A 479947-nucleotide genomic window follows, 5' to 3' on the forward strand; every position below is an offset into this window, starting at 1 on the left:
TTCTTGAATTTCTGAGGAAATTCAAGAACAGATAAAGACAGCATCCATATCAGTTTGTAAAAGTTTAAAAGGTCATTGTGAAACTCTAACAAAATACACAGAGGGTCTTTATGCACAAAACATGGGACAGTGCCGAACCTTTCGTGAAACTAAATTAGCCATTTCTTAATTTGCTTCAGTTAATGTCAGTGTTTATGACTCAACAGTAAAGAAAAAAAGAAAAAGAGAGTTTTCTGTTCTTCTGACTGAAAACTGAAACATAAACTCCAAAGCCCAGGTTCAAATTTGTCCAAAGATCCCTTGATGATCCACAACAGCTTTTGGGAAACATTTTGTGGAAGGATAAACTTGAAGTTACATTTTTACAATCTAAAGCCTGTCAGAAGAGAAAATCTTTACATTGTAAATATACAATGCCTTTCTTACATTTTGTATTTACAATGTAAGAAATAATAATATAACATAGCACATCATAATATAATATAATATAATATAATATAATATAATATAATATAATATAATATAATATAATATAATATAATATAATATAATACAATATAATATAATATAATATAATATAATATAATATAATATAATATAATATAATATAATATAATATAATATAATATAATATAATATAATTTCTCCTTTGTTTACTATCTCACTTGAACTCATCTTTGCAGGTGAAAGGTCAGCCGCCTGTTGCCCCGCCCACTTTCTACGTCACTGCCTGACTTGAATGGGCTCCGCTGTAGTACAGCGCAGCGGAGGAAACAGGCACGTACTGCACGCAGAAGTGGACACCTCGCTGTCACACTGAGCCGAACAGACTCGAACCAGAACCGACGGACCGGGAAGCCGCTTCCAGCTCGGACAGGAAGACAAATATCTACTTCAAAGTCCCAGTTTGACTCTGTTTCTTTAGAGTACTTCTGGACACCAGGATGTAGTTTCTCCTTCATGTGAAATTATACGAGTAGCACAAGACCGAACCTCCCACTTTTAACTCACATCTTTACAGGAGAAAACAGCGAGGCGAGCCGCCCAGGAATGGAGACTTTAAATGGCTTTTCCTCACAGCGAAACATCCTGTGTCTGTTTGACGTGGACGGCACACTGACACCACCGAGAGAAGTAAGCTGCCATCCATCCAACAAGCAGCCTATTGTTGGTGTTTGTCTGTTTTTCTTTCTTCTTCCAGCAGCAGCAGCTCCATCCTCCTCTCCTGCTGCTGCTCTCTCTCCGGCTGCATCCTTTGCCTCCCACTCTGAGGAGAGCACACTGTGTCCTGACGGCATCTCGTCCTCATTCATACAGTCTGGGGACATTTTTAATGCTCCGTAAAACCAGAGATAACATAGCGGGGTAGAGCTGCTCAAAAATGTAGATGCTGTCACTTCATGCCACTCTTGTTTATTCGACTCTTCCTTTGCCTTGCTGTTTACATTCTTGGTTTCCATTGAAAAAGAATGCATGTGTGCAGATTTAGTATTAATAAAGTGCTGGTTGTTGTGTTGGGGTTTATCTGTAGAGCGAACTACTTAATGTGTGTTTGTGTGTCTGCACGGTTCACACCTCCAACAGTCACCGCATGAGACCAGCCTTTACAGCCATGTTATCACGAAGTAATGATACTTTAATGACCAAGATTTTTCTCTCCGAAAGGAACATCTATTATCGGGAAACAGAGGTCGTTGGCGAATGAAAACAAAATAAAACACTCACAGTGCGCGTTTCTTGTAATCTGCAGAAAATCGACCCGGAGCTGGACGAGTTCTTCCAGACTCTGAGGAGGAAAGTGAAGATCGGCATCGTGGGAGGGTCGGACTACCCGAAGATAGCCGAGCAGCTCGGGGAAGGAGACGACGGTGAGCTGGCCGCTTCCTGTTTCAGCCACATTTTGTTCTTGTAGGTTTCAGTGCGTCAACTCGAGCCTCCTGCTGCAACTTTGTAAAACTGGGAGTCAGTCTGTGGAGAGAAGTTAGGAGAAACGGTGAAAGAAAATGACCTGAAACCCAGGGAAACAGGGATAAATCAATTAGGTTAAATACTTTTTTCTCCTTTTTTACCATTTATTTACAGCATACGGTTATTTGTACTATTTGTTATTAAAGATTTGAACATCTTGTGTCACGATTACTGCAGGCAAATGAGTTACGGTCACCAGGATTATAATGTTTTTGTTGAAATGTGTCAAAAATGTCATTGTCAGTGTTATTATATAATATTATTATTGAAAGTAGTTCCATTCAGCCATTAGAAATTAATTACCTCGTAATAACTGATATCGCACCGTAATTATAGTCTGAAGTCCAAAAAAAAGCAACGCACTCAGCAAACAAGATTCTCAAAATATTTTATGTGGAGGACAGATTGCAAAATTTATGATTGCAGCTTTTATTTATTGCTTCTTCCAATAATAGTAGTAATAACAACAACAATAATACATTTGATTTGAAAGTGTCTTTCAAAGCACTCAATGTCATCAAACAGGAAATGGAAACAATAAAATAAAAACTGCAAAACTATGAAGGGCATATGTCAATATATCAACACATAATTAAAGAAAGGAATAACATGACGCAAAAATAAGCAAGTTTGAAGAAACAATTTTAACTGTTCATATATTATTTTAGCTGTCTGTACTGAAAATAAGCAGACAATTGACACGGTGCAGGTATATTTAGAAATCAGAGATGAAAACGCATCCGGCTAAAATGTACTGGAGATCTTCAAAAAGCCTTTTGACACACATAAAAAGACAATTTTGTAGATTTTAACAATTGTTGCTCCTTAATAGGAATGTGCAATATAATCCCCCAACCCCAGACGTACATGTAGCAATTTAGTTAACGAAAGTGTTTTTGTTTGAGTTGTCCTGGATTTTCATGACGGTTTAGATTTTCGACGGCTGAAATCGGCAATCAGAGAGACTGGGAATCGCTTCGTCTCTGCAAACAACACAGATCAGCCGATCAGTGTGGAAGATCAAACATTTAAGTGATAAAAACGCCGTGATCTACACATCAGTTCAGCTTGAGGCAGAACACTGGAACCGCTAAGTGTTTCTTTTTTTATGTTGATGAGCAACCTTTCCGCTCCCCTCACTATCCTTTGCAGGACCAGCATGTCTGATTCATTAGCCTCCATTCTGAAATGCAGTGCACCAACACACCCAACCACAGTTTAGAGTCGCATTTCAGTCAATCCTCATGCGGTCGTCCATCTGACCCCACATGCTTCGGTTTGGCTCACTTTCCCAACTCGTGACTCCTGACTCTTTTTCCAAAACACATCGTCACGCTGAGCAGGGAACACATAGCTGCACCCGACAGCTGATAGCTTGTCTATCTGTAAATATTAGCCGACAGCTGCAATGCAGATGCATTGTGCCAAGTCAGAACACAATGCAGCTTCACGTCCAAGTGTGTTAAAGGTGAAGCTGTTCTTGGCGCTCAGTTGCAGATAATGTTGTCTCTACCCACAAAAAAGACCAAAGTGGTGCATTTAAGTGCATTTAGGTCAGTGCACAGCTTCAGTTATTACAACTAAAAACCAGCGATCAGGCCCGAAACCAGGGAGTAGTGATGGACTCTGACCTGAACTTCCAGAGCCACATAAAGACAGTTACAAAGACGGCCTTCTATCACCTGAAGAACATTTCTAGGATTAAAGACTAATGTCTCAGCCAGACCTAGAGAAACTTATCCATGTGTTTATCTTCAGTTGTATGGATTATTGTAACGGCGTCTTCACAGGTCTGCCAGCAAATCAATCAAACAGCTGCAGCTGATCCATAATGCTGCTGCTCGTGTTCTCACTAAAACCAGGAAGATAGAGCACATAACACCAGTTTTAAAGTCTCTCCACTGGCTGCCTGTAGCTCAAAGAATAGACTTTAAAATACTGTTGCTAGTTTATAAATCACTGAATGGTTTAGCACCACAATACATTAAAGATCGGCTGCTGTTGTATCAACCTTCCAGACTTCTCAGGTCTTCTGGTTCTGGTTCTGGTTCTGGTTCTGCGTCCCCAGAACCAAACAAGGAGAAACAGCATTTAGCATCTATGCACCACAAATCTGGAACAAACTTCCAGAAAATTGTAAAACAGCTGAAATACTGACTTCCTTTAAATCTCAACTAAAAACCCACTTGTTTAGAGTTGTATTTGAAACGTAATCAATTACAAATTTATTGTTGGAACTTGACTTAATGTCTTGTTTTATGTTGCATTGTGTTTCTGTGTTTGATTGATGTAAAGCACTTTGAAATGCCTTGCTGCTGAAATGTGCTATAAAAATAAAATTTGATTTGATTTGATTTTGATATGCTAAAAGCTAACATAACCAGTGCAAGAGTTTACCTGCTCTACACCTTTGAGTGTTTTTGGTCTCCAGCTGTTGTTTATGCCCAGTTGCCTCCAGAGTCATGTGTATGTAGTGCAAACAGTGAGGTGGTTGGATGTTTTGCAGGCTCTACCTGGAGAACAGGTTGTCTTAGTGGCTAACACTAATGTGTCTTGCTAATGTGTTGGTCCAAAGCCAGCAAAACTGACATTTTTTGGTATTACTGTTAAATTTTCTTTGCTGTTTGACGTTTCCTCTTCAACCCGGAGAAGATGAAAGTTTCTCTGGGTTGAAGAGAACCAGAGCTGGGTCAACCCAAGAGCTGACCCAGCTCTCCTGTTCCTCTTTGGAACAAGAGCTCATGTTCCTCTTTGCTTTACTCTGTCTGACTATTTTTCAGTTGAAGTTTTAATCTCGAAATATTTTGCGCTCAGTGCCAGTAGTATACCACTGCTTATATTCTCAGGAACAGGCTTTAAGTAGTTCTGAAAGTTTCCCAGGGGATTTTATACTTTTACTATTATTGTCTACACTGTTTCCCACCTTGTTAATTAAAGTTTTTATTAACTTTTTATTAACCAGATGAATTAATAACTGTCTGTTTGCATTTACTATTGAGCAGGAATCTTCTATCTGATTTCAGTTTTGTTTTTGTTTGTTTAGGTTTTAGCGATTTAATCGGTTCTTAAAGTAAATCAAACCGTTGGTAACTAGATTAGAGATTCGACTGGTCAAAACTCTTCCAGCCTTTTTTGCATGCAGTATGATCAGCAACCAGTCTAACAACAGCGTCGAATGCTATTTTATTTTCCTGCTCTTACTATTCTGAATTAAAAAAAACAAACAAAAAAAACCTTTGAGTTATGATGATCACATTTAGCCTCATTTTGAGTGTTTTCTCTCTTTCAGTGATTCACAAGTTTGACTATGTGTTTGCTGAGAACGGGACGGTTCAATATAAAGACGGGAAACTCTTCTCAAAGCACGTAAGAGAGTTCATATCTTCTGTGAGAACAAAGCCTGAAATCCCCAGTTTATTATGCTGGAAAGCAATTTTTTGTAACGAGAAAGGTCATTTCCATCCGGTACGATTATTCTGAAGCCATATTTAAATGCGTTTTTTGCTCCTGCAGGCGATCCAGAACCATCTGGGAGAGGAGCTGCTGCAGGATCTGATTAACTTCTGCCTGCGGTACATGGGGCTCATTAAGCTGCCGAAGAAAAGGTTCGTCACGCAAACCTTTCCGATAACATTCAGCGGGTTCCTTTATTTCAAATGAATGTTTTCCTTCCTTTGAGAGCCGGAACAAAATGGAAAGCATCACACTTCGTTTTCTTCCCGCAGGGGAACCTTTATTGAGTTCAGGAACGGGATGATTAACATTTCGCCCATCGGTCGCAGCTGCACCCAGGAGGAGAGGATCGAATTTTCCGAAATAGACAAGGTAAATGCTGCCTACCTGGAAAAGTCCGTATCATAAAGTTATAAAATCACCACTACTGTGCGCAGGAAGAGAAGGATTCAATCTGAGGGCAGATAGGATGGAGCAAAGCAAACTTTTTGTCTCTCTTTCTAAGACGTGATCTGGTTAAACAGACAAAGAAAGGTCAAACATTGACCCGTCAACACAATCCAACAGATTGAACACTGAGGGTTGACAGTCTGGCCAAATAAACACAGTAAACGTCAGCAGAGGAGAAGTTTAGCCGTTCAGCTACGTCACCACGTTTATATTCTGTAATCTTTCTCTATTTTCAGAAAGAGAAGATGCAGCTCCATTTAAATTGGTTTGACATGTTTTTGATGTGTATTTTAGCTACGTGGAAAATAAAAACTAGAGGAACAACTCGTCACTAATTAGGTTAATGATGCAATTAATTACAACAAATATGGATTCCTACTGAAATAAATTACTCTCTACTAAAGACAATTAAATTGAGCCTGAAACCGGAAAATGTTTTAATCCACTGGCAGCTTTTTAACTTCACTTCACTTTCATCAATGTTTATGAATTATTAAACTGGTATATTGTGCTGTAAAGTTATTGTAAGTTAGTTTTGTTTTATTTCAAGTACATCGGATTATATTTACTGATTAGGTCATTTCTGAAGTTGTTTAAGTGGTCTCAGAGTAAAGGGGGTTAATACCAAAAGCAAGCCACCGTTTCTGTCTTTTTTTCGCTCCTAAGTCTTTAACCCGTTTGTTTCTTATTTCTCAGAGGGAGAAGATCCGGGAGAAATTCGTCGCTGCCCTGAAAAAGGAGTTTGCTGGAAAGGGGCTTCGCTTCACCAAAGGTGATGTGATATGATGTGATTGATGTATGTATGTATGTATGTCTGTCTGTCTGTCTTTCTTTCTCTCTCTCTCTCTGTCTCTCTCTCTCTCTCTGTCTCTCTCTCTCTGCATCCGTGCAGAACGGCGGGCGGAAGGGAAAACAGAACGGCATCATGAGCAGCGAGAACATCTCGTTTCTGGCGACACTCTGTCAGGAAGAAAAACAAACTTAACAGCATCTGTTTATGACGGTTCGGCTCGGTGCCAAACCACTTTTACGGCATTTCCGTCTGCTTGTTGCTTCTTATCTATCGATAAAAAAAAACAAAACACCCCCCCTCCGCCCACCTTTGGGTCATACTGAACCTTTGTGCTGGTTAACTATTACACACACACGCTGTTCCTTCTCGCTCTGTTGACGACACACCGCGGCAGAAGGTACTGGATGTTTGCCTACGTGCCTCGCCGGTCCGCTGATGACGCGTTTGGGCCGCTCTCACTTCACACAAACAAGAACCGGCTCGTTCGGTTTCCTCGAAAGCCTGCCTCGGCTGAATGTTGGGGCTTTCGTGGTGAAATCAGAGGGGAATAGCCGCAGCCCAAAATCTTTACGATATTGACTCTAACGCGGTGAAAACGCCTCGGCGGGTCCGGAAGGTTTATTTATCTCATCAGCTGATAGGAGCTGCAGGTGTTGCACAACCCGACGCTGCCCAGTCTGCACCGAGACCGAAGAGCTAATCAGTGTGTCCAGGTATCGCCTTCCTCCTCTGGAAGGATTCTGTATTAAATAATTCAGCTCAGCCAACAATCTGGGCTTTTTAAAACATGCAGGCGCAAAGTAAAAGGCGGGTCTGGAGCTCTGAGTTGCTTATCTTTTGGGCGTGAAGGTGTTTGTGACAGAGCCGTGATGAGGGTGTGTGAGGACAGAGCCTCCCGATTGGCCGATTCCTGGAGGCGAGACGGGGAAACGTGGCTTAGGTTGGAGAGAAGAATGTGTGCCGAAGGCCGTCAAGATTTCTCTCTGTTTTGTTTCCACTCTGCCCTCGTCTCACAGCGCCGGGGGTCAGCAGAGACGGATCATTTCAGCTTTTTTCACTCTGCAGTCTGGTTTTATATAATGGCTCTAATTACAGGAAATGTTCTGCAGTCTTGGTGAAAACAAAACAAAACAAAACAAAAAAAATCATAACCCAGTGGTGTTTTGCAAAAGTTGAAGTTTTATTTTCGTCTGTTAAATTATTGACTGGTTGGTAAACTGGATGTGATTAAAGCGACGATTCCATTTTTCCATGTCAGGAATATTTTGAATAAATTTAACTCTTGAAAGTAGGGCTGCAGTATAAATCAATAGCAGTATCTATGGTGATCACCACTTGATTAATATCAATAAATACATTATTCGATATATGGAAAAGTCAGTGAACTCCAATCCAGAACCGCACGGCATTCTGGGAGATGTAGGCAGAGGAAAGGCTTTTTCTGCTCAACCAGCTAATCAAGGGTGGTGGCATCAACTAACTCATTCACTCTATGGTTACCTAGCAACTCACTCACTCTTTGGTTACCTAGCAACAGCCTGTTGAGTAACTTGCACAGCAGCAGTTTGAGGTTTTGCCACCGTGCTAGAAAGCATTCACACCAGACGCACAGAGGAGAAACTCGGGTAATGAATAAATAAATAAATAAATAAAATCAGCAGTACAGCAGTTGAGTCAAAAAGGTATTCATTGATTTAACGTTAAAGTTGAAAGTTTTACTTTGACCAGCAGGCAAAGCTGAAGCATCAGTGGAAACTGGAAACAAAATCTGGTCAGTTTGCAGTCCTAGTTGATTGAAAACTATTTTAAAACTAGATCTAACAGTTATGAATAACTTTGGCCTAATTGTATATTAAAATACATTATGCAAATGCACTTGTAGATTAATGGAAGTTCAAACATTGTTTTCCCTTTTTGTCTAATCCTGTGGAGCTGCTGCTCGACCATTTCTAGTTTTATGACTGTAATAGTTGTCATAAAACGTCTTATGACAACTAATTTCAGCCTTTATTCTTATTTTACTACCCGTTAATTCATAACAAGTTTCAATTCACAACCCACTGAAATGAAATACTGTTAAATGAGTCCAATACATAATATCTACCAGCAGGAGGTTGCTTAGAGTTATGGGGTCAAAATCGTCCAATTGGACCAATCTGGGATCAGAACCAATTGAAACAGTTTAATATGAAAGGTTTCAGAAAGTATTTTAGGATTCAATTGATCATTTATAGAGTTTTGCTCTTATTAAACATATTTAACTACAAATAGATTCATATGCAGCAGTTTAAGGACGTGGGTAAGAAACTCAATTGGCACCAATATTTCCATATGAATTTTGGGTGTGAATTGGCCTGGAGCCATTGACATGCTGACCGGTGTGTCGATGCTCGTCCCGTTTCAGGTGGGCTCATCAGCTTCGATGTTTTCCCAGAGGGCTGGGACAAGCGGCTGTGCTTAGACCTGCTGGAGAACGAAGGCCTGGACGCCATCTACTTCTTTGGCAACGAAACCTCAGACGTAAGACCATTTCCTTTACCTCAACACAAAACGTCGGCGTTTATAACCAGCAGGAGGGCAAAACAAAAGGAGTAATCCTCTGTCACTCATCTGAAACCGCTTGAAATTCTCCTAGTTTTGGTCCAAACTTTCCTCCTTTCCCTCACTGATCCCCGTGAGTGATGTTAGCGTTTCACCTGCGTTACAAATTCACAGCAGACCAGGTTCCTTGGTGATGATGTTTAATACTCGACAGTCTCCTCCGTTTCTTCAGTTGTTGCTCCAAAAACCACCTTTACACCAATTAACATGGTTCAGGAAGCTGCAATGCCGTAACAACTCGCAACATAAAACATGCGTCGGTTAATCATTTGCTTCTAGAGACAAACTTGAACCGATAAATAAAATCCCAGGAAGGTTGCTGAACTGCCCGTCTAACATTAGCACGTCTCCTCTCTCTTGTGTGCAAACGAAACTTAAAGGAAGAAGAAACTGCTCCTCTGCCAGGCGAACATATTGCTCTGGTTTGAACATCATAAAATTTATGAGCGGCGTTTCAGCCGCTCTCTGCGCACCACTCCCAGGACGGCTGAATATACGAGCGCAGAGCCGGTCACACGGCACTGCAGCAGCAAACAGTTTCTTTTTCCATCATTGTCAAAGGTGAAAAGCACTTAAAATGTTTGGGGGAAAGTCAGATTAAACCAACAAGAACACGTCACTCCGGCCAATAATACAGATTTTTCACAGTGTGGACATGAGAAATCTGACTAAGCGTAACGCAGATGCACAGCTTAGTGGGGGAAGCAGCCAATCACAGACAGAAGGCAAGGGTAAGTGTTTTTCAAACTTGTCAAACTTTGAAACAACTTTCAAAGCACAGGTTTTGCAAACCACTGCAAAATTTGGTTTTGCAGACAGAAGGCAGCCTGCGGACGAGGGAGTCCCGCCGTCACCTAAAGCAGCTCTTGGGTTTAGCTGAAGGCTCATTCATGTCAGACTTCTGGAAGAATGCAGCAGCATTTGAGCAATCTGACCTCAATGACTCCTCAGGGGTCGTGGGTTACATTCCTGCTGGTGTTATTCCAACAAATGGGAAGAAAAAAATAGCAAAGTTATTCACTTTTTGTCACGTTACCCATTTCACCAGGATTTAGTCTGATAGATAAACAAAAGAAGCACATACATGTATTTTCCATTTTTATAAAAATGCTGCATTTATCAAACATGGCTTAAAATAAATTTGACTCTGTAATTTAACGCCTGGAAATTGGGTCTCTGTCTCTTTAAGAAACTCCTGCTCTTTCTGAAACTCCACCTACAGGAAGTCATTACGAGATCAGTCCTCTGTTAACCCTTTAATGTTTTTAGCCATTGCACAGAGAAGAAGCTGCTATAATGAGCTCAGCTGATGAGCTGCTCCACCAGGCGTTTGCTAATCGCTGCTGGCTAGTCTGAAGGAACTGCATGGAAAAGAGCGCTGCTCTGTGAGGAGGAAGTTTAGAAACTGCAGCTCCGGGGAGGAGCTGCGTTTTGAAAGCGGCTCTAGGTCCCTGCAGGCGTTTTGTACAGCTGAACGGTTGCCATGGAGATTGAAAGGATTTCTCAAACAGGCATGAAGGAATCGAGGAAACACTGCAGGGAATGTGACGTAAAGCTCAAAAGAAGTAAAATTTACATAACACTGCCCCTTTAAGAATAACTCAAACATTTCGAGAACTTGGGGCGTGATCCTGTGGCGTAGAGGGTAGCGCGCCCCACGTTTGGAGGCCTTCAGTCCTCGACGCGGCCGTCGCGTGTTCGACGACATTTGCTGCATGTCTTCCCCCCTCTCCTTCCCCCTTTCCTGTCAGCCCACTGTTGTAAAAGGGACACTAGAGCCCACAAAAAGGACCCCCTGGTGGGGAAAAACAAAATAAACAAAAAAACATTTCGAGAGCCATGTAAACAAATAGCTTCTCTTTGTCACTGGGATCTTATGAGAGGATGAACATGCCGAGGGGTAAAAACCTCAGACTCGGAGAATAAGGCCTTCATTTGTTCATGGATGTCTGGCCTGGTGGTTGGTTTGAGTCATGAGAAGGAAACCCAACCACATGAGCTCAGCTGTGATATGATTATGATGACGCTGCTCCTGTCGCCAGGGAGGAAACGACTACGAAATCTTCAACGACCCGAGGACGATCGGCTTCACCGTCTACTCGCCCGAGCACACGGCTCGGCTCTGCCGCGAACTTTTCTTCGACTCGCCGCCGCGCCTCATCGCCATACCTTCGGCCAAAAACCCCTCCGAACTGGACGGCAGCAGGAACATCGAGCGCAGGCTTTTAATGAAGTGCTGAGTGGAACGCCGCCTCTCAGCACTCCCTGTTAATAGTGTTAGTTTAATATATGGATGAAAGGCAGCAGATGTTGAAGTGAGCGTTGTCGCTTTAAGTACTGTGCCAAAAACTAAGTTTGACTGCTGTGATGAGAAACATGTGACCTTGAAATGGACGAGGATATTTATCTTCCAGATGACTTTGGGTGTGAAGTGATATTTTTGCACTAATGAGAGGATCCTTTTACTAGTTATTGACAAACTCACCGCAGTTAGGAAGCGGGACGGAGGAGACTCAGACAACAGCATGATTTCTCTTTGGTTTTTGGTGACTAACTTCTTGAAAACAAGGATCTCTCTACGTTTAAAGTGTAGGATGTACCAAAGGGACACGACATTCCAGGTGCTTTAATTTTTAAACTGGATCCGTTTTAATGTGTTAACCGTTTAACTAGCTGCTGTCAAATATTGACATCAACTTCTCAAGTGTCCTGAAGTGAATAATGAACTCCTTTAAATGCACTTAATGGAACAATCAGCAGATTTAAAAGGGAAGATTCAAATTTTCTTTAATCAGAGTTCCGCTGAGTGGTTGTGAGCAGTCAATATCTTAACATACGAAATGTAATTTTTTTACATATTGATGTGTTAATTTGATTTCAATGGCCATCCAAAGTTATTCAAGTTTGACTAGATGTTAGCAAAACACATTTTAGGCGCTATCTACAGCATGTAAGATGATTACTGCTCATAATCTCTCAACAGAACCCCCTCTCAACTTTCACCTTTTAAAATACCGTCCAAAATGTATTCAGTAAGTCCTTATGTATCTCTGCTGCATGTTTCATCATAGAGTCCCGGTTTTATTTTAATCTTTCTGACGGTTTTGAGTCATTCAGTAAGAAAGCTGAAGGTTGAAAACATTCCAAAGACACATTTGTATATCAAGCCAAAATTTCTGTGCCATGTTTGCATACATTCGCCTGAATAACCAGATTTGAAAAACAAAACAAAACAAAAATGCTGAAAGACGCTAAAACAAATTTGGTTTAAGACCATTTGAAAACATTAAGAAACTCTTGACTGGGAATTATCTGGTGACATAAGCAGTGTTGATGACTTTTGCACAGTCTGGATGTTAAGAAATGAAAGTGGGAAATCATCTCAACCAGTGAACTGAGCTTCTGTGGCTTGCAAGATGTTTTCTGATTGGTTCACCTTGCTGCAGATAAAATGTCCGTCGCATTAAGGTTTCCAAATTTCTGAGCTTGAGGACATTTTATGAAATGTATGCTCGTTTTCCACCACTGTTTTAAGTTATTTTAACTGTATTTTGAATGTATATACCAAATGTTTTATGGTTTGGGAACAAACAAACCCTCATAAAAATAAAGAAATAAAAATCTGACCATATACACTCCTTCAAGCTGAAGGGCTACAGTGGACTTGAAATGCAAAGCTGACAGTCGCTTTTTAACGTTTCTGTGGAAGTAACTGGAAGATCGAGCATGTTGGTTTTTCCACCACTCGTCAAGAAAAGCAAACTATATAACGTAATAAATCTATTTTTAAAATTTTGCTGCCTTTTGGTGTTTATTTTTTGTATTTTCAGGATGTTTTCTCCTTTATTTCGCTGGCCAGAGCAACCATGTAATTCAGCTTCTGACCACTAGATGTCACCTTTTCCCTCTATTAACTTTTTAAAGGGTTTGCTCGTAGCTATAGCTCATCTTCATGCTTTATTGCTCCTGTTTTAGTTCAGATTCTCACAATTGAAAACAAGGAACATTCTTGTCGCTTACATATTTCGATTAATGTCGCTATTTTCATGCTTTCTTAAACATTTAATTCTTACTTTGAGTTGTAGATAGAGTTAAAGACAACACTGCATCAGCAGCTCTGGTGGACCACACATGAATTTGATCAGACTCCGAATAAGCACACCTTCCGTTCAAATCATAAATCACACTTTAATGTTTTTTTTTTTTTTCCAAGGCTCAGTTGAAGTGATAAAAGCACCTGTTCAGGCAATGACACGGACACACGTGACGGCGGGAAACTTGCAGTAGAAAATGAGGTGCGGCGTCCCATTTAACCTGGGTAGTAGCTACGATGCGCGGAGTTCCTCTAACACATGATACGGTGAACAGGACACCATGTTTCCCCAAACAGAAGATTTTCACTCACTGGCAGTAGAAACCACAGCTGTGATATTATCTGATCCAAAGTGGCAGCTCGAGTAGCTTTCGTACTCAGCAAAATGCAAAGCGTGTCATAATCTGACGGGAAAATATACTAATTCACACACAAATGAGCGAATATCCACACAGAGAGAACGATTAAGTAAATTCGCTTATATGGAAATGAGTGCAGTTTCTATCTATTTGAACTAGCGGCGGCTTTTTATATGGACGATATGGCTCTCTGCCCTTGGCGCCACTCCGTCAGGGGGCAGCCCAGGTACTCAAAAATTTTTTTTTATTAAAATATTAACATTTCTGATGCTAAATAGTTTTCTGTTGCTTACTTGGTTGTCCCACAACATTCCTTTGTGTTGTGAAATGTAAAAGAAAAACATTACAATGACTAGCAGATTCCCATTCTGCACTAAACTAAAGGACAATTATAACAAGTTTTGACAACTTGCTCAAAATCGAAAATATTTAGCTCAACCTTGAGCTGGATTAGTCCTCACTGATCTGGGATTCCTTGAAAATTAAAAAAAAAAACCCTTTACTTTATTTTCAAAAAGGACTTTTCATTTTTCTCCTCAAAAATATAGCTAAAAATGTCTTCTCCTTTAACATCTTGTTTTTTTTACTGTCCTTAACCCAATTTCAGATTCATATGCATATAAAGGAACCACCACTGACTTGGAAATGTTTTTGAACCGTTTATAAAAAGTCAGTAGTTTGTCTGCTCAAGGTCAAATGACCCTTCCTGCGACTGTCACATGATATTTTGTTGGGGCTTTTTTTGTAATGATGATGTGAAACCAGGAAGCAGACATGAAACATCCCATCATGTGAGGAGATGTGGAAAGTCCTCACAGCTTCGCTGGTGATCCAGGACTAACCCATCTTATTCCTGAACGCTGCCATCACTTCCTTTTGCGTCAGCTGTTGTCCGAGTTTAAAAAATCCATTTTAAATTTGTACATTTGACGTAGTGACAGCGCAGACTGGGTGGGATAAGTTCCACGACAAAACCCTTGCAGCAAACATGTGAGCCTGGAAACTTTGATGCAGTACAGTAAGAAACAGCTGCAAAGAGGGGAAGTAAAACTGAAAACACACCATCCCTTCACACACACACACACACACACTGCAGTCTGTACCACAGACATGATTAATGTTGTTCCCAGTATTTCTTTTTCTTTTTTTACACCAACTGTGAACAAACTATCACAAAAACAAACAAAACCCTCCTCCCACTTGTAGGTGTGATTAATTTATGGTCCCCGCTTCAATTCAAACATAAATTACACAAAGAGGATTCGTTGGAGTAGCTTCAACAGAATCCATCAGCTCTGTCAGTAACGATTTCATACCAGCTCTGACTGACACAGAGTAGAGCAACATATATTTCTAAAAGAGGTTGTTGGTTTTGTTGTTGTTGTTGTTGTTGTTGTTGTTTTGAAACGAAGCAGAGAGTCCAGGAGCACCGCCCGCCGTACGAGCCGGAGCGCCGCCCGTCCTCTGGCGGCGGCGGATCCCGGCGACTACGAGCTGATGATCTGTCCGGACCAGGTCTCGTGTTTGGTCCCCGGGTTGAGGTGGATGATCTTCACCTCCACCGCCTGCACCTTAATGTTCTTAGGGGGAACCCGGCACACCTTGTACGTGACCTCGTCTCCCTCGACGGGGACGTACTCGCCCTCGATGCTGCAAGGCAGACAAACAGAAGCGGGGCAGGCCGCTTTCCTTTAAAACGCACTTCTAGAGCGTAAAACACTGCGTTTGTTTATTTCTGAACTAATTAAAATGCGTGAGATTTGAACTGGGAAGTCTGATTTATTTATTTTTTTTTAGCTCCAAGTCCAGAAAATCAAGTAGAAAAGCTCCTGAAGTGCACATTTTTTAGCTGAGAGGTCAAAGGTCTCCGACTGCTGCACCTATAAACATCGGGAAAACAACACTTAATTTGCATCTGTGATGTTTTTATTTTTAAGCTCAATAAAAACCCGTTGTACCGTCTTAATACTGCTAAATCCCTTTGCATGGGTATACGCTGCAAAAACACAGAATTTTACCAAGTTTTTTTTTTCTTATCTAGTTTTAATGCAAATATCGCAGTACACTCAAAATAAGACAAAACTAACTTATATGTAATTTTTTCTGCAGTATCTAGGATCTTGATTTGAGACAATAATCCCTTGGTGTTGATTTTAAAATGTACTAGTTCTACTGTCAGATTATTTCACTCATAATATGACATTTTTCCCTCATTAATAGTGAAATAATCTGCCAGAAGAACTAGCACTTTTTCAATATCAAGGAATAATTAACAAGCTCTTAGATCTCGATGAAAAGTTGCTTGTAAGTTAGCTTTCTCTTATGTCAAATGTACTATAAATACCAGACAAAAAATATATATACTTGGTAAGACGTGTTTTTGCAGCGTTCCTTTCTTGTTTAAATAAATATAACCTCACCTCATCTCAACAAGATTGCTGAGCTGCTTTTGCTCAATTTCCAACACAACAATCTCATGTGTGGAATTCTATTAAAGGGAATTTACCTTTTTTTATTTTTAACTTCTGGTGGTTTCTATCTCATTTAGCCAGCAGCAGACATAGCCATGTAAACATCTCGACTGTAACATCTTGTCTAGATGCATGAGATGAAGAGGAAACCGTTGTTGTGGCTAACAATTATCTCACCGCTTTTGCAGCTCCGCACTAAAACTCAAATGTGACGTCGTTCTCAAATCCATGTTCCAACTTCTGAGGCAAATCAAACCAATCTTTAAGGGTTCAAACATTTCCAATTAGACATCTGGATTTATTTAATTTTTTTCCAAGTCTTAGTAATAAAAACTAGAAATCCCTCTGGACCCGGAAGTACTCGCCCCACGCAAAACGTAGTGAAAGTTTACGGATGCTGCGCTCATGAACTTACAAAATCATAAGTTTGGAAACATCTTCTTTTAGAGTTAAACACGTAAAATGGCAAGAAGCTCGTTTTGGCTTTAGGTTTCAGCCAACAGTAGCTGTTTAATCATTTGGGTGTGATGTCATTTCCAGATCCAGATCCAGCTTTTCACCACACGTTCTTACAGAATACTGTTTGCTAAAATTACAGAAGCAAATCAGCTTTAGCCCTTAAAATAAGATGCTTTGACTCAGCAAAAATGAGCAACTCAGTGATTTTAGGAACGCGAGATGACAGAGTGCAGCGTGTACAGAATTTGCTCTGCCTGTTCTAACATTAAATGCTCTTCCTGGCATAAAGAGAAAGGCTATTTCCAGAGCTGGCGCTGCAGGTGGGGCTGTACCTGCAGTTGAGCTAACGCAGCGCGTCTGCTTGCCGTCCGCCGCCGTTTCCGACTTACTCTGAGATGTGAACAAAGATGTCTTCTCCGCCGTGCAACGGCTGGATGAAGCCGTGGCCTTGTGATCTGGAAAAGTTCTTGCAAGTGCCCTTGAAAACTGGACCTGAGTGAGCGCGGACCGTACTGCGGACAAAAGGATGACATTAAATCACAGAGAGGAGCATAAAATTAGTTGGGATAAGTTATTTTTTCGGTATTATTGAAAAAGATTCAACAACAGAGCTTCACAGCGCACAACAGAAATCAGTTTCTCCCTTTACATGACAGATTAAAAGGACATTTATCTCTGGGTTTTCCTTCCAGTGTATTATAAGCCTGGCGGGCCACCAGGCTTTACTTGTGCCCCCACCAGGCTTAGCGTTGCTTATTTATTTACGTTTTTCTTTTAATGTTGACATTTTTTAAGAGGAGGGTTACATTTTTTACTTTATAGTTGGTTTTCAGAAATTAATCTTCCAGTAACACATAATTATCAAGAGATATTTTCAAATTTCCTGTCAACTTTAAGCATTTTTTTTTACTCAAAACCACGAATGGATCACTGCTGAGCGCCTAACCACCGGGCTCAGCAGGGACGGAAAGGGAAGAAAAAATTTTGGATCACCCCTTAAAAACTGGCAGTAGCCCACAACCACAAGCCCGTCCCAAAGTCTGACCCAGGTGCCGGACCCAATGTGTTTTTCCTCCAACAGGTTTCCTGTTCTGTCAACACAGCCATCCCATCTATTCTCATTGCCAGACGTAATGATAACAATGGAGGGAAACCCCTTCTAAATCAGTGAAAGTCCAAAGTTTTGCTTTCCTGAAGGGTAAACCAGGGGGAAAAAAATAACAAATAAATAGTGACCTTTAACCTGCAGTGAAAGTTACTGGAACACTGGGCCTCAATGGAGGAAAAGAGTTGCTCAACCACAGACAGGTCGGCTCCTGCTAGTATTGTAAAATGTAGGAGCAGCACAGTGAAATAAAGGTTTTTTACAAAGCTCTATTTAATAGAAAATCTTCCTGATTAATAACTTTTGTCCCAAACATTTTCACCTCCAAATAAAATAGATAAATAAGCAGATTTTTTGTTTTATTACAAAGATTGCCGCCATTTGGTCTGATGCAGTCTAGACAACTAAAGAGAGAGTCAAGATACAGCTAACGCTACTTTTGCCTTAAGCTAACCTACAGCGTTAGCACCTTTTTTGGGGGGTGGGAGGATTTGTTAGTAAACTACATGAAGGAGGAAAAGCTTCTGCTTCTCTTACGTACGCTGAGTAGGTGCGGTTTCGTTTGGTCGGCAGCGGGCTGGGCAGGTCGCGGGGAAGCGGGGGTTCCCTCCCTTCCGGCCACGCCCTGCTGCCCTCCCGCGGGAACGGGAAGGAGAGGGTGAGCGGGGCGTTGGGGGAGCGCAGGGGCGTTCCGGAGGGAGACGTGATGCTGGGGTCTGCCATTGTCAGACGAGATGAGTGGAGGAAGGGTTGAGGAAGACGATGTGGTCACCCTGGTCTGTCCTCTCTGCGTGACACGCCCACCTCGCCGTGGGTCAGCGCCGCCGATTGAGCTCCGTCAGCAAGACTTACTGTCAGGAGGAGGAAAGACCAAACAGAAAAGACATTAAGGGGCTGTCCTGCAGGGCCGATCCAAGCCTTTTTGGGGCCGAGAGCAGATTTTCATTTGGGCCCCCTGTAGCTTCCAACCAACATGTCAACAGCAGATGCTTTATCATCCTAAGTGTGTCACAAAACGACTATCGTTTGCTTACAACTATACTTTATTATGGCTATTGGTTTTAACCTTGCAGATGTTTGTATTTTAAAATGCAGAGTGGTATTTAAGTGTGCCCTTTTTTTAACTATTTGTAAATAACATCAGCTGATAAACAGTAAATTTATAGTAAACAAGTTAGCAAGTTTGACATCTTATATTTTCCAAACAGTGACAGCCAACAGCCGGAAGAGATTAACCTATTAAATGTAATTAAATGATTTCCACTGGCAGATTATTTCACTTATAACAAGATATTTTCCACTTGTTATAAGTTAATTTATCTGGCAGTGGTACAAGTACTTTTTCATCAATATCAAAGAATTGAAACGAGCCTCGGTGTCTTGCTGAAAAGTTAATTTTAAGTTAGTTTGTCTTATATTAAGTGTACTATGAAATCTGCACTAGAAACTAGACCAAAAATACTTGGTGGTCCTACACTGTGTTTTTGCAGTGTAGGACCACCACACCACCAGGGGTCCACCAAGAGCAAGAGCAGAAAGCTAACACACACACACACACACACATATATATCTCTTCCTTCACGGTTAGATGTGACGGTAAAGGTAAGAATGGAGGAAAGTCTGTAACTAAAGAACCCTGTTTATTCAACAAACAAGTAAGAAAATGATCAAACATCTATTTTTCTGAGTTCTTTCATTATCAGTAAAAACTGTAAGGCAACACTTCATGGAAGAAGAGTCGACAAGATTCTTATATAAAATCACCTGATGATTAAAACAGTTCAAGAAAACCACGCCCACAGCATCACATCCGCCCCCAACGTACCTAACATTGGGCCCTTAGTTCCACACCAAACCCCTGTCACTAAAAATCTCACCATCATGACACAGTTAGACCAAAAGGTCTCTTCAATAAATGCCACATGTTCAAGCTTGGGTAGGAAAGAAAATACTTTTTTTTTCCTAACATCAGTTATAGAGACTTTGTCAGTCTTTGCTGATCACACTGTGTGTGCGTCTGTGTGTGTGTGTGTGTGTGTGTGTCAGCTCCATATTGGGAACATTATCCACCTATCAGAAACTGACTGGTCAAATCCTCCCACACGAGTGCTGAAAGGATTATTATGATTAATTGTGATTAATCAATTATTGAAATAATTATCAAGTAATTTAGTATTTGATTAATTTATCTGAATTATTTATTGGAAGAACTACATATTCAGTGCACTAACTAAGCAAAAGCTGTACAAAAATATGTACATCTGCATTTAAGATAATATATATATAAACATAAACTTCTGTAAATATGTTTAAACAGAACTTCTTGACATAGTTTCCGCTTCACCTGGTTCAAATGTAAAAATGCAAATGCTCTTATTAACTATCTTTAGCTAATAAGAGCATTAATTGGTTAATGCAAAAAATAAAAAATAAATAAAATTAATCAGATATTCTACAAATAATCACAAATGCACTAAAGGCATGATATATTCTAGTAGTTTAGACAACAAATGTTTATCTTCTCATTTAAAATAGGAATTGAATTATTTGCTTGTTTTCATCATTTTATTTATTTGCAATTTTTTTAATCAGCAGCATGTGCAATTCTTTTCTCGATCAATCACCAGGACGATCAACAGAATAATCGATTACTATAATAATCTACAGCTGCAGCTCTCTACGTCACGTCGCAGTTCCTCCAAACGCCGCTCATGACTCCATTATTACGGATTTCTCAACATCCATAGCCGGTCATTTCACCCCGTAATGGCAGTCTGGAGGACAAGCAGCTGACGTGTTGCGCTTATCTTACGTCCGCCCCGCTTTCTGTCTTTCTGCGATGACGCCGGCAGGCGGCGTGACGTCAGAACAGCTGCAGAGTGGGGCGTTCGTGACGTCAGAGACCTATTTCCATATGACAGAGTGCATATGGCTTACTATTCCTGCAGGACTGCATCACGAGGATTACTACAGCGCTCTACTCTTGCGATATAAATACAGTTACCGAAATTAATTACTCAAATGATTAAAAAAATCGAATAAATAAAATATTTTCCTTGCCCTCAGTAAAATTCATGACATATGGGCATTTGAAGAATATAAAAAAAGAAAAGGCTTGGGGACATTTTTCCACCGTAGCTGCACTCATTTGCACTTTCAACAGACAGACAGACAGACAGACAGACAGACAGACAGACAGACTCGCCCTCAGATCTCAGTTTCTCTGAATCGGGGTGAAAAGCAGTGAGAGGTTCACCGGAGCGACAACCAGACAATAGAAAAGTCAGACAAAAGCAGGGTGAAGGGTCGCTGCTGTCGGCGTGAGGCGGATGAATCGGTCACATATAAAACACATCTGTATAAATAGAGTTTATTCTCCAAATCAGAACAACCATCATTGTTCTGATTTGGAGAAAAAAAAAAAACAAACAAACAAAGCAACCCAGACCTTCTCCGCTTCATACACACACACACACACACCCTAGAATGAATAAATAAATAAACAAACAAACATACACACACTTAGCTACTTACGGCATGGGTGCCAGAAGAGGATCCGATCGCTTCTCTCTCTCTGAGTGTTTTGGCTCGATGCGGATTATATAAGGGGCAAATTAAATAAATAAGTCGCGCAAATCCGCGCAGATCGTCCGGAAAACCCTGGCGTGGCGCTGGTGTTGACTGCGGAGGGTCTGCGCAGCCGCAGGAGATTCCGATGGCGTGATGCGACTTGTGCGTGAAAGTGACTTTGGTCGTCTACCTTCCTCCTCCTGGTCCTCCTCATCCTCCCCGCCTGACCTGCATCCGCAGAGGGAGCAGCCAACTTTGCGGCAGTCTGGAGCAGGCTGTCACACATGAACACGGTTTAATTAAGTCTGCAGTCAGCCAGCTGCTGCATGTTGAGCGATGAGGTCACGCATTCCTGCTGGATTCCGCAGGGAAAGCGCGGAGATGGTTGACAATGATCTGACATGTTTCCTCAGAAAACGAGAACGAGCAAATCGGGGAATTTGATCAACTTTCCCAGCTTGGAGCAGCATCGACAGGCGCTTCAGTGAAACTTGTTGTTCTGTTTTTTTTTATTTTATTTTACAAACGCGAGTGGGTTGCTAGTGAACACTGTGGTCGTGTCTGTGTCCTTCACTGGCCTTTACTGCTGATTTTAAACGCAGGTGGTGACTAATCTCTGGATGTGTGATGACTGAAACATCTGGGTTCAAACCAACTCTGAAAAAATGCTTGAAGGTAATCCAAGCATTTTTATTCGATAAACATTGAGCAACGCAGCAGTATCAATATGATGCAGCCACCACCGTGCTTTTCCCTTCATTTCATACAATTATTAGCAAAAAAAAAAAAAAAAAAAGAAAAAGAAAAAAGCAGCTAAATGTATATATTTTTAATTGTTGACAGTTATTTGTTAGTGGCATAAATGTTTCACCTCGACATAAAAACAGAAAATTTTTATTCCCTCAAAAATAAATATTTTTGTGTTTCTGCTTCCCAAAACAGAGGAGAAACCTTGTAAAATATAAAATCTTAAGTTGTTTTTTTTTTTCATAAAAAACTGAGTGCTCCTTTAAAATAACTTCAGCAGACCCTTTTTGTGTTTATCCTGTGACTTTTTTTATTTATTTTTTTTAAAGGCTGATCAAAGGTTGTCTAAAAAGGGATCTCTAAATATTACCTCCTTGTTTCCCTGGGGTCTAAATATGATGTGACACACCAGCTAAGTAGTAATTTGGCTAATTAGCCAGAAGAGAACCTTTGCTACAGTTTGTTACCAGTTGCCAGGAAGTGATGTCAAGTTTTTTTTCCTCTCCTACCATCACAAAAGTGTAGAAGTGTGGAGAACGCACAGATTTACCAAATCTTTACCAAATTTTAAAAAAATCTGTTTGTGCTTTCAGTTATTAAGAGGTGTAACAACATCAATAAATTATTATTCGGTTCATTTGTTGCTTTTTTTTTTTATTTTTTTACTTTATTTCAGAAACTCGTGTTTTATAAATCAAATTAATCTAATTTCTCGTTAATAAATACATACAGGAGCACTCGGTCGGTATGACAGGTTTGCTCCAGAGCGTGGCTCCGTCCAGCACGGCGCTCCGCTCGTGTAACAAAACCAGCGGGTTTCTGTCCACCGTCCCTGAAGTCGGCGGACGGGATCGGCTGCAGCGCTCCGTCTGCTCTCAGTCGCCCCACGTCTCTCTTTGTTCCTCCTCTGCAGTGCTAGCTGTTCCACCAGGACAGCAGACCCAGTCCTGGCTCACAGATGGTCCCCTGGAACAGAAACAACAAAAAAAAAAAAAAAAAAAAAAAAGCAAAGTCAGGATGAACGGCGTGGTCAAGCTGCGACATGTTGGAGTCGCTGCACACGTAGCTGCAGGAGTCTTCCTCTCTAAAAGCCACAGGACGGGCATCAGGCAGAGAAACGTTCCAACGAAACCACAATTTAAAACATCCAAGTATCTTCAGAGAGTCGGTAATAAGAGGTGGTGCTCACTTTTAGAGCAGTGGCGCCCCCAAGTGGGACACATTAGCAATTACTAGCTTTTTAGAAAGCTCTTCCGCCTGCACATTATTTACGATAACTACACATTAAAACAGATTTTTTGCAATGATTATACTTTTGAAGATTGTCAGCGGTGCCCATCTACCAATCTGTCTGTGAAAGTATTTAAACTTTCTTCCATTTTGTCATTACCGCCACAAACTATTTTACGTAGTTTAAACTGCACTTCTTTGCTTTTACTAGAAGAAATGAGCTTTCTGAAATGCTCAGGCTTATAAATTGTGGCCAGAACAGTCAGACTGGTAAGACTGCTCAAGTCATACGAGTCACTAGCCTTGCTCTCATTTGATCTAATATTTCTGTCATTTAAATTTCACGATCCAAACATGTCACCCGACGATGCAAAGTTTATTTTGGTTACGTCCCTCAAAGTGTGTCAAGACGTGAACGGCTGTAAAACCACCTGGGGAGACGAGGAGAAAAAGCGACAATTATATTAAAAAAGGAATTAAAGTCGATAAATACAGCTGGTTTCGTCTTTCTAACAGCTACAGTCATTTTACAGCCTGTAAAACACTGAGACTAAAACAAATTATTTTTAACGTTTGTATTGACATGGAACAGAGCGGAGGGCGTGGCCAGGTACTCATGTGATCCTAAAGGTCCAATCAGTTTTGACCTGATGTTTCCAACTCGTGTTCAGAACTGAGGAAAGGCTAAACATCTTCAAGAAAACAACAGAAGAAGTCCAAGTTGAACCCATTGGATATTTTCGTGAACTTCCACCTCTATCGGAGCCGTCTGTGTGTTAAATGACTGGAAAGGAAACGTAACGGTTCTTACGACGAGTGTGTATGGAGCCTCTTTTTTCTCCCCGCTCTCCTCCGCCGGCGGTGCAGTCGACTGTCCGGGCGGGGCCGGCGCGTCGGTCTTGGCGGCGGCCGGCCCCGTCGGCGACGTGTCCACGAAGACTTCGTCCGCCACCCGGAAGCGGATCTCCTCTCCCGGGTCCATGTAGAGGTCGTGCGCTCCCTCGTCCGTCTCGTACTCCCAGACCCAAACCTGCTCGGCCTCGTCGCTTTGGGGGGTGAAGCTAAGGAACGGGCCGACCCAAACGATCGACTCGGTGGCACGCAAAGCAAACAACATTCGACCACCAGATGTTTGTTTCAAAGGTCAGGATACAATTTGGCCGGCTGCTGGAGAGACTCGGGTGGAATGAGAATGTCATCGAAGAAGCCCATCGTCACTATGAACCAGAGAGGTCAACCGCATTTACATTCACTGTAAATACTGTAAAAATAAATGCTTAACATGCACTAATTTCATCTGCAGGCTTGAAAGATTAACAGGATTAATGGTAATGATTGAAATAACCGTCAACCAATTTAGTATTTGATTAATGGCTAACTAGATTATACAGATTCAAAAGAAAAAGTCCATGGGGCTGAAAAAAACCAAACACAATCAGACCAGAAATTAAGCACAAAAAAAAAAAAAAAAAAAATAGATAACAAAAACTTTGTCTGTAAAAATGTTCCACCCAGAACTCAAGTGGCAGCTTTGGCTTCATCTGGTTCAAATTCTATAAAATAAAAAGAATTTTAAAAAAGCACCTTTTGCTATCCGAATGTCAATCTGTTAATCCAAAGATTATCAACAGATTATCTATTCACTGTATTCATGTTAACTGTAGGAGAAAAGGGCTGACCTGCTTCCAACATGTTGATGTTTTTAGCTGCAGAACCTTCGCTACAAACGATCAGGCATAAATTTCAGATGTTTTTGCAATAACATTTTGACTTTATGACTTCTTTATTCGCATCTTTTCGATGCATTTCTAATATATAAAAAGGCTGAAGTTGTTAAATGAAAAATCTGGAAAATACGGCAAATTGTTTTATCCGATTACTCGATTAATCGGCAGAATAATAGATAACTAAGATAATCATCAGTTGCAGTTCAAATAAAATTTTATACATTGGCTTAAAGAATGAATGCAACCGTTTTTAAAATCTGAACTCAGACATTAGTTCAGTCATAGAGCGACTTCGAGAACAAAAAGCTTCAGATAGATGAGGCCTGAGCAGGAACGCTCGGCCATTATGCACAAAACCAAAATGCTCCTCGTCACATGTAGACCGTCAACGCACAGGAGTGGAGGGGTGATGATTTGCACATCAAGTCTCTACAGCCTTGAGATGAAGGTCAGACAACAGAAGTCTGGGTTGAATTCCACACTCTACATTCAGCAGGAATAAATACCTGCTTGTGTCGACAGAATTATGACTAGCGAAGGCCAGTAGTTACCATGAACTCCCTCCTGGCTGCAGTATTTGATCTTGCCAGCGAGGATCTCGTCGAGGAACGGGTGGAAGACGACAAACCGGAAATGGACTAAACCAAAACAAAACAAAAAACAAAAAGAAGTCAAAGGAACGATGGGATCAGGCTTTTATTCAATAAGTAATACCGATGTAGCAGTCAAGTGTCACAGCACTTCTTTCACTCGTCATACCTTTAGTGTGCGAGGCGCCGTCTCCAGGGAAAATATAGGAGTCTTCCAGTTTGGTGATGTCATACAAGCAGATGCAGAGACCCACGTTGTAAACCACCTGGGGGGTCAGAGAGCATGTGTTGTACTTTTACTGTGAAAAATAAAATAAAAACGTTTTGGACGTAGCACAGATATGTTGTCACACGATAACAATGTGATCATATAAAATATAGAAAGACTTGTCTTTGTTCTCCAAGCTTGACACTGTAGGAGACTATTCCATTTTCGTTCACGTCTAATAAAATTAGGGAACTTTTTCCTCCATAAGTGAACAGCCATTACCTTAATATTTGGTGCAATCGCCTTGGAAACTGCACGACTTTTAAACCTTTTGGGTATCCTTGTTTTGCTGGTAATCTTTCCAGCAAAACATGTTTATGTCTCTGGGACAAAGTAACTGTCTCCTTCCTGAGAAACATTAAGCCTGGATGTCGCCATGGTGCTTATAGTTGCTAGGTACCTGGAAGTTGGACTTGGCAAAAGTCCACAATCCTCTTCCGAGGACTAAACTTTAACTTAGTAGCTCTGTTTATCCCAAGACAGATCCAGGATTCTTACAAATATTCAATGTATGAAGCCAAGAATCAGATTTCCAGACTTCTAAATCCATTTTTTAAAAAGTACAAATTCAAGCGTTTGCTATGAATTTACTGCAGACCGAATGCAAATCTGGAACAAACCCCCACAAAACTGCAAAACAGCTGAAACACTGATTTCCTTTAAATCAAGGCTAAAATCTGCTTAGAGCTGCACAATCACTGCAAAATTGGCCAGCAACATATGTGATATGTATTGTATTGCTATTTTCGTGATTTATCAAATTGGATGTCTATATGTTCTGTTTATGAACTTGCATGTTTGTGTTTTTACGATAAATGTGCTATACAAATCACCTCGACTGAATGAATGAACGGACAGAAATATGTGTATAGAGAAACTGATAGATGGATACATGTGAATAAATGAGCGGACATTTAAATGAAGCTGCAGGAATGAACTGGGAAAAACAAACATTTTCTCCATACCGTTTTCACAAACTTATCCAAACCTGGAAAGCACTTTGCCTCCATAAGAAACCTCCAGCTCTCAGCTTTGTGCCGTCACCCGTTCCTCTCTGCTCTGTAAAGGTTTGCTGCTAAAATCATGTCTGCGCGTTCCGTTTTGTTCGCAGTCGCGGTTCCGATGCGGCCGACCCCTCACCTTGTTGGCCAGCTTCTTGTTCAGCTCCTCCGCTATGGCATCGTTCAGCTGCCGGTCAAAGACCCACGGAGGGATCCGCACCGTGTCCACCATCTCCACCAGCACGAACATGACCCACGAGAGACAGCAGCCCCACACACGCGGTTCAAACGCGAAGGGAAGCGAACATCTTTTTTTAAATTTTCTTTTGTTCTTCTAATAGCTTCAGCGGCTCACACTGCAGCAAGAAACCCAAGACAGCTACTCTACAAGCTGCTTTCTAGCATCACACCAAACCAACGTGAGCTTCTTCTTCTTCTGGTTTGAGCGACAGCCTGCAAGTCTCACTATCGCCCCCTCCTGGAAATATTTCACTCCTACAGCGTAAAGACCATTCAAAACCAGTTACTCTCTTCCTGTTAGTCATGATGAATACGTACTTATAAAGTGCCTTTACATGCCATTCGTTGTGAATAAATAAAGTTACTTAAAGTTAACAACAAATTGAACTGCAAAGAAAATCAATAATTCCACATCTTTATTATTTATATTTGTAAATATCACTTTATTTCAACTCTGTAAGATACAAAACCAGCAGATTAATTTTACAAAATAATCAACTGATGGCAATCATGACTACGAAAGCGCATCCTTCCATATTAAAAGACATGTTTAGAAGACATTTCAACAGTAGCAGCTTGGTCATACAGATTACAACTGAGTTCAACCAGGAGATAATGCCATCATGTTGGCTGCCATTTTGATTAATTGTCTCACACCAAACAGCAAGGCCTTGCCTTGTTTCACTGTTAAAGACAAATGTTTCACAATATTCAGAGGGTAAATAAAGCCGAGTTATCAGTCATATGCATTTGAAAAGAGCAACTTTCTATGAAAAAGACTGGAAAATTAAACCTGGTAAATCATTTCAACCTGTAAGCTTGAAAATTTTATAAGACAATTTATGATGACACATTACAAGTTAGTTATTTAAGCATTTAAGGAGTTATTTAGTCAAAAGTATCAATGCTCACCTTCACCAAATTAGGATTGAAAGACAAATTAAATCAACTACAATCAGTACTAACATTTGCCTGTTGTGAATTTACAGATTTCCTGTGAAATTTAAGCGAAAGGTTCACCCTGATGTCCATGCATCAGACTGCAGAATCAAGGAAATAAATGACGACAATATTAATTGAATATCTTCAGGGATTATATTTGAAAAGATATTTGGTTAAACATCGAGGTCACGTCTGGCCTCCTCCTTCACCCACACTTATTTTTCCAGACTTTCTACTGGCAGCGAATGAAATTCAAGAGAGAACAGGCACCCGGTTACTAGATTGTGCGTTAAGAGAGAACAACGTTCCCATCATGGAGAACCTTGAAAGTGGAACAACATTCATTCATACAGCAGCAAGCAGACGTTCTGACGAACCACAGAAAAACTGGACAGGTTAGCGAAGCTCCACAGGATTTCACAACATGATGCATGTGTGGAGTTTTCCTCTATAGACGGACTGTGACACTGGGTTTTTCCCCACACAGAACGGCTCTACGGTCCAGATAAACGAACCTGGTCTTGGTAGATTAAAAGCTCCCGTTTCAGATTTTCCAGATGGGACGACAGGAGTCTGACGATGACGGACATTTTTTTAAAAGCCGAAACAAACCTCGACACAAAACATTCATTTAAAAAATGAAAATATGTCAATTTACTGCAGCAGAACGGGTAATTTATTCTGGTTTGTGAGGAATCACAGTGATTCAAAGTGCCTTGCAAAAGTCTTTTTTTTTTTTTTTTATCTTTTTGAAATTGTCAACGTATTTTATTATGATTTTATGGAAGATCAATACAAAGCAGGGCTTAGTTGTAATGTTGACGGGGGGTTTTTCTGACAAAAAAAAAATCTGAAAAGTGTGGCATGTAACTGTTTTCTGCCCACAAGGTAGATAAAAGGGCGCAGCAAACTCCCTTCTAATCAGCCCCTTTTCTTCCGATACCCAAAAATTCAATTGCATACCAGATTTTTATCTGAAAAAGAAATCATCAAATGATCATGCATAATTTTTTTCTCTTCAAAATTATCCATAACTTTGTGTTGGTCTGTCCCATTTAAAAAACAAAAACAAAAGAACTACTGAATTTTGTGGCTGTGATATCACAAAAAGTTAAGAAGTTGAGGTGTTATGAATACTTTTGCGAGGCGCTGTATAAGGCAGCATCATGGGAACGGCTGCAGGGAGTGTGTGGACACTGACGTGACTAGTGCAGACGAAAATAGCTTTTTTACGTTAAAGAAAAATACATAAATTGAGAAAAGAATGAGCTGCAGCTGACAGCACAGACGAATGATTGGTTTCTAAGTTAATTTTTGGCAAAGATGCAACAACATGACAGTTAGTAGTACAGTGAATTTAGTCCATTTGTTCAAGTCAGTAACGATGTCAGAAAGCAGGAAAGGACGACCTGGGATCGCCTTAAACCTTCACAGTAAAGGGTCGACAAAAACGATAAAAATCAGAACAAAAATGATCAGCTTATCGGTTGGTTTCTACGGATAAACATTTAAAACGAGATACATCGGAAAAACAAGACTAGTTTTGGAACGGGTTGAGTTGTAAGAGATTTCAGAGCTTCATGTTTTTAAATTAAAAAGTCACGTTCCCATTTGGTTACATCAGAGTTTAAATCAAGCCTAGAAACACTAATAAGAAGCATTAAATGCTCACATGATTCACTGTAATTGGAATGTTTCAGATATTGAAGAGATTCTAGTGCAACAAAAGTTAAATATATATAATTTTTTTCCAAATACTTTCACTAAACTTGTGCAACTCAACATGTGAACTGAGAGGGCTTTAAGAACCTAAGTGCTAATTCGTCAGTGTGCGCTTTCTATCGGTACAGCGACCTTTTTAATGCATGTGTGTTGCATCCTGGGAGTGAAAACCACTAAAACCACTAAACACGAGTGGGTTTCCTGCCCGGTCACCCTCCGCCGTTTCTCTCCTCTCAGGCAGCTACTGCAGCTCCTTCATCCTGTTGAGAGCCGAGCCGGCCTTGAACCACTCGATCTGCGTCTCGTTGAAGGTGTGGCTCAGGGAGACGGACTCCTGGCTTCCGTCGCAGTGCTTGATCACGGCCGTCAGCGGCTAGGAGACGGGAGACAGGGCCACGCGTCAGCAGGAAGCGTCGGATGATGGATGATGTCACCGGCGCAGAACGCCGCTCACCTTCCCGGGAGCGAAGGACTTGAGGCCGGTGATGGAAATCTTGTCGTCCGGGCGGATTCTGTCGTAGTCGTCGGGGTTGGAGAACGTCAGAGGCAGCAGGCCTTGCTTCTTCAGATTGGCCTCTGTAAAAAAATAAAATAAATAAACAATAAAATAAAAGTGAAAGAAAAAACTCTGATGCATCTAGCAGGGCAGGGAACTTAAGGTTTGCTCTATGGAGAAACAAAGATGAGAAAATGATGTCATTCTAAGTAGAATTTTTATTTTTATTTTTTAAATGGTTTAGATTTACTTTTGGACTCGTGAACCTCGTGTAAATTTGATAATTAACTGTGGAAGGAGGTCAAATGAAACCAAAACTAAACAATTCAGCTTGTCAGAAAACCAACACTGCTCATCATCCTGAACGCATCGTCAAAATTTTGAAACCTGGCGCGATTAATTGATTAATCAATCACATGAGGAATTAAAATAAGCTCCATAATTTACATTTTGGTCATGAACATCTTCTGTGCGTACAGACTTTATAATCTATTTTATTTAAGGTTTTAGTTGTGTGTGATTTTTATTTCTGCTTCATTCATTGTTTTTGGTTGTTGTGTATCTAAATCATCTTCCAGTTCCAGTGTGAAGTATTTTGTACAAAAATGTAAGATTGCTAGTTTGTGAGAGGGCAAACTTGCATTATTATTCCATTATCATCATAACATTACTGTGAAATGGTCTCAAAACAACATCATGGTGCATCGCAGTAATTACTATGACAATTTATAGTCCAGTAACATTTGCAGCGAGACAGACCTAGCATGCTGGTGGCAGCAGAAGATGATGTTTTCTGGGTAAAAATAAAAAAGTTGTAATAAAAATGCATCACTCACTCGATCAAGCAATATGTAGCGCTAACATTTTTTTTCGTTTTTGTTGTTGTTGTTTTGTTTATTTTGTTGTGGAGATCAATTTCAAAAGTCCAGCTGCAGTCCTGCTTTATAATGTCTGACTGCTTCAAAAACGCCACGTTTATTGAGGTGAGACTTGTTATAAAGGGTATAAGAAGCAGTGATAAGAGCATATTGACGTGTTGGAAGGGCCTAGTCAAAGTCCAAAACTAAATCCAAGTTAGATTCTGTTACAAATCTGTTGCTGTGTCTGGTCCATCACACATCTCAGTAAAATAGCTGGAAATAATAATAATAATAATAATAATAATAATAATAATAATAATAATAATAATAATAATAATAATAATAATAATAATAATAATAATAATAATAATAAAGTTTGTGGTTAAAGCACGACAAAATGAGAAATGGTTTAGGATATAAATGATTAAAAATAATAAATAGGAAGCATATTTCCCCCCCCAAGACTTTGTGTACCGGAATAAAACAAAATTAAATGCATTAAATTATCACATTTTCTAATTTAGGAATACATTAATCCCTACCTGATCAGTTCCATTAAGAGGAAATGAAACTTTTTTTTATTCCTCTACTGAGAAACTAACCGTGGATTCTGGCAAAGCTCTTGACGATGATGGCGCGTCCCCCCAGGTGCCGTGGCTCCAGGGCGGCGTGCTCCCGACTGGATCCCTCCCCGTAGTTCTCACCTCCCACCACCACCCAGTTCACGCCGTGGGCCTGCATTTATGAGAGATCAGCAAAGATTCACGATCCACTCCACAGGGAAGAGAGCTATGAAATAAGATTCAGTAAATATGAGCAGATTGCAAGCTGGCAGTAACAAGCAAAAACAAAACAGAAGGTGAATAAAGTAAGATGAAAACCGGGTGACGGGTGCCCCACCTTGTAGAAGCGAGCCACGTCTGGGACGCCTCCGTACTCCCCGGTCAGCTGGTTCTTCACCTTGTTGACGGCGTCGTTCTCCATGTTGACGGCGCCGATCAGCAGGTTGTTGGAGATGTTGTCCAGGTGGCCGCGGAACTTCAGCCAGGGCCCGGCGGCGCTGATGTGGTCGGTGGTGCATTTTCCCTTAACCTTTTGGTGGGAAACACGGGGAGTGAGGTTTGTCACGACAACGCCGGACGACAAGTTGTCCCAGAGAGCATTGCGATAAAACGATGACCAGGGTTTTCTGCAGCGTTTTATAAGCCTGGCGGGCCACCAGGCTTATAAAACACTTCTGCCCCCACCAGGCTAAGCATTGCTTATTTATTTAAGTCTTTTTAAAATGTTAGCATTTTTTAGGATTTTATAGTTGGTGTTCAGGTGTTAATCTTTCAATAACAGATAATTATCAAGTGATACTTTCAAATTTTCTGTCAACATTAAACATTTTTTATCTCAAAAACACGGCGGGCCGAGCGCTCAACCACCAGGCCTAGCAGGTTTTCTGGGGGAAACCTTGGCTAGCATTGTGGTTTGGTCACCATTGTCAAGTCGTTTATTAATAATGACATAATAATGCAGGTTCGCCTTTTCAAAGTCCAAGGCACTTTCATTTTGTAAAGAACAATTCACACTGGAACGACTAGATATTTTAAATACGCAAAATAAAACACAACCAAAACCATAAGATGGATTATAATGTCTCTACTACAAAAAAAGTCAAATGATGTCATCAGAATAGAAATTATTGAGCTAAATTTAAATGTTAATATGATTAATTAGTTATTGAAACCGAATTTTTGAAGAGCCAGTTGTTGTTTTGTCCCTTCTGGGCTACTGTGGTGTAGAGACAGCATAAAGATTTACACCCTCTTGGGGTTCACGCACACACAAATATACTTATGTATGGTTAAATTGTATGCATGCCTTTGGCTCTGTGGATTAGAGAAACCCCATCAAATTTTAAAGTTTCGCACCTAATTATTTATTATTTATTATTTGAACTTTGTTACTGTATAATCTCTCCACCCTAAAAAAAGAGCTGTTCAAATACGTAATCAAATGGAAATGTAGGCTATTTACCCTTAAACTGCTACAATCCATACACTTCATTCAACACGAGTTCAAGCACAAACACTGGTAACAAGGTCAAAGGTCACGGTAGCCCAAAAACAAGAACAGCACCAGGACTTACTCGCACCTGGAAACTAAAGTACCAAGGTTAACAGAAACAGGCAGATCCGTTAATCTATCAACTGGCTCAGAAAAAAAACAACTAATTCCTCTAACAAGACACATTATGCAACTCTGGAGCGATTCTCCTGTGAGGTAAATACATCTACCGTACCTTGATGAGGACCCTCATGTCCTCCAGATCTCTCCCGTCCCACTTGTCGAAAGGCTCCAACAGCTGCAGACGCGTGCTGGAGCGGCTCACGTCCACCTGTACGGCAACAACACAGGGTCAAAACGAGCGCTCTTCCGTCTGCACGTCAAAACGTTCACAACTTTCTGGAGTGTCCCGATGTTGATCGGCACGTCTTCGCGCCTCACCCGGACCGAGGCGCTCTCAGCAGGGGGGTGCTGGTACGTGTCCTGGCCCGGGTCGAAGTCTCTGGACGGGAGCTCGTCGCCTGTGGGAGGCTCCAGCTTGAACTTCTCCCCACTGGGGGCGGTCAGGTAGTCGGTCTCCGGGTTGAAGCTGAGGGTCCCGGCCAGAGCCAGAGCTGTGACGATCTGCGATAAATTACGGCAAAACGCAACAAAACTTAGAAAGAAAGTGCAAATCCTCCCTGACGTACATGAAATAAATAAGAACTTTATGATTTTAAAGTGGATGGATGGTTTTCTAGCCCACGCCTGTGTGGCGCTCTCACTTCAGGAGACGTTACGAAAGCGTGAGTCGCCGGGTTAGCATCATTCCTGGCAGTGAAGTTCCTGTTGAAGGACGTCACTATGGTGTTCTTCTCTCCCCTCTTAACGTCTCTCCTAAAAACAGAAAAAGAGCAAACATAACTCAAAACATAACTTAACCGACAAATACAATAAAACAGCCCAGTGGCTTCCTCATCTTAAACTGTTGAGGTCTGTCACCTTGGCTTATGATTGTCATTTGAGATTGAAAACATGAATAAAAAGGACAAGATTGTAATCATTTGTCCAGATTTTCACAGGAACGACAAAACGTACCCATAACCTTGCATCTAGAACTAGTTTAGATATATTTTTCCTTTGAATTACACAACACTCCAACCACATTCACAATCCTTTAACTTTCCCACATTTTGTCAAAAAGCAAACTGTGTTTTATTGAGATTTTACGTGCTGGAGCAACAGAAAGCAGCCCATTGTGAACTGGAAGGAGGAGGATAGAGTGTGGCAAGCAACTGGATTTTATTTAGGGGTATCACTGTAAAGCTGATGCCTTTACAGGAAATTTGTAATTATACCAAAGTGAACTTTCACAGAAGAGGGCCACATTTACTAATCAGGCGACGTCTGAAGTCAAAGAGTTGCACTGGACTCCATCCAAAGGCTCTCACTGCCTTCAGAAGACGAAATAAATCCCGCTTTGTGTGGAAAGCTCTTTAGTATTTAAATCGTTCCATTAATTTTGAAACAGTCTCCGTTAAAACCACAACTGATGTATTCACCGTCGAAGCCAGGAGTCATCAGCCCAGCTTTTCTGCTCTGAATCTGAACCGGGTTTTATAAACGAGACGCGTACCTGTCCCACTGGCCGATGCACGGACCGCAAGCGTTCGCCAGAATGACTCCTCCAACATCGCTCAAAATCTTGGCCTGAGACATACATGAGAGGGTAGGAAAACAAAAACACAAAAACACATCAGATCTGGGGTCTGCAACCTGAGCAAGTGGCTCTTCACACCTTTCAAAATGGCTCTTAATCACTTTGGCTAAAAATGATAAAGAACAAACTCATGTTTCTACCAGTTTGTCAGTTCATTCCTACTATATCTGCATTGAATTTCCACAGAAAATGACACTAAAAGTAACAGTAGTATGATTTTAAATCTGTCATCCTCGTTTTGCTCATTTTTATGTTTGTCTGCATTTTAAATCCTAAAAGTGGAAATAAAATAGTGGATCTTGAAAAATTACAAGAAATTATAGTAGAAATATTTTAAATCATGTAACCTCTCAACATGAGTTCTATTCCGGTGGTCTGAGAGTAAGAATATAAACCCCTGGGTTAGATGTTTGATGTCTCATAAAAAGCTGAACTTTCTTTCTTTCTTTTCCTGTGTATTTTTGGACTCACATATCCATCTCTCTCGATGGTGGCGCGGATCTGCTCCGAGCCCGGCGTGACCGTGAACTGGGCCTTACACTTCAGGCCTTTGTCCAGAGCCTGCTTGGCCAGAGAGGCCGCTCTGCCCATGTCTTCGTAGCTGGAGTTGGTGCAGCTGCCGATCAGACCTGTTCGGGCCCGAAAGTTTAGAAACTTCAAATCAACAACGGACGAGAAGCAAATGCCCGTTTGTTTGACAGGCTGCGTTCAAGGTGACTTTAGAGGACCAGCCGAGCCGAAACGCGATCTGGTCAATACCGCAGCGAGGAGGAACAAAGACCCGGGTGTCTGATTTCCCTGAACGAAGCATTAACAGAGAGCGTAAGGTGATACGGCCGCGACACAAATACCCACCGACTTTAACCTCCAGGGGCCACCCGCTTTTCTTAGCGACGGCTCCGATCTCAGACACGTGATGGGCCAAGTCGGGGGTGAACGGCCCGTTGATGTGAGGCTTCAGCTGGAAAAGCAACGAAGAAGAAAAGTAATAAGACCCTTGAACTGCACTGCAAAAACTCAAAGTCTCGCCAAGTATTTCTGGCACTGTCACAATAACAAAGTTTGCTGGACGATAAATTGACCCGGAACTTATTGCGATGAACGATAATATTGTTGTTTTGAAACCATTTTCAATTATATAGTAGTAACATCATATAATATATAATGGTGATAGTGGCACAATAATGCAAGAACACATTCTCAAGGATCAATAACCTTTAAATTCTAATAAAGTGAATTATGAAGTTTCCGTAAATAAAATCATCATTCAAAAGAGGGCTAGTTGAGACAAAAACACCAAACGGAAGATGTTTCTCATTCAGTTTCTGGTAAAAAGAGAAAGAAAACAGAAGGACGATAAAGCAAACAAGTGAAAGTTATTGAGTTTCTTTTAATTTATCGTGCGATTAATCGATTCCTTGTTTATTGTGACAGGCCAACAAATATCTTAGTGCACGTAAAATAAAACAAACTATATTACAAGTAACTTTTCAGTAAGACATAGGGTCTTGTTTCAAGGTAATATTTCCTTAATATTGCTAAAAACAAAATTGGTAGTTATAAGTGAAACAACCTGCCAGTGGAACAAGACATACTTCCTATTATAAGTTAAAATATCTTGTTCCACTGGCAGATTATTTCCACTCATAGTGAGTACTTCTTCATCAATATTAAGGAATTATTGACTCAAAACAAGCTCATTTTTAGAGCTTGTAAGCTAGTTTGTCTTATTCCAGGGCTACTAGGATATTTTCAGTAGAAACTGGGTCAGCACGCGGTTTTTTTGCAGTTTGTGTCGTTCGCCCTGTAAGTCACCTCACTGAGGTTGATCTCGATGACTTGGTCGTATTCACAGCCCTCATCGGGAACGAGGTCGTCTCTGAACCCATCGGCAGCCGAGGCGATTTCTGGAGAACAGAAGGAAACGGAGGTGAGGCCGACGGAGGCTGAGGAATCCGACACGGACTTCGAGAGGCGGACCTCGGCGGCCGGTTTTCTGCAGGTACGTCTTCATGCGGTGGTTGTAGGGGAAAACCGAGGTGGTGGCTCCGATCTCAGCGCCCATGTTGCAGATAGTGGCCATTCCTGCAACGCATCAATTTATAGTTGTCAATCACTACAGATGCAACGGTAAGAAAAAAAAAAAGAAAGAAAGAAAAGAAAAAACACCAATTCTGATCACAAATTGTTGAATTTCTATCTGTCTGTTTTTTCAAGATTTGAGGTCTTGAAATTTCTTCAGCTTCTACAGCTCAGGGTGATGTCAGCAAGCCCAAGGCGGCCATCTTGTTTGATTTAGAGCTTCTTTTTAATTGGGCTTTGAATTCAGGTCAACTCTACAACAAAATGTGAAGTTCAGGCTAAGGTTTGTTTTTTCCTTTCTAATCATGAGAATTAAGTCAGAAATAATACAAGAATACAGTCATAGAAATGTGAAAATAAGGTCTTAATATTACCAGTATTAAGTCAGAATTTTAGGCGAATAAAGTTGTAATTTTATGAAACGTTATCCTCAAAAAATAACACAAAAAACAATTATCCAAGCTTTTTCTCATTAAAACAACTTTTTTGTACTATTAGGAGGTTCTTATGTTAAAACTGTGCCTTTATTCTGCTAATATTATGAATATTTTCTCATAATTAGAAAGAAATATTCTCATAATTCGGCTCTAACAATCCATCGTACAACTTGCAGAAGGAATGAAGGAATTTTTTAAAACTATTTTTTGTCATTTGTATTTTGTTTCTTAAAAGAGAAAGCAAGAAAAAGAGAGCGAGACTTTTGGGAGATAACAGGAAGGCTAAATGTAGATCAACAAAAAAATAATTTGGAGCTTTCCGGCTTCATGATCCATGACAGATTTGTTGGCAGCATTTGACGAATTTCAGAGTGAAGGTACGGACCTGAATTGCTTCTTGCATCGAAATCAGAACCACAACGTTTTGATAAAGTCCGGACCTGTCTTTGATAGCTGGGTTTAATTTATAACACCTTAGGATTTTCCCTTCGCCTCAGTCTTACCTGTGCAGGAAATGGAGTCCACTCCAGGTCCGTGATACTCCACAATGGCCCCCGTGCCGCCTTTCACGGTCAGAATGCCGGCAACCTTCAGGATGACATCCTTTGGGGAAGTCCAACCGGACAGCGTCCCGGTCAGTCTCACTCCGATCACCTACGGGAAAACCACACAGGCAACTTTGAGGAGAAACATGGGCAAAGGCAAAATTAAAAGTTCATTGAATATGAGCTAAAATTAAAACCCACCTTGGGACACTTGAGCTCCCACGGGATTCCAGCCATGACGTCGACGGCGTCGGCTCCGCCCACTCCGATGCAGATGCCGCCGAGGCCGCCGCCGTTGGGCGTGTGGGAGTCGGTTCCGATGAGCATCACGCCCGGATAGGCGTAATTCTCCAGGATGATCTGTTTAGGCAGCGGGTTCACACTCTTTGAACTGGGTCACAACTCAGAGCAGAAATCAGTGATGTTGTGTAACAGTAGTTCATCAAAAGACCAAATAAAAATTGTGCTTATTTGATGAATGAGGAAATATTGTCTCGACATACAAATTTTATTATGTTGTTTATTCTCCCTCTTTTGTCCTTAAAAACAAAATTCAAGAGTCGATGAGTTTTGTTTTTTTTATAATAAAAAAAAACTAAACATAACGATCACAAATCCAATAACAGGCAAATTTCATGTTTTGTGCACTTTTTCCAGCATCACACTTCTGAGATAAAAACAACACAAATGAACTGAAGACATTTTCAATTCACTATTGTGAATCATATAATTTATTACTGTCAATAATGTCTTGTAGCAATACTCCACATAAAACAGCAGGGACAAGATAAACTAAAACACAACAAATTTAATGTTTTGAATCGTCTCTCTCACACATAACCTGTACACCTGGCTGGTCTGAGAACAGCTGTACATGGTACATGAAATGAGTTACATGCAAATCTAGAAAGAAGAAAAAAAAAAGTTCTCCCTAGATTTTCTGGTATTTAGTAAACAGGAATAATTTTGGTAATTCTAACTGACCTAAAAAAAACAAGAGAGAAATTTAGTCTGGTTCAACTTTAGACATTGGAAAAAAATGTGTCTCTTTTATTTATTTATTTTTTTAAATATCTTGGTTTGACTACAAGAAACTGTTTCCTAAATTTCTCAAATGCTATATTGCACTTTATTACAAAACTCAAGCACTTTCAAGGATGCTATATGGAAATCCAGCACTTTCCAAACCTTGAAAACACCTCATTCAAATTCAAGCACTATATAATTGTCAAGTGAAATAAGCCAAGCATAAAACAAGAGCAGCCCCAGCCAGATTTATCGTACAATATTGTAAACGCTGTACCTGGTGGATGATCCCTGAACCTGGTTTCCAGAAGCCGACTCCATATTTAGCAGCGGAAGTCGCAAGGAAGTTGTACACTTCCTGGTTCACTTCCTGTTTTCAGGGAACAGAAGGAAGCAACTAGAGTATGAGACTCGTGAACATTTTCCTAGAGTTAGTGGTCCGTGCTTTGATCTGATGTTCGCTGTGAATTTCCAAAGCGCAACAGAGGAGCCGCTGAAGCTAAAACGCATCGATACGGTTCAGGAAGTGAATCTTCCTCTGGTCTCGGCTCACCTTTGCCCTCTGCAGGTCCTGAGCTCCTCCGATCTGAGCTTCGATCAGGTGGTCGCAGTGGATGGTGGAGGGCACGGCCACCCTGGGCAGGCCGCTGCTGATGAACTGCAGCATGGCCATCTGGGCCGTGGCGTCCTGCATGGCCACGCGGTCCGGACGCAGGCGCAGGTAGGTGCGTCCGCGGTCGATCTCCTGCCCCGACGGATCGTCCAGGTGGCCGTAGACGATCTTCTCGGACAGAGTCAGAGGCCTGCCGAGCCTGGCGTGAAGGATGGTGGGAAAGCGTTTAGGAAGGATTTCAACGTGTGCTTGAACTTTTCTTTTTCTTTTTGAAACTTCACTGAATTTTATCAGGATTTTGTGCGACACATATGCATCATAAAGAAGTGTGATTTGTATCACTAAACTCTGCACAGTAACTGCATTTAGTAAAAATGTCAAGTAAATTGACATTTATTGGTGATTTCAATAAAATGAAATAAAAAATATGGAAAAAAAATTGTAAAACAAACAATCCCACAACACGACTGTTTGTTGCGGGGTTTACACGTCATTCATTGGAATTTATCATGACAATGATAAATCAAATTTCCCGTACTGATAAGAAATATATTGCAGGATTTTAACAACAGAGTATTGCTGTCTTTGGTACTTCCCATATTTTAAATGCTTATTGATTTTTATCTGTAAAGCTTTTTGTCGCAGTTGCTTTGAAGTACTTTGTAAATATAGTAGCGGTAGTAGAAGGCAATAAAACTATTTGAATAATTTATCAAGGAAGAGAAGATGACAATTCCAAACAGGCTTTAAAATTCAATAAGACAGATGATACATGTGGGTTCACATGCAGGACATGATGCCACCATTATTTAAGCATTTCCGCAAGCTGCAGAGAGCCACAGTGGTGTGACGCTGATTAGCATCATATTTAAATATTTTAAATAATTTGAACATCAATATGTAGCTAGCGGTAACTTCTAATTTCAAGCCTAATTTGGCAATTTGGACAAACCGCTTAAAAAATAACTAAAACGTGTTTACTATCGCTGACTTCTGAAGAGGTTGGTTGTAGTAAATTTTAAGTAGCGTTATCAAAATTGTACCATTACACTTGTGTGCTGAGCTGCGTCATAAAATCCCATTTAAAACACAGAGGAGTCTGTAGAGTAACATCACAGTTTGAGGAACTGCTGACCTCCTGCGTACGACACCGATGTTCTCGCGCATCTTTCCGTAACCGATGCTGGAGCCGGGCTCAAAGCGGCTCATGGCCGCCCCGGCCCTGGCGCTGAAGACGGGGGCGACATGAAACCGCCTCGCCCCGGTTCCGAGAGCCAGCTGGACCAGGAGAGGCAGCAAATGAAAGCAGAACTTTATCAAAGCATTTAGTCAACGTGTTGGAAAGAGAGGAATTTTTATTACACAAGTCAATGAATAGGTACAGTAAAGCTGGTTAAAGTACAGTTAGCTGCACAAATAAAACGCTCCATCTTATCCATAAACGGCTCAAGTCAGATTTTCGCAATAAGATCAAAACATTTATTCATGTATGTAAAAAGTAAAAGTGTTTTGTCACAACAATTACACTTCAGAGCTGAACAGAAGTGTGTCACTGCGACAGCTGACCAGACAGGTGTCACTTATTTGTTTGTGCTGCATTTTTACCATCGCTGCTCTCTGAGAAAACTGGGTGAAGGTTCTTACAGCTCATATTGCAGCAGACTGGCCTCACCCACCCACTGAACTCTGGGTAATTTGATAACTCCGACAGGATTAAACATTTTCACAACCTGGTAACCAAGGTTACTAAGGCATCTGAAATACTGTCAATCTTTGATCTGCACACATTCTCTCTCCAGGAATACGGTAAGAAAGAAAAGGGTTTTTAATACAGTTTTTATTCTATTATGATCTGTATTTCACGTTTTTGCCTTAGTGTTTTAATAAAGCCATTAGAAAAGTATGTAGACTCCTATCAACATGCTGTGTTTTCTCTGAGATGTTAAAAGACTTCTTCTGTAAGTCTTTTTAAAACTTGTAAAGCCTGAGACTTTTTTCGGGTACAATTAAAGTGAAAATAAATGGGGTGAAATTACAAAAAATAAAAATAAAAACAGCAATAAAACTATTATGTTTAACATTTGATCGTAAAGTTTTGGATTTTGTCTGTGAAAATTGCTAGATAAATTATTGTTATTCAACCAAGAAGCTCTCACTCAAAATACAATGTAAAAGAAGGATCAGTTGAAAAAAAATTTTTTTGCTTACATTTTAATTTTAAAAGATGTCATGTCAAATCAGGATTCTGGAAATTAAATGATGATAAACTCCTACCAAAAAGTGCTTCATTAAAGTTTGAATAATTCTTACCAACTTGAACTTGTTCAACACAATAAAGAAATTTGCCTCCTACAATTTAGCACCATTTTAATAGCGTGACACCAGCCTTTATCTTTGAGGTTTATGTACAAATTATTGACGCAGGACAAACGTAAACAAGACCTGAACCCGGAAACATTAAAACACGCATTGTTAAAGGATTTAAATTGTGCTCTGCTTATCAGAAACAACATAAACTGACCGTTATTAAATCACATTCATGTGCGCGTGAGAGGGGCTCATCAGGGAGTCTGTCACTGTGAACTTATGTGACTCAGTAAGCTGCAGCTGTCAGGAGTTAAACCGCGTCGTAAAACACGTAACCTTGCGTTCACCTTGCGAATAGCAGCGGCTGAAGACTCGTTATCAGACACCGCCTGACTTCTGCTGACTGTAGTCGATCATGTTAATTAATTACATGTTCAAAAGCAGCCCTGTAAGAGTATAAACACATTTTCTCACCCGGAGTCTGGTTACGGTCACGCAGTAAGACGCCATTTTGTAGTTTCTTCTCCGCGGCGTGTCGCACTTTCATCACGTCAGCAACTTACTCAAGAAAGAGAAGTCAAGGTTCAATTTCACATCTAATTTTATACAAAATTATGATTTTAAATTTATTCGTGATTTTGATTTATTCGTTCGTGTGTTTAATGCTTTAATATAAAATATGTTTCACCCATAAAAATCTAATACTTTTACTTTCAATTAAAATAATGTTTTTTTTATTGACGCATTTGAATAATTTGGTATTTTAGAGTGCAACAATTAAACAACAAGCTTCAAATATTTTCATAACAACAACTGCGTGCGCAAGTTGGATAGCCCCATATTATACTGAATGTACCAAATGTGGTTAAAGCTATATCCTGTTTGTACACAGCCAGAAAACCTTTGACATCTTTCTGGTTGGATATTTATCCTCCGAAATTGCTTTTTGTTATTGTTGTCAAAAAGGACAATCATTGTCTCATCTGACATTTAGAAAAAAAATTACAAAAATCTTTATTTTGGTTGATTAGTTTATTTAACAATCTTTCAAGAGTGGCCAAAATACAATGTGAAGCTGCCTATGGTGAGTCATGAGTCCACACATTATGCTTTTGGATTTGTTGAAAAAGGTCTGTGCTTATTAGATTATTTAAAACCAATACTCAGATTACTGAACAACTTCTTAAATACCAGGTGAAATTTATTTTAGGGGAAATTACTACACAAAATTGGTCAGTTTGGCTCTTCAGTCAGTATTTTTTTTAGGGAGGTTGGGTGTTTTATTGCTCTATAAAGGAAAACTGTCCAAGGGTGTGTTTCATAATCCGCTCTGATGATACACACAGCATTGTTCACATGATTGTGACTGAGTTGGTTTTACTGTACTTTCTTTTTAGGTGTCTCACGCATAAATTGTTTCTGTTCAGGAAGAGATGAGTTTCATCTCCCAGCTTGTTTCTTTTAGAACAAATAAATATGATCAGAAAAGCATTATCAGTTTCTTTCCTCATTCACTGTGAAGTAATAATAATCAAACTGGTAATTATCATTTCACATGTTTTAAAATGTTTGCACTTTAATTTATTTATTTTTTGGTACCCCAGTTTATTGTCATTCTTGTTGTAAACACTAGAAGACTGTATATAGTATTGTAAAGCTATGACTGTTATTTCAAGAACAGCTGATGTGAAGTCAAAGTCTTTTTTAAATCCTATAAAAAAATTCAATAAATGCTCACCGCAGTGAAAAACATAAACATTTACTGAAACCTTTAGGAACATCATATCCCATAAGCCATTGCCAAAACTTACTTCGCTTCAGCTGCTGCTGACCAATAAACTGGTGGTCTTCCTCCATATCAGCCAATAAAAACTCTGTTGCTATCACTGTTAGTATTTTTAGTAAATTGTTCAGTGAAGAAAAATGTCTCTCCGCCCTGTAAGCTAGCGCCTACAAAAATAATACTATATACTATATGCCAAAATTGGACACTATTTTTCTTCTCGTTTCAAAAATTTTGTCTAAAAAAGCATAATATTTGTATTTCTTTTATTTCAATGAGACTGCATATTTATTGAAAGCAATTGCCTTAGAGAGAAACTGTAATCATATATGACTGGTAGATTACTAGAAGTCCTCAAAATAATAATAAAAAAGAAGTATGTATCGTTTACGATGAGCAAAAAAGTAGTCCCTGTCGTCACAGGGGTGTGGGCGACTCACAGTGTATAAATACGCCGGGTTGTCAAACAGTAAAGTTTCAGCGGACACCTCCAGAGCAAAGTGTCACCGGGAGACAAAGTACGTCAGATATTTAGAGCTGCGGTGGCAAAAGGGGAAAAAATACCGAAACGTATGGTGAAAAACATCAAGCTCGCGAGCCCGTGGACTGTCACCTCCGCCTTGAATTCAAATTGATTATACGGGAATTAATATAGAGAGAGCAAATCAAGCTCGGACATCATCGTCATTATCAGATAGGTGAGTAACTACACGTGGTTGAAGTGGAGACATTTCTCCTTAATGTCGTTATGTGGAGCATCCTTTTGGGATGTGCTGGTGTTTTTCCACAGCTCTGTCTGTAAGGAAAGGCTGTGCTTGGCTCGGATACTGAATTGAGCGTTTGTCTGTTAGTTTTCCTCCTATTTAATGCACATTTCCAGCCGCACATCGTCTGAACGCAGCCTTATAACTGTATGTTCCGCGGATGTTTCCTCGAGGATGTTTATGCTGAGACAGGCTCTCTCATTGGTCGGTCGCATCCTCGATAGGCTGCTCAGCACTTCATTAGCTTTACAATTTAATTTCCAGTGGCATTTCTGTAAAGAAAAAAAAAACCAGAAAGAAAGAATAAAGAGGGACCCTCCACTTGCACTACCAGCTAAGTAAATGTACTCTCTGTTCCAGTGGCTTTAGTCCGACACTAATCTCCCTCTATCTCAGTTCATGCAAACCTCTTAAGATATACTTGTTGTTCATTCTTCTGTTTGCATATTTGTCTACGCTTTGGCTTTATCATTTTTATATGTAAATCAATTAAAAAGGGTGCAGAGATGTGACACAAGACAAATCTCAATATTTTGAAGCTTCTATTATGCAACTACTACCTTTCAATATCATCCTTCTAAAAGGTTTTTTGTTTTGTTTTGTTTTTTTTTCGTATTAATTGAATGTACTGAACACTGTGGGCTTTAACCTGACTCATAGCAGCAAGCACTGCTCCATAATGAGTCCATGTAAACAAACACAACACCTCTGATCCTGCTGACGCTCAGACTTACAACAACAGACCCTGCAATAATAAAACCAGCTTGTATCTGATGGGTAAAACAGGAAACTGTAGGTTATTTTGAGTCCGATTTACTAGCATCTCTACCATATGGGGTGCAAAATGCAATAGTAAAGGCACATTTCTGGATCCTTCTCTTCAATGACACTAGCTTCAAGTGAGGCGTGTTGAGATGGATTTGTTCCACAGACGGTGCGAAAAAGACGAAGCCCCCCTATTTATAGCTCTTTCCTACAACCCTTACCCCCATCTTTCTCCTTCAAAGTCATGTGAAAGGAGAGTTTGGATTTTGCCTTTACTGACTGACTGCGGCCGGGCAGCCGGCCTGCGCCAGCTTTGTCTCTAATAACACTAGAATTGTCTTTAATCTGAGCCGCCTTCCTAATCTTAGCCGCTGAATCCCCATCTGTCAGGGAGGTAAACGTGAGGAGCTGCTGTGTGTGTGTGTGTGTGTTTGTGTGTGTGTTTGTGTGTGTGTGTGCGTGTGTGTGTGCGTGTGTGTGTGTGTGTGTGTGCGCGTGTGTGTGTGTGTGTGTGTGTGTGTGTGTGTGTGTGTGTGTGTGCCTTCCTCCAGATTCGGGAGGAAGGACGAAGGTGCATGCTGGGAAGTTGTGTTCCATCCGTCAAGTGTCCTGCCATTTTCTGATTTCTGTAACAAAACACTTCCTGGTTTTGCTTTGTTTTTGTTTTTGTTTTGTTTTTTTCCCCTGTTTTTGCCGTGTCTCACGCCGTTATTTCAGTTTGCGCTCCCTTGCTGGTGAACAGATCCTGGTGAAGCGTTAACCCAGAAGCACTTCCTGGGATCACATTCAGATTATGCAGGATTTATGAAGCTGAAGAAAGGCAGCATCTGCTCTTATCCGTCAGCGCGTCTTGCATTTGATGTACTTGAAAAGGGGAAAGGTCCATTTATAGTTGCTGATTCAGGAAATGAGTCATGTTTGCCTCACAACATGCAGGCATCGGATTAATTATTTATTCTCAACACAAATAAATACAGATATGCATTCACTATTGGAATCTGTATCAACTTCCACGTATTGCAGCTCTTCTTACCTTAGCATTTTTGATGTCTTTTCTTTTTTATTTTTAAAGTACAGTGCCAGTGAGAGAGTCACACACAACATGGTGCTTATAATGTAGAGCCTTTGAAATTGCTACTTTTTGTTTCCATCAAAAGATTTTTAAAACAAAAATCGAGTGCATAAAGAGAAACTTACAAAGTTTTAACTAACCTTCACAGTCAAAACTATATTTACATACACCCCCAGTAATGTTTGTTTTAATGTCTGCACATGGTTTGTCTGCATGTTGCAGATAACTACATGATTTGCAATATTTTGACTGGATATTTAAACCCATTTATAATCACATTTTGTAGAGCTAATCTAAACTGGTCGGTGTCCTGCTGTCGACTCGGCATAGTCTGTACATTTTCAGCCCTTCCACAATCTTGATGTCAGCCTGCTTTAGCCACCAAAAACCAGTTCTGATGTGTTTGGGACGATTGACTTGTTGGAACAACCCAACTGACCCAAACTGTCACTTTTTGGGTGACAGAAAACTGAGTTAAAGTCGGAAGGAAACAAGGAATTACAAAGACATCAGTCCAGACTGGAACACCAGTGTCATTGTCCGCAGTAAAGCAAGTTTGACATTGATGATGCCAACTAAGAAATTAAGCCTCTGGTCCAAAATCGAGACCATCAAACTCTACTGGCAGGTTTAAGCCAAAGTCCTTTTTTGTTGTCTTCTGGTCAAAGCAGACCAGAGCTGACCTTTTTTGGCCACAATGACGAGGCACAAAACCAGCTGTGGTATAATAATTAGCTTCCCGTTTCTGCTGGTTGAACCAAACACTAGGCTGAAGCTCAGAGGCCTTTTCAGTCGCGACTCCGACATCACAGGACAATTTGTGATTAAGCTATTTAAAACTCACATTTTCAGTGCCTTTCAACAGTGTGAGTTTGTCTTTTCAGGCTTTGTTGTGCGTTTAATTTTGTTTCTGTTTTTTTTTTTTTCCCTATTTTATAACTACAGTGGACCCCAGCCTATTCATGGATATTTCTAAAGAATGTAACTCCAATTATTCACAGAATATTCACCTATTTGTGTATCTATTTTTGTCATGGAGCATATCTAAAATATTTTAAAGAAAATGCAGGTTGGATATTGTGTCGCTGTTACTTGACACGCTAATGGCTGCCATCTGCAAAGCAGCCAATCCAGGAGAGCCATTCATTTTCACAGACTAATATTAAGCTAATCAAATGGTCCAGCCTTGACTAACTTAAGTGAAAAGTCCTCTAAAAAAACCTTCCTACCTTTTCAGGGAGAGAAGTTTATTGTTATTATTACCAGGGTCTCCCTCTTAAATCCTGTTAAGCCCATTGGTAGCGGCTCTACTGTAGTCCACCTGTGAGCCACTTGGCTTTTCTGTTAAAATGTAAAATAACAAAAATTCAGAGGTGCACAAGCAGGCATCGTAAAAGTTTAAGAGGCCAATGGACAGGTGTGGTTTGCGTCAGTTCAGTGAATCAACTACAAACCTAGCTTAATCAGCTTTTACTGGTGTGTGTGTGTGTGTATGAAACCCTATTTAAAATAAACAACGCTTAGCCTGGTGAGGGGACAAGTGAAGCCTGGTGGCCTGCTAAGCTTATAACACGCTGGGGGAAACACTGGCTACTACCAGAATTATGTCAGAACCTTGTTATGGTGACAGAGTTGTGTAGCTTCTGTCCAAATTCAAAAGGCACTTTGTGTAGCTCAGACTTGACGAGTCTAGCACACAGGGATGTTTTATTTGTATTCTTCTGCCGAACATCAAAATCACAGTTTTCTTGTGTCTCCACAGCTGGAACGTCTAGAGAACTTAAAAACAGCCAGCAACCCACGGACCCTGCTTCTGAGAGGCCCTTGCCGATATGACGCTAAAAGAGTCAACGACTTTTCAGTGAGCCGGAGGTACGTCTGTGCTGCCTCCTTTTCAACAGCATCCTCTACCACTTTGCTCACACGACGGCACTAACCGGAAGCAACCATGCATCTAGAGGTCAAGGTGGCCCTCAACTTTATCGTGTCCTACCTTTACAACAAGCTGCCTCGTCGTCGGGCTGACCTGTTTGGTGAGGAGCTGGAGAGGATACTGGTCTCCCGCTTTGAGGGACACTGGTATCCCGAGGCCCCGCTCAGGGGATCCGCTTTCCGCTGCATCCACTTGGGGGCGCCGAGGGACCCTGTGGTGGAGCTAGCCGCCAAAAGAAGTGGACTGGACACAGAGGAGGTCCGCGCTAATGTCCCCGCGGAGCTCAGCGTGTGGATCGACCCTTATGAGGTTTCCTACCAGATTGGAGAGAAGGGGGCAGTGAAGGTGCTTTACCTGGAGGACCCTCCAGGCCTCGGTTGTGACAGCGAGAGGGCTGAGGCGGTTAACGGAGAAGGCAAAGGAGAGGCGGAGGCTGAGGAGGCCAAGAGCTTGGGATTTAATCCAGATGCTCAGGTGTTTGTGCCAATTGGAAGTCAAGCATCTCCAGCACTCATGCCGTCCCTGTCGAGCTCTCCCACACCTCTGACAGCTCAGCCTGGGCTCTTTAGCTACCCTAGCTCCAGCACACCTACTGACCCTGGCGTCCATTCATCCAACACCTCCTCCCCTTCTCCTCCCAGTGGCGGATTGCCATACCTCCCCACTCAGCAGCCGCCTCAAGCCCTCCCTCCTGCCCGTCCACAGCCCATCACCTTCACCACCGCAAGCTTCGCCGCCACCAAATTCGGTTCCACCAAAATGAAGAAGTGCACTGGAGCCGGGTCGCCGGCCAACTCCGGTGTCATTGTCCCGCCTTCGCAGAGGATGCTCTCCCGCTCTCCCACCACCATCTCGGCACCAGAGCTGCTAAAGCACAAGCCCCTGTCGCTCTCTTTGCACTCCCTTGGAGGTCCGATCCCCAGCCAGCTCTCCCCCAGCGCCAAAGAGTTCGTCTACCCAGGATCCCCGGGCTCCTTTTTCTTTGACGCAGACACCCAACCAATGCAGCCACAAGCCAGCCCCTTCCAACCCTCGCACAGCCTCGGCTCCAATCCGACCTTCGACCCGTTCGCCAGCCCTTCTCCTCAAAGCGTGGGCATCCTTAGCAGCAACGGAGGAATCCCTTATGTGGAGAAACCGTCGTTTGACGGTTTAGGAAGCTACAGCCTGCAATATCCAAACCAGTCTTTCCAGCCTGTGGTGCTGGCCAACTAAGCCTTCGTCTGGAACAAAAACACTTGGACGCAGACATGGGTGACTCCCCACTTGTTTTCAGTTTTTCTAACAAGATATCATAATGCTAACACGCATCAAGAGTGGGTTTTGCTACAGAGATTAAAAATAATGATGACACACATCTCCGTTTGTTATGTATATCTCTACATGACATTAATTTTGCCTGGACTCATTTCTGTTCTCCTTCACGTCAACATTGATGGTTAGGGGGGGAGAGTTTCTTTCTACTTTTCTTTTGTGACGTGAAACATTTATGTCCCACTCCTCCGTCTCTAGAGCAGCTTCATTTTGCACTGCACTGTCATGCTGTGAAAAAAAAGGACTTTGCCAAGTCCTGCAGGGAACGACTGCTGTGGAAAACTCAGCACTTTGCTCCGCAATCTGCTCTGCCCTACTTGCCACAAATACGCAGGAGAAGGTGGGGTGGTGTGTGTGTGTGTGTGTGTGTGGGTGTGTGCGTGTGTGTGGGTGTGTGTGTGTGTAGTCCTGCTCTGTTTTGTTGTGGTTCGACCGAGGGAAGGGTTGTTTGTCTCCGTTATCGTCGGACGCAATGCTTGTTATCAGCGGCTTGAATGAGGGGGAATGAATGATGGGCGAGCGGAGGGAAAGGGCAGCACTGGAGAACGTATTGTCTGTCAAGGGGAAATTTGCTGGAGGAAACCTTTTTGAATGTAAATGAGAAATAAATTCCAGTTTTAACAATGCTGATACCTCTAATTTAAAAAAAAAAAAAAATGCACCACACGCATCGACGCGCACGATGTTCCAGTCAGCAGAGTGTGAAGGTGAACGGGCGAGGAGCAGGAGGTTGGGGAGGGGATGCAGCAGCCCAAGCGGCGGCGGCGGATTGTGATAAATGGCTTAGCATGACTTTGACTATGAAGGAGAGGTTTTTCCTCTGCATGGAGGAAGAGGGGGAGAGAAACTTCTAGACGAGCGCGTTGCCTCTGCGTCGTCCGGGGCGTACTGGAAAGCGCGCGCGTCCCGCGTTGAAACCCAGAGCACGTTTCCGGTGAATCTGAAACACTACACTACTCTCTGCTCTCCTCTTGAAATTCTCCTGCTGTCTCCTTCTCAAGCTGTTGCAAGACTTAAAAAATAAATAAATAAAAAATCCCTGTAAAGTCCCAGGTTGCTCAGTCTTTTCTCAGCTGCAAAAAAATAAATAAATAAAATAAAGAGGGAGAGAAATAACTATGAATAAAGAACCGATGTCTGTGTGCACGGCTTTGTCGGATGTGTGGCTCTCTCTCCCAGCGTTGTATGTTGTCATTGGTTACCGCAGGGAAAGGTTAACCTCCACATGTCCAGCTGCTCAGCACTTTATCACTGGGTCTCCTGATGTCACCGCAGCCATCAGCGCCAAACCCATCGCTTACCCTCGCTTCGTCGTTGCACTTTTTTTTTTTTTTTTTTATTCAGATGACCTGAAAAACGTTGGACGGTTGTTAGATTAGCCTAACTTGCATTTCATTGTGTTGGACAGATTCCGTCAGACATTTTTTTTCCCCTTAAATATTTTTTCCTGAGTTGTTGCTATTTTACTTTTTTTGCATTATAATTTAGATTAAATTTGGCATACGGACCCAAAAATTGAAGTTTTGTTTTTTATTTATGTTGCTGTTGTTTTTGAAAAAATTCTGGATATTTTCTCTAAATTATCGGTTTAATTTCATGTTTGTTTTTTTATTCTTCTCTTCAAATGAGCCTTTGCATTTGTATCGGTTGGGGATTGTGACTCCAGGATTGTGTATATAAAGTTCTCATGTTCAGATTCTTTAGTTTTGTACGCCCTGAAGTTATCCATTCCTCCACCCCCCTTTTTCTTTTTTTTTTCGTTTGTTTCTTTGTTTGTTTAGTTTTTCTTTGGGAAACGTGTCATGAATATATGCAAACTGAGACAAAATAAAGATGTACAGAATAAAGTATTGAATGTGTATTGTACCTTGTACAGCATTTGTCTCGTAAAAGACGGGTAAATGTATTCTCTTCTTGAGTTTTGGGGTTTTTGGAAGTGAACGTTTACAGTGAGGACTGTGCAGGAAAAAGAATGCAGATATCGCTCTCTGTGCTCTCCTGGGGCAAATAGTACTATTTTACAAGTAAACCAAAAAAATCATCACACTTAAAATGATTTTTTGCTGTCCCCTTGTTTAATTTATATACATATATATCTGTACTTTCTTTAACCTAAAGTGTTTTGTCCATCTGCACTCTGACATACAGTGCTTTTTTTTTCTTTCTTTCTTTCTTTCCTCCTTTCTTTTTTGTACTTTTCTACATTGTCACATTTCAAGCTTCAATGTATTTGTGGGGTGCTTTTTGTGACGCACTTTTCAGATTTGTGTCTTTTTAAGAAAAGACAAAACTGAAGAGTCTATTGGGTATTCGCCAAAAATTACGTTGAAGTTTGTAGTGGCGAAAAACGTTAACAGGGGAACATGTAGCGAGTTGCTGTAGTCAGCTTATTGTGACTACATTCTTTGCTTGAACATGATTTATTTTGTTAGAAAAATCCCCACATTTTATTTATTTATTTATTTTTATTATTATTATTCCTCGCCGGAACCTTTTTGGGTTCTTGAACGAAAGCCATATTACCCTCCATCTTTGCGTATGCTGACGCTCGTCCTGTAATTCTGCCACCGCCCTTCAAGATTCTAGGGGGGGTTTTCTACCTCTCTGCACCCTAGAAAGCAAACCCCAGGAATTTGCTTCCAGTTTGTCGCTTGAGGTTGGAGAACATGAAGTATAAGGTGAATGTGGTCCAGATGCAATTGCCCACCCTGGTTTAAGTAGCCTGTGGGAAAGGGAAACTTTCAAATCCATGCATGTCTGAAAGAAAAGCAGAAAAATGTTATGGATTTTTCTTCACTTCTGTATTTTTGATGTGGCAAAACCTGCATTGGATGGTGTTTAAAACGCACGCTGTTCTAAAAGCAGGGTGGATAATTGATGAAGATGGAGAAGAAGAAGTTAATTTTATTTTTATTTTTTTGTATTCTGATGTCCTTTGCTTGTACCACTCTGTGCAGTTTACTTTGCACCTGGGACTATTTAATTGTGATATAAAAAAAAGAATCTTATTTTCTATGTAAACTTTAACATGTAAAAGGTAATAGATTAAGAGTTTAAATAATATATATATATATAGTGCTCTGTTTCCTCCCTGTATTTTATTATAATTTTTTTCCCCTATTTTGTATCTGACCTGTACACCCTGTAGATGTCCAATGAACCTTTCACTACCGGAAATGCAATGACCTGTTTTCTGTGCCGCCCCTTCGGGAAATGGGGGGGGAAGGGGGGTTACTACTGCAGTTTCTTATTGTATCAGATTCTTTTTTTAAGTTTATAATAAAAAACCAAGACTGGCAAAGAAGAAAAAAAAGGGCATGGAAACCAACGCGTTCTTGTCGTTCTTCTTCTTCCCCTTCTTAAAAGCTGAGTCTTTCGCCGATCAAACATTAGCTTCCTGCATGATTGATTGAAGCAGTAACGAGTCCTCTCATCGCAGTAAACAAATTCAAGCCAACGTTTGATCAATAATTCAAAGCAAAAATAAATAAATAAAAAAATAATTGAGGATTCTTGGATGGTGAGCACCCAGGTTGCTCACCAATCACCACCCACATCAGCTGGATTCGTCCCAGCAGATATTACTTTACATTTCATCAGCCAGCACTCTGTCAATCTATCAAAAAAAAAAATAAAAAAAAAAATGGCTGGGCTCGTTGATCTGAGGGAAGCGCTGCAGACCAAAATGTACGGGTGAAAACATCAACATGCAAAACATGGAGGCAAGTTTTTTCGCCCTCCCTCCTTTCCTTATCCATCTGGTTTGCCTTCAGTTCTTTTCTCCCAAACCTCACCACACGCGCACACACACACACACACACACACACACACACACATACACACACACATCCCGCTTGTCTTTGAGGCTGCTGCTGTTATGCAACGCGGCTCCGCCGTGTGTGCCGATGTGATCATTACGCAACATCTCCTACTCCTCTGGAATACTGATGAGCGGCGAGCGCCGACACCAGGGAGGACATGGACGAAAAAACAGAGAAGAAACGGCTTCCCGAAAGGATAAATGTGACCCCATGTCGGATGTGTGTGCTCGGGATGATTGCGCTTCGCAGAAAAGCGTTCGGGATGAAACCTTAGTCCGCCTTACAAAACTGTTTCTTTGTTGTTTCTCAGTAGCAGGGGCGGCTCGAAGTTGAACAGGGCCCCCGAGCCCAACGCACTTCCAGCTTGGCTGTTTACACACTATTCCACTGAAGACGATGTTTTTAAAGAGTCAACTACACTCAAAAACGTGTGACTGGGATAAATTAATATTTACAAAAAAATATAACTAAACTAAACTTAACTAAAAAAAAAAGTGTGTGTAGCTTTGCATATTATTACGTTGCTTTAATAAAAATTGTAACTGCATTTTACGTATTTAAAAACTAGTAACTCAAAATTATTATTAAAAGTAGAGTTGAATTGTATTTTATCAATATTAAATTATACCCCCACTCCCTGGTTTTAATTGCCAAATAATTTCCTCTCTAAGAATTGCACCATGTAAGCATAATTAAATCAGTCGGTTTTTACTTAAAGTTCAAGTTCTAAAAATCTATTGAATTATATTGTTTGTTGTCAGACTTTTTTTTTACTAAACAATTGTCACACTTTTACCCCATGTGGTGAGTCAACAAGGAATACCTTAAACTGTTTGACAAATCGGTAAATTAGCTTTATTCATTAAGGAAACTGTGTGCGGTAAAACATTTATGAGGAGGCAGAATAAATTGTTGCAATCAGAGTTGTCACTGGTTTAATTAGAAGTCCTCACAGGCACATTTGATCCGGTGAAATCACAACCGGAGTCCACATGTCATTAAATTCCACTTTATTTTATATGCATATAACAAGGTACAGTTACATATTATGACAGCTGCATGTATCAGATAGTGGGATTACAAAAACATGTTTATAAAAAAAAAAAAAAAAAAAAGAGAGAAGAAAGCAAAAAACACATTGAAACATTTGACGATTTCTTTTCCCAGGAGCGCTACGACAAGTAAACAATAATATTGAATTGATTCAGATTTTGCATTCCAGCCTGGTTACCGGGTGGAACTTGTTCATATTTGAGAAATTAAACTCAGCTCCAGATTTTCAACTAGTAGCATTACTGTCTTATTGTGTGTCCTCTCTTTGGAACATCTTGGAAAACGTTCAAGATCTTGATCACAAAACGATAAAAGATTTGGTTAAAGACGGAGGATCGATGTGTGGCAATAATCGACTATTTTCCTTTCCTGAAAAATAATACAAGCTGCCAGTTGAGTATCTTTAACATGTTTTAATCTCATGTCATTTCTTACATTATAAGTTATTTTTTAAGGTGCTTCACATCAGAACAAAAGAGACAGCTACATGCTGTGCGTAACATATTTTTATATTTTTATTTTATACTAAAAGCGCCTGTAATGGCATTAAATTTCAACCCCCCCCCCCCTTTTTTTTTTTTTCAGAGAAACGTGTTTTCCATTAAGTGGGAAAAACAAAATGTTTGCACTGTCCAAAAGGCATAAAGGAAAACACACGCTGCTCTGAAAATGTCTTTTATACTACGCCACCGAGAACGTCATTACCCTTTATGAAAACACAGAAAGCACCGACTGATCCAGTGTATACTGTTGACATAATTCAATTTGCAGCAAATCGAAGTCAACTCTTAGAATAGTTAGAAAAAAGATACCGCTTTCAGCTGAGACAGATGGTGCTGTTGTGCCCATCATAAGCAGCAGAGGACTTTTTAAATTATCATTATTGTTGTTTTTTTTGTTTGTTTGTTTTACAGAGTAAGTATCTCAGGCATCCAAAAACACATCCTATATTTAGTGATGGTTTTTACAGACATAAGTACACTTGGTGTGACACTTACAAGAGAAAATAAAGACAAGCTTTACTGGATTTCATGCATTAGGATTCTTAAGGAAAGAAGACCAAAAACTGGAAGCACGACGACTTGGGGACATTTCTATTTAGTACGTCATTTAGCAAGTTTTTACACATAACATCGTTACTTAAAATTAAACAGGCATTACATAACAGAGTATTATTGCCACATTAATTATCTTTCCAGGAGTACGGTGAGAAGGAGCCCAAACCAGCCGATTACAAAATGTAGAAACCCCTAACAGTCTGTGATGCGGAATTAGAAACAGGTTCGGCCATTTTAGCAAAAGGGAATTTAAACAAAGTTTGCCCCATTAAGTACTAGCCTGCCGCTTATGTGCTTTCTACTTCAGCCAAGCCAACTTTAGCTCCACTAAAATGTATCCAATCGGAATCGGAAGTAGAGTGGCCAGGCTAAGTCACTGCTTTGGGCCCCCAGGCCAGCAGGGGGCCCCCAAGAGCCCTTTCACTATCACACTAATTCCAGCTGATAGAAGTCAGAAGCCAATGTTTACAGTCATGTTTATGAGAAATCCTGACTTTTACACGAGCAGTAGTTAGAGTTTTAAGCTGAAGAGAACTTTCAAAGTTTTAAATTTTCAAATTAATTTCAATCATGTTTTTATATATGTAAAAAAAAGAAATATACATTTAGTTTCATAGCTATGTTGGAGTCGCAATTTAAAACTAATGATGTGTTTTTAATAGCTTTACATTTTTAAAATGACCTTAAAGTTGTTTTATTTTTTAAAAACAACATACAAAATGTGTTATGTCTTCATACAAGGGGAAATTTAGTTTGATGGTCATGCTAGCAATTTATTGCTGCTAATTTAATAATTTCTATTTCATTATAAGTCGTAATACATCTGATTTTTAAAATTCTATAAGGTTTTTTTAAAATAAAATTTTAAGACATTTTTTAAAAAACATTTGAGGTGGAGCTCACATTCATGCACAATTCAGTCTCTACCAGCCAGATTGTCAAATTAAATGTCTTTTAATTATGCTTGTGAGTCTTAATTGCAAGAGGGGCCTTGTGTCAAGTTCTACTAAAAACCTTGGACTGGCCCTGGTAGGACACGCTGAATGAGGTAAAGCAGAGCGTTATATATCCAGGAGGAAAAAACAGACATTTAGAAATCTGTTTGAAAAACATCCAAAAACAGTTTATCCATTGAATTCCCTGCTCGGTCATTGGTTTTCATAGTATAGCTGTTTCTTGAAGAATGAAAAAACTGGTTTCGTACACCACAATTAACAGATGTGTTATTACCATCAGTAAGAATACAGCACTCGTTATTTGGCAAACATTAGGATATTATTGGTTTAACAAAGACACCTTTCATAGTCCCTGTCTTAGGAAAACAAAATCATATTATTTACAAGCACGCGGGCTCTGGGCCCTGGCTACATGTTTAGGGGGGAAAAAAGAGAAGAAATCAATCCCGTGTCACGACACCTTTGGTGGGGAGATAGTGACTCTAGCGCCCTCTACTTGCAGTGTGCAGTAAAATAAACATCTCTACGTTTTAACATACCCCTCCACGAATGAGGGCCTCTGAGTTCGTCAAGCTTTGACCGTCTGGTTGACATAAAAATTGACTTTTCTTTCTTGATTTGTAAAGTCTTCATTTTTATACAACTCGGAATTTATTAGACTTCAACACCCTCTTATAATCCTCTATGAGGAGCTACTGTTTTTATCCTCCTTCTGCGGTTTAAAAGTGAGCTAGGCGGCTAACGGCTACCTCTTCTCACACAGCTAATGTGTGTGTGTGTGTGTGTGTGTGTGTGTGTGTGTGTGTGTTTTAAGAGGAAAAAGTGCAATGATGAGTTACACACACTAAGCACACACAAAAACACGACGTGTACACGGGGAAGAACTGGGACTGAAGCCCGCCGATAGCAGCCTGCCCTGCTAGCAGTACCGGCATGAAGCTAACTCCGGCTCGTTTAATTAGCCTGATTGAGCCTGTCCACGACTTGGTCCTCCAAGAAGCAGTGTGTGGTGATAAAAACCGAAGTGTGTGTGTGTGAGAGAGAGATAGAGAGAGATTATGCTGCACCAGCTTTCCTCTTTTTGTACACTATGACTTTTTCCACACCCCCAATCGACCACTTCTTTCAGTGTAGGAGCCAGGCGCTCTCCACAGGCCTTCCTGCGACCACCGCTCCCGTCGCACCCCCATCACCTGACAGCGTGTGTCCAAACCTCCAGCATCATCACGTCAGCTGGCGCTCGACCGGAGGTCGGTGAAGACAACATTGCAAATTTAGGTTTGTGTCTCGTGTTGGGATTCTGCGGGGAAGGGAGTTCTGCTTCTGTCTCGTTGGATTCTAGATTTCTTTTTATTTCGTTCTTCTTTTTTCGTCGCCGTTTCTTTTCTACTTTTTTCTGATTTGTTTTTGTGTTTTACAGAGGCCCATACTTGGCCTCGTAGCGGGCCACGATGTTCTTGCAGCGGCCGCAGTCCTTGCGCAGCTCAGCAACCTGCTGCCTCAGCGCGGCGTTTTCCCGCTCCAGGAAGGAAGCCCGCACCGTGATCTGGTTCTCTTTCAGTCGCCGCGCGTCGCGGGAACGCTTTGCTGCCAGGTTGTTCTTCTTCCTCCTGGACCAGTATTTATCATCCTGGCGGAATTAGTGAAAAACATAAGGACTCAAAGTTAACGACTGGATGCTTCTCGCATTTTACCAATCATGAGTGTATGATAGGGTTCGCACTGTATGTATGTAACTGAATCTGAAAAGTATGATGGCACAGTAGTGGATAGTAAATAGAAAAAAAAGAGGAGACTCTCAAAAACTTTCTGGAAAAAAATGGAAAATTTCTGAGTCTGAGTAGTCAGAAATTTGCTAGAAACAACTCAGAAACTTTGAGATTGATCTAAAAAATTTCCCCCAAAAAATTACATTTTGGAAATTTTCAGATTTTCTAATTTTTTTCCAGAAAGGTTCTGAGATTAATCTAAAAATAATCTTAGTTTTTTAATAGTATTTTTTTTTTCATTTTTAAATTTAAATGTCTAAGACTATTCTCTTTTTTTCTGAGTTTGAAAAGTTGAAAATTTTTCAAATTTTGAGAATAATCTTGTAAATTTTCCAAAATTTGTTCTGCAATTTCATATTTCCGACAATTTTTCCGAGTTTTTCCAGGAAACATTTTTTTAGATTAATATTTTTTCTAGTAAATTTCTTACTTTTTAATCTCAGAAATTTCAGTTTTTTCTAGAACATTATATGACGTCCCTAATTTGCCGTCATGAAATTAAAATTCTAGTGATCATACAATGCCAATTGGTTTTGACAAGTAAATTGAACTAATTATAACAACTAAACAAAGACTGAAGATAATTGGTCATATTAAACAACAATAACTCAAAAGTTGTTCCATTTCCAGGCAAACAAGCTAAAAAACCCCCCAAAAAAACATGTTGGCTTTCTTATTAAACTCTTCTAAACTCTGGCCCATAAAAAAGACCACCTGTTTTTAGATTTAGGGAAGCCATATTTGGATCTAGCCTACCTTTTGCTCGTCAGGAACAAACACTTTCTTTGCTTTTTTGATCATGGGCTGGGGCTTCAGCTCCTCGTCTGAGAACTTGTGCTTGCGGGGGTTGAACAGCTCTCCCCCAGGAACGCTGGACAGGACCAGGTCTGTGGGGTCCGGCTGGAAGTTGACGTCCACCTCGATGGCGTCTGGGTCGATGGGGGAGGGCGTGTTTCGTTCTGCACCTTTACTGTCTGCGGGTTCAGAGGGAAACACTGAGTCGGGAGGCAAGAGATCAAATGATGTCAAACATATCGATGTTTACGAAAAATCAACAGAGGATTAAATTAGTCATTGCCTTCCACTGTGAAATTGAGATACGATATGCACTAAATAACATAACTAAAGTGGAAGTAGAATGATGAATGGCTAATAAAATGTTTTAAAACTGAAAATGTGAAACCTGTGGCATACCTTCAACTAAATCTCCACATTTCACACAGGAGCCATTTTGTTTTTCTCTGTCGTGTAAAATTAACATAAAATACATTGAAGTTGATTTGTAACGTGACAAAACGTAATGGGGGAAAACGATACAGGAATGAATAGTTTAGCAAGGCTCTGTATGTAAAACTACATCGTCAATATGTGTTAGTACTTTGAGTGACTTGTCCTTTTTCTAATATGGTAACCAGCCGTAGTTTGTTATTTAATCTACTTTACGTCTAATTTTTGATATCTCCTTTTGTAAATAATTTCAGATTCAGAGCTTAGTGTAATAACCGCCTTATTTGGTGGAAGTTTGAACGCTGTAGACTGACTGGCCGCTGATTTGACTATTTGGCTATTTACGTATGCAAAGGGACTCCGTGCACCAAAGTGAAACCTACAAGGAGATGTCGGTCTACAAGTACAGGAAAAATTCCAGCTTTCACTATTTATGGAACTAAACTGTAGTTTTCTGCTCAGTCTAATTCAGGATCTATAGAAGAGGAGTAAATCCAAACAGTAAGAAATAAATGAAGGATTCCATCACTTGCCTGTTTTCTTCCCTTTCACTTCTGCTGGAGCTTCCTCAGTCAAAGCTTCCTCTTCTTGTCCCTCCTCCTCCTCCTCCTCCTCCTCCTCCACTTCTTCTTCTTCGTCTTCTTCTATTTTGGCGGGCAGTAACGTTGTGACCGTCACGGTTTCCTCTGCATCCGAAGGGGCGTCGGAGGGAGGCGCGGCGGGCGGTGCTGAGGCAGGGACTTTGGCGGCGGTCGGAGAGGCAGAGACTGGTGCAGCGGGAGCCATGGCGACGGCCTTGGGAGCGGGTTTGCCTTTGGTTTCCACGGAGGCCAGAGTCCTCTGTAGCTCCTCTTCCTCCAGGCTCACCGGGATCCCGTTCTCCAGGAGAAACTCGTCCAGGTCCATGTACTCCAAGTGGAACGTCTCGCCGTCGTAAGGAATGGTCTTCTCCCAGATGGCTGGGGTCAGGGAGGCCGACGCTCCTGCACCGCCTCCACCACCTCCTCCTCCTCCACCTCCTGCTCCTCTAGAGCCTCCACCAGCACTGGAGGCCACACCACCTCCTCCATCCACATCCTCCGATGAGCACTGCTTCTCCTTCTCTAACTCTGCGTAAAGAGCAAAAGAAAAAAGTGAAAGTTATTAAGCCAGTGGAGATCAAAGATCACTTTAAATCTCAGAACAGCTCACCATAAACATTACAGTCATTACTTCATTTTAAATGCTTTTCTTATAATTATGATTTATATGTTATTTATTAAAGACTGCCATTACATGGAGTGTCAGTGAGGAGATTCAGTACATTTAATACGGCCAGCCTTGGCTCCTCGTTTTGGACAGTGATGCTTAATCGAATGATTTGACTGGACCGTTTTAAACCACTTCTATCAGCAGGAATGTTGAAAATATTTGATTGTGAAATCGGTCCAGTCCAGTCTGTCCTGCTTCACATCACAAACCGTGTTCATGCGTTCTATGATTTCCAAAGTTTTCTTAAAGAAGTAAAAAAAACAAACAAACTACTTCATCTTTTGATGGAAATGTACAGGATACAGAACAAGAAAACTTGGTTAAGGGAGGGTTTTGATTAAAAAGATGAGCAAGGAATGGTGTGACGCTGCCTGGTGTGACGTCACTACACACATGGGCGATCTGGCGCTCAGAAAGGTCAATTTTATCTTTGTGGGACACGCTTTAAAGCAAAACATTAAAAGAAAAATGACAGTTTGTTTCATTGGTGACAAACTAGCGCATTTAGCAGAAAGGTCCGACCGTCGGCTTTAATAAGTATGCAATTTCTGTTTCTAACTGTACACACATGCACAGCAGCAGAGGTGTATTTAAACATGAACAGGAAGTGGGTGGTGTCACATACAGTCAAAAACCGTGTAAATAAAGGAGGGTCCCAATCAAATAGTTTGTCAGTGACGCTTGCCGGAGAGAGCGGAACATTACAGCATGGGCCGTCACGGAAGTCAGATCATGGACCTTCCGCATAAATAGCCTTAGACACAAAGCGACACAGTCTGAGCTGAGAAAATCAAATGGAACATTTCAAGTATGAGTTGGATAAAACAGCCAAGCCGTTTCTCCCTCTGGAAGCGTCCTTACAGAGTGGTTTTATTGGCTTCAGAGCGACCCAGAGAAGTGGGAACTTTTTGTTCTTTTGACGCGTCCCCCCTCCCCAACCCCAGACTCAGATGAAACAGGCTTTGAGCAACACATGGCACACAAGCCACTCCATCACCAACGCCGTTATACTAACAACGCACACATAATGATCCCTAAGTAGCACACGAGAAGTGTGTGCGTGAACTAGTTCTGTTACCTTAAAATAAAAGCCCTGTAAAACTCCTTAAATTGACACCGGCAGCTTACCGTCGTCTCCTTCCTCCAGGATATTAGGAGGTGGGATGTCCATGATCTTCTTTAAAACAAAAGGGTAGGACTTCTGAGGAGCCGCTGCGGCTGGGAGCGCCAATGCCACCTCGGCTTTGCCAGGCATTGTTCCGTGCCAAGGCTACGGGCAGACGAAGACTGAGTTGGCCGCTAATGCTGGGTCCAGAACCACGGTGATAAAAAGCCCTCCACACAAATTCCCACTTTTTCTTCAACCACTGCTAATGCTGGACCTTCTTTATCAATAATAAGACGTGTCTAATAGGCTTCACAACCGTCTCGTTCTGCGTACCCACCGAGCGCGCTCATTGGATATTCATGAGCGCGCGTCCCGCCTACTGAGGGGAAATAGTAGGAGCTGATTGGTTGTCGCTGCTTTTGAACATGAATATGCATCAGTGTCTCATTTTTGTTGTGGGAGCTACTCTGTCTTACAGGTAATAAACGCTGAAAGATAATGTACATGGAATAATATCACGAACCACGTGTACAAATTGTAAGAATATGTAGATATCTGAACATGGTTGTTGTTTTTTTTCAATAAAAATAGCGCTAAAAACAAAAATATAAACTCACTAGACTGGACAAAACCCGCAGAGATAATGAGAGAAAAATAAATTAATTAATTAAAGCTGTTTGCGTGTGGCGTGCAGCCAAGGTTGCAAGTCAGCAGCTCTCCCAAAAACACAGGCTGTCTGCTGTGACTTCTCTCTCAAGAACGGGACACTCGTGGACAAACACGTGCGGCCCGCCCTCGCCTTCGCTCACGTGAAAGCGCAAGCTGTCGAGGGGGCGTGGCTTCAGATCCTCCGCACGTGTGGGAAAAGGAGAACAGCAGCAAGGACGCGCGTGCTCACGGATTAAAAACAACCAGGCCAGCGCGAGGACACTGGAAGAGCACAACAGACGTCATTCACTTACTAACTTTTTATTTATTTTTTGTTTTGAAATTTATGTTCGCAGATTTGTTTCTAGTTCCCGAAAATGAAAACATTCGACTTTGAATTTAAAGTGCGGACGCTCACGTTTTCACACACCTTTCTGCTCGTCACGGGTATTCAACCCACCTTCACTGCCTGTATCCGTTTACGCCATTAATAATAGCTGCCTGATAAACAAGCTGCTAGTCCAGGCTGAAAGGAGGCCAGGAAATTCCCCAGGCAGCAGCTGGTTCATGAATGCCACGCAGAGCAATGTGGCCTGTAAACCATGCCGTCTTCATAACACCACGCGATCAGATAACACCAGAACCTGTTTCAAAAGGTTTCAATAGGTGATCCAAATCTATGGAAGCCTTTTACTGTTTTAAGACATTTAATGCCAGAAAAAGTGCAGCCAGTGTGAATCAGAGTTTTGTCCACCTGAGTCAAGCTAACACCGGCAGGCCTCCCAGCCTGCACACTGCTAGCCAGCTGGCTAAAACGAAGCTTTACGGCCTTCTTTTTGCTTACAAAAAATACAATATTTCTGCTTTAGAGAAACAGTAAGGGTGCTGAAACTATATAAGCATCTGCCTTCGCTCTTATTAAAGGGAATGCTGTTGTAAAACTGCAGTTGCCAAACAACAGCTAACATATCTGTGAAGCATCAGAATGCAGGCTAGTTAATTGACTAACATCAACGTCTCATACTTGTATTACTTAATAAATGTAGAACAAATAAAAAGCTAGGAGCTATTAAAAATTGTGGGAAACTGTTTCATATTTTTACCCGGTATACAAATGTTAAGGATAGCATTACTGTAAAGAAATTTGAGAAGAAGCGACTTGATCATTGCATTCATAGTAATGAAATCCGCATTGACATTTTAAAGACAAGAATAATGAAGATCTGCTGATGATTGTGGGGAAGATTTGGGCTATTTCAGGTGAGCGATTTAATCAATTCCCAGCAGCATTTTTTCACGAACCCTTCAGAAGCATCACTTGTACTCCAGTGACATTTCTCCTCTTTTTTTTCTTGTTCTTTACACAATTCTTCAGTCTCACGGTAGCAGAAAAGAAAAGTATGCAGTTTGCTTTTCTGCAGGGCAAGAGTGAGTGATAACACTTAGAATGAAAAGGGGGGGAGGTGTTGCATTTATAACTACTGGTGTTTACTGAAAAGTTAAAGATTCCCTCTTCCAACTGCTTAACAAGACTGCGTGACAGAAATATGGTTGCCTTCGTTAAACCGAGTATAAAGAACAGCAGCAGAATATAATACCTAGTTCTACTTCTAAAGCATATTACTTTCTCTGCGCAGCATGTGTGCAGCTTGGCAGATGATGTGACAATCTGCCATATTGAGGGTTAAGAGAACCGTTTGAAGAGAACAGCAGTGCTGCCTTTGGACTTAGCAACACGGGGAGCTATCCAGTGCTGAAACGGCCCTGCACTGCATACTTTTAAAAACATTCCTAATCACTCTGACAATTGTTGCAATGTGTTTCACTGGATCTCAAAAAACAGAAGCAGCTGGTGCTATTCATTCATACGTTTTCCGTTTTGTAATCCTCGGAGACATCAAATAATGAGAGGATCAATTCACACACATAGATATAGTCTCAGTACCCAAGCAAAAGACAACAATGTGGGTTTTTTAAACTTCAAACTAACTGATAAAGTGTGATGTCTGCAAAATACTTTGTTTTTTTGTTTGTTTGTTTGTCTTGGGTTTTTTGGGGGGCTACAGATTACAGGAATCTGAAAGTTGCAGAGCAAATGAATGACTTATCTGACCGTCGTAATGTTCAGAAGAGTGTGATTTTGAAAAGTTAACTTTGAGTAGAAATCAAACACAAAGTGTAGCCCGAGTGAAGGCTGTTTCTGTTTTGTTGCATCAGCTTCGGGTGGCCATGTTGTCACCATAAGCTGAAAGATTGCAATCTGGTAATGTCACGGCAGGTCATGAGGAGAGGACGTATTTGCACACTTCTAAGTGAGCCACACTCAATACTCACCTGCGTCTGTTGCACTGTGAACTAATGAATCGCAGATTATTTCCCAGTACAGTATAAATCTTTGTTTTAATTTATTTTTTTACTTAGACCTTATGAGCGCAAACTGCATCAATTTCAAATCACAGAAAACAACAAGAAAAAAAATATTTAGACCGTCACAAAGTAATGTCACCATCATGATTGTTTAAAATTAATAATTTCTGGTTATATGGAGATACTTAACGCAACCCTTTACAAGTAATGTAAATAGTAGAAGTCTAACATAAAAGTGTATAGTTAGGCTTTACAGAACCCCGCAGTATGAGTATAGCTCCACTTAAAATGGCATTAAAACGTTTAAAGTAGGCTATAAAGAAAAAAACATAGATCGATGCAAACTTTTTATGAATGAAATAATTAACAAACAGCATTAAAAAAACAACTCACCGATCTCATCAAAAGCTGGTAAAGAGAAGGGATAGTCAGCCAGGGCTTTTAGGAGATCAGGAATCTCGCTTCTCTCTCCAAAGAGGATTTCACTCATTGCTGACATGATGGACTGTGACGCACCTGCTCTTGTCGACAAGAAAAGAAACTCCCAACAAAAATAACAAAAACTGCTCCCACTCAGAAGAAGATCCTCAAAATACGAAGCAACCTCAGTATATGCGCTCTGCAAGTCACTTCTATCACTTTTCACTAACTTCTCTGCATCACAGGGACGCCCGCATGTCTCCAAGTATTATGGATTTAATGAGTGGCAGAAGCCACGCCCCCGAACTCCGCGGGTTCGGCAGCGCGGCCTTTCAGTTGAGCTGGAGAGCCAATCAGAAAGCGGGAGGCGGGTCATCAGAGCAACAACAAACAACAGGATTTTATAGACTGGAAGCTGGGTTCTGTACACCATGCACGTCTGCACGTGCGGTCCACAGCAGGGCTTCATTAGGGGCGAGCAGTGACTCCTAGTGGCCGATGCAGGCAGTGCACCGCGGAGCTACGGCGTCATCTCAGAGTAGCTAACACAATCTGCTTCCGCTGTGTCGGGAGCGCGCGACACAGCAAGTGCTGGCGTACGTGACAATTTGAGCAAACCGAGAACTTTGTCTAAAAGGAAGACGACTTTACATCTGTGTAAAGTCGATTGATATAAACTTTCACGCTCAAAATCTAGCTCTAAAGTGATTTCCATTCATTCAAATTACTTTAAATCAAACTTTCTTATTTTATTACATAATACAAGAATCAACATTTGCCTCCAAATTTAGCATTTTCATTTACCCATCTTTACTGCCACTGCTACCACGTCAGTCAAGAAGCTGGTGCTCCACTGAGATGCTTCTCCCACATATTGTTTGGTTTAGCATTTGTTAATAAAAAGCATAAGCTTAGATCTGATCAAATCACGTTGCTCCAATTAGAGTACATTACAGCGAACGCCACAGGTTTACATTTGTAACGGTAGGACTTTTGTTCATCTTTCCTCCACCCAAAAATGTTGGCATGTTTAATTAGTGACCCCACTCTTTGCAGGTCCCCCCCATCATCAAAAAATTACTTTAGTATATTTCAAACATGCATACATTTGTGTAAGTACATTTTAAGTATACTAAGTATTAAGTGTACTACTTATAAATGTACACAAAGTATACTAAAAGCATGCTTGTACTAATTTTGACATAACTTAAAAAAAACACTTAAATATAATTGCACTGAATACACTTTTAAGAAATATCTTAAATAAAAGTACACTTTAAGTGAGTAAAATATGTATGTCCTCAAGTGTACCAATGCAACAATATGCTTTTAAAGATATGTTGTGTATATTTTAAAAATATGGTCAAAATAGAATTTTTTTTAAACTTCACTTAACGCTTACTTTTAAAGTAAACTATTAAATATACTGACATTTCAGTATGTTTTAAATTACACCTCAGTATTAGCATCCTGCTTACTATGTGTGGAGACACGAAAAGAAAAAAAAAAAAAAAAAGAGCATGGACTTTACTGTCGCATCATATTTACACCCCAGGGTTTCAAAGAGTCAGAATACAAAAGAGGTTTCTACAGCTTCTGACAAACCTAAAAAGTAGGACTATAAAATGCTTGGGATAGTTTACTGAACCAAATAAAGCCACCAACAATTTAGCTCCAAATTGATATTTTTTTTCTACATGTTAAGAATTGTGTAAAGATTGTAAATCTGTTCTTTATATTGGCTTTTTGGTAAAACTATGTTACCGCAAGCAGGGTTGAATTTATTATGCTTAGCACTGTATTCCGGGTACCGTCGGCATGTTAAGAAAACATCCAACTGTTTCTTATAAAAACAATTTTTTTAAAAATGAGGAAAAAAGGAGAATTTCTGCAAAATTAAAATATAAATGAAGAGGTCAGATTATGCATCAGTTTTGTGTGGGTTCCCCTCCACATCAGAAGCTAAAATGAGGAAAGTGTTTGACAGTAGGTTTCCTTGACGTTTATTAGAGAGAAAAATAAAAATAACCAAATGTCCCATAGCTTGTTTGTATAAAATCAAAGTCATTGATTTTAAGTATGCAAGGGTTTTAAGTTTTTCGGACATCCAGCAAACTTTGACAAACTGGGGGATGAAAGGATAAAATGCTTCTGGAAAAAGCCAAACGGAGGGAGAAAGAGAAAAAACAAAAGTAGGAAGCATGGTTGAATGTGAACCTTAGAAAAAAATATATAACTGATTCTTTCATGGCAGCTACACATTTCACAGTCTATGCATTACATTCAAAGGATGTTTTACTTAACAACAATGCTGACATCATGCAAAAATGAGCAGAAAACCTGTTGCTAGAGACTTAAAAACATTAACAAAATTAAGTTTAGACGGTGACTTATTTTTTGAAAGGCAAATACTTCCATAGATTCAATGGTATATTTGGCTAGCAGGAAATCCTGATTGCTGTCCCTTTGGTTTCAGTTCAACAAGGCGTGAAACGATCACACTGATAGGTTTGATCACAAACCGGCCCGCGAAGTCCCATTATTCTCAATCCTGAAGCAGAAAGTTGTACTTCCCAAAGTCAAGCTCGTCCGGCATGATGAGCATGTCCTCCCTGGCTTTGGCTAGCTTTTGTCGGAGGAAATCCCGTCTCTCGATCCACTCCTGCAGCTCCTCTGAACCGTGAGCGTAGTCGCAGCTTACCCCGTCAGGACAGCCGCCGCCGATTCTGGAAATCACAAAGATTACGCTCAATTTGCGACTGGTCCTCGCTTGGGCTAAGCCGTTTCCGAACTCGGGGAAACGTCTGACATGGAGGAGGACTGGACAACCAAGACGCGCAGCTTACTTGGGGCAGATTTTAAAACACGCTCCAGGGAAGCGGTAGCTCCACGTCAGAGCCTCGTCTTCACCCTCACAGCTGAACACTCGGTCTTTGTGCTTCTCCGTAGAAATGTGCTGCTGCCACTGCCGCTCGCTGTTACTGTGCTTGCCACACAGCCGGCAGTGGAAGCCATCCTAAAAACAGGGATGATAAGGACGCATGTTTAAAACCTCCTTTTTATTGCAATGCCAATTAATAAGCAAACAGACCATTCACCAACCATTTGTTCTGCATAGTCGGTTGGCATGGCGATGAATTTCTCCTCAGGGTTAGACTGATTGCACACGGACCCATCTGACTGGCGGTTTTGAGCAGCTAAAGCCAGCCACATGTTGTATACTTGCTCCATGTCAAACACTGCAAACACAAACACAACCGGTTTAACAAACCAAACAATAATATTGCTTAACAAAACAAAAGCATCTACAATGTGACTCCAAATTATTCAAACACCAGACAGGATTTGTGTGATTGTTTTATTATTGTACAGCTACTGCAGTGGAGGGAAAGTGAAATCACTCACACTCGTTATTTTTCATGTACATCCACATCTCCTTCTCCTCTTGGCTGTGAGCAAAGGTGCAGTTTCCAGTGTAGTTGCACTTTCTCTTCTCCAGAACCTGTGCACACATCTGACAGAAGAAAAAATAAATAAATACACGCAGAATTGCAAAAGTGTTCACACCAATTAGACTTTTTCACATTTTGTCAGGTAAAAATCAGAAAGCTTTTTGTGTTTTAGTTGCATTTTATGCGACAGACAAGCACAAAATAGGGGCTAATTGTGAACAGAAAGAAGATGCTATTGTAAAGATGCTTCTTGAAGTTGGTATTGCACTTTGCTGAAACTAAAATTATACTGACTGCTACAGTTGAGAAAAAAAGAGAAAAATTGCAACCCGGAGAATATCGTATTGGGGAAGACAACTTTAATTTGTTTTACTTCAGGAGGAATTTCTCACAAATTGGTAGGAACAAAAGGAACCAACAGTATGTGGAAATATTGAAATAGCAGTTCAAGAAATTGGACATAAGGTTAAACTTCTGGGCTAAATGAGTCATACAACAAAAATCTGGGGGCTCGTCCGGGATGAGCGTTTAAGTAAAACCTCCTATACTTAGGATTAGCAGACTTACATCATAGTACAGAGGGAAGTTCTTGGCGTGTGGCAGTGGTCGGACAAGAACCCATTTACTCCGCTCTGAAGACCTGACCAGCAGCACCCGTCTGTCTTTGGTCCACCTGGAAATGAGAAGGACACAAACCCAGAGGCACTGGGTTAAATTAAATCTAGACACTGAATAGAGCAGATCTGTGCCTACATATAAAATATAACATTTTTAATTAACTGAATCAGTTTTTAAAAAAATTCCAATGGTTTTGCCACTAAAGTCTTTTTCTAGTGAGAGTATTGTACTACTCGCATATTATAATACATTTATTTCTTATGATAACTACTGTCAAGAACGCATGGTTGCGTCTACAGTCCCAAAGATTCCTGCCTGAATAAGAAGGTTTAGTTATATTAAATAAATCTACTGAATATATGTGGACTGTCGTATTTCCTCACGCGTGTCTGGCTTTAGCTGTACAGTATTTGAGGCCTTTGTCCGGTTCACTGATCAGGCCATCCCGCCAGCAGTGTGAACATGCAAACTTCATCTTCATGTTAAGACTTGCTCCAGCATTGTTTGATCCTTTTAATTTGCCTCCACCTCCGCCAGAAGACAGCTGGAGACAGGAAAATTAACAGAGGCTAATGTTATTTCATGACATCGTCAATTCAGGTTTTGAACAAAAGCCGAAAAATTAAAAAAAGGACACAAGTCATTCAACCTGGGAAAAGTCAGAAAACCTAAACATAAGTCAGAATTTCAACATGGAAAGTTAATTTTCAGCAATAAACTTCACCTGTACTCTGACGTAGTACTGTAAAACCTTCTTTGTCAACATGTTTTAAAGCCATAAAATAGAAAGAAAAAAATGTATCAGTTTGTTTTTGCTGCTAACAGTAAAGCAACAAGAACCAAACATTGTTGGCTTCCTGATTTAAAAGTAGAAAGAGCTCAAACTGGATAAACTGTCAAACACAGAATCAAACTGCGACTACCAACATGAGTCAAAGACCGCATAACATCCTGAGACAAATTCAAACAGGAAATGTTGGCAGTAGTTTGATTGGTACAGTGGGGCCTTAAACAAGCCATGTATGCTCAAAAATCTGTAAAAAGACTCACGTTTTTATACCCCCTTCTGCTTTTCTAATTACAGCAAAAGACAAATGCCAGTTGTTGGTTTCAAGGGCTAACGTACAGGTTTAAAGGATGTTTACTTTTAAAACGGAGCACTGGATTGGTTGATCGTTCTCTCCATAAACTAAATCATCATTTTAATACTGCTCTTTGTTTTTCTTCAGATTATCTCAGATATTAACATTTATTTGACAAACACATTAACACCGAGTTGTGACAAAAAAAGAAAAGAAATTTGTAATGGGTCAATACTTTTTCTACTGAATGAATAAACATATATAAACAATAAATAAACAGCCTATAGATAAACTGATGTACTGTCAATGAAACCAATCTCATTCCTTACCCTTTTTTCTTTCTCCTTTCTTGAGTTTTGCTCCTGCTTGTCATAAAATCTCATGGACACTTTTGCAATCTCATCCAGACTGACGCCTGTAAATTAACACACATTTGAATAAAAACTGGTCACTATTTTGTCATTGAGTATTTACAAGGTTTGCAGGCTGCTTTACAAAAAATGTGCATCAACTCTTTAGAACAGCAACGCAGGAAGTTTTGAGGCAAATATCACTTTAAAGAAAAGAGTTTTGAAATGTATTACAAAGACTATTTTCAGGTACAGACGAATCGGACATGGAACATCTTGCATCAAAGGGGGAGAAACTGCTAGCCTGGCCTGAATTTACCTTACAATTTTACTCTTCTGAGAACAAAACTCCCTGGATCGTACAACCTGTGTGACACAGTTCAACTAGTGCGTCTGTTATCGTGACAGGACTGCACCTGTGTGGCGCTGAACCCTCCAGGTTTTCAGCTCTATCACGGAGTGAGCAAACACACAATTGTCCTCCCTCTGGCAGCCGTATCGGATGGCCTGTCGGCACAAATCCAAGTGGCACACGACGCTGAAAGGACGGACTTTGCTGTAGTTAATGTTGTGGGTCCTCACCACAAAGGCCAAGCACCTGGCGGGAGGCAGAGGGGAGACGTTGGAGGTCATGTGAACCTGGAACGAAAGAAGCTTTGAGGGTTCGGGATTGGTGCGGACTCACTTATTAGCATCAAAGTTGTGGCGAGCATCCAAGTTGGAGCAGATGGTTTGACTGACGCAGGAGCGCTTACTGATGATTCTCGGTTTACTGTCGTAGCATTCCTAAGGAGACATAAAAAAAAGGAAAGAATACTAAAAGTCAGCCCTCGTCTCTTCAGTCTTAAACCTTTCAGATATGACAGTGTGCGCGCACTAACCTGGCAGAGGAAGATAAACATGCCCTTGTGTTCCTGTATTAGGCCGATGATGCTGCTCACCGGGTCCAGTTGGACCGCTGATGCTCCGAGCAGGGAGAACCTGTCCAGTCGTCCCTTTCTTTCCTCTGTCCAAACGTCGATCTCCAGCTGGTTGTAGGCAAATGTGCATTTTTCTCCATATATGCACACACCTGCATCCCCAGACTTCAGCAGCTCTAAACACAAAAAATAAAACAAATAAATACATTTCTTCTGCGTTTTTGGGAATAAATGTTTCAGCTCAAAGAAATAGAAATATCAGATGAGGATAACCTGACTGAATACTTCCAAAAATTGTTTTTAAGTCATGGTTTCATTTATTAAAAAGGGGAAAAAAGGTATACGGACCAAGGGGAAAATTGTTAAAACATTAAATTAGTTCAATCTGAAAGAGATGCTATGGTGCGACTACAAACTGTATGCTGTATTTACACACAATATCTTTCTCTGATATTAACATTAGTTTTTAATCATGCTATTAGTGTGACAAAACAAGCAAAAACAGAAAATGTACCTAAGGAGGAAATGTTTGTTCACACCACGGCAACTGAGCAATAAGCTGCGCTTCCATTGACCAAAAAAAAAAAAAATGCACAAATTGGAATTATTAAAATAAATTTGGGGCTGCACAGTGGCGCAGTTGGTAGAGCTGCAGCCTTGCAGCAAGAAGGTCCTGGGTTCGATTCCCGGCTGGGGATCTTTGTGCATGGAGTTTGCATGTTCTCCCTGTGCATGGTGGGTTCTCTCCGGGTTCTCCGGCTTCCTCCCACAGTCCAAAAACATGACTGTCAGGTTAATTGGTCTCTCTAAATTCTCCATAGGTGTGAGTGTGTGTGTGAATGGTTGTTTGTCTTGTATGTCTTTGTGTTGCCCTGCGACAGACTAGCGACCTGTCCAGTGTGAACCCCGCCTCTCGCCCGGAACGCAGCTGGAGATTGGCACCAGCAACCCTCCTGACCCCATTTAGGGAAGAAGGGTGTTCAGATAATGGATGGATGGATGGAAAATAAATTTGCTTAATAGAGACGTGTCAATTTTGAAAAAGCAATTTTTTTCCCTGATCAAAAGGTTTTTGTGGTTTTTTTCGCCATATTAAAATTTGTGTATTTCGCAGAGCTGCATTGGAAACACTTATTTCGCATCACAAGTCATGTGATGAACCGGTGAGGAAGACGAAGACGACAGCAGGAAGTGGCAGGTGGATCATGTCACAGACTGTTTTTGTAATCATTTATCGCGTAAACGAACTAATACCCGAGTGACTTTTGTTTCCTTTTTGCTTAATGGAAACACCAAAATTGTGTTTAGAGGAATATCTAACCACAATTTACCAGGCATTAAGTGTTTCTTTGCCATCTGCAGTTTCCAGCTTCAAATGACCCTGAGCTGGACCGGAAAACACTAACAGTCATCTTTAATAAAGCTTGTCCAAACTGCGTTTACTTAAACAGAAAGTCATTGAAACAAGCAGCATAAACGGCTAACAGATTTCATGTCTGAACAAGCAAACCGAGCTGTTACCATTTAATTCTCAAACTTTTTACCGGTTCTTATGGACGGAGCAGCAAAAAAAAAAAAAAATGCAAGGTAGATAAAAGGAACAGAGTTATTTTGTTGGAAAACTCACGTAGCAATCATTAGCCGTGCTTGGATACTACGAACACCGTCTCTTTGATGTTGTCTCACCTCGACAAAGAACAAAAGGTCCGTAGAATGAAGTCCTGGCAGGAAGCGGTCTCACTCTCGTCCACTCTGAGGAAGAGCCAGCTTTCTGTCTGCATAACAAAATGTCTCTCTTGCAGTTGTGGACCAGGTCTGGCTTGTGAACAAAACTGTACACGCTTTTACCTAGGGAAAGGAAATACACACACACGTTAAAAACCTATCTGTAGATATCCATCAGGATCAAATCCGATGAAGAGAAAACGTCTAACAGACCTCCACGAGGAAAACAGAGAGCGCAAGCCGGCAGGAAGTCATGGGTGGAGGACAGCGGGTTAGAGACAGTCCCATTATGGGTATCCTTCACCTGCAAGTGGAAATAATTCCTATTAATGTTAAAAAACAAACAAAAAAAACAATACCAAAAATAAAACAGCAGCCAACCGGTTGTGAACCCAGTCTTACTTTGTTGAGTTTATTTGGAGATTTTGTTACGGAAGCTGCAGGCCTGACAGACTCGGAGAAACCTGAGGAGTAACACCAGAGCACAAATTACAGAGAGCAAAGAAACATCCAAAATGTAACTTTTCCCCCCATCCTCGCATCCACACGGCTCTTAAAACGAAGCTTTCTGCATGTCCTTATCACCCACCCCTCCCGTTCTGGTTAACCAATGAGTTAACCAACTTTAATCACCGTTTGAGCTGAAGTCAGAGAGGGAATCCAGGCTTGTTCCACCAACAGAAACCTTTGGTAGAGCAGGCCCAACACGTTCCACAGCGGGGAAGGAGTCCAAGGCGTCTAGAGAGTCGAGCTGCTTAGTGGCGTTAGCGGCGGCTTTAGGATCGTGGCCATTCTGAGGTTTTATATCGGCGACAGACGCCGCAGTGTCTGCTTCATCTAGAGTCTTTCTTCCCTCGCCAAGCTCCGTTTTAGGCTCCTTAGCAGCAGCAGCATTCGGGGTCCAGTCCAAAATGTCGTCAAGGATGTCCAGAGTATCAAGCCCATCCAGGTTATCCAGTGTGGAGGCGTCTGCTCCGCATCCATTCCCAGCAGTGTAGAGGTCATCCAGGATATCCAAAGCTCCGGCAGTTGTGCTGTGATCGCCGTTCGTGAACGAGTCCAAGGAGTTGAGCTGGCTAATGGATGAGCTGAAAAAGGCTGGGGGCAGCTGGGGCGTCGGGTCAGGAAGGAAGGGGGTGGAAGTGGCTGCATGGCCAGGGTCCGAGAACGACAGAGCCTGAGAAAGATTTGGAGATAAGGGGAGCAACGGCTAAAATGATTATTTATAGCAACTGACTAAGTTTAAAGTAGCAATACAGGGTGTCTGCCGGACTCAGGACGTCACAGTTAAAGGTTTTTGAGAGATTTTTAATCCCCCCCATGAATAAAATTTAACACAAAACAACTACAATTACAGGGGATTGTTGGGGGGGAACTTGTTGCATTACAATCAAGCAAGGCAAAAACCATGAATCCTGCTTTGTGTCCAATAAAACTAGCTAACTAGCAAGGGTATACTAGCAGCCAGTACCATCAACTGTCTCGAGTCACAGTATGCAATGAAGATTTTGCGTGTGACTCAAACTTTTTGCCTGACAAAATAATCCATTGAGAAAAAATATATAATTTTTATTTATTAAACAGTCCTGCCACAACAAAATTAAAGACTTGTGATTAACATATTTAAAGCCAATTTAATTTTTTATTTTTTTTTTAAATGAATTTAAGGCATTTTAAGGTCTTAAATTTAGACATACAAATTTAACCTACCCACGGTCTCAGTTGGACCCCACACATCTTTTACTCTTAACAGTCAGGTCCAGAAACCTTGTGTCGTTTCGGGAACTGACGGTCTGATAGGACAACCCTGCCGTCACTTCCTGACCGTCATTTATCACACTCCTCCAAACCGCTGAAGGATGTGTGGACCCCCGGCAATAACTACTTCTCCTACACAAGGCTCACTCATCTTCAATCTTCCATCTACCTCAGATGGAACCTGGCCAGTGGGAAAGCTGTCGAGCAGTCTGTCCAAGTCGTCGTCCATCACCTCCAAGTCCTCCACAGCTTTCACCTGGTGAGTGACTGCAGGGCGGCTGGAGCCAGGAGGCGTGGCGGGGATGGCGTGCTTAGGAACGCTGCAGAAGTTGACTGTGCGAAGCAAGAAGAAAATTTATCTCACGAGAATTTCAAACCTTTGGCTGATCTTGCGCTAATTAGAGAGCCGACTTGAACGTGAAGATTTCTGACCTGCTGCATCGACACTTGGAGGATTCACACCATTTCGAATAACATTATTGGCAGGGGTCTAGAAGAAAGAAAGGGGAGAAAAATATATAAAGCACAATCTGGGGTGACTTTTAATGTAAGAATAACCTAATACAGCCTAACAGCCTATAAGAATAAATGATGTAAAGGGAAAATTCACAGCAGTCTTAAACTGAAGGTCCATTACACTCAAGCCAAGCAATGAAATCCAGTAAAGACCAATAAAAATGTGTTATAGCTGCAGAATTAAAGTGTTTTCATTATTATTTTCCATTTGTAACTCAAAAATTAGTTCATAACGCTTTGGCAAGAAAACTGACTTTTCTTTCCTTATTGTCCAAATTCACTACAAGATAGAATTTATACCAACCTAAGCTGGGCTTTGGTTTGGTTTCACTGTGCGTGTTTTGTTGTTTTTGTTTTTTTAAATGGAGCTCAATAACTCAACAACAAAGCTAAAACAACAACAAAAAAAGTTTTTCTTTAGCTTCACAAGGTGAACATCCACTCACTTGCTCACCTTTGAACTCACATAAGGTTTTCGAATTTTCATCCCCAGCTGGGCGGCCAGCTCCTGCGACAGCTCAATCACCTGCTTGTCCTGTTGAGAGTTAAACGAGCGAGTCTTTTTTTTTCTCTTTCACCCAGCTTGTTTTACAACGTCTTGGCATAAACCTTTAACCGTACCTGAGGATTGCTGAGCAGGCAGACGGTGGTGCAGTCGTACGCCTCCTTGTGCTTCCCCAGCTCCTTCAGGCACAGCGCCTTCCTGTAGAGCGCCCTGCGGCTGCCGTCGCACACCCCCAGAGCGCCGTCCGAGTCCTCCACACCTTCGTGATACTTTCCCTTGTTAAAGCAAGAGAAGCCGAGGTTTCACGATAGCAAAGCACAAAAAAAAAAAAGAAATAGGAACATTTGGTTACTATTCTGCAAGAAAGAACATGTTTTCAGCACGGTGGAGCTGCTGAGTGTCGCTCCCTCTGTACGCAGAGGTTCAATACCGATCAAAAACGTCCAAATGATTCAGCCACATTTCTTAGCAGACATTCATCAGGCTGGCACTGTTAGAGAATTTTCGGTATTATCATTTTGTTATTACTTTAGTTTTAGTTCAAATTCAGTCTGTTTAAAGTGTTCTGTTTCTCTTCTGACCTGGAGGTCAGGATTGTCTGTTTGTCTTCATGTGAGCAGTCGTATTTTGTCTAGTTAACAGCTTGACCGAGATTTGAACCGGGCTCAGATCGTAGATCAGTTATCACACCTGGAATTGGGTTGCTGGTTGTTTAGGTTACATGTTTTACGACCTCTGCTGTTTTTACTAACTGCCCCCTTGGCTGTTTTTCTTTGACAATAAAACAGGAGCTCGGGTGGAAGGAGATCAGAACTCTCTGTGAACAGAGAAGCTGATATCGGAGACTTCTCCTTTTGCAAAAGCTTTGTCATAAAATTCATATATACGTTGTCTGTGGTTCTTTATTTAGGTTCAAGGAAAACCTAAATAAATTCAGGCACTGTTTAAAATGAGAAGGGGGGGAAGAACAGTCTAGATAAAAAGAACAGCAGGAAGAACCGTCGACGGCACTTATTGTTCTAATATCCTAAGTTACACAACAAAAACACGACTTCTTAAGTAGTTTTGGCCAACTATCTAGCACAAATATACGTAGTAGTACACTTGACATACGAAAACTAACTCACAAGTGACTTTTCAGCAAGATATTAGAACTGGCTTCAAGTCAATAACTCCTTAACATCGATTTTAAAAAGCACTAGTTCCACTGGCAGATTATTTCACTTCTAACATGGGAGAAATGTTATCTGTGGAATAATCCGCCAGTGGAAATATTACTTCGTTAATATCAAGGAATTATTTGATTGAACGCAAACCCCAAATGTTGCTTGTAAGTTAGTTTTGTCTTATTTGAAGTGTGATCAAATATTTTCACTAGAAAATGGACCAAACATACTTGGTAAGACTTTGTGTTTTTGCAGTGCACTGAGCTGGCAAACCTGTAATATTCCTGAGTCACACCAATTTGTTTCTTTATATATCCAACAATAAAGAGTGGCAGACTGTCAAAGTACTCAACTGTGTATGAATAAAGAGTCATGCTGAATTCTGAGTCACCACCCGGGATCAGCTGGATGATGTAAGGCGGGTGGTGCAGGGCTACAACCTTTGGACCTCTACAACAACCCAGAGCCAGATGGGACGGCGTGAAACTGATCACATATGGGTCTCATTATCAGTTTGACCAAATCTTTCTGTTTAAAACCAATCAGACCTCTTTTAGTAGGCATTTGTACATCAGAGGATTTCATTTATGCTTTTTAAAACATTCACTTGGGATTGTGCTCAGTTTCGTAGCTCACGACAGATAATTTCATTTCCTTGTCTGCAATCGAGAAGTATGGAAAGAAATGTTGAGGAAAGAAAGGGAGCACAAGATAGTTGAGGTTACGTACGCTTACATGGATGGACATAACTGGAATAACTCAATGAGACCGGCCCAATCAGAACATTCTGAATCTATTGTAATCTGAACGAGAGCTCTGCTTTATGCAAACCGATAATCCAAATAGTGTGCATGTAAACACTTGTTGTTTTTATTACGTTATTCTGATTGTGGGAAACTGACAGGACCATGTGTGTGTGTGTGTGTGCGTGTGTGTGTGTGTGTGCGCCCTTTGTGTAGCATTAGTGGCCAGACGCCAAGTATGGAAAGCAAATCTGGCCTAAAACTAGTATTTTACGGTCAAAACTTGGGAGGATCTTTATTTCCTCTTGTGCTCTCATCCTGTGATGCAACAGCTTGTGTCGCTCAGCCTGTAGCTGAATTAGGGAGCGCAGAACCGTCTCTGCCGCAGGTTGGTTCTGGGCGCTCAAGAGGACACAAAAACAACACACCACAGAGTTTGTTTGCTTTTCTGCTAGGCACAAACAGAAGTACAACTTCTTCTTCTGTTTTTTTTATTTTTTATTATTATTTTTAAGGGAAATTTTGCTTGTATTCTTTTAAAAAAACAAATGGCCTGCTGCATGTAAACACACAGATTAATTAATTTTGTGCCCATTTAAATGATACCTTTGGGTTATTTAATCCAAATACATTTCAATCCGATCAAGGAGTTTTACACACGGCTGCTGTGAATGCCATTCTGAGACACGAGGAGGGATCTGAGGATGAGGATGAGCACACAGACGGTTCTCATCCGACCCGATGGAGCCTGAGAGGTTCTGCTGAGAGGAATGAGAGGAACTGGACACGGATGTGTCACACAACTAACGATTATTTTAGTAAACGATTATTCTGTCTCTTCTGTTTTTTCATCCAGAAGTCAGGTTTTTTTAAAATTGGCACATTCTGCAGACTTTTCATTTAACCTTTTACGTCTTTTTTTTTTCTTTCAAAATATCAGAAATACATAAAAAGATGTAAAATAATAAATATACATTTTCAATGCTCATTTCATTACTTAAAATGAAACAACATAGCTTTCCTTTGTTGTACGCTTGGTCATTTCTAGCAAAAGAGGCATCTGCAGCTAAAGAAGAACTGCTTACAATTATCTTATGGATTAATAATTATACAGCATAATGTGCCTAATAGGAGATTATTTTTACAAAATTTAAATCACGTGATGCTGAAACTTTGTCACTTCAGGAGTTCTGGGTAGAACCAATTTACTGACAAAGTTGTTTTTTTGATTTTTTTTTCCTTAAATGGAAAAAGTATATTTAAAATGTAAAAAATGAATTAATAGAAGTAATTCCTGCTTTGAGTATGTTGTTCTTATGGTATATTTTAGAGTCTGTAAACTCCAGTTCAGGATTAATGTGGTTTTTATAACGCAAAGCACTTTGAACTGCCTTGCTGCTGAAATATGCTACGAATATTGACTGATAAATTAGTTGACATTTCAATAATTGATTTATTATGAGTAATTCAATCAGCCCTTATCATGTGCACCAAGCTTATGGCATTATATTTACCAAAACCTGAGGCTGCAGGATAGTAGTCGTGTAATCGTCTTGGTTTTTAATCCTTTTAATACATTTGGTAATATTACAAAAACAGCAGCGGCTTTCTTCCTTCATCTCAAAAGCAAAGAGCCTCACCATGCTGTGGTAGGCAGCGGCTCGGTTCACATACAGGCTCTCCAGCAGAGCTTGAGGGATCTGGATCCCCTCTCCTTCAGCGTAGGTTGAGATGTTCAAGGCCTCAGTGAACTGTCTGACGGCCTCCTCCCACTGCTGGTCTCGGAAGAAGGCGTTGCCCTCTTCCAGCAGGTTGCACACCAAGCGGGTCAAAAAGTCCTGAGGGAGAAACGAGAGACGAGGAAAAGATGCAGAGTCATGGCACATGATACATGTTATCCATTCGGAGGAATTTTAAATATTACAGAAAAACAAAGGGTATTTAAAGTGTTTAAATCAACTTTTCTTTTTTAGTATGTGCTGATTTATTTGACGATAGATTCTGTTTTGAATCACCACCTTAAGAACACATACTGAGCAACTGGGAACAGGGGGAACCAGTTCCTCAATGTGATTTCAGCATAGCAAAGGTCCTGTGCTTTTCTAGCTGTGCGTCTGTGTTTATGCAATGAAGCTAACCGGGCCTGCAGCCGGGCCCATTTGGAACGCGAATGGATTTCAAGCCAAGGCTAAAGTGCGGCAGCACAGACTCTGGACTGGCATTGCAATGGTGAAGTAAGTCAGACATTTCACAAAGAAGTCCTCTGGCCTGCAGCATGCGCTTCTCCTCAACCCGTTTAAGCCCCAAAAGAATGGTGCATTCACAGACCTGTCGGTGACTTGCACCATCTGCAGCAGTGCAGAACCAAACCATTGAATATCGCAGGTTTCTGAGTTGCTTCCTGACTGCATTGTGCCAAGTGTACAGCAGGGTTACCCCTGTGGTAGGGCAGTCGTCCAGTGGCCCACCATGTTCATTGAAATAAAAGATGTTTAAAATTGACAGGATATTTGAAAATATCACTAAGTAATTATGTGTTATTGGAAGAAATTAATAATATGCTAATATAAACGCTAACTAAAAATTTGGGGCGTGCTCCGGTGGCGTAGAGGGTAGCGCGCCCCACGCTTGGAGGCCTTCGGTCCTCGATGCGGCCGTCGCGGGTTCGATTCCCGGACCCGACGGCATTTGCCGCATGTCTTCCCCCCTTTTCTTCCCCCTTTCCTGTCAGTCTACTGTGGTATAAGGGACATTAGAGCCCACAAAAGGACCCCCTGGTGGGGAAAAAATAAAAATAAAAAATTCATAAACATTTAAAATACCTAAAATAAATAAAGAAGCCGTGCTTAGCCGTGTGGAGGTGCAAATAAAGCCTGGTGGCCCGCCAGGCTTATAATACACTGGATGTCTAAATGTTTGACATCTCCCCACATTCACTGTAAACTAAAACAAAATATGTGCTTTCCAGTCATATAGTGCCATTTCATAGCATAATCACGTAACTATGTTACCTTCAGTTGTTATAAAAACGATATACATCAAATGTGACCTAAAAAAATTATTTTCTAATTTAATGCCTTGAAACTCATCGGGGAATAACATTCTAACATAATGCAAGGCTCATGAAAGCCGATTTAACATGATATTGCCCCTTTAAGGCCTTCACAAAACAGCTGTTTTGTGAGCAATTACACCTTAGCTAACTGCTAAAGCACTTGATTTTATTTAAATGCACCCGTGTAGTAAGGACTTTTGGTAATGCGCAAGAGGACCGGCTGAGAAATAGAGACATCGAGTTCAAAAAACTGGTTTCAGATGTGGACTCCAGATGCATTAGCAGACATACAGACACTGTGACCTCAACATGCCCATACCGAGAAGACAGGTATGTGATAATGTAAACTTTGAGGAGAGAGTGTGTTGACCAGAACCCTATAAATGGGGATTTCATTGCAATTGACAACTGACTTAGGCTGCTGTATTGTCATAAACCTTTGCTGCTCAACCAAAGTCACCACACACCAGCATCAAGAGGAGACTGACGGAAGACCTCACACCAGATCAAAAGGGACTGAACACAACCAACAGCCAATTTCCTCCTACTTCACAAGTAAGTGCAACTCTGTCTTGTTGTGTTTGCGATCCAAACAAAATGTCATAAACTTCTAGCAGTTCTTAACACTTTTGCAAGACTCTACGTTACACCAACAGTACTGAGAAGGATGTATCTCGGCAACAACATGTGAAAACAACAGCAAACACATTGACATACACACGTCGGATTAAATGATCACAGTCACTACCTGGTACCCTGCAGGATCTGGATAAGCCAAGGGAGACCTAAAACACAAGACATAAACTCACTCAGAAGCGATTAAATATTTCATCTGACAAGGATGCACGTCAAGGCTAGTTTCGTTTTCTGCCACAGCGCCCTTGTACGGACACATAAAAACAATGTACTCACTGTATAAAAGCCAGAGCCCTGCTTATCTCTTCCTTTCGTTTCTCTCGGGCTGACTCCATGGTGGTCCACTGCACAGAAACAAAAAAGCAAACCCAGCTAGTTGGGGGTAGAGGGGATCTACATTTGTATGTACTGTTACTTTTTTTTTTTTTTTCCAAAATACCAACCACAAACATAACTGCTATGGATGCCAACTTCAGCAAGACACACCTACCTGATAAAGTGAGGAAGTTCACTGAGCCAAAGCAAAGTTTAAAGGCAGTTCATGGTGGCCGGATGAAGCAGGAACCGACGAGCAGCTGCTGCGAATTTGAGCTAATGCGCTACGAGGCCAAGAAGGACGAGCCTTCGAGTCTGACGGAAAGGCTCTCTCCACGATCTCCGGTAAGTTTCGATTCTCAGCTACCAGCTGCAAATGCTCCTCGCGACACGCTCAGGAGAGCTGTCACGTGACCACAGCGCGCCGCGCCACTCCGCGTCCGCGAGCTCGTCGCCTCGGCTTTCCGAAGTTCGTCACGTCACGTGATAACCGCTCTATAAAACATCGGAGGAAGTTACGATTTACCTGATGCCCCCAAAAGCAACACATCTTCGCCAGAATGGAAACACAGCAGCAGTTTTGGGTCATTATAATGAGATTTTTATTTTTATTTTTAATCAATGTGGCGGAAACGGGCTTCCATACAAAACTGAGGGGAAGAAAAGTAACTTTTGATTTTCAAAAATAATGCCTAAAATCACTTTCAGTAAAATAAATAATGATAATAAAAAAGACTTAGGCTATTATTTTAGGAAGGTGATGATATTTAAAATAATAACTTGAATCATCTGGAAAGAAATGCTTGTGGTTGTTATTGAAATACTGAATAGTAATTACGCTTCCTTGTAAAAAGTTAGAATAATGAAAACAAAAACGTAGTTAGAAACTAAAAAAAAAAAAAAAACAGAAATAACACTATGTTTAGTAAATTCATACTTTGTAATCCTATAATCAAGCTTTATGCATGTAGTTCCAGGTACAGTTTGTTGTTGCTGTAAAATGCCTTGACCTCGTCCAAAAGCTGAGCTACTGAAGACAAAAACTTCTCTTCCTACAGATGAACCCCTTCGGTTTAAAGGTAATTTTGTTTTCCACATGCTTACTCTGGAGTGATCTGAGGCAGGGTTTCCTTTGAGAACTTTTTACCAAAGTATGTAACTAGCTTGAACTTGACTACATTGTTTTATAACTAGGAATAAAATGGAATGTATAGTTGACTTAAATTCTTGTAGGGTCTGACCACACAGGAGAACTTCTTGGAAGATTTGGGAAAACAGTCAGGTCAAGGGTCAAAAGACATTAAGTTTGAAAAATAAGTCTAATCAATGTTTTCCAAATGCATAAGCAGACAATCCGGTGCCAGGACCCAAAAGAAGACGTGAATGTGAAAAATAAGCATGTGTTGACTTTGGGGAATATGTGTTGGTCAGAGCCCTATAAAAGGGACATAGTCCAGAGATCTGGGGGTTAAGGGTCCCTACAATTGGGCCAAGATTTCCTCGCAATTTGGTCATGCTGACTTAGGCTGCAGTATTGTAATACAACTTTGCTGTTCAACCAAAGTCTGAAGCATGTATAGTCTTCTTCCTGCAGCAACACCACACCAGCATCAAGAGGAGACTGAAGGAAGACCCCACATTCTCCTTATGGATTAAATTGACTGTATAATTATGCATCAACTGAGTTTGATCCAGAATTATACATTGCCTTAATATGAGATTTTGTTGGGAATCGGTTCTGTAAAGATAAACTGACCAGAATTGCATGGAGATTAATTAACTTGTGGTTAAACGGAGGAGTATGTAGTTGGATTGCCTGAGGTGGTAATGACGTCCTGTGGCAGTCTGTTGCATAATGTGGTGGAATAGTCGTCCTATGATTAGGACGACTGTTCCAATATAATTGGTTAATGTGTTAATGTTTTTATCAGGCGAAGCACTTGGGACTGCTTCGTTGCTAAAATGCGTTGTGCAAATAAACTTGACTTGGCTCGACAGGTCAGCAGATTGTGCAGAGAGGAATGTACAACATCGTCCTTGGACAGCATTTGACTAGCCTAAATATTGCAGTTTCTCAGCTCTCCAAATACCAAACATATCATAGATTTTGAATTAGAAATGCACCGGTGTAGTCCTGAAAACGAGACATGTAAATGACTAATAAGATAAATATATATTTGCTGAATTGAAAAAAATCCATATAAAATATCAAATTCAAACATATGTTAGGATTGGGATATAATTAAATGTTATATTCAATTCATTTTGATTAAGAGACATTAAATTTACTCCCTGATTCTATGAATGTTGGCTGTCTCTGATTCCTTCTTCTTATGTTTTAATATTTTTTAATAAAAACTTTACCAATCTTTGCTTTGATTCTACATCTATACTGATTGGTTTATGTACAATAATATACTTTAACTTAATATTACTGCACAAATTATTTGATGTAATTGAATCCTAACTTCAGATTAGCCATCCATTTGAATTCCTTTACATATTAGACAAAATTGTTTAGAAATTTATAAATAAATGTGAAAACTTGGAGATGTTACTGGGACACCATTTTGATTCTTCCACTTGTGAAAGTTATTTCATTTCCACCAACAAGTTCTCTGATCAGGAAGCACAATTTCTCTTCACACACAGTTTTAATAACAGACGGATACTAAAAAGATCAGTTGCAGGCAATATTTAGTCAATATTAGACTTTATTGATGACCATTGCAATTTTTTATCTGTTGAAATACATAAGCTGAACAGTAAAACATAGTTAAATGCAGTAATTAAGGCAATAATTTTATCAGCAGTAAATCTATCATTGAAAGGTCTGTAGACATTAAATAATTATTCAAAGCAACATTTTTGTGTATATATTTTTATAAGATTTTTTATTATCTACATTATATATTTTCCTCCTGCTGGAAATGTACAGTGATACTGCATTTCCATTCATCTTTGTGTGTGTTTTAAGAAACGGTTGTAGAACTACAAGTCCCGTGATTCCTCGTTCATCGGTCGTCAAGTGGTTTGGTGTGGTGATGCTTCGGTTTTGAACGGCAGAGGCGAGCGGGAGTGTGTAGCTGGACTGGATTCAACCGTAACGGGAGTGTGTAACGGCAACGTAAGTTTGTTTTGTTTTTTTTTAACAGTAAAATATCCTCATTTATTACATAAAGTGTTGGAGAGTTGAAGCTTAAGCCGTAAACTACCAGCAACAAACGTTATCTTGCTGCATGAAAAGGCCGAGTTACAGACACGCTGTTTCATGTGAAACACACCAATGCTAGCTAGCAAACTAAGTTCTCCATGTTATAAACTAACGACTCCAGAGTTAAATATATGTTCTGTCTGGTTCTGCGTAAATACGTCGCTAGGGTTTTGACTTTTGCAACGAGCAGGTAATGTGTTGCTGAGTCGGCAGTTGTCGGGTCAACGGACACGAAGCAGTTGGCAGTTAGCAGCGAGTTAGCAGCCGCAGGTTTATTATACAAGTCAGGTGTCTGAAGTAGGACGGCTTACCTTTAAAACAACCTTACTAGATAATAAACGCAAAATTGAGGCCAAAATTGCCTTTATTCGGTCTTAAAGAAAAATATTATGGTATCGCTTAAAAAAATGAAGTTATTGTGGAAGGTAAGGTAAACGTATCAATAATTTTTTTTTTTCCGTTTTTCTTCAGTATAAAGGGGGAATGGGGGAACGTACTACATTAGAGTTTAACTTGAAGACGAATACAAATTTTAAACAATGCCTTTGGTCCTCAGGCATCTCCATGGCGACTGACATTGTTGCAGAGCTGGCCGACTCTCTGGCCAGGACTGGAGTCGAGGATGGAGAGTTGAGCTACAAAGGTCAGGGAAGGAAGCTGGATGATGCCCAGTCAGGTACGTGACGTAAGCAGACCATTGTCCACACTCAGTGACGCAAATCCTCATTTTATTGGTATTATTACTTAAAAACATTCTGTTTTTATTGTTATTTATGTTTGTTTTACTCTGGTGACCTAAGTGTTCCTATACGATAATTTGGAAATTTCCGACTCTTCTGTTTCGTGTCTTAACCAATTAAAATAGATGTCAGGTGTGATGATTAAAGGCAAATGGAGTTGGTCCAATTGGCCAAAGAGTGAGAATGAATGGAAATATAACAGTATTTTATCAAAAGTCTCATCCTGGCAGTTGTTGGCAATCGAAATATTGCGATGATAGTTGGATTTGTGCAGCTCTCAAGGTTTCCCCCAGAAAACTTGCTAAGCCTTGTGGTCATTCATCCAGCGGCCCGTCGTGTTTTTGAGTTAAAAAAAATGTTTAAAGTTGACAGGAAATTTGAAAATATCACTTGATAATTATGTGTTATTGGAAGATTAATATCTGAAAACCAACTATAAAGTCTTAAAAAGTGTAAATATTCTTTAAAAAATTTAAGTAAATAAGCAATGTTAGCCTGGTGGGGACACAAGTAAAGCCTGTTGACCCGCCAGCCTTATAATACACTGTGGGAAACCCTAATGCTCTAGTCGTTACCGTTGCCACTTCTAAACCTGACACCGCTTTCCCGTTTTACAGCGGAGGAGATCGTGAAGGACATCGAGGAGTTTGAGGGTCTACAGGCTCTCAGGATGGAGGGAAACACTGTTGGCGTCGAGGCGGCGCAAGCCATTGCCAAAGCGCTTGAGACGAAGAGCGACTTCAAGGTTCTGAGTTTGATACTTTTGTCATCAATGTAGTAGTTAACATCACACTTTAGAAAATCAGCTACAAAATGTTAACATTTCGGAGTTGTCTTGGCTTCGTATGGTCTTATGCTAAAGAGTATGGCATAAAGATGTTTCTCATTAGTTGCCTCTGGTCCAAATATTGTAAACAAACTCCATGTTTGTCTTGACCCACATTTTTTTGTATAGTTATAATTGTAAATATGTCAATCAGTCAACCAGAAACCACAATTGGTAATAAAAACTAAATACTTAATAACAATTTTCAGTCTATAAATGCATGCAGCTTGACAACCAATATTGAGTTTAAGCCAAATCAGATTGAGATTAAGGAGACGGTTTGATACTGAAATGTGACCAATTGTTCAGCTCCTTCACGTTTTTCTTTAATTCAGAGCCAATACCTGAATCTAAGAAAATGAAACGCATGTTTTCTGTTTCATATTTTTTTCTGTTTTGAAATAAAAAATTCAGATTGGAGAGATTCTGTCAGTATTGGGCAGAGAAAACCTGATCAGTGTATCTGTAGATATCCTATCTATGTCTCAGATACCTCCTGTATAGTTTAATAATTAACTTTGGAAGACTACTCTCTTATGTTTTTCAAAATAATCACATTGCTTACATGTGCTTCCTCACAATCAGCGCTGTTACTGGAGTGACATGTTTACTGGTCGTCTGCGCGCCGAGATCCCGCCTGCCTTGGTAAAACACTTTCAGTGACACCTTTTATAAATCTGTGGTTACATGACACACACTCTTTAGCTGGGTTGTTTTAGTGTGCCGTCTCATTCTACAGTCTGGTTTTGTGTTTTTGTGTCGTAGAACTCCCTGGGTGATGCCCTGATGCTAGCAGGGGCCCGACTGACGGTTTTAGACCTCAGCGACAACGCGTTTGGGCCCGATGGCGTGAAGGGCATCGAGAAGCTGCTCAAGAGCACCGCCTGCTTCACGTTACAGGAGCTCCGGCTCAACAACTGCGGCATGGGCATCGGAGGCGGAAAGGTAAATCAACAACGGACCAGGAGACCAAGACTTTTGTTCACTAATCCTTCTTCAATTTTTCTACTATTGTGTACCAAATTGTGTTTTGAACGCTTCAGATCTTGGCTGCTTCGTTGATCCAGTGTCATAAGCAATCCAGTGAGAAAAACGAACCCCTCAGCCTGAAGGTGTTTGTCGCAGGGAGGAACCGCTTGGAGAACGATGGAGCCACCGCCCTCGCTCAAGCTTTCCAGGTCAGGGTCAAACTGTCTGTAGCATTCACAAAGAGAACTTTGTTCAGATACTATTAAATATACTAGTGAGCTATGAAATATAAATGCTTGTCATTTGAATAGCGGTGTGATAAAACAGCCACTTTGTTTTGGTCATAAATCAGTACATACCAAATCCCACTTTTTTCCTCCTTCTTTTTTTTTTTTTTTTTTTACAGAAACATTAACACAAAAATAAACCACCCTTGCTAATATGTTGGCATTATTTCCCTGGTTTTTGGTTCCCTTTAAAAAGTTTATTAAATTTTTAACAAAAAAAAAAAAAGGTCAAACGAAAAGTAAAAGGAGGTGATTGTCTAAAAGTTATTTGTCCTTTACTATGTGCACAGACCTAAATAACTTCTCAGATTGTGAAAACACTAAATAATTACGGCCATAATAACAAGGAGCCTGCAGTTTTTTATCATCAATACAGTCAGTGTTGCATTATTTTGTTGTGGCGTGCTTTTGACAGCAGTTTTATCAGCTTACTTGTTGTTGCTACTCACCACAGAAGCAGCTAAAAACGGTGGTGATCACATCTGATTTCTTGTACCGTGACGGTTTGGTGCAAATTCATGTACCTTTTTCATGCAACTCAAATTTGCTTGGCGGTGCAGAGACCAGTGCTGCTGTTAACAATTTATTCTTTTCAGTTGAAAGCTTTGGTGCCGTTTAGGCTGATAATTGTGACTTTGCGTGTTTTTTTCTGTTGTGTTTGTTTTTCTAAGCTGATGGGCAGCCTGGAGGAGGTCCACATGCCCCAGAATGGAATCAACCACCCGGGTGTGACGGCTCTGGCCTCCGCCATGCAGCACAACCCACGGCTCCGGATCCTCAACCTCAACGACAACACTTTCACTGAAAAGGGGGCTGTTGCCATGGCGCAGGTACAGAGACACAAGATATCATGGTAGCAGTTTATTTCATGTGTTTTATGTCTTTAAAACCGAAAGTGGTCGGAATTGTGTTTCAAGCTCAGGGAGCCGCAAGAATTTATTAAAAGGCTTTTCTTTTTATAGGAAAGACAGATGGCCGATTCATTATTATTATTAATGAAATATTATTACGTATTTAAAATTTTTGTTGTGTGCTTTGCTGGGACAAACTAAATGCCTCTTACACCCTTTGGGGATCAATAAAGTATTATTCTCTTATCTTAAGTCTCTATCAAAAATCTTTTTTAATGTTCTGTGCAAAAAATGAATTTATTTACATAAAGTCACCTTCCTAAAATAATGGAAGGTCATTCCATTGTAGCGACTACCAAAATAGATCCCCCCCCCCACCCTCAAGTGCTATCATTTCTGCAGTTGGGGTCGTACATTGAACGCTGCAACACCGAGGAAGGTCGAGATCTTTACTCATTCATCATCCATAATTATGTAATAGAATTAGAGTTCAGATTAATGTTATTGGTGCAACAGAACCAGTTCTGCCTGTATTAATATAGTGGATGTTGGGTCTGTCCTCACAGGCTCTGAAACATCTCCACGGCATCCAGGTGATCAACTTTGGGGACTGTTTAGTGCGGCCGGAAGGTGCTAAAGCTATTGCAGAAAGTGTGTCAGAGGGCTTACCCATCCTCAAGGTGAGTGGTCGGTAAACTTGACTGTCACAACTTGGATTACATAATCTGTTCTGGATTGCGCCAGCAGTTTGTTTTTCTCGGTTTGTGTCGGTATGAAGGATTGGAGCCTAAGCAGGAAACCTTTCTGAATATTGTCACAAAGTCGTGGTATTTGATCATCTCTGATTTACATTTAATTTTGCAAGCAATTATTTTACTTTGAATACTTTTTTTTTGTTTTTTGGTTCATTTTTTTCTTATTTCGTAAATGATAAGTTAGAATTGGGTGAGATGGTGTAAAAATCTCAGATTTTTAAAAAAAGAATATATATATATTTTCTTCTTCTCTTGCTTTCTTAAAAAAAAAAAAGAAATTACACATGATCTAAAATATGTTAAAATGTGGCTTTTGTTTCAATTATTCCTTCTTTGAGTTGTACAACAAAATATCTGCGCCAGCCTACAATAATTTTTGCTTAATTGCCGGAGTATAGTCACAACATAAGCACAAAATAAACAGAACTTTTCCAGTAGAAAGCCTGAAAACTGCAAGAAAAAGAGTTATCTTAATTAGAAAACAGCTTCTCGGGTTATCCAGATCTGTTACCACAGGACATGTATTTCTCTCTTCGAAACAAACTCAGTCGTTTGCACTACAATTTCTGCCGCTGACAGTAATTTGATGCTGTTTGTGTTAAAAGATGAAGTGTTCCGTTTGACAGGAGCTCAATCTGTCGTACGGTGAGATCACGGCGGACGCAGCTCTGGCTGTGGTGGAGGCCGTGAAGAACAAGGACCAGCTGGAGAAACTGGACCTGAACGGTACAGATCTGGAGGGAAAAAAAAGCAGCAGCTCAGATCCTTCTGCCTGGTTTTTGATACTTTAAGCTATTTTAAGGGAAAAAAAACGTTTAAGTAATCGTTTAAATCCCTTTGATTTTCAGGGAACTATCTGGGAGAGGATGGCTGCAAAGCCGTGAAAGACTGCATGGAAGGCGTGAACATGATCAGCCTGTTAGGATCACTCAGGTGATTGCCTTTCTGAGTAATCAATATATCAATTAATCTTTTGTTCTTGTTAATTCCTGTTTTACTTCCATACAAAGAGCCAATCACACCTGCTGCCTCTGACTTCTTAACTGCCTAATATTTAGATCTTTACGTAAATTCATCGTCGATGTGTTTCGGCCGTTTTCTCAGTGACGACGAGGGTGAGCCTGAAGACGATGAGGACGAGGATGAAGAAGATAACGATGAGGATGATGAGGAGGATGATGATGATGATGATGAGGACGATGTAGATGAGGAGGAAATTGAAGAGGAGGAAGAAGAGGAGGAGAACAGCAGCAGCAACAACAACAAGGTTAGTTGTGACTAAACTGTGTAAACTAACTGATAAAATGACCAGCATCACAACATTGTATCTATGGTTACATCAGTCACTGGGCTAAGTTTCCTACTTTCTTCTCTTTGCCCCCTTGACCCAAAGCCATCCACTCCCGTGTCAGCACCGCGACCACCAGATGTCTCTTCTTTCCTCAGCTTCCCGTCTCCTGACAAACTGCTGAAACTTGGCGCCAAGAGAGCGTTGCTGGTCCAGCAGCAGGTGAGCAAACGCAGAACAATACGGACAGCAAAGGGTGTTGCGCATCCTTAAAAAGTCTTAAATCAAATAATAATTTAAAGCTAAGGCCTCAAAATGTCTTAAATTCATTTTAAAAAGTATGTTAACCTTCAATATGTTATTCACGGGTCTTAATTCTTATCTAGCTAGCTAGATAGGGTATGCTAGCTAGATAGCTTTCTTGAGTAAGTGCAAATTTATCACTAGTTGCCTGGACAAAGTTTGTGCATTTCTGTCGAGATACAGGTCTTAAGTTTAATTTATAATAGTCTTAAAAGGTCTTAAATTTTAGTTGCTGAAGCACTTGCTTGCAAACAACCATCATTATCTTTTTATAATATCATAACTATGATATTATAAATATCAACTATAATATAATAATAATATGATCTATAATATTGGTTTTAAAACATGATGCCACTGAAGAATATCCCCTTTGCATCAACCAGTCCGCATGTGAACCAGTGCAGCAGAATCAGTGCATCAGCAGTAAGATTACTTAACCGCATGCAACACTTTAAAAACGCTTCACTCACCTTGGCATGCTGGATCTTTGAACCGATGACACCTGACCTGCTTTCTGATTGATGAGGCTAATCGTGACCACTTGGGGGCGCTCAAACACACTCTATTGAGAGCTGGGAAAAAGCAACACAAGTGGAGATGAAACAGAACTTGATGTTTTCGAAGTTCGTTTGACAGAACTCTTGTTTTTCAGTACAGCAGCACACATGACATGATGGGAAACACTGTGAGAGCAGCTTCAGAAATAATGCATCACAAGCAGAAGTCTTTAACACTCCTTGGTGTCGGTGAAGCAGGTTCTTCATTTCAGGGTTTCTGTGGAGTTTGGAAAAGTCTGGAGTCAAGTTTGACTTTTTTTCTTTCTTTTTTTCTTAAGGCGCATACTCAATAAATGGAAAATTTTTTGTTTTTGCATTGATATTCCTATTGCATTCCTTAGATGTGATTTGGAACATTACACCATGATTTGAGGTATTTACCCCATCAGCATAAAAAAACAAACAAACATATGGACTCATTCACAGGTGAGAAAGAATTATTTCACTACTTTTAAGACCAAAGTCGGGTTTAATTTGACCTGCAGTCCTTTCGCTGGATTAAACAAAGCAATAAAGCGGCTATATTTCTTACATTTTCCAAACCAAATAAAGATACCAAACTTCACAAAATGTGCTACGAAATGGAAATCACTTTCGTTTGTTTCCCCGTCTAGGTGGATGTGACGGATGCGAGAAAAACAGCTGAGGCCTTCCTGAAGATCGCCTCGGTGTATAAAGAGGAGAACGACGACGTCAAGAATGCAGTGTTGGACACGATCGGTAAGATGCACGAGTTTTATTTGGGGTGACTGGTTGCTGCTCTCGTTTTTTTTTATTTTGTGTCCTGGTGAATCTTTCCTGTAGCTCCCAAAAGCAGGAAACCTCATTACCCTGTTGATCTGTGTACTTCATGTTTTTATTACCCTCATTTTTAATACAGACGTTCAGCTAAGAACAAAACCTCCCATTTGCCTTCCTAAATATTCAAGTCATATTCTTATTCACATTTTTTGTTTGAGAGCTCTCTAGTAATCATAACTAAAACTCGTCTAAGAATTGTACATTGTCTTGGAACACATGTCATGTTTTGCTAATGTCCTGCACAGCTGTGTTTTTATTCTCACAAGATTTTCATCTTCTTGTAGAAACAGGTTGTCAGGATGATTTGTGTTTTCACATTTTTCTTTTGTGATTGACTTCATCCACATTTGCCACCTAATCCTTGATTGTGTAAAGATCGACATGAGTAGAATATTCTTCATTGTCCCCTAGAAGAAATTTCATAGGCGTAAGGGTGTGTATTTGTCCAAATGAACAATAAATACACAGATTACATATAAACAGCTAAAGACATGTTTGAAAACAACAGAACACGTCTTCCAGGCCTCAGCCTACTCTCTATTTAAAATTTGTAGTCAAAATTTTGATGGAGGTGGGCACAAAAGAGGATTTAAAACAACCCAATTTAGTTTTTTGTTCATAGTTTCTTTTCTGTTGTTCAGTTCCAATTGAAGAAATCCCTGTATTTGTCTCCCCTCTTCCCAGACGCCCTCCTGAGCAACGCTTTCAGCACTCCCTCCTTCCAAGGTTACAGCTTCGTATCCATTTTGTTAGTGCTCCTAGGACTTATCAAGGTAGGCTTTCTGAAGACAAAGTCTTCAGTCTGGTTTTGTTTTCCCCAAATTCAATGCTTCACATCTGCCTTGTCATCTGCGTCGAGTTAATCCGCCTGCCGTCGTGTCCTCTGCGCCACTCAGAGCGAGGACAAGATCAAGCCCGTGGTCGTCGTCCCGGGCCACCTCCACGCCCTGGAGCACGTGGTTCGGCAGGACTACTTCCCCAAAGAGAACGTGGCGGTGCTCGAGGCGTTCATGTCCCGGTAAGGGCGTGGTGAATGAGCCAATCAGCATGCAGCTTCCAGGTACAAAATGCGACGATTGCTGTCCCCGCCTTCAGGGGTGGTGGACACACGAGTGGCAATGATTTTATGAGTTTATGCACCAGGATGGGGATTAAGACACACTTATAATGGAACATGTTAAAGAGGCAGTATAATCTAAAATTGACTCTTTCCTTTTTTAACTCTACATCATGTTATAATGTTATTCAATCATCAAAAACATGTTGCTTTGATTTCTTCTATCCATGTTTGAGAAATCCTTTAACCTCCCATGAGAACCAGTCAGCTGTGCAAAACATCTGGATGGACCTAGCCCCGCCTTTAAGGACGAAGCTCCTCCTTGGAGCTGCAGTTTCCAAGCTTCTGCCTCACAGAACAGCTCTCTCCCACTCAGTTCCTTCAGACTAGCCAGCAGCAGTTAGCAAACACCTGGTTGAACTGTGCATCAGCTGAGCTCATTATAGGAGCTACTTCTCAGTGCAACTCTGGTAAAAACGTTGCTAAAGAGTTAATAGAAGAGCCATGTTGTGATGACTTCCTGAAGGCGGAGTTTCAGAAAGAGCAGGAGCTTTTAAAGAGACAGGGGCCCAATTTCAAGGCACTAAGTCAAAAATATTTCAAGTCCTATTTTATATAAAACACTACTTAGAATTATAACAGTTACTTGATTGTGCTGTAAAATGGCACATAATACCGCCCCTTTAACACCCTGAAGTACCTTGAAACAATACTGACACCCTCAAAGTTTTTATTTATTTATTATTACATATATTCAATGAGATGGACAGTCTTGCATCATCATAAAATGGAAGAAAAATCCAGTAAAAAATAAAAACAAGCATTTTATTTCAGTTAAATTTAGCTTAAATAAAGTTCACCTTCTTATTTACTCCCAGTATAAATCCAGCTGTTTATGTAAAGAATTCAAGTTTACAGTTTTAGCTCATTTAAGGGACACTACTCTGGTCAGGTGAAACCAAAATTAAGCCATTTTCAAAATACTGTGCATGTTTCTCACTCTAAACACAACGGTTCCCACAGTGAAGCATGGTGGCGGCAGCATTATGCGTTGGGTTCTTTATGCCTTTGACTAGAATGGTCTAGTCAAAGCCTAGATTTAAATTCGGCTGTGAACCCGTGGCTAGACTCAGAAATGAAATATAAATTCTCTCTACCCAAATCTGGTTGATCTCAAACGTCTCTGCCCCTTTAAGCTGTAATTGCTTCAAGAAATACTTTTGACTTGAGGGAGCTGTATTCATATACACATCCGACTGTTTACATGTTTTATCAAAACTTTTTCTAAATCAAACCTCATCCTCTTTCCATTTTACGACTCATTCACGACTTTGTAGAAACAGAAGAGGCATAAATACGTCTGCGATCCACTGTGGGAGGAAGTACTTTATAAAAGCGAGCTCTTGAGATCTTTAAATTATTGCTTTATAAAATCTGCGCTTCCATCCACAGGAGCAACAAGTCCCTGGAGTCGTGTGGAAACGCCAGAATCGGCCTCCAATCTACACTGCAGAGAGTTCGATCTCAGAGCTGAGGCTCACAGACTGAACATTTATTCACTGATGGACCTTTAAAAACCCGCACACAGGAACCCAAACGGCTGCATCTCCTCAATACATCACAGCTGCAGTTCATCTGAAACTTCATGTTGTGTTAACCTTCTCGTTTTGGACTTGACTTGAACACATCGGGCTGGAAACAAATCCGCTCTTCATTTTAGCAACTACTTCTGCACCCTGAACGTATCTTACAACAAAGACGGTAACTTGATCGGATCAGATTGATGGGGAGGAGCCCTGACTGAGATCAGTCTGAATCTATAGCTGCTCTCTGCTTTATATTTAATAGATGAATTTAATATTCTCTCAGATAGCATTTACTGAAGACACAAATATGGTTGAAGAAAACGTTAAGATATCAAAGAGCAGTGGGTGGCAACTTAAATGAATCTAAGTGCATTTAAAAGCTGATATCTTTACTGTCTTTTGTAGCCCAGGGTTCTAGGTTTTAAATTTGTTTTGCAGAAATAAACCATTTGTTGGCTGTCTTGAGTCTTTTGTGTCTAAAACATTCATTTAAAAAAAAAAAATAAATAAATCTCTCTACCTGTTTATTTTTTCGTCCCCCATAAAAAGAGACTTTCCAAACCAAGATGAAGGTGAATGAACCAAATTAAAACTTATCGTGGTTCTTTCTTGTCTTTGATTTCCTGATGTCTTGGCTGAAAACGGGAAGCCAGTCAGAGGTTGACATTAGTGATGTGTCGGTCGCTAACGAAGAGTTCTTGTGCGAAATTCTGTCCCCCTGTGTCGGGGGCGCGCATTGCAGCCAGAGAGGCGAATGTGATCATTTTCACGGCGCTTCTGATCGATTTATCGGTAAAAACAACTCATATAATCATGTCAAGGTTGTAACATTTAGTTTAACCGGCAGCTGTTGTTTACAAAATTGTAAAGTAATTAAATAAACGAGGTCTTTTTACGCTGTTTTGTGTTATTTTAAATGCCAAGAGAATCGGTCTTTCTCCAATTTTTGTCACTTCAGCCTGACAGAAATAAATGTCAGTCACCAAACACAATTTTCCAACATGTAGTGTGTATTTATAGTTTTTCATTGTTGATATAAGAGGATGGTAGCTGGCTGATAAGGCACAAAAATTAAGACTTCCTGAAAAAATGAGAGTGTAGACTTTCTGGTAAATCCTGTTCCAATGTAAAATATGCCAGATTACTGGATTAAGGAAATTTCTAGTATAGGCTACTACATGCTATCGCACATAACAATTTTTGAGAATTTGGAAACAGTTGCTCTTTATTCCCCAAAGTTATGGGAGGAGGAGAGGAGAGAATGGATATTTCAGCTGCCTGAAATAATCCGTTCCCACAGGGGAACAGAATTTCGCACAAGACCTCTTCTTTGAAGTGAACGATTATGAACCGGCTCCACAACGGGAGCCGTTTTAGGATCCTATTTGGTAGCCGTGTTTTTTTCTACAGTATATCGCTGTCTCCGCCTCCCTGTCGTTGTGCTTGTGCTCTCCAAGTGCCAAAGCCCAGTTTTTCCACACATGGTTTTCGTTGTGTCTCCCTCCTGGAAAAACTCCGCTCTAGCGTGGGCGTGGAGCACAAGCCTCATGTCAAGCGTGTGCTCCACACATCTGATCAATCACACATAGTTTCAATTAATAATGTGGCGGGAAAACACTGAAAAAAAAGTTTATGTCCACTTTTTTTGTGGAAACGGTAGGCAATTGGCCAAGCTGTATAGCGTTCGTTGGCAGGTGTTTATGTACAGACACTCACTCAGCGGTCAAGAAGCACGCACGACAGAAAGAAGGGGAGTCAGTGTGAGAACTGAATAGGTGAAAATAAATGAGTGACAGAAAACGGAGCAAGATTTGGACTCGTTTTAATGCTACATCAAGCTCCAGGGCAGAGTGCAGACTGCGCAAAGTCAGCATTTCCTATCGTGCAGGCTCGACAAACAACCTGCACAGGCATATGCGGACATCACACGCATCGGTATTGCTGGAGGAGTCGAGGCCAGAAAGGGAACCACAACCTTCTGACAGCGCGAGTGCAACAACTACTGCAGCTGCTTCTTCAGGTGCAAGAACATCAACTGTTCCTTCGGCAACAATATCTGCCCCCATTCCTACATACCAGCCTGGATCCCACCTTCCTGCATCCACAACCACTCTATGAAGCAGTTCCTGCAGAAGTCTCTAAACTCCAGCAAGACAGGGCACAATCGATGAGGAGCTTGCCAAGATGGTGGCACGTGATTTCCAGCCCTTTTCCATTGTAGAGGATGTTAGATATAGGAGTTACTGCCATGCCCTCAATCCCACACTGTTAGACTTTTTATTGTAATTTTACAGTACTTTACTGGCAACACTGTTGCCAGTAAAGTACTGTAATTACCATTCTACAGTACCTTACTGGCAACAGTGTTGCCAGTAAGGTACTGTAGTTGCCATTCTACAGTAACTTACTGGCAACAGTGTTGCCAGTAAGTTACTGTAATTGCCATTCTACAGTAACTTACTGGCAACTTACTGGCAACAGTGTTGCCTGTAAGTTACTGTAATTACCATTCTACGGTACCTTTACTGTTATGATATTTCACAGTTAATTTTTACTGAGTGTGCTTTGCAGTTATAACTGCTTTACTGTAAATGTAGTTTATAGCATAAAACTGTAAATGTATTTTATAGTAAAGCTGGTCTACTGTAAACTTGTTTCACAACATAATGTCAGTTTTACTGTAAATTAAAGTTTACATTTTTTAATACAAGAATATTTTACCATAAACCGAAAAATTTCATAAAAGAAATTTTAGTCCAAGTACTGTGAATAAAAACAGGTATTTATTTTCAGCAGATTTGTTGAAATAAAATCCATTTATATATTCACAATGTCATAAAGAACAATGTCACAATACAATATAATGTGCTATAAAACAACAAAACCATAGAACACACTACAGGTCATGTCAATATTTTTATGGCACATGTATGTATCAGCATGAACGCAGTGCATCAAGTACCAGCCATAAACTATTAAAACTGACTTTTAAAAATATATAGAATATACTTAACTTCATTTGAATATGAACTGTATTTCATTCAATATGGACACTTGAATGCATCTGGATCCAATAACAGTAACAATCTTTACATAACCTTTTCTATTTGTTGCACACTGTACAACAAAAGAACAACTAAAAAAATTGGGCACTACAAATTTTATGTACCACATCAGGTATGCACCAACATGAACACGTATATCATTCAAATGGTGAACAGTCAAAAACCAGCAGAGGCTGCATTGTCAGAAAGCAGTTAAAATGTGCACTGTTACACAATACATCACAAAAACAGTGCAAGTGTGATAATGTACTGTATGGTAGGCATTCATATCAATAAATATTGTTATATCAGATGCATTTCCTACATCAGAAGAACTTTTATTCCATTCGTCAAACAAAATCAGTGAGATCCATCTTGTGGAAGCTGAACTGTAAAGAATAAGACGATGTGGGAGGTCATGAGATGGTCAGGAAGTTATCTACATTTTCAAATCGACAGGAAGGCTGACAAATTAAGCTGAAGTGACAATGTCCACATGCATAAAACCATTGGCATAAAGCAGCATTAAGTTGATAATTTGTTTAAAAAAAAAAATCGATTGCACTGAAGTGATAATAGAAGCTGCATAACGAATGAGCAGGACTGGCTTCACTTCAGGTTTTTGGATTGTTTATGGCAAAAGCAGTCAGTCAGTCTTCACTAATTCAAACGATTGCGTACTGTATTGAGACCCTGCAAATGTCCCCAAGGAGACGATGAAATACAACATGTCATAATCTTTTTAGTCATTTTGTTGGTGGACAATAAAATAATAAACATTTGGTAAAATGCTTACCTAGTTGGAAGTCCTCTATTCAAATTCAGCGAGTCGTTTGAGGAAGGTGTTGATCCGGGAGTTGACACTGACTACTTTCCTCTTGACTTCCCATCTTGCAGCTTGTACTGACTTTGGCTGTGCATTTGGTACCAACATCTGGATTGATCCTCACAAAGAATCTTTTAACAGAAATAAAATATATTAATTGTATTTTTTTAAATGAAGACATACAATACAGCAATCAGCTATGGATCTTCATCATCAGTCAAACTGTCATTAAATTTAATTCATAAATGGCTTGGTGTAGAGTACTTACAGTTGTATCATCTCCAGTGTGGTGGATGCTGACTCCTGATACTCCAGATTGAAGTCATAATATGACCCAAAAAGACAGCAAGGACGCTGGCAAAGTCATGTAGTTGCTCAGGCTCGAAAAATACCTTCTCCTCCATACTGACCATCCACCAGGTTGCAGACATCAAGCTATTTCCTAAAATAGACAAACCCTTGTCAGGCTAATGCTAGTGAGTAAAAGTACAGACTACCATAACTATTACATACATTGCTACAAAACATTATAGTGATAGAAAATATTCCTCTTACCAAGCATGATTACCCTTGGTGTTGTAGGTAAGGTCATTTCCATCTCAACAGACATCTTGGTGGAAGATACCTTTGAAACATAAAAGGAAAACTCTTAAATATGAATTACTGGTAGTAATTTATATTTAAAGGGCCAGTTCACCCAGATTACAACAGGTTTTTGAGAACCTCACCCCGGAGACTAGACTAGACTTTACCCCTACATCCTGCTACCACTCTGAAACAGCAGATGTGAATGACAGTTTGTGAGGCTAAATGAATTTTTAAAGCATTACATTCCACAAATACAGTATCTGAATGGCTAAGTACAATATGGGTTAACAAAATGTTTGTAATTTGGGTGAATTGATCCCTTTAACAAATTAATTGAACAATTCTGATTTAAGATGTGTGTTTTAAGTTAAGAGTCGATATAAAATTACATCAACCAAGATGAAGATTGAGTCCTCTTTTCTTCTAAATGTTTTATTTCTCTGACGGAAGTAGGACATTGCTCTATTCCACAACAAAACTGATAATTAGCTGTGTGTTGATGTTTCTTCACATGAGTACAAAATTCTCTAAATTATTAAGTACAAATACTGCAGAATTTACACCTGTACATAGTTGCACCTGTTAGTACTGACTTAACTTTAAATTTGTAAGAGCATGGTTTAAACAGGTGAACAGTCCTTATATGTAACCAGGGTTGAAATTAACTTTTTGTCCACCTGCCACTGTGGCTGAACCAACTCAAAAAATAACAGAAACCACTTGAATGTTTTCCACCTTTGTCCTCATTTACAGACTCTTATACACTATGTTGGAGATGTAATGCTACTTTAGCAGGCTAACTAGCTGTAGCAAGCTCAAAGTTATAGATTAGGTTAGCTGCTCCTCTACATTTCCAGATTATTTTGTGGCTTCAAATATGTTTGAAGAGCTGTCTTTTACCTGTTGTCTTGTCTTTTCAAGAGTTGAAACTATGTTAGCACTCAGCAGGACAAAACTGCACAGCCACTTGGAGGAAAAAGCTTGGGAGTTAAAAAAGTCATCTGACAAAAACGAAAAAAAACAAGTTAGAATTCATCCTTGTTGACCTAGCTAATCTGCACTCTTAACATTTGCAAGGTCATGGATTAAACAAATGAACAGTTATTAGATTATTTTATTATCTAATAAAATAATTAGATAATTAGTTATTAGTTATTTTTTTAAAAAAGGGGGATCAATTATCAATTAACGTTATATTGTTCGACAAAGGATGTAACAACAATGCTAACAGACACTCAGCACTGAGCTTATCTCAACCCAAAGCTAGTCGTTCGAGGAAGATTTAGCGGCAAAAGTCAAGCTAAAACCTTCGGTAAAATTAGCACCTTAGCTAACGTTAATTCCGAACCAGCTCAAAAAATAACACCTTCATATTTTTCTATCTTTCACCTCATGCTAAGCTATAGCATTATAGCATGATGCTATAAGTTACGTTAGCTCCATCTAAAATATGCATTTCCAGATTAGGTTTTGGCTTCAAACAGTTTTCTAAGAAGTGTTGTTTTACCTGTATTGCGAAGAGCTGAAGCAGTGTGAGCCCACAGCACGGCGACAGAGCTGCACTTGCACTTGGACGGAAAAAGCTTCGGAGTTTAAAACAAACGTCATCAGAAAAACGTTGGAAGCGAAGCCACCCTTGATGACGTAGCCAGATAAACTGCATATTAATGTTAGCTAGGATGTGAAAAAAACAAAAGTACATGCTCTCTTTCTGCCTTAAAAATATGTTAACCACTAAAGGAGTAAAAATACAGAAACAGGGAACCACGATGAAACATCTATGATGACCGTTGGAAATCAAATAGAATTCTTACATGGCCAGCGCAAAGACATTATAAGTGCAGTATCACTACTGCAATGTGTAAACAGTAAATTACGGCAACTTCAAAACATACAGTAAGTTAATGTAATACTATGTACTACATCCATAATGCAATGCAAATTACAGTAACTAATTGTAAAGATGTTTTATGTTAGTTTTACTGGGCATTTTGTGGTATTTAGCTGTAAAAAATACAGTAAAGGCTAACAGTGCAAGACATTATAAATACAGTACCACTACTGCAATGTGTAAACAGTAAAATACTGCAACTTCAAAACATACAGTAAGTTACTGTAATACTATGTCCTTTACCCATAATGCAATGCAAATTACAGTAACTAATTGTAAAGATGTTTTATGTTAGTTTTACTGGGCATTTTGCGGTATTTAGCTGTAGAAAATACAGCAAAGGCTAACAGTGCATGTATGCCCTCCCCAGTCGAAAAACCCTGTCACAGAAAATAATCCCAGGCCTTTGTGATGCAGCACGGGCCTCCCTGCAAGAAAGGGTGAAGAGAGCCTCAGCTGTATTCTTGACCACTGACTGCTGGACATCCCGCGCCACAACATCATTTATGTCTGTCACCTGCCATTTCATTGAAAATTACAGTATGGTGTCATTTCTGCTGGACTGTTTTGAGTTTAGTGACAGGCACACATCCAAAAACCTGGCAGAAGAGGGGGGTGGAAAACAAAGTTGTGTATTGTGTCATAAACAATGCAGCCAACAAGAGCCATCCAGCTGTTGAAATGGACACACCATCCATGCCTGGCACACACCATTAATCTATTTGTGAGAAATGCTCTGAGGGCTGCGAAGCCCACTGTGGACAAAGTGAAGGATATAGTGGAATTTTTCCACCGAAGCACAGCAGCCACCTAAAAACTTAAATCCACCCGGCGGCAGATGTCTATGGCAGAGCTTCAGCTCAAACAGGAGTGTGTCACCCGCTGGAATTCTACATTCCATATGATCCAGCGAATGCTTGAATCAAAGGATGTGGTTATCGCAACATTGGCAGTGATCAATGCACCTGTGGCTCCTCTCAGCCAAGAGGAGTGGGAGGCTCTGCAAGAGGCCCGCAGTGCCCTGGAGCCCTTCGACCAGGTCACAGAGGAGATCAGTGCAGAGAGGTACAGTGTTCTAACATCACCTCATTGAACTTTACTATAATATTACTATGATACCTATTAAAATTTATTATGATGTTATTATCATTGTAATTTTTTTATTTGTTAAATTATTTATTTGACAAACAGGATTAGACGTGGCTGAAAATAATACTACTAAATAAATAAAATTATTAGTATGTAAAGCAATTTAGAAATGAAACTTAAAATAATATTGCTAAATAGGCTATATAAATAAATATTATATAAAATATAATATTTTGATGCTTCTTTTTTCAGGTTACGGCCTCCAAAATGCTGATCCTGTGCAGGGGTCTTCAGAGAGTGACAGCAGAGCACCAGAGCAGAGTAACCACAGAGAGCGTGAAGGAGTTGGTGAATTTTCTCTCTTCAAGCATGGACAAAATTTCCACTGGATGGAGTACAACACAGTTCTGTCCGAAACCACCATCCTCGACCCCCGTTTCAAAAAGGTGGCCTTTAATGACAACCGAGCAGTCGAGGAAGCCCTCCAAAGAATTACTACAGCAGCATCAAGGTATGGGCAGTCATCTCACCTGCAAGGGGGTCATGGAGGAGAGGAGGGAGCAGCAGCACGTGAGCTGGAGGAGCCCCAAGCATCGGCTGTTTGGAGGTTTTTTTGAGGAGCGGGCAAGCGGAGACACTGCAGCCAGGAATCCTACAGCTGATGCTACTCTGGAAGTGAGGTCCTACCTTGAGGAGCCTCTTTTCTAGCGCAGTGCCGACCCACTGAGCTGGTGGGAGACAAAGGCACTGATCTATCCACATCTGTCTCACGTGATGGCATGTAGACTGTAGTGGCAACATCCGTCCCCTCAGAGAGGATCTTCTCTAAAACTGGACAGATCATAACTGAGAGAAGGAATAGGATCAGCCCTGCCAAGTTGAGACACCTGGTGTTTCTCGGCGCCAATCTGTAAGTCTTTGAGTGATTTAATACAGTGAGTTCTTCATCTCTAGTGGTTCAAAACTTGTGTTGTTCACATGTTTTTTTATCCTTCGTAGTTTTATACTTTAATTTAATAGCACTGTATTTGATACTTGTAGTGGCACCTTTTCTGTTATGAAGCTTCTTTGATACTTTTTCGTATCGTGGTGGGTGTTTGTATTTATATTTAACTTATTTTAAGTTATTTTTGTGGAAGTGGTGCTATTTTGTGATAATTTAATTGGTTATAATAAAAGGTTTATTTATAAAGCATTGTTATGCGACATCTTTACTCATCATAAGTGCTTAACAATGTCAATAATGAAGCAAAATATTATAAAATTAGGTTTAAGCTATTCATTAATTAATAATGTCAGCGGGGAGCCGTTTAGGAGCCGAAAGAGCCGGCTCTCCACAGGAAGTAGAGCCATTAGAGCCGCATCTCAAAAAGGAGCTGAAAATCCCATCTTTTTTTTATTTCGAAAAAATTTTATTGTTACTTAGAACATTTTAAAAACATGGCATTTTACAGTTATACAGAAATTTTCTTTTCCTTTTAAAAAAATAAAATTTTCTGTTTAAACTAAAAGAAGTTAAGAACAAGGATATAAAACACAAGAGTCTCTGGGTTTTAAAAGTTGAACAGGACCGGGGTGACTCCTTACAAAGTTCGGAGCCGTCCTGTTCTTCCAACCAGCGCTGGGGCTCAGAGGGGAAACCTGCCCAAAGCTCCTTCCCTCCTGCCTCACCCTCGCCCCTTCTATTTGCTGCCGCTATCTGGATCCCATCACTGGAAACACGTGTAACGGTACGCGGCGTTTGTCCACATGAAGCGACGATCTGCCATCAACCAATGAGGTCAAAGCATGGACTTTATCGCTTTTCATTGGCTGATGCACTTGCTCCCTTGCATCTTTCATATATGTCTGCGTTTTATAATAGTGCAGCAGGCAGTCACAAGCATCACTCGGAGAAGTACTGGCTCTGCTGTGTGGTTGCTGTTTTATAGCTGTACTTCAATCCAATTTACTCTGTACCATCGAAACCTTCATTTTTTCATGCACTTTAATCAAATGAGAAAACATTCATAATTCTCTCTTTAGATTGTTCTTCCATTCTCCTGTGTTTTTCGGGTCTTAACTCTTCAAACTTCAACTCATTTCAACAATGTGAATATCAAAACGTTTAACTTCTGGTGAATTGTAACTATTGGTAATTTCAGCTATTATACTTTTTGGAATCATTTAAACTTAAATACACTGTAATTCTTCAGAATTCAGCAAAAATTTTGTGCTCCTGGTTTTCTCTGTCGTGGAAAAAATACTATTTCCAAGCAGTTCAGGCAAAATCACTCAGTCAGGTTTATTCATATATTGTACACAATACAGAGAGCTCATAGACAATCAGTAATAAACCAAGTCTGGATTAAAACCTCGCCAAGCGTAATTATTGTAATATATATATATATCCATGGATGTTGATGAATATAAGTGCCTCTTAACGGGTCCAATGTCTATTTGAGGGAGATGTTTCTCTGCTGGACTGTTTCCTTCGTCAACATTCTCTGGATGACTTTTGGCAGAGCTGGAATTGTACGACCAGCTTCCTTGGTGTGGGTTAAATGTCTGGAATGGTCTGCATAAATAAGATGTGAATTGTGACAGGGGTGGACATGTGTATGTGTTGATATAAAACAGTTACTGAAAATAAAAAGTTCAAAAAACAAAAAAAAACAAAAACCTCATACCCTTGTTCTTAACTTCTTTTAGTTTAAACTGAAGAATTGTATTTTTTAAAGGAAAAGAACATTTCTGTATAAATGTAAAATGCCATGTTTTTAAAATGTTCTAAGTAACAATAAAAAATGTTCGAAAGAAAAAATAACTCCTCCCAAAGTTATGGGAGGAGGAGAGGAGAGAATTGATATTTCAGCTGCCTGAAACAATCCATCCCCCCTCTATAACATGGGAACAAATTAATTTACAAGAAAGGGTTTAACTGTGATTTATATAATTTAATCTTGTGTAAACAAGCTATATGATCCTCCAGCAGTTGGAATATAAGGAAATCTAAAGTGATTGATTGTAGATTGTAATAGTGAAGACATGTTTTTCCTAAAAAATGTATTATATTTTTAGTTTCTTTCCTAGAATTAGTGTGACTTGTGCCTGAGGTGGTTCCATCAGGTGTGTGTGGGAAGCCCATCAACTGAAAAAAACATATCACTGCTTTGCATGTTTGCCTTATTTTCTTGAGTTTGCTGTGTTGGTTAATGGTTAATAAATTACATTTTGAAAATTGTTTGATATTTATACTTACAAGACTTTGATATAAGGCAGCTATGGAAAGATAGTTTAAATCCCAAGGCCCCTTATCTTTGAGAAATGAAGAGCAAATATTTCCAAAGCACAGTTAAACCCTTTCTTGTAAATTAATTTGTTCCCATTTTATGGAGGGGGAATGGATTATTTTAGGTGGCTAAAATATTCGGTTCCCCCCTCATAACTTTGTCAAATAAAGAGAAAATGCTGCCAAACTTACATGATTTATTATTGGTGATGAGAGGGGCTCAGAGGGGAAGCCTGCCCTAATGCTCCTTCCCTACTGCCACGTCGCCGCTGCTTTGTAGCTGTGTCCTTGTTACAGACAAAACAGCGATGTTTACCATGCAGCCATCCAGACCATGTGATGTGGTCTGCCACATTCCAAAGGAACCTTCCAAACCCTATGATGACCAACCTAATGGGATGATCTGCCATCAACCAATGAGGTCAAAGCATGGACTTTATCGATGCTTTTCATTGGCTGATGCACTTGCTCCCTTCCATCTTTCATATATGTCTGCGTTTTATAATAGTGCAGCAGGCAGTCACAAGCATCACTCGGAGAAGTACTGGCTCTGCTGTGTGGTTGCTGTTTTATAGCTGTACTTCAATCCAATTTACTCTGTACCATCGAAACCTTCATGTAAGTACTTTTTCATGCACTTTAATCAAATGAGAAAACATTCATAATTCTCTCTTTAGATTGTTCTTCCGTTCTCCTGTGTTTTTCGGGTCTTAACTCTTCAAACTTCAACTCATTTCAACAATGCGAATATCAAAACGTTTAACTTCTGGTGAATTGTAACTATTGGTAATTTCAGCTATTATACTTTTTGGAATCATTTAAACTTAAATACACTGTAATTCTTCAGAATACTGTACCTCAAAATTCAGCAAAAACTTTGTGCTCCTGGTTTTCTCTGTCGTGGAAAAAATACTATTTCCAAGCAGTTCAGGCAAAATCACTCAGTCAGGTTTATTCGTATAGGCCTATTGTACACAATACAGAGAGCTCATAGACAATCAGTAATAAACCAAGTCTGGATTAAAACCTCGCCAAGCGTAATTATTGTAATATATATATATATATCCATGGATGTTGATGAATATAAGTGCCTCTTAACGGGTCCAATGTCTATTTGAGGGAGATGTTTCTCTGCTGGACTGTTTCCTTCGTCAACATTCTCTGGATGACTTTTGGCAGAGCTGGAATTGTACGACCAGCTTCCTTGGTGTGGGTTAAATGTCTGGAATGGTCTGCATAAATAAGATGTGAATTGTGACAGGGGTGGACATGTGTATGTGTTGATATAAAACAGTTACTGAAAATAAAAAGTTCAAAAAAAAAAAAAAAAAAAAAAAAACTTCGCCAAAAACCTCCTCCTTCGTCTGTTAACACCGGAGGACGACAGACGGACTTATTTGTACTTTTGTGACAGGAGCAGGCTTGGAGCCATTACAGCCAGAGGTGGCTGTATTCATTTACATAAATTTCCTCCTCCCATAACTCCTCCCATCAGGATAGGCTTCCACTCTGAGCCCCAGCGCTGGTTGGAAGAACAGGACGGCTTCCAACCAGCCCTCCCGTTCCTGTAAGGAGCCACCCTGGTCCTGTCCAACTTTTAAAACCCAGAGATTTTGTGCTTTTATACCCTTGTTCTTAACTTCTTTTAGTTTAAACTGAAGAATTGTATTTTTTAAAGGAAAAGAACATTTCTGTATAAATGTAAAATGCCATGTTTTTTAAATGTTCTAAGTAACAATAAAAAATTTTCGAAAGAAAAAATAACTCCTCCCAAAGTTATGGGAGGAGGAGAGGAGAGAATTGATATTTCAGCTGCCTGAAACAATCCATCCCCCCTCTATAACATGGGAACAAATTAATTTACAAGAAAGGGTTTAACTGTGATTTATATAATTTAATCTTGTGTAAACAAGCTATATGATCCTCCAGCAGTTGGAATATAAGGAAATCTAAAGTGATTGATTGTAGATTGTAATAGTGAAGACATGTTTTTCCAAAAAAATGTATTATATTTTTAGTTTCTTTCCTAGAATTAGTGTGACTTGTGCCTGAGGTGGTTCCATCAGGTGTGTGTGGGAAGCCCATCAACTGAAAAAACATATCACTGCTTTGCATGTTTGCCTTATTTTCTTGAGTTTGCTGTGTTGGTTAATGGTTAATAAATTACATTTTGAAAATTGTTTGATATTTATACTTACAAGACTTTGATATAAGGCAGCTATGGAAAGATAGTTTAAATCCCAAGGCCCCTTATCTTTGAGAAATGAAGAGCAAATATTTCCAAAGCACAGTTAAACCCTTTCTTGTAAATTAATTTGTTCCCATTTTATGGAGGGGGAACGGATTATTTTAGGTGGCTAAAATATTCGGTTCCCCCCTCATAACTTTGTCAAATAAAGAGAAAATGCTGCCAAACTTACATGATTTATTATTGGTGATGAGAGGGGCTCAGAGGGGAAGCCTGCCCTAATGCTCCTTCCCTACTGCCACGTCGCCGCTGCTTTGTAGCTGTGTCCTTGTGATATGCATCTTCGCTGTTTTTCTACCTGCCATCCAGACCATGTGATGTGGTCTGCCACATTCCAAAGGAACTTTCCAAACCCTATGATGACCAACCTAATGGGATGATCTGCCATCAACCAATGAGGTCAAAGCATGGACTTTATCGATGCTTTTCATTGGCTGATGCACTTGCTCCCTTGCATCTTTCATATATGTCTGCGTTTTATAATAGTGCAGCAGGCAGTCACAAGCATCACTCGGAGAAGTACTGGCTCTGCTGTGTGGTTGCTGTTTTATAGCTGTACTTCAATCCAATTTACTCTGTACCATCGAAACCTTCATTTTTTCATGCACTTTAATCAAATGAGAAAACATTCATAATTCTCTCTTTAGATTGTTCTTCCGTTCTCCTGTGTTTTTCGGGTCTTAACTCTTCAAACTTCAACTCATTTCAACAATGCGAATATCAAAACGTTTAACTTCTGGTGAATTGTAACTATTGGTAATTTCAGCTATTATACTTTTTGGAATCATTTAAACTTAAATACACTGTAATTCTTCAGAATTCAGCAAAAATTTTGTGCTCCTGGTTTTCTCTGTCGTGGAAAAAATACTATTTCCAAGCAGTTCAGGCAAAATCACTCAGTCAGGTTTATTCGTATATTGTACACAATACAGAGAGCTCATAGACAATCAGTAATAAAGTTCCCCCCTCATAACTTTGTCAAATAAAGAGAAAATGCTGCCAAACTTACATGATTTATTGTTGGTGATGAGAGGAATAAACACAGTTAAAGACTCGGTGAATTAATTTGTTCCCATGTTATGAAGGGGGAACGGATTATTTCAAGCAGCTGAAATATCCATTCTCTCCTCTCCTCCTCCCATAACTTTGGGGAATAAAGAGCAACTGTTTCCAAATTCTCAAAAATTGTTATGTGCGATAGCATGTAGTAGCCTATACTAGAAATTTCCTTAATCCAGTAATCTGTCATATTTTACATTGGAACAGGATTTACCAGAAAGTCTACACTCTCATCTTTTCAGGAAGTCTTAATTTTTGTGCCTTATCAGCCAGCTACCATCCTCTTATATCAGCAATGAAAAACTATAAATACATACATGTTGGAAAATTGTGTTTGGTGACTGACATTTATTTCTGTCAGGCTGAAGTGACAAAAGTTGGAGAAAGACCGATTCTCTTGGCATTTAAAATAACACAAAACAGCGTAAAAAGACCTCGTTTATTTAATTACTTTACAATTTTGTAAACAACAGCTGCCGGTTAAACTAAATGTTACAACCTTGACATGATTACCTGAGTTCTTTTTACTGATAAATCGATCAGAAGCGCCGTGAAAATGATCACATCCGCCTCCCTGGCTGCAATGCGCGCCCCCGACACAGGGGGACAGAATTTCGCACAAGAACTCTCTGGTTCTGACGCAGCTGTAGAAAACAACTTCCAACCTTCTACATGAAACCCAAATAGTTCTTTTGGTGAGAATTCATAAGCATTTCATTTAACATGACTAGCAGATGTGACCTTATTGTAATTTTTCCATGATACAGTTTACTAGTCTGCCTACTCCATTCAAAATGTTAAGCTGTCTTGAATTGAATCGGCTTTTTCCATCTCCTATGGTTTCTCTATAATCATAATTTAAGCTTAAACATGGCCGTTGTTTGGGCTTCGTCATCTTTAGTGCCCATGGAAGATATTTCCAGACAAATCTGCTATTTTGAAATCATGATTCAAAATAGCAGAATCATGATTCTGCTATCTCCATCTGTACTCGCCCGGTGCAGATGGAGTTCTTCCGTCCTGAAGTTTTCCTGACCATTTTAATTCTGAGCTCAACCATCAATGCAAGAAAATGTCCCAAACCATGCCGCTGTGACGACGCCAAACGAACAGTGGCCTGCATCGGCAAAAACTTAACGGAGTTTCCCCTGGGAGTATATGAGGTGAGGAACTTCGACCGTGTTTACAGTCTGCTGTTCACATTTTGCACGTTTTTGTACCTACATTTGGGTTTCAGCTGCTCTTAAGAAGCATCACCCAGCCATTTTTTTAATTTTTTTTGGGCAATAAGTATCAAATAGGGAAACGTATTTTGTGGTACCAAGAAAACGAGCCGTTTGAAAAACCTTGCAATTGCTTAGTCACGTCCTTACCTAGCAACACCAGCAGACCCCAGCCTGTCACCTAGCAACCCAAGACCTCCAGCATGTCTGGTCATCTGGTTTTACCGCTGCATGCGCTGTACAATGGCCGCTGGAAGTGACAAGTGTTTAGTTGTTGACTTACCATCCATAAACCACTCACTGTAGTCTTGTTAGTTGCACATCTGTTTTTCACCTGTGAGTGTAAACGTTGGGTTCAGGGTGTCAAAATAAGCAGAACTGAAATCTCAATATCTAAGAATGATTTTGGGCAAAAACAAAATGTAATGAACATGTTTTGTAAAGCCCACAGACCTAACCTAACCTGTTTAAGGAACTGCAGGTCGCTTTAAGAATCAAATATTAACCTGGGAATATTGTGGGGTCCAATAAGCGTTCTAGACAAGCATCTGAAGACAGTAGGCGGGAAAAGTTTAGGAAGATAAGCTCAGGCAGAAAACCTGCGATGGAAGTTTATCAAATAGAGACTTACGATTTAAGATGCACAGCAGCTTTCTTTCTCTCTGATTTCTCCTCCGTCCCCCCAGACTGACGCCCACCAAGTCTCCTGTGAGAGCCGTGGTCTTAACAAAGTCCCTCGGGGCTTCCCACCCGGGACGCAGTTGCTCAATCTCCGTGGCAACCGCTTCCATTTCATCCCCGCCAGAAGCTTCCCGGGCACTGGCCAAGTTGTGTCTCTGTACCTGGACTTCTGCAAAATCCACAAAATCGAAGCTGGGGCCTTCCGTGGAATGAGGAACCTGGTGTATTTGTACCTGTCTGACAACGACCTCACGTCTTTGGAGCCCAAAGCTTTGGCTGGACTCCGAAACCTCGTCTATCTTCACCTGGAGGGGAACCGGCTGGCACAATTCCCCGGAGCAGGTCGGATTAAAGTTCCCAAAATTGCAATTGTATCCATGCAAAGAGCCAAAGTAGAGTTGATGTTCACTTTTTCCTCTGCAGCTCTGTCACTCGTACTGAATTTGTCCGTCTTGCATCTGGAGCGAAACGCCATCTCGAAACTGGAGCCTGCTGGCTTACTGTCCTCAGCTGCTCCGTCGCTGATGAAGCTCTATTTAAGGAGTAACGCCATCGATGGAATCGCCAAAGGCGCCCTGAACTCTGCAAACATCGAAACGCTCCACCTGGATTCAAACCGGCTGACCCGGGTGCCGTCCGACGCTCTGACTGACACGCCGAACCTGACGGAGCTGAGCCTGTCTCGAAACCCGGTCCAGTGGCTCGGACCCGGGACCTTCCAGGAGATGTCGCACCGTCTTCAGAGGCTTTACATGAATCAGATGGGGATGGAAGAGGTAAAGATTATGACGGACGCCTACATTTGTGTGTTTGTTTTTTCTTCTTGGCTATTGAAATGAAACAGAAATTGTCTGAAATTGCTGGGATTATTTGATTTCAAAAATTGCTGAAAAACGTATCACAATACAAGTGTTTCATTTCAGTCAGTATCAATAATTATTGATTACCGTAGTTTAAAAATATATATATATGTTAAGTGTCTGAAATATTGCCAAACCGGTGACGTTTTATCCACATTTTTCACTCCACTGTGTTGTTTTTTTATTTTTTTATTTTTTTAGAGACTATGAGGCACAGTGACAAAATCTGAAACTGCTGCTGCTCAAGTTACTCACCAGGTTGTCGCTAGGTAACCAAAGAATGACTGAGTTGCTAGGTAACAGAAGAGCGAGTGAATTATTTGATGTGACAAGTCCAGTGGCTAAAGTCTTTCCTCTGCCTACATCCCCCAGAATGCTGTGTGGCTCTCGGAGTTCAGTGAAATCATTTAAAATTCCATCAGACATTATATCTATTGATATTGATCACATATCAATCGTGATATATGTGGTTATTGATTAACTGCCAAGCTCTACGCACATAGAGTGTATGTGACAATAAATATTGAATAAAAACGTACAGACGTCCGATGACGGTCCACCTGCATGGGTTTAAATAAATCTTGTATCTGTGGCTAGATGCCGAAAGAGGCTCTGCTGGGCCTGGGTCCACGTCTGAAAGTTCTGACCGTGAGAGGAAACCAGCTGAAGACGCTTCCGGACCTGAGCCCGCTCAGCGGCCTCGAGATGATCGACCTGCGGGACAACCCTCTGATCTGTGACCTGCTGGCCCTGCGAAGGTCAGTGCATTTACCAGGAAGCCGGTTCCTGTGACAATCAAAAATATAAAAAAAATTCTCTGATTTGGCAGTAAGATGGTTGATTCAGCCTTTAAAGCCCATACATTTTCAATCTGATTGAGGTTTGGCGAAAGCTGTGCGGTGGCGCATGTGGGGAAACTTTATACAGTGGGTTGTTAAGAAGAAAGAAATGACCAAAACCAAGCAGAAGAAGATTTTAACCAATTGGGTGTGGCCAGAGTTTGGTCAGTCGTCAACAGATGTAACTGGATGTTCCAGCAGGACATTGATCCCAATTGCAACTGCAACCGAGTCGTTTTCCAATGTCTGAACTTCTTTGTTTCGTTCGCTCAGGTGGATGGAGAGAGTGAAGCTGGACGTTTTAGCAACATGTCGTCACCCTCTAGAGCTAAAAGGTCAGAAGGTGATGGACACCAACGGGTTTGCAACCTGTCCAGAAAGCACAACTTCTCCGACTGAGGCGGATCCTGTAGGACCCACAGCTGCAAGACTTAAATCCACCAGAGCGAAGCAGGAGGCCAGAAAAGCTCAAACCACCCAGTGAAACATCAGTAGGTCAAAGAACAAGAAGATGAACAAAACAAGGGGAGGGAATTGAGTTTGTGGGGTTTTTTTTAGTATCAATACACAATACACTAAAGTAATTACTTTAGTGTTTAACCATAAAGTAACTTTTGTTTCACTCAAATGGAAACACATGCAGTACATGGTTGGGTAGAGGTCAAAATGCACTATGAATATTTATTTCCGGTCATATCTTTATCTTGAGAAGAGACCCGGTTTTCTTTATCTGTCGTTGACATATTTTGTTGGACTTTTGCTGTCAAAATATGTCAAAGGTGTGGAAAGTAATTACATTCAGTCGTGTTCCTGTAACCAAGTGCAATCTGTTTGTACACTGGACTCTTTTGAAGTTGTGTAGAAAACTTGAACTTTTACTTGTTTGCTTTGATTAAAGTATTTTATTCAGCTACGTTTTAAATAATATCCGTTAAAGAGTAAAAATACATGTAAAAAGACTGCAATGATTCTTCAGCACCATGACCTTGTAAACACTGAATAATATTTTAAAATGACACCTACTACCTCTCAAGCATGACGTCCTGTGCTAACATGGTTCGATTTGAGCCAAATTTTTATTTATAAAGTTCATAATTTAATCAAAAGCTGTTTGATACTGACATGTACTATTTTTCCTTTGTGAAATCCATCTGTGGAACTTTCTTCTGCTGATAAAAGAGTACATTTTTCTTAAAATAAAATTGTATTGAGGATTATTTTTTGCTCTTATTTGTGTAAATTTTTACACTTGGTAACTTGTATTTAAGTAATATTCTGTACTCTTTCAACCTATTTTTTTCACTTTGAATGCTGAGTCTGGTTCTCTTTCAACAATGACCCCCCGTCTTTTCCTCAAAGATGGGGGCCAAATGTTTACTAATGCTTACTAATGTTGAGAGCTTCCTCTGTCTTGTGCCTCTTGTGAGATCATCCATCAAACACACACCAAGGAGAATAAAAAGTTTTTTCAACTGCATAGCATTTAAGAACATTGTGTCTTTTTGGAGCCCTGAAATGAAAGCCTACAAGGTTTTTATCGTCATTCTACAACAGTTCTCACTTTAGGGAGAAAAAAATGGAAGGTCCATAAAATGTTAGCTCACCCTTAGTGTCATAATATCAGTAGTCCCTGATGTTGTGTACCGTGTGGGGTTCCATGGTGTAATGGTTAGCACTCTGGACTCTGAATCCAGCGATCCGAGTTCAAATCTCGGTGGAACCTAACTTTTATTTTCACCCAAATCTTTGTGGGATTCTTTTTTTGCGGATTATTTATATAAAATTATTTTTTTACAATAACTCTCAGTCACTTAACCCAAATTGTGGGCAAATATTCACAAAGAATACTTAAGTTCGAAACAAGCTAAACGGAAACTGTCGTAATTTCCGACTGGGTGAATAGACTAAGCTTCCCGGCTTATCCAAGATGGCAGCAGCGATGGATGTTGACACACCAAGCGGTACTAACAGTGGAGCTAGCAAGAAGCGCTTCGAAGTCAAAAAGGTATCTTTGTTTAAAGCAGCTACGATCAAATTAAATAAATGTTTCACGTCATTAGCTGTGGCAGAATGTCGTGAGCTACAGCTCAGTCTTACGAGCTGCCTGAGCTCTCTCAAATACAGCTAGCATTAGCTACAAAACTGCTAGCATAGCACATTGTGAATTTAAATACGTCATACTTGTACAAGAAACTTTGAACGTATTATGTGTTAAATTCAACCACTTATCTTTAGTGTCTCTTTGCTAATAACCATATTTAGCTAAAGCAGATAAACAGCCCTTGACTAAAGATAAAGCAGTGCTAGCCTGCATGCTAAATTAGCTTAGTCAGCTAGCTTCAACTGTCAAGATTTCCCAAACTATAAAGAAATTCAATTGTTTGCGCTCTTATTATATTTTTTGTATCTTTGTTACTTCTTAACGTTTATTAAACATTACCAAGGTCATCTTCAGTTTATTTAATTTAGTGTTGGATGGGTTAGCGTGTCTGTGTAGGTTGTTTTTTTTTTTTTGGGGGGGGGGGGGGGGGTTAACAGTCATTGTCCTAAACAGAGAAGTCAGATTCAAATCTCCGCTTTCATTCTTAAGACCCGATACAGTCACAGATTTGCGGTGTTACTGAAGTAAGAGTTGATGTATTGTAAGCTTTTAATGATACTGTCTCGTACTGGAAGACCTTTGAGGTTATTATTTACAGAAATGTCAGTCTTAATTAATTGTGGCGACGCTTATAGTGTGGTTTCAGCAGATTGAAAGACCACTTATCAATTCAACTTGGAGGACAACATTTTCTCCAGCTACCTGATATACCTCACCCACTAACAGACCCTATTGAAAAAATAACTTCTGTTACTGGTCATAATGTTTTGCACCTTCGGCCATCCGGATAATTTTCCCCATTTTGTTCATCTCCAGTGGAATGCTGTTGCGCTGTGGGCCTGGGACATAGTGGTGGATAATTGTGCCATCTGTAGGAACCACATCATGGATCTCTGTGAGTTCATTTGATTCTGACGTTGAACATCTTTGTCACAAGCTTTGTCAGGTTGCAACACAGTCCGACATCACTTCCTGTCTTCCTTCAGGTATAGAGTGTCAGGCCAACCAGGCGTCTGCGACGTCGGAAGAGTGTACCGTAGCCTGGGGTGTCTGCAATGTGAGTTTGCAAATATACATGAAAAACGTATTTTAAGAAGGCACTATGTTCATTCAAAACAGAAGAAAATCTTGTAAAGTTAATTGCTGTCATCAAGTTTCTTCCATTCTGGCTTTTTACTTGACTTATTGTTTTGTTTTTTTCCCCCCAGCATGCCTTTCATTTTCACTGTATTTCACGCTGGCTGAAAACCAGACAGGTGTGTCCTCTGGACAACAGAGAGTGGGAGTTCCAGAAGTGAGTATGATCGGCTTTCTGATTCCTAGCCTCACTGTGAATATTTCTGTTTGCTGCGAACCGCTGTACTGACGTCTCTTCGCCTGCCTCTGCCGTGTTTTCGCAGATATGGACACTAGCCATCGTACTGTTGACCCGGTTCCCCGCAAGCGTCGGCCTCCCTGCCTTTATATCCCTCCCTGCTTATCAGACTAGATGTTGTTTCCCACAGATTTGTTTTGGATTGTTTTGCGAGCTCCTAAATAAAGAGCAATGTTATCACAAACCCTGGATGACTTTTTAATGGACAGTGTTTGAATTATTATGAACTGAAATAAGATTTTATGTTTATTAGTTGGTTTATGCATCGTGGTGTCCACAAGACTCGCCGTGTTACAGGACAGTCGGTAATCCTGTGGCGGGAAGCCAGATTATTCAGCAATCTGGAATCAACAATTTGAAAAAATTTGACAAAATAACCTCCTAACCCACTCTTTGTTTAAACTGGGTTTATAGAACATCTGGTTCCGCATCTAGTTGGGAGAAGAAAAAAAAAAAAAGACACCTGACTCAGTAGGTCCAATCAGGTGGAGCCTAAGAGGCATTAACAAATTAGATTTAAATTGTTTTTGTTCATAATTTCTCATTGGATAAAAAAACAAAAAAGTTCCCTGGATTTACGTTGAAGCTTTATCAACCGTGTATATTTATATTTTAACTAATGTCGATGGTAAAATTTTGAGTTTGAGGCAGTAGCTCAAACTCAAAAAAAATTCCACTCAAATTTAAGGAGCCATGCAGCTTAGGTGTAAAGTTTCAGATTTTTCCTTTAAATTTGTGACATTTCATCCACATCAAGCCGAAAATACTACAAAATCTAATGCAGCTAATTCTAAATAGCTTTAAGTTTGTTTTTTTTTCTTCAAAAAAATGACAAAATTATGTGAAATGTCTCAGCGGAATGAAGGACAGGCTATATATATAAAAATAAAAAAAAAACGCAGATTTTTGCATCGAGTTTTTATTGTGATTCCCCCACCCCACCCACACAGAGTCAAACATGAACATTATTACTTTCTTTAGTATTATTAACAGTTCTGATAACAAAAAAAACGACAACACACCAAAGCTTGTGTGAGAGTTTTCGGCTGTGTTCAGAAAGTAAAACCAGAGGGAAAGCTTTACAACGTATTAAATGTTTGTAGAAACGGTAAAGAGTTGCAACGCAGAGGCTTTCAGTGCAGCTGCTCCAGATCGCGGTTAAGAAAAGGTCAACCTGCGGGTTAAACAAAGTCCAGGCTGAGACACGTCTGAGGTTACTGAAGCGTCAGACCGGGACTCTGGGTCGTCGGCTAGTTCAGATGTTGTTTGGTGCTAACAGGCTGATTGACAACGCTGTAAAAAGTTGCTCAATGTTTTTTTTGTTTGTTTTTTTCTTTTTTTTGGAACATCGCACCCGTTTACACATAATCAGCTCCCCACTTTGAACTAAACACAGTGAATAATTGTTGACAAGCGGCGCTCTCTGGATCGCTTCACCTTTTGGTCTCGTTCCCTCCGGCCGCCCCTTACGGTTGTGGGGAGGCTCCGAACTTGGCACTCAGCTTGGTGACCAGGGCCATGATTTTGGGGTTGTTTTGATACTTGGAGATGTTGGCCGGGTTCTGCGCCACATCCTGGAATGCAGCCATGACCTCAGGGTCCTGGATTTAAACGACAGACACCGACACGTTTAAATAAAAGGCACAAACAGCTCACAAATCACAGGTTTTTGATTAGATTACTCCATATCTTTAACATAAACAACAATAAATTTACATACCATGAAAAAAATAATTCTTTTTCCAGTAATTCAACAATAACTGAAATTTTTACTTTCTTTTTGGATAATTATGGCTAACATGTCACAAAATCTAACATTGAAATCCTAAGTGAAAGATATTTAACCTTAAAAAGGGAATTTTAATTAAAGGTGTGCGATACTGAATATTTTTGCATTGATCCGATATTGAGTATCGCCAGGACTAGTATCGCAGATACCGATACTTTTAAATAAAAAGTATCAACATTTTTATTTTTTCCTGAATTATTTTGGTTCAAACCACAGAGTTTGGGGAAAGTTTTTTTTATGTCTACAAAATATGTTTAATTACATGCTAACATGACAAACAAGAATATATTTATACATATATTTGAAAGCAAATCAAAACACCTCCAAGGTAGAGTAGAAAAAGTAGAATTAAAAAAAATTCCAAGAAGCAATCTGAAGCTAAAGTATCGGGATTACCATGATGGTATCGCCGTCACCGATACTGATACCTACTTGGTAATGATATTGTTGATATTTTTTGATATCAACAAAAGTGTAAATATAAAAAGGTTCACAAGCAAGAGGGAAAACGGTAAACCCCATTAAGGAGTTTGACAGAAATTCACAAGATAAAGAAGCATTTGAGTTCCTTCAGAACCATTATGGCCATGATTACTGTCTTTTCTTTTTTAAATATTCAAAATCAAAAACTCCATGTTTAGAAGCTAAGCGACTTTAAGTATTGTGAACCAGGTGGGTTGACACCGACGGCTTGGTGCTGATTTGACTCGCCTTCATGGCGTTGAGCAGCTCAGGATCCTTGAAGAGTTCACCCAGACCGGGCATACCACCAGGGGGCACTCCGCCCGGGAAGCCAGCAGCTCCTGTACAGGAACAAGCCCACCAACAATCAGGAGCAGAACTTCAGGTTTTCCAACAGGAAACAGCTGATTAATAACATCAAACAATGTGTAGAAGAAGAAAACATGCAGCCATCGTGCTCCCACTCTCACCCGGGAAGAATCCACCTCCAAACTGCCGGGCTTCCTCTTCCTGCAGTGATGAAACGCAGAAGGTGAACCATCTTGACCAGATTGTATTCAACAGCTTAAATATCCCTCCGACTCACCCTCTGTGCGCGCATGTGCTCCTCTCGGGCTTTCTTTATGCGCTCTTGCTTCTCTTTGATCTCCTTCTCTTCCCTCTTCCGCTCATATTTGCGTCTGTGCTCCATGATTTTATTAGCCTGACGACCAAGGTTTAAAAAGTTTAAAAAAAAATAAAAATTTTAAATGCAGGGTTTCTGCAGGCTTCACCAACTCAAATACAAAACATTTTAAGACCATTATGGATGAAATGTAAGACCTGTCTTGTGACAGAATGGATGTAGCATCGTACAAGTTGGCAGCAGAAGAGAGTCAGTGGCAAAGATCAAACTGGCAACAAATGTACACTTATCCATGGTAGACGCAAAACTCTAGGTAGCTAGCTAGGGCATGTTAGCAGCTAGTTAGCGGTAGCCTCCACAGCTTTGAGTCGCAGAACGCAATGAAGACGTCAGCGTGTGACTCAAACATTCGCCTGACAGAAAAGTCCCACAAGATAAATAACCTACGTAGAAACATATGAGTCAACAGTCCTACCAAAATTTAAGACCTGTGATTGACCTATTCAAGACCAACTTACAGTTTTGTACATTAATTTAAGACTTTTTAAGGGTGCACAGACATCCTGTTATTATTATTCCCTGCTTTGGTACCTTTGGCTGCACTTCCTTTAGCAGCGCGCTGGCGTCCTCGTCGTAGTCCAGCTTACAGGCTATGGCCAGGTCTTTGGCTGCCTCCTCCCAGTGACCAAGCAGCCTGCACGCACACGCACACACACACACGTAGCAAATTCACACAGAAGGCAGCAAATGCAGCAAAATGCGAAACGCTTCGTCACAAACTGGCATTCGGACTAGAACAGAGCTTTCTGTGTCTGATTTGTCTCAGAAGTCGGGGAGGATGATGGGAAAAAAAGTGGGATTTGCTAAATGTTGTTGTGGCCGACTGTTCTACATAAAACAAGCCGATAATAATCTGGTTAAAACACAAAGGGAAGACGATCAGAAATAATTTAGAGCACTTTCTGGCCACCGCTACTACATTTAGTTATGGATACTAAACTTTCCCCAGTCAGAATTTAGATTTCAACTGACAATTTTGTTGTTTTTCAAAGAGGAAATTCATAAATTTTGACATCAAAGTAAAAAGAATGTGTTGTAGAAAGCAGAACTACAGAATTATATTTTAATATAAATACATGTATAATTGTTCTTCTTCTTTACTATTATGTTGATGCATTCCATGAAGTCCCATTAAATACACTGAAGTTTGTTCATGTAACAAAATCACAGGATTTCGGCACATTTTGCAATTCAATCATTTCTAGATTTTCTTGTAGATTTTTTAAATGCTTTTTTTTTTTTTTTACTACTTTTTAACAAACTATCCCTTCACAAGTAGTCATCTCTTTAGCTATAGGTTCCATATATCATGAAATAAGAAAATGTCGTCCGATGATGGGGTCACATCACTGCTTATTTGCAATCCACGCTAATTTTATCTTAGTTATCATTTTAATTCTTAGAACTTGTGTCGTGCCAAAAGAGAACTGCAGTATCTCACGCTAAATGAGATAAATGAAATTCTCACGCTATATATATATATATATATATATATATATATATATATATATATATATATATATATATATATATGAAAGGAAAGACCACAGGATGGCTTACTAAGTCTGCATGGATTAAATATTAAAATCAAGTGGGATGTCATTTGAAATTATATTTTTTTAAAAACACTGCATTTTAGAAGTATTATTTTATAATTATTAACAAAACAGTAGAAAAGGCTTTTCCAGGCTTTTCTTGCTAAGTGTCACCTAGAAAATGATAAACGAAAATCCCAAACTTCTAGGGTCTTTATAGGAATCATATCAGATGAAAAAACAACATTCTAGTAAAACACATTTGCGTGTTTCACACTCAGGCTTAATGTTACGAAATACAATCAAACAGAAATGTCTGAAGAACCGGTTGAGTAGGGTTGCAGGTGTTTACACTGAGGGTTTGGTAATGTCACTGGTAAACACTGAATGATGCCTCAGCGGCGGCTGGCGGCTCTCTGGTACCTGTGAGCTTTGCCCCTCCACTTGTACGGCTGTGCAGAGTCTGGGTTGATGCTGATGGCTCTGTTGCAGTCTTTGATGGCTGCGTTGGGTTTCTGCATTTTGATGTACACACTGACACACAGACGGAAACATTTAGCGCGGGTTCAGAGCGCTCTACAGATGAGCTGTGGATTAACGTCGGCCCCACCGGGTCGCTCACCTCGCCCGCTTGGCGTACAGAATGGCTACCCGAGGGCTCAGCTTGATGGCTTCCGTGAACAGATCCAAAGCTTTCTGAAGGTCGCCTGGAATCAAAAACAGGAGCGGGTTGTTGATCGAAGATCCCTTTTTAAGTGCTGTGGATCGTTTTCATTCTGGTCCCTAGTGGATCTGAGTGGAGCCGACCTTCTCCGAGGGCGTTGATCGCTTCCATCTTCTTCTCGTTGGCTTGGTCCATCATCTCCTCTGTGACCTGCAGACAAGTCCGAATTATTTGTCTCTAGCCAACTCATGACAGGATGAAGTTTCAGTTTTAAACGTATTCGCTCGGTTTAAGAAGTGTGTCACCTCGATGTCGTCAAACTCTCCCATCTCCTGCGGATCATCTGTGTCCGGCTCTATCACTCCTTCGTTGTCGATTTCTAAAATGAAAGGAGAATTGTGTCTTTTCGTTTCCCCTGAAGTAAGAGAGTCCAGCCACCCTGACGTCTGTCAGTTTCCTAGCCTGTTAGTAAAACGCTGCTAATTGCATTGTACCTGAATGATCTAAAGTAAACTGTAAAAAATATTTGGTGTAGATCAGTGGCGTCAATTTTATTTTTATTTTTTTTTGTGTGTGTGATTCTTTGCCATAAAAATCAAAACGTTTCTGGTGCTGATTTAGGAATATTTGCACTTAAGAATTTCTATTACAGTACTCGCAAATAACTGTTGAAGTGAAATATACTGCCACCTGCAGGTGGGAGTTGGCATCCCTTAAAAAAACAGTTTTTGACCATTTTTTCTGGAAAATTTTCAATATACTCTTGTCATGCACAAGCACACAAAAAAAGAGGTGATTTGTTTATGAGTTAATTTCTGCGACCACAGTAAAACTGACATTATTGACTAATGTAATTTGGCAGTAAACAGATAAAAACCGATTGGATTTGATTAACATAATATTTAAGCACGCAACTGTTATCTTGAAGTTCTATTTATGCAATACCTCTGGAGTCTTGAGGGCCACATAAAAAGCTATGGCGGGCCAGATTTGGCGCCCGGGCCTTGAGTTTGACACATGTGGTGTAGACGATTAGACATGTCAAAGAAAGACGGTTCAACAGTAGGAAACAAGGTTTTATGACTGTTTTAAAATAATGAGTCACATTTGTCGCTTCCTGTGTTACATTCAAGTGTCTCGATTTGCTATTTTTGCATGAAGGATCCTCACCGCACACCGAACGGTGACGCTGTGATCAAAGCAGCACGGGGTTTATAAATAAAACGGATTCGAATCTCTTTGGTACCTATTTCACTCTCCTCGCTCTCAGATTCCACAGGGAGCTCAGGCTCTGGAGGCGCCGCTGCTGAGGGGGACGGCCCACACGGACAGCCACCCTAAACGTCGCAGAACGCCAATTAATAGCTTTCTTCTGTCTTTCCATGGACGTTTTAATGAAAGAAACAAAAAAGAAAAAAAACACATTTGGCAAGAAAAGATAAGCTGCACATCACCTGGCATGAGTCCTGTTTCTTAGCCGGAGGAGGGATATTTGCGCCCATACTGTGGGATAAAGTTATGAGGAATCAGTAAAGCATCAAAGCCAACACCAGCTTTATTTTTCAATTGTTGAATAGTGGTTTCTTAAAGCGTACTACGGTATTCCACCCGTATCTCTTGGCATATGGTTAAAATCAAAATGATCCATACCTCTTTACGGTTCTTCTGGGTTTTTTCCTCACAGGAAATGACACAGGCATCTCTCAGAAGACTTATACATCTTATAACATCTTGTTGTTATAAATATGTACATCCATCTCAATAATCAGTTGAAAAATGCTTATTCATATAACCTTACAGGGTACTCCACACTTTTAAGATTTAAGCCCCTTAATGCTCAACTACCTTTGTTTAAGCACAGCTTTGTGTTGGTCTGTCACTTGGATATAAATTGACTAAATAGTTTTAAGTGACAGGGGTATGACAACTTTAAAAAGACGCTGTAATGTTACAGATTCCCACCCGTAAATAAAAATATGTAATTTTGGTTCAAGTTATTAATGTGTACATAAAAATGCTTTACCACCACCCCCAATTTGAATGCTTTGAATGTGTTAGTCTACCACAGGCCCATAGAATGGTTAATATTCATTTTTGGACACCATTTGGATACCAATCCTAATGACTGTTGAGATTTGGGACTTCATTTTGCAAAAGGATGGTAAACATTATCCCTCCGTGTTTGGGAGTATTGTTATTTATTTCCAGATATATTTATTAAAATTTTTCCACCTCGATTTTTGAATTCACAGTCATGGATTTTCCTCATTCCTTTCCTAATTTATTCGTTGTCAATTTTGGCAGGATCAGTCCTCCATATATGTTATCGCAACACGGAGAAAACAAATGGCTACTGGTTTGTACTGGATGGTGGGCGGGTCAGAGCACGTGGTCAGCCCGCAGAACGTTAAAGACTTACAATATTACCGAGGACTAAAACAAAAATAAATGCATCCGATCTATTGATCTCATAAGCATTACATCCCTGGTAGGCTCGATCAGCGGTTATGTTTCAGAGATCCTGACCTCTGCAGCCAGGTGCGGAAGAATCCCATCTCCGGAAGGTGCAGGATCCCCGGATTAGACTCGCACATCTGCACGAAGCCCTTCAGCTCTGTCACTTTTCGTGGGTCCATGCTGGCGCCTCAAGGTCCAGCAGACGGAGCGCTGCGCGCGGCCTGGAGGCAGAATGAAAGGCAGCCAACAACTCAGCCAAGTGGGGCTTTGTTTATGTGCTGAGCTGTTAATACCCTCCGCGATAAGCTAGGCAGCGCTAGCATGCTGGCACGTAATGAACGTGAGCTACGAGCTCTGGTTAGTTTATTAAACAAACAATGCAGTCAAACCAAAAGAACGGGCACAACGGAGGTTCCAAAACAAATACATTTAGAACAACTTAAATAAATATTACAATAGCTGAAAGCGAGAACTTTCTGGAAATGTGGATCAGTGCGTGACGCTGACCCTTTGACGCATGAACACAACGCTGCGATATGCAGCGATGGTGAATGAAAGTCAGTATTTGCATGCTTTTGAGGAAATAAAAGTAAACACACCTGTCTGAAAATGCTTAGAGAAGAGAAGAAGCGCTGCAGAAGAAGGTAGCAGTCGTCTTTTTTTTTTTATCGCCACCAACAGTCTGCTTCGCTGGAGGTGGCGTCGCTCCGGTGTTTCATTCAGGCGAGAAGTCGGGCAGACTGAAACCAATGGGTAAAATTTTCCCCTCGTCAGGGTTTGTCAGGCAGATTTCACAGGCTGGCGTTGGCAACATGTCTTTGATAGAAATTAGTTGCGTCACGGACAAGAAATGTGTGATATATTTTTTTAAAATTTCCTAAACAAGTATTGCTGTTTACTTTAGAGCTAAAGCTTTGAACAAGACATTAGAAACACGTCCAAACCAGCCAACTGTTTTCTGTATGTGACATTTGGTTTTGATTAAATTATGCTTCGAAACAAGACCGTCGCCTTCTGAGGGAATCAGAATGGAGAGATGTTGATCCATTTAGTTATAAAAAATATCAATATAAAATAAGAAGTTTGGCTTCGTGTGACTTTTTACTTAAAAAGAGAGTAGTAAGTAAAAAGTAAGACGCAAGTCTTTCACTTCTCCAAAATCAGATCACAAGGGTGACATCCCTCTTCCCAGGAATATTTACAGCTTATTCTGTGGTATCTCAGATCAGAGCACGTATCTTAAAAAGCTTGACAATAGATGACACCAGTCAGTCAGTAGTCATGATTTAACAATAAGGAAGAAACGGGGCAAACGTGACATTTCATGACAGTTGGAGAGAAAATGACACAAATGCCCGTGTCATCAAATGTAATGGTCTTTAAGTCTTTTGGGGAAAATGGTAGTTAATTTTAAAATATTATTTCAAAATATGATGGCTACGCGTTCTCCGAGCCTGACAACCCAAACTTAGGGCAGCAATTCCACAAAGAGAACGAATGTGGCTAATAACGCAGCGAGCTAGCTGAGGCTACTGTCATCCACTGCGTAACTGTTGCTTTAGAGGAGTTTTGACGGTAAGTTAGATAAATCCCACATGCTGCCGTTGTTCGTTTAGATATAATTTATTGTCTGTTTTTGACTCTCTTCTGTCCTCGGCAGGACGTCATGCTGTGAGTGGTCCTCGGTATCCTCCAGCAGCAGCAGCAGCAGCTTTAGTAATGTTGTCCCCTGCCTGCAGCTTCACGCGGTCTGCCGTCAGGCTGCGGCCGCGGCGGACCCGAGCTGGAGGTGCGTCATCAAAATCACTTAATATAATTATTCATCTCACTAATCTGACAGCAAGAGCAATTAAACTCTAACTCGGGAATATCTATGTTGTATTTAAAGGGGGGGGAAAGATGTAAATAAGCCAAACTTTGGCATAACTTCAGCATAACTATACCTCCTCTCTCTGGCAGGGGATACTTAGTCTGATGTCCATTCCTACTCTGCTTCCAAGACTGTGAACATTTACATAAATGTGACTTCTTCGCTTTCTATTGTTAATACATTTGAAAAACACTCAAAAAAATCCACCTTTTCGTAACTGGGCATTTGTGTGTAGGCTTTTGAGGAAAGATTAATTTACTCACTTCAAGTTCTTTCCTCATTTTAGGTCGGGGGTGAAATAATATTTAGCGTTTAGGTTCTGCTGCGTCATTTAGCCTCCATATGAGCCTTGTTAAACATTGCTTAACGATTTTGTAATAGTCAACCACAGGGCTGGACGATTAATCGGATTAATCGTGACTGAGTGATTATTGAAATAATTGTCAGCTAATTTAGCTATCAATTAATCTTAACTGGAGTATGCAGACTCAAAAAAAGGAGTTTGCCGAAAAAACAACACAGTCATAATTGAGCCAAAACATTATAAAAATAAAAATGCATGTTGCATTTAAAATAATAATAAAAAAAATCCAATTTGTGTGTAAATATGTTAAACCCAGAACTCCTCAGCAGTTTTAGCTTCGCCTGGTTTAAATCCTCTAAAAAGAAACTCCTATGAAGCACCTTTTGTTATTCAGTCATTAATGGGTTTATCACAGTATTGAAAGTAGCTTTTTGCTGCAGACGCATCCTTTGCTACAAATGATCATGCATATGTTAAAGGAATGGTATGCTGTTGCATTTTAGGCAAGAAAATGTTCACTTTATTTAAAAAATAAATTCAATTATTCCATCTTTTAATGTATTCCAGAAATTGTATTAAAAAAACGCTTCAGTGGTTAATTGAAAAATCTTCAGAATGGAACGTTTCTTTTTATCTGATTAATCGATTAATCTTCAGAATAATCGATTAGTCGTCAGAATAAAATAATCGTTAGTTACCAGAAGATGCAAACTGGGAACATTTTTGGCGCTACACGCTGTGGATTTGCGTTGTGTTTGCTGCAGCTTGTGCATGGTGCCGCCATATTTCTGTGAAACCTGGAGATCTGAAACCAAAGACTGTCCCACCTCGGTACCTCGGCCAGCCCAGTCCTTTCACTCACCCTCACCTCGTCAAACACGGTGAGTGCCTTTTATCCTCGAATGCGGCTGCTCTTAGCCTTCGGATAGTTAGTCGTGTCAACCAAAGATGCTTGAGGCAGTTGGGAGTTCTGCTCTCTCTGCTCCTCAGGTGAAGTGACCCCAGGCTTAACCCAGACAGAGTTCGAGCTCCGCAGGCAGAAGCTGGCCCTGCTCATCGAGGCCCACGCAGACAAGCTGGGACCTTCCGCCTCGTCTGGGAACCACGTGGCCATCGTTTTATCCCATCCGATAAGCTACATGACCAACGACATCCCTTACCCCTTCCACCAGAACCAGGTTGGTCATCCCTTCAGCTTCTGATGACAGCGTCGTTCCCGTATGTCCCATCTGCTCCACAGCTGTCTGCCTCGTTTTTCTCAGGATTTCCTCTACCTCACCGGCTTCTTGGAACCCGACAGTGCCTTGGTTCTTTACGGGAGGGCTCGACCGGACCAGGCCATCTTGTTTGTCCCTCGCAGAGACCCGGGGAGGGAACTGTGGGACGGTCCGCGGGCGGGAAGGGACGGGGCAGCCGCTTTGACGGGCATAGAAAGAGTTCACAGTACAGAGGAGCTGGGTCTAGTTTTAAAGAGCCTTAAAGGTGAGTGAATGTAAGTGCAGAATGGCTCTAAAAGACTTCACACCTTTCTTAAAGCTACAGTAACCTTTTATTTGTACATCCTAACTCTCTTTAGCCTGCCACACTTGAACAGGCCGTATTTGTAATTTCTTATCTTTTTGAAAGGAAAAGAAATATAAAATTGAGTTTATTGAGCTTTACATCATGTTATAATGTTATTCCCTCATCAAAAACATTCCTGTAGTGTCGCTTTGATCCTTTCACCCATGTTTGAGAAATCCTTTAGTCTCCATGGCAACCAGTTGGGGCAGAAAGCCTGGGTGTACCCTAGCCCCGCCTTTGACGACAAAGCTCCTCCCTGAAGCTGTGATTTCCAAGCTTCCGCCTCATAGAGCAGCTCTCTCCCCCCACTCAGCTCCTTCAGACTAGCCAGCAACAGTTAGCAGACACCTGGTGGAGCTGCGCGTTTGCCGAGCTCGTTATACAAGCTTCTTCTTGTAAAAATGCAGTTAAAGAGACTGAGGCACAATTTCGAGACATTAAATAACAAAGTCAAATTTCTTTTAAGTCATTTATGGTATATGCAGCATTTTATTAACAAATTAAGTTAACATAGTTAGTTGGTTGTGCTGTAAAATAGCATTAGGGGGCTGGAAAACACACAATGCTGTGTTTTTAAATAATAAAAAAATAAATCACGGTTAAAATTTTTACCTTAATTTTTAATTATTTTCTTTAAATTCTCTTATGGTGCTCTTATCTCCTTCAGGCACCCAGCTCTGGTACAGCACCTCTCAGCCTGCCCACCCTCGGCTCCACCAGACTCATGTTCTCCCCTCGCTGGAAGCAGGTCCCGCCCCTCGTTCGCTCAGACCCCTCATTCACTCTCTCCGGGCCATCAAGAGCCCCGCAGAGGTATCACTTATGCGAGAGGCGGGTCGGATCACAGCGCAGGTGTGTCAGTAGTTTCATCTACAGAGCGTTACATTATTTTTGTTTGTTTTGTTTTGTGTAGTTTTCTAAGATTCGGTGCATTTTCTCTGGCTAAAACACCAATCAACGTTGTTTTCCTTCAGGCATTTAGGAGGACGATGGCGTTGTCACAAGGAGATGTCGACGAGTCGGTGCTGTTCGCTAAGGTAGGTTTTAGATTTGATGACCTCTGTTGTTTCCATAGTGATTTCTGCTCAGACCTGTCACGATAGTAAATCATGCTGGACGATAAATTGTCCCAGATGTTATTGCGATTAACAATAATATCGTCGCTTTGAGATGGGCTCACTTATCTAAAAAAAAAAAAGAAAGGGCGTGCTGTGGTGGCGTAGGGGATAGCACGACCTACATTTGGAGGCCTTCAGTCCTCGACGCGGCGGTCGCGGGTTCGATTCCTGGACACGGCCGACGTTTGCCGCATATCTCCCCCCCCTGTCTTTCCCCCTTCTTGTCAACCGACTTTCAAATAAGGGACACTAGAGCCCACAAAAGACCCCCTGGTGGTGGTGGGGGGGGAGAAAAAACAGAAGCGTAAGGCAGTGGACGCCTTTTCACCTCAGTGTAAACCTCACACAGACCTTCTTCTTCATCTATTATTTCTTTTTCCAGTTTGATTTCGAGAACCGGATCCACGGTGCCAACTTCCTGGCCTACCCCCCTGTGGTCGCCGGAGGAAATCGAGCAAACACTCTGCACTACATAAACAACAACCAGATCGTCAAGGTAATCACTACGTGAAGCTGCGGGGAAGACTTTTGGAAATTATGCTTGTTCTAAATAGTAGAGTTGTGGCTACAAAAGGACTAGTACAGCAAATATAAATGATTTGGTTAATGCTAACAGATCCAAAACAGAAAAGTTATGAGAAAAAAGACTGTGATATTTTTTTTCTTGTAATTTCTATAAATGTATGTTTTAATTGTCAAATGTCTTTTCAATTAGGACAGAAAATGTATATAAAAAACGTTCCCCTTTTGCTTTTAGGCTAAGTAGCTGTAAATTTAGATTCTGCATGTTATGTATCTCATCAGGACGGCGAAATGGTTCTTCTCGACGGAGGCTGCGAGTACTTTGGTTACGTCAGTGACATCACCCGGACGTGGCCGGTGAACGGGCAGTAAGTTTGACCGATTAGCTTAAAGAAGAACCAGAGATTCGAAATAGTTTGGCAATATATCTCTAAAACGGGAGATGCAGAGTTAAAATCCACCAAATGTTGGAAAGTATCAACTGTACCGTTGACGTCTCCGGTTTGGCACTTTGAACTAAGCAAGCGTTTTAAAGTTTAGTTCCCAGAGGAGTGACAGACTCACTGCAGCGTTGCGTTCGTCCCACTGTCCCGCCGCCAGATTCAGCGCCGCCCAGGCCGAGCTGTACGAGGCCGTCCTGGAGGTGCAGCGCTCCTGTTTGTCCCTCTGCTCCCCCGGCGTCAGTCTGGACCACATCTACAGCACCATGCTGGCTCTGCTGGGACGCCAGCTGAGGCGCCTCGGGATCCTGAGGGCCGGCACCAGTGACGCTGACGCGCTGCAGGTAAAACACCAGAGAGAATATCGGATCTGACTGGCCAGGGAGAGCATTTAGAGCAGTTTCAGATCTAATTAATACTAAGCAAACTGGATTTTGGACATTAGCATTTGACCATGTTGGTTCTCTAATCTGTGGGAATTGAACCTCACAGATCAATAAGCTGCGCCTGCCAGATGTGGTTAGAGGGAAACCTGTTTCTGCATAAAACTGTTCATCCATTAAACTGTGAGGTGCCGCGAAAACCTGCTGGGGTGGACAGATGACATGGGTTTCATATTCTACCGACTATACTGACAATTAATTGGATCAAAATGGTCAAATTCTGAAGATTTTTCATATTGAATTATTTGAAATACATTAAACGATATAAATAAACAAGTAATTCAGTTAATTTTTTAAATTTAAAACAATTATATTTTCTAGCCTCAAATGGAATAACAGAGCATTCCTTTAATAATTTGTATTATCACCTAAAAAATAACTGGATAGCAAAAGGCGATCAATAGGATAATCTAATTTATTTTATTTTTTTTAAATCTTAAACACAAATGTGTTTATCTTTTATACAGTTTTGGTTTTATAGCAGCACTGAATATGTTGTTCTTTCAGCAAACTGACATTTTTACTCCAGTTAATGATTAATGCATCACTAAATTAGTTGACAATTATTTCAATGTTTGATTAATCACAATTAGTCCGATTAATCATGATTAATCTTGTTAATCGTTTCAGTCCCACGTGGCTCACAGAGCGGTGGAGTTATTATTTTATTTATTTATCTTTACATAGAGCAGAAATCTTGATTTTGTCTTGGGCCCAGGCTGCGAGGAGGTTCTGCCCCCACCATGTTGGCCATTATCTGGGCATGGACGTCCATGACACCCCCGACTTGTCCCGCTCACAGCCTCTCCAGCCCGGGATGGTCATCACTATAGAACCAGGTACATCTGAACCTGAAGTCCACATTGCTAAACAACTCCAAACTGTATTAACACGACTTGAAGCGTCTAGTTTCTTTTTGCGACATTACAACTGCGAACTTCATTGGATTCTTGAACTGGATCTTGTTCTGGCGGATCGATGAAAACTGGGCTCAATGCAAATTTTATTTTATTTTATTTTTTAGATTTCGATGAAAAGATGAACATTTGACATGAAATTACAAATGGATGCATTTAATTTTGTGACGGGTCAAAATATCCAAGATATTCAAGCCTCTGTGTGTGTGACTTTTTTTAAAAAAAAGACCTTTACTAATCGTTTTCCACGCCACAGGGCTGTACATCTGTGAAGACAACGACCAGGCGCCGGAGCATTTCCGCGGCCTCGGTGTCAGGATCGAGGACGACGTGGTGATCCGGGAGAAGGGAGGACCTCTGATTTTGTCCAGTGGCGCTCCAAAGACTGTGGCTGAAGTAGAGAAGGCCTGTGGAATGGGATAGGCCAGGGATGGGTGGGAGAAACAGAAACCAAACCAAATGTTACAGATCGTGGACGGCTCATGCAGCATTCAGGCGCCTCAAGAAGCTCAGGACCTCAGAACGTGACAGCTAAACCCTGGATGGCATTAACTTTAGCGTAATCAGGGCTGCAGATGTTTAAAAATGGGCTGTTAGAGGCGAGAAACTTACCTTAAAAACACAATCAAGCACATCTGTGCCTTCAGTGACAGTTAAGGAGGCTCGAAGAGGTGAAAGTGGAAGATCGTGTAGCGTTAAAGTCTACATTGTTAACGTTTCAGTTCTGTGGCGACGCAGTAAGAACAATCCCGATCATGCTCTGAGCTTGCAGAAAGTTTCCACATAAATAATAGTAGTTCAATTAGAAACGCAATTTGTTTTCATTTATTTTCTTCTTATCTTTTGTTTATCTTGGCCAACCAAGGACAGGTCTTTATGTCCACAAAATTATCAGTCATTTTCATGCCGAATGACAAAGACTTACACCACCAAACGGAAATACAAGCTTTTACAAGCTTTTTTTTTTAAACTATCATATTTAATCAGTTATGAAGGAAGAGTGATGTGTTCAACATTGAGACTGAACTGGATTTATAAACTTCACTCCTCTTGAAAGAGTTGTACTGAAAGTTGGACCGAGTTGTTATGAATGCATGTTTGTCTTTTGCTTTAAAAAAAAAAAGTGTTCTCTTTAAGAACTTTGTTTTTGAGTTTCATAAAATATAAATATGCAGCTCTGGAAAAAGAAAATGGAGAAACCCCTTAAAATGATCAGTTTCTCTGATTTTACTCATTAGGTACATGTCTGAGTAAAATGAACATTGCTCTTTTATTCTATAAACTACTGACAACATGTCTGAAATTCCAGGCAAAGATTTTGTATTTATTAGTAGAAAATGAGAAATGGTCAAAATAACAAAAACGGTGCGATGCTTCCAGACCTCAAATAATGCAAAGAAAACAAGTTCATATTCATATTTATGTAAACCAGCCTAGACCTACTTGAAAATACACTTTACCCCCCCATTAATTCATGATTAACTACATTGTTTTTGCTTAATTTAAATAGCAAAACATCAGCGTATTACTGCTAAACCTGTAGAATAATTTAAAAAACAGTCAACAATTAAAAAAGTGGGCTATCTCTAACAGCAGTACATCATCTAAAGATAATCAAGAACAGCAGGGAAAGTCTCAGTTGTCACTCTGGAGAAGGAAACAACGTGACACATAGAGCTTTGTGGACACCAATGAACCACGTAGAAGTTTTTATCCACAGGTGAACCTGGGTGTCTGCTCTGCCGCAATTACTGCAAAAGTGCCACAGAAAGTAACTAATATTTTCATTTCATATTTATTCAGCTAAAGCTGGCTAAATAATAGAGAGGTGGTTTGGCTCGATGCGCTGAAAGGTAAAAGTGGGACACCACTGTCCCCTGCAGACTGAAACTCGACGGCTGCCGCCGACACGCTGGGACAGGTTTCCGGACACTCCCGAGCACTCACGAAGACAACCTCTCCTCTTGTTCCTTTCCTCCGTCCCTCCTCTCCTCCTCCTCCTCCTCGTCCTCCTCCTCTTCACGCCTAATGTTGCTGTACCTCTAACCCTCCCCCCGTATCAGAGGAGTAGAAACAACAAGCCGCCATTTTGTTTGGCGGACAGACCGTCAGAAACAGGAGATCACCGATAGAAAAAGGAGCGACCCCGGCCGCCGACGGCAGCCGCTCCGGGAACCGCAAGGGGGGAAGAGACTCAGTAACCAAATCCTGTCCGAGCCGTCCGGTGGAAGGGGAAGCGGCAAGGAAGGAGGCTAGACTTCAGTGGAGGGAAAGCCGCCTAGGTGTCATGTAGCTATATATATTTATATATATAAATATATTGATGCATGCATGAGAAGGAAATACTCCGAAAATCTCAAGGAAAGGGGTGTTTTGCTGTGCGGCGACGGGGAGGAGAGGCGGAAGAGGGCTGCACATAACGAGGAACAAACCTGCGATAAGAGGAAAATACCACCATGAAAAATCATTATGTGTCCGCGGCGGAGGAAGGAACGAGTCCGCATAGACAATTATATAAATAAATTGCTGCCGGGCAGAAGGGAGAGGTGGAAAGAAAGACTGGTTTAAAGAGAAGAGAAGGGGGTGAAATTGCCAGGACCAACACGAAGGGGGGGCTTTCACCATCACAAAGAGTCAATGAGAGGATTTTTTAGGAGGATTTCTTCCAATTATTGTGCCGATCTGAAGCATTCCGCTTCCGAAATAGCCATATTATTATTATTATTTTGTTTTTCCTCATAAGTCACATTTCGCCTCAGCTTCGCTACTGCTTCTTCTTTTTCTCTTTCTCCCCCTCACCCCCGTCCATGCATTGGAAAAAAAAATTCTTTTTAAAAGCACTGAAAAAAGTGGCAATATCGATAGCGTTTTCCTTCATCTGAGATCGCTGTCGTGTTTGAAACAAGCAGAAACTAGAGGAGGAACATCTGCAGGGAGCACAAGATAAGTAACCCGTTTGATCCAAGTCTGCAAAAAAAGAGAGAGAGCGAGAGCGAGAAAATCAAACTTAATTAGATCAATCCAACTGCCCTGCTGATTGGCAATTAGCGCTGTTTATTGCATTCGAGAAGTAGATCCAAAAATTGAAAGTGGCAGAAATCCGTATTTTTAAAGGTCTGTTTTGCAACAGATAACTGACGAATGGGGTTGCATCAACCAAATTTGCAATCTCAGTCTGTTCTTCAGTGCCTTTTGTATTGTTCAACACTAAGTGCACGTACGAGTCAGCATGCACATGCAAAAAAGAAGAGAAAAAAGTCACGCATGGGAATATAGGTTTACATGCTTTTTGGACTTTTCATTTTTATTTTTGATCTGAGTGGATGGATCTGTCTTCAAACCGTATTAAATCGCTGATGAGCCAACTGAGCATCGCCAACACTTGCATTCAAACTACTGCTTGTTGCCTTTTTGCCGTGGAAAATTAAGAGGACTCGGTGATGCAGACAGCAATAAGGGGGGAGGTAAAGTAAAATCCCTACAGGTTCTCTAAGGTGTTGCATGAAACAGCGGCGATCTGAAGTTTTTTTTTTTTTTTCCTCTCTCTCTTTGGAAACTTGTGATTTTTGTGCCATCACGCATCATCTCCCCCGGCAGCCTTTTTAGGATCTAAAAAAAAGAGAGAACGTTTTTGATCAGTATGGAAGACCAAGCTGAATGGAGCTCGGAGGACGGATCTTGGGACAGATTTTATGTCATGAGGTTGTCAGTTGTCCGTCGACTCCACCTTCCCAACGCCTCTTGTTGAAAGTCTGCGAAGAAACAAAAATCTCCGACAGGGGAGGGGGACTGATATCTACCAGAGAGGTACTACAAACTCAGGAGGACTGAGAAAGAGTTGAACATCGTCGTCCTCTTCCCCTACCGTCCCCCCAAGCGGTGGGGGAACGATTTGAAACATTTCTTAACGGGAGTAAGAAGGCGGAAATAAAGGGAATATATAAGCCCTGAGTGGATATACAGCCTCTTTTTTTTTTTTTTTTTAATTCGTCAAAAAATATGGCCGATAATGTCCTGGAGTCCGGCCCGCCTTCAGCCAAGAGGCCCAAGCTGGCTTCTCCAGCTCTGTCTGTGTCCACCAGTGATGGAAATGGTAAATATATTTGATGCTTTACTCCGGCGTTAACTAGCTTAGAGACTGGTGCTTTTAAACTTGCTTGCTCCGAGCCTGGAGTTGCACACTCATTTCTACTTGTTAAATGACGTTTCTAGGCATAGATATAGTAAAAAGTTAGGTGGGGAAAGTGTAAATCCGAGTACAATGGTTGCTTTGGTTTAAGCTTTTCTAGTCCTGAAGCAGGAGCAACTTTCCAGCACTTGTGTTTTGATACGTTAGCCTCAACAGGCTAACTAGCCGCAACTATAAAGATCCTCCTCCAAACAATGGACGAGTCGAGACACCCCACTTCGCCTAAACTTGCTTTGCTACTTTAAAAGTTATTAAAGTGAACACATACGGTGGAATATGCGACAAATGTCAAGTTTCAGAAATGTAAATTTTTCATAACGGCAAATAAACGTTTGGAAACTAGCTTTTAGAGCGAGTAACTGAAACCGAGTTAGCTAGCTAACTAGCTAAAAAAGACACCCCCACCGGAGCAACTCAGCTGAGCTCCGTCATGGGAAATAGCTCATTAGTTTAAACATTTTTGTCATTATTTTTGTAATTAAATTAGATCTATTGAATCTTTACGTCTTTAATAGATGTAAAGATTTTTTTATTTCGAAAAACGTGTATAAATGACGAGAAGGCTAATGTTTTTAACACAACTATTGTCAAGCTAGCTATTGTTCAACACTTGATTAAGTTGGGCGAAGCGGTGTTGACCAGCTGAAGTTGTAGCGCTGCCCATGTAAACACTTTGATTCGGTTTAACAGAGAATCCAAATCAGATGTATTCCTTCAAGCGTTTTCTTTGAAATGTCTCAGATTTCATTCGGTGGCTTTTAATGAATTCATCCAAATATGCTGTAGCGAAGCTAATTATTCATCCTCCATTGTCTGCATGGTAGTACTGCTTAACTTTTGTAACAATAAATCGCAGCCAACTGTACTAACTGAACGTATTTCACCCTGAAATAACAATTAAGGCAAGTGAATTTATTACTAAAAGCGCTATAATATAATTCCTCATTGTTACACTTTTTCCAACCCAGAATTTCAAACCGAATTCTTATTTTCTTGCATCCACTTCTGTTCTATTAGTTCTTTATTTCCTGTTAATATCTTCCTGCTCCAATCGTACAACTTTGCCTGCCTTTCCATGCTCTCGAACCTTAGAACTGCTCGACAATTTCACAGAACCACCTGGGCACTGTGGTGTTTACCTTTTGCGGCTTCTCACCTTGTTCCCACTGCGTTTGCTCTCCATGTATGGCAACCCACCAAACCACAAGCTGATGGGCTGGAAGAAAAATTTGGGATGGGAGAGGCTCTGCACGTCTGCATACAGTGCCTCGCAAATGTTTTCATCTCCGTTGAAGTTCACATACTCTCATGCAGCGAGGATGAACTTCAATGTATTTATTGGGATCTCATGTCATATGATGACCTGAGGAGGTTGTCGGATAACGTTAATGAAGAGTTGTACATTTTGGAGAAGAGTAGAGTTGGTTCATAAGAGAAACCATTGAACGGTTTGAAGACTTTGGTACAACTGCAAATCTACCAAGACGTGACCATTACAGGACAGTATTCAAGAAACCTGTAGTGACTCTGAGCGAGACGCAGACTTCCACAGTTCTCGTGGGAGAATCTGTGACGAGTGGTAGGAAGAAGGCAATTGCTAAAAAGGAAACCATAATTCCAGATTAGGTCAAACATGTTTGTCCACCAATTGAATATCGCACAGAGACGTACATGACCGATTTGGAAGTAAAAATGTCAGAGGCCGCAAGGGAGTCGGGACTGAAACAGGTTGAACTTTCAGCAGGACAGTGAACCGGAATTTACAGCCAGGATTATGGAATTGTTTTGATGAAATTATTTTAATGAGTCAGAATTGATTGGTTTAAGATGAGATGTTTAATAATTCTAATAATATTCACAGATGTTCTTTGTCCAGTCTGATGGTGACTTGAGGTGTTTTGCAAAGAAGAATGGTCAGATTTTTCTGTCTCCTGGTGTGAAGGGTCGGTAGGCTTACAGCTTTAACTGTTGCCAAATGTGATTCTGCAAAATATGGTCTCAGGAGTGCTGAATACAAATTCACTCGAATTTGTTTCCTTTTACTTCCTAGTAAGGCTCAGCGACATAGCTCAAAGATAAGTTGTTGTTTTTTGTTTGTTTTTTTCCCCCAACTTAATCCAATTTACAATTTCAATAGTTGTTTTTTTTTCCCCACACAGAAAGTATAAATATAATAATATATAAAAAAATAGCTTTTATCTGAATCATTCCTTCTTTAAGTTGACCAGAATTCAAAGTAGAGAAAAAAAGAGCCTTAAAACGTGCTATAAAATACGTCAAACAAGATAGTAGCTCTTGATTAACATCACTCTGAACTATGATCTGAAAACAAAAACAAAAAAAATGAAGTCTTCAAAAACAGAAAATTCATTTAATTGGAAAAATATATTTGATTGTAAAATCCTGATTAAAACCCATTGAAATTTGTGATTGTAACATGACAATGCCTAAAAAGTAAAATGAGGCTGAATATCTTTGCAAGACGCTAACTTTTTAAGTTACACAAAGCTTGGATGTTTTTTTTAAAAAAAAAACAATGGACCACTCTCTTGATTTAAAAAATAAATAAATAAAATAAAATGTATTTTTTTTACTCAGATTTTGGTTCATTCTTTGACCTGGAGCATGACCTGCCGGACGAGCTCATCAGTTCCTCGGACCCGGGGCTGACGAACGGAGGAGACTCCAGCCAGTTCCACAGCAGCCTCGGGGGGCTCGGCGGAGGGGTTCAGGATGCGGCCTCCAAACACAAACAGCTTTCTGAACTCCTGCGCGCCGGGGCACCGACGCAGCCGGGGGCCCCCACTTCCAACAGCGCCCCCTCCGCTGCTTCCATGGCGATGATGGGGGGAGTCGGTGGACCTCAAGGTATGCACCATCAGGGCCAACAGCAGCAGCCGCAACCCGGACTGATGCAGCAGGTTGGCATGGTGCCGAACAGGGCGACGGCCATGATGGGTGTCCAAAAGGGCACCGCTGGACAGCAACAGCACCAACACCAAGGCCTTATAGGGGGGCAGGTTGTGAATGGCTCGCCCAGGATGAGTTACCCTGGCAACACAGGGATGGGTAGCAATAGTAACATTTTGGCAGAGACCTTACAGCAGCAGGGCGGTCCAACCCTGGGAGCTGGGGGTCAAGCGGGGATGAGACCACATCAGCCTGGTGCACTGAAACAGGTAGGTACCAAACCAAACATTACACTTTAGGAATTTAGGTGGAAATTAATGTTATGTACATATTCAGCTCATCGTTTGATGTATTTGACTTGACCGCGATGACGTCCCTTGACATTAATATTCTGAGTCTTTAAAACATAAAACTTTTTAAAAATAAATTCTATATGTATAATCTATAAATATTTGGACAAATTTGTTTTATTTTTATGTATTGAATGAAGAAAATTATTTTATGACCTGAACATGATTCTCTGGAGGAGGGGGCACCATTTTTCAATCCCCCTCCCCCCCTCTGTTGGGCTCCACTCATGGGCGCCACTGCATTATCGCCTTGATATGAAAACTAAATATGCTCTTAATGTTTCAAATATCATAAAAAGCTCATAAACTGTTTGTGGCTTGTGTTAAGGTTCGAAGCGATTGACTCTTCAGCATAGTTCCTGTACGTCTGCAGCTAAAATAGGCAGTGATGGTTTTGTTAACAGAGTTAAATGGGTGGATAAGAAGCTGTAGTTTGCACTCAAACTCTGAGGATGAGTTTTTCTACAGCAGGTGCAGGGAAGAGTGCGGTCATGTGTCGGGACTCGCAGCTGCTGCACAGTTAGCACTGTGGTATCGATGGTTAACCTCCCTGCTAGTCAGAACACCACATTACAGTTGTGATTTTTCCTCCCAAACAAGTGCAGAAGCCTCTCCGGTAACCTTAAGTGGCTCGACGGAGTCGTTTTCCTGCAGCTAGTTGTAAATAAGTCAGAAATATTTTTTTGTGGTTTTTTTTTTCAGCAGTTTTCCCCAAGACGTGTTTGGGATTTTAAAACGCAAAGCGTACAGAGAAGCCGTCACTCGTCTTCTTTTCCCCTCATGCTGTATTCTGTGTTTTTCGCCATCCTTCTCCAGATGAATTTGATGGCCAACGCGGGAAGCTACGGTGGCCCATACAGCCATTCTGCTGGCCAGGGGCTGCCTGGAGAGGGGCTGGGCCCACAACTCCAGAGTAAAGCAGGCCTACCCAGTGGTATGGCCGCCCAGTTCAACATGGACAAGAAGACGCCTCCTGGTCCAGGCATCCCGGGGGTGGTAGGAATTGTTTTACTTGTGTTCGCTCACAGATATCGCTTTCTCTTTACAGGCTAGTTAGAGCTTTGTGCCTTATGTTAGTGACGCTGTTGGTTACTGAAGGAGGGTTGCTAAAAAGAGGCAGAGAGAGACCAGAAACAAAACAGCATATATTTGTGTCAGTGAGCGATTGAAATCAGCAGGGCTGCGATCAACGATTGTTTTAGATATCTATATTTAGTAATCTATTGATTATTCTGACAATTAATTGGGTTTTTTCAGAAATTGAAAATACATAAAAAGATGGAAATAAACGATAAAGGAAACTTTAGTTTTTTGTTAAAAATGCAGGAAAACGTCTTCTTTTTTTCAGTTTTGGATTAATTACTGTTCTGAGTATGTTCTTTCAGCCAAATAGCCTTTATTGAGTCTGTATACTCCAGTTACTGATTAATTATTAAATTAGGTAATGATTAATTCATCGATTTATCATTATTAAATCCGTTTAATCATTCCAGCCCCAGAAATCGGTCAATTTCACTTTTATCAGCTCTCACCGGTGATTGTCGGGTCACAATAGCCCTCATTTTTGTGAAAGGATTCAAAACTAATAAAACCGCTGCAGAAAGCTTTTTTTTTCTTTTTTTTTTTTGAGCCAATTAACTTTATGCTAACAAACGACATCTATAATTTTTCTGCCTTGTTTAAGGAGTCGGAGCATAAATTGCGTTGCCCTCTCTTTTGGGGTTTGTTTTGTTCTGAGACGAAAAGGGGTTTCCAACAGCGACCGACGCAGACACTCCTTACTTTAGATTCGATTAAGTTGTTAGCAGGGTCTACCGTTGCTGCATCTCTTAAGTACACCCCCAGAATGTCACATGACTATAATCCTCCTCCTGTTTGGAGTGAACATAATGGCAGCATATCCAACTAAAGCCGTTGGTTTGCTTCCCTTGCTTTGGCGACGCGTTCACTGACAAACATTAACAGTTCATTACTAGCTTTTTCATTCATTCGCCTACATTTTTAAAGTTATGGCAAAAAAAGAAAGCAAAGGTACATAAGAATTAGTGGGCTCTCCACTTGTGAGTTGTAATGAATTTTGTGCAAGTCGGAAGATTTACGAGAACAGAAAAAAAAAAAAAAAGGAGTTTCCCTTTTTTGTTTCTACTAATTATTCAATACCAGGCAAAATGACAGGATTGTGTTTTTGTGTTATTAGACTCAGACTTACAAATGTGTGTTTGGGCATAAGCACTAGACGATTTCTGAAGTATGTTTAAATTAACTCAAGTTTGATTGAGCTTTCCTCACCTATTACAACCTCTATTTCAATCATCTTGCTGTCAAAATAAAGTAAGCACTTTGTAAGTGTCACAGCAGCTGCGATAGTTTCAGAGAAAATGAGGATGGAGCATTACATAATTAGGATTCTTTTTGTGCGTTAAACAGTATACAAACCATTTAGAACCATAATAAGGCTACAGACTTTTGGCTTGATGTAGCTGAGCCAGTCTAAAGAAAGTTTATAGACGTTTTTACAAAAGAAAACACAAAAAAAATAGTATTTCCTGTTTTTAGTTATTTTTACCTACATAAAATTACTTGGTTTTTTTAATTTATTTTTTGAAATACCCACATTCACTTTTATCCAATTATAAGAGGAAATTGTTTTATTTGACTCCAATGAAATAGTCTTTTTTTGTTTGTTTGTTTGTTTTTTAAATCCAGTGTCTTTTAAAAAGTAGAGAAAAAAAAAATATAAATAAATTTAAGCTCATTAGACTGAAAAAAGAATACTACCAAAATATACTTTTTTTTTTTTCTTTCTTTTTTTCCGGGCACTGCTGGAGCTCCATATAATGTCTTTTCGATGAAGGCTCCTAGCTTTCAGCCAAGTCTCAGATGTTTCCACGGATACCAAATAGGTCTATGTTTAACCATGTCTAGTAATGAGGATAGGGGGGTAGAAAAGCTAAAATATGCCCCTGTATCTGTGGGGTGAGGCTCAACAAGAAACAAACCTCCCCGTTTAAGACTCGTCTATTACTCTGTCGTAGACTGCTCAGCAGCAGCAGCAGCAGCCTGGTGCAGTTGGCGGCGTGTCGGCATCGGTCGGTGGGCCCCAGGTTGGACTGAACACCGTCGGGGTGGGACCGGGCGCCACGCCCCCCACCGCCGACCCCGAGAAGCGGAAGCTCATCCAGCAGCAGCTCGTCCTGTTGCTCCACGCGCACAAGTGCCAGCGGCGGGAGCAGGCCAACGGGGAGGTGCGGCAATGCAACCTGCCCCACTGCCGCACCATGAAGAACGTGCTCAACCACATGACTCATTGCCAGGCTGGCAAGTCCTGCCAGGGTGAGTTGGCTAAATAATCTCAACTCCTATATGTTTTCTTTTTTTTTTTTTAAGTGGATGCTGCAACATAAGCACCAGGTCTGCTTACATTGTTTTCCGTCACTTCCTGGATTGTTCCTGGTTTTTCCCTCCTATCTGGGTCGAGTTATTCGCTCCTCAGCTGGCGGTTCCTCCATCGTTTGTCTTTTTCTCCCGCTCTCTCCGAGTCTCCATCTGGACGTGGTTTTATATCATCGAATGACTCACACAAGATCTTTCTTAGATTCTGCCTTCTGTCTTCGTTTTGACTCATATTTTCCCTTTTTTGCCTCGTTTACTTGTCAAGTCACTGCTTTCAGTCTCGTTCTGTCACATTTTACACATCTCCTCGGCTCTGCTTTATTTTTTTTCCACGCTTCGGCTCGTTTCGCCTAAACATCTGTTTTCGTCTCGTCCCTCAGTTGCACACTGTGCCTCGTCCAGACAGATCATCTCGCATTGGAAGAACTGCACCAGACACGACTGTCCCGTGTGCCTGCCGCTGAAAAACGCCGGAGACAAGAGGAACCAGCAGTGTGAGTGTTTCTCTTCTCACTCTGCTGGCTGCCGTCGAGTAATGATTAACCGAGTTTAAAATCACCGATATAAATCCCCCCCCCCCTCTTCTCTTCTCTCTCTCTCATGTCGCTGCAGCTCTGCTCAACAGTGTAAGCTTAGTGAACTCTTTAGGCGGCGCGGGTCCAGGCGGGCAGTCGAGCTCTCCGAGCCTGACCCCTACCAACCAGATAGACCCGAGCTCCATAGAGAGAGCCTACGCTGCATTAGGCCTGACGTACCAGGGCAACCAGATGCCGCAGCAGCAGCAGCAGCAACAACAGCAGCAGCAACAGCCGCCACAGGCTGCCATGCCGAACCAAGTCCTCCACGGACAGCCGGGAATGAGGACTCTGAATCCACTGGGTCGGTTCCGTTTCTAATTCTCTCAGCGTTTAGATCAGGGGTGGCCAAACCTTTTTTTTTTTTTTTTTTTGCTCCATGGGTCAAAATTGTCAAATTTTAGACTGCTGGTGGGAGCCACAAAATTCATTCAATTTAAAAATACAAAGATTGGTTTGAGAAATAAGATGAGAAATAAGGTTGAAATAATGGGGGAATAACGTCATAATATTTTGAGGATAAGCAGGAAATGGGGAAAAAGAAAAAGCCATCGCATTACAAGAATAAAGTTGAAATAATGTGAGTCAACTATAAATTGTATGAATAAATTGTGGTACAAAATAATCGAAATGGGGATAGTTTTAATATTTTGAGAATATTGCAAAAATAAAGTCACGATGTTACAAAAATATTTTGAGTCAAAGTAATACGAGAAAGTCACAATATTCTGACTTTATTCTACTAATTTTATTTATTTTATTTTTTAACTTGTTGGCCAGTTTTTTACCAGTCTTGACTTGTGGTACGGAGTGAGCAGAAACATTTCTAGGGCCATAAAATGGTAGATAGCTACCTTTATCATGCCCATCTTGAAAAAGTTTTTTATGGCAATTTTTTTTTTTTTACATTTCTGTCACAAAACCGGCCTGAGATTTCATTCTCAGTGGTCTTAAAAAGTCTTAAGTTTGAGTCGGTGAAACGTGCAGAAACCCCAGATGTAGCAGTTAGACTTGCAGCTCCAACCGGAGCAAAAGGCTTGTTCTGCAAAGTATTGACACGGCGGCGGCTGGAGTAGAACGTGTTAAGCTCATCCCGTTATTTACGAACTACGTTGCATAAGAATCCAATGAAACTGACCTAATAAACTGTTTTGCCTTTTACGACCAGGTGGCAACTCCATAGGAGTGAACGGTGCCGTCGGGGTGCAGCCTCCGAACCAGCAGTCTGCGCTGCTGCCGGACGCCATGCTGCACAGCATGAACGCGCAAAGGCAAGGGCGGCTTCGGCTTTCTGTCGCCGCAGCGATGGGGTTGCCATCCTTGACAAATTTTAAAGTCGGCGGCGGCTGAAATGTTGAGCTGTCTTCTCGTTCTTTCCCAACCCCAGTTTGATGAACGACGGCGTCGGGAACCTGGGCTCCATGCCCACGGCCACGCCCCCTTCCGCTGCAGGGATGAGGAAGTCTTGGCATGAAGACATCACGCAGGACCTCCGCAACCACCTCGTCCACAAGCTGTGAGTCGGCTCCGTCCTTCAGCTTAGCACATGGATCCCGCGTCAAATAGATCCGGATCACGTCTTCCGCTTTGAGAAATTCCCCGTTCTCAAACGTGTTTCCGTGCGAACAGAGTGCAGGCCATCTTCCCCACTCCCGACCCCGCGGCTCTGAAGGACAGGCGGATGGAGAACTTGGTGGCCTACGCCCGGAAAGTAGAGGGAGACATGTACGAGTCGGCGAACAGCAGGGTAGGCATCCCTTGCACAGAGGACGAAGAAACGTGCCGCGAGCACGGGATGTTTGCTGTTGGCGTTGCGTAATTTCCTCCCACCCTCCTGCTGTGCTGCGTCCAGGCGGAGTACTACCACCTTCTGGCGGAGAAGATCTACAAGATCCAGAAGGAGCTGGAGGAGAAGAGGAGGACGCGGCTTCAAAAGCAGAGCATGATGCCCGGCCAGCCCTGCCTTCCCACGTCTGGCCTCCCACAGGGTCCGCCTGGCATGGGCCAGCCCCCGGGGCCCCCAGTGCCACCCGGACAGCCTCCCAGTGAGTAAAGAATACCCGATTTATTGGACAGACTTGCTGGGACTCCTGGTAAAAATGAGTGAAAACCTTGAAATAATTTCACACAGAAAAAAAAGAAAAGAAAATCTACTTTTTATTAGAGAAATTTTATTTAGTGTAGGGAAAAATGTTAAGGTTAGGGACGGGCGATGTGGACTTAAAGTTTTATCATGATATATTGTGGTTCTATTGTGATAATAAGCTCAATCAGAACTATTTATTACATCTTCTTTAGGCTGCGCGTCGCAGCATTTATAGCCCCACTAGCACAAATGCTGCTCTTGGAAAACATTCCTCTGTGCTTCTTTAGGACACCAGTCATATGAGTGTGATTTATATCAACTGCTTTTAATCATGTTTCCAAATTTATTGATATTTGAACAAACGGAAGAAAATAGTAAAGCTAACAATCTCGACCATGGACAATTTGAGTGTTTTTAAACAAAATCAACTAGAATTTATGAAGATAATGAGAAATCAAAATGATCATAAGTTTTTTCGAAAGGTCAATCATTTGAATTTTTCTCTTACGCAACGCACTTTCTCCATTATTATTATTATAAACGATATTATAAATGTCCACGTTGTCATTTTACAAAATTGGTGGCATTATTACTGTTCCCCTAGCCTTATTAAAAATAAAAGCACCCAAGGTTCTTTGTTATATTTTGTTTCATTGATTAATTTAATTAGACTTTCTCTTCGGGGCAGATATCTATGAATTTATATTCTATAGGTTCACACAAACATTTTTTCTTTACTTGCAGAAAACGTACAAACTAAATATGTGGATTTTTTTTATACTTTTTTGGGATTTTGTTAATTCAAAATGTGGTTTTTCTACTGCAGTAAAACACGACTTATTATGTTTTGTTTTGTTTTTTAAAAACATCCCTGCCAGAAATGCCTTCATGGTCGCCTGTGAGTTTTCTGTTCTGAAGTAAAACACTTTTTTTGGGCTCGATTATTCTGGAACTTTGTCCTCCTTTCAGATGGTCCTCATCCCGACCCGTCCATGATCAGACCTGCTGGTCCAAATCAGATGGTCAACAGGATGCAGAACCCACCGGGTATGTCCGTTTTCCCCGAAAACTTGAATCATAACTCGTAGTAACTTACATTGACTTGGTGTCATTAAAAGTAAATGGTTTCTACTTACTTTAGGTGAAGATTCTGATCATGTACAATCGTAACATGATGGCATTTTAATAACGATTCTAATTCCCTTTTGATGCTTTTAGGAATGACTCAGTTTCCTCAGATGGGGATGCAGAATATGGGTCAGAGGTCAACGCCTCCTCTTCCTCACAACCCTCAAATGAACCAGGTTAGCCTTTGGTTCTCATGATGTCACACATCATTTTTGGGGATTAAAACCAAAGCGCTTTGTGTTGCTTAAAGGAAATGAAGGATTTGATGCATTGCTGATTGGTTTGTTTGATTGTTTGTTTCCAGATGGGAATGGGAGCAACACGTATGGGTCAGCCTGGTGCCTCACAGCTTCAGACCCAGTACCTTCCCCCAGGCCAGTTTCCTGGCTCCAGTCCTGGACTCGGTTCTGGTCCTGTTGGGATGAACCAGCCTGGAGCGCAGGCTACGGTGCCTTCTGTAAGAAAGAGTCGCACTTGGAGTTTATCTCCTAAACTTCGAAAGTGATCTGCAGTTTTCCTGTTTCATTGACTTCTTTTACTGCCGTTATTTTGATTAACATGTTTTATTTGTATTATTTATATTTTTTGTTATTACGACTCTTATTTTGAAAGGTTAAATTAGTGGAATCCAGCATGTTGCTAGGGAACCAAAGAAAAGGAAGACGCTGTATGAAAGCGTAACTTTCACAAGTGGCTGTAAGGGTCATTTAAGTTAAGAATTTATTTAATTATCTCATTTCTACCTCGAAGGGAAGGGTCAGCCAGCGAGGTATGTTTATATGTATTTATGTAATTTTTATGTCTTTATTATCGTTATTGACACCGTCTCATTTAAATTTATTTTGTATTTTAGTTGTATTTTAGTATTTTAGTGTTATGTCAGTGGGACTAAGTGAAATTATAAGAAGAACAACTTGAAAAATCGACATTAAAGCTGACTATACACCAGCAGTTTAACGAACTCTTTATCGCCGTTAAGAACAAGAAGAGGTGAAAGTGACAACTTCTTTTTGGGAAAGTTTTAAAGGAGCAGTATCATGTTTCCGAGCTTCAGCCTCTCCACCCACTCAGCTCCTTCAGACTAGCCAGCATCAATTGGCAAATGGTGGAACTGTGCATCAGCTGAGCTCATTATATGAGCTGATTCTCCGTAAAATGCTGGAAAAAGCACTGTTGAAGGGAGGAGCGCTGTTATAAACTTCCTGAGTTTTAGAAAAAGCAGGAGTTTTTAGAAGGCAGAGGCCCAATTTCAAGGTGTTGAATATCAAAGTCAAATTTCTTTGAAATCATATTTGATATAGGGGAGCATTTCTATAGCAGCTGGAGGGAACATAGTTACTTGATTGTGCTAGAAAATGACACTACATGCCTAGAAAACACATAATACTTCCCCTTTAATACAGAAATATCCATTTTGTGCCTGATCCACTTCAGCAGAACCAGATGTCGACGCCTCCATCCATCCCCGCCAGCAGCCCCGCGGCGCAGTCCGCCTCCTCGGTCCCGTGCTCCGGGGGATCTTTTGGTCCCTCCAACGGCAACGGTCCGGGGCCGCTGCCCAACCTCCACCCACCCTCCACCCAGCCCTCCCCATTCCCTCACTGCCCGCCCGTCCGCACAAACTCTCCGTCGCCGGCGCGCAGCTTGACGCCGCAGCCACATCAGACGCCACCTTCGCTGCCCCGCTCTCATACGCCTCAGCCACAGACCCCGAACACACCGCAAGTGGCAACCCCGCAACAACAACAACAACAACAACATCAGCAGCAGCAGCAACAACAAACGTCGCAAATGCTGCATCCCGCTCCATCAATTCCAATGGCAAACTCAGAAAAACCCAACCAGTTTCCACAGCAAACAATTGGGGGTGTTGCATCTCCAGAGCCCCCGGCAGCTCAGATTTCCTCGGTCCCGACCCAGAACGATCATGTGCCACCGCTGCCGCAGACCCCAGTGAGTTCACTTCCGACTTTTCCCGAATAATATTGAATAGACAAAGGTGCACTTGTGATCCTTAAACTGTTTCCTTCTTCTCAGCCCTCTCCTAAGACTTCCCTGACAGCTGAAGGACAAGTTTCGTCCCCGGCGTCAATTGCAAGCAGCTCCGCCCACAATTCCCAGCTCGCTTCCGCAGAGAGCCTCGCTCAGAGCCAGGACAACATCAAAGCAAAGGTGGAAAAGGAAGAAGAGGAGGAGGAGGAGGAGGAGGAGGAAGATGATGTAGGGGGCGACACTGAGGGAAACAGCAAGGGGAAGATGTACAAGGCTCAGTCTGAGGTGAAGAAGGAAGAGAAACCAGAGGTAAGATTGTCCAAACTCCTCTCTATGCACGATAAATGTTGGATATCAATGATGGAAAAAATTCCCACGCTCCTAATCGTCCCCGCAGATTGAGGACGAGAAGCCGCGAGGAGACCCGCGTAAAGCTGAGCCCATGGACACGTCAACGTCTTCTGGGTCGGCGGCAGCATCGAGCGAAGACAAGAGGCCGGAGGTGAAGAAGGAGCCCAAAGAAGATGAGCAGGGATCAGGGTCACCAGCCACCAACAGCTCCTCAGCCAGCAGTCAGAGCAAGAAGAAAAGTAAGCAGCATGTCAAAGCGATGAGCTTAATTCATTTAGAACACACTAACTAGACTTCTTGAAGTTTTCCTCATTCAATCCCAAATCTAAACGTTTAAGCAGTTTATCCTAACGTCTCAATTAGGTTTGAACAGGGCAGATTGTTGGCTCAGCTAATGTTAGAGTCCAAACTTTAAAGATTTATATCTTATACTGCTAACTAGCTGCTAATGAATCCTTGCTAGCTAGCCGATTTTTTATTTTTATTTTTTCTCTCTTTTGCGTCTGTCTTGGGTTAGTTGGACGACATTCGTCTTCGCCACTGGCTCACTTCTGTTGCTATGTGCATTCTGGGTATAAAATCTTAGCACTGCTATTTAAAATATACAATTTTCTTTTGTACATTTCTGTTATGTACAGGCCTTAAATTTCATTCATGGGGGTGTTAAGAAGTCTTAAATTTTGAGTTAAATGTATCGTTTGAACCCATCTGAGTTTTTGGTTCTGAGACTCAGTCATGGTAATCTGACTTATTAAATTATCTGAGGGACTCTGAAGCATTTTTTTTTTAAGTACATTCTGAATTTTATCACATTTATTTCAAAGGCATTGTTACAGGTACCAACAATTGTTTCCTAAAGTGGGATTTTTCTCCCCCGCCAGCAAAATAAATCTGCTTAATAGGATGGAGCAATTTAAAAATGCGTTTATTTAATGTATTGTTTTACACATATTTACATTGTAGCCCTGGTTCTATGCTTTCTATTCTGTATGTATTGAGGGTGTAAATAAAAGATTCAGTTTGTATTTTCCCTACCAGTTGACCCCTGGAGCACTCTGACCAGCAGAGATCTCCGTTCAAATGGTTCTGATGTCTCTCTTGTTTTTTCACACACCTTCCCCTCCAGTCTTTAAGCCGGAGGAGCTGCGTCAGGCCTTGATGCCGTCCTTGGAGGCATTATACCGCCAGGACCCTGAGTCCCTTCCCTTCCGCCAGCCGGTGGACCCCCCGTTACTGGGAATACCCGTACGTATTCGAACTAGTAACAAAACTAACCTGGTAAGGGACTGCACTGGCTGCCATTTTGCTTCAACTCCATCCAAGCATACCTTTTTTCTTTTTTTTTGTAAATTTTCTTTTTCCTCCCCACAGTTACTATAGCTTTTAAAATCATTTTTTTTTTTTTTTTTTTTAGTGTTTTTGCTGCTGCTTGTCGTTTTGCTTTTTTTTTATTGCATGCTGAAACCATACAAAATGATATTTAGGCTTGTGTGTGTGTGTGTGTGTGGTTGGTGTGTTAAGCTTGTAAATCAAAGCAGTGGCTCTTATGAACAATTATTACATTACAGTTTTGCCTTTCATTGACTCAAAGATCTAAATAGCCTTTATATTTGTGGATCGCTGCACACTTTATTTTAATAAACATAAAGTGGAATTAATTTTTAAAAAATTGCGGTTCATGAGCCAGATGCTTTTATTTACCGACTTCATTTTTTTTACACCTTTTTTTAAAAATTAATTTATTCCATCCTCATAAACCATTGCTAGTTTTCTAACGCATTTCCTCACCAGCAGCGGTTTAACAGTGTTCAGGTTGGAGGCGCTGGGGGGGGAGGGGCTAAAATAGACCAAAGTAGCAGATCAGCAAGACCACATCTCCCATGACCTCCAAAGTCATTGATTCAACTTTTACGACGTCTTGCATTAGTATTCATTTCCTTTGACACTTTACACATGTTGCAGCATTACAACCGCAAACGTCAATGGATTTTTTTTGGTAGGTTTTAATTGTGGAGAAGAAAATATACATTGTTTTCAGTACTATTTGTATTAATACCCTTACATGGCTATAATTTAATCTCAGTTTAATTCAGACCAAGGGGCACAGCTGCGAAGTTTTAGATTAAGATGTAAAACAGTATTTAAAGCTTTGCATGTGTGTCAAACTAACAACTAATCATTGACTATCTTCACAAATGGTACAGGATGACTGCAAGTTTACCACTAAGTCACGACCATTGACCTACACGGTCAGGTCAGGCAAGGATATCATAGAACGTGTAAATAATAATGTCAAAATTAAACTGGTTGTAGTCTTTAAATTACTACAATAATAATGATAAATAATTTGAGAGGAAGTTGGTTTTTTAGCATTAGCTCCTTATAAGTACCATGTTGCTATAGCTCTTTAGTATTAGCTTCCACTAAATACCATGCTGGTATAGCGGTTTAGCTTTAGCATCCACTAAATACCATGCTGGTTTAGCTTTAGCATCCACTAAATACCATGCTGGTTTAGCTTTAGCATCCACTAAATACCATGCTGGTATAGCTTTAGCATCCACTAAATACCATGCTGGTTTAGGTTTAGCATCCACTAAATACCATGCTGGTATAGCTTTAGCATCCACTAAATACCATGCTGGTTTAGGTTTAGCATCCACTAAATACCATGCTGGTTTAGCTTTAGCATCCACTAAATACCATGCTGGTTTAGCTTTAGCATCCACTAAATACCATGCTGGTATAGCTTTAGCATCCACTAAATACCATGCTGGTATAGCTTTAGCATCCACTAAATACCATGCTGGTTTAGCTTTAGCATCCACTAAATACCATGCTGGTTTAGCTTTAGCATCCACTAAATACCATGCTGGTTTAGCTTTAGCATCCACTAAATACCATGCTGGTTTAGCTTTAGCATCCACTAAATACCATGCTGGTTTAGCGGTTTAGCATTAGCTTTTGCTAAACAGCATGATGATATAGCAGTTTAACTTTAGCTTCCTCTAAATATCATGTTGGTGTAGCGAATTAGCGTTCGCGGAACTAATGTTTGTGATCACAACTAACGATTTAGTTAGCTGTGATCACCGCTCTGCAACGTAGTCAGTTGGGAGTTGAATGCAAAGAAACCCGTTACTGTACATGCTTAAGTGTGAAAACGATGTATGGTTTACAGTCCGCTTACCAGTTCTGTGTTAGTCCATCACATAAAATCCCATTAAAATTCACTGACGTTTGTGGTTGTATGAATATTCCCGCACAAAATGTCGTGTTTTGAAAATATCTTGAAATATCTCGATTATTTTGTTTACTTTTTGCCAAACTACTGGAGTGTGGCTCTGCAGGCTGTCTTGCTAATATTCATCACTTGTTTGTTTGTGTGAGTGGCTCCATTCAAATACGAGGGTCTTTTCATATCTCTTGTTGCCATAGTGACACTGAAATGGACCCTGCTCTTTGAAACTCACACCTATTAGTCCTTTTTTTCCTCTTCTCTCTCTTTTCTTCGTTGTTGGAGCACTTAAAAAGCCTATTCTTCTGCTCGCCCTCCTCTTCGCTTCTCTGTCGAACAGCGATGCGTTTTCAGGAGAAGCGGCGAACCCTCCAGCCGCCGACGCGTTTGCTTCACCTCAACACTGTTGTCCTCACCGCTGTCACCTCATCACCACTCATGCAGCTGGCATTGTAGCAAAAACCGTAGATCCGTCCTGCCTGTTGCTCTTCTTTTTTTTTTTTTTCATGGCTTTGCACCCTGGTCAGTTGCTTATCATGGAGGTTTTGTTCAGCCGTGTGTCTAAGTCAATAGCTCAGCGCCAATTGGTAGCGATTTGACCGATGACGTGCTCGTAAAATCTACTTGCGTCTTTGGGTAGATTTTACCAGCAGCTGACTGGTCTTCCGGCTGTTAGATTGGAAGTGTTGGGTGCAAAGCAGAGAGCTGGAGGGCAGAAGTTGTCATGTCTCTCTGTTTGCACATGAACCTTCTTCTTTGCAGCGCTCAACAACATTGTCCCCCTGCACCCTCTTCTCTCCCTACTCTGGTCCTGTCGGCCGCCTGCAATGCCTCTCCCTGACGTCGACGATGACGCTCCTCGTCCTCCTCCGTCTCCCAACTTACGCCTGGCTCCTCTTTCCCCATCTTCTCCCCCCTCCCCTCCCCTTCCTTTTTTAAACTTTTTTTTTTTTCCTCAACTCTTCAACCTGACCTCTAACGTGGGCGACCATCCCAATCCAGGACTACTTCGACATCGTCAAGAACCCCATGGACCTCTCGACCATTAAGCGCAAGCTGGACACGGGGCAGTACGAGGAGCCGTGGCAGTACATCGAGGACATCTGGCTGATGTTCAACAACGCCTGGCTGTACAACCGAAAGACGTCGCGGGTGTACAAGTACTGCTCCAAGCTGGCCGAGGTGTTTGAGTCGGAGATCGACCCTGTTATGCAGGGGCTGGGCTACTGCTGTGGGAGGAAGGTGAATCAGTTTTGTATTTGTATTATCTGGTGGGGAGGGTTCAGGAAAGCAAGGGAATCTGTTAACTGGTAGATTGGAAAGGATGGCGATCTAAAAATTCCGGAATAAGGAGATCGACATAGACCAGATTAAACATATGGTCTCTGTTTAATCTACTAATGACTTTCTTGATATGGACAGATATTCTATCCCGGCCGGTTTCTTCACTTCAGCCTCAATGCTCTCATCATATCACCAACTCCATAAAATAATGGCATAAGTCTTTTTTTTTCCAAAAGTAATTTTGGCAACAACAACAACAAAAAAAGTCGCCACCTTTTTCTTTCCAAAAAATGTTTTAGGCCAAAAAAATAAAATCACTTTTAGTTAGGCCATTCATTTACAGAAAGATGTTACGGTTTCCCTCAGAAAACTTGCTGATCCTGGTGGTTGGGGCGGTCGGCAGTCGTTCATCCAGCGGCCTGCCGTTGTCTTTGAGTTAAAAAATGTTTAAAGTTGACAGAAAATTTGAAAGTATCACTTTGTCGATGCGAGCTACTGGAAGATTAATATCTTAACACCAACTATAAAATCTTTAAAAAAGGCAAACATTTAAAGAAAACTTCAATAAAAAAAAAGCAATTCTAAGACTATTGGGGGTGGAAGTAACGCCTGGTGGCCCGCCAGGCTTATGATGCACTGGGGAAAACCCTGTATGTAACCAGTTGCTAACGTTAGCATTTGATCAAATCGCCCGCAATATAAACATCATCAGCAGGATCTAAAAGTAGTTTTTCACAAGCTACTAATGTGGCAATTCTTGTGATGAACGACGTCATCATAACATCATTTTAGCTTTCTAAATTTTGTTGACATATTTAACTTCTATAGAAAAACGTTCTGTCGCTGAGCAGAATAACAGAAAGGAGAACTTGAGTGACCCCAGCATCATTTGTGCTGTCCATCTCAGCTGACGAGTTGGACAGGTGTGACTCGTTGTGGTTTATTTAAAAAAAAAATTTTTTGAGGAAAGAATGTCTGATTTTGTTCGTTTTCTAACCTTTCTCTTTTTGTTTTCTTTGTCTCTTCGCCTTCACAGTACGAGTTTTCTCCCCAAACTCTTTGCTGCTACGGAAAACAATTATGCACCATCCAACGCGATGCGTCTTATTTCAGTTACCAGAACAGGTGAGACCCTTTTCAGGATAAATCCGCGTTCAGAACATTTATTGTATTTTATTTGCTTATTTCTGAGAGACAAAAAAAAAAAGAAGCTGCTGGGATCATCTAGTCTGTCGCATTTTGTTTTCCCACGTTAAATATATTTCCTGCAGCGACGCATCAGTCAGTGCAATCACAGAAGAGATTGATTTGTGGCTTCAAATATTTACCGTGGCACCATCACCATCTTCATAGTTCACAGTTTTTTTTGTTGTTTTTTTCATTTTCATGATGTCATTCATAAAGTGGGCTCCCTCCTTCGCCGGTTTATTATTAGCAGCGCCGTTGTTGCCGCTGGCTAAAACCGTAACAGCCCAGGGCTGGTGTGTTTTCTGCCTGGAAGCCGGGTGCGTTTGTTTTCTCCACCAGAAGAAAGGGCGCCCACTTTATGAATGGCCATAAAGGACGATGGTTTGCTGTTGCTTTATCTTTTTCTTCATTCACCTTTTCATATTTGGAGCCTTGTATCCTCGATGCTCTGCTGCCCCTCGGCTCCCAGTGCTCTCTCATGTTGCTGTAATGTTGTTGTTGTTGTTGTTGTTTACCACTGGATGTCTGATGCTAATCTTTGCTTTGCCTTGGCTCTCTGTCCTCTGTTGGTTGTTTTTTTTTCTTTTTTTTTGTCCTTCCCCTCTGTCTCTCCACCTCTGTCTTTGTGTCCAACCTGTAACAACTTATTTTTCGTCTTTTTCTTTCTTATTTCTTTTTTTTTAATAATTCATTTTGACCTCTCCCCCATCTCCATTCTCTCCCCCCTCCTTCCTGTTTTTTTTTTTTTTCCCCTTTTTACGCTTGTGATGTCTGCGTTGGCCTGCTTTTGGTGTGACCAATCATCCACTCCAAAATTAATGCGCAATCTCAAAACCCGCCCGCCCACACAAAAACTGCGCATCATGATTGGCCTCTACCTACCTGCCGATGATCCACCTTGCCCTCACCTGTGTGTGCGCGCTCCCCCGGCCTGCCCTGCCCTGATTGGTGGCTGCTTCTTCGCTCCTTCTCTGTGATTGGCTGTGCTGATGACGAACGGTGTAGTTCACCAAAATATGGGCTTCTTGCTGACAGGTACCACTTCTGTGAGAAGTGTTTCAACGAAATCCAAGGCGACAGCGTTTCCCTGGGGGACGACCCCTCCCAGCCTCAGACGTGAGTACCGTCACACTTTTAAACACACAAACCGTAGCAGCTGACCCAAATAAAACCGACTGACTGCGTTGGCAGATTTGATTGCACACAAGTTATATAATACGCTAGAAGTACAGAGTTGTCTGCAGGTTTTTACCGTGTGAGCAGATTTTTCAAAGTCCTACTTCACAGTCCGTCTTCTGTAGGGATGCAGCTAACGATCATTGTAGCAATCGATTGATTGATGATTAATCGGATATTGGCACATCCTGCAGATTTTTTATTTAGCCATCCAGGCATTTTTACACAATATTAAAAATGTATTGGAATATCGAAATAATCAAACCAATAAAAATTTTTTACATAAAAAAAAAATATAATTTTAATGACTAAAATGCAGAAACATCCTGATCATTTGTTGCAAAATCTACAGCTAAAAAAGTTCTGTTCTAATCTGTTCATTATGTTCTTAATTAATTTGATGGGAAAAAGTGCTCAATAGGAGGTTTTTTCTTTCTTTTCGTTCTGTTTTTTTTTTTTTTTTTAGAATATATTTACAAAGGTTTCATCTTAAATCCAACATGTAAATTTTTCTGTACAGTTTTGGATTAGTTACTCCTCTGACTGTTCTTCTTTCAGCAAATGACACTTTTTAAGAGTCTTTACACTCCAGTTAATGATTAACCAATTACTAAATTTGTGGACGATGATTTTATTATTTTTTTTCAATAATCACGTAATCGAGATTAATTCGATTAATCATGATTTGTTTGATTAATCACAATTTGTTTGATCCCTACTAATCCTTTCATTCTTACAATATTTTCAGATTAAAACAAAAGGATTTTGGGGGGGGGGTTATGGAAAAATAGCAATTCTAAATCTGTGACGACATATAAAAAAAGACAAATATTGCTGCGAAAATAATGCTTACAATCAATCAAATTGGCTACGTCACTCCTTTAATGGTTTCTTCTGAAGAGCAGGAATGTTCTGGTAACTCCTGTGAAGTACGCCGACATTTCAAAAGGTTCCCGAAGGATTTCCTTTGGCTGTACGAAGCATAGCTCAGTGTTGCCACTCCCCAGCTGAACAGATGTATTCGTCTTTTTGGAAACGCGTTGCAAAAACAGAAAACTAAAGTAGCATCAACTAGTTTGATTTAAAATGAGGCTTTCATGGTTTTTTTAAAACAATGTTTGGCACATCTGTTAAGGAGCAGAATGCAGGCTAGCACCGGAGTGGATATCCGAATGGATTGTATAAATACTTGAACCTGTGGTGTTTATCATATTTTGAGGCTCTCATCGATACTTTACCACCTGATTCAACCACAGAAGGCTTTTAACGAATCCAACATGTTCCAAGACCCAGAAGTCTAAATGCTGGTAGGACAATATAGAACAGCTCCGATTCCCCTTTTCACTTTTTGTCCTCTTCCTGACGTTTTGTTTTTAATGTAAAAACAAGATCAGACTTTCAAACTTCGCTCTCCTCTGATCGCTCTGCCTGAAAAATGCCAGGTTCGGGTCTGGAAACGTTTTCCCTGTGCACCGCTAAATGTAACTGTGGGGCTGCGAAACGGTCAGAAAATACCAATGGAAGATTGTCGTATATTGATTGAATTGTTATATAATAAAACATACCCAAGTGTGAAGTACTGACCTTTATTTTTTTTTTTTTTTTTTTTGTTCATTGATATGCAAATGAAACACAGATGAGCCGAGTGGTTTAATGAATCTTTGTCAGGGCTGAGGGGAAAAAAAAAAAAAAAAATGATAAAAAAATCAAACAGAACATTTGCAAGAACATTTTAAGAGAATTTGTGTGAGTTACTTGCAGTGATGTTTAAAGCATTTAAAAGCCTGATTATTGTATTGTGACCAAAACCGTTGCTATGGGCATCACATTTAAAGTAAAACAAGTCATTTTTAGTTATTTGTATGTTTCTGTATGTTTCACTTTCTCAATTTTTGCTCCCCCCGCCCCACTTGATAATATAGAAAGGTAACATTGTTAGAGTTGTCTTAACTGGACGACACTGAAGAAAATCAGCCCAACTTAAAAGACATTATTTGATCATTCAAGTGATGCACATAAATGATTGATATTATATTTGTCTCCTAAAAAAACCCCAAAAAAAACAAATAAATGTGCATTTAATACCGTTTCTGCTTCCCGGAAATTATTTAATTCTTTTGTGAAATATGGTGGACTAAAGATTTAGTTTTGTTTTCTGTAATAATCCGGATGTCAGACTTGGAAAAATAAATGTAACTTTTACAAATAATTTGACTCAATCTTCAGAGGATCAAATATATCCCCCTTCCTTTCCCCCCCACAGGTCCATCAACAAAGACCAGTTCCAGAAAAAGAAGAACGACACACTCGACCCTGAGCTGTAAGTGCTCCTCCTCCTCCTCCTCCTTTCTGTCCAGTGTGGTCATTTGACTCTGGACGGTGTGAACGTCCAGCGGGCCTTCGCTCCGGAGCGTCTCAGTGTACATTTCCTGACTCTCGTTTTGTCTCTGCTCAGACTCGTGGAATGTACCGACTGCGGTCGTAAAATGCACCAGATCTGCGTTCTGCATAATGAAACCATATGGCCGTCAGGGTAAGGAGGCCGTCATGAACAACACACACACACACACACTCAGTCTGTTGCACAAAGTGTGTCTTGGTTCTTTGGAAGTCCTTTAAAAATAGTTGGGGGTGGGGAAAAAGGCTTTGAAATATTAAAGAGCAATGATTCCTTAAAGTCAAACTCGCCTTCCTGGGTGGTCTGTTTGTGTCACATAAGCATGGCAGCAATTTTCCAGTGTTAAGAGCTGATTTATTTATTATTCAAATTTTTTTCCCCCATTTCTTCTCCGTTCGCAGCTTCGTATGCGACAGCTGTCTGAAAAAGGCCAATAAGACGCGAAAGGAGAACAAATATGCAGCCAAAAGTAAGCGAAGCTGCACAAGCGAACGTTCTGCTTTCGTTTCGTCGGTGACGTACTTTGCCGGCCGAACACTCTGGACCTGTAATGAGGGGAGTTCTTTCATCTCATTGGTTTGTTTTGTTGCAGGACTTCCTCAGACGAAGCTGGGGAACTACCTGGAGATGCGAGTGAACGACTACCTCAAACGGCAGAGCCACCCCGAGTCCGGAGAGGTCACCGTCCGGGTAGTCCACGTCTCGGACAAGGTGGTCGAGGTCAAGCCGGGCATGAAGTCCAGGTGAGCGCTCGGCGGGTTTCTTTCTTCTTGACCTTCGAGTTTTTGACAAATAAACAAGCAAAATAATTATTTTTTTTTTTCAAAAAATTGTGTATGAAAGTTTATTTTTTTGTGTTAGTATGACTCTTAACTTTCCAAAACTGTACTTCTCATTTGGATTTTGTATTGAAATTATATTCATCTTTTCCTCTCAGTTTGTTTCATTAGTGCTTGGAATTGTCCTGTGGTGACATGAAAACTGTTTTTGTTTGAAATGAAAATGTTTTACATTAAACATTTTATGTTTAATGTCTGCCTTTATACAGACATTAAAATCATGTCTGCCTTTATACATATTTGTTCTTGTAAAAATGTGGTACAATTTGATAATTTGTTCTAAATAATCATACAAAGAAAACACCACTCCTTAATCGTATAAGATATTTTATATTAATCATGTCAATAAGACCCTCGCTGATAATTTCCTTGTGTTCTCTTGAAATTTACCTCATTTTCTACTAACAACTGTTTATTTGTCAGATTTATGAACGTCGCACCAAATGATCTGTGTCGCGCTATGGGAAGATGAACTAAAGGAAGAATATGTGTGTGTATATTTCAGGTTGTTTTGATCTTTTCCTGACTTTCCCGGCAATATTTTCTCCCAGGTTCGTGGACAACGGCGAGATGGCCGAGTCGTTCCCGTACAGGATGAAGGCCCTGTTCGCGTTCGAGGACGTCGACGGAGCCGACGTGTGTTTCTTCGGCATGCACGTCCAAGAGTACGGCTCCGACTGCCCGCCGCCGAACCAGAGACGGGTGTACATCTCTTACCTGGACAGCGTGCACTTTTTTAAACCGCGACACCTGAGGACCGCCGTCTACCACGAGATCCTGCTGGGCTACCTGGAGTACGTCAAGAGACTGGGGTAAGACGCCAGAGAGCGCTTGTGAGAAACGTAGAAGGTGGGTTTTTAACATGTGGAAGTTAAACACAAGCATGTGTTGCGGTCTCAGGTATACGACGGGACACATTTGGGCGTGTCCTCCCAGCGAGGGAGACGACTACATCTTCCACTGTCACCCGCCGGACCAGAAGATCCCGAAGCCGAAACGCCTGCAGGAGTGGTACAAGAAGATGCTGGACAAGGCTGTCGCTGAGCGAATCATCCACGACTACAAGGTGACGCCTTCCATCAGGAATACGGCTCTACTTTGTTTTCAGGGTAGTTTCTAAAGAAACCAAACTTTGTAAAAGTTTTTCTACCACTTCAAGTTCTTTGATTTTTGACATTTAGTCCTATCACAACATCAGAAGTCAGATTTTAGTGTAAATTTATGACCTAAGTTCTACAGACGTGTGAACTTAAAAAGGTGTTGTGTTTGAAAAACCGGAAAAATGACATCCTGACGATACCGTTTACGATAAACACATTGGTGGTGGCTGCATCATGCTGTGGGGATACTTTCCTTCTACAAAGACCAAAGAAGCAGGTCAGAATTTTATGGGAAGATGGACCGAAGGAAGAAAGCATGGAATCCCAATAAAATTCATTTAAGTTTATATTTGTAAAATATGAATAGAAATTAACTTGTGCTTTTGCTGCCCCTTTTTCATTCCATCTTTTTTTTTCCTTTCTTCTTTTTGGGAACTTTTAGGACATTTTCAAGCAGGCAACAGAAGACCGCCTGACGAGTGCGAAGGAGCTCCCGTACTTTGAGGGCGACTTCTGGCCCAACGTGCTGGAGGAGAGCATCAAGGAGCTGGAGCAGGAAGAGGAGGAGAGGAAGAGGGAAGAGAGCAGCACCTCCAACGAGAGCACCGACGTGAGTTGGAACAAGAATCCGCCGCGGTCTTGTCTCGCTGCCGTCTCGGAACGGCTATTGACTCCGACTTCGTTTAAACGTCCACAGGCCACAAAAGGAGACAGCAAGAACGCCAAAAAGAAGAACAATAAAAAGGCGAACAAGAACAAGAGCAGCCTGAGTCGAGCCAACAAGAAGAAGCCGGGGATGCCCAGCGTTTCCAACGACCTTTCCCAGAAACTCTACGCCACCATGGAGAAACACAAAGAGGTTTGTCTTTTTTTATTTTTTATTTTTATGGCTCCCATAAACCTTAGTGTGTTCTTTTGAAATTGATTTAAACACAATAAAATAAAAGTTTGAAACGTTGAAAAAGTAAGGCCGTTTTCAGGAAACGTTCCCCCAATCGTTCTCCGTTTCATTCTGGTAGGTTTTCTTCGTCATCCGCCTGATCGCCGGCCCCACCGCCAACTCGCTGCCCCCCATCACCGACCCCGATCCCCTCATGGCCTGCGACCTGATGGACGGCCGCGACGCCTTCCTGACCCTGGCCCGCGACAAGCACTTGGAGTTCAGCTCCCTGAGGAGGTCCATGTGGAGCTCCATGTGCATGCTGGTGGAGCTCCACAACCAGAGCCAGGACCGCTTCGTGTACACCTGCAACGAGTGCAAACACCACGTGGAGACCCGCTTCCACTGCACTGTTTGTGAGGTAAGAATATCCATGTTTCCACCAGGAAATTACAAAAATATGCACAGGATGTCTAAAATTAAGGCCTTGAAATGTCTTAAATTTGTTTAGGAGAGGTAAGTTGGCCTTAAATACGTTAATCACAAGCCTTACATTGTGTGGTGATATACTATTTAATCTCATATATTCTATGTAGTGTATTTTTCTAGTTTAACTTTTCTGTCAGGCAAACAATTGAGTCATATTGCTTCCTGTGACTCTACTAATGATAAATAGCTGCTAATATATCCTTGCTAGCTGGCAAAAGGTGTATTAGCTATATATCTAATATATAGCTTTATTATATGTAAGGTATATAGCCATAGTAGCAGGAAACATTGGTTTGTTTCCTTCAGTGAGAAGGAAACAAACAAACTTTTCTAGCGAGCTAGCTTGCTTTTTTGGGTTAGTTATGGTTTAAGAGCAATTTTATTGCCAGTTGGCTGGACGACATTTGTCTTCGCCACTGGATCATTGCTATTTCCAACTCAAACAACGATGGATTCATTCTGTGCAAAAGAGCTCGTCACTGCAGGGATTACGGCTGTTTCTTCAGTACATTTTCTGTTTTGAAACAGGCCTTAAATTTAAATTATAATGGTCTTTAAAAGTCTTTAGTTTGAGCTGGTGAGACTTGCACAAAGCCTGTTAATTCATTGAGCTAAATTAAGGCCTTAAAATGTATTGCCCTTGAATATGGAAATCAGAGGTCTTAAATTTTTATCATGAGAGAACTATTTATTCTTGTTTTTCTCACAGGTCTTTTCAATCAGGCAAAAATTGAGTCACATTCAGACATCTTCATTACTTTGAGAGTCTTTAGAGGCAAACTGCTAACTAGTTGCTAATATATCCTTCCTAGCTAATTTTTTTTGCGTCTCACCCTACAATTTGCCCGTGTATGCACGTCTACATGTACGAGCTCAAAATTTCACACACACGAAATTCACTGGTCGCTCTGCAGAATTTCATTCAAGGTGGTATTAGAAAGGTCTGAAAGGGTCTTAAATGTGACTTGCTGAGACTTCCAAATAACATGATATAATAATTTCTACTTTATTAATCTTTTTTTTCTTTCAGGATTATGACTTGTGCATCACCTGCTACAACACTAAAGGCCACGAGCACAAGATGGACAAACTGGGGCTCGGCCTGGACGACGACAGCAACAACCAGGCGGCGGCGGCCACTCAGAATCCGGGTGACTCCCGCCGCCTCAGCATCCAGCGCTGCATCCAGTCACTGGTCCACGCGTGCCAGTGCCGCAACGCCAACTGCTCCCTCCCGTCCTGTCAGAAGATGAAGCGCGTCGTGCAGCACACCAAGGGCTGCAAGCGCAAGACCAATGGCGGCTGCCCCATCTGCAAGCAGCTGATCGCGCTGTGCTGCTACCATGCCAAGCACTGCCAGGAGAACAAATGCCCCGTCCCGTTCTGCCTGAACATCAAGCAGAAGCTCCGGCAGCAGCAGCTGCAGCACCGGCTGCAGCAGGCCCAGATGTTGAGGAGGAGGATGGCCACCATGCAGCGGGTGGGCCAGCCTGCGGGGACGCCACCCGGGGGACTCATGGTGGGGCTTCCGTCGCCAGGAGCCAACAGTGCCACGGCGCCCAGTACGCCCACGTCGGTCGGCACCCAGCCATCCACCCCCCACACCCCGACTCAGAACATGCCCCCAACGCAGGGCATGGGTCCTGGAAACGGGATGCAGCAGCAGCAGCAGCAAGGACCGATGCCGAGCCAACATCCACTGAACCAGTTCCAGCAGATGAGCGGTGGAGCGGCAGCAGCAGGAGGGATGATGAACTCTCCCCAGCAGCAGCAGCAGATGCTTACTCAGATGCCACAGCAAAGCGTCCCGGGGGGCATCCCCCACCCACCGTACTCCGGCAGACCGCCAGGCTCCTCCCCCATTCACCAGTCCCAGGGGAAACCATTGATGGGCTCGTCGACGCCACCTCAGCAACCCGGTGGGGCTGTGATGCCCGGCAGTGCGGCAGGGCAGCAGCAGCCTCCTGGCCAGCCGGCCCCGACCGGCCCCCCACCAGCAGCCGTGGAGATAGCCCTGAAGATCCAGCAGGTGGCCGACGCCCAAAGGAGGCTGGGCCTACAGAGGCAAGCCGCAGCGGTAGCAGCGGCAACGGGCATGATGCCGTCTCACCCACACCACCAGCCGGGTCAACCGCAGCAGATGGCCATGGGGCACGGCGGTCCCGTGGGGATGGTCGGTCCGCAGGGGATGCAGCCGCAAAACCAAACGACTGTAAGAGCTCACATGGATCAGCAGCAGGGTGCGATGCAGGGGATGATGGCCGCTGGCGGGCACATGCAGCAGCAACCCCCACCGCAGGGTAACCTGCCACAACAGAGGATGGGCGCTCCGCTGCAGAATCCGCAGCAGCAGTGGACCGGACCGGGGATCCCACCCCAGCAACGGCAGGCGATGATGAACCAGATAAGCCATCAAGCCATGATGGCAGCGCAACAACAGCAACAGCAGCAGCAGCAGCAGCAACAGCAGCAGCAGCCATCGCATCAACCAGCTCAGGTGCATGCTGCCATGATGAACATAGCGCAGCAGCAGCAAGGGTCAGCTGGTGGGAACATCCCCCAAGCGGCTTTACAGGAGCTCCTCCGCACCCTGCGCTCCCCCAGCTCTCCACTGCAGCAGCAGCAGGTCCTCAATATCCTGCGCTCCAACCCGCAGCTCATGGCTGCTTTCATCAAGCAACGAGCCTCAAAATACAAGGGCGGACCCGGCGGAGCGGATGGCGTCCCAGGAGGGGGTCCGGGCCCCGCCGGAGGGCCGGTTGGACACGCCATGCCTGGAGTCAACCCACAGGTGAACATGAACGCTGCGAGCGGCCAGCCAGGGATGCACATGGGGGGTCAGGGAGGAGCCAACGTCAACATGCCGTCCATGTCTCAGCTGCAGCAGGTGCAGCAGCAACAGCTGCAGCAGGTGCAGCAGCAACAGCTGCAGCAGCAACAGCTGCAGCAGCAACAGCTGCAGCAGCAACAGAGGCCAATGCTGAGCAGTTTGCAGCAGCAGCAGCAGCAGCAAGGGGTCGTGCGAGGTATGCAAGGTCAGGGGTCGCAGATGGGAAACATCAACAATCTCCAGGTGCGAGAGTTGCTTATGAGGCGGCAGCAGCTGCAGCAGATGCAACAGCAGCAGCAGATGCAACAACAGCAGCAGCAGCAGCAGCAGATGCAACAACAGCAGCAGCAGCAGCAGATGCAACAACAGCAGCAGCAGATGCAACAACAACAGCAGCAGCAGCAGATGCAACAACAGCAGCAGCAGATGCAACAACAGCAGCAGCAGATGCAGCAGCAGCAGCAGCAGATGGGGATGAGTCACGGTCAGTTCCAGCAGCCGCAGCCCCCCCAGGGGCAGGGATTCATGGGCCAGGGGCCCCCCGGAGGCCCACAGGTGCAGGGATACCCGGGGTCCGCCCAGCAGCAGGCCACGGTCGCCCTGCAGCAGAGGCTGCAGCTACAGCTACAGCAGCAGCAGCAGCAGCAGCAGCAGCAGAACAACATGGCTGCCCTCCAAAGCGGCGACACGGGTCCAGGAGGCGGAGGCGTTGCTCAGCAACCGCCTCAAGGCCCGCAGCCTCCTCAGGGGGGGCCCACCCCTCCGTCTTCCCAGACGCTTTTCCAACAAACTCTACCGCAGAGGCTGCTGCAGCAGCAGCAGCACCTCGGCCCCGGCAGCTCACCCGCCCAACACAGCAACCCCATGAGCCCCCAGCAGCCACCGCAGCAGATGGCGCCGTCGCCACACCACCACCTGCAGGGCCAGGCGCTCGCCAACCAGGTGCGCTCGCCGCAGCCCTCGCCGCGGCCGCAGTCCCAGCCACCTCACTCCAGCCCGTCTCCGCGCATGCAGCCTCAGCCGTCGCCGCATCACATCTCGCCACAGACGGGTTCGCCGCACCCGGGCCACCTGAACCAGCACCACCCCGGGATGGTGGTCCCACCGCCGCAGCAGCAGCAGACAAGCCAGCAGCAGAACGCCATGGAGCAGTTTGGCTCCGAGCAGAGCGCCATGCTCTCCCAGCTGAGCGGCATAGCCAGTCTGCACGGGCAGGCAGGCACCGGTGGTCCTGACCCGATGGGCCAGAACATGAACCACAACTCCTTAGACCACATATAGAGAGGCTCAGCGAATCTCTGCTCAAACTGCACTCACCAAGGACAGTATTATTATTCCTTAGCCTTTTTTTTTTTTTTTTTTACTATTATTAAAAAGTTATTTAAAATGTTTTCAATAAAGATGCATTGAACTGAACTTCCTATGGGAGATGAACAATAAATGGAGCAGTTGTTAAATGAGTTAGAATGAATTGTAACTTATTGCTGTTAATATATATTTTTGCCAACTTGAGGACAAAGTGGGGTTTAGGGGGGCTATTTCCTTGTAAACAAAAGTACTTGCCTTTTTTTTAAATATGCTTTTACAATTTTAAAAGGTGGGTCAAGGATTAAAGAAATTATTTTAATGCAAGTCTTTTGTTTAGTTTTGCGTCATTCGGTTTGTTTTTTTGTTTGTTTTTTTTGCGGAGTGATGCGACATATCTGTAAATTCAAACAAAGTTGTTGTTTTTTTTTTTTTCTGTATTGTTTGGGTTTGTTTTATTTATTCAGTTTCATCAGAGGTGGGCTGCGGACGTCCTGAGGCCGCATCAGTTCCTGTACGCATCTATTTTTTTTTTTTGTCGTCGATGTCTGTAGTCTCTTATTTCGCTTTAGCTGTCCAGGTGGGAACGACGTCAAGCGTCCGGGTCCGAGATGTCACGCTGGAAGAGACATTTTTCTTTTAATATTTTATTTTATGTTCCTCACAGAATGCAAAGCCCTCTCCCTCGAATGTGTGCCCGCTCCTTCCTTTTAAAGACTTCAGATGGAGCTGCGGAGGCTTGGGGAGGGGGGGATGCATACCTTTGTGCCTGTAACGTTTTACATATGTGGGCTGGGGATGTATACAAATGGGAAGGGTGGCGGCTTCTTCTTCTTCTTTTTTTTTTTGTTAGGATTCTACTGTTAAGTAAACAGAGGATGATGATGATCCAAATGAACTGTGTTGCACAGAAACGAGGCGAAAGCCGACAGTCGGTTAGTCTCTTTCTTCCTCTTCCCCTTCGCTGCTTCCTTTGGACTTTTTAAATCCTCCTCTGATGGAGGACGAACTCCCTCCTTATGAACCGTATCCTCTTTATCTTTCAGCTCAGAACTTTGGGAGTTAATTTAATATTTTTTACTGTACAAAGGAAACAAACTGTGGACTCAAATACTGTTTTTTTTTTTTTTTTTATAATAAAATGAAAATTAGCAATACAGTTCTGTCCTGCATGTTTATTATTGGCTCCAGGTATCTAAAAGCTTATCAGACGTTAACATACGCTCACATTCGTGAGTGTCTAATATATTTGCTCATTTGGCTTTTTTAGCAGTGAAATATTTCAACATATAATGGAATGTGATTTTTTTAAATATAATATCGCATTATATTTTCAATCAAAATGTTTATGCACTCTTAACAGCAGATTTATTTAAAAACTGCTATTGAGATTTTACCCACTCATTAATTGAACGGCCCATGGGCCAGAGTGTGGGCCATGGTCCACTTATGGTCCTTAATGTGATTTTGTTCAGCCCATTACCACATGTCATGAACTGTACAAATTTGGTCAACCAAATATAGAAAACAAATTTTTAAATTATCTTTTTCTTTCAATAAGACAACTGTCCGAAGCTCCTTTTTTCATTTGGATTTTTAAATTCTAAACTGAGCGGCACAAATTTGCAGTACCGTAGCTCCGCCACACTTTGCGCAATCTGAAATATTACAACAGTTTCTGAAAGGGGAAACGTTGCGCTTTCCAGCCGACATCGGGTCATTACGGTAATTTCTTAGCAAGAAGTGAAATTAATCTGAAGGGCGGTCTTTCGATAGAGTGTAAATTGCGAAAATAAGTTGCTAGATATCGAAATTCCGGTTGTTATGGATAAATGGGCAATTGTATATTTTCCCACAGAACATTTAAAGAACTGCGTACAATTAAAATAAGCGAAAATATCCAGGCGGAGATTTTAAATTTAGGACATAAAGGGTTAATATACAGCCATGTAATGTTATTTCATGAGCACCAAACACTCCACTTGTCAGGCAAGTGCCAATTCTCTGGGAACTGCCAAACCCCAGCTTGTTTATTGGATTGCCTGATCGTCATGATTGTTTCATGACTGCAGAGAACACATTTCCACCGCTACATCCAACAATTTGGATTACTTTTAGTTGCTCTGTTTCCATTACAAATGCTTCCATGTTTTGCTCATGTCGACTTTGTAATTGCTGCTTCCGTTAATTAAGAAATTAACACGCTAAGCTTGCTCATGATAAGTCATAAAAAATATTGGATTTTAAACGGAAACTCTTGGATGAAATATATTCATAATTCAGCCAACAGAGGTCACCTTCTTATTCAGGCGTTGGAGCAACAAGCCCCTTATACTTGAGAGCAGCGTTTTGGGGAAATTTTACTTGTCGGTTTAATAGAAGAGTTATCAATTCAACATGTTGGAATGACACAGCTGCACATGGACATTGTCCGAAAAAACAAAACAACAAAAACACATCATCCTCCTTCTACTTCCTGTCGTCTTCTTCGATGTCTGGGCCAGTAGAAACGTTGGATTGTTGATCACGTGACTCATGTGATGCAAAAAAATGTGTTTCCGTTGACGTTTTCCGAAACAAATATATTTCAATATAATGAAAATAATATATTTCATTGTTGCGGAAAGTGCCTCCAATATATGTGATAACGAGCTCAATAAGTACTGTGTATGTTGTGTGTGGGTGAGGAGGATACAGGCTTTCGGCCCTCCGGTCAGAAGGGGGCGCTGCGTGCTGTTACCCGCCTGCTTTGGAGCGACTAAGAGACGGCAGTTAGGGAAAGTCTGTGCGGCCTGTTGTTGTTAAGCCGTAGCTGTTAGTTTTATGTCCTTCGCCCCTCTAGGTGAGGGAGTTAACCCCGAAGAAGAGTCCTACTTCGGCCTGGAGGAAATATCTCCCCTGTGTTTTCGGACTACGGTCTGAAGACTAAAGCAAGAACGGTCAACATTATCCTAGCGCAAATTTTTTTCCCTATATTTCGAAAAACGTGAGCTGGTTTTCTTTTTTTTTTTTTTTAATAGCGTGTTTCTATTAAGCTAATTTACTTTCGTAATTTTAATTTGCGCTATTTCAGGCTTAACGGAAACGCAGTGGGTCGCCATAGAGACCACGAAACTTTCTACTCACTGTTGAGTAGAGGTTCTTCTTCTGCGCCATGTGAGTTTTAAGGCCTACGCGCCCTTTTTCCACTTCTGTTATGTCATTCTCGATGGCCTCCATTTTGTTATGCCACTGTGAGATATTTAGACTTAAAATAAATGGCATTCTGCCATCATTGTGTCATCAATAGTCTAAAAGGGACACGCCCTTTTACATGTATTTGGAGAAGCAGTCTGAATGCCTAGTTGATTGGAAAACCTGAATTCAATTATTTGAAGAGGTGAACTCAACTTCAACAATACTGTACGTTTTTACATAAATGTCCTTTTGTACGTTGCAGATGAAACCACATGCCTTCTGTTCAGGCCAGGAAGAGCTAAGGTCAGCTTTTTCCATTCCAACATCAGTTTTGATGTGTTTCCGTCCAAGTTTTGACTAACTTCACCCCTCAGAGGAGAGAAAATTACAATTAACCATCCAGAGAATTAGGCAATTTAACAATCACAAAAACTATGCTTGAAGAAAGCTCAGTTTTACCCCAGTGTGGGCTGCACTAAAGCGTGGAATGACCACAGAGCCATAAACTCTGCTAAAGGTCAACAGAATCACTGCTGCCCCTCTGGTTTCTGTTTTGCATTGGCTGAACACAAAGTTCTCAACTAACAAAGTGAGTAAGCATCAGATGTGAGAGATTACATTGTAGAAATTGGGAAAAAAAAATTTTTATATATATATATATTTCAAAGTCATAGCAAGTATGACTTGAAAGAAATTTGATTTAGTAATTTAACACCTTACAATTGGGCCTTTGTCTCTAAAAACTTTAGCTCTTTCTGAAACTCCGCTTTCAGGAAGTCATCACATCGTGACTCTTCCATTAACCGTTTGGCAAAATTTTTTACCAGCGTTGCACTGAGAAGTAGCTCGTATAATGAGCTCAGCTGATGTGCTCATTATAGCTGTGCTAATTGCTGCTGGCTAGGCTGAAGGAGCTCAGTGGGGGAGGAGGGCTGCTCTGAGAGGCCGAAGGTCAGAAACTGGAGCTCTTTGAAGGCAGTTCTGGGTTTCAGCCAGGCGTTTCCCACCTGAATGGTTGTCGGGGGAGATTATATGATTTCTCAAACATACATGAAAGAATCATGGCAACCCTCCAAATATGTTTTTGATGAGGGAATAACATTATAACATGTTTTAGCGCTAAAAAAAGTCGGTTTTAAATATTACTGCATTGCATTTTTAATGAAACAATCCAATCATAAGAGCAGTTTCTATTCTTAAAAAAATAGCGTGATTGTTTAATGGTAAAAGTCAGCTCTGTTCTATTCCCAACTATGATTAGCTTTAGCCTCCAGGTTAAGCTAATCCGTCATACAACACAAAAATCCTAAGATATATGCTGTTTGGAAATATTTTAGGTTACGAGAAATGACCTTAACTCAATATTATGTTGTACAGCTCATTGACAGAATATGAGCAGCATGTTTGTGGAGCAGCTGCTTGCAGGTTGGCTACAGTTGCAGATAGCCTGACTAATTAACAAGCTAATATTTGTTGTACTTGTTGTATTGCAGTTTTTCCCCTGCTTCCAAGATAAATCTAATAAAATTATATTGTCTTATCTTATCTATCAGTTTGTTAGAGAGAATGGCAAAAAGGTATAATGTTCTGCTCCATAAGGAACTGAACTACTAACAATCAATCAACTAGAAGAATGCAATAAGGATGGAAGAAGGAATGGGCATGCACATGAAGAATATAATGACACAATGGAAAAAAAAAACCAAAGAGGCCACAGAAGGAATAAAGGGTAAAAGAACAAAAAGAAAAAAAAAAGAGGGAATGGAGAAAGGGAACAAGGAAAAGAATAATCAAGGGAGGAAAAACAAGGAATCAAAGAAGAAACAACACAACTTTTAGCCAGTGGAAGAAAGAGTAAAGGCTGGGGAAACAGTTTATTATTCTCTTAGTTTATTTTTCTCATCCACTTTCGATTTACAACCAGATTCTTCACACTTCTGTTGGTATTTTTTATGTCTCCGATCCGTTCGCATCGTGGATCCTCTGCATGCTCCCCCGCCATGCCGAGTTATGAATCACATCTGGGGATCTGAAGGCAAGCAGCCTCTCTGCATTAGGGCACTCTGCCCTCTAGTGGTGATTGTTGGCAACAGCAGTTCCTAAAACGTCCTGTCTATAACAAACTCTTCTCTTTTGCTGAGGTTTTTAGAGCTGCTGTTTGGGTTTCCACCGGGAGAACAAAAATATAGAGCTTCTTAGTTTAGAGAAAATGGGCTTTTCATTCCAAGTTTAGGTTTCCATTAATTACTGTTCTAGTGGTTTCAAGCCTCTATTCTGTCAAAGTGAGAGCTTTGAAGTTTTACTCTGATTTTTGTATTTATTTCCCAAACCCATCCATGATAAATATCCACCCAGACACATTATTTTCATACACATTTATTGAAAATGCAGTCAAATAGAAATCTTTTTGTGATATAGAGAAGACATGTTTAATCCATCTTTGTTAGAGAGGGACAGATTCAGACACATCAAGAGACATAAATTAATGCAGTTTATACAAGTGACATGCAATAAATAATAGCTCACTACGGTTTGACTCAAAAGTACATTTGCTTCCATTTGTACATTACGTACTCAGAAGCAACGTCTTGAATCGACACCTCCTCTTTTGATGAGCACAAAAGCCGGTGAAAGGAGCGGACTATCAATTGGTAATACAAAAATAGACCGAGGCAGCATTTCATACTTGGAAAGTTAAAGGACGAAGAGACAGCAAACACGACCGCGCGTTTCATTTTTTTATCCGACCAACCCCTCCTTTAGATGCACGGCTCCGTCTGAGGCGTTAATCCGCCGTCTTTGTTTGGATCTCTCTTTTGTTACAGAAATAAACCCCTCCGACAAAAGCGTGGCAGACAGCCGCGTGCGTGTGTGGCACAGACTGATGGGGGCATGCGGGTAGCTCAGTGAGCGATATTTACAAAACATTGTTTTACTTTTTCTTTACTTAAAAAAGTCGACTGGAAGCGTCCTGCTGGAAAGCACTGAGGACAACTGGAACGGTAGCTGCATCAGAGTTGTTCTGTAAACTGTTGTTGTGGGCCGCCCTTTCCTGCAGTAGGGTGAACCAAGCTGCTGTAAGAATGAACTCCGCCACCAAGATCGGTTTAATCTGCTGGCCTGCAGTGCATTGTTTCCTGTCACACCTAATAAATGAGCCACTATAATAATAAAATCACCACTCACTTTTATTCCAAGGCAATGATGTCTTACTGAACTCATAAAATCATGTGGAATGACCTTACAGACACTATTTGCTTGCGGTATTTACTTCACCATGAGCGCCAGGTCTAACTATGGTTATGCTGATCCCTCTCTCCATGCTCCCCTCTCTTGGTTCAGCAGCCGTTGAAGAAGCCCTCGCTGCAGCTCGCCTCTGTGAAAGTCACCGTCAGGCAGTTTACAGTCACGTTCGTCACAATCACTTTCCCAGGACGTGGCGCTTCGTAGGGAGCTTTTGGGCGGTCCGACGCTGTCACAATCACGCTCTGATTGTCGCTTCTCGCTTCGTCTTTCTTCGGCTCAGAGTCAGAGCAGACGGAGACGGCGTCGCCCGTCGTCTTGCCACATCCCTGGACCCTCACTATCACTGAGGTTGCGTTCTTTTTCTCCATGGTTGGACTCTCTGAGAAGGCTTCCTCCTCCACCCAGTCTGACCTGCTGCTTGGAAAAACCACAACTTCTGGTTTGGCCTCAGACACCAAGGTGTTGTCCTCCAATTCGTCATGGGAATTTGTGTGTCTCTGACTGGTTTCAAAGATTCCTCCATCCACTTCGTCTGTCCACATGTCTGGGCTGGCAGCCTTTTCCTCCACCTCCGTGTCCATGTCTTGTTCCTCTAAGAACGGAGGAGAGCTGCACTCTGACTGACCTGTGGGTAAAAGAAGAAAAAACATTGGTTGCATAAAAAGACTCGCTTCAGATAAATGTTAGATCAGATTAGATAAACATCATTGTCCCCAAGGGGCAATTCGCTTTGCAGCCAGCAAAGAACAATTACAGATCAATAGTAGTAAACCACAACATTCATATTGCCACATCAATCAATCAACTCATTGGACAACTGACCATACAAGCTGTCTTCACATCTCTCCTCAGTGGTGCTCTCACATCCGGCCTTGTCCTCCTCACTGGTGCCGCCCCAGACCTTCTCCACCGGCTCCACTTTCATCTTCTGCTCATGGATTGGCTTGTTGGAAGAGCGTTTTGGGAAGGCTTTGGTCACTCTCTGTCTGTTCCTCCTCCTGGCCTGGCGCCGGCACGCCTGCTCCACGTCCGTGCTCATGGATCTGGTGAGGGACAGGCGCAGGCGGGGCGGGGGCTTCTCGTCGTCCTTGTGGGCGCTCCGGAGGTCCATGCCGAAAATGTTCTGAGGAAGACGGCGAACGGTCAGCAGGGGGAACAATAATCGCTGGTGTACAAATCTTTCATCAAAAATATTTTGGACGATTTGTCATCATTTTATTCTAGCACACATTTGTTTTCTACAGTTGCAACAGGAATGTACCCTGTTGTAAAACAACCGTCAGTGAGTTTAGAGAGCTTTCAGAGGCAATGAAGGAACTCTAGACTAGATCAGTAAGTTGAGGGAGTTAATCAGTTTTTCCTTTTCCGTGTCCCTGCTCAGTTTACATAAAATGCTGCATGAGGCTACATTTGAGGAGATTCCTTCCTGGAATCTCCTTTGTTAATTTGTAATAAAGCAGCGAAAGTGATAGTGTGGGAACAGTGTTGCCTTATCTGTTCCAATAAATTGACTCTTTAACTTTATGAGGAACCAACATCAATGTTTAAGGCTGCTGAAGAACTTAAAACTAAGGATGCAGACAATGAATCCGACAATTACGATTAATTGTCAGTTATTGGTTTATTAGACTTCAGCTATTCTTTTGTTTTTATTGTTGTATTATAAATACTTAAGCAAATACTGAAATAATAAAGTATACTTCCATATAAAACCTGTTTGGAAAAGTCTGATTATGCCTAAATGTGAATAAATAAATAAAATATATTTGGCTCAGCAGCCTTTTTAAAAAGCAAGAAATCATTTTCTCAACATCCTGAAAAAGTTGTTTTGTCTGTGAGCAGCGTGTTGCGCAAATGACTAAAAAACAGATTCCAGCATTAAAATGCTTCACTTGCTCAAAGTTTGAACTCGCTTTAAATACCTAGCTGCAGCTTGTGTTAATGAAAGAAGATGCAACAAATGTCTGAGATTGAAGAAAGATGAGTGTCGTTACCCGCAGCACCAGCTTCCTGGGTCTGAGACCTTTCTTTCGAAAGCTCAGAGATCTGAGCTTCTCCTGACTGCAAGAAGAGAAGATGCAGACAGGAGGGGGAGGTCAGTGGAGAGGAGGCGAGAAAGAAAACTAAAACTGAGAGAGAACAAAAAAGAGAAACCTAAAATGCTTCCGGTATTACTCACTTCTCTTCGTAAGCCAGGACCAAGAGCGGGTCCAGAATGTTGTCCTCTGGCTCCCAAGTGCTGTACCTGCAAATACGGAGATATTTAACGATTTAATGTCTGTTTATCAACGATCTGAGCATATGCTGGAAAAGCTCTTAAGTATATCTGGAAGTGGTGAGGTCTGTGGATGACTCAAGGCTTACTCACTCTGGGGGCCATCCCTGCCATTTCAGTAGATACTCCACAGTACCCTGAGGAGAGACACAAAGTGGGGGGAGGGACAGCAGTCAGTGAACCTGCCATTTAAATGCGTCTCTGTGTTAAGCACAAGAAATAAGGCAGCTGTCCCTTTAAACTGTGGATTGAGGGAAGGAGGAGCCGACAGATTTCCATATTTTAAAATGGAAACTATTAAAATATGTTTATGATGATTAGAATCCATAAACAATTTGATGTGTAATTACATAGCAATATGTAAAAAATGTGGATTAAATGTTGAAGCCATATCATGGCTATAACTCCGGTGCTGAAGTTGGCCACACAATAATAACACAATCAGTGAGTGCAGCTGGCAAACACACCAAGAAACCTGATTGGTTAAGAAGCACACGAGTCAACTTGATACCATTATAGAGAATGAAGCACTCTGTGACAACAAAAAAATCATGAAGTCATGATTTGTTGCAGCGGCAGACCATGAAACGGTGAAACAATTACATTTGCTTATTTGTAAAATTTATATTTTATTTATTTCCTAAGTAAAATTCACATGTAATCATCTATAATCAGATAGATTCATGTTTATTTCTGATCAATTAAAAGCATTTGTTTTCAATGTCATTTTAATCATGACAAATAAATATGACTACATTTTGCATTGGATAGCGATCATAAAAAAAAATACTAAAATAACTGCAGCAACACTTCTTTTGTTTTTAACTACACCTGTTATTTCAATTAATTACTTTCATGAGTTCCATATTTTCATTATCTAATGGTTTCTCAGTTTTAATTGAATTGTGGAGCTACACAGGGGGAGGGAAGGTTCGTGAAGTTTCTCTCCTTCTCCACGTTTTCTGCAGGCTGACGTCACCGACAGCGGAGCTGCGTGGCCTCCAAACAGCAGCCCTGCGCTCGCATTGCGATGACGTGCTCGCTCCACGAGCGCCTGTGTTCACGGTGCAGGAGCACTTTCTAGAACATTACACCGGTGGCTTGGATAGGTGGGGCCACGCGGGAGCATGTAAACAAGCAGTGTTGCGCAACGCTCATGTCCGAAACTGTTGTCGGAGGCGACCCTAGATTCAAATGAATAAAACAGGCAAGAATAAATCAGCTGAAATAAAACGTAAACAAATCCAGTGCGTGCGAGGGAAAGCAATGAACGCACGGTATTGTATTACACTATCGTAAACTTCGAAAAAGGCTCGCTTTATGTTACTTTTTGTCCCCCCCCTTTCTTGCGCGTTTTTTTACGTCATGAGCGTTAAGACGAGCAGAGAGCACCTGTAGCGTGGCGGGGTTAATACAAGTCAGTTTGAATTCACAACAGTTCTCCGTCGTAACTAAATACGACCAGCATCACGCGGCTCTCTGTGATGTTACACAGCATCTTCACTCCGCGCACTGGCGTAAATAATATAAACTGCGCAGCAACCTGCTCACTGTCCGTTTTTTAAAATATACTCCCCCCCCCCCCTTTTTTTCCCCCCTTTTTTTTTTTCTTTTTTTTTTCCCATTTTACTACAACTGCGTAGGCTCTCCCAAAACACGGTCATGCCGCAGCAGCTCAGCCGCTGCACAGGACGCCACTCGGGAAACTTTGGCGCAGTTGCATTAAAATAACGACTTAGTTTTAGTGTTTTCTGTACGTAAACCACATCCTTGTGTTACTGTTGTTGACAGCGCGAGGGCAGCGATTAGTACATTGATATGCATTAGCATAATCCAGCAGGATAATTGTGTTATTTAAGGGGATTTTGTTTATTAGCAGGAATGTTTCTTACCTTTCTGATTCTCTTCTTTGTAATTGACTCGACAGCGAACACTTGCTCTCCAATAGATAACAGCTCCATCGCGACGGTCCAAACAGGACGCAACTGGATCCCTGCTTGTTTACTTCCCGACGTGCGGAAATAAAGTAGTTACGGAGGGAAGAAGGACGGACGAATAATAAGAATAAAAAACAGAGCGCTAAGTGTTTTTCCACAGCTCCCTCCGAGAGTCCTAGTTATTTTTTTCCGCTAAGCTTCTGCGCCTCCCCTCGCTCAGAAACTCCAGCCGCTCTCCTGCCTCACTTTTTAAAATCTGCGACACATCAACGCTGGACAGCGCGCTGCTTTAACGCGGGCGCGCCCCCTTTCTGTTGCGTAGAGGGCCAAGCCCCCAATGAGCGTGCCCGCTGGAGGAGGCGGGAGCGCGCGGAAAATTAGAGCAGAGTGCAGAGGAGGGACAGAGGAAGATGAGCGAGGAGGGTCATACAGACAAGGTTACCGAGGGATTAAAAAAAAAAAAGATATTCTAAAGACAAAATATTTTTATTTTACTTTTAAGGCTTAATTGTAAATGTAGTTTCACTCAATAATAATAATAATAATAATAAAAAACAACCAAAACAAACGTCTATCCATTCCTTTCCTCCCAGATGTGTATACACCCCAATCAAAATAAAAATAATTTATTTTCACGGTAAGAATGTCTAAAATACCTTCAAATAATTTTATATTTTGCTGAGGCAATATAACCAGACACCTAAACGTTGTAACTAAGTTATTCATTAATAAAAAAAAAAATAATAAAAAAAACTTTTTATTAATGCTAAATTATTTTTACCCCAAACAAAAACATTGAAATAAAAGTAACTCAAGCATTTCTAAATGTATTCTTTACTTTTTAGTTTAGCTTAAGCTATGTTTTATGACCGCCTAGTTAGAAATCAGTGACTTTGCGGAGCATAAATATGATGATAACTACAGAGAGAGGTCATGAAGGGCAACAGTTCATCCCTATAAATATGCCGACCTGCTTGTGGAAAAAATCTGTCCTACCATCAAAGATTTTGAGTTTTCCTACAACTACTGGGATTATAAACCCATCTAATAAATAAAAGAATATGTGAAAAAGCACCCCACATCCAGTGATAAGTACGGAGGAGGATGTGTAATGCTGTGGGCCAGTTTCTCTTCTAGCAGCTCTGGGAACCTTGAAAATAGAAAATGGGTCATTACTAGGTATTTAAACAGGATAACCAATATTTGCTTTACCACATGCGTCCACATGTTAACCTGTCGTGTGGCAAATGTGAAGATAAAGAGAAATAATGTCTTCATACACTGTATAGCATCCATACTGAGGCTTATTTTAGGCTTCATGTTTAGAGGAATCAATTTCACTTTGAGCTCTGCATCAGAAATCCAGCAGGATTATTTATGCGTACTAATCCTTAAAAAATACAAAAGAAAGAGATCGTATCCGTCCCGCCGCGACTTCAAAGACCGAGCAGTGAGCGACGTGAGGCGGCGCAGTTAAGACGGCGAACTCGCTGAACTCACCAGCCAAACAGTGAGAGCTCATGTATTTTTATGTAACACAAGTGAAGCCGGCAAAGATCAGAATCTGCAATGGAAATGACAACGCTGCCTCACTTCTTCTTCTTCTCCTTCTTCTTCAGTGGAAATGCCCGGCTCATGCATGCGTGTTTGATCCAAATATGGAACAAAAATGGGTAAAGAAACAAAAAACTGACCAAAAGTCTCAAATATATCCCACCCAGAGATACGAAAACTGAAATTCAGGGTGGCTCCAACAAGGACTGCTTTTCACAAGCACTTTCTCAACTTAACCCCTGATTTGTAACTGGTCCGGTTTCCTCGGGAGAATCGTGTAAAATAAGAGCCGGAGTGAGGCTCCCTGTTGTCGCCCGTTGGGGGTTTTTGTGGCTCGTGTCACCTCCCTGTCACTCGGCACATGTACGCGGTTCGCACTCGCTGCCGATGGTTCACGGTCTCCTCTGCACCTGGAAAACTCGCATCACTTACGGGCACCGGATGTCATGGTAACTGTTGTTATGGAGACTGCAGAAAGACGAGGATGACGCAGCAGGAAGGGCCGTCGAACAGCTGAGGGATGAAAACAGATTTATTGACCTCTGACCCCCACCACCACCACCACCACCTCCCTAAATTGGATCTGCGGTGGCTCAGTCAAGTCGTTTCCATCCCAACAGCTGAAGCTTTCAGGGAAACAAACAAAAAAAATAATTGTCTTCAAACCGGCAGCTTCTGCTCTGCGTTTCTGTGCTTCTGGTTGCCTTCTTCATGAAAAAAAAAAAAAAAAAAAAAGCTCTTGCACCACAATTTGCAATCTAAAGACAAGAGGCATAAACACAGCGAAGCCTGGTGACCTCACCATGACATCATCAGTCATTCTGGAGACAAAACACAGGGATTAAGAGGACCTTTACTCATGTCTTTGCAGGCAGAGTTGGCAATTAGAAACTCAGAGTCCAAATATATACATGCGCCTTGAGACAAGTGTTTTTTCTTTTATTATTTGTATTTTTTAACATCTCCTGGTCAGCAGTGCGGCACTCAATTGGAGAGGCCCAACAGATTTGATATATACGAAGCATTGCTAGACGTTGCTTTGGGTTTATTTCAAATGTAATTGAAAACGCAGGGATGAAAAAAAAAAGGAGAAAAGAAAGGGAGGAAAGGTGCTTTTCTTGAGTAGTGGAAAAACAGAAGTCAGCACCGTTGAAGTCTGCCTCAGAAAGAGAGAAAACAAAACCAAGAAACCACAATAACAAACTGCTTATGCATATATGATGACAACAGTAACATCATTGGGAAGTGCTCTGCTGTATGTGGTAGCACAAGATGTATCTAGTGGCAACTGCGGCCCAACTGAGAGCGTATCTGACAAACACCTGAATCTCTGTGTGTTTTAATTTCTTTTAGCAGGTTTCAGAAAATCTACGCTTTTTTATTTTTATTTTTTTAACATCCCAAGAAAAACTTCTGGCATAATTTTGGCTGGTTATTTGTCCTCCCTGCTCTTCAGAAAGGCAGAACTCATGAAAACTGGTCGCTAAATAGGTATACGTCGTGTTGTGACCATTCCAGAAGCCTAATATTACCCTGCTTTATTCATTTCAAAACCAATTTCGGTTTGGGATCACCGTCCGATTTGAACACCAAACTGGCAATTTACCTGAGTGCCTCTTTCAGACAAAATAATGTCAGGCAGAACAGTCAGGAAGAGTCCAGGAACCACCAGATGCAATGACGCCTTCTACATATCAGCATTCACTAACTGACCCGGTTTTAAAGCTTGACTGCCATAAAAAAAGATTTGAGCGTTTTGGAGAACCTGGTGAGGCTTTAACGCCACACCAAGACTCCAAGCACAGAGGTGACAGCATCATGCTGAGGGTCTTTTGAGCTGCCAGTGTTACACAGGTTAGTTGGAATGAGAAAGGCAAAGCACAACCAGCAAGTTCACTTAAACATGAACTTGCTGGGACAATGTTCTGGTTTTGGAATAAATACAGCATCTGGAAAGGTTTTTTTAAATTTTTTTATTAAAAAACAATATGTGAAAGAAAATCTGGAAATTCAAATGAAATCCACCAATTAAGAAATGAAGAGTGCTCAGATTTTCACCAGAAAAAAACCAAAACGTAATTTCCAGGAAGATTTATCCTAATATGAGTGAGATATTAGAGGTTGCATGAGCAGTTTTGATTCCAAGTTGATTTTTTGAAAAAGAAAGAGCTCATATTGCTTTTAAAAAAATCTAATACATTTGTTTACTTCATCATGAGGGAATTAGCTCCAACTTCTTCAAAATCCCTGAATAATTACGATATTCACGCGTCTGTGAACTTCTGCGTATTCAGCGTCTTAAACGATGAAAACAGGTACGGTGCTGTCGGGCAAGAAATCTGCGCAATGTCAACAAACAAACAAAAAGAAAAAAAAGAAAAGAAACGATTCCCGTAATTCCTGCACCCTGAGATGTTATTTTTTTCTTTTCTTTTCTTCCCCTTCCTCCTGCCTTTTCCGTAGTCACCCTGCAGGGATGCAGCGCCTTTTGCTTCCCGTAAGTGAAAGCTTATCGCCTCCGATTCAGAGAAACGACACGACCCCGTCACATGACTCGTTATCTGCCTGGATACTCCTGTGATCGCGGAGTTGTAGGAGCCGGTGCGGCGAGGGGAAAGGGAAAGGGAAAAACAACACGGACTCCCACCCACGTTATGAGTCACGCGTGAGTCATCAAACCTGCCAGTAAAGGCATCGCTGCATATTCTCTGGAAAACCAACACAACTACAGAGAGCTGTAAAACATTACAGCCTCCCCCTGCCGGGAATCTTGTTTTTTTTTTTTCGTTTTGTTTTTTCGTACTTCCCTTCCCTTCCTTTTCTTTCCTTCTTCTGTTTTGTTTTTGTCCCCGCTCTGATTCCACTTAAAGTGGATCTCCGATGGAGTGAGGAGGGAATCTTTTCTGGGAACGCTTATCCCGACCAGACCCTGACGCGAAATTTAAAGCTGCACGGAAATCAGCGGATACTTTTAATTTGCGGCGCAGTTGCAGAAGAGTTTAAAGCCCTACTTTTAAACTTCCCTACTTTTTAAATTTTGTTATTTTATTTATTTTTTAACTTAAATTTGCAGATTTTATGTGACGGTATTCAACCACTGCTGTTATCGCTGCTTGCAAAACCGCCAGTAAGACCGAGAAAAAAAAAGAAAAGAAAAAAACGTCTTTTAGCATCAACATTGAAGCTTTGCCACTACTTCTCAATTGGGTATACTGGACTTTGACTGGGCCACTCTGACACATGAATGTGTTTTTATTCAAAGGCATTTCGTTGGTTGCATGTTTAAGTCTGACTGGAAGATTTACAATTATCATCACTAAACCCAACATTGGATGTCTGGTAGGATAAGATGCAGGCATCCCTCAAATAATACATATGTATTTTTTACATTTCTAATTAAAAATGCCATGTGAAACACTTAGCATTTTTGAATAAACGAGAGAGAGAAAAATACATATATAGTTTTGTATGTTTAGTATCTGGTTTCAATGAGTCTAATGACTGGACGTTTTTTTGCAGGGAAGTCCAAAACATGAACTCGGGTACTGAGTCAGGGTCATGAAGTTTGCCCAACGCTGACACAATGAGAGCTGACAGAATATCTCTGGCTTTCTTCCAAGTTTCACAGACCGAACAGCAAAAACCAAAAGCAAAAGGAAAAGCACCACAGACTCCAAACAACACCCGGCTTCTCCAAAAAGCGAAGCCCCGCCCGCGTGCAAAGACAGAAACGCTTATTATGGTCAGCCAGGTTTAACATAAAAAATAAAATTTAAAAAAATACGCAGAGCTGACTGTTCCTTTTTAATGGCTTTGTGGTTTAATAAACGCTTCACGCGTCAACAAAACATAACACGACAGTAAAATACTTCTCTGCTTTAAATTATTACAAGTAAAAGCCGGCATTTTAAATAAAGTATAGCTAATAATTACACCTTCAGACAGTCGTGACCTGCCTGCCTTTTATTAAACACACTTTTTCCGTGGCTGGATGTGGGAAAGGACACATCCGATGCAAGGGCCAGCAGAGAAAAACCAACAATTAACTTGTTGAGCATCTTCCGAGTTGCCGTGGTTACAAACCACCTACAAGTTTTTTAAAAGTAGTCCAGCACCCTCGTGTGCGGCGCTGGGTCTCTCCCTGGATGTTTCCCTCCGGCAGTAAAAGAGCCTCGACTTAACAGTTTGACTTTAGCGAAACAGGCTTGAATTCCCCTTATTAAAAGAATTCAACGTGCATCTAGTTTTGGTTCCGATTATTGCCCTCATAAGGTTAAACCCTCCCCCCCGTCTGTCTTCACCTCCAGGGGTAAAAAAAAAAAAAAAGGAGTTACGTATGACACATGAGCTGTCCTCAGAGCGGAGCTCGGATCAGAGCAGAACAAACAGAGAGTTTTAGTTTCTCTTTCATGCCATTGTTCAGAGGCGCAACTCTGCTCTCTCAAATCTGTTTACAGCCGTTGGTCCTGCAGTCGGACCTGTTTTCACTTTACGGGAAGAGTTGCGGAACCAGACCGAGAGGACGTCTGCCTGCTGCGAAGAGGCCCTCGATAAACGCGCTCGTTATCGTCCACCGCAAAGCAAAACCAGTCTTGGCGATGTCACGGCGCTCCGGATCCGATCGGTCACCGCTGAGGGCAGGTGACGCGGGTGTGTCCCGGCATGTGGCAGATGCCGCAGGTCCGCGGTTTCCTCGCAGCGGGAGGTCTGCCGGCGGCGTCGGCGTCTCCCGCCGTCCTCCTCCCCTTCTTCCCTCCGTCCCCGTTAAACGCGTTAAATCCTCCACCGAATCCGCCTGAGACGAGGAAGGAGACAAGACATGCTAATTGTAATCTATTGCAATCTGTCAAGTAATGGCTTATACAGGCTGATTATATGTGGTTAAAAAATATTTAAACTATGCACATTTTTTCCTACGCTCCACAATTATGCAAGCCTGCCGCAATAAATCAATTAATCGCATGACAAATTAAAATTACATTTGGATGATTGATTGTTTGTCTCTCTCTTTCTCTTTCTATTTGGATGACAAAAGTCTTCGGCCTGGTGCATTGTCCTCAACTTACTACTTTTTTGGAATAACTATTTTGTTTATAGAGACATTAGTTGACATTTTATTTGTTGTTTCCGATATTTTATTTATCCATCCATCCATCACGTAGAGCTGGACGATACGGCTGGAAAACGTATCGCGATATAAGTGTTTCACACCAGTCGATATCGATAATTATCGAGTAGTTTTTTGTTTTAAATATCTGAAATACTGCCAGACTGGTGACGTGACGTTTCATGTTTTTCCACATTGTCCTCCCCAACTGTTATACTTATTTTCTCCACCATTGTTGTTTATTTCTAAGTAGAAATAAACTCTTTTATTTTTGCGTCATTGTGTCATTATTAGGCACAATGACGAAGCATGAAACTGCTGCTGCGCAAGTTACTCAACAGCTTGTTGCTAGGCAACCAAAGAGCGAATGAGTTAGCTAGCTAGCTGTGAGAGGTTGAGCAGCTAAAGTAATAATAATGCAAGAACAGAATCTCAGAGATGAACAAACTTTAAATTCTGATGAACATGTAACACTGGAACTGAAAGACATTTTAAATATCCACAATAAATAAACAAAAAAATAAAACTGTCCTTCAGTTTTCAGTTTTATGAGGGCTAGTTGAAACCAGATCGCCAGACTGAAGACTTTTATCATCCAGTTTTTGCTAGAAAAAGAGGAAAACAATAAATTATGCAAGTGAAAATTCTTGAGTTTGTTTTAATTTATTATGCGATTAATTGATTTATTGATTATTGAGACAGGCCTAATCACATGTCTAATAATATTATTAATTTATTGCCCAGCCTGACCGTTATCAATATATCACTTGATAAATGATCTCAAAACAACATTATTGTTTTTTTGTGCTTTAACTTCTGGGACAATTTATCGTCCAGCAAAACTTGTTATTGTGACAGACCTGTGCTCCATTTTGTGTTAATACATGACATAAAATCCCAGTAAATACACCGTGTTTTATTGTAACATGACAAAATATGAAAACATTCATGGTGTAAATAATGTCTTTGTCAGGCCCTGTTTATTGTAAGCATGTTTAGTCTCATGACTTCTTTAAGATCCCAGACTGCAGTGTGAGACAAAACGCTTTGGGCTCAACAAATTAGTTGCTGCCTGAAATGTTACACATCCATGGACTTTGGTTTACTGTGTGTGTGTGTGTGTGTGTGTGTGTGTGTGTGTGCGTGCCTGTGTGTTTATATCTGATGCAGGACTAGTTTCAGTTTCACTTTTAGCAAACTGAAACTTCTAGGGAAATTTTCTGCATAACCTCCGTTTCATTTTGATAATAGATGCTGTTTCGATAAAGATCAGGTTAATCTTTGGACATGCTGGGAAGTAAAGCTGTAGATCTATGATGCCGATTGCTAATACTGAAAGTAGAACTGTGTGTGAGCCTTGCCTGGTGGAGGTACGTTCTCGTCGGCCCATTGGAAGAAGCCGCACTGCTGGTCTCTCGGCTTCCCGCAGGTGTGGAACATGCGGCCCTTGTTGGGGCCGTCCTTCTGCACCGTGCGGGTCACGGCGTTGTCGTTGCAGTTGCACATGGTCTGCCCCGCGGCGCCCGCACCGTGCCCTCTGCCACCTGCGGACATGTTCCCGAACCCTACCGAGGCCCTGGGAGCCTGAGGAGACCTCTGCGCCGACAGCGGGGGCCCTCTGCTCTGCGGCGGCGGCGCCCCCTGCTGACTCGGCTGATCCGCCCACAGGAAGAAGTTGCAGGCCCCGGAGTTGCACTTGTAGAACTGGCGGCCTTGGTTGGGGCCGTCTTTGCGCACCGTCAGGAGGAGCGCGTCCTGGCCGCAGTTGCAGACGATCACGTCGCTGCTGGCTTCCATGTCGCTGCCACCTGGTGGAGGTCTGGGCTGGGCGGTCCAGGCGGGAACAGGAGGCATGGAGGGTCTGGGCGGTGGCGGTCTCGGGGGCCTCGGAGGCGGAGCATCATCTCCTCCTCCTCCACTCCATCCTGTAGCATCCCCCGGTCCTCTGCTTCTTCCTCCTCCTCCTCCGAGGTACTTGAGGTCCAAAACCTCTCTGAGCGTCTCGTCGCAGCCACCGATGCAGCCAACAAATTCCAGAGGCATCATGGGAGGAACGCTGCCTCTGCGGAACTTAAACTTCAGCCTGAAAAAGTCGGGGAACACAAATTCAGGGAACCGAGCCCAGAGAGGGAACAAGTGAGAAGAAAGAGGTACGGTCGGTGGCCCTGAAGTACAAACCACTTCAACAAATCACTAAACACAACTTAATATATTGTGTTAAATACTCAACATATTCAAAAACAAAACGGCAGATCTGAGTGGGAAACCTGAGACACCTCTTATCGACTTTAGTGTGTTTGTTAGCTGAGCTGCGTAGCTTCATGGTTTGTCTCAACTTAAAATATTCTTGGACAGCAGTAGCTACGTTTGCATCGCCGGTGATGTTCATATTTTCAACAAACGGCAGAATAATTTCCGATTCTTAAGCCAAAAGTGGAATCGTCCAATCGGGATAGGACCCATCACTTCCATTTGTGTTTTTTTAATTTGCAATTGTGCTTAATCAATGTCGTCATGCTTTTGAATATGTTGTGTTTTTAACTTTGTATTTTGGTGATTTGAAAGGTCTACAACCGTTCAGCTAAAGGTCTCTAAATACAAAGTAAACTTCGTCCTTGAAATGAAGAGTGCAGACTAACTTTTAAACAAATAATAATTAGGAAAGTTGGTTGTCAAACGCTACGGTTTCAATTTGCTCAAAGTATAAAATGAAAAAAGAACTACGCTGCACACGGTTTTCAAATTATTATTATTATTATGTTTTAAAAATAATCAGAAAAGTGCCACTAATCATTTCAGCCGTACTCAGAAGGTCAAAGCTTTTGACATATTTTCATGACCTAACCCCACTTTGAACTGGATTTCATCAAGACGTATCAGAGTAGCAGGGGGCTAAACACAAATACACACCACACTTTTCAGAAAATCTTGCATCCTCTTGCAAATGGTATTGCGACGCACTACTAACACCTACAATAAATAGCTGTATAAAAATTTTTACATATTTAGGAAAAAACAAAAAGAGTGAACTATCATCAAGAGGAAAAACATGCACTTTATTCTCAAGACCGTCCTTGATACAATTAAATAGAGCCGTGCAGCCTTACAAGAGGCCTTAAATTAATAAACTATTAATAATTAATAAATACTATTAGAATCAAGCATACTGATGCAGTTTCAGAGGTGATAAAGCACTAACTGGTTTACCAAGGATGAACTCAAAGTCCTTCTTTTCTAAAAGTCTGTATTTAAGGCTTTCTCTAGTTCTGTTTTTGGGATTCGTGTTTTGTTTTTTTTTTAAACACATTTTAATAAATCTTTTTTTCTCCCATAAATTTAATGCAAAAATGAATCATTGTAAAAGAATAATTGTAAAAGAGTATTAATCCAGATAAAATCCAGATTACTCTAAAAGAGTAATTCACATTAGATGTTAAGAGAAGAAAAGATTGGGAAACAGTGACATTTGAAATGGTTTGTTGTGAGAGAGTGCCAGCACTAGTAATCACGTTTGTATTTTAGTTTCAATTTTGCTACTGACTATAATTTTTGCTGCATTTTGCTTTGCGAGTGTTCAATTGTTTAAGAGTTTTATTCCAGAATCAAGAGGAATGGTGGCGCAAACACAAAGGTGATGATGTGGTCTTCTAAGTTTAAGCAGATATAATTTATATAAAAAAAATAAAATAAAATAAAAAACACAGAAAACTATTAAAACCTATCCTCCTGAATGTTACTACATACACAAACGTGATTTATACGGGGAAACTTGAACTGCAGCAGGCAGCAGATCGACGCGCTGGGCTGCAAACATTCACAAACGACGCTAAAACGGACCCGACCTGTCGTGTTCTCTGCTGGTACCGACGAGTCAGGATGAACAGGTCCGTCTTCTGACCCGGACCCAGCTGAGGACGGACAGAAGTTATCCAAAGAGCGATTGGAAAAACAACACCGCTCTGAGAACGAGCGGCGAAGCTCAACTTTAAGCTCCGTGAAGCCCGGTTGCTATGGTAACCGCAGCTGGTGTGGAGCACTTTGGCTGACTCGGAGCGAGCGTGCCCTATATTTGGACCGAGCCGAGGCCGGTGCTCAGGGGGTTAACGCCTACTTGTGTAAACAAGAGTTCAGTCGCGGTTCTTGCAGCGGAGAGGCCGCCGACGGCTCCAGAGTTTCACCCAGTCGTCGTTGTCACGGCTCGGAGGAAACTGAAGGATTCCTCCGAAGTCACCACTGAGAGATTTCGTTTCGTTCCTGCGGGGTTGAATCGTGCTGAGAGGAAAATGATGAGTTGTGCTTCCTCCGAAACATCCAAGCAGTGAGATGGAGTGGAAATGTTTTTTCTTTTTTTTTTTAAAGCTGTCGTTAAGCAACTTTTAAGAGAAGCAAACAAACACTGGACAAATGCTGTAAACAAAATCCTGTAGAAATAATCGCTTTCTCCTTTTTGTCCGTCCGTCCATCCATCCATCCATCCTCTTCCGCTTATCCGGGGTCGGGTCGCAGCTTCAGAATCGCGTTCTCCTTTTTGTCACGATTAAAAATGTCTCCGATTCCTAATGATAAATTTGAGAATTTTAAAGAATAAAAATAAAACTCCGCCCTCCTGGTGGGTCGTGTATTAACTGTAGCTGCGTTTTCAGCACAGTTGCGTGCAAATCGTCAATGTCGAAAAGACACAATTTCGGCGTTCCCATTAAATCAGAAAGCTAAGTGAAATCACATGTAAATACGGTGCGTCATTAAAAAACATTCCGCTCCCTCACCCTCCTGTCACTTCCTTAGGTCTCGTTTTGTCTTTTTCGTCAGTAATAACGTTCGGTTGTTGGTCACGTGACTCGCGTGGCGCGAAATAACGTTCAGACTGCAGTTTTGCGATAAACCTGATCATTCAAAACATTTAGTCGTAAAACGTGAGGGGTTTTTTTTCTTCTTCTTTTTTATTTTTGAGATTCCAGTTAATTTTACTACACACTCCTGAGCCTAATTATGAATGAGCAGAAGCTGTCTGGCAACATGAAGTAGGACTCAAATGAACCGCAGTTGAGAGTCATTATCTGTGGAGAAAACATGAAACAACCTTTATGTGAAGGCCCAGCCCATCTATGAGGTCACAAACAAACCCAGAACATCAAAGAATAGGAGTGATAACTTTTTGAGCTGCTTTTATTGTCTAATCAATTAATTGGTGCATTTATACTTTCATCTGCTCATAAATGCTGTTTGTTTTGAGTAATAAAACAAAAGCTGGATTTCCCAGGGTGTTAGTTTTAATGTGTCAGGACAGATTCCCCATGATTTAGTGGCCTTTATCATGCCTAATCATGCCTTTATGATCTTTTTAACCACAGCAGCCCAACAGGAAGCACAGGGATGTCCCCAAGTTGACACAAATATGGCGTCATACTTCCCCTGACGTATTTGTGTGTTGGAAAAACAACATTTGACGAAAAACCCCTCAAAGTTTTGGACTTTCACTTAATCAGGTGGCAGATCCAATCATCAAAAATCAACTTTCTGAATCTTAAGGGTGACGAGAACGTTGTGTTTCTGTGTTTCTGCTACTACTTTCAGGCTTGAAAGCTACTCAACGAGGCTCGTTGTGGCCAACCGCTTTGTTGGGTTTAGCGCTGGAGCTAAAGAGTCGCAGGGAGGCGTGGTGTCGGTACTCACAGGTGAATGGGGCTCGGTTGACATGTGGGACAAACACCGTCGTCCCTGCTGACCTCCAGCACTGCGTCCGAGAACCAGACGGCCGTCTTACAGGCCGGGAAGCCCACACAGGTCAGAAACTTACTGCAGATACACACACACACAGGAAACAGGCCAGTTAGTTGTGTTTCAGCTAATGTTTTCCAGATAATGAATCCAGCAGTGGGATCGCCATATTGGGCTTGAACTTTTTCCCTTTTTCCCATGTTACTTCATTGTGTTTTATAGACGATTTATGCTAGGACCGAGGACCGAGCTGGATCTATTTGGCAGAAAAGTAGCTGCAAAAATGTTGTTTTCCAGATGCATAAAGCTGCAGCCAAAAGGTGCTTCAAACACAAATCCTCCAAAATTATTCTGACTAATATTTGTAAAAGTTTAGAAAACTAGACATCGTTTTCCTTTTGTTTCACAATTATGTGCTACTTTGTGTTGATCTATCACATCAAATCCCCCCAAACAACACACTGATATTTGTGACTGTGATGTGAAAAAAAAACAAACAAAAAAAAACCCGCTGTTGCTCCTGGACTAAGATTGTAATTCAAACATGTAAGTTTATGTGGAACTTTGGACTAGACGAAGGCTTGTTACTAGGTTATTTAGAGTTAGTCAGTCCCCTGTCTCTCTCTCTCTCTCTGCTCTCACCTGTTTCCCTCCCTCTTCTTCTTCAGCACCATGTCCCGCCCACAGTTAGGACACTTCCTGACCGGCAGCGGGACCTCCACGTCCAGCTGCTCCGCGTCAGGCAGCTCCAGAGCTGTGCCCAGGTACGACGACAGAGCCTCGTCTAACCTGAAGCGACCAGAAAAAGCAGCGACATGTTGCTAGGACACGGCGAACGCAAGGGCGCCAATCCGCTCCGTCGTCGTATAATTCAAAGTGCGACTGACTTCTTCGCTTTCCTCACGGACTCGATGAAGACAGCTTTGTATTTCTGGATGTGGTGCTGCAGAACGCTCCGCTTGTCCTTCCTGCCCTCCGACACCAGCTTGAGGTCGGCCTCCAGCTCGGCGCGCAGGTTGGGCTTCGACATCTCGTAGCCCATGGAGTTGTAACCTGGAACGCACAATCGCCACGGGCGACGGCAGGTTAACGACGCCGCGGCTCACGCAGCAGATTGCGGCGCGGAGACGCGGGCGACGTTACCCTCCACTAGTCCCATGCCGAGCTCCCCGGGGAGAAACCTCTGGTCCGCAGTCAGACCGACGTACATGCGACTCTTAATGGTCTCGATGTGTTCTGCGTGGGTCGCATCCGTTCCTGGAATGCACACATTTAGTGCAGAAAATCACACGCTACATTTTAAACAAACGTGATATATGCCTTGTAACCCTGGCACAACACTCTGTGTTAAGGAGGTTAGTTTCCTGGCTCTATTGTTTTTATTTTCAGTAAAATAAAAAAAAAGTACAACTGGTACCAGTGCTCCTGTGTTTAGCTATCTCTTTCATATTGCCATAACATAAACATTTTAAAGCACTTTTATAATACCATAATATAAAAGTCATACAAATTTGTAATTGCTGCTTTTAACTCCTTACAATTTTCTTCCCCAAGTCAAAATGACACACTTTGGCAGATTTATATTCCCAGCGTTCTCAGTAAGGATTAACTCTGGGATTAAATGCCAACTGATGTTACATTTAAAGGTAGCACACATTTTAAGAGGACAAATAAAACCACATTTTAGCAGACTGCAAACAATGTATAAGTTCCTGGATGTGAACTGAACTTATTCTACTAGAGTTAACCTAAAATTACATGTACAGGTAATATAAACACTTTCCCCCCAACTCTAACGTATTTAGTTTTTTTCATACTTTGTCAGACTTCAAAACTACTTCCTATTTAACCCTTCCAGACCGAAAGGACCGCCGACGGTCCAACCAAATGTGCAGCACCGTAATTCCCCTACACTTTGCGCAATCTGAAAAATTCCAACGGGTTTCTGAAAGGGGAGACGTTGCGCTTTCCAGCCGGTATCAGGTCGTTGCGGTGATTTCACCGCCACCGTAGCAGGGAGTGAAATTAATCAGTGGGACGCTCTTTTGATAGACAGTAAATTGCGAAAATAACTTGCAAGATATCGAAAGTTCTAGTTGTCGTGGATAAATGGGCAAAAATATTAACTCACAGGACATTTAAAGAAAAAAGGAGAGATATCCAGGGGGACATTTGAAACTTAGGTCATAAAGGGTTAATTCCACACTTCCACAACTTTGTGGAACCCCTATCTCTTTTCTCCCCGTAGAAAGTACCTGTGGCTCAAGAGCCACACAGCGTAACATTTGGTTTTTTCTTTTCTAAGGCCCAATGCCTCTGGAGGCATCAGTAGCGCTATTGCCGTAAAAGTAATTGATCTACAGAAAGTACTCCTGCTTCTGCTCTTCAAAGTTTAGCGAGGTCCCATAGAAGCTGATGACATACATTGTTTTTCATTTTAGACAGATTTACCGATGCCGTGCTTCTCCATCAGGGATATGAGGTCGGCTTCGGTCAGCAGCTGAGGCGGGCTCGTCTGTCCGTCCACCATCTCAATAGCGGAGGGCTGGAACTGGGAGCCCTGCTCATAAACTGGTATCAGCTGAAAAAGGAAAACCAACAACGCAATTTTCTTAATTAGTCATTTAGAGTAGAAGCTATCGGCACTTTCAACACAAAAATAAAAAGTAAACCCACCTTTGTGCTCCACCTCTCGTACGGGTAGACGTCCAGGTAATTCCTTGCAATAATCATGAGTCCAGATGTGGAGAACTTCTCCTGAGCAATTTCTATCTCCACGACCGTCTCCTGCCCCAAAGCATCCTGGGAAACGCAGGCCAGGAAGTGGCGCACGATGAACTCATACACACGTGCTTCGTTGCCCTGGGAGACGAGACACACAATCGAGATTTCCACGCACGTTTGAAATTCGACGGACGTGTTTCCAGCGGTTTCTACGACCTTCCGGCAAAACGTCTACCAAGTCGGGCTTCAACATCTGGATGTTCCGCAAAATCCCAAAACAAGATTATGCTTAATCTGGCTTCAAACTCAGAAGAGAATGAAATTTTCCAAATTCGTTTAGCATCAGGGCTAATTCAGATCTGCTCTAATTTAACATTTTGAAACAGGATTGCTGTTCAATATGGACTGGAAAATCCAGTGATTATTAAATAGACTCTTCAAAGGACAGTTTGTGATTTTCGATTTGCTTGATGCTTTTGTAAATGCTCAATCTGTAATGTCACCTAGTAACTGAAAGATAAAACATATATACATATAAACAATGTAAAAAACACATTTTGTGTTGGACTCACTTCAACTGGAAAAATTTAAAAGGCGTGAAAGTCTAGTTATAAAACCTATTTATGTAATCAGTTTAATTTTACAATCTTGTGCAGACTAACATTGTGAAAAGACAGTTTCATACCTTAAACTTTTTAAGTCAGCCTAGAAATTTTGTTCAAATTCATTTCAGTTTATTTATCCGATGCTAGCTCACATCAAATGTCGTCTCAAATAAGTTTATAGATGAAATACAATTGATTCATTTCAATCATTCCAATTGATCCTGAGTTGCCAAACAACGTAGATAAGTTCAAATTATTATGTAAATTGTTTAAAACGCTTCTCTCTTACTGAGCACGTGCGTAGCGACAGTGGAGAGGAAAAAACTCAGCTTTAACAGGAACAAACCTCCAGCAGAACCAGAACCTGGTTCATTAGGAGCAGCCATCCTGAATGTTTGCATAAGTACCACAAGGTTGCTTCTACCGTGAGAATCTTATGTAGCCCGAAAGTTTCACTGGATTTAGCTAAAAATATGAAAAAATATCAAAAAGAAAAAAAAAAAACAAAGTAAAGAATGAAAACAAACACGACGTGAACCAACCCACCTGCAGCGTGTTGGTGTACTTGGTGGGGTGTATGGGAGGGTGGGCCTGGTCAGAGTTTTTGCCCTGCCGTGGGTTGGGGCCCCCAGGCTGGTCCAGAACCCGCTGGGCAAACGTCCCCCACTCCGGGCTCTGCGCCTGCTGCTCCACCAGGGGCGCCAGGGGAAGGTTTGCAGGAAATATGTTGGTTTCTGTGCGAGGATAGCTGATTAACCTGGACAGGAAATAAAAAATAAAAAATTTAAAATAAAAATGCAGCGTCATGTTGTATTCGCACAGAGAAACAACGCTCTGCAAAACACCAGATGGTCCCCGTGTGTCTGTAAACGGGAAAGACTCTGACAGGCAGGAAAAGATGGAGGACTAAGGTGAACTTAATGCTATACCCACCCTTGAGTATAAAGCTTTTCAGCAATCCTCATCGTCTCTTTGGCATTTATTCTGAGCTTCCTAGACGCCAGTTTCTCCAGTTCCTGCACGTCAGGTCAACACAGAAGACTTTGCAAACAAGAAAATGATTTTTCATGCTGCGGCTGACATCGTACGTGTTGCTGTTTGCTTTTATTATCTTACCACTGTGTCCAAAGGCAGCGGTCTCCATTTGCTCTTGGGTTTGCTTGTTACTGAGGTGACTGTTGCTATGGGATCCTGGAAATAAATGATAATATATTTTCTTTTCACATGTTACTTTTGAACCGTATTTATTCGCACGAGTCAACAAACATTTTCTAAACGGAGCGCAGTGTGTTGTGCTGGCTGCAGGAGATGCACCTCTGGATAAGTTTATTTGCATGGCGCATTTTAGCAACAGGGCTGTTCAGAGTGATTTATGTGATGAAAACAAAAGATAAGAACATTATACAGCAGTGGTGTAACAAGGAAAGCGATGAAAAGTTGGAATACACACTGCAATTAACGAGGTTCCAGTCATTGTTAATCGAAGGCGGGTCAGAAGAAGTGGGTTTTTTCGTCTCGATTTGAAGGCTAAAAACTGCAGCTTCGCAGTTTTCTGGACGTTTGTTCCAGATTTGTGGAGCATAGAAGCTGAAAACTGCTTCTCCATGTTTGGTGATGAAGAGCAGACCAGAACCAGAGGACCTCAATGGTCTGGAAGGCTGATGCAACTAAACAATTCAATGATTTATAAGCCAGCAGGAGAATTTGAAGTCTATTCTCTGAGCTACAGGGAGCCAGTGCAGGGACTTTAGAACTGGTGTGATGTGCTCTATCTTCCTGGTTTTCTGCAGCTTTTTACTCAGACCTGTAAAGACACCGCTGCAGTCATCAATGTGACTAAAGATAAACACATGGATGAGTTTCTCTAGGTCTGGCTGAGACATTAGTCCTTTAATCCTAGAAATGTTCTTCAGGTGATAGAAGGCCGTCTTTGTAACTGTCTTTATGTGGCTCTGAATATTCAGGTCAGAGTCCATCACTACGCCCAAGTTTCAGCTGATCGCTGGTTTTTAGTTGTAATAACTGAAGCTGTGCACTGACTCTAGATTATTCCTCTTTAGGTACAAAGATAATAACTTCAGTTCTGTTTCTGTTCAGCTGGAGAAAGTTTTGGCACATCCACACATTTATCTGTTCTAAGCATCTGTTCAGTGATTGGATGGGTTCTGAGTCACCTGGTGAAGAGCAATGTAGAGCTGTGTGTCATCTGTGTAGCTATGGTAACAAAACGTATGTTATAACCTGAGCCAGTGGGAGCATATAGATATTAAATAATAGGGGGTCTCAGGATTGAAACTTGGGGAACCCCACGTGAGACGAATGTGCGAGTCGATGAGAAATTACCTATTGACTCAAAGAAGTCGAAAAAATCAAGTACTGAACCAACCCAGCTGTCCAGTCCTTTCAGTAATATGTCATGGTCAACAGTATTAAGTGCTGCGCTGAGGTCCAACAGAACCAGAACTGTGGTTCTCCCACAGTCTGTGTTTAAGTGGATGTCACTGAGCATGTTGACAAAGGCAGGCTAAGTGGTTTGGTCATAAATGAAACCGGACAGAAAGACATCAAAGTGGTTGGCCATTGTTAAAGTACATAAGAGAGCAGACACACACACACACACACACACTGCAGGCATGAGTTTAATAAGCAGGCTTTGGTATCACCAGCGAGTTTCTGTAATAGCAAAATAAAAGCAATCATTTGCAGAAAACTACATATCGTAGTAATTTTAAAAAAAAGAAAAATTGCTTTGAAAAGGGAATATCTAAACAGTGAATGAAGCTTGGAATGAATCATCCAGCGTCAGCGACTCAGAAGAGTTTGACGGGGTTCACATTGAATGATCGTGAAGTGGAAAGGAAGCCATAAATAGTTTTCAATGTTTTAATCTGAAAAGTGTGGCGTACATCTGTATTCAGCCCCCTGTACTCTCAAGCTCCGTACATTCCTGAATTTCTAAAATTCAAAAACTTTAGAAATTAGCTATTCTAAATTGACTTTAGAATAGCAGAGAAACTAATACGTCAGTTTCTCTGCTACGTCACTTCTGATTGGTTCTTTTCGTAGCTTTATTCATCATTTTCTGGTTGAGGCGGCGAGTGTTTACACACCTCTACATCTGGAAGGAGTTTCGCTGTCACTTTTTTTTTTACTTTCGGACAGTTGTTATGATGTGTAACCATGGCAATGTGGTGTTGTTTTTACAGCTGGGAGCAGCTGATTAGCATCTGAAAACGTCAAATGAACATAATCCTCGTCTTTCCAGAAGATTTGACGTTTTCTTCTCTGCCGCCCAGATATTGAACTGTTAACACGTCATGACAGTCATACAGCAACATTCTTCAGTCAGAGGCCTCTTCAGATTTGTTGAAACACTAACTGCTACTGGAGATCCTTCCTTCCCACTGCGTCGCCAACCACAACAATTCCTTGAAGATGCTTGGATGATATGAGTTACGACAACGTTTAATTTCCCTTTGCGATCAATAAAGTAGCACAAGGGCAAATATTTCTCTATATGTCGAGAAAAATAAGAACTACTGTCCTCCACTGTTTTTAGTGCAAGGTCAACGGTGTTTGGTACCAGCCTTAACTGGAAAAAAAAAGAAGAAAAAACACTGTTCTAAATGTAAATGTCATGCAGTCTGCAGTCATTCGGAGCCTTATTGCAGTGAAATGTAACAGCGGCCCAACCTTGAACGAACAGAGGTAAAGGAATAAAAGCCAGCCTGTGATGGAGCGAGCTCTGACCCGCTTCTGTCTCCCGACACTCGCAGCTCGCTCTGTAAGGGAGGTGGGGGGGGAGAGCGAAAAGCTATCGGAGTGATAATTATAGGGCTCGTCAGCCTCGCTGGGGAAGAATAAGTGTTTCTCTTGATGACGCTCCCACGTTCAGACGACACCTCTTCTGTTCTGTCGTCAGTGGGTGAAACCACTCGGGATTCAGAGCTCAAACGTGGCGAAGGGGGATCAACAAACGGAAGATTAGAACGACGATCCAAAATCACACAGTCTGAGTACGGAAATCAGAAAAACAAACAAACAAAAAAAAACAGGAGACTTTGAATGTACAAGGTGCACTGGGGTGATACCAAATATGGCTTTGCTACCAGCTGTAATTACAGTGTGATAACATGTGATTATTGGTGGGATACGTCCATTATGTTGTAAGTTGTTCGCCCGTTCTGTTTAAGATGCGTTGCCGTGTTTTTGGATTGTTGTTCTGGGTTAGCTGCTGGGCAAACTAGCAAACAGCTAAAGATGCTTTGGTATGAGGAAGTGCAATATGGTCAATGTTATTGCGATATAAAAAAAACAAACAAACACACACACATATATAAATATATATATATATTCCAATGTTTTATTAAGTTTCATTTTCATTTCATAATTTACTTTCTCGTTTCTTTGATATTTGGTGTTTATTAATACAAATTTTTCACTTAATGTCAAATTTTACTAAGATTTTTTCCAATTTTTGTATATATTCCAAATTTTATGTCTTTCCTTCAATATTTGAGAATAAATATGAAAAAAATAAATAAATCCAGCCTGCAGATGTGTAAAACCGCAGAAGAAGTAACCCAAATATTGACCCTCCAGAGCTGAATACACGTGCATGCCACACTTTTCAGACTTTTATTTGCAAAAGTTGTTGATACAATGTATAATTTTCCTTCAATTTTACAATGAAGTGCTCCTTTGACCTGGTCTATCAACTGAAATCTAAAAATATTAAATTAAGTTAGAGAGTTAATGAGACTCAATGTGCAAAAGTTACAGGGTTATCAATGGTATAATCAATACCATGATTATGCTCTTTAAAAAAAACTAAAAAAAACTCATACCTCCATGCAGATCTGGTAGAGCACCAGACAAGCTGTGTGATGGAAGAGGCGGTTTCTCTTCCAGCTGAACTCAACACTGTCCTCTTCCACCTCATGGAGCACTGAGACAAAGACAGACACACAGGGCAGGTTTTATAGGTGAAATCCAAGCGTAATCAATCAACTTTTATTTCCAGTACGGGAATTCTTACCTTTGATCTTGTAGAAAGTCTCGGGTATAAAAGCCTGAATGGCTTTGAAGCGCTCCACCACAAATCCCAGAGTGGGAAACTGACAGCTGCCGTATGAGATCAGCTGATTGGCCAGAGACTCGGGGAAGATCTTCTGCAGGCGAAGCGTCTGGAACCGGGTAAAGGACGCACCTGGCGACGATCAGAAGACAGACGGACGAGTGGAATGTGATCAGATGATGATGGACAGCGAGTTGCAGTCGTTCTCATGTTCTCCTGCTTAACGGCGCGGCCGCCGCCTCACCTATCCGCAGATCCAGCTCCTGCCGGACATCGACGGCGTCGCTGATGTTGCAGTCGGGCTCCGTCAGCGTCTCACACGCTCTCCGAATCGAGTTGGGAGTGATCTCCGAAAACTTCGCTCGAAAGATTTGCAAATTGGGTTTCACTAGAGAAAAGAGATATATATATATATGTATATTTAGACACTAGCAGACAGAGGAATAATGTGAAAAATTAGTTTGTGGATAAATATGAACCTGCTTTGCAAACGTCGATGATTTCGAAGCCAATGTTTTCTCCCTCCCGGTCACAGTCAGTCCAGATGACCAGAGCCTGGCACTGCCTCGCTTCCTTCTCCAGAGTCCGCTACCGAGAATTAAACACAAAAATTTGACAATTTTTTAGTTCTATAACCAAGTCGTGTTATATCAATTCACAACTTTAAAAAAGCTTTAATAACCAAATGAAAACACTCCAGGTGACTTTCAGAGATTTTTAAGGCGTGATTATGAACCACTGACATGAGATGTAGGACGGAAATACAAATAGTTGCGTATTTTAAGCTAGTTTTAGTTCCACTCTTCATATTAGTGGTTAATAAAGTTTTATTTGATAAACTGTAGGATGAAGAGAGTCAGTTGCTCTGAGTATAAATCCCATTTCTCTAAGTTATGGTATGGTCACATTTTCTTCATTAAAGTTCAGCTTTTTATTAGCGCCCTCTAGAGGTGACTGTAACAGAATCTTGTGCCAAGACTTTAAAAAACAAATAATGGATACAAAATCAATTTGGTAACAGTTTTCTGCTGTATGTACATATGTTGTGTAAAGTTCGGGATTTTTCCTCCAGTGTTTGGAGTTGTTGCTGCGCACTGTGGTTCAGCTGCCAGCTGGCTGAAACAAGACTTCTTTTAACACTAGGTGATATGGCTTAAAAATAAAAATCTTTTTTTTTTTTTAAACCAAATTTGATTTCGGATACTAATACATTTTTCCCTCACTTTTAAAAAAAAAATGCTGTAAATTACATAAAATATCTTATAATGGCTTTTACGTCAGTAATTCCTTCTGTGGGTTGACCTGAATTTGTAGTCGAAAGAAACAGAATCAGGATGGAAGTTGGGTTAACATCATGTTGGATACCCAAGAAAAGCATCGGCAAAAAAAACAAACATATTTTCCAAAATGTATGTTTGTCACATAATCACAAAACAGAATATGTGATTAATCGATCAAATCAATGTAATGCCCACCCCTAGTTCTATCCTTTTTCTTTCCTTACAAGACAAATTTAAATGAACAACAACAGACATTGGCAAAAATCCAGCCGTACCTTGATTGGAACCATGTTGTCCGGGCAATTCTTCTCTACCTCTGCATCAAACAGCAACACGGGACTGCAGCTGTGCCTTGGAAGAGAAACGACAAAACTTCAAGTGTTAAAACCCTCCGTCGAGGTCACCATAGGCAACTAAAGGCATAAAATCATTTCAATTTACCATTTCTGGAAAGGCGCTTTGAACTCCAGTCCCAGCAAATGGCCTGACACTGAGGTCATTGTCACCGTCACATTCTGAGATGAGGACAACAACCAGAGAAATCAGAGAGAATCACAATCAGATATTCAAATGCGTGGGTGGGTTACTTACCTGGCCAAAAAGATTATATTCATACTCATATATTTTATTGAACTTCGAAAATCCTTCTCTCTGCAACAGAGAAACCCATAATGAGCTGTGCTGATAAAGAATAACAAGTCAATAGTGTTGTCATTACAAAACAATGGAAATAATGGGAGCTTTCTTCTACTTTTTCTGAGGTTATATCAGATTACAGTGATACCTAAAAGCTTCAGAAACAGTGAAGGTCTGATCAGCGGGGACTCACCCTCCTGGCTCTGCCGCCAGACATGATCTCAGAGATGCCTTTGGCTGCATCGTTCTTCTCGGCCACGCAGAGGACCCGCTTAATCTGAGCTCGGCTGCGAATCATGTCTGCCCCCTGCGCTGCGTCCGAGCACCAGCGGCTCCGTGTCGCCCAGAAAACCCCCCTTCTAGCCCGCAGTAGTCCCGATCGAAGCGTGGATCTGCCGAGGAGGTGCGCTATCAGCATGCCTACCCCGCTGTCACATGAAGCAGCAGCGGCTGCCTTCGGACTCAGCCTCCACGGTTCTGCTGCTCTTCCGCTCGGTTAGCATCTTAGCTAGCAGGGATGGCTAAAAGCATCTTGGCAGCTCTCAGAAAGTTTCTCAGACGGCTAAAAAGTTTTCTCCAGCTAAACAAATTAACTTTGTATTTATGGAAAATCGATAAAGAAAAGAAAAATTAATAGAAAGTTTCAAAGACTTGCTGATATAAGGAACCGATTCGAGCCCAGTCAAAGTGACATAGTTAGCTTTGTTTACAAAATCCGCGCCTGAGTCAAAATTACCGTAAAGGAGACCGTAAACGTGTCGTAAAGTCCCCAGTGTCGTAAAAAGTTGAATTGAGGAAAATTAATCATCCTCTTTTCATTGCATGTGAGATACAATAAACTCACTAACTTTTTCCCTGTGTTTTTAATAATATCTAGACATGAAAATAGTACATTGAATGTTGAAATGTGTATCTATATATACAATTTAATTTGTCACTTAATATTATTTGGTAATAGCTACAAGTGTCATTTTCTAAAATGACACTTGTAATAATAATAATTAATTTCTCAGCCATGTTAAATGTGTTGAGATAAAAGTTGCATCACTGTTTCTGACTATTTTTTCTAAAACTAAATGTAACTTTAAAAAGCTCTCGTGAAGAATAACTATAACTATGAAAATAATGATAATTAAAAAATGTATATTATAATTATTAATATTATTATTATTAGCCAAGACTCAGTCTAAAGTTGTTTTAAGTTAAAGTAAATCTGTCCCTTACTTTCCTAAATTTTAACTTTAACTCCAGTCAGACCTTTTTCCTAAAGATGGGTCTAAAAAAGGCATTACGCTAACTCTATAACGTTATATTTTCATTACCAGAATCTGCACTAAATTTAAGTGAAGTGTAAAAAAAAATACACTAACTGCATATAACAAAATTATTAGAAGAATAAAATTACGTTTTAGTCAAACGATAATGACCAAAGCTAAACTAAAACGTGTTGTCATTAAAACAAAATTCTCTACACGTCGCGCATTTACAATGTTTGGACAGTAGGTGGCAGTGAGTGGTCTGACACGTTAAAGTGAAGTTTGATTTGTAAGTAAAAACATCAACACTTTGACACAAGGACTAAGCACTTTGGTAGTTGTCTTATCCAGCGGACACCGTGTATGAAACGGGATAACAAACACAATTTGCGTTTTAATTTTCTACTGATGTACTCCTTCACTGTATATTGGGTTTTTATTGTTTTTCATGGGAGCAATGTATTAAAATCCGTAGTACAGTGCAATAAAACATATTTAACCTTTGATGGAACATAGCACACAGAATATATTTAGCTGTGGTTTGTCATATTATCAGACTTATTTTGAAGTCTGATAATATGACAGACCATATGTCATATGAATGGTTAAAACATTCAAACAATTTTAAACATTTTTGAATGTTTAAAAATGATTTCTATATAATTTTTTTTCATAATAGTATGCTCAAGATCTCAATCCTCCTTTTGTTGCACACTTTAAGGAATAGTATAACATGACAAATGAGCAGATTTGCATTGCGTATTTGAAGCTGTATGTTGTGTTACTTGTATAGGAGAAGTTCTGGTTTTGCCACTTCTAATCTCTAAAATGCTCAAACATCATTACTTCGTAACTTCTGCCTGTCAAGAGGAAATGTCAAGTAAGTTCCTTTCACTTTAAAAAATGATGATGTGTGTTTGATGGTTGGCTCAACCACATTTATTTTCATTGTCATACTGTTGCATCACTTACAGTACGGGTCTCTTAGCTCTTAGTTGTTTTTCTTTAGTGGAAAACAAAGTGAAAATAGATTTGTTTTTCTCTTTTAAAGATTATTTCTGTTAATATTAAGAAGCTGAAGTAAATATTGTGAAGTACAGGGACCTCCAGACTGGTCACAAAGTCATATTCTAAACTGGGTGCTCTTTGTGTGTGGGTTTCTACTCCTTGATATTTGATAAAGGTTATTCTTGAAGCATGAGAACCTGTGCTCACTCCATGTTTTCACAAGCTAACACGCTTCACTTCTTCCAGATCACATGGTGTCCTGTTTGTCTGTTTCACTTCTCATTTTCTGTGTAATCCTGCACAGAAAAATGAGAAAGTAATCAAAACCTGATTTATTTTTAACCTGTTCTTATTTGATTGTTCATGCTCACTCTGTTCAGCCACTTACTGCTGACCTGTGAACAACTCAGGATATTTTTCTGCAAGGCAACACATTTTTTAAAAAGAAGTCACTTTGAAATCCAAAAAATAAAGGAGCAGAGAAAGTTAATAGAATTTTCTGAATTTATTAACTCAGACAAACTCATTGTTTGCCACAGTTTTAAAGCTCCCAAACTCCATAAAAACTATTAGCTGGAAGAGTGATCTAGAAAATTAAATGGGCTGTGATTTCTTCAGCAGGTCCTGCTGAATATCTTGGCTTGATTTTGTTCTTCTCTTAGTGCCTATTAGTAAATAGGTTAGCCTTAATCCTTATTTACACTTGAACGCTTTCCTCAGTTTCAAGTACAGAATAATAACACATCAGACAGATTTAAGTTTAAAGTAATATTTTAATTTTACCAACATATTTCTTTAAACTGTAAGTAATATTAACGTTTTTGTTGAAGTCCAGAATTTGCTTTGCGTCTCAAAGACTTTTTAGCTCACCACCAAAAATTAGTTGTAAAAAACCAAAACAAAACATTGAAAACATGCAAACAAAAGTTGGTCATCAAATACAAGAGGAATTTAATTGCTTTGAAACTAACAAATATATTTCTATTAATGATTAAGAGGGGTGTAAATTATTTACACCATGTCTTTTTGCTAATAAAATGCAATAAAAACGAAAAAATTTTCTTCAACAAAAAATTTACATTTTTATATTATTACAAGTAACTACACGAGAAATTAATATTTCTGAATTTGTTGAATTAAAATAAATAAATAAATAAATAAATAAATCAACATTTCCGTTTCAGGAGGAGTTAGTTTTCCCTCGGTGGGCGGAGCTTTGGTCACATGACCAGGCAGCGTCCAGCTGGGTAATCATGGCGGCTGTCTCTGGACGTGAACGGCAGATGTAGCGTTTTTCTCCGTAAACGATGTCGTTGGATCCACGCGCCGGACTTTGATCCGGACGCCAGAGAGCGGAGGGACGGCAGCCCCACATGAAGAAGAGGAGGACGGACGCTCCTCTCCGAGGCGGCCGTAACATGAAGGCTCTGCAGGCTCCTCGGACACTGTGATTCCTGAGGAGGGCTTTTGTCAGCCAAGGCGCTGGATGGTATTTTTTTTTGTCGAGTTGTCCATTTGTATTTTTTAATTAGCGGAGTTCTTCTCGCAGATGTTGAGTTAATTCGGAGATTAGAAAAGGTTCTTTGGAGCAGCTCCACCTTATTGAAGGTTTTACTACAGTGTGATGATGGCCAGTCTGAATGGACTCTCTCCCTGCTGTCCACACACAGCTTTTCTATGACCGTTTGTGCTTCTGCTGCTTCTCATGCCTCCCTCAGTGATAACACTATGATAGGCTCCCCAGATGTGGTAGCTTTCACTAAAGAGGATGAATATGGGCAGACAATTGAAGACCCTCTGGGTCTCCCGGAGGAGTTCTCCATACCCCTCTACCCGCTGGCAGACTCCAATCCCTGGGCCAAAACCTCCTACGCCAAGTTCACCAAAGACTTCATCCTCATCTCGGAGTTCTCGGAGCAGGTGGGCCCCCAGCCTCTCCTCACCATCCCAGGTGATCCCAAGGTCTGTGGCACCTTTGACCTCAACTACTTCTCCCTGCGGATCATGTCCGTGGACTACCAGGCCTCCTTCGTGGGGCATCCGCCTGGCAGCGGCTACCCGAGGCTCAGCTTTGTGGAGGACTCCAGGGTTGTCCTGGGAGACTCAAAGGAGGGAGCGTTTGCATATGTCCATCACTTCACCCTGTACGACCTGGAGGCGAGGGGCTTCGTGCGGCCATTCTGCATGGCGTATGTAGCAGCAGACGAGAAGAAAATCATGCTCCAGTTTCAGGAGCTGTCCCTCCGCTTCTCGCAGGCCTCGGAGTGTCTGAAGGCCGGGAACAGAAGAGCATTCGCCAAGGAACTCCAGAGGAAGCTCCAGGACCTGGAGTAAGAGCTTTATTTCAAATTTTACTTGTAAAAAACTTGAGGTCAAAGGTTCAGAGCAACCAGTGATGAGGGTTACTTTGTGTCACCACAGTGAGATTAGGGGTAGTCAGTTGCTCGGCCACCTCAGGTTCTCCCGAAACTTTGTAGCAGTGACCTTTTCAAGCTAAAACCATCTTACCTGAATTTCTAACATTTGCACCATTTATCACCAAGTCAAATTTTTATAATAAATCTCACAGCTTGGAAAGAGAAACCGTTCCACTTTCTGACACATCTTGTGACATCAATCCATCTCTCGAGTCCTCAGTTTTCAGGAGAAGTTTAAATGTACTTTCTGAATGCAGTAAACACCGGTGGAAAAGTTGTAGATTTTTGTACTAATGCCTGTAATTCAGGATTTGTCAAACTTTCAAATAGATTTTAAAGAAATTAGGAAATATAACTGTGGCAAATAAACTGTCTTTTAGCTCATCATTATTGTGAGAATATTATGGAAACATCACCAATTCACAACACCATAATGTTAGTATAAATCAAAGTTATGGCCAACTAAAGTTGAGACGGGTAAAAAAATAAATTAGATTACCTACTTGTCCGCCAAGTTTATATACTTATATACTTCTTTTGGTTTTCAAAGCTCTTAACTGGGTTTTACAACAACACTTATCCTGCTATCTGTGTTTTACATGTTTAATCATTTATTTCTAGAGGTGTACTCGTCTTGGCACATTCAGCTACGCAAAAGTTACGAAAGTTACGAAAGCTCCCATCTTGTTTAGCCGTGGAGCTTTGCACAAGTTGAAGTTAAGTAGGCTGATTCTAGTTCTGTTGTGATTTTTTTTATTATTCTTGGTGGAAATAGAAAATTTTGTTGATTGGCCAAGAATAAAATCACAAAACTCACCAAATTCTAGAGCATTTCCCAGTTTTTTTTTTATTTTTTTATTTTTTATTTTTTTATATCCAAGCTTGAATTTCATTCACATCGTGTTGATTACAGGCATCAGCTGGTTCAGGATTGACTCGCTGTTTGGTCCGCTTATGAATATGAGCCTGGATTTTGAGAATTGCTGCCATTAGATGGTCTATTTTTTTTTTTAAATTACACTAACTTTAGTACTCTTTCTTCTAAGGTTTTCTGTGAGGATATAACAGTAATGATGTGCTTTCTCTACAAGGTTTTAAGATGAAGCGAATACCTACTAGCATGAACAAAAACACGTCCGTTGTCGTCTTTGTTCAAATAAAAAAATAGGCAAATATCCAGAAGTGGCAAAGCAAATACATTGCCTTAGCTGAATATTCACAAGTGTCTCCATGACGACCACAGGTTTCAACTGCCTTTCATTGCCAGCCTACTAGTTTTTAATCTTTAGAGGTGCATCAACACAATGTAGAGAAGGAAGGGTCGATGGAGTTACTTGGCAGAAGCAGTTATTGCAGCATTAATCTGCAAAAGGCTATTAGGTAATTTCCAAACAATGGAGTCCATCATCATTGATCCCTGAAAGATTATTCCCACGTGGAAAACATTCCAGAATGCCTCATATCAGCTCCCAGGGTTAGAGGTTGAGGTTAGGTAATTAAAGAAACTGTAAAAAGAAAAAGAAAAATCAGTAAATGAGATAAGCAAATCTTGTCTCTAAGATAACTCTCCAAGCCTGTAGATATGAGACAGACTGCTGATATGTACTATGCTGAAGACCGCTCAGTTATGAACTATTAGAGCTCACATTAGAACAAATATGTGTTAGTATGGCTGCTATGGAAGACTGTTAAAAAATTAAAATTAACTGCTTAGATGTCTAAAGTTTCATTTTTAAACAAACCACAATACTTCCAGATCAGTGTTCACTGAACAAACACAACCAAAGCAGACCAGTCGGATCATAATGGCCCGTGTTAAATGGCAAAAACCCAAACTCATACCAACTGTCAGAATCAAGCTTTATTTGCCAAGTATGTTCACACATACAAAGAATTTGTCCTTGCTTACAGAAGTTCACAGTGCACAGAGAGTAACTGCAGACGCAGATACACCCTGACACACTCACACAGATATACACACACAACTTTTATAGAAATCTAAAATACAAATTCATAAACGAATAAATAATCAATGTCAAACACGGGGATAGCAGGGTGATGATACGGGGTTATCGCCACAGGAGCCTGGCACCGTCCTTGCACTGAGATGACCAAGCCTTCCTGTGTACACCAAAGCCCGATTGTTATTTGTAGGATAAGATGTTATGTCCAAAGGTGTAACCAACCTACTGAAGGTTGATTATACCTTTTGCACGTATAACCAACAATCAGTCAGCAGACTACTGCTGGTATTTTTAGAACCGTGCCATTCCATGCTTATCACTGCATCTGTTTTGTTCTGCTCAGGTACACACACTCTGTGCTGCAGCAGGAGGAGGGCCTGCAGAGAGAGGCGGGGCCTCAGTGTGTTTACTCTGCCCATGCTGTAGAAAAGGCCAATGAGCTGGCGAACGTGGAGAAGAGCATTTACGAGCACAGAGACCTGCTGAAGCAGATCAGTGCCTACCATCGGCGACCACGACGGGATCCGCACGCCGTCTCGTGCCAGAAGTGCATGACGGAGTGCTTGAGAGAGTGCGAGGAGCTGTTGGAGAAATACGCCAAGCTGGCAAATCCCCGTGGTTACAGCCAAAGGGTCCCCAAAGGAGAAGGTGACGAGATTCAATCTGATGATAACAGAGGGGAAGAGGAGGTGGATGAAGATGATGATGAGGGTAATAAACGCAGGCCATCATACACGCCACAGCTGATCAAAGCCAAGTCTGCAAAGTGTTTTGACAAACGACTGAAGACCTTGCAAGAACTGTGTGAGGAGAATTTCTACGAGGCCACCGTAGAGCTTCTGAAGGAGACGGAGAGGAGTTTCCGCGGCGAGCTGTGTTACCTCTACACTCGCCGCCTGGACAAGGCACTGCGCAGGAAGCAGAAAATTGTCAACTTCCTGTTTGAGGCAGATCTCATTGATGACGTTCAGGATGAAGCCGAGACACTGAGACCATTCTGCGCTGTGAATCATGCCATAGACAACTACATAAACTTAAATCCACCTCATATAGTCCTGGGGTCAGAGGCTCTTGAGCTTGATGGATTAAAACCTCAAGGTCCACTAGGCCTGGCTTGTGAAGCCGCCACTACTCAGGAGCTTGGACTTCTGGGAAGCCATCTGGAGTCCTCTCCCTCAGACCAGACCTTGGAGACACAGGGGAGCTCAGAAGCGACCAAAGAAAGCTTCAGCAGCGATAAAAGTGGAACAGATCAAACTGAGAAGCAAGAGAGTCTTGCAAGTATAAATACAGAAGGTCCTGATCCGGACTCTGACTTGACACCAGAACCTGACCAAAACACCTACCCAGAGAGGGAAAGCAGTAGCGAGGACATGGAGACCACTGCTGGGGAGGATGACTGTGGTACCGGACAAGACCAGACCCCCATGTCTTTGCTGGAAGTTGTGTACGAACTGGAGGCCAGAAAGGATGACGAGTGTGAGGTGGGAACGCACTCGGAGCTGCTGGTTCCCATGGATACAGCTTGCTGTATGGCCCAAGAGGGTTTCCTCTATGAGGCAGCTGACCCTGACGCTGTGCCTTGCCTGAGTCCAAACTCTCCTATCAACCCCTCTAAGGTTCTGGTGGTCAACCAGGAGCCCCATGCCCTTCACCCCATCCAGGATGAGTACACAGTGGGTTCTCCGTACTCAGAAGGTCGACCAGCAGGGCTGGAGCTTCCTGTGGGCGTCTTTGGAGATGCAGCTTCACGTAGCTCCATAGAGGACGGGTCGGACTGTACCATGAGTGCTTCCACGGGCTCCGACCGGGCCGCCTCGCCGCTCGGCTACGGGGGGTCGGTGACCCTCCGCCAGAGGAAAAAAGCCGGGCAAGGCGCTTTGAGGTTCGTGCGCCAGTACTCCTTTGCAATGCAAGCCCTGTGGTGTCTGCTGAGCGGCAGGACGCTGGTGGTGCTCGGGGCGGACGAGGGGAGAGTCCGCCGCCTAGTGTCTGCTCTGGCGCTCTTCGTACCCAACCCTGGCAAGAGTGGAGAGAGGGTCCAACCCTGGCTGTCCTGTCCCTTCACCCTCATCGACCTTCACAGGTGGAAACTTATTGGGCTGCAAAGGTAAGAATCACTGCAATATCAAATCACATCTTAACCCTTTTACTGACTTTTAGTATCTTAAGACGTACAGTGCCTTGTAAAATATTTAGAAACAAGGAACTTTTACACGTTTTGTCACTTTTCAACTTGATATAAATTAAAATGGAATATAACTGTGCAGTGAAAGGAATACAATGCATGGTTTTTATATTGTTTGCTAATAACTTGTAAATAGGGCAGGAATTTGTATCTAGAGCCTTTTATTATGATACTTCCCAAAGGACCCACTACAACAAATTGCCTTCAGAAGTCAACCAATCTATAAACTACCCCTTTTGTGTGTTTTTAATCTTGTTATGGAAGAGTGGCAAGAAGAAATTCCTTACTGAGGAAATCCTGTTTTCAGTTTTCCCCAACAAACCGTGCAGGGAACACGGCAAACATGCGGAAGAAAACACAACATGTGGTGGAAAACCGCTGTACTTCACTGTAAACACCGCTTCCACTATGACAATGTTTTTCAAAGTGGATTCCACCAGAGGGCGCTGGGGAGGCCTCACAAAGCTGCAGGGAAAATTAGAAAAAAGAATCTAATACATTTCATTCCTTTTTTAAATCATAAAAATCAAATCTGTTTTTCAATCATTACAAAAAAAAAGGTTTAAATAACTTATTGAAGTTATTTGCCATGCTCATCTTTCTGATTGGTTGCCAGTCAGATTCATCCAGCTGCTCAGCTCCTCATGTTGGCATAGCAACCATGAAACCGAGCTCTGCTGTGGAGGTCACTGCTGCCAAAAACCCCTAACAACTCATGGCCAACTAAAATCAGAAGGTATGAGGCAGCAATGCTAAACAAATATAATGATTAATGAATGGTAGATATAGTGAAGCAAAGACAAATAATTTGTTCAAACTTTTAGAACAAATTCTAAAGTTTGTTTCCACATTTTGTATAATTGTTCTGTTGGTTTTCGAAGGGGCCTCTGCCAAGAAGCCAATGCTGTCTGTGGGAAAGTTTGGCAAACGCTTGTACTGTGCACTAATATCATAAGGACAGCGTCATGCTGCTGGGAATTGAATTCTCCAGCAGGGAGGAAAAGGATAAAAATCCTATTAGACTGAGGAAGGTGTTCGCCTTCCAGCACAACAGTGCAAATGGCAGATCTGCAATTCTGCAATTCAAATTGTAGAAAAAAGAAGATTGAAGTGCTGGAATGGCCTCGTCAAAATCCAGCCTATAAACTCAATTGTGAATCTGAACTTGACTTGTTTTGCAAAGATTTGGCTAAAAAGGTTAATATGTCTAAATTTATCCCCATGCAGATCCGTTCGAATACACTGAGGTCTGTGGAAATACGTGAGAAAATGTGAAAAAAAATAAAATAAAATTTATTGGCTATGAAATCTTTTTATGGCAACATGTGCTGCAGAACATGAAACCAAAGCAGTCACGATTTACCTTGAGTTTTTGAGGTCTTCGCAGAGTTTCTGCAAGTGTTGAATCTGAAGCCGATGACATCATCATCTCGCTTCCATCACACCTTACGCCACACTTACTCATCTGCTCTGACTCAGCCCTCGGTGACTCACTCTGACAGCCCTGCGGCTTTTCATGCACATCTGTCCATGAATGTTTCTTTTCTACTCTTTCTGCAAACAAAACCTCGACTTTTTGAACAGAAGAAGAGGGTCCTGTGTGTAAAGTTTGTTGTATCCATTTAATTTTGATTTCTGTAAGAAATTTTATCAGAATTCTAATTGTTTTAGTATTTTTTTTGTGTGTGTGTGTGTTCATAAGCTTTAAAGTACACAGCACGTTATGAAAAATGCTAGTTTTGGTAACTTAGTGTGAAAAGAGTTCAAGGATAACCTTCAGACACCAAATGGGACATAAAATTCACCAAATGGTGACATGTGACAAATAATCACATGCCTTTTTTTTTTTTAATCGTTGCATTTTTATATTCTTTATATAAAACCACTGCAGGAAAATACACTTAATTCTTCATGTATATTTTGTACTATGCCATGCTTACTATGTAGTTTAAAGACATGAGAGAAAAATACATTATGACTGACTGTCACCATATAACACAACTGCTACTACAAATTAAAATTAATAAAAGAGCATGTTTGTCAGAGGTTAAATTTAAATTTGCACATAGAATTTATACTATAAAAATAAAGATTATATTTATTTATGCAGCTAAGTACTTTCTGAAGTGTATGCAGACACTGTTGAGTAGAGAAAATGTTGAGTAGAAATAATTATTCTGCCATTATTTTGGCGCCCCTTTAGCGTGGCGCCCCTTATGGGTGACATATAGTGTACACCCCACTTTTTGCACCAGTTGTGGACATGAATGTCATTAAACTTTAGGCTTTAATAGCTTGATTCAAAGTTTTTATTGTGGTCAGGTGAGCAATGATGATGTTGCCAATTCGACAAATAAGAGTAATAAATTATGTCAGGAACTTTGTCAAGGCTAATCCGTTCATTGGGCCCTGGAGAACAAAAATCACCATCAGCTCTCTAAATTGATGACTTTTACTCCCATGATGATTAGATGCAGGGTTAAATTGTAGATGTGATCGTCATTTCCTCCCTCAGGGTCGCTTCTCCCGCCGGCTCCAGCGCCCTCTACTCCCTGTCCCGCTACAGCCGCTACATCTCCATCCTGGACGCCGACATGAAGACCCTGCGCTGCCCTCAGTACCGCGGCCAGCTCCTCGCCAACATGGCCGACCACCGCACCTACATCCGCCGCGGCTCCACCTACTTCCTCCACCTGCAGAGCGCGCTCTGCCGCCTGGCGTCCAGGGCGTTCCTGCTCACCTTCACGCACCACCTCCACCTGCCGGTCAGCCCCACGGAGGGGCCTGAGGCGGTAGAGGCCCGGCGGCGGGGCTTCCTGCAGGAGCAGCTGGGGCTGGACGAGGAGGACGGCCAGATCCTGCTCTACCTCAGCCGGCTCATCGCTCAGCGGTACCTGCAGCCCGCTAACAGCGACTGCTGCGCAGCTATACCCTGTTTTAGTTTTAACTACGTCACCAGCGTTTTATATAAAATCTGATTCCGCGAGGGGAAGGGCGGAGCTGGGTCCTTTCCAACACCTCACAGCGGAAATCACCGCTGATACTTTGGGTTCATTCGGACCAGGAGTGATCTAAATAAGGTCAAAATCTCTGCACTGATTTGTTTTTCTTCATGTTAATCGCTGTCTGCCTCACTGTGCATCTCTGTGATCTGACACTTTCTGGTGGCAGAGAAACCAGAGCTGAATGTCTCTGCCGACTCTTCTCAACACGTCCTTATCGGAGCAGATGAACACTTGCCTACGAATACATGTTGAAGCAAAAACAAAAATGGCAAAGAACTGTAGCGTCTAGTTCGACTGCCTATGTCTTTATGGGGCACCCGTTGCAAAGTTACATGTGGGGGAAAAAATTAACACCAAGAATTTGGCCTATTTAGCCTCATATATATATATATATATATATATATATATATATATATATATATATATATATATATATATATATATATATATATATATATATATTTTTAATGTGGGTGTTCCTTTTTCAAAGTGAATATTTTCACCGTGTTATTCCTACATTTATGAATTTCAGGTTAAAGCTAAATATGTAGTTCACAAACTAAATATTTAGCTTCAAACTAAATATTTATTTTCGAAACTAAACATTTTCAAGCTAAATATTTATTTTCCATACTAAATATCTAGCAATAAAGTTAAATATTTAGTTATTTAGCCAGTGAAATATTTGCTATTGCTAGCTTGCTAACTAGATATTTAATTTGAAAGTTTAATATTTAGATAGTTAGGAAGCTAAATATTTGCTAGCTTGCTAACTATTTAAACTGAGAGTAAAATATTTACATACTTAGCAGGCTAAATATTTGCTATATTGCTAGCTTGCTAACTAGATATTGATTTGAAAGTTAAATGCTTAGTTAGGCTACATCTTAAATATTTAATCTGGAACTCTTGACATTTTTAAATATATGAATAACATGGTTCAAATATGACTTTGAAAAACGAGCACCCAATGTTTTATTTATGACAAGCTAAGTAAAAGAAAAAAATGCTGTTAATTTTTTACTGTGTGACTTCACAAACGGCGCCGCATATGTGTTGACAGCTTTTATACCCGCCGCACTAACATGTAAACATGTTTTTCAGCACCGCAGCGCCACGTCTGATGACATTTTCTGTTTGCCGAGAACAGACGCTGTGTTCGTGAAACTAGCCCTTCTCTTTGGAACCATCCATCTGTCCCTTATTCTCTAATTTTACCTTCACTCGCCAATATTTATTATTATTATTATTATTATTATTTTTTACAGCCCACATTCCTTCAGAAACCGACAAGCGTCCATTTTGTTATAAACGGCAACACGTTGTACGACCGTTTCTACGTAAGTTTAAGCTTTTGATTTCAGGGTAACGACGTCCGCGGTGGTGGAGAACTGAATCCTGTCGGTCAGGAGAAATGTTACCGATCAAATAGTTGGGACCAGCCGCTGGGGGGGCATTCTCTTGACTATTAAACAGGAGAATTTTAAGCTATTTAATCTAAATGTATTGAATTTCACTGTTGTCTTAAAGTTGTGTGAGAGTGACGTGTTGTCAGCATGGGACAGTCTTGTGCCAGAGTGATCACTGTGTTGATATTTCATTTTTGTTACAATACGGTTTGCTGAAAGCAATTGCTCTTTTAATGCTCTTAACAATAAACTTTTATTTCTTGTGCCAACAGAAGTTTAATTCAGGACACCTGCTCGACTTTTTATTAACTACAGATGCACCAATCAGGCTTTCAGTGGCTGATACCCATTTTTGGTTTTCTTTCAAATCAGCAGTGTTTGTAATTTTTTCTTTTTTCTTTTTGTTTTTGCATTTTTTTTTTTGTTAAAGACGGGAAATATGTGCTCCAGGTTATTTGATTTGAAATCTGCCAGAAAATGAAGGAGTAATCCAGTTTTATCCTGATTAAATTCATATTAGTGCATCTTAAGAAATGATGAATATCACGAATTTAATTAAAAATGTAAGACAGTAATTTTTCTTAGGTTTTTATGGTTGTTTATTTTGATGATTATGGCTTTAAAAACCCCAAATGCGACTTCTCTCAAAATTTTTAATGTCACATCAGACCAACAAATTTATAGTTATTTTATATGTACATTTACAAATGCTCGGCCTACTTTAAAATATGCCCTTTTTTAAATATACCAATTTAGATGGAGCTCTTTCTGCGTGAATTACTGCATCACTGCGCCGGCTGCTTTCACTTTGGACTCGGCCCATGACATCTGCAGCAGATTTTTCCACATGTGCTTTTCCCTGTTGCTTTTGCACATGTTTTTATTTAGTCTGTTTTTCCTACCACCCAACTTTCCATCAGCGTTCATGGTTATGGGCTTCTGTGACGTTTCTTCAATGACTTTCGGGTCAACATTTTGAAAGGCACAATGTGACATTTCCTCAATATTTTATGCTATAAATAAAATGTTTTTGTTTTTTTTAAATTATCAGCTACAAGCCACAATCATCAAAGTAAACATGGGAAAAAGTTTAAAATTAGAATTTTTTTGCTCCATTTTACCACCTCCTTGAATTGGATACATTTAACTTTTCAAAGATATTCTAATTTATTGAGTTAAGTTATTTCCATAAGGCTAATAATTTCTGATTTAAATGTTTTTTTTTTTAATTAAACTTGATAAGGCGAAGTTTTAGTATTATTATTTTTAGTGCGTTTGATCGGCTGATCACTGAGCCCTGCTGGGACATAACAATCTCTGGCCAGTTGATTAGTGCTGGTGCCCATTGCAGGATAAACGCTCCCAGTTTAGGATTTAACTTTTAAAAGTGGCTTATCTTTGCGTTTTGTGCCGTCTGTGATTCTGTGGGATGATAACTACATGACTGCATGGTCAGAGTTTAAAGTTTAAAGGTCACTACAAGCAAGGCTTAGAAACTACTACTTAAGTGGATCGGTGCAGCATGTGATGAAGAGATAAGCCTGATGCATTGGGTTTTTGTCCTAGTCATGCAAAAAAAAAAAAACCTACAAAGAACAAAAAACAAAACACACACACACTGAATGTAATCTGAGAAGCCATGCCGCTGTGTCCTTACGTTGCTGTATTATGTCTGCTTTTTGTATCTCATCAAACTGCAGGGTCAGCCCTGCGAGAAATTTGAATAAAGCATGATGTGAACGTCCTTCTGTTTGCCTTTGTTTTTGTTTTGTTGTTTGCCTGCTGCTGTTTGGTGTGTGTGTGTGCGTTTGTTTGTAATACCTTGTGGGGACCATTTTCCTGACATATTACGTTGTGGGGACCCACTGCTCTTTGTGGGGACTGAAGTCTGTTCTCCACAAGGGGAAACGCTGTTAGGGGTCAGATTTAGGAGCAAGGTGTGAAGTGAGTTTTAGTTAGGGTTAGAATAAGGGTAAGGTTTAGGCTGTAGAAATGAATGGAAGTCAATGGAAAGTCCCCACAAAGATAGCCACGCAAACGTGTGTGTGTGTTCAGATTAAACGTCCCCTCCAGTAAAAGTAACAGCCTCATCTATGTGTGTGTGACTTTCTCCTCAGCAATGACGGATGTGCGAGCATCTGAGGTGCCATGAATAATAAATGCTCATCATCTGCGAAACACTTCTAATTGCCCTGCGGGAGCAGCGGATGTGAAGGTGTTTTGATGTGAAAACAAGTCTGCAACAATATGATCCGTCCTCACAGCGCGCTGCTGCGCTGAGGAGGCGTGTGGGCGACCCGGTGCGCAGCAGCTTGCGGTGTAAACTGCCTCAGTAGTTAATGGCTAAAAACCGAATCTTCCACTCTGATTTATGAGCGATGAGAAGGAGGAGATGCTTGTTCGGTTTTTAATCGATCGATGATGCTATAGAGGAGGAGCTGATGCACTTCATTCCAACTTCTCTGCAGGTTTTATATTGATCATGTAAATGGTTCGAAGTCAGACTGTGTTTGGAAGCCATTTTAAACTTAACGTCACCACCACACGATGAACAGAAGTCACTTTTATGTCCCTTTATGCTGCCTAGAAACCTAACTCTGTTTTGTCAGCTTTTCTCCTGGCTTCCTGAGAGCTTCAGAGTTTTATAGTGTTTCCTTTTGAGTCCACTTTCAGATTATAATGACTCTTTTAATTCAGTAGTGTCCTTAGAATCCTCAAAGAGTTGGTTGTGCCAGAATGTATTAAATAAAACTACCTATTAAGAAACTATTAGATTATCCTAAGAATAATATTTGACACCTTTCACATTGTTGTAGTTTCACCTTATACAAATAAAGTCGGATTTGATTTGATTTGCAGTGGTTTAGACCCAGCTTTTTCCACTTTTTCTCAAATACATTTTTCAAAAAATCCCTGGTAAAATACTAAACTAACGAAAACAGTGACAACAGAACTTGAAGAATGCTTGAAAATTTTTACATAATTTCACAGATCGTTCTAATCAGGAAAAAAATCTAGACTCGCCCCCTCAGTTACGCTGTAAGTAGCTGTTGTGGTAAATTATGGGTCACGTGGTGTGGTACTGGCACCCCATTAATAATAAATATATGAACTTATCTCTCTGAGATAGATCAGCACACAGTGCAGACCTGTGAAGAGGAAAGAAAAGATAATATTTGGTTTTCAATTATTTTTAGCAAACAAAACATGAAATATTTGATCTTTGTTTGTATTTAGTTCCACTGGGTCAATAATTGATAAGGCAGAAAACGTTTATTTGAACGGAGTCAATAGCATGGGAAATAAAAAAGTGAAATTTTCACTAATCCAAAAAAATAAGGAAAGCAAAATTAGTCTTAAAACTAAAAACTTAACCGAAGCTATTTATCTCTTAATAACCACATTTTTTTATTTTCATTTAAGTTTGGTAGCAGATAGCACCAGTAAGTTTAATTTTAAAAAAAACATTTAATTATTTATGAAACTGAGCTAATAAATAATAGTTTTCAAAAACAATGAAACAAGAAAGCCTCCTTTCTTGTAACCTAAAATAAATCTGAATTGATCTACAGATACTTTCTTATACAGAAATCAGGCTAGTACAACATGTTAATATCTATTAACATATTTAGTTTGTACAATAGAATTGTTTTTACATTTTTCAGAAGAGATAAATGTTTTCGTGGCCCCCCACCTATTTTTTAATGAACTTCACAGTTGTGGCCCCCCTGTAGGGAAAGGTTCAGACGTCCATGTTTTAAATTAAACACTGCCTTCTCTTGTTTAGCTGAACTATTTAGTTTCATGTTTATCAGGTCGCGATTGGGACGTTTTGACTCTAGTTTTATTCCAGTTATACGCTAATAAACATATGAATTATTCAGCTGTGACACCATCTTGTGTATGCAGATGATCTGGTGATCTTCTCCCCAAATGATTCTGGTTTATATCAACTAATTACCACATGTAGCAAAGTTACGCATAGTAATTAGTTGATATGCATACATATAGAAGGTTTTGATGTCTTTACACATAATATTCAGAAAGGAAACAGGAAAACCCAACCTGGAATGGTCCTTGTTTGTTTTTCTTGTGGCCTAATAAACTATAGCATTAACAGCAAAAGAATATATATCTAAAACACTGATTAATTTCAATTAATGAAGATTGAAACTCTGCCTTGTTGAAATGCTCTGCGTTTCTCACTTCCGATTCTTTTAATATGCTTCAATAACAGCTAAAATTGATGATACTGAACTTGTAATTGTGATAAAATGCCAACAAAAAGCACAAAACAACAGGAAATGGCTGAAATGCTTTTATTTAAAAATCATACTGTAATATTGACAAACATCAGGATTTCCATCCAAAAACAACACAAAAACTTACTTCAATCTACATTAAAGGAAAATCAACGCGTTAGAACCGACCTTCACGGTGAGCATGGCTATCTGGAATGACAGGTCCGACTCAGAAACCGTCCATAACTTTCAAGAATAAAAAGCACAAACAGGAAAAACTGATGATAAAAAAAAAGAAAAAAAGAAAAAAAATGGCCCCCGGTCTCTGTGTTCTCCCATCGCCTTGCTGCGTTTAAACACAGAACATTGATCCCACGTAAGGGCAGCTGACGGTGAAGGTAACGAGGCGTTTCTGACGCAGATGAAATAATAATGAGAGTAAAATTGAAAAAAAAAAAAAATAATTACTCCATGCTTGTATTATGAAAACCGGACGAGTCCTGGAGGCAGACATGCGCGCCGCTCAGCCGGAGCATCCTCTGCATCCGCAGTGAGTGCACTCGATGATCCTTCCCTGCGGAACACAGACCGTCTTAACATCGGGCCGGACCGCCCTCTGCAGCGCACACAGTACAGTAAAATGACTTTGTCAGACTTACGACTTCCAGCTTGCTCTTGGGGACTCTGCAGATGCAGTTAGTTCCAAAGTTGGTGTCTCGGGTTTGGATGCAGCGCAGGCAGCACAGGTTCTCGTAGCCCTGCTTCTTCCACTTGGCTATCAGGTTTTTGTCTGCGTATCCTTCCTTTATGCAGTAGTCGTATAACTCTGCCACAAAACAAACAATAGAAAAAAAAAAAAATAAATAAAATTAATTAATGGAAGATATGTTTGATAAACCGAGTCGTTCTGGTTCATGCGCAGAGAAACCAACACATTTATCTTATAGAGGGATTTCCTGCCTATCTTTTTGTCTGCATTTTATTGCTTTCCGCACCTGTTTTCAATTCTAAATATAAAATTTCATATTCCTGAATAAATTTGTGGATAAGCAGATTTGTGCATGGATCACTGGATGAAAAATCTAATGGATGGATAAACATGATGGGTAATCCGAGGGATAGCAAGTGGGTAGATGAAAGGTTTGGACGAATCGACAGATTGACCAATAAACACAAATGGATGGATGAATAATTGAAACTGACATATGCATGGATTAAAAGGGGAAAGCGAATAGGTAAGAGTATGGAAAACACATCTGGAAACTACAGCATCTGGCGAAACCAACCAGACCTGGAAAACATCAATTTCATATATTTATAAATTGCGCAGGAACTCTGACTTGAAGTTCTAGCTTTAAAGTTTGCAGACACACTTAAAACCACTAAAGCAGTCAAAAAAAAGGAGAGAGAAACAACAATGGGATTATAGTGTTAAGCATCTCTGCACCTCTACTGATGGCTTTTCTTTTGTAGAAGAGATCGTAGATGTACCGACTGCGCTGATGGTGCAGCCTGAAGATCGGCCAAAGGGACTCCACCTTCCGCTTCCCCTCATGAGGGTCTGTTTCAGCTGGGACACAGAGAGCAGATGAAGAAAATAAGTATGAAGATATTTGGAGACATTATCCAGACACCTTATATTAACCAAAAGTACAGTAAAGTAATTGAGGAATACAAGGGAAAAAATTGGAACCTGCTTGGTAAAATATGCTGGATGGGGTTTTTTTTAAGACAAGCTGTAACAACTTGTCATTAAATTATTTATTTATATCTTTGAAAACAAAATCTTATCACTCCTATTTGACTTGGTTCCCTTTACAAACCACTTCCCAGTGTTTTACTGTTGGGAAACCTCCCTGTAATCCACACAGTACTCTCATAGAGGGGTATTTAATAGAAAAACAGGTTGAAAAGAAAAAGAAAGAAACAACTAAATAGATAATAAATAAATAATTCAGACTGGGGAATGTGCCCTTTGAGATCTCAATTGGAGATATAAAGGTCATTTTAAATTAAATAGATTGTTCTTATTCTTATTAGATGTCTGGTCAGAGACGTTATGTCGTTACGTCACTAGAGGCATACGTGCTGTACCTTGTTTTGGAGGGCAGATTTTTATCTTTATTAAATAGCAATTTATTTACTATAAAGTGTTATTCTATAGTTGACAAAGTACATCTAAGGAGAGTAGACAATTTTTAGAGACCGATCTTATTGGTAGCTTTAATGTTAGCAGCTCATGTTGGCAGTTCTTTCCAAATATACTGCAAGGCTATCTTAATTTGAATACCCCAGGCACACTACTAAAGCATTAGGTGGGAGGAAACATGAAAATCATACGCTCAGATAAAGATATTACATTACGCTTTATCTCAATTGCTTCCTGTATCCCATTCTCCATCTATTTAGTTCGTTAAACATTCGTATGAAAACGGACCTACCCTCTCTCATTTTCTGATCCAGCTCATCTAAAGTGGGCTCAATGAGCTCCCATCCATCTGGAGGTGGCTTTCTGCTCCTCTTTACTTTGGGCATTTTGACTGTTTTGAACAAAACTAAAGCAGCTAAAACAGAAGCTTCTGGTGTTTTCGATCCTCAAGTATCCGACTCCGAGCCCGTGTCAGGCGCGCAATTTTTACGTAATCTCGGGAACTGATGACGACATTTCTAAGTTAAAAATAACATATCTCCTTATTGCTGGAGGTTACCAATTTTAATATAATCTTTTATCAATAACGTTTTAAAGTTTATTTAAACTTGTGTTTTGTCTATAAATACTTTTGTACGATAACACAAACTTAAGGTTTAATTTCTTTCCTGGCCTATTGCATCACTTTAGCGCTCCTGTAAATTGCCGTACAGTAAAATACGCAAGTCATCATATTTCTTTTTACACACAAAAATATTGAATTTTATTTAGATTAAAATTATGTTTGTTTTATTGCAACGAAAATTGCCTTCTGGATCTTTACAAAATTCTTGAACAAAATATTTTCCGTCAGGCAGATGGTTCAGCCCCAAAGAGTTGCTTCAGCTTTTCGCCTCTTAGTTTAGCCAGCTGTCAGTTTATGCAGTTGCCTTAACATTTATGTTTTTTGTTAGTATTTTCCTCTTAGATAAGTTGTAACAACTACGTAGTTTTACAAAATGCCAAAAGGAGGTAAGAACAGTGCCTACACATATTACATTGGTTTTAAAAACCTGTTTTTGTTCACCTTTTGTGCTCGTCGAGAAGGGAAAACGATACCAGCGACGCGCTGTTTTAGTACACCCACCGGTATCCCGTTTAACTCTTCTTTAAATTTAGCTTCAAATGGAGACATAGCTATTAAAAGATGTTTTAAGGTTATCTTTGTCTTATATTAGTCGTATGGTCACTGTTCGGCTCTTCAGGTGTACACAATGTATTCAGCTGTGTGTGAGACGAATGATATAATGTTTCGTTTTGTTTCAGGCAAAAAAGGTGGCCACAAAGGTCGCATGCGCACGTACACAAGTCCCGAGGAGATAGATGCTCAGATGAAAGCAGAAAAAGAGAGGAAAAAGGTAGGTTTAAGGGGGTACACTAGATTATTACTTACTCACACAGTGAGCTCTGTATTTCTAATCACACAACGTAATCATTTCCCTCACTTGAAGTAAACTATAGTTTACTTAGTTGTTTCTAAATACTTTTTAAAACAAGCACGTACAATTTAGTATTTATTTCAAACAAGGATGTAAAACACATTAACGAGCCAAGTGTGGGTATAATGTATCATCTGCAGCATGACAAAAAAGTCCTTATTCTCATTTATTATTATTATTATTATTATTATTATTTTATTATTATTATTATTATTATTTTCAAACATAAAAAACTAATTTTTCAGCATATTATTAATGTCAAAATGATAACATTGAATTAAAGAAGAAACCAAACTAAACCATATTCCAGTCATGAGCGCAACTCTAAAGGACAAAGACTGCGTTCTTAATTAACCTTTCATATCTCTAAATGTTCGATATTTCCTCTATTTGAGTCTTTACTGTTTAGAAATATAACTGACAGAGTTGTCTGCTACATTTGTGAAAAAAGTAGCAGACAGATGAGTCAGACCTCTCAGAGCTTTAAAGTGACACAGAGTCGCCCACGAGAATCCAGGAAACTTCCCCCAGGGGCGTATTCACATGTACATTTTTATTGCTAACAACATTAGAAAAAACTGATTAGTGGTATTTCTTTTTACCCTAACAAATAATCAACAGCAAAAACAGCTGAGGGTGACATAACTGCTTAAAAAATACTTGATATTGGTATGATCATGATCTCCAGTGTGGGGCTTTTTGAGTGGTGTCTTGTGTTCTTAACCTGGTTCTTTTTGTAACATGCTAACGAGTGTATCCTACCTCTGCTTTATGTTGTTTTCATGTCACAGCATGAACAAGAGGAGGAAGGGGAAGAAGGAGCATCTCCTAAAGACACAGCAGAAGAGAAGCTACCAGGATCTGACTCAGAGGACAGCGACGACGACGATTCCCTGGTATTACATTGCCCCCCATTCCACCATTGCTCTGTTAAAACATCCACACACAGTTTAAAGTATCACCTAATCGTACTGTATGCAGTATTCAGGTTTGGTTCAAAGCATTTATAAAACTGCTTGGCCAAAGACAACTTATGGAGTTCCTCAGGGCACCACTTTAGAGTAGCTTTACTTCAAAAATTACATGTGAAATATCTATATCGTTTCTTACCATATGGTGGCGATATAAACCTCTACATTTGTGCCGACAGCCCTTAGCTGCGTCTTTAGAATATCGGTGAGTATCTGGGGGAGAATTTTATGAAGCTTAATGCAGATAAAAAAAAAAACAGAAGTCAGGTTTTTGCCTCTAAATATGACATGTTGGGGGTCAGAGAGGCTAAAAACTTGAGAGATTCTGGGAATTGAGGTGAAGTCATGAAATCATTTAATCCTCAGTTCAGGACTACTTTATAATTTTTATCTTCTTAAGATCTTAATTCCTTATTTCTTTCAAATATTTACATCTTAATTATATTCCTGTAAGTTAATTCTTGTCATTTTTCCCCTTGATTTGTTTATTTCTGTAGAGAAAGAGAGCCGGAGTGGAGGGATTGATAGAAATCGAGAATCCCAACAGAGTGGCTCAGAAGTCTAAGAAGGTGACACAGATTGAACTGGATGAGCCGCGGCAATTATCAAGGAGAGAGAGGTTTGTGATTTCTGGCTCTTTTCCTGCCATCAAAAAGGATTTTTACATAACATCCACAATGGCATATTTCCAGTCATGGACTCGTTAAAGCACATTGTTAGCATATTTTGACAACTATCTCCACAAAAATGCTACATGCTCCTCCTTCAGCAGTTTGTGATTTGGTGTGTTCAATGCAAAAAAAGTTACACAAAAAAAGAAACATTTAAAAGCTGAAGTTACATAATCCCATTCATAAATATGGAGTGTTGGATTTTCTCATAATCAGAGAAGAGATTGAGAAGCAGAAAGCGAAGGAGCGGTACATGAAGATGCACCTGGCCGGGAAGACGGACCAGGCCAAAGCAGACCTCGCCCGCCTCGCCATCATCAGGAAACAAAGAGAGGAGGCAGCAAAAAAGAAAGAAGAAGAGAAAAAAGGTAAGCCGATTTTTTTTTGTCTAACTTACAGTCAGGCATTATAAGGTCACAAAACACAGTTTAAATTTAACTGTGTAGAAAAACATTAAACAATACTTGTGAAATAATACCAGCTTGTTTTATCTGCACATGAGGTAGTGCAGTCAAATGTTAATAAAAAGTTTTTTGGTGTTCAATGAGTAAATTAGCTAAACCTCTGGGACAGTGGCTGATTTTCAGACCTTTACGGCCGTAGATAAAATCGGTTTCACATGTAAATATTGGCCAATCGCGATAATCCAAAATTGAGGAAATCGGGGCTAATTGACCGGCGCAACCCTGGTATGAATACTTTCCCAGGATCCAACAGAGGATGTGGACTTAATTTTATTACGGTTACTATTGATACAATTGTTTCAGAACTGAAAAATTTTTTTTGCCACACCTGCTGCTTTACATGCAATACTGTAGCATGTAAAACTTCTAACAAGCATGTTAGCTAATCAACGTTTTCTCCAGATCTCAAAAACAGTTGTCTCTAAGAGCCGATACTTTGTAGTGAGTCCGAAGAACCGGCTCCCCATGTTCTTTTCCTTTGGCTGCTCAGCTCTCACTCTCAGTGGCTCCGCCCTCCTTTTGGCAGAGCTTTGTTTTGATTGGTAGCATAACAGCCAATCACATGTAAGCATGTGGGACTATACAATTATGGGAAAACAAAGTGTTGCAGTGTTTTGTTCATTAGTTTTTGTGTTAAATAAAAAAAGTTTTTTTTTGTTGTTGTTTTTTTACAATTTTGCGCAAAAATAATAATGCTTGCTTTCATAACAGAACAAATAAATAAAATTAAGAACACTGAATGCAAAGGGATTTGTTAAAATTTCAAATATTTACATTTGCCAACTTAATCAAAAATATGAGGCAGCAGAAGATGATAAATTAAGTCGTTTGGAAGCCAAAAGACAGCCGGCTAAAGAGCCACACTGGCAGCTTTCTACACCGCCACTGTGTGCGTGTCCTAACCTCTAGATCTGATTATCCATCTTTACCCTTTTCTCCTACAGCAAAAGAAGCAGCAGCAGAGGCGGCGGCGGCAGCCAGAGGGGTGAACTCCCTCTCTCTGAAATGATGCCGAGTCTTTATCAGAGGCTTCTTCACTCATTCGTGGACTGGTGCGATATACATTTGACTATTTTTAACGGAAGATCATTGAAGAGTGTTTGACGACACTGCGACAATGAACAGTTGTAAAAATGATTGAGGAGACTTGGAGAGGGCGAAGAGGGGATTGGGTGTATTTGGCATGGAGTAACGGCTCAGACTCCCTCCAGGGGATAAAAGCTACAAATGAGAATGCATTGATCTTCACGTGCACTTGGAATGAACCCCTCAATGTTAATCACGGTATACTTATCATTGTACAATTCCAACTTTGCTAAGTGAGCTTTGCCACTATGTCATTTTTTTTGGGGGGGGTCTTACATTGTATATAACTGACTCATTAAAACAAATTTTAAGATGAATTATATGAAACCAGTAAAAACGTGTCTATTCCTGGTTTGCTTGTTCATGAGAGAACACTGTGTCGTCAGCCTGCAGTGTTGTTCCCAGCTTCAGACTGGAATCAGACCTGATCTGGTTTAAAACCGTCTTTCCCAGCCTCGGGTGCAAGAGTCCGTGTCGGAGCTCCTGATAGGAAAACAGGATGAGTCAATATCGTAAGCGTTTACTTTGGAGCAACATAATCTACGAAGGACTGCACGTAAAAATCTGTATGCTGAGTTTTGTTTTAAAACTATTAAATTGATCAAAGTGTCACTTTTCTTATCTATGGGAACATTTGGGTATCTATGAGAACATTTGGGTATATTTTGGGGTACAATGTGATGATGTTACCTTAAAATATACTGAAATGTTGCCATAGATGTTTCAGGGATTTTTGAAAAATCCTGGTGAATGAAAATCAGCTTTTGTTCTGCCGAGAAAGACCATCGTCTCAGGTTCAGAGGTGGCTTAAGATTAGCGATGCGACAGGTTTAGCACACATCCTTCATAAATCTGTGCTGGCTCTTGAAGCTCAATGTGTTCAATTCACGCATTGAGAAACTCTCTCAAAACTATTGCAAAGGTTTTCCTTCACAGCGCTCTGTTGTACATCCTACAGCGTTCCCTGTTCTCTGTTTCTACTGCACTTTTCCCTTCCACTAAATTTCCCATATGCTTTGATACTGCTCTCTCTGAACAGTATGCAGTGTTTCCTTATTTACATAAAACATTGTTCTCCTATAAACAAACTTCAATGTGTATTTTATAATGTGCAGTGGAACAGGAGTTATTTTGAGTACTACTTTTGGTCACCAAATTCTACAAATATGAGGTCCTATTTTAATTTACTTTTTGATGCATTTTTCCTATATGTTTTTGTGATTTTACCTGTGAAATAAAAATTTAGTTTTTTTACTGTAGGGTTTCAGAACTATATCTAGACTGTATTTAAGAACACAGAATGGATTTCAAGAATATTTGCCAACATTAAAAACTGAAAATTGGGAGTTTGAGGCCTCAGAATCGATGCCAGAATATGCCAAAAGCCACTTATCTGCCTCTTGTGACGTCACCTACGTAAATCCACAAAGAGCAAAATAGCAGGTATTTTTTCCTCTTTCATTGAGTTCTATAAAACTCGTAGTTTGTGAAGCTCTGCTCCATGACGCTACTCTCCTTGTATTGTTAGCGCACACGTGTTGATGAAAAAGCATCTTTAACGTTCCGAAACGAAACGCTTTTTGTTAAAAATAGATTACAGCCAATGAGAGCTGACGGAAAGCAGTAGCGGATAGTGCGTTGTTACGTAAGCGGAAAAAAAAAAGAGAGGAAGAACGTGATCCGATTGGCTGAAAGTTTCGCGGACTTTGCTCTATGTGTTGAGGCTCTCTTTTGTGCTAGAACCGTAAAAACTGATCCCAGTTCAGGTCTGCAACAAATAGCGGCAGGACCCTCCATCACCTTCTTCTTCTTCACCACTTCCATCATCATCATCATCATCATCTGGTGAGTGCTTCATATTTTTAAAGTAACAAGAAAAACTCATGTTTTACTACAGCTCATGTGTATCTGAATAGACAGTGATATAATGTTTCTGCTGATGTTTAGTTGCTGCTGCCGCAGTGACATATGGCTGTTAGCAGGCAGCTGCTAGATCCACCGTGTTAAAAAAACAACAACAAAAATAAACAAGTTAGACGAGTATTTTTGCTTTCAATCACACAGAGCATATATTTTATTCTGCGTGTTTCCTTTGGGTTTTCTCAGTCAGATCGGGTTGTCATAATTAAAGCCTTGTGCTCGCTGTTCATCAGCTACAATACACTGCAGCTGTCATGTGCAAAGACTTAAGCTGTAGACGGCATAATATGCGTCAGCGGTGGCTTTAAGAAGAAATGTCTGTTTCCACGGTTGCTTCACTGATAATGTTTTGACAGATTCTGCAATGTCTGACAGTTCAAAGGTCAACTGATGAGCCCCGGGGGGTTGCAACAGTGTTGGATCTGGATTTTTGCTGCGCACACTCTCTCTTTCTCTCTCTCTCACTCTGCAGCTTTGTGTTGCAAATTGTATGTGATAGACCAACAAAAAGAAGCGCATAGTTTACAAGATGGTTATAAGTCTGTTACTAGGATTTTTGATAAAATCTGAAAAATTGTGATCTTAGTAGCACTTGGTATCAATATGAAAACAAGCTGTTCTGAGAAGGCAATAACTGGCAGCATGCGGACTAAGTGGTAAGAAACAGCTCAGTGATAAAGCAGTGGAAATGTTTACAACAGAGATAGGATCATAAAACAATGTCCCAAATTTTTTAAGTGAAATACGGTGACGGCAGTATCATGCTGTGGGGATGATTTTTGCTAAATACAGGGCAAAAACTTAGCAGAAAACCTGCAAGAGACTTGAGAGTGGCCTGGAGGTTCAACTCGACGCATCCAGGGATACAATGGAATGGTTTAGACGGAATCATAGCAATGGCCTAGTCAAAGTCCAGACCTAAATCCAAGTGAAACTCTGCTACAAAACCCTAATATTGACGCTCAGAGATGCCTCACTGTCCAATCTGACTGAGCTTGAACTATGGATACAACACTGTTTATCACTAAGAATCCCATTAAGATACATGGAAGTTTATGGCCAAAATAAAAAGAACATGAAACGAGATTTTACAAGACAGGAAAACTGACTCCTCATAACCCTCACTTTTATTATCTGCACTTGTATCTGCTTTTATGGATGCTTTTATGTTGTGGTTTTTTTTTATCTGTGTCTGCGATTCTTATCTCTTCTTTTTAGATTTCCACGTTGCAACGCCAACAAAGAAAAAAAACAAAAAACAAAACCCAACCATGTCTGTAACAAATGGTCACAGCGTGGGCAAAGGAACATGGGACTCCCACAGCAAGATGATGCTGGAGCCTCTGTCCGTCAACGACTCAGAGGTTTGAGCTCGTGCAAATACTCATTAATTAGGCAGGGCCGGCCTAAGGCAGATGCGAGTTAAGCGGCTGCTTAGGGCCCTCCATGCCAACAGGGGGCCTCAAGAGCAAGAACTAGCATGGTAGAAAAATATAGATATATTTTAAATAACATTGAATGTCGCAAACTAAATGCTATTACACATGGAAAAACAATTTCTGCTTTGTTTTGATAAATAATAATGATTAAACTCTTCCTGTTGATGGATGTTGGGGAAATAGAAGATATTAAATTGATTGCTTCCAATAGTTCAAATGAAATGGTACACTTAAATACCACTCTGTATTTCAAAACCCAAATAATTTTATTTTATGTTACTAGGTTAAAAGGCTAAAATTAGTAGTCATAATAGAACTGGTCTAATATATGCTAATTACAAAAGATGATAGTGATAGTTTTTCTGTTAAATCATGCTAAATCATCTGGTGTTGGTATGTGGGGATCAATCATGATCGATAAAATTTGCCTTTGACAAAAAAAATAAAATAAAAAATGACACCATATTCATGCTATCACTTATTTCAATTTGAATATTTGTATTTATTTGGGAGTATTTTATAAAAATGTGTTTTCACTTTGACATTATAGGCTTTCTTTATTGTTATTGTTCTAAATTTTAAAAAAGCCGGATTTCGTTGCTCATGATTTATATGGAGCTAAATTTGAGCAAAAAAAGTTTGTAAAAAAAAAAAAAAAAGAAAAGAAACTGAAACTGAAAAAAAGAATTTGAAGCTGACAACAAAAGTTCAAAAGTACTTTTCAGATTTAAGGTTTTCTTTTTCTTCTGGTAAAGCCCGAAAAAAAAAAAAAGAGCTAATTAGGGCCTCAAAAAGGCTTGGGCCGGCCCTGTTGCAGTTCACGCATTGTTATGTGGTAACAGTTTTGTGTTTCTTGTGTTTCAGGTGTTCTCCATCATAAAGAAGGAGAAGCACAGGCAGACGTACGGACTGGAGCTGATCGCTTCGGAGAACTTCGCCAGCAGAGCGGTTCTCGAAGCTCTCGGTTCCTGCATGAACAACAAGTACTCTGAGGGTTACCCCGGCCAGAGGTACTCGCCCTGATCCATTTTTGTTTACAGAATGATGTTATTTATGGTACCTGCTATGAGCATGATTCGTCACTTCAGGTACTATGGTGGAACTGAACATGTGGATGAGCTGGAAAGGCTTTGCCAGAAGAGGGCGCTGGAGGCCTTTGGTCTGAACTCTGAGAAGTGGGGAGTTAATGCTCAGCCATACTCAGGTGATAAATCTGCACCTTAACAGATGTAAACAGTATGTATGGAGCTTATAAAAGTATTCAGCCACTTGGAGGATTTACCCGCTTTCCTGCTTGTTCAAATCAAGCTATGGAGCTAAATTGAGTCCATAAAGTTTGTTCAATAGTAATAAAATAAGAACAGAAAAAAAAACTTAAATCTGAAAAGTAGTTCTGATCTTTTTGTTCAGTTTCAAATTCACTTTAATTTTTTATTTTAAAACAAACTTTTTTGGCCCAAATTTAGCTCCATATAAATCATAAGCAACAAAATTTGGCTTCTGTTTTTAAAAATTTTAAACAACAACAACAAAGGAACCCTTTAATGTCAAAGTGAAAACACATTTTTATAAAATACTGCCAAATAAATAAAAATACTCAACATGAAATAAGCAATCACATGAATATTTTGTCATTTTTTGTTCAAAAAAAAAAAAAGGCTAATTTTGTCGATCACGATAGATTTGTGAAAGCAACAAAAAGCTTGAAACATTTAGTGGTGTGGATACTTTTTACTGCATGGGCCATTTAAACTGTGATTCGTTTTTTTCTTTCCTCCTCGATATTACTGAAAATTGTGTTTATAAATGTAAATATAAACAGCATTTTCACTACGATTGTAGCTCGGAGCACGAACTAGCTAACGTACGTCTCAGGAACGCAGCGTATCATCAAACAGTCTATTTGTTCGAGTAATTGAGTTCAGGAAGGGAAACTCTTACATGGACTGATTGTATATAGAATGATATATTTTAGGTGTTTATTTATTTCTGCTGCTTTTGATCATCATGGCATGCAGAAAACCTAAAATTCAGTTTCTGAAATTTTTAGTCTGCTCTCTTTGTAGTGAATCTGTGTAATATTTCGCATTTAAATTTGAATTATTAATTTTAAATGCCTGACATAAACATGGCTTCTGTTGGTTTATCTCTTTGCTCTTCTCTTCGCATTGCTTCTCCGTTTCTCCACAAGGTTCCCCGGCCAACTTTGCGGTCTACGCCGCCGTGGTGGAGCCGCACGGCCGGATCATGGGCCTGGACCTTCCCGACGGCGGCCACCTCACTCACGGCTTCATGACCGAGAAGAAGAAAATCTCAGCGACGTCCATCTTCTTTGAATCCATGCCCTATAAGGTGCCTTTCCATATGTTCAGTTAGAGATCCAGCTTCCCAAAGCAATGAGTGATGTCCCTGATCAATAGGGAATTATCTGTAATAAATATGGAGAACACTTATTTTAAACTTAGGTTGTTTAGTGACATCATTTATTTTAATTGCTTTGTTGTGATGCGTTTAATTTATATTTTATGTTCTTTTGAATTACTTACATGAATATAAACTGTGTGCCTACTTGGACTTGCCGTATGTAGCTCTATAAATGTGAATCAGATTAAACTAATTGTAGGTTGAATTAGCTAATGTTATTTCCTATTTAAGGAATGTGTATCTTTAGTTTATGTGTTTTTTTTGTGGTCGTTTTCAGGTGAACCCAGAGACCGGCTACATTGATTATGACAAACTGCAGGAAAACGCCCGGCTGTTCCACCCAAAGCTCATCATCGCAGGTTCAATAATATAGTAATAATAATAATTCATAATAATTATTATTTATTTTTATTTAAAAAATTACATTTCTGCTTTCTTTAGGAACAAGCTGCTATTCCCGTAACCTTGACTACGGCCGCTTGAAGCAGATCGCCAGCGAGAACGGCGCCTATCTGATGGGGGACATGGCTCACATCAGTGGGCTGGTGGCAGCCGGGGTCGTGCCCTCGCCCTTTGATCACTGTGACATCGTCACGACAACCACTCACAAAACTCTCCGCGGCTGCCGCGCCGGGCTTATCTTCTATCGGAAAGGTAGACTCTTCCACAAAGCCCGCATACGTGAGAGGACCCTTTGAATTTTCCTCTGCCCGGTTTGCAAAGTTTCTCTGATCAACTCCGCCGTCCGTCCACCAGGAGTGCGGAGTGTGGACGCCAAAGGGAAAGAGACGCTGTACAACTTGGAGCCTTTGATCAACCAGGCCGTGTTTCCAGGGCTGCAGGGAGGGCCTCACAACCACGCTATTGCAGGTACAATTATTATTATTACTTTTATGAAGCCTTCATTTTGACATCTACAGTTAGGCCTGTCACAATAATACATTTTACTGGATGATAAATTGTCTTAACTTATATATTACCGTAATAATGGCAAAAAAAAAGAGGGAGTTCGCCCTCTCAAAGACCAATAAACGGTAACTTTAAAGTCAACGTACAATAGAACTGGAAGACATTTTAAAGATCCAAAATAAAACACCCTCCCATCCATCCATTTTCTTGGAATCGGTGTCACTGAGGTAAACGTCCGTCCCTGGCAGGTGTCACCGTGGCTCTGAAACAAGCCTTGACTCCAGAGTTCAAGGCTTACCAGCTGCAGGTTCTTGCTAATTGCAAAGCTCTGTCCAGTTCCCTCATGGACCTCGGCTACAAGATTGTCACCGGTAGGCGTCGCACACCGCGATTTCTACTGCAACACTGACTACTGTGGCGGATTTAATGTGATGCCAGTCAGAAGTTTGTCTTTGCTGCTTCCTGTGCAGGCGGTTCTGACAACCATTTAATCCTGCTGGACCTTCGCAACAAAGGAACGGACGGAGGACGAGCTGAGAAGGTCTTGGAGGCCTGCGCCGTCGCCTGCAACAAGAACACCTGTCCAGGTCAGTGCAGTTTAAACTGGTGGAATAGTTAAAGGGTCAGTATTTAGCCAAATCCTTTTTGAACTTCACCTCATGTTATGATGTTACTCCCCCATCAAAAACATACCTGAGTGTTGCCTTGATTCTTTTTACTAATGTTTGTAAAATCCTCTGGTCTCCCGTGGCAACCATTTAGCTGTGCAAAACAACCTGGTGAACCTAGCCCCGCCTTCAAGGTGCAGCTCCTCCTCAGAGCTGCCTTTTCCAAGTTTCCGAGCGTCCACGACTCCCCCACTCAGCTCCTTCAGACTAGCCAGCAGCAATCAGCAGACACCTGGTTGAGCTCTGCGTCAGCTGAGCTCATTATACGAACTACTTCTCAATGAAACCCTGGTTAAAAAAAAAACAAAAAAAAAAAACACTACGGAGGCGGAGCCATGTTGTGATGACTTTCTGAAGGCGAAGCTTCAGAAAGAGCAGCAGTTTTTAAAGAGACAGAGGCCCAATTTCAATGCCTTAAATTACAAAGTCAAATTTCTTTTAAGTCATACAACTTCTGAAGTGAAAATATAGTTAGTTGATTGTGCTCCAAAATGACACCATTTGCCTGAAATGAAAACACATAATGTTGGCCCTTTAAATTGGTTAAGTTCATATTCTGTTTCTTGGGGTCATTTTGGTTATTATCTGACCTTCATGTTCTTCGTAGGCGATAAGAGTGCTCTGCGTCCAAGCGGTCTGAGGTTTGGCTCTCCGGCTCTGACCTCCAGAGGAATGGTAGAGGAAGACTTCAAGAAGGTGGCCCACTTCATTCATAGAGGTAATGTGAACTAAAATTTTTCCTTTTATTATTATTATTATTATTATTATTATTATTATTATTATTATTATTATTATTATTATTATTATTATTATTATTATTATTTTAATTACCAAGAGACAGAGAGGTCTGCCATAGCGAATATTTTCAAAAGTAAAATATTTCTCCCTGCAGGTATTGAGCTGACTTTGGAAGTGCAGAGAAGTCTGGACCCTAAGGCCACCCTGAAGGAGTTCGTCCAGGCGTTGGCTCAGGGAGAGAAGTTCCAGCAGCGGGTGTCAGAGGTCAGGGCGGAGGTGGAGGCCTTCGCCGGGCAGTTCCCCATGCCGGGCCTTCCTGAACTGTAGAGCGGAAAGCTTCCCTCTCCTTTCTGCTCCAATCATCAAGACGACTTCAACATGTTCCCACGAATCCAAACCGTTCCCTTTTCTCAACGGGGGAGAAACATTTCACTTCTTATTTGCCGTTGTGACGAAGCTTTGCTGTTTGAAATGTGATTGTTTCTCAGAGGTGAAACGAATGAACGTTAATGTTGTCATTCGGTGTTTGACAAATTGCTCCAGCTCGCATCACTGATTTGGATCCATACGTTGCTAATTTAGATGTAAATGATTCTATTGTGCAACTTAATAAATAGGTCAATAGTGCTGCATTCAATTAAGTTAAATCACAACTGAATAAAAGAAGAGTGACTGTGTGTGTCTGTTTCTGAATTGTAAATGTAATTTGTTCTGACTTTAAAATAAAGCAAATTTCTATAACGAGAATGGGTTAGACGTAATGAATTAAACAACATATTAAAAGAAAAATTACATTCAAAAGTGGTGAAATGTGTGTATTATTGCAAAGCATTACTGCTAACTGCAAAGCTCTGTCCAGTTCCCTCGTGGACCTCGGCTACAAGATCGTCACTGATGGGCGTCGCACACATATTGGGCTAATTAGAAACATCCAGGCAGAAATTATTTATTTATTATTTATTTATTTTTTTTACAGCAATGGGAAATGCTTTTTCTGCTGTTTGTTGCTTCCTGTGCAGGCAGTTCTGACAATCATCTAATCCTGATGGACTTGCACAATAAAGAAACGGATGGAGGACGAGCTGAGAAGGTCTTGCGCGATTTCTTGCAACAAGAACACCTGTCTAGGTATTCTGTAAACGACTATATATTACTCTTTAAGTAACATGGGCAGAGGCAAAACTGAGAGCAACCACCTCTACCGTAATCTATCACATATTGATACTCAAAGGCAATTTGGAGAGATTAATAAACCTATTGCGGAAACCATTTTTTTAGTCTTTGTGTATTGTTTTATAACGTTTCCAAAACAAAAAGAGAGAGAGAAAAAAAAAACGCAATGCAGAAAATATATAAGCAAAACAAAAAAAGAGACAAAACTAGTACAGAAATAGATAATATTTAAATTCCTGTCAATGGAAAGACTGAACATGTGTAGGTAGAATTAGAAGCTTGTTATACATTCACTTTTTTTGTTTAAATACACCATCATCAAAATTAATGCAGCCACATTTTTCAAATATATTTTTTAAAACATAAACAAAAAAACCCAATCATAATCAAACCTTATTGTATTTCTTTTTCAGAAAATGATTTTTCTAAATTTTTTGTTTTTATTTAAAGAATGAACACGGTTTCAACTCCTCACAACAATTATTCCACACCTGATTCTCTCTAATTTGTTTAGGTTTGTATCCTCCCTCCTCTCCTATTTCTGGTTTGCAGTTTTGCAGTCAAGTATCCAAAGGTGTCCAGTTGAAGTAGCATAAGCTAAATTACCGGTTCCTGTAATGATCCTATTATAATACTATTTTAATATGATAATGTCCTTTGAAAGGGTATTACATAAGATTGGTCCTGTACAATCTGGTTCATAAGAGGAATATATAAGAGGGCAGTAGGAAAAGCCAGGAACTGCTAAGTTATTTACATGTTGTTAATGTAAACAAAAGATCAATAAAAAAAAAAACAATAAAAATCTATCTTTAAATTGGTCTGGAGAAATTGATGTTTGCAAACTGCACCAAAAAGATCATTGCATACATAAAACATTAAAAGTGATTTTTCTCTTTATTTCCTCCATAGTTGCTACTAGTTCTTTGCTTCCAAGTCGTCTGAAGTTTGGCTCTCCAGCTCTGTTCTCCAGAGGTTAGGTAGAGGAAGACTTCCAAAAAAGTGGCATGTTTTATCCACAGAGGTAAGCTTCTGTAGTGAAACGGAGAACTTTACCGCTTCAAGCGTTATTTAAGTATAAGGTTCGCCGTACTTTCTCCCTGCAGGTATTGAGCTGACTTTGGAAGTGCAGAGAAGTCTGGACCCTAAAGCCACCCTGAAGGAGTTCGTCCAGGCGTTGGCTCAGGGAGAGAAGTTCCAGCAGCGGGTGTCAGAGGTCAGGGCGGAGGTGGAGGCCTTCGCCGGGCAGTTTCCCATGCCGGGCCTTCCTGAACTGTAGACACTCAGGCACGGTCACTGCTCAAATCCAGACACTCGATTATGTCTTTAAAACTGGTGGTGGCCATTTTTTTCCCCTTTGTTGTTTTGCACAGATGAAGGTTCGGTTATTGGCCTTATGTGGATAAATAATCATGTCGGGGATGAAGCAGTGAGGGAATCCACAACCAAAATGGGAGCTGATTGACTGATATTCCCATTCACCAGTTGTTGTCTTTACATGTTGTTTTGTACCAGTTTCAATTTATGACTGATTTTTATTTCAGGTCCAAAAATATATATATATAAAAAAGAATTTCAGAAATAAACCAATATTGTTGCAATCTTTACATAAAAAAATAAAACAAGTGTTAATTTTTTTATATGAAAACATATTTAGGTACTTATGTTGCAAGTGTTTGATTTAAATAAATTTGAATTGTTGGGGAAAAAAAATTAAAATAACGATTTCACTTATTGCCCTGCGACAGACTGGCGACCTGTCCAGGGTGTACCCCGCCTCTCGCCCGGAACGTAGCTGGAGATTGGCACCAGCAACCCTCCCGACCCCATTAGGGAAGAAGGGTGTAAAGAAAATGGATGGATGGATGGATGGATTTCACTTATTCTTTTAACTTCAAGTCAGAAGACGTTAGCTAAAAAAATATGTCAAATTTATCAGAATTGTAGCTTATTTATGTGCTGGTGATTTTCTATAATAGAAAGATCTTAAGCTAAAAGAAAAGGTTAAGAGAAATATGTAAATAGTCTATGTATTTACATACTTTATCTTGGGTCAACATTTAAAATTGTGAAAACTTCGGTAATATATTTTATTGTTTTCACTGTTGTAAAATACTTTTTGAAAACATCGATAATCTACCAGAAATGAAAACCTCTCGTGAAGGATGCTCTGTGGTCTATTAGTAACAACTCGTGCATCGATTAGTGCTGTCTGCTTCTGGTGCGCGCGCCTCCTCACACGGAGTGAGAAGCCGTCCGATAATAAAAACATTAACAGCTACGAGCCATGTTAGTGTTTCCAGGCTGTTTTTGATACACCGAAGCTACAAACCAAAACAACGTCGATGGTTTGCGGTCGTTATTCGCTCGTCGGTTAGCCTAGCTAACCCTTTTAGCTGCCAGAGACTGGTTAGCTACTAGCTAACAGGGTTCGGTTGCAGGTTAGCTTAACGGAAAACTAACCGTACAGTTGTTTGAGTTTGAAAGCTGCAAACTGACGCAGACATGCAGGAGTTACTGGCCAACGTGGATCACATCAAGTTCGACCTGGAGTTTGCTGTGGAGCAGCAGCTCGGAGCGCAGCCTCTACCTTTCCCTGGCATGGATAGTAAGTGCCGCTGTGCTAACCGCCGCTAGCCGCTGTGTGTGAACCACTGGAGGAGCTAGCAGACACTAAACTTCAGTGGACGCGCATGTTCTCTTTAGCTTTCTATTAACCGTGTGATGATATGTGTCTGCTTTCAGAGTCCGGGTCAGCTGTGTGTGAGTTCTTCATGAGGGGAGCTTGTATGAAAGGTAAAGAAACCACAATTTCGGCAGGTATTGTGTTCGCAGCTCAGACCTCTGTTCAGAAATCTAATCTCAGCAGCTCTTATCTTTTAACAGCTGTTGTGTTAAGTGTTCTAGATTGAAAATCCTTCTCGGATCATTTATAAAATATAGTAGAAACTTAATAAAGAGTAAAAATACTGTACAGTGAAGGCAACATTTGAACATAGATACAGCATAGTTTATATGGAAAGGTGAACTTCACTCCAACGGAATGTGCAACGGATTTGGTTCATTTAAAATGTACAAAATGTGCATGTCAAATTTAAACATCAAAAAGACAGACGTAACATTTACTGTCAGTAAAGTTGCACAGATGCCACAGATGTATAAAAAAAAATTACTAAAATGGACTAAGAGTTTTGTAAATATGCCTGCAGGGGGAAAAAAAAGCAAACAATTTTATTGTTCTGAGGATAATACTATAGACTTATTAGTTGAACAGTTAGGGTTGAAATAATTTTTTTCCAATCGTTTCTGCGTGATGAGTTGTAATCCCTCGGGTTGCATTTTGCAGGCGGGATGTGTCCGTTCCGCCACATCAGCGGAGAGAAGACGGTGGTGTGTAAACACTGGCTCAGAGGCCTGTGCAAGAAGGGAGACCAGTGCGAGTTTCTTCACGAGTACGACATGACCAAGATGCCTGAATGCTACTTCTACTCGAAATTCGGTTGGTTCTCGCTCGCGTTTCGAATTGTACTTGACCCGTGGTTGTCGGTCACCAAACGTCTGATGCCAGTGAGTGCGTTTCAACCCTCAGGAGAATGTAGCAACAAGGAGTGTCCCTTCCTGCACATTGACCCAGAGTCAAAGATCAAAGACTGTCCGTGGTACGACCGAGGATTCTGTAAACACGGTGAGGTCCAGTTGTCCCTTGGAGAACTTTTGGTACTTTTCACAACCATCCATCCATTTTCTTACACCCTAGTGGGCTCTGGAGGGGTGCTGGTGCCTGTACCTTTCACATTGCAACCACAAATGTTAGTGTGTTTTATTGTGTTTATGAGTGATAGACCTACGCAAAATCTCACACAATTACGAAAGAGACGTGAAACGAAAGCTGGAGAGATTCCCAGCTCCGGTGTGATAGTTTGTTGACAGGACAGCTATTAGTTAGGGTGGGAGATCCGCCGCCTACAGTGGACTGATTTAAATCAAAACAGAGTTCAGATCTTAAATCCTGTTGAGAGTCTTGTGGTAAGACTTGGAAAACTAGTTTTAGTTTGTGGCTGCATCCTGACTAAATGTGTAAATGCGCTTGAGATGCGAAGATGTTTGCAGAGTGCCCAGAAATCTTGAGGTTATTTTATAGATTCCTCCTCTAAATTTGTGAGACTCTTTCCTGCCTCAGGTCCCGACTGCAGACACAGACACACACGGCGGGTAATCTGTGTGAACTACCTGGTGGGCTTCTGTCCTGAAGGGAAAGCCTGTAAATTTATGCAGTAAGTCCACCACTTTATTACAGTTTTACAGCTATCACATGTTTTTTTTCTTTTCTTTTAAGTAAAGATTACATTTCATTGGAAAAAGTGTGTTTTTGTTTTGGATACATAATTTTCAAATCTGACTGTTTTATACATTTAAAAGGTAACGTGTGTATTTTTCCTAACAGTCCTCGGTTTGAGCTGCCAATGGGAACGTCCGAACAGCCTCCTCTGCCACAACAAGCACAAATTCAGACCAAGGTAACGTGACGCATGCATGAATACACACTCGCTTGTTGGAAAGCCCGGAGTAAAACAGCTGGGCTAATATCTAGCTTTAAATTGCAGACACCTGACTCTTTGTGGCTTCACTAAGCCCGTCTGACTCTTGCTTCACCTCGTTTGTTCGCTGCTGCTGCTGCCGCCGTTGTTCATTTGCCGGAGTTCCTTTCTTGTTGCAGGCTGCGTCTGTCAACCGCTCCTCGCTCTCTCTCATCCAGCTGACCAACACCAGTCCCATCCAGCGGCCGCAGAACAACATCAACTCTGGAGTTCAGCAGAATCACATGTCCGTCAACAGAGGGCCTCGGCCTCTGGACCAGGTCACCTGCTATAAGGTGAGGCGTCACCTTGAATCTCCCTGTGGCGAAAAATGGAATTAGGATAACTCATACTGTCATGTGTGAATAACTGATTCAGGGACTAGGATTAACCTTTTGGGTTTTTATAATAAAACGTGAATGTTTAAAGGTTTGTCCGCATATGAAGAGTTTTATGCCTTTTCCCAACTCTTGGGAAATACGAATTTTGAATATTTAAAGTAGGGCTGAAACAATTAATCAATTAAATGATCGTTATAATTAAAGAATATGTAAATGAAAGATCAAAACCAATAACTAAGAAAAGAAACCAACATTTTGCTATCGAATTATTAATCCAAAAACAGATGAGTAGACAGTATTTCTTTAGCAGCAGATGGATCCTTTGCAACAAATGAACCGAACACTAGATGAATGCTCTTACTGCATTTATGGCAGTAAAATGTTTTTTCTTATTTAAAAAAAAACAAAACAAAAAAAACCCAGAATTGAGTTATTTGCATCCTTAACACGTTTCTAAAAGGCTCAAGTGGTTGAATGAGAAATCTGCAGAATGTGCCAGTTTATTTTGTTTTGTTTTTTTAAACGTCAAAATGATTAATTACTAAAAAAAATGGTTAGTTGCAGCCCTGATTTAATTTAATCACTGAACCTTTTGTCTTGTTTGTCGGCAGTGTGGAGAGAAGGGCCACTATGCCAACAAATGTAATAAGGGTCACCTTGCCTTCCTGAGCGGACAGTAGCCTTCAGCCTCCAGGGTTTAAATCCAGCATGGACACCAGGTGCCCCGGACGTCACAGCGGCTGAAGGCAGGGCGCCTCTGAGACCGCCGGCTTCTCCACACGGAGGTGGAACCAGCCACAAGGAGAAACGGGCAGCGTGAACGCAAAACTAAATTACTCCCGTTTACTGCCACATGGAGAAAACCACCAACGAATGAGTTAAGGACATAAACAGATTTATGTTGCAGAAAAGAAAAGGGCTGATGTACAACATTGAGTTTTTTTTTTGTTTGTTTTTTTTACACTTTGCCGGACAAACAACTTTGTAAAACGGAGGAATTAAACAAATGAAGACAGTCCTGTTAACAGCATCTATACGAGCGCATTACCATCACTTTATTACTGTACATCTCAGGCCACATGACTGCACCAGCATTCTGCTGCCCTAACGTCTGACTGCAGAGTAACAAACAGCGGCCTCGGACCGAGCCTCGGCGGTACGGATCAGCCGGGGTGCTTTTTGTTCTCAGCCGCCCGCTGCAGTCTGGATTTATTGTCTGTACCAAATAAATGGCGTTTTTTTTTTTTGTCAAACCGCGAGGTGTTGCTGCACAAAAACCAACGCTCTCGCACGTTTATACACTTTTTTTATTGGTCACAACAGTCACATATTACTAACAGAATATAGCTGAGCATATAAAGAGCGAGGGGAGATGCTGGTCGGACCCCTGACGGTGTGATGGCTGCTGAAGGCGCTCAGTGGTACTTCCTCCAGCGGTCGTGCTCTGTTGGAAAACGAATGAAAGAAAGCAAAAATGTTAGTAAATATTGGCATGTCGATGTATGAGGAATGTACAAGTTGCATTTTTTCTTACTGAGGTGCTCGTAATCCCACACGTAGCTGAGGACCACGTATCCAAACACAAACATGGCGACACCACCAATGCCTCCCTTCTTTACATTGATGTACTTGTTGTAGTACCTGTCATAGCCTGGAAAAGGACAATTGAAAGTTAACTTTTTTTTTTTTTTTTTTTTTAAGAATAGGGTTGATAGAGTTAACCATTGATTGCAATGTTTGGTAGGCGGAGGCCAAGCATTCAATCTGCCTTCCAAAAACACATTTGGCCAATTGGATGGATTACTAGGGAAGCTGGAATACCATTTATGAATATTGTAATGAAAATCTGTTATGATTAACCCACATTTCCCTGACAATTTTCATCCTTTTTCCAAACTACAATCAGCAGGTCAGTCACTAAAATTCTATATACATCCAAGTCAGGGCATCTGGTGCAGTGTAAGATTGTAAGAGGTCACATGCGTTACCATGGCTGCCAACAGGCTTTACTAGTACCCCCATCAGACTAAGCATTGCTTATCCATTGAAGTATTTTTAGAATGTTTGCATTTTTTTAAAGACTTTATTGTTGGTGTTCAGGTGATAATCTTTCAATAACACCATTATCGAGTGATGTGTTCAAATTTCCTGTCAACTTTACAACCTGTTCTAAGACGGGCCACCGGATGAATGACTGCCACGGCGCCCTAACCACCGGGCTTAGCAAGTTTTCTGGGGGAAACCTTACATTACAGTGTTTACGTGCAAAATGTACATGCGTGACATTTGAAATGTGCAAAATGTTTCATCTGAGCAGCTTTTTGCAACCGTTATATTGCAAATACGGGTATTACAAGGCTGAGTGTGATTCAGTGCGTTGCACATCTTTACGTGGTCGGAGTAAAAAGTGATAAATATGGGTCAAAATTTATATAAATATGTTTTTTAAAGATGTTTTGCATGACCAGCGGTAACGCAACGTTAAAAGTATGAATGCAAAATCACTGCACCGTTGCTTATGACCCCCCTAGACCAGATAAGAACTGGTACCGTGCAAAAAGTCAGACTAATTTCCTGAACTAAACATTTCGTTTTTGATGAAAATGGAGACGGATTCCTACAGATGAATGGGTGATACGGAGTCTGCTCCAGGCTAGCTCACCTCCGAGGACCCCTCCGACGAGTCCGTTCGGGCTCCAGTTTCGACCTGCGAGCCATCTTGGCAACTCTCCCAGCTTCACATCCATCAGACGCTTCTCGGCAACTGGAACTGATCAGAAGAGCGGACATGGCAACAAAGTAAGAGACGGCAGTAGTACTCAACCATTTTACTTTTCATAAAGTAAAATGACATCCACATCCAAAACGTTAGCTTAGATTCAGTTTAGCTAACCTAAAAAGACCTTTCTATACAACAAAACCGCGGTTAAAAGTGCGTCATCCCAACGGAAAGTAATTTTCTTTGTGTTTCGTGACTATAAAGGCTGTCAGTTCATAGAAGTTGATATTTTAAATGGAGCTGCAGCTGACGCGCAAAGTCCTTGACGTGAGTCAAAGGATTCAGTGCGGCCTTCAGTCCGAAACCCTCACACAGCGGAATAAATCACCACCGAAACGAGAAATTAACCTAAACAGCAACTGAAACAGTTGATATGTACACACACAACAAAGCATATAAAATATATTAAATAACGGTTAATACAGCAGAGGACACGCAAAGCTACCTGGTCTGTCCGCCATCTTGACCGGTGCAGGAGGCGTTGCAGCGGGGAATGATGGGAATAAAAGTAGGAGATGCATTGTGGGACATGGAGTCATAATTTGAGCCCATTTGAGTTCCCCATAAGCTACTGCGAACAATGATTTGTGTGTTTTTGATCGTGGAATATGACGTACTGTCATAAAATAAAATAAATATCGGAAGGCTGCTGAAAAGATGATGACTGTAAACAACAAAAATATATCTAAGATACAGTAGCTAAAGCTTATATTAATTGATTAAAATGATTTTTATTCTCAGGCAAAGCAAACACACACAGCAAAAAGTCCAGTGTTAATTTAACTCCCACAGATTTGATTTTAACACTTTTTCAGTGTTTATATAGTCCACTCTCTTTCTGAGTTAAATTAACACTTTCAAAATAGTTAAAATTTTAACACTTTATCAGAGTTACTTATTTAACTCACAAAACAGGGTTCATTTAACACTGTGGGATATAATGGATAACACTGATCCAAGAACAAAAATGTACCACTTTGTTAGTGTTGATTTAACACTTTCAAGTGTTATTATTCCAAAAAAAGTTACTTTATGATTAATTATAATAATTATTAAGAAAAAAAAATTGACACAAGTAAATCAATTTTGAACACTTTATTTTTGCAGCTGTGTTTCCAACATTTTAAATTGTGGTACAATGAACAAACATTCATTAGAAACGCCATAAGAGTTTTGAATATCAAAAGTCTTATGAAATTTAAGTTCAGGGATTTTTACTAAATGCCTTTCTTCACTTTGAACAATCCTGAAAGCATGATGATGATCATCAAATGTTTCTGTGAATAGCGGTTTAGATAACAAAGGAAAGGTATTGTCAACTAAAAGTACATCACTTATCTGACAAAATACTGGCATCTCATCTTGAATTGTGCTGCAAACAGCAAGTCCTTATCTGCATTCAGCATCCTCAACTCTAACCCAGTTGGTTGAAAAAACATCTCCTGATGAAATCATTTGAAGCATTTCTTTGTTGACCACATCTTCATCTTTAAGTGAAATGTTCTGATGCCCAACATCAAGGAGGAATGGCTGCAGACCCCGTTGACCCTGGAGATGCTCCTCTAAACTGCAGCATGACTAAAATTAAAAAGATATACACCAAACATAAGAAACAAAACATACAGCTTTATAATACATGTTACATAAAAAAAACAATTTAAGTATGCCCAGACATCTTCAAAGCTATCATTCAAACATCTGTATTTATGCATGTCTATAAAAGGAAATAGACAAATAATTTTGCATATTTTAAATTTCAATTACCTTATGAAAGACAACAAGTCTCTCAACTGCATCACTTGCACTGATTTTTGGAGACTTCTGTCCGCCTGGTTGCGGTTGAAGGAGATGTAAGAGAAGTAACAGCGACGCCATTTCTTGGTCATAGCCTGAAGACAAATTTATAAATGTTTTCAGATATGATATCAGAACTTTATGAGTACTCTGAACAGTCAACTATTTTCAGATATATCTAGGTACTTACTAGATGTGTTAGAGAGGTCATCGCTTTGAAGACTTTCCACTGACTGCACCAAACTTCTCAACTCAGGTGTAGAAGTTAAACGCTTAGCCTCCTTGATGACATTTGGTTTGAAGATCACATCCCACTTCTGCAGCAGTCTGGATGAGGTTTCTTCACTGAACAGAAGACTGAAGTCTTGATCAATCTTTAATAACATGTAGAAATCAAACCATTATAACAAGGTAAAAATCCACATTTAAAGACTTTAACAACTCACTTGAACACTTACCAATCCTTTTGTGTCCAGGAACCTCTGGAACGTTGTCAGAATATCATTTTTTTCCACTGGGTTCTTTAATAAGCTTGTGATGGTGCTCAAAAGTCTCTCTCATCTTCTAAAAGATCACAGACCTGTCTTTGGTGTGGTTAAGCAGAGATATGGCCTCCTGACAGGCATTCCCATCAAGTTGTTTTTCAGCAATCACAGTTCTCTGTATATTTGGGGCTCCAGATGAAGTGTAATTGGTGCTACTTAGTGGCACAAGAGATCCTCTTTGAATCTTCCTTAGGACCGTTTTAAGACGCCATGAAATGTATCCAGTGCTGCTTGCTGCATCATAAAAGTGCTCCTAAAAAAAAAAAAGAACAAAAATTAATTGCAAAATCACAGTTTGGAGTCACAAAATAAAGAGCATGTTTGATTGTAGAAAAAAACAACAACAAAAAAACATTACATAGCCTTTTTTGGTGTATGGATCCTTGAGGGATGGGAAGAGCGTCACTATTCCAAAGGCATACTTCTCTCTGATTGCTTTAGTGGGGAGGTGCCAAACAGCAGATTTTAAATTGGTGATTAAACATTTTTTTCAATTATTATACATAAATTAAACATTGTAAAAACAAACATACCCATGTTTATCAATCATGTCAGCCACCAGTATGTTCACCATTTGTCTTCTTGTGGCATCAGTTAAGGTTTCTGTAGTTTCATACTCCTGCAGAATTTCTTCACCACCAGACTTGCTTTGTAGGACACCTTCAGCCAGCTATAAGATGAAGAAAAACAACAGGAAATATGCAATATGCAGATTACCAAAATATGACAAAACATGTCTGGGCATACAAAACAGAATTTAGAGACAGTCAAAAATATTGTTACATTCTTAGCAGACACTGAGTTATTAGCATTCTCAGTTTTTGCTTCTTGTGGTATCTCATCCATTAGTATTGTTGATGTTGATGCATTTGAGTTGAAGCTCGAGTCAGAGTCAGAAGCAGATGACCATTCTGAGTACTCTGAAGAGAGACAATAGACATCAGTGACATTCTTTGGTAAAATCTGTATAACAGTTGACTTAATTTGCTTTGATATCTCACCATCAGAGCAGAAAACTGTCAGTACCACATTGCCTTGTCTAAGGAGGTCACTGAATATTTCTTCGTCAACTTCAGTATCTGTTGCATCTTTGTATGTCACTTTGCCATCAGGTGGCAGGCAAAATCGTTCAATGACTGAAAAAACAAGGCAAGATTTAGAGCCTAATTCTGTAATTAGATGGATTTTTTAAACTAACAGTTACTTGATACTGATCATGTGATTAGTATGAAACATATTAATGAAAATACAATGGATTACTTTTTACTTACCACAAATGTGTACAATATGTGTTAAATAGACATATATTGAAAAGAATAATGCCCATGCCACAGAGATGTTTAATAAATAAACAAGCCTTTCTCATGAAAACTGATTGAAGTCAAACAGCCCTTCGACCTCCTCCAACTTCACGTACTTTTGCAAGTCACCATACTTTACATGGATCAGCATTTTATTTAAGCATGGGATAAACCTAGACAAAGCAAAATAAAGTATAGGTCAAACGTTCACCTCGCTGTAAAGTTCCTGGCTATTTGTGGCGCGTGACTTCGGCTCGTTGATGTTCCACGGAAGCTAATAGTCGTTACCTCTTACATTCACAAGGTCAAAATTATCATTTTAAACGGCAAAACAAAATAGAAGTATATTTTTCGAGCATATGGTCGGACAAAATATGTTTTGTAAGAATTACCATGATAATAATATCAGGTGTAAGTGCTACTAGCTACCAGGTGGGCTACTAGCTAACACGTTGTGTAAAATTGTTGCAAAATGGACATATTCAGCTGCCTTTCAATTATGTTGTAATTAGTTGAAAAAGTCAAATCACTCACTCTGTCAATGTAATAGTGCTGGACAAAAGATTTAGTAAGTTGGACACTTACCGTGTAGAATAGGAGATGAACAAAATGGAGCCGAGTTCAGATTGAAATCAAACGAAAACTGTGAAGCGGAGGGGAGGAGCTTATTTTCCTCCCAGCAGAGTTGATTCAACACCAACGCAATCAACTCTGCGAAATAACTCCAACACTGGGCATCATTTAAATCGCTAAATGTTAAAAAAACACTTAATGAGTTAAAATTAACTCTGACACGTCTAACCCTGAAATTTTAACTCTCTACTTTTTGCTGTGCAAGTGAACAAGTATAAAATCTCCCAAATCCGTCTGAGACAAAGAAGTTTAATCAAATAAATGGGTAAATAAAAAGACATACATTTTGAGCCTGCAGCTTTCTACAGCAATAGGTAGAGGAGAAACAAAGAAAATTCAGCTTACAGCACTTTCATTGTAAAAAGACCTGGAAAAGCTTCTGTTATAGACATTTTCCCCTGCCTGTTCGGTAGCTTGCGCAAAAAAAAAAAAATTATAAAACAGATAAAAGTACCCTAAATAGGATACATTATCAACATATTTGCCGTTTCCTCTCAAGTCCACACCTATAGAAGCAGTCTTACACAAACGGTGTCAAAATATGTTTTTGAAATTTGCCAGAAATAAATTAACCACATTATATCAGCATTTTAGAAGTAAGAACGTAGATAATAAGTCCATGTTATTTATGTCCTCTTTATTCCGAGATGCAGCCAGTTACACATAAGAGCGAGAATATAATTTCATTGAAATAAGTTGGAAATGTATTTTTTTTATATTAGTAGGCTACTATTATTGGGGCCTGCCATGCAAAGCAATGCCAGGAACCTATTACTCTACACCCAATAAGGTGTCTCTTTATTATTCTTTAGTTCTTCTTCCGTGACCGTTAATAGAGCTGAAATGGTAGAATGAACCCCTATAAAATTGGTATCAAAACGTGCGGCTTGATTGGAGCTATTACTTCTGGTGGGATTCTGAGTAAATATGAATAAGCAAAAAACAACCCCCATAAAACCATCTCCATTAGTGTGTATTGCGCCATGAGGGCGATTTTTAAATCGCTCTCACGGCCACAAATATCGTCCTATTCGTATGAAACTCGGTCACGACATTGATAGGCATGTCTGCTCCGGGAAAATCTGTTCGATTTTTTTCTTCGATGTACGGTTTTCTGTCAATGTGCTTCAGAGTAAAGTCATGCATTTTCATTTAAACACAGCAGTGTAAACACACATTTGGATGAGTCACTTGAGCACTGACCATTAATTACCACAGCAACGGCCCCCAGGTATCAGAGACTGACAGATACTGCGTCTGAAGCATAACTCGTGATTGGTTGAAAGAGAAGGAGGAGGGAGGATATTGGAAGAGCGTGTTCATCTACAGAAGTCGGGAGAGAACTTCTGTAGCTGTCCTCTGTTCAATGTTTTCCCATGGGATTTAAACTCATTGTTTTTTCTAACAGGCCTGCAACGTTTTCACACTCTCCAGGAGTTGGTGAGTAGCGAACTGAAGATTTAATATAAAGCTTACTGAAAATGCTGCTTAGGACTACAAATACGCATTACTGTATTTCTAAGGTGGAGAATCAGTGGAAACAGAGGAGGAGCTGCAATTTAGAACTACTTGTGTTTTGAGCGTTATTGTACTGATTTAACCCAATCACTGTTATACATGGCATTAGTTTGGACCTTTGTAATGAAGATTAACAAAAATTTCAAAATGAAAGACTTGACAATTTTTACATCATGTAATTGCTGGTTTTGGCTTTATTTGACTGGTTTATCCACAGCACTGTTACACATTGAATTAGTGTGGCCATTAAAATAAAGCTTACTGAAAATTTCAAAATAAAAGCCTCAGTATCGTCCTCAAGTTAGTGCACTGCTGCAGGTGGTGCAATAATATTATTCTGAATTATCTTTTTTTCTCAGGTTAGGGAACTGCCTAGCAAAACAAGGCAGTTCATTAGCATTAGCCTTTTAGCTTAAATAAGCTATTACCTATATTTCTGATTTATTAGCCATGTTTAGTATGCTGAATGGAGTAAGTAAAGTACAGACAACACGCTAGTGATGCCTGACATGCTACTGACAGCATTCACGCTAACATTAGCATTTTGGCTATTTTTAGCAGATACATTCACTTTATCATCCTGAATGGTGCAAGTCCATGTTAGTGAAGATGCTTGTGACTTTCCACACACTATTGACTACTATTTAGCAAAGCTTAGGCAGTTTGTTAGCATTAGCTTGTTAGCCTAAATAACCTATAACCTATTTTCTTACTTATTAGCCATGTTTAGTGGACTGAATGGAGTAAGTTATTCATGGACAGTTAGCGATGCCCCTAATGCTACTGACAACATTTAGGCTTATGTCAGCATTTTGGCTAATGTAAGCCAAAATGCTAATGTGCATTTTAGCATACGCTAGAATTTAGCTAAATTGATAAAGATAAAGCTAAATTTAGCTAACCTTAGGTTTAGCAAATATTAGCTAAATGCAATTTAGCTAATCTTAGCATTAGCAAATATTAGCTAAATGCAATTTAGCTAATATTTGCTAAATGCAATTTAGCTAATTGCTAAAATAAGCATTTAGCAAAAATTTGCTAATGCAAAATTTAGCTAAAATTAGCATTAACAAAAATGAGCTAAATGCTAATTTAGCTAATTAGCAATTAGCATTTCGGTTAATATCAGCCAAAATGCGAAATGTCTTGGCTAATGCTAACGTTTAGCCAAAACATTAGCATTTTGGCTAATTTTACCTCATACGCTCATTTTAACAAGCTGAATGGCGCAAGTCCGTGTCAGTCGACGTTCTCGTGATTCTCCTCATGCCGTCGATCGCGCTGCAGCTTTCTATGGCGGCGACGCTAACTTTTATTGTCGGAACGCTGGGTCCAGATCAACGGGGGACTTTGGCAAGCCCCATTTAAATTTCTTAAGAAATTTTCTAGTTTTTATACTATTTTACCTCTTTTAAAAAGAACTTGCGTTTAACTTCCTCCCGTTTCTTCTGTGGCAGGTTCTTCTCATTCTGGAGGAATTTGGCTCTCTTACCGGGACGTATCTCAATCTTTGCATGACAATATCGCTTATGGAAGTCAAGAAAGAGAATAAAACTATTTCCTGATATTAAGTCTGAGTAGTAAGACAAGTGTTATACTATCAATTATATGGCTTCCAACCTCAAAATCATGTTGAGTTTTTTGAAAAACACCATCAAGCTCTCTGCAAAATGGAGGAAGAGGAAGTTTAGCTATGAAATTATATTCACCTTTCTTTTTTTGTTTTGGTGGTCAATTTAAAGTTAGTACAATTGCTTTATGGTCTGTTAAGGTGTTGGCATAATTTCTGTTTGGCAATGCTCTGATTGTCCAAGACCTGCAGCCACGAATCAGATGAGACCACAAAAAAAGTCAGTCATCCAACTGCAGCCTGGGAACTTGTTGTCAAGAGCACATATGACATCATGTTCAACCCTTATGATTGAACATGATGTCACGGATAATTAATGACGAGCACAGAAGTCCAGAACACCACTAGGGTTTAAATCGTCCCTTCATCCTTCCATCCCTTCATCCTTTCATCCCCTTCTAACATGACAAACAATCATGCACAAACACTCACACACACCGACCTAAGGAGAATTTAGAGAGACCAATTAACCTGACACTCATGTTTTTGGACTGTGGGGGGAAGCCGGAGCACCCGGAGAGAACCCACACCTGCACAGGGAGAACATGCAAACTCCATGCAGAAAAAAGGTCTTGAATTGAACCCAGAACCTTCTTTCTGCAAGGCAACAGTTCTACCAACTGTGCCACTGTGCATCATGCCTTCTTTTCTAAATCTTTAAACTTATATCTTTGTGTTGTGGTCTGTGCTGGTGAATTGAAGTCAATATGTTAACTTATGTTCAGGAGGAGGGTCACATCCAGACCACACCTCTAATTATATGGATTTATCTAATTTCATCCCTTCGTCCCATCCATTTATTTTCTTACACCTTTATCCCATTGAGATCTGTGCTGGTGCCCATCTCCAGTGGTCAATGGGCGAGAGGCTGTGTACACCCTGGACAGGTCGCCAGTCCATCACAGAGACAAACAATCATATCCACACAAACACAGAGACCTAAGGAGAATTTAGAGAGACCAATTAACCTAACATGTTTTTGGACTGTGGGGGGAAGCCGGAGCACCCGGAGAGAACCCACACCTGCACAGGGAGAACATGCAAACTCCATGCAGAAAAAAGGCCTGGAATTGAACCCAGAACCTTCTTTCTGCAAGGCAACAGTTCTACCAACTGCGCCACTGTGCATCATGCCTTCTTTTCTAAATCTTTAAGCTTATATCTTTGTGTTGTGGTCTGTGCTGGTGAATTGAAGTCAATATGTTAACTTAAGATCAGGAGGAGGGTCACATCCAGACCACACCTCTAATTTTCCAATCAGTTCTTGGCTCACTCTTTCCAAATCTTCATCCATCATTATTTTGAGAAGACTCATGGTTTTGACCCATAACATGAACAGTGTAACACATTTTCTTCCTTCTGTCTCTTCCATTTTTCTGGTTTTCTCAAACCCAGAGCATGGCGAAACTTTTTCACTAACGACTTCTTCACTGGCGGGGGAGCCTTTGCATCTGCTATCTCCTGATCCTTCTTTTTTAGCTCCTCTGAGATCTGGCGATTTTGTGCAATTTGCCGTTCAAATTCAGCAGTCAATGCATCCAGTTCTTCTTTATACTTTACTTCGTTTAAGAAGAGCTTCCGTTTCACCTCGTCCAGCTCCTTTTGCAGCAGGTTCTTCTCAGCGTGGAGGAATTTTGCCCTCTTCCCGTTCCTTATCTCAACCTCGGCATGTCGATATCTTTCATCTCTATGTTCCTGCTCCATCGTTTGTATTTCCTCCCTAAGGGCTAAAATATCAACTTCGTATTTTTGGACCATTTCCAGAGTCGCATCTTTGACTTGGTCCAGCTCTTTCTTGATGCATCTCTCTGCCTCTTTGGAAGCATCTTGCGTTGCAGCCATTTTTTGATGAAGCGTTTCATTCTCCATCTGTAATTCTGCATATAGCAGTTTGTTAATGTTCGCCATCTCATCGTGAGCTTCTTTGTCATCTTTCAGCTCCCGCTCCAGTGAACATATCCGTGTTTTAAGTGTTAAAACATCTGTCTTGAATTTTTTGGTCAATTCCATGTTTTCCTCTTTCATTTGGTCCACTTCTTTCTGGAGAGAAGTCTCTTTCTCTCTGCTGGCGTTTTGCAGAGATGACAATCGTCCATGAAGTGCCTCATTTTCCGATTCCAAATCTGAATATAGCATCTGGTTGATTTTCAAGACTTTAGCATGAGCTTCTTCATTGTCACTCAGCTTCATCTGCAATGACTGCACCTTTTGACCAAGGGCTTTAACAGAAGTATCATGGTTCGATAGTAAGTCTTGGTAGGAATTGGTCATCTTTTTCAGCTCTTCTGTCAGATGCCTCTCCTTCTCTTCAGACGTCTTCCTCAGCAGTGACATGGCCTTCTTCATTTCTGTTGTCTGAGCTGGATTTTGACCTTTAAGGATCTGAAAAAAACTCTTGTTTGTCTTTGTTTTTTCTACCTCCAGCTCTTCCTGTAGCGTTTCCACCTTTTCTGCTAGATTAATCATGTCAGTTTCAAGTTTGGCGAGAACTTCTTGGAGGGCCTTATTTTCCATCAGAAGTTCATTCGTTCCTTTTTTTGCCTCACTGCATCTGTCAAAGTTGTTTCCATTAAGCTCATATTTTTCCAGCTTCAGTTTTGCACTGCGCAGTTCCTCTTCCAAATCATTTGCTCTCTGGTGCTCCTCGATGAATTTGGCTCTTTCTCCATCCAAGAGAGTCTTCAGTCTGTTAACCTCCTCCTCAAACGAATTACCGCCATCCTGATTTTGACTGTTCTTCAGTCCGTCGTCCTGGCATTTAGTTTCCTCTTTGAGGAATTCCTTCATCTGTGTCTCCATTTCTCTCAAAAATCGTTTTGAAAATGTGCTGCAAAACAGTGATAACAGTGATTTCTCTAGAAGCTGTCTCCGCTCGACCTTGTGCTTTCTGACTAGCAAGAGAACTAATCGACTGAACTTCAAGTGAAGTTCTGTAGTGACATCATAACATGTCTTGTGACATCATAGGACTGTCCATGGTGACCTTTGACATTGTTCTGGAATTCTGCACCTTGTGTATTTTTTTTCTTTTTTAAAAGAATGAAAATGAATTAAGAGTTCCAGCCATATTTTATACAAATAATGAAATGAAATCAAATAATCAAAAGTTTCTGTAAGCTAAGTTTAATTGTGGTGTTAGACATACTAACGACATACTAACACCACATCGTGCAAAGCCTCCAAATGTAAAAGTCCTGAAAAGGGAAATAATTCAGTAGATGAACCACAAACATGTTCTTTCCTTTGTGTATTGAATGAGTTATTGTTGCGTACATGCATACACACAGAATGATGACTCCAAACTTAGAACAACCTCCTGTGAGGTTTGAACAGATTCATAAGAAACAACGCCGCTAAAGTGGCGTGTCATCCCGCGCGCACTCAGGCAGATATCCTGCCTGAGTTTGGAAAGGCGGGCAGATGTTGCAGGCCAACAACATCTGCACAGCTGCTGCAGCACGCTGAGAAATTAATACGTTTTTTATTTCTCAGAAAAATCAAACTTGTTCTGAACTGGAATTGACTTTTTAAATGCTTTTTCTTACACCTCCTTATAAAGATTTGCACCAAACCTTAACATAAGTTACCAGAACTCAACAACTAAGAGAAACTTCCCCCGCTACACACACATATGAGTAGTAGCAAACTAGTTCAGCTTCAACTGACAGATAATATACATTTTATTTTTTAGTTTTAGAACGCCCCACCCCTTTCTCCCACCTCTTCTCGCCCTGGGCAACTGCCCATGTCACCCATATCGAAAAACCGCCTCTGCGTACACATTTTGTTTAAAATGAAGTTTTATTGTCTCAAACCAAACGTGTCTGAAGACTCTCAGTTTTCCATGTTTTTATACTCAGGAACGTTTAAAAGATGTCATTTTGTTTTAAGCATTCATTTAGAAACGTCCCTCTCCATTCGTTGTCTATGGAACTTGTCCTCATCAAGTACCATAACAAAACTCAGTGGAACAAAAGACAGTGAATCCCGGACTCTTTAACTGTATCCCACAATGCTTGGTCAGCTCGAAAATTACTGTTGTTATTATGTATACAATAACACATCTCTAATGTATTATGGTACTAAGACCTTCATTTCTAAACAACTAAAAGTATTGTAAAGACTTTAGCTTACAGCTTTACCTCTAACAAAGTTAGTTCTTTGAATAAAATCCTCTGCGTGAATCTTATACTATAAGGTGCGCGCGACCACTGATTTATTTGACTGGTTTATCCACAGCACTGTCTCCTCATGCAGTCCATCTCGCTGCGGCTTCCTGTGGCGTCCACGCCGACTTTTGGGTCGGAACTCCGGGTCCAGACCGACAGGCGCGCCCTGGCAGGCCCCGTTTAAATTTCTTCCGAAATTTTCTAGTTTTTATTTTTATTTTTTTTATTGAAAGCACAAAACATAGCTCGCCAACAGAAAAGCTGACTAGGGCTCATGAAGTGGGAAAAGAATCACTGGTAATGAACCAAATGTTAAAATATAAAACAGATCCTTGTTGCAATTTTTAATGTGTCCACCGGATGGCAGCAGAAGAGACTTTAAACATGCATTTATTCATAATCAGTTTTTAATAGATACATTTTCTGATTTTTGTTTATACCCTTATGGGAAGCAGCCTATTATTATTATTATTATTATTATTATTATTATTATTATTATTATTATTATTATTATTATTATTATTATTATTATTATTATTATTATTATTATTATTATTATTATTATTATTATTATTATTATTATCTTTCAAAGCTGCCCTACCATCAAAAATAACATTCGTGACCTGTCCATGTCCTGAGGACAGTCTTGTGGATCTGAATTACATTTTTACATCTTGCAAATTTATACATCTTGTAAATGTTCAAAGGCTGAGGAATAAGGTAGATCCTCAGTGAAAATATTATTATCCTGTCTAAACTCTCAGTGACGACACATTTCTTTTCAGAGTGGTATTTCATAACGCCCAGCCCTCTGAAAAAGACTCAGAGTTTTTTCGGAAGAGAAATCCACAGTATCTTACATCCTCCACCGGACCCAACATTGGCCAAAAGCTGCTTTTCCACTTACTTGTCTTTAGTTTCACATCAAACCCATGTGATAAGCATTTTTGTGTGGTTTATTGTTATGATAACATCTCTTTTCATGCGTAATGTTTGTTGAAGGACAAGTGATTCACCTTGTGTTGCATTTTGCTACACGCTAAACACTTTCCAACTAGTTTGAATCAAGGGGATTCATTGGCTCAGGGGTTTGTTTGTTTTTCCGAAACAAAATTGCATTCACAAATTTACTGCAAACGGAGACTGGGATTTACAGGACTTATGCGGGACGTAAAGCAGCCTCAACAGGCAACATAACATAGTTTAGTGCCTTGCTCCATTTTCTCTATCACCCTTACTGCAGGAACCTTTTCCCCTCTAAATAACAGCATGTTTGATGATAAGTATTTTTACAATAACGACCTGAAGGGTTTACAATGTTGGCGTCTCCTGAGGCTCCATCAGAACAATCATTTTTCTTATGGCAAAAAAAAACACAAAAAACAATCAATGTGGAGCTCAACAGCCTGCAGCACTGATACAAAATGTTCCCTAAGATAGAGCTGTGCAGACTGGGGCCTGTTTGTGTGTGTGTGTGTGTGTGTGTGTGTGTGTGTGTGTGTGAGAGAGAGAGAAATAGAAAGAGAGAGCAGCAGAGGTAGTGCGGAGCTCCTGTCCCAGCTCAATGCAACCGCTAATCAATAACCTCAGCTACCCACACACACACACACACACACACACACACACACACATGTTTGTGAATATGTGTGTGTGTGTGTGTGTGTGTGTGTGTGTGTGTGTGTGTGTGAGTTTGAAACAGGCCCTCATCCAAGAATCACCACTAACCTCTTTGTTTTATTAGTCTGATTTTTCCTGCTTCCCTTTAACGACTTCCATCAGAATGATGGAACCAAGTTCAGGGTGAGATAAAGACTGAAAAGGAGCCAAGAAAAACAAAACCACACAAATGAACGATGCTCTGTTTCAATTGTAAATAAAGATTCTAAAACTGTTATTTTATTATTTTGCATTTCAAATATGTCTTCATCTAAAACAAAGCAAAACATGTATTTTATACATGTAAAGATCCAGACAAATATGTTGGCACCTCTGGCAATGACACAGCATAATCTCACTCAAAAAAAAAAAAGAGAAGAAAACTAGCCCTCATTTTTTCCTAAACTTTTCCTTTAACTAATCAATTGTGTTTTAAATTACAATTAATTAAATCTATTATTGTTACTCCTAAAATATACAAATTTTTTATTGCATTTACATTTTTTTTTCACTCATACAATATATTTTTAAGTTGACCTTGGAGGAACCTTTAATTTGTAAATCACAAGTTCCTGTTTCCCAGGGGTAGACATATGATGTGACTCAGAAAATGACCCATGTTTCTGTTGGTGTAATGCACAATCAACAGGATAGTAAATAAATAAATAAAATCACAGCAACACGTGGGGCTTTGGCGTAACTAAGTCTCCATGACGACCATTAGATGCTACTGTTTTCATGCCACCTGGTTGTTTTCTCCTCTCATTACAAACATAGACTTGGCCTTTTCTTTCCTATGCTGGGATTTTTACTGGAAACAATGTGGTCAGATGTGACATTCCCCACGGGTTGACTCTGAAACAAAGGATGGATAATGTGGGAAAGTACCTAGTTTCTGCTGTAAAGTACGGTTGAGGATCTGTGATGCTGTGGGGCTGTTTCCTTTCCAAAGACCCTGGAAATCTGCTTGGAGAATTGCTGGAAATCCTTTAAATACGACGACTTTAAAAACAGAAAATCTGGCGACATCTAACTAAAACTGAGTCACATCAGAACAGAAGCGGTTCAACAAATCTACGTCCTTCCAACGTCGTCTCAGCCTCCGGACCCAAATACTGCAGAAAACCTGAGCAGTAAAGAACACACATAAGAGACAAGATCCATAGAGATTAGATGAAGACGATTAGTCAGAGATCCCTCCCTCTGCATGCGCCAACCTTGTGAAACATTATAGGAGAAGAGGAGATGCCGTATTTACAAAATGTGGCTTTATAGAGATTTAGAAGCAGAAACCGAACCAGCAGAGATTCAGTTAAAACAATTGCTTTTTTTTTTTTTATTATTTCCAACATGTAACATGTATAAAAATATGTTTTTTACTTATTTGGTAAAATTATTGTTATGTTATGACGGTAAAATAAAAGACTAACTGTAGAAACAGCATTCAGTCTGAAGCAACCAATCAGAGGCAGGAGGAGGGTCTTAGTGCTGTCAATCACCCTCACACACATCCCCTTTTCTCTCTGCTACACTACAGCTGGTCCACCACAACATATCCAGCCAAGGATGCTAAGGCTAGTTAGCATGGCTACCAATGAGAGCGGATGATCAGTTTTCCTGGAACGGTAAATTTGTTTCTCCATTGGTAAATTTAGCAGCAATGACGCTCAGTACATGAGCGTCATTGACAGCACTGAGACTGTCCTCCTGGCTCTGATTGGATGTTTTTGGTCGGCAACAGTAACTCACGCAGGAGGTGGGGAAAACCGTTCTTTTCACAGATGGTCTGCCTCATGATGAGCTGTCGCAAAACACAGGGACACTTTTAACGAATGTGTAAAAATTATATTTTCGTGAAAGTTTCACTGTAACATCAAATTATCCTCAAACTGAAGGGTAGATTCATCTCACAGCGCTCTGATTTACCCACGTTACGATCTATTCCCACACCAGGAACACACCTCCAACAGCATCCACCCTAATGAAGAGAGGAATCGACCCCGACCCCATCAGACTCTAATGAAATACCCATAAAGGTCAGCAGAGACTCAGTGACACGACCTCGTCCAGTACAGGAGCAAGTTCACCAGCGCTCCCATAACGCTCCACTGGACTGCAGAGGAGGCTGAGCTGCAAACCTAACACACTCAGGAAAAAAAAAACTAAACAAAAAAAACACAGGAAAAGAAAAGGCGACGAAGGATTGCTTCTTTTTCTTTCCTTCCGTCTCAAGAGGCAGACGCCCTCGAGGTCGGCCACTGAGACGGCTCTTTGAAGCTGACGGAGAGGGACGGAGGGAGAGCGAAACGAGATGGGTGGAAGGGTCTGTGCGGAGATAGAGACGGTGAAAAGAGAGGACGTGGATGAAAGGCGCTGGCAGGAGAGACAAAATGATGGACACTGATTAGGGATAAATGAGAGAAAAGAGGAGTGAAGAGAGACAATATCTGCACACTGCTCTCTAATCTGTATTCATCCTTTGCATATTCCCCTTTTCAACAGCCTTCTGTTCTCTTCATTCACCGATTGTGGCCACGGAAACGTCCTTTTCACGTCACCGTCCTTCCCGTCCTGAGGTTTGTGCTTCTGTCTGGCACAAAGACAGGCTTTCAAGCAGACCGGACCGGGCAGGAGGGACGGTTTCTGGGCTGGACACTGGAGGGTTGTCTTCATATTGCCGGAGACATGAGGATCAATAGAACAGATACAGGAGCTCAGCAGTCTGCAGAGAGTCCCGGAGGAAACCCCGTATCAGAGCACTGATGACCCCCGTTTCCAAAGCTGGTTCTTATGTCCTCTGTGCCTCACTTTCTGTGAGAGGAAAACTATGGCTGAATATGGAATCGAGTCAAGCAGCAAACCTGAGCTTTAAGGAAGGAAAGTGTGTGAATTTATGGGACCTTTTGAATCGGTTAAGTCAAGTTTATTTGTAACAAGAGAGTTCAAAGTGATGAAAACAGAGCCAGCAAGGCCTGGTGGTGAGGAAGAAACTCAGTAAACGTCCGTCCGTCCGTTTGTCCGTCCATCCATCCATCTATCCCTCCCTCACTCCCTCCCAGCTGTTTCTGTGTTTCAGACATAAATAATAAATTCAATTCCTTTCCTTAGTGCCCAGAACAGATCAGAGCCAAACAAAACAACAGTGTTTATTTACAGAGAGTCTTTTGCAAAAGCTCAGGGCACTCTTCAGCTTTTATGGTTTCTTAAAGCGGCTGTGTGTGCGTGTGTGTGTGGGTGTGTGTGTGTGTGTGTGTGTGTGTGTGTGTGTGTGTGTGTGTGTGTGTGTGTGTGTGTGTGTGTGTACAAGTATCCCTGTGTTGTCTGCGTTTGTTTCATTATTATTATTATTATGGTCACAGCTTCTCAGCGATCATAAAATATTCAAATGTAATTTGAATGCATTCGTTTAATTGGGTACATGCAGGAGAACAAATCTTTCTGCTTTGCATTGTCAAAGTGTGTTTATAGTTACTAAACTGTGTGTTTCCTTCACTCATATCAGAAGAGATCCACAACAAAGTGCTGATTTGACATTTTATTTTGCCCACAATCTAAATGACAATGACATTGACTTCCTTACCTTGATGGACTGATTCTGACCTGTCTGACCTGCCCTACAGTCAAAAACTGAACATTAAATGTAAATAAAGGACAAAGCAGCATCTTGTTATGTGAAGAATTTGTCTGAGGAGCATTTAGTGTTTTTACTTTCTCTCTTCATGCCTCCCACTCTATCCTATTTACCTCTGTGTTTCTGAAGGCTTCGGGTAAATCTCATTTCTTCCCGTAGCGCCTCCACTTACCGTTACAGCTACATTTCATGGATCCACATCAACGCTTTGACACCCTTTGAACTTCGTCACATTGCAAACACAGGTTTAGATGTGGTGGGGGATTTAATGCGATAGAATCACAGAAAGGAGTGCATAATAATTTATTGTGCATAAGTGTTTTGCACATTTATATTTCAGTGTGCAGCAGGAAATTCCTCTGGGTGTGTTTCAGCAAGCTTTAGTCTAACACTTTTTGTCCACTCTTCTCGGCGGAAGGTTTGATTCTGATGTCGTATAAAAAGCAAACGAAGGTCGCCAACGTGTTCCCTCCAGCTGCAAACAGGATTATAGAAGTCTTTCCTTTCTACAGCAACTTTCCTCTTGTCCGGCTTCTGTAAATACCAGAATTCTGGAGACCAGCTGTGGTGTCAAAAGATCCTTCCACCTCAGCTGTGAATCTTTGCAGCTCCTCCAAAGTTGAGCTCTGCAGAGGTTTGTTGGAGAACGTTGCCATTCTGTTAGTTTGTGCAGCTCGTTATCGCGCCGTCTGAGCAGCACGATGTTCGCAGTGCCTATTTACAGTTTGCAGTTTTATTTAGGGACATCAGACTAAAGGGGGCTGAATAAATATGCACACCACACTTTTTAGGTTTCCTTTTGCGCAATTTATATTTGTAATAATAATAATAATAAAAAATCACCCAACTTTACAAATGTGAATCACTTTGTATGACTTTCTCACATGTAATCCCAATAAAACACAATAAAATAAAACTTTTGTGTAACGTAAAAAGATAATGTAAAGAGTCAGAATTGACTTTTGATGGTGACCAGCTTTGTTGAATCAGGTTGGGTTAATAAACATTACATATTTGAACCACTACCATCGTGGTTTGAAAATAACAGTTTGAATAACAAGAAACTTTGTGCTGATAGCAAAAAAAAAAAAAAAATCTAAATCTCATAAACTATGAAAGTAAATGTAGTTTACTTTCATAGGATTTGAATTAAAAAATGCCCCTGAAATGTTAAGGTTGTGTATTTGTGCTCGCTTTGTCATTGTTGTTAAAATATATCCGGAACACATTTTTAACCTACAGAAATGTAATTGCCATTATTTCTACATGGTTGAAATTTCGTTTGTTGTTTTTACTTCGCGCTAAAATCTTGCACCGCTATTTCAATAGCTGTTTTTCAGTTTAACTTGAAACCCGACTTTCCAAATTGCAGTGAATGAACTCTCTGCACTTCTGCGTCACAGTGAGCGTCTAAAGTGGGTTTTTACCCTGAGCAGGTGATCAGAGGCCCTGAATCAGGTTTCACTTCTATTTCGTCTTGAAGTTTGAACCAATGAAAATGCACAACAATGCACTTTTAAAGTTGGGAGGAAAAAAAAAAAAATCCCGGTCAGGGTCACAGTTTGTAAAGAAACGCAGGATTAAACTTGACAACGGCAAGCAGGGAACCAGAGCCAGACTCTGACAAGTCCAAACTCCAACGCTGACAGCCTGTTGGAGTTTTTATTTATTTATCCTTTCTCCTCCTTTCCTTTGCTGAAGTACTTTCACAGAACCTCTCCTGGCTCCTCCGTATTTCATATTTCTTCAAATAAAAACCGGGCTGCTGCTTTTCCACCCAGAAGGAGCTCTTGTGTTTCCCTCCAAACTCCACCTGCTACCTGCAGATGTTTTCCCATCTCCGGCTGATCTCAGCTGGTTTGAACTCTCCACCTCCTCCTCAAGCTTCACGTCTCCGTTTCCAGCCTTCTCTCCCCATCTGTCTCCATCCCTTCATCCCCTGCACCGCCTCTTCTGCCTCTGTGTTTACACCTGCCTCTTTCCTTTCATCTCTGCCTCTCCTTCCCCCGTCCAGTTCCCCATTCCTCTCTCTCTCTGTTTCCTCCTGCATCCCTGTTACAGGGTCAAGCCTGCATTTGTCCCATCCTCTCTTTATTGCTCTAATTTAGTCTTCCTTTCCTAACGCAGCTCCCTCTCCAGAGGCGGGCTGTAGTACTAGCAGCATGCAGAGTCATGGCGCTGTGGCTCTGGCGTCATTGATTGAACCAGGAGCTAAATATAGATACTGTTCAGGCTCAGCATCTTTTTTTTTTTTTGTTTGTTGCTTTTTTCTCAAACCAGACTCAAAAGAGGGATGGAGGGATATACGTACATTTGCATACAGCTGGGAGCCGGCCAGTGTTATAAAAGAGCAGATGAGGGCTGCAGCCGCAGGGTGTTACAAAAGGAAAAGAGGGGGAAAAAAATGTATAGATAACTCCATTGGAGGGAAGGAGGGGTAGCAAGGCCTGACCTTTTTACACATTCATAACAGAGAGCGGCTGAGGAAAATATTTATAGGACACACTCTCTGCTGCACACGGTGCACATCTGCACGCTCACGCCGGCGAAAATCGGCAGGAGCTCACTCTTATCTAGACAAGCCGCCCTAGGGGCAAACAGCTACACCATAAACCATCGCTATTCAGTAAGGGGCAGACATCCAGAGCTTTCTCACTGAGCAGATTCAGACAGGCGACGGGTCAAGAGGAAGTAAGAGAGAAGAAGACAAAGCTGTTTTTGTCATTTAGAGATTGTTTTAAATGGTCAATTAAGAATCGGCTTCTGGAGTAGCATCTGAAACAAAGACCTGCTGTACCGTTACAGGGTTTCCAGAGTTGTTTTTTTTTTTTACAAACATTGCTGTTTTGCTAAAACTTGATGCTGCATTCACGCATGTTTCACCGATGATGTGGTGTTTGGCTTTGCCTCGTCATTTACATGGAAGTATGAACTACTTTCTGATGTGACTACAGTTCATTTTACCTCCTGTTCAACAGCCCTCTGTTCTCTTCATTCACCGATTGTGGCCACGGAAACGTCCTTTTCACGTCACCGTCCTTCCCGTCCTGAGGTTTGTGCTTCTGTCTGGCACAAAGACAGGCTTTCAAGCAGACTGGACCGGGCAGGAGGGACGGTTTCTGGGCTGGACACTGGAGGGTTGTCTTCATATTGCCGGAGACATGAGGATCAATAGAACAGATACAGGAGCTCAGCAGTCTGCAGAGAGTCCCGGAGGAAGCGTGCATACTTTCTGATGTGACAACATTTCATTTAGCCTCCTACACAAAAACAACAAAACAAAAACCTTCAGATTCAGCTCACGAAAATCCCAACTATTAATAATCCTGGTTATTCTCCCCTCTTTGAAAACCGCTTTTTCGGTTTTATTTATTTTTCTTCCTCGTGTTGCGTCCCTCCCTCAAGAGCTCTGGCGCCCTCCATGGGGGCCGCGCCCCACACTTTGAGAATCCCTGTCTCTATGATACCACACTTTGATAGACAAGTTGATCTCTGTCGAGGTCCTGAATATTTTGCCTTCAACAAGTTTTCTTCAAGGATTCTTCTGAATGCATCTCCACCCATCTTTCCGTCAGTTTTAATCACCTTCCCTGATTCTTCCTGAGAGAAGCATTCCCACAGCACAGTGCTGCCACCACAATGTTTCTTGGTGAGAATTTTTACTTCTTACCCTCAAACAGGGCATTTTGTTCACATTATGTAAATATTTTACTTCAAGTTAACACATAAAAAATGTGTTTGTTGTGTTTAATTAATTAACTCTAGTAAAGATGACATGATTTTGCCACATGTGAACCTAACGAAATCGTTTCGTTTTCTGCGAACATCACACAATTTAGTTAACAGAATTAGCTCACCGATACCTCCCTTGACCATAAGGGGGCAGTAATGCAACAATAAAACTGCACGAAAAGAAGAGCCAGTTTGTACCGGATTAGTCTGGATGTTCATCCGAAGACTTCTGTCGTGAGCCTGACTCTTTCCGAGTTTAAAAACCCTTTCGATGTAAATTTACGTCGGCAATCCCAGTTTTCTCATCGTTTTATCTTGTCTTCCTTTCTTTCTTTGTTCCATCTTGTGTATTTTTCTAATTAATTTTCACTTATCTCTGCTATACACAGTTGCACGCCACATTTTAAGGTTTTTGTTTGTAAAAACCTTTTGAAACAAACAAATTATTTGAAAGTGTGAGTAAGGTCACTACTCAGCTGCACAGTCTTCATTGAACATTAGCACTTCCTGCCTAAAACAACCAAGATGGCCGACCCGCGCCACAGCTAAACATCTTCTGCGGGTGACGGATCATCAGCTCCATCTTCCGCTTACATAAAATCCATCTTAACATTACTTATTCAGCTCCTCCACTTACCACAGAGTCCAGCCAGTAAAGTAGATGAGGTTTATTAAATCGCCACCGGCTGTTAATTCATTACTATGCCAGCAAGCCTCTCATGTTACTCCCTGCTAATAAATAAAATAAATAAAAGACGGTTCAGATCTCGAGCTTTAGGAGGCAACATATAAGATACATTTTCTGTTGGAGCGACATTTGCATCGATAATGCAGAAATACTGGAACAATGCCTTGAACCCTCAGTGAGCACATTTGGTTTAGCACAAATTCACAATGAGCAATAAATAAATGATAATTCAGGATTTTTAAATAAAGGAAGTCCAGTTCTCTCTTATGCGAGGCAGCGGCCGTAACATCAGCTTTACTGCAACGTTGGCTGATTAAATGTGTCCACAGAACACCTGCTAGCATTTTTAGTTGTTTGAAATATATATATTTTTGAATTACTGTACTTTAGGCGTTTGATCACTTCTGCAACACTAAGCCTGGTATCTGAAATAACCTATGTAAAAATTTATGACCTCTTGAAAAAGACAATAGTTTGTTGCTATAGTTGATGCTCTGATAGATGCCTTGTGTTGTTTGTCACACATATTAAACTTTTAAAACTTTGCAGAACGTCTCAATCCTCTGGGGGAAACTAACATGTGATAAGCTATTTGAGCATCCTGTAAGTGTATTATTATGAATTATTGAGTTTTCTCCAATGCATATTACTAAGAAAAAATTATGCATTGCCTAGAAATGTGGAGTCTACAACTGATTCTACAATCTCTTATGTTGTTTGCCCAGTGATGGTTGAGATGGGTAATATGGCTCACCACCCAGGAAGTCATTTCACAAAAGGGCGGCAGAGCAATTCAGCAGCAGAAAAATATGTAGGTTTTTTTTTTAACACTTATATGAAGCCTGTAACTCATTAAAAGCTTTAGATTCGAGGCCAAATGAATGGACTATTAAGTTGTTTTTCTAATTGATTTGTGAATCTTTGATAATCTTTAGTTCAGAAACTGAAATACTCCGGTTGCTGAAACCTGACTATGGGTTCAGTTGAGTAATACCAAACACAGATTATTTGAAACACATTTGCAGATTTATGAAACTTTTAGCTTCTGTACCCCCTTAGATTCAGATGAAAAAATAAATCTTACTTGAATCTGATCAATCGTTGTTTCTGCATCTAGTAAACCCAGCTGCGTTTTTTCATGCTGTTGGTCCCGCAAACCTTCTACTTTCTGTCAAACTACCTTGAAATAAACATGTAACTGAACCACCTCCAATCATCCTGTTATATAGTATAAGTTGTGTTTTTTTTAAAGTAGCATTTCAAACATTCAAGCTGTTTGAAGAAAGTGAATGATATTTTGGTGCAAACTAACTGCAATCTGCAACTAAGGTTCTGGCAGCAAATAATATAAACCAATCTGGATGCACAAGATAGAATTCAGTAAATATCTTTTGCATTATTTTCAATTCAGTTGTAGTCTGCAAAATCTCTTTATGATTTGGTTTTATTCTAGTTTGCAGCGCATAGCATGTGACAAGAATGACGAACTATAAACAGAATCCTACACTAGCAAGAACAATCATTTCTGCACAAACACACACAAACCATCTTTTTAAAAGATCAGCCGCTGTCCGGGTCATTTCGCAGAAGAGCGAATTCAGCACTTTGACTAAACCTGCTCCGTTTCGCCAGAGCCTCAGACTTGTCGCTCTGCACGGGTGCAGAAGCAGCTCCCAGGATCTGCTGCGCTTTGCAGACAGCACACGTACACCTGACAAGACAGCCAAGCAGCCATTTAGCTAATTCCCGTCAGGCTTGGCTCCTCTGTGGCAACAGCGGTGGGTGGGAAATATGATGGAAGCCCTGCCAATAACAAAGCATTAGCATATTGAACTGAACTGATAAAACTGTCAGTCACACGGCGGTGATAGTGCCAGCATTGTGTCGGTGAGGCTGGCAGCACAGCGCTTGTAAATCATAACTAAAATTAAAAAAAATAAAATGGAGTAGAAAATTGATAAAATGTCCGGACAAGAAAACGAGGCGAAATCCTACAACACTGCAACTAATGGCTTTAGTTTCTGAGAGTTAGGTGTGATTTATGTTTAAGATGGTAAACAAAACAAAACAAAACAAAAACCGTCTCTAATTTACGGTGAAATACCGTCAGCTGTGGTTGCCAGATTCTTACCATCAAATCCGCTATTTTACCGTAAATTAGAGTGTACATGAGAAATTCAGATTCGTTAAGAACCTTTTTTTTAATTGAGCGAGATGATGACATGGCATTTTCAAAACACCAGTATTGAACCTCGACTATACAGACCCATATGTGAACAGATGTAAAATAGAACTAACTTGAAACAATTAATTTGTAATTGTGAACTGAAAACAAAATAAACCTTTTTATGGTTCATTATGTCAAACAAGTGAAATGACAGAGAAAAGACCAAAAAATAAATAAGAAAGCAAAAAGAAATCCAGCATAAAAACAAAATTTTCATATCCAGTTTGAAGAGGAGTAGGAAGAAGTCAAAGCTTATTAAATCCTTTATGCCTGACTAAATCCCAGATTTTGTTTTGAATTTCTTTTTCATATACATGTAATTTTGCACATGTTGTCAATATCACGTTTTACTATTTTAAATTATTAGCACTTTTTTCCTTCCAAACAGTTTGTAGATATACAGCTTAGAAAAGCCCATAGGATCAAGAGCTACAAATGAATTTGTCTATGTTGATGTGTGTCTGTCATTTATATCAAATAAGCCCAATAAAAAAGAAAATTAAATATTTACACTTCACAATTTCTACTCTTTCAAAATTATACATGTACAAGTCATTTGCTATTATGCAGTCTATCATGTTCACTATCTAGTCTGCTGTAAGATACCCAACAAATCAACCAGAAGCAAAAGCTTTTCCTCTTTTGTATAATCCATTTTATAGGCACAACAGATCTCATACATCTAATCATGTTCACACAGGAATCATTTTATAAAAAAACAACAACAAATAAACAGAATAAAATATTATATAAGGCCATTATGAAAATGTTTTAAATCCAGATATGTCAGCTTGCTGAAAGAAATGTCCATGTAATGAACTTGACAGCAGGTTGGGGCTCCTTTTGCACGAGTTACTGCATGAAACAGAGTGATGCTGATGACCAGGCTGTGCTGAGGTGTTCGGGAAGACAGAATGGATTTAGTGATGTCTGTCCTCTTCTTTTTGTTTTTGCAATACTTTATTTAAAGGTTTGTAAGTTAGTAGAACATTAACAAACATAAGCAACATGTCAATATCCCTTTGAGATCCTCCCTAAAGTAAAAAAATAAAAATAAAGAAATCCAGGAGAGCAGCACAACCTGGCCCAGTCATTTCTCTCTTAACTCTCTGAATGACGACGTAATGAATGTGTGTCGTCACGGACCCCAGCTGCACACCTTTTTCTATCAAAGTGTTTCCTTCCACTCAATTTTCCATTACTATGTGCTTAGAACCAGCTTGGTTTTCCCTTTGTGGCTTACACGTGATCATGTAGGTAATAACATGTAAAGTTGTAGCGTTTCAGGAAACTGAATTGTGGCTTTTCATCAATTTTATGCAGGGCCTGATTAGAAGGATACGTGGCCCTGGGCTAGAACCAGTTTTGGTGTCCTATCCCAAAAAATTTTTAAAAAAGATTTTTTGTCATCTCCTATGTGAGATGACTAAAAAGATGTACTATGACTTCAGAAATGTCAAATGTGTGATTGCTTACATTTATAAAAATAGAACAATGTTGAAACTCCACACTTCTTTGGGATAATCATGAGTTTAATATTTAAAATTAAGGTGTGATGTTTTATAAATCATGCCTTCATGACAATAAACACCCTGAATCTTTGGTCACCCAAAAACTCGGAGCCCTGGGCCCCGGTTAGCTTTTTCTAAAGTCCGGCAGACTGTAAAAAAAAAAAAAAAAAATTAATAAATAAACAATATGAACAGAATGAACCCAATTTGTATGGAATTAATTCATGTACGCTTCAGTTTTTGAATGAAGTTAGTGATAACAATCCGCTTTTCATTAAACACTCTACCGACACGCAGCTGTCCTGTAGGACGTTTTAATTTAAGCAGACAGCTCCAGTCTGGAGGGATTTTGTGAGTCTCTCATATTCGAAACCCAAATAAACCGGATTGCAGTGAGCATGAAACAACTTGTTAAACATGAATTAGGATGTATTCATTTCCGACTCCAACAGCGCTCTCATAAAGATTACAAAAAACACGAGCAGCCAGAGGAGACTCACCCCCACCTTCCTCTTCCTCCTCCTCCTCTCACCCTCCCCTCATTCTTCCATCCATCCGCGCTTCCTTTCTTTCTCCACTCCCACTGGATGGTGCGTTAGGAGCGCGTGCAGGAAGGCACCGGGACTCTCCTTTCTTCTTCTTCTTCTTCTTCTTCTTTTTCTTCTTCTTCCTTCTCGGATGGAGACGGGCTGAGCTGAGCAGGGTCCAGGTCCAGGTCCAGGTCCAGGTCCAGTTCCCCGATCGGCGCAGTCCACCTCCAGCATCCCGCTGGCAGCTCCTCTCTCCGTGGAAAAGCCGCTGCTGAGAGCCGGGGGAAGCAGCAGGAAGGGGAGACGCGGTAGGTTAAAGGGGGAAGGGGGGGCTAATGATAATAACCTGTTGTTGGTGTTTTTATTTTCTGTGCGCGACAGAAAAAAAAACGCGGCGGAAATACAGAGAGAGGCACATAAAAGCGACCCGGACACTGTAGTCGGGTTGATTTTTATGTTTTTTATTATCAATATTACAGGAAGAACTTCATTTTATCCGCTGGGTGATACATATCATCTAGTATCGTGTTCCTCTTACCTTTTTGGTTAATTGTAAATTCGACTTATCTTTTTTTACGCACGAGAAAAACGCGCGAGCCGCTGTGAAAGTCCACATATTTCATCTCAAAGCACATCCCAGTTTATATAGAATCACATTATACCCCCTGTTTACATCCACAACAGAGGCTGCAGCAGAAATAGCATTGATTTACTGCAATTCAATTACGGACGCAGGCTGGAGGCTTTTGATTCAGCCGTGAGGGGGTCGCGAGCGCCGCCTTTAGTCCGGACATGGTAACTGTGCAGAACATGGCTTTGACACACCGGGGCTCACTGGCTGGGCTTTTGTTTTGTCACCCATCAGCAGCATAAGCAGCGCTCTCTCACCGCGCCGTGCGTCCAGCCCGGAGCCAGGTGGAGTGTTTACGGAGATCATCACCCACTGACGTCATCCCACGTTTTATTTTCTTTGAGGTTTAAAATAGGATTCGGCACAAAGGAATCGTACTTGTTTCACGGCTCACCTCGCATGCCTCGCATGCGAGGTGAGCCGTGAAACAAGTACATCACCACGGCAGGTGGTGATGTGACAAGAATTAGGCTCTGCAAGCTCAAAGGTTTGTTAGCTTCAGCATTTATGTCTTTGCAATGTAAGGAAAGCGGTTGGTTTAGCTTTGAGTAATAAGATTATCCTTCAAAATATCCGGTTAACCTGAGAGAGTGAAGCTTCACCTGCTGTCAGGGAGGTTTTAAATGTGGCTTTCTGCTCAGGGGGGCAAACCACAGGGTGCTACCATGACAATTACTTGTCACTTCCACACATAGCAAACTTTTAGTTTTCAAATTTTTTTATTTACCTATTACACAATAAAAATGATCTCAGAAAAGCAAGAGTAACTAGCGGCGCTCACGTTAGCATCTGAAGGAATTATTTGGTTATTTCTGTCTCTTTGAGGAGTCTCAGCTAAATTGGACCATACCAGCTGAAAGTTGTGTGCATTTACACTGGATGAGACCACAACTGAATTATTCTACACTGAAGGTTGTTTAAAACACAATTTGATGCTTGTGGAATAGTTTTAAAAACATGCATGTCACATTTTAAAGCTTTCATGTCACCAGGTCCATTTCTGAGTGAAATAATCTCAAAAAGCAGACTGTGTGAAGTCCTCATACACATTCCATAATAAAATATGTTTCACTGTTTATGTTTGAAACATATTGTGATATGTCTTCAATTGGAAAGTGTCCAATCACTCAAGAACCACCACTGCCTCCTGAAATGAATGAAATTACTTCATTTAAGCAATAATTGGTGAGCTTTATGTTACAGTTGAAATGTTTTTTAATAAGAAATGAACATGCTGCAAAAATTACAATTTAAAAAAAGATAATTATTATATTGATCATTCTGGATTTGGACGGAAACCTTTGGCATTATCTTACCATATTGAAATATTTCACTTCCTGAACTATTTGAAGGGAGGGTTGTTGTTTTTTTAATTTGACCAAGTAGTCAACCTGTTGTCTTTGTCAGTTTCAGTTTCTTTATTATTTATTTTACATTGACTGTTTGACTCCTAAATGCACTGACTGAACACGTTAGAGGTGTTTTTACATGTTTGACCAAGCTTGTGAAGATATTCGTGTTTTTAATTGTGCTGTACTGGTGCAGAGTTATCAAATACATTTGTGATTTATTACTGTAATTTCCGGACTATAAGCCGCGACTTTTGTCTCAGGCGTTCACCCTGCGGCTTATACAACGATGCGGCTTATTTATGAATTTTTTTTAACTGCCAGTAGGGGCACTGGAGCAGAAAAGGTAAGCGTGAGACAGCTGGAATATATCTGTAGAGGAAGACTAATGTAACATCGTGCTTTGTGCATGAATAAAATTAGCTTGAACAGACCCTCATCATGGAGAATGCAAGAAGAAATGCATATGATGCAGCTTTCAAGTTAAAAGCAATCGAGCTGGGCGATAAAGAAGGAAACAGACACTGAGGAAGAACACTTCCATGGTTTCAGTGCACAGGAGGAAGAGGATGACGGCTCTCCGTGACTTTTAACCGTATGTTATTTAAACCAGCCCTGTTAGTGTTGTTTTGCTATATTGCTGCTGTTCAGAAAGAAAAGCTACAGCATATTATTAAAACTTTAAAAACACCTTGTAAATATCTCATGTTTCAATGTAGACACATGCGGCTTATACACCGGTGCGGCTTATGTATGTACAAAATGTGTTTCCTTTAAAAATGTAGGGGGGTGCGGCTTATAATCAGGTGCGCTCTATAGTACGGTACATTTATGCCTGCTATTAACAAAAAGAAGCGTTTTAAGTAAATTCAGCTCAATACTGAACCTAAGATATCTGCATCGAAACCGGAAGTGAAAAAAGTGCATCCCTCGGTTAGATGAGATGAATTAAATCATTGGTTTATTTCTTCTCTTTCGTTTACTGTTTCATTTCCCCCCTCACCTTCCCAGTCTTCCTGCCACCCATTCATTGTCACGTTCTCATTGAGCATGCCTCTCACGCATCAACACACACACACACAGAAGCAAACTGTGTTTTTAATGATTCACTGAAGTTATTTTCAGCAAAGCTCTGACAGATCATTCGTTCCAGCCTGCCTCCTCGTTCCTCCTTGCTTTCTTGTTTTGATCCTCCTGTTGCTTCTTCTCCCTGCAGATCCTCCACCATCCGAAGGCCTCCTGCATCTCTTCCAGGGGCGTCATCGTGTTGCACCATGCCCTGGGACGGGTGGAGGGATCGGGGGATCGCCGGGTGGAGGGACGCGGGGAGGGAAGGGTGGAGGGAGGGCAGGGAGAGCGGCGTGGTGCAGAGCTACAGCTTCGATTCGTACCAGCTGGAGGAGGAGGAGATCAGTAAGGATGCCCCAGAGCGAGGAGTGCTGGCTCTGTCTGAGCCTGGTGAGCACCTCTCTCTCTCTTTCTGTGTGTGTGTGTGTGTGTGTGTGTGTGTGTGTGTGTGTGTGTTCTGTACTATTTATAAAAAGACAGCAGAGGAACAAAGTGGATTTAATGTAGCAGTGTATCAGGAGTTGGAGGTGCAGGATATTAGAAATGTGAAAGAACACCGTGTAACTCACTGCTGAAGGCACGGCTGTAAATCGTGGACCGGACGGCTTTAATTATGACCATTTCTTGGAGATTACATCCCCATTGATCTGGTACCGAAATGAAAACACATCCACCGGGGCTCCCATATTTGAGCTGTAGGTATTCCCTTGCTGTAATAATAAATCATTTCCTCCTGGTTCCATGAAATTACATCAGGAAGTTAGTTTTTGAAAGGTTTTTTTTCTTATTCTTGTCTGAAATAAGTCAGCAGGTCCAGGTAGCGGTGAAGGAGAAAGTCTTGGAGAGCAGCATGTTTTGTGTAAAACAAGCAGGGCAGTCCTGTTAACACATAATTGCTTTGTTGCTGGGTTACACAGGTTGTACAAAGGCCATGCTGATTAGATCATGAGTGAACAAGGGCACACACAACGAGGGCGGTGGGTGGATCTGCTTCTTGTTTCCTTTGTCTGTACAACACAGCTTTAAACATAGAAAACCATGCAAAGATTAAAATAAAATAAAAATACAAATATTCTCTGGTAAATTAATGTTTTTAACTACAAAATTTTAGACTGGCTAATAATAACACCGGTTGGAGAGTGTTGAAAAGATTTCCGCAGTTTCAAGAAAAAAAACCACACTTAGGTAAAATATTGTTAATTCAGGTTTTGTTTGGGTTGATGACATCACAAGAGGCTAAAGATTCAAGCTAATAAGCTTGGACTCAGGTGGACGATCAACTTTCTTGACGGATTTTGACAAGTATGATCTGCATTTGAGTTGTATGGGGTTCAGTCCGTTTCCATGGTTTTATGGGAGCAGGTTTTGCCTGCAAAAATGATGCAAGCGTTAATCTGCAGGACTTTTAAAAAAGAGATTTGATAGACGACATGAAATTAAAGAGAAAAACCTAGAAAAGTACAAATGGACATAGTTGGAATAACATTTTTTATCCCTTCATGTCACCAGATGCATATGCACGTTGATGGCTTTTTTTTTTTTTTTTTTTTAAGTAATTTTTATCCAAATTTTAAAACAAGTTACAAAAAAATAACAAAGCTAATAGAAAACCTGAGCATGACAAGATGTTCTAAGTTTGACTGACTGTGCCAAAGTAGGAGCTTTAAAAGCTTTACATCCTAATTTTTATTCTACACAAAAGTGGAGGAAATGTCCAGTGAGCACATTATTTCAACAATCTGATGCCAAACGGCCTCCTACATGCATGGCTCTCCAGTTAAAAAGTCCCAGAAAGCTTGATGGAAAAGCTAATTGGTAAGGCACCAATTCAAAATTTAATTGAGCTGTTAGCCTTTAAACACGAGTGCATCAGTTTTTATGATTAATTGCGACTGGGGATGTTTCAGAGGTGACGAAGTGAGCGTCACGGTGGAGGACCGAGAGTTTAAACCAGCCAGCGTTTAAGTCGGTGTGTTTCTTTCAGGAATAATTGGTTCTGGACGGTTTTTATTGGCGGTAGGTGGAAGAGTGAGGAGTGGTAAAACCTGTCTGTGTTTGGTAGCTACTGAGAATCACTTCGACCTACTTTGAGAATCTAAACCATCAAACTTCAGATGAATGTCGCTCTGACATTTTTGCAGTCTTGTTCTGCAGCCCAATAAATGGTTGTAAATAGAAACATTAATACCCCTCGGATCACTTTAGTAAATGGGCGTAATTCTACATCCTGTGTGTGGTTTCCCATTTCTCCCAAGAACCATGTCGCCAGAGCATTTTATATCAGCCGTTCATGGAAAAACATCTACAGTGAAAGGAAGCAGCTAAAAGTCTCACTCTTCTACTTGTAATGTGTCCAAGTTTTACTTGCGCTACAAACATATAGGTTTTCAAATGTTTTATAATTAGTCACACCCTTCAAACTACAGATGATTTTCACACCACAAAATGATTGGCTGTAAAAACGACACTGCCAGTTAATCTTGCTCGTGTCGCAGATGGAAGGGAAGAAAAATACCAATGTACAGAACAAGCTGTCATTCATTTAGCTCCTACACTTGGAAAAAAAACAACTTGAAACTGCCACGAAGCGCCATGCAGGGGAAATGTTTGGACAGATTGGTTATAATAATGTAATTTGAGGACCTCAGCAGACAGATTTAATGGACAGACAAAGCATAAAAAGAAAATTAAAGTATATGATGGGAACTTGTATGCTCTTGAGCAACACTACAGTTGCCTCAAAGTATTTGTTTGTTGTCTTTAACTGCATTCTGGTCTCATTTCTCAGAACCTGGGAGAAAAAAGTTTCGAGCTGAGATGTTTTTTGGTGGGTGAGGAGAAATGCATTTTCATGAATCTCTTGTTTTCTGCAGCAGATTTTCCGGGAAAAGTACGCAGGCAGCTCACTCTTCCCTTTGTTCTTATTGCCAAAAAGCTGCAACTCATTCGATAGATTCCTGATTTTTCACTTTACAACATTTCAGAGTTGTGAGTTACAGTTACCTGTGTTTGGCATAAAGGCATTTCTGTTTTGGAGAGATGTAACTCCTAAGGCTCTTTTTATGTTAGCTGACAAAGTGACATATTTGCACTGCAAAATAATGAAAAGGCTGGTTATATTTTAAGATTTTAACGGTTTCTGGCTCCAAAACACAAAGAAGTTGTCCACAAAATAAATACAGGCATACAAGGTGTCAAATATTGTGGATCCGAGAGTAAGTTATCGTCCATCATCAGATCAATGGCTGTTACCTCGTCCAGGAGTGAGAACTACTTTCCCTCCTCAGCCTGTTGTTAAATCTACTCCCTTCCAAATCATTCAAAGCTGGTTAAAGTGAGCTTACAGGATTAGAGAAGGATTATGAGCACTTCCATGAAGATCCTGCACATCACACTTTATCCACGAAACCGATTCTGCTGCAAAACAGTCTTCAAATGAACCCACTCGGACAGCTGGTTCCCGATCCAAAACACCCCCGATCCGTCTCTAATCAATAACAGGAGCACAGATTTCCCGTGCAACAGTTGCTCCGTCTGCCGCAGCAACATCCTTCATCCTCATTAGCTCCTCTGAACGTTGCCTTCATTGGCTCCAGTCCTAATTTGCAGTGGCTCTCAGTAGTCTGCACGCCCCTGATATAATGGCTGTGTTAAATCATTCCAAAAACCTTTTCCATCTCATAATATCTCATTTTTCCTGTGTCTGTTTGAAAAAAAAAAACAAAATAAGAAGTTCTGTTCTGTTGGCACCAAGATTATGAGAAATAAAATCTGCTTTATTTAATTTCCCCAACTGTGTCGTCAAACAAACAAGCAAAGAAACAACCAAAGGGAAAAAAAAGTTTTCATCTGAGGAAAAATGACCCCAGATCATGATACTATCACCACTATGCTTCACCGTGGTGACATGGTGGTATTCTGGTGATGTGCATTTTTGCTTCTGTAACCAAAAAGCTAAACTTTGATCTTACTAAATCCATAACATATCCTCTTATGAGGCAACCAGTGCTTGGCAGAAACCCCTGCAACTCCTTCAAGGTTCCCTCTAAGCAGATACTCTGACAACTTTCTGTTTCATTCTTCTTGGAGAAATGTCAAGTTTTTGTCCCATATTCTTTTCCAGGAAATGATGGCTTCACTGTGCCATTGTTTATGTGTGGATTTATTATTATTTTTTTTTTACCCTGTTCCTGACTGACGTCTTTGTACAAGGAAATCCTGTAATCCTGCATTATGTAACAATGTGAAATAATTGGACTTCAAAATGCGATAAATAAAAAGCATCTCAAAACTGCGTTACATAATAACCTCCGCAAAATGTAATAAAATCCTCGAAGGTATTTTGTAATGCTGTCTACCGCATTATGTAATAACATTACATATAGTACACAATGATTTGGTAGCTCTTTTTCAGACATAATAATGAAATAATGTGACTGCAAAAACACAAAATCCTTTTTAATCTAGTACTAATACTATAACACTAATACTAAATACTAATACTAGTGCAAATATGTTCATACACTGGAAATTAGACAAAACTAACAAGTAACCTTTCAGACATTTACAGGAGCTTGTTTTACATCAACAATTCTTGAATATTGATGAAAAGTAGGAGCTATTTCACTTATAATAAGACATTTCCCCAAGTAATAAGTGAGAAAATCTGCCAATGGAACTAGTTTTAAAACAATCAATATTCAAGACTTATTTTCTCAGAGGAAGCTCCTATATTTGTCTGAAAAGTTACTTGTTAGTTTTGTCTTATTTCAAGTGCAATGAGATATTTGCACTAGAAACTAAACCAAAAATACTTTGTAAGGTTTTGTGTTTTTTTTGCATTGCAAACCCTGTTTATGTTCATCCTAGTCCATAATAACTTGTAATAAAGATCCTATGCACTTAAATCTTTGAAACTTTGTAAATGCCGACCTTTTGGTCGTTTAGTTGCTTTTTCAGACTCAGAACCAGAATCTTTGGTTTTAAAGCATGCAAATATATATTTTGTTGTTACTGTTAACATTAAAAAAAGATAAGCAAATGATCTCTTTAATGCAAACTGAACAGATCCAAGAACATTTCCAAGACTTAAATATCCACACAGCAAAAGAACATCCCGGCGTGGTTTGGTCTCTAGCTAAAGTTGAATTGTTAGTTCAATGTCTTTTCAACAAAAGTCAAAATGTTCAGCACCATGGAGAGAGTAGCCTTCATTTTCTAACCCTTGACTCTCCTGTTTTCCCTCGTCAGACTTTGAGCAGCCGATCCCCGATGACCGTTACCATGGCATCTACTTTGCAATGCTGCTGGCTGGAGTGGGTTTCCTGCTGCCATACAACAGCTTCATCACCGACGTCGACTACCTGCATCACAAGTTCCAGGGTATTGATGTGCATGAGGCAGTGCATGCAAATGCACGAACAAGCCCTCTGCACCCCCACCCTCAGGAGCTCCACCTTCTTTGTGTGTTTCAGGAACGTCCATAGTGTTTGACATGAGTCTGACGTACATAGTGGTGGCTCTGCTGGCTGTGATCCTCAACAATGTGCTGGTGGAGAGGCTCAGCATGCACACCAGGATTACTGTGGGTAAGTCCAAACCTTATCCAGGACTGAAGAACTTATCACCACATAAGTGTTTCATATCAGTCCATGTCAATAATTATTAATTAGTTCTTTTGTTTAAAATATCTGAAATGCTGCCAAACTGGTGACCTTTTCTGTTTTATCCACAGTTTTCACTTCGCACTGTTGTTTATTTGTAATTAGTTATCAGACACTGTGGAGAAACATGAAACTGCTGCTGCGCAATTTACTCAAGCAGGTCGTTGCTAGGTCACCGGAGAGTGAGTGAGTTGCTAGGTAACCAAAGAGTTGATGCCACCAACCTCGCTTAGCTTGCTGCGCCGTTTAGGTTGAACGGCTAAAGTCTTTCCTCTGCCTACGTCTCCCAGAATGCTGTGCGGTTCTCGATCAGAGTTCAGTGAATGTGCTATATGCTGAATATTGAACATTCTGTTGATATTGATCCTGTGTCTATTGCGATATGTGTTGTTATTGAGCTTTAACTGAGAGTAGCTATAAAGATATAATAATGTTTGCTATCTTTCCAAGCATTTAAAATCCTAACTAGCAAAGTGCTTTCTCAAACACAGCTCCCTTAAAATTTTAAAAAGTATGCATAATTAATCATTGAAATGTCTTTAAAACAACCCCATATTTATGATGTGCGTAGGTTCAATTTATGACTGTGATTTTGGAGATAAGTACAGCAATGTAAAGGCTCCTCGGTAGCAGAAATGAAAGGGAAACCATCCTTGTAGCAGGAATGGAAAAAAGTAAAGTTCTTTAAAAAAAATATCTCTGAGGAGGATTTTGGTCTCGCTGCTGTTTTTCACTCTGTGAGCGCGAGCGTTCACCGCTGCACTCTCTGTACCTTAAAATAGCTCTGCCTGCATCCTTGGGGGAATAACTTTTGAAATGTTTCGTCTGCTCAGGAGCTTTTCTGTGTGGTTAGTAAACTCGTAGCTCTGCGATTAGACTTTACGTCGAGGCGATAACGTTCCTCAAGATGGCCTTGTCATATATATGTGTGCATATCTACACGTCATAGACCAGATGAGTTCAAATTATCACTGTAACTCTGCAGGATACATCTTGGCGCTGGGGCCGCTCATCTTTGTCAGCTTGTTTGACGTCTGGTTGGAAAAATTCACCACCAAGCAGGCTTACGTCATCAACCTGTTGTCAGTGGGAGTGGTGGCCTTCGGATGCACAGGTAAGCTATTTCCAACGTCAAACCGCTTGCTAAATTTACCTGACTGAAAAGCGCAGACGGCACAAATTTAATGCGGTTTCACTGAGACAAATGTAAGGATGGTTGAAAATGTAAATAAACAAGTATTTCCATCGAAGGCACTGAACAAAGCGAGTCACGAGGAAGCAAATAAAAAGAGCAAACAGGAGAATCCAACAAGGGTTGAAAGGCAAGATTGTAACGTAAAACCTGAGGGAAGCAAAGACAAACAATACAGTTCTGGTAGTTGGCAGACTAAATCCTAGAGGATGGGAGAGCAGAAAGCAAGACTGACTGAGAGAAACAGATTCTGGAAGTAAAACACCCATATTTAGATCGAGTTTAAGTTGAAATAAACAATCAAATCTGTTCAATTGGGTACACAAGCTTAAATCTGTGTATACAATTAATTGTAGGAATATCACAGTTCAGTCAAGATCAGTTTGTCCTTCTGGCTGGTAAAACGTGTTCAGTTTAGCCAACGGTATTAAGACATTGACTGTGCAACATAATCCTCCTGAGCATGCATGTGACCACAGTGGAAAGTAACAACTCCTTTTTTAACAAGCAGGAACAGAGGCCAGCTGTTCCTGCTTGTCTAGCAGAAGGCAGCTCAGAGTTAACAAGTTCCGGTCGCAATCGACTCAGGGGTTAAGAAAAGAGCAGATGTACAACAACAAAAAGAAAGATGAAACATGAAGGACTGGTGTAGGAGTATTTGTGTTGAAGAAAAATGACGTTTTAATTAGGGGTGCACCGATTTATCGGCCAGTCGATTTATCGGTGCCGATTTCCTTAATTTTGGGAGATCGGTGATCTGTCAATTTTTACATGTGAAGTTGATCGTATCCACTGATGTTGTCAACCTGGGCAAAGGTCTTAAAATCAACCACTGTGCTTTTCTTTTCTCCCGTGAGAGAGGTTTGACCGACAAACCGGCCGACCAGCTCTTGTCTGCACACTGACAGTTAACAACAGTCACCCCAATGTTGTTGATTCAGCAACTGTCTTGATATATTGAGCAACGTTTCAGAGAAAAAACTGGCATCGGCCAAAATCGGAATCGGTAAGTTAGGCTTTTTAAAAGATCGGTAATCGGCGATCGACCAGAAAACTGCAATCGGTGCACCTCTAGTTTTAATGGTTGTAGCAGCTCGTTAGTGGCTTCATCTAGGAGAGAAACACAAGAAGACAGATAAGCTCTGAAGCAGCAGTCCATAATATGCAATAAAAGACGCCCGGATTGTTCACAAAGAGAGAGAACATGAAGTTATTGTCAGATAAACACGGACATGCGAGGCCAGATCTACCGTCTATGATGAGAAATAACAAAGAGAGAACATGAAACTAATCTCAGCATTAAACACGTATAAAGCAAAATTGGAGAGTAGTAGGAAAAAGCAGCAGAGTGAAGAAAAGTGTTCAGTATGAGTTCCAGCAGCCTCAATCTACAGAAACATAATTAGATAGATACTTGCAGTTGATGAGCATTATGAAAAGGTGAAGCTTTAGCCTAAAAGTAGGCAGGAGTTACTTCCACGGGAGAGAACCTGAATTATCTGCCTCCCATTCTACTTTCAGAAACTCTAATAACCAGCAGTAAACCTGGTGGAGTCTGAGAGCGAAGAACTGCGTTGGGAACCAGTCAGGTCTTTGATTTAAGATGGCGCTTGATTAGTAAGATGCAAGACAAATAATTTAAAATAGTATTCTGAATTTTACAATGAAGAGAAGCTAAAACTGAAAAAAAAATAATAATTTAACTTTTGTTTGAGCGCTCCCTGAAATAACTACAGATTTTCGGGCTTCCCACAGAAACATATATTCTCGAACAGCCTTGAGGTGACGGAGGCTTTAACAAGGCTTTATCCATCTCTCTTGGAAAAGTTTTTTTCAAATTTGGGTTGAAAAAATTCAATTTTAATAAATGTAAATAAGAGAGGTTTTTTTTTTTTTTTTTTTTTTTTTCTGAATCACATTTCTCTATAAAATACATTTTCATGAAAGTAATGACAAAACCAGAGGACAATTTTCTGTTTTTAACTGACCTATTAGTAATTTTCTAAGACATTTATAAAGTTCCTAACTTTAGGAATAAAACAGCAACATAAGGTTTTCTCCAAGTCCTGATAGACAGAGTTTCAGTCTTTCTAATTCCTTTTTATGACCTGTCAGCTGTAATAGAAACATCTGTCGTTAAGTAATCACACTGAGCTAACAGATGTAAATGTCTAAAATTGGACAGAATGTAATTATATGGATATTTATGTTGGAGAATGACGAAGATGAGTTCCACCAGATGAATCTTTGGAACGATCAACACAAAACTAGAAGGATTTTCTTAGATTTAGACGTCTTTCTGACTCTAACACGGTCTGTTTTACTGATTTGGTCACAGTCTAATTCCTGGAAATGTTCTCTAAAGTTTTCTACAGAGGTCCAGGACGAGGACTGACTCCATAAATTGTGTTGTCGCAGCGTTCGGTCTTCGTTTACACTGATAACCGCTTCCCTCTCGCTCTCCCAGTGCAGCAGTCCAGTTTCTATGGTTACATGGGGATGCTGCCCAAGAGGTACACTCAAGGGGTGATGACTGGGGAAAGTAAGTACGCTCACAAAGAAACTGAATGCTTCCACACGCTTACGTTCTCTGACCGCGGCCAAACGTTTCAGGCACGGCCGGAGTGATCATCTCGCTGTCTCGCATCTTCACCAAGCTGCTGATCCCTGACGAGAAGAAGAACACCCTGATCTTCTTCCTGATCTCCATCAGCATGGAGATGCTGTGCTTCCTGCTGCACCTCGTCGTCCGACGCTCGCGGTTCGTCCGCCACTACACCGGCCACGCCCAGGGCAAAGGTCAAGTCAAATGTCACGACCCACGGGACGCCGGAACTGGATACAGGGTCCATCACGACGTCACCGCAGAGGAAGTGATATTTGTACGTTTTCCTAGCTGTTTCCCGACGACAGCGCCGTAAAAATGTTTTGATTTAACTTTAACCTTTTGCTCCATTTCATCCACTAATTTGAATTTAATTGTTTTTTTTTGTTTTTTGAGACACATCAACGTGTAACAGGAATTATTTTGAAGTGGAGGGAAAACAATGAAAGGCTTTGACAAAATTTCGTACAAATATTGATTTGAGCAGACTGTTGCATATTCTCACTCAGCCATTACTGTGGAGACTCGCCTTTCAGTCCAGTTAAAACAGCAAATCCTTTGGGGGACGAGTCACTACCAGCTTTGAACATCTAGAGCTGAATTTCTGTTCTTCTTTTCCTCAAACGAAGCACAAACTCAGCCAGACTGGCTGGAGAAGGTCTGCAAACATACATTGTTCACGTCCCGTTGAGGATTCTCAACTGGATTTAGATCTGGGCTTTGACTGGTCCGTTCTAACACATGATCATGCTTTGACCTAAATCATTCCATCGTAGCTCTGGCTGTACGCTTACAGCAGTTCTGCTGGAAGGTGGCGCTACGCCCCGACCTGAGGTTTCCCACAGGTTTTACATGCCACTTTGCATGGAGGTCATAAAGTTGCATTTTGTTCTCATCTCACCAGAGATCCTTCTTGCACATGTTTGCTGTTTGCGTCACATTTCTTTCTTTGAACAATGGCTTCCACCTTGACTCTGAGTAGTGAAGCTGTGGGTCTCTTATTGTTTTCCTGGTAAAGCCTCACAGTTTGGGTTTACAGGAATGTCTCATGCTTGCACCTGTCTGACAGTGTAGGTATTCGTAAGTGTTTAATGAGCTTTTCCAAAGTTAGACTCCTGTTTTCTAGCCTACAAGCTTTCCCCCTGATCTGTCTGCTGTGTTCAAGCTTGTCTCAATCTGAAGAGGCGCTAACGCCCTGAAAACTTCGAAAATCCACTTTATGCTTTCACCGTAGTATAAAAGCTTCAGAAATCTTAAATTATGTTTAAAGAATAATCCAGACGAATAAACATGTCTGATTTTAAATGTAAATTCTTTCATTTAGGACCACGTTATATTGATCGAATCAGTTGTTCTATTTTTCTACAGTATCTCCTTTGTGAACACCACAGGAGGCGTCGTTTCCTATTGGCTGGACAAATAATAAATAGGAACTCATTTTATCTACAATCACAGATATTCTTACGCCCCTCTGTGCACAGACACTCCACACTTTTCAGATGATTTTTTTGTCGATTGTTTTTTAAATAATAATAATAATTTTGCTTATTTTGTCACCCTGATGCAGTTATTCTTGTTAAGCTCTCACACCAAATCCCGGTTGAACACTTTGAGGTTTGTAAAAATGTTCAGACGGGATCTTCGGAGTTTAAATTCTGCGTGGAGCAGCAGAAACTCTCCCTACTGTTGCCCTTCCACATTTTGACAATAAAACCCTGCATAAATGTCACAGCAGTAAACCATTTCAGGAGGAGACGTCAGGAACTTGAACTATGCTGCTGCGTCCTTGTTGGTTTCTGAGGGGAGACTTTTCCTATCAGACCGGGTTTAAAAATGCAGAGTTATTCATGGGCTGCTGTTTTTTTGGCTGCCATTCAAAAGAGACAAACCTTAGAGCCAGAAAGAGAGAGAAAAAGAGAGAGAGCTGTGTTATTAGGATGCGATATGAAGGACAGAACGTGACATGGGTTGATGAGGGAAAACAGGGATGAAGGGAAAAGAGGCTTAGGCCTTCTGGACAAAGGATCGATGTTGATTAGAATAAGAGACGGAAAAGACTTATCTTTCTGAAAATGACTGCAGAGGAAAAGGGGGAAGATAAGGTGAGGGCAAGAGGGCAGAAGAGCAGTCGAGATGATAAAATGAGGGGTAAAAATAGGAAAAAATGAAGGAGGAGAAGCTGAATTCATTTTGTAGACATTTAAAGCAGAACCAGAGTTCTGTGTTTTAATCCCTGCCTGCCAATAAACCTGTGTCAGGCATCTAATAAACCCCCCTGGTGTTGCACTGTAGTGTGTGTGTTTGTGTGTGTGATGGGGCTGCGTTTCTGTGTCCTGAAACTGTTGACGAGGGAAACGATGGGCTGTGCATCATGGGACAATCAGGAGTACCAGTGCTTTTTGGCGTGCACGTCATTTTAATCAGCTAATGGATCCGTCTGTGTGTGTAATTTAGGAAATCCAAGAAAGAAGCCTGTATACGTGTGAGTGTGTGTGTGTGTGTGTGTGTGTCGCTGCTAATTTGCAGTCCAGTCTGAAGACTTTCCGACATCATTAGATCAACTTGCACTCACAGCTGTCTTCTCTAATAGTCGCTGCCATAAAAAGCTGATTTCATGCTTCCAAAAAGCCATTACTAATTAAAAAGCTGAATAAATAAATAAATAAATAAAAACTTCACTGACTCACAGGGAATGATTTTAGTCCAGTGATCTGGCAACATCTAGTGTCTAGTTACAGAAGTGAGCAGCAGATTTTTATTTATTTATTTATTTTTTTTTTGGATGATTTCAATGTTTTCTGAATGTCTGGATGAAAGCGTCGCCGTTCGTCTCCACAGGGAAACGGAGGAACGGCGCCATCCTCTGCAGAAGAAGGCCATGAGGATTTTGTGGGCGGGACTTATGTGAGATTCGACGCCCCAAAAGCCAAGATCAGGAAGAGCTGGCCCGGCGTACGAGGTACTTCCTGTTTTAATCTCCTCACTTTTCAATTAACCCATGACCTCTGCTTGGATTTGACTCATCAGGCTTTTTAAAAATTACTTAGTCAATTAAATGTGTGTGTGTGTGTGTGTGTGTGTGTGTTCCCCTGCCAGACATGATTCTGCATCGCTACGTGGTGTCGCGTGTGATCTGGGCCTACATGCTGTCCATAGCTGTGACCTACAGCATCACCCTGTGCCTGTTCCCCGGCCTGGAGTCAGAGATCAGGAACAAAGCCTTGGGGGAATGGCTGCCCATCCTCATCATGGCCACGTTCAACATGTCCGACTTTGTCGGGAAGGTCAGCAGACTTTTGTAGCTTTATGAAAATTCCCCTTGCAGATTCAGGAGTTTGATTTTAACTATGCTAAGGAAATGAGACAAAAGTCTCTTAAAAGATAATAGTATAATATAAGAGGAGCGAATATCTGGGAAGTGGGTTTTTTTTTTTCCCCACATTGTGTTAAAAAATTTAATGTTGAAAATTACTAATGCTCTTCTCGATACACGGTGGCAAAAGTCTTTATTGCATTACAGCTGTCAGTCATTTTGGGATTTTTCTTCTAGCCTTCTTGCCATCACCATGAGATACAGGGGGCCAAACTTTTTGCCATAAGTGCCAAAAATCCTTAAGGTGAAGCATGTGAGGCCACAGAAACTTTTATAACATCTAGAAAAAGCAAGTTTGTGCCTTTTTAGTTTTATCTGCTCAATAATACACTGGAAAAATTACAGTTTTGTTGAAAACAAAATAGTTGTTTCATTTGTAGAAAACTGATCAGGAAATCAATGTTGATACAAAAAAAAAATCATCAAAAGACTCTTGCAAACTTGCATTAGTGTATTTTTTTATTTGTCGTTAATATTTACAGATCAATAATTGTAGTTACTCCAAAATTATGATTGCAAAAACCTCATTGATAACCGGAAACAAATCTTTTTTTACACCTGGTGTGTTTTTTGAAGACGATGTTATTAATTGCAAAAAAAAAAACAAAAAGTTGCTCTACAAGATGAAAAATAATCCATCTGCACCAACCAACTATGCTTGCAGGTCGGAAATACATTTTCCTCACAACTGTTGGCCCCATTTGTAGAGAAACAAACAGATTTCCAAACAGTATAAGATTTATTCCAGAACATTTTAGCAAATTGTTAAAAAAAAACCCAAACAAAAACAACTTCTAAAACGACGTGGGGAATAGTTAGATGTCAGTATTTAGCGATCAGAACAAACTTTCATGTCTCTCGGTTGATCCATATTAATTTACCAAACCTTCCTCCTCTCTCTTTTTCTCTCAGATCCTGGCGGCGCTGCCGTACGATTGGTCCGGGGGCCGCCTGCTCTTCTTCTCCTGTCTGAGGGTGGTCTTCATCCCTCTGTTTGTGATGTGCGTGTACCCGGTCAGCGCGCCCATGCTGTCCCACCCTGCCTGGCCGTGTCTCTTCTCCCTCCTCATGGGAGTCACCAACGGCTACTTTGGGTCGGTGCCGATGATCCAGGCGGCTGGGAAAGTACCGCCTGAGCAGAGGGAGCTGGCAGGTGAGCAGACGAGTGGGCTGTTGTTTTGGTCTTCGTTTGGTCAGAGAAAATCAAAGATTTCTCTCTGTTTCTTTAGTGATGCAGGTCATCTTCCGTCGCTCTGACGTAGGTTTAATCAAAAATCTTCAAGGTCAGATTAAAGAAAACACTGAACTTGCGTTTAGACCTTTGAACTCTTTGTGAGTGTTTCGTGTTTTTCGTTCCGTAACAGTAAAAAAGAAAGGAAGATGGACGTTTCTGGCAGAAGTGTTGTGTTTAAGTTACTCCAAGGTCAATGTGGCTAAAATCGATGTGCATTGTGGCGCTACCACAGAAGCTAATACCTAAAGTCTTCCTTGGGGATTCAGCCAATCAGTGCCAGTCGAAACAAAACGCCACTCCTGGTTTGGCTGCTTTGCAAACGGCAGCCAGTAACGTTTCAGCCAGCATTGTGGGTAGACATTTCAGCTTTCCAAACCTCACTTTGAAAAAACTATTTTAGATAAGGTCTGCAGAAAAGCATTCTGTGAATAATTTGAAGTTGCATTCCACAGACAAATCCACCAATACTGAGCAGCGACTGGGCCGAGGTCAGCCGGTGCCATCTTTAGCAAGATTCCTCTGATATGAACCCACAAACGCTCAACACGTTTTATTTTGAATTTCTTTACGACGCCTCTCTGAGTTCCTGCAGTCACGACCTTTAAAAAGCTTTTGTGCGTTCTGACTTCACATCTGAAAGTCTTCTTCATGACAAAATGATTCCATGGATGAATCTTTTCTTAGGGTGCTCGCTCTTTAAGAAAAACAGAACTGGATGTTTGACCTGGAGCATCATAATTTTATTATTTTTCTTTTTGCCTTTTTGTCCGTCTCGCATTTATAATAAACCAAAATATAAAGTTTGGCACAAACCTCTTCATTTATTTTATCAGTTTCTCTCTCTCTCCTTGTGTTGCCATCAATACGTTTTGAGCTTCTTTTACTGCTTGTTATTTATATTTTATTGCTTAATTTAAGACCTTTTTAATGATGTGTTTTGCATTGTACTTTATATAACACATGTAGTCCCATACCGAATGAATAGCATCAAAATGTTGGTATTTTTATGAACGTAAGCCAGACTGGAACAGTTAAAATTATGAAGTCAGTATATTTTTAAGGAAGTGAAGCGACAGTAAGTCAACAATGCATCAATTCATGCAGGTCTATTGTAATTTGTTTGAACAGAAGAGTTTTCCTGAAGTGGATTGGACACCAAGGGGCTCTTATCCTTGTGTATCCGACCCCGTCTGGCCTGCATGTAACCCGGTTTCCTCTCCTGTCTGGTGGCTCTCCAGTCATTTCCTGTTCTGTGTTTCTGTTTCTGCATGCAGGAAACACAATGACAGTTTCCTACATGACGGGTCTGATGGTGGGTTCCTCTGTGGCGTACGCAACGTACAGCTTCACCCCGACGGCGGCAGGAGCGCGCCTCCCCACACGCGCACCTTTCAATGTGACAGGGTACTAAATGTCCACATAGACCAAAACACACACACACACACACACACATAATTATATATCTACCCATGTGCAGCAGACGCAAGCATTTAAAGTTGTAGCAACATTTTCATCCTGCGCGGTGAAGTTTCTAAGAAGAAGAGCAGAATTGGAGCTGCAAACCCAGCCGGCGGAGGCCGACGCGCCCGACCTTGAAGAATCGCTCGGTGAAATCACGGCCTGCATGAGATCGAGCGGATCGTCTGACATTTGTGAGGGCATGAAGGCGAGTCGTGTTTCACTCCGAGGAGCGCAGCGCCGTTTGGGTCGAACGACTCGTTTCTGATGACGTCCCAGAGCTGCTCAGGGTTCAGAGGAAGGTCGAGGGAGTCAGGGAGGTCATTCAGGGGTCATCAGAATAACCCTCGCAGCAGCTGAAGAAATATCGATGGTGAAATAACTGCAAAAACACAAAATCTTACCGAGCATTTTTGTCTAGTTTCTAGTGCAGATATAAATAAGACAGAACTATGTTACAGGTAGCTTTTCAGAAAGTATAGATCTTGTTTTAAGTCAATAATTCCTTAATATTGCTGAAAAATACTTAGGATTGTTGTTCCATTGGAAGATTATAAGTGCCAATCCAACAATACATTTTTCCCTTATTATAAGTTCAAATGTCTTGTTCCACTGGCAGATTATTTCACTTCTAACTCATAATTTTTCAGCAATTTTAAGGAGTTATTAACTTAAAACAAGCTCCTATTTGACTTATTTTCCATTTGCAAGGTAAAATTGTGTGTTTTTTGCTGTTTATTTATCCCTACTAGACTGACCTTAAAGCATAATTTGCCCCTGTTTTATAGTAATATCAATGATCTGAGATGTCGACATTATTATACGGTTTATATCATCATAAATTAGAGAATATTTCCACCGACGACTCTTTCAGTCTTCATAGTTGCATCTAACAGTGAAGTGAAGGTCTTTCATGTAAGTGGTCGGTATGTTGCACAAAATCATTCACAATATATAATTTATTCATTTATTCTTGAGGGTTTAAGACTGATGAACAAGACAGAAATGATAAAATATTCATATTTTTAACTAATTTATGTTAATGTGCTGCTTTTATTTGTTTTCATATTGACTCCCAAACACTAGTTTACCTCAATAAAGCTGAATAATAAGTGTATTTCAGAATTTTATATATATATATATATATATATATATATATATATGCATTTAATTTTCCGTATTTTTATGACTGGACATATTTTAAAGCATAAAAAAGACAGAAAAGTCTGTACATGTCTATACACTAGCAATCTGACTCTTTTATGTATTTGTTTTTGTAGCTGAGCAAGATGGACGGCTCTCATTAGCAACAGGCTGACATATATTAAAACATATATTCCTTTGTGTGTAAGAAGCCTTGAAATGAACCCAGCAGCCGTCACATAACCTCACTGTAATCAGCTGAAATTATAGAAAAATCCAACTTTTAATTCTAGAACAATTATTCAGTGGGTTAGTGGCTGGATGAGATCGGATCGGGACTTGATTCCATCTCTGATTTGGTTGTTTTGGCACCAGAACCCAGTGAGTAGGAAGTTAAAGGAGAGAAAAAGTCTCAAAGGTTCACTGTTTGTTTGTTACTTTTAACGCTCCTGCATTTTACATTTGCTTTTGTGGGGATGTAATGAATGTGGGTCATCATTTACACCCTGCAAGAAAAATCAAGTCATTCTAGTTTTACAGATGATTTCACATATTCCTTTTGGTGTCACATTGAAACATTTAGATCAGTAAGCTGGAACATTTGGAATTTAAATGGTTACTTTTTGTATTTCCGCTTTTAATCATTCCTTTCAACAAGCTACAAGCGTGGTCTATAAAAATAAACATTTTGTTCTCTTCTAACTGAAGGATGCATAAATGTGTTATTGTCTTTCTGAGCTGATGTTTGAGCTGATCTTTGACTCTGAAAGGGATCTGTGGTTATCATCAATATTATAAAATGAGGAAAACAAGCAGTGTGAAGAAATAAATCAGTTGGTGCCAAACGTTTGCCTGAATATAAAGCTCTTACTAAACAACATGAAATGCACTCAATACAGAATATAGTGTTTGTTTCATCAAATATAAATTTGAATTTAGAATCGATTTTTAGGATCTGAGTGTGTGCACTGTGTGTTACCTACACGAATATCTGAGCTGTTTGAGGAAATGTTTGTAGCCGTTTGGGAGATAACCTCATTACTCTGCATGTGTGTGTGTGTGTGTGTGTGTATGTGTGTGTGTGTGTGTGTCCTGCTGTTAAGAGAGCATCATATTTCCCTAGACTTCTCTGGACTGCAAGTTTCAAGGTGTCTTTACGTGTTCTTTGTGAGATGTGTTGGTAAAGGACATGAAAAGTCTGTTTTGCGCATGAGATAAAAATTCGAATTGAGTGAGAGGGAAAAATCCCTTTTTGTTGTAAATGTATTTTTACAAAGACCTTAAGCTGATTTAACAGCTTAAAGCGACAGTTCTGGGACTTTTAATGAGGGATGTCTTGCTTGGCGATGGATAAAATCATATTTCTGTTTGTAAACCAAGGAGGAAATTGAGAATTTCATAAATATAGTGCAACACCATCGATTTTAAAGGTGCCGGACAGAAAAACCTTTCACTGTTGGTCAGCAGCGATTATGAACCCCTTTGACGGCTCACCGGGGACGATAAGGTTGCTCACTCAATCATTTTTGTGGTGCCATGAAGAAGTCACATAAAATGTTGATGTTTTTCAATTAGATTTTTTTGTTTGTGTCAAGAATACAATCTGTTTTTCTGTACATTGCTCTATATGTCAGTTCTTTTCCATTTTAAGCTCCAGATGCTCTTTCTTGTGTTAGTTATGTGTATTTTAAAGGTACTTGTGTGTTTTGAAAAATAATGGAAAAAATGTGCTTTATTTTTTTACACTTTTAAGATTTTCAGGTTTCCTGGCTGTAAAACATTTTGATGATAATTGGCCTTTAATCTCATCCATGATTTTAATTTTCTCACCTGGATCAGGCGGTTTCAGCAGAGCATGTGACTGCACACTGTGAGAAATTGTGTAAAAAGGGAGGCACACACGCGTTGCAAATAATGTACAAAGATGGACTGTAACATATTTGAGAGATAATCTTTGCGACAAAGAATAATTTAAGAATTTGACAAATTCTCTGTAAGGAATAAATAAATAAGAATGTGCCAAGTACCAGCAAAATTTGACCTGTTTACTAGTGCCATATTTGCATGAAGTATGTCTAAACAGTGGTTTTATTGCAAACCAAAACCTTCACAAACTAACAATTGTTTGCTTACAGAAAATTTCCTCAATGTGGATAAGCATTTTATGCGTTCAGCTCATGTTTTCTATTGTTTAGTGCCCAAAATGTAAAAATGGTAGCCATAAAACTCAACAAAATTGTGTTTTTTTTTTCTCCCCCCCTTGAGTCATTGTATAAAAACCTCAACATGAGCTGTTTTATTTGATGCTGGTTGAATGATTCTGGATTGTCCCAAAAACAAGTGTTTATGCTTAAGATTGTACCATCAGTGACGCCTAATAAAATCTGTTTACATCTCTCTCTGCTTCTGTGCGTGGATGTTAATTCAGCTGCCAAAAGGAAATTAATGGGACAGAAAATAAGTCTGCTGAAAATGGATGACTTACGTAAAAATCCTGCTTTAGATGACTTAAACAATTTATCAATAACTAATAATTTAATGGTAAAACCAAAATTTGCATGTAATGCATGTTTGAAGGATAGGTTTCAGTTTTTATTTTATTAGGTCTTCCATAGTTCTCATTGTTTATTGTGCATTTAGTCTTTGACAAGGTCCACAGTTGATATAGACCGTCGAGATACAGATGGGTTCAGGTTACAGTAATAATTATATGATTGTCTGTATTGAATGCTACATTAAACAACTAATAAATAATTAAATGTGACTTTAATGCCTAATGAAATATTTTTTTATTGATTCTGAAATTAATGACACATTAATATAATTTCAAAGTTAAGTTACAAGTTTATTTTGCTATCACGTGTAAATATTAGTTTTATAAATAATTATTGGCTTTTGATGCTTTTAGTTCTGAATGTAAGGAATGAAATATGCATTTTCCTATTCTCCACAGCAGAGGGAGCTGCAGTTCTGAAAACAAAACGTGCTTGAACAAATCAAAATATTTCAAGGACTTTGTGAGAGGGAGGCAAAATAAAAGAAGTTCAATCAAATGAAATTCTCGTTCCAAAAGCTTTCATCTATGATGAAAGCAAAAATGGAAAACAAAAACACAAAAGTCCCCCCACTCCTTGCCTGGAAAGATAAATTACATCTACTTTAACATCTGCTCCAAATGTTGCAGTGCTGCTACTCTATGTTAGTGTGTGTAACCATGAATGTCTGTGTGCGCAGGCGTGTGTGAGAGTTGCCTCTGTGCATGTGATTGTGTGCACATGTGCTAATTTTGGATGATGTTGTCTAGGCAAAGATAGACAGAAAAGATGATGGAATATCTGATCATTAGTCCTGGTCCATACAATCTAGGTATGAATAAAGTATTAGAAGAAGAAAAATAAGACGGAAGATGTAGGAAGGAAACGCAATGTGAAGAGACTGAAATGGGGAAAAATGGCTTTGGTTCTTGATGTCCACTTTGAATTGCAGTGTTTATCTGGATCAGACAATAAAACAGCTTTAATTGTAGCTTATCCAGCTGTGTGCTTGTGTTTAATTATAAAGATGAGGTTAATCTTTCTGTTCTACAAGAGCCTATGTTAGAATGATCAAACTGGGCTAAGAGATATCATCAGCATCATCCTCCTGTGTGAATGTGCTCCCTCACATTAATTAAATGAACTTCTATTGGTGTGAATAAGCAACAAACTGCACTTTCACATCACTTCCCAGTTTCTGTGGTGCAGATTAAAAAAGGAAGTGGAAGACTGCTGGAAGTGATGACTTTTTTTATTTTGTTTTTAATATTTGAGTCCTCTGTACTGATCATCATTCTTGATTTTGATCATCATTGCCGACCTAAAACAGGAAAAGTTTTATCTGGTTCAATGAAAGACACTGGCAAAAAAAAAGGTTATTTGGTTTTTAGTGGAGTGTAAGTAAATATTATAACTATGATCATCACAAAATAGTTGTAATTACATCACTGTGTCATCTCAGATCCTTTTAAGCTCACATAGTCACTTTTATCTGCGCTCAGCAGCAAAACACATCAGCCTGACAAAATGCACAGACTCTTAGGCAAAACCCAGGGGGTAAACGCCCATGAAGCACCTGCTGTTGCTCCAAATATGAGCATAATAACAAATGGGAGCAAGCCAGTGTACTAATGCTTTTAGGAGCTCATCTCTTATGGGGGTTTTGGTGCCTGGACAGTTAGAGGACACAGTTAGCAGAGGTCTCAGAGAACATCCTCATTATTCTCAGAATAAATTATGCTCTCACTCTGCAATTAGCAGGGGGCCGGTGGTCTTCGGCTGTATTCAGCTGTCAGGTATTCAGCGGGCATCACTACGTCCTCACAGCCACAATGGGATTTCATTCACTGTTTCTCTGGCCTAAATATCCACAACAGCTGCTTTGTGGATGTGTGTGTGTGTGTGTGTGTGTGTGTGTGTGTGTGCGCGTGTGTGTGTGTGTGTGTGTAGGTGTGTGTGTGCGTGTGCGTGCGTGTGTGTGTGTGTGTGTGTGTACTTGTTTCTGTAGTGTTTTGGGACCTTTTGTAGTATGATTTCCAACCTGCTGAGGACTGATGGAGCCTATGATGACCAAAACCCTTAATTTTTAGTAAGGCAAAAATAAACACGATTGGAAGTCAATACAAAGATCTAATATATTTAGAAAGACAAATTTGTGTGTGTGTGTGTGTGTGTGTGTGAGAGAGAGAGAGAGAAAGAGAAAGAGAGGGAGAGAGAGAGAGAGAGAGAGAAAGAGAAAGAGAGGGAGAGCAAGAGATCCCTGAAATACAAAGACTGTGATGTTTCATTCATTACGTTGTCAGCATGAATAATAGAAAGCTAATTGATATGCACCACCTTATCCACTCGAGCATGCATGCTTCCATCAGGGATCACAGTCTGAACTAATATTTGTATGGCTTAGCAGTCATTTCACTTTCAAATTCTTCGAAAAAATGCAGTGATGGCTGAGAAGGACAGATCGCATGGCAGGAAAAAGTAAGAATACATGTTTTCAGTACCTGACCGCAGCAGGCAGTGTGACACAGAGGGAGGTGTAAGGTACATATTGAAGTCCAAGAAACCGACTTTAATATATATATATATATATATATATATATATATATATATATTCCTTCCAGATGACTGAATGAGCACTAAGTGTCTGTATGTGATCTTTAGGACAATAACTCCTTTAAGAAAATGTTGGAATTTCTGTTTCAGCCCTGGATGGTGAAATGATCTGTATGAAGAGAAAACAAGACTGGTACATTGAGCCAAAAGTAACACACCCTGTTCTCACACATCAAAAAGGGAATTTAATAGCTTTCGTTCCAATACCCATAAACTAGTCAAACTAAATTGTGCATTTATAATAGCCCAATATAAAGAAGACAAGATTTGATCTTCCACAAAATTTACTTCATTCCTCACCTTCAAGTCCAACTAAAATACATACTTATATATGGAAACACAAACAACTAGAAGGCACACAGAGTATCGGTATCTAATTTATGAATCTTCACTTTCAGGATTTCTCTCTGGTCTGATTAAATAGGTTTATATGACCGAGTTGTAACCGGACAATCATTTTATGCATAAAAACGACCAAAATTCAGACCTAAACCTTGAGTTTTTTGGTTTATTTTTGTTCTCTCATACATATGCTAAAAACATAAATGTTTCTCACACACTTGGTTTATCTTTAATGCATGGAATCAGACCTCTGAGTTTAGCTGATCATTACTTGATCGCCCAGAAAATGTCCACAATTAGGAATTTAAGAAGAAAGGAGAATGAAAGAAGCAGAGAGGAGGAAAGTGTGTTTTCTGACAAAAGAGAACTGAAGGATAAACACAGCTCTGAAACTGTGAACAATGTGCCTTTCACACTGCTCTGTATGCATTTAAATTGCCTCCAACTTGAGATACCTCAGGAAACTGAGATACATGTACTTTCTTGTCTAGTTATTGTGCACATGTATAATATTGTGAACTGGTTCCCTCACTGATTCACGCTTCTTTCAGAAAGTCAAACTGAAGAAGACATAGGTACAAAACAAATGTATACTCCCACAATCACATCCATTCTCCGAATTGAGGCTTCTGTGTGTAGGATGTTCTGCAGTCTGAGCTAATAGAGCACTTCTGCTCATGTGATGTCGTCCAATCAGAGTATGGCAGGCTGACACACCCTCAGGAGGATGTGTGGAACTATGCGGAGGCGTGATGCAGGCAGAGTGTGTGTGTGTCGGAGCAGGCTCCCAGTAGACTCGGATGTTATGCTGATGGCGAGCCTTTCAAGGAAACTGAGAGGTGTCCAAACCCGACTCCAAACCCGACTGCTGCAGGAGCACATCTTCAGTTCATGTCAGCACAGATTTAATTACACACGAACACACAAAACGTCCAAAGACAAACACTCTTGGGAACACTCAGAACAATCAGAGGTGGAAAACAGGTATCTCACAGCGAGTTGTGCAGCTCTGCAAAGAGGGCTGAACTTCCCTCCATTTTATCACAGCCCGCAGCTTCATTATTGGACTGCCAAAATGGAGGTTTGATGGAGACCACTACAGATTAAAGGAGAAGTACATGAAACGGGACAAAAAAGGAGAGCTGCTTTTTCTGGTGGAACGGCTGGAAATTGGGTAATTCAGGGTTCCCTAAAACATTTGTAATTTTGACATTAGGCTGTTTTTGCCTGTTGTTTCAGATTTTTAAAGGAGATTTGTATCTCAAATTTAAATGATTAACCTTTAAGACCTTAATGTGCCTCTCAGAGTCCTGTTTTTGGAGCACTTTGTTGTGGCGCTGAGCTCAATAGTTGAAATACTCCACTCTGACAGGTGGCAATATTACACAAATTAGTCTACCTTTTCATATAAGAAAGAAAGACATTGTTTCTCATGAAGAATTTTGCAGCATCCCATTTAATGGGTATTTGGTTGCAGCATTCTTCCCTGTGGAATGCTCTATTCACTGAAATCATTATTTTAAGAGACCAAGATCAGTAAATGAAAACACACCTTAAGTTTAAATTCCATCTTCAAAAGTATGTTTTTAATCACAAATCTTAATAGCAATTAAAGTGTTTCATATAGACCAGGTTGGCTTTGATTGTTTATCAAGAAATTTAATGACCATTTGATTTTATTGTACCTAGGTTTTCTTTAGTTTGACTTTCTGAAACAAGCGTGAATCAGTGAGGGAACCAGTTCACAATATTATACATGTGCACAATAAGGCAAGAAAGTTTTTTGACCATATCATAAATTTTAGAGACATTTTCTAACTCTAAACTGGATAGACTTTTGAATGCTTAATGAATTTAATCATAACAAGCGATGTACATCTGTGTGATGGGGGGATGTGGCCTAATTAGATTAGTGTCCTATGTGTATAATTATTCTGCAGATTATTTTCTTTAGGCAAAATATAAACAAAATATCTAAAATATGAAGTTCAAGATATTGCAAACAGGTAACCAACGTCTTGCTTGATTAAAACAACAGAGGATAAATTGGCTAAAGTGGAACCATTTCAGATTACATATTGACAAAAATAAATATATGAACAAAACATGATGAATAACTCACAGAAGACAAAAATACATACAGTTCCATCTGTTTATTGATTAACTATAAAATATTTACTTACTAAAACAATTTCAAAGAAACACTGATAAACGTGGTTGCTGTCTGTAAAAAAACAAACAGGGAAAACAAAAACGGTTCCTTACACATTTAGTATAGGGTGACAGAATATATGTAGCTTCGGATTTCTCTAAAATGTATTCATTTGCATTTTTACAAGATTAGACAAAGTATATTCTGATAGTTTTCTTCCCTCAACAGCGAAGGATCATTTACAAAACTTAGATGTTTTTTCTTTGCGTATATTCTCAAAATAATCTTTTCTCTGTAACAGGACAATAACGATACTGAAGGAACAGCAGACGAAGAACCAGCCTCCAGTCCACCTCTCTCTCTCTTTCTCATATACTACTGTTTGCTCGCTCTTCCATTTCTCTCTCTCTTTCTCTCTCTCTCTCTCTCTCTCTAGCAGCTAGTTTCTGGTGCCCGTCAGCAGTATTGCTTGAGAGGCGTGGATGATTGTTCAGATAGGGGAAGCAAGAAGGCGGGAAATGAACAACAAAATAAACGTTTTAAAAAAAAAAGCACAGCAAAAATAATAATTAGATTTTTAAAAATTACTAAAACATAATAATGACAACATATACAAAAATCAGGCTCTTAAAACGTACGAAACAAAACAAAATAAAGCGTAGTGGAGAGTAAAAGTGTGTAAGTGTCGGACCCTGTTTAGGCCGGAGACTGGGCTTTGGATGGAGATAAGGGGGCAAAAAGTAATATTTGAAGGCAGTAACACACACCTGTAAAAGGGGCTTTCGGGGGTGTGTAGGTGTGTGTTATCAAGAGATAAGACTATGATGTCTTATCAGCCTCCTTACACACACACACACACAAGACATACAGAGAAAAGTGCTTTAGCAGCTCCAAGGGTAAACAAACATTCATAAACGGGCACTTTAAACATGTTCACTCTGCAAACAGCGGCACGACCTGTGGATCCGCAACACTCCGATACCACGCCGTGATCCAGCCGCACCGCCCGTCACTCAAACGGACATAAGAGCAGCATAACCAGGAAAATGGGGGGCTTTAGCAGATAATTATTTTAGCAAGTTAAAAAAAAAAAAAAAAAAAAAAAAAAGCAAATAGAGTCACTCTGTACCTGGTTGAAACTATTTTAAATACGAATAGATTAGCAGCACATTTTAAGAAAAAAAAAAAAAAAAACCTTTTCTGGGAGAGACTGTCGTGTCTGGATTATCCATCAATGCACACTGAAATGCTTGATTTAACAGAAAGATGCCATAATGGCACACGGGTTCTTCTAAACAGTCTGCAGCCGGCGACGGCAAGCAGAAACACACCAATGTGGAGGACAAACCAGAAGGTCTCCAGATAAGAGTAGAAAATATTAACACCTATTGAATATCAACAAGACAGTCTTCAAACTCTGCTGAAGGGCAGAGATAAAAAAAGCAAAGAGTAGGCATGGGTCAGGTTCACGGTAACAAGGTAGCTTTACAAAAGTTTTTAAAAAGTTACGGTTCAATTCCGTTAACGTTTTCTGGCATCCAGTTCCTATGGGTTAAAGTTGTTTTTTTCGTTTTTTTTTAAAAAGAAAAGTGCTGGTGTGACTGGGAGTACTGAACACTGCCAGTCAGCTGGCTGAAATAAGGCTGCAACGCATATTTGGCAGCTTGGAAATATTTCCAGTCACTAAAAACACATTTAGTTGTTATGTGGAAAATAAAGGAGAACAATCTATGCACTGCCGGTCAGCTGGCCACAAAGGAAAGGGGTACACCTTTCTCTTGCTAACTGGAACCAATTCTCGCTTATGTTATAAATAAACGGGTTAAAACATTATGCCATTACATTTTTATACTGTACTTTCACTAAAGTTTATCATACCGTGATTTACCGGGAGAAGAGGGAGCAATGCCGCTATATACAGTAAAATGCCATATATTTTACAGACACATCTGACAGCCTTTAGAAAACGGTATGATAAAAAAGGCAAAAAAGACTGGGATCAAATTAACTATTCCTCTGGACCTGAAGACATGAAGGGAGACAAAAATAAACACATTGTTGGCAAAACATTGTTATAAGGCCTGGGAAAGTAAGGCGGCGTATAGCACTCACGATCCTGAGCATGACATTCAACAGTCTTACTGAAAAAAAAAAAAAAAAAAAAACAGGAGGGAAAAAAAAATTACACTTTAATGAGACACATAGAAAAATAAAACATAGGTAGCTAAAAGAACCAGCAACTAGAATGTGTAAGGATGGATGTGGCTGCACTTGTTTTGTTTACCTGGGTAAAGTAAAGAGAGGGTTGACCGGTGGGAGTAAATACTTGAGGAAGACACAATACAAGACTCAGAGTCTCCTTATTCAAAGTGCACTCATGTGGAAATGGTGATTGTTTGGAGGGAAGCGTGCGATTAGAGATGGCGAAGAAACCTTCCCACAAAACAGCAGAAGCTGAATCGTAATAAAAAAAAATATGAAAAAAAGGAAAGAAAGAGAAAGAAAACACTAAACGTAGGACACTTGAAGGTTGCAGACAAAGTAAGGGGATGAAGGAAGCCTGGCTGTGGAGAATGAGTGTTTAAAATTGAGTTACGCTGATCGAATCAGTTTCGACAGCTGCACGGTGAAAATCAGCGCCATGACCTTGATGAATCTTGGACTGACTGCAGTGTTTATAACCATTAAAGAAAAATGTTCCCACTGACTGGGATTCCTGATCCCAATGTTCCCACACACAGATTGAGATCAAGAGGTCATCCTTTTGTCCTCCATTCACCCGCAGCTTGTAGGCATTGGCCGGTTACCAGTACCAAGGAGGCCATATTGGTTTTGGTAATTTCATGATAAACAAGAAATAAAAAAATAAAAATAAAAAAAGGCAACATTTTTAGATTTTTGTGTTGAAATACAAAATATTACATAATCTTTTTTTTTGGGGGGGGGGGATCATAAAAATACTGTTCTTTACTCACATTTCTGTATTAAAATGCTCTTTATTGGTTTGATTTAATATTGTAATCTTAGATTTTTAATCGGCTTTAGGTAGAAAATGATCTTACCAGAAATAAATAGTTGAAAACAAGTTTAACTTATCTATAAATGTGTCATGTAATGATGGAGTTATAAACTTTACTGAATATGACTACATTTCTCTCTTTTGTGGTGAAAAATGTAAGAAAATAAAATCTTTTGAGAGCTGAGAAGCCACTCACAGATAGTTTGTAAGTCATGCTACACTTGACAAGCTGCCGCTGTAAAGCAGCAGATTGCAGGCTAGCGACCCAAACAGTCCAAGTTGTTAAAAAGCTCATATCAGCTTCTTAAACTTGTGGTGCTCCACAAATAACTAAATGGGATGCAAAAATATTTTAAAGAGCTAAATTTCAGCGATTTCTCATTCTTTATTTTGGTTAAGTATTAAAATCAAAGTAATAAATGTCACAGAAAATTATAAGTTCATATATTATACTATTGACAACAAATTTGTCTGATTTGAAGTAGGTGGGGGGACCGAGTTCACTCAGGTTATACTGTTTTAGAAACAGCAGGAATAAATGCTTTTTTTCTGCTTTAAATAAAATCGGCTATATTGGGTTTTACAAATTTTTGCTAAATAAAGTGAAACCTTTTTTTTTTTTATCTACTCAAGGAGAATCTGATACCAACCCATGCCTACTAATTTACAGCAGTGCAGAAACGCAATGCTGAACATGGGTGTAAAAATGGGTAAATGTGATCCTCCGACTGCAGCTGGTGTCCTTTCATAGAGTGTTTCAGTGTGGATTTGTACACATGTACAAAGAGAAATCCCCCCCAACCCCTCAAAAAAGGAAAAAAAAAAAGAAAAAGAAAAAAAAAAGAGAAGTGCTTTCAAAGATGCATCTCTTCCTCTCCTTAGCCTGAGTTAACGAGGGAGTCAAATTTCAACAGCGCAGGGACGCTTCGCCCTGAGCTCCGATTGTCAGGAGGACGGCGGGGGATTTGCGGGGGGATAAATATCAGGAAACGAGACTTTTAAGTGTTTCTAAGTGCTTTCTGTTGGATTGCGATGGTAGGAGTCTTCCTCTCATCTCTCTGTGCATTTCTTTCTTTGCGTCTGTTGCTCCTGCTGTTCTGTACACACATTTATACGACTGAAACAGGACTGTAACATCACCACGGGAACATCATAATCACAACATCACACCAGCTTTACCCCACCACCCATACAGGGCCAACAGGCATGTGCCCCCCCCTCCTGTTTCATCATTCACAGTTCGTTAAAGCTTCTTTACTGTTTACCTCATCAGAAAGAAAGTACTCTGACATAAATCTATCACACGAAAATAAAAACACCTACACTTTCCTCTAGATACCTGCGTCTCTTACATAAGGGGAAGTATTTACATTGTGTTTGTACACGTGTGAGTTTACATACAGTATGTGTTTGTTTCTGCAGGGGAGATATTTACACGCAATAGGAAGTAGTCATGCCTTTGTCCCCCAAGAACAGAGTGGGATAACGACGTCTGTGTGTGCAAATGCTTCAGGAGACCGGTCCTTTGTTTTTCAAATTGTTTGTTTGTTTGTTTTTTAATACTGTCTGTAGTGTTTCCCCATCTCCATAGTCAGAGCTGTCCTCGACAGTCTCTTTTTGTTGAAGTGTATCATGGTATGGGAGCGGTTCAGTTCACGGAGTCACGGTTCCAAATCAGAAAAAAAACAAACAAAACAAACAAAAACAAACATTAACATCAGTGATCAGACCGCAGATTGGGCCGAACTCCCCATGAGGTCGCGTCGTGATTTGGTTTTCAGTAGCTCGTCTAGCAGATGACCGGAACGCCGTCCGTGTTGAAGATCATCCCGGTCGTGGGCTCGTAGGTGCCGGCCAGGTAGTAGAGGTCCTCGCTGTCGGCGTAGCGGCGAGTGTGGATCATCTGCTCGTACTCCTCCACGCTCACCACCAAACACTTGTGGCTGATGGTCTGCACGTCGTTCTCGTCGCTGTGGGACGACTGGTACAGGGCGCGCTGCGACACAGACACAGGTTGTAATGAGGAGCGATTTCCATCTTACTGTCAAATACTTGGCATTCAGACATTAGCGGATGCCTAAACGCCAATTATGGATGGAAACTCGACTAAAAACCCACCTGTTGAGGATTGTATTTGAAACGAAATCAATTACAAATTTATTGATGGAACTTGACTTAAAGTCGTGTTTTGATTGTTGATTCTGTGTTGCATTGTGTTTCTGTGTTTGAAATGATGTAAAGCACTTTGAAATGCCTTGCTGTTGAAATGTGCTATACAAATAAAATTTGATTTTGATTAGTATCATGCAGACAATAGGAAAGATTTTCCAAAAGGCCAAAAGTCATTCTTTAGCTTAATTAATTTTTAAACAAATTAACTTTTCTGTATAGATTTTTTTTTCATTTGATCATTATCAGTTTACTTGTAGAGTGAAGCAGATTTTTATTAAAAATGTCTTTAAATACAACAAGTTTACAATTTGGAAGTGAAACAAGCCCAAACTTTAAATAATTAAACTTTCTGTATTGCTTAATAACTAGGATCTAGGGGCCGGACGATTCGGCTTGAAACCGTGTAACGATGTGGATTATATCAGTCAATATCAATAATTATTGATTACTATTTTTTTGTAATATTTAAAATTCAGAAAGCCTGGTGGAGTAGCCAGTCCAGTTTTTATCGTTGTTTATTTTCAAGCAGTTTATGAGGCACAGTGGCAAAACCTTTAACTGCTGCTGAGCAAGTTACTGAGAAAGTTGTTGCTAGGTAACCACCACTTAATCAAGAAGGATGTTGCTAGGTAACCAAGGAGTTACCTAGCAGTGACTTGGTTGATGCCAGCAACCTTGCTTAGCCGGCCATGAGAGGTTTGGCGGCCAAAGCCTTTCCTCTGCCTACATCTCCCAGAATGCTGTGCGGTTCTGGATTGGAGTTCAGTGAAATTATTGAGCATTCTATCAGTTGTTATATTTATTGACATTTATCATGTGTCTATTGCAATATTATTGCTTTATTGTTCTATTGTAGGATCAGTTGGAATGTATGTGTGACTGAAGTGAATTGATTTTTTTTAAAGAGCCTCAAAACGAGATTTGTTGTGAATTGATGCAGCATAAATAAAACTAAATTGAATTTTTCTTTCCAAAATGCCTTTTCTCCTTTCTGTAGAGGTCAGCAATGTTCACACGTTTATGTCTTTGATGTCTATGCCTCATAAGTATATGAGTAAGTTTGAGTGAGTAATTTTATTTTTAGATTTTTTTTGTTTGTTTTCGAATTAAATGGCATGTCTGGTCTTTCCTATTTTGAGGAGCGACTCTGAGATATTGGCTCTGTGTCACGGTCTAATTATGGAACACCATGGAAACAGAAAACAATGAATTATCGATTAGAAATTCACAGAAACTTTGATCAACTCTGAACAAATAAAATGAAAAACCTATTAAAAAGTCAATTAAATTTATTTCAACAGTTTGCTAAAGATACCAATATGCGCCACCTTTGTTTAAACATGTTTATGTTTCACAGAAAACACGATAAAAATGATTAAGTCAGAATTGCAGCTCTAGTAATTTAATCTAATCAGTTTTGCAGAGTCAGCTGTTTGCTCTTTTACAAGGGGAAATATTTTGCACAAGCTACTTATTTTGACAAATTAATAGTCTGCCTATGAAAATCTTTGTCTAACAATAAATGTAACTATTGTGGCAAACAATATTTGTCTACAGACGAATAAGAATAAGGAGAAAAAAAACCATCCACCCGCACTGCGAGTTACATGAACAAATGGTGACATCAAAAAGAACATGCAAGTCTTGCAGCCCTCAGTGTGCTGCTGTTGTTGGCTGATAGACGGGAAACAGTCTCGACAAGAAAGCTGTCAACTCAAACAATGAAAAAGATTACAAAGCTGCTTGAAGGCAGAGGTAGAACACAGTCAGATGTGTCTAGCCTTCAGGACAACTACAAACGAAACGTAGAGGTCGGCGAAGGAAAACACGCGGGTCGATAAAGAAAAAATGTCAAAGTATCAGAACTGAAGACTAAAGGGAAAAAAATGCCTGGCAGTGCAGAAACAAATGGGAAACATAAACCAATCTCTAAAAAGAAGCAGTCATGGGTGGCAAATGATCGGATGAAATCCATATTCCGTTTGCCGAGGATAGACGCATTTCGCCAACGAACACAGAGCAGTTCAAGCTTTTATAGAATATTTAAATTTACAACCAGTTGATTATTTGTCTTGATCTGAACCCAACTGTGAGTTCAAGCCGCAGCCACGGCATTTAAATACCTTTTTACTGAACTCTTCTCCTGTCAACAGTTTCTTGGTAAATCCCCTTCATGTCGTTGGAGCAAGCAGCGTTCAACAATCATGGACTATTTCAAAGCACAGGTCTGTTTTTTTTTTCTGAACATTTAACCGTTTTTCACACTTCACAACAATGGTTACAATGAAAGAAAGACTATACTGGCTGCTGCTGCCTCCTGTTTGCCTCTGTGCTCACATATTCACATCTCCCGAGGGAGAAATGCTCAGAGAGCAGCTGAAACACTAGTCATTAGTGTTCATGATGTTCAATGTTAAGAAAAAAATGCTAGAAATGACATTTCCCATGCATTTTGAAAACTGTAGTCTTACGATTTCTATTGAGTTCCTCCTTTGCCTTCTTCAACAATAATCGTATGTGGGATACAACAGCAAGAGATAGTTGGATTTTGAGTTCCTCTCACCTCCATGAAGTCTTTCCTCTGGATGGAAGAGTGCAGAGCCGCTGGTAAAGACTGACCGCACATCTGATCCCAGTTCTACGACCACAACAAAGTCATATGCTTTAACAAAACGAAGCCCTTCTCAATAAATCTGACCAATAACACCACTGGTTTGAATGGTGCTATGGAACAAAATATAACTTCTTCTTCTAAGGTCTGACCTTCTTATCGGTGAGTTTCTTGCCAGGGTTCGTCTCCTCTGGATGGTAGAACCAGTTGACCCGGACCACCATGTTGCTGCCCCAGGACTCCCACATGCTCTGGATGCGGCCGATGAAGGGCAAGTTGGGCCGCCCGGCGGACAGGAACACGGCGCAGTCCCCGATGCGGATCATCTCTCGGCCACGCATGATGGCCTTGTAGAAGAGCTTCTTGGCTTTCCCCTTCATGCCGCGTCTCTGGAGAACGACAGCGGGAGGGGAAAGAATGTGACTTTGCGTTCGGGTTTTCTTTTTCATTTATTTAATCATTTCTCAAAGTTTTGTCCTTCTCACCTGAGTGGGTTTCCCAAACCACTTCCAGAGCTGTCTGGCCGGGAGGAAGGCAGAGATCTTGGGTCTGTTCTCCACACTGGGCAGCCTCTGACGTTTAGCCAGCTCCTTCGTCGTGGGCAGGTGGACCCCCTCTCTCCTCTTGGGCTTCCCCGCCTTTCCCTCTTCCCCGCTTGGCTTCGGTTTCGGTGGACGGCCCCTCTGTCCGGAGCCCTTCCCGGTGGCGGGCTTTGTAGGTTTACTGGGAGCCGGAGCGGCTGAGACTGGAGGACTCGATGGGGAGGGAGAGTCTGAGTGAGGAGATAACTCTTCCTCCTCCATTTTGATTTCCACCTCTTCTTTCACCTCCTCCTCCTCCTCCTCTTTGATGTTGTCTTTAGGTTTGTCCTGTGTAGGGGTTTTCTGCAGGGGTCCAGGCGGCGGCGTAGGGGTCCTCTCCTCATCTGAACTGCAGGACGAGTCATCAGTCGACGACGAAGACGACGAGGACGACGAAGAAGAAGACGAAGAGGAGGATCCAGAGCAGGACGAAGAAGAGGACGAGCAGCTAGAGGTGCATTTCTTCTTCTTCTTCTTCACCTTCCCATTTTCCCCTTCTTCCTCTGACTCGGAGCTGCTGCTGCTCTGAGACTCCTCCTTCATTCCTTCATCTTCTTTTGTTCCTCTTTTTTAGCCTTCTCTTCTCTAGCGCCCACTTCCTGTCCTCTAGCTCCAGCCCCCCGACTCCCCAGCTGGTCCTTAGCCAGGACTGAGGTCTTGTAGGCAGACTCCCTCTCAGGCAGACTGGTCGCCCTCTCTGGGCCTCTCATCTTCGCCTTCAGTAGCTTCTGGTTGGCCGAGGAAGTGGCGATAGGGGCGTGGTCACGCCTGATGTCGCGTCCCTCCAGCAACATCAAAGCCTTGGTCTTTTTGGTTTTCGGGGAAGTGACGCCTTCGTGGTCCAGCTTGACGAGGGGCTCTGCGGACAAGGACTTCCTCTGTCCAGAGATGGGCTTGGACCTGGAAATGGGTCTGGAGGACATCTGGTCTGAAGATGATGGGATCTTCAGTTTGGGTTTGGGCGTGCCAGCTGGTGTCAGTGACGCCGACGATGGTCTGGGGGTCAGGGACGAACTGGGTTTGCCGGTCGGCAGCCTGGAGATGGGGCTGGGGATCGGTCCGGAGCCGAGGCTGGATCTGCTCTGATGATCCGATTTCATTTTGGACGAGGAGACGGAGGCGGGTCTGGGTGTGGACGCAGCGGCGGGTTTGGGTGCAGAGGAGGAAACGGTGATCGAATGCCTGGGCGCAGGCCTGCTGGCGGTGGGGCTGATGGAGCTGCTGCTCTCTTTGTCTCGCCGCTGGTTGGTGTAAGAGGTCAAATTGGGCTCGCTGTACAGATCCACCGTCAGAACCTTCCCATACGTGGAGGGGTAGAGAGAAGAGGGGAGGACCCGGGACGGCTTGGAAACGGGAGACTGGGCCGTGCCACTCTTCCGGGGCACCGGACTGGGCAGAGTGGGGCTGCTCGCGGAGGACGCAGCGGAGTTCTTTCGGTCGGGTTTGGCCGGCGTGGCCATGGTGGGTCGGGACGCGGGGCGGGGCTTTTCCTGAGCAGTTTTCTGGACAGAGGAGGTTCTGTCCTGGGCCGGTTTTGCTGGAGCTGGAGGTCTCTCAGCGGACTGGGTGGAGGGGGGTGGAGGATCAGCTTTCTCCCGACCGTCTTGATTTATGGAGGCGTCTGAGAAGCGGAAAGGAAACGGGGATTTTTGATTTTCTTTTTCTTACAGCAAAACACAGATTTTTATGAAATTATGATTATAAGCGCCAGATTGTGAGATTCTTTTTTTTTTTTTTTTTTTTAAGTTTTGAGAGTTAAAGTTATAATATTATCAGAATAAAGACACAAAAATACAGGAACGGATAATTTGATGCTCATGTGTTAAAAGATAAAGTATGTCTCATTTGCAACTTCACAAGATGCTCAATGTTCCTCATTTTAGTCTTTTATTATTTTTTGTTTAGGAGTTGTCTTAGAATTACTTCTTCATTCTACTATTATTATCACTTTATTCTCATTTTTTGATTTTTGATCATACAACATTTTTCTCGTATTGCTATGACTTTGTGGGTAGTATGAGATTTTTTTTTCAGAATTATTTTATGGTTTAATAATTTAATTCTCATAATACGGTGACCTTCTTTATCAACTTTTCTCATAATATTAGGACTTAATAATTGTATAAATTTCTCCTTGCAATATTATGACTTTTCATATTATTGCGACTTTTCCTTGTACCATTGTGATGACCTACTTTATTCTCATAATATGACTGGTACAACATTTTTCTTGCGTTATGACTTTTTTCCTCCTAATAACTTTATTGATTAAATTTTTCCTAGCCTGGCCGTAACACTGCGTCATTTATTTGATAGTGTTCTGCAGAAATATCTGCATGTCGTAATGCACATTTGAGAAGTGGAAGGAAAACGCAGCAAGTTTTTAAAATTAATTTACAAGTACAAATCTGTAATATTGCCGCTTCACGATTACAAGCTAGTCTTTGTTGCTCTAATCCATAAATACATATAAATAACATTGCAATTTGTGGTTGTGATGTGATAAAGTGTGAAAAAGCTGAACAGCGCTGTCTCTTGGACGTGCTGACATTTTCATTCTGTGGCATCATGAGTTTTTGTTTTTTTTTCCCAACAGTTCAGGGAGCACAAATCAGCAAGAAACCATCTCTGAAATGAAAACATTACATTGCAGAAGTGCTTACCCGGCCAAATAACAGCCAGGGTCAGCAGATTTGTACACGCAATGTGTCGCAGATTACAGGTCCTGGTTTAGACTTTGAGCCTCACACAACAACAAAGCGAGAATAAAGTGAAATCAAAGGCGACAGACGGGCTAAAATATGGGACGTCTGACACACACGATTCATACTGGCTCCAGCTAGCGACAAATGGCTTAAATTGACAGCCAGAGTTTTCTATTGTTTTGTTTTATATATACAAAATAACAGACTTGTGAATAAGGCACTTCAGTGGGTGGACCGGACAAAACAACATGTCTGGTTCTTGTTCCTCTACTGACTTCAGTGAGTGAACAGATGGCTGGACATCGATTGTTAATTTTGGCCCAGTTTTACTCCTAGGATCAACACAGATATGTTAGAACGTGACAAACATTCGCTGATGTTAATGCAGATGTACGACTTCTCTTCTTTACTTTTTTGAATCGTTTCACTACACTAACATTTGATATGGAGTTTGGGGAGTATTCAAGAGAAACATAATGGAGAATTAATCACACTAGAAGAGGCGATGTCACACTTTCAGAAAAGTAAAAGGATTTTGCCCTTTTAAAAGAAAAAGATTGAATTAATACTCAAAACCTTCTTTATCATCTTAGAAACCCCCAAAACAACCTTTCTTTCTCTGCGTTTCCTCCAGCTTCATTTTGTTTTAAACGCCTCACTGATTTTCTTTAATCAGTAACAACATCCACACTGAAGAGTGTTGTCAGTGTGACCTGATGACGAGTTACGGTATGTCCACCAACCAAATTTCTGGGGAAAAACCAGGAAAGGCCAATCAAGCTGAAAACATTCAAGTCAAACATCCGTGTTTTTAAGCTCGTCTCCTCCTCCCTACTACTAACATTCATAAGAAATGCTAATGCTAAACATTGTTTTGTAGCGACCATTTACTCCCCTGGTGGCCTCGCTGTCTGTGCTACATGTGTGACATCACAGAGCAGGTTGTACCTGGTTTGGGTTTTGGCTTGCGGCCCGGTTTCCCTTTGATCCTGGGCGTGGTCTCCTCTGGCTTTGCTCCCACCTCCTTGCTGCATTTGCGCACTCTCCTCCTGGACGGGCCGGCCACGAGCAGCGCAGGGGACGGCTCTGCGCCTGCGAGAGAACAAATCAAAACAAAAAAAATATGGATTTGTCCTTCCGACTCCAAAAATACAAACTGCGCCCTCCTTATATTTAAAAAGAAACTTTAACTGTTTACAAGAAGAAACGAAGAAGTCATGCCAAGTATTTTTGGGCTGGTTTCTAGTGCAAATATGCAAGTACGCCGAACTGAAATTACTGATTTAAGCGAACTGTTCCTTAATGTCGAGCTCCCCTGACATCATTTCACTTACACACTGGGAAAATGTCTTTGTAAGATTTTGTGTTTTTGCAGTGAACAACTCGAGTTTCAATCTACAAACTCCTGACTGAATCGATATGTTTGGCTGTTTTGGGAAATTTTATTCTTTCACGAAAACACGCTGGAAGCTCGTTGCTTTGAAAACGTAACGCAAGTAATTCAGCCTCAGACGTGCAGAAACCAACAGAGATGTACCCAAAAGTTTCAGTACTACCTCATGAACTCCATTTCCCTCATTTCGCTTACTTAAAAATCTCAGGCAGGGTTCGGCTTTGAGAAAAACACATGCATGCAGACACAAGCAGAAAGATCAGAGTCGCATTTGAATATCTGGGTATTGAGTGATATCTGCTGGGAAACGAAAGCAAAATCACAATCTGAGAGCAAAAAAATGCCACGAGAGACAAGTTTGTTTGGAGCATATTTGTGATTCCTGCTGATGGTTTCCCCGATGAGGAATGAAGCCGTTTGTGTGTTTGCTCACAGTGGATCTTGTAGTCCGGCGGCAGCAGCCTGATGTGGGAGAGCGGGATGCGTCCGGTGTCGCCGTCGTCAAACTCAACTGTGATCAGATCGTCGTTCTCATCGATGTCTGAGCTTCCTGTTTGGGAGGAATGATAATAATAAGAAAAAAAATGTTAAAAGCGTCTTCTGAACAACGATCACTGCCCGCCATGTTTAATAAAGGAGCATCAACTATTGCATGTAGAGGAAATGCCGGGTGTGCCGCGGTCGCACCGTTGACGACGGTTCCAGGGTAAAGGCAGCGGTACTGCTGGCTCCAGTAGGCGGCGATCCGGGTGCCCTCTGGGAGGTAACGCACGGACGGAGGCTTTACGTCGATTATCTGGAAATGCGCGAGATTTCAACGCTGATTTTTCCCATTTGTTCAACACTTTTCATGTCTCCACCTCCCCAAAGCAGCGTGGAGGAGCAGACGGACGTACGTGAGAGAGCTGCGGTTTACTCACAGCTTCCTGCAGCAGTTGTTCCAAGCAGTAGATGTGCGGTCGGTTGCCTCGCTCCCCCTCCACCACCACACTGTATCTGCAGACAGGAGGAGAGGAAAAAAGAAGGAAAGGGGTCAGAGGCGTTGAGGTAACTGTGCAGTGGCTGTGAGTTTTAATTATTTAATTTGATTTTGAATCTTTATCTTGGTACCGAGTCCCCTGACGGGTACCAGGTAGGGAAGGGTGTCGTTTTGTGTTTTTTTTTTTTTTTTTTTAACTGCCGGCTTGTTACTTCAACTTGGACTGAAAAGCAGTGAAAGGCAGAAGCTTCCGCCGTAAGAAGTGAATGTAAAGTTATCTAAAAGAAAATCAAATAGCAGAAAAATCCTGATATAAGTTACATGTTTTTATGCCACACTATTATTATACACATAATTTTAAAGTTAATGATTTTGAGATTTTTACAAACACAAATCTGAAAAGTGTGGTGTGCATTTTCCCATTTACTCTTGCACCTTTAAATAAACGACAGTGTGTATTGGAGCAGTCACGTAATTAATAGAGTCCATCAAATAAAACACATCATCCCCGAAACATGGTAGTGGCAGCATTATACTGTGGGAATATAATAATTAAAACGGTCTAGTCAAATTCAAGACCTAATGAGAATGTGTTGTGAAAGTTGAAATTATTGACTTGCAGGTGAAACTGCAAATAAACACAACACTGGTGAGATTTTTATCTGTACTTTTAGTGTTGACTACCCAAAATCTTTCACAAAATATCCACAAAAATACTGCAATCAGTGACTTCAATGGGATAAAGAGCAGAAAGGTGCAACATGTTCAGCGCATGTTCAGCTTTATCTGTAGGTTCAGAGCCTTCGGATGTGCTCACATGTCAGGGGAGTGTACGGTGTTGACGTGTCCTGCGTAGAGAAGCTGGTCGTCCATCGGGATCAGAACTCTGAGCCCGTCCACCAGGGAGTCCTTATCCAACACGCACTGCACTGGAGCTGAACACGACAACACAAAGCAGCCGTTAGCGCGCTTCTTCTCTCGGCCCTGCAGCGGACGGTGTGTGATTGAGCGGATGCCGACCGGGTGTGGACGACCTCTCGGAGACGCTGCTGTTTCGTGGCGGGAGGAGCTCATCTTCGCTGAAGCTGCTGTCCTGGTTCGGCTCGAAGTCTTCGTCTGCCGCCATGCTCTCCATCAGCCGGCTCACGGCGCCCCTGGACGGCTGCGAGGAGACCCCGGTGATTCGTTAGCGTTTAGAAAAACTCACAGACAACGCTCAAGGCGAATAAGAAAAGCAACTGTTTCAACTCAGGACGAAATAGCCTACATCAAGCAGTCGGCTATTTTGCGCGGCAGAAACATTTTCTGTAAAAGCAGAAAATATTACCAGGTATTCTTGGCCCAGTTTCCAGAGCAAATATCTAAGTAGATTTGAATAAACAAAACTGGCTTATGAATAACATTTTATCAAGAAACAGGGGCTTGTTTTAAATCAATAATTCCTGATCGATTAAAAAAGTACTAGCTATAAGTGAAATAAACTGCCAGAGGAACTAGCACTTTTTCATCAATATTACAAAAATATTGACTTAAAAAAAAATAATCTCCTACATCTTGCTGAAACGTTACTGCTACGCTGGTTTTTCCAAGTGTACTAATATACTTGAAGTACAAACTAGACCAAAAATACTTGGCAAGACTTATATTTTTGCAGTGTTGCAACAAATTTCCCCTCCTTACTGACCTCCCTTGCTTTGTTTTTGCCTTTAGATTGGCTTTTATGTGCCGGGCTTAGAGGCGCTGGCCCATCAGAGACAGGACTGCACAAAGTGGACGGGCTGACCGGCACAGAAGGGTCCTTCTGCTTCTTTTTCTGTTTGAAGAGAGGAAACGTAAAGAAATGAGGAATGTGTATGAATGAAAAACAGCAGCTAGCGTCTTCTGGACAGATTTCCATCTTAGCACACAGACTGAGGGTGTAAAGTTCCCAGACTGCCTGCAGTTGCCCTCTCTCGTCAACAACACGACACAGACAGCAGGAGAGAGCTGAAGCACAGAGAAACCCTGCTGGCACTCCGACGCGCTCACTCAGAAAAATGTCAAGAGAGAAGAAAAGGACGCAGAGTTTGAGGCTGGAAGGAAAAATACGGGGAAGATGATGGAGAAGAGGACTTGTTTTATTCAGCGAGGTGTTTTCACACCTGATAGTCTGGTAGAGTCGGTTCGACTGGGGAACAAAGTTGCAACATTTTCTACGTTTTCTGCTGCTGCGGTTTGCTTTCTCTCTGAACGGGCTCAAACTGTCCAAACGCTTTGAAAAACCTGTTTCCCCTCCTCGCCTGCGGCGGCGCTGCAGCCAGAACCACTGAGGGAAACGACATGAAACCCTCTGAAGAAGATAGGAGTGCAACTGCCTTCTTCACAAAATGTAAACAAAAATGGAGTGGCATCAGATTTCAGCAACGACTATTGTTGAAAAAAAGACTACAAGTCTTTTCTCCAGCTGCTGCTAGACACACGCGCTGTATTTACCCAGAATGCCATGCATTATAGCCTGCCTCCAACCCTGATGTGCGTCAAAAAAAAGTGAGCTCTGGTCTGCCTAAACACCTGTGTCTCAGTTGAAGCGAACTCTGATGGGGTTCGAATGAATATGTGGATGGTGACTTTAATGCAGAGCATTCTGGGTAAAAATATCCAAAACAAAGGTAGGAGTCTAGCGCTAGCGGGAGAAACGGCTTGTGATCTTTTACCAAAGACAAGAGAGAAATCCTTCAACCGCTAAAATCTGATGCTAGTCCATTTTTTTGTTTATATTTCGCGAAAGAGGAAGCTACGCTCTTCTTCAGAGGTTTTTGTGCCGCTTCCTTCAGTTGTTCTGGGTTCAGCGCCACCAGAGGCGAGGTGCTGCAGGGGATTTTCTACTGGTTTGACTCGTTTGACACAGTGCAGCATAAAGGTGAATCGCACCAGCTGAAAATGCTGAAAATTAAATTTTGTTTCCAAATTGGTCTAAGAACTGCCATAGAAGCTTTTCTGCAACAACTTGTAGCTGTTGACAAACAATTGCCGTACTTTTATCATGTCTTTTCCCTCTCGGACCGCAGGAGGGGTTTTCGGTTTGGAGGACGGCTTCGGGGTGAGAGGCGGAGCGGAGGCGGAGGATGAGGAGCTCTGACTGGTGGAGGAAGACGTCGACACGGACATCTGACTGGCGTCGTGGAGGAAGATCCGCTCGCTGCGCCGCCGGTTCCAGCCCTCGTCCTCGCTGAAGCCCCCGACGCCGGCGGAGAGGTCGAAGCTGAATCTCCGCGGAGATCGAGGCGAGGGGCGGGCTTTCGTCAGAGGCTTTCGCTTGACCGGCAGTGCTTCGTCTCGCTTGGTGGGGCTGGGCTGGTCGCCTCGGCGGGTCGCCGGCGGCAGGTGGGGGAGCTCGGGGGCGGAGCGCCGCCCGTGCAGGAGGGAGGGAAACTTCCTCTGCCTCAAGTCCGAGCCGGAATCGGACCACTCGCACTCGGGTGAACCTGACAGAGAAAATGTGATGCAAGGCATTCTCAGTTGGTTTCAGGTCTGGACTTTGACTGGGCTATTCCGTACATTTCAAGTATAGCTTTGCTTCTGTGTTTAGAAATGGGCAAAAATAAACTACTCACAGGCCATGAAATTTATTCAGTTTAAAATGAGAAATGTTTCACCTGTTGAACAATATTTGTTTATGAAATCTCTAAATTGTTTAAGATCCAAAACATAAAAAAAGGAGTTTCTTTTTAAAAGAAACACAGACAACCAAAAATATTTCAAGGGCCACACTTTGGACATTCCAGCTCTAGCAGGTTTTCCTTCAGAATTATTCTGTATTCACCTCATTAACTTCCTTTTTCATAACGGCAACATCCTTTTTCTTCCATCTTAAAATAAAAGAAAAGCACAGAGAACCATTTTTGCCTTTGGTCCAGCAAAGCAAAATTTGTTCAAAGCTACAAAAACAACATGGAACAAATTAGCTTATTGGTCTCTATGTCTTTGTTTCAGTTTTTAGTTTTCAAAATGTAAAATGTTGTTACACTTTTACGTAAGGATGTAAGCCTTATATTGTAAAAGCCAAAATATTGGCACCAATATATTGGCACCAATATATTGGCACCAATATATTGGCACCAATATATTGGGCGCTATTAATCATTGTCTAACATATCGGCCTTTGGCTAATAAATAAAAACTTAGCAGAATATTAACAACCGATATTTATTTTCATCTTGCTGCTGTTTATTTATGAAGGGGAGAAAGTTTGACATGTGAAAGTGACAGAGAAGCAGCAAAGGATTGTGGGTAATTTAATTTAAACAGAGAACCAGTAGTGAAGTCAGCAATGTGATTGCTTTTTTCAAGTTGTCTAAAGAGTAGTCATAAATAACATTTACGATATCGGTAAATATTGGTCATCTGCCTTGACGATATTGAGATTGTCCCAAATGTTCATATCAGTGCATCCCTACTCCTACATAGAGATTGAATATATTTTTTTCACTTGAATGTAACATTTTTAATGGAAAATTATGTCAATAATGCACACAGTTTGGAAGTAAAAACCTTATTCCATTATTTGTGCATGTACTGCATTAAAAAAGTCCTGTAAAAACGCTTAAGCTAGAAGTTATTTTTTATTCTTTAGGTCAAAGTTTTTAGGAGCCACCAGTCTAGTACATAAAATCCCCCCAAAACACGTAGACGTTTACAATTTTTAACGGTACAATAAATTTGAAAGAAATCATCCAATTAGGAATGATGATCTATAACTTATCCAAACTCCGATAATTCGCGTGTGTTCGGGTTTACCCAGCATGCTCTGCCTGCCGCTACAGTGTTTTCCGTCATGGACGAGGCTCAACTGGGGCGGGCTGACAGGGAGGGCGCTGGCCGCAAACCTGGCCAGCAGACCCAGTCCGCTCTCCTCACAGCCGCCATCATCCTCATCGCCGTCATCATCGTCCGAATCCGACTCATCCTCTTCTTCATCCTCTGAGGTCTCTGTGTGGGAGAGAGAAAGCTTTGAGCACAGGCATGGAGACGGCTCGCAGCATCCGTCTGGGATTCATCTCTCACTTCGTGTCGTTTCTAATGACTGCGAAACGCAAAGAATCTAAAAATACAAAACTAAGTGGGATCTCAAGAACAATACATCTATGCAGTCGCACGCACACACACACACACACACACACACACACACATACACGCACTCCTGGAGGTGAAGATGCAAGATCCAAACCCACTGCAGCCTCCCTTCACGCCGTAAAGCTGCACAGAAACACGGAGCAGCGGAGCTTGAAGAAAAACCACGACCATGCACGAGGTGTGAGCAACACAACCAGACACACATCTGCAGAGACTGGGTGGGGGGTGGAGGGTGAGGGGGCAGGAGGTGAGTCGAAAGCCCGGCCTTGGAGATTTTGTATTAATGGAGCGAGAGGGTGAAGGAGGAAAAATAAAAACCTTCCGTTTTTGTTTTTTTTTTTAAGTCCGGCAGAGACGGACACACACTGTGGCATTCTGCTGGTTAGGCTGTGTGTTGCTGGAAGTTAACGGTTAGGTCCAGAGCAGCAGATGAGCAGGAGGAGCTTCTCCTCAGGGGTTAGTGTGTTAACAGCGAGGGTGGATGCACGGTACATGAAGGCTTAATGTTGCATTATTAAAGCAGAGTAGGCTGGGAAAACTGAACAGGATTCTTCTTTCCCTTTTTTTCCCCCCACTACAGTTTAAAATGAAACACTTTGAAATCTACTCATACTCCCCGAATGCACGTTTTGCACATTTGCCCCCGTTACAACCACAAACACCAAATTACTTTATTGACATTTTATGTGACAGACCGTCACAAAGTGTCCCAAACTTTAAAAGTCTTAAACAATCTAAATATGTAGAGTATTTGTTAGCTATGGAATGTCAAATCATAGTCATATTGAAACCATTGGTGAATGAATTTAGTTTATCATGTGCTAATTCCTCTGGCCACATAAAACCAAAACAGACATCTTGGCCTTCATGTAAGATTTTATGTAACAGCGCACGTCACTGAGCACACCATTGCCATGGTGAGGCATGGTGGTGATGGTATCATGCTGTGGGGATGCTTTACTCAGCATGGATTAGTTAGTGTTGGTGGGAAGATGGAAGGTTACGCTATCAAGCAGGACAATAACCATAAACATAGAACCAGAGTTATATTGGAGTTCACAGCATGTTGGACCAGTTAAAGTCCAGACCTGAGTGCAATTGAAAATGTGGTTGAAGAGTTAAACATTGCTCCATCCAATTTGACTGAGGGGTTGAGCTATTACGCAAAGAAAAAGGGATACAAATGTCAGACTCTGATTGCTGCAGTGAATTGTAGCTTTACAAAATAAAAGACCCAAAAGGCAGAGTTGGACTATAAACAGTTTCTAGATTTTGACTTGTGAAAGAGAGAAAAAGAAGAGAGAAAACATTCAACTTCAGTTTTGCATTACAACATATTAGGGCCATGGTAAAAAAATAAAATAAAGTTGAACTAATAAAATATTATGAGAATAAAGTCATAGTATAACCAGAATAAAATAGTATTACGAGAACAAAGTTGTAGTAATACGAGAATAAAGTAAATATTTTGAGAATAAAAAGTCTTAATATAACAATTTTTTTTTACATTTTTCTTAGCGTGGCAAAGACAATTTCCTAGAGCATGATGCTTCCCTCACCGAGTATAGTGTGATAGGATTGATTTGAAGTGTTGGTTTTCAGCCACTCATTTTTTGTGTCGAAATTGAATTTCAGTCAGTTAGGAGCTTTGTATTGCTCTACAAATTTACATATGAATACGTTGAATTTTGTGGTTGCAACAGGACAAAATGTAAATAAAAAAAGTCAAGCAGTATGAATTTGTTATTTTATTTTTATTTATTTTTTTTGCCATTTTTTGGTAACTACATTATTTTTCCAGGAAATAGCCAAATTTCGCTGTACTGTGAATCCACGGTGTGTTAACGGCAGCAGACAGGCGTTCGCAACAAGCAGGCACTGAGAGGACAGCCCTGTGAGGCCCCAGGTAATATACTCCTTTGTGAGTTGAGTCACCATGGTTACCGTCCACCGTTCCCGAAACGCCCCTCCTTTTAACTTTTAAGCCAACAAGAGTGGCGTTGGGGAAGTGTGGGGAAGTAACCATGGCTAGCTTTGGAGAGCTTCAAATTTGCGAGACAAAAAAACAAACAAACAACAAAAAAAAACAACATAAAAGTTAATGTTCTGTGAATGTAGCTCAATTTCCTCACGTTTCATGTTAGTGTTCAATAAATAAAATAAATGAAAAACAAAATGGAGGGAGGGGCACTTCCTACTTACAGAGCAGGCGACAGGGGTGTGGCCTCAGGCAGGGCGGGGCGGGGCAGCGACGGGAGCGCGGCCTAGCCTTAGCGCAGACTAGCTTAAAAAGCAAAGCCTTAGCCACAGCGTAGGGTCGCCGTAGCGAGGTAGTGTAGGCTCAAGGCCGCGCTAGTCCTGGCCAAGCCTCTGTAAAGTCGCAGCGGCGGCAGCACAAGCACATCGAACAGGCTGAGAGACACTCAAAGCATCATGGGAAGGGAAATAAAGTGGGGGGCGGAGGGTCAAGGATGAGAGGGGGCAGTGAGAGGACAGAGCAAGGTGTCTGAGAGAGAGCAGGGAAAAGGGTTATTTGAAGGTTTAGTAGACACACAGGAGAAGCTCGATTGTCCAAATATCCCTCAAATCTCAACCCTGTCACATCACCTGGAAACATTTAGTAGAAAGTACCACTAATCTGCCTGTCATATGGTGATAAAAACAAACCCAGGAGTTAAGCTAGCGCTACGTTCAACTTCCTGACGTGCTCTCCAAACGTATCTGGGAGAAGCGAAGGGATATTTGACAAACTGAGCCTTCTAACGGATGTGTGAGGTGCAGTGGCAGCTGGACAGGCTGACAGAAACAGACACAACAAGATGAAGCGGACACAAGGACCACAGCACTTTGCAATCTGTACCAATCAAATCAACACCTTTAATAAAGCTTAGAAATACCAAACTTGCGATACAAGCTTTGTGGGGGGGAAAAAAAGATCTCACAATTCACATGATTTGTACAAATGCTACAAAAGAAAACACTTAAGGCAATAAAAAAATCTCCATAGAAATAGGTAAACTCTTCAGAAAAAAACAAAAACTAAGAAAAAAAAAAACTTTTGCAGGAAAAAGCCAGCAGCAAGAGAGGTAGGGATGGTGAAGCTAACGCACAGTCTGACAGGAGCTAGCTTAGCCTCACAGACACACAACCGCCTGACTCGGCAGTGAAGCTGTAAGATTTGGTCAGTAACCTTGGTCGAAGGAGTCGTCGTCGGAGGAGCTGAGGCCCGCCTCCTCCAGCAGCAGGGATAAGTGCTTGTGTTTCTTCCTCGATGATTTCTGGGCGGGCAGCAGGGAGGTCGGCGACGCCGCCGAGCGCCTCTTTCTGGACGAGCCGTCGTGGGGACGCGTCCCCGAGTGAGGAAGCCAGCGTCCTCGAGAAGAGACGAGCTCCTCTGAGTCTGAATCTGGTGCAGAGAGAGTGCGGTTAATGATCCGTGAGGCCGAGAAGGTAAAAGATTAATAAATAAATAAAGTCACACGGAAAGGCTGCTGGATTAAAAACACATCGCTTGGATGTAGGACTTTACAGGGACTGACCTACAAAACGCTCAATAAGAAGACTTGATACAGTCGATTGAAACTAGATATTAACCTCATCAAGTCTAATTTTTTTATTGGTTTTTACGTTATGTGCTTATGCATCACTGTGTTGGCAGGGATGGATCTAAAATAATAAAGGCCCCTGAGCAGGAGCCAGTTTGGTGCCCTATTCTGGAAACAATAAATAAATAAATGTATAGAACATTAATAGGCAGGCCTACATATTTTTAGATGGACGGTCAGTTTAAAATGTCCATATTGGTCCCAAAAAGATAATTTGCAAATATGAGCACATTTTCAATTGACAAATATTCATAAAAAATAAAATAACATCATGAGCCCATGACTTTAATACAAGGTGTAATATTTGTAAAACATGCAGAGTTTTCTTTGGGCTCTGGGCTGCTGGCCTTGTAATCCCGTTCAATCATCATCAGTTTCCCAGTAAATCCACTGTAGTTTGTATCTGCAGCGTGAGAAAACGTGCCATTCAAGCGGCATTAGCTTCCTCTCCGGACACTCACTGTTGGAGCAGCTGCTGATCTCCGATCTCACCGGAGAAAACATGGACTTCTTCTGACCTTTCACCTTTCGGACGGTCTCGGCAGCTGAAGCTTTGGTGGCCATCTTGAGCTTCCCGGCTTTGACGGAGGAGAGAGCGCCTCGCTCCTTCAGCCCGCTTTCGGAGCATCTGTCCTTTGACTTGTCCGACCTGGAGCCGGAGGTGAGCTTGCGAGGGCCGCCGAGGGAGCCGAGCTGCGAGAGCGACAGCGCTCTGTCGAGGTCGGAGGCCAGCTGCTCCTGCTCACACAGGTGACCGCGCTTCGCTTTCATGGCCTACAAACGCCACCAGACAGGTCACCAACCAGAACAACGCTCCGCAGACTCTGCTGAATCTCGGGTGACCTACCTCTAGAACGTGAGCGCTGGACGGCTCCTGGTCGTTCCAGCTCTTCTTCTTTTTCTTCTTCTTCTTCTTCTCTCCTCCAGTTCCGGTTTCCGTGTCCTCGTCGTCTCTGGACAGTCGGAACCTCTTCCCCTGTCCTTCCCCTGCTTCAGAGTCCTCAGAGTATTGCACTGTTCGACCCGCCCTAGCAGACAGATACACGCTTTCAAGCATGCAGCAAAATGGTTTAATAGAGTGAAATTTAAAAAAAGTGAACCCCCTCACTTTCCAGGCCTGCTGTCCTGTTTGGTAGTTGTGGGCAGATGTTTCCTTTTCCTGGGTCGTCCTCTGCCACGCCTGGTGAGACTCCTCCTCTCGTCCTCCTGCTGCTGCCTCTCTCTGACGTTGACCAGAAGAAAGTTAGATCTAAGTTACGGCGGAGGGCGTCAAGCACCGTGATTAATTCATCTTGAGGTTCTCTTAGCGTAAGCGCCGACCTCTTGTCCCTGCGTCGCTGCAGTTTGCTCATCTCCCTTTGCTTCTCCTTGTACGTCTTCTGCAACTCGGCCAGGCGGACACGGTATTCCACCTCGACGGCGTCCAACATGTCCACCGCCATCTTGCTGTACAGCTGCACCAAAACACAAGAAGCAAACATGAGGGTCCTGCCGCCGAGGCTTCGCTGACCGACACGCATTGCCGATTCTTCGTCTTACCGGCTCTTCCTTCCTCTGCCTCCAGCTGTACTTCTTGTCGGGGTCCAGAGTTCTCGGCAGATCGATGTGGGACTGCTTTTCTATTGCCTCCAGTAAAACGTGTCTGCTCGCTTCAAGAAGACAGTCCAGGCTGTCTAATGTGAGATCTGGGAGGAAAACGCGCCCAGCGTTGGGATATTAGAGGAAAAGAAGAAGAAACCTAACAGAATGACGCTGAGATGCACCAACCAGGTTTCTTCCTGGACGATTTAAAACATGTTCAAATACATCATTTAAACCAGCTTCCACAGGTTTCACCAAATAAAATGTAAAACCTTTTAAGTCCAGTATGGATGAAATTTAAGACCTGTGTCATGACAAAATGTACAAAAGAAAATTGCATACTTTATACAGCATTGCCAAGCTTTTATGCCCAGAATGATACATCATTGTGTGGGTTGGAAACAGATGTGAGCTGGTGGCAAAGACAAATATCGTTCAGCCAAAACATTTACACTTACTAATGATAGACTCAAAGAAGCTAGCTAGCTTGCAAGTTTATGTTAGCAGCTAATTAGCGACAACCTCAAACGCATCGAGTCCCAGAATGTAACGAAGACGTCTGCGTGTGACTCAAAATTTTACCTGACAGGAAAGTCTAACATAATAAACTTTATAGAATATATGAGATTAAAAAGTCATGCCACATGAAAATTTAAGACCTGCGATTAATGTATTTAAGGCCAATTTACATATATTCTAATGAATTTAATGCATTTCAAGGCCTTATTTGTATACATGAATTTAAACCCTGTAAATATTTTGACCTTTTTATATTATTGTTATTCCAGCAAGTTTAATAAATTGTGGGCTCAAAAGGTTTGAATTTATCTGTTAACCTGTTTTATCTTAGCAAAATAACAGATATTTGAAATAAAACTACAGCTTTCAATTTCAACAACAGTTAGTTCATTTGGTTTCATTGCCAAATAAAGCCATAAAGCAGTTTTTTAAGTACTTGAGCTGCCAACCAGGTGAAATCATCTGATTTCTAGTGGAATGATTAGTGTGTCTCCAGAATGAGTGTGTCTATAGCGACCGCTTACCTTGTGTGCGGAAAACAAGCTCCGCCTCGTTGTGAGCCATCTGGCCGAGGAGGGCCATGCCTTCCAGAGCCACCATCTCCAGAGCGGCGGCGCTGCTGCAGGCGGAAGCAAAAGTGGGATCCTCCACCTGGCCTTCGAGCGTCAGGGTGGGTGGGGTTCTGGGCCGGGCTTGGGCCAACTCGCTGGCCGTCAGCAGGGCCAGCATGCCCCCCATGGGGTCCTCTGAGCGGATGAGCAGCGGGAGCGGGGAGCCGAGGACGGGAGGCTCGTGGGTAATTTCCTCCAGGCAAGGAGGAAAGGAGTCGGAGGCGTCGTCGGGCGGAACCTGTTCACACACGGCCGTCTGGTCTGACGACACACACATCTGAGGCGCTTCTTGATTGTCTGACTCTGCAGAGATGGATTGGTGATATGGTGCCAGTTCTGCTTCCTGGATAAGTTCTGGTTTGGGCTCGTCTTCTGCAGGAGCAGAGGGCGAGGCCTCCACCGCCTGACAGGCGTTGGACGACGTTTCCGTCTTAATCTCGCCGTTGTTCTTCTCTTCCTTCCTCACTTCTCGCTGGTTTTCACCTGGTGGAATCAGAGGACTGGGAGTTTTTGGGGCTTGCCTGTCCACCTCGTCGTCCTCGGTGGCCCGGTCGGTGGTGCGGCTCAGATCCGGCTGAGGGAGCTCCTCGCAGGGCTCCCGTTTAAGGAAAGACCGCGCCTTCGGGGACTCCAGGCTCTGGGGCTTGATCTCTGCATCCAAAGCCCTGGAATCGTGGTGAGACGAAGCTAAAGGATCAGCGGCAGGGGGAGAGCAGGATCGATGTGCCTCCGGGTTTTCAGCTGCCGATGCCGGGACGTGATAAGGCGGGAAGGATCCGAACGGCGCAGTGATGGATTGGTAAGCATAACCTGGAGGCAGATCTGTAGTAGAGGCAAAGCAAAACGCAATCGCATCGTCAACGCATACAGACCTGAGAACTCTTCCGATTGTGGTTGTGAAACTACAGTTCTGCTCAGAAGGTTATGGACACTTAAAGATACAGTACATATTTTATTTGGTGCATCTGAATTTATTTTCCTTTGGCGTTTTAGAAAGTAGATGGGAGAACCTGTTCTTGACATTTTTTGTAGATTATTTTGAATCCCCTTCAGGGTCAAAGTTTTACACGCAGGCTGAGATTAGGGCCGCAAATAATCATTTCCATCATTTCTGACGATTAATCGATTGTTTTGACAATTTTAAAATTCCATGAAATGATTCAAGTAAACAATTAAATTCCTTTTTTGGATAAGAAAATAAACATTTTATTGTCTAAAATGAAACAACGCAGCATTCCTTTAGCGTATCTTTGATTATTTGTGTCAAAGTTTGTCTGCAACTAATCAAATCCTTCGAACATGAATGTGTCAGATCTTTCATTTTAGCCTGTTCTGCCAACGACAAACCAACTGCTGAACTTCCAACTTATCAGTCTTTATGATCAACTTTTTGGGTTTGTTTTAGTTTTCAGTTTGAGTTGTGGCTGACAAGATTAATCAGATTAAATGTGACAAATCGCTTATTGAATAATCGTCAAGTAATTTAGCAATCGATTAATTGTTAACCGGAGTATACACTCAAAAGGCTATTTTCTGTAAAAAACAACATATTCAGAGCAACGATTAACCCGAGTTTAGATGTTATTCACCAAGGTGTGTCCAGGTTTCAACTGTTTGACCCAAACTGGTTAAATCTTGTGGCATTCAGACGTTCATGACCTTTATACGAGTTTTCTCCTTGAGATCCAAAATCTCATTTACAAGAGAGACCTGTTTTGGTAAAATAAACAAAACTACAAACAGCAACAAAACAAGCAACCAAGAAATTGGACTTATATTATGTAATAAGAATAAGAACTGAAAACAAAGGCAAGTTTCGCAAGAAGATTTCTCTTTTTGTCTTAGAAGAAATCTACATGGAGTCAAAGTTATCCAACTACGTCGCCCGTTTCCCCAATATCTGGCAGCCATATTTCAGTGATACAGCTGCTTACCAGAATAGATGTCTTCAAAGGGTGTGGAGGTCGACTTTTTTCTCTGCTCCCTCACTCCCGCCTCCCCGTCCTCCTGTTTGGGTCGCCGCGGCGAGGACGGGGGCGGAGAGGCCGAGCGTGGAGACGTCGGGTGAGGCAGGAGCTTCGGTGCGTGAGACAGGACTCTGTGTCCTCCCTCCGACTTCAGCGTGGTCACCGGGGAGGGGGTCGGAGGCAGAGGGGTGAGGGAGGACGTGGACGGCGTTGGAGATCGGGAGGGAGGACGGGGCTTGCGAGGATGGAGCACAGGTGAGGGCGACGGCGAGGATATGGAGGAGGGTCGGGTTTTCAGGTCGGCGTTCCGCTTGTCGACTTTGTCTTCGATCTCCGGCCGGTGCTCACTGGCCTTCAGGCGCTCCTGGGACAGAGCAGAGATATTTCTGACGTGTGTGTGTGTGTGTGTCGTCACGGACTTCGCTTTGGTGTGCAAAGGCGCACGCGTCCTGCAAGCGGACACACGCCGCACTTACGACGATCTGCGCGTTCCTCTGCAGCTCCAGGACCTGCGCCGTGTGCTGCTGGATCATGAACAGCTCCTGCTGCCGCAGCATCTGATGCTGGGACAGCAGCTGCAGCTGCGCCGCGTGCTGCAGCGAACTGCTCGGCCCGTACACGCTCGACCACACCGGGGCGCCGCGCTCCAGCACGTCGCCTCCTGCTGCGACACGGAGAAACACGGCAGACTTTGAGAAGCCCGTTTGCTGTTAACTTTAGAGACATTTGCACGAATGCTGCAAGCTAAGTGGGTAAGACAATCTGTTAAAGGAGCTTAACTGAAGTGTTTGTTCAATAAGAGTTTAGATTAAGAAAATGCAGTGATCTATTCAGTACTTCCTGGAGAACCTGCTCTGATTTGTATTCTCTCTCTAGAGAACCATATTGAGTTTTCTTCTTCAGCTCAAATCAAGACACATTTCAAAAGCTAAATAGATAAAGAAGATGGAGACAAAAAGGATAGGAGGGAGTTTGGCCACAAGAGAGAAAGGAGGGAAAAGGGATAATAAATACACAGAGGAATGAAGGTCTGCATAAAGTTCAAACGTTATTTTCACAGAGGAAAACAAAACATTTAGACAACGGAACATTTAATAAACGTTTTTCCTATCCATACGAATTGAAAATCCTAAAATCAAGCCCCATTCTTTACCAGATTTCTCCTCGAAAAGATCACAAGATGTTTGAATGATTTGAACGCCTCCTGCGATAAAAAGTTATCTCGAAGAATAACTTTTTCATGAAAATCTTAGCTTCTTAAAACGTACAAAACTGATCAATATGTAAAGCCAAACATTTGGCTGAACGACTTCAACATTTGCACATTCAAATGGTAGAAGTTTGAACCTGCGGGAGAATCTAACAGTCTTTTATGGTTAAATTTGTTTTGCCCCAGGAGGAAAAACCTTCGTGTTTCCAGCGCGTCTCGGCGCTATCCTGTCAAATTTGAGAAGCCGCCAGCGCGTTGTGCAATCGCGCTTTCCCGCGACCTCACATGTTGGAGCGCTCTCGGAGACGGGCGGCAGCTTTCGTACCGTAATGCGGCAGGTGTTCAGTGGGGATGACGATTAGCTGGCCAGACTGCGGGTCCCTGGCGAACTGGTAGGGAGGAGGCATGGAGCCCGGCAGAGAGGGCGGGTAGCCCGGGGGGAGGGTCTGGTGGAGCGGGGAGGGACCCAGGCCTGAATGAAATGAATGAAAGAAGAAGAAACAAAACAAACTGAATTTAAAGAACAGAGCGAGTATTTTTTCATTTCTTTTTCTCCACACTGAGACACATCTTGTTGTTTTTGGCCCTCCGCGTCTAGACAGAAACCCCCCCTCCCCTCAGGGAGCTCTGGGCGAGCATGTGTCTCTCTGTTTAGTGTCATCAGATGGTGAACGAACGCTTACATAAGTAAGTGGCTGTGCGTCCTGGCGCTGTTATTTCAGGATGACGAGCGGAGGAGCAGCGAGTCTGGAATGTCCAGAAAAGATCAGGAATGTCTGAGGCAACAAAAAAACACACCCACAGACCGCCTGACCGCAGGACAACGCCCCCTCCTCCCACGGACCAATCAGAGGCAGCCATGTTGTGAGCGTGGAGAGCACGTTTTGGACCGTGAAGACAACCTCGGGGGTTCGCACGCTTGTCCCATAGGAAGATTAAAAAAAACAAACTTTGCAAGCATTTTCAAGGCGCACTCTCAAAATTCGGAGATAGAAACAACACAACTGAACTTAAAGTTGTTTTTTTTCCCCCACCAGGGGATCATTTTTGTGGGCTCTAGTGTCCCTTATACCACAGTAGGTTGACAGGGAACGGGGAAGACATGCGGCAAATGTCGTCTCGGGTCCGGGAATCGAACCCGCGACGGCCGCGCCGAGGACTGAGGGCCTCCAAGCGTGGGGCGCGCTAACCTCTACGCCACCGCAGCACGCCCCAAACTTAAAGTTTTAATTCACTGTTATATGATGTTATTTAGTGTTAATAATGTTAATTAAAATAAAAGTAATTTTGATGTTTTGAAATGTCTCTCTCAGACTTTCTACACCTGATTGGTTAGAGGACAAAACATTCATTTGACAGCAAAAGAAAATTCGAATTACGTCGTTTAACATAAAGAAAATATAACTCAACCTTTATTTCAATTCCAAAGTTCAATAAGTCACCGAATAATAATTAGGAATAATAAACATCCACTACATTGAAACAATCCAAACAAATCATGTTGAGGTTAATGACCTTCCTGCTTAAACACAACATGCAAAAAAAGTTAAAGAAAGAATCTGTTAAAAAAATGTTCTTGCTACGTTTTTTTTGGGAATGTAGCAAACAGAAATGATTTTGCTAATTTTAACTGGCCTAAGAAAGGAAAAGCTTCGTCTGATTTGACTTCAGACGGTGAGAAAAAAAAAAGTGTCTTTTTATAAGGTGTACGAAAATGTAACTTTAATACCAAACTGTGCAGTTTGAAAGTCAAGCACTTTCCAAACCTTGAAAACAAACAACCTCGTTGAAATTCAGACATCTTTGAAGGATTTTAATCTCCCATATGACTGACGGGGATGAAAATCCAACATGTTTCCATACTTTTCAAGGCTGCAGATAACATCTACATTAAATCAAAACCGGATTAAAGCTCAACGCTCATTTTGATTTCATGCAAAGGAGCCACAAGTCATCTGAAGGTGTAGAAAATGCGGCTGCAACAGTTAGCAAATCGCGTCACATACCGTATGGAGAGCCGGAGAGCCAGACTGGAGGGGCTCCGGGCCGCGGCATCCAGGGGTGAGAGGTCAGGGTTGAGGGGTCGGGAGGCCACCGCCCTGCCCCTGCGAGAGCAGCCCCTCCTGTGACCATGAGGTTGGGGGTCATGAGGCTGGGCGTCATCATGCTAGGTGTCAGGCCGCCGGACAGCGGGCCGGGGCCCATCTGAGTGAACTCAGGGTGATTCTTGGACTCTCTGAGTGGAGGATCAAGGACACGACGCCGGCCGCTCGTTAGTGGCTGCAGCAACGTGCCGACTCTGCTTTAAAGTCTGCATGTCGTGCAACAATATAACCACCGACTGCACTTTATTTCATCAGGACTTTATGTGACAGCAAAAAAAATAAGTTTATTGGGTTTTGAGAGGATAAACATTTATTATTATGCCATTATCAATAAATACAAGGGTCTCAAATTGAGAATAGAATAGCAACAATTTTCTTAGACAATTTGTCATCAATATGTGTCATTGCATGTAGCCAATTCCAGCAAGGTCAGGGAGAAAAACAAATGAAGAAACTGGGGTTGATACTCGGGTGTTCAGGAATATTCAACTTTTACCACCTGAAGAGATTCTTTTCACTCTCCGGCCGGCCCAATAAAACTTGTTTAGAGCTGCAAAAGTCACACAGATTTTTGAAAAGACGACAACATTTTTTGTTGTTTTTTTTTTTTTTTTAAAGATCCGCCCTTTTTAAGGATTCAAAACAAAGATAAACAAAATTTTGAAAAAAAAAAATAGAAAAAAAAGGGTATATCTTTGTTTTTCTGTGGAATTAAAAAGTAAAGAAGCACATTCTCAAGCAGATTCCAAACGAATGATGAGAAAACCAGATCTAAATCCATTTTATTCATACTTTTAATGTCATTCTTTGTGAAAATTCAATGCAAATATTGTAGGAATGAACAGAAAAACTGCTAAAAACCAGAGTTTGTTATTATATCTAAACTTAGAAACAAAATCTGGTTCTTTTGCACTTTTAGCCACAGTTACTAAGGCCCATTATGGAAGGCTGAAAGTGGCTCTTTGGGAGCTGGTCTAGTCAAAGTATAAACGTAAATCCAACTGAAAAACTTTAGTAAAACTTGGAAAATTAAGATTTGCAGATATTTGCAGCTGTGCAGCAAAGAATAAAGGGAAAATCCTCAAAATTCTGCAGCTGGAATTGAACTGCAACGTAGACACAGGGAAGAACTCTAAATGTTTGAAATCGTTATTTCTATGAGAGTAAAACAACATATTTTCTTTACAACTTGCCAAGTATGCACTATTTTACGTTGATTTATCACATAAAGTCCTAACGGAAACACAGTGAAGCTGGTGGAAGTTATGAGAAAACGGAGAAACGAAAAGGTCACGGACTGCAAACATGTCGGAGTGAATAACAATAACCAAGAGCTGCTTCCTCACCTGATGACTTTCTCTTGCTCTCGTTCCAGCCGGCCGGCCAGCAGTCGGTCATCGTGGTGGCGAGCGCGCTCTTCCCCTCGATCCTCGTCTGCACACAGAAACCTCGTTTCACCACGACGTGCGTACAATTAAATCACGACAAGGAAAAAGCCGACATGGAAAGAGCGCGTGCGACAGAGAGAGGGAGCGGCGGCGAGGACAAGGTAACACCAGCTAGATAATAGGGTGCGCGACACCGCCTGTCAAAACAAGATGAGGAGCTGAAAACACAACGGTGGGCGCGTGAGCGCTGAAAAAAAAGTCCAGAGTGACGGTTTGGGCTCCTCCAGTCAGATAAATAGTGAACGAACGTTCACAAGAGAAGTGTGAGCTTCCCACCAGCGCCTCATTACTGCATTAACACACCGAGAGGCCCAAAAGCCTTCTGACTGTCAGAAGGGGGAAAAACTGACAGCAGCTCAACCAGGCTGTGCAAAATAAACATGAGGCTCTCCAAGCCGAATCCACCCCTGAAGCCCCCTGAAGCCCCTCCATCTCATCAGACTGGAGGTCCCCGGGCAGCAGAGGGGCTTAATGTGCTGCTGGACCCTTCAGCTCTGCTCTGTGTGTGTGTGTGTGTGTGTGTGTGTGTGTGTGTGTGTGAGTGAAGCCTCCAAAGGGACAGAGTACTTTAACAATCCCCTATATGCTCTGGAGGAAAGGCTTCGGTTACCAAGGCTACAGAGAGCCGTCCCACATGCTGGACAGGAAGACAGGAATGAGTGATGCTCCCTCCATCTAGCAGTCTAATAAATAAATATAATTAAAAAAAATAACGTTTATCATACAGAATGTCTATGATGACAAGACTTTAAATATCCGCTGTTAAAAAACTGGAAGGAAGGAAAAAAGATTAGATGGAAGTAAGAAAAGAAAGCAAACAGCATTTCCAGGAAGGAAAGAAAGGGCACAAAGAAGGATGAAAGGAATGGAAGAGAGAATGAATGAAGGAAAGAAAGTAAAAAAAAAGGACAATAGGACTCAAGTAAAAAATACAGGAGAGAAAGGAATAAATGACCAGAGGGATGAAGGAAGAAAGGAAAAACACCATGAAAAGGAAAGAAAGGAAACAGTGGAAAGAGGAATTACGAAGGAAGAAAAGTAGTGAGGATGCAAGGAAAAAAAGAAAACATTAAGCAAAGATAAAAGTGATAAAAAAATGAAATAAATTTAAAAAAGGATGGAGTCATGGGAGGAAAGAAAAGAAGGCAGATAAAGAAAGTAAACAAAAGCACAAAGAATGAAAGAAAGAACAGAAGGAAGAAAGGATCAAATTAAATACATATGAAATGAAGGAAGGAATGGAGAGTGAAAGATAGAAGTCAAGTAGGACAAGAAAGGAATAAAAGACACAAGGGATGAAGAGGGAAAGACACTGTGAAGAAAGAAAGGAATTACAGAACAAGAAATAAGAACAGAAGGAAGAAAAGAAGGAATTAAAAGTGAACGTAAAGAAGGACGGATGATGGAAGAACAAGTTTAGAGTCACTTTCTGTAACCAGGAGCAGCTGTGGGTCACTGGATGCAGTTGTAGTATTAAAATACTAAAGCTGTCGATTTCACCTTCAATGTGTCGCCCCTGAGCAAGGCACTTAACCCCCAGGTGACCTACCAACCTGCATATCGGTGGATAAATGATTGCAGGTTTGAGACTCTAATCAGCAGTATGACTAGAACAACATTCACAGTAGAAAGAGGAGTAAAGTCTGGGGAAAAAACAAAACAAAACAGTTTTATTCCTGGAGAGAAATACTCAACATAATACTAAATCAAGCCAAAACTCTGACCATAAATCAGAACCTGATTGGTCCAGCTCCAATATGTGCCAGAGTTTTGTTAATTTAGCGCTTCTGTTACCAAACAGATTACATTTGGAAACTGGAAATGTGTCAACAAAATCTCAAAAAGTGTATCGTTTGTTGAATCCATCCATCCATCCATCCATTTATAAACACCCTGATGTTTATGTAAGGGGATTTAGCGACGCCTCGTCACATTTCCCAAGAGTCCAGATAAGGCCCGGCTGCAGGGATGTAGAAAACGCTGGGAATGTCGGCCGAGCCCCGGTGACCCATCTGTGATGTTAGATCCTGAGCTTCCCTTTATTAGTCAAACCTTTTATTTATTTCTCTCCATCTGCACATCCATTGGTTCTTTTACTTGACTTTTGCATCTACTGCTTGTCTAAATGTAAGAATCTACACAGCAATAACAAATCATCTTACTTAACGAGACAAAACACACTTACAAGTAACTTTTCAGCAAGGATTAGGAGCTTGTTTTAAGTCAATAACTCAGAAATATTGGTAAAAATGTACTAGTTTCACTTTCACTTGTAACATGGGGGGGGGGGAGTCTTGCTGTAATTGAAATAATCTGCCAGTGGACCAAGCACATTTTGATCAATATTTATGCATTACTGACTTAAAACAAGCTCTCATGTTTAGCTAAAAAGTTACTTTTTACGTAAATTGTATTATTTCAAATGTACTTCAGATGTCTGCAATGGAAACCAGACTAAAACTAAACACTTGGGAAGATTTTGTGTTTTTGCAGTGCAGAACTAGACGACTTCCATCAGGAAAACACCATCAGACTATTGGATAAATATTATAACCACAAATATCTTGGTCAATAATGAATTTACTACTTAACATCAAAGCTGCACAAATTATCACATAACTCACTACGGTAAAAAATAAATAAATAAATAAATAAATAAATAAATAAATAAATAAAAGAAGAAGTAATATCACTTTAGCTGAACATTGATTGGATGTAATATTTGCTAGGATATAATGTCAGGCTCTATATCAACAGTATATTTGACTGCATGGATTGGTTTTCCTGGGTGAATGAGTAGGCATTCATCCATCAGTGTGTATTGATTTCATACACGCTGATGAAATCAATAATTTTATGCAGAATAAATTGTTTATAAATATTCTGCTGGAGCCAAAAATCTAAATTTTAACAGTTTGTTGTTTTTTTTCCCCCCCACCAGAGAGCCTATAAAGTGTTCCTCAAGAGGAAGTCCAGGCACGACAATAAACACCAGCAAACATTTAGAGTTACTGCTACAACACACTCAGAGTTACTTAAGATTGATCCACTGCTTAGCAACACAACCAGGGTCTTATTGTGATTCAGAACCGGCTTGTAGCTTTCCACTGCACACAGGAGTGACGAGTTTAACGCAGAGGGGGAAGAGTGGAGTAAGGGCAGCCAAAGAAAACAGCGGAGAAAGTGAAGGGGGCCTGAGGTGGGAAGAGGAGTGAGCACCTCTACAAAAGCCTCTTTAGAAGGGAGGGAAGGGTGGAGACGCGACCCGAAAGAAAAGAGCAAAAGACAGAGGGAGAGGCGCTGAATAGCAGGAGGACAGAAGGAGCTCAATGGCACCCTGAGCGGAGGCTGAAACCGGGACGAAGACAAGACACCGAGCAGGAACCTTGGAGCCGAGCGGCCTTGGAGTCCAAGAATAGCGTGTTTTACAGCAGGAGGGCCGACAGAGTCACACAAACGGCTCAGGAGACGAGCAGAGAAACAAACTGGTGACCAGAACCGGGGCAATTTTCAGGTAGATCAGCTGATTTAGAAACTCCCAAAAGCATCTCCACACACAACCAGTTGCAATAAAAGGTAAATAAAGGTTTAAGAAGCCGTTCAGATGGACTCTACAGCTAGTGGAGACATGTCTGGTGTTTATTTAGGCTGCAGGAGAGCGAGAGAGAGCTTCCCTATAATATTGATATCTTAAGATCACATTGATGACTTCACCATTGCTTCTCTGCTTCGGGTAAACTACCCACAATCCTTTGAATCACTTTCACATGACCAAATAAATACCACAAGACAATTCTTCTCCCTTTCCCCTCCAAAAACAAACAGCAACAACCTGGAAACAAGCATCAGTTATTAATACTGGCCCAGTTTTATTTATTGGACTAATAGCGATATGTAAAACAATTACTAATATCAGCTGATATAAGTGTTGATATACCATGAATCCTTAACTAAAGAAAAGTCTAGAAACTAAAGAGTAAAACTTAAAATGTCCATGACATTATTTTGTTTTTGCCTTAAAGTAGTAAAACTCTGTTTAACAACGACTGCTCCTGGACACACCTGGTGTGACAGCGCCCCTGGTCCTAATATAAGTCGGTGATGATGAAACTGGAAGGAAACAAGAAATAATACTGAGTTCTGTTCTTCTATTAAAGCTCTTAAAGAGAAAACAGAATCAGGTAAAATGTGTATGAACAGGAGAGTCACAGCAGGTCACACGACTGTGATCGATTGACCTCTACCTGCAACAAGATTATTAATCTTTTGGAAAGGTTTACAACATAGGTCACAGTGCAAGACCTGAATGTCTAAAAAAATCCAATAGCTGCAGAGGAAACGCGACCTTTCCACAATAAGGAAATTAATCTTCCATTATTCTCCAAAAGTGAAGTGAGGAATCATCTTGACCCGGTTCAGGTCGTGATGGGGATCTACACCACGATTCTGACAGAAACCACACAGGAGTGGAAAGCAGAAGCCAGCGAAGACTTTGATTTCCCTCTAAGATGATTTTCTTGACCAGTTAGCAATAAATAAAGGAAGCAGCAGAGAGTTTAAAGCAGCAACATCTACCTAGTTCCAGCTGAATAAAAGGAGTTACCTTTGATAGCCGTTTGCAGCAGGGGTCTCTGTGTGTCGGAGCCTCCGCTGGTTTGCTTACTGGAGCTCCCGCTGTCTCTCTGCCGTGCCACAGCAACGGCGATCCCGACAGGAGGGTGTCGCACCTCGCCCTCGCCCTCTCTGCCGAAGGAGCGGGCGCTGTCTGGCCGCTCCTGTTCCCTCTTCAGCTGAGGAGGGACCCTCAGCGCTCGTTCCTTGTCCCGATCCCTTTCCTTTTCCCTCTCGGCACCCGTCACCATGTTCCCCAGACCGCCGAAAGGCCCCCTCCCGTCGATGATGTGCCTGGAAGACGTGGGCCCCTCGGCGGCAAAGTTCCCGCTGTATTTAATCAAACTCTGCATGGCCGAAACCTCCGCCGAGTCCGGGTGTTCTCCACCGGTGGACGCTGCAGGCCGAAAAAGCCCCGACTGGTCCAGGTAGCGCCTCTGGCTGCCATCCTCGGCCGCGCGCCCATGTCCGTGCGTTTGTGGCGAGTGACTGTGGGAGGACTGCGAGCTGCTGGGTCGATGCGACGAGTGGGGGGAACTGGACTTCTGCGTCTGCGATGGCTGGCTGTGGGGAGCGGAGAGATTGTGACTGTGCTGGGCCGCCAAAGCGGCCATGTGATTGGTGGCGTAGTGGGCCGACGGGGTCATGGCGTTCCACTTAGACTCTGACCCGATGCCGACTCTGAGCGAGTGTTTGGATAGGTCCCTGGTTTCTGGACTGAAGCGTGATCGGCCTGAGGAGAAAGATGCGTCCTGGCTTCGTTTACTGAGAGAACCGTTGGAGCAAATGACGGAACCTTCTTCTCTTTGATTGCTCGTTTCGCTTGACTGGGAGAGCCGAGGATGCTCCATGAGGCTTTTCTCGTGAGACCTGTCTCTGTCTCTGTCCCTGTCCCTGTCTCGTTCAACCTCTCTGTCTCTGTGTTTGTTGTCCCGGGCCTGTGAAGCGATCTGGATGGGCCCTACCCGCTCATCGTAAACCTCCACAGAAGGCACATACGTGGGCGCGCTGACTCGCTGCTCTCTGGGTGTGGGGAGGTGGGGAAGACCGGCGCCGGGCTGCTGTAACGGCGGGGGGAGGACGTAGGAGCCGTGCAGGGTCCCAGCCGCCGTGGCCACGGACTCGTTCCTCCGCTGTCGCTCGGAAAGAGAGGTGGAGTTGTTGGAGTTCTGGCAGTGGTGGGGTCGAGAAGCGCCCTCCTCTTCCCGACCCCTTCGGTCTTTCTCAGAACCGAGGAACCGGCCCTCACTGAGAGGGAAAGAGGGTTGTGGAGGCGACAGTCTGGATCGGTTTTCCACCGCCAAAGGGTGGGAGGAGTGTAACTTTTGCTGGTGAGGATGGAAGGACCAACCGTCCCTCTCTCTGTCCGTCTCATGGTCCTTGTCTCGGTCCCGGTCTCTGCTCGCCTTGCGGTCGTCCTCGCCTCGCGTCTCCTGCGTCAGGTCCACCACGCTGTGCGGCCGCGGCTCTTCGCGCAGCCGCTCCCTCTCTGTCCGATACGTCCTGTCCCTGACCCCGTCCCGGGACGTCCTCTGGGGAGGCGTGGCGCTGGAAGGGGCGGCCGAGGACGCAGATGGAGGGTGCAGAGGTGATTGGCTCAATGAGGACGTCAGGAAGTATCCATCTGAACAAAAACAAACCCAAAGTTTTGTTTGCACAGGGTATTTCAGAGATTGAGCACTGCAGAAAAAAAACAAAACGCCAAAAGTAATCACATCATGAAGACAAACAATTTTGGGCGCGATTGTCTCCATGATTGCGGCTGTAAGGGGTTACTGACCTTTGTGAGGATCATAGAGAGGATGCTGGGAGAGCGAGGACGTCTCCAGGCGGCCCAGAGACAAGTAGGGACTGGAGTAAAGGCTGCTTGGGAGGGGAGGGTAGCCTGGCAGGGACAAAGAGAGAAACATCACCAGTAACTGCTTCAAAATGTAATTATTTAGGCTTTTCTCAAGTAAAACAACAGTCAAGATGTTAAATTTGTTTCTTGTGAGAGTTTGGCAATTTGTGACAGAAAAAAACCCCCAACAAACTTTAAAATGATTTCTGCTCGATAGAAGGAAATAATCAGGTGTGCATTTCAGGTAATTTTGTCTCTCCAGACTCGCATTTTAAGAACCAAATGATGTGAAGAATAATTTCATGACCGAGTAATAAACACAGTGATGAAAATTTGCAGGTTCACTTTTAAATTACTTCAAGTGTTAAAGTGTGGGAGTTGCGTTTTACTGTTATAAACTGGAGAGGATTCTACCAGTAGGCTTTAAAATGTTCTTATATCTTCTCCGCTTTAAACTAATAATCTCAAACCTTAAATCTTTAGCAAGGCATAGGACAGGATGGCTTCTGTCAGTCGGATGTTATTAGCCATATTTATCAATCTCATCCTGATGTCTATTAGAAGTTGTGTGAAACTTCAGAACATTTTGAAATGTCAAACTTTACGCCGATGATCTATTATTATTTGTTTACAACCTCCAAGAGAAATCCAGCTCAGTAGAGAGTGTTTTTTTTTTTTTTGAACTGTAGTGGGTGGGGTGTAGTTTTTTATTGTTAAAATAATAATAATAAAAAGATTTAAATGAAAATATTTTGAGGAAAAAGCAAAACAGATCTATAATGGTCCTGGATTATTATACAAAATAAAACAAACTGGAGAAAAATTAGGAATTCGGACATGGCAGAGATATTAAATGAATTTTCCCAATAATGTGATTTAATATTCTTAAAAAAAGAAATTGTTCCAGCTGATGGCGCAGTCATCTGGTCACTTCAGGTTGTTGAGCCCAAATCTGCCCACTGGGCAGCTGCTGCTCTCAGAGACTAGATCTTAATTTAGATCCCCGCCTTGGAAACTTCTAAACCCTCCCCTACGGTATCGATATAAAAAAAACACAATGAGTAACAATACCCAGGGAAGGAACTAATAAAAGATCAAAGTTTAACGTTAAAAATGGATCAGCGAAATAACAGCGAGAATGCTTTGTTAACGACACACCAACGTTAAAGGAAAATAGACATAAGGGTGTGGCGTTCTCCATTTAGGAACTGTTAATACTCTCGCACAAAGCACTGGAAATATAAAACGAAACAAACCTGTCCGCCTACATGGAAAACTCAATGGAGGAGAGCGGTGGGATTGTTATGGGACAGAAGAAAGGAGCTGCAAAGCAGGAACTCGGAAAAAGGCACGGTGGTTTAAGGAGTGAAGATATGCAGGAGGAGTTTCCCGTAAAGCTTCCCTTAACCGCAGATAACAGCTGCACACGAACTCCAGCAGCCAAGACTTACAGCTCCGGCGTAGCATCCCCGGCTGGAAATGTCTGCAGCTTTTAAAAACATTAGCTGCTCTTACAGTCAGACATCAGGTATCAGGAATCTCTCTCAGCCTGAGACGGATGTCTTTCATATCAAAGGAAGAGAGTTGTGTGGCTTTTGTAGCTTGTGGGCAGAACCGAGTTCCTTTAGCTTCAGATAGCAACACATCAATTAGAGATAAACTTAGATCAAGTGTCCAAGTCCGGTCATTCATGCGATATCTCCTCCTACTTTGTCAGAACATAAAGTCAAACAGCCTCTCGGTTGCAGTGCTCACCATCCTGTGAACGTTTACAAATTTTAACCACAAACTTCAGTGTATTTTATTGGGATTTGAACACAAAGTAGCCATTATTTAAGAGCAGGAACAGAGCACTGCTACGTCCACCATCTGAAAACGGGAAGAGCGTGGGACAGTGGCAAACCTTGGCCGCCCAATGAAAGAACAGTTTTAAAACCCAATCTGGTTTGGAGAATCAAATCTGGAACAAACTTCAAGATACCGAAACGCTGAGTTTCCTTTATGAGTTGCATTTGATCAGCAGTAAGTGGAACATGGATCAACTTATTTGATGTATATTGGCTTGGTGATTTTGATGATGGGACTTGGCGAAATGTGACGTCTAATGCTCGTTTCATAATTGGTTACTATATCATGACAGAAGGTTTTTTGCACTGTAACAGAAACAAACTATGTTTTTTTTGTAAATGTAGTTATGAAATATCCTGGCATGGTACCAATTCATTTATGCATCTCAAACCTTGATCTGAGATTGTTTGTTTTTATTGTAAAAGGTGTAGCAGGGCAAGAGATTAAAAAAACCCCCATAAAAATATGAGCTTCCTTTATGGAGGTCAGAGTTATTACTGTTACTGCAGGAAGCTTAAGGTCGACCAGTGAGTTACAATCACAGATGTAATCACTAGCTTCTTCCTTACCCTTGGCAAGACCTTGGATTAGAGAAAGTAGCTAAAAAAAAAAAGTCTATAAAAAAACCTAATCAAATAGCTTCCAATCTAAATCGCTGAACGGGTTTTTGTGCCTCTGAGGTGATGCAATCAGTTTTAAAGGAAATCTTAACTGGAATCCATTTGTCCTTCTCTCTCTACACCGCCAGCATGCGGTGTCAGATGCCTTTCCTCCTATCTGACCTTCTACCCAGATGCGACGCGATAAGGAGTCACAAAAAGGCACAAGGGAACGAAGAGAGACGCAAGATTCAATCACTCGCCAAGCAGTCCTGAACAAAGGCACTCGGGAAGAAAGAAGTCACGGAAAAGTGGGGCAGCAGTGCTGGAGAGAGGCGGACTGAGAGCAGGACGGAGGAGGAAAAGATAGATTACAGTAACAGAGGACAGGCGAAAGAAAGCGAAGGACTGGTTGAGGACAGAGGGAGAGAGACGCATTTAGGACGGAGCTGAGAGTGGAGCCGCCGGCCGTGACACAGAAATGGAACGGGACCCCGCTGGTGGGAGCAGAAGCAGAAGAAGAACGGGCCTTCTGGGGATTGAGCTCCAGCAAAATATGTCCTGAAACCGTGGCGACGCTGGCGTCTTTGAATTATGGGCAGAGAGCGGACAGAAAAGCCGGAGTTTCGTCGGGTTATTTACCTTCGTGAGCGTGCGACGCCCAGAGCTGAGCCATCTGCAGACCGCTGGGATTGGCCGACCTATACGCGGGGTCAGAGGTCAATGAGGAGGGGCCTGGGTAACCTGACAGGAAGGGACCGGAGCTTGTCGGGAAGGCCTCACCTGCGAGAAAGCACAGAGACTCTCAGTCACCCAGAAAAACCACCAGAACCGAAGTTTTAAAAAAAACAAAACATGAATGGATTTTTACTCTGGCGCTTTTATGTCCGGGTTTAGGGAGCTCAATCAATACGCGCCGGTGTTTCTATGCTGTAATCACATTGTTACTGAACCGCTATCCGCTCCATCTCGACAACACAGACCACAGGCAGGCTGGCCGAACACGACGGGGACGGTTCACGTAGCTGCAGGATGGAAACCACAACAGGAGTGGAGGCGAGCCGAGGAGCCTCTCTGATTAACACCATCAAATCAAGATGCCGCACGGCGACAGCTGGCATGGACTTCGATTTTTGTCACAATATTTCACGGCGCTATTGCAATAATGATAAAAATGACAATGTGAAACATCTTGTTTAGGCAACAGCCTGGCGGCTAATTCATAGCGGCACAAACACAAATATTGCTCAAGAAAAATATTCTCATTTGAAATGTGATTCAAACTGCGCAAAGCAACTACATTTAATCAAATTAGTTTTTATTTATTGAAGCTCTCATGGAACAACAGTAAAAAAAAAAAAAGAAGAAGAAGTAATTTCTGATACTGCCATCTGTTTTTTTTAAACATTAATTGAAATTAATCGAGAATACGAGAAATAAAAATTCTTGGCAACATTTCATTTGAAGGGGTGTGCAAAAGACTGACATGACTCTGTCATGAACATTATGGGTGCACCGATTGCAGTTTTCTGGTCGATCGCCGATTACCGATCTGTTAAAAAGCCTAACTTACCGATTCCGATTTTGGCCGATGCCAGTTTTTTGTCTGAAACGTTGCTCAATATATCAAGACAGTTGCTGAATCAACAACATTGGGGTGATTGTTGTTAACTGTCAATGTGCAGACATGAGCTGGTCGGCCGGTTTGTCGGTCAAACCTCTCTCACGGGAGAAAAGAAAAGCACAGTGGTTGATTTTTAGACCTTTGCCCAGGTTGACAACATCAGTGGATACGATCAACTTCACATGTATAAATGGACAGATCACCGATCTCCCAAAATCAAGGAAATCGGCACCGATAAATTGGTGCACCCCTAATTAACACGACCTAACAGCAGTCATGAACATGAAGGAGTCTTCATGAATGTTAGACTGTCGTCATTAAGTGTTATTTGGTAAATAATGACAGTTTCAATGGACTTTTTAAACAAGTTTTAATGCCACTTTGCATTACAAGTGTCATTATTTACTGAATAAGACTTCATAATAAAATGAATTATGACGTCTCTGTAAACAAAGGGATAGTTGAGACCAAAGCACCAGCCTGAAGACCAGTCCTGGCAGAAAGACGGAAAAGAGTCTGAAAAAAGATAAACCAAGAAACTGATCACCACTGAGTTCCTTGTCATTTATTATGCGATTGATTGATTTATTGTTTATTGTGACAGGTGTATGTATGATTTTAGAGAAAAACCCCATTGTAGCACATATTTGTAAACCAAGCGATTAAAACCGGAAACATCAGAAGGAGGGTAATCTGATGAGACGAGACCAAAACGGTACGAGTGTGAAACGTCTCTACTGTGAAGCACAGTGGTGGCAGCATCATGCTAGCCGGATGCTTTTCTTCTTCTTGGAAAGATGGATGGAAATCACTTAGAGACTGGGCTGAACAATAAATCAGTAATAATGTACGTAGCTATAGGTACATGATCAATATCATAGGACGGCGTGTTAGGACCACTGTAGAAAGGAGAAGTACATTTCCGCCAAAAAAGGTTTTGAGATGTCTAAAATTTTTGAGAATTTCAAAGTCAAGATTGTTTGATTTTTTTCAAATTCAGAAATTTCCTTGTTTTCTAGATGGAAATTGTCTCGGATTTCATGGCGGGAGATTTATTCCTCCGCCTCTTCTTTTTCTTTTTCCATGTTTGATAGTGTTCAATGAAATCACTGAACTCCGATCCAGAACCGCACAGCATTCTGGCACATGTGGGCAGAGGAAAGGCCACATGGCCCGGTCCGAATCAGAGACGGTCGGAGCTGCAGCCGCCATTACAGGCTGTAGAAATCAGGTGCGGTCTGATCAAAGTCAGTCCCTCCACCGAATCCTCGTAAAACAATCCCATATCTGAGCATGATACAGCTATCGACTGTTTCTATTTGACTCCGGCCTTCCTGTGTTTGCGATCTCACCAAGAACACACACACACACACACACACACACACACAACCTCTGAATCATTACTGCCTGCTTTGGTCCTCTGAGGAGTTTCATGGTTTAGCCAACCCCCAACCATCACCACCAGCATGACCATCATCCTCCTCGTCCTCGCCCATTACTGCACTGCCATTACTCTGATGAACCTAACCATGTGTGTAGGGGGTGGCGGGGAAATGTGTGTGTGTGTGTGTGTTTCTGTATGACTCCGGTGGGAATCTCAGAGACATGCCGAGTTCCCCCTGCATCTAAATCAGTACATTAAAGGTGCAGTCTGTCAGCGCTTGTGCACTCTCTCTCACTCACCCACACATGCACACTCCGCATTTCAAATCAATACCAAATGCAGCTTTCCAATTAATTACAGAGTTGTGTGTATATATACATATATATATACACATATATATATATATGCACTCAGCCTTTATTCTCTGCTCTGAACACACTGCGTAGGTGGAACCTTCCACACCCGGCCTTATTACACCGAGATTTATTAAGGTCTCACCGTGTCTGCGTGGATGTGTGTGTGCGTGTGTGTGTGTGTCAGGGTGCGCATGCGTGCGTGGGTTTGTGCTCCATGTGTTTAAGGGCAACATTGTGTTTTGTGGTTGCAGTGGCTTGGTGAATGATCCCACATGTGCAAACAGCTCTCTCTCTCTCTCTGTGTGTGTGTGTGTGTGTGTGTGTGTATGGTGTGTGTGTGTGTGTGTGTGTGTGTGTGTGTGTGCATTGGTGGCCCTTCGGGTCCAGTTATGTGAATGTACAGGACCAGATTTACAAGGATGCAGGCTGGAGCGAATTTCGTCCTCTATAGAAAAATGGTTTTACTAATGAAAACTACATGACATTAAGGCCTGAAAATAAAAATAGTTTGGTTTTTTTATACCAGATTTCGTTGCTTTTTCTTTCTCTAAAGAAGAATTTGCAGATGACAGAAAATATTTAATAAACCCTTCTGTGAGTTGTACAATGGAGTATTGGAGCCAGACTACAATTTATTTTTAATTGTTTTATTACAAGAATGTAGCAACAATATTAGCAGAATTAAGACTCGATCTTAACCAGAGGAACAACTTAAAGTTTTGAGGAATAAAGTTGTTTTCATGAGGAAAAGGTTTCTAGACTTATCAAGATCAGATGTGAGCAGCTTAATCCTTGATTCTTGGAAATAGAGTCGGTCATTTGATGGATTGTTTCAAAGTCCTGCTACTAACAACTCATTTTTATTTTTATTGTACATTTTGGAGACCTCATAGAATTACCATCCCATTCTCCTAATACTACAACTTTATTCTGGTGATATTAAAACTTTATTTTCATGTCATTTCAACTTTGTTGTATGATTGTATATGAAGAAGTCTAAATATTCTTAATATTAAGACTTTATTCTCATAATTTAAAAACAAAGCCTGGCCCCAATATTAAACCGACCTCTAAAATTAAAATATACAGAAGCTGTAAACTTGACCAACAAGATGGCGGCCTAACGCAGACTGACACTGGTGGAAAAAAACAACCCAATTTAAAAGAAAATAAATGTTCAAAACCAAAAAAATATTTGATTAATTGATAAAACCAACTTATCGCCCAGACTTAAATAAAAACGGGTGCGAATTGATGTGTGTTAGGTTTAATACTTCATGTCCAACAGCTCCATGTTGTTTCCAAAAGAAATCAACTATTACTTAATTATATTCAACTGCCTGAATATTGTTCTTCATAGAAATCCCCGAAATATGATTACAACTCAGTTGTTATTGTCCTATGAGTGAGATTTGAAGCACAATTCTTACGAAACACACATTTATTAAAAGACTGACTGAATTCAACAACACAGCAGATCCATTCAGAGTCACTCAAGCGGCTCACAAATTTGACAATCAGGTCACCAGCAGCAGCTGCGGTCAAATTTAACCGAACAGTCAGCGCCCGGCGACGTTACCAGCCCCACTGTTCTCTCTGTGGAGCCGATTTCGTCTAAGGTCATTTCGATCTACAGCCGGGAAAAGCAGGTTCTGCCGGAAACATCAAGGGCTGCGACAAAGAGGTGATTACAAGACATTCGGGTTCTGAATGCCAGCGTGACTCGTCGTTCCTCACTCAGCCCGGCTCACAACGTGGCGGCAACACAATTAGGAAATCGAGTTTTGAATGACTGAAGTCGTAAATCTCTGCTTTGTAGAGGAGTTTACCAGTCAACACATAACCAGTGCCTTGCCAGATTAGCCACACTCCATTTGATAATACAGTTCTGATTTGCCCCTTTATTTTATTTTATTTTATTTTTGGGTTGAAGCTTTGCTTTTTTTTTTTTTTTCTCTCTCTCTCTCTTGTTTTGTTTTAACATCCCCAAAGCTCACACACCTGAACTCTGACCCCAAATCCCGGAGGAGTTGAAAAGAAAACTTTACGAACGCAGAGCAGAACCAAACGTTTTCCAACCATTCAGCCAGACGGGAAATTAAAGCAGAGCGTCAAAAACAAATGAGGTGGATTAGCAGCGCCTGTGAACAAATGAAGGTGTTGCTGTGAAATATTGTCTCTGCTGCCTGGAAATTGCGCTGTTAGCATGTCATCAGGCTGTCAGGAGGCCGTCAGACGGCAACTTCAGATTCACTGCAGCGTCGACTCTTTGAAAAATACTTGGATGATTTCAAATATGACAACATTTCATTTTTGCTTTGGCAGACATAAAGGATTTTTGAGTTTCACCCACACACTGCAACCAGAAATTATGTCGATTTAGTTTTATTATTCTTGTTAGGACAACACAAATGTGTGCATAATTCAGGGCTCAGGCACCTTGTTGTTTTAAAATAAATACTTTGATAGATTTTCTAGGTACAAGTAAAGTTTCTCGTTGTGTTTAATCATCCGTGAGTTTCTGTAAAATAAAGAACCAAGATCTGAACAAGCGCTGCAGGGAGGGGGCACCAGGTCATTTATCTGCAAGTTGCATCAGCTCTTCTTACAAAGCTGACGCTAAGATTAGTCAGGCTTGGATTATATAATCCTAAAGTAAACAGAGATTCTTTAGAGGGAGTTTTTTTCTACGTTTATTCTGTTTGTAGACGTTTTGACATGAAGAGGAGCTTTACTGTACCGACTCAATCAGACCCGGTTTCAAACTCTGAACTACGAAAAGAGGCGAAACGACCCTTTTAAGTTTTATAATGAGTGTTTATCTGCGAGTTCTTTCTCTCAGTAACTCAAACCAAACAGATGTGTAAGAAAAAAAAAATCAGGATGCGAGTTGATTGATTTTAGGAATAACAGAATATCAAATTAAATTCTCTTTATAGTGCAATTCTTTTTCTTTTACATATTTTAGACGACAGAATTTATTCACAGAGGGTGATTTTGAAATTTTTTTTTTTTTTTTTTTTACACAGTTATTTCCTGGAAACTGATTTTAAAAACATTCTAAACTTTTACATTTTTTGTCATTGTGACGGAACTCCAATATCTTTCAGAGTTTCCTCCAGCGTATTATAAGCCTGGCGGGTCACCAGGCTTTACTTGAGCCCCCGCCAGGCTAAGCTCTGCTTATTTAAGTCTTTTTAAAACGTTTTAATTTTTAAGACTTTATAGTTGGTGTTCAGTTGTAAATCTTCCATTAACACACAATTATCAAGTGATATTTTCAAAATTTCCTGTCAACTTTTAAAAAAAAAATTTATCTCAAAAATACGACGGACCGCTGGACCCAACCACCGGGCTTAGCAAGTTTTCTGGGGGAAACCTTGTCTTTATTTTCTTATACAAAAAAAAATAAAAGATGAGCGAGCTTCCTCGAATATACTAAAGGAAAGAATAAAATATTGCAAGCTTATCGTCTTCCTTTTATAAAAACCTGGTTTATTTGCAGCATGCAGGTACCAGTATTTCATTGAAGGGTGTCAAAAGAAAAAGGGGCCTTATATATATAGATATATGTTCATTATGTTCTTATTTAATTCATCACATAAAATCCCAATCAAGTAGACGAAGGTCTGAGTACAAGAAAGCGCGGTTGTCCTTCCACGTGGGGCAGGTATCGCGTGAAATTGATGTTATTCTGTCTAATTATTCTCACTTTCTAATTGCTACCTGGTTTGTTTAGGGAGTTGTACTCGTAAACATCCCCCCACCCGCCGAAGAAGCCGAACAGAATTCATTGACAACCTCCACATGTTAAAAGTTGTATTAATGTCGGCGGCTTTTCTCTTCAACAAAACACGCTGGAGGAGCAGATGCCTCACCAGAGCGTGGATCAATCTCAGCTACCTGGAGGCTGTTTTTTCCTCCCGTATGAGCGCAGCATGCAGGCGCACACACACACACACAACTTCCTACAGGAAAACATAAAAAAGGAAAAAATATCTCCATTTTCCCTTCCTGAACGGTGTAAGGGAGGGGAAAGGTGGGAAGGGGCGGAACGAGGCAAACATTTACCCTCCTTGTTCCAGGAACAACATCCAAATGTAAGCTGAGAGGGAAATGTTTTGGAATGACTCTTTTATTTCTCCTCTCTCTCTCCCTTTTCCTTCCTTCCCCTCCCACTGCCTCGCCACACACACTCGCACTGCATTTGGCTCTGGGTTCAAAGAACCAGCTAGCTGGGACGAGCGAGTTGCCAAGAGATGCGCTCTCTGACTCCAGAGTCCATTTTCAGATCCTCGTCGAAAGCAAATAAGAAATAAATAAATAAATAAAAAATGAATAAAAAAAAGTCAGCAAAGGATGGAAGTCAATTCTGATTGAGACGGATAAAGAGTGCTAGCTAGCACGCCCACATGGAGGAAAAATGTGAAAAATCCAGAAAAAAAACCCCAAAGCAGAGATCCTCGATCAGCAAATCAATACGAGATGATACTGAAACGCGATCCAAAAAAGAAAACGACAACGCTGGGAAACGTCCAGAAGCAAACAAAATGTGAGAGAAAATCTCCGGGATAAAGGTCTACCACACACACACACACACACACACACACACACACACACCACAAACACCTACACAGACTCTGTGAACCCATCTGTTATCCATCAGTGGTATTTGGAGCGGGGTTAGCTGAGAGGAGATCTCTATTGATCTCTGGGTTTTATTCCCGGCAAACAACCGTAAAAAGTCTGCTGCTCCATCCATCTCTGGTGCAACTAACCAGGAAACCGATAGCCGTTCATCACGACCGAGAAACACGCCGCCAGGGACGCACTGGGTAAACTGGTAGGATCCCCCCCTTCCCCGATTTTGCGTTTTGAGATTCGGCCAAAAATCTGTTTTCGTTCCTGTGGTTAGAAGTTCAGGATAAAGGCTAATTATTTCAGATATTTCCTCTTAAAACAAAACGGCATGGTGAAGCTTCCCCTCATTTGGTCGTGCTGCAACCGCAAACGTCACTGGATGGAGTTGGAGTTTTTAATGCAGTAGGCCTACAAATCACAATGCCAGTGTAAATAGTTTCAAACTGGAGGAAAACTGGTTTAGTAGTACAGTATCGGGGAAAATGTAGCGTTAGCACTCCTGAGTCAGAAACTTTGCAGAAGCAGGAGTTTCTTTTTCTGTTTTTTTTTTTTTTTTTGATGTTACGTCTGGAGGTTTTATGACTCACGTCTCGATCGGCCTTGCACACCCAGAGACTCTTTAATCTCTCAGAAATGTCTCGGGCTCGGGCGGACTGATGGGAGAAGTTCGGTGCGCGCCGGTTTGAGAGTCTCCCCACGGTTCGGTTTCTGCAGATTCACCCAAATCTGGGGACTTTTCTGAGGAACGAGACTACAAATTATTCACAGAAAACCGCCACAGTTGCAGATTTATTTATTTATTTTTTTTTTGTAGCGCCTAAGTCAAACATTTGAAAGAAAGCGCAGCTTGGGAAGCTGGAATGTAGGAACAATGCTACTTTACACTTTGGCTTTTGCAAAGCAGCCAATCCAGAAGAGCCATTTATCTTTCTTGGTGTTGATTGGTTGCAAAAGAGGAGCTAAGGACGATTGTAGTTTCCATTGTGCGTATTAATGCATATTAATTCGGTAGTTATGTGTTTTTAGAGGAAGTTTCACGTATTCAAGGATTTCAGCCATTTGTAGTTCTTGTGGTCCCAAACCTCCATGAGCACCAGAGATATTGTCAAACTGCAACTGTCATCATAGAAATGCAACAGTAAAAGTTTAATAAAGTGTAGAGCTGCTTATTAAATTGATTTTAGCAATTGATCACTTTTCTTGTTTTTAAAGATTCAATTTTTAGGAAAATGTGGCTATTTTTTGTTTGTTTTCCACCAATGAACTGTCTGGGTTTCCACAGTTCAGAGTGACGTCAGCAGAACCAAAGCCAACCGTCCTGCTTGACATGCGGGTTTCACAGGTTCTGTGTGTTTGGACTCTGAATTCAGGTCGAGTCTCACAACAGACTGTTGAAATAAGCCAGTTATTGAAAATATATTCTGTTATTTGTAATTTCTGTTCAAGAAAAGGGAAAAGAAAAAAAAGAGAAAGAAATTAATGAAACCAGAAATCAAATTTGTTACGGGGGGAAAAAAAATTAAAATTCTTTTAATATGTTCTGACTCATAGAGACCCACAACCTATTATTAATATCAGTATCGGTACCGATATTCAAAGAAATCCTAGCTTGCGTATCGATGACAATGATCCATTAGGGCAGATCTAGTCAATCTAATTCTATGCTTTGTGCTCTGAGAGACGCCATAATTTATTATCTATTTTACACTAGAAAGTTTGTTGCAGTTTATTTGTACATTTGACCAAGAGTCAAATGTACAAATAAACTGCAAAATAATGTAAAATAAATGTAAAATAAATAATAACAAAACTGATATAAACAACAGGTTGATATCAGTTTTGTTATTATTTATTTTACATTAGCTGTTCTACTCCTAAGTGCACGGAACAAATTAAAACAAATTAAAGTTATTGTTTTCATATGCTCAAACTATTAGTGTATTTAAGTGAGCTGTACTGGTGCAGAGTTATCACATTAATGTGTAATTCAGTATGTCTGTTAAAAAAAAAAAAAAAAAAAAAAACGTTGTTAGTCATTTCAGTAATTTTTTCTATATCAAATTTGTATCAGCCGATACTAGACTTCAGATATCGGTATCGGAAGTGCATCCCTAGTTTTATTTTCAAGCCGTATCGTCCAAACCTAGAAGGATATTTTGTTTCAATACATTCCGACTCGATATGCAAGGAATAGATTCACCTGCCCCAGATATGCTTTTTAGTGGTTGAGGTACCACTTGATGAGTCGAGACCAAGACAGAAACCTGGAGTAGCGCTGAGACAAAGTCCAAGCCAACGAGTCACCGTTTACCACCACTGACCTACAACAAAGGTCAAGACCAGCCAGATCATCCAGTTAGGCTCATCTCGATGCTAATCTAGATGAAACCAAGACAACTCTGAAAGCCTGCGAACCTGAGCTGCAGGCTAACTCACTCAGGCAAACATCCACACTGGGAACGGTTTCCTCTCGTCTCGTTTTCTGTCCCCTCTCCTCTTGGCGACGTTCAAATGATTCAATAATTAAATGGGATGCATTTAAATGCAGCCGGAACTCGCATCAAGCTTCAAACCGCAACGCTGTTGTGTCATGAAAATGAGAAAAAGGGAAGGGAAGAAAAAGAATCACTGGTGATGTAAATAGTCGCAATTTCAATCAACAGTGTAGTAGCATGTGTTCTTGATGTTGGGCAGAGAAAAAGAGCGAGTAAGCTGGGATTCAACAAGTTATGAAATCTGATGCTTCTGAATGCTTTTGTGTTCTAAAATATAAATGTTACTTGGTTCAACTGCAACATCTTTGGCAACTCACAGCACAACGCAGGAGGATTTATCCAAAGCGAAAGGCCAAAAGCTGGTCGAAACAGAACAGATCCTTGTGGATGGAAGAGGAGAAAATGGGACATTTCACGAGATTTAAAGAGATGCAGTGAAAACAGGGAGTCAGAGCAGCATAAATACTAAAAGAATGGACTTTCTGCTGCTGTCTGGAAAACACATTTCATAACTTCCTCCAGCCTTTCCCTCTGACTCATTTCAGAGCTTCATATGTTCAAAACAAACATTATTGTGTTAACACACAGGGCATTCATTTGCATTTTCCAAGCGTCCACGTTGTTGTTACGTGATAAAAATAGCACTCCCAGGAATTATGCCACACCACACTTTACCTACCAAATACTAGCCGTTTTGTGTTGCAACATATACTTCAAACAAAATGTAGACTACAAAAGGAGAGATGCATGTGCACAAGGTTTACGAAAGCGTCCAGCAGGACAGGAGGAAAGAGGAAGATTGTTTTGGTCAAGAAAAGGCAATAGCTCATCCGGCAAGATTATTCTTTTAATTCAGGGCTGCAACTAAGTATTTTGTTGAACATATTCACAGACCAAGAAGGATTTTCATATTAAATATAAAATGTAGATTTTTTTTGTGCAGTTTTGGCATAATTACCTCTCTGAATATGTTGGTCTTTCAGCAAATGGCCATTTTTTGAGCCTGCATACTAAAGGCAACGATTAATCGATTACTAAGTTAATTGACAACTATTTCAATAATCGACTAATCGCGATTAATTGTTTCAGCCCTATTTTATTTTAGCCATAAGACATGTTTACATTTTACAGGACCACAGGCACAGATGCTCTGCAGCGTTTCAAGCTCTCTTCTGAAAATAATCAATTACAAGAAGGCGTTTTTCCACCGCAGAAGTCCGAGTTTGCTATAAATGGGAAATGGAGAAAAAGCCTGGGTGTTACTAATAGCATTATCACTGGCTCAGTGAGGCACGAGTGTGTGACAGCGATGCAGCACAACCAGGGAAATGGGACAGAACCGCCCAAAAAGCCGCCGATGTTCTCTGGACGGATGCTTAGTGACAAAAAAAACAAACGACCTGTCACAGTAAATGATACACACGGCTAGGCGGCATAAACACACATTTTTATAAAAATAAAGAAAGTGGGGCTGACTTTAAAGAACTTGTAAAAACCAGGCATCTGACTTTTCTGAGTCAAAATAAGACAATTTCACACCGGCATAAAGTAAAATATCATTTTAGATTTTATAAAATGTTCGTTCTGTAAAAGTAAGATCTTCACAATTTTATTCAAAATATCTAAATAGAACATTTTTTACTTGATGCACAAACTTTAGCAGATATATGGTCGTTTTCAGGTGCTCATTAGGTAGAATATGAACATTTTTGCTGCTTTGCCTTGTAATTTAGCAGGACCATCTGCTCAGGTAAAGTCTACACACAGCAGCTTACCAGCTCCCAAATCATGCCGAGACCAACAACTCTCTTCGGTAACTTTGTGACTGAGGGAAGATTCACTGCTCACCGATTTTCGGTGTTTAGAAACGACGATGGAGGAAACTATTTTCTATGACATGCAGGCAGTTTATTCAGGCTGCCAGAAAGTGAGAGAGAGCAAGACGTGCAACAGATAAGAAGAAGGATTTTTGTTTTGTTTTGTTTTGATCTGACCTTTTGGTCCCGGTCGGTAAAAGACATGGTGGTTTAGAAAATGCTGGAAGCCTTTTGGGAATCTCCATCTCTAACGAATACACACGAAGGACGATGTGTTTGTAATGATCATCCTAATATGAGAAGCTCAAGACAGTTTGAAATGTCAGCTGTTTCACATACGACAATGTAAAAAATGATCGCTCATGATACTCTGGATCCATATTTAACATCTTTTAACATCATAATAGAGACATACTATTATTTGTTTGGTTATTATCATCTGGAAAAAATTTTAGTGCGACAAATACTGTGATTTATTGTCATAGCAACAAAACTATTACGGTTGAAAATGTTACTTTTGCCGTTTGAACCACTTTCCCTACTTCTTATTCTACGAGAGAATCAGTAAAATAAATATGAAAAACTGAAGTATTATTAAGCACAATTATTGCAAGCTTAGACATACAATAGCAATACTTAGCCTAATGGGTGTGTGGAAGAAACTGTATTTTTAGAGCAGCTTTTGTGTTTATAGGACTTTATGATATGCAGCGATATTTTCACAGAAATACATTTTGTGGTCTCCTAGCCACATCGACAAATACTGAGAACTTTAGCTCACCGTTGGCAGTTCCGGTGCTGTAGTTTTTAAAGAGAAACTGAAATGAATAAAATCAGAACAAGCTGGTTTACAAAAACAGAGATCATGTCTCTTTAAGAACAAGTTAGCATAACTTGTTAAAACCCGACTTGAACCAATGGCTGCGTATTTAGTGCATCGTTTACCGTTTATTGTGATAAATTTCTTACAAGTATTCTGATTTATCGCCACAATAATTTCAGTTAATGATGTTTAAGAAAAAAATAAAAACAGTCTGTATTGCCAGGATTGTTCATTTTTACCTCTGTTTTTGCTACTTCTTCAAAATCTAAATAAATGTGAAAATATGATTAAATGCAGCTCAGGTTTATTCAGCTGGTGTCCTAAAGAAGACCATCACAAATGAGAATGTTTTTCAAGAGCAGCATTTGTAAGTGGAGTTGTAACTGCTGTCATACAGTCACAGTCATACCTAAACAAAGAAGTAATGAACAGCACTAATCGTCACTTTATCGTTATCATAATAGTGCCACAAAGTATCACGATAAAACTTTAAGTACCTTAGTATCAGTAACTGATTTGTTCCTAGTGTCAGCACAAAAAAACAACACGCACAAAAAACCTCAAAGCAAACATTACATTTAAACTAAAGCATTGCTACGAATTTGATCCGTTTTGTCGTGTTGCCAAACTTTCCTCCGTCTCCTACAGCTTGAGTCGATTTCACCGGCTCAGCAGCAGAACATGCGTTCAGCAGTGACTGGGTGTTTCTGTAAAGTCACCCTGCATTTACCCGAGCTTTATTTGGCTTATGAAGCGGAGTCATGTAGCCAAACAGACAGACAGCGCAGTGTGTGACCTTTGTGTGTTTGAGGCTGTTGTTTGCTTTAAAAGGGAGGGGTCTGGCCCTGTGAACGACTTAGCTAATGCTTTGGGTATTTCAACATGCCACGGCTTGCTTGTTCTCCCTCTCTCTCTCACACACACACACACACCATCCAATCACTCTTATGTTTGACAGGTGTGTGTTTGACTGTGTGTGTGTGACAGAGAAAAGAGTGTAGTTTGTCTGTGTGTGACAGGTTTATTGTAGCGGGGCAGCACTGCCTTGTGCATTCTCTTAAGGAGGCTGGTTTTTCTCCTGAAGGATTCAATTAATCTGAGCGAGGACGTGTCCGAGCCACATCCTCCAACACACACACACACACACACAGAGAGGTCTGTGCTTTGAATACATATAAGCACACACGGTCATCACATTAATTCAAACAGAAACACTAAGCGAGCAGTGGGGAAGACAAACTGGTACAGAAATCAGTCGTCTGCCCTGTGAACTCCATGAATTACAACAAGCATGTGCCCTTTCTTTCTCTCTCTGTGTGTGTGTGTGTGTGTGTGTGTGTGTGTGTGTGTGTGTGCGCGGTGGGGGGAGTCGTAGGGAAATAGATTGAGAGACCAGCAGAAGGGTTACCACATTTACCTAACTATATGAATGCTTTGCGGCCAAGATAAATCTCCTGCTTTCTTTCTAGAGTCCCAGGGGAAAACCCCCAGCCGTAACCGCACTAAGCAGAATCACATGTCCCTACGTACACGCACACACACACACACACACACGCACACATTTTACAGTCACGGACACACAAGCAGCAAGCTCAGCTCGTAACCTTCGAAGAAGACAAAAACACAGACTTCCACCTTAGACACTGTGCCCATTTAATTCCCCTTCCACATTAGTCTCCAGCTGTTTTCATTCCCCTGTGAAAGCAGCACCACAGCTACATGCGTCTTAGTCCCACTCTTTTTCTCCAAAAAACACGCCGACTGAAAGGGATTCTGCAGAGAGCAAACTGAGCTGCAACACATCTGGAGGTGAGCTACATGATTCCGCCCAACAATCACTAGCTAGCGTTTTCTATGTCAAACGATACAAACCCTTTGGAAAAAACCTGTTCCCCTCCTCGCCTGTGGTGGCGCTCCAGTAAGAACCACAGCAGGAAGCAATAGAAAAACCTCTGAAGAAGACATCCTTCTTCACAAAATGTAAACGGAAATGCAGTAGCGTCACATTTTGTTAGTAGTAGGATTTCCATTCATACCATTTCCCCCACTAGTTTTGGTTACATTTACCCAGAATGCCTAGCGATATAGTACACTTCCTGTTTTTGGTCTCCAGTCCTCTTGGCATTTTATATGCACTTGCACTACAGCAGAGTTTGTTTCAACCAAACCGAGACCTGGGTTTTTAGTCGGACTGAAGTTTGCATTTTTGGGCAGCATAAGAGTTCCATCGTGCATTCACACCACCCAAAACGAAGCGGACTTTCTACGACAATCAAACTGGATTTCAATTAAAGTGGACTAAACAGAGCTGGTGTGAATGCACTCCAAGTTTATCTTGAAGCTGCAGCCAAGAAATAGTAAAGTGGCACTGCTTCAGACTGACGTAATCTGAAAAGAAATGTTCTCACACTTGCTATAAACGGTGAAAAAAAGTTTTAACCTAAATATTTAATCTGAACACCCAGGAGCATAAATTCCTGATGCTGTGAGGCAGTCTGCTGCGCTGCTTCACTGATCAGAGAAAGAAAACCATCTCCAGGCTCCTCTCCTCACATTTACATTTCGTTGTGTCTTAGTGTCTCTAGAGGGACGATAACTACAGGAAGAGGACAGATGGCCTCAATGTGGAGACAGAAACGCCGGTAGAAGAAGGACCAATTAAAGTCATTTTATGTTCGCAAACACAAGCTTCTTCTATATAAAACAGAATCGGCTGTGCAAAACCAGGGATTTGTTCAAAAGTCAGTCTTCATAAGACCCCCTTCTGTGATAGGGTTGCACCAGCAACCATTCAGAACAGTAACTGGGGTTTTAGCCCAAGTAAGGCTTGTCCCGTTACATTTTCAACGTCTGAACGTGGTTCATTCGGGCTGAATAAGAGCGAGAGAGAGCGACACTTCCAGCAGAAACTAGGAAGGCTGGATTCGTCACTGCAAGGTCCGATTCTTTTCAGCTTTCAACTTCAGTCCCTCAAAAATGTTAGATTTAAAAAAGGGTTACACGTAACAGAACCCCAGAGTTAAATGGCCTACAATCTCCGGGGACACATTAAGGATCCCACACGCTTCATTCGAGGTGCCAAAATTGTCTTTCATTGACGTAGACCCGTGACAAAAATTGCGTCTTTTATTTATTTATTTTTTTTGCATGATGAACTTGACGGCCAGGTCCTGGTCGAACCATTTCGACAGAGCTCTGTGCGAACTGTTGCGTGACTGGTCAGTTGTTAATTGCCTAAATGATTTCGTCTGAGATATTTGTAAAACCCTGTTCGGTAATAACTTCTGTCACATGAAGTGACGCTTCTCTTTATACAAATAATTACAGACTGCTCAGAGCAGGAGGGATAGACTTTTTTGTGTAAAAGCTGACGTGAAGCTACATGTGATTGAAGATGGAAATATGGATGCTACATATTGTCAACACATACGGATCGATTAACAAGTGGTTGGGCACTCAGAGCAGACTACTGCCGCGCTTCTTTCATCCATTTTTACTATTGATCTCGGCGCTTTCCGCCTCCTCTTTTGCAGAACACTATTCAGGCTCCTTTCTGTCACAGAAACGAGCCAAGACTTCGACGACCAGTCAGACGGAGGCTGCTTGGGAAAACATCAAATATGACCTGAATTAATGCATAAAAATAAGAAAAACCCATTTTAATAAATTGATCTGGGTCACACGTGCACAGAAAAGTCGCAGCTAAACCTTAAAAGTAAAATCCGCAAATTTCTAATCTAGCAGATCAGACCTTTTATTACTCCATTTTGCCACCTCTGGTCTCCATAACGACCAACGATTACACAGCCTATTATTATCGATGTGACTTGAGTGCTAGTCTCATTTTTATCTCTTTCAGCTGTTTGTGTTGTACAAAAGCAAATCAGTTCTACCTACAACAGAAACATAGCACTCCAAATGGGTTTCTTGTTTTAAACAGTAATCCGTTTATGCGTTTATCACATTGGTCGTGTTAAATGTTGAACAAAAATAGAACTGCAATGATGTTTTTGTCCCCTTATTTAAATATTTTAAAGAAAAACAGGCCAGATCAATAACTAGATTGTGTTTTTATTAGTATAAGTTGATCCAACTGTTGTTTTTCTTCCAGTTTTCCTCCAAAATGTTTTATGAATGACATCTGAGTGCAACGATTAAGACTCCATTAATGCTCATTAAACTGTAGGGGATGAACAGGATTCGCTGAAAACTAATATACAGCTCAACCATGCATTCCAACGTGTTGCTGGGATCAATAATGTCATCAGAGAAAACTTAGAAAACATTCTCGGTTAGAAGAATTAGAATTAGAATTAGAAGCCATTCAACTTGGGTTGAAATGGAAGATGTAAACGGTCGACTCTCATCGAGATCTCGGCTCTAAATTTGGAAAAGAAAAAAAGAAAAAGAAAGTCACGTCGACTTCTGTGAAAGCCGTGTAAACGAAAACAGCAAGAGAAATCCCTCGACTGCATGTCGAGCAGAGGATCTGAGGAACAGCAGCTCATTTTGCTTTTACTGGCTAATTATTATGTAATAAGCCTGCACAGTGTGATTATAAACCAGGAAGAGAGATTTCCATGCCTTTTTCTTTTTCTTTTGGTTATTGCAATGTGTGAGGATTTGACAGAGAGCAGCGCTATAAAGCTAAATGACCCGTGTCGTAGAGCGGTCTGGTTGTGGGGTGGGGGTGAGAGAGTGAGAAGGTCACCGTGTGGGCAGAACAAAATATATCCCGGTTAAAAACGAGTGCTTCAACTACCAATCCGGGCTGAACCGGTGTCTGGGTCAATTCCTCCTCATCAGACCCCCAAGTCCGCCCCCGCCTGTACACCGCCCTGGGCTGCGTGTCGAGCTTGCTCTGCAAAAGCACAGTCTGCACACACACCACAAGCAGTTTTCAGCTCGTTTCGGAGCCACAGGAGAGGAAAAAGGAGAACGTCGCGTCATCCGAACCGAAAGAGTTTTTAAATAGACACGCCGTTTTGTGTCGTTCAGGCACACGTTGGCTTCAAGGGCTGCAAAAAAGAAAAAAAAAAAATCCCATTCATCTAAAGCCTGCAAGAAAACCCCTGCTCTGGTACTTCTCCCTGCAACAATGCGTCCATCAATCACTGCAACACCCCTCACTGTGAGCTGATTTCATCTCTGACACCTTTTCTTGTTTGCGTGTGTGTGTATATAGAGTGTGTGGGCTTTGTCGGGGTGTCAAATTAATGCTTCATCAGAGCCGTGCCATTGGAGCCCTGGGTTTACTGGAACCCCCCCGCCTTGACTCTCGCTCCAAAGTCATCCATATCTGGAAGAAAACATCCGGGGTCGGGGTTCACGATGCCAGGAAAACAATCACCTGTCACGTTATTGTTGAGTAGCGCAAACGACTGTCATACATCCACAACTCTTGAGCTTTAAGACCACTAATAAATATATCAGGACTTGTGAAAAAAAGCATGTGGTTTTGCACCCACCGACGTCACCGTGCGTCCCCACGCGGTTTTAGTTTGGGGTCGTTTCATTGAATTAGAAAACAGAAACTGCTATTTCCTTGCAGAAGCTACAGAACGTCAAGCGGATAGACGTTTGCCTGGGTTGGTGTTGGATTCTCACGGTGTAACCTGGAGTAAAAATACCGCGGTGTGGCGGTCTAATTCTGTATCGTTTATCATTTATCGTGATAAATCTTAAATTGTGATTCCTCGTCTTCGTGATAAATTCCAATAAACGACGTTTAGAAGCTTGTAAAAAAACTGTCGGTGCTGTCTAGATTGTTTGTTTTACTATTCTTCTCCACTGTTTGTTAAATGAGAATATCGATGAATATCAACAAATTTGAAAATGTGATTAAATGCAGCTACCGTGTGCAGCTTAGAGATACAAATCACACTTATTATCGTATTGCAAATGGGAATGTTTCCAAAGTGTTTATGTTTGTGGGGCAATGCTTGCCAAAACAAAACATATATATATAAACAGTTCTTATTGTCGCTACTGGCTTCTATTTAAAAGTAGAAAAGATACAATTACTCTTACTGCTGCTAAAACAATTTTACTATTAACAAAACTAGGTTATCCACAAAAATTATACTATCTTCATTCCTAGATAGGTAAATGTGTTTTATACAGTATGTTGCCACTTGAAATATTTCCAAACTGCTAAATCTGTCTTTCAGCCAGTTGACCGGCAGTGCACAGCAAAAAGCGCTGTGCTAGCGGTTCCTCTGGAATCTCATTAAAACAATATTTAAACTGTAGGAACAAGAGAAGCAGCAATCAAACCCAACTCTGGGCTCTGGCTTTGTTTAAAGCCTGATCGGCCAACTCAGATTTGGGGGGAAATGTTGTTTGTTTTCTTAAGAGCTTTGACACATTACTGTAATAAAGAAAAACAAAAAAGTTAATTCCTCCCTGATACTTCAAGCGAAATCAAAGCTCATGTTGACGTCGATCAGATGCTACGACTTAAAAATCCTAGCAGGTGAAAACATTTTCAAACTTTGGCGTGATTTCTGCAGAAAACCAGCTGCAAGTAACTCAGTCGGGAATTTCATTTTCCATCGAATGTCCTTTCCATTTGCCCAACATGTATACAGTTACAGGACAGCCAGCTCACTTCCACTATGCATCACAATACTGTGTGCAAACGTGCACTGCCTTTCCTTTTTTAAAAGCTTGCAAGACTAATGCGTGGATGAAAGTAAGAGAAAAATCACCAGCTACACATCAACTGGATTTGATGTACACACATACACCTGCATGATGGCAGTCACTTTATCTCTGCTTCTCTATTTTTGTTCAAATATCCCCCTGGGAGTTTAGAGTAGCAGAGAGAGAGAGAGAGAGAGAGAGAGAGAGAGAGAGAGAGAGAGAGAGAGAGATGTCCAACAGGGGAGGAAAAAATGATGCACAAAAACAAGAAACAGCAGCCATGTGACAAATGGTCCATCACTGGAGGCTTTTTACTCCAAATACGGAACCACCGTCGTTCTTCCCTCACACAAACTCAAGCCATTTCAGTCCCCCAGGTAAACAGCGCTCCGTCATTCCTCTCTATAAGGTCACACAACTTCCACCATTCCCACTCTCTGCGGAACACACCGAGCGCAAGCTGCGTTTGCTCTCCCAGCACCAACAGCGAAATGATCCGCATGCAATCAACAGCCCATTGCCACCTAACCCACACGGCGCTGCAACAAAACCATCCGAGCACACGCCAAAAAAAAATGTAAAAAAACCCCCCACACACACTTATCTGTGCCCGAAAGAATGACGGACGCCTTGCTTGTGCTGAAAACTGCCAAGTAATTTTCCGCTGCAGAGGCTGACAAATCCTTCACATGAGCTGTTTTACATCTAAAACTTGCCTCGGTGTCACCAGCGTGCGTCTAAACGAAATCTACATTTTTGCTCTCACCCAAAGCCACAAAACTGCAGATTCTCTCGTTGTTGCGCAGTCAATATGTTACGTCTATAACGGTTTCAAAAGTCAATCTTCTCCGTGTAAAAATTGAGCACTTACCGTGGTGTGAATGTAGGTTAATGGCCGATGGGAGAAATTTCCCGGAGTGGAGAGGCGGCGGGTGGCTCGCGCCCAAGTGGCCGGGCGAGGGATGGATCCTCCCGGCCGCCGCCGCTGCTCCGAGTCGGTGAGGCTCCATGGCGAGCCCCGCCAGCAGCGGCGGGGGGACGTGGACGGATCGAGGAGGACCGAAATCTCTGCCATCCATTATCCACAGATGGGAAAGTTGTTGCAGAAAAATGCGTCCGTTCGGATAGGTCCAGGAAATTTAAAAATAATAATAATAGAAGCCAATTCTGGCTATAATAGTGTCTTTAGTTTCCCAGGCGATTCGGACTCCTTCTCAGCCATACTGCTGACCTATACATATATATTTAAAAAAAAAACACGACAAGATAAACATCACTCGATGCAGAATCCTACAGCAGACACAAACTATGCTTTAGTTTCGGGATTTCTCTCTTTTCCAGCGACAAGACGACCCATACCCAGCAATGACGCAGTTTATAAAAACACTTCAAAAACTACATTCGCGATAAAAGCTGCACTCGAGCGCGGACCGAACGACCTGCCCCCGGTTGTACACTAGCTGCAGATTAAAACAGGAGTCAAACTTAACGGGTATAATTTAATGTTTCAATGCCTGAACACCTCCTCCTCCTCCGCCGCCGCCGCCCCCCTCCAGCCCCGCTGCACACCGAGCCATGCAAGCCGCCCTGGAGCTCTGCAGGAGCGGCCAGCTGCTCTGCGCTCGCCGCGAAAAACGCCACCGGATCCCGCTACAGAAACGTAAAACGCTCCTCTCTCTCTCTTTTTTTAATTTTTTTTTTAATTTTGTGAAACAAATCATCTAGTTTACATACATCCGACCGTCCAGCTGCCTTCGCGGCTATCTTGGAGAAGGGTGGGGGAATGTAAACCAATAGTCTGTCCATAAATACTAAAGGGCGCATCAAATATAAATTTCAAACGGTTTAAAAATAAATAAGGTTGGAAAAAAAGAGCATGCATCATTAAACAGCAAGGGGTTAGCGGTGTTTTGTTGCCCACGCATGTAAATTTAGTACGGTGTTGCTTGACCAGTGGACATGGGTGCTGGCCAGAACCTAACCAGATTGAACATCTACCACCTGAAATGTGACTCAATCTTCACATTAGTGGCACTTTGTTATTTTATTTACAGTCTGGAGCATCGCGCCGACGGTGATGAGGTAGTTCGAAGAAATACAATGTTTGGGGGTTTTTAAACCGAATTTTGATTGGACATTATTTCTTTATATTACAGAAATCTGCATTATAATAATAATAATAATTTTTAAAAATGGCTCGATTATTAAAAGTTAGTTAGCAAGAAGCTGCGACGTTGATCCAAACAATCTGCTAGAATGTTCTCGTCGATTTAATCACTAATGTGAGGAGAGAGAAAAAAAAGAAACTATTTGGAAGTTATAATTAAAAATCTATTTCAAAACAAACCTAAATTCACCTTCAAAGGCTGCAGGAAAACACATTACACCAGCGACTCGTGATATCCAGGCGGGCGGGATCAGAAGAGAGCCTCGCTCGGAAGGAGAAAAAGAAAAAAACAATAACCCTTTTTTCTCTTTTTGGTCCTTTTTATGAAAACATACTAGACAAATGTTGCCTTTAATGCCTCTGAAAATGAGTTACAGCGTTTCCAACTTGGGGTTGATCCCCTGCGGCACGACGGCGGCGACGGCGGCGGCCGCAGCGGCAGCGGCGGGCGGAGGACCTCGGCGTTTCAGCCACGTTTCAAACTTTTCTCGCTTCCATTAAAGACGCAGAGAAACTTTCTCCGAGGAAACGTCTTGAAAGCGACGGAGTAAAGCAAACATATCGAGCGTAGAAAGAAACACATAACCTCCGCGCCCTTTTGCTCGCCTTTTTTAACAACCTAAATTCGGTTTTAAAACACCGACACCAGTTTGTTTGGGTTTTTGTTTTGTTTGTTGTTCTTTCGCTGGAAAAAGAAAAACCGAAAAACTAAAATAAATAAATAAATAAATAAAATAACACTCCGAGCGCTAACTTCTGCGGAGAGAAATGTCGCGGAAGAGAGCTTAGAAAATGCAAACCTTTCTCAAAATTCATCCAGGCCGCTGGAAAAACTGGAGTAGTCCATTACAGGCTGGTCCGAAGGTAAACTGGGGGGGAATAACTCGGTGGGGAGAGAAAACCCCTGACGCGTCCTCCTCAGCAATGAAACACAGCATTGTTTCACAAGCCCCGCCCACCTCCTTCACTACCACACAAACCGGGTACGTTTCAAATAGCCGCTCTCTGATTGGCTGAGCAGCCTGTCAATCAATGTCCCTTGCGCATTGAAAGAAGAAGAAAAAACGCACTCTGGCCGCTCGCCAGCACTACAAAACCAATTATGGAGCAAGGAGGCAGAGCAGTTTCAAGGTCCCCTCTCCCTTCAAGACTGAGCGATCAAAACAAGGAGAGGGACTAGTTTTCAGAGGGGAGGGAGGTGTGTTTAGCTATGGAGGGCGGTGGGGAGGCTTTACAGTGGACCTCAGTTCTCATCAGGAGAAGAGAGTGAATAATTAATGATTAACCCGAGTAATGAATGACTTTCTTTGCTTTTTCATTTCCTTTTAGAAGGAATGGGATCGACATGAAGGTTTATCTTTAGCTTTTCAAGCGTTTTCTCGTAAACACAGCCTTCTGGGCCATTTTAACATTCAGTACAGATGACCACACCTAAAACAATTTCCTGCCCCGTCTGCCAACAGTGATGGTTTGTGATACAGGATGTGGAGCTCTTCACCCTGGGTGTCCTTGCTTCATGGGGCGGCACCAATGCTCCAAAACAAAGTGATCTTTCTTTATGTCTACTGTAAAAAAAAAAAAGAAAAGAAAAAGTGAGTGTGCACAGTGGGTGGTTCATAGGTTTGTGATTCTAAAGTTCAGTGCTAATCTAAAGAGCTGTTTTGCTGTAATCAAGTAATTTGAAATCATTGATTACCTTGCCTTGCAGCAAGAAGGTCCTGGGTTGGATTCCCAGCCCGGGGTCTTTCTGCATGGAGTTTGCATGTTCTCCCTGTGTATGGTGGGTTCTCTCCGGGTTCTCCGGCTTCCTCCCACAGTCCAAAAACATGACTGTCAGGTTAATTGGTTTCTCTAAATTCTCCCTAGGTGTGAGTGTGTGTGTGCATGGTTGTGTGTCCTGTATGTCTCTGTGTTGCCCTGCGACAGACTGGCGACCTGTCCAGGGTGAACCCCGCCTCTCGCCCGGTGCTGGTGGAGATTGGAACCAGCACCTCCTGACCCCACTAGGGACAAGGGTGGATGGCTGATTACCTGTATCACAGAATTGATCCAGACCAAATGCAGAACCATTAATGTTTAAATTAAACTTTGAGATTCTTTCAAACTTAGCATTTCTGACAACAGGACAACCTTACGTTTAGAAAATTGTAAAATTCACACCATCTATCTTTCATTTAAGTTTTTATTTCAGGGTACAAGAGGTCGCTTATTATTCCACTCCTTCACTTTGTACCTTTATTTGATGTTCTGCATCACTGGGGTTCCCAACCTTTGAGGCTTCTGACCCATAAAATGATAGCAGACGGATTCATGACCCAAACTACTGGTTGAGTACACGCATTTCTGCAAACCCAATAAACCATGGACAAATAACAACACATCAACAACTAATCCATTGATTTTTTTTTCTGTTAATAAATACTCTTTTTTATCTCTTTAATCATAGAAATTAGCATCGCCATGGTTATTTGAATTGCTTAATTTCCGTTGAGGATCTCATAACCCCGTTATCGTTGATCCACAACCCCAAGTTGGGTTGCGAACCCAACTCTAGGAGTCAGTGTTTTACATTTTCTGGTACAAAATATAGTCATCTGGGACATTACAGACAATTGGCACTCAGCATGGTATTGTTTCTGCTGTATTTTATGAAATGGAAAAGGGTCTAAAGTGGGAACAGAACCAAAACAGAGTGAAATAACCATCCAGACCTTGTCTGTACTTGACTATCTGAAGTGGTCGTTGGGTAACAGTCCATCACATAGAGGACAAACAACTGTGCACACACATATTCATACCTGAAGGTATTTTAAAGAGATTTGTCAACCTTACAGTCATGGTTTTGAATTGTGCAAGTGGAAAACATGCAAACTGCACACAGAGAAACCCACGGCCAGGATTCCAACCCAGAACCAAACATCAGGGCAACCAAATGAATGATACGTGACAGGTTAGCATTTTCCTACTATTTATCTCAATTATCTTTTCTCTTTTTTTACATTTAACTGCATAAAATAGTTTGTTTACAGATATAAAAAAAAACGGAAGTAGGAAGTGATGTCATTTTCCATCTGGCCCCTAATTTGAAAACTTTCTAGGAAATTCCCTGTTGACAGACCTCCAATAAACCCCAGTTGTGCCTTCGTGGTGAGAACAGCACAGCATAAAGTCGGAGAAGATGGCTGCATGGGGTAAATTAGCGGAAACTATTGTTTTACCCTTTCTTTTTAAGTTGTTTACTATGATGCTCAGTCTTTATCTTTTCATCAGGAAAAAAAACATAAACGAAGACAAGGAGACATCGTGTTGGTATCTTCCATGAAGTCGTCTCTCAGTGTGGAATAAAGCCAGCCTTTGGGTATGTAAATGTGAAAAGCCCCGCAGGCCGTAGGTGACACAAGGCTGGGCGTCCAACTTGAGCGGGAACAAACACACGGTCATTTGCATAAGAAGAGGAGTTAAAGTGCTGTAGCCTACTCATTTAGTAGTGTTATATTAAAAATCGTGGCGGGGCAGAAAGGGGGGCAGGTAGCCTTGGGTGTAGGGCCTTGGGCTGCTAAATCCCCCCCCAACATGACCTCACTGTTGACCGCACGGTCAGGGAAGATTTTGTTATCCATAAGTTTCCTTTGAGCTTCACCACGCTGCGTTACTTTCTTACAAAATGTTGATGAGAGAGAGAGAGAGAGAGAAAAATGAAGCCGTTTCAAGTTGCCCGTACCTCTCATCTGCCCGCCCCTCCTCCTCCAGCCGGCCGGTTTCAAGGCGACCCGCCGATAGAGGACGGGAGGCGGCTTCAGCGCACCGCAGAGAGAGTCGCCGGAGAGAAGCCGCGGAGGACGCTGAATTCACAGCCGCTTTCCCACGGCCAAAACGAGCGCTGCTGGTGCGGCTCCGAGCGAGCGGAGCACCGATACCATCACTGCTCACCCCGCTGACCTGTCACCCCGGACGGGACCCGGGGAGGGAATTACCAGGCGGAGATCAGAGTGATGTCCCGGTCCGGCCGGAGGGGCGGTGCAAGCCGGCCTTTGTTCTCCAAATCGCTCCGACTGGGAATTCAAACAATGCCTTCAAATTAGCGCCCCATTGTTGCTCTCTTTTCACCCCATGCGAGAGAGGGAGGCAGGTTTCATCCTCTTTTTGTTGTTGTTGTTGTTGTTGCTTTGTTTTTTTTTTCTTTTTTCATGTGAAATATGGCGGCGTCCGCTGGGCTTTGAGGTGGGTGGCTGTAGATTTAAATTGGCGGCCTTTATAACACTTTTAGTAAAGTTCTCATTCATAATTCAGTAAAGAGCTGTAGCAGAAAACCTCTGTCGAGGATAGTGAGAAAAGGCGAACTTTCTACATTAAATCAGAATATCACCTAAAAGCTAATTTATGTAACTCAGTTATAAAAGGGAACATTCTATTTTTAGACACACGGTGGAATATTTAAATCAAAATTCAGCTTTTCAAATTAAGTTTTTCATTAAAATACATAAGTGTGATAAAAGAAATTGTTTTATTGCAGAAATGTTCCTTTATACACATGACGGTCAGCAGACTGCTAGCTTCCCATAACAGCCCACTGATGAACCTGAAGAAATATTGAGGGGAAAGTTGAGTGGATGGAAAACCTCTGGGGCACAACTTGTGGAATCTTGGGAGGATTCTGAAACAGCTATTCAATAGGCTAAATTTCTGTATTAAAGTGTATTGTTTTATTATTATAATTTCTAATATTCTAATCAATTGAAATTTGGGTTTACATTAGCTGGAAGCTAACTAAATTAATCCCAGAAATACATGCAAACATGTCACTGTGTATAATATAAATCTGTGTTTGAGTTAAATTTTTTAATGCTATTCTGATTTATTGAGATACGTCTGCTAGATACAGATTTATTGTGTTTAGAAACAATTACACACATATGTACTTGCTTTAAATTCTTTTACAGCTCAGAAGTTAAATCTAGCCGAGTGTCATAATTATTGAAGATTTTTTTCAAAAAAGGCATTCAGAGCATTGAAGGTTTTGCTGTTTTTACCCTTCGTTGCCTTTTTGCACACTTTTGCTTATCTTCATAATGATAATTCTCAGCCCTAACACGTGAAACATTCCAGCAAAGCGCTTCCTTGTTCTGGTTATGTTACTTGGATGACAATAAACTGATTTGATTTGCATCTGTCACTAAGATAATCTAATAATAATAATAATAATAAAACTGCTTATCCGCACATGGGAACACACACGTCTGCAGAAATCATTGCCTATAAAGTCATTTCATTTGAGCTCGTGAAGTGTAATTTCACCGTGTTGCTTAGGGTGTAAAGTACAAACGCTGGGGTTTATCACTCAATATGCATGCAATAAAAGTGCAGGATAAACTTATTGACATCGTGGTTTATATCCAATCAAATGTTTTGGTTTTTTATGTAAGTACAATGTAGTTAACAGTTTGACCACATGATCGGATACCGAAACAAACCAGCTAGCGCTTAAAAGCTGCAGTATTAAACATTCCTTTAACTTAACTCCATCAGAACTGTTTTCCTTGTACTAACCGGAAGGCAGCAGGCCACTGTTTGGGTTAACTGTGTCCTACCACCTGGAGAACCGAGGATGTGATATAATTTGCCAGTCAGACTCCCATAAGTCTAAACTTTTTAGAGAATACGAGAGATTGCTGTCAGCTGTAGAAAACAGCTCCATCAGTGTTGGGAACCTCCCTGAACGCCTTTCCCATCCAAACTCTCCATCATTCTTGGAGAAATTTCCAGCTTTCACGTTTGTGTGTTCGCATGCTTTGATACTTGTATGACAATATCAAATTGTTTAGTTTCCTTCCCCTGACTAATACCTTTGGGCAATCAGAACCTTTCTACCCTTGATTTCTCTGCAAACTGTGGCTGCGCAAAAGTCAGAGAAATCTTCCCAGGACAGCCCGAATCTAATTCCTGATTAATTAAATCTAGTAAAATAAGAGTGAAATTAAAATGTTCACACATCAGAAATCACTCATGCTCTCTGACACGTTTTTGAGATTCAAGGTATGAGAGTAGAGCGCCTGCCCGCACTCAGGGTTAAATTGCTTGCCAAGCCACATCTCATGCACTGCACCAACATCAACGCATATTTGTGATAGAAAAAAACAACAACAACTAATTACGCTGTCATGTTTTCAAATGCCTAAAGATAGCAAATACGGTACACATAAAACCCCCCCAAAACCTGAGCATTGCAGCTGACATCGTGTGACTCACCAACCCCTCCCCCAATGTGCACACACACACACACACATATACACACGTAGAGACACGGCATACCTGCCAATCATCAGACGGGGTTTTCATGACGGACCACTTGTGAAGAGAAGAGGGGGGGGGAGCTTTCTGCTGGAGGACAAGCAGCTGGCGTCAGATAGGCATGCAACTGCATGCAAAGCATTCAGATGACAAGACTGCTGAGAAAAATCTTCGTCCCCCCACCAAACTCTGACCACAGCGTGTTGTCACTTGTGGTTTATTAGCTAAAAAAACGGAAAGAAAAACAACAAACAGAGAAATGCTCACGCATGGCTGGTTAAAATGCGTGAAAAGCTTTAAATGCATTATTTAATGCATGTTTCAAATATTTCACTTTTTATGAAGCCGATCCGAACTTAAAAGCGCCAAATGTCTCTCTGCCACTCCTCAAAAAAAAAATCACACAGACGAGAGAGCTTAAATCTCAAGTAAGTCAGGCATGTGTTGGTCTCTGTAAGTAAGAAAATGGCTGCAAAAACTGCAACTATAATTAGAGCAATAATTCAAAACATCTGGAACAGTGACCAACATGGACAAGAGAAGGATGGTCCACAAAAACCCCTCCCCCCAAAAAATCAATTAAAAAATGAAAAAGGAAGGTGATACAAGAGGGAAGCTACTTACACCAGGGTGCTATTTTCATGCTCAACGGTTGCCAGTAAATACATTGCTGTATTTACAAATGAATAAATGCTCCCAAATTAAATGTTTAGAGTGTTTCCTACATTTTTTTCTGCGATCACCTCACTGCCATAAAAGACTAATTTATTTTGACCTTTCCCAGCGATGCCAATAAATTAGTCACCGTTTGCTCGCCTGCAGCACCGCCATGCATGCAATCATGTACCATGATTAACGCTCCAGCTGAAAATTTATCTGTACAAAACTGACGCAAATTTTGCCACGGCACTTTTCTCTGTCATGAAAAACACATTCATGGTGTGTGTCTGTGTATGTGTGGGTAGGTAGGTGGAGGGGAGGTGCTGTTGTTTACTGCCGGTTCGACAGAGCTTGCAGTGCACAGGATGTGCTTTTTTTTTTTTTTGGTGTGGCTCCTGACTCATGCAGCCTGAGAATCCGTGTTTTCTTTTGTTTCTTTTTTCCTTTTCCTGAGAAAAGCCATCGAGACTCAACACAAGCAGAAAAGGAGCAGTGATGCAACAGAAGCGTCCTGCTGGGTAACAGTTCAGCTGGGCTGTGTCAGAGCCGTAAAACCCAGCGAGAGGCATTTTTATGGATGTGCTGCAGCCGACCCCGGCATTTGTTCTGGGACAGGAGGAGACTCCGTGGAGAAACCTGCCTGGAGCCGGGACCTGTGGGAAAACAAAACAGACACACGGGCAGCTTTTAATAGCTTTAAGGCAAACGTGTACCGCTGCCACTCCGTCAGAATAAGGCAGTGACTTGTTAAGGTATTTAAAGGCCTTGAGCTATACCACAAAGCTCAGTCAATATTACTGTGTGAGTAAAGTCACGTTTAAATAATAAACACTACATTTTGTCAAATACCATCATCAAGCACAATACACACCAAACATGTGGACCTACGTTCCAGTTGTTATGGACAAAAGCCAGCTCTAAATGGGCCTTGATTTAAAGGAAGACTGTGTTTCGACTGTTTTGCAGTTTTCTGGAGGTTTGTTCTGGATTAGCGGAGCATCGAAGCTGAATGCTGCTTCTCTTGCGCTTTCAAGTATTTAAAGGTTTACATGGACAGAAAAACTTCCAATTGGACCTTCTATGGCCGCCTTTAAGATCTTTATCCCACTGTTTCACAAAGTCCAGAGTTGAGGCGATTTGCTCAGTCAACGGTCACCATCTTGACAGATTGACTCCGGATCTCCTCCAGAGTCACCATTATCCTCTTCTCCGCTTCTCCGATTAAAGTTCTTGTTTTGGATCAGTTTAGGTGGGGAGCTACAACTTGGTAGGTTTGCAGTCGCCACAAACTCTCTCGTTTTCCAGATGTGAGTTGGAAAATTTGTGTGTGTAAAGCATAAATATTGTTTTATTACCCAAACCTGCTTTAAACTTCTCCACAACTTTACTGCTGAGCTGCACGCTACCTGCATTAGTCTTGATGACTGATGTTCCCCAATGTCCCCCAGAGGGATCCCAACATTACATGTAAAATGTGAAAATGTTCTAGGGATGTGATTACTTTTGCAACTTCAACTATACTTTAGTGTAGTTGAAGTCATCCACTCTTAGTGTGAGTGTCACCCTCTGCTGGATGTGGATTAGAAAACAAGATCTGCGGCATTTTAAGTGTGATTTATTACTCTCCTTTGGCCTCCTTAAGTCAGCCCTCTATCTGCCTTTCACCCACTTTTCCTGTAAGGCAGATAAAATGGATCAACACCCCCACCTGTCGGGGAAACGACAGAACTACACGCTGTGATTGTCAGGAAATAGAGGAATGCAAGAGCTCGCTGATTATTTTTGCAGCTTTTTAGTCTCGTCTATTATAAGCGGATCCAACATGGCCGCTTTAATAGAGGAGCACAGTCAGACCACCAGACCTCTGGTGTCCTTTCGTGCGTCATTGACGTGCACCTGCACTGCTCGCACGAAAACAGACAAGAGGGGAAAAATGGAGCAAAGCTAGGCTAATTTACATAAAAACGCGAGCGCGCACCCCTCATCCCAGCAGGTATTGTTTGCGGGGCAGCAGTCGGTGTTTTGCTGGCGCTGCAGTAAAAGGATATCAGAGAGAAGCAGCCTCAGCAGAAACAGTGGAGCTGCGGTGGGACGGAGGGAAGAGGAGGAGGAGATAAATCTTAGATATTAGCCACGCTACTGTGTATAGCGGTGCGAATTTAAATAACTCCCGTGTCCACTCATCCAACTGGGACAAACCGAACAGAGGAAGCACATAATTTGAGGTCATTACGGAAAATGGATGCGCAGAACAAGTGTGCGCAACCACTTCCTTCAGCATCCGTCTTTCATATCTGCGATTTTAAGTAGAGATGTTTTAGATGTGCAAATGGGAACAGCAAGTTCGCATCTGTAATGCAGTAAAGGTTTTACTGAACTTTAATTCGCGCACAAGGTCTTAGAAAGCAGAGTTCAATCAAAATAAAACCTCAAGTTTTGCTGCCATCTAGTGTCCAAACATGCCCATTTCAGCTAGGTTGGGAGGATTTATAGCAGAGCTATAAACTGATGAAATGGGGATTGATCACAGGTTTAGTGCAGATATTGCTTGAGTCAAGTTTTATTTTTTAATCTTCAGATTTAATGACTGATCAAATTGGTAAACCCTGAAAAATGGTTTATATTTCAGTAGGACCTCACTTTACAAGAGCCACTCGAGTTTAATTTGAATGGTTTTATACAATGGAAATGCTTTGCTGCATTTCATTTGCTTCACTAGGTATTTTTTGCACAATAGGGCAGCTTTCTTTCCCACTTTGCTTCTAATTTGGTTCAAGGTTGATAAAAGCACTTCTGTGAAGAGACTTCTTTAGGATACCAAGTACAATAACTTCACATTATGGCAGATATGCTACCAAGTCAACTTGACCAACTTAAGACTAAAGTAAAAAGGTGAAGTCAGAACTACAGAGCCAGAAGAAGACAGTCAGACAGACATTATGTTGGAACACATGTGCACTTTATTGGGATTGTTTAGTCAGTGTACAGGTTGGCCCCACCGGTCTGGCACCCCATGTTACCGTCACTTTGAGACCCCTTACCCCACCACCCCAGGGATGAAACCTCCAATGGGGAAGAAGGTCACAATTGGGTTTTGCATAACAAAAAAAATTAAACAGGACCAAAATCATTTTAAGGCTGAAAAGTACAAAAACCCAGACATAAATTTACATACAAGCGATACTACCAACCATGTTTAAGTATGCGCCAACCACTGGGCAGCCTTCACAGAGGCAAATACGTGTCTGAACAATGCAGTTAACATTTGGAATCATGTGTCTGAACAACGCATTTAAACATTTGGAATGACAAAATGTACATTTTTTTTAAGCCCCCCAAAGACAACTGCAGAACCTTAGGGGTTTCCTTCAAACCTAGCCAAAAACCTAAACATTACCGTCTCCTTCATCGTTCCAGTTTTTTTAAAATCCTGAGTCAAGCGCCAAAAATAACTGAAGCCATGCCAATGAGTTGTTGTCTAGGCTCTGCGCCTGAGTGTGTATGAGAAATGTGGTTGTTCTGCACAGAGCTGAAGTTGTTGGGTGTTTGGGGAACGGGGAGGAGGAACAGTCTGTTTAGAAGCATTTGCGGTGGACGATGGAGGGGCCAGACTCATCGTACTCCTGCTTGCTGATCCACATCTGCTGGAAGGTGGACAGGGAGGCCAGGATGGAGCCTCCAATCCAGACAGAGTATTTACGCTCAGGTGGGGCGATGATCTGCAGGAACACAAGGTAGCAGGTATTAAGACACCATATTCTGCCACAATGTAGTAGGAAGACAGTCAGAACCTGTAGAAACAACTCACCTTGATCTTCATGGTGGATGGGGCCAGGGCTGTGATCTCCTTCTGCATCCTGTCAGCGATGCCAGGGTACATGGTGGTACCTCCAGACAGCACGGTGTTTGCGTACAGGTCCTTACGGATGTCGACATCACACTTCATGATGCTGTTGTAGGTGGTCTCGTGGATTCCGCAGGACTCCATACCTGTGAGCAGAGTTACCGTTAGCAAGTGGTGTAAAACACATTTGCTCTTCAATTAGAAGATGGCTTAAAGTTGGCAAACATACCGAGGAAGGAAGGCTGGAAGAGGGCCTCTGGGCAACGGAACCTCTCATTGCCGATGGTGATGACCTGTCCGTCAGGGAGCTCGTAGCTCTTCTCCAGGGAAGAAGAAGAGGCAGCGGTACCCATCTCCTGCTCGAAGTCCAGGGCGACATAGCACAGCTTCTCCTTGATGTCACGCACGATTTCCCTCTCGGCTGTGGTGGTGAAGGAGTAGCCACGCTCTGTCAGGATCTTCATGAGGTAGTCTGTGAGGTCGCGGCCGGCCAAGTCCAGACGCAAGATGGCATGGGGCAGGGCGTAGCCCTCGTAGATGGGCACTGTGTGGGTCACACCATCACCGGAGTCCATGACGATACCAGTGGTACGACCAGAAGCGTACAGGGACAGCACGGCCTGGATGGCAACGTACATGGCGGGGGTGTTGAAGGTCTCAAACATGATCTGCAAGGACAGAAAGAAACCCATTAGCACACTCACATGACCCTCTCAGGACTTTGTGGCCACTGCACTCACTACATGCAATAGAGTGAGCTTCAGACTTAAGTTAGTAGAAAAAGTGCAGAAATTACATTCCTTCACACTTGTGCATATCAGACTTAAAAGTACTGAGCCACCAGCTCTGCTAAATCTTAGTCACAAGTGCAAATAAAAGCACACAGGAGACCTGCTGATGATAGATCATCTTATAGGAGAGAGATCCTAGAGGAGGAGGAAGGAGGAAGTGAGGAATGGAGAAGGAACCTGAAGAGGTTTTAGGCAATTTTAAATTCAACTGAATGAAAGCAACCATGTACCTGGGTCATCTTCTCCCTGTTGGCTTTGGGGTTCAGAGGAGCCTCTGTGAGCAGGACGGGGTGCTCCTCAGGGGCAACTCTCAGCTCGTTGTAGAAGGTGTGATGCCAGATCTTCTCCATGTCATCCCAGTTGGTCACAATACCGTGCTCGATGGGGTACTTCAGGGTCAGGATACCTCTCTTGCTCTGGGCTTCATCACCTACATAGCTGTCCTTCTGGCCCATACCAACCATCACGCCCTGAAACACAGCAATTTTAAAATTATATTAAATCGTATACAATTTCTTAAACGTGTTATTTTTAGTCAGAACTGAAACTTTAATCTTCTATAGTGTTAATCACTAACCTGATGCCTTGGGCGACCAACGATGGATGGGAAGACAGCACGAGGGGCGTCGTCTCCGGCGAATCCGGCTTTGCACATACCGGATCCGTTGTCAACAACCAGTGCGGCGATTTCATCTTCCATGGCTGAACTGTAAAAGAGCAGCAAACAAACCCCGTCAACTCAGCCACTCAGAACCAGTTGGTCTGCAGTCACAAGTCTCACTTCCTGTTCCTGAGCGCAGTGCGCCAAGGCGACCACTAGGTGGAGCTCCCAACCCACATTCCAACCAGTCAGACAAAAGGAAGTGCTGCTGCATTCTGTTGTTACCATATAAGGACATGGTTCGGTTTTGAGCCGCTTTGCGGCTACCGGCAGTGTGGCACGCGGCCAGAATACGGCAAGAAAAAAAAGAAAAAAATAAAAGAAAAAAAAGTCGACATTACGAGACCCCGCTCAGTGAGACCACTCCCTCCGGTTTACTAAAGTTGCACTTCAATCCGCTTCCCCTCCCATTGTGGCTCAATACCCCCCACCCCGGTCAGAAATATTTGCTTCAATATCACTGCGTCATAGTTCGGACCGACTATTCAACCAGGCCGTCTGGCTCAGCCATGTGGAAGTTTAAATAAATAAAAATAAATAAATACCGTAAGGGCATTTTATGATAAAGACTAATAAGAAAAACTGTTGCATAATAAACTTCTGACTTAATTTGTCACAAGGGCACGGCTAACTCACCATTTCCTGAAAGCCACACCTTTACTAGCTCAGAGTGATTAGTCATTCGCCATTTCCTTTCCTTCATCTTTAACTGTCAAAGCAACAATTTTAACGGTTTAAGTCATCGCTTAACTGATATCTTAAATTTGAATTTGGACCAGCGGTGTTAACTTAAACTTTACTTCAAGAATGGACTGAAAGTTGTAAAATTATTTTAAAATTCATCAAGTAATATTTAATGCACCCGAGAACCGGCCGTTAATGATTGAAGTCTGAAGGGCGTGTTAGCATGATGTGGCTAAGCTCTTATGCTAAAGTAGGTCACACCCCGCTAGATCAGGCGCACAAAGGGAGCAGCCCTGATCCAGACAAGCCCAGATCAGAAATGTTAAACCACCACAGAAATACATTTTATGCTACCATCAACTACAGCACACGTTAACCACTTGCACAAAGCCTACCACAAGTAGTAATACCATCTCAGGAGTCATTAGAAGCCATAAGCCGGTTACAATTAAAGCATCCACGACGCACTAATTTTCCTCGTTTTCTAGCCGTAAAAGCCTCAATATCCGAGGTTCAGCAACAAAGGCAGTCAAAAGTGGTTTATATATTGCTAGTTGTACAATTGCAGACAGTTTTGAGGAACTAGACAAAGAACCTCGTGGTCAGTAACACATTTTGCCGAAAAAAATTAAACAAAGCCCACTCAATTATACAAAATTATCCGCAATGTTTACATTTTAAAGCCTTCTAAAATTAGAATGATATAAAATTCAATTTCTGTCGCTTACCTTTGGGTGTGGGGGGGCTTTTCGCTTTAAGGGAACCGGTTTCAGGCAAATGATATCCCGCACAAGCTGTGTGTGTGACGGCGCTGAGAGTGAATCCGTTAGCTGTGGGCGCTCTGTATTTATACCACACCAGCTGTCCGGCTCTAGCCATAAAAGGTAAACTTTCGGAATGGCGCTCCTGATTGGTCGAGCGTCATGCATTGAGGCACGTCGCGTGCGCGCTTTTGCCTGTGCGCGGAGGGCTGCGCTCGCGATTTGAGAGGAGAGGGAGGCGATAGTAGCAAAGGATTGGAGAAAATAAAAGGGAAGGGATTGCTGTGGTGAGGCCTAGAAGGTCTAATCCCGTGTTGTAATGTTCTATAGACACTTATATGCATGTGTAGAGCTAGATATAAGTCAAAGAAATGATTCACGCACCTGTTCTTGGCAGTTAGACAAGTATTTCAGTGACAATTAATGGAGCAAAACATGAAAGGGCTCCTCCCCATAAAGGCAGCAAAGGCCTAAGACTTGCATCTGAAACCATGTCTCACTCCCATTTCTCTTCACTTAATGAATTCACTTTATTTAATAATCTCCTATATAATTTTAACTGGATTTGATGCTGACGCTGCTGTTTAATTTATGTGCTCTGTGGTTCCCAAACCATACAATATTAGGTCAAACGCACAGGTCACACTGCAGACACAGGGCTAAGATGGACTGAATGGGGAATGACCACTCTGTCTTTGGTGACACCCTTTAAATTTGTGAATCAATCATTTCTAGAGTGGATTGATAGTTCACCTTAAGGATCCCTTTGCTGTGCGAACGCCACCGCCCTTTCAGTGACTGGAATGAAATAAATTGATAAAGGCGTGCCATCAAAGAAGGGAGAAACAGTTTCAGTGCACTTGTAATAAATGTATCTCTAACGTGTATCAACTTGATTACTGGCATGTAGGAGAGAGCACAGCTCATCAATGCTGACAGGTTTTAGTTTCATTATTTAGGACTCTTGTATTTTTTGTGACGTGAACGTTTTAATCGCATATTGTTAGACGATTTTCAAACCTTTAAACCAAACAGTGTGTCAAATGACCAAGAGGCCATTTAAAGTGCCTACACTGAGACATGTAGCAGCTTCTCTTCCTCCTGCACCACTTCCCCTTCCTCTTTTTGTTGTAATAATCACTCTAGCTTTTTGGCTCTGAGCTTCTCTTCCTGGATCTCATTCATGCAGTTTAGTTGACTTTAAATGGACATCAACTTTTATCCTCTCATTTCCACACTGTTTTGGCTCTGTGTGACAGAAAAACTGCTCACTTTCCTCCAGAACTGCGCGCTAGATCACCGTCAATCATCGCTTTTACAACTTAAAAGGTGTTTTCAGACAATTTATTATGCTCGTGCACACTTAAATGCTCTTTTGACATCATAAAATAGTTATGTCGTTTTAGAGTTTGGACTCATTAGGTTTTTTTTTTCCCCACCAGGGCGTCTTTTGTGGGCTCTAGTGTCCCTTATATGACAGTAGGCTGACAGGAAAGGGGGAAGGATATGCGGCAAATGTTGGCCGGGTCTGGGAATCGAACCCACGACGGCCGCGTCGAGGACTAAAGACCTCCAAACGTGGTTTGCGCTATCCGCTACCCCACCACAGCACGCCCCTCAGGAGGTTTTTTGATGCAGGAAAACGATGACTGTTTTGGCGATCAAAGGTCTGCAGGTCCCACTTACTGATTTACAGGGCTGTGGTAATGCTGTGTTTCTGTGATGGGCAGGAGGCGGAATAGGTGGGTCCCATTTACAAGGTGAACAGATTGGAGAATAAAGCCGAGAGCAGCGCCTGTCCTCGCTGATGGTACAGTCACACAAACTGGGATTGGCTGGGAAATATTTCATCCTGCCTCTGGATTCTCACACGCATGTCTGAACGTACGGACGAATCGTCAGATCATTGAAAACCATGCCCATTCATGCAGAGTTCGTTTCTGTCGTCAGAAATCTTAGGCAGGCGGGGCTTTAAGGTGTGTTTACGTGTGGACTGATTTATGGTTGTAAGTGTGAGGTCTCTCGTTAAGTACTGTGTTGTCAACACTCTTCACTGGGAATCTGTGCTTGCCAAGTGCTTGGAATACTGTCCTGGAAAGACACCCGCTCATGTATCACAACAGTGTATATATATGTGTGTGTGTGTGTGTGTGTGTGTGTGTGTGTGTGTGTGTGTGTTTGTGCTTACACCCTGGCTGCCAGCTAACTGCAGACTTGCTGAACCCGGCCCTCACTGCCAAGGTTCTTTCTGCGTCTAAAACAAACTTTTATAAAATAAGCTTGATGAGGAACTTCACATATGGCCGGGGTAACTTAAAACAAATTAGTTTTAAATTTGTTTTTTGCAGAATTTCTAAAATGCTTTATTTATTTATTTACTTCACTTCCCACAGCATGATGCTGCACCATGTGTAACGGTAAAGATGTTTTCAACTTGAAATAAATTCACCTTTTACCTGTGCAGCATAATCTCGTACTTAAAAATAAATGTGGGAAAATCAAACCTTTCTGTACGAGGAGGTTTATGAGTGAAATCGTAAATCTATATATATATATATATATATATATATATATATATATATATATATATATATATATATATATATATATATATATATATATATATATATATATATATATATATATATATATATATATATATATATATATATATATATATATATATATATATATATATACATATATATAAAATTCTTATTTTTCTCAAAACCAATGCACTTTTCAATGTAATTTGATTTTGTAAAGTGATCACTGCGGCAGAACTTCCATTTTCTGTGATATCAATACGACTTCTATGATCTGACACTTTGTTTGCCTCTCCAAAAAAAAGAAAGAGAGAACATACCCCTTGAAGCGAAATCCAACACGTCAGATCTGATGTGTTGGATTTTCATAAGTTAAAAACAAAGCTACAGAAAACTTCCCTCAAACCCGTTCATATCTACTGTCAGGGGAATGATTCTGATGTTTAAAACCACCAGGTCAGTGACAAACAAGGCTGAATGTAGTATATTTATAAGGTTAATACATATTTAAGGTGTTTTATGCATGTCTAACACGGAGATTGTTTGAGCTTGTGTAGCTTCTGCCCGGTAAATGCCATGATGAGACCTTAAAGCGTCACATCCTTGTTTGTGGGGCCTTTGCATGTCGAGGCAACGCTGCAAAACCAACCAATGTTGGTAAAACATTGGTTGTTCACATGGCCCTAATATATCAAGTTTTTACTTCATGCAAAACCCTGGGGCTAATTGCTAGCATTTTTTTAATTTTTATTGCTTGTTCTTGAACTTAAATTTTGGCAGCGTGTTTTATACTTGGAGGCAAACGTGGTCTTCATTACAGCTTCAACGTTCAGGATTTACTCAGACAATTAATAATTTTTTTTATTCAAAGCTAGTCCGAGACATTCCTGAAGAGAAGCGTACGAGCTAGCTGCTACCAGCTTCCTTATAGATAAAAGCTTTTTAACCATCATTTCTCCTCAACTTATTATTTATGAAAAAGTTCAAGTTAAACCACATTAGAACCCTAATTCACACCGTAGTTCAAATTAATAATGTTTATTGAAAAACTTAAAGGTTGTCTACTGGCTAGGCTAGCTTACCGGGCTAGCTAATGTGAACAACATCTTTTGTTTGGAAGAACTCACAGTACAGACACATGTTGGAAGTGCTTTGTCTCAGATCACAATAATGAGGCACAAACTTGGAGAAGAGCCAGTGGAGTATAATAATAGGGGAGCTAATGCTGCTTTTAAAAGGATGTCAGTAATTTCACCAATTTGTCACCTCCTAATCTAAAGCTTTGTGGTTTTGTTTTGTACTGAGTTATTTAGGTATTAAAAAGAACTGTTATAGAATATTTTGTGCCCACCATGCCTCAGTTTGCATCTCCATTTAGGTTAATTTGTACCTGAGTTAAAGCATTGTTTTATAATGTTATCTTACTTTACTGTAAGGAAATGCAGTTACATGACTCTAGTAGATAATATCTACCCTAAGGAGGTCAATTAGGGGTCATAATCTCTTGTAAGGTGCTCCATAAGTAAATCAGTACCACAATCAGTGAAAACGCAATGTGATTCAAAGTCTTCAGAAAATGATTCAATTGAACAACATATAAGGATTCAGCGTGTTTAAGACGACGTATTGCCATGGAAGTACCAAGAAAAATATGCAATGTTTTAATGCAAGGATATGAAATATAAGTACGTAAAGGAAGAAGGACAGAGTGAAGGGTCAAATTCAAATGTGGGTCTGAAAAGGCCAAAGAGCAAATTCACCCAGAGTCCTTTGAAAACGCGGGGCGTCCATGATTGTTTTTTTTTTGGAAAAAACAAAAACAAGGTGGGGAAGTTTTCCCAAGCTGAAAGTCTGACTTCCAGCGAATTTATTTTTGAGTTCACCTCTTGAAAACTTTGAACCAACAACTCTTCATGTCAAAGAGGCTGCAACAAGAAGCTCGTTATATTCCTAATGTGGTCAAGTTTGTAACGCCAGCCAACTTTATTTACGTTATTGAAATAAAACAGCATGTGATCTCTGTTTTGCTCTAGCCAACCGAAGTCGCCCAAAGCAATTAGACTGGGTGATCTCATGCTTTAAGAGTTGTGGCAAGTGGGTTTTAAAACTTTTTTGTTTTGGTACAGACAGCAGCCCAGATTAATGGTAACAATGAAAGAGCACTGCAGTGGTTTACACACACTCTTACAAACTGATCCCCTGAAAGCTCATGACTGATTTTACCAGAAACCTAAAGCTGCTGTGACAGGCACGCGTGACGTCAACCACTTAGAGGTTTTTTTTGTTGTTCTTTTTCTCAATATAAGTAAACCAACCGGTGGGCTGATGGTTATATAGTTCAGAAGAAACTGCCTGCTCTACAAACTTGCCAGTCCCTGTGATAATACAAACGCCATCCCTCCATGGCTTCCTGCTCCTCGGACAGGCAAAGATGGAGCAAATGTTCTTTGTTTTATTTCTAGTCTAATGAGGCCATCCTCCAACTAATGAAGGACGACTCAAACCAGCTTGATTTCCGCTGTGTTTGTTTGTGGCGTTTGCATCTTCTTTTCTGTCACGTGTAACCGGGCAAATTCATTCATGGCACACGGCACTTGAACTTTCTTTTCTTTCCTATTCAAATGTCAAAGTATTTCATGTGACAAACCAACACAAAGTAGTTTTAAACATTTATAAGAATAGCATCCATATGCTAAGAATATATGTATATATATAGTAACATGGAGTTCTGAAGTGTGCTGAACCAAAGAGGCTCAAATGCATGCCACACTTTTCAGGATTTAATTTGCAATAGAGCAAATAAACAAAACACCAAAAAAAAAAACCCAGTATTTTTTGAGTTTCTTTTTACAGTCCCAATAAAACACAATAGTAAATTGAAGGGGCATGAAAGCTTTGGCAAGGGACAGCATCATCTGGCTGACTGGTTGCTATTTTTCAAAGAGGGGACATTGAGTTATATGGGGGATGGTCCGGGGGCAGCCATGAAAAAGAGACCTGCTCTAGATGAAACTGGGGGTGGGGAAGTGGACATGACTAGGCTACTATTTCTTTTTCACACATGCAGACACGCTCTTTGCAACATCTACCACTTCCAGTCTTCCTGGTGCTGGAGGGCAGCTTAATGCAGAATGCATTAGCAGCAATTAGCCCTGAGAGAGGGTGATGGCTGATGCCAGGAGACGGCTGGGAAGCAGAGTAAGACGGCGAGAGGAGAGCTAAAATCCATAAGGTGGTGATCTGGGTGGTGCGTTGTGGATGTGAAAGAGGAGAAAAGAGGCCGATAACAAGAAATGTTTAATGCCCTCGTCTTTTGTTACCCACTGCCGAGCCGAACACGGGGCGTGTGCGCTCTGCGTGAAACGTCTGGACACGGCTGCATTATGATGCATGCCAGATGCTCAATTAGATCAGCTGTATCAGTAAAAGAGATTAGAGGAACTCTTTATTTTTGGAACAGTTTTGCGTTTAATGAGAGCCAGTGGGGTTGACCAGCATGTCAGGACAGTCTCTTTTCTTTCTCATTGTGGCTGCCAGGCTTTTCTTCCCCCGTCTTCCTCCTCTCCCTGTGCCTCCTGATGAAAAGTGACCAGCCGAGCGGTTGTTTGCCATCTGTGACCGCTCATAGTTTCAGAGGGGGGAAGCCCTTCTCCGCGTTCACCCCCTCCTCCCCTGCGACACTGCCAATAGATTGTCCGTCTGCTGCGTCATTGATCCGCAGGTCACCGTGGTGACGGCCTGACTCCTAGGCACAGGCTAGTTACCAGCTGTGTTTTAATATATACACGTGTGTGTGTGTGTGTGTGTATGTGTGTGTGTGTCGTGCCTGCCAGCTGGCCAGTTTGTTTGCCTGGACTGGATTAGCTTCCCATTTACAGCCCAAATTAATTCCCAGCACCCCTCACCCACTTCTCTCTCTCTCCCTCCTCTCTCTCTCTCTCTTTCTCTCTAAATAGACAGATTCACCCAAACAAACTGTTTTCTGACAACACCCTAATCTATAAAAATACTTTATTAAAACCTTAAAGACATGGGTTGGTTACTAGTGATGAAGTATATGAAGGTTTTAAAAAGTCAACACCATTAAACTATTCCCTCAGATTGTATTGTAATTCCCTCAAATGTCGTTTTTTTGGCGTGTTTCGTCTCTTTGGAGCAACAAAGAACAAGAGGTGGAGATCGAAGGAGATTTCACTGCTAAAGTTTATTGAAGAAGCTTTTTTTTTTTTTTTACTCTCACACATAAATATTAAGTTTTGAAAACCACAAGCATTTTTCATTACTCCAGATCTGTGTTGTAAAGGCCTTTTGACTGGATTCTGTATGCGTAAGGTAACCAAAGCTGTCCATTCTACATTTGTGGCTGTGCACTGCCAATCGGCTGGCTGCAAAAGGTTTGTTGACATTGTGTCAAAACTATAGGAGCTAAGCCCACTGTCAGGTTTACACCGTTTAGTGGTTGGTCGTCCATCGTGAGGATCATGAGAGGTGAACCAATCGCTGATTTAGCATTCTCACAACAACAAACTTCCACAAATGCCAACCAGTGTCAGGTCTTTCCTGGTAAAACTGTGATTTCCAATTTAGATTTCACAAAACTGAAGTGACTGGAAGGCTGGTTAGGACTCTATGGTGCAGTACCTGACTAGTTTAAAGACTTAAAGAACAGAGACTTTTTTTGTGTGTCAATCTGAGCTGACACAAATCACATAGGGAATACCTCAGGGTTCCATTTTGGGGCCTCTCTTATTTAATATACACAAGAGATTGTAAAAGGCACCATTACCAAGCAGATAATACACAGCTCTATGTCGCAATATCACCAGACCACTGTGAACACATTCGAGAGTTAAGTTGCACAGAATAAATCAGCGCATGGATTTGTCATCATCGCTTACTTCTCCTGAGTAGAAACAAAATTGCAAAAATGCTGAAACACCAACTTCCTATGAACCAAAGCTAAATCCATTTTGTTTAGCATTGCCTTCGATTAATAATAACTGGGAGCATCATTAATTGTAATTTCTTTCATCAAACCACTCCAATGTATTGTCTCTTGTTTGTTGTTTTAGTCCCAGGCTTTAGACATTGCTATTTTAAAAAGCGCAGCTCGCATCTTTAAGCTAGTCGACTGCAGAATGGCTACCTGAGCAGGTGGTGAGACTAAACTAGCCAATCATCGTACAGAGTCCGGTGTGACTCTGTAACAGAAATGACAAAAATTCATAACATCATGTGGAAAAACCATGTCTACTTGAACACTACTTTTGCATTTATTAGGTGTTTATTCTCTATTCTGCTCAGTCCACGAATGAAGCTGGTAGCTGCTTCTTCTGACATGCTAGGCTAACTATGATTAGCAAAACAAGCTAGCAGCAATATTCTTTTGAATTTTTATTACTTGTTGTGACAAGAAAGAATTTAGCTGAAACGGGTATTGAATGTGTTTCTGCTTTTTTGTTTTACTCCAGGTCAAATGTAACATGTAACGTTCATGGCAGCCATCTTTGATTATGAAATCAGCGTTGGTCGGAAACGTCCGACTCTCCGTTTGGATTTCTGGCTTCCGTGAACCGTTCCTTGAATTCTCTCAAATTCCATCTTGGAAATTTCAACTTTTGAGCAGAGACGAAAGGCACAAGTAAACTACATCGTTAAACCAATAACGCAGTGCTAATTGATAGCATTTGTTATTCTTGTTGTTTTTTTTGTTGTTGTTTTTACGACAAAAATTAACAAGGTGTAAAAATACAAGACCTGTTCAGATGATGTTTTAGGGTGTCTGTAAAAACGGCGCTGATCGGAAAGCTGAGTGATGTGGAGTTGAAACTAAACGTGTTGTCAAAGTTTGAGAACCACTGTGTTAGATTTATATTTACTGACACAATCGCAGTGTGACTAATAAAGCCGGGCAGTGAGATTTGGATCATTTAAAATATTCGTGAGGTTAATTATCTTCTGTTTCCCTGTGCTTAGTGCTCATAAAAGTTCATCTCCAGCAGGGCTGGTTCAGACCACAACAATTGTTTTATGGTGAGGAACTGGGCCCATTTTAGTTGGCTCACTGGTTTCCTGCTTCCTTTTTTTTTTTTTTTTTTGACATTTTTGTCACTGCTTTGGTTTCTTTAGATGGAAGTGCAAAAGATTTTTTTGTTGTTTCTTTTTTTGTGCTCTGCATTGCGAGGCCGTCTTAGACCCACTGCCCTTTCAAACATCATATGATCATCAGGGTTAAATCTGATTAAGAGCTTGAAGTGTGCAGCCCAGTTCACAGTCATTCGATCAGCCACATGCAGCAATGCCTGAGGCTGGAAAGCCTGTCAGAAAATGTTGCGTTCACCCCCCCACCCCGTTGCTCCCTAACACACACAGATACGCTTTGCTCTCTGTCTCCTTTGCTGCTTCTCTTCCTCTTCTGATGCACCCACCTCACTTCCTCACGCTGTCCCTGCCTGCCATTGGCCCACAGCCGAGGCTGAGGTGCCTTTTACGGGTGTGATGTTTGACTCAGGTGCCGTTCAAACCCGGCACTGATGACAAAGCAGCCTCCAATCGAACCTCATGGCAGCACACGTTTGTGTGATGATGTGTTGACTGGTAGAGTAAGGCCTGTTTTGCGATGACGTCCATGCAAAGGTTTGACGTGCATGTGTGATCAGTTTGGAATGTAAAGTAAAAGGAAAACCTGAAAACCTGAAAGCTGACTACACACACACACACACACACACGCACGCACACACACTTTATACCCCCCATACATGCTGGAGGACCCAGGGAGGCTCATCCATTCTCAGCCTTCTGCCTCTGACCAACGGGAGGGACTTGTGAGCTGCCCGCCTTCTGATTGGCTCGTTTGGAGATTCGTGGCCTCTGACTGGCCGCGGTCCTTCCGCTGGTTCCTGGTCTTCCTTATCGTGTTGCTGCCCCCCAGTTAAAGCACGCCAAGAGAGGTCAGCCACCTACACGTAATGGGTAGTTGTCTGTGGTTACTGACACACATCACTTTCTGTTTCTCTGCATTGCTTCTTGTCAGCGCCTTCTGTTTCCGTCTGCGCTATTTCGGAGCATTTACATAGTCAAACATCTGTACAAATACTTCCTTATTCCTCCGTATGTCAACCAGTCAAGACTGTAAATGTGTTATCTGATTGGGCTGGAGGCTATTATTATTATTATTATTATTATGCATGCAGCAGTGCTTTATTTTTGTTTGCAGTTCCCACCCGTCTCTCCCCGGCTGTTTGAATGAGCTGCCTGCTCGGCTCTGATTGGCCGCCCGCAGCTGCCATATATGGACATAGGCCAGCAGCAGAGGCAGGAAGTGAAGCAAAGGAGGAAGTGGAGAGCCTCCTGTCAAAGAGAAGCATGTACAGCCTGCCGAGGAATCACAAGAACAAGCACGCCACACCTTGTTTGTCGCTCCATCTCTTAGCTTTTCTTTCTGAGTGCACAACACGCCACCCCGTCGGTTATCTCACCCTCTCCTGGTTCGCTCTTGATAACAGTCATTATCTCCCCCGCTATCTCCTTCTCCTGACTTAGCACCTTGACACATTCGTGTCACAAATGCAGTCCCTTTGGAAGCTTAAAACTGGAAATCTCTTAATCGCTCACGCCAGCAATCTTTCAGCTTAGTTCAGCATGCGAGAGACACTTTTACACCCGAGGGTTTGACACAGTCCGAGCTGGAGTCATTCAGCGGCCCGGCCATGTTCCGATTCACACACTATCATGTTGCTCACCTGATAACCTACAGTCCTCTATAAAAAGAAACGCGGTTACGCAACTTCATTAAATTGTATCAGGTCGAATTATTAGAGTTATTTTGGTTTGATGAGCGGTCATAAACTGTGACCCCCGACCCCTAGCGCAAATAAAAATTCAGAAACACAAACAAGCCGACGTGTGGGCTGCAACACCGGTTTAGGTTCATAATGGGCTTCTTCAATGGAAACTTTTTTGAATCAACTGAATCAATTAAGTTGATCAGTACAGCACATTTCAGAAACATGGCAGTTCACATCATGAACACATAAAAACAAAACGTCATAAACACATCACACAGCCAACAGCTGTGAAAACAGATGTTACGTTTGGTCAAGTTCCATCGTTAAAATTGTCAACACACATCAAATATTTCGGTCAATGTTCTGTTGGATCTCAAACGGGTAAAACGGTTTAAATCTGTGCAGCTCTCTTGATTCAAAATGGCGTCCGGTTTTTTCCCCCCAGAGTTCATCTGCCTTAAACCTGTGCTGATGGTAAACATGGGTCCATCCTATTTGGGATTCTTTTTCCCACCTACGTGGGCCCATGTGGGCTATGCTCTGCCCTTAGTGCCCCTAGTATACATTGACCTTCCTTTATGGGGCCCATTTGGATTGACTATACGCAACCTATTTTGGTAAAACTAGTTAGGTACCCTGAGTAGGTCACAGTTGGGTCTGAAATGAGTGTTAAAAATGGGATACATCTAGATTCAAGCCATGTAGGATTCAAATTGGTCCTATTTGTTTTTTCAGAGTTGATTACATCATGTTGATATGATGTAATCTGCTTACGGTTCTATTTGGAACTTTTGCGTCCCGTTTCCCACCAACAATGGCATATGCCTCGTCTTAATGTGTTAACTATGTAAACTTCTTGTAACAATACCAGATTGGTACCCAACGTGGCTGTAGGTGTTAAATAAATGAGTTGAATTTGTGCAGATCATCCTTTTATCCATTTTCAACTGTATATCCAGCTAACATAGTGAGATCACGAGGGGTTTGTATGGAGTATTTTTCATATCAAATAGAGACACAACTGATACCAGACTGTTGCAGGTGAAATTAAACCAAATGGACCAAACAGGTGTGAAGCCACTGAAGTGTCACCGACTGGACATGTTAACAGATAGAAACGGCAGTGCCAATTATTGCCGAGAGTTTTTACAGGATTAGAAAAAGTTCAGATCTACACATTGTAGCAGATGTTGTGAAATTCAGGAGAAATGACAAGCGACAGTTTTGATTTCGCAACTCCTTCGACTCTTTTGTCTCTCAAGGCTCGTTCGTGCTGGCAGGAGTGTGCAGTAGAGTTACAGTCAGGTTATGCATTCTGCATTTGTGCTGCTGTGTGTGTGTGTGTGTGTGTGTGTGTGTGTGTGCGTGTGTGTGTGTGCGTGCGTGTGTGTTGAACTGGTGGGGTGTGTATTGTTGAGGCCACACCTTCTTGTCAACACTGACATCCATAAAAGGAGATCTTTAAGTTTGTCACATGACAATAATCCGAGGAATGCAAGACTGGTCACATGGGATGCCATCTCAAGAAATCAGTTTCACCCCTGAGGACAGGAGAAATTGTGCGTGTGTGCAAATTTGTTTCTAATACCTTGTGGGGACCATTTTCCTCACATATACTGCGTTGTGGGGACCCAGTGCTCTTTGTGGGGACTGAAGTCTGGTCTCCACTAGGGGAAATGCTGTTTTTGGGTCAGTTAAATTTTGGATAAAGGTGTGAATTGAGTTTTGGTTAGGTCTAGGGTTAGGGTTAGGTTAAGGTTTAGGCTGTAGAAATGAATAGAAGTCAATGGAAAGTCCCCACAAAGATAGCTGCACAAACATATGTGTGTGCACAATTGTGGTTTCATTATGAATTTCTCAATTATTAGTTTCATTTATCTTTCTTTTAAATATTAAAGTAAATAGCAAGACTTTATGTCTTTATGTATCATGACTGTGTGTGTTTGCGTGTGTTTTTATCTTATGTGTTTGATGTGTTTGTGTGTGTGTGTGCATGTGTGTGTGGGTGTGTGTGCGTGTGGATTTCACTTCTCTTTCAGATATGCTTCAGTAACTGGAAACTGCAAAAGGAGGAGTTTGTTCCAATTTCCTTCTCTGTCAGAAGAAGAACATCTTTATGTGTGTGTGGTTGTGTGTGGTTGTGTGTGTGTGTGTGGTTGTGCATGTGTGTCAGCAGTTGATTGTGTGCTTTGCCAATAGAGTGGTTTTATACTTGACAGTTTAAAGTTTCTGAAGGACCTCATAATAAACAAAAAAACCCCGTACTTCCTTTTTCTTTTCTTTTTAGCACATCCTGTCCTGTTGACAGAAAAAATCAGCTTTCAGTCCGTGTTTGTGCACAAGTGTATGAACGTAGAATTGAAAATCAGCACTTCCTGAAGCTGCGGCCTCCCTGTGGGCTGCTCTCTACTGCCCCCTATAGCACAAAGCAACTCATGTAAACCACACAGTTGCCTGACGCTTCGCTGAAAGGGACTTCCTCTTCTTCCCCCCCCCCCCCCCCCCTTTATCTGGCACCATATAAGGTTAACAGTTGACAGGTCGACACATTCTGCAGGGTTGAGCCAATGGTGCTGCCGAGGTTGAGTGAAGCATCATGTCTCCTTATATGATTTGACAGCGAAGCGAGGCTGTTTGTCAGCGTGAGGACAGGAAGTTTTGGGCAACAGGCTGGTGAGGATGTTCAGCTGTCATCAGCATACAGTTTGAGATTTTCCAAAATGGTCCAATCAGCTGCAGAAAGTTCAAGTTTTCCCCAAGCTAAGAATTTAAAAAATAAAATAAAACCAGGATGCGATTTAGCTAGTTTTGTGACTCGTAGGTTTCTGAACTAATGTTTTCAGCTGTACTGTCAGCTGTTTTGTTGTCGGTGAGGTTTTCAGTCTGGCTGATTCAGCGGATTTCAGCCGTGGAAGGCAGGAATCTAATAAACACGTTCTAAATTTGGCTCCTGCCGCTTCTTCCACTCAACTTTCTCTGCTGATGACCTCCAAGCTTCACCACCACTGACTCAGACCTCTGCAGAGCATTCCTTTGGACCCCGCAGCATGTCAGCTCAGCAAGAAAAACCTTCCACCAACTTCTTTGTTTTGGAAGCGGCCTCCTACTTCAAAAGCAAAGGCATTCCTATCGTTGACGTTCTCCTCGTCTCCAAGGTGTTTCTCCAGTCACAGAGTTGCTGTAACCCTTCACTCTTTGCTTTCCTTCCTTTATTTCCCCTGCTTGCTTTTGTTTGGACAAAGCTGTCACCTCACGGTTTACCCCAGCACAGTGCACACACACACACACACACACACACACACACTCACTTGGTGTCAAAGAGTCAAACAGGTGAGGTAACAGACAGAGATGAATCTGAAAGCTAAAAAGGTCTCAGAGAGGCTATTTGTGTCTGTGCATGCCTGAGCGACCCGGTGTGTGTTCTGCTGCTGAAGAGATTCCCATAGCGGTGGGTGAAATATAGGTCATGTTGTGAAAACACACACAGTGTCCGTTTGAATTCGATTATATTTTGAAATGGCAGGTAACGCGCTTCGTTTGGCTTTTACACTTTTCAGATACAAATCTGAAAAGTGTGGTGTGCATTTGCATTCAGCCCGTCCAAGTCAGGACATGCCTTCCAGATGCTTCTATATGCTCAAATTTGTGGCGTACTTTTCTTTGCAGATAACTCTCACTCAGCCACGCTGCACAGAGAACCAGGGCCGGGTTTAGAGGGGTCACGGGCCCCTGGGCTGGAGCCACTTTTGGTGCCCTCTCAGATGCCCGTATACATTAGCGATTATGAATTGATGCACGCCAAGTTTAAAGCGTCTCTTAGCCACACGTTGTTCCCAGAAAAAACAACAACCAAGAAGCACGTAAATGAACAAGTACTGTTTATTTTCACGAGTTTGTTTATAACCTATCAGCTTTATAAGATAAAGTAAAAATGTTTGCAAAATATGCATTCATTGACAAAACAAAATATGATATCCTCATTTAGACTACAAAAAGCTTTTTATTTATTATTAATCTCTTGGTAGAAACTTGTTAAGTTGTCTGCATTGCACTGTAACATGTTGCATTTATACTAATTGTACCTGGATGAAAACTGGCCTTAAGGGCTAACTCTGCATTATCCCTTTTGAAATAAATAAACAAAAAGAATAGGTAAGGAAATAAAAATATGTCTGATATTTGTTTTTCTTTTAGTATGTGGTGTGCACCAGAAAGTTTACTTTTTCCTTCAATGTCCCTTCAGAGGCTCCGTATTTGGGCCGCCCCCCCAACTAAACAAACACAAACAATCGGCGCCCTGGGCTACTGCCCATGTCAGCCCTTTCTACAGTCTGGCCCAGCAGAACACTAAAGTTTCAGAGACTAGATGCAGGTCAGGACTCTCACATGAATCTGGTCGAGCGTCATTCCCCTGCTGATGACTCTCCGCCCCTCGACGTCTCAAGTTTGTTTCCCTGCACTGAAAAAGACAAAAAACAAAAACGAGCGATCCAATTTAGGCGTAACGCGTTAACTGGTCACAACTGATCAAATTAAGGTCATCCAAGTAAACTCATGAAGTTTATTATCACTCACTGTTAGTATAAATAAAGTAAGTTTGACAAATTTAATTTGATTACATGAGACAAATTTAAAACAAACAAACAAAAAAATGACTCTGCTCTCTTGTTTTCTAGTGAAGACTGTGTTCCTGATAGCTCTGAGCGACATCTCTGTCCCCTGCTAAGGTAAACCGTCTCCACAGCATGATGCTGCCACCACCGTGCTCCGCTTGTGTTCAAAGCGACGCAGAAAGCCGTAAAGTTTTATTGCAGCACTTCTCTCCTCTGCTCCACCACTTTTTTCTGCAGATATAAAAATGCCTCAGCCTCGGCAGCAGCAGCAGCGGCGGCGCAGAGATCACATGCAGATGACTTGCGGCGCTGCCATTGGCTGCAGCCGGCAGGTAATTCGCATGCCGGTTGCCCTTTTAAGGCAACCGCTGTAAAATCCTTGTCGTCTTTTCATCGTCTTGTAATTCTTCTTATTCCTGTTTTTCTTTTTTTTTTTCTTCCTGCCACATTCAAAAGGTTTTTCCAGTTAACCCGTAGCAAAGCGCCTGCAGGACAAAAGGCGAGGAGGATAACCGCAAACCGAGATTCTCAACGCAGAACCTCAATAAGGCGCAACGTTATTCCTTGGCTCATCGTCTGATTGTAAGCTGATAACCTGGAACGCAGTGCTGAGCTGTTACATAAGAGAGACAGGCGACACCCTCAGAGACCGTGTGTGTATGTGTGTGTGTGTATAAGTGTGTAAGAAGCCCACTTTCCCCTCTCCTTGTCAGCCTTGTTTGAGGCAGAGATAACTGGGTTAGTCACACTGACATATTTTCAGTCAAAAGATACTGAAAGCAGCTGTGGTTCATTTCTCAATGTGTGTATATATATATATATATATGTATATATATATATCTGTGTGTGTGTGTGTGTGTGTGCGTGTATGCGTGTGCGTGCGTGTGTGTGTGTGTGTTTGCTTTTCATGTGAAAGACTCACACTCTGGCTTGAGGGAAATTCAAGCAGTTTTTATCCCGTGATCCCATCCTGCCTGTAATTTAGAAACTCTCATTTCCCAACATTTCACCATGTGAGAGACAGTGAAGCGTTTCAGTGAAAAAAGCCAAAAAAACAACAACAGCAAAAAAAAAACTCTGGGAAAGTTGCTGCATCATTTTTTATTTTATTTTTGTGTGTGTGCATATTTGCTGTCTCTACTCATGTGGTGCATCGATAACCCAGCCAGTTCTGCAGAAATGTACATGAACTAACCGTGTCATTAGTGATGCATTTGGATACGTTTGTTGTAAATGTCAGCTTCCATGAACAGAACAGAATAAACAAAATAAATTTAAAAAAACATCAGACATTAAAGTGGTTTATTCAGCTTGTTGTTTACATCTCAACTACCTGAAAAATCTGGATATGTCAGCCATACAGTAATAAAATTGACATTTCTCTTCCTATCAAATTAGGAAAAAGTTGGATGGAAAGAGAAAATGCAACTAAAAAACTAGCTGAAATCAGATTCAGATCCACGAATATTTCCGTGTTTCGTCTCAAAGCCACACGATTCTGTGGATTTTACTTGGATCTGATACGACAGATCAGCACTAATGAGCTTCAAACTGGAAGGAGACATTTCTAAAAAGTGCAGCGTCCGTTTGTGTCCGGCCTCCTCTACTCTGATACCCTGAAACAAAAATCTAGTCCTCTGAAAAGAAACCCGTAAAAAGAGACCTGGGGGGCGGAGCCGAAACCTTCAGCGTTGGCCGGCGAATTGTGAGAAACGTTTCCAACATTTGTGTGGAGCTGCGAAAGCTATTTTGTATTTCCTATATTTAGCTTTATCAGGAACAGAAAGCTGGCCTCTTTTTTTTTTTTTTTTCATTGCCACATTCAAAAAGGTTTTTTCCAGTTAACCCGTCGGCGTGTCACATGTTCAGCCCAGTAACCTTTAAACCGAGATTCTCAACGCAGAACCTCAATAATAGCGTCGTTATTCTGAGTGTCACTTTGACACGCTTCCCTTCGGCCTGCAGAGCAGACAGAGCGTGTGCTTACGAGACAGTGACAAACTGGTAGCTGTAAAATATTTTGTCTGTATTTGCATTCCTTAACGTTCGGTCTGCTGGGATGAAACCAGTGTTCCCAGTGGTTAATTCCTGTCAATGTGGCAGCTCTGGTCGTGTGTTTAAGGTTTCAAGACGGCCATCTGTGCCAGATGTTAATGCCCCCTCTGCTCGGTGTGTAGTGAGTGTCTGAGGTGGATGTGTGTGTGTGTGTGCGTGGGTGTGTGTGTGTGTGTGAGCAGATGGTTTGTGTTCATCACACACACGCACACACACACCCACACACACACACACGGTCTTTCCCATTATCCCATTGTCATCAATTATTCACACCAGGACACTGACACCCAGGAAATGTGAAAGTAATAAATAATTCACGTTTAAAAAGTAAAATACTGTATATATGTTTATAAAATAGAAATGATGAATTTACAGTAAAAACATGTTGTAGAGTTTTTTTCTTTAATACAGAGAAAGTGGGGGGTGGGAATAAATATTGAATTTTCTTCAGTTTTATAAGTGTACTGTTTTAGCTCACTAAGGTTAAGGTCAAAAATAACACTTCATAAAAATCTATACTGCTGATGAATTTCGAGCTGCTCAAGGCTGAAACACCCACACCAAAAATATTCCTTTTCGCATTTTTTTTATTATTATTATTTTGTTCTGGACAATACTGCATATCATGGGTTTTCCTTCAAAAAGAAAGAGGGAGGTGAGAGTAAAAGAGTGGAAGAAGGATAGAGGGAAAATTCCTGCTTCTGGACCTGTGCTGAAGAGATTTAATGCAATGAAAGTGGGGGGAAAAAAATGTAGTATTGCATTTTTATAATAGATTTATAAAGTGTACAATTTTGGGACATGAAGCCAAAGCCCAAAGGTACCTGAACGGTTAAAATATCTGCTAATCTTTAAGGAGCCATTTTCTTAATCATGAATTTGTAGCAAAATGTGGTTGTGTTTTGGAAATAATTGCTGAGAATGGTAGAAATGTTGTGCGAAAATGACTCTTTTTCTTCCTGTGTAATGAAAGACCAGCAGACAACAGCTGCTGCTTGGTATGTACATATATGTGTGTGTGTGTGTGTGTGTGTGTGTGTGTGTGTGCGTGTGTGTGCTTGTCCAGAGGGGGGCCTCCAACCTTTTGTTGTAAGAGGGCATGTCATTAGCATCCCAAACCGCTCATTGGCACATCAAGAGAAGGCGATGAAAAGCTGAGGCGAGACGGATGCAGAGTCAGAGTGATGGAGGTGGGAGGAAAGTGGTGGCAGAGACCAGCAGCACCTGCCAGTCCAGCTTCATCCACCCTCTGTTTACATGTTTGTTTGTCCATTCAGGGATTCCACCAACTGTTCTCAGAGCAGATCAGACGGGAAGCTACCGATGCCCTCCATGAGTCCATTTGATAGGTGTAGTTCGCCGCTGCCGCCAGTGGATGGCGCAGAAGAGCTCCTTTAGAGACCAACCAGAGGAGGGAAGAAGTGAAGCTTGGAGTAAAGCAATGTGGAGTAAAGAGCTAAATGTGGTAGGAATTAATTCGTTTTCTCAATGTTTAATTGATTCTTTGCCCCCCCTTTTTTTTGTCTTGAAGAGAAACTTACAGGAATTTTGTTTCTTTGGAAGTGAGCAAACGTACTCCCTCTCTGTTATATAAGTACGTAATTTGCAAACACGCTCAACAATAAATGTCGCATGCATAACCTCAAATTCTGAATCCTTAAGTTTTTTGTTTTTTTTTTGCTGTGTGTTGCAGTGTTTATTTTTGGCCTTTGTGAAGAACTGAAAGCTGCTGTGCTGCTTTCTAAGAAAGAATTTCCATCTATCGAGGTTCAAGGTTCGTTGCACTCTTGCTACAACTCAATCACTAAGACTCAGCATCATATAGTCAGAGGCACACTGGCTCCTATTTTTACGTTACACAGGTAACACAGGTTTGTGCAAAAGTCCTGAGTGATTCCTGTTTTATTAGTTTTTGAAATCCAGAAGAATTACTTGCACAAGTGGGACGTTCTGGCTTCCGCCAATCGCTTCAGGTTTATTTCAAATGCAAGGCGGACAAGAAAAGGAGGAAGAGAGAAAAACAAAAGAAATGGAGGGAGGAAGAGGAAGGTGAGAGTAAAAGAGTGGAAGAAGGATAGAGGGAAAATCTGCTTCTGGACCTGTGGAAAGAGAATTTGTTCAGATTTTCTTCTTTTTCACTTGCGTTGAGAGAAAGATGCTTTTGTCTTTTAAAAAAAGGAACTTATAAAAAAACCCAATGAATCCATAATATGCAAACACACAGGCTAACGTAAATATGAACACGCATCCCCTCAGATTCTGAAGTCTGCAATATGTTTAAGTTGCGTAGTTCATTTTTGTTTTTGCCGTGTTCAGATCGATTTTATTTTTGCCTTTTTGAAGAACTGGAAGCTGCCAGGTTGCTTTCTTAGGAAGACGTTCCAGAGAAGGTTCAAATAAACCGGTGAGCTCATCACATTGGAGGAATGCTAGTCCTTATTTTTAATGGTGTATCTGATAGATTAGGGGTTATTGTAGGTTTATTTCAAATGAGACAAAGAAGGAAGGGGAAAAAGGCAGAATGTTAAAAAGGAGAGAGGCAAGAAAAGACTGAAAAACTAGCAATCTTCTTCTACACCTACGGGAAGAGAAAAAGAGCAAACAGCAGAGAAACCACAGCATATACATACATATGTATATATTTTATTCATATTTTTGCTTCCAGGAAGGCAATTTATTTTCCTTTCAAATGATACTAATCAAGATTTCTTCCAATTTTCTTTTTTTCACTTATTATCGGAGAAAAATGTTCAACCTTAAATATGTTAATGATAAAGGCATAAGCTCAAGTTGGGTTTATAGGAACAAATGCCCCAAATATTAACATCCCTTGTACAAATACGTAGCAAAAAACCCCCAACATCCTTAAAGTAAGTGGTTGTCATGGAGACCATCCTGCTCGTTGGTCTAACAGGGTGGTCTAAACATGGGTTCCTTGTTATTTTGAACCCTTTAATTGCCTTTAATGCCACGTCATGTCGTATTTCGCAAAAGAAAGTTCTCACATCCTTTGAAAGTTTTCACATTTTCCTCATGTGACGTTCACAAACTTCAACGCTTCAGTGCTTTTAATTGTATTTGATTTATTTATTTTTTGACAAACAAAAATGTAAGAAATTTAAATTTTTTTTTTCTTTTTTAGATATTTTAATTTCACCGTAATAAACGTCTTCCGGTTGGCCTTTCACTTAAAGGGACAGTATTATCTGTTTTCCGGGCACAGTGTTGTTTTATAGCACAATCAAATAACTACGTTGCCTTCAATTGTTATGAAAATGATCCGTATATCTAGGCCTGTCACGATAGCAAATTTTGCTGAACAATTAATTGTCTCAAAAAACTATTGCGATAGACGATAGTATTGTTTGAAGACCTTTTTACACAGATTTAATGGAAATGACGTAATAATGCATGTGATTTCCTGCCAAAGATAGATACACTTTATTTTCAAAAGAACACCCAACACTGGAACTGATAAACAAAATAAACAAAACAACCAAAAATAAAAATAAAATTGATTCTCAGTCTCCATTAACAAAAATGTACTTGAATAAAAAAGAAATAACATAAAGCCAAAGTGTAAATAAATACTGCATTCAACCAAAAGAGTTCAGATTATGAAGTGTGTTTACTATATTGCCCTTCAGTAATCATTAGATTTAAATAGAGAAGATGGAACATCGACTACCAGATGCAATAGTTCACACTACACGTTAGTTCATACCTACATTTTCCCCTTATGACAATCTTAGAACTTTTATCGTTCTAAGATTGTCTCTTGTGATCATCCTGTAGTGTGTGGTGTGTTGTGGCCGCTTGATCTAAATCAGGGGTTTTCCCCACTGGGATCGTTACCACAGCCTGTTGAATGTGACAGGTAGCCAATCAGAAAGCGCAGATTCTCCTCCTGCTTTCTGAGGGGAAATTACCGAGGGGAATCCCAAACAGCTGAAACGGCAACCCGAAGTCCAGCGGACATTGGAGATAATATGTGAAAACAACATTAATGTTTATAAAACATTTGGTGCAAAGAATATAGAAATGGTGAGGGGAGGAGTTGGAGCGAAATCGCTACGTTGATGAACCCGGTAACTTTTCAGCTGTTCTTCGTTAACGTGACATAAAAAGGTTATAATGGTTTTCATTCAGTCAGGACGTTACGCTGATACTAGAGCCACATGCGTTGCAGATAGATTGTAGTAAAGCATTGATTAATGCCTGGTTTTAAAATTAGTTAGCTGGACTTGTAGCCAGCCATTGGAACCGTTATATCTAGGATTTCTGTTGGCTAATGTGTGGTCTCAGATTTTGAAAATGGGTCGACAATCGACAGACAGCCCTAAGATGGTGTAGTGTGCGCTGGGCATTACACTAAGGAAATGAGGAAGGGAGGGTCAGTGGAGAGCACCGGAGTTGAGCCTTTTTCATTTAGCGTCATCAACAGAAAGAGAAAAAGGCTGGAAGAGACGATAACGGCGATAATTAAAATGACGTAGATAGTTTTAATTTATCGTACGATTAATCGATTTCTTGTTTATCGCGACAGGCCTACGTATATCAAATATGTCTTAAAAGAAACTTTACTCTATAATTTATCACCTTGAAATTGGGCTTCTGTCTCTTTAAAAGCTCCTGTTTTTTTCTGAAGCTCCGCCTCCACAAAGTCATCACAACATGGCTCCTCCATCAACGCTTTAGCAACATTTTTACCAGCGTTTCTCTGAGAAGCAGCTCCAATAACGAGTTCAGCAGATGCTCAGTTCCTCCAGGTGTTTGCTAACCGCTGCTGGCTAGTCTGAAGGAACTGAGTGGGGGAGCTGCAGGGGAAGAGTTGCTCTGTGAGTTGGAAGCTTGGAAACTGGAAAACTGCGCCGAAGGTTTTGCACAATTGTAAGGTTGCCATGGAGATTAAAGGATTTCTCAAACATGCGTGAAAGAATCCAAGCAAAACTCCACGTGTGTTTTTGATGTTGGGATAACATCATAGTATGATGTAAAGCTCAAAAAAGTCGATTTTACACGACTATAAGATACAACTTGAGGTTTTAACCTAACCAAAAGCGTCAAATATTAAAGCACTCAATTCTGCATCTTTAAGATTCACTGACAAGATCAAAAACTTTCCAAACGTTCTTTTCGCTTAGAGCCGCTGCGTGACATCGAACGCCGTGTCTTCAAGCTGGAGAGAAGAATTGTAAGCAACACAGATGCTGCCAAGGAGGTGGAACAATGAGCGCAAGGAGCAAAGCAGGCAGGAAGGAGGGCAGCTGACCAGAGCAAGACTGCTTATTTGTGAGGCCAGGATGTGAAGTCACAGGCCCTCGCCGAGAGGCAGGAAGAGGTATTTTTAGTGGCATCCTGATCAGATTCCTCTGCAGTCAGTGCTCCGAGCGCCGACCCAAGCCCCCGATCGATTCGGGTAGGTGAGAAAGCGCGCTCCAAAATGGCTGCACGCCAGTTGCAGTGACACAGGCAAGAGTGAGCAGAGCAGCGCTAGCTTACATTTACTGGAAGTGCAGAAGAGGATTGGATGTGGATGTAAAATACTGTAATTTATACCAACAAGAAAACTTAACGACTTGTCCTAATGTCTGTCAGAGCCATCACTGTGACACACACACACACATTGTGCAAACTGAATCCTCCACGTTTCATAAAGCGTCCAACAGAGGGAGAAGCGAAGAGGCTGACCCGGGCTTGATTGCTTGTAGCTGTCGCCATGACAATGAAGGTGATGTGAGAGCTGAGGACCCCTCTGCTCCCTCCACCACGACATACACGCACGCACACACACACACACATGCATATACGCACATTGTGACCTCCTGACCTGACTGCTGTGTGCAGAGTGGAGGTGAAGCAGAGGAGGAGGGGAGTGTGGCGTTCCCCTGTGGCTCCAGCTTCCAGCTCTTTGTTGGCCGAGAGAGGAGGCCCTTGGTAGGGCTGCAGCTGTGTACTCACCCCCACCAGCAAACACACACACACACACACATTCCTCTGCGATGAAGAACACACATATGTCCTGGTACCTATTTTCATGGTGGAGACCAGGATGTGGTTTTCTGGGATTAAATGGACACACAACCTCCAGAAATACTAATATATTCAGTCTCTTGTTCCAATATTTAAGACTAGAGCATGTGCCTCACTATTCACAAGCTAATAACAATCTATTATACTCAAGCTGCTTGTTATCCATTTAGTCATGCTGAAGTACTCAAGAACTAAATTTTAGGTAACCATTAGCTAACGTGAATCTAATCATGAAGTACCTGTTTGTTACCCATTACCTACTGATGAACTTATGGACATTTTTGCAATGCCAAATAATTGTAGGATGCTTAGCAAAAATGCTTAGTTCAATGTTTCATTGAGAGCATTATTGTTATTAGTTAATGGTAACAAGAAAATTCTGATCAGCAACTCCAAATCCCAGATCAGCTCCAACATCTTGAGCCTAAAAAGGTTTGATTCCCACCTCTGTGCTTGGATGAAGAACTTTGGAGTCCTCTGGACTTGATGATGTGCTACACCTGGTCCCTTCCCAAGTGGAGGAGTTTAAGTACCAAATGATTGGTGATGCGTCTGTAGTGATGTGACAATAGTAGCTCATGTCTACTAATAGTTATTTCATGTTCAGTTTATGGTTACCAACAATTTATTGATTCATGAGCAATGAATTGCTAATCAGAAGTTAGTTCATGATTCATCATTAGTTTATGATTAAGTTACAGTTTATTATTAGCTAATGTCTGTTAGTAGTTAGACATTAGCTAACTATTACAAGATCATTATCAGTTCAGTTTGTGGTTCTTTGTTACTTTTTTGCTCCTAACAGTTAGTTCGCGATTAGTTCAGTTAACCATTTGTTTACATTAGGTAATTGTGAACTAGCAGTTTTTGAATATTTCCATATTAGTTAACGGTTACTAACAGTTCATGATTTGATCACCGTTAGCTCCTTGTTATCAGCAAAACACATTTGTGTCGCCTTGGTCGGCAAGCATTACCGGCCGTCCTGTCACCAAAACAGAGCCGTCTGATTTTGTCAGAGTTGTGAGAAGCTTTAATCTTTGTTGAGATTCAGGCTTTAGACTCAAATTTGATGAGTCACGTGCCGCGTTTGTAGCAAAGTAGGACAGATTGTGACATGGCGGTTGACATCAGTTTCACAGAAATGCTGACTTTACCTCCTACACTGCAGGCTGAATCCATCTCGCTGGTCACAGAAAGATGTAGGTCAGTGGCTGCGGAGCTGACTCAGACCTCCACCATCAATCTCCCGTGTTTAGGCCCCTTAGGCTGCCCTCGACCTGCCTGAGTGAATCTAAAATCAGACCTGCCCACATGGATACACTCTAAAAAAAATATTCCTGCCGTTTTCCGGTAGAAGTTCACATAAAAACATTTGTCAGTATTAAAAAATATATATCTTAGGGAGCTGGTAAATTATTTTTAAAGCTCACAAAAAAAGAGAAAACATTTCAGCTGCTAACTGAAATGTTTTAATTTAGAACATTCAACAAACAAATAATTAGCAAGAAGAAATGAAAAGGTCATGGGTGACTTTAAGTGGTTTGAAAAGTTACTATAGGAGCCTGGAAAACTAAATGAATGGATATGTGTGAGCAAATGTAAAAACAAAAGTAAGTTAGAGTGACTCAGTTAATGTAATTTGTCAGAATAATATTACCAGAATTTCCAAATTAATATTATATGTTTTTCAACTTAATTATACAATCACATTGGTTTCCTAAACTAGCTGAGTTGACCAAACCTAAAATTACATATTGGGTTTACTTAAAGGGGCAGTATTATGTAAAGTTGGCTTTTCTGACATCATAATGTTATTCCCTTATCAAAAAAGTACCTAGAGTGTTGAATTGATTCTTTCACGCGTGTTTGAGAAATCCTTTAATGTCTTGTGGCAACCATTCAGCTGTGCTAAATGCCTGGGTGGTCCTAGCCCCGCCCTCGAGGCAAAGCTCCTCCTTGGAGCTGCAGTTTCTAAATTTCCGCCTCATGAAGCAGCCCTCCCCTGCAGCTCTCCCTCTTGGCTCCTTCAGACTAGCCAGCAGCAGAAGCAATCATCCAGGAAGTGTGTATCAGCTGATGTCATAGGAGCTACTTATCAGTGAAACGCTGATAATAATGTTGTTAAAGGGTTAACAGAGGAGCCATGTTGTGAGGATTTCCTGAAGGAAGAGTGTTTAGAGTTTTTAGAGGCAGAGACATAATTCCAAGAAAAAGACCCATTTGTTTTAAGTTGCATTCGATACCTACATATAGCATTTTCATAGCAAATTAAGGTAACATAGATACTTGATTGTGCTATAAAAAGACACTATGTGCCTAGAAAATACATAACTTTTCACTTAAAAAACTGAGTGGATTGAATTGTTGCCTTTTTTTAAAAGTTGAGTCAAAAAAAGCATTTTTTAGAGTGTACACTCATCATCATTCTGCAGGCAGGGGTCATAGGAGACAGACTGAATATAGGTCAGATGAGGAACAAAATCCCCCCTGGCACCAGCCACCTCTCTCTCTCTCTCTCTCTCTCTCTCTCTCTCTCTACGGCTCACACTCACAGCATTCCCTCTTTTTCTCTCGTTCAGATATTTCCCTTCCATTCCCAGCGTTTCGCCGCTTGGAAGGGAAATTGGGGATCTATGACTCCTCAACAGCTGCAGCGAACTGGACTGCATGGAAACCTCCCCCAGACTCTCAGCTTCAGGTCTCGGCTCTGCCAAACATCTCTGCTGCTGATTGGTCAGCGCTCTGATGCCCCTGCTGCATTGCTGCAGTGACGGCCCGCCTGAGAGGCAGCAAGTGTGTCAGTGTGTCAGCACACACCGGCAGGCAGTCGGCGAAAGGACTCGAGGCCGGTCTCCATAGCAACATGCCCCGTGAACAAAAAGATAGCGACCCCCTTCTCTCTCTCGGTTCCCTCCTCTTTTCCCTGAACCAGCTGTGGGTGTCTCCTGTGGCCATTGTGTGAGTCTCTGTGTGTGTGTGCGTGCGTGTGCGTGTGTGTGTGTGCGTGTGTGTGTGTGTGAGGCATGTTGCCGTCATAAATCAGTACAAATCTCATCACACCAGACAAAATATGAGACCTCTATGTGGGTAACTGGGTCTGATTTTTATTTATTCTTTTTCTCCAATAACGGAGAAGAGATGCCCAGAGAACGCTGAGGTGTGGCCCCAGCACACACACACACACACACACACACACACACACACACACACACATACACTTACGTACACACACATGTATGCACCACACTCGTCTTTGAAAATTTCTGCACCTGTATCTGATTTGCCTACATGTCACCCTGGCGATTCAAATCCTTCGGTTCAGTGAGCTGTAAAGTTGCGCGTCAGCCAATGCAAAGAACCTGAGTCATGTTTTCCATCCACTCACATCTTACGGTGAGGGCAGTCGTACCCCACATCCCCTTTGAGACTCTTTCATTTACCTACTGCAGAAAGATGCTTTGACTTTAGAGCCACAAAGCAAACCCACGCTCATTTGAAATGATGGTGTTGAGCGACTGTAAACGAGCCCTCTTGTACCAGGATTTAAGAGACCAAGGCGGACGAATGCTGAGTTAATTACTCAGATGTTGAGATAATCTGACAGATTATACATTTTTTTGTCCTGGGAAACCAAAATATTGCACACAAAGCGGAGTTGAACGATCCTGAAGTCACTGTTGCATCATGTCCTTCGGCCATTTCATGGGTCATGTTTCTGTCAAAGTTAAACTCCAGTGTTCACTGCAGAAACACAAAGTGTTACCAAACATTTTGGATCTAGTTTCTATTGAAGGTATCTTAGTACACTCGGATTAAGACAAAACTAACTCTTCAGCAAGATAAGCGCTTGTTTTACATCAACAATTCTTTAATATTGATCCTTTTTTTTAATGATTGTTTTTATAAAGATTATTTCACTCATAACACCAGAAGCATGTCATGTGTTGAAATGGCCTAGTCAAAGCCCAGACTTTGACCAGAACCAGAATCTGAGGCAAATGTTGAACATTCCTGACTATACAGATGCTCTGCTTTCAGAATGAGTACGACTGAATTGTTTGAAGTGTTATTATATCACACCATAGCAGCTCCGTTGGATCTGTTGCTAGGCGACCGAAGAAAATAAAAGAAAATCCCGACATGTGGACCCTAGATCTCTCTCTCTCTCTCTCTCTCTCTCTCTCTCTCTCTCTCTCTCTCTCTCTCTTCCTTCCTTCTTCGGGCTTTTAAATCTTTACAAACCGGCTTTTAGGATCCATGTTTCCCCAAGAACACATCCGAGCATCTCAGGTGATTTTATTAGCCCGGCTCTGTGGGGAGGTGAAAATGCACCCAGATTTAATTTGTCTGAAGACGTTTTCTTGAGAGGATCGGATTCATCAGACCACGGGGGAACCAGAGACAGAAAGAAGTTTTGCAAACCCTGCAGCACCCAGAGGTAAACAGGAGACATCTACTTTTTTCTTTTTTTTTTTCCTGCTGCTTCCACACAGAGCAGATGATTGTTCTTATTAAAAAAAATACAAACAAAAAAACCAGTGCTGCTTGTTGGACATAAACCGATGTGTGTTTGAACTTTGCTCAGCCTGAAACAAATCTCCCATCATTTGCATCGCGATGCAACACGGGCCCTGTTTGTGTCATGTTATGCTTCACTTCGCCAAGACAACGGCCGCAATAAGGCCGCGAAGCATTTCTGTCTCTGCAGAGAGCATGCCGCTGATGTTGACATGCGCCCCTGCACTTTGGGCGCTTTGGTATTTGTGTGTGTGTGTGTTTTTGAGAGCGATCTTCATGCGGCTTGATCTGTTTGGCCTCTTTGTTTACGGAGCCGGGCCCTTCCTGCCCTCTGATGTGCGCGCTCGGGGCCATGAATGGCGCTTTGTCCGGGGACACACACCCACCCGGTCCTCATGATTTGAACGCTGAGTCCGTCGGATTCAGGAGAAACTGATATAATTCCAGCGTCCAGTGGGAAACCGACTCCTTTCATGTGACTTCATCCAGACTGAAGAGTTAGCTTTTTTTTTTTTTTTTTTTTAAAGTCGTGTTAAGTTGATTGTTTTTTTTTTTACTTTAACTTGTGCATTAAAAGTGTAAAAGTTTTAACCAGAGCCAGCCCAAGGCATAAGCAAACTAAGCTGATGTTTAGTAGAACGCTTGGGATATGTAAATGTTAACATTTTTCCATTTTTTTGTTTTTTTTTGTTTGCCAAAATAACTTGAAGCTATTTAAAATATATATGATGTTAGTTCTAATCATAGAAAAATATGTAGACAGTTTCATAATTACAGTGGCGTGCTACGAGGTTTCACTCAGGGCCTGCAGTCGGCATCAACTGTACAATAAAACACAATACACACGTTGTGCAGGACAATGCAAAAACTATGCATCACACCAAGCGACAGGCATCCAATAATATGCAAACCAATAAAAAAATACGCCAAGTAAAGCAACAAGGCAGCCCAGCAATGCATGTATCAAGCAATATATCAATGTATATTTTAACAAAGTAAACAGGCAACATTGCACATAATTGAACACCAGCAGTTTAGCAAAACTTCTCTGTGGTCCCCAGTTGGGACAAATAAAGGAAAATGATTTAATTGTGACAATTTATTGTCAAGGTCACAGCTATCCCTGTGGCATTTTTGGACAAGACTTTTTTCCTTCCACTCAACTTTCCAAAAGTATTCTCAAACGCGACACTCTGTGGGCAGCCTGCTTCTCTTCTGACTTTAAATTTTCTGAGGACATGTGCGCAGTTAATCTTTATATCAGTTTTATGTATTTATTTTTTGACAATTAAATGGCTGAAATACAGTTTTCAATGATGTTCCAGTTCATTGCCACGGTGTTGAGTTGGCCAACTGGATGTGGAGAGAAACCCAGGTCAGAACCTTGGACCGGTTCTGGCATCGACATCATCAGAGGAATGAATCCTCAGCCTCCAGCTCTCCTGCTTCCAGATTTCATTTTGATTTATTTGTGTGTGTGTGTGTGTGTGCGTGTGTGCGTGTGTGTGGGTGTGTGTGTGTGTGTGGATGTTTCGGGGTGGGCGTGGTTTGTGGCGAGGTTCGGGGGGGGGTGAACTACGTCACTGATGGTTATATAGGCTGCAGCTGTGGCGACGGGCTCGCGCTGCTGAGACAAGCAGAGCACTGAGGACCGGCAGGCGCGCGCTCACACTCACGCTCTCCCCCAAACAAAGAAGCAGCACGCGAGGCGGCAGAGCATCCCACCCTATCGGCCCACTTGCAGAAGCCTTCCCCCCCCCGAAACCCCCCATCCTGCTCATCCCTCCAAGGCAAGAACCGGTCCGAACCGAAGACCCCCCCCCCCCCCCGCAAACACCCCCCCACCCGGCCCCGACCATGACGACCAATGGCTCAGCAAACGGAACCAGCGACATGCTGCAGATCCAGTTCGGCCTCATCAACTGCGGGAACAAATACCTCACCGCGGAGACGTTCGGCTTCAAAATTAACGCGTCGGCCACCAGCATGAAGAAGAAGCAGATCTGGACCCTGGAGCAGAGCGGAGACGACTCCAGCGCCAACGTGTTCTTCCTCAAGTCGCATCTGGGCCGGTACATCGCCGCGGACAAGGACGGCAACGTCACCGGAGACAGCGAGGCCGCCGGTCCGGAGTGCCGCTTCGTCATCACCGCCCACGACGACGGCCGCTGGTCCCTGCAGTCCGAGCAGTACGGCCGGTACCTGGGCGGCACCGAGGACCGGATCATCTGCTTCGCGCAGACTGTGTCCGTGGCGGAGAAATGGAGCGTGCACATCGCCATGCACCCGCAGGTGAACATCTTCAGCGTGACGCGCAAGCGCTACGCGCACCTGAGCGACAAGGTGGACGAGATTGCCATCGACCGGGACGTGCCGTGGGGGGTGGACTCCATGATCACGCTGGTGTTCCGCGAGCAGCGGTACCACCTGCAGACCTCCGACAACCGCTTCCTGAGGAACGACGGGGCGCTGGTGGCCACCACGGACAAGACCACGGGCTACACGCTGGAGTTCCGCTCCGGGAAGGTGGCCTTCAGGGACTGCAGCGGCAAGTACCTGGCGCCCTCCGGGCCGTCCGGCACCATGAAGTCCGGCAAGAGTGCGCGGGTGGGCAAGGACGAGCTGTTTGTGCTGGAGCAGAGCCACCCGCAGGTCGTGCTCACCGCCGGGAACGAAAGGAACGTCTCCACCAGGCAAGGTGGGTGTGGTGGTCCATGCAGGCCCGGATCAGGTCTCCCGGGTCGGTGTGTGAGTGAGGGCGTGAGTGTGTTGGCAGAGGAAGTGTTAACGTGATGGAATGTGAGCCTGCATCCCCATCCCAACCCACCCCCATCCTTTGCTGCACATCCTAAATGATCCTTACAGGACACGGTCCAGTCACACACACACGCACGCACGCACACACACAACAGTGGCCCGTGTGTATTTACACCCCAAACAATGGCCTGCTTGGCCTCAACCCGACCTCTCCTGTGAGTCTTGGTGTGGCAACAAGCACAACAGATGCCAATTGTATTATTTATCGATTAAAACCCTTAAAATGTGTTAGAAACAATCTGATCTGGTTTCTCTCTGAAGATGAAAGTTCAGGAACAATGGTGGACAATCAAACTGGGATCCTGTTGTTGTTGTTTCTATTGTTCCCATAAGGACGATGAAACATTACAGATAAAATGTGCTGCAGCCACCTTTGATAAAATTCAGTCGTAAATCCAAAGGTAAGTGTAGGTGATCTGCAACAGGATTCTCTCGCTTCAAGCTGCTGGGTGATGAAATGGTGGGAGGGTCCTGGTTTTCAGCATTCTGCTTTTTCTGCATTTGGACAGCAGATCATCAAAAGTTTGGTGCATCTCTAGGAAAAAAAAATCAAAAACCTTGGCGTGCTACTTTTATCCATAGGTTAACGAGCTGATCCAAGACCAGATCAGCTCTGGTCACAATCTACATGTTGCAGGTTGTGTTTTGAGACCAACAATGATTGGGAATTCTTAGTCTTTATGACTATTTTCCAGTGAGAGGAAAATTGGCTCATTTTGGTCATTTGACGGGTTATCTGGTAATCAAGGCCAGAACCCGTGTTTTGTATCAACATTGTCAAAGTGGATAGCGGCGCAAGTTCCAACAAAATGGTATGTTTAGCAAGAACAAGGGTGAACACGAGTGTAATCTGGTTGTTTCCTCTGATTTGACGCCTGACTCAAACTTATTAAACACCAATGTTTAAAGCACATGGAGCTGCTGGATGTATTGGACTGGAAATGCTGGGGATTCAGATTACAATATTTGATCTGCTACTCACAGAAAACAATGGACTTGAAAGTACTTGTTGCACTCAAGGTTAACGATGGATATCATTAATATCAACAATTGCCTCAATAGCTCAAAATGAGCTGATGTTTATGGATCTGTTCTAGTGTGAGAAAAACAGTTAACACTTAGGATGTTATGGTCCAAGGAAAATACTGGGAAAAAAAACGGAAAAACACGTTTTGTTTTTCTTAGTATTATCTTTTTAGACCTGCTCAGGTCTAATTTGATGCATCTGGCAGCGCCCACACTCCAGATAACTCTGTCAGATCTCCAAACCTTTAAATACTTTGGTTCTGCCTTGCTTTCAGATCAGATGTGGTTTTCTGTCTGGGCTGTTTCAGCTGTTTAACTTGGCAGAGATGCTAAATTGTTCCCCCCACCCCCACTTTCTTGCTTCCTCTTTCCTTGCTTTTCCCCGCCGCCCCCCATTTTGACATGCGTGCCTCCTTTTTGAACATCTTTTCAATTGTGGCCTCCTCTCCTCCCCCGACTCCTCCCTGCTCCTTCACACCGGATGGTCGTCTCCATTTGGCATTGTCCCAATCCCTCATGGGGAGTTGTTGATGCCGTTTAGAAGCTCTGAAGTTGACTAACCATAACTACTGAGGTGCTTTAATGCATCTAAGTTAGTAAATTATAAGATTAGGGCCATGAAATGTTTCATAAAGAATCAGTGGAATAGCAGGGATACAGAGGAATTGCCTGGAAGCAGTTGCTTGTGACAGGAATGTGTGACTGATCTCCAGATCTCAATATGGCGTTTGGTCGGAGGAGCTCACTGGGAATGCCATGTGGTTTTAGTGGCTTTGCCCATTTTCTTTTTTTTTTCCTGAAACCGTGATCTGATGCATCACTTTTAATTTCCTGTTGCCAACTCTCAATCACCCTAGGGAGTGGCTGTCTTTCTTTCTTCTTTGTTTACTTCTCTGGTATATTTATCAGCTTTTGTTTCCACCGGCAGCTACAGATCTTTTTGACATGGTTTGCTTTCTTGAGCACAAAATGGAGGCTGGCTGTCTGAAGAAAGGGTTGTACTAAAAGGTTCCCACTCTTCGATCTTCAGGGCTCTGTGGGTGTACGCGGATTCTGTTTCGCAACAAATCCGACTCTGATTGCAGCATGTCACCAAGACCCCATAATCTAAACCTCTCATCGTCTGAAACGGCGTCTCCCTTGGCTGCAGAGAGCATTGGTTTCACTTCAAACGTCCCATAGTTCCCTGTTCCACTTAACCTAGAAGTGACATTATAGTACAAAGCTGTTCTACTCCCACATTTATAGTGGTATATGATGGGTTGAAATTAGCTGTTGTTTGTTTAAAAACAAAGATGGATGACCTCAGGCAGAAACCTTTGGAGAATACATTTCTTAGTTGGTTTTTGTTTGTTTTGGTTTTTTTAAACAAAAATCTTGTTTGGTACAAGGATTGGTACCATTGCTCCCGATACTTTGCATAAAGACGGAAATTTTTCTTTTCCCATAACTTTTCACAAGGTTGGAGAATCCATTTAACAATCACTCTTTGATTAGTCTCTCTAGATTTTCAAAGTGTCTAAATCATTATTTTTGATATATTTTGTCTCATTATCTTGAGAAAACACCTTTTTTATTTTCCAAACATCCCAAGTCTTCTACCGTACTCAACAATGGGAATGAGTTGCTTTTCCAGGCACTCCTTTTAATGCCAACCATACCCAGAACATTTAACATAGCAGAGTGTAACCTTAGTTGTGTCTGACCAAAGCACTAAGCCAAGGTTCTAGTAGAGCTTCTCAAGCTCCATGTCTTTAAATTTGTAACGTTGGGACAGAGAAGGCTTGGCATTTGGTAATCATGAAGACTCTGTGCCAGGACGAGGCCACTGTTAAAACATGCTACCTGCAGTGTTTTAATGCTTCACATATGCATGAAGCTTCTGTTGGTCTTTTTGTTTTTATTCTATTTAGGAAAAAAAAGTGTTTGACTTAAAAATTAAAATTTTTACTGAGACACTTTGTAGGCTCCTAAGTGCCACAGTTTGAAAAATAAACACATTTTTAATCCCATACCTTATAAAGAGGCTGGTTGCTACACCAGCTTCTTTATATCTTAAACTACAGGACAGTATGCCCATTAGTGTAGTTTTAAGCATATTGAAGGTATATTCTTAAGACTCTGACTCTCCAACACCTCCTCCCCCACAGCAGCCAGTGTAATTGCCGTCTTATTGATATTTGTGCATATTAGGCCATTTTCTTTCAGCAGCTTTTTAGACAGCTACTGGCTACTTTTCATTTTTTGACTGAAACACTGAAGTGTTGAGTTTGTGAGCACATCAGGAGATTCCACATTTATTTGTGAAAGCCAACTTCATTCACACCTTGTTTGAGGCTAACAAAAGCTAGCGCTACATGCAGCTGGCGCTGTCGTTTCCGACTCTTTGCTAATTCAAATTTGACATTTGACAGGAGACATTTAAATGTCATTTTTATTTACTTTATTTTTGGCTTATTAAATAGAAAAAATATACTCTTTGGCTAGGCTAATGTTAGCATGTGGCTTTATTTGCGTAGTATGGACAAAAGGATGAATGTAGTCAAAAATGATGTGCTTCCCATTTATTTTTATTTCTGCATGTCTAGTTTTAAAAGATTTTGTTGTCTTATGGAGTAAAGACTTATGGTCTTAAACAATGTCAGCTTTCTATTGGTCGCCTGAAGCCTCCTTCCTTGCGGGTAATTAACAGTCAACCTGTGTAGATTTTTGCTTATTGCAAGAGGGGGCCTGAGTCCTTACAGAAACTCTGTACTTTTCCCTCTGACAACTGGACGGCTGGGATGAGGATTAAATGCCGAGTGGAATTAAACTGGCTCCAGATGTTCAACAAACACGCCGCAGCTCAGAGTCCAACTCTGCAGCGGCTGTTTGCCTGGCAGACCTGAGCCAAGATGGCGGTCGGACGCCGCTGGCTTTCATTAGCGGTGGGAGGTTTTAGACATGAGGCCAGCTCAAGTGGGTCAATCCAAAATCTGTTTCTGTCCAGTCAAGAGTACAGATTTTACTTTCACTAAGCTTCAGACGGAAAATCGTCCCAAAAATATCCTTCCATTAGTTGGTTTAGCTTCCCCCTCCCGAAAATGATCCCTTTAAGTTGGATTAAAGTGTTTATCCCGTAATTTACAGTAACTTAATTTGTTCACAGAATTATCTTGTGCAACTGAATTGTGAAATAGTCCATTTTAATTGTGACCATTTTCCTCTCCTTTTGGCTTTATTACAAAAAGTGATGACCTACTTTCCCCCCATGTTTAATTAAAACCAGCATAATAGTTCAGATTTGAAGAAACCTAATAGATATTTGATGATAGATTTATAAAACATTAAAATGAAACAAATTCAGGACCTCTGAGTTTTTTTTCCTTCTATACATTAGTTGTGTCAAGGATTTGTTTCTGATCAGCAGGCATTTAGTCATTTCACATGTAGAATAACTTTCTCACAATATGCAAACTCAATAGGTACTTAGAAATTTCTTTGGATTTTAATCTCCAGATTTATTCTGGACTACTGAAACGGAGCAACATTACTATACTACTTTTCAACCTTCCTGTATTCTCAAGTCTTGATCTCGCTCGCTTTTTGGCAGCTCATTGGAGATTTGCCTTTGCATGTCTTAGAAAATGATTCTGTTTAAAATGGCTTTTTACATCTGTGGTTAATTTGATTTGAAACTTTTTGTTGTGAGTATCTCCGGGTTGATCAAGCTAATGCTAGCTAGTTTTAGTCACCCCCCAAACATGTCTACATTTTGTTAAAAAAATGTAGCCAATATGACAATTGTGCTACACACTCAACCCCATTATCACCATTTTTCAGCCTGAGGCTATAAATGTAGCCAGAAAGTTCATGTTCATTTCCCAGATGCATTGACTAAAGAGTCACAAAGTGTCACTTACAGAAACTTATCATTTTCTTTTCTTTCTTTTTTTAAATTAGACAAATGTTATGCAGGCGTTACAGCAGTCCCATTGTTTATCGTCCAATTTGAGCTCATGGCTTTCAAAGCCGCCAATAAACAGACTCTATGCTGTTGCCTGTTTCCGGTTCATAACATCCACTTTTCTCATCAGCGGGCACAAATTCCCAGAGAGACAGTTTAACGACCCTCATGTGGTCCGGGCCACAATTATCAGTCAGTCAGCCTGGAGCTCAGAGGCTCTTAAAGCGGCTCAGTTCTGCTCCTTGTTCTCGCTACCAGAGGCCTAAATGGATGAAGCCCATCACATCCGGCCGGCTTTTGGTGCGACCACCGACTCTTCTTTTGTAAATATGGGTTATATTTATTTTGATTATGCATTTGGTGTGAATGGGTTACAGTAAAATGCCCTGGGGCATTTGGTCTTGTGGCACCAAGTTTTTGTTTTCCAGCCACCTCATGTGACTGACCACCAGTTGAACTGTAAAACTGATTTGAAATGGTTTGTGATGAAGAAAAGAGGCCATGGTTCTACTAAATGAAATAAAGCCAGAAAATACTGAAAACATCAAGCAGCTCAAAGATGATCTTGAATGAGAAAATGTAGCTTTTCTGTAACGGTAAACCAGCTTATTTATAATAATGGGTGAGTTTCACGACAAACTGACATCAGATTCTCTTGATATAACTTGGGCTTGAGTAAAACCATAACTTTACAACAAATGTTTACAAGTTAACCAGTTGCTTTTCTTTTTTTTTTTTTTTTTTTTTTTTTTTTTTTTACAAAGAAGCAGTATTTATTTTATTTTATTTTTTTTTTACCGTAACTGTTGCAGTGATACTTGTGTAGATGTTACATTCACAGTTTACAGAAAAGGTAAACTGCTACATTACTGTAATGGCAACACATCTTTAAGTATTTGTTACATTTCTGACACCCAGTTTTCAGATATTTGGAACTACAATCACCCATGAATAGATGAAATTCACTCATATTTGAGACTCCTCCTCCTGAAAGGAAACAAAAAAGACTAAAGCTGGCTATCTTTGTAGTTCAAACACCAAACATACCTTGTTGTGCATTAATAAACAGCATCCACTGTCGTCATGATTTACAGTCTTACTGCAGCCAATCGGTGCCAAGGAATAAAAAGGGCGCTCCTGGATTAGCTGCTTTACTAATGCTAGCTAATAGCATGCTACATAGCAATTAGCCTAGCTATTTTTGCTTCCTAATATGATTCTACATAAAAAGCAAATAGTTTGGAGTTGGCGTCCACATTCACTGTAAGAATTATATATATATGTATATAATTTAATAAACGGCAGGAGAAATTAGCCATGGCTTTTAATGGGATTTTTATTCAAGGCATTTTTTTAGCTTTTCCGGTCTATTTTATGGAGAAATAAACAAGCTAATAGGAGTTAGCTAGCTACTACGGTTGCTAGCATATCAACTGCTTTAAGCAGATGCTGTATTAAGTTTGCTAACTGAGGTTTTAAAGTGGTATAGTTAAAAAAAAGAACTACAGCCAAATCAACAAATAACCTTGATATATTTTTTAAACATAAAATACCTAAACTCTTTTCTTTGGTTGCACTACTGGCCTTTTTTTCTGGTGATTGCTAAGACTTTAGGAGCTCTTTAAATAAACAGCTCCATGCTGTTTGTGCAGGTTAAAGGCCGCAGACCAACGCTGTTGCGTCTGGCCCCGAGTCAACCCTGACACCCTTTCTGCATCCTTCGCCTCCTGCTGACAGGAAATGAGACACGAGTCGCACATATTCGACCTTGTCTGCCGCTGCGATAATCTCCGCCGGCAGGGTGAAGGGCGATGATTTGTGTCCTCCGGCTGCGGCCAGCTCTCGTCACGAACGAAGAGAAACTGATACGCTTGCGCTCTCCCTGTAAAGCCGAGCGTTTTAAGCGAGCGGATATGCGATAATGTGTTTATAGAGACTCCGTATGTTTGTAGTGTTGGATTCTCCGGGTCCGTTTCGGAGCATGCCAAGCCATCTTGGCTTCATCAACCACAGAAGAGCCTCCTCTCCTCTTCCTCCTCCCTGGCTGCTGCTTTATTATAGGTTGGACTTGTGCTGGGCTCCAGTGTGTCAGCCTGCTGAGGGTGTGTCTCCAATCCAAACTTGAACACACACATCAATTCCTGCAAACGCCCTGGTGCGAGACGCAGTCACGTCCCGGCCGCCATTGTTGTGGGACCTTTCTGAGAGCTCTTGTTGGCTGCCTGGGTCCTCGCTCTGTCTGTCCTGATCAGAATAAAGGCTGCTGATCCGGCTGGATGTTTGTGCTCCAGCTGGTCGCCTCCTCGAACAATAGAAGAGACACACATACACACACACACACAGGCGCACAATGGCCCTTGATGCAATCGCGTGCGTTTGCAGCAGGCCTCTCGTGGAAGCGAGGACAAGGCCAAGATGGAGGGGTTGTTTATGCCTGTACGCTGGTGGTTGGGGATCTTTCTCACCCCTTGGTCGCCACTTTTGGTCAAGAAGGATGTTGAGTGTGTGACTGATCCTCCCTCGTTTATCCCTGCGAGCTTCACAAACTGATCAGCAGAGCTAAATCTGTTCGGTAGCTTCAGGCTTCCTCTCTGTTTTGTCTCCATCAGGCTCGTCTGTCCTCCAAAAGATATTTGCTCTGTCCTCCAGGGGTTTCATTTGGAAACGGTTTCAGTTCAAACACTGAACTGTAACATCCTCCTCTGTGTGTTTCCACTGAAATTAGCTTTTACTGAAAATATCCAGGCAAAATAGGAGATGAGACATTATTCAAATCATATGTTTGTTCAGTATTAAAGTATCACCACGGCATGCAAATGCCCTGGTTTGGCATTACGTGTTTGATTTCCCTCGAGGTCAGTGAGGTGTTATCAGAACGCCAAGCTTTTGCACGGTTCTAGCAACACATGTTTCAATCTTCAAGTCTGGCCTCTTAAGAGTCCAGACTTCTGCTTACAGTTTGGGCTTGCTGACGTTACCAAAACATTTTAAAAAGCTTCTCAGACAGTAGCCATAAAGTAGTGACTGTGAGTTTATACTCAAGCAACAACAACAAGAAAGTTTTCTCAGGTTTCAGGTGCAAATTATTATTTTCCCTTTCTTGCAGAGCTGCACATTTTTGACTGTGCAAAACCATTACAGTCATTACAGCAAGCATTACAGGGTTGTACCCTAACCCGACAGCAAGAGAAGAACTCGGTTACTCGAAGGTTTTCTGCACGTTCCTGCATCAGTTGCATTTGAATTTGTTTTTGGATTTTTCCAGAGAACGAAGGACTTAATTTGCAACTGTCAATATAATGCATACAACTAGATTAATCGACAGAAGAACCTGATTTTAAAAAAAACCCCACAATGGCACTTTCTTTACATAGAAACCTTGTGTGTGTATATATATATATATATATATATATATATATACACACACGTGTCTCTCTCTCTCGACTTGTCCAGCAGATGTGTCATCTCTATAGTAACGAACGGCCTCCCACGCCGGGAGCCATTTCTGCTCAAGTTCGCTGACCGATCGGCCAACACGGCGAGGCTTTCACCGTCCTCTGGCGGATGAACTCAGATTTCGTCTTCTCATGCGCTATTCTTCTTCCTCCTCCTCCTCCTCCTCCTCCCTGCCATGTGGTTTCCATTACGATCTGCTCCATTCTCTTCCCCAGTTGTCCATGTTTGCGTTTCGTGTGCAGTCGTGCAGGAGTGTGTCCCAGCGCCTTTCTGCAGAAACTCAATCCCAACGTTTTGGAAGCTTGTGTGGGTTCAGGTTTGGATTTAAAGGGGGATGAAGCGGAGGAATGCGTGGAATAACACCTTTCCCTCTTTAATACTTTCACCGACATGAGCAGAGTCGACGTGAAGAGGCAAAAAACCAAGATGGAGGGATGATGTTAGGGAGGGGGGAGCACGTTGTGTGTGAAAAGACATGGAGGGTGAAACCATGACTCCATTCGTCTTTTCTCAAACAGGTCTTTCTTTTCTCGGCACACATTTACACAGCGCCCAGTCACGGCCCATGAGGCCTCTGGCTATACGGCCAGCCACGCCGTGACCTCAGCCTGGACAATGGGCCGCATTGTCCGCGATGAAGTATCTGTGTGTGTTCATCCGGCGGCTCAGTCATATTTGTCCACCACTTTGCAGCTCTTAAAAGCCGGAGCGAGGATGGCGTGATGTTTAATGGCGTCTCTTGTTCTGAGCAGACAGTGGGACCGACGGGCCGACCTTCTAAAGTGGTCAAAGCCAGTCGTCGGCTAAGCTAACGCGTTTGGCCCAGCGGGGAGGATTTGTATTCTGGACTCTGAGATATTTCTGGAAGAATTTCCAACTTGTAGGCTTCAGTTCACAGCAGCGACTTCAGACGATGACGCAAAGTTAAATGGATTTTTGTGGGTACAACAAGCTCTCCGATATTCTGTTTGAGTGTTTGTGATGAAAGCGCCACTGGAGAAGAACTCTTTCTACTAGACAGGTCGTTTATCATGGTAAAACTATTAAGAATTGGATTTAATGTTTAGGTAAATTCCAAATAATGGTGTTGAATAACAAAACTCAAAGCTGACAGTATTATCAGAAGTTATTTTCACAATTCTCTCCCATTTGTTCCTCCAGAGCGTCAATAAATATCTGTAAATTTGAAAACATGATTAAATGGAGTCAAAGTGCAGCGCAGTGACACATGTGAATGTTTTTTGTTTTTTTTAAAGTTATTATTATTAAACATTAACCAATTGAGATTGACGGTCATAACGAGATCTTGTGGCACAAGATTTGACAACATTAAATCATTTTGATTAAATAAAGGGGGATCTGTCCAGTTGAACATGTTGACGTTCTTCAGCCAAACCTTCTTTAACGTGACGTCCAGAATCCAGTTGGACTTTTATTTTGAAGTAAGAAACAAAGTAGTTCTTGATGCAAGACTCTTTAACATCAAAGAGCATTATAAGGACTTGAATGAGACATGAATAGTTGGGAGAAATTATAAAATTCTGCGTCAGTGTTGGCTCTGGGTGCTGAAGTTGGCGTCTGCCCTGAAGCTTTCTGTTGCCGCTGAACGGTGCAACTTTTGGTTGTTTGGGAAATCTGGGCTGCGTTTCGACCTCTGTAGTTACAAATCTAAGTGACGGATCAAATGGGGAATCAGAACCAGCTTAACTTGGATTGAATTGTTCTGGTTGGGGGAAAATAAAGAAAGGAGTTATTTTATGTGCAAAGCCGTGATGCTCTCAATTACAATTCAGCACTGCTACAAAAGCTACATGTTGAATGGGTTAAATGTTACAAAGCCTGAAAGTGCATCTGGCTATGTCTGTAATAGATTTGGTTACAATTTGTTTTAATTGTAAGTAAAAGTAAACTAAAACTTCCCAACCAGAAGTGACATTTTCAGTAAAACCTTGTTGTTGAGAAGGAAATGATGCATTTGATTTCTGTCCAGTTGCCTTGGTGTCACGTCCTCGTCAAAGCATCTGTTAGAGTTTACTGATGTTTTGTGACACGTTGTAGCTCCTGATTGTTACCAGGAAGTAACTTTTTAAAAATGGACTTGATCAGTTTCTGGATGAGTTGACAGCACGGTGATAATACTTTGGGTTTTTCATTATGATTTAGTTTTTTCATCTAATTCAGTTGATGTTAATTACTTTTGAGAGTGTGTTTGCTAGTTTCTGTTAGCTGTGAGTTTAAATATTTAGTTTTTATTAATGTAATTTTGGTGGAGGTTTTTTTATTTTATTTTTTTATACTTTGGATCATTTTTAGGTGCAGAATTCAAAAAGGTCCAAGTATTGTATTGATTTTGTATCTATTGATTGGTTCGTGAATGCTCAACAGAAGATACAATTAAAAGAAAGTATTCGGTGATTATTGAATAACCAACTGGTGTTTTCTTCCAACGTTAGCCGTCACTATTTTGGGGACTAGCATAAGTGGCGCCGGTGTGGCGTTCTGTAATTTGGCGACAGCCGACGTAAAACCTTCTTTCACATCGGATCGATTCATAAATAGGAAAAACTGAGGGTATCACGTCTATGTTTCAGTTTTATAAACACAGTTTCCCCCACATTATCCTTTTTTTAAATTTCAGTTTCAGCTAAAATGTTTAATTTCAGCTCATTTCATTAGTTTTAGGGAGCTTTAACAATCGTGGTCATCGGAAGCCATTTTTTTCTTTTTTTTTTTGCTGACATGGTGTTAAAGTTGCCCCTCGGTGTGGAGCGGTCGCCTCGTTACGGTGCGACCTCTGTCTGCCGCTCGCCGCCTGTCCTGACTGCTGATCCTTTGAAGCCCGTCGAGGTCTGACAGATGTGGCCGTGTGTGCAGCTGTGTGAAATCCCTCTAATCTCAGCCGTCTGATGTTGCTCATTTAGTCCCTCTGATCCTGGCCACAGGATGTGTGTGTGTGTGTGTGTGTGTGTGTCACCGGTCAGCCCAGCCGCCCGCCCGAGTCACGATGGATTCGTTAACCTCCCCCCACCCCTCAATTCTATCTGCTTCTTCTCTACCCCTCTAGGCATGGACCTGTCTGCCAATCAGGACGAAGAAAGCGACCAGGAGGTGTTCCAGGTGGAGATCTGCCGCGAGAACAGGAAGTGCGCGTTCCGGACCGCCGCTGGGAAGTACTGGACCCTCACTGCCAACGGAGGCCTGCAGTGCACCGCCTCCAGCAAGTAAGAGTCCATCAGCAGAGAGTCCACCTGTCCCCGTCTGTTTGGGAAAGGAAATCTGTCCGGTCACAGCGGTTGGTGTAACATGAGCTCTGGGCTCCTACAGGGGGGAGGGGACCAGTGAGTGGGAGGTTAAGAGTGGGTGACCTCCTGTCCTGGCAGTGGCATGTAGTGGAAGATGAAGTGTGTGTGTGTGTGGGGTGGGGAGTGTTTTCTTTTGTGCGTAGTAGTTCTTTCCGAGCAGGGAGCTGGCTGTTGACCTCTGACCCCCCCCCCCCCACCCTCCGTCCACCATCACCCTCCATCCAGTTTTCCAGAAACGAATCCCAGTGAGGCTCCTGACTCAGGATTAAAGATTCTCCACCCCAAGTTACGTAAAGTGGACGGGTGTCCAACGGCTGAACGTCAATCAAAGGTTATTGGAACTCAATTTAGCCCAAACGCTACGGTGGGTCTGGTTGCCGTGCGACCTCAGAGGCTCTCAAACAGCAGAAAATTGGATTTCCCCCTGTTACAAATGAAACTTTACTTGAAGCTTGGAGGCGGGACGGGGGTGGAGGGGTCACCTCCACCCCCGTCCTCTGCAGGAACTTCCCCACATTCCTGCAACAAATTCCTGAGATTTGGCTCAACCGAGTCCTCAGACCACAGGAATCTGACCTCCCACTAGATGCGGACAAACGCTGAATGCTATTTATTTATTTTTTTAGATACTTGTTTATTTACATTCTCTAAAATGTAGCGGCATTAGATATATTTTTTTTTGTCTCCAAATGAAAAAGATTTAATTGATCTCAGTGATATGTGATGGTGGCAAACTTGTGCGTCGTGCTACAGCAGTAGATTAGCTTCGCTACTGTCGTTCAAATGCGACATTCATCGACATCGAGGCCGTCTTCACAGGCGAGAACTGAAAATTAATTCAGCTTAATTGAAATTGTTCTTTCTCTACTTCAGACCGTCCTGGTTTTCCTTCACCCCCCAGAGCAGCGCAGCACGCAACTGCCAGCTTTTACTTGGCTGCTGTGTTTACGTGACTGTTTTTCCAAAATAAAGTAAACTAAGCAGCACAGAATCCAAGCTGCTTGACGTCCAGAGTGAAGTCCAGGACGCCACGTCGTCCGCAACCATCTAGCAGAAAGTTCTCGAGCCCTTGGTGCTTCCGTCTGCTGGCGAGCCACGTGGAGATGCTGAGTTTGTTTTCCCAGCAGGTCTCGGTACCAGCACACACTGCTAAATGGTACCAAAACCTGCTTTGATGCCTGTGGTGTTGCTGTTCTTGGTTCGGTCAGAAATCTCCTTAAAGGTCGCCGAAGAGGCAACCTGTGACATTTGTCCTCCGTGCCGTGCTACATCGAGTTCCACTTTATTTACTGAATAAACTTCTCAATGACGTTGAGGTACAAGTAAATATTGTGTTTTCTAATGGCTCTGACTTCTTTTAATCAACTTCAACAGATTGCTCGGTCCTAGCTCGTAGCCAGTTCAAGCAAGGACAAACGCCTGCTTGATTTAAGGAAACCCTGAACTCGGCTCCTTGTTTTTGTTTGTGTGAGGGTGTCAGCAGTGAGTAATGCGTTTCTTTTCTTTTTTTTTTTTCTCAATTTAACTCTCCTGGAAGTCATCCACGTTTGCCAAAGAGGAGAAAAGACAGACGAGACCCGACCGTCGGGGCTCCAAAAATGACAGCGTGGCGCGACTCATCCGCTCCTGACGCGCCACGCTGAAACCTTCTGTCTGCTCCTCCGCAGGTCCACTAACTGCTACTTTGACATCGAGTGGCGTGGGAAGCGTCTGACTCTCCGCGCAGCCAACGGGAAGTATGTGGCGGCCAAGAAAAACGGCCAGCTCGCCGCCACCATGGACTCTGCAGGTCGGTGTTGATCTGCTGACAGGAACGACTGGATAACTGATTCTTAGCCTGGCGCTGACACGATGAAGAGTTCAGAGGAGGAGGAGGAGTAATGAAATCATGTCTGGATGCTCCAGTTGTTTTGGTTCTTAAAGGGTTCAGCATTTCTGAGTAAACATTGCTGCTTACTGTATTTTCCAGAGCGTTAGTGTCCCAGTTTTCTGTCTTTAATTATGGATATTAGAAACGGCACTTTGCTGCGTCATTTTCTTCCTGTGCACAAAATACTTCATCTAAAATGTCTGTTTTTGTTTTGCTCTGCACAGAGAGGTGTCGCCTCTTTTGTCAAAGTTCCACTTTAAGGTCAAGATGGGGCTCAGAAAAACCACAGAAATGCAAAAAATGTATTTCTCTTCTGTTTCCCCCACCCCCTATGTTGAACAAACGGGATGATTTGCAGTTATTTTTAGCAGATTCCAGTTTTCATTTGGCACCTATAGGAGTTGATTATATATCTTTCACAGGTAGACTTCACATAATCCATAAATGTAAACATTGAGATGTAATTTGAAGAGGAAAAATGAAACGCATAAATGCATTTCTAAAGAGATCTTTATGTTTTAAAACGTTCTTACGCAAACATGCCTTTCCTTAAGAGTCCAAATAAAACATTAGGATGCAACATTTCGATTTTCTAATTAATGAGCAGTCATTAATTAGAAGTGGAGACATCACACTTCTGTGTGAAAGCACAAATTTGGCTACTTTACATGGTCTTTAGCTTCTCATATTGGCGACTAGCATGACTAGCGTTATTAAAAACGCCATCGGTGTAGTTCCTGGAGACTGTAAATCATCAGATTTACCTAAGGGTGCCGATATTTCCAAAACCAGCACAACTGAGGTTAAACTCAAGTATAAAGTCAAGTTTGACGTCTTGCTCTCTCTCGCTCCGTCACAGCCTGAATAAACTGCAGGCAAAAGTCGACATAAGTTTGAAGACGGTTTCCTTTTCAAACGGTTAATTTCTTTGCTTTCAGAAAATGGTTGACTTCGAGTTGAACTCGGTCGGTAACGACATCCACTCAAAAAAGGTTTAGCTGTTGGTGCCATGACAGGTTGACTGACTGAGGAAAAAAATTGGATTTTTAAGTTTCTGACAGGCCGGTTACCAGTTAGGTTTGATGAAGGTAAACGTTGGTCTATGAGAAATTTTCAGCTAAAAATTTCCCCAATTTCAATGGATGCTGGAAGCTTTTTCTAACCTTCAGAAAACCTTCAAACCTTAAACTGGTCAGAATGCGCCGAACGAAAGGTTTCAACGTTTCGCTCTCACTAGCTTTCTAAACTTGCAGCTTGTTTCACGATCTGTTTGGAGAACAGCTGCTCTGCTCCAAACAGCTGCTCCTTAACACTAAAAAAAAACAAAAGTCGGCACTTAATTGTCGGGGATTTCAACCATTGCAACCACTTTTCCTGCTGCAAGTCATGCAGATCAGAAAAGTCTCAAATTACGGACATCATGTTCCAGCATTTACCCATCATACCTTTTTTTTTTTTTTTCTTTTCTCCCCTCCTGATGATGGTGAAGCAGAAACGAAACAGGCAGATGTGTTTTTGTTTAGTCAGGATATCAAGATGAGTTTTACTCATCTTGATATCAGCAGAGCAGTAACTCTGCTGCTATGGCTGGGGGGATATGAGGAAAATATAATATCCTGATATATATTTTGCTGTATCATAATACACGATATATATCACAATATTCTTAAATGAGCTTCAAAGTTATTTTAAACTATGTTCCTTGCAGGATGATGTCACCCAATCAAGTTCCCGCCCCCATTTTCCTGCTAGACTTAAATGTTAGCTCATATAAAAAGGGATGCAGTGTTTTACTATAAACTGTCTACACACTATGACTAGATAACAAGGTGAGAAATAAGTTTTAACTAAAAAAAAAAAAATAGCGAGGGAGAGGGAAGTAGGTCAGTTATGCTTGACTTTGACAAACTTAACAAATAGATGTGGTGTGGAATAAGGTGTGTTTTGGTTAATCTTAAAAATAATAAGGCGACCTGCACACAAACTGACAGAGCATCGGTAAAGCAGGTGTTTAAATTAGCTAATCAACCACAGCTGTGTTAGCTTGGCTAATAGCAGCGGCGGCTAATCTACCACAGCGATCACTTTTTAATAAAAGCAAAAATACACATCAAGTGTAAAAGCATAAAACTGTAACGAACTGAATGTTCTGTTCTAAGTGGGGGAAATGTTTGGGCGTTTTTGGTGCTGATTCCTGATACATAACGTTGCGTTGTTGTCAGTTGCTATGGCAACGAGTCTGCGTGTATCGTCAAGCCAGAGAGCGAGAGGGGGGAATGGGTAATTTTTAGTTATTTTTCCTGTTGCACATCACTAAATGAATCATACCTACAGGTTTCACTTTAACGAAATAGTTTATGAATGGCATGTAAAAGAATAGTTTTATAGGCGGTGAAATAGATTTGTGATACAACCTTTTGTCGCAATAGTTTTATAACGTGTTTCGCTAACTACCTCATTTTGTTCGACATCCTCCATATAAAGTCCAAAACACTGCCAGATTATTGATCCAGCGCCGTTTCTCTTCGGAACTAGACTAGTTCATCTGATTCCTCTTCAGTTACCGTCTCATTCACGGCTCGCCTCAAACTCTCGCTGTCACCATGTTCGTTTTCTCCGCGCAGCGTGATTGGTAGAAACATTTTCAGGTTGGGAGGGGAGAGGGACTAGTGATGCATTCATAGAGTGTCGGATAAACCAAACTCGCAGTGAATTTGACTGCGAAAGTTTATTATTTGAAAACAAGTTATACTTGGTGGTTACGATATAGCCATTTGAACTGTCGTGAGTTGAAAATATCGCGATACATCGAGTATACTTGATGTATCGCCCAGCCCTATCTGCTGCTGACCGTCTCTGTGTCGCCTGTCCTCCGCCTTCAGGAGAGTCCGAGGAGTTCATCATGAAGCTGATCAACCGTCCCATCATTGTCCTGCGTGGCGAACACGGCTTCATCGGCTGCAGGAAGGTGACCGGCACGCTGGACTCCAACCGCTCCTCCTACGACTACTTCACCCTGGAGTTCAGAGACGGCGCTTACAGCCTGCAGGGTGGGCACAGCTGTCGAGGGCAAATCCACAAATCCCATCTCGACGTTGCCCTTTTTAACTCGGCTTCTTCTCCGTCGTCCGTCCTACAGATTCCACCGGAAAGTACTGGATGGTGGGGAACGAGCAGGCGGTCGTGAGCAGCAGCGACACTCCCGTCGACTTCCTGTTCGAGTTCTGCGACTACAACAAGCTGGCCGTCCGCCACGCCGGTGACGGGAAGTACCTCCGCGGCGACCACGCCGGCGTACTGAAGGCCAACGCAGACGACCTGGAGACCGCCACGCTCTGGGAGTACTGAGGGGAACCAGAGCCCCCTGATCCGTCCACCGTGAAAACACCTACCTGTCCTCCCCCCTGCCCCCACACCCACATATTAAATCCCTCCCCCTTTTGACTATATGTTGACAAACTGCACAGAGAGATCAGCAAGGATAGAAGGAAGGAGCCTCTCCTCTCTCCCTCCCTTGCCTTCCTTCCTTCCTCCGTTCTTCTTTGTTTTTTTTTGTTTTTTTTCTCAGCTCTGCCCTCTGGTGCCAACCTGTATCCGTCGCCGTAGTTACCACAGGGTGCTGTGCACTTTTCCTGCTTCGATCCGTCTTTGTCGCGCCACTTCTCGCTCCCTCCGCGTTTCTGCTTGTGGCGTCTGAACTGGACTGAAGGGTCCAGATTCAGTGTTTGTTTATGAGACCTCGGCGTTCTTGATGACTGTAATATAACTAGAGTGGATCTGATGATGTAGACAATGTAACTCGACTGGACAAAGCTCCGCCCACCTCCCATTAGCCCCTCCCCCCATCTCATCTCAAGTGTATGATATTTAGATGTAAGCCCGTGTGGCTCTCTAGCTACATTATCATCAGTCGGTGACGAGCCAGAAGTCTGAGATCTTAGCAGGTCATAGGAAGAAACCTAAATCCTCCGGAAGCTGTAGTCGGAGAAACAGAATAAAGGGTTAAACGCCGGCGCAGATCAACACACGTTTCCGTACGTTTGCTGCACTCTTGCACAGTTGGATTCATTTCTTGCTCCAAGTCCAAGGCACAGACATTATCATGGCTAAAAGTGTACAGCGGATAGGTGTAGTAAATGTAGTGAAACAGTCAATAGATGCCTAGAAAGCTGCTTTTATTATTATTATTATTTTATTTTCTTCTCGATTTCCCTCGACCAAACGAACACCCGAGCCTTTACGCAGACCAAACTTTTGATACTGGGCAGACGAACCCGGCGTCAAGCTGTTCACAACTGGAATCTGGTGCTAACAACATGTTCACGTTCAACATCTCGACTCCACGTCGGAGAATCTTTTCGCCCAAAATCCGTTTCTCTTTTTTTCTCTCCCTCTTGCATCTCGGTTCCTGCCGTCTCGGTTTGAAACGGACGTTTTGTCTCGTAGTTTAGTCGCACAGAGTCTCAATCTGCTGACTTTTTTATTTTTTTTATTTTTTATTTTTTTTAAATCCGCCTAGACGACCAATCACCGCAATCTCTCGACGAATCGATGCACGACTGTATCCGGTCCAACGTTTTTCTGAGTGTTTTCATGAAAGGTTCTGGGGAAACAAAAAGAGAGAAGTTCCTCTCGGAGAAACCTTTGGCAAACTGGATGTTGGGAGGGTAGACATGTGGTAATGACTGTGCCTTACTCTTGAGTTTTGATATTTGGCAGTAGGATAATTAATTAATAAAAAATTTAAAAAAAGGAAAGAAAATGAAAGTCCACACATTTTGCTTTGTAAAACTGGAACTTCCTTTTGTATTATTTTGTACAATTTGTCTGGAATATTGTGGAGTAATCTCTCTTGTGCCATTGGTTCACCTGAAATCCAGCAACCAATAAAAACTGGAATTTGGAACGCAAAGTGACGTTTTCTTTTCTTGTCTCAATGTTCAGTCAGTGGCAGATAAGCATAATTGTGCTGACACACCACAGCTGTTGATGTTGTGCATATTTGGCCTGCGTGCAAACACTTTATGGAAGGAAACCTAAATTCCCTTAGAACCTGTCGCCATAGTGAGACATGGTGGAGGCAGCAGCATGCTGTGGAAATGTTTTTCTTTCTTAGAGTGGAGATAAATATAAAATTAAAAATCTCTGGTAAGTACTCGAGACTGGGGAATGGATTATATCAGGGGTTTGTGACCTTTAACCCTGAGAGCCACGTTTGCCTTTGGTCCAGAAAAAAAAAATGCAGCAAGACTGAAACAAAATTTTGTTTAAAAAAAATAAATAAATTAAGCTAATATTTTGCTTTTGTTTTTAGGTTTCAGATTTTATGAAAAATAAATAATGTGGCTTGAAAGCCATTTCCACACTGCAAAAACACAAAATCTTACAAAGTATTTTTGGTCTAATTTTGGTTTTTGCTCAATCACTGCAAATGTTTTGGTACATTTGAAATAAAACTAGCTTACACTTAGCTTTTTAGCAAAAACTGAGCTTGTTTTAAGTTAATAGTTCCTTAATATTAATAAAATTGCACGTTCCACTGGCAGATGGAAACTGTGTTACCTCTACTTGATTCATGCACTTTGTTGTGTTGGTCGGTTTATTGGTTAGAAATCAAAGTGTGGAATCTAAACCAAGTTGCATTTTTCACAATAAATGTCTCTGAATAAAAGGAGAAAGCCCAGCTGTCTTTTAATTTAATTTTAAATTATCAAACCAGATTAAGTTTTCAGCTGAGGAAACGGCAGAAGACAAAAAGTCTTTTTAACCTTCAAAACATCCTAAACATACTATTTTTGATTTGTCCAAACGACCCACCTTTTTTTCCACCAGAAACACAGACTGATGCAGAAATCAGACAAATTATTCATGGATGATGCCACAACCAAACATCACAGTGTTTGTGAGAGTCGAGGCGTCCATTAAAATGTCTCTGATCTCAACATTTAACCCGTATACCTGTGCAATTGCCAACCTTTTCCTTCTGTGTAATCCCAGCTATAAAGGTCTGCTTATGGAGCTAAATTGGGTTCATAAAGTTTTTTGGGTTTTTTAAAAATAAAATCTGAAAAATTATTTTGAAACAGAAAATAGAGGATTGTTTTTATTCCTGATTCAATGTTTGTTTGTTTTTTTCTTCACTTTTGAACAAACTTTATGACCATGATTTAGCTCCATACTGGCCTCCCTCCAGGTTCTGACCGCAGCGGCTCCATGTGTTGTCCCACTCGCTCACATTTGTGTGGGAGAGCCACACACTTTTTTTCCCTCCTTGTCTCCTGAATAGAGCCTTTGTGTTGAAACATTTATTCTGGAGCAGTGTGTGTGTGTGTGTGTGTCTGTGTGTGTGTGTGTGGTGGGGGTGGGGGTGTTTGGGCAGTGCGTCCCTCTTAAAGATCCGGGTGGTAACGTCGTGATGGAGCCTCCAGAGCATTTCTCCCCAATCTGTTTCCCAGATCCCAGAGGACCGACAACAAACACGTGCCAACTCCTCCTCTAATCTCCCATCAGTCCTCGCTCCCTCCATCCTTCGTCCCGGCCTCCACTTTTTTTAGATATATATGTATATATATATATATTTTTTTTTTCAGCTCCTAAGATGAGTCACTGAAAATATGATCCATTTCCCAGGAGTGGCTGCGGCTAAAACGCCGACTAGCTCACACCAGGAAGGCTGAAGGCAGAATGGCCGCCATCTCCTCTGCAGCCCGTCCGGCTTCAGTGTTGCCATGGAGACGGCAGCTGCGAGCGGGCGCCCGAGATAAGGGGCGCCTCGATCTCCATACTCGTATCAAGAAGAAGAAGAAGAAGAAGAAGAGAGGGGGGGCGTCTGCCTTTCATCATATCGACCACGTGGCTCCGCGATCTAATCGACTCTGCCTCCACACGTTTCCCCAGTCAGACAGTCGCAGGTCCGGCTCCGGGTCAGTGGGTCAGGCGCTAATCTCTTTAGGGGATGTGGGAGATGAAAATCAGGATGACTCACTAATGCAAATCAAAGACTTTCTGCAGCGGCGCGAAAAGTTTGAATAAATGCGATTTCGCTTCTTGGGAGCAAGAGTAATTTATTGTATTAGTGGTTGTGTACACAGAGGGTCGCAAAAGTATTCACACCCCTTGAAGTTTTCTATGTTTTGTCACATAAACCACAAAAATAAATATATTTCATTGGAATTTAATGTGAAAAATAAACTCAAAGTGAGAAAATGACGTTCAAAACATTCTTTTATTAATTTTTTTTTACAGATGAAAAACTGAGAAGTGCGGCGTGTCTGTGAGTGCAAATCGACGAAATGCAGTCTTATCTTGGTGCAAGCCCAGCTGCTCCGTGGTTTCTAATAAGAAAATATGGAAACGGAATGTGATCATTTCCATATTTTTTATAAGCTGCTATTTAGTTCATATTTTAGGCCGCATTTCCACGTCAGAAAGGCATTTTATCGTGGCAAACACACCTATTAATCAGAGGGAGATGGGGCAGCAGCTGGGCAGGCGTGAGCAGCTGCTCTGTGCGCTCACAGCTGTAAAAGCTCCGCTCATTAAATTTACATCCCCTCATTTAAAGAGACACACAAACAATAGCAGAAACAAACAGAGCCGGCCGGGACCGCCGGGGGGAAACACTGGCAGACACCAGCGGTCCCCGAGGAGGAAGCTTTCATACACACACACACACACACACACACACACACACACACACACACGCACACACACACACACACTCATATGTTCATCTACATGAGAGGAGTCCAAAATGCGGCACAAGGGCCGTTTGGGGCACCTGAGGTGAATTTTGTGTGGTCCAATAAATGTGATGCAAAAAAATAAAATAAAATAAAATAAAAAATTGGAACAAATTTGTTTTTTCTCCTCAAGGTTTTGGAAGTCAATGCAGTTAAAAAAAAAAAAAAAAAAATCTAAACTAACCAGATTTTTTTTTTCCCCTACTAAGGATAAAAATAAAAAATAAAAAAATACTCATCTTTTATCAACCACGTTTTCCATTTTTTATTCAACATCATAGTAAGCAAACTCCATCCAGTAACTGGAGCCCCCATTTAGTAAACTCTGCTAAAAAAAAAAAGCAGCGACAAAAAAAAAAAAAAAAAAAAAAAAATCGCACGAGAAAAATAACATCAACATTTTAGGATACTGTTTGCAGATCTTCATATATAGATGTTATTCAACAGCCTGAGACTTTAGAATTATTTAGAACTTCAGTTTCTACAGAAATCACACCTCTGCATTTTAAGTCAATGTTGTGTTTATGTTTGTGCAGAGTTATGTAATGTTTTGTTTTAATCAAAATTTTGTGGCCCTCAATCTCTTTTTGACGTTTTTTGACCCACGTGGCAAAAATGTTTGGACACCCCTGATCTACCTTCAGGAGTCGAAGGTCTCGGCTCGTTTGCTCGTGAACGCAGATCGCTGCTGCGGTCGCGGACCTGAATAGCAGGAAGTTTCCGGCGCTGAGCTGCTTTGTCCGTCTCAGGTGTCGCAGAAGATATGCGGGTCGGGTCTGGTTCGCGTTTTCACCCAGAACAAAAGCTCTAATCTGGGCAATCGAAGACCCATTGAGCGCTCCAGATCCGGAGCCAGTGTTCGATGAAAAGCCTGTTTGTTTTTCAAAGTGCTCTTTCAAAACAGAGGATGAAGGCTACTGTACTGGAAGCTCGACTTATACATTTCATTGTGAAGGCTGGATTTGGTGAACGAGAGACTGAACTAAAGGTCAGCTGCTGGTGACACAGAAACAAACATCTTTTGGTGCACTTTACTATAATTTATATAATATCAGTAAGGTTTCGAGAGATAAATATAGAATCTAAAAGTATCCTGCTCCTGGGAGTCGACAACAAATTGAGAACGTTTATTATTTTAATGTCGAGATTCTTTTAGGAAGTGTGAGTTTGACTAAATTATAAAGTCGACATAAAGGCATAAGAGTGTGGCGCCATTTGCACATTTGACGATCAGGTTTCCCACTGGTGAGTCTTCAACAGGAAGAATAGCAAAGGACTAAGCACGCGACCCTGAGGAACACACCGAGGCGGAGATGGAGACGAGTCCAGGGACGAGCAGCAGAGTTTTGGTCCAAGCAGAAGTTTCTCTATTAGCATCTGGGGAATAAATGCATAAGAACTAGTAAAACTTACATATGTTTTTTTACAATGATCATGCATATCTTTTGTCTGCCAAACAGAGAGCCTAGCATAAAATGGTGCTAACAGAACGGAGAAATGTGCAATTTTGAATTGTAAAAGTGACACATGCATCAGAGATTAAAGTGACTTTTATATTTTCAATCCATAAAACAAATTAACTCAAAACTGTTGCCTCTTCATTATGACTATGTGTTTTATTAAGACCGTTTATCATGTGACTCAAGTTTTTTCTGCTCGTCCTCGCCTTCTCACCCTCCAGCCGATCGGGGAAGATGGCCGCTCAAACCGAGTCGCCGCCACGTCGGAGAGGTTTTCCCTCCACCGGCGCCCCGTGCTTGTTCAGACTATTTGCACTCACAGATTTAGTGACCCACTAAACTGGACAGAATCCACCTAAAATATGGTCTATCATAGACAGCTAATCTGTATATAGCATAAATCTAATTTATGCTATAAATTATAAATAATTATATATAAATTAGAGATTGATCCTCTGTCGATGCTCAAAAGCTGGACAAAAAAGAAAAGGCTTTGGACCATCCCACTCCGTTCTCCATGTTTTTAGTCTTCAGAGCAGTGGGTGTGAATGAGTGACGGCTGGAATTGGTGGAATTGTCCTTTATTTCTGCCTAATCGCATCAGCCGAGAAGGCCCTTTGTTGTCTACATGAACAAAGTTATTAGCTGATAAATCTCTTTAATTCTCTTCAACCGTAACCTAATCCATGAGCCTCATCTGGGAAACCCCGCAGCATAATCAGGGGCTTTAAAAAAAAAAGAACGAAAACAGAACGGAGGAATTGGAATGAAAAAACGAACATAACTTTTAAAATAATTCAGACTCAGGATGGTGAATGAAACGAGATGAATTGAAAATGATTTTGATGTTTGTGCGTTTTAAACGACTGAAATTTAATCTTCTTTCTGCTCCTTTTCATTCATGATTTCCTTTAGTTGCGACATGAGCGAGTCGCACTTGAGGGAATCAAATTAAAGCTAACATTTTATCCTGCGTCAGTGAAATCAATGCAATCAAATCAAATGCAAAACGCTGCGCAAGGCAGAAAACTACCACGCATGAAACCATGAACGCACCACGTCTATAGAAACATAATGGTGGCAGCATCGTGCTGTGGGGAATTGATAAGACGAGGCACATCTTTTGATTTAATTTTTATAACTTTTTTCCCCCCCTTCAAGCTTAAATTTAGCAAAAAAAATTAAATAAACTCCCCCAAATAGAAAATGAGTTTAGTTACTGGAGAAAAGCTGGTTTAGGGTTTTCTTCCAAACAGGCGGAGACGTTCATATGTCGCCGGATGGTGATCTGCATGGATGTTCCCAGGGTTAAAGGTCGGGGCCACGAGGTTACCGTATGACTTAAGGGTAGAAATCATAAGCGGTGCAGCATTTCTCCTGGGCCCCTCCCTGCGCTCTTTTGGCGTCTGCTCTAAACGCAGCGCAGATCGCTGGAGCCACTTTCACTTGGCTGCTGCTTAAAGATGAATAATCTCATTAAAATCCAATTCTGGATTTAACCCAAACAGCAGCAAAAAAAAAAAAAGAAAAGAAAAGAAAAAGAGCCTCCTCCTCCTTTTTCCCATGCAACCCGTGACTAACAGCATTTGGAGCCCAGGGCTGCAGCGGAGGTTCACCGTCCTTTGTGTCAGCAGCAGCAGCGGCGGCCGCCATGATGGATCCGTCACACTCACAGACACACTTGGCTAAACTCGACTCTCTGAGAAACGTCGCGACGCCAGCGCCGATGCGGATCCTGCGATTGGAGGAGAATGCCCCCCCCCCTGGTTCTCGTGACTCAGCCCGTTTTTTTGTTTGTTTTAATTTTTATTTTCTCGGCCAGAGGAGGAATTCTGAGGCATCGTGAAGAAAACTTTATTGTTAGAAAATTCACACCTGTTAGACAAAAATACAGAAGGCAATGCTAAACTTCAATGTATTTTTTTGTTGTTGTTGTTTTTCACTTTTTTTTATTATTCAAAAATATCTGTAGAAACCGGACAGAAATCGCCTCAGCGGTCCGCCGGTTCGGTTCTGTAAAGAGAGAGAGAGAGAAAACTAAAACGTAAAAGTAAAATGGGAACATCCTCTTGAATAATAGAAGTCAGCAGAAGGCAAATTAAAAAGGGAGCAGAGCCGGGTCTTTAATGCAGTTCTGATCTCAGTGTTTGTTATGCGGACAGGAAGTCTGGCTGAGACGTGGCGGTCGGGACGCGGCGGCAACTCACCGCGCTCTCAGTAGCGTCTGTAGTAGTGTGGCGGGGGTCCGTAGTGCATGGGCAGGTCCATGTTGAAGGGCGGGTTGTGGTTGTGCTGGTTGTTGTTGTTGTTATTGTTCAGGGGGGGCACGTGCTGCAGCGGGGGCACGTAGGGCGCCGGGGGCAACCGCGGGATGATGATGGGGTGGTAGATCCGGCCCTGCGGCGCCGGCGCATGGTAGTGGGCACGAGGGGGGACAAACAGGGGGGCCTGTACCGCCTGGGGGCCGTGGGGGGCCGCGGGCGGGGCGTTGGGCTGGGGAAGGTTCTCCGGGGGCGGACCCACACGGGGCCGTTTAGAGTCTTTGATGGCCTCAGGAGGCGGGCCGACCCTCTTCCCTGAATTATCTGACAGAAGAAGAAGAAAATAAGAGATTCATAAGGAGCGATGGCTGGATGAACAAACAGATGAAGAGATTTATGACAGATGGACAGAAAACTACTTTTACATTTTCTCTCAACCCAACGTGATCACTGTTGCTTGTGCACTTGTCAAGCTTTTTCCTTCCTCTCAACTTTCTATCAGTACATCTGAATAAGGTCTACCAGCTTCTTTAGCGCTGGTCCTTTTGTTTTTTTTTGTTTTTTTTGTAGCATAACAAATTTAACGATGAGTTTCACTTTTTCAACTTACTAACATAAATGGACTTTTTAGTGAAATCCTAATTCATTCAGACGTCGGATTTAAAACATCCTGGGAGTCCGGACCTCAGAAAACAGAGATGCGAAGTCGAGAGAAGCGGCAGAGATCCCGTCGTGCTGACTGACCTGCGCACTTCTTGCTCAGCTCGGCTTCGCCCTCCTTCTGGATCTCCTGGATGATTCGCTCGTCATCTTGCTGCGGAGACAAAAGAGAAAGAGCTTCACGTCAGACCCGCTTCAGCAGCCGCCAGGTTCCACCCTGACGACCTCGCGAAAACAGAAAAACAAGAACAATCACGACATTCGGCCAACACAAGAGCGTGCGGTCGGGAGTTCCTACACGTCGCCATGCCAACGTAACAACGCCGACGCCTGGACTCAAATTTCTAGATTTTCAGCAAAAAAAAAAAAAACAACAAAAAAAACAACACAAATAAAAAAGGTTTCCGATCGAAGCTGCTAGAATGTCAGTCGGTCTCTCTCTCTCTGCGCACATCTCGACAATTTGTGAGACGACACCATTTAAACGGCAGCCGACGTGGAGGAGCATTAAAGAGCTGCTTCAGCTAATTTACTTCAGCTGCAACTAAAGAGATTAGCCATAAACGGGCTGGGTTACGCAACACTGAAGACAGTTCGCGCAAACTGAAGCTTGTTTGAGCGATCTGTTTCTGTTTGTGCTCACTGTTGTGAGCCGTTAAGTTTCACAACAGTTCCAGAGCTCCGGCATTTTAACCAGACCCAGAGGAGCAGCTCCAGCCTGAAACTCTGATAGAAAGAAGTTCGAGTCCAAAAAAAGAAAAAGAAAAAAAAACAGCAGGAAATATCTGTGGCTCTCGCATCTTACAAACCTTTAAAAACGTTTAAAAACTTAAACATCGTCAAGGAGACGTTAAAATCAGGCTGTAATTTGGCCGATTAAAGGTAAAGGATGCTGTCAAAGCGCCACAGAGGGCTAAAAACAAAACAAGCAAATGCATTGGATAAATCATAAGTAAATAATAAAAAGAAAAGGTTGAAATAAATATCTAAAAAAGTGGATAAAAAAATTTGCAAAAAAAATGTTAAGATCTTTTTCTTATTGATTATCTTTTTCTTTTTTTCTGTAACAATTTAAACCTGAAAAATGTCAAAAGCAAATTCCAGAGCTTCCAACAAATGGACGGAAAAAAACAAAACAAATAATAATAATATATATATATATATATATATATATATATATATATATATATATATATATATATATATATATATATATATATACATATATATATATATATATATATATATATATATATATATATATATATATATATCAATAAAAGTCTGCAAAAACTAATAATTTTCAATCTACTTTTTGTTTTCAGAGATCATCTGGCTTGGGTTTGGTGAAGGTAAGAGGTCAGCCGCCTCCCTCCTGTGTATCTTTACAGGCCCAATTTTTAATCCTGTCGTTTGGCTTCGTTGCCATGGTGAGCTCTGTGCCAGCTCATTGGCCGGCTGGGAGCTAAATGATGCTTCTGGTTGCCAGAGAAGCTGCAGCCAAGGTGCACTGTGGGTGGCGAGGAGATGGACACCAGGTTAACAACAAATAAAACAGTGAGTGTTCAGACTCACCGTGGGGTCGGTCCACAGCGAGCATTTGCGACAGTGCCTGCAGGGGGCGCCGGGGGAGCGCGCGTGCTGGCAGAAGTGGTTGTAGCCCGTGATGGGCTCCCGGCACAGGTAGCACATGAAGCTGCCGCAGCGGCACGACATCCGGTTGCAGCCCTCCGACTTCACCAGGCCCGTCCCGCACTTCACACACTTCCTGACCCGCGCCGCCGTCATCCGCTCCTCGCTGCGGTCAAAACGGCGACATGGTGACGGTTTACACGGCGACACACGAGATCAGGAAGGTCGTTTCAACATACAGTCTGCAACCACTCGTGGTTTTCACTTCACAATAATGAAGAAGCGTTTTAAATTGAAGACTTTTTAAGACGTTTATGAATGACATTTAAGACCTGGATCACAACACAAGACCTAGAAAAGAAAATCACATGTTTTACATTTATTTTGCCTAAAACGCACATAGCATTAACAATGAAAGCGAGCCAGTGGATGGGATGAACATTGTTCAGTCAACTGGCTATAATTTACACTGGCTAGCAAAGCTTTATTAGCAGCTAGTTAGCATGAGCCACCTCGAGTCACAAAACGTAAGAAAGACGTTTGTGTGCGACTCAAATTCTTGTCTGACAGAAAAACTACAAAGAAGGTGGGAGGTTGAATAGTTTCGCTGCAACAAAATTTAAGATCTGTAATAAACATATTTAAGGCCGACTTGCATATTTTCTAATAAATTTAAGGCATTAGGCCCTATTTATACATGTACTCAAATTTAAGACTCTTTTTAAGTCCATTCTGAATGAAATTCAGGACCTGAATCACAACGAATGTTTACAAAAGATAGTTGCATATTTAATACAGCAGTGACAAACGTTGGTTGTCCAGAAGCTTTGCAGCATCGTAAAAGTTGGCAACAGAAGTGAGCCAATGGCAAAGTCCAACGTTGTTTGGACAACTGGTGGTACACTTACAATCATGGACGCAAAAAAATCTAGCTAGCTGGCTAGCCACCAAGAGTTTATTAGCAGCTAGTTAGCGGTAGCCTCAACTGCTTACAGAACGTAATGAAGACGCCTAAGTGCGACTCAAACTTTTTCCTGACAGAAAGGTTTCCAAGACTTTTCTACATGGACTATATGAAGGTAAATCAAGGACAAAAAATTAATTTAAGACATTCTAAGGCCTTGATTTTAGATTCATGAAGTTGCAGACTTTTTAAGACTTCCACTCTTGTGGGAAAGTGCAAAAGTACGGAGCCGCCTGGTTTCGTCCCGTTACAACAACAGGACGACTGATTCATCTCCCAGATCTCTTCCTGTGTCTTTCAGCACCAGGAAGTAAAGCTGCTCCGAAAACAGGAAGTGGCGCCTCCTCGCCTGCTGGGTCGAAAGGAAGCAGCTGGCCCGCCGACATGGCTGCTTCCCGGAGCGTCGTCCGGGAAACTGATACTGTTTACCCAGCATCCTCTCCTGCCAGAGAGGGATGGCAGACGGGAAAACGAGCAGGGACTCGAATCCAAATGCGCACAAAGTGTCAAAATGGGTGGAAAAATCAAAACATCTAGACGAGTAAACGTTTGCATCAGAGGCGTTTGGTTTCCATCGAGTCAAACGTTGACGAATGCAGGTTCTCTTAACTGAATGGCTACGATAAGCAGACGTCTGAGGGAACTTACAACAGAACTCTCATGCGGATCTCGTCTCTCTCCAGAACCTGCTCGCAGGTTTTCCCCACATGCTGCTTCCACTGGACATGACACTTCCTGCAGCTCTCCTAAAGGAAAAACAAACGGCGACAAAAAGCTAAATTAGACGTGAATGGTGAGAAATCAGAGAGAGAAGAACATCTAACCAAATGACAAGACGTCCAAAATCGGGCGTCTTGCACTGATTTGTTCCGCATAAATATTCTCAGCATCCACAGAGCGTTGGGTTAAAATTAAGGCTGATTTTGCCATTTTAAGCTTTTCATTTTTGGAAACATTGTATCCAAGATCCCAGATGTTTGCCACACTTGACACATATTTAACGCAAGGCTTTAACAGGTCGTTTTACTCCTCCAGCATACAAACAGGAAGACCGGTTGAAAATCTGCCACATTTAGAGGAACGAGGGGATGGAAGTCCCGTCCTTCATCTGGTTTTAATTACATCAAACGGCAGAGATTTTATTAAAACGTGTTTAAATTTGACACTTATGAAATAATATGTCGAGCTACTAATGTTATACTGAGTGTGTGTAACTGCTTTTGTAATGAGTTTCTTTTTGCTGTTTTTTGTAATGCTGTGCAATGCAGGAAGAGTAGCCATCGTCACGGCAACGACTAGTGGGGTCACAATCAGATGCTGCGACTAATGCAGCAAGTCAGGAGATTTCACTCTGTGAAAACATCTGAAGAGAGTCAGACTGGACAGAGAGAACCTCTGAACATCACTTTTCAAGAAGATTTAGGTCTGGACTTTGACTGGGCCAAAATGCTTCGATTCATTGTAGCCCTAGTGGCGTCTTCGTGGCTGTTGTCCTGCTGGAGGCTGAACTCGGCTTATATTGCTAAACGATATATTCTTATAGTCAATATGAGTTGATATCGATAATTACTGATTGGTTACTCAACATGTTGTTGCTAGGTAACCAAAGAGCGAGTGAGTTAGTCTATGCCACTAACCGTGCTTAGCTAGCCCTGAGAGTTTGCCTTTCCTCTGCCTACTTCTCCCAGAATGTAGGCAGAGGATGGGATTGTTGAATATTCTACATCTAGATATATTTATCTATTGATATCAACAGATATTGTCATCGATTTATTGTCCAGCTGTATCCGTACCCCTGCTGAGGACAAGCGCCCCCCCATCAGGATGACGCTGCCACTGCCGTGTTTAACTTTGACAGCTGGTTTTCATGCGGGCCAAAAAGTTTACCAAATTTTTTCAACATGTTTGCTGAGCTTGCAGCTGAAAAGAAATCCCACCGTGCAATTTTCAGGCCAAATAGAAATCTGTATTTATTTATTTTTTCTCCTTCCACACCGTCACCTTGGTAACTGTTGCTAAAACCTGCAGTTCCACACCACATGCCATCCATCTTCTCTGACATCTTCCAAATCCACGCCAGACCAGAGGCGCACTGCACTAAGAGCAACACCCCCACCCTTTATCATCTGCTCTGTATGCTGCTGCCGTGGCCACTGCAGCACACACCCCATTTGCAGACATGTAGGTGCAGCTTTTTTTCTTTCTTCTCTTTATTGCCGCAAACATCTGTCTGCGGCTGCAGGATGCTCGGTTGCCTAGGAACAAGAACGAACTCCATCCTCCGGCCTGCTTTGTCTCGCCGGGGCGCCGGAGACACGTGCACGCCTCGGATGGTTCCCCTCGCCTTGCTAACCCTTAGCTAAGTGGTGCTGCCATAAATATTTGAGTCGCTCATCTAATATTGAAGAGCGCGGTGAACAACAGCTGATGCGGCGCGGCGACCTTTACGCCTAAGTTCTGCATCCTTTAATCACCGTCTGAGAGCACGAACGTCTGCAAAAATCAGCTTCTTATTTGCGCTAACGGTATTTTCCCTGACGCGGCTGTGCGGCGTGCAGGTTCAGCCAAAGGGTGAGGAACTGGATCATTGTTGGAGTTTGCAGAAGGAGAGAGACGATAAAGACAGAAAAAACCCCCCCCAAAAAAACGATGGAGGAAACAGGAACTGGTCTGCAGCAGAGAGAAGAGGAGAGCGAAAAAAAACTTGGATCAAACAAAGAGGGGCAGAAGAGCTAAAGGAGGGGAGGAAGAAAAAAGAGAGAGAGATGGAGTAGAGAAAGATCGCCCCCTAGTGGGTTTGCAGAGAGCGAGAAGAAGAGCAACACGAGAGAATGAAAGCATGCGACTAAAAAGCAGGAAGACACCCGAGCTCTTATAGCGCGGCTAAAAATAACAACGTCAAGGTCCGACCTTAAAGGGGCGTGGCTTCGTCCGCCCTGGAGCGCTTCATCTGTATGAGACTAAAGGTGTGCCAGAGGTAAAACACACATTCACTTAGAAAAACCCCCCAACAACAACAAGGAGCCCTGCACTTTTAACAAGCCTCGCCTTCTTTTACTGCTCCGACTCGCCTCTCCTCTCCCTCAGCTCTGCCCCTCCCTACGCCTGGTTTCATTCATATCTTTTCTCCCCTCCCATGCTGCTGCAGCAGCCCTTATAAGGCAGTGCAGGCCGTCTGCGGCGCTCCTGACTGAGACAGGGTCAGTGAGGCTGTGCAGAGGTGAGCGTTTAATTGGAAAGGAAGGAAGGAAATTAAGAAAACACGACAAGACGGAGGCAGCGGCGTTGGAGACTGAACGAGAAGCAACGAGCGTCAAAGTGCTTTATTAAAGCATTCACACCTCGTTAAACACACTTAAGGAGTTATTCTGACCTGCAAATCGGCCTCTGCTTCACAATTATTGTGATGACGGACGATAAATTGCCCCAGACATTATCGCGATAAACGATTATATTGTTGCTTCGAGAAAAATAAAAATCAAGAAAACACTCCCAAACTTTAATATCTAACAAATATTTAGCGGCATCATTTTAAATGTCTGCTAAACAGAAACAAATAACATGAATTTAGTCTCTGTAAACAAAATAGTCCTTCAATAAAAGCGGACAGATGAGATACGAAGACTTTTGTTATCCTGTTTTTGACTGAAAGAGCGAGAGGAAAGAGGAAAATAACATATCAGGCAAATGGAAATTATTGAGCTCCTTTTAATTTATCATGGGATGAAATGATTCAGTGTGACAATTATGCACCCAGCTAAGTGTAAATTATGCATAAAAAAGTTCAAGAGCTAAAAGTAGAGATTCTGCAAAGTTCCACACATGTTTATGTGTGGAACTGACAGTAAATAAAAAGGCCCAGACACATGTGGATCCCATTAACACACACATACATACACACACACACACACACACACACACACATACACACACACACACACACAAGAGAATGTGGGCCAAAACAGCATTTCAAAACGATGTTAGCAGCTTCTCCAACCAGTAAGAAACCAGAGAAGGAGAGCAGGCCAATGGGGGGGCGGCTGGATGGGCGGGGCTTACCAGAACCGTGTTAGTTACATAACGACGGACCAACGGCTACTGCATCTGTTTAAGTGACTCCAGGTGTTTATGTGTGTGTGAAGCAAACAACAAAACACACCCTCATGTTTTTACACACAACACAGAAGAAGTCCGTTTTACCAGGTCAGAGCTTGCTGCCAAGAAGGAACAAAAAAACAAAAACAAAGCCTGAAACGGACAGAGCATGCGGTTCTCTCTGAGCCCGTCCCAGCTGTTAAGGCATGCTAATTAGCGATGAATCAGAACCAAAGAAGAAGAGGTCTGCCGAACTTTTTCTGCTCTGGGTCAGGAGTGAGCAAGCGGGGCAGGAAACCCAACTTGTGCCGGAGAATCAGTGATCCTCTGGCTCCACCTAGAGGCCGATCACGGTAAACGCCGCAGATCACTTCTTCCGACACGGATCACCTGATTGTTCTACATACATACGCAGCTGCAACTAAATGTCAGAAGCGTTCAAGGTGGGAAAAAAGCAAAAGGGAAACTAAGAACTAGGATAATTTCGGTTTCACCTCGGATCCCCTGGGGACGTTCCCGTGGAAACAACCCGTCATACCAGAGGTCTGCAGGCCTTTTTACAACCAAATTAACGTGTCTGGATTAGAATCTGAGTCTGTTCTTTTTTTTTTTCCTCTGTAGCTCCAACTCAGTCAGACTGTAAACGGCAACATTTCACCCCAGACTCTCCACTGGGTTAAGCTCCAGTTCATCCTAACATAAGATTAAGTTTTAATCCAAGCTAGTCCAAAGAAGACGGCAGAGCTGCAACTATCAAATATCAAACAATTGGATAAAAATATGATATCAGAAATACATTAAAATGTGCAAATGAACAAACAATTCCTTTTTTTAAAAAAATGTAATATATTCATCCCTAAAATGTAAAACATAGAGCTCCTTATAGTCCACTCTTGATCATTTAAAGATTAACTGATTCTTTTTTTTTTGCATTAATCAATTAATAACTGGACAGTAAAAGGTACTTAACAGCAGATTTTGTTTCTTTACCGAATTGAAACCAGGTGAAGCTGAAGCAATTCCACTTGAGGTGTTCTGGATAAAACACATTTACATGAATAAAAGTCTTTTTTTATCTTAAATGAAAAATGTTTATATTTGTTGTAGTTTTGGCTCAATTACTGCTCTGAGAAAGGAGAAAAAGAAACACCTTTTTTGAGTTGCTTGATGATTAATTGATTGCCAAAATATGTGAGGATTATATTAATAATCGATTAATCACAATTAATTGTTTCGGCCCTAAAAAAAGAAGAAGAAAGAAATAAATAAAAAATGTTCAGTTTGTTCTCTGACAAACCTCTGAGGCCTTCACTGAACAGAGACTAAATCACACACAGGTGGACTGTCAAAACGTGAAAATGTTCAAGTGGTATGAGCAAAAAAAAAACAACTTGCGTAACTAACAATTATTTTTCAAAACAAAAACAAAGTAAGTAGTTATTAAAGGCCTTGCCCTTTTAGCATAAGGCCAGCAGGTAAAAAATACACACGTTCAGGACAGACGCAAACGATGTTCTCTTACTCAATAGCAGAGATAAAGAGTTTGTGGAGGAGATGTAACTGTGGGACATTCCCACCAGCAGGAAGCCAAGGACTAACCGAGAGCAAAACACCAGGGCTGTGATTATGTCGCAAGAATGACAACTGGCGGCATATTTGTGAGTTTTTATCACTTTCTTTCTCACAAACACTAAATCATTTCACACTGGAATTCCTGTGATAACCTCACTGGACAAAAAGCCACACACACACACACACACACACACACACACACTTCTTGCATTCCTGAGATAGAAGGAGGAGACGCAGTGATAAAAAAAAAAAAAACCAGAGGAAGAAAGGGGAACCGTTTCTCCCCTCCAGCAGTCACTCTCACTTTGAGTGGATCGAGATTTATGCGGTGTAATTCATGACGGCTGGAATCAGAGTCTGGACTTTGATTGTCATAAGAGGTTTAAAAGAGAGGTCTGCAGAGGTAAAGGCGGGTGGACTGACCTTGCGGCAGCGCGGGTTCGGACAGCTAAACAGAGACATGTCTTTGTCCAACAAGGCCGGGAAGTTACAAAACGGACACCTGCGAGAGCCGAGAAGAACAGAGAGAGACGGGTCAGGAAGTGAGAAGACGGACACATTTGTTGCAGTTCCTTCTTCGGGGTCCGGCCGCGTTGCGCCGCGCCTCACCTCACTAACTCGTCGGCGCAGGTGGCCGCCACAGCCTCCTCCGCCTGCCTCTCGTTGTATTTGCACAGGATGTTGTCGGGGAGGACCTTCTGCAGCTCGCACATGGGGTAGGAGCAGGGGCAGCCGTCCTCCATGCAGCTCAGCTCCGACTAAAACACACACACACACAAAAAAAACACACTACTGTTGTCACGATGAGCGACACCTTCCAGCTGTTACGAAGCTGCGATTAATCTCCCGGGTCCCGTAGCTCTCCACATGCATTTGATGGAGAAAGTAAACTGTTACCGTGGCGACTACAAGTTTCTACAGCTTTTGAACTTCAAAAAAAAAAAAAAAAAAACATAAAAGTTGAAGTGCAATAACAAAGAAAAACTAGATTTCATGTTTTTCCCTCAAGAAAAATCTGAAAAGTGTGGCATGCATTTGTATTCAACCTCTTCCAATACTTTGGAGGAAGTCTATCACTTTTGCACATTTTTCTTTGCAGTACATCTACAAAGTGTTGTTTCCAGGATTCCCCTGTTTTTTTTAGTTCCAACCAACAGCTGATTAAATTCCCCACAGCATGATTCTGTCACCACCATGTTTCTACACAACGGGTGGTGTGGTCATGGTGAGCCAATGTAAAATTACTACTTCAATCTATTACTACAACAACTTTAGTCCTGCCCTCCCGCGACTTGATTCTCGCTTTGCTATAACTCTCATATTCCCACAACTTTTTTTCGTAACTAAAAACAAAATCCTTCAATGCGGTCCTAAAACTCCTACTGTTGCAGAAGCTGAACACAAACTTCAAAAGTTTTAACAAGGAGCACAGTCACGTTCACATCATTTTTGTTTTGGTAAGGCACACAAAATCTTAAAAATATCCTGAAATTTCTGACTGCAACATAAGAAAATGCGAGAGACTTCAATGTCGTGGAGATGTTGTCATGTTCTACTGGAACCAGACTGCACCTTGCCGGAGCCAAACACGGCCTCCTGGGCGTATTTAACCAAGCACTCCTTGCAGAACAGGTGTCCGTCTGAGCACTGCGTCATCTTCTCAAAGGCAAACTCCCCGTAGCAGCAGCCGCACTCGATCAGCTGGCCGTCCTGTGCAGAGAACAAGCCCACGTTTACCAACACAAGTCGTCAAGCTCCAGCGCTCGACAGCATCCTGATAGGAAAACAAGACGAAATATTTGAGATCAAACTTTCTTTTCAATTCATTTTTTAAGAATAAAATGAGAGAGGATACAAAATCATAATTTGACAGAGTTATAGATATAGGAGCTATTATAGGATGTTGTTTCCAATTTACACTTTATCCAAGTATTTTTCCCCAACAGGTGCTGAACACTGTTAAGCTGGATACTGAGCTGTGCTCCTGTGGTAACGGCGAACTTTTTTTTTTTTAATGGTGTTTAGCTTTTAAATGAGAAAACCCACTCATCCCGAGAAGTGGCTTCAGGATGACCCAAGAATTTATCTGTACCTCATCAGCTTTGAGAACAATAAGAACATTCGCAGCTTGGTTATAACGTAACTTCTGATTGGGTTTCTTAAGCTATTCTTGGAAACCTGGGAAGCCTAAAACAGAGGCACAAAAGTAATAAAAATGTGTCCTGTTCAACTTTGTGACTCTGAAAACCCGAGGTCGTCTTTTTCTCACTTCGCTGTTTCAAAGTAACAGAACGTTTAAGACGTGGCGTCCTGTATCTGAAACAAACACACGCATACTAAACTCAGCAGTATCTTTGTCACACAAAACAGAGCAACCACAGTAAAGCAACCAGGAACTGACGGGACAAATGAAGCACTAGGTTGTAGCAAATAAAATCAGTCGAGCTAAAATATGTGGTTCGTACCTTCTTATATTCATCTTCGTTGACCTGCAGAGCAAGGAGGAAGTCTTCGTGCTGGAGACAGAGATGGATTATTATTATTATTATTATTACAGCTTTGTAGCTGAAATGCTGCATAAATATGTGCCATAAACTGAAGTTCAAGTAAAAAAAAAAAAAGGGCCAAGAACTGAACCTTGTGGAACCCCATCATGGACTCTTTACTTAGGGCTTTCATGTCACTGATGGTCTTTATAGCAGCAATACACCATGAGCGATAAAAATAAAATCTGGGGGGAAAAAGACAAACCAACAAACCGTGATGAAGCAGAAAATAAGCTTCTCTACCTCTGCCCACTCCTTGGTCTTCTGCTGATAGAACGACAGCTCCTTTTGGACAGAACCTTCCAGATTGTTGTACGTCCTGCAGTAGCGCCGGTCGTTCTCCAAAAAATACATCCTTCTGTCCAACCTGTAAGTACCTGGTGTGCAAACAAGATGCTCGTCAAACTGAGACCCTTTTTTAAGTTGGTGTTAAGACTTATTTATCGGCAAGAAAGAATGTACGCTGTCCTGCAAACTGATGAGCGGGGAGTAAAAACGATTATCCTTACCGTGCTCAAAATGAAAGTCGATGTAGCAGCGCTCCGACGAGGTCCTGCTCCGTCGTCTCTTTCCGGACGGGTCACCGGATTCCTGCCACTTCTTCAGAGCTTCACATAAGGCCTGAGAAGAAATAAAAACCCCATGTGATGGAGATGAGACAGGCTACAGGCGAGGTAGGAACGACGACCGCATGTCTGAGATTCGTGGTGTCACAGAGCAGCAGCGGTACCTTGCGTGTGATTGCATAGTGTCCTTTCAGGGCGTTGAGGGCCCATTTGATGTCCTGACAGCTGAGCATCCTGAAGTCTGCCATCAGCAAGTCGGCAGCCTGCATGATTACCATGGGCCCCGCCATGCTCAGCTTGGCATAGTCGAACAGGTCCTCAGTTACCTGGCAGAATAAAAAACACGCATCCTCTATTCTCAGATAAGTAACTGACGCACAAACAAACTCACGGGAAACAAGTGGGCTGAGCGATTTTTCCTTTAAAGTGCATTTCCCGCTCTGTACTTAAAGTAAAGTTTGGATTTTTCGAAATCGTACTGCAAGAGAACATTTATTTTTCTTTACCAGGAGTGCCAGAAAGTGTTGGAAAGTGCTGAAAATGACTCTAAATAGCAAAGGTTTTGGAAAAACTTATTTATTTTCTAAATGAAACCTAATTAGTTTGTACATTGTAGGATTCAGAGGGAGTGCTGTAACCAGTGACAGCTTCTACACACGTTGGACTAAACAACAGTACATTTTTTTATTATTATTTTATTTCTTAATTTATTTTATTGTATTATTTTTAAGGAACCATAACCATAATAATAAGTATTGTTTACTTTTTTTAAAAGACAGCAGTACTCTTCTTTATTACTTATTTTTCTTGACTTTTTTTATTATTATTTTTTTATTTTTTTTATTTTATTTTTTTAAGAGTGTCACCTTTACAATTTATTTTTCTTTTCTTGGTTTATTTTCATAACTACTTTTTAAGACATCAGCACCTTAATTATTTATTTTCATATTCTTTTTAAGACAACATGAATGTTCTTTATAGTTTATTTTAATTTTTCAATTCATTTTGTAAGACAATGCAGGGTGCAGAGCTATTCCGATCGGAGGAGGCCAGCAGAACCGGACCACCAATCGGTTTTCTGGAACGCAGGCTCTGACTTTTGAGTTCGGCGACTGAAATCCCACATGAAGTGGAACCTTCTGGAGGGGAGGACTAAGAGAGCAGCACCCACCTCCGCCTGCGCGTCTCCTGACTCCAGCAGGATGCTGGTGGGAGCGGCTGTGGCTGCAGCCGCCTCCCTCCTCCTCGGATACTCTGGATTCTCCAGCAGCAGGTTGCAGATCCTGCGACCAGAACGACGCAGAGTTTAAAATATTTAAATCACATCAGGGCGAAAAAAAAAAAAGAAAGAAAAAAACACGTAGCGGCGAATTCTCATAAATATGTGTTCGTTGTAGTACATGCTTCTTACACATTCAAGTCTTTCACATTATTCCTCAGGATCAGTTCTGCTACATACGCTTCCTGGACGTCTGGGAGTAGATCCAGCTGGAGGAGAAACAGACGTTATGCGACGGTCCTGGTCAAAGCAGTGCAGAAATGTGGATTTGAAAGAAAAAGTTCAACTTCTGGAAGAAAAAGAAAAATCTTAAACATGGTATTTATTACCATTTATTCTGATCCCCTAAAAAAAAAAAGAAAAGAAAAGAAAAGAAAAATTTGCCTTCAGATGTTGCCTGATCATTAAATAGAGTCCAGCTGTGTGCGATTTAATCTCAGTATAAATCCAGCTACAATGTGAGGAAACAATGACGTCACGGTGAACACACTGTAAAGCACGGCGGCGGTGGGGTCATGCTGTGGCCATGCATTTCTTCATCAAATATGGAGAAATTTAGCATATATCCCTTCAAGCAAGTCGCTACCTTCCATTCTAATTTGAACGGAGAGCCTCTATGTTCCAGCCTCACCTCAGATTGTCCATTGACTTTAGGATTTGGACTTTGACTGGACCATTTTAACAGGAAGATATTTATTTGCAAGATGAAAAAAAATAATAATTGTGATTACAATTAACTCCACGACTTTCTCACATGTATTTTTCCTTACGCATTTTCTGTTTCGTAATGTGACAAATTTGTAAACATGATCTTTTAGTAAAAGCTACATAATGGACATGAACACTTGTGTGGTATTAAATGGTTGTTGGGTGTAGAGGAGTAAAGGGTGTGAGATACTCACAACTCCAGAGATGAGGGCTCTAACGTGAGGCTGCTGGTCCGGTCTGCCCTGCGGCGCCGAGGGTCCGGGTCTGGCGTCCTCTATTTGGGGAACGGCCTCAGGTGCAGGCGGGACGGCCACCAGAGCCGGCGCTGGATTTACCTGCTCTGGGGTTGGGACCAGAGCAGGTAAATCAGCCCCTCCAGCAGCCCCTCCTCCGTCGTGGGGCACCGGAGGGTTGGCTGGCCGGACTTCGTGGGCGGATGCCGCCGCCACGGCGGCCTGCGGCGGGGGATCCGGGACGGCCTCCGCCGGCGCCTGGCTCCCCAGGATGATCCGGTGGCCCGCCTCAGGAGAACCTAATCTTTCTGGGGCAGCGGCAATTAGAACCGCGGGCGGGACGACGGGCGTGGCCTGAGGCGTCTGGGCGGGGGCCTGGGCCAGGGGCTGCGGCTCGATCTGCACCAGATTGCCCTGCGGCTGATTGTGCGACGGAAAGTTCTTGTGCCGCTGCTGCGGCTGAGGCTGGGTTATGAGCGCCGACGGCCGGATGCTGGGCGGCTGCGGCTGAGGCTGAGTCCGTGCGTGCGCAGACGACGTACTGGCCTGAGTACCGTCCGCTGCTGCTCGGCAACTCTTACTCAACGTCTCTTGAGGCTTGGCGGAGGAACACGCCACTGTTGCAGCTTCGTGTCTCTGACGCCGCGGTGCGCACGCCGAGGGGCCCAGGAGGAGTCCCGACGTGCTCGGCTGAACCTGAAAAACGGTGGCTGTCCCAGACGGCTTAGAGGTAGACGGGGTGTCGGCGGGATGGGCCGGCGTGTTGTCCCGGTGCCGCGCGCACGGGTGGTGCTTTGGCTGAAACTGTGCGGGCAACGTCGGGGCAGGGGGCACAGCGGTCGATGTGTGTGTGGCCGGCTGGTCCGTCCTGATGTCTCTGGAGGTAGAAGCAGCGGAGCCCGGGTCCCCGGCGGTGGCCATCTCACTGCTTTGACCCGGGTTGTGTAAGATCCCGCTCCATTTGGCTGCTTGGCGGATTATGTTCCTGCGTGCCGGAGGTGGTACCTGCAAGAGAATTACAAACACAACAATGGGAAAATGCTACATAAGCAGAAAAAACCTTGAACATTAATCAAAGAAAAAGTGAGACAAAGCGTCCGATCGACATGTCGGTCACCTCTAGTATGCTGACGTCGTCGTCGTCATCGCCATCGTCTGGGACTAAAACCGGACTGCCGGGTAAAAAGGTCACTGGCTCTTCATCCGAGTCGTCGGAAATGGTGATCAACTCTTTTTGACCCGCACGAGAGCCTGCACAACACACACACACACACACACACACACACACACACACACACACAGCTGGATCAATAGCAAACAAAGCACGCTAAACGCTACAAGACAATAATCCACGTTATTGATCATAGCTGTCAAAAGATCTGAGGAATAATTGATCAGTTACAAGGGAATTAAGTGATGCACAGCCACACATTTCTGAACATAAACACACAAATCTGTCAAAATCTTGCAGTAAATATATAGATCTTTATGCCAGTTGGTTTGATGGATTGTTTCTTAAAATAGAAAACTGGATATTAACATTTGTTTTACCATCTGGAAAAGGATTTTTTACTCCAACAAAAAAAACAAAAAACATATTTGTGTCTGCAAGCACACAAATATGTTCCAAAAATAAAATAAATATAGGTGGCAGAAATCAGCTTGCCGACGTCACACCGTCCTCACTGTGAAATACGGTGTTGGACTCGTCATGCTTAGGGCCGTACTTTTCTCTCACAGATGAGGATCTTAAAATAAGCAGCACGCGTCTTTTATTAAGCCCATTTATTGCTTTCATTTTCACTTCTTCGTAACCAACTACCTTTACTCAAAAGAACAGCAGATACAGTTGCAACCCCCCCCCCTCCAGGGATCGCTTATTTATTTATGCCTTTTTAAAATGTCTGCATTTTTTTAAGACTTTAAAGTTGGTGTACAGGTATTACTCTTCCAGTAACACACAATTATCAAGTGATATTTTCAAATTTCTTGTCAACTTTAAACATTTTTTAACTCAAAAACACGACGAGCTGCTGGATGAACGACTGCTCTAACACCCAACCACCCGGCTTGGCAAGTTTTCTGGGGGAAACCTTGAGATTCATTTGCTAAAATGGCCTAGTGAAAGTCCAGACATACGTCTAACTAAGAGTCTAATCACTGAGGTCCACAGACCAAAGCATGAAACACATAAAGCATGCATTCAACTATTTTTTTTCTTCTTCTTCTTGTTGTAATATGACAAAACGTGATGCAGTGCATGTCAGTGGTGAGTCCCACCTTGGCTCCGGTGCACGTTGAAGCTGGCCAGGTGGATGACATCATCATCATTTCCATCAGCCATGGTGAAGCAGCACTAACCAGCTCCCACTGACAGTCACTGCCCAGTCAGTAGCATCTACAAAAACACACACACAGAGAGAGAGAGAGAGAGAGAGAGAGCTTTCATCATGAAAGTTAACCAATGTCATCTTTCTCTCTTCACACTGTGAAAGTTGGATTATCAGTAATGCAAGTTTCTGTCCGGTGACTGTGATATATAGCGGTAAGCAACATGAGTCACACTCCGGATCGTTAGATGCAGGAAGAATTCCCCTAAAATCCACCAGTTGGTTTCATTTGTAATGCATCATTTGTTGTCATAACATGCATACGTCACGCAAAGAATACAGAAGGCGATGCGGAATCAGCTCTGCAATGGTCAAACTTTGAGATTTAAGAGGTAAACAAATCATGGATTACCAGGAAATCACATGTTAGCAGTTGAACAAGAGCAATCCCAACCCCCTTATTAAAATGAACACTGACAGATAATCCTAAAGTTGATTGTTTACCCTAACCCTGGTTACCGCTTTCCGTACGTTTCTGTTAACTTTGACAGAGGCTGCGGCTGTTCTGGTCCAGCACGCGCTCAAATATGCTTTAAATCAATCTAAATCTCACGTGTAGTTAAGATATTTCTGGCTAAAAGCAGGAACTAAGAGTGCTGCTGTAGTTGTAACTACAAGTAGCTACGCTGTGTTAATCGCACTGACATCAGCTCCGACACAGCCACGACACAAAAAACATTGAGACTGTAGCTTTTTAAAAACAAACAGGCCACTTATCGTCAATCTTTTCCGCTCTACTCGGAGTCGCTTTACTCGATGTGTTTTAGCATGCCTGGCTAACTAGCTAGAAGGGTAACTAGTTAGCTGACAGAAGTCAGGGTTTTTCTTTAGTCACTAGCAGCGCTTCAAATCAGTCGCATAAGGAGTAAAACCCGTCTTTTTTTAATAAAGAAAATCCCACAAAATAAAAAGGTTGAATACCGTAGCTTTGTCGTGGATAACCACTAAAAATCCTGGTGGTCTGTCTCCTTGATAGGCTCTATATCCGTGTAGCTTTATCGATGAGAAACTGCCAAAACATGAAGAGGCGCCTACGTCCTCCTGCTGAATTTTGGGAAATGTAGTCTTTAAGACGTGCTGAGCTTTTCACTTATACAGAAAGGCTATCGGAAAGGGAAGATAAAGCAAACGTGTAATGTTTTGCTAAATTTCGTCTTTCCATCCGAGTAAGCTCAATAATTACATATATAGATAGAAGTGATAAAGACTTAAAAAATTACTAGACAAACTATTTCGAGAATTGAAATAGGAAAAAGTTTTGGTTTCCAAGGTATTTGGAAAATACCAAAAAATTCTAATCCATTTTATATAGATTTTGTACAATAGAGCAACACAGATAAATTCACTAGGAAGGAGGAAATTGAAACATGATTAACTTTTTTCTTCTTTTTTTTCCACTAATAGAAATCTGAAAAGTGTGGCATGCATTTGAATTCAGCCATTCTGAATGCCTACTGTGTTGCTACTACAAGGTTCGTTGTAGCATGTCTCTACCAGCTTTACACACCTGGACAAAACACATTTTTAAGTTCATCCTTCCTCACAAAGCGCAGCCAATTTGGACAAAATGAACTCAAGCCATTTTAAGGCCTAAATTTGAGATATATAAATCTAAAACTTTTAAAGGATGAGCTGGCACCCTTGGGATGAGGGAGTTGTCCAATAGTGATGTTACTTTAGCCAGAGTCCTTCTGTCTCCCACCACTTGTATTGGGTAGTGTGGGCATTTTAGCATAGAGCTGGCCTTCCTGATGAGCTTATTTAAGCAGTAGCTGCTGTTTTAATGGAAAGCACCATAGAAGATGGCTGATAACACTAAAGTCAAAGAGGGTCTTTAGAAGCGCCCCCTAGTTAATTAGAAATTTAGATGGAAATAAAGGTAGATTAGACATAAGGGAATGGTTTCAGAGATCATCCGGGAATGTAGTTTTTAGTATTTTTAGATTCTTAAGAAGAACGGGTGCTTTGGGAAGATTTTAGTAGTAAAAGCATCTGATCCATATTCCAATCTGGAAAGGTGGCAGTTATGCACCTAAAAGTTGTTTGCCAACCGCCATTAAAAAGGGAAGAAGAAGAATAACCCCCCCTCCCCCTTGCAGTCCAAAAAGACCTGTTTCCTCAGCAGGTAGAGGAAGCGTCAGTGTTGTGAGTCGTGTCCAGGTCCAGGCCAGTGTCTAAGCGCAGGCGTGCCAGGTTACCTATAGCTTTGGCTGCTGAGCTTGAGCAGTGAAAGAGACGGGTGCGCTTGATTCCTTGTGAGGTGCGTGCCAGTTGGGTGGAGATGGTGAATGCACCCAAAAGTGTTGGATTCGCTGATTTAACTTGTATAAAAAGAACAGCTTTTATAATGAACTTAAGACATCTTAAAGATGAGTGGGCCCCGTGTTATCTTGACTTGCATGCCACACTTTTCAGATTTATGTGTATAAGTGCTTCTGCAGGCAATAGATATCGTTTTCCATCATTCTTTTGGGGTTTTCTGTAGCTTCTCCAGGATTGTAAAGAATTATTTTTTCTGAAACAATCCTTACAACCATTAAACACATCATCGCAAGTCTTTCTAACTGAAACGGCAAAGAAAGGGCGACACGCACACAGGACTGTATTTTTCAATTTAATTTCTTTTAATATAATCTTATTTACATTGTATTTTTTCATAAATGTTTAGTACATTGTAAGTTACAATACTTTTGCATCCATTACACAGTGAAATTAGACCATAGAAAATGCAGATTGAAATAATACTGCTTAACAGTCTTCAATCTACAACGGATCGTTCCCCTCTTTCCCTCCCGTCCGCATGTTTCTTCTCGCTCAATAAAATTTGATTTCATTCTCTACTGTGGAGCTCAAATGGTTCAAAAGGGATTCATTCATTGTGGTCTTAAAGATGATGATTAGTTTTCCAAACGTTCAGGCTACAGAGAGAGAGAGAGAAAAAAAAATAATAATAATCATGTTTAGGAGGAATAAAAACATGGCAATATAAGTGATAAGACATGTATAAAAAGGCTTAAGGGGTCTTTTGTTTTCAAGCACAGATGTTGCAAATGATGTGGCTTCTTTGCATCTTGAGGCTCGTTTTGAGTAAGAATAACAACCCACCAAAAATAAAAAAATAAGATAAAATCCAGGACATGCCCTTGGATTAGTTTTATTTCTCAAATTACGGTTGGGGGTGGCGGGGAAAATGTAACTTCAGGAAATGTAACCCGGTGTTTTCAAAACACCAACATCTTTCGCACACCGACGGGAGTATTTTCTCTCTCCCCCCCCCCCAGAGTAACATGGATGTTTGAAAGTAACAAAACTCAATAAAAAATAAAAAATAAAAAAATCCACTTTGTGGATGACTTGAATTGCATGAGAATTGACCCTTCAGCTCCAGTAGGTTGAGCTGCGATTAAGAAATTAGTGAGGGCTCATTGCAGAGCATATAGCAGCTTGGTCAGTAATCATTTAGTAATAAATAATAAAAACATCAGAGAGGATCAGAGTGGTCGCAGGTACAAATGTAAGAGAGAAAAAAAAAAAAAAGAAAACAAAAAGGTTAAACGGAGGCTCATTTTATCATTTTTACAGCATAACAGAGCGCCATGCTCGACACACATGCAAATGCACACACGCATACAAAAAAAAAAATAATAATAATCCCACTCTCTCACATGCAGACTGAGACACAAAAACACGCAACAGTGGTTAAACACGGAGCATGAATACTAGTCGATCAATCAGCTTGTTACGGAGGAAAAGAAAAAAAAAGAAAAAGAAAAAAAAAGCATCGCTCCCCGCCTTGTTCAGCGCACACCTGAATTCAAAGTTCGCAGGCTCATACGCGATTGGCTGATTGTGCCCGGAGACTTGAGTGAGACTCGAGTCGAATTTGCCGTGGTTACACATTCTTAAGAGTGACATCATAGCTTGTTAAAACTGAAGGATAAAAATGCTTCTTGAAAATATTTGAAAAATTTTTAAAATACTTTTTTTTTCTTTTCTTTTATCCCCCCCCCCTTAATCCCCTTCCCTCCTCCTCCTCCTCCTCCTCCTGCTGCTGCTGTGCTTCCTCGTTTAACCGCAGGCGGTCCGGCGGCGCAGAGGTGGCAAGAGACGGTGTGTTCTCGTAATGCTTGGCTGTTCGGTATACTCGGGAGTACACCTGGAGTTCGGTTCGTGTGTGTGCATACATGTCGAATGTCAGATAGTTGGGTGTGCAAGTGCAAGCGAGTGTGACCGGCGTCGTCCTCCTCGTCCTCGTGGCGGAGCCATTACTCCACGGCGAAGCCGCACGTCTCCTCCACGGCTGTCAGCAGCTTCTCGTAAAGTTTCTCGTACGACTCGTAGGGAGGGATGTCTATCCTGTTAAAACTGGAGACGAAAAAAAAAAAAAAAAGGATTCGTCAGACTCATGTAATGAATGAATGAATGAATGAATGAATGAATGAGACCCGAGGCGTCTTACCACGTGTGAGCTTTCGGTAGGTTCTCTGTGTTGGCGTCTATCAGGTGGATGGTGAAGAGCCTCGGTCCTGCAGAACCTGTAGAGCCTTACACACATACATTCTAGTTATCACTGCTCTACAATGGGAAACTGCTGGCTGGTCGGTTGAAACCAGTATGAACGCAGGCGGTTTAATGGCAGTTTATGTGAGCGACCAACACCGGGTGGAACTTCTCTGGAAAGTGGATTGAAAACGTGACAGATTTATGTGTTTAATGTTTGACATCTTAAAAATCGGAAAACGATGCTGTGTGTTCCCAGAGCATGACGGCGCCACCGCTGTGTTCCACAGCGTGGATTATGTGCTCCAGGTGAAGGTCTCCGATCAGTTTCATCTACATTTTAAGCACATAGATCCAGTAAAAGCTCTATTTTATTCCACATAATCCTCCACGTTTTGTGTGTCTGTGGTGATGGGAGCTTCACTTTGTGTACTTTTCTTGCAGTGCTAATGCTTACTATTAACTTTCATGCGTCTTACACAATTTATTCAGTAAATGCTGTAATCATCTCTATATGTCAGTATTATCTTGCCCACGTGATCACCACACATAAGGGGGACTCTTAGAGATTCCTGAAGGAAAATTCTGGATTTCATTTAGAATCATTTCAGATTTTTTAGCTGGAAAATCTGCAAAAAAAATTCAACAAAATATTTCAACATGAATAAAAAGTGGGCTGCAGCTAACAATTATTTTAGTAACCAAGTAATCTGACGACTGATCAAATAATTCACTAAACCTCAATACAGTATTGGACTAATCTGTTGACTTGTCTTTTACAATTAACAAGTTAATAACTGGATAGCAAAAGGTGCTAATTAGGAGAAAGTGAACCAGCTGAAGCTAAAACTGCGACACTTGAGTGGTTTTGAGTAGAATATATTTACAGACAAAGACATCTTTGTCCTTATTTTTGACATCTAAATTACAAAATGTTCATATTTTTTGCACCGTTTTGCCCCAAACACTGCTTTGAGAGTGATGTTGTCTCAGCAAATGGCATATTTTAGAATCTGTATACTCCAGTTAACGATTAATCGTTTGCTGATTATTTCAAATAATTCATTAATCGCGATTAATCGTTTCAGCCCCCATTTTATTCAGCACATACTCGATTAGCAATATGCCGATTGCAAGGAATCGATAAGAACCTTCCGTTTGTCTCACAAGCTATGATTAATAGCTGATGATTACGTCAATAACCGATTAATCACAATTAATTGTTTTCAGCCCTAAGGTGAATCAAAACAAACTTATTGGCAGTAAATGAACGAATGTCAATATGAAACGACTGCAGCTGAAAGCTGTGTGTTGATTCTGTGTGGAGGCTCTGTGCCGGTGCCTGACCCACCCTGCAGCGCTTTGAACCCCTGCAGGGGAACCCGAGTGGAGCCCGTGACGAACTGCAGGAGGCGCCCTCTCCTCTCCTCGCTGAAGGCCTCCACGGCCTGCCAGAACCACCGCACCACGTTGCTCTCCCCCGTGCAGTGCTTCAGCCGGGTGTTGGCCTTCCAGTCCGCCAGGTCTATCTTCCCCAGTCCGCCGATTATTAGCTGGATGGGACAGAGAGAGCGGGATGTTACGCGAGGACGGTGATTGAAAACGGGAACGAGACGTGAAGAATCCTGGTCGGTTAAGCTGGTGTCCCTCAATTGAAGGTTTAATGTTCAGAGGCGCCCACCTCTAGCTCTTTGTGGTCGAACGGTTTGAGGAGGTGCTGTGGGATCAGCTCACTGAATCCTTTCTGGAGAGCCAGAAACTGGGCTTCAATCCCACGCATGAACCTCCAGTTCACATAAAGTCTGCAACACACAGCCAACACGAGCAAAGTAAGCATCCCGCACCACACTGGGAAGCATTTCTGAACACCTTGTTTTGTTATCTGTTCCCACCTAACGTATTCCTTCTTGTTCTCCTCGGTGACGGGAACATTTCTGCCGTTAGGCTTGAGTTCATGTTGGGAGAACTTCCCAAAGGCATTGTGCTCCACGCAGAAGGTGTGATCCAGGACAGAAGTGATGTCATTCTCCCTGCGCACACACACACACAATAAAGAGAACAGCGGGCTGTAAAATCTGAAATAAAAACAAGGAAGTGATTCAAAGTCACAGTGGGTTATTTGGGCAGATCTAGGCAAAGTTCTCACAATATCCAGACGAGGCTCTTGTGCAACTCCGGGTCCGTGGTCTCCAGGTCGTTGAGCTGGATGGGTTTGCCTAGCAGCTGCTTGTAGAAGGGCAGCGTGAAGCTGCCGTTGATGTAGTGACTGTGGAAGACCGCCAGGCCCATCACGCGGCCCACAAAGTGAAAATAGGACAAGTGGTCCTTAGAAAAAGAGAGAGAAAGCAATGTGAACCAAAGTTTGAGACCCATAATTACCTGGACGTAAAGCGGGTTATTAGTGAACTCACAGGGTTGATGGAGGAGTCGGGGTTGATCTGTAGTGTGTAGATATTGTCAGTGGAGTACTGGAAGAGGCCGTAGTAGGGGTTCAACATTTCATGACACAGCAGATACAGCCACTCCCTGGAGACAAGGTTACTCAGCATTAAGCGCGTGAACTTAAACACACAATAAACCAGATATTATTGCTTATTCTCCATACATGTGCTTGTCAGTTTCTTACTGATTCTCTGAAATTTTCCCACTGAGGGACAAATAAAAGGAATTTTCTATTCTGTTCAAGCTAAAGGAAGCTACAACGGGGGCTAACGCTGCGACTAACGTTTATTTTAGTAATCGTCAGACTACTCAGATGATTAACATGATGAAAAAAAATTGCCACTTAACCACTTAAAGTTTTCTTTTTTTTTGTTTCTTAAATACAATATTAGAAATACATTAAAATAAATAATTGTATTGCTTAAAATGAAACAACATTCCTTTAATGTATGATATGTTGATCATTTGTGGCAAAGGATGCATCTGCAGCTAGAGAAATATTACCTACAGATCATTTGATTTATTTTGAAGAAATGGACAGCAGTTATAGGAGATTTTTTGTTTTAAGATTTTGAATCAAATAAAGCAGAAACTATCACTTGTGGAGTTCTGGGTGAAACACTTTTACAAAGAGTTTTTTTTTTATTACCTTAAATGCAAAAATGTTTATGTTTTTGCAGAGCGTTGGTTTGGTTACTGGTCTAGGTTTGTTGTTCTTTCAGCAAATCTTTGTAAATTCCTATTAACAATTGATGGATTACTATTTGTAGTGGACAATTATTTCAATAATCGATTAATCATAATCAATTCAATTAATCGTTTCAGCCCTAAAGGGGGTGTTATTTTATTAAACACTTATTTAACTAGTAATACACCAACTGGAAGGAAATAATGGAAAACCTTCAGTTTCTCAAGATTTTACCTCTGTGAGAAAGTAAGTGACTGAAAATATTTAACAGATTAGCTGAAAAGAATCTGCTTAACTAAACAGATGCTGCCCATTCTAATAAAACTTGTCGCAGACAAGAAATGGAGCAACAATAAACGACAACTGAGAGCCTTCACCCTCACCTGGCCACTCCTCCGTAATCAAGGCCCTCCTCTCCTCTGAACTTCACCATCAGCCGTTTCTTCAGGTCCTTCGGCCTCATCTTCATTATCTGTCGATACGACTCCTGGGAACACACACACACACACACACACACGATACAGATCACACACACAAACCTGAATACGTCATACGAGTCTAGTGAAACGGTTTGAGACAACAAGCCTGAGTTGCGCACGTGTCACAATCCTAATCAGCCGAGTTAAGCACAATGTTGAAAACGACATTTAGTGTTGAAGCTTGGTGTTTTAATGTATTCTAGTGCTAAATGTTTTTTTTTTGTTTTTTTTTTTGGGGGGGGGGGTTAATTCAGGAGTTTTAAACATGACGCACTCATTGTTTTGATTGGCTTGGTGTTTGTGAGTTTTGCTTCTTTCTCCTGCCGACCATAACGCAGGTTAGCGCTGCTTCTTTTCGGGGCAGACACAGTTTCTCTCAGCGGAAACAAAACAAAACTGGTGCTAAGTTCAACACCGAATCCGGTTTGGTGGAAAATTCCCCTTGATAAGGGCTAAATAAAAACCCACGTGACAGATTTTTATTTGAGAAAACTGTTTAACACCCTTTGCATTGTTGTTTTACTTTGCAACTACTTTGTGTTTGTCCATCACATAAAACTGCAATAAAACACATTAAAGTTTGTGCCACAAAAAAAGTGGAAAAGGTTCTGGAACCAGTATTGCTTCAGCAGCAGCAGCAGCAGCTGCTGTTGTTGTTTGCCGGTGATGCAACACAAACAAGGTTTTGCACAGAGTCTATCCACCAATCAGAGGCATGTTTACAATCTGAACCGCTCAGCTCAGTAGAATAATAAGCAGCTGAGTGGATCAGGGTTGAAAATGTTTCTCCACTGAGGCGTCTCGGGGAAAAAATAAGTAATTCAAAGAAAAACAAAGAGGATAAAAAAAAAAACCCAGATAAAAAAAAAAAAAAAGAGAGATTAAAGAAAAGATTGTGACAACTTCATGTATCTATATTCTACACTGCTAGTTCCACTGGCAGGTTGTTTCGCTCATAACATGGGAAAAAAGTGAAATTAGTAGCTTTTTTCATCAATATTAACAAATTATTGACTTAAAACGAGCTCTTTAATCTTCCTGAAAAGTTACTTTTAAGTTAGCTTTGTTTTATTTTAAGTGTGCTAAGATATTATGAATTTGAAACTAGGCCAAAAACACTTGGTAAGATTCAGTGTTTTTGATGTGCAGGGGGGAAAAAAAGCAACACATTTCATGGGGGGGAAAAAGTGAGAAAAACACGTTGTTTTGCACTTTTACATGCATTTAACAAACAGTTTTTAATATATGTTTATTGCTTTTTGGTTGGAATCAGATGTTACCTTTTTGCTCCTCCTTACCTCAAAGATCTCCTCTCGGGACACCTCAATGCGGCAGTGTCCCGCTTGAGGTTGCTGCAGCGACAGCTCGTGGCGCAGCAGCTTCAGCTTGTGCACCAGGTCTCGCTCGTAGCGGACCGCCACGTCGCCGTCTCCTCCTCCGCCTCCCCCCTCGTCCACGCCGACGTCCATCGGCGGGGCCTGGGACGTCTCCTTCGCTTGGGATTGGTGGCTGGAGGGAGCGGAAGAAGCGAGAGGGTGGATGAGACGGCGGCAGGCCAGGAGAGCAGACAGGATTAGACGCCGTGCGCCGAGCTAAATCTCCCGTAAGCCAGGGTTTCTCTAAATCACACCTCCCTGCGGTGTTAACAGAGCTGATGACCGTTAGTAGGTCACGTCCGGGGCCAGACTGGGTGCAGCTTCACGTCGGTGTCAGATCAGGCTAAGAACAAATCAGACTGAAATCCACTTATTAAGGACATGCTGCAGGAGTCTGCCACCCTGAGGCGGGCTGAGCCTGGAGTCGGGGGGAACCTGGAGTGTTCCCGGATCAGACACACACCTGATGATGTTGTGCAGACGGGGGTCTGTGAACTGCGTGGTCCGGTTGTTGTGGTCCACAAAGTAGATGCGGCCGGACACGGTGCTTCGGACCTCCCACCCCACTGGCAGCGGGCCGAGTTCCTCACAGCTCACGCTGGCCAGATCCCTACTCCAGAATCAGAGAACGTGGCAGAACGTTTTCTCGGACGTTTTCTGACGCAAACTTCTAGATTTTACATTCAGGTTTTACTACATTCAACACATGTGAACACAAAGTATTCCCCAAGTCAGAGTTTTCATGTTTATAATCCGTTTTTTTGGTCCAAGCTCATTTCAAAAATGAAAAAAATCCTCAAATAAGGACTGGAACACGTCATGCAGATTCTTTAAATGCAGTTCAGCATCTCTGCTACCTTTAATCTGTTGTAAATATGCACAATATGCCAAACGTGTTTGGAATTTAAACCACAGCAGCTGTCAGAACAAGTGCAGGTTAAAGTTGAATCTCAGAGGAACTAGAGGGCTAATAGGTGTTTTGTTGAAATGTGAGTCTGTAAATCAAAAACTAAAACGTCGTCACAGTTGTGATGAAACATTTAAGTATAAATCAATCTGAAAAACTATTTATTTTTCAGAAACTAAGATCTTCAAATGATGACCACAAAAATCTGGAAAAAAAAAAAAAATCAATAATTTCGTGCTGAGTTTTTATTTGTTCTACACTTATTCAAACTTTTCAGCATTATCGTACTTTTTTGTTTATCAATTTAAACGTATAACTATTCATTCCTACAAACAGAACACCAGATTTCGTAGAAAGAAACAGAATTGCTGAAGTGCAAAGTATAATTTTCAGTGTAATTTTATTTCCAAGCTGTGTTTGACTAGAACCAGTGAGTAATCCTACCGCGGTATCCGAGGGTCGTGCCAGGTGCTGACGCCTGTCTGTGTGTGAAGGAAGTACACCTGGCCTTGCACAGTTGTTCGTTGCTCTGTTACAATAAGGAAACAATGTTATTCGTGGCCGTTTCAGATTTAGACGGCTGATAAACGTGTTTTGAGAACGGACCGTATCCCTCCGGCAGATCAGGCGGTTGATGCCCGTGAGGTCTGTTCTGAGGGGTGTGGCCATGACCCCTGGAGTCCGGCCCTCGGATTCGCAGAGTCTGCAGACGGCTCTCCTGACCCGGCGAGTCCAGCCGGCAGTTCCCGCCGCCCGCGGCGCCGGTGGGGTCGGAGTACGGCAGCGGCTCTTCGCTGAAGCAGCCCTCGAAAACGGGTCTAAGGAGTTACGTGCAGAGCTCAGAAGTCCAAATGTGATATTTGACTGTGATGAAGTTAAAGTTGGAAAAGTCTGGAGATGCCCTCACCCATCGTTTTCCAACAGTCCTCTGCAGTCCACTACAGGACCGCCGCCGCCAATGCGGTCCCGCGTCTGTAAGCTCACTACAAACAGGAAGCGTGTCGACATGTCAGAATGTGATTATTCAGTGCCTTTCATAACAAATATATAAAGTGCCAAACAATATAGAGAAGAAAAAAAAACAAAACAAAACAGATTAAACTGCCAAAATATGTGAAGAAAAAAAAAATACATTCATAGATGTTTGAATCTGTCAATGTGGAGGGTGGAGGAAGAAACATCAGTTTTCCATCTTTATCGCCAATAAAAGCACGGGAATAAAAATATAAAACTGGGCTTGAAGGAAAATAAGAGTTAGACTGAAGTCAAATGTATTTACAAATATTTCTAAAAATGACTTAAAAATAACATTGAAAACAAACAATTTATCAACATAAACGCAAATAAAGTTGGAAAATTCTAAACCAACTAAGCATCCTTAAAAACATAAAAATGTCAAATAAAAAAAAAAAATGTTTTCAATTGAATTTCTTCTTACGCTCAGAATAAATTTTCATTTAAAAGTCAATCAGAAAGATAATCTAACATGAGAAATCAGCTAAAGTAAAAACTAATTGCTTCGGGATCTTCTGCGAGTGAATTCCAGTTTGGAAGAAAGTGTCAGCAAAACGTGTTCTACAATAAATCCTGATGAAACATTTTTAATGGATTCAATTTGAAGCGTGAAGCTCGTGTTATGTGGGTCCACGTCGGTCGATGTAGGATGTATTTTCTTTAAGCCTCGGTCGTTACAACTTAATGACTTCTAAATGTGTAGCTGTTGTGTTATTTTGTGGTCTATCAAAGGGACGGGATAACTGCTGACTTCACAGATGTCGAGCCGACGGTCACTGACACCCCGACGAGGAGAGGAGGCCGGAGAAGATCACTGCTGACGAAACTGACTGCTGGCAGAAAGCTACAGCCGAGCACATGGACATATTTTTCTATCCGCTGCCATTTCGCACTAATAAATGTTTTTTTTTTATTATTATTGTTCTAATGTAATATTATACATTTTCTGATAAGAGTGGATTTTGGGTTTAAGTCTGTATGACAGAGTAATCAAAACGAACAGAAATAAGTGAGAAGTTAATGAACGAAGTAAACTTTTAATGACATTCAAATCTTTTGGGATGCAGATTAATTAAGTCCACGAGGCTTCCAGACTGAAACGGACGCGGTGTGCGCGCTCTTTCTGGGTTTTGTTAACATTCTTGCAGCTGAACATTTGCACGGAAATAAAGATAAAGAAAGAAAGAAAGAAAGAAAGAAAAAACAAAAAACGGCAAGTGGAAACAGAGATAGCTTATCAGTGTGTCCATCCTCACCTACGATCTGCCCCCTCACTGCGTCACTGTCAGAGGGGTTCAGCTTGCATAGATCTAGACGCTGGTCTGGAGGGAGGAAAGTCATAATGAAGGCACCAGATGCAAATAGAGTTAAAAATAAAAGCATTTAGAGAAGAAGAAAAAAAGCAAAAATCTGAATTACATCCTGTGTCTTTTAGCCTGCTGATGGCGTTGGAAAGCAGTCGTATGCAGCCCAAAAACCCGGCCCCCTGCCGCTTGTGGATCTTCTTGTGGTTCCATATGCTGATGGTGATCGAGTCGGTCTTCCCGATGTAGCTGCAAAAGCGAGGGACTCGTCAGGTTTTCTTTACGCAACCGCCGCCTGAATTTAAAACCTGGGCATGTGGGGGGGGGTGAGGGGGTCACCGGGAGGCTCACAGGTCATAGTGCTGATTCCACTTGGGGTCCAGTGTGCTCTTGACTGTGTCTGTGGAGTGGCATTGACCCGATCCGTCTACCACCACCTTAGCGAAAGGATCCGGTAGGCCTGCACGCACACAGGACGTCACCAAAACGCTGCTCTGTGTACCAATTGTTGTTACGGTGGACTAATGGAAAATGCCACAGCAATACTTACGAAAGAAGTCTTTCTTCGCGAGGTTCTTGGCACATAATACTGCCGGGGGAAAAAACAAAAGGCATAAGCATGAGGCTAATCTTAGTGTGTAGGCAGCTCTAATAAATTCTGATGCATAACAAACGCTCTGAGGAGGAAGAATGTAGTTTAGGATCAAATATGAATGCCAGAGAATACTGATGAGCTACAGAGCTGGGTGAGCGGGATAATGCACGCCACTGTTGAGATGAGGCTGCCCACTCTGTCTCCACGTTTTCTCAAGCTGCACGTCAACAGGAATTCTCCTGTTTATGCAGCGCGTGGATGACACGGTCATTTCAATTTAGCTCAGGTGTGAGCCGCAGCTAATGTTAGCCATGCGGTAACATGTTGGGCTTCTGCTCTCAGTGCTCCACAAACATGCAGTAGCTTATAATCACAACATGATGCGTTTACACGTCGACTTACGACGTAATTAATACTTTCTGGTGTATTGGTAACACTTTAGCCAGAGGATACATATGAACATATATTAATGAGCTGAAAAAAAAAGAAAAAAGAAAACAAGAAACAACAATAAATCTCCACTAACAAAAGAAATAAAGATGTTTTTTAAACTGTGAGACTAGAGTAATTAATATAGCAACAAGGAAGCTTTAAAAAGTTAGAAGAGAAAATGTTAGACTATTAGACTACAGCAAAACTGCAAAAAAAAAAAAAAAAAGGTTAAAACTGAAAATAAAGAGAGTGGGTATTCATTTTATAGTTTATGACAATTAAAATAATAAAATAATTGTTGCAGACACAACAGTACTCTAACTGGTATAAATTCAGGTAGCTGAAAAATGGCTACTCACTTATAAGAATGAATAATTGTGTTGTTTAGGAGTTAAGGCTGGGAGATAAATCTATTTTACCAAATTTTATGTTTTTGGAGACTTACTTTCAGAAACTTAAAAAAAATAAAATAAAATAATTTCTTCACCAACGTGTTCCTTGAGTTTCCATAGTTCAGAGAGATGTCAGCCCAACCAGGAGCCACCATCTTGTTTCACTGAGTGTGTTTTACACTTTGTATTTACATCAACTCCGAATTCAAGTCAACTTAAAGAAAGAATGATTTTAAAAAAAACCAAAAACATATATTCTGTCTTTTCTTATCTTTTTTTTTTCTTTTTAAATAGTGAGGGAGTTAAATCAAAATCAGAAATTGAATTAGCTTATGCTTTCTGATAAAGAGCAAAACCGCAAAAAAGTTTTAACATCTACCAGCAAATTATTCCATGGTTAGGAACAATAAATCAATAACAATACATGCCGTGATAGACATGAGCAATAGTAATAGATAATACACCACAGAATGTTCAATCGTTTCACTGAACTGTGATCCAGAAATGCAAAGCATTCTGGGGGATGTAGGCATAAGAAATACTTTGGCGGCTCAGCCTCTCAGGCGAGTTAAGCAAAGTTGGTGGCATCTTAACTCGCTCGCTCTTTGGTTACCTAGCAACAACCTGTTGAGTAAGTTGTGCAACAGTTTCACGTTTATTTTTAACTGCTTAAAAATAAAAAAAAAAGTTGTTTTTTCTTAAACACAATACCTTGTTTTCTTTCCTTTGTTCGGTCCATGACTCCCCCCCCCCTTTCATTGATGTAACGTATCACACCATGTACTTTCTACTTTGATATATAATAAAAATATATAAATAATAGAGTGGAGTTAAAACTGTGGATAAAACAGGAAAGGTCACATCACCAGTTTAGCAGCATTTCAGATATCGAAACCAAAACACTAATCAACAATTATCAATATCGATTGATATGAAACGATTATATCGTGATGTGCTTTTCAGACATATCATCCAGGCCTAGCCATGTTACAACCTCAGTAAGCAATATGTTGAATTGCTGCTTTAGATATTTCTGTTTTCAAATAATTCTGCTTTATACGAAACCGATTTCATAATTTCCTCCATATTATGCTACTGAAGTTCTACTTAAAGTAACCCTACCATGACAATCTATTCAATAAGAGAGACCGTTAAATAATAAGAAGCATCTACACATATTTCCACGAAAATTTGTAAAAATGGTGATTAGATAAAAACGGAAATATCCCGCACCGCCGCTAACCAGCAACGATGAGTGAATGAAGCCTGTTAGTGATTAATATGACTGATCAATAAAAACATCACTTCAGGTAGATTTAAACCCCGTCAGTCCCCCCACCCCCAGCCCAGGCGGTGAGTAAGGCAGTCGGTGGTTTAGGATGTGGCAAACGTGTCAGGCTCAGCCGGGCCCTACTTCCTGTGATCCAGCCATGGAGAATGCTGACAGGATATCCTTCCCTCTTTCCCCACGCAGACCTCTTTCAGTGCTCCTCTGCCTGACTCACGCATTCCACTCCGAGATCTCATAGTTTTGTCAGACACCGAGAGAGAGAGAGAGAGTGAGAGGAAAAGAACAGGGAGTCTGATCCCTGACTCCTCTTTCATCCAGACGGTCCAGGAAAAGCATTCTCTCCACTCCATCTGCACTTCCGCTCTCTCGCCACAAACAGAGGACAGCTCTGATTTCACGGACTAACCCCCGGTCCCCCCCCCTCCTCTCTTAGGCTACTTGACCACCTCCTTAGTGGCGCTGAATGTGTGACGGACCCCCTTCGCAGTGTCTCGGGAAACTTCCCATGCTGCCAGGGTAACCGATGGCCGAGACAGAGACAGCTCAGCTGGTGCCCGATTTCCCTCACTGCCAATTTAGTTCTTGGCATTATTGGCTTTAAAGTTAAGAGGTAAAAGCAGAGGGGCGAGGGACAAGGACTGCTTTGGGGTGCGAGGGTTTTCTCAAAATCAGAAATAAAACAAAATAAAATATTAAAAATCAATGCTGAAATTAAGTGTAACAGTCAAACTCTCCATTTTGGGAATAATTGTGTACATTTTCCTCTTACACAACCTTCTTCTTTTTTTATGACCACACACTTTGGCCACCCTTATACACAGGGGTGTCCAAAGTGTGGGGCAGGGGTCTATTGTGGCCCTTGAACTGATGATGAGTGGTCCATTAGTACAAGAATGGTAAAGATTTGGGCCACCAGCACAGGTTGAGATTGTTTCAAAATGCAGGGTTTTAACAAGCCTGGCGGGCCACCAGGCTTTACTTGTGCTCCCACCAGGCTAAACATTGCTTATTTATTTAAGTTTTTTTTTTTATGTTTGCATTTTTAAAGACTTTCTATTTGGTGTACAGATATTAATCTTCCAATAACACATAATTATCAAGTGATATTTTCAAATTTCCTATCAACTTTAAACATTTTTTAACTGAAAAACACGGCGGGCCTTGCTAAACCCTGGGCAATATAACTTGAAAATAAAATCTCTCTTTCTTTTTTCTTTTTTTTTTTTGCCAAATTCAATTTCTGATTTTAATCTATATTTTTCCTCAATTCTTTCCCCTGAAAAATACAAATGAGAGAAAATATCTTTAAAAACTGGATTTTATTTTAATAAATCCCTCTTTGAGTTCAACTGAATTCAAAGCCAAAATAACTACCATCTTGTCAGAGAAGATGGTAGTTCGCTGGAAACCCGAGAAGTGCATTAGTGAAAGAGAATCTTAATTTTCCAAAAAGGGAATCTTCAGTGAACAGAAAATTTTTTACTATTCTGTCAAATGAATGAATCGCCCAACTCTAGAGACGAGCCATTAAATCGTCTGGTAACGTCAGTCTGTAAGAAACTTAAAAATCCTATCTTTTTTTGATTAGTGAATGCACCGTGCTTAACAAACCAAGGTACCAGCAACCGTCATAGTTGTTAAGGTCCTTAATGAGTAACAGAGACTTAAAGTTAGCCATTTTCAGCAAAGGTGTTTGAAAATCCAGCCAGGGGAATCATAAATGTGTTCTGTGAAGGGCATTTGCTTCTTTTTAAACGGAGTGAGATTTCAGCAGACAACAGAAAGGCTGAAATTAATACAGACATGCTGCTTCGTTTTGATCTTTTTTTAAGCTCTCACTCGCTGCCCTTCATAATCTTTGCTGGGTTTGGAAATGTATAAGCACTTTCTATTAGTTTTAAGACTGTAAACTCCAATTTAGAGCCATTCCTCTTTTACGCACACGACATGCTGTCACATTTGTCTCAAATGTAATAAAAAAAAAGAAAAAATGAATCACTGCTACCAGCAACAAGACCAAAAATGTGAACTTGAATATCTCCTTATGTTGTAGTTGTTGAACGTAATTCAGAATTGTCTAAAGTCTTTATTGTCAGGTTGAATCTCTAATAAAAACACGGATCACACTGATTGCAAAACTTTTGACTCATCTCTACCATGGTGTAAAAGAAAGCTGCTTTAGATTTGTAACCTTTATTTCAGACAAATTGCTCCGTATCACTAATCCACCCACCAAACAACCAGAATACAATATTATAAGTTTTTATATCACAACTATTGTGTGCCCAATTCAGCAGTTATCAGTCATATCACTTCCTTGTGTTTCACATCACAGCTTTGAAAAATAAAAAGGTCTGCAATTAATTAAAGGAAGATCATGGAATTTCCTAATTTGGGGAAGTTGATTGTTTTATTTCTTTAGTCTTAAAACATTTTTTTTTTTTTTAGCCAAATCTCTGCTTCAACAATGAGAAACTGTTGAAGTATTGTGTTTTTTCCAAAAACAGGTGCATAGTTGTCCTCTATATATCTATTTTTACAACTGGCTAAAAAAAAAGTAGGACTAAGCTTATAAATTTTTGTGATTTAATGTTTGTTTATCCCTTTATTTTTGGCAGAAAAAAATACTTACTATACTAATTTTCCAAACTTCCACCCATTTTTTGTCTCATTAATTCAGTTTCTAACATTATTATGTATCCAGATTATCTAGCAGAGAGCTCTAAAAGGAGCCATCATTTTAACAAATTAAAACCCAGAGGTACTATGTAATCATATTCAATAATCTGCAGCAACGCCATGACATAACCTCACCTAAAGCAGCACCAGCAGCGGCTCAGTTTAATAAACTGAGTGCACGATCAGCGATGCTTTATTCACTGGTGGGGATCCTCGGTGGCATCAACGCCAAAGGGCTGACGGCACGTCTAAGAGCTTGATCATGTGATTGCTACGTGAAATGAGGAAGTAGTGCCGGTAACTCCAGGACCCAAATACCAGCTCAAATCACAACAGCCACAGAAAAATAGACAATACCGGCCACTTGCAGAATGAAGAGTTTGTTGTCCCTCGACAGTATCCACTTAATAGTTAGTGAGTAACAGGAAAGTGCTTCGAACATGAGTTGGTTTCCTGTAAATGGTTCATTGTTTAACTTTGACTATGCAGACTTCAAAAGCCGTTCTGTGGTTACAATTTCACAAAGGCAAATGCCATAAAACAACGGGGTTTCTCCAAGCTTCACCAACACAAATTTAAGACCTTTTTAAGACCATTATGAATGAAATTTAAGACATGCCCCGTGACAGAAATGTACAAAAGAGTCACATATTTCACATAGTAGTGCCCAAGGTTTTTCCCAGAATGAATGTAGCATCGAACGAGTTCGGCGATAGAAGTGAGCCAGGTAAAGACCAACATCGTCCAGAAAGCTGGTGATAAACTACTCTTACGCATGAAAGATGCAAAACAGCTAGCTGGCAGTGGTTTATTAGCAACTAGTTAGCAATAGCTTCAACTGCTTCCAGTTACAGAACGGAAAGAAGATGTCTGCGCGAGTCTCAAAGTTTCGCCTGACAGGAAAGTCTTGTTAGAAAACTTTTCTCACCTAGAATATGAAAGATTAAATGTATTCATTTTATCAATAAAAATTTTCATTAGATATTTTCTAATGAATTTAAGACATTTTAAAGCCTTAAGTTTATATAGGTGAATTTAAGACTTTTTAAAAATGTGTGGAAGCCTCGGAAATAGCTGTACTATTTTTTTTAAAGTAATGTGAAAAACTGGAAAAGCTTTTTGAATTAGTACATTTGTCGAGTTGAGAAAAACTAGCAGAGCTTCTGTGTCAGACCTTTCTTCAGGACGTGAACGGTTTGCTTCTATTTTGGATTGCAGCGATGCAGCGCGTGTTTTCAATATTGATCCATCGTGTTGAGGCATTTGTGGAAATTAGAATTTTGTTTTAAGGAAACCCAAGTTTTTACTAGAACTAGGGGGGAAAAGAATTGCACATTTGCTTCCTCCGTCGGCCGTCTGTGCTTTATTTAAGCTCCTAGCTGCAGACGACTGGAAACCAGCCAGGTCTAAATGCTGCGCGCGTGTTTGCGTCGTACCGACATCTTCGCAGAAATCTTCGTGAAACTCCTAATTTAAGGCTTGTTCCCGAGGGCTTTTGTACGGTACCCATCAAAAACAACAACTGCATTCTGCCTGGCTAAATAGAAGCCTGCATAAACACACTGAGGGCGCTCTGAAGTGTGACCCAGAGCCAGACTCCCTGTCACAGACACACAGGCTACTCTGATGTAGGCCAAACAATCGTTCAGTCTGTCAGACTAAACAGAGCTGGCCGGCAGCATAGTCGGCCCATTGGCTCAACGTGCATTCCTCGCCCAATTAGGATTCCAGTCATACCTGGGGGGGCGGGACGCACTCGGAGGGGGGCAATAACCTCTGCATCCATGTTGAAATAATGAGCGATGTGCCTTACACAAACCCCCCCACACACACACACACACACGTTCTCTGCTTTGTAATCACTGCAAATCGTCTGAGCCACAACTTTCTGATAAGATCTATTTGGATCTTCCTGAACTTTTTTGGACGGAGTCGAGGCGAAACAATTAGAGCACCTAAAATAACCTGATCAAAACAACGCTTCGCTTCAATGGAGCGTTTGATCCAGTCAGACATATTTTTTGCTCAGCTGTTCTGGGTTACAGGTACACAGATGTTATATTGTTAAATCATCTCCATTGCTATGAGTAGAATAGGTTGCTTTCAGATACAAAAAGAGATCACGTGATTTGTCACCACATGTGTCATTTGCATACAGATTTCACTGCATAGCTCTAACCAGTGGCATTAAATGAACTGATCAGTTGAATGACTGGCATCAGCTGTTTCCACATTAACAAAACGCAGCAGTAAACTGCCTGAGCAGATTAACTGAAAAGACATTTTGGAGTTTTGTGGAAAGATGAGTCTTTAATTTGGGAAGGATGTCGCTGCTGCTCTACCGGCTTGAGATCCTGCTCGGCAAAAGGCAAAGTCATGTAGAAAAATAACGGTTAAAACAGGTTTTCGCTTGAACATATATCACTGATACACTAGCAGCTCTGACCAAAAAATTAAAAAGAAAACTGTACAAAATGAAGCCGTGGTGCCTGCATGTCCCGTTGTAAATTGAGCAGAAGGGAAACAGTGAGCCAGGCAGCAAAGGGAGGTCATTTCCATTTGAATAGAGGCCCCTTGATGCCTAGTGGCGTTACATTAAGCTACAGTAAAAACCATTGTTCCTGCTCTTTGTCCAGGTAGGAAAGTGGGAGAAAAAAAAAAACAACAGACTCCTACGAAGAAAATCCTGACTCAGAAACTGAGAAAAGAATATAGGATATACATATACATGTATCCTTGGCGCGTTGAGTACGTGATGCTCGGAGAGCAAACGTGTCCAACTCGTCCGGGTCGGGATAAGTTCAATGAGTCTAACTGCAGCTGACACAGCAGCCAAACGCCAATCGATACACACTGGTATTATCTAGGCTAGCATGTCATATCTGCATGAAGAAAAAAAAATCGATTTTGCAGAGTATGCGGAGAAGCACTTGCTTTATATGCTTTTAATTTTGTCGCATTAGCTAAAAAAGCGACGGGTCCTGCTGGTGGTCAACCCCCTTAAAATGGGTGTAGCTAACCAGCGATAGCGGTCAGCAGTAACTACAGTGTTACTAAAGGCTAACACCAGCGGGCTAATACTTAGAGGCGTCGGTTGGCTGTAAATAAAGTTTCTGTACGGCTTTCGGTCGCCACTCTTTCTAATAACATGCAAACAGGCGAACAGAAGCGTAAATCAGTCGTAAAACACAACAAAAGACAGCTTTTCGGCTGTTCTATCGGTAATTTTGTTAGCATTTTTGCTAACAGGCTAGGCTTTAACTGCTGTTCGCCTCGCAAAAACCGGATGTTTGGGTAAAGAACAGATCAAGAGCCCCGCAGAAACTTGTCTCGTTTGACTACATCAACATATTACAGTATACGTTTGTGTACAAGGCAATTTAGCTCTGGATAAAACATGCACTGTAAGCGTTTTCTCTTTGGCTCGTTTTTTTTTTTTTTTTTTTACCTGTCAGTCGGATTTTGATGCTGGACCCGTTTCTCCGACTCCCAGGATTCGACATCACTCCGGGAGGAAAAAAAGGATAGCTCAAACTTTCCCTCGGAGTCGCCCGAAATCACAACCTTCGCCAAGAAATGGAACCGCGAAGGACTTCAGCTGCGAAACATGTGGTCTGCTTAGGTGTTCCTCACCGATAAAACTGTATTATTTCACCGCAAAGTCCTGCGCTCCTTCGAAATTCAACAACACGGGAGAACATTTTCGGGCAGGCTTAAGCACGTACGCGGCTGACGTCATGTTCTCACCGCTGCGTGCTCGCGCCGGATACCGTGAGCGCGCCCGTTTGATACGACAAAGAAGTTGACTGATGCGTTAAAAAGCCATAAATGAAACCATTGGGTTATAAACAGACTATTATAACAATGTGTTTAACAACTTTTTTAAATATATGGATGTTGCATATTATGTTCAACATATGATAGAATTTTACAAATTAATTCAGCTAAATTAATATTTCACGAGGAGCAAAGAAATAGCAACACTTCCATTTTAGCTAACATATATTATGTGTAATGCTTTTAAAATAAATCGATACTGATATGAGGAGTCATAAGACATATTCAATTTACAAACAAGCGTCTTTAGCGTTACTGTCTACCTCTTTTTACAAAAACAAATATCGAAATTCTAATTTCTTCCGGAAACTATTAAGCTCTTAATCATATGACGTGTATGTAGTGTGTTTGAAGGAATGCCTAGTTGGCCTGTATGTACTTGTGATTTATTTTGTGTTGATCTTGATAAGCCTGTAATTGTCTACCACAATTCAATTTGACCAAATTGATTGATGAAATTGATTTGGGGACAAAGTATTTATAATTATGATTACAACGGGGAACTATTTGTAAGATGTGTGTCCTGTTGCATCTGGATAGCTTGACATAATTAAAAAAATTAAAAGTTGTTAGCTTAAAGTCTAGTGCACTTAGGTTATGCAGCAGAAAATTGATCCAGAAATGCACCGTCTTTTGTAGTGACCTAGTCAAATTCTAGAGTTAAATCTGAATGAGATTCTGTGATATTTATTCAGAAGCAATTCTGCAGCAAAGAGAGGGCCAGATTTCCTGCAGCTGGTTGATAGCAGTTGTTCTGCTAGTTATAATCTATAGCGGAGTATATTTATATTTATTCATGTAATCATAGTTCCCCAATGTCCCAAAAATCTGATCGGACTGTAAGAAGAAGAAGAACCAGGAGAGATGAGCGTCTCTCTTGCTCTCAGAAATGGATTGTTTTTATCATGGGAGGCCGACACAGTTGCAAAAGCCTGAAGGAAAGAGAGGCATTGAGGATTATGGGATTGGGTTCCTTAGCTGCATGTCTGTAGCATTAGCTGTGGAAACAATGGAGGCTCTCTTCAGCCTGTTTACAGGACCCAGTAAATCCACATCAGCACCGAGTATATTTATATTTATTCATGTAATCATAGTTTGATATAAAAGTACTGCAATTCCAAGGCTCAAAAATACATCTGACTCTGTTCAGTGCTCCTTTTTTTTTTCTTGTCAACTTTTCTTTTGTTCGTCTGAGTCAAACATTCCTCATCTCACTCACCCTTATTAAATTTGCGCAATGCCGTCCTTATAATGTCACAAAGCACAAAGTGATTTGTTTTATTCCATGTTATTTCCACTTAGATTGTGTTTTGGCTCCTTTTTTAATTGTTTCAACCCTCCAGTAGTTTATGAAGACACTCACCGTGTGTGTGTGTGTGTGTGTGTGTGTGTGTGTGTGTCTGTAGCATTAGCTGTGGAAACAATGGAGGCTCTCTTCAGCCTGTTTACAGGACCCAGTAAATCCACATCAGCACCGAGGCCGTTGTTCACTTCCAGAGGCTCGGCTTACTAACACTAGTACGCACCAAGGCTCATAAGCACACACATGCAGACTCTGTTCAGTGCTCCTTTTTTTTTTCTTGTCAACTTTTCTTTAGAAATTAATTTAATTTAAATTAAACTCTTTAATTTAAATTAAACTGTAATTTTACAGTTTAAAAAATGCTAGCATTGTTCAGGAAAAGCCAGATTATTAGATAAAATAACAACAGAAGGATTTTGCAACCATGCATGTGAAAACAGAAAGTGATTTTTGAACTAAGGTTCTTGAGATATGAATGCTGAAAGTTATAATAATATGACCAATAAGTGAGGTGGGGGAGGATTCAGACACAGAGGGGAGATAAGCATGCAGGCTGTGTGTGTGTGTGTGTGTGTGTGTGTGTGTGTGTGTGTGCGTGCACACTATGGAAATGCTGCAGATGTACAATAGCAATATGGTAATCGAAAAAAAGAGGACACATAAAAACAAGAGACGAAATGAAATTACATCAGAGAGAAGCGCAACTAACAGCAACTAACAAAAGGTCAGCAAAAATGTTCAGCTGCTGTGAACTGAACAACTGAATAGTTAAGGACACAGAACACAGCAACAGTTCAGTTCACCTGAACTGTAATTTAATTAGAAATTAATTTAATTTAAATTAAACTCTTTAATTTAAATTAAACTGTAATTTTACAGTTTAAAAAATGCTAGCATTGTTCAGGAAAAGCCAGATTATTAGATAAAATAACAACAGAAGGATTTTGCAACCATGCATGTGAAAACAGAAAGTGATTTTTGAACTAAGGTTCTTGAGATATGAATGCTGAAAGTTATAATAATATGACCAATAAGTGAGGTGGGGGAGGATTCAGACACAGAGGGGAGATAAGCATGCAGGCTGTGTGTGTGTGTGTGTGTGTGTGTGTGTGTGTGTGTGTGGTGTGTGTGTGCGTGTGTGTGTGTGTGTGTGTGTGTGGGCGTGTTCAGTCTCCACCCTGGAGAGGAGCTGCTTGAAAGTAAAAGCATGGCTGCATGTAGAAATGGGCCAGTCGTTGGCGGTGGCTAATCACTGGCGTGATTTGTTTAGGGAGCGGGGAAATACTTTGAAGTCGTTACAGGGGGCGTCTGCGGAGAGCAAACATCTGTCTGCGTTGTTTGGAGCGCTGACACTGAAAATCAACGCTCCTCTGATCTGCTCTCAGGGAAATCAGCGGCAATTATTCTCCTCTTTGTTCCCTCCTCTCCTATCCCCTTTTCCATCTCCTGCCATTACATTAGATTTTAAAAAAAGAAGAGAAAACAGTCGACGTTTGTCTCATAAGAGCAAACGTCTGTCTCAGACAAACGGTGCAAATTATGCACACTTATTTGTTTCTGGGACTTGGCCGGAAAGAACCTCTTCCTCGGATGTATGAAAACCCAAGAAGGCCAAGTCCAGTCAGAAACACGAGAGTCTCCTCTGGTTCCAAACTCTTCCCTTTCCTCTCTCAGAAGATCTGTGAGGATTAGGTTTTCTCCGCATCCTTGCTGCTTTCGGGGCAAGTTTGTTAAAATCCACTTCATGTGGGCTGGTGCCAATGTTTGGACCTCTGAGTGGACTTTTATTCTCCTGCTAGTCGGGATCAGGCTGTCCCAGTTGTACACTTTACACAGCCTTCCTTTTATGTGCAGATTTGTGATAAATGAACACAGAAGCTATACGAAGAGACTACTAGAACCAAAGTGAAACGTTCGACAAACCGTTTCCGTGGAGTCGGGTCAGGTGGGGAGATTGCATTTTTTATCGGCCTCTGTTTGGGAGAAAAGCCAGAGTTCGTAGGTGAGGCTGATGAAGCTGCAGTGCTATTGATTTTAATGACAGCAAATAAAATCATAAGTAAACTGGTTGAACGTCTTCCTGCTCTGCTGCTGCATTTTTACATCAAAAGCAACTTGCTGGCTGTAAATTTGCTAAAACTTTACAAGCTGTAAAAAATTTCATGTTTTCAGAATGAACCTTTAAATGGATTCATCTTTTACTCTAGAAGGACGCTCTCTGTGCTTGATGTTGGTAGGCGATCAAAAGCAAGCACAAGGTAGCCAGAATTAAGCTACAAAATAAAAAAATAAAAAAAAATAAAAAAAGAGAATTAGCAGCATGGAGAAGAAAACAGAACCACCAGGAGGAACTGGGATGATTACTGGGGCCATAAAGAAGAGAGGGGGAGAAGGGAAGAACATTGTTTAACACAGAATCAAAACAGAAAGGAGGCAAAGGGAAAAACTCTAATGAACGGAACAAAAGAGCAGAAACACAGGAGTCAACTCGAAACTGAAACTCAATGGACCGACGTAAAAAATCAAAACAAACTCCAGAGGATCCTGGTGCTGAAACTCAAAGAATCTAGCTTCTTTTGTTCCTGTGTAAATAATTTATTGTCAGTACTTTGAATTTATCCTCACAAGGAAAATATTCCCTTCAGTGAGTGTAAATTCCAGCATTGAATAAGTTATTTCAAAAGAGGGCAAAAACAAAAACAAAAAAAAAAACAACCACCAATCTGCTAATAAATAATTACTTTTAAGAAAAGCACAAATGACACTTTTACTTGTAAATGTTAGCAAACCATTTGAAATAAATGTATTTGAAGCAGCATTTGCCTATCAGCCATGACTCACATGCCACTGCTTGAACAATTACCTATTTTGAACAATGATTTATTTTGCAACCCTGAGCATTAGCTACGGTGCATGAAGAAAATCTCTAAAAGTCACTATGGCCAGGTGTGGCGTCTTGGAGGTCACTAAGTCTTACATAAATAATGGAACGGTTTAGTTAAATTTTACTTTCTTGATGTAAAATGTGCCTTGTTATTTTGCATTGTGTCTGATTTTTACATTACGATTTATTTATCTGAAACCACAGTTCCCAACCCAGCTGATAAAAAATAAAAAATACAATCAAAATACAAAAAAACTAAATATATGACATGTCCTCCAGCTATGTCTCAGTGAGCCTTTATTTATAAAGTTTTACACCAGCATATTTAATCAATGTTACACTTTTCCTGTAATGCTTGTCTTTTGCTTATTTGGGCGCATAAATTTGGTATGTTTAAAAAAATATATATTTTAAGCAAACAATGTTACGTTCTTATATTCTTTTTTTCTCAGACGGAATTACTAGTGGAGATGATGTATTTTGGTGCAACACCAGGAAGTAGAGGAATCCCAGGTGATGCCGGTGATGGTAGATGATTAAATTTATGACTGGGAGAATGTTCGTGCTTCCCAGTAGTTTGGTTGTTTTTCTTTTTGATTTTTGGGAGTAATGGCTTCCTCTTCGCTGGGCGGCCTTTCAGCCCAGGTCGGGACCGGTAACACCGGAAACGGTTCGCTGTGGAAAACGACTCGGTCTAACCAGCTTCAGACAACAAAGTCTTTAGCTTTTACTCTGGGGTTTATTCACACATTTCGGACCAAAATAAAAATTCTCTCTGGGTCACAGAACCTAACTCCTACTCGTCATGTCTGTGTTACTTTGTAAAAAAAATAAATAAATACTGACTTGTACAACTATTACCTTCTTATCCTGTCAAACCGGAAAGCAGTGTGCTCCAGGTATGGCTCCGGCTAACTCAGGCGTAACCTGCCGGAAGTTTCCAGTCATGACATCATCATCCTCGTTGTTTGAAGACATGGTAATCATTCCTTATGTAAATTTGTGATTTTGAAAATACTCTTTCATTATTGCTGTATTTAGCACATAGAAATAATTTTAATCATTCTAGCTGACCTAAAACAAGAAACGCTTGATCTAATTTAACTTCAGGCAGTGAAAGAAAACAAGTGTCGTGTGTGTTTTAATTCAGTATGTGAACTGGAAGTGATGCAAAAGGGTAAGCCCCTTTTTCCATGCGTTTGTATGTTTAAAACTATCGTTCCCAGTGAAGTATCAGCATCTCAGCTGTAAAGTGGCGTGTCGAGTCAAAAAATAAAAATCTCAGACACTACACACACAGGTTCGAGCGCGATTCAGACTTCTTGCCAAGTCATTCTGAGATCAGGTCAAAAAATGCAACAGGAAAGTATATCGCTGTTGCTCTCACATCCGGCTTCGACACTTTGAACACATCTGTTTGCTCAGCCGATGCATAACGTGCATATTTACACTGCAGACCGAGGCGCCATGGCAGAACATATGCATACGGGGAAGGCTGAAATAACAATACAATGTGTTTGCCTCACGCTCAGCAGTTTGTCCCAGCTTATGGGAATAATTCTGCATAATGGGAAGTTTTTGTGATTTTTTTTTTTTTTTTTTTTAAAAAGGGCGTCACTTTGAGTTAGCATTTCAAAACGTTTTCCCCGTATGGTGTGACGTGTATTCAAGCATCTCATGGAGTTCCAGTGAATTTCTCTTCTTTCCATAACTTGTTTGTATCTTGATTGGATATTCTTTATTCACTATTTCTGGTGTCATCATAGAAGTTAAATTGTGCAAATTTTGTCTTTTGCAAATTTAATTTATATTTAAAAATACAAAAAATATGAGGTTTCCTCCAGCTATTTCTCAGTGAGAGCATTTAGCTAGTTTTACACCAGCAAACTTTATCATCAATGTTACACTTTGTCTGTAATATATATATATATATATATATATATATATATATATATATATATATATATATATATATATATATATATATATATATATATATATAGCTGATATGGATGTCTAAATTTGGTGACATTTGCTCGTTTTCATCCTGTGAAATTGTCGCTGGCAGAGGTCACAGAATCAAAATGACCGCTTTTTACAAATGTATCAGTCAGGAGAGGGATCCAAAAAACATAATTTAAATATCCACTCAACTCTGAAGTACATCTCTCGCTGGTGATCATCTTGCACATTCAAATAAAACTTGTTTCATCTTTCCTGGGTGTTGATCCAAGTTCTTGGTTCCAGCTGTACTTTGTTAATTGCACATTGCGTTAACACTTCAGTCAGAACAAGAGCCAAAAAACTTCACATCGAGTTTTATGCAGCAGCACAATGAGGAGAGTCATAAATAACGGAGATGATGCAGGACAACAGGTACTTCATGAAACATTTCATGTTCCTCTGAAGGCTGATGACGAGACAGGAATGAAACCGGTCCGGGAACCTGATGGCAACACAGGAAGAACTGCAGAAATTCCCACCGTGGACGCTTTGCTTTCTACGTACATCTGGACCAGAGAGGAGGATTACAAGAAAAGAAGCGTTTTCTTTAAAGGAAAACATCCGGGAGTCGGGGTGGAATCTCCCATGTTTTTAAAAAATGACACTGAGCGTCTCCAAAAGAGCACCGACGAACAAACGGTGGGGGCCGAGTCATGATCTGGATGGACTGAACCCAAATTTTAACATTCAAATTAAGGGGGAAAAAATGCGAGAGGAAAATGAAAGTTTTGGAATGGTCAGAGTTCAAGACTGAATCTGATGGGACGGCCTCACAATCTGGTAGAGTTTACAAACAAGAGAAGCACTTTTACATGCTGAGCAATGATTTTTCACAATAGTGGACACATTAAACGTGGAAATGCAGCTACTGACCGGGTCTAAGACAACATGAAAAATGTACATTGTTCAGATAAACAAGTTGCTTTTAAGTTTCCTAGAAATGCATTCTCCTCAAATTCTCACAAAAAAACCGAGTGATATGTGACTTTGAGATCAACTACAAAAGAACGGACATAAGAAGTGTGAATTAAAGAGCAGACGATGACATGGAAAACAGTAAAAATGAGCAACAAAACCTGTCAGAAAAGAAATAAAAATAATACGCTAAACCAAATGATTTGTGCTTTAAGCATCATATGAGTTTGCACTCATGCAAAAGTGCTTTTTTAGTTGTTTTGTCTTTCCGGAATACATGCAGGTTTCATCACACTGAAGAGAAACACTGCAGGGAAAGTATCAGAAATAAATGTATAAATTCATCCATGTAGTCTAGGCTGCATAACTACTGTTGCTGGAAACGGGTGGAAATTGTTGCTTTATGTAGCTCTAAGTATCCAAGTATGAATAAATATAAGTAGTAATACTGATATTAATAATACATGTTGAAAAGTAACATTAACATGCATAGAAGGACGTCAAGTCGCAACGAATACAAAACTTATTTTAGAAAATATGCACTATTAATTCACACAAACGAGACACGTAGAAACGAATAGAAAAGGATCCCCTAATATATATATATATTTATTTATTTTTGTTGAAATGTGATATCTAATAAATTGCAGTTTCTACAAGATCATACAATAATAATAATAAAAAAGTTAAAGACCATTGTGTCAATTTCAGGCTGATGTTTATTACGAAAATAACTTCAGTCATGTCATTTTAGTTGCAAATTTAACTGTTTTTGTTTACAATTTAACAAAAAGAAAAAAAATGGCCTTGTGGACTATAAATGCTCAGCAAGTTTTTGCATGTCACCGTTTTGGTTTTTTGGTGATGAGCTTCAAGTCTTTTGAGCTTGGAAAAGCTCTTTGCCTAATAAGTATTTACTACGAATAATTTTAGACTTAACTGTAGCAGGGCTGCAACTAATGATTATTTGAGTAATCGATTACTTAATCAAGCGATTATTCAAGCGCTTGAATAATGAAGCGATTAATCAGATTTAAAAAGCTTCAGTTAACCACTTTTTTATAAAGTAAAAAAGTTTTTTTTTTACTAGAATAGTTTTATGCTAATTTCTAGTATATGAAAAAGTTTTTTAGTATCACATGTAATGAGTTCCCTTTAAAGTAGAAAATAAACATTTTATTCCTTCAGTGAACGATTGATCATTTGTAGCAAAGGGTGCATCTGCAGCAAAAAAATAAAAATAACTTTTAGCAACAATATGTGAAAAGCTCGACTTGCTTTTCTGTCAGACTGAACCTTTTTACCTTAAAGTGCAATACATAGTTTTGACTTAATTACTCTAGGTTTAATTACTCTGATGTAAAAAGAAAGCCATAACAATCAACTGCTAAATTATTTGATATTTTCAATCGATTAATCCCAATTAATCCGATTAATTTAGCATATACCTGTCTGAACATTTCAGAAGTTTTTTTTATTATCATTTCTGCAGCAGTAAAATGGGAGTTGAAACTCTGAAACCTTTAAATTAGCACAACTGGTCATCATTACTGAGGGTCAACTTGGACTTTTTTTCCCTCCCCTCCAAGTTTATGTGAAACGTAAGAGAAAAGCAACGTCTCGTATACATCAATACAGAATTTTATTTTCATTTTACCTTCAGATGAACGTCTTACATTTTGTACAAAATCATTAGAAAATGTCTGCTGCTCCATAATCCCGGGGCTAATCCTTGGGAGAGGGGAGTGGGACCGCTAAAGGATTAAACTGGGAATCACGCAGCAGCCTGGACCGGATGACGAGGCTCAGCCCGACCTTCAGATCAAAGTTTCAGTCCACCGTTTCCCATTTTATGGTCAAACATCCACTTTCGCCGCTCTTTCCCCAGCGAGGGGCGCCTGGGGGGCAGGGGGTAATAATCTGACCACATCTAGTAAGGTATAGAGATGCAGATTAGGATGAAGGAGGAGGAGGAGAGTCTGCGGCCGACGCCGTACCGTCTTACTCTGCTCGTATGTCTGCGATGGATGGGCACAGCAGCACGTCAACGACACCATGCATGTTTGCGTACGCACGACACATCATTGGGTTCGATTAGCGAAGAAGATGTTTTTTGTTTGTTTGTTTGTTTATAAAACCATCAATACCGTCAGTCATTTAAAAAGAAAACAAAAACAACGAAAAAAGAGAGGAATCAACCGATGTGTGCAGAAGAGAAGGAGCTTGGATGATGGAAAGAGGGTAGATGTTTTGCTATGGTACATGCCCAACACACACACATACACACACACACACATACACACACGCATAAAGTCTCAGCTAAGCGCACAAACGTCTCAAGTCAGAAGTTTTCAAATCTTCCTTTTTAAGAAAAAAAATAATAAAAAAATTGGTAAAACCGACGGATGACGCGCCAGGCAATCGGGAACCGTCGGTCTGCCTGACGACGGATTTTTAGAAATGTCCTCCCCTTCCAAACAGAAATAAAAAAAACAAAAACAGAGGCACTTACACAATCACCTTCATTGTACACAGTGCTTGCATTTATAAACGTGTCCACCAAATGAGACACGGCTACATTGTGTGTTTTTTACTCTTTCTTTCCTCTTTCTGTTCGCCCACTCTCACAGGGTGGGGGGCTCAGTTTCACAATTGAAGCACGGTTTGTTTTTGCTCTGTTTTGCAGCAGTTGGCACATGTACATGCAAAAAGCTCCAGATTCTGGCCCGCACAGGCAAACTAAAGGGGACGAAGGAGGATTGGAGAGAGGGGAGGGGGCAGGAAAGTAAACTGATTGGTATATGGACAGAACAACGCACAGACAGACAGACAGAAAGGCAGGTTCTTGAACGCCTCCCCCAGCCTTTGATCCCGTCCCTGCCCCTCGTCGTGTCTGGTGTTTTCACAGCAGCACCAGAGGAGGCCTCTGACCGTCGGGAGGAGGGTTTTAGGGTTCTGTCGGGGTCAGTCGGTTTCCAGGATGAGCGGCGGCTGCTCGTTCTCCTCCTCCAGGCGCAAGTCGTTCAGGTCGTCCTCGAGCCCCGCCCCTCCCACCGCGCCCTGCTCGTCGCAGTAACCTAGGAGACGCGGGAATCGGGACAAGTGAGACGAACGGCTTTGCGCATTTGAAGTTACCCTGTGTACTCGGATACAAATTTTATTTTAATTTTTTTTTTATTTCAGCAGATTTGGAAGTGTTTTTATTAAAGGCGTTTCAGTGCAATATTAGAAATGCATTAAGAGCTGCAAATGAATAATTCAATTCATTTTGTACATAAGAAAATACCTAAAATGCAACAACATAGCATTCATTTAATGGACGGTTGATCATTTTTAGCAAAAGATGCATTTCTGGCTAAAACAATCCTTCTAACATAAACAATACAGCAGAGGGCTGATCTGTTGATTTTTTGGATTTGCTGATTTATAATTAGATAGCCAGGCGTGCTTAATAGGGTAGCCCAAATTTACAGACAGTTTTTTGTTTTTTATCTCAAATTTAAAATGTAATTTATTTTAGGAAAGTTTTGAGTTAATTGCTGCTCTGATTGTGTTATTATTTCAGCAAAATTTCCTTTTTTTAGATTCTCTATACTCGAGTTAGCGATGAATCGTTTACTAAATTAGTTGACGATTGTTTCAATGAATCGATTAGTCGTGATGAATCATTCGAACTGTAGAAAATAAATGAACACATGTTCTCAAAAAGGTTGGACTTCCCTAAATCTTACAGCGTGACAAATGACATTATATACATCACCAAAACTTTTTGTGTGCGTATATGTGTTTGAAGCATGAAAGCAGAGGATAAAATTATCCCTCCTCCATTTTATCGTGCAGTTCCAGCTATGACCTTGTCTTTGTTTCTACACGGAGCTCCACCATCTGATCTGATCCCGTCTCCAGTAAATTTTCAAGGCATGTGCTGGTACAAAATGTAAATCAGAACAGTTCCGAGTGAATTGCAGGTTTCTAAATTACCTTTACTGACAGCAGCAGTGTAGGTTTGGGCCACAAGGGGGCGATCATGTGAGCCCTGTTCCAGGATCTCATTGGGAGGTTCAGCACTGCTGTCAAGCCTGCGTGGTGAAAACAGAAAAACGTTGTTTTTTAAAAAGTAAATAAATAAATAAACTCCCACAGTCTGCTGGATGTAGCAGCCTTTCTGCTTCACCTGTGCTGCTTCATCAGCGTGCATTCCCCCCCCTCCTGAGGGTCCAAGTTGTACAGGTACAAATATCCATCAGCCGCTGCCACCAGCAGCCTGGGAATCTTCTGAATCCTGGTTTAGACAACGGAGGCTCATTAGAAACCCGCTGAGCGTTCTGCTGCAGCTCTCTCACACACACACACACACACACACACACACACACACACGCACACACACACACACACACACAGAGTAGTCAGGTCCTTTCCCTGCTCATTTGCATTTCAGCTCTTACTCTGCCAGGCAGATCAGAAAAGGACGTCCGTCAACTTTTACAAACACCTTTTCCCAAAAGAATTATAGCAACAGAACCGTGGCGAACGCCGAGGGAAATGTGCACTGATGGGGTTTGCTTTCAAAGCAACTAAAAGAGGTTTCGTTGGAGCTCACACAGCTAAGGCGCAGATGTTTTTGTGTCCGCAGAAGGGCAGGCGTACGGTGGCGAACGCTCGTCCCTGGGTGAACATTTCTGTGACCTGTGAAGGCAGGTAGGTGGTGGACGCCATCAGCACCTTCCCCAAGTAACCCCCCCATGTCGTCGGCTCCTCAGCCGGCCTGGAAGAAACAGAGAACACGAGGAACGTTACAGTTTGTTGCAAAAATGTTTATTTGAATTTTGTTTTGCTATAACGTATGGGGATTTTATCTGATCTATGATTTTTTATTTTTTATTTTATTTGACTCGACAGCATCACGTTTCTTCCAGGGCTGGGTAAAAAATGTGGCGTTTTCTGATAAAAAAAAAAAAAACAAGTCAGAAGCTGCAAGAAACAACAACAACAACAAAAAAAAAAACAACAACTTGAAACTGAGGCAAAAAATTCATCGTTTCGCAGCACGACGGCCCAAAACGTACAAACCAGAGCTTCAATGATCAAAGCATGTCTAAGCCTAGTCAAAGTCCACGAGGCAAGACTTGAGAACGTCTGTTTGGCGATGCTTTCCGTTCATTCTGACTGAGCTGCACTTGTTTTTGGAAAGGATGAGCATAAACATGAGTTTCCACATTCCAAATTTAGTAAAGACCACCAAAGAGTTCACTATGGGGAATGGAAAGTAATGCACAAGACAAGTTTAAGACTCTACATGTAGAAAAATTTTAAATAATAAAGACTACTAATCATCTTTCTGAGGTGTGTGGTTGTAAATTAACTGAGTGGTGAAACATTCAGGAGGCACTGTGGGTTGTTTTTTTTTTTCCAACGGTTAAAATAACAGACAGAGAGAAAAACAAAGGGCACTTACACATACTTCTCCTTCTGCGTCTCTAATTTGAAAATGTGGACCGTCTCCGTGTTGCTTGAGGCAGAAAGATACAGGCCTTCCATGCTGAACGCCAGTGAACAGATGCTCACACACCTGAGAACAAGAAGAAAAAAAAAAACACCACACACACACATTTAGCAAATGAAAACATGCGCAGACGCAGAAACACAGCCTGGGCTCGACTCCTCTTTCACTTCCCAACCAGGAAAACGCTCAGGTATCTCAGTCGTGCTCTACCTCTTGACGCCTCGCCGGAACTCAAAGAGCTTCTGTCCCTCTGGGATGGAGAAGACGCGGATGACCGTGCCCTGACAGGGAAGTGAAACGCACAGGACGCAGGCTGAGATAAAAAAACAAACAAACAAACAAACAAAAGGAAGCGAACAACAAGGTCTCCTCTGTCTGTCCTCCCGACGCGTCAGACAAATTACCTTCTCTGAAGCCGTGGCCAGCTTGGTGCCGCTGGCGTCGAACGCCAACGCCGCTAAGGGGCTGTCGTGAGCCGGGATCATGTTGGCCGCCCTCTGAGGAAGACAAAACACGCCCGCGTTTACTTTAGGCTGAGCGAGTTCACGCAGAGAGAGAGACCCAAACCGAACGGATGCCATCCAGACTCGCGAGCGTCACAGATAAGAAGCGTGTGTAAATATTCCAGCCACGTAAAACAAACTGATCAATCCGGGTCGGTTCCCCCCTACCAGGTTGACCGTGTCGAACACCTGGACCTCCCCTATCGTGGCGCTGCCCGGATACGCCAGGTAACAGTTGTCGTTGCTGATGGAGAGAGCACAGAGTCCTGCAGAGAAGAAAAAAAAAATAGAAGAAATATGATGAACAACAGAAAAACCGAAGCAGGTGTTAAGTTTACATGTAAACCTGCAAAAACAGAAAATCTTGCTAAGTATTTTTGGTTTAATTTCTAGCGCTACGTCTTGAAGTTATGAGTGAGAAATGTCTTGTTGCACTGGCAGATTAATTTACAAATAACTGGTAGTTTTTCCATCAATATTAAGAAATTATTGACTTAAAAAAAAGCTCCTATTAATTTTCTGAAAAGTTACTTATAAGTTAGTTTTATCTCATTTCAAATTTACTAATATAGTTGAACAAAAACCTGGACCAAAAATACTTTTATAGTAAAATTATGCAGTGTGAATGTCGAATGAGTTCAAATACAATCACTCTATACAAATACATTATAAAAGTGAGACATTTTACAAGTGTTTATTTCTGTTTTCTTTTTATTGCTAATGAAAATCCAACAATCAGATTCACTAAAAACTGGAATATTTCTTAAGAGCAATAATAATAATAATAATAATAATAATAATAATAATAAAATCAACTCGGAGATGTTATTTCAATGTTATGGCCCGACATGGACAGTTTGCAGAGTTCTGTATGCAAGTACGTCTATAGAAGGTTTAGTGGAAGGAAAAAGTTTGATAAAAAAAAAAAGATTTTCGGGGGAGATTCTGACAGTGGATCATTGGGTAGAGAAATCATGTATCTGTGTCCCTAACTCTACAGGCAGCCATTTTGGGGTTCAGTGTCGGTGTATGAATGTGTGCGTCTTTGTGATTACAACTGGTTGAATGTGACTTTTGTGTAAAGCACTTTGAATTTATGTAAAAGCATTACATAAATCCAGTACATTTCCCATTGAAAAGGTGTCAGCTGCAGCTGGATATAGGCTACAGCTGATACCAAGAACAAATCAAGTGGTCAAAGTTTTCTCTTTTGATAATATTCACATTTACTGGGACACACACACACATATATATATATACATATATATATATATATATATATATACAACCTAAGTTACACGTCAGTTCCTGGTTCTAACAGATTCCCGTAAACTTTTAATGGAGGAGAACTGATCCATTTTCATTCCACCACAAATTGAATCAATACGTTTTTAATCCAGCTTGTGTGAACCGACCTGACGGGTTGGGCGGAGTCTCTCTGATAGTGTGCAGCACTTTCATGTCTCTGATGTTGTGAATGTAAAGCGACTCTTCCAGACACACAATCAGCCTCTGCAGGGAGACAACGGCAGCATCACCACGACTGACAAAAACAAAACTAACCGTATTGTCCTTTTTATTTCCCCCACCTGTCTGTTCAGTTTCACAGCCAGTATGGTGTTTGAATAGGAGTAGTTGCAGATCTCAGTTCCCTTCTTGAAGTGACAGACTTTGAGCTTCCTGGGTGCCTTCAGGCTCACGATGGCCACCAGGCTGCTGGAGAACAGGCGCTCCACGACGCACACGTCCTCCGTGTCAGCTGCGGAGACGGACGCACAGAAAACATCACCGCACGGCGTCTGCTCCGTTGCGTGGCAACGGAAACGAGAACAACCCTTAGTGTGGAAAACCTCCAGGTTTTTCTAAACTCTTCAGAATTAGCGTTTAGTTGCACTGGACATTATTTAGTGGCGTCAGAGTAAATGGGGCTTGCACACAACATATTTACACATTTTTATTTGTAGTAGGAATAAAGTAAAACCGTGTGTGATATTTCTACACTATGTTGGTTTATCACCTAAACTCTCAGAAAAAAATCTGTTAAAGTTTTGGTTGTGACATTAAAAAGCTGTAAATACTTTTGCAAAACATAAAAGGATAAAAAAATAATGTATATAATGCAATTTAAATCTAATAAGAAGGGAAATACCTGATGTTAAAGCATAGATTTACAAGATATTTAATACTTTAGTTTAAAAAAAACTACTAATGGGTAGGTGATTCAATTCTGTCTAGACAAGCTGCATTACATACAACTAATCAAACATATGACAGAGCAGCAGTACGATGAGTGAAGACCTGCTGGGAAATACTGCCTGGAGGAGGTAGAAGGAAAAAGAAGAAGAAAGAACAGAGTTCGCACAATACTTACTACATTCATATATCTGCTCCAATTTGTCCACAGAGGACAAGGAGAAAAACTTGTATCCTGATTTGGTGCCAACAGCCAAAGACCTGCAGGAACAGCGGGAGGAGGATAGACAGCTGAAAGTGACCGAGCGTTGCATCAGCGGCACACTGAGGCTGCATGGAGCTCCACTGTCTCCGTGTCACTGGATACGCCAGAGTTAGCTGTCACACTGCGACATTCGTCACCCGACTGAGGCGGTTTTGCAATAATACCCAGGATTGTCCGCTGCGAATTCAGCTGAACAAACCCCACCGACAGTTCTCCCATTTCCTAATATGGACGAATGCAAGTGCGGTGAGCACTTTCGGGTTTCAAGACTAGATCTAACAGCTCCTGAAAATGTTGGTCATTCATCATTGGAGAGACTGAAACACGCCACATAATTATAACTTTACACACCTTAGCTTACGGGTAAAAAATAACATTTGCAGCCTTCATCTAGACGCCCTAATAATCCCTGTGGAGGCTAACTTCGATGTATTGTGGCTAAAGTTAGCTCCGATATTACAGCATCACGTTAGCTTACAAGCTAAGCTAATCTCCAGTGAATCGAAAACCTATATGGATGTTTTCCTTAACAACCTTTCAATTTTACAGTGAGAAATCCCGTCCTGAATGTTTCACATAAACACCTGTCACCCAACCTTGGCAGCAACAAACTGAGCTAACGTCAGCTAGCCTGAAAGCTCCCACAGGCCGCTGCATCCCCGGACTCGCTCCCCGGCCCAGCCTTACGTGTTGTCCTGGTTAAAGTTGGCGAAGAGAAGCTGGCTTCCGCCAGCTTCCCCGCTCAGACTGGCCAGGTTCATGGGCTCGACACCGTCGACATATACAGTTTCTGGTAAAATAGCAGCAACGAGACTGGAATTGTTTCAATGAAATAAGTATAAGTCTTGCGTTTTCACGGGGCCATCTCCATTTCCAGCCCCACGGTTCTGATTGTTGTTGTTTTTCACTGGGGATGTTGCTCACCCTCCGCGCGCATGCTCAGTGGAAGACTGCGTTCAGTTCCCTTAAAGGGCCAACGTCACAAAGTGTCAATATATAGCTTAAAAATATATAATTTTAACCGTTCGCGAAATTCAGAATGTACGCCTGTGTTATAGCAGCGAAAAGAGAAAGACGACGAATTACAAGTATGACTCTATTGAAAATATAACAATGTAACGTAGTTTGTGAATTGATCTACCAGCGCCCTCTACCGTCACATATAGGAGTTTTAGGATGGATGGTAATGCAGACAACGTCCAACACTAATCACACAAATCCTCCTAATCTAGAAAATGTGTTAGGCTCTTGATGTGTCATTTAAATTCAGCCGATAACTATAATATATGACTTAACTTTATAATCCACAAACAGATTGGTTTGGCGTCTTTGCTGATAAAGCCTTGACACACGATCCTTCAATTACGTTCAATTCAATTCAGTCATAAGGACAGATTTTACATACCTTCCAAATCGATTGCATTTAGAGGGTCAGAGTAGGATAAACACTAATTTATTTGTAATTAATTAATTAGTCTTTTTATTTATTAAAATGTTTTCATGAATGACATTTTAAGACTGACTAGATTAAAAAATAACAAATGTGCTTTGTCCACATTGCAAAATAAATATTGTTATATAACATATTGTCAAAAATACGGTGTAATGATCTCCCTTTTTTTTTTTAAGTACAAAGCATTTTAAGGTAAAATCATCCTGATTGACATTTGCTTGTGAAAGGGATTGTTAACAAAAAAGATAAGAAAACTAGTATAAAATGAAATTGAAAAACCCAAACAAATAAATAAAAATATAACATTTTGGATTCGCTAAACAGTTTTAAAATGTTAAACAAGAAAGATTAAAGCAA

General features: G+C 41.3%; 29 protein-coding genes, 2 long non-coding RNA genes and 1 other non-coding gene across 50 annotated transcripts; 16 read left to right on the forward strand and 16 right to left on the reverse strand.

The window, feature by feature from the left end:
• The first annotated feature begins 716 nt into the window (after positions 1-716).
• On the forward strand, positions 717-12503 carry LOC122822186 (phosphomannomutase 1). The gene is made up of 8 exons (XM_044100655.1): positions 717-1134; positions 1751-1868; positions 5258-5334; positions 5482-5573; positions 5694-5793; positions 6568-6643; positions 9069-9184; positions 11308-12503. Exons 1-8 carry the CDS (start codon positions 1051-1053, stop codon positions 11503-11505), a joined length of 861 nt encoding a protein of 286 aa, XP_043956590.1. The 5' UTR covers positions 717-1050; the 3' UTR covers positions 11506-12503.
• Positions 12504-14911: 2408 nt separating this feature from the next.
• csdc2b (cold shock domain containing C2, RNA binding b) lies at positions 14912-21767 on the reverse strand. The gene is made up of 4 exons (XM_044100658.1): positions 21287-21767; positions 18294-18603; positions 17037-17159; positions 14912-15367 (listed from the first exon to the last, which is right to left on the reverse strand). Exons 2-4 carry the CDS (start codon positions 18473-18475, stop codon positions 15205-15207), a joined length of 468 nt encoding a protein of 155 aa, XP_043956593.1. The 5' UTR covers positions 18476-18603; positions 21287-21767; the 3' UTR covers positions 14912-15204.
• Positions 21768-21919: 152 nt separating this feature from the next.
• polr3h (polymerase (RNA) III (DNA directed) polypeptide H) lies at positions 21920-27363 on the reverse strand. 2 transcript variants are annotated; one of them, XM_044100657.1, is made up of 6 exons: positions 27025-27363; positions 25786-25882; positions 25578-25664; positions 24453-24516; positions 24111-24345; positions 21920-23035 (listed from the first exon to the last, which is right to left on the reverse strand). In XM_044100657.1, the coding sequence occupies exons 1-6, from the start codon at positions 27133-27135 to the stop codon at positions 22985-22987; spliced, it is 645 nt and encodes a 214-aa protein (XP_043956592.1). In that variant the 5' UTR covers positions 27136-27363; the 3' UTR covers positions 21920-22984. The 2 variants fall into 2 exon arrangements, with proteins under 2 accessions (XP_043956592.1, XP_043956591.1); XM_044100656.1 differs by having other exon boundaries at positions 24102-24345; positions 27025-27353.
• Positions 27364-27524: 161 nt separating this feature from the next.
• LOC122822184 (aconitate hydratase, mitochondrial-like) lies at positions 27525-42465 on the reverse strand. Of its 2 annotated transcripts, none has more exons than XM_044100652.1 (18): positions 42384-42465; positions 40738-40880; positions 39543-39801; positions 39267-39359; positions 38165-38323; positions 37922-38072; positions 36880-36984; positions 36715-36806; positions 35755-35860; positions 35371-35528; positions 34816-34889; positions 33965-34076; positions 33642-33824; positions 33436-33531; positions 32046-32237; positions 31748-31880; positions 30244-30365; positions 27525-30162 (listed from the first exon to the last, which is right to left on the reverse strand). In XM_044100652.1, the coding sequence occupies exons 1-18, from the start codon at positions 42417-42419 to the stop codon at positions 30031-30033; spliced, it is 2346 nt and encodes a 781-aa protein (XP_043956587.1). In that variant the 5' UTR covers positions 42420-42465; the 3' UTR covers positions 27525-30030. The 2 variants fall into 2 exon arrangements, with proteins under 2 accessions (XP_043956587.1, XP_043956588.1); XM_044100653.1 differs by lacking the exon at positions 42384-42465 and adding an exon at positions 42257-42375.
• Positions 42466-44137: 1672 nt separating this feature from the next.
• On the forward strand, positions 44138-51406 carry LOC122822190 (protein Tob2). The gene is made up of 2 exons (XM_044100659.1): positions 44138-44390; positions 48056-51406. Exon 2 carries the CDS (start codon positions 48242-48244, stop codon positions 49439-49441), a length of 1200 nt encoding a protein of 399 aa, XP_043956594.1. The 5' UTR covers positions 44138-44390; positions 48056-48241; the 3' UTR covers positions 49442-51406.
• A 2948-nt stretch (positions 51407-54354) lies between these two features.
• On the reverse strand, positions 54355-65477 carry tefb (TEF transcription factor, PAR bZIP family member b). 2 transcript variants are annotated; one of them, XM_044100662.1, is made up of 4 exons: positions 65192-65477; positions 59958-60533; positions 58954-59171; positions 54355-58058 (listed from the first exon to the last, which is right to left on the reverse strand). In XM_044100662.1, the coding sequence occupies exons 1-4, from the start codon at positions 65295-65297 to the stop codon at positions 57843-57845; spliced, it is 1116 nt and encodes a 371-aa protein (XP_043956597.1). In that variant the 5' UTR covers positions 65298-65477; the 3' UTR covers positions 54355-57842. The 2 variants fall into 2 exon arrangements, with proteins under 2 accessions (XP_043956597.1, XP_043956596.1); XM_044100661.1 differs by lacking the exon at positions 65192-65477 and adding an exon at positions 61804-62322.
• Positions 65478-67205: 1728 nt separating this feature from the next.
• On the reverse strand, positions 67206-82373 carry zc3h7ba (zinc finger CCCH-type containing 7Ba). Of its 2 annotated transcripts, none has more exons than XM_044100664.1 (22): positions 82235-82373; positions 82021-82088; positions 81857-81893; positions 79694-79891; positions 76261-76419; positions 76106-76174; positions 75556-75613; positions 75293-75456; positions 73999-74542; positions 73768-73829; positions 73579-73669; positions 73327-73488; positions 71602-71816; positions 71406-71506; positions 71137-71318; positions 70700-70785; positions 69672-69832; positions 69238-69343; positions 68624-68732; positions 68321-68457; positions 68065-68234; positions 67206-67944 (listed from the first exon to the last, which is right to left on the reverse strand). In XM_044100664.1, exons 2-22 carry the CDS (start codon positions 82077-82079, stop codon positions 67764-67766), a joined length of 3051 nt encoding a protein of 1016 aa, XP_043956599.1. In that variant the 5' UTR covers positions 82080-82088; positions 82235-82373; the 3' UTR covers positions 67206-67763. The 2 variants fall into 2 exon arrangements, with proteins under 2 accessions (XP_043956599.1, XP_043956598.1); XM_044100663.1 differs by having other exon boundaries at positions 76094-76174.
• Positions 82292-95761, forward strand: rangap1a (RAN GTPase activating protein 1a). 2 transcript variants are annotated; one of them, XM_044100666.1, is made up of 17 exons: positions 82292-82404; positions 85037-85186; positions 85830-85949; positions 86631-86758; positions 87425-87484; positions 87605-87784; positions 87883-88017; positions 88767-88925; positions 89513-89626; positions 90328-90427; positions 90550-90634; positions 90806-90968; positions 91095-91211; positions 92467-92572; positions 93338-93426; positions 93550-93713; positions 95163-95761. In XM_044100666.1, exons 3-16 carry the CDS (start codon positions 85838-85840, stop codon positions 93673-93675), a joined length of 1674 nt encoding a protein of 557 aa, XP_043956601.1. In that variant the 5' UTR covers positions 82292-82404; positions 85037-85186; positions 85830-85837; the 3' UTR covers positions 93676-93713; positions 95163-95761. The 2 variants fall into 2 exon arrangements, with proteins under 2 accessions (XP_043956601.1, XP_043956600.1); XM_044100665.1 differs by having other exon boundaries at positions 93550-93671.
• Positions 95762-107848: 12087 nt separating this feature from the next.
• Positions 107849-114379, forward strand: chadla (chondroadherin-like a). 2 transcript variants are annotated; one of them, XM_044100667.1, is made up of 6 exons: positions 107849-108849; positions 110317-110475; positions 111222-111558; positions 111640-111992; positions 112674-112834; positions 113189-114379. In XM_044100667.1, exons 1-6 carry the CDS (start codon positions 108661-108663, stop codon positions 113397-113399), a joined length of 1410 nt encoding a protein of 469 aa, XP_043956602.1. In that variant the 5' UTR covers positions 107849-108660; the 3' UTR covers positions 113400-114379. The 2 variants fall into 2 exon arrangements, with proteins under 2 accessions (XP_043956602.1, XP_043956603.1); XM_044100668.1 differs by lacking the exon at positions 107849-108849 and having other exon boundaries at positions 108910-110475.
• Positions 114380-114566: 187 nt separating this feature from the next.
• Positions 114567-114638, forward strand: trnaq-cug. The gene has a single exon. It is a non-coding gene; the product is annotated as a tRNA-Gln (tRNA).
• A 135-nt stretch (positions 114639-114773) lies between these two features.
• Positions 114774-116575, forward strand: rbx1 (ring-box 1, E3 ubiquitin protein ligase). Its single transcript, XM_044100672.1, has 5 exons — positions 114774-114920; positions 115833-115911; positions 116003-116073; positions 116225-116310; positions 116417-116575. Exons 1-5 carry the CDS (start codon positions 114843-114845, stop codon positions 116427-116429), a joined length of 327 nt encoding a protein of 108 aa, XP_043956607.1. The 5' UTR covers positions 114774-114842; the 3' UTR covers positions 116430-116575.
• A 719-nt stretch (positions 116576-117294) lies between these two features.
• st13 (ST13 Hsp70 interacting protein) lies at positions 117295-124781 on the reverse strand. Its single transcript, XM_044100671.1, has 13 exons — positions 124583-124781; positions 124053-124204; positions 122981-123029; positions 122773-122863; positions 121832-121905; positions 121670-121736; positions 121485-121569; positions 121286-121396; positions 119859-119961; positions 119229-119345; positions 119113-119152; positions 118892-118983; positions 117295-117992 (listed from the first exon to the last, which is right to left on the reverse strand). Exons 2-13 carry the CDS (start codon positions 124160-124162, stop codon positions 117858-117860), a joined length of 1074 nt encoding a protein of 357 aa, XP_043956606.1. The 5' UTR covers positions 124163-124204; positions 124583-124781; the 3' UTR covers positions 117295-117857.
• Positions 124782-124906: 125 nt separating this feature from the next.
• xpnpep3 (X-prolyl aminopeptidase 3, mitochondrial) lies at positions 124907-132357 on the forward strand. Its single transcript, XM_044100670.1, has 12 exons — positions 124907-125558; positions 125644-125772; positions 126922-127038; positions 127148-127335; positions 127420-127639; positions 128388-128572; positions 128695-128757; positions 129221-129334; positions 129643-129728; positions 129961-130144; positions 130962-131082; positions 131417-132357. Exons 2-12 carry the CDS (start codon positions 125703-125705, stop codon positions 131581-131583), a joined length of 1515 nt encoding a protein of 504 aa, XP_043956605.1. The 5' UTR covers positions 124907-125558; positions 125644-125702; the 3' UTR covers positions 131584-132357.
• A 397-nt stretch (positions 132358-132754) lies between these two features.
• Positions 132755-166018, forward strand: ep300b (E1A binding protein p300 b). Of its 8 annotated transcripts, none has more exons than XM_044100678.1 (31): positions 132756-135253; positions 137948-138528; positions 139426-139605; positions 141645-141942; positions 142383-142496; positions 142615-142881; positions 143746-143848; positions 143965-144093; positions 144207-144324; positions 144430-144622; positions 145633-145710; positions 145882-145967; positions 146096-146248; positions 147226-147744; positions 147829-148092; positions 148181-148373; positions 149261-149412; positions 152375-152614; positions 153693-153781; positions 154850-154960; positions 157284-157340; positions 157476-157553; positions 157820-157887; positions 158011-158161; positions 158809-159069; positions 159158-159323; positions 159800-159967; positions 160055-160216; positions 160377-160658; positions 161757-163613; positions 163647-166018. In XM_044100678.1, exons 1-31 carry the CDS (start codon positions 135160-135162, stop codon positions 164835-164837), a joined length of 8403 nt encoding a protein of 2800 aa, XP_043956613.1. In that variant the 5' UTR covers positions 132756-135159; the 3' UTR covers positions 164838-166018. The 8 variants fall into 8 exon arrangements, with proteins under 8 accessions (XP_043956610.1, XP_043956613.1, XP_043956615.1 ...); XM_044100680.1 differs by having other exon boundaries at positions 161757-163352; positions 163722-166018; XM_044100675.1 differs by having other exon boundaries at positions 132755-135253; positions 147229-147744; positions 161757-166018.
• Positions 166019-167608: 1590 nt separating this feature from the next.
• On the forward strand, positions 167609-187827 carry LOC122822203. Its single transcript, XR_006369109.1, has 4 exons — positions 167609-167847; positions 167935-168017; positions 168301-168341; positions 187732-187827. It is a non-coding gene; the product is annotated as an uncharacterized LOC122822203 (long non-coding RNA).
• cbx7a (chromobox homolog 7a) lies at positions 170399-175787 on the reverse strand. Its single transcript, XM_044100687.1, has 6 exons — positions 175452-175787; positions 173653-173696; positions 173464-173529; positions 173279-173345; positions 172107-172407; positions 170399-171909 (listed from the first exon to the last, which is right to left on the reverse strand). Exons 1-6 carry the CDS (start codon positions 175518-175520, stop codon positions 171377-171379), a joined length of 1080 nt encoding a protein of 359 aa, XP_043956622.1. The 5' UTR covers positions 175521-175787; the 3' UTR covers positions 170399-171376.
• Positions 178897-198971, reverse strand: top3a (DNA topoisomerase III alpha). Its single transcript, XM_044100682.1, has 19 exons — positions 198391-198971; positions 198153-198212; positions 198003-198076; positions 197837-197912; positions 196761-196869; positions 196526-196669; positions 196243-196413; positions 196052-196152; positions 192321-192395; positions 192138-192220; positions 191751-191961; positions 190552-190737; positions 190327-190456; positions 189019-189132; positions 188763-188928; positions 188518-188664; positions 187831-187953; positions 183519-184240; positions 178897-181845 (listed from the first exon to the last, which is right to left on the reverse strand). Exons 1-19 carry the CDS (start codon positions 198613-198615, stop codon positions 181676-181678), a joined length of 3087 nt encoding a protein of 1028 aa, XP_043956617.1. The 5' UTR covers positions 198616-198971; the 3' UTR covers positions 178897-181675.
• A 2674-nt stretch (positions 198972-201645) lies between these two features.
• Positions 201646-210431, forward strand: smcr8a (Smith-Magenis syndrome chromosome region, candidate 8a). Of its 3 annotated transcripts, none has more exons than XM_044100686.1 (3): positions 201646-202791; positions 205186-206952; positions 208258-208792. In XM_044100686.1, exons 1-3 carry the CDS (start codon positions 202139-202141, stop codon positions 208274-208276), a joined length of 2439 nt encoding a protein of 812 aa, XP_043956621.1. In that variant the 5' UTR covers positions 201646-202138; the 3' UTR covers positions 208277-208792. The 3 variants fall into 3 exon arrangements, with proteins under 3 accessions (XP_043956621.1, XP_043956620.1, XP_043956619.1); XM_044100685.1 differs by lacking the exon at positions 208258-208792 and adding an exon at positions 207647-207782; XM_044100684.1 differs by lacking the exon at positions 208258-208792 and adding an exon at positions 209546-210431 and having other exon boundaries at positions 201648-202791.
• A 5316-nt stretch (positions 210432-215747) lies between these two features.
• Positions 215748-218330, reverse strand: bud31 (BUD31 homolog). Its single transcript, XM_044100688.1, has 4 exons — positions 218127-218330; positions 217133-217255; positions 216345-216511; positions 215748-216259 (listed from the first exon to the last, which is right to left on the reverse strand). Exons 1-4 carry the CDS (start codon positions 218218-218220, stop codon positions 216209-216211), a joined length of 435 nt encoding a protein of 144 aa, XP_043956623.1. The 5' UTR covers positions 218221-218330; the 3' UTR covers positions 215748-216208.
• Positions 218331-218701: 371 nt separating this feature from the next.
• pdap1b (pdgfa associated protein 1b) lies at positions 218702-222852 on the forward strand. Its single transcript, XM_044100690.1, has 6 exons — positions 218702-218845; positions 219140-219231; positions 220104-220208; positions 220781-220902; positions 221171-221322; positions 222363-222852. The coding sequence occupies exons 1-6, from the start codon at positions 218833-218835 to the stop codon at positions 222425-222427; spliced, it is 549 nt and encodes a 182-aa protein (XP_043956625.1). The 5' UTR covers positions 218702-218832; the 3' UTR covers positions 222428-222852.
• A 1324-nt stretch (positions 222853-224176) lies between these two features.
• Positions 224177-231346, forward strand: shmt1 (serine hydroxymethyltransferase 1 (soluble)). The gene is made up of 12 exons (XM_044100689.1): positions 224177-224349; positions 225643-225788; positions 226728-226873; positions 226952-227067; positions 228055-228215; positions 228565-228646; positions 228729-228941; positions 229044-229157; positions 229445-229567; positions 229667-229783; positions 230472-230582; positions 230757-231346. The coding sequence occupies exons 2-12, from the start codon at positions 225696-225698 to the stop codon at positions 230927-230929; spliced, it is 1449 nt and encodes a 482-aa protein (XP_043956624.1). The 5' UTR covers positions 224177-224349; positions 225643-225695; the 3' UTR covers positions 230930-231346.
• A 2608-nt stretch (positions 231347-233954) lies between these two features.
• cpsf4 (cleavage and polyadenylation specific factor 4) lies at positions 233955-237723 on the forward strand. 2 transcript variants are annotated; one of them, XM_044100694.1, is made up of 8 exons: positions 233955-234383; positions 234521-234571; positions 235122-235274; positions 235365-235460; positions 235956-236049; positions 236220-236292; positions 236493-236648; positions 237305-237723. In XM_044100694.1, the coding sequence occupies exons 1-8, from the start codon at positions 234281-234283 to the stop codon at positions 237371-237373; spliced, it is 795 nt and encodes a 264-aa protein (XP_043956629.1). In that variant the 5' UTR covers positions 233955-234280; the 3' UTR covers positions 237374-237723. The 2 variants fall into 2 exon arrangements, with proteins under 2 accessions (XP_043956629.1, XP_043956628.1); XM_044100693.1 differs by having other exon boundaries at positions 233972-234383; positions 234521-234595.
• Positions 237724-237982: 259 nt separating this feature from the next.
• Positions 237983-240021, reverse strand: atp5mf (ATP synthase membrane subunit f). Its single transcript, XM_044100695.1, has 4 exons — positions 239918-240021; positions 239356-239463; positions 238228-238344; positions 237983-238137 (listed from the first exon to the last, which is right to left on the reverse strand). Exons 1-4 carry the CDS (start codon positions 240009-240011, stop codon positions 238109-238111), a joined length of 348 nt encoding a protein of 115 aa, XP_043956630.1. The 5' UTR covers positions 240012-240021; the 3' UTR covers positions 237983-238108.
• A 234-nt stretch (positions 240022-240255) lies between these two features.
• LOC122822210 lies at positions 240256-242626 on the reverse strand. Its single transcript, XM_044100696.1, has 6 exons — positions 242595-242626; positions 242345-242481; positions 242170-242263; positions 241457-241640; positions 241237-241361; positions 240256-241050 (listed from the first exon to the last, which is right to left on the reverse strand). The coding sequence occupies exons 2-6, from the start codon at positions 242383-242385 to the stop codon at positions 240862-240864; spliced, it is 633 nt and encodes a 210-aa protein (XP_043956631.1). The 5' UTR covers positions 242386-242481; positions 242595-242626; the 3' UTR covers positions 240256-240861.
• Positions 242627-265086: 22460 nt separating this feature from the next.
• On the forward strand, positions 265087-287147 carry slc29a4a (solute carrier family 29 member 4a). The gene is made up of 11 exons (XM_044100692.1): positions 265087-265345; positions 268234-268475; positions 273336-273467; positions 273560-273673; positions 274734-274862; positions 277408-277482; positions 277554-277822; positions 280384-280504; positions 280642-280829; positions 281831-282071; positions 283427-287147. Exons 2-11 carry the CDS (start codon positions 268292-268294, stop codon positions 283561-283563), a joined length of 1590 nt encoding a protein of 529 aa, XP_043956627.1. The 5' UTR covers positions 265087-265345; positions 268234-268291; the 3' UTR covers positions 283564-287147.
• Positions 287148-292380: 5233 nt separating this feature from the next.
• On the reverse strand, positions 292381-355819 carry tnrc18 (trinucleotide repeat containing 18). The gene is given in 31 exon segments (XM_044100697.1): positions 292381-297409; positions 300149-300223; positions 300349-300585; positions 300682-301322; positions 301325-302398; positions 304431-304574; positions 305309-305425; positions 305563-305671; positions 305796-305871; positions 306672-306789; positions 306875-307016; positions 307539-307667; positions 308870-309318; positions 310631-310822; positions 314157-314372; positions 315033-315345; positions 315419-315599; positions 315680-315793; positions 315892-316025; positions 316111-316256; positions 317196-318104; positions 319217-319613; positions 319726-319913; positions 320785-320931; positions 322466-322695; positions 323911-323998; positions 328616-330247; positions 330404-330508; positions 333553-333693; positions 353567-353926; positions 355663-355819. Coding segments are annotated over 30 exon segments (8859 nt in total). The 5' UTR covers positions 353775-353926; positions 355663-355819; the 3' UTR covers positions 292381-297202.
• Positions 355820-357813: 1994 nt separating this feature from the next.
• Positions 357814-383872, forward strand: LOC122822213. Its single transcript, XR_006369110.1, has 4 exons — positions 357814-358053; positions 358133-358220; positions 383561-383611; positions 383735-383872. It is a non-coding gene; the product is annotated as an uncharacterized LOC122822213 (long non-coding RNA).
• actb2 (actin, beta 2) lies at positions 364748-368666 on the reverse strand. The gene is made up of 6 exons (XM_044100698.1): positions 368519-368666; positions 367023-367152; positions 366676-366915; positions 365884-366322; positions 365619-365800; positions 364748-365529 (listed from the first exon to the last, which is right to left on the reverse strand). Exons 2-6 carry the CDS (start codon positions 367143-367145, stop codon positions 365386-365388), a joined length of 1128 nt encoding a protein of 375 aa, XP_043956633.1. The 5' UTR covers positions 367146-367152; positions 368519-368666; the 3' UTR covers positions 364748-365385.
• Positions 383873-396614: 12742 nt separating the features above from the next.
• fscn1a (fascin actin-bundling protein 1a) lies at positions 396615-417435 on the forward strand. The gene is made up of 5 exons (XM_044100700.1): positions 396615-398804; positions 410416-410572; positions 412321-412442; positions 415406-415573; positions 415663-417435. Exons 1-5 carry the CDS (start codon positions 397964-397966, stop codon positions 415869-415871), a joined length of 1497 nt encoding a protein of 498 aa, XP_043956635.1. The 5' UTR covers positions 396615-397963; the 3' UTR covers positions 415872-417435.
• Positions 417436-423563: 6128 nt separating this feature from the next.
• rnf216 (ring finger protein 216) lies at positions 423564-441689 on the reverse strand. Of its 2 annotated transcripts, XM_044100702.1 has the most exons (18): positions 441553-441689; positions 440522-440639; positions 439359-439492; positions 438203-439246; positions 437433-437509; positions 437193-437304; positions 436186-436347; positions 435965-436076; positions 435699-435832; positions 435375-435425; positions 434482-434619; positions 433519-433667; positions 433333-433411; positions 427891-427988; positions 426222-426444; positions 424731-424800; positions 423933-424310; positions 423564-423738 (listed from the first exon to the last, which is right to left on the reverse strand). In XM_044100702.1, exons 2-17 carry the CDS (start codon positions 440583-440585, stop codon positions 423940-423942), a joined length of 3018 nt encoding a protein of 1005 aa, XP_043956637.1. In that variant the 5' UTR covers positions 440586-440639; positions 441553-441689; the 3' UTR covers positions 423564-423738; positions 423933-423939. The 2 variants fall into 2 exon arrangements, with proteins under 2 accessions (XP_043956637.1, XP_043956636.1); XM_044100701.1 differs by having other exon boundaries at positions 423564-424310.
• Positions 441690-443232: 1543 nt separating this feature from the next.
• smurf1 (SMAD specific E3 ubiquitin protein ligase 1) lies at positions 443233-462471 on the reverse strand. Of its 2 annotated transcripts, none has more exons than XM_044100704.1 (18): positions 462179-462471; positions 453892-453930; positions 453693-453801; positions 453457-453590; positions 453294-453359; positions 451931-452006; positions 451630-451841; positions 451468-451552; positions 450580-450726; positions 450039-450249; positions 448645-448748; positions 447543-447657; positions 447278-447456; positions 447024-447161; positions 446813-446933; positions 446483-446684; positions 445091-445166; positions 443233-444996 (listed from the first exon to the last, which is right to left on the reverse strand). In XM_044100704.1, the coding sequence occupies exons 1-18, from the start codon at positions 462231-462233 to the stop codon at positions 444897-444899; spliced, it is 2169 nt and encodes a 722-aa protein (XP_043956639.1). In that variant the 5' UTR covers positions 462234-462471; the 3' UTR covers positions 443233-444896. The 2 variants fall into 2 exon arrangements, with proteins under 2 accessions (XP_043956639.1, XP_043956638.1); XM_044100703.1 differs by having other exon boundaries at positions 445091-445175.
• An 8827-nt stretch (positions 462472-471298) lies between these two features.
• Positions 471299-479104, reverse strand: wipi2 (WD repeat domain, phosphoinositide interacting 2). Its single transcript, XM_044100705.1, has 12 exons — positions 478825-479104; positions 478051-478133; positions 477269-477438; positions 477095-477191; positions 475848-475945; positions 475581-475673; positions 475387-475457; positions 475129-475242; positions 474274-474438; positions 473848-473955; positions 473655-473752; positions 471299-472750 (listed from the first exon to the last, which is right to left on the reverse strand). The coding sequence occupies exons 1-12, from the start codon at positions 478896-478898 to the stop codon at positions 472638-472640; spliced, it is 1284 nt and encodes a 427-aa protein (XP_043956640.1). The 5' UTR covers positions 478899-479104; the 3' UTR covers positions 471299-472637.
• Positions 479105-479947: the final 843 nt, after the last annotated feature.

The sequence above is a fragment of the Gambusia affinis genome, linkage group LG19 (genome assembly GCF_019740435.1).
Source record: "Gambusia affinis linkage group LG19, SWU_Gaff_1.0, whole genome shotgun sequence".
NCBI lineage: Eukaryota > Metazoa > Chordata > Actinopteri > Cyprinodontiformes > Poeciliidae > Gambusia > Gambusia affinis.

Excerpts from the sequence above, each read along its gene's own strand:
- LOC122822186 (XM_044100655.1), top strand. The coding sequence starts at position 1,051 with ATGGAGACTTTAAATGGCTTTTCCTCACAGCGAAACATCCTGTGTCTG. Across the intron at positions 5,574-5,693 it reads ATTAAGCTGCCGAAGAAAAG|GGGAACCTTTATTGAGTTCA; the intron begins GTTCGTCACGCA and ends TTCTTCCCGCAG. Across the intron at positions 5,794-6,567 it reads AATTTTCCGAAATAGACAAG|AGGGAGAAGATCCGGGAGAA; the intron begins GTAAATGCTGCC and ends CTTATTTCTCAG.
- csdc2b (XM_044100658.1), bottom strand. The coding sequence starts at position 18,475 with ATGGCAGACCCCAGCATCACGTCTCCCTCCGGAACGCCCCTGCGCTCC. Across the intron at positions 17,160-18,293 it reads CGAAACCGCACCTACTCAGC|TACGGTCCGCGCTCACTCAG; the intron begins GTACGTAAGAGA and ends TTTTGTCCGCAG. Across the intron at positions 15,368-17,036 it reads ATCTTTGTTCACATCTCAGA|CATCGAGGGCGAGTACGTCC; the intron begins GTAAGTCGGAAA and ends TCTGCCTTGCAG.
- polr3h (XM_044100656.1), bottom strand. The coding sequence starts at position 27,135 with ATGTTCGTGCTGGTGGAGATGGTGGACACGGTGCGGATCCCTCCGTGG. Across the intron at positions 24,346-24,452 it reads CTCCAGCAGCCGGCCAAATT|CGACGAGGCCGAGCAGGTTT; the intron begins GTATCCTGACCT and ends CACCCCCCAAAG. Across the intron at positions 23,036-24,101 it reads ACACACTCGTCGTAAGAACC|GGGACCATCTGTGAGCCAGG; the intron begins GTTACGTTTCCT and ends TTTCTGTTCCAG.
- LOC122822184 (XM_044100652.1), bottom strand. The coding sequence starts at position 42,419 with ATGGCGTCTTACTGCGTGACCGTAACCAGACTCCGG. Across the intron at positions 33,825-33,964 it reads CTTTCGTAACGTCTCCTGAA|ATCGTCACAGCTCTGGCTCT; the intron begins GTGAGAGCGCCA and ends AATTTATCGCAG. Across the intron at positions 32,238-33,435 it reads ACATGAGGGTCCTCATCAAG|GTTAAGGGAAAATGCACCAC; the intron begins GTACGGTAGATG and ends TCCCACCAAAAG.
- LOC122822190 (XM_044100659.1), top strand. The coding sequence starts at position 48,242 with ATGCATCTAGAGGTCAAGGTGGCCCTCAACTTTATCGTGTCCTACCTT.
- tefb (XM_044100661.1), bottom strand. The coding sequence starts at position 61,930 with ATGCCTGGCAAAGCCGAGGTGGCATTGGCGCTCCCAGCCGCAGCGGCT. Across the intron at positions 59,172-59,957 it reads AGTGAAAGGGAAGAAAACAG|ACAGTAAAGGTGCAGAACGA; the intron begins GCAAGTGATGGA and ends CTGAACCCGCAG. Across the intron at positions 58,059-58,953 it reads TTGTTCCTGACGAGCAAAAG|GATGATAAATACTGGTCCAG; the intron begins GTAGGCTAGATC and ends TAATTCCGCCAG.
- zc3h7ba (XM_044100663.1), bottom strand. The coding sequence starts at position 82,079 with ATGGAGTCAGCCCGAGAGAAACGAAAGGAAGAGATAAGCAGGGCTCTG. Across the intron at positions 73,830-73,998 it reads CTCTGACTTCAGCTCAAACG|GTTTCTCCGAGTCTGTCAGG; the intron begins GTGATTAAAGTT and ends GTTACTCCTCAG. Across the intron at positions 73,489-73,578 it reads TCTCTGTTTTCCTCGTGGAG|GTAAAAGCGTGTACAGTTTT; the intron begins GTCTGTTAGACG and ends TCCTTTCCCTAG.
- rangap1a (XM_044100665.1), top strand. The coding sequence starts at position 85,838 with ATGGCGACTGACATTGTTGCAGAGCTGGCCGACTCTCTGGCCAGGACT. Across the intron at positions 87,485-87,604 it reads CCGAGATCCCGCCTGCCTTG|AACTCCCTGGGTGATGCCCT; the intron begins GTAAAACACTTT and ends TTTGTGTCGTAG. Across the intron at positions 89,627-90,327 it reads AGGGCTTACCCATCCTCAAG|GAGCTCAATCTGTCGTACGG; the intron begins GTGAGTGGTCGG and ends TCCGTTTGACAG.
- chadla (XM_044100667.1), top strand. The coding sequence starts at position 108,661 with ATGGACTTTATCGATGCTTTTCATTGGCTGATGCACTTGCTCCCTTGC. Across the intron at positions 108,850-110,316 it reads TGTACCATCGAAACCTTCAT|ATGGAGTTCTTCCGTCCTGA; the intron begins TTTTTCATGCAC and ends CGCCCGGTGCAG. Across the intron at positions 112,835-113,188 it reads GACCTGCTGGCCCTGCGAAG|GTGGATGGAGAGAGTGAAGC; the intron begins GTCAGTGCATTT and ends TCGTTCGCTCAG.
- rbx1 (XM_044100672.1), top strand. The coding sequence starts at position 114,843 with ATGGCAGCAGCGATGGATGTTGACACACCAAGCGGTACTAACAGTGGA. Across the intron at positions 114,921-115,832 it reads AGCGCTTCGAAGTCAAAAAG|TGGAATGCTGTTGCGCTGTG; the intron begins GTATCTTTGTTT and ends GTTCATCTCCAG. Across the intron at positions 115,912-116,002 it reads GAACCACATCATGGATCTCT|GTATAGAGTGTCAGGCCAAC; the intron begins GTGAGTTCATTT and ends GTCTTCCTTCAG.
- st13 (XM_044100671.1), bottom strand. The coding sequence starts at position 124,162 with ATGGACCCACGAAAAGTGACAGAGCTGAAGGGCTTCGTGCAGATGTGC. Across the intron at positions 121,906-122,772 it reads GAGCGAGGAGAGTGAAATAG|AAATCGACAACGAAGGAGTG; the intron begins GTACCAAAGAGA and ends CTTTCATTTTAG. Across the intron at positions 121,737-121,831 it reads GAGAGTTTGACGACATCGAG|GTCACAGAGGAGATGATGGA; the intron begins GTGACACACTTC and ends ACTTGTCTGCAG.
- xpnpep3 (XM_044100670.1), top strand. The coding sequence starts at position 125,703 with ATGTTGTCCCCTGCCTGCAGCTTCACGCGGTCTGCCGTCAGGCTGCGG. Across the intron at positions 127,039-127,147 it reads CCCTCACCTCGTCAAACACG|GTGAAGTGACCCCAGGCTTA; the intron begins GTGAGTGCCTTT and ends TCTGCTCCTCAG. Across the intron at positions 128,758-129,220 it reads AGTCGGTGCTGTTCGCTAAG|TTTGATTTCGAGAACCGGAT; the intron begins GTAGGTTTTAGA and ends TTCTTTTTCCAG.
- ep300b (XM_044100674.1), top strand. The coding sequence starts at position 135,160 with ATGGCCGATAATGTCCTGGAGTCCGGCCCGCCTTCAGCCAAGAGGCCC. Across the intron at positions 142,497-142,614 it reads AGACAAGAGGAACCAGCAGT|CTCTGCTCAACAGTGTAAGC; the intron begins GTGAGTGTTTCT and ends ATGTCGCTGCAG. Across the intron at positions 159,070-159,157 it reads GAGTACGTCAAGAGACTGGG|GTATACGACGGGACACATTT; the intron begins GTAAGACGCCAG and ends TTGCGGTCTCAG.
- cbx7a (XM_044100687.1), bottom strand. The coding sequence starts at position 175,520 with ATGGAGCTGTTATCTATTGGAGAGCAAGTGTTCGCTGTCGAGTCAATT. Across the intron at positions 173,530-173,652 it reads TGGCAGGGATGGCCCCCAGA|GTACAGCACTTGGGAGCCAG; the intron begins GTGAGTAAGCCT and ends CCGTATTTGCAG. Across the intron at positions 173,346-173,463 it reads GTCCTGGCTTACGAAGAGAA|TCAGGAGAAGCTCAGATCTC; the intron begins GTGAGTAATACC and ends CTCTTCTTGCAG.
- top3a (XM_044100682.1), bottom strand. The coding sequence starts at position 198,615 with ATGCTGATAGCGCACCTCCTCGGCAGATCCACGCTTCGATCGGGACTA. Across the intron at positions 190,738-191,750 it reads AGTACACCAACACGCTGCAG|GGCAACGAAGCACGTGTGTA; the intron begins GTGGGTTGGTTC and ends CTCGTCTCCCAG. Across the intron at positions 190,457-190,551 it reads ACGAGAGGTGGAGCACAAAG|CTGATACCAGTTTATGAGCA; the intron begins GTGGGTTTACTT and ends TTCCTTTTTCAG.
- smcr8a (XM_044100684.1), top strand. The coding sequence starts at position 202,139 with ATGACCGTTTGTGCTTCTGCTGCTTCTCATGCCTCCCTCAGTGATAAC. Across the intron at positions 202,792-205,185 it reads AGGAAGCTCCAGGACCTGGA|GTACACACACTCTGTGCTGC; the intron begins GTAAGAGCTTTA and ends TGTTCTGCTCAG. Across the intron at positions 206,953-209,545 it reads AAACTTATTGGGCTGCAAAG|GGTCGCTTCTCCCGCCGGCT; the intron begins GTAAGAATCACT and ends TTCCTCCCTCAG.
- bud31 (XM_044100688.1), bottom strand. The coding sequence starts at position 218,220 with ATGCCCAAAGTAAAGAGGAGCAGAAAGCCACCTCCAGATGGATGGGAG. Across the intron at positions 216,512-217,132 it reads AAGAAAAGCCATCAGTAGAG|AGTTATACGACTACTGCATA; the intron begins GTGCAGAGATGC and ends GTTTTGTGGCAG. Across the intron at positions 216,260-216,344 it reads CCAAGAGCAAGCTGGAAGTC|GGAAGGATCATCGAGTGCAC; the intron begins GTAAGTCTGACA and ends TGTGTTCCGCAG.
- pdap1b (XM_044100690.1), top strand. Across the intron at positions 220,209-220,780 it reads GCGACGACGACGATTCCCTG|AGAAAGAGAGCCGGAGTGGA; the intron begins GTATTACATTGC and ends TTATTTCTGTAG. Across the intron at positions 221,323-222,362 it reads GAAAGAAGAAGAGAAAAAAG|CAAAAGAAGCAGCAGCAGAG; the intron begins GTAAGCCGATTT and ends TTTCTCCTACAG.
- shmt1 (XM_044100689.1), top strand. The coding sequence starts at position 225,696 with ATGTCTGTAACAAATGGTCACAGCGTGGGCAAAGGAACATGGGACTCC. Across the intron at positions 225,789-226,727 it reads TGTCCGTCAACGACTCAGAG|GTGTTCTCCATCATAAAGAA; the intron begins GTTTGAGCTCGT and ends CTTGTGTTTCAG. Across the intron at positions 227,068-228,054 it reads TAATGCTCAGCCATACTCAG|GTTCCCCGGCCAACTTTGCG; the intron begins GTGATAAATCTG and ends TTTCTCCACAAG.
- cpsf4 (XM_044100693.1), top strand. The coding sequence starts at position 234,281 with ATGCAGGAGTTACTGGCCAACGTGGATCACATCAAGTTCGACCTGGAG. Across the intron at positions 234,384-234,520 it reads ACCTTTCCCTGGCATGGATA|AGTCCGGGTCAGCTGTGTGT; the intron begins GTAAGTGCCGCT and ends GTCTGCTTTCAG. Across the intron at positions 235,461-235,955 it reads CCGAGGATTCTGTAAACACG|GTCCCGACTGCAGACACAGA; the intron begins GTGAGGTCCAGT and ends TTCCTGCCTCAG.
- atp5mf (XM_044100695.1), bottom strand. The coding sequence starts at position 240,011 with ATGACTCCATGTCCCACAATGCATCTCCTACTTTTATTCCCATCATTC. Across the intron at positions 239,464-239,917 it reads CAAGATGGCGGACAGACCAG|TTCCAGTTGCCGAGAAGCGT; the intron begins GTAGCTTTGCGT and ends TCTTCTGATCAG. Across the intron at positions 238,345-239,355 it reads CGTCGGAGGGGTCCTCGGAG|GCTATGACAGGTACTACAAC; the intron begins GTGAGCTAGCCT and ends GTCCTTTTCCAG.
- LOC122822210 (XM_044100696.1), bottom strand. The coding sequence starts at position 242,385 with ATGGTGAACATACTGGTGGCTGACATGATTGATAAACATGG. Across the intron at positions 241,362-241,456 it reads TGACCTCTCTAACACATCTA|GCTATGACCAAGAAATGGCG; the intron begins GTAAGTACCTAG and ends ATTTGTCTTCAG. Across the intron at positions 241,051-241,236 it reads GACTTGTTGTCTTTCATAAG|TCATGCTGCAGTTTAGAGGA; the intron begins GTAATTGAAATT and ends TTTTAATTTTAG.
- slc29a4a (XM_044100692.1), top strand. The coding sequence starts at position 268,292 with ATGCCCTGGGACGGGTGGAGGGATCGGGGGATCGCCGGGTGGAGGGAC. Across the intron at positions 273,468-273,559 it reads CCTGCATCACAAGTTCCAGG|GAACGTCCATAGTGTTTGAC; the intron begins GTATTGATGTGC and ends TGTGTGTTTCAG. Across the intron at positions 280,830-281,830 it reads TGTCCGACTTTGTCGGGAAG|ATCCTGGCGGCGCTGCCGTA; the intron begins GTCAGCAGACTT and ends TTTTTCTCTCAG.
- actb2 (XM_044100698.1), bottom strand. The coding sequence starts at position 367,145 with ATGGAAGATGAAATCGCCGCACTGGTTGTTGACAACGGATCCGGTATG. Across the intron at positions 366,916-367,022 it reads TTGGTCGCCCAAGGCATCAG|GGCGTGATGGTTGGTATGGG; the intron begins GTTAGTGATTAA and ends GCTGTGTTTCAG. Across the intron at positions 365,801-365,883 it reads CTTCCAGCCTTCCTTCCTCG|GTATGGAGTCCTGCGGAATC; the intron begins GTATGTTTGCCA and ends CTCTGCTCACAG.
- fscn1a (XM_044100700.1), top strand. The coding sequence starts at position 397,964 with ATGACGACCAATGGCTCAGCAAACGGAACCAGCGACATGCTGCAGATC. Across the intron at positions 412,443-415,405 it reads CGCCACCATGGACTCTGCAG|GAGAGTCCGAGGAGTTCATC; the intron begins GTCGGTGTTGAT and ends CTCCGCCTTCAG. Across the intron at positions 415,574-415,662 it reads CGGCGCTTACAGCCTGCAGG|ATTCCACCGGAAAGTACTGG; the intron begins GTGGGCACAGCT and ends TCCGTCCTACAG.
- rnf216 (XM_044100702.1), bottom strand. The coding sequence starts at position 440,585 with ATGGCTGATGGAAATGATGATGATGTCATCCACCTGGCCAGCTTCAAC. Across the intron at positions 439,247-439,358 it reads ACGACGTCAGCATACTAGAG|GTACCACCTCCGGCACGCAG; the intron begins GTGACCGACATG and ends ATTCTCTTGCAG. Across the intron at positions 424,801-426,221 it reads CGCTGTGGACCGACCCCACG|CAAGATGACGAGCGAATCAT; the intron begins GTGAGTCTGAAC and ends TTGTCTCCGCAG.
- smurf1 (XM_044100703.1), bottom strand. The coding sequence starts at position 462,233 with ATGTCGAATCCTGGGAGTCGGAGAAACGGGTCCAGCATCAAAATCCGA. Across the intron at positions 451,842-451,930 it reads GGACTGTTGGAAAACGATGG|ACCCGTTTTCGAGGGCTGCT; the intron begins GTGAGGGCATCT and ends GTAACTCCTTAG. Across the intron at positions 448,749-450,038 it reads CCCGAGAGGAGATCTTTGAG|GAGTCGTATCGACAGATAAT; the intron begins GTAAGGAGGAGC and ends GTGTGTTCCCAG.
- wipi2 (XM_044100705.1), bottom strand. The coding sequence starts at position 478,898 with ATGAACCTGGCCAGTCTGAGCGGGGAAGCTGGCGGAAGCCAGCTTCTC. Across the intron at positions 475,674-475,847 it reads TGTTCGACACGGTCAACCTG|AGGGCGGCCAACATGATCCC; the intron begins GTAGGGGGGAAC and ends TGTCTTCCTCAG. Across the intron at positions 473,956-474,273 it reads AACATCTGCGCCTTAGCTGT|GATTCAGAAGATTCCCAGGC; the intron begins GTGAGCTCCAAC and ends TGTCTAAACCAG.